The sequence below is a fragment of the Oncorhynchus keta genome, chromosome 4 (genome assembly GCF_023373465.1).
Source record: "Oncorhynchus keta strain PuntledgeMale-10-30-2019 chromosome 4, Oket_V2, whole genome shotgun sequence".
Taxonomy (NCBI): Eukaryota; Metazoa; Chordata; class Actinopteri; order Salmoniformes; family Salmonidae; genus Oncorhynchus; species Oncorhynchus keta.
In genome coordinates this window covers 34,816,918-35,352,840 of record NC_068424.1, presented here as the reverse complement: position 1 = coordinate 35,352,840, position 535,923 = coordinate 34,816,918, and the positions used below count along the sequence as shown (strand labels likewise).

The 535,923-nt window shown below is 42.6% G+C and overlaps 3 protein-coding genes across 11 annotated transcripts in view; 2 read left to right on the top strand and 1 right to left on the bottom strand.

Annotated features, from left to right (window-relative positions):
* Nucleotides 1-29,841, top strand: part of LOC118374496 (cadherin-20-like) — a 125,212-nt gene extending 95,371 nt beyond the window's left edge. For both annotated transcript variants that reach the window (XM_035760941.2, XM_035760932.2), the window contains exons 2-12: nucleotides 7,162-7,506; nucleotides 12,226-12,520; nucleotides 13,311-13,430; nucleotides 15,384-15,551; nucleotides 16,809-16,996; nucleotides 17,362-17,615; nucleotides 24,227-24,363; nucleotides 25,215-25,336; nucleotides 25,635-25,752; nucleotides 27,040-27,291; nucleotides 27,561-29,841. In XM_035760941.2, the coding sequence (XP_035616834.1) occupies nucleotides 7,270-7,506; nucleotides 12,226-12,520; nucleotides 13,311-13,430; nucleotides 15,384-15,551; nucleotides 16,809-16,996; nucleotides 17,362-17,615; nucleotides 24,227-24,363; nucleotides 25,215-25,336; nucleotides 25,635-25,752; nucleotides 27,040-27,291; nucleotides 27,561-28,090 (2,421 nt within the window). In that variant the 5' untranslated portion in view covers nucleotides 7,162-7,269 and the 3' untranslated portion in view covers nucleotides 28,091-29,841. The remainder of the gene's footprint in view (nucleotides 1-7,161; nucleotides 7,507-12,225; nucleotides 12,521-13,310; nucleotides 13,431-15,383; nucleotides 15,552-16,808; nucleotides 16,997-17,361; nucleotides 17,616-24,226; nucleotides 24,364-25,214; nucleotides 25,337-25,634; nucleotides 25,753-27,039; nucleotides 27,292-27,560) is intronic.
* A 68,495-nt stretch (nucleotides 29,842-98,336) lies between these two features.
* On the bottom strand, nucleotides 98,337-278,185 carry LOC118374486 (E3 ubiquitin-protein ligase RNF152-like). 2 transcript variants are annotated; one of them, XM_035760919.2, is made up of 2 exons: nucleotides 278,040-278,185; nucleotides 98,337-104,720 (listed from the first exon to the last, which is right to left on the bottom strand). In XM_035760919.2, the coding sequence occupies exon 2, from the start codon at nucleotides 104,242-104,244 to the stop codon at nucleotides 103,603-103,605; it is 642 nt and encodes a 213-aa protein (XP_035616812.1). In that variant the 5' UTR covers nucleotides 104,245-104,720; nucleotides 278,040-278,185; the 3' UTR covers nucleotides 98,337-103,602. The 2 variants fall into 2 exon arrangements, with proteins under 2 accessions (XP_035616812.1, XP_035616803.1); XM_035760910.2 differs by lacking the exon at nucleotides 278,040-278,185 and adding an exon at nucleotides 210,381-210,628.
* sugct (succinyl-CoA:glutarate-CoA transferase) lies at nucleotides 276,791-434,167 on the top strand. Of its 7 annotated transcripts, none has more exons than XM_035760848.2 (14): nucleotides 276,791-276,962; nucleotides 280,827-280,875; nucleotides 281,066-281,139; nucleotides 282,989-283,074; nucleotides 286,446-286,496; nucleotides 290,261-290,381; nucleotides 294,022-294,113; nucleotides 294,826-294,969; nucleotides 309,192-309,287; nucleotides 326,346-326,417; nucleotides 326,622-326,719; nucleotides 330,106-330,208; nucleotides 406,409-406,472; nucleotides 433,230-434,167. In XM_035760848.2, the coding sequence occupies exons 1-14, from the start codon at nucleotides 276,827-276,829 to the stop codon at nucleotides 433,391-433,393; spliced, it is 1,350 nt and encodes a 449-aa protein (XP_035616741.1). In that variant the 5' UTR covers nucleotides 276,791-276,826; the 3' UTR covers nucleotides 433,394-434,167. The 7 variants fall into 7 exon arrangements, with proteins under 7 accessions (XP_035616741.1, XP_035616751.1, XP_035616763.1 ...); XM_035760858.2 differs by lacking the exon at nucleotides 330,106-330,208 and adding an exon at nucleotides 326,799-326,835; XM_035760864.2 differs by lacking the exon at nucleotides 276,791-276,962 and adding an exon at nucleotides 278,068-278,194.
* The last annotated feature ends 101,756 nt before the right edge of the window (nucleotides 434,168-535,923 follow it).

Below are 535,923 nucleotides of genomic sequence, written 5' to 3'. Positions count from 1 at the left end.
AGAGATGTTTTGGAGTGATTATGAAGGGATATTCGAGTACTGAAGAGGCCCTCTGCTGTCTGCAGGGTCGCATCCCAAAAGGCACCCTATTCCCTACATAGGGCAGTACTTTTGAACAGGGCCCTGGTCAGAAGTAGTGCACTATGCAGGGAATAGGATGCCTTTGGGACACAATCCCAGGACTCTGATGGTTAATTTGTGGTGGAGTGACATGGATTGCAAACTTTCCTGGTGACACTCATGCCCCGTGACATAATTTCCATGCACCAGTGGTCGGGATGAATGCCAATTTGTGTGATTTAATTTCTCCATAAATCACAAAGATGTATTTTTATATGTGCATGGGGAGAGAAAGAAAGAGAAAGAGAGAGAGAGAGAGAGAGAGCAGCACCAGCGATGGAAAGAGAAAGAAAGTGCAAGATGGTTGGAATAAGACAATGAGCTTGAGAGAAAAGAAGGACGAAATGATATTGTTATGAAAAAGAATAGGACAAAGGAGCAGGTAGGAAAAAATGTGGTGATAACTTTTGCCCTTCCCATGGCACTAAGGGTGCTAGCCCATTGCTCCAGACAGAGACAGCAACACTACGTGGTTCACAGCACATAATGTACTGTACATCCTATAATTTTCAGAGGCTCACACGTGGCCTCCAAGAACACATAGAGGCAGGATGGAGAGGAAGGGAAGAAGGATAGAGGGAGAGAGAGTGGGATATATAGAGAGGGTTGGGCATAATTAGGAGCACCACATTAAACAACCCATGGGGAGGGAAATAGAGCACCCTCACTTTGCAGCAGCAGCACAGACAGTGGCTGGGGTTACAGCTACACGGAGAGAGGCTGGGGGTTGGGAGTGCCAGCTACAATTAGGGAGTGTGGCAGAGGCAGGTTCAGAGCATGCCCCATGCCAGCTCTTCTTCCAGTCCTGGGGGGTGGAGGTGGGGTGTGAGGGACGAGAGGTTAGGATTGGGGGCAAGAGGGGTGCAGGCACACACACGCTTGCTTGCATACATACGCCGCGCACGCACATACACAAACATCTTCGCGATCTGAGAGTGATGGCATAGAGAAGACACACCTCCTATTGCTCCAAACAGCATTTGAAGATCACTGCCTCCCTCTGTGATATCACCGTACCATAGACCCTTTGCCGCTAAAATAAAATCACAAAACCTGGTAAATTTCTTCTGTCATATAAAAAAATATACCGATTACAAGAAATCATTGGAATGGGCTTTACGACAAGGCACATGCAGGCTAAAGGTACCGCAAAGTAGTGGGGTTCAATCCAAAATTAACCTACTTTGAATAGTTTATGGAAAATCTATAATTCTATGACTTTTCTTTGAATATGAAAATGGCTTATGTTTTCTCAGTCGAGCATAGGTGGGAATCTGGCCACCCACACCAGGATGTTACCCATCAATGCTGCCCTAAATAACCCAGATACTGTGCATCCATCTTTCTCTGGGGTCAAAAATATGAAGTGTCTCAGTGATGGCTACTTTCTCCACCATGCAAAATCAATTGTGGTTAACAAATTAGCCATGACGTAATCTCCCTGTGGTTTTATGATGCTGGAGCCCCAACTCCGCCCCTCTTTCACGGTGACTCCGTCATTAATGGTCCATTTAGGAACGGGGGTCCTCTTAGATAGGGGTGAATGGAGGATACGGACATGCCCACTGTGAAATTAAGCCTTATGAATGACCTTAAAGGCAGACCTGGGTCCACATAGGAAATAGGACCACACTGTCACACCACACACAATGTTGGGAGAAAGTCTGAACGTTATCTCTTCATTAGGTAGGCCTACATTGTGACATATCTGTTCAACGACACACTGCCGCACCACATTAAGTTATATATCTGAAAGTTATCTATTCAACAGATGTGTTGTTTACCACACTGTTGTTAGCACACACAAAGTGGAGAGAAAGTCAGAGTTATCTGTTCAGTGTTCAATGGCTACATTGTTGGAGTGTAATTGTTGATGGTTTGGTAAGCAGAGTGTATAACTCTGTTTCAGACAAGCACACCGCTGCTCCTGAGAAGAAAGTGCTCTCTCGACAGGAAGTAGGCAACCATCATATGAGATTGACTTTGTGAAAAAAATAATAATAATCACATGATCTGCAGCAGAGCACAAAAGTCAGGCTGAGTTCGCAGAGGGTTTTTGTACAATTCTGTTAGTTGTGATAGCCTTGTTTCATGTGTGTTGTTTTCCTCTTTAATAGGCCTAAGGGAATGGGAGAAGGAAAGTAGTGGTTTTGATGGTATTTTTTTCGCCAAATATTAGTGCATGGTCTTTAATGGCACCCTATGGTAGGTCAAAAGTAGTGCACTATATAGGGAAAAGGATGCCATGCTGACAGACTGACTGAGAGTTTGATGACTCAACAATATGGTCCTTTAATTCCTCGAACACCAGCTGTTACTGCTGTTGATTGTTACATCCCCTCCTTGATTGACACACACATTAGATACACAAGCACGCACTCAAACATGCATGCACAAACACACACATAGACAGCGCAACAGGACGCTTTGAGAACGACACACATATTTATAAGGCACGCTGTTCTCTTTGAAAGTTAAACTGTCTTTCGCCGTTTCCCTCCGAAGTCCTCAAGTCAGTAGAAAATGTCATTGTGGTGGGAAAATACCTCTCCTTAAGCTTTCTCATATGATGTCTCCTCCACCAATCATCCCTCCACCCTCCTCCTTCCATCCATTCATCCATCCATCCATTCCTCTGTTCTGGACAGGGAAATCTTGTGTGGTAGGTTGTAAAGGCAGGAGCAGCAAGAGCAGCTGCTAATCTGAAGAGCCATCAGATTAGTCTGAGGGAGATATGTGGAATGTTTAGCCAGCACAACTATGTAGCATGTCACCTCATTAGACACAACAAAAAAAAGAGGTAGAATGCAATGGGTGCATGCCCTGACCTCTGCCGGGAGCAGCACACACACACACAAACACAGTCATGAACCCTGAGAGGGAAGGGCTGGGGGGGGTGAAGGGGTGTGTGGAGGGTTTAGCAAGGAGATAATTTGACTTCATAATGAACAACATGGAGAATTGAATTGAAAGAATGGAGAGAGAATGGAAACAGACAGAATAGGGTAGGACAAGGAGGGGCCCATGGGGGTCAGGGCTCACCCAGCCTGCAAGTGGCCCTCGTGGGGCTCTAAGTTCAAGAATGCATCCCAAATGGCACCCTATCCCCTATATAGTGCACTACTTTTTAACTGGGCCTATAGGGAATAGGGTGCCATTTGGGACACATCCCCTGAGTTCGAGGGCCAGGGTGGCTAGTAGCCATATACCCCCTCCTATCAGGGGCTCTGTAACAATACCACCACACTCAGCACCCTCCCCTAGCCTCCAGTTTCTTTGTGACTCTTCAATAATGATTAACTGTGTTTGGAGACTGGGAGTGTCCACGGCGGCACAATGAGCTCTCTCTCACACGATATAATAGAGCTCAACATAGTCTCTCTTTCTCTGCTCTCTTTCTTTCTTTTGTTCTCCCCCCCCACTTCCCATCTCTTTCTCCACGCCCACTGCTAGCAGTCTTTTCTTTCCATTTTTCTCTTTTCCCTTTCCCCTCTCTGCATTATCACGACACAGCTGTCCGTTTTCTGCCCTTTGCAGCTTGTTAATAGAGAGGAAATATATGGTGGTGGAGGCAAACAGATGTTACCACCTCACTGACAAATGGAAAGAAAAACAAGTAAGAGTCATAAAGGCACCGTTTGAGTAGAGCATATGAAAGACATTGATTAAATGTTAAACATTACTTGAAATCAATACAAAACATCAAAAGATCCACAGCACCATGAAATAATGATCGACCTTGCTTGCTCTGATTATTGTGGGCAGTTTGAGTGCAGGGAAAATAACTTTAGCAAATAAACTTGACATTTGGAAATCAGTTATCAAGTCAGTGCCTACACCCGATAAATGGTGGAAATACTCTTCCTCCGTCTCTCCATTTCTCTACCGCTCTCAACTCTTTCCACTCTCTCCACTTCCTCTTTGCCAAACTCTACTTTGTGGAACGGTGCGCCACTTGTTGCATGTTGCCCTATCAGGCATGTAGCATGTACAGTAAGTAGTTCACGGTGTGAGTAGCGTTTAGTACACAAAGGTAATTCTATTCGGACACAAACACTCCAATCTCATGACATCACACCCTGAGGCCATTAGCAGAGGGCAGACAGCGCACCCCTCACCTCCTCTACTAAGGCAGCAGAAAGATAGAGGGGGAAATGGAGAAAGATGAGAGAAGGAGAGTGTGAGAGGAGGAGAGGGAGATAGATGGGGGATAGAGAGGGAGTGAGAGAGGGGGAGAGAGAGCGGCAGGGAGAAACAGCAGAGCTTCTCTCACTTCCTCTATGACAGGCAGCAGAAAGAGAGAGGGAGAAAAGGGGAGAGGGGGAGAGAGGGGAGAGGGAGAGAAGCAACTACACGCTTAGGGAAGACAGCCAGAGAGAAATGAAAGAAGTTACTGTTGTTCTTAGAAACTGCAAATAGAGGGGGAAGCAGAAATCACCAACAATGCAGAGAGAGAGAGAGAGAGAGAGAGAGAGAGAGAGAGAGAGAGAGAGAGAGAGAGAGAGAGAGAGAGAGAGAGAGAGAGAGAGAGAGAGAGAGAGAGAGAGAGAGAGAGAGAGAGAGAGAGAGAGAGAGAGAGAGAGAGAGTTTGAGGGTGGTTGCTACAGTCCAAGCCAGGGGTCTACAATATTGTTTTTGTATAAGAGGTACTTAAAAAAATGTCTCCATCTACAAATGTATTTAGCGTTGAAATAGGCATGCTCTTTTCTCCCCTGCAACTCTTCACCAGGTCTTTGCTGTAAAAGAGATTTTATAATGGTAAAAATGACAATTATTTATAGAGAAACAACACAGTTGCATGTTCAGAGTGCATGTAAATGTATACATCACCGTACCATTGTCTGGGGGAAAAATAATATTATGATTTACCTTTAATTGAGGACTGTGTCTGGCTAGCAATACTGCACACATCATAGTATAGTTCGCAAAACTAATGTGACCTTGCTTAATACAAATAATCATGATAACATTCTATCAGGTAAGCCTATTTTGTAGTTAACATTTTATTGTGAAGATTCTGGGGAAAGCCTTTCTGTCTACCCAGAAGATGGTTGTCATTAGCATCGCTAACTGGCTAAACTAAGGGATACACAAATGCACTCACACACCACACAAGCAGATGGGTAATATTGCTGTAAATGAAATGGCAGATATTGTGTTACCTTTGGCTTTTTGAGCCAATAGTGTCTAACCAGCGGTGGGATAATGTCAATTTGGCTTTGATGGGATAGTAAAAAATCTAATCAAATGCTATTGGTCTCGTATACATATTTTGCACATGTTACCGCAGGTGCAATGAAGTGCTTATGTTTCTATCTCCAACAATGCAGTAATTGTAACAGTTTTCATCTGGTGAAGGAGAAGAGGTCCAAGGTGCAGCATGGTACATGTCCATGTTGATATTTATTAACACTGTACACAACAACAAAATAACAAGGAGAACGACCGAAACAGTTCTGTGTGGAAAACACAGACACAGAAAATAATCACCCACAAAACCGGCTACCTAAGTATGATTCTCAATCAGAGACAACGATCGACAGCTGCCTCTGATTGAGAACCATACCAGGCCAAACACAGAAATACAACATAGAAAAAAGAACATAGACTACCCACCCCAACTCACGCCCTGACCAAACTAACATAAAGACATAATAAAGGAACTAAGGTCAGAACGTGACAGTAATACCTAACAATACACACAAATGCAAAACATAGAAAGGAATTAAGAAATATCAGAACGTGCAATATCCATAATACATTTATATACACTATACATCTCTACACACTACCGGGCAAAAGCTTTAGAACACCGACTCATTCAAGGGTTTTTCTTTATTTTTACTATTTTCAACATTGTAGAATAAAAGTGAAGACATCAAAAATATGAAATAACACATATGGAATCAAGTAGTAACCAAAAAAGTGTTAAATAAATCAAAATATATTTTATATTTGAGATTCTTCAAATAGCCACCCTTTGCCTTGATGACAGCTTTGCACACTCTTGGCATTCAAGGCATTCACACTCTTGGCATTCACTCTTGCACACTCTTAGCTTAAAGTGGTCCTATGGACAGATACTCCAATCTCCGCTGTGGAGCTTTGCAGCTCCTTCAGGGTTGTCTATGGTCTCTTTGTTGACTCTCTGATAAGGCCCTCCTTGCCTGGTCTGTGAGTTTTGGTGGGCATCCCTCTCTTGGCAGGTTTGTTGTGGTGCCATATTCATTCAATGTTTTAATAATGGATTTAATGGTGCTCCGTGGGATGTTTAAAGTTTAGGATATTTTTTATAACCCAACCCTGATCTGTACTTCTCCACACCTTTGTCCCTGACCTGTTTGGAGAGCTCCTTGGTCTTCATGGTGCCTCTTGCTTAGTGGTACTTTTGCAAGGCACTGTATGTGCTTTCAGAATTGTTTGGGGAGCTACTCATGGGTTGAGAGCTACTGGTAGCTCGCGATCTACCTGTTGGAGCCCCTTGGTCTAAGCACAACACAATAAATGGGGAAGGGAGAAGCTAAATGCAGAAGGGTTTCGTGCTCAAGCTGGTATCAGAGTTTAGCATCATGCCTGGTCCCTCTCAGGTTAACCTACAGCCCCTAGAGGACATATCTCTCCCCAATCTCTCCCTCTCCGCTCCTACTCTAAACGCACCTCATCTGCAGTGTGAGAGACCCCACTAATTAAGTTTTAATACAGCTCTCTATCTTTCTACCACACACAAGCACATGCACGCACTTCCACATCAAACACGCACACACACACAGACGTAAGAGCGCATACACACACACACACATTAAATATCACTCACCAAATAGCAGAAAAGAAGAGGAATCGGTGGTTATACACAATAGGCTGGGATCATTGTCATCCCTCCATCTTTCCATCTTTTCAATCATCCATACTTTCCTCCTTAGTTTCAGAGAAGAACGAAACAGCAAAGGAGCTTATGGGCCAAGGACGATAGTGTCATGACACAACAATGACAGCTACATTTGAAGGGTTTTGAAATTCATCTCTGCTGTCTCTTTTCTCTAGCCATTTGAGGACCTTCCCAGGACGCCAGAGATAAAGGCACGACATCGGTGGGTCATTGGATCCCTAAAGAAAACACAAAACAATTTGCTTTGTGGTTGAGTATCCATCATGGGAGATCGACTTCACCACTATCTTGGGGGTGGTAGGCCTGTCTACACCCTACTACTCCCACTAGCTCTAGCCCTGCTGACCCTGTTGTGTGAGGCCCAGGGCCATATGGATAAAGCCAGGTCACCGGAGGAAAGTAGAGCAGGGCTGTTGAGGAGGGTGAAGAGAGGCTGGGTATGGAACCAGTTCTTTGTGCTGGAGGAGTACACTGGACTGGAGCCGCTATACATTGGAAAGGTGAGTCGACACACACGCATGAACACATACACACACACACACACACGCGCACACACACACGCACATACCCCCTCTCCAGGTGTCTCCTATTTTTCCCCATTATTCACCGTGTATGTCACGACTTCCGCCGAAGTCGGCTCCTCTCCTTGTTCGGGCGGCATTCGGTGATCGACGTCATACTTTCTAGCCATCGCCGCTCCATTTTTCATATATCCATTTGTCTTGTCTTGATTCCATACACACCTGGTTTTCATTTCCCCAATCAATCTACTTGTATTTAACCCTCTGTTTCCCATCATGTTTTGTGTGTAATTGTTTACATGTCAAGTGATGTTCGTTAAGCGCTTTACTTTATTGTTCCGTTTTTTGAGCGCGTTTGTTTTGTTGTGCTCCCAGTTTGGAACTATAATAAAGTGTGCTTTATTTAATCATACTCTGCTCTCCTGCACCGGACTTCGCCTTCATACACACCCTGTGCATTTATACCTGCGTTTTCCGTTTGTCTATTGCCAGTTCGTCTTGTTTTGTCAGGTTTTACCAGCATGTTTCCCGTTTCACCAGTTATCAAGTTCTTGTTTTCCAGTCTTCCTGGATCTGACCTTTCTGCTTGCTCTGTCCCTGATCCTGCCGGCACTTTTTGACTCTGCCTTGGATTATGAACCTCTGCCTGCTCTTGTTCTGCCCCTTTTCCTGCCCCTTTGTTTTTTTTTTATATTCTGAGAACTGAACCATCCGCCTCCTGTGTCTGCATCTGGGTCATATCCTGAGTTGGGATAATACGAACTGGCCATGACTGACCCAGCAGACTCAGACCAGCTCCATAATACTGTTTCCCCCCAAGGAGCCACAATTGGAGGACACAAGGACTTACTGCTTAACCTTATGGAGGGTCACCATACCTTGATGGAACGCCATGACCATGCCTTCAATGCATTGTTGGAACGTAGTAACCCCGCTACCAGAGTTGCTTCTCCCCAGCCTACCCGGCTTCCCGAGAACCCTGCTTACCTCCTCCAGAGCACTACGCTGGGGATCCTGGGACCTGCTGGGCATTTCTCTTCCAATGTTCCCTCATATTTGAGATACAGCCCTCCTTTTTTCCTTCAGGTCGTTCGAAGATAGAGTATCTTATAACGCTAATGTCCGGGAGGGAGCTCACCTGGGCTACAGCTGTGTGGGAGCAACAATCCAGCGTTTGCCTTAGTCTGGAGGATTTCATGGCGGAGGTAAGGATGGTGTTCGATTCTCCTGTGTCTGGGAGAAAGGTAGCTCGGAAGCTACTTCCGCTGCGTCAAGACTCCTGGAATGTGGCAGACTTCTTGGCCACCAAAAGTGCCTGGAACACGGAGTTCCTGTTTGACACCTTCTTTCAAGGATTATTGGAGGGAATTAAAGTTGAGCTGCCCATGGACCTCAACTCTCTCATAGCCTTGACAATAAGAATTGATGGGCAGTTACGGGAACGGAGCAGGGAGAGGAGGTCTGTTCCCAGCCACACGCGTTCGTCCACGTGTTCCCCATTGCCTCCAAAGAATCTCGGAAGTCCCTGACGCATGCATTCCCGAGAGAATCCGATGTCACCCGAGTTCTCCCGGGATTCATCGAGGACTGTTGCCACCTCCTGAGCCCATGCAACTGGGCAGGGCTAGATTGTCTACTGGGGAACGTTTATGCAGACTGAGCGCCAAAAGTAGTATGTATTGTTGTATTTCAAGACATTACATATCCCCCTATCGAGTAAAAGACCAGGCTCATCAGTAGGTAGGAGGACGCTGGTGGTCCATACAGGGAGTCTCCCATCTCCCGTTACTCACACTCCATGCTATCCTACTGTGGGGAGACCGGTCTTATTCTCTCCGGGTGCTCATGGACTCTGCAACCGACGGGAGCTTTATAGATGCCTCCCTGGTGTGGGAACTGAGCATCTCTACACAACCCCTCTCCATTCCCATGGACTCCAGAGCATTGGACGAAAGCTGTATTGGCAGGGTCACTCACAGTATGGTTCCCATCAACCTGCGAGTGTAAGGTAACTACAGTGAGTCCATGCAGTTTCTGCTCATTGAGTCTCCTCATGTGCCTGAGGTTTTGGGATTGTCATGGCTCCAGACGCACAACCCCTTGATCGACTGGGCTACGGATTCTATTTTGGGTTGGAGCACTTTCTGTCATGCACATTGCCTCAAGGCGGCACAGCCTGTCCTTGGGCGTCCTGTGGGCTTGGGGAAAGCCTTAGACCTCTCAGCCATTCCCACTGAGTACAATGACCAGGAGATTTTCAACAATTTTCACCATAGCAGCACCCACTCGTAGCACGCGCTCCAGCAGGTGTATCTCACTGGTCACCCCCAAAGTCCCCTCATTTGCTCGTCTTTCCTTCCAGTTCTCTGCTGCCAATGATTGGAAAAAACTGCAAAAATCTCTGAAGCTGGAGACTCATATCTCCCTCACTAGCTTCAAGCACCAGCTGTCAGAGCAGCTCACAGATCACTGCACCTGTACATAGCCCATTTGTAAACAGCCCATCTATCTACCTACCTCATCCCCATACAGTATTTATTTATCTTGCTCCTTTGCACCCCAATATCTCTACTTGCACGTTCATCTTCTGCACATCTACCATTCCATTGTTTCATTTCTATATTGTAATTACTTCGCCACCATGGCCTATTTATTGCCTTAACTCCCTTATCTTACCTCATTTGCACTCACTATATATAGACTTATTTTCTTTTGTTCTACTGTATTATTGACTATGTTTTGTTTATTCCATGTGTAACTGTGTTGTTGTATGTGTCGAATTGCTATGCTTCATCTTGGCCAGGTCGCAGTTGCAAATGAGAACTTGTTCTCAACTAGTTTACTAAAGGTGAAAAAAAAACATGCACCACAACTCTTCCTCTTCATCAACCCTACTGAGCTATTGACCTCCTCCCTGGCACTACACCTCATCAGGTGGCGGCATTTCTCCCTGTCTGGTCCGGAGACCAAGACCACAGAAGTGTACATTGAGGATTGCAAGGTTCATCCTTAATTCATCCTCCTAGCTGCAGAGTTAATTCATCCTTCTTCCTCCCCGGCCACCCTGCGCCCGTGTATCGACTATGCGTACCTGGTTATGCCATTTGGACTGACCAACGCTCCCACGGTGTTCCAAGCCCAGGTCAACGACGTGCTCCGTGACATGTTGAACAGTGTTCGTGTTTGTCTTGTGCTTGTCTCCACTCCCACCAAGTGTCTCCTATTTTTCCCCATTATCCTGTGTATTTATACCTGTGTTTTCTGTTTGTCTGTTGCCAGTTCGTCTTGTTTTGTCAGGTCTTACCAGCATGTTTCCCATTTCTCAAGTTCTTGTTTCTTTCTGGTTCCGACCCGGTTTCTGACTCTGCCTTGGATTACGAACCGCCGCCTGCCCGCGACCTGCCCTTTTTCTGCCGCTTTGTTATAATTAATATTCGGAGAACCGAACTACCCGTCTCCTGTCTCTGCATCTGGGTCATTTCCTGTGTCATGATATACATGTGCTAACTGCATGTCGCTTTGGATAAAAGCATCTGCTAAATGCCCACCATCATTACTATTGAACTGTTTGATGACAGTTCTCAACTTTTCAATCAATGTCGTCGCGGTCGGCTGGATGTGGTCTCTGATAGCTGCAGGGTTTATCATCATTGATCAAATGTTCAATCCACTTCAACGCTTGAGTGATCAAGGTATCTTCTTGTGCCAATGAATCTCTGTGTCCGCCTCCCAAATTGTACCCTATTCCCTAGTGCACTACGTTTGGCCACGGCCCATGGGGTTCCCATACGGCCATGGTCAGGAGTAACGCACTATGTAGGGGATAGGGTGCCATTTGGGACACAAGCTCTTATCATGGCACAAGGCGAGACCCAGATGCAGAGGAGGCAGATGGTTGGAGTCTTGCACTGTTTATTAATCCAAAAAGGGGGTAGGCAAGAGAATGGTCATGAACAGGCAAAACCTGTTCAGAGTCCAATAGGTACCCGAAGGGCAGGCAGATTCAAGGTCAGGGCAGGCAGGAAAGTAGTCCAGAGTTAGACAGTGATCAAAACCCGGGAAGACTAGCAAAAGAGAATAGAAATGGTATGAATAGTATGGGGAAAAACACACTGGTTGACTTGACTAAACATACAAGACGAACTGGCACAGAGAGACAGGAAACACAGGGATAAATACACTGGGGAAAATAAGACAATCACAGGGACAGGTGAAACAGATCAGGGCGTGACACCTCTGCACATACAGTACATTCCACATTAATTTATATGGAGCACTAGTGTGGATGAGTGTCTAGAACATCTTTCGTTCCATTTACTTAACACTTTCCTTTTTGTCTGAGCCTATATAACAAAGCAGAGGAGACCCTCTCAATATGAAAGGTGTCTAGCCAGGAATTGAACTTTAGATCTATAGATAGTGGAACTCTCCCAAAGAAAGGACTCTATTCCATGTTCCATTATTTTCTTTTACAGAAATCTTCTGAACCACCATCTTGTGATGTGAAACAGTGAAGTAGTGAAATGTCACAGATTCAGTGAAGTCAAATAATAGCACCACATATTCATATTCAGTCTGCGTCTCAAATGGCACCCTAGTGCACTACTTTTGACCAGGGCCCTGCAACAAAGGTGTACTTTCTAACCTCTCTTGACCTCTAACCTCTGACCCCTAACCTCTGACCTGTGACCCCCACAGCTCCACTCAGACATGGACCTAGGGGATGGCTCAATCAAGTACATACTATCAGGAGACGGTGCCGGCACCACCTTCACCATTGATGACAGTACAGGAGACATCCATGCCATCAAGAGGCTGGACCGCGAGGTCAAGGCCCAGTACATGCTGAAAGCCCAGGCCTGGAACAGACAGACAGACCGACCCCTAGAGCCCGAATCTGAGTTTATCGTTAAGATCCAGGACATCAATGACAATGAACCTAAGTTCCAGGATGGGCCCTACCAAGCCACCATACCTGAGATGTCAACCATTGGTGAGTCAGTAGAGATTGTGGTGGTCAAAATCCTTGAATGGATTTTACAATAGTGGAAACTCCCTCAAGCCAGTGGTTACACCAATGTTTTTAAATCCTTGACAGAAAGTGTGTAAGTGCACATTTTGGGAGAACTGTGGAGAATCGGCATATAAAGCTACAGTGTGCATCCAAAATTGCATCCTATTCTCTATATAGTGCACTACTTTTGAGCAGGACCCTTTCAGAAACACAGCTAGAGAGTGTAGCTGGACACCATGCTGCTGCCTCTACACGTTCCATTCATCCATTCATGAACAGTCTTTGCTTATTTTTGAATTCTAGTAGTTCAGTGAGCAAACTTTGTTTCTCTATTATACAGTATGTCTCTGTTGTGCTGGTTATTCACAGCAGTGTGTTTCTGTGAGTAGTGTACGCTGGGAAGGAGATGAGGATGTTCGGTTATGTGCGCACAATAGCCAAAATAATTATGTCTCAGTATCGTCATAATGCCATCAAAATTATGTCTCTGCTTACACACTGCACCAGTGGGATACAATATTTATAAATCCACCAGTGAGTGCAGATACCTTGAGGCGGAAAATAACTGCACAGTTACGAATAGCCTACACCTATTGTCAACATTGAAGCAGTTTTATGCAGATGGGCCAATCCATTTTGTAAACAGGCCTTGTTGAAATAGCCATATAGAAACGGAATGAGTCATTCCAGTTGTGTGGAAATATTTTTGCTCGCCAAGTCATTCTCTCCCTCCCTCCCTCCCTCCCTCCCTCCCCGCCTCATTCCCCAGGCACTGAGGTGATTCGGCTGACCGCTACAGATGCTGATGACCCTACATATGGTAACAGTGCCAGAGTGGTCTACAGCATCCTGCAAGGACAGCCATACTTCTCTGTGGAGCCCAAGACTGGTATGTAAAGCACAGGGGAAACCAAAACCAAAAGTGTCAAAACATCATCAGACCTGCATCAATTAACAATAGTAGTTACAATGGATGTGCTTTAGTTATGTTAGTAGACTTCCATGTTTTGGCACATGACTGAGGCACTCCCATCTGCTACTCCAGGTAACACACACACACACACATATACAGGCTGAATATAATACAGTTTGAATGTAAACACATATGGCACATATCAACAGGGTTAAGAATGCCCTCTTGTGGCTGCCAATGGTAACAACTGGCAAATCCAAAATCAATAAGCAAATACCTTCACTACAGCGGAGTTCCCCAACTGGTGGCCTGCAAGTCGAATTCGGGCCGGAAGTTGATTTTCTTTGGTCCCCCAAGTTTACTGAGCAAAAAATAAGTATATTAGACAGTACCAGTCAAAAGTTTGGACACACCTAGTCATTCAAGGGTTTTTCCTTATTTTTTTCTATTTCCAGTGTTGTAAAATGAACCCAATTTTAAATAAAATTACTCAACTAAAAGTGAAAGTCACCCAGTAAAATACTACTTCAGTAAAAGTCCAAACGTATTTGGTTTTAAATGTGCTTAAATTTCAAAAGTAAAAGTATAAATAATTAATAATGTATTATATTAATCAAACCAGACAACACGAGTTAGGTGAATGGATGATCTCCGCGTGTGTGGTTCCCACCGTGAAGCATGGAGGAGGTGTGATGGTGTAGGGGTGCTTTGCTGGTCTATGATTTATTTACAATTCAAGGCACACTTAACCAGCATGACTACCACAGCATTCTGCAGCAATACGCTATCCCATCTGGTTCGTGCTTAGTGGGACTATCATTTGTTTTTCAACAGGACAATGACCCAACACACCCCCAGGCTGTGTAAGGGCTTTTTGACCAAGGCGTGATGAACTGTTGCATCAGATGACCTGGCTTCCACAATCACTCAACCCAATTGAGATGGTTTGGGATGAGTTGGACAGCAGAGTGGAGGAAAAGGAGCCAACACGTGCTCAGCATATGTGGGAACTCCTTCAAGACCGTTGGAAAAGCGTTCCAGGTGAAGCTGGTTGAGAGAATGCCAAGAGTGTGCAAAGCCGTCATCAAGGCAAAGAGTGGCTACGTTGAAGAATCTCAAATATAAAATATATTTTGATTTGTTTTACTTTTTTGGTTAACACGTGATTATATATGTGTTTTTTTCATAGTTTTGATGTCTTACTATTATTCTACAATGTATAAAATAGTAAAAATAAAGTAAAAGCCTGAATGAGTAGCTGTGTCCAAGCTTTTGACTGGCACATTTGCAAAGAAAAATCACAAAACCTGTTTTTGCTTTGTAATTATAGGGTAAGGTGTGTAGATTGATATGGTAAAAAAATATTTGAATTAATTTAAGAATAAGGGTGTAACATAACAAAATATGGAAAAAGTGAAGGTGTCTGAATACTGCGCTGTATATGTGATCGTATACAAATGTAAGCAAGGTTTGAAATTATGTTTTAGTCTAATGTTATATTTGTTTGGGCTTCTTGCAATAAATTTGCAGTCTCCAAATTATTGGTAATTATGTTCTGGCTACCTGACCATCCGCTCAAGAAAAAATTCCCATATAGCTGAATCAAGTTCAAGATCCCTGAACTAAAGTATAACATTCTGACTTCATTCGTTAAAAGAAGACACTGGCTGCTACCGAAATGGCACTCCCCTATTCCCTTTTGCACTATGGGGCTCCACTAAAAGAAAAATGCACTACATTTTTAATGCTGTGTTATTTGGTGCACAGTCTGAGACGTGTCCCTAATCTGCCTGACGACCCGTCATCTACTACACTGCTAACCCTCCCATCACACCATTTCAAACTGTGACCTCTCTCTCCTCTCCACCGTCCCCCTCTTTCTCTCTCATTGTCCTCCCACTCTCTCTCTCTCTCCCCCTGTCCCCTCAGGCGAGGTGCGTGTGTCTCTGGCGGGCATGGACCGAGAGGTCAGAGAGATCTACTCCATCATCATCCAGGCCAAGGACATGGGAGGCCAGCTAGGGGGTCTGGCTGGAACCACTGTCGTCAACATCACCCTCAGCGACGTCAACGATAACCCACCCATGTTTGATCAGAGTAAGAAGCAGAGCCTCCTCTCTTCTCCCTGTGCCTTTTTGTTGATTTGGATTAATTTCTTCATTTTATCTTCACAACTGTTGAATCCCTTGTCATCATTCTCATTAACTATCTCCCTCCCTCTCCACACCTCTTGTTCTTCCTCTTCTGTCTTCAAAAATGGTGGATAAATGAAGATGTCCCACTCAGGCCATTTTACCACTCTGGCCTTTTTCTTTTTACATTTCAGGTCTACTTAAGGGGTGGCTCTCTCATAGACACCAATGTGACAGCAGCTGGGTCTGGTCTACTGAGTTCATTGACTGTATATCAGTCAGAAAAAATGGGAGTGGGATGTCTCGCTTCCTGTTCCGTCTCTGCTGTCCTCTCCTCTTGCTCTTTCTCTCCAGCCCTCTCCACCACTTAATCAACAGTGTATCCCCTCGCTTGTCCCTCTCTTTCAGACCATGCTCTCTCTCTCTCCTTCCTCTTCATCATCTACTTTGGCCACCAGTCTGCCACCAGCCCATTAACCCTCCCCACTCTCACACTATTCTTTCTGTCCTAGTCATCCCTCCATCAACTCCCATCCCCCACCCTCTCACTACTCTCCCTCTTTCCATCCCTCCTCGGTCACCAGTCGCCCCATGCCCCCACCTCTCTTTCTTTCTTTCTCTTCACCCAGCCACCAGTCCCATTCTGGCCCCAATGCTGTCTCTTTGATTGGCCCCATTCATGATCTCCACATTACCGTCCAATGAGAGATCAGCAGTTCATCTCTCTCTATCATCTGTCTATCCTCAGCCATATCCCCTAGCTTTCTGCCTGACTGGTGGTCTCGTTTTTTCCTCTCCCTCATCTTATTTCCCCCATGTCCCCCTCTCTTCTCTCAAATTAGCCACATCGCTTAAGTGAGACTTTAATACGTTGTGAGGAGCTTCGGGTGCGCTGGTCTGACAACCATAATGTGTGACCGTTTCAGTTCAGACCGAGGGAGCACGGCAAATTGAGAACCGCTGTCACCCCTGTTTTTGAAATTAGGTTAAATTGGTGAAATGTATTCTCGTTGACCCATAAGACAATACAACCCATTTTACGAACCGTCTCTGAGACTGAACCAATTTGTGCTCAACGGTCTGTGGTTTATCCCTCTAATGTCCTGGTGTAATTACATAAATGTGGCACCCTCTAGAGGAACAATGAGCTAACACATGTTATTACATAATACCTCATCAACTAAAGAAATGCATTTTAACACTCTCTCCTTCCCCTTCTCAGAGCTGTATCAGATGAGCGTTCTGGAGTCGGCTCCCGTGGGGTCTGTTGTGGGTCGTATCCGGGCGAAAGATCGTGACATTGGCATCAACGCAGAGATGATGTACAGCATCATTGATGGAGACGGGAGGGACACCTTCGACATCAGCACAGACCCCACCAACCTGTTTGGCATCATCACCATCAAAAAGGTACAGAGGGTAGACTTCAACGAAAGGTTATACCAATGAAAACACACACACGGGGCAGACTTCAATGAAAGGTAATGACATGCTTTGAGTGTCCTCTGACAGAGGACAGAGGAGTCGACACAGCCGTAAATGACTAACATGCAAATGCAATAAGTCACATTGAACTCTATTTAATTTAGATTCATTATTTGATTGTTGGTTCACTCCTAGTGGATCCTTTCTCAACCCACCTGTGAACCTTTCTTTGTGGAGGTGCCGAAGTGCACAGAAACCTCCGAGGCCGCTTCATTTAACTATTCATATGAATTACACCTATGACACAACGTACCTACTAATGCGGTAAACATCGTCTCTCTCCCCTCTAGCCTCTGAACTTTGAGAGCAAAGCAAGCTACACTCTGAAGATAGAAGGAGCCAACACACACCTGGACCACCGTTTTCTGGACAAGGGCCCGTTCAGCCATGTTACCATTGTTCACGTCAGTGTGGAGGATATAGACGAGCCCCCAGAGTTTAGCTCTGCTGCATACTACATAGAGGTCTCTGAAGAAGCAGAGATTGGCACAGTGTTCACGACGGTCTCTGCCAGAGACCCTGATGCTTCCAATAACTCCATCAGGTGAGGACATGGTTAACAGCAAAATACCACCCAAAATGTTTTAACCAATGTCATGTAATGTCATCTTGTGGCCAGATGGTGTCAGTATGGTATTGGAGTGTACAATGCTGTGTTTAAAAGAAAACATTGAGCTGATGTGACAGAGTGATATAGACAATGGGCTATGCGATTTTAGTTCATTGGCAATGAAGATGGTGTTAATGAAGATGATCTGGCATTTTTAAGGACCCTAATCAGTCAAAGTGTACTGGAATGTGTGGTATTAGGAGACTTTCCCATCATTTTAAATTATGCAGTGTGTTTACCTCACCGACAGAGCAGATGTTGGGTTAGAGTGGAGCGTAGTTTCACTGTGCATCCCAAATGGCACCCTATTCATTACTTTCGGTCAAATGTTATATCTGTTTGGGCTTCTTGAGGTCAATTTGAAAATCTTTCAATGTGCTAATTTCAGCTGGAGCCACATACACGACATGACCTGGACACCTGCGTGTCGAACAGCTCATTCCAAAATCATGGAATGTTCCCCCCTTTGTTGCTATAACAGCCTCCACTCTTTTGGGAAGGCCTTCCACTATGTTGGAACATTGGTGCGGGGACTTGCTTCCATTCTGCTACAAAAGAGTTCGGGAGGTCGGCACTTATGTTGGGAGATTAGGCCTGACTCGCAGTCGGTGTTCCAATTCATCCCAAAGGTGTTCGATGGGGATGAGGTCAGAGCTCGATCTCGACAAACAGTTTCTGTACCGACCTTGCTTTGTGCATGTGGGCATTGTCATGCTGAAACAGGAAAGGGCCTTCCCCAAAATGTTGTCACAAAGTTGGAAGTGCAGAATCGTATAGAATGTCATTGTATGCTGTAGTGTTAAGATTTCATTTCACTGGAACTAAGGGGCCTAGTCTCAGACCATTATTCCTCCTTCACTAAATGAACAGTTGGCACTATGTATTTGCAACAGGTACCGTACTCCTGGCTTTCGCCAAACCCAGATTTGTCAGTCGGACTGCCAGATTGTGAAGCGTGATTCATCACTCCAGAAAACATGTTCCCACTGCACCAGAGTCCAATGGTGGGGAGCTTTACACCACTCCAGCCGACACTTGGCATTGTGCATAGTGAGCTTAGGCTTGTGTGTATGCTGCTGGGCCATGGAAACCCATTTCATGAAGCTTCCGACAAAGTTATTGATGTTGCTTCCAGAGGCAGTTTGGAACTCGGTAGTGAGGGTTACAACCGAGGACAGACCATTTTTACACGGTATTCGCTTTGGCACTCGGTGGTCCCATTCTGTATGCTTGTGTGGCCTACCACTTCATGGCTTAGCCGTTGTTGCTCCTAGACGTTTTCGAATTCACAATAAAAGCACTTACAGTTGACCGGGGCAGTTCTAGCAGGGTAGAAATTTGACGAACTGACTTGTTTGGAAAGATGGTATCCTATGAGGGTGCCACCTTGAAAGTCACTGAGCTCTTCAGTAAGGACATTCTAATGCCAATGTTTGACTATGGAGATTGCATGGTTGTGTGCTCGATTTTATACAGCTGTCAGCAACAGGTGTGGCTGAAAATAGCCGAATCCACTGATTTGAAGGGGTGTTTATATACTTTTGTATATATAGTGTATTTGTATGGGATCCAAGTACAAATCATTTCTCGCCACTAAAATGAACTGCTATTTCAGAATGCTGGTATGCCAATGTTATCCCTCTTTGTAAAGCTGTGTCTGTTAGATAATGTGGCTTTTGGGCCTCCCGGGTGGCGCAGTGGTTAAGGGCGCTGTACTGCAGCGCCAGCTGTGCCACCAGAGACTCTGGGTTTGCGCCCAGGCTCTGTCGTAACCGGCCGCAACCGGGAGGCCTGTGGGGCGACGCACAATTGGCCTAGCGTTGTCCGAGTTAGGGAGGGTTTGGCCGGTAGGGATGTCCTTGTCTCATCACGCACCAGCGACTCCTGTGGCGGGCCGGGCGCAGTGGGCGCTAACCATGGTTGCCAGGTGCACGGTGTCTCCTCCGACACATTGGTGCGGCTGGCTTCCGGGTTGGATGGCGCTGTGTTAAGAAGCAGTGCGGCTTGGTTGGGTTGTGTATCGGAGGACGCATGACTTTCAACCTTCGTCTCTCCCGAGCCCGTACAGGAGTTGCAGTGATGAGACAAGATAGTAGCTACTAAAACAATTGGATACCACGAAATTGGGGAGAAAAAGGGGTAAAATTAAAAATTTAAAAAGATAATGTGGCTTTAGTGAATATACTAAAACCCCTCAGTCTCAGCAAGTGTCCCAAATGGTACTCTATTCCCTGTTTAGTGCTATAGGGAATAGGGTGCCATTTGGGGGACACGCTTGAAGCAGATAGGGAAAGCTCTGGGAATTATGTGTGTGAGGATACAAATCAAACCAGCCCTGTAAGCATGGCTACAGTAAGAGCATCAACCTTGAATTGCAGTTGTTTCACCGTGGCCAAATGGTGTGGCTAACATTACTATATGACAGACAACATATGCGTCCCAAATTGCACCTTTTTCCCTATGTAGCGCATTACTTTTGACCAAAACCCATTGGGAATAAGGTTGACCTTAAATGGGGGAATCAATACAACAGGAGAGAGAAGGCCTTTCTCTCTCTCTCCCGCTTTCTCTCAACACTTGCTGTCTCTAACTGTCACTGGCAAACACACACACCGTAGAGTGATATTAATAGTGCTCCTTTAGGGGGATCTTCCCCTACCATCGCCTATGCTGGGCATGTTCCCTGCCCCCGGGATCATGGTTCCCAAAACACACACAAAAACAGCTGGCACGCACGCACGCACGCACGCACGCACGCACGCACGCACGCACGCACGCACGCACGCACGCACGCACGCACGCACACACACACACACACACACACACACACACACACACACACACACACACACACACACACACACACACACACACACACACACACACACACACACACACACACACACACACACACACACACACAGACTGTCAAATCAGTAAAGGAGGGTACATAGAGTGCTGCTGATGCTGGGTCTGCCTTAAACATTGACAGCTTGCCATTCCACATCTAGTGTGTGTGTGTGTGTGTGTGTGTGTGTGTGTGTAGGGTCTAAACCAGTCTGACAGACCAGGCGATTCTGCCAAGGACTCTCTCTGTGTATAGCTGAGGACTCTCTCCATTTTCTCTATGTGTACTGCTGCACAATGATGGGTCAGGAAGCCTGCCTTTGGGAGTTTAGTTCACACTGAGACAGAAAGAGGAGGGAGGGATCACTGTACACAGAGCCTAGGTTTGTTCTTTCAGGTCTTTCCCAGTAGGATTCTAAATCAAATTAATTTCCTTCTTTGAGACCCTTCTTTGAGACCCTATCCCCTAATATGGGATTAAGCTGTGTCCTGAAGTAGTGCCCCCCCCCCTATTCATCTGGCTTCATCTCTGAGTGTCTGTCTGTTTACTCATTGTTGTGTGATGTTCTCTGAGGAGCGCTTTGGAAAGTGGCCCGTGGTGGCAGGAGATGAGCCAGCCTGTGTAGCACAGCACAGTAAAGCCCATTGCAGGTATACACAGACACACCAGCTCTGTGCTGCAGCTCAATTTGGCAGAATGCAGATATATTGCTGATTCGATTACAACTGAGATGGTTTGAGGAGCTAGCTCGAATTGCATTTCCCTTACAAAAGAAGATTTCAGTTTTGAAACTGCAGTCAAAGTGTAGTAACTGCATTCGACTGTGGTATTTGGACACTGTAATTGCAGAATACCTGCAGTGTCCTGCAGTTTTACTGTTGTTCATAGCGTTTGCTGTCATTAAATGTGAAGACTGTTATATAATCAAATCAATTCTCTATGTGTAATTATTCCATAATTAAACGAATCATGGAATAGTAATTAACTATGAAGTCGAGGCACCACGGGAAATTGTTGTTTATAGAGTTACAATTTCCCGAAAATATCTCTTCAGATTCTTTATTATCTTATTGATTACAGTTTTCTATTAATGTATTATTACCTCATCAGTCTCATTCCTGAATGTCGCAAACCCTTGGATATCTGCACAAACCCTAACATTAATCATGAATCAGCGATATAGAAATTGGCTTTACTAACTAATTAATCACATAATTACATGGACACCCACACAGTAGGTCATACATTGGTTACTAACATGACACAAAGAAAAGTCACTAGTGGACGAAACCAATATGACAGCTTGGTAGACAAAGGAAAAGGGTGGGGACAGCTCAAGAGGGGGAAATTCCGAGTCGATAACTACATTCATGGAAATTCTAATACTTTGAACATGAACAACAGCTGATTTGAAAATACATTTCAAATGACATATTTACGAGTGTATGCCTTTGTTGTCCCTTTCTGCGATCGCCGGTCCGTCTGCTAGACAGATATTCGACAGAAAGTCTCTGGTTTGTCCACCAGAGATCAAACTATTTCGTAGTCGTAGCTTGTTATAATGGATATGTCAGAGTACCATTCGGTCGTTTGAACCAGTTGCTTTTACCAGACTAAAAGTACTTAAACAGCTGCAGCCTGATTAATTGTTTTTTAGTTTGTAGATATCTAGCCATTTCAACGTGGGAATGATCTCCACGTTCTCTGGTCTTGTCCTTTGGTAGAGTTGCCAACCATTTCAACAAGTAGCGACAGCTTCCATGTTTTCCGGTCGAATGTAAATTTTGTCGTAGGTGGGTTTTATACTTGTAGTAGAAAAGGGGGCATTCCATGACACCGTGTAATATCTGTGCTCATGGGTGCGTGGCAACTGACTGATCATAAGTCACTATGAAAAACAATTCTTATTTAGAAGACTAAGATCACATTGTTATCTTTCCAAAAGTACTCTGATGATTAATCATGTATTTTACACAACATTCAGATGCAATCCTCATAATTGAGAAGTGTATACAAACAAAGTGTCTCCTGTCCTTCATGAGGTCACCAAATGAAACAAACTCGACAAGACTTTTCCTTAAGTGTCCACGGACCACTAAAACTGCTTGGAATACAGCGTGAGAGAGAGAGAGCGAGAGGACGCTGTAGAGCTGACCCACCGTAACCTGATCCTTCAGATCTTCACAGGAGAGTCATGACACTGCACTCGAACTGCAGTTACACTGACAAATGTGTACTGCAGTTAAACTGCACTCTGACTGCAAACGTTGAGACATTTTGTCATGTTAGAAAGTGCATGAACACACACAACCTTTCCCCAAAAATATTTCAGTTGTGAAACTGTAGTAAAAGTGTAGTAACTGCGGTCGACTGTGGTATTTTGGATGGAGTAGTTACAGAATAACTGCAGTTATTCTGCATTCTAACTGCATGTACACTGCAGTAAAAACTGTGTTATTTTGGTATACTGCAGTTAGAGTGCAGTATAACTGCAGTTCAACTGCAGTAATTCTGTAATTACTGCATCCAGAATGCCAAGCTCATGTGGCACAATGTATCTGATGCCACGTGACCACGTGCAGCCCACACATGTCAGTTGGAGCGCGGGAGATTCCAGTTCAATGCACTCACTAGTCTCCGCTTAACTAGAATAAAGAAGAACTCATGTTAAAAATAGCCATTTTCTTTAGTATTTCTCGAACAAGAAAACGCAACAGCTCATGCAATAGATAAAGATATGTGCATGCTTTATATTCACACCCCTTGACTTTTTCCACATTTTGTTGTATAACAAATTACATGTATTTACTTGAGATGTTTTGGTCACTGGCCTACACAATACCCCATAATGTCAAAGTGGAATTATGTTGAAAATGTTTGTTTTTTAACAAATTAATGAACAATGACAAGCTGAAATGTCTTGATTCAATAATTATTCAACCCCTTTGTCATGGCAACCCTAAACAATTTTTGCAAGGACTATTCAAACACAGAGACAAAGGGATGATTTCCAATGCCTCACAAAGAAAGGCACCTATTGGTAGATCGCAGACACTGAATATCCCGTTGAGCATGGTGAAGTTATTCATTCCAGGTTGTAAGGCTACAACATAGGAAAAATGCCAAGAGGGGTGAATACTTTCGCAAGCCACTGCATATCCTCCTAACCAGTCAGGAGATTGGAGAGGTGGAACTTCAAGTTTATTTAGTTTATTTTAGTGCCTGGTTACGCAGACTCTCATTGACACGTGCTAGCAGAGTGGGTGCAATGATTGAGTGACATGTATGAGTACATTTATTTTGAAACGCTCGCACACGTGACACGAGCGGTGTGGTTGGCATGTTAGAGACTTACCCAGAAAGACTCACAGCTATAATCGCTGCCAAAGGTGATTCTAACAGGTATTGACTCGGTGTTGAATCTAATCAAGATATCGCCATGTTTTATTTTATGTTTTCATGTTTTATCATCAATTTTGTACAATTGTTCGAATTTCTCTTCCACTTTCACATTACAGAGTATTCTGTGTAGATCTTGGAGAAAGAAAATGACAATTAAGTCCACTGTAATAACACTTTGTAACAAAACAAATTGTGGAAGAAGTCAAGGGGTGTGAATACTTTATGAAGGCAATGTATATAAATACCAGATAAGTGTTACTCAACATTGGTTACCATTGTGTCCCTCTGTCACCAGGTATTCAATAGAGATGACCACTGACCTGGGGAAATATTTCTACATTGACATCACTTCCGGGGCGTTGATGACGGTGCAGGCGCTGGACAGAGAAGAGTTATCCTGGCATAACATCACCGTCCTGGCAATGGAGATGAGTACGTCACACACACACACACACGTACACACACACGCGCACACACACAAATGACACCCTATTGTCTACAATAGTACAAAAGAAGTGCACTATATAGGGAACATGGTGCCATTTGGGACGAAGCCACATACAGTATGTTACATACACACATATCTGGTTTCTTTTGAACGAGGCCACATTATTACATTATATTGTGTGATAATACAAAACAGACTTGTACACAGCGGGAGCATTCAGGACCCAGGAGAGTCACCTTCACTCCCCTTGTTTTGTTTCTGTTTGTTTGAAATGCACACGGACGAGTGGAGCTTTGTTTTAATTAACGGCTTTGTCAAATAAAACACACCTGAATCGGGTCAAATTGGCACATATGACTCAATTGGTTATCAGGAGAGGGGGGTGGAGAGGGACAGGGACAAGAAAAGACAGCAGAAGAATAGAAATGATCCCGTGTGGTGGGAGGGCTGTGTTGTAGCTGCAGGCCCCAGGGAGAGATGGAGGGGGAGAGAGAGAGTTGTTACTTGGAGTCTACACACACACACACACACACACACACACATGCAGCGCAGAGAGCCATTCACCCTCAACTGGAGAGTGCCAAAGTCAAGCTATTGATTGATCAATTGTTTGATGGAAGCTGAGAAAGTAGTTACTGCCTGCTAGCATTTCCATTGCCAATTACACAGCTGATTAAGCTATTCAAATGTACATTTTGGATAATAACTGAATTGTAATCTTATTCTAATAAACCATTCTGAGTATTTTATCCTAGGCTGCCTTTCGTCATTGGCTAGTGTGTGTGTGTCTTGTACACTAACTTGTGTGTGTGCATGTGTGTGTGTTTTCTTCCAGGTAATCCCAGTATGATCGGGAGTGTGTCTGTAGCTGTGAAGATTCTGGACGTGAATGATAACCCTCCATCGCTGACACACTATTTTGAAGCATTCGTCTGTGAGAGCGCCAAGGCTGGACAGGTACAGAAGCATACACACACACACACACACACACACACACACACACACACACACACACACAAGAAAGATACACACGCAAGACCTGAACAGAGGCAGACCAAATAACCACTATTTGCAGACCTGTGATTCTATCGTATGAAGAATTATTCAAATTGATGGAATACTGTAAAGAAATATCTGCATAATATGAATGTATGTAATATCTGACAGTTTCACTCACAACTTGTCTCAGGTCAGCGATCCTAACTGTCTCTCTCTCCCATCTCCTGGCTGTTGTCTTGTTGTCTGGTGACCTAAGCTGATTCAGACAGTGACAGCAATAGACCCAGATGATCCTCTGGGAGGTCAGCATTTCTACTACAGCCTGGCACCAGAGGCTGCTAACAACCCCAACTTCACCCTCAGAGACAACCAAGGTAAATAAAGGCTTTATTATACAGCAGTAAAACCCACATCACTACCTGGACATGTATTTTTTGTCACACTCCACCATTTTCTGTTGACATAATTTCCCTTTTGTGCTTAATTCTTTAGAGTCTAAGGTATGGGTTTGATTTTGATTTTGAATTTTAGGACCACTTTAGGTATCAAAAACTTTTTTTTTTTTAAATATATGCAGGTATATAAAATATAAAATATTGATTTTGGCCTTTACTACTAAAGCCCATAGAAACAAAATGAATTGCAAATTCATAAATGGCAAAAAGGGACAGACAAAAAATAAATAATAAGAAAAAAGGTACCTGTCCTAAAAAAAAAAAGTACCTGTCCTAAATCTAGGAGATATATAAAGGTGAAAAACTTACTTCATATTCCATGTGTTTTTTAAAAACCAGTACTGATTACCTTCAGACGAGTCATGTGACACTGTGGGGGTCATAGAACAAAACGGAGAACACCATTGTGTTCGTGAGAATCTCCATTTTCCATAGAGGCATGTTCGTGAGAATCTCTGTTTTCCACATTAGGTTGTAGCCCAAACGGTTCAGATGCTACCAAACAGAGGTTGGCACATCGACATCTGAAGGGGGCCGTAGAGGGTCGTGGAGCAAAACCATGGAGTTGTCATAATAGTTTGTAGGTCAAACCTTTCGGATGCTACAGACGTTTACGTGTAGCATCCGTTTACGTTTACTTGTAGCATGGGATGACTCATGGTCTGACAAACACCGCTCTTGGTAATGATATAACATACACTGAGTGTACATACATTAGGAACACCTTCCTAATGTTAAGCTGCACCCCACTTTTCCCTCAGAACAGCCTCAATTCATCAAGGCATGGACTCTACAAGGTGTTCGAAAACATTTCACAGGGATTCTGGCCCATAGTGACTCCAATGCTTCCCAAATTGTGTCAATTTGGCTGGATGTCCTTTGGGTGGTCGACCATTCTTCATACGGGAAACTGTTGAGCATGAAATACACAGCAGCATTGCAGTTCTTGACACACTCAAACAGGTGTGCCTGGCATCCATGTTTCAAATGTCTCAAGGTTTAAAAATCCTTCTTTAACCTGTCTCCCCTCCTTCATCTATACCGATTGATGTGAATTTAACAGGTGACATCAATAAGGGATCATAGCCTTCACCTGGAGTCACCTGGTCAGTTTATGACATGGAAAGAGCATGTTCCTAATGTTTTGTACACTCAGTGTATATATGTATCTAACCAGGCTCCTCTCTCTCTCTGTCCCCGATGTAGACAACACAGCATGGATCCTGACGCGGCGTGGGGGTTGGTCTCAGCAGGACCAGTCAGTCTACTACCTTCCTATCATTATCTCAGATGGAGAGCTGCCGGTCCAGACCAGCACCAGCACCCTGACTATCCGTGTGTGTAGCTGCGATGTGGAGGGCAACGTTATGTCCTGTAATGCTGAGGCCTACCACCTACCGGCTAGTCTGAGCAGAGGGGCACTCATCGCCATACTGGCATGTATCTTCGTGATGCTCGGTAGGTCATGGTCTTGTTCTTTGAAGTGATTTTCTCCACTGCTGATCTGCTTTACACGTACTTAATAAACTACTGTATATTTGTATTGTCTTTGTATACGACAACATCATATTCCACTCTATACAAACCCTCTTTTACCAAATCTGTGCATATATTGAATGTCTTAGTATAGTACACTCACTCACCAAACTCACTGAAGCAACCATTAATAATCTTCCCTATTTGGGGTCCATGTTGTATCTGACCATGTCTCTTTTTTTCTCCACTAGTGATGATCTTGCTCATGTTGTCCCTCCGGAGCCACCGTAAGAAGCCCTACCTGCACGATGAGGAAGACAACGTCCACGAGAACATCGTCCGCTACGATGACGAGGGGGGCGGAGAGGAGGACACCGAGGCCTTCGACATCGCTGCCATGTGGAACCCCCACGAGGCCCACCTAGTGGGGAAGCAACGTCAGGACATGCTGCCCGAAATCGAGAGCCTTTCACGCTACGTTCCCCTTGCATGTGTGGGCTGGCCAGGGAGCGTTTGTGTTGGTGGAGACAGCAACGTGCAGGGGTATGTGCTATCCAAGCTCCTGGAGGCGGATTTGGACCCCTGCGCCCCACCTTACGACTCCCTACAGACCTACGCCTATGAGGGGGAGGGATCGGTGGCTGAGTCCCTGAGCTCGCTGCAGTCTGGGTGCTCCAATACTGATCACGAGTATGATTATCTCAATGACTGGGGGCCCAGGTTTAAGAAACTGGCAGAGATGTACGGGGTTCTGGAGACAAACAACCCTCCCATGTGGTAGAGGGGAGGAAGGAACAAGAGACTCACCCCTATATACACACATCTTATAGGAAGAAGAGACTGAAATATAGAGAGACTATGGCTGAAACGGAGACATGTAGAGAGACAGGAACAGAGAGAGAGAAATAGAGAGAATTCATTTGAAAGGTGTGTTCGCCGTAGAACTGCAGAATTTGCAATAGCACCACTGAGCATTGCCTCTTCTCTATAGCCTTAGAGCTGGGTAGCCTCAACCCTGAGCTGAGTTTCCTCCTAGCTGTGTAGCTGCCATCACCACCCTTCCCCAACTCCAAGAGAGGCTTGAGAGTAGCCTGGACTGACTGACTGACTGACTGACAGACAGCTAGCAATCACAAGGCCCTCAAAGCAAAGGGCTTCAAAGCAACACGTGAGTTAACTCTATTGGCCGACCCAGGCCCTAGCCACAGGCGCCAGCAGCTCTCTGGTCCAAAGGGTCCCTATTCCCCTCAGATGAACACAAGAGAGGGGACGGAGGGGAAAACAAGGGACGAAACATACTTAGCCTTACCTTCCTGCACACACTTACGCAGGACACAAACAAACTCTGAAATGATGAAGTCTTTTTTTGTTGGTTTGTTTTGACAATATTTCGGTTAAGACTTTGCTTTTTGTATTCCGAGCCACTGACACAAGAAAAAAAAGGAAGAGTAAGATACATTTTTGATGACCTGTTTGTCGTTATTGTTGCAACCATTTTGATTTGAGAACTGCAACTTTTTCCCATTAAGGGTAACTTCAATATGTGGCCGTCTCTTATTAATTAATTTATTTTTTCACGTGCTGTATTTATATTTCTTATAACTTATTTTGGGGGAATCAAACAAACACTGGTTTGATGTTATCCGAAGGTTGTGGGTTCGGCATAAAATATGTTCAAATATGTTCAAGAGTTATGACGTGACATAAATGTTTCAATGGCGTCTAATTGCAATTCTGTGTTTCAAAGACAATGTTTCTCCTGGCATTTCTCAGTGTCTTGTTTCAGACATAGTAAGGGAGATGGAAACTCTGTAATCCTATTTGGATTTTAAGATTATTTGTTAAATGTATCGATTCATATTTTGTTAGTTTGAACCCTTTGTTGTTTTGCTGCTGGTTAGGAGAATAAAGCATGATCATGGATTCATCAGGAAATGTGTGTCCCCCAAATTGCACCCTATGCAAAGTAGTGCACTATATAGGAAATAGGGTGCCTTTTGGGACGCAAACACAATCTTTAAACTCTTGTTTTGAAATAAACTGTCCATGATACCACAGCAGGACTGAGGGACATTACAGTATCTATATCTGAAATGAAGGATGGCCAGTTACCGTAAATGTTTTACTCATCATTATAAACATAGCTGGATGAGTAAAACCAGGGGATGTACGATATGGTAAAAAGCATTTCATCAGGGTATCAGCCATGATTAGGGGTGGAGTCCAACTCTGCCATACATTGTTGCTTGATCTCAACCCTCGCATCCCGTCCCATAGGCTTTGATGACTTTGATAATCTGCTTCTTCAAGTGCCATATGTAAAGAAGAAGATAATGTACTTCAGCAAAACGACGCCAAATAAACAAAGGGACTTCTTTGTCAAAGATGATGTGAAATAGTAGGAGGACATTTTGATCATTTTTGATTTGGCGGACTCGACTTGAAACATGTGTGGTGTCAGTTATGCTACAGTATGTGGTATTTGAATGTAGATATTTGTTGTATACTTGGTAATAAAAAAAGAAAATTAAACATTTTGCTGTCGTCAAGTCAAGTTACCAAGTTGGCTGGGATTCAAAGAAATGGTTGCTGTTTTCAAGCACTGCACACAATGCACCTTTTTTCAGACATTCGCGGAGATGGGCAATAATGGTAAATGCTGCAGATGTTATTTCAAAGGGAAATTACTTTAAATGTCAAGTTCTGTGTACTTGTCTGCGACGTGGCTTTGATTATCCGCTTTTGAGAGCAAAAAAAATAAAGGTGTTTAGTTACTTTTCGTACTTCAGGTATTTTAGCAATAACTATGGAGAGAGAGCGTACTTCGGAAAAATAAATCACTTCTCTCCCCTGCAAGGAACATTAGGCGGCGTTTCCCTGAAGCATGACAGAAGTGTAAGCCTTTCAAAAGATAAAGCAGCTATTTAAATATGCAATCATATATGCTAAATTGTTCTCCAGTGTTATTGCATATGACTCACTTTTCATTGCATTTCCCTCTTAAAGTACTTAATTTGCTTGACTTATTTTGTTTGGAGGCAATTAGGTTTAAAACGTTGATTAAAATCTCATTCCCCGTGTTGTCCTCATATCAGTACCTGTGCCTAAAGCATAACAGGCAACTCGGGGAGGCGTCCATTCCATTATTTTCACAACAACAATTATACAGGCGAGCTTCCCAGGTGAAACTCTAACTAAGAACATCCGTTTCAGCCGTAATGGTGTAATGATAAAACAGATTCCAATTAAAAGCATTAATATGTCCCTGTTGGAGTTCAAAAAGTTAACCTTGGATGTAATGGCGTTTGAGTCTGTGTTTCTCTCTATAACATTGCAACCGACCAGAGGCTTTTGTTTTCCATGTGTTTGATATCATTCCATTTATTCCAACCATTACAACGATCCCATCCAGTCCACCAGCCAAACCCTGCAACAGACAGACTTAGCCTACAAACAGACAATGATACACTACTATGTTCTGTGATGCTAATGTAAGCTCAGCGAGCCTCAAATGACCTCAATGAAGTAATGATACCTTTTTTTTCAGAGAGGAAGGGAAGAGAGGACAGGAGGGAGAAATGGAACATTGTTCACAACATTTTCTACTGCTTTTTATTCCTAGCCATTGAGAAGCATACACAACACAGTGGAACACTCAAATTACAAGCCAACGGTTTTGTTTTGTCTGTACATTCCGCTCTATTCTGTGAGAACTGTTTGAGACGTGCATGTATTATAACCACGTCATTTTGTCCTGCATGTCATTTGTCCTGTCATTTAGTGCATGACATTTTCCATTTTGCAAAGAACATGTCCAGCCACTTGAAGTATATAACACATGTATACTAGAAAGAACAAGGAAAACATGGAAGTTGTCGCCAACCAGTATAATACAGTGCACCCAATATGATTCATCAGGTAATGGGAAGCATTATGCAAATTGTCAATCAGTTTAAACGAGAAGTTGTTAATTAGGATGAGTGAGAAAAACCTTGCAGACATTAAAACTCTGTAACTTCACATTTCCCCTGAATCCTCTCTATTCTAAATCACAAATATTAATGATGTGCTGTGATTAACCTCCTTATTAATCATTCTTGCTACAGGCCTAAATCCCTTCTACAGAGCATATAGAGCATGTGTCATTATATATAAAAAAAAGACATCTCTGTCTCTAACATCCTCCCAATACCGTTTACTGTAGTTCCCTGCTCCTTCATCATACCCCTCCATCACTACCGCCACATCCTTTCACGCACACAGGCATGCACACACATGCGCACACACACACACACACACACACACACACACATACACATACACACACACACTCTCTCTCTCTCTCTCTCTCTCTCTCTCTCTCTCTCTCTCTCTCTCTCTCTCTCTCTCTCTCTCTCTCTCTCTCTCTCTTTCACTCAGACACTCCTGTCCCAGTGTTATGCAGAGGCGTCGGGGGTCATTTGTCTTAAGCCTCGGTGCTCTGTCTCCCATAAGAGGGTTTCAAACTGCAGCAAAGTTAATAAGACACCGGCTGGCTCCCTTCACTAATCCTGCCCATGGTAAACTGACAGCAGAGCAGAGGCCACTGGATCATCCTCTAATAACATGCTGTACAAAATAGATTCACTCCCTCGATCAGCTGAAAGTGGAGGCGTGGCAAACTAACTTGCACCAGACAGAGAGCGAGAGATCTGTGCAGCGTGGTGGGTTATTCACACTTTATCCCTCCAAGCTACAGTGGAGCTTTTGTTTTCTTGCCGTTTGGGCAATCCGTTTAACTGTGTTGTGTGCTCTCTGTGTATCCAGTATAACACCAAACATTTTAAAGGCCTGGATGGATGGATGTGTCATGGATGGACTCATACTGTACCTCGCTGCTCGTTAAAGGACTGAGGCTACATACCCAAATGTCTGCCTAATCCCTATACTAGGGTGCCATTTAGGACGCAGGCTTACTGTATAAGTAGTACTGGCTGTGTAAGAGGAGAACACCTTTTCATCAGGCATTAATCCAATTAAACCTTTCCCTCTATGCATTCAGATAAATGACTGCATAACAAACACAACAAACAGTCCTTGTCCTGATAGCTACCAGTTCTGCACTGATATTATTAATGCTGCCGACAGACACCTTTATCTTTATACTGTAAGTGCATAGAAAGAAGGAGTCGAGGATTGGAGAAGGGGAAGGGAGTGGGAGAAAGAGAGATGTGTGGGGTGTTAACTGCATTTATCAGAGGCTATGGGTTATGTCAGAGAAGGGTAAGTAAAACTGATATCTAACTATCCCCTGACCCTCCTCTATATCTCCCTCCATCTCTCCATTCCTCCATCTCCTATTCATCCCATGCCCGCCAACTCTCCAAAATGACACATTTTTGTTGCAGGTATCAAACAAACCATAGATGAACCCAGAGTTGCTGTTAGAAAACTGTCCAAGCTGACAGAAGCCAGATCTGACAAATTGGACTTGGCACGGAGTGTATTATCCCAATACCCCCAATGACTAAATGCTACCTTCCTGCAAAGAGAAAACGAGTGGACGAAAACTGCAAAAAAATGAGAGATCTGGAGCAACGGGAGCATTTGTTATGAAGTCTGATCAGTGTCAGTGTGTTAGATTAGGATATGGTTCAGTGTTCAGTTTGGGGTATGTATGCAGCACACACCGATAACGTTTGTATAGAGCTGCCAATCTCACAAAACCCTCTGGCATTTTTTGGGGTTGGTGCTTCTTGATTTTGCCAGTCCGTCATTCATGGCAGCGGCAGTGGCTTGTGCAGGTGGGCCTCTATGCGTTCCTGTCTGATCATTATCTAGAAGAGTGAAATTAACATGTCCGTCTCCGTGAGGTTGATGTTACAAGCTCCTCTACTCATCTCCCTTCCAATTCTCTCCTCTGCTTTCATCTATTTTCCTTTCCTTTCTCCCTCTCCTCTCTTTCTCCCGTTTCCTGGCCTGCTTGTTTTCCAGAGAACTGAATTACTACCTTTCTTCCTGAGACAATATTCAATACCAGCCGGAGTTATGTATACATCTGGCTCCAGGAAAGTGGCAATATAATAATATATTGTTGTGAATGTTGTTCCTTCTGTCCTCAGGTTATTTGGCTATAAACCAAATCAAATCAAATGTAAATTATCAAACCTTACAGTGAAATGCTTACTTACAAGCCAAGAAAATACCTAAAGAAAAGCAAGATAAAAAATAACAAAAAATTAAAGAGCAGCAGCAAAATAACAATAGCGGGGCTATATACACGGGCGCCGGTACAGAATCAATGTGCATGGGCACCAGTGTTAACTTCTCCAGGGTAGGGGGCAGCATTCTGAATTTGAATGAAAAGCATGCCCAAATTAAACGGCCTGCTACTCGGGCCTAGAAGATATGATATGCATATAACTGCTAGATTTGGATAGAAAACACTCTAAAGTTTCCAAAACTCCTAAAATAGCGTCTGTGAGTATAACAGAACTGATTTGGCAGGCGAAAACCTGAGAAAAATCCATTCAGGATTTTTTTTTGATGTTTTTGTTTTTGTAGTTTTCTATTCAATGCCATTACATTATCCATTTATTTAGTACTCAAATTGCAGTTCCTATGCCTTCCACTAGATGTCAACAGTCTTTAGAAATTGTTTCAGGCTTGTATTCTGAAAAATTAGGGAGTAAGAGCAGTCTGAATGAGTGGACCCTGCCGTGTCACAGAGCTTTTTCATGCGAGCGACCGAGAGAGCTCCTTTCTTGTTTACCTTTTATATTGACAACGTTATTGTCCGGTTGAAATATTATAGATCATTTATGCTAAAAACAACCTGAGGGTTGACTATAAACATCGTTTCACATGTTTCTATGAACTTTACGGATGCAATTTAGATTTTTTTGTCTGCCTGTTTATACTGCGATTGAGCCTGTGGGTTACTGAAGAAAACGTGCAAACAAAACTGAGGTTTTTCGATGAAAAGAGACTTTATCGAACAAAAGGAACATTTATTGAGTAAAATTATGTCTTCTGAGTACAACCATATGAAGATCATCAAAGGTAAGGGATTAATTTTATCTCTATTTCTGACTTGTGTAATTCTTCTACCTGGCTGGTTACTGTTTGTAATAATTTGTCTGCTGGGCTATGTTCTCAAATAATCGTAAGGTATGCTTTTACCGTAAAGCATTTTTAAAATCTGACACCGTGGTTGGATTCACAAGAAGTTAATCTTTAAACCTAAGTAAAATATGTTTTGTTTTCTGAATTTCTATAATGAGTATTTCTGTATTTGAATTTGGTGCTCTGCAATCTAACTGGATGTTGGCCAGGTGGGACGCTAGCATCCCACATACCCTAGAGAGATAATATAGGTAGTATATACCTGTACATGTGTCACGTTCTGACCTTAGTTCTTTTGTTGTGACTTTGTTTTAGTATGGTCAGGGCGTGAGTTGGGTGGATTGTCTATGTTTGTTTTTGGTATTTCTGTGTTTGGCCTGGTATGTTTCTCAAGCAGAGGCAGCTGTCAATCGTTGTCCCTGATTGAGAACCATTCTTAGGCAGCCGTTTTTCACCCATTATTTTCTGTTTCGTATCTGTACCAGACAGAACTGTTTCGGTTTCATTTCGTTCTCTTGTTGGTTTTGTATTTTAGTGTTCTGAGTTCTATTAAAGAATAGGAACACTTACCACCCTGCGCATTGGTCCGCACCTTCTTCCACCACAGACAACCGTTACAACATGTAGGTTGAGTTATTAAAGTGACTATGCATAGATAATAACAGAGAGTAACAGCAGCATTGAAGATGGGTGGGGCAATACAAATAAATCGTCTGGATAGCCATTTTATTACATGTTCAAGAGTCTTATGGCTTGGAGGTAGACGCTGTTTAGAAGCCTCTTGGACCTAGATTTGGCGCTCCAGTACTGCTTGCCGTGCGGTAGCAAAGAGAACAGTCTGGAGTGGCTGGAGACTTGGACAATATTTGGCCTTCCTCTAACACCACCTGGTATAGAGGTCCTGGATGACAGGAAGCTTGACCCAGTGGTCGGAGGCTGAGCAGTTGCCTTACCAGGCAGTGATGCAACCTGTCAGGATGCTCTTGATGGTGCAGCTGTAAAACCTTTTGAGGATCTGGGGACCCATGCCAAGTCTCCTAAGGGGGAATAGGGTTTGTCGTGCCCTCTTCACGACTGTCTTGGTGTGCATGGACCATTTTAGTTTGTTGGTGATGTGGACGCCAAGGAACTTGAAGCTCTCAACCTGCTCCACTACAATCCCGTCGATGAGAATGGGGGCGTGCTCAGTCCTCCTTTTGTGTAGACCACAATCATCTCCTTTGTCTTGATCATGTTGAGGGAGAGGTTGTTGACCTTGCACCACACGGTCAGGTCTCTCACCTCCTCCCCCACATGTTCAGGTCTCATCGTTGTCGGTGATCAGGTCCTCTACTGTTGTGTCATCGGCAAACTTAATGATGGTGTTGGAGTCGTGCCTGGCCGTGCAGTCATGAGTGAACAGGGAGCACAAGAGGGGCCTGAGCACCAACCCCTGAGGGGCCCCCCGTGTTGAGAATCAGTGTGGCAGATGTGCTGTTACCTAACCTTACAACCTGGGGGTGGCCCGTCAAGGAAGTCCAGGATCCAGTTGCAGAGGGAGGTGTTTAGGCCCAAGGTCCTTAGCTTAGTGATGAGCTTTGAGGTCACTATGGTGTTGAACGCTGAGCTGTAGTCAATGAATACCATTCTCACATAGGTGTTCCTTATGTCCAGGTGTGAAAGGGCAGTGTGGAGAGCAATAGAGATTGCATCATCTGATGTGGTCTACTCCTCTATGCCATCGGAAGAATCCCAGAACATATTTCAGTCTGTGCTAGCAAAACAGTCCTGTAGTTTAGCATCTGCTTCATCTGACCACTTTTTTATAGACCGATTCACTGGTGCTTCCTGCTTTCATTTTTTCTTCTAAGCAGGAAGAATGGTGTATGGAAGTATGGTCAGATTTTCCAAATGGAGGGCGAGGGAGAGCTTTGTACATGTGTCTGCCTGTGATTGTGCAGGAAGAGGAATATTGCATGACAATGTATTTTCTGTGTTTGCTCTGCCAATGTTTGACATTCTACAGAATCAATATTTTTTGTCTCTGGAGGAAACCCCCACAGTTAGAACAGAACCAAACACTCATTACAACATTGAAGAAAAAATAACTCCTCCATTCGCTTCTCCTCTATACTATTCAAAGTACTTTAGTAGCTTTACTGTTCCGCTAATCTGTCTTATTCATAGAATCAACAGTAAGCGAAACAGCGCCGCTGTCCACACTATGGCCGTCATTGTTTTTGGTAAAGAAAAAATCAGCTTGTGATGTCAGAGGGAATAAACAGTGTTTGTTGTTTGCAGTAACGTCTTTGTTGTCGCAATATTGCAAACAAACGTGGCAGTTTCACCATTAAGGATTCCAGCTTTAAATGTGTCAGAATGAGTCAGAGTTTCATTTCTTACAGGCTAAGATGACATTCAGGACTTGAGAGTGAGTATTAATTTGACTCAAGTAGATCCGACACACATTAGCAATGGGGGAACCTGTGTGCGTCCCAAATTGCACCATATTCCCTATACAGTGCACTACTTTTAACTAGGGCCTATAGGGAATAGGGTGCCATTTGGGACCTAAGACTATAATTTCCCACTGCTTTGGAGCAGCAGAGGTTATTTCCTGACGAGATCCTCTTCATTCTTGGGGATTTAGCCAGCTGGGTGGTGGAGTGGTGAGGCGGTTGAGGAAAGGGTAAGGGTAAGGTCGGGACAGAGGGCTCAGAAGGCACTGGGGTGTGAGAGAGTCTTGTCATGATGACACCAGGATTGTTTCTGAGAAAGCATGGCCTGGAGTATTCACTCCAGACTGGAGGAGATGACCATGCCAGTACTATGAGTACACATCACAGGGTTCAGCTTATGAGACAGGATAAGAGACCAGAAATATCATCGCACTTCAGTTATCAAATGACACATTTTCATTTGTTCCTGAATTTACAATTATTAGATATTCTGTAATTCTGTAATGATAACAGTCCACTTTCAGTTTCTTCTCAAAATGTTGACCAGTGAATTCTACATTCTACCCTTTTCACCCACAGTTCCATAGTCATTCATGTGTTGAATACTTAGCATATGCTACGTCAATGTGTGCAGCCATTGTGTAAACACACAGCATATAATTGGCAATTATTTTTTACAGAGAAACCATATGTGGAATCGTGAAAACATGTATTTTTTGGAACACTTCACGTGATCCCATTTTCACATGTATGGTTTATTTTATCACGTGTTGGTTTACATGTTGTCACATTAACTTCACATAGGATCACGTGATCTCATGAAAACATGTGTTTTTGGAACACTTCGTGTCTTCACGTGAAATGAAGGTCGTTTTTCCATAAGGGTAGTTCATATAATAGCCACACTTTACCAAAGTGAATTACCTCGCCAGATTATTCCAATAAGTGTCTTTTATCTGGAGAGTCAGAGCTGAACATTGAAGTATGGACCTCGATAGAATAACTATTTTGCTGAATTGAACAGGTCAGAAGAGCTACACACAAATGCATGCACTCATGCGCACACGCACACATAATGTCAAAGACAAGGCATGCTGTCAGGACCGAGTTCCCAGAGCAGCACAATGTGTAATCCCAGTGTTATTTACATTTGTTATGAGCGTGACCTCCTTTAATCCACCGTGGCTTGCTTGCCAGCCTCTCCTGTGCATTAATTAACGCTCCGTTCTGAAGGCATAAACAGATCGATGGGCATCCATTGGCACAGGTAGAAATAGACACAGCAAACAAGGTGGCCAACAGGGTCAAAAGCATCTCATATTTACTTGCAAGAAGACACAACAACTTTGATAGAGAAACAACAATACTGATGTGGAAGGCTGACGTTTTCATGCACTCTCAAGCATTCTCTAGCCTTCTCATGTTGATTCGCTATCTCTGATTCTCTCTTTCCTCTCTCTCTCTTTCTCTCTCTCTAGCGCTCAGTCTCTTTCTCTTTCAATTCCTGTCGCTCATAGAAAACAACAGGCCGTCTCAGCCCATCACAGGAGGTCATGGCACCTGAAATGTGGAGGATGGGCTCGTGGAATGTTATAAAATACATCAAACACGTAGGTTTCCATTTGTTTGATGCCATTCCATTCGCTCCGCTCCAGCCATTATTACGAGCCGTCCTCCACTCAGCAGCCTCCACTGCAGCCCACAAATACCAAACATACAGTATAAAGTCATCCATGCATTGGTTAGGCCCAAGCCCACCTGAGTTCACATAGGACAGAAGGATGCAGATATTATAAGGACAGTGACTCATATGCTCACATGCAGGCGCACACGCACACACACGCACTGACAGACAGACACACACACAAACACACACTCTTGTACCACATACACTCAGAGACAGGAAATGCCCACACACAAACACACACACACACACTACTTCCTGCAATCCAGGAGCGAGGGCAGCGATGGACTCTGCCAGGATAGGACAGGGATACAGACAGAGACAGGAATGCATTGAAAGTCCCTCCTCAACCTTTGCTTATCCTATTAATAAATCAATGCTTTGCTCAGACCTCTGATGTTCTCTTTCACAAACTTCCACATAAGCATACACATAAGAAATCACACACTCAAACCTAAACAGATAACCTCTCTCACACACAGAAGCAGACAGGCTGTCAGCATGTGGTTTCCTAACGACTTATCTCATCCTCAGCCGGATCAGCTAGATCGGATTAGATGAGTCGTGACAGGGGCTGTTGACAGTGTGTGTGAAATGTTAAACCTGCGAGCTGAGGCAGACAGGGGGCAGGATATGTGTATCAAATGGCACCCTATTCCCTATAAGTCCTGGTCAAAAGTAGTGCACCAAATAGGTAATAGTGTGCCATTTGGGGTGCAGTTAGAGACAGTGGTGGGAACAGGCAGGCAGGTTGACGACTTTGATGGAGGGGGATTTAGTGAAAATGCCTCATCTAGCACTTTCTCCGCAGTGTGTGTGCTTGTGTCTGTGTGTGTGTGTGAGTGTGTGCGTGTGTGTGTATATGTGGTATGTGTGTATGTCTGCTTGCTTTCTCCACACTCAGATGGATTAGACATGCTGAAGGCAGCAAGAATGGCTGAGCTGAGAAATAATGGTCTCATAGACTAGACGTAACATAGTAAATGTAAATCCAGAACACTAAAATTAGTATGATATGTTACATTTGGTATGGTTACATAAGATATAAAGTTACTTAATGCACCTCTTAAGGATCCAACCCAATGTTCACCTAAAATGACACCCAATCTAACTGCCTGAAGCTCAGGACCTGAAGCAAGGATATGCAAAATCTTGATACCATTTGAAAGAAAATAAGTTTGTGGAAATGTGAAATGAATGTAGGAGACTATAACACTTTAGATCTGGTAAAAGATAATACAAAGAAAAAACAAGCATTTAAAATAAATAAATGTACCATCATCTTTGAAATTCAGACAGGAAGTGAGCCAGATTTTTGAGGCGCTGTGTTCCAATGTCTCCTTATATGGCTGTGAATGCGCCAGGAACGAGCCTACACTTTCTGTCGTTTCCCCAAGGTGTCTGCAGCATTGTGACGTATTTGTAGGCATATCATTGGAAGATTGACCATAAGAGACAACATTTACCAGGTGTCCGCCCGGTGTCCTCCGTCGAAATTATTGCATAATCTCCAGGTCCATGCGCGTTCCATTTTCTTCAGAAGAGAAACCAAACTGCCACGAATGATTTATCGGCGATAGATATGTGAAAAATTCTAAACAACGTTTGCCATGTTTCTGTCGATATTATGGAGTTCATTTGGAAAAAAGTTAGGCGTTTGATGACTGAATTTTCGGGGGGTTTTCTCAGACAAACGTGATGAACAAAACGGAGCGATTTCTCCTACACAAATACTCTTTTTGGAAAAACTGAACATTTGCTATCTAACTGAGAGTCTCCTCATTGAAAACATCCAAAGTTCTTCAAACGTAAATTATTTTATTTGAATGCTTTTCTTGTTTTTGTGAAAATGTTGCCTGCTGAATGCGAGGCTTAATGCTATGCTAGCTATCAATACTCTTACACAAATGCTTGTTTTGCTATGGTAGAAAAGCATATTTTGAAAATCTGAGATGACAGTGTTGTTAACAAAAGGCTAAGCTTGAGAGCCAATATATTTATTTCATTTCATTTGCGATTTTCATGAATAGTTAACGTTGCGTTATGGTAATGAGCTTGAGGCTATAATTACGATCCCGGATACGGGATTGCTCGTCGCAACAGGTTAACCATACCGTGGCGGGGGTACCGATCCTGTAGAGGTTTTAAGGCAAGAAGAGAGTGAGGGAGGGAGGCCAGGCATATAATACAGACGTCTAGTAACCCAAAGGTTGTGTGTTTGAATCTCATCACCGACAAATTTAGCATGGTAGCTAATTAGCAACATTGTGACTAGGCTATGTAAACTTTCTAGCTACTTAGCATGGTAGCTAAACCTTCCCCTACACCTAACCTTAACCCTTTAACCTAACTCCTAACCTTAACCCTAACCCTAAAGCTAGCAGATGTTAGCGTTTGCCACCTAGCTACCTAGCTAACGTTAGTCACAACACATTGGAATTCGTAACATAACATACGTTTTGCGTATTTGTAAAATATTGTACATTTGGCTAATTCATAACATATTGTACGAATTGCAACTTGTAACATATCATACGAATTATAATTCGTAACATATACCAAATGAGTGACGGACAGCCACAAATTAATACATACCATACAAAACGTAACATATCAAACTAAATGTTTCAGATTTACATACATAACAATACGAAATGATCTGAGACCATGTTGCATGACAAGGGACAGGTCTCACTCCACACTGCACTCTTCTACATGCCTCATTTTTAAATGTGTATAAGTGTTAAAAAAAAATGCATTGTGTGCAGAAAGGGGTTTACTGGCTTATGTGATGATGGCACAATAAATGTTTATAAAGTCAATACTCTGAAGTATAGGCCAATAATTTGCTGCAAGGCATGCATGGCAATAAATAACTGAATCAATAATAGGGTACATAAATGAAATGGGTGATGGGACATTCCCTCCCTCTTTCTCTCTCCCTTTCTCTCTCTCTCTCTCTCTCTCGCTGCCAACCTCCGTTATGGAAAAAAACACATGCTATGTAGGAAACTTGTTTTTTGGAACACCTCACTTCATATACAGTGTGTTCAACTGTATATGTTTATGTATGCAGCAGTCATTAATCAACATGTCCTCATCTGGAATTTGAACTCACAAGCTCTTAGTTAACAGCATCTCGATCTTTCTGCTATGCCACAACGCCTGTGTTAACAACTGATTTCACCTGTAATCTTTACACTTTGGACTTCAAAGTGAGTCTCAGCTTTGATAAGAAATAAACTCAAGAAAAACTATTGTTTATCATAGTGATTCATGAGTAACATTAAAACAGAATAATATTCCCCACCAACATTAGACAACTATACAGAAAAAAATCTAATTGCTGAAATAAGTCAATTAAATCAATGATGAGATAATAGTCCGATTAATTGATAACTAAAATACCTGTGCAGATGGCACTTTTTTGCTAAGTGTAGAGATGTATTTATTATATGTTATATCCTGACGACTGGTAAAATAAATGTCTCGAGAAACTCTTGTAAATATCCTAACACACCTTTACGGAAAAACATGTCAGATGTGAAGGGTTACAAAAACACATGTTTTCACCTGTGAAAAAACACGTTTTCATGTGTAGAATGTCACGCTCGTGAAGTGTTCCAAGAACACATGTTTTCACATGTGAAGAGCCCAATTCATTTTCACCACATTCTTGCTAGGATAAGCCTTTTATATCTCCCGTGCACATGCCAGCAAGTTGAGGAGTAGGCTTGGGCACAAAAAACACCATCACAATAAAATTGATTATTATTTAATTCTAATCAGGTCATAAGAAACACCATAAGACTAATAAAATGTATTTTCAAAAGAATAGAATTGTATATTTTGAGTTGAATTATGTGACTGGCCTAAATGCAACATGGCTGCGCTAGAGTCTGCAACACCACTAAGCAAGGGGCACCACCAAGCAAGCGACACCATGAAGACCAAGGAGCTTTCCAAACAGGTCAGGGACAAAGTTGTTGGTGGAGAAGTACAGATTAGGTTGGGTTATTCAAAAGTATCAGAAACTTTGAACATCCCACGGAGCACCATTAAATCCATTATTAAAAAATGGAAAGAATATGGCACCCCAACAAACCTGCCAAGAGAGGGCCGCCCAACATAACTCACAGACCAGGCAAGGAGAGCATTAATCAGAGAGGCAACAAAGAGACCAAAGATAACCCTGAAGGAGATGCAAAGCTCCACAGCGGAGATTGGAGTATCTGTCCTTGGGACCACTTTTAGCCGTACACTCCACAGAGCTGCGCTTTACAGAAGGGTGGCGAGAAAAAATGTTTTTTTTTGTGTTTACCAAAAGACATGTGGGAGACTCCCAAAACATACAGAAGAAGGTACTCTGCTCAGATGAGACTAAAATGTAGCTTTTTGGCCATCAAGGAAAATGCTATGTCTGGCGCAAACCCAACACCTCTCATCACCCCAAGAATACAATACCCACAGTGAAGCATGGTGGTGGCAGCATCATGCTGTGGGGGATGTTTTTCATTGGCAGGGACTGGGAAACTGGTCAGAATTGAAGGAATGATGGATGGCTCTAAATATAGGGAAATTCTTGAGGGAAACCTGTTTCAGTCTTCCAAAGATTTGAGACTGGGACAGAGGTTGACCTTCCAGCAGGACAATGACCCTAAGCATACTGCTAAAGCAACACTCAGGTGGTTTAAGGGGAAACATTTAAATGTTGGAATGCCTAGTCAAAGCCCAGACCTCAATCCAATTGAGAATCTGTCGTATGACTTAAATGTTGCAGTACACCAGCGGAAGACATCCTACTCAAAATGGCTGAAGCAGTTTTGCCTTGAAGAATGGGCATACATCCCAGTGGCTAGATGTACCAAACTTATAGAGACATACCCTAAGAGACTTGCAGCTGTAATTGCTGCAGAATGTGGCTCTACAAACTATTGACTTTGGCGGGGTGTGAATAGTTATGCACGCTCAAGGTTTCTGTTTTTTGTCTTTTTTCTTGTTTGTTTCACAATAAATAAATAAAAGTGGGAGGCATGTTGTGTAAATCAAATGATACAACCCCCCCAAAAAATACATTTTAATTGCAGGTTGTAAGGCAGCATAATCGGAAAAAAAACGCAAAGGGGTTGAATACTTTCACAAGCTACATGAAATCGATAGGGATTTTGATTATTAAACAGACAAGACAAACTTAGGCTACCCTCACCACAGTTAACATACATATTATATCCTGCTAACAATATAATGAAACATAACTTAATAAAATACAAATAATATTTTTTCCCACACAACTTGCTTCACAGCATCATCAATATCATATAATATCATATAATATCATATAATATCATATATCATATATCATATATCATCATATAATATAAATAAAGTGATATTTTGAAACAGAGCCCAAGGCAAGCCCATGCTTTTTTGATGCACGTTTCATCTCTTTTCTATAGTGGTTCTCCTTTAAAAGTTGTGTCATACTGCAGCACACCTTGCGGGCTGCTGCAGAATTCTATGGCACGTTATTTAATTGTCAGCCATTTTTACCATTAATGGTAGTTAGTGCAAGTTTGGCCACCAGAGGGCATTTTTTAGAAGCATTTGATAGTCTTCCATTTTGGAATTACCAGATAATTTAAAACATTGTTTTAATAATAACATAATATATGAGATTGATTTTAAGATATTTTGTTTAATTAATTTTGATTAATATTATGGTGTTCTATTTCAATAATTACAAAAAAGAAATCTGGTATCGAACCAGCATCTGTGGCAGTGCAGTGTCTTAGACCGCAACGCCACTCGGGAGGCCCCATCCACAAAATGTTTAATGCTGATCAATTGCCTTTCACAAAGTATCAAAATACAGAGATGTGTTAGTAAAGGTATATTATCCTGCTAGTAGCCCATAATGGGATATTATAATACTGTACATGGTGTCCAGGTCAGGATAACAACAACATTTCTTTATTATAGACTGTCATAAAGAATGTTGGTACTTATTTGTTTTGATCCAAAGCCGTGAATGCGTGAGTCACACAGCTTTATGTAGGTGCCAGGGCTATATGACTGTGCCATCAGCTTGATTGTAAACTGTATAACAATATTTTGGAGTTTATTCTGTTTTCAACAAAAGAAAGTGAGTGATTGCAATCTGAATAAAGGCCAAAATAATATTTGTAAAGGCCAAAACATTTATTTCTGGTTTTAGAGGGAGAGAAACGCTGGGCCAATTGTGCGCCGCCATATGGGAATCCCAATTACAGTCAGAGTTGATACATAGTAATAATAACAATAATAACAATACTTTTTCCCTCTTCCACATGTTAAAGGTTCCAGTTCATCATTTTTTTAAATCAATTAGGATATTTTAGTTTAATCACAAAATGTGTTGTATTATTTGTTCTGTCTTTTCTGGTTGATTAAACTGAAATTGCAACCAATCACGGCCGGTTGTAATACAGCCAACCTATCAAAGAAATACATTTGATGATAGAATTCTCGCCCTACCCTCCTTCTAGGCAAGTCTATTGTCCTGCTAATAGACCTGCTGATGGCCATAATCAAATAAAATCAAATGTATTTATAAAGCCTTTCTTACATCAGCTGATATCTCAAAGTGCTGTACAGTTACAGACTAAAACCCCAAACAGCAAGCAATGAAGGTGTAGATGCACGGTGGCTAGGAAGAACTCCCTAGAAAGGCCGGAATCTAGGATGAAACCTAGAGAGGAACCAGGCTATGAGGGGTGGCCAGTCCTCTTCTGGCTGTGCCGGGTGATTATAACAGAACATGGCCAAGATGTTCAAATGTTCATAGATGAACAACAGGGTCAAATAATAATAATCACAGTGGTTGTCGAGGGTGCAACAGGTCAGCCCCTCAGGAGTAAATGTCAGTTGGCATTTAATAGCCGATCATTGAGAGTATCTCTACCGCGCCTGCTGTTTCGAAAGAGTTGAAAACAGCAGGTCTGGCACAGGTAGCACGTCCGGTGAACAGGTCAGGGTTCCATAGCCGCAGGCAGAACAGTTGAAACTGGAGCAGCAGCACGGCCAGGTGGACTGGGGACAGCAAGGAATCATCAGGCCAGGTAATCCTGAGGCATGGTCCTAGGGCTCAGGTCCTCTGAGAGAGAGAAAGAAATAATTAAAAAGAGCATACTTAAATTCACACAGGACACCGGATAAGACAGGAGAAATACTCCAGATATAACAGACTGACCCTAGCCCCCTGACACATAAACTACTGCAGCATAAATACTGGAGGCTGAGACAGGAGGGGTCGGGAGACATTGTGGCCCTGTCTGACGATACCCCTGGACAGGGCCAAACAGGCAGGATATAACCCCACCCACTTTGCCAAAGCACATACAAAGCAATACATAGGCTTGCTCCTACCTATCTTTCCGATTTGGTCCTGCCCTACATACTTGAGTGGGTTGAGTCACTGACGTGATCTTCCTGTCTGGTTTGCCCCCCCCCCCTTGATTGTGCCGTGGTGGAGATCTTTGTGGGCTATACTCAAGCCTTGTCTCAGGATGGTAACTTGCTGGTTGAAGATATATCCCTAGTGGTGTGGGGGATGTGCTTTGGCAAAGTGGGTGGGGTTATATCCTGCCTGTTTGGCCATGTCCAGTGACTGGAATGAATTGCAAAAATCGTTGAAGTTGGAGACTTTTATCTCTGCGCAACAGCTTTTTCCATTTTTTTGGAGAGGAATGGTAGATTCGATATAGTCCGATAGTTTTTTATATTTTCTGGGTCAAGGTTTGGCTTTTTCAAGAGATGCTTTATTCCTGCCACTTTTAGTGAGTTTGGTACACATCCGGTGGATAGAGAGACGTTTATTATGTTCAACATAGGAGGGCCAAGCACAGGAACCAGCTCTTTCAGTAGATTAGTTGGAATATGGTCCAGTATGCAGCTTGAAGGTTTAGAGGCCATGATTATTTCCATCATTGTGTCAAGATATAGTACTAAAACACTTGAGCGTCTCCCTTGATCCTAGGTCCTAGCAGTGTTGTGCAGACTCAGGACAACTGGGCTTTGGAGAAATATGCAGATTTATAGAGGAGTCCATAATTTGCTTTCTAATGATCATGATCTTTTTCTCAAAGAAGTTCATGAATTTATCACTGCTGACGTGAAAGCCATCCTCTCTTGGGGAATGCTGCATTTTAGTCAGCTTTGCGACAGTATCAAAAATACATTTGGGATTGTTCTTATTTTCCTCAATTAAGTTGGAAAAATAGGATGATCGAGTAGCAGTGAGGACTCTTCGATACTGCACTGTACTGTCTTTCCAAGCTCGTCGGAAGACTTGCAGTTTGGTGTGGCGCCATTTCCGTTCCAATTTTCTGGAAGCTTGCTTCAGAGCTCGGGTATTTTCTGTATACCATGGAGCTAGTTTCTTATGACGAATATGTTTGGTTTTTAGGAGTGCGACTGCATCTAGGGTATTGCGCAAGGTTAAATTGAGTTCCTCAGTTAGGTGGTTAACTGATTTTTGTACTCTGACGTCCTTGGGTAGGCAGAGCATTGCAAGTAGGGGGATGATCACACTGTCATGGGTAACTTGGTGCGTGAGGGAAGAATCAGGCACAGAGAGCATATAGTTCCACAGGAAGACGTGCACATTTAATATTGCACAGAAAAATAATGCCCAACAAAACAGGGCGTGGAAAATGTGGACCAACCCAACACACAGGGTACCAGGTCCAGAGCACGAACACCAAAAAAACATACACACGTAACATATGAGTAATCCCGCACGAAACAAGGGCGGGTAAACGTACTTTAAATAAGGAAGCCAATCAAGCACAAAAATAGAGTGATAAGACAAAACAACTAATAAGACAAAACAAACAGACAACGAAAAAGGGAGTAGGCCGGCTAGTAGGCCGGTGATGACGACCGCCGAGCCCCGCCCAAGCAGGCAGGGGAGCTAACTTCGGTGGAAGTCGTGACACACACCTACAATAGCTGTACTATTAGGAGTCTATTGTCCTGCTAATACTGTAGGGCTACACCTGCAACAGTACACTTGTTGGGGGGGGAAAGTGTTTAAAACCTGTTTTCAAAATGCAACCAGTTTACATTTATACACACTTTATTGTAACCACAATGTCACAAATAACTAATGTCTACTTTTCCAAATACTTTTAGAGTTTGGGATTTACAAATGTGCGCTTTCATGACATTTTTCGTTAAATCCAGTTCGGATTTATGTATAACTTTTGACTGTCGCCTTTAGTGAGAGGTCTAATGCTTTAACATTTAATAATATCTGCCCTCCGAATTCAAATCTAAGGGGCATTTTTCATTACATTATTAGTTACATTGTTTAAGTTTGAACGTGCAGACAGGCACTAAGAGCATTGGGAATGTTTCCCTAGTCAGCGGTTCCCTAGTCAGTGGATAAAGCTGGAGAACGGCAAGGCAATCCCATTGTGCGCCACTCGGGAGCCATGACCAACATGACCAATATATATTGTCCTGCTAGAAATGTTGTTTGCGGAATTCGATTATGAAAAACAGGGTTAATAATATATCTGTGAAAATATCTAAGGGGCTTTTATATCATTCTAAATTAATTAATAATAATAATAGCTTTGTTTTAAAAAATAACAATATTTTGGACATAATTGTTTTTTCAAATAACGTAAAGTGAGTTAGAAAAAGGCCATTCTTGAACATGGGGTGAAACATTGTTACTGATATGTAAATAAAGCCAGTTTGTTACTTGAATTATTTATTTCTGTTTTTAGAGGGAGAGAAATCGAAAGCCTACATTGGTTCCTCCTTTAAAAGTTGCGAGCTTACAACGCGGGACTTAGAGGTACCCAGCATCACGGCTTCATTGTTCCAGACCAGCACAAAGGGGAGTTAGAGCACTCATTATGCATTTTGTTCCCAAGGTTTTCATTCGACCAATCATATTGAGTGGTTCCAATGACGAATTTGACAGAGCCATCCGTCACTGGTGACTTTCTTCAGAAAAGATGGCTGACAAAACATTACGGTGGAAGCAAATGCAAGCAATAATAACATCATAACCAAACAAGCTAAAAATGCACAATTAGAAGGAATATGTTAGTTAATGTAGAGACAAACGATTGTGCATATTTTTTGTCATAAAGTTAATTTATGAAAATCGCTATTTAGCAAGTTAGCTGACTAGCTAACATTAGCCAGCTAGCTAGCTAGTGTTATGACGTGAGTCAAAACTAGCTAACCAGTCTGCCGTCTTGTGAAACAATGGATGTAAATAATTAGCTAGCTAAAGAATTTACTGCAAATTGAATGTACAATTGTGTTAGCTTGTCTTGCTTATATTTGCCATGCATTGCAGCTGAAGTTACATAGCTAGCTAACTATTTATTTGCTTATTGTGTAGTGGAGGTTAAAAATAACTGTATTCCTATGCATGTGTAGCTAACTACAGTATGTAGCCGATCTGTGTATGGACCCTAAAACGTTTGTTGTGAATATTAGTTCAGAACCTATGAACCTCAGTTATCATTGTTGTTTCGACTTCAAGTCTGAATGGCCTTAATGAAGCCTTTGGATTGAGTAGAATATAGTAACTTTATTGTGCCAAGGATGCAAGTCCTATATACTGTACATGGACTGTAGTTATTACCACGCATGAGATATCCACATTGTAGCCTGTACATTGAATATATTCACTGCTCATGTACTCTTCCTTGGCAAATAAAGGTGTGGTTCAAGTATGAATCTCTGTGAGACATTCTTTTTCAGTCAAATCCAATACCAGGTGTATCAAACTCCATTATTTGAATGATGCTGTGTCTGCATGTATGTATTACAATTATAGACTTCAACAGGGTTTATACCACTCCTGCTCCTGGGACATCAATGATTACACATTGTTACTATGTAATAGACTAGTAACATGAATCAAATCCATGTTTATTTGTCACATGCGCCGAATATGCTTACTTACAGGCTCTAACCAACAGTGCCAAAAATGTATTAGGTGAACAATAGTTAAGTAAAGAAATAAAAACAACAGTAAAAATACAGTGACAAATAACAGTAGTGAAGCTATATAGAGTAGCGAGGCAACATACCAACATACCAGTTAGTCGGGCTGATTGAGGTAGTATGTACATGTATATATGGTTAAAGTGACTATGCATATATGATGAACAGAGAGTAGCAGTAGCTTAAAAGTCGGGTTGGCGTGAGGTGGGTGGTGGGACACAATGCAGATAGCCCGGTTAGCCAATGTGCGTGGGCACTGGTTGGTCGGGCCAATTGAGGTTGTATGTACATGAATGTATAGTTAAAGTGACTATGCATATAAGATAAACATAGAGTAGCAGCAGAGTAAAAAGATGGAATGAAAATAGTCCTGGTAGCCATTTCATTACCTGTTCAGGAGTCTTATGGCTTGGGGGTAAACACTGTTGAGAAGCCTTTTTGTCATAGACTTGGCACTCCGGTACCGCTTGCCATGCCGTAGCAGAAAGAACAGTCTATGACTGGGGTGGCTGGGGTCTTTGACAATTTGTAGGGCCTTCCTCTGACACCGCCTGGTGTAGTGGTCCTGGATGGCAGGCAGCTTAGCCCCAGTGATGTAATGGGCCGTATGCCCTACCCTCTGTAGTGCCGAGCAATTGCCGTCCCAGGGAGTGAGTCAACCATGCTCTCGATGTTGCAGCTGTAGAACCTTTCGAGGATTTGAAGACCCATGCCAAATCTTTTTAGTTTCCTGGGGGGGAATAGGCTTTGTCATGCCCTCTTCACGACTGTCTTGGTGTGCTTGGGCCATTCTAGTTTGTTGGTGATGTGGACACCAAGGAACTTGAAGCTCTCAACCTGTTCCACTACAGCCCCGTCAATGAGAATGGGGGCGTGCTCGTTCCTCCTTTTCCTGTAGTCCACAATCATCTCCTTAGTCTTGGTTACATTGAGGGATAGGTTGTTATTCTGGCACCACCTGGCCAGGTCTCTGACCTCCCTATAGGCTGTCTCATCATTGTCGGTGATCAGGCCTACCGCTGTTGTGTCATCTGCAAACTTAATGATGGTGTTGGAGTCGTGCCTGGCCGTTCAGTCATGGTTGAACAGGGAGTACAGGAGGGGACTGAGCACCAACCCCTATGGTGTTGAACGCTGAGCTGTAGACAATGAATAGCATTCTCACATTGGTGTTCCTTTTGTCCAAGTAGGAAAGGGCATTGTGAAGTGCAATGGGGATGGCATCATCTGTGGATCTGTTTGGGAGGTATGCAAATTGGAGTGGGTCTAGGGTTTCTGGGATAATGGTGTTGATGTGAGCCATTACCAGCCTTTCAAGTAAAGGCTGATTTGTAATTCATATATACAGAAAAAAAAAAACAGTACACGACACTTCCTATGCATATCTATCTCCTTTCATCTGCATTAATCTGAAGACTCAGGATAGGTGTAGTATTTCAATGAGATACTTAAACTCAACCAGTGGAGAATGTGAAACACTTTATTGAAATTTCATTATCCAGATATTATAAATACATAATAATAATTTAAAAAAATTAAAAAAAATAATATACTAAACATACATTTTACTGATACATGCAACAATTACAATTTGTTTTACTGAATTACAGGTCATATACAGAACACAATATGTCTGTCAGGGAATTAATGCTATTCTGCTATGTCAGATGAAGAGTTAGACCAGAAAGTCAGGGCCATTAAGGCAAGGATTCCCAATGCTGTCTTTAGAATGATCAAATGAAGTCTCCAAGCAATGGGCCATTGTGTACAATGGTGAAGAGTTAGGGAGTCTCTGCAGCGTGTAGATGGTGCAGGTATCATGCCAGAATGATCCCGCTTTGTTGCATTGCTCGGCCAAAATATACTCTGTTCCTGCTCCCGTCTCTCCTCCACATTGATACAAATGATAAATTGATAAGGTACTAAGATGTATAATGTCTCCATCAAATCTAAGAAGTTATTTTAACTTTTGTATTCTTACTTATTTGTAGACACATTTTCAATGATGTATGAAACTGGAGTTGTTCTTCATCAACTGATAATACATAAATAATGAAGCAGGTTAATAGGTTAAACATTTCACTTTTAATTCCAATGCTTTTTTTCAAGAAACGACATCGTCATCTTTGGCGGTGGAGATGGATTTTCAAGGAAGGTAAGTAATATTATGTTGTATGCATATTGCATATTTCTCATCACCTAATGAACAACCACAATACCAGTCTGGTGTTAAGCTTTCTGTGCTGTATTGACGTCTCCTGAAAATGACACCTGCTGCTTCAGATTGAACGGTCATATCTCAGTTATTGTTTTCATATAAACAAAAAATAATCTATTTTTCTTTACTTTCAGAGTGCGAGCTGATCAAGGGGTTGAAAATGTAGATATTGCCAGATGTATGTTCACTGTCCAAGGAACAGGCCGTGGAAGCTTTATTACTGGCAAAAGTGTCCATAACCAGAGGTAATTAAACTGTTCTTTGTTCTTTTTCTCTCCTCCTCTCTGCCTGTCTTGTTGTTCATGGGACCTGTCTCGCATGCATTAATTAAAAAACCCTTAAGATGTCAGATGCTAATTTTCAGATTTACACCACATAAACGATCAGCCAGGGACTATGAAAGCCCCTCTTGCTGCCAAGTCATGATTTCCCTGGGGGTTAGTCTTGCAATAACCAAGTGGTGAGACACATAGCCCTCTATTTTGAAATGTTTTAGGTACACTCAGATAGGTGTCTGCGTCACATACAGTCAGTAACCACTCAGAGAGGCACACACAACTAGCATTTCTATAACCTCGGACAAACCCCAGTGTTCACTATTCATGGAGAAAGACCATAGGACCAGGTGCACAACTTAGAGCGCGATGACACAGACTTTCAAGACTGTCTTCAGAAAAAAACTCCTATTTCTTATTCATTTTTGAAGTTTCAAGCCTGAATCTTTGAACATAGACTGCTGAGAGCACTTGGGTAGCTATTTTACAATATGAGCTTTCTCTTGCATTTGTAAAAGAATAGACTCTCTCTCAAAATAAAAAATTCTGTTTGGTTTTTCTTAGGATTTTCTCCTACCATACCTATTGTGTTATATTCTCCTAATTATTTTAACATTTCTACAAACTGCAAAGTGGTTTCTTTCCTATGGTACCCATAATATGCATATCCTGGCTTCAGGGCCTGAGCTACAGGCAGTTTGCTTTGGGCACATCAAATGGAGAAAAAGGGCCCTTATTAAGAAGTTAATCATCCTCTCTCTCTATCCATCTGTCTCTCGTCTGCAGGTATGTTTTGATGTGAGCAAGGAAGCCAGTCCCGTTATAGCCACCTGATTTAAGATCTTAAGAAACCCTTCGGGCCAACTGGGAGCCCAAGGCTGGTTAGGAGATACCGCTAGAGACACTATGTTATTGTGATGAACTGAGAGAATATTAGGGTAGCACTGTAATTCATTAATCATATGCTGTCTTCCCTGCTCCTCTGTTTGACCTCTTTCCTTTTCTGTCTTCTACACCTCTCTCCACACCTCCTCTTTGTTCCTCTTTTTTTATAATGCACACCATATGTGCATTGAAGTACAGATTGAACTTGTATTAATAATGTAATATTACAGTTACAGTGGGGCAAAAAAAAATATTTAGTCAGCCACCAATTGTGCAAGTTCTCCCACTTCAAAAGATGAGAAAGGCCTGTAATTTTCATCATATGTACATTTCAACTATGACAGACAAAATGAGGAAAAAAATCCAGAAAATCACATTGTAGGATTTTTAATGAATTTATTTGCAAATTTTGGTGGAAAATACAGTGGCCAACATCCAGTGAGATTTCAGAACGCCAAATTCAAATACAGAAATACTCATTATAAAAATTCAGAAAATATACAACTATTTTACATAGGTTTAAAGATTAACTTCTTGTGAATCCAACCACGGTGTCAGATTTAAAAAATGCTTTACGGAGAAAGCATACCTTACGATTATTTGAGAACATAGCCCAGCAGACAATTCATTACAAACCGTATCCAGCCAAGTAGAAGAGTTACACAAGTCAGAAATAGAGATAAAATTAATCCCTTACCTTTTATGATTTTCATATGGTGGCACTCAGAAGACATTCATTTATTCAACAAATGTTCCTTTTGTTCGATAAAGTCTCTCTTTATATCCGAAAACCTCTGTTTTGTTCGAATTTTATTCAGTAATCCACAGGCTCAAACGCAGTCACAACAGGCAGACAAAAAAAATCCTAATTGTATCCGTAAAGTTCATAGAAACATGTAAAATGATGTTTATATTCAATCCTTAGGTTGTTTTTAGCCTAAATAATCTATAATATTTCAACCGGACAATAACGTTATCAATATAAAAGGTAAACAAGAAAGGAGCTCTCTCGGTCGCTCGCATGAAAAAGCTCTGTGACACGGCAGGGTCCACTAATTCAGACTGCTCTTACTCCCTAATTTTTCAGAATTACAAGCCTGAAACAATTTCTAAAGACTGTTGACATCTAGTGGAAGGCATAGGAACTGCAATATGAGTCCTCAGTCAAGGATACTGTAATGGCATTGAATAGAAAACTACAACAACAAAAACTAATCCTACTTCCTGAATGGATTTGTCTCAGGTTTTTCGCCTGCCAAATCAGTTCTGTTATATCCTATCTTCTGGGCCTGAGTAGATGGTTAATTTGGGCATGCTTTTCATCCAAAATTCCAAATGCTGCCCTCTACCCTAGAGAAGTTAAAGAGATGGGTGGGGCTAAGGCTTAAGAGGGTGTGAATAATGCTTGAACGGGTTTAGACAACGAAGGGCTCTACAATAGTAGTACCAAAACATTGAAAGACAGTTTTCTCAAAAGCGAGTTTAAAAATTGATCAACATTCAAAGCAGAATTACTTTCCCATTGTTTCCTCAAATGCAATGTATGACATACCGTTTTGTAGTTCTGAGTCTTTAAAAAAACAGAAATTCAAATACATAAGACCGAATCCAGGTGGTGAGTCACATATACTAGGGTTACCATTACAGAGTCAATGTGTGGGGGTACCGCTGTCGGGGTAATTGAGGTAATATGTACATGTAGGTAGAGTTATTAAAGTGACCCTCAGGCTTGCAAACTAGTCACCTTTCAGCGAAATTCGCCGTTTTGAATTCAAAATAGGTGACATACGTGATTTGTGTAGATCTGATGAGAAAAGTTTGGGTGGGGAGGGGGATTGGAGCACTACTGGCTGCAAGCGAATGATTGATGCGCTTTTGGACCAATACTGTCTGTATCCAAGCCTCAGCCAATCGTTCACATAACAACAGAATGCAGTGCAGCACTCGACTGGAGAAAGAAGAGACAACCAACTTGCTAGTTACAGCATCAGTGCGCGCTCTGGAAAGGCAGCTTGCCATTAACAGCAGCGCATCCCCTGAGCGATAACGAAGAGGTAACGTTAGGTGAGAAGCCTGAACACAGAGACAGGGGGTGAGAAGATGATAAAGCAGTACTTCATGAACTGACAATATATCGTCTTGGAACGCCTTACAAAATAGTTTTAAACTGGAAGAACTTGTCCTGATTGGTATTTTTAAATCACTGATGAATGATCTTGAGACTGATTCCCTGACCTGTCAATGTTTTTAAATTAGGTGTTTTGGATTTTGTTATACTCTTGTGAATTCTATGGTTTTTACTAGATTAACGTAAACTCACGTAAACTCGTACATCGCCTTGGTCCGTACAATTGCCCTTATTTTAGCGCCCCAAAAACGTAATACTTCCAGATCAACTGTAATGTCAATACCATCGTAAGGCGCAATTTCTCCCCTTTCCAACAGAATCAATTACATGACCTAAACGCTACCTGTTTCTGCATAATTCAAGCAGGCACTGAGCCCCGTCGGGTCTTTAAAAAAAATGGTGGGTGGGGAAGCGAAACTCATGCGTGATAGTGAGAAGGAGAGATGTCGTGTGGGAAAGTTGCTTTTTTTCATTCAATCTGTCCAATTTATCACCTTATCGCCTCTAAAATGTAAATAAAACACTATAAAGAGTTTAATAATGTGTCATTACATACCTATTTGAATGTTTGTGTCGAATTTTAATAGGGTTTTTAGGGGCGGTGCTAAAGTGATCTTAGAAGTAAACAGCGGCTTTGAGAATGATGATCACATGCAATGATGACGCCAAAAATGATGAGGTATCCTCCCTTACACCTTTCCCTGTCCATTTCTTGTTTTTAAAGGATGATAGAAGTGCTACACCTGGTGGAAAGAGATTGTAAGACAGAAATAGTTGCTTTTTGCGTGCTGTACATTACGACACATCAAGAGGAGGGTCAGTTTTTTCAACTTTTCTCCAATACTAGAGAGCCATTACCATGTCGATCAACGCTTGAATAGAAACCCAGTTCACACCCCCGATTTTGACATCAACACAGTTGCTACAGTCCCATTTGTTTTCTTTGTAGCCTCATTTGAATGTTGCCGTTACGCACATTTGTATGGAATGGGGAAGTTTACGTTATTTGTAGATTTCCATGTAGTTTGTAATAATTTTTGTAATGACTTGGTACTGCCTATCTTGGCCAGGACGCTCTTGAAAAGGAGATTTTAAATCTCAATGAGCCGTTCCTGATTAAATAAAGGTTCAAAATAAATAAATAAATGCTATGCTATAAATCTATGCTTATGGTTAAGTAAACCAGTTTAAAACTACTGTTTTAATATTTTTGGTGATGGAAAATATATTTCACAGCAGTACAGATGGTACAATGATTCTCTCCAATATACTTGCTTGTTTTGTCGAATAAACTGAAATTAGGTGAACTATTATAATTTTAGCAACCAGGAAATAGGGGAGCGATTTCTGCATAGTGCAACTTTAAAAGTTAAATATTCTCAATGACATTTGACACCTGGGTGTTGTGCACAAATGTTGTCATGTGTTGTTTCATGGTATCACATGTTGAAATATTGCATCCCATGTTGTCACATTTATTTCACGAGATCATGTTTTCATGTGCTAACGTCACATTAATACATTAACTTAGCATAAAATCACGTGATCAAGTGATTTCCATTTGGTCTCTCTCTCCCCACTCTTTCTCTCTCTCTCTTTTTTTCTCTCTCTGTGTTTCTCTCACCTTCTGTGAAGGCAGGAATAATAATTCAGCATTTGTTCTGCTTTAGAAGTATTATATAGCAGCTACAGATGTGATTGCTGCATTGGAGGCCTGCTTCTGAACAGGATCTAGGCATTGTCATTTCTTGGACTATCATTAATATGAAGACTGTTATATTATCAAATAAATTCTCTATGTGTAATTATTACGTGACTAAACTAATCATGTAAACATTAATTAACTAGGAAGTCAGGGCACCATGGGAAAATGTTGTTTAAAGAGTTACTATTTCCTGAATTTAACTCTTCAAATATTTTCACATCTTATCGATTACAGTCACTTATTAATGTCTTATTACCTCATCAGGCATATTCTGAATGTCGAAAACTCTTGGATATCTGCACGAATCCTAGCATAAATGATGAATCAGCAAAATACCAATTGGCTTAATTATTTATTTACTAACTAACTAAATAATCACACAGAAGTACATAAACACACACAGGACAGGTTGTACATTGGTTACTAACATGATACAATGAAAAGTCCCTAGTGGACTAAACCGATATGATGGCTTGTTACATCAAATGAAAAGGGAGGGACAGGTAAGAAAGAGCGAGAGAAAAGACAAAGGACTCCGCTATCATACACACAGCTGATAACTCGGCTCATGGAAATGCTACTTTGCACATGAACAGCCGCTCATTCGAAAGGAATTCCAAATCACTTATTTACGAGTGTATGCCTTTGTAGCCTCTCTCTGTGATTGACGGTCCGTCTGCTGTCGAGTGAGTCAATATAAGTCTCTGGTTTGTCCACCAGAGATCAAAGTCTTTTGTAGTTGTGGCTTGTTATAATTGATACGTCAGACGTTTGATAGGGAAATGTTCTCCAGGATGGATCTTTCAGAGTACCACCTGGTGGTTCACGGTCGCGTTTACTAGACTAAAGTACTTAAACAGCTGCAGACTGAATGTTCCTGTGTTCGCAGCCTCCCTAAGAGGTTTTAACCTTAATGTACATTTAGGTTCCTTTAGGAACACATTTTGCTACATCAGATTTTCTATTTTTAGCATTTATCACAACCCCTTCTCGGACCGAAGGCGGATAACCTGATGCCATGAATCAAATGAACAATAATATCATTTAGAGTGAGATGCCTTGCTTACAGCTTGTTAAAAGAATGTATACACCCCACTAGGGACTGCATGGAGTACAATCAATATTGTCTTTGATTGTGCTTGCAAGTCACCGCCAAATTCAGAAGCGGGACAAAATTAGATGTGACACCACTTCTTTGTGAGATGAGGGCTAGGGAGAGCAGTCAAGGCTTTGAGAATAATGATTATCAAGCATTGCAGTTGTAAAAAAAAAGGGAGGATTTATCAAGCATGTCAGGATGAGCATTCAAGGCTTTGAGCAGAATGATTATCAATCATTGCAATTGTAAAACAGGGAGGATTTATCAAGCATGTCAGTCGAGATATTACATAGAGAATGCCATGTTGTGTATAGCCCATTGGTCTCTCTAATGGAAGATTACTACCATCTAATGATGAGAGAGAGAGAGAGAGAGAGAGAGAGAGAGAGAGAGAGAGAGAGAGAGAGAGAGAGAGAGAGAGAGAGAGATCTATACACAGAACATAGGTGTGGTTTTTCAGGTCTTTCCCAGTAGGAAAACCTGGATAGACGTTAGACCCATAAAGTGTCTCAGACTAGGATCAGTAGAATATAATTACTACATTCCTTCCAGAAGGAACTTCAGTTATGAAAATAAATCCTAGATCGTATTCACTCCTTTTATACGCAATGCATATGAGTTTAAACTTTGTCCTGAGGTAGTGCTCCCCTCCCTATTCATCTGGCTTTATCTCTGATTGTCTGTCTGTTTATTTGTTGTTGTGTGGCGTTCTCTAAGGAGCGTTTTGGAAAGTGGCCCATGGTGGCAGGAGATGAGCCTGCCTGTGCAGCACAGCACAGTGGAGCCCAGAGAGAGAGAGAGAGACAACTGTGAGACAACTGCGGCCATGGGTGTGTGTCTGGTGACATCCAGGCATGGATGGAAGGTAAAGAGGACAAGTCAGTGTGACTGAGGGCCATCAGGGGAGAGGATTTTGAAGGACTGAAGCTTGACAAGGACCTTAGTCTGAATCCCAAATGGGACCCTGTTTACTTTATAGTGCACTACTTTCACCAGAGCCTATAGGGCTCAGGTCAAATGTAGTGCACTATTCAAGGAATTGGGTGTCATTTGAGATGAAGCCTCTGTTTTGGTGTTGGCCATTCTCAAGAAAGAGTGGGGGATTGAAGCTTGACAAGGACCAGACTTATGGCGCAATTTCTCTAGAGGAATTGGAACCAGCACGGACTTGCCTGGTAGGTTCTTGCTTGTTTTCCAGGAAAACTGCTAGTGAAAATGTTAAGACAGAGACCGATGACGCAATTCGACAGCAACATTGTTGTGATCCTCGGTGACGGCCATTTTTAAATATTGAGGGAGACACGCTGGTGGAGTTTTATGCCATCCTTTTCATTTTTGTGCCTTCATTTTTGTTTGTGGGCAGCAATGGAGACTGAACGAGAGGGGACAGCTGAAAAATAGACAGAGAAATACATAACATAAGTTATCATCATTTGAGGAGGATCTCTTCAGCCAGTTTAAAGACAAGCGTATGTGTCAAAAGAAACACTCAAGAGAGGTATGCGTATCTGTTTAGCTAGATGTTGTGTGTCATGACTTTACTTTCATTAATATGATGACTGTTATTTATTTAATCCACTAACTAGGTTTAATTGTTACATTGTTAATTTAATCATGTAACAATTAACTCATTTAGGAATTTGGGGCACCATGTAAGAGGTTGTTTAAAGAGTTATCGTCTCCCGAATTAAACTCTATAATGTATATATCTAATACATCGATAAACAATCATCTTATTAATCATTACCTCTTATCATATCATCCTTCTGAAAAGTTGTAACCTCATGCATCTGTAAAAAACCCAGCCTTACTCATGATTCAGTACTACACAAATTGGTTTAATTATGTATTTACTAGTTAACTAAATGAGAAAACAGGATAACATACACACTTAATACATGAGACAAAGTTCCCTAGCGGACTGACACAATATGGTGGCTTTTTACACAACGAGAGGGAGAGAGAGAGAGAAAAAGACACATATCATCGATACATTTCAGAACTATTCTCACAGTAATCATACAGTTTGCACACAAACCGCCGCTCATTTGGAATAAGAAATCATATATGTATTTACGTGTGAATGCTGTTTATCTCTGTCGGAACGAGCCCTACTTGGGAAGGTTGTTGGACTTTCAGCGGCAAGCTTGTATGCCTCTGATTGTCCAAAAGGGGTCTCTCCTTTCCCCTCTTCTACTGTTGTTCACTCTGGAAGATAGCTAGCCAGCCGTGTCGATCACCCGTTGGCGATGGGTGTAGTTCGATAGTCTCACTTAGATTCGCTTTTCGAGATATTTTACTCAGCTGTACCAGTGATTGTTTTCCCCCTCATGTTGGTATTCAGGATTCGGACCACGGTTGACATGAGCTGCAGCTTGCTGTCTTTCTGGTCTAAAGGAAGGTGAGTTTATTTCTTGAGGTTCAAAGTTCCAACCATTTCAAACGTTTAGCTCCCACCTCACGTTTCCTGGTCTCATGTTAATGTCTGTTACCAAGCCTTGCATGCACTCTGGCTAAAAAGGACGGTTCCATCAGGCTGACACACTCTCTGACCTCACTTGGGGCATGGCTACTTGTATGATAGCAAGTTTTCTCTTATGACTCCTAAAATCACGTTAATATCTTAACAAAAATACTCTTATAATTGTTCATATGATATGCACAACGTATTGGATGGAAACTTGACAGATAAAGGGGATATACTTTTTAAGTTACAGTATTTCATCCATACCATCATTTAATAAAACTAATCTGACATTACTTTTCTATAGCTCCCCACTGACCATTCCCAACTTTCTTATGTTCGTAATATTGTTCCAGTATTCACATTTGAACGTGTTTGAGTTTCGGCGGGAAAAAGCATGCAAAGTACATTCCTTGGTGGATTTTACTGGAGGGGGAGAAATAGCCCCCTTCTCCTATAATTTATAAGAGGGTGTAAACAGTTAAACCGGCCCAGTTCCCTCCTCCCCTCTTCTGTGGGTGAGAAAAGGTCTTGCTATTGTCAACCATTGCCAAGCTGATTTGACCCATTGTGATCCTCACAGGACAGTCATGATATGTGTATCTGCCATTGTGAATTGTTCAAAAATTATTTGGAATGAGGACAGCTACTACAGTTGCTTGCAATAAGGTACATAAGGTGCAAGATAAAGTTTATGTTGTCCTATCATGAGTAATAATGTCTCAGACGCCAACTGATCTGACATCATATTCTCTAAGTACAAACGCATATTTTCAGCTGGTTGGATTACCAAAATATTGTTCCTTTCCCCCACCTTTTGATGTTCCCAGACTCTCTATGTTAACAAAGGGCTTTTCAACAGTCAACTCTATAGAGTAGAGAGAGAGAAACGGGGGGGGTATTTATGGGGGTCATGAACCTCCCCCAACAGGCCATCGTCATGACAATGGTATGATTAGGTCAATGGGGCACACATCAACTCACCATAGCATAGGTGGAGATAATATAGTTGATTGGTTTAAGTATTGTATGATTAGGTCAATGGAACACACATCAACTCACCATAGCATAGGTGGAGAAAATATAGTTGATTGAGTTAATTATCGTCTGATTAGGTCATCTGACCTAATGTACCTTATTTTAATTGTTTAACAGTAGGCTACATTCAATGAACAGTAATTGAAAGCCACATCCACAATGCTTTTGGTATAGTGCAAATTTAAGTAAAAAAATATGTATTTTACATCAGAACTTCATCCAGTTTAATCTAGTGACATCTCTGCTGGTGAGTGACGTCCTTTTATGGCTTAGACAAACTGTCAAATACAGCTATGAAGCTGTTGTTAAACGAGGAGGTCTGGACCATCTCAGCCGCCCTGGCTGTCCCGTCTGCTGCACTGGCTGCTACCTCATCTTCACACAGCTAATTAAAGTGCTGATCCAGCTGCTCACTCTGGGTCTCAAATGTCTCCATGTATGAGGCCTCGTCTCCTTCATGAAATTCATGTATTTGCTGTTTGTGCTCCCAGTGTGTTTTCTCTTCCCTGGGAATATATATATATATATATATAGGCAGAAGTAATGACATGTACAGTTCAGGTGTGATAAGGCACAAACTCCAAAGCAAACCTGAGGGCAGCCAATAATAAAGATCTTGGGTCAGAGTATGATTAATTGAATCAGTGTGATTCCTAGATCCTAGTCTCCTTGAATAATATTTATAAACAACCCTGGCATGACAAAAGCCCTCTGTGGACAAGATTGCCCACCCCTGTTGAAGACAGCTAAATTGTGTGATTTGGGCTAAACAACTGAACATGACCATCAATTGACATTGAACTGTTCACTAACTGAGAATGGAACCTTGGCACCTCAGGGTGCAGGGCTCAGGGGTTGCAGGAGCATTGATTGTGTTGATGGATCCTGGTTGTCTGGGGGTGCAGTGCTCTGAGGTTGTGGCTTTTCACTATTCGAGCATTCATCTTCCTCTGCTTCCACAGGTTCAGGATTGTCCTCTGAGAAGTATAAATATGTTTGTTCGTCTAAAAATGTGTTTATAATTTAAAGTAGGAAACTCTGGCTTAAGTCAAACACATAGCTAAGTCCACAGCGTTGGCCTTCTATGTGACGAGTTGTCGGCCCTGGTTCACGACTCGGCGCAGTGTTCGCTCTCACACGCTACAGCTAGCTATGCTGATCACATTGTTAACCAGCTAGATTGTAATTTGGCTAACAAATAATGTATTACCGTGCTGATCATCATCATGGCTTCAAATATTGCTGTCTGATACATTTTTGTTGTTGTGGTCTTTCATCTTTTTTATATTGTTGTTCAAATAAATGTATTCTTTCCCTGCACTGTTTTACTGACCGATGGATTCCCATCTCGCCAACATTTGATCAAAAGCTCTTGGACATCTCCAACTGACCAATTTGGTGCCTCCTTGATACGTTTTTAGCTTTAGAGTTATTCTTCAGTGTAGCTCTACCATGATATCTGTGGCTGTACCTTTCTTAGTCAGATTTACCTTCTCTTCTAAAAAATATTCTAGTGACTCCAGCATCAGTATTAACAACATATGTGACACTGTGACATCATTGAGGGAGACCATTCATTGAGTACAGCCATTTGTAAACCCACCAACCAGCCTACTTGGTTCGAGCTCAGTACCAGATATCAAACGAGGTTGATTATCCCGCTTGGTTCCAGGAATTAAAAGGGCCATGGGCAAATGGAAATGAAACCGGATCTGTGATATTCACGGCCCGGCACGACCCTGCAGTGGAAAAGCTCAATTAGTGTTACATAGCAATTCTCACTGGAGTGATGAGAATTAATACTGGCTCTAGGTAAATAGAGAGTGTGACGTGATGGATAGGCTGCATTTGACAGTTGACCGTTGTAGTGGGGAGAAAACATTGTCACTAAATAAAGGTGTCTGTCTCAGATGGTTTATACTGTGAAAGAGTTAACTGTCTCTTGGGCTGTGTCCCACATGACACCCTATTGCCTATATAGTAACCTAATTTTGACTAGAGCCCTACGGGAACTGGTTTAAAGTAGTACATTAATAGGGTGCCATTAGGGACAGAACCTGTCTGTCACGAATCCCGCCGAAGATGGTGCCTCTTCCTGTTCGGGCGGCGCTCGGCGGTCGTCGTCACCGGCCTGCTAGCTGCCATCGATTCCCTTTCCTTTTGTTTCTGTTAGTTGGTTCTAATTGGTTACACCTGTTTTGAGTTTAGTTTTGTTTGTAGGCTATGTAAGGGCCCGCTGGGTAGTGTGCGGGCTTGTTCTCCGTTTATTGGTGTTGGTTGATTAGTGTGATCTCTACTTTTCCGGACAGTTTTAGTCCTGTTTATTACGGAATTACCTGCTCTCTGCGCTTGACTCCTCCACCCACCTTTCATAGAAGTCATAACACTGTCTCTGGTAATGAAAGAGTAATTCAGGCAGCCCAGACCAGGGTAATGAAAATGACCATCCTCCCTGGTAATGCATATGGTCTAATTTAGTAGCCATGATTCTTGTTCTGTCCAAAGTGCTTGGTATTTACTATCTGTGTTATTATTGTCCCAAAGCCAGACTGCAGTAATGGAATTGTTACGTGTAAATGAGTGAAGAGGTGTGGAGTCAGGCGCAGAGAGCAAAGATGTGGGAAAAACAACACGCTTTAATGTCCCGGAATCATAACATGAACAAAAGTGGAAACACAAATGAACAGAAATATAAACGGACAGCGTGAAACCCAAATCCCAACAAAAAAATACACTCAAACAAGAAAACAGGCGAACAAGCCCGCACGAAACAGAAGCGGGCTGAACAGACTATATATAACCCTATCCTAACAACCAAACAAGAAACAGGTGCTACCAATTAGACAGAACTAAACGAACACAGAACAACGGATCGGCGATAGCTAGTAGACCGGCGACGACGACCGCCGAGCGCCACCCGAACAAGAAGGGGAGTCACCTTCGGTAATATTCGTGACAGGAATATTAAACCAATCAAACATGAGCACTCGGTCACAGAGAGAGAGCCCTCTCATCGGCAGATTTTGTTCAGTACATCACAAGGTCTGGCTGAAAACAGATACTCTGCTCTTCTCTCTGTTTGTTCCCCAGCAAAACATTTTTGAATAGAAATGTAAATGCCTTAAGGATTGACCCCCCCCCCCTTCCCCTCCTTCCATCCATCCTTCACTCCCAACCTCCTTCGCCCACCTTAACCCAACAGTCCTTCATCTCTCCATTAAAAAAATATGGGGAAAGCGAGAGCCACAGGAGAGATATAATAAAATAAAATGAAAATGAAATGAAAATACTATGGGTCGCCATTTGATTAGATGTTCAGGAGTCTTATGGCTTGGGGTAGAAGCTGTTTAGAAGCCTCTTGGACCTCGACTTGGCACTCCGGTGATGCTCCATGACTAGGGTGGCTGGAGTTTTTGACCATTTTTAGGGCCTTCCTCTGACACCGCCTGGTATAGAGGTCCTGGATGGCAGGATGCTTGTACTGGGCCATACACACTACCCTCTATAGTGTCTTGAGGTCAGAGGCCTAGCAGTTGCCATACCAGGCAGTGTTGCAACCAGTGCTCTCGATGGTGCAGCTGTAGAACCTTTTGAAGATCTGAGGATCCATGCCAAATTTATGATGTTAGTCTAAGTCCTTTAAATCAAGTAGGATGCATTTCCAGGGGAACATTACAATAAGTGTGTAAGCCCCAGAGTGACTATGTGGCTAACTGCATCACAAAACAGCAATACCGTTTACATAAACTGTGTCCCAAATGACTCCCTGTTCCATTTTAACCAGGGCCCATAGGGTAGTGGCTACTAGTAATGAGTAATTAGTGCTTTTTGAGGCCGTTTCGGTTCGATTCTTAAAAAATGATTACTGTTTCCGATTTGATTAGACATTAAATGACCTATGCATAATATGGGTTGAACGCTGTAACAGAATAAAACAATTAACAAAAGTTCCATGATGGTAGAGACTACCCATTACTGCTTATCACTTATTAATCATCTACTATACACGTTATTTTACTTTAATAAATATTAGGTTTTTTTCTACTTTAGTATTTCATGCCATGTCATAATCTCATCTCTATAGACCTGCTGCCTATGCTGTCTGACAAAATCACTATTTTAGTAGTAGTATTTAGTAATGTAAATAAGGCTATCACTGCTGATACAAACTATCAATAACTTAGATAATGAATGTTCAGGTAGCAATACCTCACAAAGCAACTGCTTTCGATCCCTCTTGATTGCATGTTCTCTCTTCTCTACGTCTGCTGTCTGCCCCAGACAGACTGGACAAGTAGGAGGGAGTGCAATGGATTATGGTCATTGTAGTTAATTACCATGTTTCTGTGGTAAACTATGTTGAATATTGGCCTGTTGGAAACGACCTATCCACATGAGAATAGGTCTACTGATTTTTTTTAAATCATGGATTCAATTGAGATCTGTCACTGGCCTACACACAATACCCCATAATACAATTTATATTGACAGATAATAAAAAATTTAAAGTTGAAACAATAACCTAAAATACAAGGCCAAATATACACTGGAGTTGCTTACCAAGACAACACTGACAGTTCCTGAGTGGCCTAGTTACAATTTTGACTTAAATCGGCTTGAACATCTATGGCAAGACTTGAAAATGTCTTGTCTAACAATGATCATCAACCAACTTGACAGAGCTAAATATTTTTTTTAAATAATAATGTGAAAATATTGTACAATCCAGGTGTGTAGAGCTCTTACAGATATGTATGGACTCAGAGGTGTGAATACTTGTGTAAATTCGATATTTCTCCATTTAATTTTCAATACATTTTCAAACATTTTTTAAACCATATTTTCACTTTTTCATTATGGGGTATTGTGTGTGGATGAGTGAGAGAAAAAAAGTAGAATAAGCAAGGGGTATGAATACTTTTTGAATGCACTGTATAAAATGGTCCCGGTGGTATGGAAAAGAGAGAGAGAGAAACCCCCCTGTCCATATCCTCTGTCCTACCCTCTCCTCTCGCTTTCCTCAGCGGTTAAGAGGGGTTTAGAGGGGAGTGCTGTGGGATTATTTAAGAAACTCTTTAAGAGTTGGGTTTCAGGTGTTTTTGTAAGATGGGCAGGGACTATGCTCTCCTAGCTTCAGGGGGAAACTGGTTCCACCAGTGGGGTGCCAGGACAGAGGAGAGCTTGGACTGGGCTGAGCCGGAGCTGCCCTTCTGTAGGGGTGGGAGGGCCAAGAGAACAGAGGTGGCAGAAAATGATGCTTGGGTTGGGGTGTAGGGTTTGAGCATAGCCTGGAGGTAGGGAGGGGCAGTTCCTCTTGCTGCTCCATAGGCAAGTACCATGGTCTTATAGTAGAATCGAGCTTCGACTGGAAGCCAGTGAAGTGTGCGGCGGAGTGGGGTGTCATTGAAGAACTGGGGAAGGGTGAAGACCAGGTGTGCTGCAGTGTTGTGGATGAGTTGCAAGGGTTAGATGACACAAGTGGGAAGCTCAGCCAACAGCGAGTTGCAGAAGCCCAGACGGGAGATGGCAAGTGCCTGGATTAGGACCTGCGCCGTTTCCGGTGTGAGGTAGAGTCACACTCTACAGATGTTGTAGAGCATGAACCTGCAGGAGTGATTCACTGCTTTGAATGACAGGGTGTTGTCCAGGGTCACGTCAAGGTCATTTGCACTCTGGGAGGGGGACACCGTGGAGCTGTCAACCGTGAAGGAGATGTCTTGGAGCAGACAGGCTTCCCGACAGGAAGAGCAGCTCAGTCTTGTCGAGGTTGAGCTTGAGGTGGTGGGCCTACGTTCAAGCTGACATATTTGCTAGGCATGCAGAGATGCATGTCACCACCTGGGTGTAAGAGGGAGGGAAGGAGAAATTTTGTTGAGGGTCATCTGCATAGCAATGATAGGAGAGACCATGATGGAGCCGAGTGACTTGGTGTATAGAGAGAAGAGGAAAAGAACCGAGCCCTGGGGCAACCCAGTAGTAAGAGTACATGATGCAGACACAGATCCTCTCCATGTCACCTGGTGGGAGCAGCCTGCCAGGTAGGATGCAAACCAAGAGTGTGCAGAGCCTGAGACGCCCAGCAATGAGAGGGTGGAGAGGAGAATATGATGGTTCACAGTGTCAAAGGCAGCGGATAGATGTAGGAGAGAGGACGGAGTGAAAAGATGATAGGTCCTCTGGAAGTTTAGTTTTCATTCATTTTCGTCCAGCTGCCCTCAGCCCTGTTCTGTAACCAATCAATGAGTCACTCAACCACAGAGCAGCAGGGGAGGACCAAGTCGGCTAGGAGGAAAGGGGACAGTGCGAGTCATAGGATGCAGAAAGTGACGTGAGTAGGGTCGAAGAGGCAGAATCAGGAGACAGGAGGGAAAATAATTTAGCAGAAGGGAGAGATGATAGCATTGAAGAGGAGAGAGTAGTGGGATCGAGAGAGTGAAGATTGTGACGGTGCATGACCATCTGGGTAGGGTTGAGTGGCTACTGTTGGAAGAAAGGGAGACAGAAAAGGAAACAAAGTAATGATCAAAGACCTGGAATGGGGTTGCAGTGAGATTAGTAGTAAAGATGAGGTAAAACGTATTGCCTGCCTGATGAGTTGCAGGCGATTGGGAAAGGGTGAGGTCAAAGGAGGCAAGGAGGGGAAAGAGAGTGTCGGAAAGAAATGTATCGAAGGCCGACGTCGTGAGGTTGATGTCACTAAGTACAAAGAGCAGAGAGTTATCATCAGGAAATTAGCTTTACAAGGTGTCAAGTTCATTGAGGAGCTCTCTAAGGGCACCTCGTGGATAATAGATGAAAACAATGGTAAGCTTGAGCTGCAGTGACAGCATGGAATTCAAAATGAAGAGATTGACAGGCGAGTGAGGGAGAAAGTAGAACATCTACATTTAGGAGAAATGAGTAGCGGTGTGCCACCACCGCGATGACCAGATGCTCTCGGGCTATGAGAGAAAATGTAGTCGGATGAAGAGAGAGCAGCTGGAGTAGCAGGGTTCTCTGGGGTGATCCATGTCTCTGTCAAGGCCAAAAGTCAATGTACTAAAGGGCAGCATAGGGTGAGACGAACGTTGCGATCTTGATACAGATCGGCAGTTCCAAACGCTGCCAGAGACCAGACCAGGAATTCCACATGGGTTGTGTGCGCCTTGTACACTAAATTAGAAGGGTTGCAGCCAAGGGGTGGGGAGCATCTGTAAAGCCTACAGGGAGAGGAGCGAACAGGAATTTAAAATACACACATAGTTGCCAAAGCTACAAAAGAGCATAATGAGAATCTGAAAATAACTAAGATACTCAAGTGAAAGCGTGGAGCCTTTCATCTCCTCGAATAACTCGGCAGAACCATCTTTGTTTCAGCGATGGTCTTATTTTTACTAGGAGACCACCGCTAAAACAACTGCCTCTTACATCTGCAGCTGAGAAAACAGGGAAGATTGGAGTACTGAGACTAATTGCTAATTGCCTTTGCAGAGGCGAAGAGCATACCTCCTGGTACTAATTGCTGGTACTAATTGCTGGTTGCCTAAAATACAACCGCTGATTACCAAAACAACAACAGTCACAAATTGCCCTGCCCCTTAATCCTGGTTGATGTGTCAACAATCATCTGCAAGTTATGAGCAGTCAGCAGTTCACACACTAAGTAGGCTACTGGGAAGACAGCCAGCACCTTAAAGTAGATGGCCCTGGCTATCACTCCTCGAGATATCAGGAGTCCTGTAGCTATAGAATGAAGCACAGAATAAAGACCAATCTGCTCTCCCTCTCCTCATACATCATCTTAACAGTCCTGTGAAGACTGACATAAAACTATACTGGGGGCGTCTTCAGACAGAGTTGTGAGTCTAAAGTAAAACCCTAATTAACCCTCCTCTAACAGGCATACGTTCCTCCACCCACCCACCCACACACAGTCCTCGGCACCCGTCCTCCAAGATAAGAGGACACTGCGGGGGAACGTGAGGGAAGACAGGGAGAAGTGGACTCTGTTTAATCAGTGATTAAGAAAGAAAGTGAGAAGAGAGAGACAGAGAGCGAGAGCGAGTGAGTGTGTGCTTGGGTCGAGACATTTCTTAACATTTAAAGGGTTTTCTGTAATTCATAAAATTCTACTTGAATCCACAATGGCGCTGTGCTGCAGCTAGCAACGGTTTGGAAATATCAGGTTGCATACCTTTCAGATGGTGTACCCCGATTCCACCTCGCAAAGTTTGCATTTCCTTTTCATTTAAGTTATTAAAGTATTGCCATGTATCATATTGCTGTCGCTTGCATTTATCTTCAATTTTTTTCAACTGTTAACGATGATGTCATAGTGGTGGAGAGTCGACTCCAAAGTAATTTATTCCTTCACTCCTTGCACGTAAACTCCCAATGTCGACTCTCATTTCTCGGTGTCAAAATTCGATTGCGCTAGGAATTGACTACTGAGATTCAGTATTTTTGGAATAGAGGAGACTACTTTTGAGAACACAAACACTTGCATCTTTCATAGTGAGCTAGCAAGGGATGGAGAGAAAGGGGAGGGGCACAGTGTCGGCAGGTCGGCCACCAGGCAGACAGTCAGAACCGCGCACTAGGCCTATCTATCAGCAATAAAAAGCTTTAACCCGAAATGTAATTCTTTATGTCGCAATTTCTTGGCATGCAATGTTTCACAACTTCAGTAAAGCAGGGCCTATCATTCATGAATTAGGCTAGGATATTGAGATGAGTGAGAATGCAACACTTCACTCTCACTCTGCCACATACAGTATCTGCTTATGTGCATGGGTTTGCGTCACGCTGTTCACAGAATGGTAGCCAGGGCACCAAAACAGTAGAGAAGTTGAGCCTCGAACTTCCAACACGTTTAGTTGTTGTGGAAATTTACCCACTCTGCGATTCTTTTTTTGCAGCTAAAAATATATCATAATTATGTTTTTCTTAACATTAAGATGACAATTTTACACTACTAGAGAGACAGAAAGAGAGCAAGTAACATGAATCTGTGGGTGAGAATGAGCTGAGTGTCAACCAGTATGATTAACTTCTTAAAGTGGAATCAGGGTATTGTCAGAAGGGAGATGAGCGGGATATAACAGAGAGGAGACGGATATGCAACAGAGGAGGGGAGGGGAATGGAAAACAATAGTGAATGGATATACGTGGAGGAAATGAGGGAAGATGGAAAAGAGCATTGGATGGACACAACAGGCTGGTTGGTATACATGGGGTTTATGGGAGGAAGGAAGCTGGTATGAGATGAGCCTCGCATGAACAATGCCCAAGTCAAGGCGCTGAGGACATGAGTGGATGAGAAATATCCTCCAACTTCTCCAACTTCTTTTCCTACCAAAAGAGGGGGTGGGGGGGCGCCAACATAACATGGTCCTCTCACACCAGCATAGTTCGAAGAAGGCACGTCAGTGCGTCTTCTCCCTCAGGAGGCTGCAATTATTTGACATGGCCCCTTATGGCATTTTTCCATTGCAGGGCCATGCCGTGCTGTGAATATCATGGTTCCTTTTTCATTTGCTCTTGCCCATGGCCCGCTTTATTCCTCGAACCAAGCTGGATATACAGCCTCGTTTGATATCTGGTACTGACCTCAAACCAAGTAGGCCAGTGGGTAGGGTTACAAATGGCTAAACTCAATTATTAGTCTCACACAATGATGTCACAGTGGAAGGAGAGAATTTGTTAGTTGGAGATGTCCAAGTGCTTTTGAGCATCTGGACAAACTCCAGCATCCAGAGGCAACTGGATTCTTCCACTAAGAATGAAAAGGTCTTCTAAAAAATATCAGATATGTTAGCTGAGATGGGAATCCATCGGTCAGTAAAACAGTGCAGAGAATACATTAAGAAACTCAAACAAGAATATAAAAAATATAAAAGACCACAACGTCAAAAGTGTCTCAGACTGCAAAACTTTCCTGGTGTTTCGAAACCAGTGGGACACTGGAATCAACATCACCGGCAGTGATATTTGAAGCCATGATGTCGCCAAGCAGTGATGATCAGCACGGTAATATAATAGTGGTCAAGTTCCTGAGGTTCAAAGACAAGGTACAGTGCCTTGCAAAAGTATTCATTCCCCTTGGCGTTTTATCCTATTTTGTTGCTTTACAATCTGTAATTTAAGTGGATTTGTATTTGTTTTTCATGTAATGGATACACACAAAATAGTCCAAACTGGTGTAGTGAAATGAAAAAAAGAACACACAAATAAATACAAAACGGAAAAGTGGTGCGTGCATATGTATTCACCCCCTTTGATTTGAAGCTCCTAAATAAGATCTGGTGCAAACCAATTACCTTCAGTCACATAATTTGTTAAATAAAGTCCACCTGTGTGCAATCTAAGTGTCACATGATCTGTCACATGCTCTCAGTGTATATATACACCTGTTCTGAAAGGCCCCAGAGTCTGGAACACCACTAATCAAGTGGCACCACCAAGAATGTGGCACCATGAAGACCAAGGAGCTCTCCAAACAGGTCAGGGACAAAGTTGTGGAGAAGTACAGATCAGGGTTGGGTTATAAAAAAATATCAGAATCTTCTTACTAAAGCAACACTCGATTGGTTTAAGGGGAAACATTTAAATGTCCTGGAAAAAAAGCCCAGACCTCAATCCAATTGAGAATCTGTGGTATGACTTAAAGATTGCTGTACACCAGCAGAACCCATCCAACTTGAAGGAGCTGGAGCAGTTTTGCCTTGAAGAATGGGCAAAAATCCCAGTGGCTAGATGTGCCAAGCTTAAAGAGACATACCACAAGAGACTTGCAGACCTGTAATTGCTGCAAAAGGTGGCTCTACAAAGTATTGAATAGTTATGCACGCTCAAGTTTTTTTGTCTCGTTGTTTGTTTCACAATAAAATATATTTTGCATCGTCAAAGTGGTAGGCATGTTGTGTGAGTCAAATAATGGAACCCCCTCCCAAAAAAATGTTTTTAAATTCCAGGTTGTAAGGCTACAAAATAGGAAAAATGCCATGGAGGGTGAATACTTTCGCAAACATCCTCCTCAATAAGGACTATTCTGAAGCTTATCGCTGTCATGGAAGCTGCCAGAGTGTGTGGGGACATTGCATACATCCACTATGACAGGCTTATTGCCCAACCCCCCCCTCCCAGAAGCCTGAACGGGATAAGAGAGTCAAGCCTATGGGTTCGTAGCTTCAACCCCACAGCACAAACACACTTACAAACACCAACTGATTAACAGACTCAATGTTATTAATCAAACTAACAGGGTGTTTGAAGCACTACAGTAAAAACATCATCCACATGTATTGATTACATGTTTAATGATACCGTAGAGATTGGGTTCTAAAGTTATATTTGTACCCATTGGATGCAGTGATCACAATGTATTGGCTATATGCAGGAAACCCAAAGTTCCAAAAGATGGCCTTAATATATATATATATATATATATATCATCAACAAAAATTAGCTTTGACTCTTATATGGATGCTATATATTTGTTGGTCTGTTGTGATTAATAAGGAGCATCCAGACACTGAACTTCTTCCAATTATTGATAAACATGCATGCACCTGTCAAGAAACTGACAGAGGTGCCTCCCAAGTGGCGCAGCGGTCTAAGGCACTGAATCGAAGTGCTGAAGTGCCACTACAGCTTCGGGTTCGATCCCAGGCCTGCGGTGTCTGGGAGCCATATAGGGCGGCACACAATTGTCCGGGTTAGGGAATGGTTTGGTCGGAGGGATTTCCTTGGCTCATCATGCTTCAGCGACTACGTGTGGCTGGGCCAGGTACTTGCAAACTGACCTCAGTCATCAGTTGAACAGTGTTTCCTCTGACACATTGGTGTGGCTGGCTTCAGGATTCAGCGAGCAGTGTGTTAAAAAGGATCATGTTTCAGAGGACATGACTCGACCTTCACCTCTCACAAACCGTTTGGGAGTTGCAACGATGAGACAAGATCAGTTGGGGAGAAATAGGGGTTACAAAAGAAACTGACAGCACGTTTGAGGCTCCATTGAATGAATTGAAACTGTATGGTTGAAAGAGATGGTGCAAAGGGAGTGGCTAATAAGTCTGGCTGACTTACTGCTAATTGATAAATGATGTGACTAAAGAAGGACAAACTGTATTTTAAAGAACTATGGAAAGAATTACTGTACTTTAAATGAAAATAGGGGCAGAAAAATTCAACTAAATTTTCATCGAATCAGATGACTTATTCATCACAAAACCATTTGATGTTTTTCCCAATTATTTTAATGAGTACTTCATTGTCAAAGTGGGCAAACTTAGGCTGGAAATGCCAACAACAAACAGTGGGCCGTCATATCCATGCATAAACAAACACATTTTGAAAGAAAAGCATTGTACGTTTGAATTTTGTAAAGTTATTGTGGGATGAGTAGGAAAATGATTGTTATCGATCAATAATGACAAACCTCCTGGCAATGACAATTTAGATGGAAAACTACTGAGGATGGTAGCTGAATCCAAAGCCACTCCTATCTGTCATATCTTTAATCTGAGCCTAGAGGAAAGTGTTTGTCCTCAGGCCTGGATGGAAGCCAAAGTTATTCTGCTACCCATGAGTGGTAAAGCGACCTTTACAGCTTCTAAAAGCAGACCTATCAGCTTGCTGCCAGCTATTAGCAAAGTGTTTGATCAAATACAGTGCTATTTTCCTGAAAACAAATTAACAAGACTTGCTTATAGAGAAGCACACAATATGTACTGCCATGATACAAATGACTGATGATTGGAGGAAATACATTTATAGTAAGAAGATTGTGGGAACATTTTAGTGCAGCCTTTGATATTATTAACCATAACCTGTTGTTTTGTTGATAACATTGTGTGTGTTGTGGCTTTTCAACCTCTGCCATATCATGGATTCAGAGCTATCTATCTAATAGAACTCAGAGGGTTTTCTTTAATGGAAGCTTCTCTAATGCCAAACATGTCAAGTGCGGTGTACCGCAGGGCAGCTCTCTAGGCACTCTATACTTTTCTATTTTTACCTAAGACCTGCCACTAGCATTAAATTAAGCATGTGTATCCATATATGCTGATGATTCAACCATATACACATCAGCAAACAAAGCTAATGAAGTCACTGAAACCCTTAGCAAAGAGTTGTAGTCAGATTTTGGAATCGTTGGCCAGTAATAAAGTGGTCCAGAACATCTCTAAAACTAAGAGCTTTGTATTCGGTACAAATAATTGCCTAAGTACTAGACATCTGCGGAATCTGGTCATGAATAGTGTGGCTGTTGAACAAGTTGTGGAACCAACATTACTTGGTGTACCTTAGATTGTAAACTGTTATGGTCAAAACATAAAGATTTAATCTCTATCTTGGCTAAGAGTTGAGGAACGAACGACTGTATCACTTCTTGTTTTTATAAGTAACATTAATGTGTTGGAAATTCCAAAATGGTTTGCACAGTCAACTTACATACAGCACACACACACACAGACACACACACACACACACACACACACACACACACACACACACACACACACACACACACACACACACACACACACACACACACACACACACACACACACACACACACACACACACACACACACACACACACACACCCCATAAATGTATGTAAAGTGTTTTGTCTATTATGTCTTTTTCGTTATGAGTTGGACCCCAGTAAGACCAGCTGTTGTCATTAGCATTGGCTAATGGGGATCCTAATAAATATAAAATTAAAATACATTGTTTTCAACTAGCTATCAATGTCTTTAGCATTGCTAGTTGTAGCATGTGAGAGTGAGCACTGCGATACAATGAGACCCAGGTTCGATAACAGGTCATTTAAACATCCATGGAAGGCCAACACCGTGGACTTAGATCATTTTTTGACGTTAGCCGGATATCCAACTTTACGTTATACAAACAAACACATCGTTTTTAGAGGAAATTCCTGAACCTACAGACTCAGAGGAAGCTGTGTGCTCGAATGTTGAACCCTCAACCTCAGAGCCCTGCACCCCCAGACACCCAGGGTCCATTGACAGAAACAATGCTCCTGCAACCACTAAGCCCTGCACCCCAAGGCACCAAAGGTCCATTCTCAGTTGGTAAACAGTTCAATGTCAATTGATTCAATTAATCATATTCTGACCCAGGACCTTTATTATTTGCCTCATTGGTGTACCTGATTGGTATATAAGGTTGGACCAACACATGCCTTTGCTGGATAATATTTAATAACATTGATCAGAGAATACATGGTTGGCGAACAAAACAGCACTCACACTGGCTGTCCTCAAGTTTGATATGGAGTCTGTACCTTATTTTTCCTGTACTGTACATGTCAGTACCTCTGCCAATATATTTTATCAGGAAAGAGAAAACGCTGCAATCACAACCAGCAAATACCTGAACTTCATGATGGAGACCGAGGCCTCATGCCCGGAGACACTTGAGGCCCAGCATCAGCAGCAGGATCAACATTTCAATCAGCTGTGTGAAGATGAGGCAGCAGCCGATGCAGCAGACAGGGAAGCCAGGGCGGCTGAGATGGTCCAGACGGCCTTGTTTAACAACAGCTTCATAGTTGTATTTGAACAGTTTATATAGGCCATAAAAGGTCATCAGACATCAGCAGCAGACATGTCACTAGACTAAACTGCACTAAACTCGCTGAAGTTTTTGTGTACATTTACACTACACAAAAAGCACTGTGAATGTGGCTTGTAAATCTGAAAATAGCACACCCAAATACCTCATTCCCATATTGTTACTTATTCGCTTGCTCTTTTGCACCCCAGTATATCTACTTGCACATCTTCATCTGCACATCTATCACTCCAGTGTTAATGGTAAATTGTAATTATTTCGCCTCCGTGACCTAGTTATTGCCTTACCTCACTACTCTTCTACATTTGCACACACTGTATATAGATTTTTCTAATGTGTTATTGGCTGTACATTTGTTTGTGTAACTCTGTGTTGTTGTTTTTGTCACACTGCTATTCTTTATCTTGGCCAGGTCACAGTATTAAATGAGAACTTGTTCTCAACTGGCCTACCCGATTAAATAAAGGTTAAAAATAAATAAATAAATGGCATCTCTTCGGTAGTCTCCCTAACATTTCTCTTGAATGTGGCTAGACTGAGTGCTTTGACGGCAGAGCAAATAGTGACTCTACGGCTGCACCTATCGAGAGTAGCGCCCCGACAAATTGTTTTTCTCGCCTGGGCTCTGCTAGTTCTGACTGGGTGACTTTTGGAGTTGGGTCAACATATGGACAGTGTCTAGCTGGACGTGCTTAACTGCATGGGTGGTCCAGTAAGCCCCGGTCCAACTCGAATGCAACGCAGGTGGAATGTGTTCGCGGTACAGATTCTCTGCTTCTAGGGGGACGTACACCCTCTGTGTGTGTACTCTGCAGTTGGTTATGAGGAGTCCTGGATCATTGCAGGAAATTATTCCCTTAGCGGCCCGCTCGTGAGCACATCTCCAGGGTTGTTTCTGACCAGGGCGCAGAGTGTCAGGATCAGCCAAAGGAACTCCCTCCTACAAAAATGTGTAATTTGAGATATTGTTTGATTATTTCAGTTATTAATTTTTGTAAACAAAAATGTTTTGACGCAAACAGTTTTCTGATTTTCCTATTTCGAACAGCATAGCACAGGACAATACCAACAGTGACAACAAACTTGTATCTGTGGCTTGGAAGAGAAAAAAAATGTTTGGTTCAACGTACTGAACTCCTGGAAGTGATCAGCTGAAGATACTTAAGAATTGTCTTAGTACCTCTGACTTGCTAGGTTTCTGTCTATTCGGGGCTGGCTTGCACCCCTTCTAGTAGGTCAGAAGTTTACATACACTAAGTTGACTGAGCCTTTAAACAGCTTGGAAAATTACAGAAAATGATATCATGGCTTTAGAAGCTTCTGATTTGGCTAATTGATATCATTTGAGTCAATTATTATTACTACTATTATTTTGACATTTCACATTCTGAAAATAAAGTGGTGATCCTAACTGACCTAAGACAGGGAATGGATTTTTACTCAGATTAAATGTCAGGAATTGTGAAAAACTGAGTTGAAATGTATTTGGCTAAGGTGCATGTAAACTTCCGACTTCAACTGTATGTAGCATACTACAAAAGTAAAAACCACCACTGACGTCTTGGTTCCAGACAAGCTAAACACCTTCTTTGCCCGCTTTGAGGATAACACAGTGCCACCGCCGCAGCCCGCTACCAAGGTCTGTGGGCTCTCCTTCTCCATGGCCGACGTGAACAAGACATTTAAGCGTGTTAACCCTCGCAAGTACTTCCTCTTTCAAAATATTGTTTGGTAAATCATGGGTGACCCCGTCATTTGTAACAAGTTTCAGTAAAAAAAAAACTTGGTAGCATTTCTATGTTGAAGATTAAAAAAGAAATTGGTGAATTTTTTCCCATATTCCATCCAGTTCGCTTTAATTTTATAATATATTGCACTTGATCTTTCTTGAATAAGTTACTCCATTTCCTTTTGTTTTTCCTCTAACTTACTCTGAGCCTTTATGGAACACTTTTTATTGCTATCTATCTGTACATGTATATATTACCATTAGTATATTACCATAAGTATTTATATATTCCCGCTACCAGTCACCTTTCAGCCCTGTTTACATGTATATCTGCCTATCACTCTCACACAGACATACACACACTTACACTAACATACACACACTCACCACACACACACACACACACACACACCCACCCATCACTTATGCTGCTGCTGTACTGTTTATTATTATTATTATTATTAGTGACCGACCCGCTCGATTCGGTCTTATGTAGTAAAATTGTAAATGATGCTTTTTACATTGGGTAAAAGTGAAAAAGTGAAAATGGTATGTCATACACTAGAGTTGAGGAACAATGGGAGAGTAATTGTGCTTTGAAAGTTGATAAACTTGTAACCTCACTTTTGAGAAAATGGCCCCTGAATTTTTGTTACCTACTGGAGAGCTCTTCTTTGTCTACACTCATTCAGCATCGTTTACACCATCTTAAGCTTTAGCACAACCCATCTCTTTATGGATTTACATGTGAGGCTATGTACGAAATAACTAAAGATTTCAAACTAAAGGCTGGTTTACACTACTGGTGTGTTCGTCAATTTATTGCTCTGGGAGTTCGTAAACTCAGAGCGTTGTCAGATTGCTTAACAACACTGCCTCTTGTGAAAAGAGAGCTTATATTGCTAGCTAGCTACCCTTACAAAACATTATAGTTTTGTAACTGCAATAAAGTTCGGTAACTGCGGTCGACTATGGTATTTTGGATGCAGTAATTGCAGAATAACTGCAGTGTTATGCAGTTGAACTGCAGTTATACGGCACTCTAAATGCAGTTACACTGCAATATTACTGCAATAAAAAAAAACAGTGTTATTTTGGACGCAGCATTTGCAGCATATTGCAGTTATACTGCACTCTGTCTTCAGTTATAATGGGGAGTACTGCAGTTATAATGCACTCTGACTGTAATAATATTTTTTAGTAAGGCAAAACAACTTACCTATTTGTCATTTTCCTCCTGGTTCAGCTGGTCTAGGCTGCTGCTGTCTGCTGATCAAGAGGTTCTGAAGAACGTCTCCAGTGCACCTCTGTGTGTGTGTGTGTGTGTGTGTGTGTGTGTGTGTGTGTGTGTGTGTGTGTGTGTGTGTGTGTGTGTGTGTGTGTGTGTGTGTGTGTGTGTGTGTGTGTGTGTGTGTGTGTGTGTGTGTGTGTGTGTGTGTGTGTGTGTGTGTGTGTGTGTGTGTGTGTGTGTGTGTGTGTGTGTGTGTGTGTGTGTGTGTGTGTGTGTGTGTGTGTGTGTGTGTGTGTGTGTGTGTGTGTGTGTGTGTGTGTGTGTGTGTGTGTGTGTGTGTGTGTGTGTGTGTGTGTGTGTGTGTGTGTGTGTGTGTGTGTGTGTGTGTGTGTGTGTGTGTGTGTGTGTGTGTGTGTGTGTGTGTGTGTGTGTGTGTGTGTGTGTGTGTGTGTGTGTGTGTGTGTGTGTGTGTGTGTGTGTGTGTGTGTGTGTGTGTGTGTGTGTGTGTGTGTGTGTGTGTGTGTGTGTGTGTGTGTGTGTGTGTGTGTGTGTGTGTGTGTGTGTGTGTGTGTGTGTGTGTGTGTGTGTGTGTGTGTGTGTGTGTGTGTGTGTGTGTGTGTGTGTGTGTGTGTGTGTGTGTGTGTGTGTGTGTGTGTGTGTGTGTGTGTGTGTGTGTGTGTGTGTGTGTGTGTGTGTGTGTGTGTGTGTGTGTGTGTGTGTGTGTGTGTGTGTGTGTGTGTGTGTGTGTGTGTGTGTGTGTGTGTGTGTGTGTGTGTGTGTGTGTGTGTGTGTGTGTGTGTGTGTGTGTGTGTGTGTGTGTGTGTGTGTGTGTTAATAAGTTGCCCAGAGTAAACTGCCTGCTCCTCAGTCCCAGTTGCTAATATATGCATATTATTATATTTGGATAGAAAACACTCCGAAGTTTCTAAAACTGTTTGAATGATGTCTGTGAGTATAACAGAACTTACACTAAATGTCAACCATCTTTAGAAACTTGTTTGAGGATTCTACTGTGAAGGGGGGCTGAATGAGAGGGGAATGAGTCAGAGGTCTGCCAGCAGGTATGAGCTGGTCATGCGCATTCACGTGAGAGGCAGCTCTCGTTCCTTTGCTTTTCTGAAGACAAAGGAATTCTCCGGTTGGAACATTATTGATGTTTTATGTTAAAAACATCCTAAAGATTGATTCTATACATCGTCTGACATGTTTCTACGGACTGTAACGGAACTTTTTGACATTTCGTCTGCAACTAGTGAACGCGCTTCTTGAGTTTTGATTTGTTTACCAAATGCGCTAACAAAAGTAGCTATTTGGACATAAATGATGGACATTATCGAGCAAACATTTATTGTGGAACTGGGATTCCTTTCATTCTGATGAAGATCATCAAAGGTAAGTGAATATTTATAATGTTACTTCTGACTTCTGTTGACTGCACAATATGGCGGATATCTTTTGGGCTTGTTGGGTCTCTGAGCGCCGTACTCAGATTATTGCATTGTTTGCTTTTTCCGTAAAGCTTTTTTGAAATCTGACACAGTGGTTGCATAAGGAGAAGAGTATCTAAAGTTCCATGCATAACAGTTGTACCTTTTATCAATATTTATTATGAGTATTTATGTAAATTGATGTGGCTCTCTGCAAAATCACAGGATGTTTTTGGAACTACTGAACATAACATGCCAATGTATACTGAGATTTTTTAAATATAAATATGAACTTTATTGAACAAAACATACATGTATTCTGTAACATGAAGTTATATGAGTGTCATCTGATGAAGATCATCAAAGGTTAGTGATTAATTCTATCTGTGTTTCTGATTTTTGTGACTCCTCTCTTTAGCTCGAAAAATGGCTGTGTTTTTCTGTGATATTGCTCTGACCTAACATAATCGTTTGTGGTGCTTTCGCTGTAAAGCCTATTTGAAATCAGACACTGTGGTGGCATTAACAACAATATTACCTTTAAAATGGTTTGAGATACTTGTATGTTTGAGGAATTTTAATTATGATATTTCTTTTGTTTTGAATTTGGCACCCTGTACTTTTACTGGCTGTTGTCATATAGATCCCGATAACGGGATCTCAGCCAAAGGAAGTTTAAGAACGTGAAATGTCAGAATAATAGTATAGTATAATTTATTTCAGCTTTTATTTATTCACATTCACATCACATTCCCAGTGGGTCAGAAGTTTACATACACTCAATTATTATTTGGTAGCATTGCCTTTAAATTGTTTAACTTGGGTCAAACGTTTCAGGTAGCCTTCCATAAGCTTCCCACAAAAAGTTGGGAGAATTTTGGCCCATTCATCCTGACAGAGCTGGTGTATCCGAGTCAGGTTTGTAGGCCTCCTTGCTCGCAAATGCTTTTTCAGTTCTGCCACCAATTTTCTATAGGATTGAGGTCAGGGCTTTGTGATGGCCACTCCAATACCTGGATGTTGTTGTCCTTAACCTCTTGCTCCTTCCTGACACGCAGGCGTCCCATCTAGACATCTGGAAATGCAAATGCGCTACGCTAAATGCTAATAGTACTAGTTAAAACTCAAACGTTCATTGAAATACACATGCAGGGTATTGAATTAAAGCTACACTCGTTGTGAATCCAGGCAACGAGTCAGATTTTTTAAATGCTTTTCGGCGAAAGCATGAGAAGCTATTATCTGATAGCATGTAACACCCCAAAAGACCCGCAGGGGACGTAAACAAAATAATTAGCATAGTCTGCGCTACACAAACCTCACAAATAAAATATAAAACATTCATTACCTTTGACCATCTTCTTTGTTGGCACTCCTAGATGTCCCATAATCACTATTGGGTCTTTTTTCGATTAAATCGGTCCATATATAGCCTAGATATCGATCTATGAAGACTGTGTGATAAACGAAAAAAATAGCGTCTTATAACGTAACGTCATTTTTTTTATTAAAAAAGTCGACGATAAACTTTCACAAAACACTTCGAAATACTTTTGTAATGCAACTTTAGGTATTAGTAAACGTTAATACGCAATCAAATTGATCACGAGGCGATGTATATTCTATAGGGGTACGTCTGGAAATAATGTCCGGGTAAATCTCAACCAAAATATCCGGTCCGAGACCTGAAGAAATGGGCTGTCTCTTCTTCGTTTGACCAAGAAACAAAGCCTAGGCAAATGACAAGACTGTTGACATCGTGTGGAAGCTGTAGGAATTGCAATCTCGGCTACAGGTAATTTGCTTTCTCATAGACAATTCATGCAAGTGGCGCATTGATATATTTTCCAATTTTCAGTGATCAGATTTTCCTGCGCTTTTCGATGAAACGCACGTTCTGTTATCGTCACAGCCGTGATTTAACCAGTTTTATAAACGTCTGAGTGTTTTCTATCCACACATACTAATAATATGCATATACTATATTCCTGGCATGAGCAGCAGGGCGCTGAAATGTTGCGTGATTTTTAACAGAATGTTCGAAAAAGTAGGGGGTAGGAGTAACAGGTTAAGCCATTTTGCCACATCTTTGGAAGTATGCTTGTCCATTTGGAAGAACCATTTGCGATCAAGCTTTAACTGACTGATGTCTTGAGATGCTGCTTCAATATATCCACATAATTTTCCATCCTCATGATGCCATGTATTTTGTGAAGTGCACCAGTCCCTCCTGCAGCAAAGCACCATCACAACATGATGCTGCCCCCCCTGGCTTCACTGTTGTGATGGTGTTCTTCAGCTTGCAAACCTTCCCCTTTTTCCTCCAAACATAACAATGGTCATTAAGGCCAAACAATTTCTCCAAAAAGTATGATCTTTGTCCCCAGGTGCAGTTGCAAACCGTAGTCTGGGTTTTTTATGGTGGTTTTGCTGAGCGGCCTTTCAGGTTATGTCGATATTGGACTCGTTTACTGTGGATATGGATACTTTTGTACATGTTTCCTCCAGCATCTTCACAGGGTCCTTTGCTGTTGATCTGGGATTTATTTGAACTTTTTGTACCAAAGTACGTTCATCTCTAGGAGACAGAACGCGTCTCCTTCCTGAGTGGTATGACGGCTGCGTGGTCCCATGGTGTTTATACTTGCGTACTATTGTTTGTACAGATCAACGTGGTGCAATCAGACGTTTGGAAATTGTTCCCAAGGATGAACCAGACTTGTGGAGGTCTACAATGTTTTTTCTGAGGTCTTGAATGAATTCTGTTGATTTTCCCATGATGTCAAGCAAAGAGGCACTGAGTTTGAAGGTAGGCCTTGAAATACATCCACAGGTATACCTCCAATTGACTCAAATTATGTCAGTTCGCCTGTCAGAAGCTTCTAAAGCCATGACATAATTTTCTGGAATTTTCCAAGCTGTTTAAATGCACAGTCAACTTAGTGTATGCAAACTCTTGACCCCCTGGAATTGTGATGCAGTGAATTATAAGTGAAATAATCTGTCTGTAAACAATTGTTGAAAAATTACTTTTGTCATGCACAAGGTATATGTCGTAAATGACTTGCCAAAACTATAGTTTTTTAACAAGAAAATTGTGGAGTGGTTGAAAAACTAGCTTTAATGAGTTTTAATTACTCCAACCTAGGAGTATGTAAACTTTCGACTTCAACTGTACAGTATATTGTAATTTCAACAAAGAGGACATTTGTTTCATTTCAACGATAGGAATGTGGTGTGTTGATTAGATGCTGGGTACAATTGCACGTATACTTTTAGTCAGCTACATCAATAAGAATAAGTCCAATACATCAATGCTTGTGTCCCAAATGCACCCTATTCCCTTTACTGTGCACTTATTTTGACAATAGTCTACAATAGATGTTAAACTTATTCAGTTCCACCTCATTCTTATTCCTTAAATATCTCGGGAGTCCCATGTCAGGAACATGTAAGTATCCTTTACAAAAGTAATCCTAAGAGGATATAGAAAAAAATAGTGAAAAATGTTTTCCCTGGTGTGGCATACAAAATGTTATTTGAAATATTGATATTGCTTTTAAATTCACCTCCATGCACATCACCCAACACTGCTTTCAACAAATGGATATCAAAAGTAATGTTTTTCAAGCGATCAGCAATCTCTCCTCTACTTCCATTATTCCAAAAATAAGCTGTACCAATCTACATGTATATAGTCTTAATACCATGAACAATGATACAATGATTCAACAATGATTCAACAACTCCTGCATATTTGACAAGACTAATATGTTAGCCAATGTGACATCACTACAATGGTTTAATGTCACTAGTCTGACAAATTGTAATGAGACCATGTTGAATATGGTCAAATACAAACCTCAGAACAACACTCAGATAAGAGAATGATTCCATACGAAGCCAGTACAAAAGAAAATGTTGTGTGTGTGTGTGGGGGGTGGGGGGTTCATGCAATTTTGTCCATAGAATTGCCCTTGTTAAAATTATTGTTGACATATATTTGTCATTTGTATTTAAAAGCATAATTGAGCATAAAGCAAAATCAAAGTTGGAGTCGTTATGAAATTATGGCTTTAGATACAAATGTCAAATATATTACATTTACATTACATTTAAGTCATTTAGCAGACGCTCTTATCCAGAGCGACTTACAAATTGGTGCATTCACCTTATGACATCCAGTGGAACAGCCACTTTACAATAGTGCATCTAAATCTTTTAAGGGGGGTGAGAAGGATTACTTTATCCTATCCTAGGTATTCCTTAAAGAGGTGGGGTTTCAGGTGTCTCCGGAAGGTGGTGATTGGCTCCGCTGTCCTGGCGTCGTGAGGGAGTTTGTTCCACCATTGGGGGCCAGAGCAGCGAACAGTTTTGACTGGGCTGAGCGGGAACTGTACTTCCTCAGTGGTAGGGAGGCGAGCAGGCCAGAGGTGGATGAACGCAGTGCCCTTGTTTGGGTGTAGGGCCTGATCAGAGCCTGGAGGTACTGAGGTGTCGTTCCCCTCACAGCTCCGTAGGCAAGCACCATGGTCTTGTAGCGGATGCGAGCTTCAACTGGAAGCCAGTGGAGAGAGTGGAGGAGCGGGGTGACGTGAGAGAACTTGGGAAGGTTGAACACCAGACGGGCTGCGGCGTTCTGGATGAGTTGTAGGGGTTTAATGGCACAGGCAGGGAGCCCAGCCAACAGCGAGTTGCAGTAATCCAGACGGGAGATGACAAGTGCCTGGATTAGGACCTGCGCCGCTTCCTGTGTGAGGCAGGGTCGTACTCTGCGGATGTTGTAGAGCATGAACCTACAGGAACGGGCCACCGCCTTGATGTTAGTTGAGAACGACAGGGTGTTGTCCAGGATCACGCCAAGGTTCTTAGCGCTCAGGGAGGAGGACACAATGGAGTTGTCAACCGTGATGGCGAGATCATGGAACGGGCAGTCCTTCCCCGGGAGGAAGAGCAGCTCCGTCTTGCCGAGGTTCAGCTTGAGGTGGTGATCCGTCATCCACACTGATATGTCTGCCAGACATGCAGAGATGCGATTCGCCACCTGGTCATCAGAAGGGGGAAAGGAGAAGATTAATTGTGTGTCGTCTGCATAGCAATGATAGGAGAGACCATGTGAGGTTATGACAGAGCCAAGTGACTTGGTGTATAGCGAGAATAGGAGAGGGCCTAGAACAGAGCCCTGGGGGACACCAGTGGTGAGAGCGCGTGGTGAGGAGACAGTTTCTCGCCACGCCACCTGGTAGGAGCGACCTGTCAGGTAGGACGCAATCCAAGCGTGGGCCGCGCCGGAGATGCCCAACTCGGAGAGGGTGGAGAGGAGGATCTGATGGTTCACAGTATCGAAGGCAGCCGATAGGTCTAGAAGGATGAGAGCAGAGGAGAGAGAGTTAGCTTTAGCAGTGCGGAGCGCCTCCGTGATACAGAGAAGAGCAGTCTCAGTTGAATGACTAGTCTTGAAACCTGACTGATTTGGATCAAGAAGGTCATTCTGAGAGAGATAGCGGGAGAGCTGGCCAAGGACGGCACGTTCAAGAGTTTTGGAGAGAAAAGAAAGAAGGGATACTGGTCTGTAGTTGTTGACATCGGAGAGATCGAGTGTAGGTTTTTTCAGAAGGGGTGCAACTCTCGCTCTCTTGAAGACGGAAGGGACGTAGCCAGCGGTCAGGGATGAGTTGATGAGCGAGGTGAGGTAAGGGAGAAGGTCTCCGGAAATGGTCTGGAGAAGAGAGGAGGGGATAGGGTCAAGCGGGCAGGTTGTTGGGCGGCCGGCCGTCACAAGACGCGAGATTTCATCTGGAGAGAGGGGAGAAAGAGGTCAGAGCACAGGGTAGGGCAGTGTGAGCAGAACCAGCGGTGTCATTTGACTTAGCAAACGAGGATCGGATGTCGTCGACCTTCTTTTCAAAATGGTTGTCGAAGTCATCTGCAGAGAGGGAGGAGGGGGGGGGGGGATTCAGGAGGGAGGAGAAGGTGGCAAAGAGCTTCCTAGGGTTAGAGGCAGATGCTTGGAATTTAGAGTGGTAGAAAGTGGCTTTAGCAGCAGAGACAGAGGAGGAAAATGTAGAGAGGAGGGAGTGAAAGGATGCCAGGTCCTCAGGGAGGCGAGTTTTCCTCCATTTCCGCTCGGCTGCCCGGAGCCCTGTTCTATATATCAGCAATACTTCATCCAAAGGATCATTCTATAGATTAAATTCCGTGAACCTCCCCCAAATCATGGTCTTATTTTGTCCTGGTTTCATATGGCATCACTCAAGACCTTCAATGGTTCAATGTACAGTGCATCCGGAAAGTGTTCAGACCTCTTGACTTCTTCCACATTTCGTTACATTACAGCCTTATTCTGAAATAGTTTTTTCCCCCTCATCAATCTACACACAATACCATATAATAACGAAGCAAAAACATTTTCATATATATTTTTTGCTAATTTATTAAAAATGTTAAACTGAAATATACTTTGTTGAAGCTCCTTTGGCATAGATTACAGCTTTGATTCGTCTTGGGTATGACAAGGTCCTGAGCGCTCTGGAGCAGTTTTTTTTAATCAAGGATCTCTCTATTCTTTGCTCCGTTCATCTTTCCCTCGATCCTGACTAGTCTCCCAGTCCATGCCACTGAAAAACATCCCCACAGCATGATACTGCCACCACCATGCTTCAACATAGGGATGGTGCCAGGTTTCCTCCAGACATGATGCTTGGTATTCATGCCAAAGTGTTCATCTTGGTTTCATCAGACCTGAAAATCTTGTTTCTCATCATCTGGGAGTCCTTTAGGTGCCTTTAGGCAAACTCCAAGTGGGCTCTCTTGACTTTTACTGAGGAGTGTCTTCCGTCTGGCTACTCTACCATAATGGCCTGGTTGATGGAGCGCTGCAGAGATGGTTGTCCTTCTGGAAGGTTCTCCCATCTCCACAGAGGAACTCTGGAGCTCTGTAAGAGTGACCATCAGGTTCTGGGTCACCTCCCTGACCTAGGCCCTTCTCCCTGATTGCTCAGTTTGGCCGGGCGGCCAGCTCTAGGTTGGTTGTTCAAAACTTCTTCCATTTAAGAATGATGGAGGCCACTGTGTTCTTGGTGACCTTCAAGGCCGCAGACATTTTTCGGTATCCTTCCCCAGATCTGTGCCTCAACACAATCCTGTCTCGGAGCTCTTCGGACAATTCCTTCAACCTCATGGCTTGGTTTTTGCTCTGACATGCATTGTCAACTGTGGGAGATTATATAGACATGTGCTTTTCCAAATCATGTCCAATCAATTGAATTTACCACAAGTGGACTCCAAACAATTTGCAGAAACATCTCAAGGATGATCAATGGAAACAGGATGCACCTGAGCTTAATTTTGAGTCTCATAGCAAATGCTCTGAACATTCAAGGCAAAGGAGATGATGTGGACTACAGGAAAAGGAGGGCCGCGCACGACCCCATTCTCATCGACGGGGATGCAGTGGAGCAGGTTGAGTGCTTCAAGTCCACATCAACAACAAACCTAGTCCAAGCACACCAAGACAGTCATGAAGAGGGCACGACAAAACCTATTCCCCGTCAGGAGACGGAAAAGATTTGGCATGGGTCCTCAGATCCTCAAAAGGTTCTACAGCTGCACCATCGAGAGCATCATGACTGTTTGCATCACTGCCTGGTATGGCAACTGCTCGGCCTCCAACCGCAAGGCACTACAGAGGGTAGTGTGAACATCACTGGGGCCAAGCTTCCTGCCATCCAGGACCTCCATATCAGGCGGTGTCAGAGGAAGGCCCTAAAAATTGTCAAAGACTCCAGCCACCCTAGTCATAGACGGTTCTCTCTACTACTGCACGGCAAGTGGTACCGGAGCTCCAGGTCTAGGTCCAAGAGGCTTCTAAACAGCTTCTACCCCCAAGCCGTAAGACTCCTGAACATCTAATCAAATGGCTACCCAGACTATTTGCATTGCCTCCCCCCTCTCTTTCACACCACTGCTACTCTCTGTTGTTATCATCTATGCATAGTCACTTTAATAACTCTACCTACATGTACATATTACCTCAACTAACTGGTGCCCCCGCACATTGACTGTTGTATTCGGGACGCATGTGACTAATCTGATTTGATTTTTATCATGTATATCTGTTTTTATTTGTAAAAAATGTGCAAACATTTCGGAAAACTTGTTTTTGCTCTGTTATTTTGGGGTATTGTGTGTATTTTGATGTTGAAAAAAAATGTTGAATCCATTTTAGAATAATGCTGTAACGTAACAAAATGTGGAAAAAGGGATGGGGTGTGAACTTTTCCGAATGCACTGTATAGGTGATCAACCACACACATACACACACACACGCACATGCCACAGACCATTTTTTGGAGAAAAAGACAAAGATCACAATGTTCTTCATTGTTATGACCGCTTTATGTTTCCTTCTCGCCGGTGAGTTCTGCTGCCTGCCTGCTGACAAAAGATGCATCCTAAATAGAAAAGTAGTGCACTTTATAAGGAATAGTGCCATTTGGGATGCACATATTCTCCACTAGCTCTCCCTGCTGTGGTTCCCATTGAGACAGAACAGGGCTGTGGCGAGTGTTTTACAAAATACCTCCATATACAGTATACACCCTCCTTGTGCCCCACCGCCCCCCATCGTCCCTCGATAACACCATCAATTATCTCCTGCCATGAACAAGGACTGGCTCCACTAAACAACACACATCCACTTATCCACCCAACATTTATTTCCCCCCTTCTCTTCGTCTCTTTCTTTTCTCTCTCATTCTATCCATTCTCTCACCTCTTACAATCTTACAGATTACTGGCACTACCTTTATTGTTTCACTCCACCACTCCATCCCTTCACCCAAAATGTGGAAGAAATCAATGGGTCTGAATACTTTACGAATGCACTTCATCTGTTTAGAGGTGAGTAAAGATCTCCCTCTAGTGCAGGGCTGCCCAACCCTCTTCCTGGAGATCTACCATCCTGTGTGTTTTCAGTCCAACACTAATTTAACACACTTGATTCTACTAATTAGCTGCTCAACAAGACGTTAACTAGCTGAATCAGAACTGCTAAATTAGGGTTGGACTGAAAACCTGCAGGACAGTAGATCTCCAGGAAGAGGGCTGGGCAGCCCTGCTCTAGTGGAACTTGTATTTTCATAAAACATTCTTTCAAATAGGTGGCCAGCGTAGGCTGTTCAGAGCAAGACATCTATTTTTCAAATGTCTGAAGGACTGCCAGAGGTAGAATAAGTCAATCTAGCCTTAAGTTTATTTTATGAAATCTTCAAGACAATTCATAGGTTACCTTTATATTTTATATGGGGCATGCTTATCTGCAACAGAGTAAGTTAGAGAGGTCAAATATTTAAGGGCCTGATCTGAATAGAGGACACACTCTCCCAAACATACACCCCAAGGTCATACAGGAAATGTTGCTCATTGAAAGTTCAAAAATGTATCTTTGTAATAATGTACCGATGCGATTTAGATAGCTTAGTATCTCTAATGCAGGCAAATGGATAATGGTCACTGAGCTCATTAGCAAAGATTCCATTGGCTGTTTACTTATGAGGAGTGTTTGTCAGAATGATATCCAAAAGAGTAGATTTTTCATGGTGTTTTGTGTTGGTGGGTTGGTATAGTTATCAGTTGAGTAAAATTTAGCTTAGTACAAATATCTTTCAGTTTCTCTGATACTGGCACCAACCAATCCAGGTTAAAATCACCCAATATTAATCATTCAAATTTAGCATTGTTAGACATCAAGTCAGAAATTTGCTGAGAGCAATTGGGAGGGCCGAGGGAGGGCGACAAACAAGGCCCACATTTAGGACAAGGGATTTAAATTGCTTGGGGACAGATGTGGTAATACACACAGCAACATTCAAGTTGTTCTTTATGAATATGGTGACAACCCCACCTCTGCAAGCTATGTCCGATCTATAAACATTATGTCCATTCAGAGACACATCAGAGTCTGACACAGGCATTTTGTTTTTACTATCAAAATGCCCATGATGGTTTGAGAAGACAGAATGACAAATAACATCATTTTTTAAATTCAAACTTTATACATTTACATAAATCAGTCCAAGGCCGCAGCTGCAGGATTTCAGATCCGATGGAGTCTCTAACACAAACATGCTATGACCAGTAGTTAAGCCTCTATGAAATAGCCATGGGCTTGGCTTGAAATGGCATGGATATAAAATTGCTTAGAACTGTGCCATTTGATCAATGAGGGTTACCTGTTGTGGGCAAGGACTGATATCCCATCACTTTTTTTGTATATATGGGAGCACTTATCATCCAAGCTCCTCTCCTGTTCGGGTTCTGGCCGTCCCTTTTTTAGGACCTGCGTCGCTCCGAAAACAGTGTAATTGTCAATAAAAATCCAATGCTTTTTCAGAGCACCATGTGTTTGATGTATTTGATACCATTCACTCATTCTGCTCCATGAACCAGTTCTCTCCAATTAAGATGCAACCATCCTTCTGTGGTCTCTCCCTCTCTTTCTCGCTCCCCCTCCCCAGCTGTCTTTCCCCCCCTTCTTTTTGCATCTCTCGCTCTCTCTCTGAGGTAAAGAGCTGTTTTAATTGGAACAGAGGTAGGTAGTTAATTACCTTCCTGACAGAATATCAATAAATATTTGATGTGAAAAGAACAGAAAGGGAAGGGATGTGAGGGGAAACATGCTACACGGATAGGCCTACGTTTACATGTATTGATTATATTCAAAAGGAAAGGCGGTTGGTTGAAGTATAAACCAACCAAATAATAGTTTCATTGGAGAAGCTTAAGCTGCCTATCAATCGTTGTTTTGTGACCAGTTAGTGAAACGTATGCTTGAGTGATTCTTATGTTGGGTGTCTTATGTTAGGTGTTCATACAATTGTTCATGGAGAAACAACTAAATTGGATGTTCTGAGTCCATGTCAATACTTAAATTCTTAAATGGAAGAACGGAAGAAAACTAACACATTTAGACTTTTGGGTGTAATTTCCTTTTAGTTGCCCATATAATGAGGAATGTGCCTTCTGATGAGCTGGTCTCATTTCATGGCAAGGTTTTCAATAAACAAATAAAAGATAGAAATTGTATTCTTACTAATGATATACTTCTGCCAGGTAAGCCTACTTTGCAGTTAACATTTATTTGAGAAGGTTTTGGGGAAAGTACCTGCTACACACAAAGTGATAATCAAACGTGCGCACCACACAGACAGAGAGAGGCAATAGTGTTGGGAATAATTGGCAGATATTGTGGTAGGTTTGGCTTTTTAAGCCAATAGTTGTTAACCAGGTGCGAAATAATGTCAATGTTGCCTTGATTGAATAGTAGCTAGGAGCTTGCGGCGTCTGATACTTGTGAGATTTGTTTCTGACAGTTTGCAGAGGAAAACGTGAAAATATCCATGTACTTTTAGAATTGTTTGGCAAGCTACTCGTAGGTGGGCTGCGAACAACTAGTAGCTCGCGATCAACCTTTTGGATAACCATACTACTTTCTGTTCAGTTTGAGAAGGAGAGAGCGACGATGAGGAGGACCGGAGGTCAACTTTGATAGCTTGCTACTAATATAATTGATTTTTATTAAAAACAATACTTTTCTTGCCCATGATGTATTTTTCAGAGTTATTGACCTCACAATAACCCAGATTATAGTCATTTACATTGTTGTGCTGAAATTTGAAGCAGCAGCTGCGGCACAATCAATCTGAAATGGACAGCTCATGGGTGGTATAAGTAATTTAAATCATTTTCATTTTAATTAGACTTCACTAATAACAAGAGGGCTTTGTGTTGGAGCCTGTTTCTTCCTATTTAAGAAATAAGAGGTTGGCCTGCCTACCTGTTTGACAGACGAAATAAGGCTATAGGCTGCTATATTCTTAGATGTGTCGGTCAATTTCTTCACCCACCACTCTCTCTTGAAATACTATGCTACCTCTGTGTCAGCGAAGGGCTGTTAAGTTAAAACCAAGACTTCATTTAAAAAATAAAAGGTTTTATTTATTTAACTAGCCAAGTCAGTTATGAATAAATTCTTATTTACAATGACAGTTTACTCCGGGAAAGTCCATACAACTCTGGGCAAATTGTGCACCGCACTATAGGCGCATCACAGCCGGATGTGATACAGCCTGGATTCGAACCAGGCACTATAGTGACACCTCTTGCACTGAGATGCCTTGGAGGTGCCTTGGACCGCTGCGCCACTCGGGAACCAAATTGAGGGAGTATGGGAGGGTATGCCATGGGTCTCCCTTTTACTTAAGAAAATGGCAAAAAGCACCAGCCTACCCCTTGCTATTTTAAGATTTTGCAGAAAATAAAACGCATCCGATTATATAAAGTGATCTATAAAAACGCTTTGGTCTTTGTTGCTTTATGTAAGAAACAAGCTACAAAATCATTTGTTTCTTTGGCATTCAGAGGCTGACTTTGCTTGGGAAGGAATCTAATTCTGTCACTACCAATTAATTAAGCTATTCACTTTCTGTACAATAGATGTTTAAACCCAGACAGCTTTTAGGGAAACACTCTCATTGGGTTAATCCGTTGAAAAAGAGTAGCCAGCTGTTGAAGCTTACGTTTTTCTGTGTCGGTAGACCTACTCTGTCTGGGCTGATACGATGCGACAATAGATTCATGCAGTCATTTTATTATAATGGAGATCTTTCCACCCGTACTCTTGTCCACGGTGAACTTGCAACTTTCTGGCCCTTAGCCCTGTGTGTTATCAATATTTCTACGTTGCAATGTAATGCTTCCAGGACGATGAACAGTTTCTAAAATTGCATATCTAAAGCTCTGGTCTGTCGAAGAAGTGAGGGTAAACGGTAGACATGTTCTCTGCCATCCACTTTGTTTTCGGGCGGTGTTCGGCAGTCAATGTCACCGACCTTCTAGCCATCACTGATTAATTTTTAATTTTCCATTGGTTTTGTCTTGTCTTCCTTCACACCTGGTTCTAATCCCATCAATTACATATTGTGTATTTAACCCTCTGTTTCCCCTCATGTCCTTGTCGGAGATTGTTTGATTGTATGTTTTGTGCTAGTATGTGTCAGTGTGCGACGGGTTTTGTACCCACTTTTATTATTTTTTGTATATTTTGCTTTTTTGTTTAGTTTTATGAACACTTATTAAACGACTCCCTTTATACCAAGTTCGTTCTCCTTCACCTGACTTCCCTTCCACCAATACGCACCTATTACAGGCCATCCATTTTCTTTTCAAAGAGGGATGATTTTCTCAATGTAACCCTTATTCTAAATAACGTTCACTCCCATATTACATTTACTATAATGACTATACTATTTCCAATCACCATTATGTTTGTTTATTTTTTTATATCTCGTTTTGAGGTCTATTTACGTGGATGCTCAGGAGATTCTCAATTGTGCAACAGCCTGTCCTGTCTTCAACTCCTCCATCCTCCTCTACTCTGTGACCATTTAACAGGTAAGTGTTTGTTGAGAGGTCGAGGAGAGTGTCAATTCGTTAATAGATGAACAGAGAAGTGTACTCCACTCCTGTGTAGCCTCCTCTCACCGAAGATACTCATGAGTATCCTTTCACCGGCTCTTTTTCAAAGTCTGCCACCCCCATTAGAATCAGCTGTTTTCTCTAAGGAGAAAAGAATATACATATTTAAAAACAATGTCTTACTTTTGCTTTCATCTATAAAACAACTAGCTAAATTAGTTATCACTAATATACTGTATTTTGTGATTCCTCTTCTGTAAACGTCAACCCAATTTAGATTCTCCCCTCCTGTAGGCTAGTTGGGCCATTTTCAGTTTCATGCTATGTTCGGTTTCAAGCTATGTATTCAGGACAGTATAGACAATGTTCTGCTGTTGCTGTATCTCTGTTTATGTAGTATTTTGGCATTCTGTCTTTGTAGCCATTAAATAAAAAAATAAACATTAAAAAAAAATATATATATATATATATGTCACATGCTCCGAATACAACTGGTGTACACTTTACTGTGAAATGTTTGCTTACGAGCCCTGCCTAACGATGCAGAGTTTAAAAATAATAATACTATTTAAATTGTAACACAAGAGAAACAAAATTAAATACACAAGAATGGGGCTATGTACAGGAAGTGTCCGTACCAGTTCAATATGCAAATACGAGGTATTTGAGGTAGATACATGAAGGCAGGGTACAGTGACTAGGCATCAGGATAGATAATATAAGTAAAATAAAGAACAGAGTAGCAAGACCAAATTATGTGTAAACGTGTGTGTGTGTGTGTGTGTGTGTGTGTGTGTGTGTGTGTGTGTGTGTGTGTGTGTGTGTGTGTGTGTGTGTGTGTGTGTGTGTGTGTGTGTGTGTGTGCGTGTGTGCATACAGTGCTTTCGGAAGTATTTAAAAAACAGTTTTTGCTTTATCGTAATGGGGTATGGTGTGTTGTGTGTTGTTTGATGAGGAAAAACATTCATTTAAACAATTTTAGAATAAAGCTGTAATGTAACAAAATGTGGAAAATGTCAAGGGGTATGCTTGGGAGGCTGGTGTCTTTGTTGGGCCTTCCTCTTGACACCACCTGATATAGAGGTCCTGTATGGCACGGAGTTCAGCCCCAGCGATTTACTGGGCTGTCCACTCCACCTTTTGTAGTGCTTTTCCATACCAAGCAGTCCAGATGCTCTCGATAGTGCAGCTGTTGGGGCGGTATGTGAATTGGAGTGGGTCTAGGGTGTCTGGGATGATGGTGTTGATGTGTGTCATGACCAGCCATTCAAAGCATTTCATAATTACAGATGTGAGTGCTATAGGGTGATAGTTAATTAGGCAGGCTACCTTGTAGCTATTGGGAACAGGGACAATGGTGGTGCGTAGAAACATGTTAGGATTACAGACTGGGACAGGAGAGATTGTCAGTTAAGACACTTGCCAACTGGTCTGTGCATGCTTTGAGAATGTACCCTGGTATTCCGTCTGATTGTTAACCTTTTTAAACTTTTGCTCACATTTGTCACGGAGAGTGAGATCACACAGTCATCAGGAAAAACAGGGGCTTTCACGCAAGGCACAGTGTTATATTCCTTGAAGTGAGTAAAACAGGCATTTTGCTCATTTGAGGGTTACCCTTTGTAATCTGTTATCGTCTGCAAGCCCTGCAACATACGACGAGCGTCGGAGCCAGTGTAATAGGATTGCAGCTTCTCCTACATTGTCCTTTTACAAGTTTGATGTCTCGTTGGAGGTAGTAGTGGGCTTTCTTGTATGCACCCATGTCCTTGTCCTGTTCCTTGTAAGCAGCAGCTCTAGCCTTTAGCCCAGTGAGGATGTTGCCTGTTATCCATGGTTTTTGGTTTGGATATGTTCTTATAGTCACTGTGGGGATGACATTGTCTATATACTTCTTGATGAAGCCCATGACTGTTGTGGTAAGTTCCTCAATGCTATCGGATGAATCCCGGAACATATCCCAGTGTGTACTAGCAAAACAGTCTTGTAGCCTTACGTCTGCTTCATCTGACCGCTTCCGTATTGAGCGAATGACTGGTGCTTACTATTTAAGCTTTTGTTTGTAAACAGGAAGCAGGAGAATGGTGTCATTGGTCAGATTTGCCGAAAGGAGGACAACGGAGGTCCTTTTATGCGTTTCTGTGGGTACGATAAAAGTTGTCTAGAGTTTAAGCGCCCTTAGTGGCGCAGGAGACCTATGATGGTAGAAATGAGGTAGGACGGTTTTAAGTCTCCCAGCGTTAAAGTCTCCGTCCACCAGAAACGCTGTCACTGGGTGAGTTTATTGTTTGTTTATGGCCCCATACAGTTTGTTGAGGGACAGAGTGGTGTTGGCTTGTGGAGGGATGTAGACAACCATGATAATTATGGATTAGAACTGTCTTTGAAGATAAAAGGATCTGCAGCTTACCATGAGGTTTTCTATATCAGATGAGCAAAAGTTTGAGATTTCCTTCCCTCTTGAAGCTGCACACCAGTTGTTAGTAAAAACACACTCATCCTTTCCACAACCCCGAATCCAGCGTCTGATTCTGCCGCTGCATGGAGAATCCACGGTGTACTACGTGCATAGCGTCATCTTCCAGCCACATTTCAGTAAGACATACAATATTTCAGATTTTCAAGTCTCACTGATAGCAGACTCTCAAACGAAGCTCATCCATTTTATTCTCGAGTGACTGAACATTTGCCAAAAGAACAGAGGGGAGCCCCATTTCTCTTTGCCTCAATTTCACCAGGATTCCATCTCGTCTCCTGCATCCATGCCTGCAGCGTTTCGGTAGCCCATTGGACAAATGAATAAGGCCCGGTATGAACAGCGGAACAGCCGAGTCGGAGTTGAAGTCGTATTTGAAGTCGAAATTGAGGTTAGTAGCTGTCGATCTGATTTCCAGAGTGCTTGGCGATCATATGTGAAAATAATATGAACTTTCTGTACAAAAAAAAGTAAAGATAAATATCTCTAAATAGCTAAGTTGAGTTGTAACTTGTAACATGTCGCCCATCATCTTTTTGTATGCTAGTCTTTCGCATTTGCTAGTCATTTTTGTTAGGTTGCTATAGTAAGTAGCCTAGTCTTTGTAGCCTATTGCCCTGTCTGTTTGTCAATGTCTATTTGTCAAGCCATACTCCCAAGTATGCGGTGATGAGGCGGTGGCCCGTTCCTGTAGGTTCATGCTCTACAACATCCGCAGAGTACGACCCTGCCTCACACAGGAAGCGGCGCAGGTCCTAATCCAGGCACTTGTCATCTCCCGTCTGGATTACTGCAACTCGCTGTTGGCTGGGCTCCCTGCCTGTGCCATTAAACCCCTACAACTCATCCAGAACTCCGCAGCCCGTCTGGTGTTCAACCTTCCCAAGTTCTCTCACGTCACCCCGCTCCTCCGCTCTCTCCACTGGCTTCCAGTTGAAGCTCGCATCCGCTACAAGACCATGGTGCTTGCCTACGGAGCTGTGAGGGGAACAGCACCTCAGTACCTCCAGGCTCTGATCAGGCCCTACACCCAAACAAGGGCACTGCGTTCATCCACCTCTGGCCTGCTCGCCTCCCTACCACTGAGGAAGTACAGTTCCCGCTCAGCCCAGTCAAAACTGTTCGCTGCTCTGGCTCCCCAATGGTGGAACACACTCCCTCACGACGCCAGGACAGCGGAGTCAATCACCACCTTCCGGAGACACCTGAAACCCCACCTCTTTAAGGAATACCTAGGATAGGATAAAGTAATCCTTCTCACCCCCCTTAAAAGATTTAGATGCACTATTGTAAAGTGGCTGTTCCACTGGATGTCATAAGGTGAATGCACCAATTTGTAAGTCGCTCTGGATAAGAGCGTCTGCTAAATGACTTAAATGTAATGTAAATGTAAGTACTTGTATATGGTGACTACCTCAAGTTCTAAATCCTCAGAGGTAGTAATCACACCTGTGGGGAGAGGGGCATTTGTCTTACCAAACCACATGACCTTTGTTTTGGAGGTTTCAGAACAAGGTTAAGGGCAGAGAAAGCTTGTTAAACACTAAGAAAGCTTTGTCGTAGAGTATTTAACACAACATCTGAGGGAGGGGCCAGCTGAGTATAAGACTGTTTAATTTGCATATAAATTGATGAGAGAGCTTCCTACTGCCTGAGCTATGTTGTTGATGTAAGTTGAGAAGAGTGTGGGTCCTAGGATCGAGCCTTCTGGTACACCCTTGGTGACAGGCAGTGGCTGAGACAGCAGATGTTCTGACATTATATACTGCACTCTTTGAGAGAGGTAGTTAGCAAACTTGACCTTCAACTATTTATTTTGCCTTGAATACCTAGACTGAAAATGCCTTCACCATCAAATTTGCACTGTGGGCTTTTACAAGCACTGTAAGTAAAACCATAATATTTCTTCACGCTTCTCTGTCTGCTGTTCAACTCTGTGCCCCAAAACCCAACTAACTAGGCTGCTGGGCCTGTTATTCTTAAGAGTATTAATTGATTTAAAATAACAAATAGTTGTTGAAAAAATAAATAAGACAAAAGAGTGCTGGTTAATTTCACAGGTTTATTTAATAGATCACTGAAACAGCTGTTTTTTTCTGTCAACCCGGACACAAACATAAACTACTATAGGAAATGTACATCACTGATTGACAAACACACAAGCAGACTGACAACCCTAAGTCTCCTTCCCTCTCTCATAATCATACAGTACAGGTGTTCTAGGGATAGAAAGGTGAGAAAATGTATCCATCGTTGAGTCCTAATTGGCACCCTCTTCCCTATATAGTGCACTACTTTTGACCAGGGTTCATAGTGCTCTGGTCAAAGGTAGTGCACTATATAAGAAATAGGGTGCCATTTGGGACACACATCCTACTCAGGGACGCAGTCCAAAAATCCCCACTCTAATGCATCATCAAACATTGTGTACAGACACCTTTTATAACTACACTGCTCAAAAAAATAAAGGGAACACAATGTAACTCCAAGTCAATCACACTTCTGAGAAATCAAACTGTACACTTAGGAAGCAAAACTGATTGACAATAAATTTCACATGCTGTTGTGCAAATGGAATAGACAACAGGTGGACATTATAGGCAATTAGCAAGACACCCCCAATAAAGGAGTGGTTCTGCAGGTGGTGACCACAGACCACTTCTCAGTTCCTATGCTTCCTGGCTGATGTTTTGGTCACTGTTGAATGCGGGCGGTGCTTTCACTCTAGTGGTAGCGTAGTGTCCAGAGCATGGAGGCGCTACCAGGAGACAGGCCAGTACATCAGGAGATGTGGAGGAGGCCGTAGGAGGGCAACAACCCAGCAGCAGGACCGCTACCTCCGCCTTTGTGCAAGGAGGAGCACTGCCAGAGCCCTGCAAAATGACCTCCAGCAGGCCACAAATGTGCATGTGTCTGCTCAAACGGTCAGAAACAGACTCCATGAGGGTGGTATGAGGGCCCAACGTCCACAGGTGGGGGTTGTGCTTACAGCCCAACACCGTGCAGGACGTTTGGCATTTGCCAGAGAACACCAAGATTGGCAAATTCGCCACTGGCGCCCTGTGCTCTTCACAGATGAAAGCAGGTACACACTGAGCACATGTGACAGACGTGACGGTCTGGAGACGCCGTGGAGAACGTTCTGCTGCCTGCAACATCCTCCAGCATGACCATTTTGGTGGTGGGTAAGTCATGGTGTGGGGTGGCATTTCTTTGGGGGGCCGCACAGCCCTCCATGTGCTCGCAAGAGGTAGCCTGACTGCCATTAGGTACCGAGATGAGATCCTCAGACCCCTTGTGAGACCATATGCTGGTGTGGTTGGCCCTGGGTTCCTCCTAATGCAAGACAATGCTTGACCTCATGTGGCTGGAGTGTGTCAGCAGTTCCTGCAAGAGGAAGGCATTGATGCTATGGACTGACCCCAGACATGAATCCAATTGAGCACATCTGGGACATCATGTCTCGCTCCATCCACCAACGTTGCACCACAGATTGTCCAGGAGTTGGCGGATGCTTTAGTCCAGGTCTGGGAGGAGATCCCTCAGGAAACCATCCGCCAACTCATCAGGAGCATGCCCAGGCGTTGTAGGGAGGTCATACAGGCATTTGGAGGCCACACACACTACTGAGCCTCATTTTGACTTGATTGAGGACATTACATCAGTTGGATCAGTCTGTAGTGTGGTTTTCCACTTTAATTTTGAGTCTGACTCCAAATCCAGACCTCCATGGGTTGATAAATTTGATTTCCATTGATCATTTTTTGTGTGATTTTGTTGTCAGCACATTCAACTATGTAAAGAAAAAAGTATTTAAAAAGAATATTTCATTCATTCAGATCTAGGATGTGTTATTTTAGTGTTCCCTTTATTTTTTGGAGCAGTGTATATTGTTTGACATTCCTCTTTACCTTCATTTGCATATGAGACCCCAACCTCTACTAACTCCATCCAAGCATCATGCATTGCATCTTTTAACAATGGATCTATTGGCAGTACAACATGGATTTCCAACACATTGAGTCCATTGGTTCAAGTCATTTTACTGGCTGTATGTATTATTACATCAAACAACACTGATCTAAAGCAGTGGTGGCTGGTGCCACTTTAAACCCGACGACAGGCCCATTGTAATGGCTGGAATGGAATACATGGAAAGGTAACTTTCCATTCCAATTTATGAGCCATCCTCCCCTCAACAGCCACCACTGACCTAAAGAAATTCTTTGGCCATTAGACCTTCAGATAAGAGGCTAGCTATGATGGAGACAGACACCCATAGGACTCTGGTCAAAACTACAGCACTATATAGGGAATAGGTAGCAATTTGGGAACCAAACCAAAGCCTGGCTGGGTGTGAGGCCTTGAGTTGTGTCCATATTAGTTCAACATCTAGTTTTGATTTACATTTGGTCAATTCAATGTGAAATCAACAAAACATGTCACCAGGTCATTGGATTTAGGTTAAAAGTTGGATGATTATTTTTTTTTTTATGTATTTTTTTCAAATCAAATCAGTTTTCCACGTTGATTCAAACAACATCGATTCAACTAGTATATGCCCAGTGGGTACTGTTTATGATGTTTACTGCGGTATCTATCTACAGACAATGTAACTAGTGTAACTAATGTAACTAGTCTGGTTTACTGGCACCATACATTTACAGTATATTCAATACATCTTCAGTGTTTGTCTAATATAACAATACTCAGGGCGGCTTATGTATCATTAGATAAGTTACTCAATAGCTGACAGTCAATTGGCCCTTTGCTGACTCATATGCACCACCTCAAAATGTCTGTTACGATGAGTGAAAAAAAAGTTGTCAGCTATTGAGCCACCACTTACTATGTATCGCAGGGAGATGCCAGGGCCACCAACGGCCATGATGGAACCTCTGCATGACCTCTATGCCTGCATCCCAAACGGCACCATATCCCCTATATTGTGCACGTTGGGGCCCTGGAAAAAAAGTAGTGCACTTTGAAGGGAATAGGGTGCCATTTGGCACATACCCTTTCTCTATCCTTCCCCTCTAAACATCAACACCATATTGGACTCCTTAAAAAGCCAGTCATTAAGTGAGATGGCACAATCTCAGTTTAATAGCTAGCCTAGAAACCCAGTGCAATTATCCCTAGGTAAGAGCTAAACAGCCAATCCCACAACAACTGAAATCTCTCATTTCTACAACCTCCTCCTCTTTCTCTGGCTGTGATTGGTTCCAACCAGGAGTTCTGGAAAAATTGGGAAAGTTACTGGAATTTTGGAAACCTAACAAGGTGTCTAAATAACCCACTGTCTTTAGCACTGATTTTAGACCAGTCCAACCACATCTTTACCAAACACTGTCCACCAAGGGTTCTAACCTGCTGCAACAAGAGTTGATTCTAGACCAGGCTACTATTACAGACAGACAGAAGTAAACATGTAGAACACAAATAGAAAGTAGGACAACAAGGATAAATACAATCATTCTGTACATGGCTGCTATACAAAATAGTTCACCCTGTTTGTTTGTTGGTGTTTACACTCAATTGCTTTAATACAGTAGAAACTGGATCACAATCATTTTGGCAACAACAACAAAGACATGGGATGTGTCCCACATTGCACCCTATTCCCTACATAGTGCACTACTTTGACCAGGGCACTACCGGCCCCGGTTGAAAGTAGTGCACTATACAGGGAATGGTATGCCATTTGAAACACAGAGGAAGAGAAACACCGGCATAGAAGAGAAAGTATTTAAAACGGTTCAGAAATCAATGCTATTAGCATTAAGATGGGGACTCCCCACCCGCCCACTCCTAACCCCTCCCAGCACCCACACTCCACCTCACTGTGAACCAACACCCCCCATACAAACATCAAATATAGTATTAACCTAAAGGGAGATTGATAGTAGAGATAGAGTGTATGGGCACTCGTGATAACCAGGTCAAAGTCATAGGATGCATCCTAAATGGCACCCCGTTCCCTATATAGTGCACTACCTTTGACTGGTCAAAAGTAGTGCACTATATAGGGAAGAGGGTGCCATTTGCGACTTAGCGAGAGAGTTCAATATTAAAAGCAATGACCATCTGTTTTCAGTGAAGGGTATCGGGGTTAGGCAATTAATTGTAATACTCAACAGTAACTTAATCATTATTACTTTAGGCTGGCTGGCTACTGAATACATGTAGTGTGTGCTTTCTGTCAAATATAGGCTGGTTTATATGTATATAGCACAACACACAATCACATATTTCCCTGTTTTTGTGTTTAACACATTATTGATCAAAATACAAACACATACATACATACATACAGTACTGCATTACATATTGGAGCAACAGTAAGTAAACACTGTTTTCAGAACGTTAGAGTGATTCTGAGAAAATAAGAAACACAGGCTTGCTTCCCAAATGGCACCCTATTCCCAATATCAAATAATAAAACACAGATTTGCAGATGTTATCTAAGATGCAGCGAAATACTTGTTTTTCAAGTGCACTATGTTTGACCAGGGCCTATAGGGCTATAGGGCAAAATAGAGAACTATATGAGGAATAGGGTGCCATATGGGACACAACCACAGTGAACCACCACCACCAGTATTGATTGTTCAGTCCCTTTATGAGCAACGGTGGTTTGGTGGACTGTACATAGCTAATTTATACACTGCTAAATCGCAGCAAAGACAAAAGCAGACTAGAAGCAGATCTGGGTTTCAATTACTTGAAAAATCCATTTAAAAAACATCTGTGCCCGTTTAAACTTTCCCGGCTTAATAAACCAATAGAAAAGTCCCAAAAACGCCAAGCCCTGCCCACCTGTCACTCCAGACAGACTCAAGCAATCCCTTAAAGGTTTTGAAAAGATTGTTAAAGTATTTGATCCCAGGTCTGCCAAAAGGTCCTAACACTGTATATTGCAGCTCCAGCTGGAGATATGTACTCAGTACGGACACTTAGCTAAACAACATGATCACTGACTGAAGTAACTCTACTGACCACAGAAAGAAACAGACCAGGACAGATCGGTCATGGTGAATTACCATTGGCCCCAGGTCCATAGGGTACCCCAAATCAGAGGGAGAGAGTATTTGTATCCAGAATAACTCCAAGTCAACAATTGGAGGCAAGATTCTTTCCCTAGTTTGTTCGAGGTTGTCCTGGTTGTCTCACTCTCTGTGTGTCTGTCGGCAGTTTCCTTGGCCACCCCTGATATGTGTAAAATCCCTTATTCTCGTCATAGTCCTGGCTGAGGAGAGGTGGAGCCACATTAGGGGGTGGGAGAGGCATGTTAATTGACATGCCTTCTGGCCCCTCCCTTCAGCCGCAGGAGATGACAGTAAAGCGTTTCGAGATACAGGACATGTTGTGGAGCACGATTCCCAGGAGAAAGAGCAGGACGCAGGCTACCAGGATCACTGTACACACCCCGGACCACGTGGAGCCCTTCCCCCCTCCACCACCACCTCCCCCAACTCCCCTTCTCTCTGTCTCCTCCAGGCCTTCGAGACTCATCCCCAGACCCAGGGGCTGCAACTCAGGCATAGCCACCACCGCCACATCCACCTTCTGCTGCCCACTGCCACCTGGCAAGAACCGGCAGCCCAGTTCGCCGGGTAACAGTGCCCTGTCCTTGGCGACAGGCAGGGGCAGCATGTAGCAGCCGTTGCTAGGCAGGCGGATAAAGACCGGCGTGTGCTCGGAGGCGTGCGGAATGGCGATAACGGTGATGATGTCGGGGTCGTCAGGGAGCTGGGATACGGAAAAGCCGGCGGGGAGTTTGGTGACGCCGCGGCACCAGGGGCATCGGATCTCTTTCTGACTGGACCTCATCTGGGTCAGGCACACGGAGCAGCACGTGTGTCTGCAGTCCAGCAGCTTGGGCCTCCGCCGCGGGCTGTAGTAGTTAAAACAGATCTGACACTCCAAGATGGAGTCCTGCGAGAGAGACAGAGTCTCCATTTTGTTATGGACTGTTATTATGGGTCCTCGATAGCCTGGCCGAGCAGACTGACCGTTGCGCTCACGTTTCGTTTCACTTACTATAAACAGAATAGGCTGGCTTCACAAGGCTAGTTTCAGAAGAAGGCGAGAACGTGCTCAACTCTTATCCTCTTGCGTAAACAAATGAAAAGGTGCTTGGGACCCTTTGTTGTAAAATGGTGGTGTTTTTGACTACTGCAACACAAACCAAGGTGACAAAGAAGAGCGTCTCTTATTAATTGACTGTATTAGCAGAAAGCCAAACGGTATCAAGATCCTCTACAAGGGGCTTGAATCCTCCTCACAGCAAAGCTGCACTGTTTAAGTATGTAGCCTCTCCTGTGCTCTCCTCTCGGTGCTCTGCTCTGCGTCCCTCCGTGTGTGTCCTTCCACCCACCCGCCGTCTCAGTGTCGGTGTGATGTCACAGGAAGATCAAGGTCACATGGTGGTTAATCTGTGAAACAAGAGAGAAGACAGCAGCATTAATGGCTGAAGAGGACCACGAGTCAGAGAGGGTTCAGCTGTTAATCATCAGCTGTTAGAGCAGCTTACCGATCAATGTACCTGTACACAGCCAATCTGTAAATAGCACACCCAACTACCTCATCCCCATATTGGTATTTATCTTCTTGCTCTTTTGCACCCCTGTATCTCTACTTGAACATCATCATCTGCACGTCTATCACTCCAGTGTTAATGCTAGATTGTAATTATTTTGCCTCTATGGCCTATTTATTGCCTTACCTCCCTAATCTTTTACATTTGCACAACTGTACATAGATTTTTCTATTGTGTTATTGACTGTACGTTTGTTTATGTGTGTTGTTTTTGTCGCACTGCTTTGCTTTATCTTGGCCAGGTCGCAGTTGTAAATGAGAACTTGTTCTCAACTGGCTTACCCTGTCAAATAAAGGTGAAATAAAAAAATCAAATAAAAGTGTGCGTGTTTAGAAGTGGGCATCACTTCTAAGAGCAGGAGCATGTTGGCTTTGTGTGTCCCCCAAATAGCACCCTATTCCAAATATAGTGCACTACTTTTGACCAGAGTCTTATGGGGGAATAGGGTGCCATTTAACAGGCAGCCTTTGTCTCCCTCATTTCCCCCTGGGTAGCGCCACACACACACACCACACACACACACACACACACACACACAACACTGGGTGAATTGTTATTAGGACTCCCAATCACGGCTGGTTGTGATACCGACTTGATTCAAACCAGGGTGATGTAGCGATGCATCAAGCACTGAGATGCAGTGCCTTAGACCACTGTGCGACCCGGAGCCCCAAGCGATTAATTCCATGTCATTTCAGCAAGCCATGACACCCACCATCTCAGATTGTTCTGAAATTGTTCCTGTACTTAGAAACAGGTAAGATTGACATTTCTGAAACATTATTTTGTTTACATTGGAATTGATTTCAGGGAAATATAGCTAATTGATTGCACCCAAATTGGCCATTTTAGTTTACAGGATTCAGATAATATTAAATAAATATAGTACCCAACATCGGATATGGAACAGACTTCATCCTACCAACGAGTAAGGCATGAGGAATACAAAACATTTGTCAAAAGTAACCCACAGATCCCCCAAGCCCCACGGCAATCCCACCTCAACAACCAGTATACAGTGTCAGTTCTCTATGCTTGACAAGTATTATAAAGATGCAGCTTGGAGAATTGCTACTTTATACTATGTAATGTATTCCCTGTGAATCTGATGTTTTTTTCCCCCACTGTTCAGAGAAATGAGTCATTGAAGTCGTCTGCATTATTTACCAAAAATAAGTCTCGGTTTTTGATCACTAGATGCCGCTGTTGCTGCTATACCACCACTTTTTCATCCATTTTGCTTGGGCTCTTAAGTGTCTATTAAACAGATCACAACATTTCTTTGCAACTTTGGATTGAAAACCAATAGATTTTGCTCATGGTGAAAATAATTTGTGTGGTCATCCTCAGAATTCAAGCCAGTCCTCCATGAAAGCAAATGAGTTTGTCCTTCTCTTTAGCAGCCTGCTTTCATGGAGGACTTGAAATGTGAGGGTGAACGCCCAAAGTTGCAAAGGAAATGTTGTGATCTGTTAAATACCCCATTAGTTTGCACAGGCTCTGTGAAAGTTTATTTTGGTGTTTCTTACTCCCATACTTCATCTTGCATAATCATATCAGCCATGTTAGTTAATCCATGTACATTGCAGATAGATGATTAGGTTCTGTCAAAATATTGCTGTTAAAATGCTAATGAGGATCTCTTCCTACGCTTTATTTTCCTGTGAGTTGGGAGTGTGAAATGAGGTTTGGACTCAAAGTAAATTGAGATTTGTCTTTCCTCTTCCATCTCTAAGCCTTATAGGGACACTGCAGCTTGTACGGTATTAGCCACATGTCTTAGTAGCTTAGATAGTGTCTACACTTGAGTCTTACATGTAACTTCTGCTATCAGAAAACAAATATTGCATTGAAAAGAAGGGTCTAGATGCACAAACATCGCTTTGTGGTCCGATTGTGTTCAGATCTGGCTGACCACTTCATGAGATGGTCAGGGATGTATTGTGCTCGGACTTCTCCTCAGTCTGGACACAATCAGGCCACCGAAAGCACATACAGCGGGAGACTTCATCAGCACTCCTCCCACAAGTCTCCAGAAAACTTGTGGTTTGGGACCGAGAGGCACCTTTTCATTATAACGTTGGAGGAAATACGTTCCTATCGTGTTAGGAATGAAAACCTACAGGATGGTAGCTGTCCAGGAATGAGGTTGGAGAGCTCTACAGTCATGTCAACAGTATTGGCAAATTAGATCTTGTCAAGTTAAACCCCTCAGCTTGTCAAGTTAAACCCCTCAGCTCTTACACCTGTTTGTTCCCACGTTGTAATGGACTTGCAGCCATTGTGAAGACGTCCATGTGGAAAAGACTGTTGTGTCCCAAATGGCATCCCATTCCCTATGGGCCCTGGTCAAAAGTAGTGCACTAGTTAGGGAATAGGGTGCCATTTGGGATACAAAGGTGTCTGACTTGTTAGGTTGCTAAATCCATTGTTAACAAAACCCATTTGGAGTGGTTAGCATCCCCCCTCTCTTTTCCTCTCTCCCTTCCCAGGCAAAATGCATCTTTCTGAGTTGGTCCTGACGCGATACCCGCTTCTCTCCTCACTATCCGCGTGACCTAGTTTCTCTAAATCATTCTGCGTTCTCTACCACCATGTCAAAGTCAAGTCAAATGCAGAAAAATCTGTCATTTTAAAGTTGAAGGGGATGAGAGAGCGGGCGGAGAGACTGATGGAGAAGAAGAGAGAAAGATAAAGAAAGCCCTGCCTTTGAGGGGTAAGACAGCCAGGGGTATTAGTAAAAACCCTTCTTAAAATAAGGATTAGCTTTGATCTGGCAGAAATTCTTTGTGATTCAATATTCCTATACACCCACTCTTCCACTCTTCTCTCTTTACCTCCTTCATCCACTTCCATCTCTCCTCTATTCTCTGTTATTTACCCTCGCTCTCGCTCCCTTTCTCTGACATTATAGTTCTGTGACTCATTTTCGCATTACACCTAGTGTGGGAGAGAACACACTTCACTGTCAAACATCCTCTAGAAAACCCTCAAAAGCAACTGTGAGTGAATTTTAAAAAGTCTTAGTATCAGTCAAGGTTTGGTCCATCATATCATATGACTGTGCAAGGAAGGGAATATGATTTAGTAATGATGGTGAGTGCCCTACTCGTGCACCCTGTCCCTTCTTCACAGCCCTTCTGGGCCCCTGGGACCATCTGAAAGGACAGACACACTCCCTCAGCTGAGAGGGGCTGTAACACACAAACACACTCTCTGTCCCTCCAGTCTCCCCTGTCTCGCTCCACAGCAAGGACAATCAGCAGAGGGAGAACATTCACTCCTCCTCACTGACAGCTGCTGAAAATAACCAGGGACACACACACACACACACACATTCTCAAAAATGATAAACTTGTTGGAGCAAGTCAGAGAGTGAGGTGAGGAATGTAGCAGGGGAGGAAGACAAAAGAAGAGAGGAGAGGATGGAAAAAGAAACCCAGGTTAACGCCTATTACCTTCAGAAAGAGAGGACCAAGTTTGAATCCAAAATGGCACACTATTTCCCTATTTCCCTTATTCGTCAAATGCTTCGTAAACAACAGGTGTAGACTAACAGTGAAACGCTTACTTACGGGCCCTCCTAACAATGCAGAGAGAAGGAAAATTGCGAAATAGAAAGGTAGAACACGTAACAATGAATACAAAATGAATAACAATAACTTAGCTATATACGCAGGGTACCCGTACTGAGTTGATGTGCAGGGTTACGAGGTAATTGAGGTACATTTATACAGTACATAGAACTAGGAATAAAGTGACAGATAATAACCAGTAGCAGCAGCGTATGAGACAAAAAAAAACGGTGCAAAAAAAGGACTATCAATGCAGATGGTTAAATAGTCTGGGTAGCTATTTGGTTAACAAAAATATAAACGCAACATGCGACAATTTCAAGATTTCACTGAGTTACAGTTGATATAAGGAAATCAGTCAGTTTAAATAAATGCCTTTGGCACTAATCTATGGATTTCACATGACAGAGCAGGGGCACAGCCAAGGGTGGGCCTGGGAGGGAATAGGACCACCCACTTGGGAGCCAGGCCCGGCCAATCAGAATGAGTTTTTACCCACAAAAGGGCTTTATTACAGACATAAATGCTCCTCAGTTTCATCAGTTGTCTGGTCTCATACGATACTGCAGGTGAATAAGCCAGTTGTGAAGGTGCTGGGCTGGCGTGGTTACACGTGGTCTGCGGTTTTTAGTCCGGTTGGATGTAATGCTAAATTCTCTAAAATGACGCTGGAGGCAGCTTATGGTAAAGAATTGAACTTTCAGTCATCTGGCAACAGCTCAGGTGAACATTCCTGCAGTCAGCATTACAATTGCACACTCCCACAAACTTGAGACATCGGTGGCATTGTGTTGTGTCACAAAACTGCACATTATAGAGTGGCCTTTTATTTTCCTCAGCACAAGGTGCACCTCTGTAATGTTCATGCTGTTTAATTAGCTTCTTGATATGCCACACCTGTCTGGTGGATGGATTATCTTGGCAAAGTAAAAAATAAAATAAAAATTCACCTTTATTTAACCAGGTAGGCTAGTTGAGAACAAGTTCTCATTTGCAACTGCGACCTGGCCAAGATAAAGCATAGCAGTGTGAACAGACAACACAGAGTTACACATGTTGTAAACAACAAAAATCCTCACTAACAAGGATGTAAACACATTTGTGCAGAACATGTGAGAGAAATATGTTTTTTGTGTGTATGGAACATTTCTGGGATTTCCTTCTGTGGCTCAGTTGGTAGAGCATGGCGCTTGTAACGCCAGGGTAGTGGGTTCGATTCCCGGGACCACCCATACGTAGAATGTATGCACACATGACTGTAAGTCGCTTTGGATAAAAGCGTCAGCTAAATGGCATATATTATATTATATATATTTTATTTCAGCTCATAAAACATGGGACCAACACTTTATATTTTGTTCAGTATATTTAGCAGTCTTATGGCTTGGGTTTAAAAGCTGTTCAGGGTCCTGTTGGTTCCAGACGTGCATCGGTACTGCTTTCTGTCAGGTAGCAGAGAGAACAGTCTATGACTTGGGTGGCTGGAGTCTGTCAATTTTTAGGGCCGCCTTCTGACACCGCCTGGTATAGAGGTCCTGGATGGCAGGGAGCTTGGCCCCATATGTGTAAAGTGCCTTGAGGTGTGAACGACTTAACACACGAGTGGCCACTTACTTACAGGTACAAAGATGAAAAACTCTGGCTGAGATTCACAAGCTCTTACTCTCTGTACATTGAAACTAGGAGGTTAGTTGACATTACATGGCATGAGGCTAGGTCTAGGACAAACCTTTGTCTGAGCTATCAAGCACTTTTACGCTCCACACTCACTCCTATGTTAATCCTCCACTCAACAATGAATCTCAATTCCACTCCATTTTTCTTAGACATCACACGCAGGCGAAACAGAGAAGAGGCATTGAAGGAGGCATCTCGATTATGAAAAGTTGTGTGTGTTTGTCCAGGACAGATGGAATCCCTGATAGAGGCCTGTGAAGCAGACCGCTGTAGGACACATTATGCCAATTTACAGCTTGAGGAGCCAGTCTCCATCAGCACACACACACACACACACACACACACACACACACGCACACACACGCACACACGCACACACACGCACACACACACACAGTCTCACACACACACACACAGAGTCTCCATCAGCAGTACGAGAGCCTGCCAGGCATCAATACTATATGGGCTCTGGCCCACACACCCACATGAGTGTGACCAACCCATACACACTCCACTACCTCTGGGATACATCAGTGAAACAGCTGAAGAGGCAGAGGAGTATGTGTGTGTGTCCTGGAGAGGGAGGTGATCATAAATCTCTTGAGGAGCTTGCATCTCCTCCAACGCCAATATTTGACAAGTTTCTTGGCTACCTTTCCTTTCTTATGACCACACCCCGGTGGAAAACTGGACAGACTAGACATAACAATAGAGCCATACTTATTAATTGAATGTCTCAGCTGGCTAAATGTCCATAGAAAAATAAGAAATAATGTGGCGTTAATCATTTGAGAAAGTGGTCTTTCTGAGGATAAACAATTTTATCATAACAGTGCTGTCCACACAAAGGAAATGCTTACCTTGTAAATGTATAAATATTGTAGTGTTTTTGCGGAATTTACTGTAGTATTCACTGTAGTGTTTTTGTGGACTAAAGACAGCAATTCATGTATTGTTTAGTGTTGTGTTGTGTTGTGTAGTGGCTTTGATGGCATACATAAAACTTAATTTATTTCGCTCCAACAAGATTTACAGGCTAAAATCACCGCTGTTCTATTGTCAGTACTACACATGATCGAGGGATAATATAGTGTGTATTATAATATTCTACAGTATACTACAGTTGAATTCTATAGTAAGTACTGTAGTATTGTATAGTAAACTGTAGTATATATTCATGTAGGAATTTCCAATTGAGCGGATATAAGCTGAGCTATTAGTGCTTTCTGAGGTCGATTCGATTTGAAAAAAAAAGAAAGAAGAATGACATTACAATGATTTTAGAGCTTTTTGATGGACATTCTACAGCTGAAAATTGCGAACATTCAATTGCCAAAACATTGAAAATATTCCATTGTCAGATCAACATTGAGTGGACATCCACAGAAAAATAGGAATAATAAAATATTTTAGTTGTGTATATTCGTTTTTATTTGATTTCTTTATTATTTTTAATTCCTTAACCTTTAACTGCAGTGGGCTAAATCAGGGTCACACAGAGTGTTCCTTGGTAGTCTTAATTAAACAAATCTACTTTGAAATAAAAGTATACACCTCACAAACATGGTTACGGGTTTAAAGAAAATACACCTGTGCCATGTATTACATGTTGCGTTTGCCTCCCAATGTTACACTTTAAATAGATCACATAAGACAGAAATATAACAAAACCATTTGACATAGAAACACCAGAATTTCATTGGTTAAAAATAAATCATGTTTATTAATTATGAAATTATGAAAAAGATGAATAATATTCCACCCATGAGGACACTAGAGGGCACTTTAGTCATTCTGCAGGAAAGGGCTTCAGTCATCATCTCATCTCTGCTCAGGCAGTAGCAGCCAGCCAGACCATCTAAAGTTATCTCTGTGCTCCCTATAATCTACTGTCTTTAGTCATCCTATTTAGCTAGGCTAGCCTGCCTAAGTATGCCTCAGGGCTGTCTGACAAACGTATTTTACTAGTTCTTCAAAGGAGATAAGGCATACTTCCATGAACTGTCTCTATCTTTCTCGTCGTTGTGTTGTATACATGTCTCTCTAATGCGTTCTATACAGTCTGTGTGTACTTAACCTAACGTAGCAGGCGTAAAAGTGTAACCGGAGCCGGGACAAAAACAAAACCAAGTTGTTGTTTAGTAACCCCCCAGAAAAATGAAATTGTAGTTAATCGCTCAGCACTAGCGGATGTATGCATGCGGTCTCCATAACCATGGGAACATTGTCTTTTAACAGGTGTATAGCTGTTCGATTGAATCCGGCCTTAATGTTGTTAACTCAATGTGAAATAAGAAGCTTATATCCACCTATCCAGGTTTAGTATCCTTTGCTTGATGTCAGTCATGGCTTGCAAGCAATCAATATTATAGTAATATCTAACCAGATCCAACAGGTAATGTCTCTATCTTCTATATTCAATGGCATCAACCCATTCTATAATTAAATACAATTTAGTAAAAGATCAGCCTGGCTACCCAGACTCATTGCTCTGGCCAAACTCCACGCTCACAAATGTTTGTTTCTTCTATGCTATGAGTCTGGATTTGACTCCCTTCCTTGCCCTTCTAGAATGCGCCACCAGGGCCTCCCGGGTGGCGCAGTGGTTAAGGGCGCTGTCCTGCAGAGCCAGTTGTGCCAGCAGAGACTCTGGGTTCGCGCCCAGTCCGTAACCGGCCACGACCGGGAGGTCCGTGGGGCGACGCACAATTGGCCTAGCGTCGTCCGGGTTAGGGAGGGGTTAGCCGGTAGGGATATCCTTGTCTCATCGCGCACCAGCGACTCCTGTGGCGGGCCGGGTGCAGTGCGTGCTAACCAAGGTTGCCAGGTGCACGGTGTTTCCTCTGACACATTGGTGCGGCTGGATTCTGGGTTGGATGCGCGCTGTGTTAAGAAGCAGTGCGGCTTGGTTGGGTATCGGAGGACGCATGACTTTCAACCTTTGTCTCTCCTGAGCCCGTACGGGAGTTGTAGCGATGAGACAAGATAGTAGCTACCACCAGGGTCTCTTGTGGTCTCCTGGGTGGCGCGGTAGTCTAGTGCCCTAGACCACTGCGCCACCCGGGAGGCCTGACATCATTTATTTTAGGCAGGTCTAAAGAAACATTATGATATGAAGACAATGTATTTCAGAAGAACAGAATATGCGTATGTTATTGGGCTATGCGCCATGCCACAGGCTGGCTTGTTCATTTAGCAGAAAAGATGTGTATAAGCCCAGTGCCATTATTTTATATTAAATTATTTTATAGTAAGAAGAATATAATTGAATTTAGCTGAAAAAAATAGAAAGGATATTTTTCCTATTCAAGAGGGTGTGCATGCACATATGAAGTAGCTATGTTATGCATAAAGGTGATCATTTGAAACAGGTCCTATACGCTAGATTTCGAGTTATTTGGAAACTTTAGTTGTGAATAATACAAACCTCATGTCTCAGAAATCAAAACATATATGAGCTGAATTATGATTTGAGAAAGTTGCAAAAAAAGTTTGCGCTCTGTTCCTTTCCTCAGGCTGCACACGCTGTTTCTCATCAAGTGATCATAAACTCAGCAAAAAAAGAAATGTCCTCTCACTGTCAACTGCAATTATTTTCAGCAAACTTAACATGTGTAAATATTTGTATGAACATAACAAAATTCAACAACTGAGACATAAACTGAACAAGTTCCACAGACATGCGACTACCAGATATGGAATAATGTGTCCCTGAACAATGGGGGATCAAAATCAAAAGTAACAGTCAGTATCTGGTGTGACCACCAGCTGCATTAAGTGCTGCAGTGCATCTCCTCCTTATGGACTTCACCAGAATTGCCAGTTCTTGCTGTGAGATGTTACCCCACTCTTCCACCAAGGCACCTGCAAGTTCCCGGACATTTCTGGGTAGAATGGCCCTCACCCTCCGATCCAACAGTTCCCAGACATGCTCAATGGGATTGAGTTGCGGGTTATTCGCTGGCCATGGCAGAACACTGACATTTCTGTCTTGCAGTAAATCACACACAGAACGAGCTGTATGGCTGGTGGCATTGTCATGCTGGAGTGTCGTGTCAGGACGAGCCTGCAGGAAGGGTACCACATGAGGGAGGAGGATGTATTCCCTGTAACACACAGCGTTGAGATTGCCTGCAATGACAACAAGCTCAGTCAGATGATTCTGTGACACACCACCCCAGACCATGATGGATCCTCCAGCTCCAAATCGATCCTGCTCCAGAGTACAGGCCTTGGTGTAACGCTCATTCCTTCGATGATAAACGCGAATCCGACCATCACTCCTGGTGAGACGAGCACTTTTTGCCAGTCCTGTCTGGTCCAGTGGGTTTGCCTATGGGCAACATTGTTGCCGTTGATGTCTGGTGAGGACCTTCCTTACAACAGGCCTACAAGCCCTCAGTCCAGCCTCTCTCAGCCTATTGAGGACAGTTTGAGCAATGATTGAGGGATTGTGCGTTCCTGGTGTAGCTCGGGCAGTTGTTGTTGCCATCCTGTACCTGTACCGCAGGTGCGATGTTCGGATGTACCGATCCTGTGCAGGTGTTGTTATACGTGGTCTGCCACTGCAAGGATGATTAGCTGTCCGTCCTGTCTCCCTGTAGCGCTGTCTTAGGTGTCTCACAGTACGGACATTGCAATTTATTGCCCTGGCCACATCTGCAGTCCTCATGCCTCCTTGCAGCATGCCTAAGGCATATTCATGCAGATGAGCAGGGACCCTGGGCATAGAAAGGCCTCTTTAGTGTCCTAAATTTTCACAACTGTGACCTTAATTGCCTACCGTCTGTAAGCTGTTAGTGTCTTAACGACTGTTCCACAGGTGCATGTTCATTAATTATTTATGATTCATTGAACAAGCATGGGAAACAGTGTTTAAATCCTTCACATTGAAGATCTGTGAAGTTATTTGGATTTTTACAAATGATCCTTGAAAGACAGGGTCCTGAAAAAGGCAAATGTATTTTTTTGCTGAGTTTATTTACACCCATCAGACTATTCTCAATTTAATCTTGTCTTTACTAATATGTCAAATTAGTTTTGATTCAGAATGGCCCATTTTCAAATGGGCAGGAACAGAAAAAATGCAACATCGAAAGCCACTTTCCCTCCAGTTCTCATGCCATGTAGCTACTCCGGTTATCTCACTCCACACATCAACCACTGTTTTAGGAGCATGCATCCTCTTGTTGCACAACTGGTGATATTACAGCCAAACTCTGCATGCCATGGTCTGTCCAACCCTGTTCCTGCAGCTTACCCAGTGATTACTTTTGGAAACCAAGTGAAATCTGGTCAGGGAACATCGATAGTAAGATGTTTTCACAACAAAACATATCGGACAGCCCCTCTCTCTGCGCTCTTGAGAAAGTAATGAAGGAGAGAGGGGAGGAGGTGGAAACACATGGTGGAGAGATATTCTGTAGCTAAAAGGTAATGTGTCAGCCTATTCATGGTGACAATATAAAAAAATGCCCTCTTACTAGGCTATTTGAAATGAAAAACAAATTCACTATAATTGTAGGCTAACTCTGTATGCCGCCCTGCGCAATCAATTGCATTGCCTAGGCCCTAGGCGCATACCTTATACCAGACTCATGGATAAAATGTTTGGAGCTTAGTATAAGGTAACCAGTCTATTCAGTATGCATAATAATACAGTCCACATTCAATGGTAATTAATATAACTTGTTCAACTTTGGAGTTTAAGCTCGACCAATTAACAATGTTAAATCAGATTTGTAATGTTCTTCTGCCATGCATAATATGCGGTAGGCTACGTTTTGTATAATAGCACAATCATTATTTTAATTCCGTTATTTTTGTTGGGGGGGGTGGCTTGGGCTCAAAATGGACAACGCTTTCTAAGGCGATGATTCATTCAAAACACCCATATGCTTAGGCCGATATAGTCTGAAATGGGGCATTGAATTTGAATGGTTCACTCGAGCAGCACAGCACTACAGCGTGAGAGGACTTGTAACACTTGATGTTCTACTAACGCTTATACACACACACACTTTATATTCTACTAAAACTTGATCTATCCATTTATTTTTGATGGCCGCCGCCATTAGACGGTCTTCAAACACACACGCCTTTAAAACTTATTTACTTAACACACTAGATTCTACACTACCTGTAACGTCGTTCTTCGTTTGTAGAAAGAGAGTCGGACCGAAATGTAGCGTGGTGGTTACTCATGACTTTAATGAAAAAAGTGACCCACTTTAATGAAAAAAATAACTATTACAAAAATACAAAACACCAAACGGAAAGTGAAACCTAATTACAGCCTATCTGGTGAAACTACACAGAGACAGGAACAATCACCCACGAAATACACAGTGAAACCCCGGCTACCTAAATACGGTTCCCAATCAGAGACAACGAGAATCACCTGACTCTGATTGAGAACCGCCTCAGGCGAGCCTATACAACACCCCTACTCAGCCGCAATCCCAAATACTACAAACCCCAATACGAAAATACAATAAACCCATGTCACACCCTGGCCTGAACAAATAATTAAAGAAAACACAAAATACTAAGACCAAGGCGTGACACTACCGAAAGGCAAAGCTTTCCTCACTCCATCAGTCAAACTGATGATATCTAGAAACAGAGGGAGGCAAGCGGGGATCTAACATTGGAAGATACTTGAGTGTCGTCACAAATGTTGCTTGGTGTTCTTGTAAAGGAATAGAGATATATGCGAGAGAGAGAGAGAACATATCAGAGAATATTGTTCATTTGACTTGCCAGCCCTGAAACTGTTTCTTTTCACCTTCTCAAGATCAACACCAGCTACTTTGTCATTACAACCACAGTAACAGTAACACATCTGTAACACAACTCTTAAGCCTTCGAGTACCTCTCCAGTGTAAAGCTCTCAGTGGGTCAAACTGGTTTGCTGTTGAAAATAATCTTTGAAATAACATTACCAGAGGTATCAAGCTTATTCAACACGTATGATGAAAGTAGAGGATGTTCGCTACAACAATCAGGTCAAATGCATTGCCTTCAGAAAGTATTCACACACACTTTTTCAAGGATCTACACAAAATACTCTGTCATGTAAAACATTTATGAAAAATAAAACACTAACATATCTTGATTACATTAGTATTCAACCCCCTGAGTCAATACATGTTAATCACTAGCGATTACAACTGTGAGTCTTTCTGGAGAAGTCTGTAAGAGCTTTTCACTCCTGGATTGTACAATATTTTCACAGTACGTAAATACATTAATGTTTTCTTACTTCAAATGGGGGGTGGTTTGTGTGCAAAGTATATTATTACTGTGAGAATAGTTTCTAAAATGTATCAATGATAAGTATCTCTTTCTGTTTTTCTCTCTCTCTCTCTCCATATCATTGTGTAAAAAGCCACCATATTTTGTCAGTACGCTAGGAACCTTTTCCTCATGTATTAAGTGTGTGTTTATTCTGTGTTATATTTTAGTTAGCTAGTAAATAAATAATTACACCAATTTGTGTAGTACTGAAACAAGTAAGGCTGGGATTTTTGCAGTTCCAAGAAGGTTGTGACTGTTCAGAATGATGATATTATAAGAGGTTATGATTTAACCTTGACTGTTTTATGAGTGTGATAGGTAAAAACCTTTAGAGTTTAATTCGGGAGATGGTAAAAGTGCTCTCGTGGTGCCCCAAAATCCTAATGAGTTAATTGTTACATGATTCATTTAAATCAGGTAACAAATAAAACATAGTTAGTTGATTCAATAAATTACTTTCATTAATCTGATGACTGTTAAGTCAAGACAACTCTCAGACCATGAGAAACAAGATTCTGTGGTCTAATGAAATCAAAATTGAACTCATTGGCCTGATTGCCAAGTGTCACGTCTGGAGGAAACCTGGCACCATCCCTACGGTGAAGCATGGTGGTGGCAGCATCATGCTGTGGGGATGTTTTTAAGAGGCAGGGACTGGGAGACTAGTCAGGATCGAGGGAAAGATGAATGGAGAAAAGTATAGAGAGAGATCCTTGATGAAATCCTGCTGTAGAGTGCTCAGAACCTCAGACAGGGGCAAAGGTTCACCTTCCAACAGAACATCGACCCTAAGCCAAGACAATGTGGTTTTGGGACAATTTTCTGAATGTCCTTGAGTGGCCCAGCAAGAGCCCGGACTTGAACCCCATTGAACCTGACAGAGATTGAGAGGATCTGCAGAGAAAAATGGGACAAACTCCCCAAATACAGGTGTGCCAAGCTTAAAGCATCATACCTAAGAAGACTCGGGGCTGTAATCTCTGCCAAACGTGCTTCAACAAAGTACTGAGTAAAGGCTCTGAATACTTATGTAAATGTGATATTTCAGTAGTTTGTTTATTACCTTTGCAAAAAAAAACTGTTTTTAATGGGGTACTGTGTGTAGATTGGGGGGGGAAAAACAACTGAATCAATTTTTAGAATAAGGCTGTAATGTAACAAAATGTGGAAAAAGTCAAGAGGTCTGAATACTTTCCGAATGCACTGTATGTAGCAGAATTTGAGATGGAGATTTTTTTTTCATTGGATAAAAGTAGAGACTTACAAAATGCTATATCATACACTCTAGTTGAGGAACAATGGGAAAGAAATTCTGCTTTGAAAGTTGCTAAACTTGAAACCCGACTTTTGAGAAAATTGCCTTTGAATGTTTTGGTACACCTACCGGAGAGCTCTTTTTTGTCTTCACCTTTTCAGCACCGTTCACACCTTAGCCCCACCCATCTCTGTCACGTTCGTCGTGTTGATGAGACCAAGGCACAGCGTGATATGAATACATTATTCTTTATTAAACAAAGAATACTAAACAAAATAACAAAACGAACAAGAATCTATATAACATGACTGCTGACATACAACTACACACAGACAATAACCCACAAAACCAAAATGGAAAATTGGCAACCTAAATAGGATTCCCAATGAGAGACAACGATAAACAGCTTTCTCTGATTGGGAACCAATTCACGCCACCATAGACCTACATATACCTAGACATACCAAAACCCCAAAGAATTACAAAAAACCCTAGACAAGACAAAAACACACATACCACCCTCGTCACAACCTGACATGACCAAAATAATAAAGAAAACAAAGCTAAGGTCAGGGCGTGACACTCTCTAGGAATTCACATGTGAAGCCATTTGATAAACAGAGTGAGTAAGGTAGTGTAGTAAAAAAAAAAACGATTAAGAGTAACAGCGGTTTAAGTAGTAGCCCACAATAAGGGAAAAAACAGACTTTATATTGTCCTTGGCCTATATTTATTTATTTATATATTTGTATTTTATTTCACCTTTATTTAACCAGGTAGGCAAGTTGAGAACAAGTTCTCATTTACAATTGTGACCTGGCCAAGATAAAGCAAAGCAGTTCGACACATACAACAACACAGAGTTACACATGGAGTAAAACAAACATACAGTCAGTAATACAGTAGAAAAATAAGTTTATATACAATGTGAACAAATGAGGTGAGATAAGGAGGTAAAGGCAAAAAAAGGCCATGGTGGCAAAGTAAATACAATATAGCAAATAAAACACCGGAATGGTAGATTTGCAATGGAAGAATGTTCAAAGTAGAAATATAAATAATGGGGTGCAAAGGAGCAAAATAAATAAATAAATAAATAAATAAATACAGTAGGGAAAGGGGTTGTATGGGCTAAATTATAGATGGGCTATGTACAGGTGCAGTAATCTGTGAGCTGCTCTGATAGCTGGTGCTTAAAGCTAGTCAGGGAGATAAGTGTTTCCAGTTTCAGAGATTTTTGTAGTTCGTTCCAGTCATTGGCAGCAGAGAACTGGAAGGAGAGGCGGCCAAAGGAGGAATTGGTTTTGGGGGTGACCAGAGAGATATACCTGCTGGAGCGCGTGCTACAGGTGGGTGCTGCTATGGTGACCAGTGAACTGAGATAAGGCGGAGCTTTACCTAGCATGGACTTGTAGATGCCCTGGAGCCAGTGGGTCTGGCGACGAATATGTAGCGAGGGCCAGCCGACGAGAGCATACAGGTCGCAGTGGTGGGTGGAATAAGGTGCTTTAGTGACAAAATGGATGACACTGTGATAAACTGCATCCAGTTTGCTGAGTAGAGTGTTGGAAGCAATTTTGTAGATGACATCGCCGAAGTCGAGGATCGGTAGGATAGTCAGTTTTACTAGGGTAAGTTTGGCGGCGTGAGTGAAGGAGGCTTTGTTGTGGAATAGAAAGCCGACTCTTGATTTTCGATTGGAGATGTTTGATATGAGTCTGGAAGGAGAGTTTCCAGTCTAGCCAGACACCTAGGTACTTATAGATGTCCACATATTCAAGGTCGGAACCATCCAGGGTGGTGATGCTGGTCAGACGTGCGGGTGCAGGCAGCGAACGTTTGAAAAGCATGCATTTGGTTTTACTAGCATTTAAGAGCAGTTGGAGGCCACGGAAGGAGTGTTGTATGGCATTGAAGCTCGTTTGGAGGTTAGATAGCACAGTGTCCAAGGACGGGCCGGAAGTATATAGAATGGTGTCGTCTGCGTAGAGGTGGATCAGGGAATCGCCCGCAGCAAGAGCAACATCATTGATATATACAGAGAAAAGAGTCGGCCCGAGAATTGAACCCTGTGGCACCCCCATAGAGACTGCCAGAGGACCGGACAGCATGCCCTCCGATTTGACACACTGAACTCTGTCTGCAAAGTAATTGGTGAACCAGGCAAGGCAGTAATCCGAAAAACCGAGGCTACTGAGTCTGCCGATAAGAATATGGTGATTGACAGAGTCGAAAGCCTTGGCAAGGTCGATGAAGACGGCTGCACAGTACTGTCTTTTATCAATGGCGGTTATGATATCGTTTAGTACCTTGAGCGTGGCTGAGGTGCACCCGTGACTGGCTCGGAAACCAGATTGCACAGCGGAGAAGGTACGGTGGGTTTCGAGATGGTCAGTGACCTGTTTGTTGACTTGGCTTTCGAAGACCTTAGATAGGCAGGGCAGGATGGATATAGGTCTGTAACAGTTTGGGTCCAGGGTGTCTCCCCCTTTGAAGAGGGGGGTGACTGCGGCAGCTTTCCAATCCTTGGGGATCTCAGACGATATGAAAGAGAGGTTGAACAGGCTGGTAATAAGGTTTGCGACAATGGCGGTGGATAGTTTCAGAAATAAAGGGTCCAGATTGTCAAGCCTAGCTGATTTGTAGGGGTCCAGGTTTTGCAGCTCTTTCAGAACATCTGCTATCTGGATTTGGGTAAAGGAGAACCTTGAGAGGCTTGGCGAGTAGCTGCGGGGGGGGGGCGGAGCTGTTGGCCGAGGTTGGAGTAGCCAGGCGGAAGGCATGGCCAGCCGTTGAGAAATGCTTGTTGAAGTTTTCGATAATCATCGGTTTATCGGTGGTGACCGTGTTACCTAGCCTCAGTGCAGTGGGCAGCTGGGAGGAGGTGCTCTTGTTCTCCATGGACTTCACAGTGTCCCAGAACTTTTTGGAGTTGGAGCTACAGGATGCAAACTTCTGCCTGAAGAAGCTGGCCTTAGCTTTCCTGACTGACTGCGTGTATTGGTTCCTGACTTCCCTGAACAGTTGCATATCGCGGGGACTATTCGATGCTATTGCAGTCCGCCACAGGATGTTTTTGTGCTGGTCGAGGGCAATCAGGTCTGGAGTGAACCAAGGGCTATATCTGTTCTTAGTTCTGCATTTTTGAACGGAGCATGCTTATCTAAAATGGTGAGGAAGTTAGTTTTAAAGAATGACCTTTCTCGCTATACACCAAGTCACTTGGCTCTGTCATAACCTCACATGGTCTCTCCTATCATTGCTATGCAGACGACACACAATTAATCTTCTCCTTTCCCCCTTCTGATGACCAGGTGGCGAATCGCATCTCTGCATGTCTGGCAGACATATCAGTGTGGATGACGGATCACCACCTCAAGCTGAACCTCAGCAAGACGGAGCTCCTCTTCCTCCCGGGGAAGGACTGCCCGTTCCATGATCTCGCCATCACGGTTGACAACTCCATTGTGTCCTCCTCCCAGAGCGCTAAGAACCTTGGCGTGATCCTGGACAACACCCTGACGTTCTCAACTAACATCAAGGCGGTGTCCCGTTCCTGTAGGTTCATGCTCTACAACATCCGCAGAGTACGACCCTGCCTCACACAGGAAGCGGCGCAGGTCCTAATCCAGGCACTTGTCATCTCCCGTCTTGATTACTGCAACTCGCTGTTGGCTGGGCTCCCTACCTGTGCCATTAAACCCCTACAACTCATCCAGAACGCCGCAGCCCGTCTGGTGTTCAACCTTCCCAAGTTCTCTCACGTCACCCCGCTCCTCCGCTCTCTCCACTGGCTTCCAGTTGAAGCTCGCATCCTCTACAAGACCATGGTGCTTGCCTACGGAGCTGTGAGGGGAACGGCACCTCAGTACCTCCAGGCTCTGATCAGGCCCTACACCCAAACAAGGGCATTGCGTTCATCCACCTCTGGCCTGCTCGCCTCCCTACCACTGAGGAAGTACAGTTCCCGCTCAGCCCAGTCAAAACTGTTCGCTGCTCTGGCCCCCAATGGTGGAACAAACTCCCTCACGACGCCAGGACAGCGGAGTCAATCACCACCTTCCAGGAGACACCTGAAACCCCACCTCTTCAAGGAATACCTAGGATAGGGTAAGTAAGGGTAAGTAATCCTTCTCACCCCCCTCCCCCAAAAAAAAAAGATTTAGATGCAAGTGGCTGTTCCACTGGATGTTGTAAGGTGTATGCACCAATTTGTAAGTCGCTCTGGATAAGAGCGTCTGCTAAATGACTTAAATGTAAATGTAAATGACCAGGCATCCTCAACTGAAGGGATGAGGTCAATGTCCTTCCAGGATACCCGGGCCAGGTCGATTAGAAAGGCCTGCTCACAGAACGTTTGACAGTGATGAGGGGTGGTCGTTTGACTGCGGCTCCGTAGCGGATACAGGCAATGAGGCAGTGATCGCTGAGATCCTGGTTGAAGACAGCGGAGGTGTATTTGGAGGGCCAGTTGGTCAGGATGACATCGATGAGGGGTGCCCTTGTTTACAGATTTAGGGTTGTACCTGGTGGGTTCCTTGATGATTTGTGTAAGATTGAGGGCATCTAGCTTAGATTGTAGGACTGCCGGGGTGTTAAGCATATCCCAGTTTAGGTCACCTAACAAAACAAACTCTGATAGACGGGGGGCGATCAATTCACAAATGGTGTCCAGGGCACAGCTGGGAGCTGAGGGGGGTCGGTAGCAGGCGGCAACAGTGAGAGACTTATTTCTGGAGAGAGTCATTTTTTAAATTAGTATTTCGAACTGTTTGGCTATGGACCTGGAAAGTATGACATTACTTTGCAGGCTATCTCTGCAGTAGACTGCAACTCCTCCCCCTTTGGCGGTTCTATCTTGACGGAAATTGTTATAGTTGGGTATGGAAATCTGCACATTTTTGGTGGCCTTCATGAGCCAGGATTCAGAAACGGCAAGGACATTAGGGTTAGCAGAGTGTGCTAAAGCATTGAGTAAAACAAACTTAGGGAGGAGGCTTCTGATGTTGACATGCCTGAAACCAAGGCTTTTTCGATCACAGAAGTCAACAAATGAGGGTGCCTGGGGACATGCAGGGCCTGGGTTTACCTCCACATCACCCGCGGAACAGAGGAGGAGTAGTATGAGGGTGCGGCTAAAGGCTATCAAAACTGGTCGCCTAGAGCGTTGGGGACAGAGAGTAAAAGGAGCAGATTTCTGGGCATGGTAGAATAGATTCAGGGCATAATGCGCAGACAGGGGTATGGTGGGGTGCGGGTACAGCGGAGGTAAGCCCAGGCAATGGGTGATGATGAGAGAGCTCTGGACATGCAGGTTGTAATGGGTGAGGTCACCGCATGTGTGGGAGGTGGGACAAAGGAGGTAACAGGGGTATGAAGAGTGGAACTAGGGGCTCCATTGTAAACTAAAACAATGATAACTAACCTGAACAACAGTATACAAGGCATATTGACATTTGAGAGAGACATACAGCGAGGCATACAGTAATCACAGGTGTTGAATTGGGAGAGCTAGCTAAACAGTAGGTGAGACAAAAACAGCTAATCAGCTAGCACAACAACAGCAGGTAAAATGGCGTTGACTAGGCAGGGAGGGTCGGATTAACTTCACACAGAGCCTGAGTGCGGCTGGGGCCGACAGATAAAACATAAACAAGCAGAATGGAGTACCGTGATTAATGGACAGTCCAGCATGCATCAGCTATGTAGCCAAGTAATCAGTGTCCGGGGGGCAGCGGTGGATGGGACTGGCGAGTATTATCCAGGTAAAAAAACTGTCTGGCTGTGCAGAAGGTAAAGCCGCTAGCAGTGGCTAACAATGACTAAATAGCTTGTAGCTAGTTAGCTGGTTAGCTTCTGGAGGTTCTTGAATGTGTTCTTAAAATTGAAAATAATAGCGATTCCGTATCACATTGGGTGAGGCAGGTTACCGGAAGGTATAATCGAATTAAAAATCGAAAAGAGATTGAAAGTAAATATGGGTCCAGTGAGTGGTTGGGCTGGCTGGGGACGCGGTGATTCAGACAGTTAGCAGGCCTGTGCTGACAAGCTAACAGTTAGTAGGCCGGGGCTGAGCAAGGTAGCAGTTAGCGGACCGGGGCTAAACAAGCTAGCAGTTAGCAGGCCGAATTAGCAAGCAAGCAGATAGCAAGGGCTAGAAAGTTAGTCTTTGGGGGACATCGCCATGGGGTGAGTCTGTTTATGCCTCTTCATGCGGTGACAACGATAGACCAGTCGTGGGTCCGGATATTGTAGCCCAGGAGTATGCCTCGGTGGTAGCACAGGAGCTCTGGCCGTGCTAGCTTCAAGCTAAGTGGATGGAAATGCTAGCCAGGAGTAATCATCCGGGGTTGCGGTTAGCTAGTTAGCTAGTTGTGAAGATCCAGCTGAAAATGTTCCGTTTGCGGTGGGAATCCGGGATAAAAAAAAAAATAATAATAGGTCCGTTATGCTCTGGTTAGAGTCGCGTTGTTCGAACTGGCGAGAGCTTTCCGAGCTAAAGGTTAGCTGATGACCAGTTAGCTGATGACCGCTAGCAATGGTTTGCTGGTAGTTAGCTGGCTAGCTTCAGTTGAGGGGTTCCGGATCCGAAGTAAATATAAGTACTTTAGAAAAAAAAGCAGATCCGCGCTACATTGGGTGAGGCGGGTTGCAGGAGAGTATTTTGAAGTTGAGGTTTAGCAAAATGTTTTAAAAGATATGCGAAGAAAAATATGTAAAAGAAACGATATATACAAGGGACACGACACGACAAGACGTCCGACTGCTACGCCATCTTGGTTAATGTTGTTGAGAGCAGCAGCAATGCTTTAAAAAAAGCAGCCCATAGATACTATTGACTTAAAATTTGACAATTTACAAACCAATCAACAGTCACCCACTCAAATAATAGAGTTAAGGTCTACGTACCAAATGGCACCCTATATAGAGTCGGAAGTTTACATACACTTAGGTTGGAGTCAATTAAACTCAATTTTCAACCACTCCATACATTTCTTCTTAACACACTATAGTTTTGCAAGTCGGTTAGGACTTTTACAAATTTTTCCAAAAATAGTTTACAGACAGATTATTTCACTTATAATTCACTGTATCACAATTTCAGTGGGACAGAAGTGTACATACACTAAGTTGACTGTGCCTTTAAACAGCTTGAAAAATGCCAGAAAATGGGTCAATTTCAAGGCCTACCTTCAAACTCAGTGCCTCTTTGCTTGACATTATGGGAAAATCAAAAGAAATCAAACAAGACCTCAGAAAAAAAATTGTAGACCTCCGCAAGTCTGGTTCATCCTTGGGAGCAATTTCCAAATGACTGAAGGTACCACGTTCATCTGGTACCTTCTAACAATAGTACCCAAGTTTAAACAACATGGGACCAAACAGCCGTCATACACCTCAGGAAGGAGACGCGTTCTGTCTCCTAGAGATGAACATACTTTGGTGCGAAAAGTGAAAATCAATCCCAGAACAACAGCAAAGGACCTTGTGAAATTGCTGGAGGAAACAGGTACAAAAGTATCTATATCCACAATAAAAATGAGTCCTGTATCGACATAACATGAAAGGCCGCTCAGCAAGGAAGAAGCTACTGCTCCAAATCCGCCGTTAAAAAGCCAGACTACGGATTGCATATGAACATGGGGACAAAGACCGTACTTTTTGGAGAAATGTCCCCTGGTCTGATGAAACAAAAATAGAACTGTTTGGCCATAATGACTATCGTTATGTTTGGAGGAAAAAGGGGGATGCTTGCAAGGCGAAGAACACCACCCAACCATGAAGCACGGGGTGGCAGCATCATGTTGTGGTGGTGCTTTGGTGCAAGAGGGACTGGTGCACTTCACAAAATGGCATCATGAGGTAAGAAAATTATGTGGATATATTGAAGCAACATCTCAAGACATCATCAGTCAGGAAGTTATAAAGCTTGGTCGCAAATAGATCTTCCAAATGGACAATGACCTCAAGCATACTTCCAAAGTTGTATCAAAATGGCTTAAGGACAACAAAGTCAAGGTTTTGGTGTGGCCATCACAAAGCCCTGACCTCAATCCTATAGAATATTTTTTGGGAAGAACTGAAAAAGTGCATGCGAGCAAGGAGGCCTATAAACCTGACTCAGTTACACCAGCTCTGTCAAGAGGAATGGGACAAAATGCAACTTATTGTGGGAAGCTTGTGGAAGGCTACCCGAAACGTTTGATCCAAGTTAAACAATTTAAAGGCAATGCTACCTAATACTAATTGAGTGAATGTAAACTTCTGACCCACTGGAAATGTGATGAAAGAAATAAAAGCTGAAATATATCAGTCTCTACTATTATTCTGACATTCCACATTCTTAAAATAAAGTGGTTATCTTAACTGACCTAAAACAGGGAATTTTTGCTAGGATTAAATGTCAGGAATTGTGAAAAACTGAGTTTAACTGAGTCTTAGGTGTATGTAAACTTTCGACTTCAACTGGATATCCTACAGAGTGCACTACTTTTGACAAGGGCCCATAGGGCTTCCGGTCAAAAGTGGTGCAGTATAGGTCAGGGTTTATTATGATTTATTCATGGGAATTTTCATTGTTGAATATAAAATACTGTAAAAATATCAGGAAATGAGATCCAAGTGATTCACAAGTATTCTTAAGCAATGAGACTGGATCATGATCGTATACAAATTTAAGAAAGGTTTGAAATGATTATGTGTTTGTCAAATATTAATTCTGTTTGGGTTTCTTGAGATAATTATGCAGTCTACAAATTATTTGTAATTATGTTCCAGCCCCTGACCATCCGCTCAAAAATAAAATTGGCCCATGGCTGAATGGAGTTGATGATCCTTGACAGAGAATATGGTTGCAGACAATTTGGGACGCAGACAAAGTATTGTTTGAGCCCATATAGCAAAACACAATGGGAGGCTACAGCTATAGCTTAAGGTTACTTGCGTAATCCCAGTTTTCTAATATTATGTGTGAGATATCTCACGAGAGATTCACCAGAATCTCAGAAGCTTGAAGAAAACCAATCAAACACGTCTGTCAAAGAGAACGGTCGAGTGGCAAATAAGGTAAGTCCCTCCATTCATCATTCTCGCACATGCCGAACATCCTCACACTCTTGCCAGTAGGGGAATGCAGTGAGATATCTCACTTATCTCACTTACTCACTTATCTCACTTACATCAGTGGCTTGCGAAAGTATTCACCCGCCTGGCATTTTTCCTATTTTGATGTCTTTACAACCTGGAATTAAAATAGATTTTTGTGGTGTTTGTATCATTTGATTTACACAACACGCCTACCACTTTGAAGTTGCAAAATATGTTTTATTGTGAAAAACACAAGAAATAATACAAGAAAACGGAAAACTTGAGTGTGCATAACTATTCACCCCCCCAAAGTCAATACTTTATTGAGCCACCTTTTGAAGCAATTACAGCTGAAAGTCTCTTGGGGTGTCTCTATAAGCTTGGCACATCTAGACACTGGGTGGAGGCTACACATCTGCAATTATTCAAGGCAAAACCATCCCAGCCTGAAATCTCAGAAAGATTGAAACAGGTTTCCCTCAAGAATCTCCCTGTATTTAGCGCCATCCATCATTCCGTCAATTCTGTCCAGTTTCCCAGTCCCTGCCGAAGAAAAACATGGTGTTCTCGGGGTGATGAGATGTGTTGGGTTTGCGCCAGACATAGCGGTTTCCTTGATGGCCAAAAAGCTACATTTTAGTCTCATCTGACCAGAGTACCTTCTTCCATATATTTGGGGAGTCTCCCACATGCCTTTTGGCTAACACCAAACATGTTTCTGTATTTCTTTCTTTCAGCAAAGTATTTTTTCTGGCCACTCTTCTGTAAAGCCCAGTTCTGTGGAGTATACGGATGAAAGTGGGCCTATGGACAGATACTCTTTGCCTGGTCTGTGAGTTTTGGTGGGTGGCCATCTCTTGACAGGTTTGTTGTGGTGCCATGTTCTTTCCATTTTTTAATAATGGATTTCATGGTGCACCGTGGGATGTTCAAAGTTTCTGATATTTTTTTATAACCCAAACCTGATCTGTACTTACATTTACATTACATTTAAGTCATTTAGCAGACGCTCTTATCCAGAGCGACTTACAAATTGGTGCATTCACCTTATGACATCCAGTGGAACAGCCACTTTACAATAGTGCATCTAAATCTTTTAGGGGGGATTACTTTATCCTATCCTAGGTATTCCTTAAAGAGGTGGGGTTTCAGGTGTCTCCGGAAGGTGGTGATTGACTCTGCTGTCCTGGCGTCGTGAGGGAATGTGTTCCACCATTGGGGAGCCAGAGCAGCGAACAGTTTTGACTGGGCTGAGCGGGAACTGTACTTCCTCAGTGGTAGGGAGGCGAGCAGGCCAGAGGTGGATGAACGCAATGCCCTTGTTTGGGTGTAGGGACTGATCAGAGCCTGGAGGTACTGAGGTGCCGTTCCCCTCACAGCTCCGTAGGCAAGCACCATGGTCTTGTAGCGGATGCGAGCTTCAACTGGAAGCCAGTGGTACTTCTCCACAACTTTGTCCCTGACCTGTTTGGAGAGCTCCTTGGTCTTCATGGTGCCGCTTGCTTGGTGGTGCCCCTTGCTTAGTGATGTTGCAGACTCTGGGGCCTTTCAGAACAGGTGTATTTATACTGAGATCACGTGACAGCTCATGTAACACTTAGATTGCACACAGGTGGACTTTCTTTTAACAAATTATGTGACTTCTGAATGTAATTGGTTGCACCAGATCTTATTTACGGGCTTCATAGCAAAGGGGGTGAATACGTATGCACACACCACTTTTCTGTTTTTTATTTTGTAGAATGTTTGAAACATGTTATTTTTTCATTTCACTTCACCAATTTGGATTATTTTGTGTATGTCCATTGCACAAAATCCAAATAAAAATCCATTTAAATTACAGGTTGTAATGCCAAAAAATAGGAAAAAAATGCCAAGGGGGATGAATTATTTTGTAAGGGACTGTATCAGAGAACCGTGGTTACGGAAGTAACCTTAAGTTCTTTTTCAATTATACCTTTCAATATCTCACATGCGGGATATGGCCAACTCCCATATGGCAGCATGCTCTCCTAAGCCAGGTAGTCTAACTGTATCAGAGGCCCCAACACTCCAGGCTGTAATCACTCCCAACACACAAAGTAGGCACAGTGATGTCTAGCTGGTAGAATCTCATAAGAGGGGATGCCCAAAAAGCTGCATCACAAATCTCTGCAAGGAGATGCCATTAAATAGTGCCCAAGAAGTAGCTGAACCTCTGGAGTGAGCTCTCAGGCCTTCCGAAGGCTGTAACCTCTTGCTATAGTAGGCCAATATAATACAGCCCCATTGATGAGAATGGGAACGTGCTTGCTCCTCCTTTTCCTGTAGACCACAATCATCTCCTTTGTCTTGATCACGTTGAGGAAGAGGTTGTTATCCTGGCACCACACAGCCAGGTCCCCTCCCTATAGGCTGTCTCATCATTGTCGGTGACACTGTTGTGTCATCTGCAAACGTAATGATGGCGTTGGAGTCGTGAATGGCCATGCAGTCATGAGTGAACAGGGAGTACAGGAGGGGACTGAGCACGCCCCCGTGTTGAGGATCAGTTTGACGGATGTGTTGTTACCTACCCTTACCACCTGGGGGTGGCCCGTCAGGAAGTCCAGGATCCAGTTACAGAGGGAGGGTTTTAATCCCAGGATCCTTAGCTTAGTGATGAGCTTTGAGAGCACTATGGTGTTGAACGCTGACCTGTAGTTAATGAATAGCATTCTCACATAGGTGTTCCTTCTTCCTTTTGGGAAAGGGCAGTGTGGAGCGCAATAGAGATTGCATCATCTGTGGATCTGTTTGGGCAGTATGCAAATTGGAGTGGGTATAGGGTTTCTGGTATGGTGTTGATGTGAGCCATGACCAGCCTTTCAAAGCACTTCATGGCTACAGACATGTTCGTGCTCTTGGGCACAGGGACTATGGTGGTCTGCTTGAAGCATGTTGGTATTACAGACTCAGTCAGGGACAGGTTGCAAATGTCAGTGAAGACACTTGGTCAGTTGGTCAGTACACGTCTTGGTAATCCGTTTGGCCCTGCAGTCTTGTGAGCATAGAAGTAATTTAGGTTGTCTGGGAGGCTCGTGTCACTGGGCAGCTCGTGGCTTTGCTTGCCTTTGTAGTCTGTAATAGTTTGCAAGCCCTGCCACATCCGACATGCGTCAGAGCCAGTGTAGTACGATTCAATCTTAGTCCTGTATTGACACTTTGTTTGATGGTTCGTCGGAGGGCATAGCAGGATTTCTTATAACCTTTCGGGTTAGAGTCCCGCTCCTTGAAAGCGGCAGATCTACTCTTTAGCTCAGTGCGGATGTTGCCTGTAATCCATGGCTTCTGGTTGGGGTATGTACTAGTAATGCACTGATATGACCGATACAGATATCTGATACTTTCCTTGCTAAAAAACGATACCGCTACTCAATTTTTAAAATGTTTGGCATTTTAAGCATTCTAGTAGGTAAATAGTTAACACACACACATGGACACAGCGGTCTAAGGAACTGCATCTCAGTACAAGAGGCGTCACTACAGTCCCCAGTTTGAATCCAGACTGTATCACTTCCGGCCTGATTGGGAGTCCCATAGGACGGTGCACAATTGGCCCAGTGTCGTTCGGGCCGTCATTGTAAATAACAATTTGTTCTTAACTGACTTGCCTCGTTAAATAAAGGTTACGTGCACGCACGCACGCACGCACGCACGCACGCACACACACACACACACACACCACACTGACCAAAAACAAATTTTGTAGGCATTTATTAATATCCCGATTACCAGCAAAACATAATCAAAACATATTTCCTTCACTTGCTGTGCTGTTTTCCTGTTCATTTGTTCAGTCGTTTCATTCTCAACCAGGATTCCTATGGAATGCCATTTGGGTCTTTGCGAGTCAAAAAAGATACACGTCAAATAACACTATTTGACGTGTCAAATAACACAACATAATCTGTTTCAGTAGATATATAGCTAGCTAACTATATAGCGAGGTGTCATCATCTAAAGTAACCCCAATTTATAAGACAGTTCTTATTTGATTAATGGTGGTCGGACCCATCTATGTGAAGATAGCCACAATAAGGAGTAGCCACGATAGTGGACTTTTCGCTTAACCTTCAAAATAAAAGTATGACATAATTCTACTATTTGTATTCATTTGCATCACTGTCAATTACGTACTTTTATTTTGAAGGCAAACCGCAAATTCCACTATTGTGCCTAATTCTTTATTGTGGTGAGCTTCACAACACATAATCCGGTCCAGTCGAGCCTCACTAGTCAGATGAAGCTAGCTGGCTGCTTATAACGTTAGCTTTGGGCAACAGGGTTAAGTAGCTGGCTAGATATTTATTTTAATGAACTGAAGTTCAATTTCAATAGGCAAACAACAAGTGGCAACCTAGCTAATACTTACTCACAAGGATTCATAAAACATTCCTAAGAATAATGAAAATGACTGCAGTTTCTTCTGGTAATTGTTTTCAGGTGCTAGCTAGGTACTAGGTACCAAGCTAAAGCTAGCTACCCCAGAAGTTACGAACGAACTAATGATGCGTTATTACCAACGCGGTATTGTAAACAAGTTGTTTGTGGCGGTGTTTGCAGACTTTTTAGTACAGCTTTGACAGTGCTACTGTATCTTTTTTGACACGCAAATACCCAAATGGCATTTCATGGTATATATGTCATGAAGCTAATAGCGGTGACGCTATTACTGTGTAACTCCAGTAGGGCAACATCTGAAAAATAGCACACTTGGTAGTGTGTGCCGAGGCTCGACCAGTCGGCGAAAAGCATCATAGACCACGACAGAAAACGGTTGATTGTCAAGGGCAATGAATTCCATCATATTGGCTTCAATGGATTTAGCCTTTGAGTTGTCTCGCTGAAATTTTCTTACTCTTTCAAATGACTGCTCAACTTGTTGACTGCTCGATCCACACAGCAGACATTGTGTGGGCTAGGTTAGGAATATTGTGTTGCACATGTAAATGGCATATATTTGCGCAACATTTTACGTGGCATTATCACATCATGTTATATAGGTATGCACGGTAGCTTTGACATCAGTTTTTAAAATCGCCATTAAACTAGATATCGGGCCGATACCGATGTTGGTATTTTTAGCTACGTATGTTCACCGATATATTGTGCATCCCTAGTATGTACGTACAGTCACTGTGGGGACAACATCATTGATGCACTTATTGATGAAGCTAGTGACTTCGGAAGAATCCCGGAACATATTCCAGTCTGTGCTAGCAAAATAGTCCTGTAGCTTAGCATCTGCTTCATCTGATCAGTTTTTTAATGACTGAGTCACTGGTACTTCCTGCCTTAGTTTTTGCTTGTAAGCAGGAATCAGGAGGATATAATTATGGTCAGATTTGCCAAATGGAGGGCAAGGTAGAGCTTTACGTACTGTGTGTGGAGTAAAGGTGGTCTTTTCTGTTCTATCCTGCCGATGCAGCGTAAAACCAGCTGTATGTTGTCGGGTGTCTGAAGTAAATCCTGAAGTAAGTCCGACTCGTTAAAGAAAAAATCTTACTCCAGTACTAGGTGAGTAATCCCTGTCCTGATATCTGGAAGCTCTTTTCGATGTTAAGAGACGGTGGTAGAAACATTATGTACAAAATACATTGAGAATGAGAAAAAAACACACAATAGCACAATCTTCTTGACTCTAACCAGTCGTGTCACGGAGGCTCTCCGGACTGCCAAAACTGACTCGCTCTCTCCTCTGTTCTCATCCTCCTACAGCTATCGCTGCCTTCGACACCGTGAACCATCATATCCTCCTCTCCACCCTCTCAGGGCCTAGCTTCTCAATCTCTTCACATTCTTGGATTGTAAACCTACCTTGCAGGCCACTCCAACCAGTTGACGTGGAGAGGATCTGTTTCTGCAGAAAGTACTCTCAATACTGGTGTCCCCCAGTTCATGGTTCTTTTCCTTTTCTCTCTATACAAATAGTTACTCAGCTCTGTCATATTCTCACATGGTCTCTCCGCTCATTGCTATGCAAATGACACTGAACTGCTTTTCTCCTTACCCCCTTCCGACACCCAGGTGGCGACACGCATCTCAACGTGCCTGCCAGATATCTCAACTTGGATGTTAGACCACCACCTCAAGCTCAACCTCGACAAGCCGGAACTGCTCTTCCTCACGGGGAAGGCTTGCCCGCTCAAAGACCTCTCCATCAAGGTTGACAACTACACAGTGTCGCCCTCCCTTAGTGCAAAGAACATTGGCGTGACCCTCAACAACACCCTGTCATTCTCTGCAAACATCAAACAGTGGCACACTGCTGCAAGTTCATGCTCTACAACAGTGGTTTCCAAACATTTTATAGTCCCGTACTCCTTCAAACATTCAAATTCCAGCTGCGGACACCCTCTAGCACCAGGGTCATTGTAAACCTGTGACACACACACACTATAAGATACATTTATTAAACATAAGAATGAGTGTAAGTTTTTGGCACAACCCGGCTCGTGGGAAGTGATAAAGAGCTCTTATAGGACCATGGCACAAATAAAATAAATCAATACTTTTGCTCTTTATTTAACCATCTTACATATAAAACCATTATTTGTTCATCAAAATGGTGAATAACTCACTGCAGGTTAATAAGAAGGGTGTGCTTGAAAGGATGCATATAACTTTGCAACGTTGGGTTGTATTAGAGAGTCTCAGTCTTAAATCATTTTCCACACACAGCCTGTGCCTATATTTAGTTTTCATGCTAGTGAGGGCAGAGAATCCACTCTCACATAGGTACGTGGTTAAAGGCTATCAGTGTCTAACAGTGCCATTTGCCAAGTCAGGATACTCTTGAGCGCAGCCAAATCCAGAAATCTGGCAGTGGCTTCTGATTAAATTAAATTTTCACAGAGCCGCTTGTTGCAATTTCGATGAGGCTCTCTTGTTCAGATATCGGTGGACTGGAGGCAGGGCATGAAAGGGATAACGAATCCAGTTCTTGGTGTTATCTGTTTCGGGAAAGTACCTGCGTAATTGTGCACCCAACTCACTCAGGTGCTTCACTATACCACATTTGACATTGTCCGTAAACTTCAGTTCATTTGCACACAAAGAATTATACAATGAGGGAAAGACCTGGGTGTTGTCCTTGTCAATGCAGACAGAGAAGAGCTTCAACTTCTTAATCATAGCCTCAATTTTGTACCACATATTAAATATATTTGTGGAGAGTCCCTGTAATCCTGGACTCAGATTATTCAGGCGAGAAAAAACATCACACAGATAGGCCAGTCAGACAAGTGAAAATGATGGTCAGTAATGAAACCTTTAAGCTCGTCTCTCAATTAAAAAAAAAAACGGGTCAATACTTTGCCCCTTGATAATCAGCGCACTTCTGTATGTTGTAAAAGCGTTACATGGTCGCTAACTATTTGACTAGGCTACCTGTATTTGATATTGTGTTGTTATTTCGCTGAACACTAGATGGTTTAATAACATTTTAGGCAGTGAAACAAGGCTACTTAGGCGAGAAAGAAATCTCACCCAAATCTATATCCCCGTTGGAAAATGTAAATCGACTGTTTGAAAATGTGATTATTTATTTAAATGAATTACATATTTATTTGGCGTACCCCCAACGGCATTGTGCATACCCCAGTTTGGGAATACCTTCTCTACAACTTCCGTATGGTACAACTGTACCTCGCACATGAAGCGGCGCAGGTCATAATCCAGGTAATTGTCCTCTGCCGTCTGGACTACTGCAACTCACTGTTCGCTGGGCTTCCTGCTTGTGCCATTAAACCCCTGCAACTTATCCAGAACGCTGCAGCCCGCCTGGTTTTCTCCCTTCCTAAGTTCTCATGTCTCCCAGATCCTCTGCACACTCCACTGGCTTCCAGTAGAAGCTCGCATCCACTACAAGACCATGGTGCTTACCTACGGAACAACAAGAGGAACTGACCCTCTCTTCCTTCAGGCTATACTCAAACCCTACAACCCAACCCGAGCACTCCATTCTGCCACCTCAGGTCTCTTGGCCTTCCATTCCTACGTGTGGGCTGCTCCTGCTCAGCCCAGTCCAAGCTCTTCTCAGTCCTGGCACCCCAATGGTGGAACCAGCTTCCCCCTGAAGCTAAGACAGCAGAATTCCTGCCCATCTTCCAAAAACATCTGAAACCTTTTCAAACATTATCTTAAATAATCCTCCTCCTCACCTCGCCACCCCCCATTAACATTTTTACTAAATAAAATACAGCACTTACACTTGACCCCCCCCACAGCTCTGACTCTACGTTATTGAGGGGAAATGCACTTTCTATTCCTGTGATGTGGTTGTTCCATCTAGTTATCTTAAGAAGAATGCACTAACTCTAAGTTGCTCTGGATAAGAGTGTCTGCTAAATGACTCAAATGTTACAATTTAAAATCTAGGATACTGTAGTTAACTGTAATATACATACTGTAGTAAAACTGTAGTATATACTATAGTGATTAATGTAGTGTTTTTGCAGATGGTAGTACAGTGTAGTATTGATTGTAGTATTTCTGAGGACAGTAGTATAATGTAGTATTTACTGTAGTGTTTTCGCAGACATTAATGTAGTATTTACTATAGTGTTTTTGGTTTATTATCTTTGACATAGAAGTGGAGGCGTTCTCCTGAAAGAAACATACTGGAGAAATACTAAAAGAGCACATTTTCTATAACCTGTGAACATTATATGGTCTATACATGGCCTGAAGGTTTCTTTCTTATGGGTGGCACAAATTTCGATATGGGGAATGGGAAGGGTATATGCAAATTAAATACGGTAGTTTGACAGGGCTCGTCGTACCCGAGGAGAATGATCTACGTTATCCAGAGCTTGTCTGGCCATTGAGGGTCTACCAAGATGAGGGAGGAGCCTTCTTCACTCTTCTTCACCCTCGGCCAAGGGTGTGCCAGTGAGTCCACCCCCAGTGGTCCATGTCCTGCTAGCGTAAAGAATAACAGGCAGTGTTCGTTTTCTTGCGATGAGAATAGATCTACGGATGCTTGACAGTATCTCTCCCAGATCTGTTTCACCACTTCCCTTTGGATTCTCCCTGGACAATAAGTCCGCTCCTACGTTCACTATGCCTGGAACATGAGTCACGTGTAGTGACATTAGGTGTTGTCTGCTACACTGAATAATCCCGATGGAAAGTCTGGGTAAGCGCATGGATCGAGTGATACCCTGGCAGTTGATGTAAGCCACAACAAATGTATTGTCCATTCTGATCAAAACGTTACAATTACAAAGGGAAGGATGAAAGTGTCTTAGAGAGAGAGAAACTCACCATTTAGAGGTCATTTGTGTGAGCAATACACAGTTGTGAGGTCCATTTATTGCATTCAACCTCATGAACTGCGCCTCAGCCTGTGAGTGATGCATCTGTCATCACCATTTTCCTTGTTGCCACTACACCCTAGAGGAGTGCCAAGAATGAAGAATGAGGGGCTCTTCCTGTGATGGAGAGCCGAGAGCCAGGTGGAGGTCACCTTTATTTGAAGATTGAGGTTATGCTGTGTACACAGATGTTGGCCAAACACCCAACGTTGGGCAAACACCAAGTGCTAGAAGTTTCTCATCCTCAGTAGGCCAAGAGGAACTACTGAGATGGTGGACGCCAACAACCCCCAGCACTTGGCGGCACGTCCTAAACGTGATCAAGCGCCCACTGTGGAACAGGGAGAGGCACTGTCGGAAAGACACAATGCGGTCATCCAATCGTGTTGCCTGATGAGAGAATCCAGCACTACGCCTAGATAGTCTGTGTGGTCACCAAACAACTTTTTTTCCTGATTTATCTTGAACCCTAGCTCAGCGAAGTGGGATACAAGGGAAGTCGTCTCTTGTACCACTTGGAGAGCAAAGCAGGTAATCGTCGATGTACAGTTGAAGTCGGAAGTTTACATACACCTTAGCCAAATACATTAACTCTGTTTTTCACAATTCCTGACATTTAATCAGAGTAAAAATTCCCTGTCTTAGGTCAGTTAAGATCACCACTTAATTTTAAGAATGTGAAATGTCAGAATAATAGAAGAGAGAATGATTTATTTCAGCTTTTATTTATTTCATCACAATCCCAGTGGGTCAGAAGTTTACATTCACTCAATTAGTATTTGGTAGCATTGCCTTTAAATTGTTTAACTTGGGTCAAACGTTTTGAGTCGCCTTCCACAAGCTTCCCACAATAAGTTGGGTGAAATTTGGCCCATTCCCCACGACAGAGCTGGTATGACTGACTCAGGATTATAGGCCTCCTTGCTCGCACACGCTTTTTCAGTTCTTCCCACAAATGTTCTACAGGATTGAGGTCAGAGCTTTGTGATGGTCTATCCAATACCTTGACTTTGTTGTCCTTAAGCCATTTTGCCACAACTTTGGAAGTATGCTTGTGGTCATGGTCCATTTGGAAGACCCATTTGTCACCAAACTTTCACTTCCTGACTGATGCCTTGAGATGTAACTTCCAATATATTCACATAATTGTCATTCCTCATGATGCCATGTATTTTGTGAAGTGCACCCCCACAACATGATGCTGCCACCCCGGGCTTCATGGTTGGGATGGTGTTCTTTGGCTTGCAAGCCTCCCCCTTTTTCCTCCAAACATAACGATGGTCATTATGGCCAAACATTTCAATTTTGTTTCATCGACCAGAGGACATTTCTCCAAAAAGTATGATCTTTTGGAGCAGTGGCTCCTTCCTTGCTGAGCGGCCTTTCAGGTTATGTCCATAGGACTCGTTTTACTGTGGATATTGATACTTTTGTACCTGTTTCCTCCAGCTTCTTCACAAGGTCCTTTGCTGTTGTTCTGGGATTGATTTGCACTTTTCGCATCAAAGTACGTACATTTCTAGGAGACGGCTGCGTGGTCCCATGGTGTTTATACTTGCGTACTATTGATTGTACAGATGAATGTGATACCTTCAGGTATTTGGAAATTGCTCCCAAGGATGAACCAGACTTGTTTTTGACTGATTTCTTTTGATTTTCCCATGATGTCAAGCAAAGAGGCACTGAGTTTGAAGGTAGGCCTTGAAATACATCCACAGGTACACCTCCAATTGACTCAAATGATGTCAATTAGCCTATCAGAAGCTTCTAAAGCCATGACATAATTTTCTGGAATTTTCCAAGCTGTTTAAAGGCACAGTCAACTTAGTGTATGTAAACTTCTGACCCACTGGAATTTTGATACAGTGAATTATAAGTGAAATAATCTGTCTGTAAACAATTGTTGGAAAAATTACTTTTGTCATGCACAAAGTAGATGTCCTAACTGACTTACCAAAACCATAGTTTGTGTCAACAAGACATTTTTGGAGTGGTTTAAAAACTAGTTTTAATGACTCCAACCTAAGTGTATGTAAACTTCTGACTTCAACTGTAGGCGGAGACTATCAGGGGTGTTTCTCGGGGTTGTGAGAGCTGCCTCTACACATTTGTTGAATGGTCGGGGAGCAAGCACTAGGCCGAATGGAACAGCGAGGTAATCGTAGGCTGTGCCTGTGAAAAGCAAACCTTAGAAATATCCTGTAGACTGACACGGTGCTTATGTGAATATAAGTGTCCTGCAGGTAGACTGAGGTGAACCAGTCAACTCGTCTAATAGAGCGAGACAGCACATTGAACGTAAGCATATGGAATGTGAACTTCTTCAGATAGTTGTTAAGGATCCATAGGTCCAGAATGGGCCATAATCCTCCCCCCTTTTTTGAGAACCAGGGCGTACTGAAAGTAGAAGCCGAGGTGGCTCTCTGCCACTGGTATTTCCCTGATAGCCCCTTTGTTTAACAGTGTTGTGACTTTACTTTCATTAATCAGATGACTGTTATTTATTTAATCCACTAACTATGTTTAATTGTTACCCGATTCAATTAATCATGTAACAATTAACTCATTAGGAATTGGGGCACCACTGAAGAGGTTGTTTAAAGATGTTTTTTTTGTACGTTTATTTTTAAACCATTTAAAAAATATATATATGTATTTTTGTTAGTTTTGTTAAATACAGTGCCTTGCAAAGTATTCATCCCCCATGGTGCTTTTCCTATTTTGTTGCATTACAACCTATCATTTAAATGGATTTTTATTTGTTTTTCATGTAATGGACATACACAAAATTGGTGAAGTGAAATTCAAAAATAACATGTTTCAAAAAATTCAAAAGGGAAAAGTGGTGCGTGCATATGTATTCACCCGCTTTCCTATGAAGCACCTAAATAAGATCTGGTGCAACCAATTACCTTCAGAAGTCACATAGTTTTTAAAAAGTAAACCTGTTTGCAATCAAGGTGTCACATGATCTGTCACATGATCCCAGTTAGGATCAGAATCTTGAGGGTACGGTGTTGTCTCTGACTGCATTTTGGCTGCATACAGGCCGCTTTCAGCAGGCCCATAAAACAGATAGGGACTTCTCATTAGTATCTGGGTCATTCAGGTAGGTGTCTAGGGTATAGGGTTGTGGACCGTTCCATCAATATAGGACCATAAATAAATACATTTCATGCATAATTTATTTTTAAAATGTAGGTCCCCATGATAAATAATAAATAAATAAAATACATGTATAATTTATATTAAAAAGCAGTTCCACCATGATAGGACAATACATAAATAAATAAATAAGATTTATAATTAATTCTAAAATGTATATCCTTCATCTGCACAAATCGAAAGCTCTCACATCCCCTGCTCACAGACATGCTTTGGATCTGGGATATGCAACCATTTCCTTCTCACTCACTCACACACACCACACCATCCATCTCAATACAGCCACACATACCCACATCCTGTGCCTTTGTCTGCTGTGTTTTTATCTCCACCATGTTGAATTACTGCTTTTGTGTTCCAAGTAGTTATATTTGAAGATAGATAGAGAAGCAATTTTATGTATTATTACAATCTATACCATGGCTAGTATTGTGTGTTTCATTATTTGCCACCTCTATGAGAACTTCGTAATTTTTAGAGTAGTCTTTGTGTCTCTAAACAATTGGTTATCAATATACAATTTATCGACTACGAGACCTATGCGTTTCCCTTTCAATCTATTTTCCTTGAAAATTAGAAGGAAATTACAGAACGGCTCTTTCGGGAACAGATCATTCATGCCTATTTTCGTGCGAGCAAGACTTTTACCCATGCTTTTTACCACTATTTTATCTTTAAAGAAAGCAAATTTGGCAACGATTGGTTCATACCTCTGCCCTCTCTGTCCGAAGCGGTTTACACATTCGAGTTGAATTTAGTCGATAGCTTCATGTGGGATCTGAAGCACTGTAAGGAGGAACTCTCTAACTAGAGATTCAGGAACTTCTCCTTCTTTCTCTGGGATACCTGTAAGTACCAGATTCTCTCTCACGGATCTAGTCTGTATGTCAAGTAAGGTTTCTCTCAGAACGATGTTCTCCTTTTTAAGTTCATTAACTTTGGTTTCAATCTTATTGACTGTCCCTTTTAGCTTGTTTGTGTCTTTCTCCAATGTCGCAGCATTTTCGTCATTCATCTCGAGGCTTGCCTTTAACTCTTTTTTTTTATCCTTACTGACTAGTTCAAGTATGCCCCGTTTGTCATTTATTGATTTTAACAGATCGGTTCCGACCTTTACCATTCCCGGTTGTGAAAATATTAAATTGTCTGTGAAGAGAAGAGTCACGTTTTCATTTTGAGATAGGTTCCCCTGTCATACTCGCCATCATTTTTGGGTGTTGCTTGTTTTTGTAATATTTGTCAATACATTTCTCTAGTCTTATGATTTGTTTTGTGTTGTTATCTAGATTGAAGGTTATTACCCGCCAGATTATGAAGTGCTAATATTTAGTCTAATTTACCGATATTGAATAAAATGTTTTTATCTTGAGGTGATCTACATTGCTGTTTTCAGTCCGCCATCTTGGTTTGGGGGGGGGGGGTCTTGTTTAGAAGTACCATCTCCTGAATTAAACTCTAAAGGTCTATACCTATCACATCCATAAAACAGTTAACATATTAATCATTACCTCTTATCATATCATAATTCTGAACAGTCGTAACCTTATGCATCTGAAAAAACCCCAGCCGTACTCATGATTCAGTACAACACCAATTGGTTTATTTATTTATTAGCTAATTAAATAATAACAGAATAAACATACACACTTACTACATGAGACAAAGGTCCCTAGCAGACTGGCACAATATGGCTTTTTAGACAACGACGTGGAGAGGGAGAAAGAGGGACACTTATCGTCAATACATTTTAGAACTATTCTCACATTAATCATATACTTTGCACACGAACCACTGTCCGTTTGGAATAAGAAACCATAAATATATTTACGTGCGGGTGCCTTTGTTTGCCGTTTCTCTCTGTCGGAACCAGGCCTTCTTAGGAAGGATGTGGATCGGCCTTTCAGTGGCACGCCTGTAAGGCTCTGATTGTCCGAAAGTGTCAGGACCTGTCTCTTCTACTTTTGTTCACTCTGAAAGATAGCTAGCCAGCCGTGTCGATGGTTCCAATTGGTGATGAGCATAGTAGGACAGTCTCACTTAGATTCTCTTTTGACTCAACACAGCTGTCTCAGTGATTCTCTGAGAGGGGAGTTTGTTCTCCGCCTTGTGTTGGAATTCAGGATTCGGACCACGATGTACATGAGCTGCAGCTCGCCGTCTCTCTAGTCTATAGGAAGGTGAGTTTATTTCTTCAACTTGTGTTGAGGTTCAAAGTTCCAACCATTTAAAATGTGTAGCTCCCGCCTCCCGTTTCCTGGTCTCGGAGATTCAGCGCTTAACCTGTTGGTACTAGGGGGCAGAATTTTCATTTTTGGAGAAAAAAAAACGTTCCTGTTTTAAAGGGGATATTTTGTTAGGACAAGATGCTAGAATATGCATATAATTGACAGTTTCTATAGAAAACACTAACGTTTCCAAAACTGTAAAGATATTGTCTGTGTGTATAACAGAACTGATGTTGCAGGCGAAAGCTTGAGAAAAATCCAATCCGTAAGTGCCCCAGGTTTTGAAAGGGCTGCGTTCCAATGAGTCCCTATTGAGCTGTGAATGTGCCATCAACGAGCTTACGCTTTCTACGTATTCCCCAAGGTGTCTACAGCATTGTGACGTAGTTTTACGCATTTATGTTGAAGAATATCCGTAGGCGGCTACATTGCGTAAGTGGTCACATGGTGGCTCCGAGAGAGATTCTCACATAAAATACAGAGGTAGCCATTACTCCAATCGGTCCTACTGAAAAACAAATTGTTTTGGAAATCACAGAGGTCAGATGTTTATTGTAGTTGGCCACCAGATTTGTAGTAACCAAAAAACTGTTAAATCAAAATATATATTTTTTTATATTTTAGATTCGTCGAAGTAGCTACCCATTGCCTTGAAGACAGCTTCGCAGACTCTTGGCATTTCTCAACATGCTTCAACTGGAATTAATTTCCAACACTCTTGAAGGAGTTCCCACACATGCTGAGCACTTGTTGGCTGCTTTTCCTTCCATCTGCATTTCAACTCATCCCAAACCATCTCAATTGGGTTCAGGTCAGGTGATTGTGGAGGCCAGGTCATCTGATGCAGCACTCCATCACTCTCCTTCTTGGTCAAATAGCCCTTATACAGCCTGGAGGTGTGCCTTGAATTATGTACCTTGAAGTGTGGAGGTGTGCCTTGAATTCTAAATAAATCACAGACAATGTCCCCAGCAAAGCACCCCCACACTATCACACCTCCTCTTCCATGCTTCATGCTGGGAAGCACACATGTAGAGATCATCCATTCACCTACTCTGAGTCTCATAAAGACACAGCGGTTGGAACAAAAAAAATCTAAAAGATTTGGCTCATCAGACCAAAGGACAGATTTCTACCGGTTTCTTGGCCCAAGCAAGTCTCTTCTTATTGGTGTCCTTTAGGAGTGTTTTTTGTTGTTGCAGGAATTCAACCATGAAGGCCTGATTCACGTCTCCTCTGAACAGTTGATGTTGAGATGTGTCTGTTACGTTCATTTGGGTTGCGGTATCTGAGGTGCAGTTAACTCTAATGAACTTATTCTCTGCAGCAGAAGTAACTCTGGCTCTTCCTTTCCTGTGGCGGTCCTCATGAGAGCCAGTGCTTGATAGTTTTTGCGACGACACTTGAAGAAACTTTCAAAGTCCTTGAAACGTTCTGGATTGACTGACCTTCATGTCTTAAAGTAATGACGGACTGTCATTTTTATTTGCTTATTTGAGCTGTTCTTGACAAAATATGGAATTGGTCTTTTCCTAAATAGGTATATCTTCTGTATACCACCCCTACCTTGTCACAACACAACTGATTGGCTCAAATGCATTAAGGAAAGAAATTCCACAAATTAACTTAACAAGGTACACCTGTTAATTGAAATGCATTCCAGGTGACTACCTCATGAAGGTGGCTGAGAGAATGCCAAGTGTGCAAAGCTGCCATCAAAGAAAAGGGTGGTTACTTTGAAGAATCTCAAATATAAAATATATTTAGATTTGTTTAACACTTTTTTGGTTACTACACGATTCCATATGTGTAATTTCATAGTTTTGATGTCTTCACTATTATGCTACAATGTAGGAAAAACTAGAATGAAAAACTAGAATGAGTCGGTGTATCCAAGCTTTTGACTTGTACTGTATATATTCTGTCTTAGTTCTTATGAATTACAATAGTTGATAATCCTTTGACTATAAACCAATTATAATAATACCTAATTCCACCTCTTTAAAGAGATTTAAAATTCAAGAGGGTAATTGTCTCAGTAAGCCTCTACACAAACATGTATCAAATCACTAGCTAACAACATTTACAGGGACAGCTTTCACACATGTTTTAGGCCTGTACTTTGTGTCCCTCTAAAATGTGTTTCAAGAGCATTGCCACTGTGTAAGAAATAGCTTGGATTACAGTAACTCTGCTCATAAAATATATGAATGTACAGTATGTACTGTACATTGACTAGATCATAGTTGTAACTTTCTGACTCGAAAGCTGTGCGATGGTTGTCCTCAATTGGAACAAAAGAAAGGCATGTACAATCAGTGCGTGACAAAATAAGCCTGATCTGAGCTATACAAAAACAAAGGAATGGGCCAAGTTCTCAACCCATACTGTCAGAGCCAGTAGTCATGGCAACTGCTACCCTGGGGTTCACTGACACTGGAGGGATGACTGTCCTGTCATCTGTTGGCTATTTTCATATCCCCTCTCTCTTTTTTTCTCCCTTTCGCTTTCTTGCTCTCCCGCTCCTCGTGTCTTTAAGCGCAAAAGAAAAGGTTGGTGTGAAGAAGGGGGTGATATTTCAGGAGATATTTCATCTGACTGGTTGGCGTTAGTGCGGTGGTGGACACCTCTGGCTGGTGAAAACACAAAAGGATCGATGAAATGATTGGCACTACACCACACTCCGGCCCTGGGCCAGCCAAGACACTGCCTGCATCTTAAATGGCATCCCTCTGTAGAAGCTTACTTTTGACCAAAGCCCTATTCCCATTTGGGACGCATTGAATCCCTTGAAATTAAACCATCAATATTAGACACACTCATGTCTCATTCTCACCCTCACATCTCATCTCAATCACCCTCAGACACATCTGTAAGTTGGCATACTCACACACCCTCCTAGGTCCTTCCCCTTACACATGAAAATACAGCGATTAAAGCTAATAAAACCACTTCTTTCTTTCTTTCTTTCTTTCCAGGGGACATATTTTGGAAAAGGGGTAACTGATATAAAGTGACAAGTGGTTTAAATTCTCCACCCTCTAGAACCCTGCAGCTATTATTTCCTTTTTAATGACAGTTGCCTTTCAAATGTTTTTATTCCCACTGCAAACACCACCAGATGTTGGCAAATCAACAGCCTTTGATATTCCTCCTTTCCCTCATCCGCCCTCATACCCCCTCGTTCCTGGCAAATGCTGGAAAATGAGCGCCGTCTCTTCTGACAGATGAGGGGGCATCTGTGATACTTATGTGAGGCCTCCAAACGACAACGAAAAACACGCGACAACAAGCAGAGAGCAGCAACATGAAAGCAATGCGTTTTCTGATAGATATCCGAACAAAACCCTGAAGGATTAACAACCGAAACGGATAAGTGAAGTTAGAGTTCTATTCCTCTCTGTTATATGCAAAAATAAGGTCACGGATTATGTAAAGAAAATGCTATTCACGAATGATGACTTGTTGCTCAAGTGTGAATGCAAGAGGAAGGTAGGCTTATTTAGTTTGTTTCCCGAAATATGCAATCTGCAAAAAGCAAGACAGTTGGCACAGATAAATCATTCAGGCCATTTGCTTGCAGTCATGATGAGATATGTAGCTAACTAGCTAAATTATTACATGTGACTAAAACTAGCCAGAAACTGTGGATAGATGGCAGCATTCGCGCAAAACTGAAAGTGCGAACCATCGCATTAAACCATGGCAAGATGACTGGGAATCGAACAGGCATGACGTCAGTATAGAGAATCAAAGTGGAGTAGGAATTCAACGGCTCAAACGTGAGACGTATGTGGCAGGGTCTACAGACAACCATAGTTCAGCATTCAAAACCATAGTACCCTCCAAGCTCATCATTAAACTTGAGGCCATGGGTGTGAACCCCACCCTGTGCAACTGGGTCCTGGACTTCCTGACGGGCCACCCCAGGTGGTGCAGGTAGGAAACAACACCTCCACTTCGTTGAACCGCAACACTGGGGCCCTACAAGGGTGCGTGCTCAGCCCCCTCCTGTACTCCCTGTTCACCCATGACTGCGTGGCCATGCATGCCTCCAACTCAATCATCAAGTTTGCAGATGACAACAGTTGTAGGCTTGATTACCAACAATGACGAGACAGCCTACAGGGAGGAGGTGAGGGCTCTGAGTGTGGTGCCAGGAAAATAACCTCTCACTCAACGGCAACAAAACAAAAGGAGATGATCGTGAATTTCAGGAAACAGCAGCGGGAGCACCCCCTAGCCACATCGATGGGACCGCAATGGAGATGGTGGAAAGCTTAAAGTTCCTCGGCGTACACATCACTGACAAACTGAAATGATACACCCACACAGACAGTGTGGTGAAGGAACAACAGCGCCTTCTGGAGGCTGAAGAAATTTGGCTTGGCACCTAAAACCCTCACACTTTTAGAATGCTCTCAATTGTGCATCTGTGTAAGGCTGTATCACCACCTGGTATGGCAACTATACCGCCCGCAACTGCAGAGCTCTCCAGAGGGTGGTGCAGTCTGCCCAACGCATAACCGGGGGCATACTACCTGCCCTCAAGGACATCTACAGCACCCGATGTCACAGGAAGGCCAAAAAGATCATCATGGACAACAACCACCTGAGCCACTGCCTGTTCATCCCGCTATCATCTAGAAGGGAAGGTCAATACAGTTGCATCAAAGCTGGGACCGAGAGGCTGAAAAACAGTTTCTATCAAGGCCATCAGACTGTTAAATAGCCATCACTAGCAGATTAGATGCTGCTGCCTATATACATAGGACTTGAAATCACTGGCCACTTTAATAAATGGAACACGAATCACTTTAATACTGTTTACATATTTTGCATTACTCATCTCATATGTATATACTGTATTCTAATCTACTGTATCTTAGTCATGCTGCTCTGACATTACTCATCCATATTTATATATTCTTAATTCCATTCCTTAACTTAGATTTGTGTGTATTGGGTATATGTTGTGAAACTGCTAGATATTACTTGTTAGATTTTACTGCACTGTCAGAGCTAGAAACACAAGCATTTCGCTTCACCCGCAATAACATCTGCTAAACATTCTTTAATCTCCCAACCTCAGTACCATATGGGTCTGTCTGTCTGACAGATAGCTAGACAGATACACCGACAGGTACAGGAGTAGGGACAAGGGACAGGGGAAGAGGCAGGGGAGATGGGACATGGACTGGGGGGGGGGGCAGGGGTAAAGGCAACAGGGGAAGAGGAATGACAGGGGGAGAAGGGGAGGCAGAGACAGGGAAAGTGGGCAGAGGGAGGATGATCTGATGTATCCTGTATGGCCAGGGGGGGGTTGATCCCATACTTACATTAAGTATGGGATCGACCCCCCTGACCATGACATATAAACACACTCTCCTTGACGAGGTGTTATTATTGCTCTCTTTCCGTCTGTCTCTTCCACCACTTTGTTTATATTTCTCTTTCTGTCCATCTCTCCATTCCACTTTGAACCTCTCTCTTTTCATGTCTCCACACAAATAATACCCAACAGCCCAGGGGAGGGAGAAGGGAAGTGGTGGGGGAGTGGGGTAATCAAAAGGTCAGACACAAAACAAATAAACACACAAAAAAATACAGACATGCAAACATACTGTAAACACATACACACGCTCTTTGTCTCTTCCACAAAAAAAAGTCAACATGAGCCAGGTATGTTGAGATTGCATATTTTCATGTAATATTTTCCTTTTTGTATGCATCTATTTAGCACTTCCTCCTACAAAGTTTGACACACAAAGTCTGAGGGTTTTGTTTAAACCTCCTTCACAATCTCTACCGACACAATCAGATGAAAGCTCTTGGAACAGCAGCACATCACAGTGCAACAGATATACTAACACCGTATTCTTGAAAGGAGAACAGCTTGACATTTGGCAAAAGGAGACACTCATTAATCATAAGATTGTTTGGTTTAGGACTACATTTGAATTAGAGTAGAGCGATGGCCACATGTTTGCAGATGAGAAAAGGGTAAGTGTCAGATTATTAGAAGTACAGTCGTGGTCAAAATTTTTGAGAATGACACAAATATTAATTTCCACAAAGTTTGCTGCTTCAGTGTCTTTAGATATTTTTGCATGATGTTACTTTGGAATACTGAAGTATAATTACAAGCATTTCATAAGTGTCAAAGGCTTTTATTGACAATTACATGACGTTGATGCAAAGAGTCAATATTTGCCGTGTTGACCCTTCTTTTTCAAGACCTCTACAATCCGCCCTGGCATGCTGTCAATAAACTTGGGCCACATCCTGACTGATGGCAGCCCACTCTTGCATAATCAATGCTTGGAGTTTGTCAGATTTTGTGGGGTTTTGTTTGTCCACCTGCCTCTTGAGGATTGACCACAAATTCTCAATGGGATTAAGGTCTGGCGAGTTTCCTGGCCATGAACCCAAAATATCATTGTTTTGTTCCCCAAGCTACTTAGTCACTTTTGCCTTATGGCAAGGTGCTCCATCATCCTGGAAAAGGCATTGTTCGTCACCAAACTGTTCCTGGATGGTTGGGAGAAGTTGCTCTCGGAGGATGTGTTGGTACCATTCTTTATTCATGGATGTGTTCTTAGGCAAATTTGTGACTGAGCCCACTCCCTTGGCTGAGAAGCAACCCCACACATGAATGGTCTCAGGATGCTTTACTGTTGGCATGACACAGGACTGATGGTAGCGCTCACCAATTAACCTGATCACTCTTCATAACATTCTGGAGTATATGCAAATTGCCATCATACAAACTGAGGCAGCAGACTTTGTGAAAATTAATATTTGTGTCATTCTCAAAACTTTTGGCCACGGCTGTAGACTAGAGCATTAAGGAAACATTTAAATTGCTCAACATCATATTCCATATGTAGAACAGTTTGTGGTTTGAAGCTATAAGAACTTGTGATTCATCCTTTCACACATTGTCTCCTCAAGTACCGTGAAGTTGAATGCAGTGGTCAAAACCTCTTGATGCACTCATCCCGTTAGCGGGATCATTTTTGTCAACCACTGCTGAATTGCAGAGCGTGCGTCCAAAGTGCAATATAGCAAAACACAGCTTAGCTTGTTGTTAATCCACCTGGCGTGTCAGATTTCAATAAAGCTTTTCGGCGAAAGCATACCAAGCGTTTATGTAAGGACATCTCTCTCAGTAGACAAAATATGAAACATCTAGCAGCCAAGTAGATTGGCCACGAAAGTCGGAAAAGCAATAAATTAAATTGCTTACATTTGATGATCTTCAGATGTTTGCACTCACAAGACTCACAGTTACACAATAAATGTTCCTTTTTGTTCCATAATTAAAGATTATTTTTATGTCCAAAATACCTCCATTTGGTTGGCGCGTTATGTTCAGAAATCCACAGGTTCGAGCAGTCACGACGGGGCAGACGAAAATTCCAAATAGTAACCGTAAAGTTTGCATAAGCATGTCAAACGTATTTTATAATCAATCCTCAGGTTGTTTTTACAATATATAATTGATAATATATCAACAGGGACTGTAGCTTCTTCAATAGGAGAGAGAGAGAAATGGCTGCTCCAAGCTGTTGCTCATACAAAACGCTGCTGGCACCCAGCCATACAATGACGCGATGTGATCTTTCTCGCTCATTTTTCAAAATAAAAGCATGAAACTATGTCTAAAGATGGTTCACACCATGGGGAAGCCATTTAAATGGAGCGAAGGCAGGCTATGGAACATGGAGCTTTCAAAATAGAAGCCACTTCCGGGTTGGATTTTCCTCCGGCTTTCGCCTGCAATATCAGTTCTGTTATACTAACAGACAATATTTTGACAGTTTTGGAAACTTTAGAGAGTTTTCTATCCGAATCTGACAATGATATGCATATTCTAGATTCTGGGCCTGAGAAATAGGCAGTTTAATTTGGGTACGTTTTTCATCCAAACATCAAAATACTGCCCCCTGCACTCAACAGGTTAAAGGTCACTTAGACTAACACACACTGTGCAACCTCTTAACATATCTCTCCAAAGTCCTTAGTCCATAACAATGACTGCATATACTGTATGAATGGACAAAGCCATCAATCTATTGATACTATTCATACCTACAGTGGGGCAAAAAAGTATTTAGTCAGCCACCAATTGTGCAAGTTCTCCCACTTAAAAAAGATGAGAGAGGCCTTTAATTTTCATCATAGGTACACTTCAACTATGAAAGACAAAATGAGAAACAAAAATCCAGAAAATCACATTTTAATGAATTTATTTGCAAATTATGGCGGAAAACAAGTATTTGGTCAATAACAAGAGTTTATCTCAATACTTTGTTATATACCCTTTGTGAGCAATGACAGAGGTCAAACGTTTTCTGTAAGTCTACACAAGGTTTTCACACACTGTTGCTGGTATTTTGGCCCATTCCTCCATGCAGATCTCATCTAGAGCAGTGATGTTTTGGAGCTGTTGCTGGGCAACACAGACTTTCAACTCCCTCCAAAGATGTTCTATGGGGTTGAGATCTGGAGACTGGCTAGGCCACTCCAGGACCTTGAAATGCTTCTTATGAAGCCAGTCCTTTGTTGCCCGGGCGGTGTGTTTGGGATCATTGTCATGCTGAAAGACCCAGCCACGTTTCATCTTCAATGCCGTTGCTGATGGAAGGAGGTTTTCACTGAAAATCTCATGATACATGGCCCCATTCATTCTTTCCTTTACACGGATCAGTCGTCCTGGTCCCTTTGCAGAAGAACAGCCCCAAAGCATGATGTTTCCACCCCCATGCTTCACAGTAGGTATGGTGTTCTTTGGATGCAACTCAGCATTCTTTGTCCTCCAAACACGACGAGTTGAGTTTTTACCAAAAAGTTATATTTTGGTTTCATTTGACCATATGACATTCTCCCAATCTTCTTCTGGATCATCCAAATGCTCTCTAGCAAACTTCAGATGGGCCTGGACATGTACTGGCTTAAGCAGGGGGACACGTCTGGCACTGCAGGATTTGAGTCCCTGGTGGCGTAGTGTGGTAGGCTTTGTTACTTTGGTCCCAGCTCTCTGCAGGTCATTCACTAGGTCCCCCCATGTGGTTCTGGGATTTTTGCTCACCGTTCTTGTGATCATTTTGACCCCACGGGGTGAGATCTTGCGTGGAGCCTCAGATCGAGGGAGATTATCAGTGGTCTTGTATGTCTTCCATTACCTAATAATAGCTCCCACAGTTGATTTCTTCAAACCAAGCTGCTTACCTATTGCAGATTCAGTCTTCCCAGCCTGGTGCAGGTCTACAATTTTGTTTCTGGTGTCCTTTGACAGCTCTTTGGTCTTAGCCATAGTGGAGTTGGAGTGTGACTGTTTGAGGTTGTGGACAGGTGTCTTTTATACTGATAACAAGTTCAAACAGGTGCCATTAATACAGGTAATGAGTGGAGGACAGAGGAGCCTCTTAAAGAAGAAGTTACAGGTCTGTGAGAGCCAGAAACCTTGTTTGTTTGTAGGTGACCAAATACTTATTTTCCACCATAATTTACAAATAAATTCATTAAAAATCCTACAATGTGATTTTCTGGATTCTTCTCATTTTGTCTGTCATAGTTGAAGTGTACCTATGATGAAAATTACAGGCCTCTCTCATCTTTTTAAGTGGGAGAACTTGCACAATTGGTGGCTGACTAAATACTTTTTTGCCCCACTGTATGTTGGTTAAGATGGCGTCTCGAATGTGAGATTTATGTAGACGTACAGTTGAAGTCGGAAGTTTGCATACACTTAGTTTGGAGTCATTTAACCCTGTTTTTCAACCACTCCACAAATGTCTTGTTAACAAACTATAGTTTTGGTAAGGACAATTACTTTGTGCATGACACAAGTAGTTTTTCCAACAATTTTTTCCAGACAGATGATTTCACTTGTAATGCACTGTATCACAATTCCAGTGGGTCAGAAGGTTACAAACGCTAAGTTGACTGTGCCCTTAAACAGCTTGGAAGATTCCAGAAAATGATGTCATGGCTTTATAACTTTCTGATAGGCTATTTGATATTATTTGAGTCAATTGGAGGTGTACCTGTGGATGTATTTAAGGGCCTACCTTCAAACTCAGTGCCTTCTTGCTTGACATAATCGGAAAATCAAAAGAATTCAGCCAAGACCGCATAAAATAATTGTAGACCTCCACAAGTCTGGTTCATCCTTGGGAGCAATTTCCAAACGCCTGAAGGTACCACGTTCATCTGTACAAACAATAGTATGCAAGTATAAACACCATGGGACCACGCAGCCGTCATACCGCTCAGGAAGGAGACGAGTTCAGTCTCTTAGAGATGAATGTACTTTGGTGCGAAAAGTACAAATCAATCCCAGAACAACAGCAAAGGACCTTGTGAAGATGGAGGAAACGGGTACAAAAGTATCTATATCCACAGTAAAACGAGTACTATATCGACATAACCTGAAAGGCCGCTCAGCAAGGAAGAAGCCACTGCTCCAAAACCACCATAAAAAAAGCCAGACTACGGTTTACAACTGGACATGGGGGACAAAGATCGTACTTTTTTGAGAAATGTCCTCTAGTCTGATGAAACAAAAATCGAACTGTTTGGCCATAATGACCATAATTATGTTTGGAGGAAAAAGGGGGAGGCTTGCAAGCCGAATAACACCATCCCAACAATGACGCACGAGGGTGGCAGCATCATGTTGTGGGGGTGCTTTGCTGCAGGAAGAACTGGTGCACTTCACAAAATAGATGGCCAATAATGTGGATATATTGAAGCAACATCTCAAGACATCAGTCAAGAAGTTAAAGATTGGTTGCTATGAGTCTTCCAAATGGACAATGACCTCAAGCATACTTCCAAAGTTGTGTCAAAATTGCTTAAGGACAACAAAGTCAAGGTATTAGAGTGGCCATCACAAAGCCCTGACCTCAATCCTATAGAAAATGTGTGAGCAGAACTGAAAAAGTGTGTGTGAGCAAGGAGGCCTACAAACCTGACTCAGTTACACCAGCTCTGTCAGGAGGAATGGGCCAAAATTCACCCAACTTGTTGTGGGAAGCTTGTGGAAGGCTACAAAAAAATGTTTGACCCAAGTTAAACAATTTTAAAGGCAATGGTACCAAATACTAATTGAGTTTATGTAAACTTCTGACCCACTGGGAATGTGATAACAGCTGAAATATATAATTATCTCTACTATTATTCTGACATTTCACATTCTTGAAATAAAGTGTTGATCCAAACTGGCCTAAGACAGCGAATTTTTACTCTGATTAAATGTCAGGAATTGTGAAACTGAGTTTTAATGTGTTTGGCTAAGGTCTATGTAAACTTCTGACTTCAACTTTAACATGCGCAGTTTGAGCTACTCAAGGAAGTGAGGTTGCAAGCTAGATCAGTGCTGCCACCTCTTGAGTATCTCAGGTTGCAGGCCGACCGGGGTATTGCAGGCTGCCATTAGCTACTAAATGATCCTTAACGTCTGTGTGAGATTTAACATAATCAGTTCAAGGACATCTGGCGTAATACAAGTAATTATTGGTACCATGATTGTCTTCTAAATTGTTATTTATTTACAGGATGATTGCCATTTTCCACTTCACTATAATTGGGTATCCTGTTTTTTTGCAAATAATTCCTGAAGTGCTGTGATCAACCTTGAACTTCGTGGCTTCAATGAGTGAGGGTTCTACCCTGGTTAATACCAGAGCCATTTAGTGATGATCTTCACACAAAAGCCCTATTGTTTGAAAGTAAGTCCCAAATTGCACCCTATTTCCTCCATAGTGCACTACTTTTAACCACATGGGGCCTGGTCAAAAGTAGGGCACTATGATGGGAATATGGTGCCATTTGGGACTCACTCACACAACAGCATCAGTCTGAATGGAACCTAATGACTGTAAAGTGCTAACACCTGGTGTTCTTTTTCCACTGTACACAACCCTTCACACACACACACACACTTCAGCAGTGTGAGACTGAAATCAGCACAGTAACAAAAGCCTTAAGAGGATCACCACCAGAGAACCAATCGATGGGAATGACACACTATGAGCTGGTCGTTAAGAACCAGGCAAACACATACATTAAGAGAGGAGTCAATGAAACACACACACACACATATAAAGTCAATGAATAACACACCACAGCCTAAACACAGTCAATGAAAGGCACATAAAGAGGACCTATACAATGCACAGTCAGCAAAGCCAGTCAATGTGGAGCAGCAGGACACATCCAGAAAGCGGGAAGTCATACTGTGTCGATGAGACACATACTGTACACTCACACTCACACGTCACACATCCTAAGCCAGCTGCTAGTCATCATAGTAGAAACATCATAGTAGAAACATGGGTAACACTTTATTTGGATAGTCCCAAGTAGATAGTTTGTAGATGTTCAACTAAGTGTCAACAACAGTTCAACAAACTATGCACTAACCCTAACCTTAATCCTTACCGTATCTCCAACCCTAACATTTACCCTTATTCTAAACCTAACCCTATTTGTAACCTTAGGAAGCAGTTGCTTATCAACAGATGGTGTGTTAATAGTATGACCATCTGTAGATCATGTATATGGGCAGCCTGGTCTCATAGACCAGACGTAACATAGTAAAAGTAAATCCGGCTCAATCAAATTAGTATGATCCTGTATGTTACGTTTAGTATGGTGACATGAGGCAGAAGGTTACTTAAGTCAAAAACAAACAAAAAAAGGAGGGTGGTTGGTCCAGGTGGATGGATGGGCGGCGAGAGTATAACAAACATCCAACAACCCAAAGGTTGTGTGTTTGAATCTTGTCAAGGACAACTTTAGCATTTTAGCAACTTTGCAACTTCTTACTTCTTAGCTTACCCATTCACTAACCCTAACCTTTTAACCTAACTCCTAACCTTAACTCTAACCCTAGCTAATGTTACTCACCTAGCTAATGTTAGCCACCTAGCTAACTTTAGCATTAGCCACCTAGGTAACGTTAGCCACAACAAATTGGAATTCGTAACATATTATACAAATTGTATTTTGTAAAATAACATACAAAATTGATGATGGACCTGAGTCCAGGTTGATATGGGACTTTATAAATAAAGTGTGACCGAAACATAACCTATCCTACTATAAAGATGTTTCTCTTGTTAAACGCAGGAGAAATACTGGATATTTATATATTATTAATCAGTGGTTAACCAAAATGTATCCCATCCTTTGGAGCAGCCATTGTCATGGTAACAAGACACCAAAATAGAAAGAATTATAAATTCTACTTCTTCTTAACTGAAATAAAATAAGTTTAGGTGTTAGGGTCTGTGGGACCCATTTTCAATGTTTACTAAAAGAAAATGATACAATTAATTATTTTTTCAACCTGAGACTTTACATGAAGAACACATTTTCATTGAGTGCACACTCCTACATATTTATATGACATATGTGGTGTTTGGGTCTACTGGACCCGATGGTAATAAGTGTGTGTAGGTGAAAACAAGTAAAAATGAAACAAAAAGGTTTGCTATGTGCCTTCACTCTGTCTTCTTCCTCCCTGGGCCTGCTGTTTCAACAAGGCACCAAGAACCTGTTTGTCTCCCTGCCTGTCTGCCTCTCCCGCTTTTCTCGCACTGTTTACCCTTTGTAGTGTGTATAACAAACAACACAATGTCATTACTATATATGATTTTGATACATTATTTCAATACAAATTCAGTATTTTCCCACACTCTACCCCAGCCAGGTGAAAATGGGGGAGGGATACAACAAATAATAGCTTTGCATTTGTGGCTCCTTACCACAATCAATCAATATGGAAAAAAGAATCTCTGCTCAGAGGGCCTTAGAATTTTTTTGCAGAGAGAGAAACTAGTGTGGAAGGAACATCTTACACTTTGGAAGATTAAGAATTTTCTGAGTATGAAAATTCAGAGTCTGACAGTGAGTTGGAAAGAAGATGAGATTGACCCTCAACCAGCCCCAGGACCAGCCCGTCAGCAACCAGTTCATCAACAGCCTGCAGGAGAAGAAATATGTATGTCAAAAAATAGTTCTTGCCCAAAGAATGAGCCACCCCTGCATGACTGCCAATGTGATAAGGATGCAACCAGGGCCGAATCGGATGGTGGTTACTCATGTGCAGGACATAGTCTTCTTTTGAGCTGTTCATCCCAGACACCATCCAGAAAATGTGTTTTTGGAGAAAGATGGACCAAACTCATTTACATGCATAATTCAGCGTTCTTATCCTTGGTGTTAAAATCAAAATTTATTTGTCACAGGTGTACGGTGAAATGCTTACTTACAAGCCCTGAATAACCAACAATGCAGTTAAGAAAAATAAGTGTTAAGTAAAAAATAGATAAGCAAAAAATGTATTAAAGAGCAGCAATAAAATAACTGTAGCGAGGCTATATATGGGGGGTACCGGTACAGAGGATAGTCAAGGTAATATGTACATGTAGGTAGCGTTAAAGTGACTATGCATAGATAATAACCAGAGAGTAGCAGCAGCGTAAAAGACATCCAATGGGGAATCCACAGAATCCCTGTGGGATGCAGAAACTGGCTGAGAACTTTTCCTTTCAAAAAATGTGTCTGGAAAAATTCCACATTAATTCAAAGATTATCCGCTTTGATAATTGAGACACCAGACCAGCTCAGCAGTGGAGAGACAAGCTAGCTGCAATCAGGTCAGTGTGGGACAAGTGGGTGGACCGCCTTCCCTGGTTTTACCACCCGACGCCCAACTTTGCTGTTGATGTGCAGCGTATGCCATTTATGTGCTGCTGCCCCTTCATATAGTACATGCAGTCTAAGCCCACAAAATATGGAGTCAAGATCTGGGCTGCCTGTGATGCTGCCTGTGATGCTCATATGTGTGGAACTTGCAAGTGTATATGGGGAAGCCAGATGGAGGAGCCCCTGAGAAGAACCAAGGGGTGTGGGTTGTCCTAGATATGACACAGGGACTCTGTGGGCACAACATCACAAGCGATAACTATTTTTATTTCGCAAAAGCTGGGACAGGAGCTCCTCAAGAGGCATCTGACGATGGTAGGAACAGTAAGAAAAAACAAGCCAGAGAACCCACATCAGGAGTTGAATAAACGGAACAGGCCAATCAATTCCTCGAAGTTTGTGTTCACGGCTGACACGTCCCTAGTGACCTACGTGCCAAAGAAAGACAAAATGTGGTACTCATGAGTACGCTGCATAGGGATCGAAGACTCTGTGGCCAGGAATATCAAAAAACTGAAATCATAATGGATTACAATGCCACAAAAGGAGGGGTGGATAACAAACAAGCTGGTGACTGGCTACAGCTGCAGAAGAAGAACCCTACGCTGGCCACTTGTGATATTCTTCAACATCTCGTCATGCAACGCAGTTGTCATCTGGATAGCGTTGAACCCAGATTGGAACAGAGGGAAGCTCCAGAAGAGACTGCTCTTTCTCAAGGACCTGGACAAGTCGTTGGTAAGACCTCAAATCCAGAGGAGGCAACATATCCCAAGGACCCTAGTTTCTGCAGCCATCGTGAGGAGGATGCTGATACACCATCTGCCCGAACCACAGAACGATCAAATCCACTACCCGAAGTAAGTGTAAGTGATGTTGTTGCATGTATGTGTGTGTGTGTCTGACTCTCCTACCATGGCCTGATGTACAGTTGAAGTCGGAAGTTTATATACACTTTAGCCAAATACATTTAAACTCAGTTTCACAATTCCTGACATTTAATCCTCGTAAAAAATCCCTGGTTTAGTTGGTCAGAAGTTTACATACACTCAATTAGTATTTGCTAGTATTGCCTTTAAAATGGTTTAACTTCCCAAAACAACAACAAATGTTGGCCCATTCCTCCTGACAGAGCTCGTGTAACTGAGTCAGGTTTGTAGGCCTTGCTCGCACACGCTTTCTCAGTTTTGCCCATATATTTTCTAGAGGATTGAGGTCAGGGCTTTGTGATGGCCACTCCAATGCCTTGACTTTGTTGTCCTTAAGCCATTTTGCCACAACTTTGGAAGTATGCTTGGGGTCATTGTCTGTTTGGAAGACCCATTTGCGATCAATCTTTAACTTCCTGACTGATGTCTTGAGATGTTGCTTCAATATATCCACATAAATGTCCTGCCTCATGATGCCATCTATTTTGTGAAGTGCACCAGTGCATCCTGCAGCAAAGCACCCCCACAACATGATTCTGCCACCCCCGTGCTTCACGGATGGGATGGTGTTCTTCAGCTTGCAAGCCTCCCCATTTTTCCTACAAACATAATGATGGTCATTATGGCCAAGCAGTTTCTTTTTGGCGACATTTCTCCAAAAAGTACGATCTCTGTCCCCATGTGCAGTTGCAAACCATAGTCTGGCTTTTTTATGGCGGATTTGGAGCAGTGACTTCTTCCTGACTGAGCGGCCGTTCAGGTTATGTCGATATAGAACTTGTTTTACTGGATATAGATACTCAGATGTGTAGATCCAAGAAGGACGGGAAGACACAGTACACATGCGTCAAGTGCACGAAATACATTTGCAACACACACACTGTAAAACTCTGTCCCTCATGTGGTGCGTAGACCAGCCTTAAGGTGTGCTCAATGGGACTCATTTATAATTTTCCTAAAATACTGTTTGTAAAATGTGTCCTTCCAATTTGTTCAGTTCAAAGCAATAAACATCAAAAATGATAACCTTGTATCTGCAAAATGTCTCTCTCGACAGAAAGCAGATGGTTATCTGTAGATTTTGTCAGTGGTCAGCTACAACTGCAGATAGAGAAGCCTCTTTAAACCAGTCTTATTGGACTAAAACACAATAGTAACGGAAATATACTGCATCGGGAAAATTATATGTGTGTTATGCTTTGTGACACAAAAAGTGTGTCTGAAAGTGGAATAGAGAAATGTTTCTCCTCTGTGTTATGCTGACTGGTGAGGTGGAGGGACATGCGTGTGTTTAGGCTGTCATTATTACTAGCCTATGTTGCGAAACCTTGAGTTACACTGTACCTCGGGGGCAGGGAACAAATCTCCTTCACAGTTTTCCATTCTTTTTTAAAACACATACTCTCACGCCAGCTTTCTCTACCCCCACTCCTCCCTCTCCCTTTTCTTCTTCTGCCCCATATGCTCCACCCACCTATCTCTCTAGTCCCTTTTACATAAATCCTACATTTGTATTTATTAAGGATCCCCATGCTGCCTTGGCAGCAGCTACTCTTCCTAGGGTCCAGCAACATTAATACAATTTTAAACATTACATGACATTACATTTCATAACACATTTTACAACACATTGTGGTCCCTCAGGCCACTACTCAACTATTACATATCTACAAAATCCATGTGTATGTGTTTGAACTGCAAAACCAAATCAACTGCATGATGTCCAATAAGAAAGCAAGAATTACAGGACAATCCGGCGATGGAGCCAATCCTGTTTGTCCTAAATGATACAGGTGTGCTCTTCTTGCATGATCATTTTTATTTTATTTGTGTCGAGGGCGTGTGTTATCATATCTATGTGTGTGTGTGTGTGTGTGTGTCTCCACAGTCCCAATTGTTCCATAAAAATACACCTTATCTGTTTTTTAAATCTTATTCTACTGATTCTAATGCTCGTACTGTGCGCCTCCCCTAGTTTTCTTGATTTGGGGATTGTGGAGGCATGTGTTTGGTGGCATGTCTTGTGGGGTATGCATGGGTGTCCACGCTATGTGCTAGTAGTTTAAAACAGACACCTAAGGGCATTAAGCATGTCAACACTTCCTACAAAAACAAGTTGTGATTTGGTCACTCTCCTCCACTTGAGAGATTGACATGCATATTATTAATGCTAGCTCTCTGTTTACATTTAAGGGCCAGCCATGCTGCCCTGTCCTGAGCCAATTGTACTTCCCGAGGTCCCTCTTTGTGGCACCTGACCACACGACTGCACAGTAGTCCAGGTGTGACAAAAATAGACCCCGTAGGACCTGCCGTGTAGATAATGTTGTTAAAAAGGCAGAGTACCACTTTGTTATGGACAGACTTCTCCCCATCTTAGCTACAGTTGTATCAACATGTTTTGACCATGACAGTTTACAATCTGGGGTTACTACAAGCAGTTTAGTCCCCTCAACTTGCACAATTTCCAAAATTTTCAATACAAGATTTAGTTGAGGTTTAGGGTTTAATGAATGATTTGTCCCAAATACAATGCTTTTAGTTTTTAAATATTTAAGACTAACTTATTCCCTGCCACCCATTCTGAAAATAATTGCAGCTCTGTGTTAAGGGTTGCAGTGATTTCACTCGCTTTAGTAGCTGACGTGTATAGTGTTGACACATCCGCATACATGGACACACTGGCGTGTAAAGATTGAAAAAGGTAAGGGGCCTAGACAGCTGCCCTGGGAAATGTATTATTATACCTGGATTATGTTGGAGAGGCTTCCATTAAAGAACACCCTCTGTGTTCTGTTAGACAGGTAACTCTTTATCCACAATATAGCAGGTGGTGTAAAGCCATAACACATAATGTCAAAAGCCACACTGAAGTCTAACAAAAGAGCTCCCACAATATTTTTATAATCAATATCTCTCAGATCAGTCATTTGTCTAAGTGCCGTGCTTGTTAAATGTCCTTCCCTGTAAGCGTGCTGAAAGTCTGTTGTCAATTTGTTTACAGTAAAATGGCATTGTAGGTGGGTAAACAAAAACAATTATCCAAAAGTTTACTAAGGGTTTGTACTGATATTAAGCCAGTAAAGGGGTCTTTACTATTCTTGGGTAGCGGAATTACTTTTGCTTCCCTCCAGCCCTGAGGGCACACACTTTCTAGTTGGCTTACATTGAAGTTATGGCAAATCGCAGTGGCAAAATTGTCTGCTATTATCCTCAGTAATTTCTTATACACGGTGGCTTGTCATTGTTGATAGACAATGAATGATGGAGACGAGTTTTCCTTTTTGCCCAACATTTCATTGGTGTTTCAAAGCTTTTTGATATTCTTTATATCATTTATCTTTGTTTCATAGTAGTTTTTTCTTCTTTTTATCTTTTTATTCAGTTTAGTTACATGGTTTCTACATTTGCCAATTGTTTGTACAACCGGACTTATTTGCCATTCCTTTTGCCTAATCTTTCTCAAGCATACAATTTTTCAATTCCTCATCAATCCACGGGGATTTAACAGTATTGCAGTAATTTTCTTAGTGGGTGCATGCTTATTATTAACTGGGATAAGCAATTTCATAAATGTGTCAAGTGAAGCGTCTGGTTGCTCCTCATTACACAACACAGACCAACAAATATTTTTTTTACATCAACAGGAGATGATATAGAGTACAGTATATACATATGAGATGAGTAATGTAGGGTATATAAACAGTGGCATAGTTTAAAGTGGCTAGTGATACATGTATTACATAAAGATGCAGTAGATGATATAGAGTACAGTATATACATACAGTATATACATATGAGATGAGTAATGTAGGGTATATAAACAGTGGCATAGTTTAAAGTGGCTAGTGATACATGTATTACATAAAGATGTAGTAGATGATATAGAGTACAGTATATACATATGAGATGGGTAATGTAGGGAATGTAAACATTATATTAAGAGGCATTGTTTAATGTGGTGATTGATACATTTTTTACATCAATTTCCATTATTAAAGTGGAGTTGAGTCAGTATGTTGGCAGCAGCCATTCAATGTTAGTGGTGGCTGTTTAACAGTCTGATGGCCTTGAGATAGAAGCTGTTTTTCAGTCTCTCGGTCCCTGCTTTGATGCACCTGTACTGACCTCGCCTTCTGGATGATAGCCGAATGAACAGGCAGTGGCTCGGGTGGTTGTTGTCCTTGTTGATCTTTATGGCCTTCCTGTGACATCGGGTGGTGTAGGTGTCCTGGAGGGCAGGTAGTTTGCCCCCGGTGATGCGTTGTGCAGACCTCACTACCCTCTGGAGAGCCTTACGGTTGTGGGTGGAGCAGTTGCCGTACCAGGCGGCGATACAGCCCGACAGGATGCTCTCGATTGTGCATCTGTAGAAGTTTGGGAGTGCTTTTGGTGACAAGCCCAATTTCTTCAGCCCCCTGAGGTTGAAGAGACGCTGCTGCACCTTCTTCACGACGCTGTCTGTGTGGGTGGACAAATTCAGTTTGTCCATGATGTGTACGCCGAGGAACTTAAAACTTACTACCCTCTCCACTACTGTCCCGTCGATGTGGATAGGGGGGTCCTCCCTCTGCTGTTGCCTGAAGTCCACAATCATCTCCTTTGTTTTGTTGACGTTGAGTGTGAGGTTATTTTCCTGGCTACTATATTGTGATCACTACATCCAATGGATGTAGAAAGCAAATTTCTGCAGCATTAGTAAAAAATGTGATCAATACATTTTGATTATTTAATTCCTGTGCTGTTTGTAACTACCCTGGTAGGTTGACTGATAACCTGAATCAGGATGCAGGCAGTGTTTACAGTTTGAAGCTTTTTCTTGAGTGGGCTGCTTGATGAAAGCCAGTCAATATTTAAAATCAGCCTGAAAATATACCTCTGTTGATATCACATACGTTATCAAGCACTTCACACATGTTATCCAGATACTGACTGTTCGCACTTGGTGGTCTGAAGCAGCTTCCCGCAAGAATGAGCTTTATGTGAGGCATATGAGCAATCTTTACCATTGCGTCGTCTTTATACCATATTTTCGTTATATCTGAAAGGTGTAGGTGGTAACAAATGTTGCACAGTAAAACCCACCAACAGAGGTAGTCATGATTTCGGTACATCCTTTAAAGATTCTGCCTACCACTCTGAAAACCGAGCCATAAAACATCTCCTGAATTTGGGACTACTTCATCACCTGAGGAAGTGAAACTCAAAACACAGTAGCTAGATTGCTATTAGTAGCCATGTATTAACAGTAAAGGTAATGTACCCCCCAAAAAATGCAGTTGTACTCGATGCGTATTTCATGCACTCCATCTCAAAGCCATATCAAAACAAAACAAAAAGTTGTGATTGAGAGTTGATAAATACAAATGATACATACAGAAAGCTGGGACCATCTTCTCTTCCATAGCCGTGTTTCCCTGTAAATTCAGAACACATTTTTCTCTCCCAGAAGGCAGATGGGACTGAGAGTGGCTAGCTCATCTCAGTAGCAGGCTCCAGCGAAACCGGCACAGGGGCTGGGCAATCACTTTCATCTTTTTAGCCAAATGACAGGACATTTTGATTGAGGTGACCTGTTTAGAATGTGCAGCTTGCACCGATGCGACCAATACATGTTTTTACTCGCACAGCCAAGTCAAACAGTCACAAAATGTGACTAAATGGTCTCAGTCTGGAGCCCTCTATCAGACTATCAACAGTCAATTATGGATATGATTACGAATAGAAGTAGGCTATGGCCACATTGGCACACCCCCTACTGTCATCCCTCCACGATGCAGGCTACACTGGGGTGTATATAAATTATACCTGCAAGAAAGTGGCAAATAAAAGGACTGTGTGAAAGGGGTCATATAAACATTGCCTTTTTTTTACAGAAAACTGTAAATTCTGTCTGAAATAGGTATCTCTGACTGTCTTTCTCTGTCGCTCTCACTCCTCACTTCCCCCTCTCAGTCTATAAACCCTGATCTCTGGAGCACCATATCTCACAGAAGCTGGTTGTGTTTTAATTCTGTCTGTACTGTCAGCTCATATGATGTCCAGCCGTCTGGCTGCTGATTGAAACGTGGCTCGGCTGTCTCTGTCTCCCATTGTGAGGGCATGCTGGGTGGTACACACTACCAGCCAAACCACCCATTTATCACCATTCATTACAGCCCACTGATGACACACAGTACCTCCCCTTACAGCTCTATTCAGTGGCTATTAGCATTGTGTGTGTGTGTATGCTCACATGTGTGTGAGTTAAACTGCGGTAAAACGAAACTGTGACAAACCACACAATGTAACACTGTAGACACCTGTAGGCCATTGTTACGTTTGAGTCAGTGTTGTGTTTGAGCTAGCTGTCACCACCGGCACTCCTGCAAGGCACCTGGGGGAAATTAGCATTTTCTAAACAAATTAGCTGGGGGAAAACTGCTGAGGCCTTAATCTCCTAATTACATCAAGTTAAAACCAAATTATAGGCCAACTCTACTCTACTGTGTGTAATAACTAATACATCAACCTGCCCATGGGTGGATTGGCCATCTGGCAAATGACAGAAGGGCTGGACCATGTATTATATATATATATATACACACACTACCGTTCAAAAGTTTGGGGTCACATAGAAATGTCCTTGTTTTTAAAAAGCACATTTTTGGGGGGCAATCAAAAGAACATCAAATTGATCAGAAATACAGTGTAGACATTGTTAATGTTGTAAATTACTATTGTAGCTGGAAACGGAATATCTACATAAGCGTACAGAGGCCTATTATCAGCAACTCTCACTCCTGTGTTCCATTGGCACGTTGTGTTAGCTAATCCAAGTTTATCATTTTAAAAGGCTAATTTATCATTAGAAAACCCTTTTGCAATTACAGTATGTTGGCACAGCTGAAAACTGTTGTTCCGATTAAAGAAGCAATACAACTGGCCTTCTTTAGAGTAGTTGAGTGTCTGGAGCATCAGCATTTGTGGGTTCGATTCCAGGCTCAAAATGGCCAGAAACAAAAACCTTTCTTCCGAAACTCCTCAGTCTATTCTTGTTCTGAGAAATGAAGGCTATTCCATGCAAGAAATTGCCAAGAAACTGAAAATCTTGTACAACGCTGTGTACTACTCCCTTCACAGAACAGTGCACTGGCTCTAACCAGAATAGAAAGAGGAGTGGTAGGCCCCGGTGCACAACTGAGCAAGAGGACAAGTACGTCAGAGTGTCTAGTTTGAGAAACAGACGCCTCACAAGTCCTAAACTGGTAGCTTCATTAAATAGTACCAGCAAAACACCAGTCTCAACATCAACAGTGAAGAGGTGACTCTAGGATGCTGGCCTTCTAGGCAGAGTTCCTCTGCTCAGTGTCTGTGTTCTTTAACACATTTTAATATTTTATTTATATTGGCCAGTCTGAGATATCGCTTTTTCTCTGCCTAGAAGGCCAGCATCCCAGAGTCGTCCCTTCACTGTTGACGTTGAGACTGGTGTTATGCGGGTACTGTTTAACGAACCTGCCAAAATAATATGTTCAAATGCGACATACTCCTAGTTTCCTGAAACGAGTCCCATATTTTATCTGACTACCATATTTGAACATGATATCCTAATAAATACATGCAGTTTTAATTTTGCCTTGGTTAACTGCCTACAATACCCGTTGTAGTGTGCATAGGTCGTAAGTCTATCATAGTAAGTCAATAGCGCCAACTGGCTAGCTACTACTCTTTGCTAACAAAATAGTCACAGAGAAATGGGTAACATTGGTATTTGGTCATTTCTGCCTGTTAAACTATCTGGTTAGCTACATTATTATGATTCACATATGCAGTTGAAGTCTGAAGTTTACATACACCTTAGCCAAAATACATTTAAACTCAGTTTTTCACAATTCCTGACATTTAATCCTTGTAAAAATCCCCCAGGATCACCACTTTATGTGAATGTCAGTGTCAGAATGTGAAATGTCAGAATAATAGCAGAGAGAATGATTTACTTCAGCTTTTATTTCATCACATTCCCACTGGGTCAGAAGATTACATGCACTCAATTAGTATTTGGTAGCATTGCCTTTAAATTGTTTAACTTGGTTCAAACATTTTGGGTAGCATTCCACAAGCTTCCCACAACAAGTTGGGTGAATTATGGCCCATTCCTCCTGACAGAGCTGGTGTAACAGAGTCAAGTTTGTAGGCTTCCTTGCTCGCACACGCTTTTTCAGTTCTGCCCACACATTTTCTATAGCATTGAGGTCAGGGCTTTGTGATGGCCACTCCAAAACCTTGACTTTGTTGTCCTTAAGCCATTTTTCCACAACTTTGGAAGTATGCTTGGGGTCGTGGTCCATTTGGAAGACCCATTTGCGACCAAGCTTTAACTTCCTGACTGATATATCCACAGATCTTTCCATCATCACGATGCCATGTATTTTGTGAAGTGCACCAGTCCTTCCTGCAACAAAGCACACCCACAACATGATGCTGCCACCCCCGTGCTTCTTGGTTGGGATGGTGTTCTTCGGCTTGCAAGCCTTTTTCCTCCAAACATAACGAGGGTCATTATGGCAAAATGGCAAAATAGTTCAATTTTTGTTTCATCAGACCAGAGGACATTTTCCAAAAAGTACAAATAGTTTGGCTTTTTAATGGTGGTTTTGGAGCAGTGGCTTCTTCCTTGCTGAGCAGCCTTTCAGGTTATGTTGATATAGGACTCGTTTTACTGTGGATATAGATACGTTTGTACCTGTTTCCTCCAGAACAAGGTCCTTTACTGTTGTTCTGGGATTGATGTGCACTTTTTGCACCAAAGTACGTTCATCTCTAGGAGACCGAACGCATCTCCTTCTTGAGCGGTATGATGGCTGCGTGGTCCCATTGTGTTCATACTTGCTTACTATTGTTTGTACAGATGAACATGTTACCTTCAGGCACTTTAAATTGCCACCAAAGATGAAGCAGACCTGTGGAGGTCTACAATTTTTTTTCTGAGGTCTTGGCTGATTTCTTTTGATTTTCCCATGATGTCAAGCAAAGAGGCACTGAGTTTGAAGGTAGGCCTTGAAATACATCCACAGGTACACTTCCAATTGATACAAATGATGACAATTAGCTTATCAAAAGCTTCTAAAGCCATGACATAATTTTCTGGAATTTGCCAAGCTGTTTAAAAGGCACAGTCAACTTAGTGTATGTATACTTCTGACCCACTGGAATTGTGACACAGTGAATTATAAATTAAATAATCTGTCTTTAAACAATTGTTGGAAAGATTACTTGTTTTATGCAAAAAGTAGATCTACTAACCGACTTAAGAAAACTATAGTTTGTTAACAAGAAATATGTGGAGTGGTTGAAAAACAAGTTTTAATGACTTACACTTCGGTTTATGTAAAGTTTATGTAAACTTCTGACTTGAACTGTATCTTGTTTTGTCTCTATTGTTGCCATCGTCCTGGCTGGAAGACGTTTCAGAGAATGGGGAGATGCAGCGCGAGGTAATACAGTAGGGGGAGAGCAGATGTTTCTTAAATGTTTTATTCATTCTCCACACTCTCGTCCTCACAAAAACATAGCCAAGAGAATGTCCACAGAGATTCTACTTGGAGCATGAGAGTGTGGAGCACGGTAGTATGCATATTGAGAAACACCCAGAGTGACAGCGAGAGAGCGAAATGTACAGTACTGCCAGTTTATTGATATTTTGGTTCTATATTATATTTGTAATAGTAATTAACCCTTAGGATACGGGGGGGCATGTATGACAGCCAGGCACTTATATTTGCAATATAATGTAAGTAGTTAGGCTTTCATAACGTATTATGAGCCAATGGTAATCTCTTAGGCATTTATTCCATAAACTTTCTTCTTTATCTAATACATGTGTTTATTCATTCACAACTGGGATGTTGATGGGCCCAGCACAGGCAGTCTGATTCCCTGGTCTTCTAATACAAGTGCTGTGGGAAAGGATGCTAGGCTTAGCAGAGACCGCTCAGAGGTGAGTGCAGTGGAGGTCGGAAGAAAACAGAGGGATAGATGTACTGCCAGTTCCTTAATACATTGGCTTGCGAAAGTATCCACCCCCCTTGGCATTTTTCCTATTTTGTTACCTTACAACCTGGAAAAAATAATAATTTGGGGGGTTTGTATCATTTGATTTACACAACATGCCTACCACTTTGAAGATGCGAAGAAACATGGTGGTGCTTGCACAGCAAGTTGCTAGCACCACCATGCTTCACTGTTGGGATGGTATTCTCGGGGTGATGAGAGGTGTTGTGTTTGCGCCAGACACAGCGTTTTCCTTGATGGCCAAAAAGCTAATTTTTAGTCTCAACTGACCAGCGTACCTTCATCCATATGTTTTGGGAGTCTCTCACATGCCTTTTGGCGAACACCAAACGTGTTTGCTTACTTTTTTCTTTAAGCAACAGCTTATTTTCTGGCTACTCGTCCGTAAAGCCCAGCTCTGTGGAGTTTACGGCTTAAAGTGGTCCTATGCTTTGCAGCTCCTTCAGGGTTATCTTTGGTCTCTTTCTTGCCTCTGAATAATGCCCTCCTTGCCTGGTCTGTGAGTTTTGGTGGGCGGCCCTCTCTTAACAGGTTTGTTGGAGTGCCATATTCTTTCAATTTTTTAATAATGGGTGTTCAAAGTTTCTGATATATTTTTTTAACCCAACCCTGATCTTTACTTCTCCACAACTTTGTCCCTGACCTGTTTGGAGAGCTCCTTGGTCTTCATGGTGCCGCTTGCTTGGTGGTGCCCCTTGCTTAGTGGTGTTGCAGTCTCTGGGGCCTTTCAGAACAGGTGTATATATACACTGAGATCATGTGACAGATCATGTGACACTTAGATTGCACACAGGTGGAATTTATTTTAACAAATTATGTGACTTCTGAATGTAATTGGTTGCACCAGATCTTATTTAGGGGCTTCATAGCAAAGGGGGTGAATACATATGCACACACCACTTTTCGTTTTTTTATTTTTTTGAATTGTTTGAAACATGTTATTTTTTTCATTTCACTTCACCAATTTGGACTATTTTGTGTATGTCAATTTCATGAAATCGAAATAAAAATCCATTTAAAATTACAGGTTGTAATGCAACAAAATAGGAAAAATGCCAAGGGGGATACATACTTTTGCTCTATATGTAACAGCAATTAACACTTAGGAGTGACAACAGAAGAGCACAAGGAGAAGCAAAGACAGACAGATGGACTGAGTGACAGACGGACAGACAAGAGACAGACAGAGAGAGAGAGTGACAGCAGATAAGATGCAGAAACAGACTGCATTAACAGGGAGGCAACGATATACTGGTGAGTTGTATCTCCAGTGGTGCTTTTAGATGTTGTATTTGTCTTAAATTTGAGCTGGTTAAAAAAGAGCTGGCCAAAAAAGGAGGAGGACTATTGCACAGTCACTGGTACAGAGAAACACTGTACTATAAAGTTGCATATGTTATGTGCTATTAGCATTACCTGCTGTGTGTGTAAGTAGTTTCTCTCTCCCTATCCCCTCCTCTCATGTCACTCTTTCCTCCTTTCTTCCTCTCCCCCCCTCTCCCCTTTGCTCTCCCTCTCTCCTTCTCCACACCTTTCCTCCATCAGTAGTCTAGATCGTTTAAAACCCAGGGATGTATCCCCGGGGAGACAGAGAGAAATGTCAAGACAAGCCAGACAACTTATTCTCTGTCCCTGGCTTTTTTCTTTCCACCACTCACTCTCCCTTTCTCTCAGCTCTTCCTTTCTGCTGCTTTATTTCTCCTTCATTCATTCATTCTTTCTATCTTGTCATCTGCATCATCTTACGTAGCTTTGGTTCTACAGCCCAGCTTTCTGTAGTAATTAGGGGGAATGGGAAAGGAGGGAGAATAAGCGCGCAGGCAGGCAGGCAGGCAGGCAGGCAGGCAGACAGACAGGACTGTTGTCTGTAGCATAATGATTGTTGGATTTGGGATCTGTGGGAAGGAACTAAGGTAGATTTGATTTCCCTAGCCTGCTCGATCTATTTGTGCCTCAGCCAACTCATTAATCGTAAATTGTCATTACATGGCTACATGTTTGGCATAACAACCAACATCAAAATTTTTGGCTAAACCAGACAGATCTGGCTAGATTGGCTATAACATTTCCCTGCTCTTCCTAATTACAGCTCTATTATTTCACAAAAGCCAGCTGCAATTTCAGAATTTCGTAATCTCCTACTGCTCATCTCTTTGGAGGTAGAGAAAGAGAGGTAGAGAGAGAGCCAGAGCAAGCAAGAAAATGAGAAAGAGACAGAAAGAAGGACAAGGCACACACCTTGTAAAAGTCTAATTGTTAATCTCCAGAACCATTACAGTGCTGTCCAGGCATTAAAGCAATTAATTACTGATTACCTCGCTAGTTTCTGCCTGCTGCACAATAAATGCTTTCCCCATTACCAGGTACACACTATCATAGGCTGCGTTTCAAATGGGACCCTATTCCCTATGCAGTGCACTTATTTTGACCGGGGCCCATAGGGCTCCGATTAAAGTTAACTACAGTTGAAGTCAGAAGTTTACATACACCTTAGCAAAATAAATTTAAACTCAGTTTTTCACCATTCCTGACATTTAATCCTCGTAAAAATGACCTGCCTTAGGTCAGTTGGGATCACCACTTTATTTTAAGAATGTGAAATGTCAGAATAATAGTAGAGTGATTTATTTCAGCATTTATTTCTTGCATCACATTCCCAGTGGGTCAGAAGTTTACATACACTCAATTAGTATTTGGTAGCATTGCCTTCAAATTGTTTAACTTTATTTGTTTTTTTTGTCCCATTCCTCCTGACAGAGCTGGTGTAACTGAGTCAGGTTTGTAGTCTTTCTTGCTCGCACACACTTTCTCAGTTCTGCCCACACATTTTCTATAGGATTGAGGTCAGGGCTTTGTGATGGCCACTCCAATACCTTGACTTTGTTGTCCTTAAGCCTATTTGGACCTATTAAGACCTTTTTGCCTATTAAGACCTATTTGCCATCAAGCTTTAACTTCTTGACTGATGTCTTGAGATGTTGCTTCAATATATCCACGTCATTGTCCATCCTCATGATGCCATGTATTTTGTGAAGTGCACTAGTCCCTCCTGCAGCAAATCACCCCCACAACATGATGATGCCACCCCCGTGCTTCACGGTTGGGATGGTGTTCTTCGGCTTGCAAGCATCCCTCTTTTTCCTCCAAACATAACAATGATCATTACTGCCAAACAGTTCTATATTTGTTTCATCAGACCAGAGGACATTTCTCCAAAAAGTACGATCTTTGTCTCCATGTGCAGTTGCAAACCGTAGTCTGGCTTTTTTATGGCGGTTTTGGAGCAGTGGCTTCTTCCTTGCTGAGCGGCCTTTCAGGTTATGTCGATATAGGACTCATTTTACTGTGGATATAGATACTTTTGTACCCATTTCCTCCAACATCTTCACAGGGTCCTTTGATGTTGTTCTGGGATTCATTTAAACTTTTCACACCAAAGTACGTTCATCTGTAGGAGACAGAATGCGTCTCCTTCCTGAGCGGTATGACGGCTGCATGGTCCCACGGTGTTCATACTTGCATGCTATTCTTTGTACAGACGAACGTAGTACCTTCAAGTGTTTGGAAATTACTCCCAAGGATGAACCAGACCTGTGGAGGTCTACATTTTTTTTCTGTGGTCTTGGCTGATTTCTTTTGATTTTCCCATGATGTCAAGCAAAGAGGCACTGAGTTTGAAGGTAGGCCTTAAAATACATCCACAGGGACAATTCCAAATGACTTAAATGATGTAAATTAGCATATCAGAAGCTTCTAAAGTCAGGACATCATTTTCTGGAATTTTCCAAGCTGTTTAAATATCTGTAAACAATTGTTGGAAAAATGACTTGTGTCATGCACAAAGTAGATGTCCTAACCGACTTGCCAAAACCGTAGTTTGTTAAACAAGACATTTTTGGAGTGGTTGAAAAACAAGTTTTTTCCAACCTAAGTGTATTTAAACTTCCAACTTCAACTGTGTGTAAGATAAGATATCATGTCCATAATAGATAGGAATTTGCCTTCTGCTTTTTTCCCTAACCTATCGTAAAGACTGTACACACGCATACACACACATTAGGTTGGAGAGGCTGGAGCAGAGGGAAGCTGCAGTGCAGGACCCAGTGAGCAGTTTATAGAGAGAGGGAATATGGTGTCATTTGGGGAGCAGACACTGTTCTTCACCAGGTAGGGAAGGATTTTAATAACAATTAGTATTCCGAATAAACTGTTGTATATATGCACCCATATCCAGAATGCCAGTGTTTACATCTCAAATGGCACCCTATTTCATATGTAGCGTATTACTTTTGAACAGAGCCCTGGTCAAACGTAGTGCACTTCATAGGGAATAGTGTGCTATTTGGGATGCAGAAGTTTGAAAAACTCTGTGGTAGGTATTAGATTACAGTCCAATTAATTCAAATTGTACAACACGTATAGATGCTCACAAGCCTCACATAAGAAAATAAACAGCATCTCATCTTGGAAAAGTTCAACATCAACATGATATAGTGAAGGTCCATTAAAAGGTTTCAGCCCCAGGCTCTCTGCTCAACTATGCCTTCAAATCTCATTGCAAATCCACACACTTCCTTCCAGGGACAGACTGGGACCAGAAATCAGCATTCCTAATACACCCAACCATTTTTTTTTCTTGGTCCCACACCAGCCCATTTTTTCTTTGAGGCCCCCATTATTAGCCTAATAATTATCATTCTGTACAAAACCCCAAATTTAGACCGGCCCGCTAGGCTAAAGATGGACAAGCCCATCTGACATTGCCAGAACTGCTCTATTGCTCCCTTCGCCCATTAGAACCCCAACCCCTGATTCCATCCTTCACCAGGGGCTAAGTGAACCAAGATCTTCTTTGCAAATTCACGAGCTAACGCTAGCTTTTCAACACTTCTAGAACATGGTAATATATTGTTAATTATTAGCTAGGTAGATCATTTTTTTTCTTGCTGTATTTAAATGTCCGGTAGCCCACTGTGTCTGTGGCGCAAGAAAACGTTCATGGTGACAAAAGTATACATTCCTCACAAGACAAGAGTTTAGCTGTCCTAAAGTTAAGTACATTTCCAAGAAGAAATCATAGAACATTATTTTCAAGAATCCCATTTCTTCTTTCTAAGGAAGAAACATAGGAAAATAATTTCCACTTTATTGAGGAATAGCAAATTTGCTTAACTTTCTTCATAAGTGTATATTTAAGGAAATAATGGCAGTTAAGAAGACATTTCTTCTCAAGAAGGTTTCGTGAATCCGGCCCCTGGAGTATATCACCAGCAGCTAGAATAACATCTGTCGACAGGCAGTACAGCCAGAGGGAGGTCACAGGGTTCAGACTAGGAGACACACACGTGACCGTGGCCATCCACCATTTACTGTCAACCTCCCCTCTGGCAAGGTGCTGGCAGAGCACCACAGCCTAATGTAAGGGCTGCCATGGAGACACTCTGGAGTGAAGTGAACATATAATGTGCAGGATGATATAGTTTACAACTTTATGAGCAAATAGAGGGAAATCATTGATGTCATAGTTCCAGTAAAGTTGAAAAAGCCAACATCCAATCGGAGAGCCCCTTGGATGAGTGAGGAAACTAATCAATTAAAAGTGGAATTGCAGAAAGGCAGAGCGGAAGTGGATAAAGTCACAGTTGCAGGTCCATTATGATATTCTGAGAGAGCAACTTGGAATATATAACAAGGCAATTAGAAATACCAGACAGGCTCATTTTTCTAACATGATCACTCTTAAATCAGAATACTTAGAGTGCTCTTCTCAAACATTGATGGCCTGATAGTAGGATTTATGTGAACATCCCTCCACATCTAAATGTGATGAGTTTGCGGCATATTTCAAAGATAACCAACATTAGGCTCGGTATCAAGCAAGACAGTGACAGTGCATACATACCCCAACCAGAAGCCATGGATTACAGGCAATATCCGCACTGAGCTACAGGCTAGAGCTGCCGCTTTCAAGGACTGTCATCCGGAAGCTTATGAGCAGACATGCTATGCCCTCCGACTAACCATCAAACAGGCAAAGCTTCAATACAGGACTAAGATCAAATCATTATACACCGGCGCCAACGCTTGTCGAATGTGGCAGGGCTTGCAAACCATTACAAACTACAAAAGGAAGCACAGCCGAGAGCTGCCCAGTGACACGAGCCTACCAGAGTAACTAAACTACTTCTATGCTCGCTTAGAGGCAAATAACGCTGAAACATGCATGAGAGCACTAGCTGTTCCGGACGTCTGTGTGACCACGCTCTCTGCAGCCAATGTGAGAAAGACCTTTAAACAGTTGAACATTCACAAAGCCTCAGGGCCAGACGAATTACCAGGATGTGTACTGCAGCATGCGCTGACCAACTGGTAAGTGTCTTCACTGACATTTTCAACCTCTCCCTGTCCGAGTCTGTAATAACAGCATGTTTTAAGCAGACCCCCATAGTCCCTGTGCACGAGAACACTAAGTTAATAGCACTCACGTCTGTAGCCATAAAGTGCTTTGAAAGGCTGGTCATGGCTCACATCAACACCATTATCCCAGAAACACTAGACCTAACCCAACTTGCATACTGCCCTAACAGATTCACAGATGATGCAGTCCACACTTCCCTTTCCCACCTAGAAAAAAAGGAACACCTATGTGAGAATGCTATTCATTGACTACAGCTCAGCGTTCAACACCATAGTGCCCTCAAAGCTCATCACTAAGCTAAGGACCCTGGGACTAAACACCTCCCTCTGCAACTGGATCCTGGACTTCCTGACGGGTCACCCCCAGGTGGTAAAGGTAGGTAACAACATACCCGTCACGCTGATCCTCAACATGGGGGCCCCTCAGTGGTGCATGCTTAGTCCCCTTATGTACTCCCTCTTTGCTCATGACTGCACAGCCAGGCATGACTCCAACACCATCATTTAGTTTCCAGATGACACAAAAGGTGGTAGGCCTGATCACCGACAACGACGAGACAGCCTATAGGGAGAGGTCAGACGGAGTGTGGTGCCAGGACAATAACCTCTCCCTCAATGTGATCAAGACAAAGGAGATGATTGTGGACTATAGGAAAAGGAGGGCCGAGCAAGCCCCCATTCTCATCGACGGGACTGTAGTGGACCAGGTTGAGTGCTTCAAGTTCCTTGGCGTCCGTCCACATCCCCAACAAACTAACATGGTCCAAGCACACCAAGACAGTCGTGAAGATGGCACGACAAAACCTATTCCCCCTCAGGAGACTGACAAGATTTGGCATGGGTCCTCAGATACTCAAAAGGTTCTACAGCTGCACCATCGAGAGCATCTTGACTGGTTGCATCACTGCCTGGTATGGCAACTGCTCGGCCTCCAACCGCAAGGCACTACAGAGTATAGTGCGTACAGCCCAGTACATCACTTGGGCCAAGCTTCCTGCCATTCAGGACCTCTATCAGGTGGTGTCAGAGGAAGGCCCTAAAAATTGTCAAAGACTCCAGCCACCCTAGTCATAGACTGTTCTCTCTGCTACCGCACGGCAAGCGGTACCGGGGAGCCAAGTTTAGACCCAAGAGGCTTCTAAACAGCTTCTACCCCAAGCCATAAGACTCCTGAACATCTAATCAAATGACTACCCAGACTATTTGCATTGCCGCCCCCCCCCCCCTCTTTTACGCCACTGCTACCCTGTTATTATCTATGCATAGTCACTTTAATAACTCTGCCTACATGTACATGTTACCTCAATTACCCGGTTTCCCCTGCACATTGACTCTGTACCACCTGGATATAGTATCGCTATTGTTATTTTACTGGAGCTCTTTAATTACTTGTTCCATTTATTTCCTTTCTTATTTTAAAAAATGTAACTGCATTGTTGGTTAGGGGCTTATAAGTAAGCCTTTTACTGTAGGGTCTACACCTAATATAATTTCATTTGAGTTTGATTTGATGAGAAGTTTGATGAAACAGTTTGTTTTTACACTGCTGTTTATAATGTATGCATAGTGTCTTTACAAATGACCTCGACTAACCTGTACCCCAGCACACTGACTAGCCTTGTTATTGTTATGTCCTCTTATTGTTACTGTTTGATATATAAAACTCAATGTCCTCTCACTGTCAACTGCGTTTATTTTCAGCAAACTTAATAGTAAATAGTAAATATTTATATGAACATAACAAGATTCAACAACTGAGACATAAACTGAACAAGTTCCACAGGCATGTGACTTAGAGAAATTGAATAATGTGTCCCTGAACAAAGAGGGGGGGGTCAAAATCAAAAGTAACAGTTAGTATCTAGTGTGGCCACCAGCTGCATTATGTACCACAGTGCAACTCCTCCTCATGGACTGCACCGGATTTGCCAGTTCTTGCTGTGAGATGTTACCCCACTCTTCCACCAAGGCACCTGCAAGTTCCCGGACATTTCTGGGGGGGAATGCCCCTATCCCTCACCCTCCGATTCAACAGGTCCCAGGCGTACTCAATGGGATTGAGATCCGGGCTCTTCGCTCGCAATGACAGAACACTGACATCCCTGTCTTGCAGGAAATCACACACAGAACGAGCAGTATGGCTGGTTGCATTGTCATGATGGAGGGTCATGTCAGGATGAGCCTGCAGGAAGGGTACCACCTGAGAGAGGAGGATGTCTTCCCTGTAATGCACAGCGTTGAGATTGCCTGCAATAACAACAGCTCAGTCCGATGATGCTGTGACACACTGCCCCAGACCATGACGGACCCTCCACCTCCAAATCGATCCCGCTCCAGAGTACAGGCCTCGTTATAACGCTCATTCCTTTGACGATAAACGCGAATCCGACCATCACCCCTGGTGAGACAAAACCGCGACTCGTCAACGAAGAGCACTTTTTGACAGTCCTGTCTGGTCCAGCAGCGGTGGGTTTGTGACCATAGGCGACATTGTTGCCGGTGATGTCTGGTGAGGACCTGCCTTAAAACAAGCCTACAAGCCCTCAGTCCAGCCTCCCTTAGCCTATTGCGGACAGTCTGTGAACTGATGTAGGATTGTGTATTCCTGGTGTAACTCGGGCAGTTGTTGTTACCATCCTGGTCCTGTCCCGCAGTTGTGATGTTAGGATGTTCAGATCCTGTGCAGGTGTTGTTCCACATGGTCTGCCACTGCGAAGACAATCAGCTGTCCTTCCTGTCTCCCTGTAGCACTGTCTTAGGCGTCTCACAGTACGGACATCGCAATTTATTTCCCTGGCTACATCTGCAGTCCTCATGTCTCCTTGCAGCATGCCTAAGGCATGTTCACACAGATGAGCAGGGACCACTAGAAAGGCCTCTTTTAGTGTCCTAATTTTTCATAACTTTTTTAGCTGAGTTTATTTATTTTTTTCGTTTATTTAGTATATATTTTCTTAACTTTTTCTTGAACGGCATTGTTGGTTAAGGGCCTGTAAGTAAGCATTTCACTGTAAGGTCTACAAGCTGTTGTATTCGAAGCATGTGACAAATAAAATTAGATTTGATATCACAACTTAAGCCTTCTACCTGCCTTCTCGATCCTATCCCCACCCCCTTCAAAAAAATGTAATTTCATATCTGAAAAAGTGCAAGCTATTGTTAATCTCTCCCTGTTCACAGGCACTTTCCCCATTGCACTAAAAACTGCTATGGTGAAACCCCTTCTGAATTAAAGTAATCTAGATTCTTCAGCTCTTAGCAATTTTCAGACAATCTTCAATCTTCAATTATAAGCACAATTCTGGAGAAATTGGTGTTTAAATAGCTAAATGATTTTCGAAGTGTCAAATGTATTTTTGAAAAATTCCAATCTGGTTTTCGTACCCACCACAGCACAAAGACACCCTTAAATAAAGTGGTAAAAGATGCCAAACAGCTCTCTGTTGTTCTCTTAGATTTAAGTGCTGCATTCAACACTATTGACCATGATGTCCTTCTGGACAGACAGGAAAAGTGGGTCTGCCTCTCCAGTCCTTATCTGAATTGGTTTAATACCTGTTTAACCTGGCAAGGGTTTGTCATCCTTGGTGAACATGAATCAGAGAAAATACATATCACGTGTGGCATTCCACAAGGTTAGACTTTGGGACCGGTACTTTTCAGTTTATATATGTTACCCTCGGCAGCATTATCAGAAAGCACAGCATTGATTTTCACTTCTACGCAGATGATACACAACTTTACATTTGTGTCACCAGAGGATTTTACCTCCACAGATAAATTATTACTGTATTAGTGATTTAAATACTTGGATGGCTCACAACCCTCCAGCTAAATCAAGACCGAGGTACATATTGTTGGAGCCAAAGCACAGACAGAGAATCTAGCCGCACATTTTAATTCATGGGCAATAAAGATAAAACACTAGGTAAAAAAAACGAAGTGTTATTTTAGATTCTGAACTACATAAGGAATGTGATAAAAATTGTTTTTTTTTACCACCGGAGGAACATTGCCAAGGTGCGGCCATTTCTCTCTCAGGCTGATGGGGAGACTCATCCATGCGTTTATTACATGCAGGCTTGACTATTGTAATGCTCTCCTGTCTGGTCTACCCAAGAAAGCCAAGAAAGTCAATTGCGACACATACAGAATGCTGCAGCACGGGTACTGAACAAAACCAAAGAGAGCACACATTACACCGGTTTTAAGATCTCTGCATTGGCTGCCTGTGAGTTTAAGCTTCTTCTATTGGTTTTTAAATCAATCCAAAATTGTGCTCCCCAATACATGTCAGACATGCTTTTAAGTTATGTACCCAGTAGGTCATCAGGTCCTCTGGCACTGGTCTTTAAACTATCCCAAAGCCTATGACCAATAGGCACGGAGAGGCAGCCTTTAGTTATTATGCCCCCAGCCTCTGGAATAGCCTGCCAGAGAACCTGAGGGTTGCCAAAACTGTGGAAATATTTAAAAAGAGATCTTAAAAACACATTTTTAGCTTTTCCTTAGTTGTTCAGTTTAGTGTCATTCTTTTGTATTTATCTTAACTTTGTGTGTTAAATATTTCAGCTTTTATTCTCATTGTTTTGTCATAGTTTTTTCCTGTAAAGCACATTGGGTTGCATTTCCATGTCTGAAATGTGCTATATAAATAATTTGATTTGATGATAAATTATCACGGTAGCCAGATTGGCCTGTTTGTCATACTGTTAGCAGTTTAAGCAAATAAAGTAAGATAGGTAAAGTCAATGAGGCATTCTGTCTGTGTGTATATGAATTAATGAATCAAGAGCATACCACACACACGCACACACACACCTACTACTGTACAACATACAGCAACAGTCAAGTACGGCATTATCCATGTTAGACAGATCCCATACAAAAGCTAACATCTATCGCCTATATCTACCGACATTAGTGTGTAAAACAGAGTGAAATACAGTGTAAAAGAAATGGAAGACTCCTTCCTTATTACCTTCCCATTCCCCTCACTTTTAGACTTTTTTTTTTTTTTTTTACACACAGCCAAGATCTGGCTGCAACTGCCAAGCACATAAGTAAGAGTGTGAGCCTAAATGGGAAAGACTGCACAGTGTAACAAACACACACACACACACACAGCATCATCATTGTGGTAGTAAGAGAAATTAAAAGGGGGATAAAGAGAGCGAAAGCGTGGCAGTACACCAAAGTGTGTCTAAACTGACTGAGATGGTTTGAAAATGTGAAAGTATAACAGACTTGAAACAGCATCCTCTGTGTAAAGCTACTGTATATCCTTGATTTGACTCTGCCTCTTGCTCTCTCCCTCATTCTCCTTTTTTAGATCATTGGCAAGGTTTCACTGAGAAGCAGCCCTATGGGAGATGTTTGTTTCTACATTCCAAATAGCAACCTATTCCCTACATAGTGCACTACTTTGTCTAGATCCCTATGGGCCCTGATCGAAAGTAGTGCCCTTATGTAGGGAATATGGTGCAACTTGAGACACATGCTCTGTGTCCTTACGGAACCAGGAAATAAATCCACAATCTGGAGCTCCACAGGCGTATACGTTTCAATGACTCCACCCCAGCAGAATCAACAAAGTTGGGCGGCCGTTTCAACAAACACTCACACACTTCCCCTCCAGGGATAATAACCTATTAAAGATTCCCCTAAAGCCCCTTCCCTCCTTTCCAGCAGCCCAGTCTCTCCCAGTAAGTCCTACCCAGCAAAAAAAAACGACCCTGTTGACTGCAGCTGAACCTAAATATCACTACAGCAAGGCAATTCTTCAGTAGGGGAATTAACATTCTGATTCAATCCCGAGTCAAATCTGAAAGTAAAATGATATGCCTATGGCTAGGCAGGCAGAGAGGGAGCAAAAATAGAGGGAGAATAAAATATCCAGCTACCTGGCCAGTGAACAGAAGGGAGAAATGAAACAAAACCCCACTTACATACCAAGCACAAGATCGGTTACTTCCTAAATGACACCCGATTTCCAGAATAGTGCCCTATTTTTGACAAGGGCTCTAGTAAAATTGTAGTGCACTGTTCAGGGAATAGGGTGGCATCTGGGATAGGCCCCTAACCTCCAGGACTGAGTCAGGAAGCAAGTACAGGGAGCGAGTGTTTTTATAAATGAACAGAACAATAAACACAAACAACGCACCGACATAAAACAGAGTCAGTGACAGATACAGTTGAAGTCGACAGTTTACATACACCTGAGCCAAATACATTTTAACTCAGTTTTTCACAATTCCTGACATTTAATCCGAAAAAAGTAAAAAAGTCCCTGTTTTAGGTCAGTTAGGATCACAGCTTTATTTTAAGAATGTGAAATGTCAGAATAATAGTAGAGAGTGATTTATTTAAGCTATTACTCTTTCATCACATCCCCAGTGGGTCAGACATTACCATACACTCAATTAGTATTTGGTAGCATTGCCTTTAAATTGTTTAACTTGGGACAAACGTTTCAGGAAGCCTCCCACAACAAGTTGGGTGAATTCCTCCTGGGTGAATTCCGTTGGGTGAATTCCGCCCATTCCTCCTGACAGAGCTGGTGTAACTGAGTCAGGTTTGCAGGCCTCCTTGTTCGCACACGCGTTTTCAGTTCTGCCCACAAATTTTCTATAGGATTGAGGTCAGGGCTTTGTGATGGCCACTTCAATGCCTTGCCTTTGTTGTCCTTAAGCCATTTTGCCACAACTTTGGAAGTATGCTTGGGGTCATTGTCCATTTGGAAGACCCATTTGCAACCAAGCTGTCACGAGTTCGACCGAGGGTGCTTCCCCTTCCCGGGCGGGTGGAGCTCGGCGGTCGTCGTCACCGGCCTATTAGCTGCCACTGATTGTTTTTCCTCCCCCTCCTTGTATGTTTAGTGGTAGCACCTGTTTATGTTAATTAGTTTGTCTTTATTAGACAGCCGGCCCGCCTGGTTGTTGTGCGGGATTATTTCATTGTAACCTTCGGCTCTGTTGTAAAGGTACGTGTTAGTGCCTGGTCGTGTATTTTTCCATTGTATTTTTTGAATCCCTGTGTTTTGGGAACGTAACTTTTGTGAGCACCCTGTGGTGCGTTGGTGATATTAAAAGACGCACAGCATTGAACTCTGTCTCCTGCATTTGACTTCACACCCACGACACCAGGAGCATTACACAAGCTTTAACTTCCTGACTGATGTCTTGAGATGTTGCTGCAATATATCCACATAATTTTTATTCCTCATGATGCCATTTATTTTGTGAAGTGCACCAGTCCCTCCTGCAGCGAAGTACCCCCATGCTTCACGGTTGGGATGGTGTTCTTCGGCTTGCAAGCATCCCCCTTTTCGCACCAAAGTACTTCATTTCTAGGAGACAGAACGTGTCTCCTTCCTGAGCGGTATGACGGCTGCTGTGGTCCCATGGTGTTTATACTTGCGTACTATTGTTTGTACAGATGAACGTGGTACCTTCAGGCGTTTGGAAATTGCTCCCAAGCATGAACCAGACTTGTGGAGGTCTACAATTATTTTTCTGAGGGCTTGGCTGAGTTCTTTTGATTTTCCCATGAAGTCAAGCAAAGAGGCACTGAATTCGAAGGTAGGCCTTGAAATACATCCACAGGTACACCTCCAATGTCAATTAGCCTATCAGAAGCTTCTAAAGCCATGACATCATTTTCTGGAATTTTCCAAGCTGTTTAAAGGCACAGTCAACTTAGTGTATGTAAATGTCTGACCCACTGGAATTTTGATACAGTGAATAAGTGAAATCATCTGTCTGTAAACAGTTGTTGGAAAAATGACTTGTGTCATGCACAAAGTAGTTGTTAACAAACTATAGTTCTGTCAAGTCGGTTAGGACAAGACATTTGTGGAGTGGTTGAAAAACAAGTTTTAATGACTCCAACCTAAGTGTATGTAAACCTCCGACTTCAACTGTTTAGGGAAGAAAATCAAGGAGGTGATGGAGTCCAGGTGAGTGTCACGAGGCCCTGGTGCGCTTGACGATGGTGACGTGTGTGGGATAATCAGCAGCCTGATGACCTAGAGGCCAGAGAGGGAGTATACGTTACTGTACACACTCCCCGACGCGCGGCTCCAGCCGCAGGACGCCGACAAAGGGGACGAACGCGGGGATCAGGAGCAGACCGGTCACCCCTGCCGAAGTGCTTGAACCTGGCACGCCGGCTGAGGCGCGGGTACCTGTCGAGCTGGCTGGGACCTGACGGACCGGACCGTCTGGGGCAGGGGTGCCTGGAGAGCCGGTGTAAGCAGAGGAGCCTGGCGATGCGGCGGAGGCATGAGAGACTGTAGCGGCTTCCGGGCCCGATGTCATTTACACTGACATAAAAAAAACTAAAAACACTCCCTGATGCTTCCCTTAGGTGAGGTGTTATTCTGTAACGAGTGCACTGAGAGTCATGAAGTAAGTTCAGGGACTGAGTGTTTTTATAAATAAATGAAACACGCACCAACATGAAAACAGAGTCAGTAACACCTCACCTAAGGGAGGCATCAGGGAGTGTTTTTTTTGTGTTGCATTTTTCCAATCATTTATTTAAAATAAAAAAAGAACAGATCGATCAAAAGCAAATGTTCTTGTGTATCGGCGTATTGCCTTATGTTCGTGTCGTGTTCTTGGTTTTGTTTTATTAAAAACGTTTCACCTGCACCTGCTTCTGACTCACCGCCCCATCAATGCTTAAGTTACCGTACACTACAATCATAACATTACCACTGTGTTGGTCGTCATACTGATGTTCTCATAACGTTATTATGAGGAGAAATTACCACTGTTTGTGTCAATTTCCACATTAAATAATGAAGCTGTGAATGTGAGAGCCAGACAGTTGGCATATCAAATGGCACCCTATTCCCATTCTGAAAGTATTCAGACCCCTTGACTATTTCCACATTTTGTTACGTTACAGCCTTCAATTGTTTTCCTCCTCAATCTACACACAATACCCCATAATGACAAAGCAAAAACAGTTTTTTTTTTTTTAACATTGTTGCAAATGGATAAAAAAATATATATCAAATTTACATAAGTATTCAGACCCATTACTCAGTACTATGTTGAAGCACCTTTGACAGAGATTACAGCCTGGGCACACCTGTTTTTGTGGAATTTCTCCCATTCTTCTCTGCAGATCCTCTCAAGATCTGTTAGGTTGGATGGGGAGCGTTGCCGCAAAGCTATTTTCAGGTCTCTCCAGAGAAGTCAGACTTGTACCAAAGCCGCTCCTGCATTGTCTTGGCTGTGTGCTTAGGGTCGTTGTCCCGTTGGAAGGTGAACCTTCACCCAAGTCGGAGGTACTGAGTACTCTGGAGCAGGTTTTCATCAAGGATCTCTCATCTTTCCCTAAATCTTGACTAGTCTCCCAGTCCCTGCCGCTAAAAAACATCACCACCGCACAAAGCTGCCATCACCATGCTTCACCGTAGGGATGGTGCCAGGTTTCCTCCAGAAGTGATGTTTGGCATTCAAAACAAAGAGTTTAATCTTGGTTGCATCAGAACAGAGAATCTTGTTTCTCATGGTGTGAGTTCTTTTTAGGTGCCTTTTGGCAAACTCCAAGTGGGCTGTCATGTGCCTTTTACTGGGAAATGGCTTCCGTCTGGCCACTCTACCATAAAGGCCTGATTGGTGGAGTGCTGCAGAGATAGTTGTCCTTCTGTTAAGTTCTCCCATCTCTACAGAGGAACTCAGGATTTTTGTTAGAGTCATCTCCCTGACCAAGGCCCTCAGTTTGGCCAGGCGGCAAGCTATAGGAAGAGTCTTGGTGGTTCCAAACTTCTTCCATACAAGAACGATGGAGGCCACGGTGTTCTTGGGGACCTTTAATTCTGCAGAAATGCTTTGGTACCCTTCCCCAGATCTGTGCCTCGACACAATCCTGTCTCAGAGCTCTACAAACAATTCCTTCGACCTCATGGCTTGGTTTTTGCTCTAACATGCACTGTCAACTGTGGGACCTTAAATACACAGGTGTGTGCCCTTTCAAATCATGTCCAATCAATTGAATTTACTACAGGTGGATTCCAATCCAATTCCAAGTTATAGAAACATCTCAAGGATGATCAATGGAAACAGGATGCTCAATTTTGGGACGATGGTGCTCTCCTTGAAGCAGCTGGGGACTACAGCCTAGAACAGGGACAGGTTGTTGAAGATGTCAGAGAAGATGTCCCCTGCATTTAAATTTCTCAGATCAGCTCCAGTCAGCGAAAGCAACCTGGTCGTCCTGAACAGCGAGAGCCTTCATGGATGGCTTGGTATTGTCAGCCTCGAAGCGAGCATATAATGTGTTAAGCTTGTCTGGGAGGGAGGCTTCGGGGGTCACCTCACAGCTAGATTTGCCTTTGTAGTACATGATAGTCTGTGGTCCTTGCCACATGCGTCACGAGTATGAGTTGTTGAACATCGATTCAAGTTATTTTTGTGTCCGGAATGGATTTCGGAGCTTGCCTTGTACAGGTCGTGTGCCACCAAGTCATCTGGGTTCGTTCTGCTGACATTGAATGCTGCAGTATGGGCTCTCAGCATGGTACATATTTCTCTGTATGGAAAATGGAAGAGCCATCTGGTTTTATAGCAAGCCATGTCTCTGTAAAAACAAAGACATAGCATTCCCTGATGTCCTCTGCGAATGAAGCCCTCGGAGTTCAAAGTTTATTTTCCAGTGATTGGACAGTAGCCATCAGGATACTAGGAAGAGGAGGCCGTACAGCCCGTCTTTTCAGACTAGCTGAAAAGACGTATAGCCCCCTTTCCTTCCTCTTCTCCATCACCGGTCATGCCTTTGGTCATCTTGGTCAGCAGCAACAGGGAATCCTGCTGTGCGGGGAACAAAGGAGTGGATGTAGTATTCCAGGTCTGGGAGGCTGAAATATGTGTAGCTTCCGATTCATGATCCAGAAGTGCTTGAGGGTCGTAAGAAATTATTGCACCGGCAAGATACGCGCCCTCCTCAGGCCAGCCATTTCAAACTAGAATAGTTTCTGTTCATCCTCTGTTTAATGCAGAAATGCTGAAATGGCTGAATCGCGAGAGAGAGAGAGAGAGAGAGAGAGAGAGAGGCCGTTGTTACACTATGATAGATTCGAGGTATAAAACAAATACCTGCAGCTCGACGTATTACTGTAATCTAAGACATGTACGAGATGCGGATTATCATGTCTCGTACACCACCTCCGTGGATGGCACACAACAATGTCCCTAGACTTGCCCCCCTCCAGGCACGACAGAGTAAACAACAATTTTGTTGTTGAGCCAAAGTCTCCCACAGTAAAAATCATAATAGCAGAGCAATGTTTGTTGAAACAGCTGAAATGTGTAGACATATGAGACTTGTTTTGAGTTTTTAGTTTTGCTGGGTTTTTTATTATATTATGTTGTTACCACCCACCAGCATGGCATTTTTTATTAATCAGAAATACCTACAAAGTTATTCCTCTTCATGACTGAGATGAGCAAAAAAGCCTATTGTCCACATGGCCGAATGAGCCACCAGAAAATGTGTCAATTTTCACATTTTCTTTTAGCTAGTCTGTATAAAAAAAATATTTATATCTGACAATTTTATACAGTGGGGCAAAAAAGTATATAGTCAGCCACCAATTGTGCAAGTTCTCCCACTTAAAAAGATGAGGCATGTCATTTTCATCATAGGTACACTTCAACTATGACAGACAAAATGAGGGGGGAAAAAATCCAGAAAATCACATTGTAGGATTGTTTTAGGAATTTATTGCTACAACAGTACGGTTTTTGTTGTGTGTGCAATTTATTAGGTCCTCGCTTTTAATGTGATATGATTATGATGTGATATCAACTGTACATGTATTGTTGTACATTGTTACAGTTGAAGTGCAACTAAGGTTAGAGTCATTAAAAGTAGTTTTTCTACCACTCCACAAATTTCTTGTTAACAAACTATAGTTTTGGTAAGTCGGTTAGGACATCAACTTTGTGCATGACACAAGTCATTTTTCCAACAATTGTTTACAGACAGATGATTTCACTTATAATTCACTGTATCACAACCCCAGTGTGTCAGATGTATACATACACTAAGTTGACTGTGCCTTTAAACAGCTTGGAAAATTCCAGAAAAGCTTCCGATAGGCTTATTGACATCCTTTGAGTCAATTGGAGGTGTACCTGTGGATGAATTTCAAGGCCAACCTTCAAACTCAGTGCCTCTTTGCTTGACTTCATGAGACAAATCAAAAGAAATCAGCCAAAAAAAAATCAGAAAAAAATTGTAGACCTCCACAAGCCTGGTTCATCCTTGGGAGCAATTTTCAAATGCTTGAAGGTACCACGCTAATCTGTACAAACAATAGAACACAAGTATAATCACCATGGGACCACGCGGCCGTCATACCGCTCAAGAAGGAGACGCATTCTCCTAGAGATTTAACGTACTTTGGTGTGAAAAGTTTAAATGAATCCCAGAACAACAGCAAAGGACCTTGTGAAGATGCTGGAGGAAACGGGTACAAAAGTATATATATCCACACTAAAACAAGTCCTATATCGACAGAACCTGAAAGGCCGCTCAGCAAGGAAAGAAGCAACTGCTCCAAAACCGCCATAAAAAGCCAGACTACGGTTTGCAAATGCACATTGGGACAAAGATCGTACTTTTTGGAGAAATGTGGCCAAACAGAAACTGCTTGCTACGAAATACTAATTGAGTGTATGTAAACGTCTGACCCACTGGGAATGTGATGAAAGAAATCAGATCTGAAAGAAATCATTCTCTCTGCTATTATTCATATTCTTAAAATAAAGTGGTGATCCTAACTGACCTGAGACAGGGAATTTTTACAAGGATTAAACGTCAGGAATTGTGAAAAACTAAGTTTAAATATATTTGGCTATGGTGTTTGTAAACGTATGACTTCAACTGTAGGTTTAGATAGTACATTTCAGTTTTCAATATATCACAAACTGTTTATGCATATTGTTTATGGATTTGGAAATGTTAAAACTGTGTTTTGACATTGCACTATTATCAAAATGTCTTGTCAACAGGAAGCAGCAACACCATCATTATTACATTTTGGGAACATAAATTCAACTTTCAAAATTATTTTCCATGGAGAACAAACGTGAAGGCTAGGATGTAATAAAAAAAATACTTTGAAAAGAAAACATTTCTTCGCCAGTCTGCTCTGCAGACGCTCATCCAACCTTCCTCAATCTGAATAAGCAGAAAGAGAGAAAGAGAGAGAGAATAAGCCACACATCTGAGTGGTAGGAAGTGAACTATGCTAGATTAGTCCATTGGCTGTATTTCATCGACTGGATAATAAAAAGATCATGGGTCATGAGCAGTGTCAAGTCAATGACTGTACCAAGTAAATTACAACATGTGTGTCCCAAATGGCACCCTATTCCCTTTAAAGAGCACTACTTTTAAAGAGCCTTATGGGTCCGAGTCAAAAGAGTGAACTATGAAGGGATAAGGGTGCCATTTGGGACGCACTAATGACACACTTAGGGGTCATATCGCTGTTCTCTGTCTCTACATCATTATATAGTTTGTATAGGGTTAGACATTCACAGCTCAGGGATATTACACTGCAACTATCAATGTTACTGTGACAGCCTTTCATCGCAATCTCTATGTTTCTCTCTCAAATTCAAATGGCTTTATTTGCCTGAAAAAGATTGAGTTAATATTGCCAAAGCATCAATGTTACAACTGAATTGACCCAACACATGATACAATAGAGGCTGGTGAGGGTAAGATGGCTAATAGTAGTGGCTGGAATGTAATTAATTGAACAGTATCAAACCGTGCCATTCATTTACCACTTTCACTGCAGTGTCCCCAACCTCCCACACACACTGGCTAGTACACTACCTACTAACGTACAGTACGTACGTACGCAAATCAACAAGGTCTGTTCAGAACAAAACAAAATGTAACAGAAGACCACCTGTGCTGTGAAGCCATGGTGTGCACTGAAACTGTTCTCTGACAACAACTGTTAGTGTGGTAATGCTTTCTTTCACCTTTCAATGTTGTGAAGGGTTAGCTACAGCACACAGTACAACAAAATAACCACTACCACCGCTGCAGATGCTAAAATAATCACTGCCACCACGGCAGATGCTACCTCTCTACCTTACCCCTGTCTTAGTAGCACGCTGGAAGCAGAGTAAATTAATTTGATCTGACAACAATGGACGCATTTGCTGTTGCCCACTGTGCCCCAAATTGCACCCTATTCCCCATGTAGTGATCTACTTTTTATCAGCTCCAATTGGGTTCCCATAGCGCTCTGGTCAAAAGTAGAGCACTATGTAGGGCATATGGTGCCATTTGGGACGCAGGCCAAGTTTACAATACATCCAGGAAGCTAGAAATAACAGTAATAATTAACAAGAAGATGTCTAAAACAAGAACACCGTAGAGATGGTGATTGATTACATTTGGAGACATTGCAGCAAAACTAGTAGGTGAGAAAGAAAGAAAAACAGCATTTATTAAATACCGGAGCTCAAGAAAGGCCTCGGAAATGCATTTAATATTGTCATTAAGGATAAGTCAGTGGGTGAGTAAATCCAAAATGGCAACCTATTTCCCTATACAGTACACTACGTTTTTTTGTCCAAACATCCGCTTCGAGGGCATTGTGTTCTATACAACGGGTTGCCAACATATTCAAAGAATGATTGACATTGTAATTAAAAACGTTATTGATTAATTTATTCATACAATTTCATCCTTCCACAAGATATAGTCCCGACACAAATACAGGATCACTTGAGACAAGACCCAGTCTTTTTGTTCTGTATCTATGGACGCGTTCTAAATGTTGCATTGCCATACTGACTGGCAATGTTCTTATTCCTTGCTTGCTACTGTAGTTAGCCAACTACAGCTAATTAACAGTCACGTCAAAAAGTAACGCCAGAATAACAGCAAAGTAGCTTAATTCACATTTTTTTTAAAGCTGTTTTCAAGTGACATTTATTTGGGTACATCCATAAAAATGAGCTAATGAGGCACAATTTTGCCTGTCATAGAAAATGTGCTCACTCTTAAGGACATTGTTGTTCAGAGGAGCCATCAAATAACGCAACTGCAGTAACACAGTCACTTCAAAATAAGCTGGAAAGACTGCTAACTAAGCTGGAAATCGAACACACCGCCATGCAATCTCCATAGACAAACATTGGCAGTAGAATGGCCTTACTGAGGAGCTCAGTGACTTTAAACCTGGCACTGTCATAGGATACCCCCTTTCTGTATAGGGACCACGACTCCATCTGGCTCCTACCATCCTATAGGAAGAAACTCAATCAGGATGTACCCGTGACTAGAATCATTCAATGCTGGTCTGACCAATCGGAATCCACACTTCAAGATTGTTTTGATCACACGGACTGGGAAATGTTCAGGGCAGCCTCAGAGAATAACATCGATCTATACGCTGACTCGGTGAGTGAGTTTATAAGGAAGTGCTTTGGAGATGTTTTACCCACTATGACTATTAATACCTACCCTAACCAGAAACCATGTATGTATGGCGGCATTCGCGCAAAACTGAAATAGCGAACCACCGAATTTAACCATGGAAAGAGGACTGGGAAAATGGCCAAATATAAACAGTGTAGTTATTCCCCCCACAAGGCAAACAAACAAGTGAAATGTCAGTATAGAGACAAAGTGACAAAGTGGAGTCGCAAGTCAACGGCTCAGACACGAGGCAATTACAGGCAATTACAGAATGAAAACCAGCCACGTCACGGACACCGACGGATTGTTTCCATACAAACTAAACACCTTCTTTGCCCGCTTTGAGGTTAATATAGTGCCACCGACGCGGCCCGCTAACATGGAATGCGGCCCCCCTGTCTCCTTCTCCGTGGCCGACATGAGTAAGACATTTAAATGTGTGAACCCTCGCAAGGCTGCTGGCCCAGACAGCATCCCTAGTCATGTCCTTAGAGCATGCGCAGACCAGCTGGCTGGTGTGTTCACAGACATATTAAATTGCTCCCTATCCCAGTCTGCTGTCCCCACATGCTTCAAGATGGCCACCAAGAACGCAATGATAACTGAACTAAATGACTATCGCCTCGTAGCACTCACTTCTGTCACCATGAAGTGCTTCAAGAGACTAGTCAAGGATCATATCACCTCCACCTTACCGGCCACACTAGACTCACTTCAGTTGGCATACCTCCCCAACAGCTACACAGACAATGCAATCGCTTTCACACTGCACACTGCCCTATCCCATCTGGACAAGAGGAATACCTATGTAAGAATGCTGTTCATTGACTAGAGCTCAGCATTACACATCATAGTACCATCCAAGCTCATCATTAAGCTGGAGGCCCTGTGTCTCAAACCCACCCTGTGCAATTGGGTCATGGACTTTGACAGGGTCCCCCCAGGTGGTGAAGGTAGGAAACAACATCTCCACTTCGCTGACCCTCAACACTTGGGCCCCACAAGGGTGCGTGCTCAGCCCCTCCTGTACTCCATTTTCACCCATGACCGCGTGGCCATGCATGCCCCAAACTCAATCATCAAGTTTGCAGACAACAACAGCAGTGGGGTTGATTACCAACAACGAGACAGCCTACAGGGAGGAGGTGAGGGCACTTAAAGTGTGGTGTCAGGAAAACAACCTCTCACTCAACGTCAATAAAGCAAAGGAGATGATCATGGACTTCAGGAAACAGCAGAGGGAGCATCCCCCTATCCACATCGAAGGGACAGTAGTGGAGAAGGTGTAAAGTTTTAAGTTCCTTGGCATACACAGACAAACTGAAATGGTCCACCCACACAGACAGTGTGGTGAAGAAGGCGCAACTGTATCACACTGCCTGGTATGGCAACTGCAAGGCTCTCCAGAGGGTTGTGCGGTCTGCACAGCGCATCACCGGGGACAAACTACCTGCCCTCCAGGACACCTACAGCACCAGATGTCACAGGAAGGTCAAAAAGATCATCCAAGGACAACAACCACCCGAGCCACTACCTGTTCACCCCTACCATCCAGAAGGCGAGGTCAGTACAGGTGCATCAAAGCTGGAACCGAGAAACTGAAAAACAGGTTCTATCTCAAGATATTGACGCTACCCATCACGGTACCGTCATCAGCAACGGCTGAATAGCATAGCGCCACAGTCAAAATAATATTACTAAAAAATATTCATATTCATGAAATCACAAGTGCAATATTGCAAAACACAGCTTAGCCTTTTGTTAATCCACCCGTCGTCTCAGATTTTGAAATTATGCTTTACAGCAAAAGCAATCCAAACGTTTGTGTAAGTTTATCGATAGCATAACATAATGTACACTAAGCATTAAGTAGCTATATCACGAAAATCAGGAAAGCAATCAAACAAATGGTTTACCTTTGATGATATTCGGATGTTTTCACTCACGAGACTCCCAGTTACACAACAAATGTTCCTTTTGTTCCTTAAGGATTATTTTTATACCCAAAATAGCGACGTTTGTTTGTCGTGTTATGTTCAGAAATCCACAGGAAAGAGCGGTCACGACAACGCAGACGTATATTCCAAATAATATCCACAATGTCCATAGAAACATGTCAAACGTTTCTTATAATCAATCCTCAAGTTGTTTTTAAAATATATATTCGATAATATATCAACCGAGTGTGTAGCTTTTTCAATAACAGTGGGAGAAACAATGGCCGCTTTACTCAGTTGCGCAAAACTCATTCTGAGAGACCCCACCCATCCACTTACGCAATGTGATCCTTCATGCTAATTTTTCTAAATAAAAGCCTGAAACTACGTCTAAAGACTGGTGACACCTCAGGGAAGCCATGAAAAAAAGGAATCTGGTTGATCTCCCTTTAAATGGAGGATAGGCATGCATAGAAACACTGAGGTTTCAAAATAAGAGGCACTTCCTGATTGGATTTTCCTCAGGCTTTCGCCTGCAATATCAGTTCTGTTATACTCACAGACAATATTTTTACAGTTTTGGAAACTTTAGAGTGTTTTCTATCCTAACCTGACAACTATAAGCATATTCTAGTTTCTGGGGCTGAGAAATAGGCGGTTTCAAACTGGTATGTTTTTTTAGCCAAATTCGAAAATACTGCTCCCTAAACGCAAAAGGTTAAACAGCAATTAGCCACTTTTATAATGTTTACATATCTTACAGTACATACATATAAGATGAGTAATGTATCTCATACCATCTATTGCCTCTTTCCTTATGCCGGTCGGCCATCGCTCAGCCATATATTTACAAGTACATATTCTTATTCCATCCCTTTAGATGTGTGTATTGGGTAGTTGTTGAGGAATTGTTAGATATTACTGTACTGTCGGAACTAGAAGCACAAGCATTTCGCTACACTCGCATTAATATCTGCTAAACATGTATATGTTACCAGTAAAATTTGATTTGATTCTAATAAGTCCGTTTCTCAAAATTCAAGCTACTATAGCTTCCAAAGTTAACCTCACTAGGGTAGGGGCACTATTTTCACCTCCGGGTGAAAGGCGTGCCCAAAGTAAACTGCTCGTTTCTCGGGCCCAGAAGCTAGGATACGCATATAATTGGTAGATTTGGATAGAAAACTCTAAAGTTTCCAGAACTGTTAAAATAATGTCTGTGATTTTAACAGAACTGATATGGTAGATTGAAAACCTGAGAAAAATCCATCTAGAAAGTGTGATTTTTTTATGTTTGTAGTTTGCCATTGACTGCCAATACAGATTCCAATGACTTAGGACTCAAATTGCACTTCCTATGGCTTCCACTAGATGTAAACCGTCTTTAGAAATTGTTTAAAGGCTTGTATTTTGAAAAATGAGGGAGTTAGACCACTCTGAATGAGTGGTCTGGGAAAGTCCCCAGAGTTGTTTCCTGCGCCCGACCGAGAGTGCGCCTTTATTGTTTTCCTTTTATATTTACGAAGCTATTGCCCGGTTGAAATATTATTAATTATTATGACTAAAAACAACCGGAGGATTGATTAGAAACATTGTTTGACATGTTTCTACGAACTTTACTGATACTTTTCTGATTTTTCATCTGCCTGTTGTGACTGCCTTTGAGCCTGTGGATTACTGAACAAAACGCGACACACAAAACTGAGGTTATTGGGTATAAACAGGGACTTTATCGAACAAAACAAACATTTATTAAGTAAATGGGAGTCTTGTGAGTGCAACCATATGAAGATCATCAAAGGTAAGTGATTAATTTTATCGTGATTAATTTTACTTTTGTAACTCCTCTACTTGGCTGGTAACTGTTTGTAATGATTTGTCATCTGGGCGCTGTTCTCAGAATGTTATGATTTCACCGTAAAACCTTTTACCTTTTAAATCTGACACAGCGGTTGGATTAACAAGAAGTTAATCTTTAAACTGATGTATAACACTTGTATGTTTTATGAATTTTTATAATAAGTATTTCTCTTTTGGAAATTGGTGCTCTGCAATTTCACTGGATACTGGCCAGGTGGGACGCTAGCGTCCCACAGACCCTAGAGAAATGAACTGTAAGTGCTGTTATTGTGAAGTGCAAACATCTAGGAGCAACAACGGCTCCGCAGCGAAGTGCTGGGCCACACAAGCTCACAGAACAGGACCACCGAGTGCTGAAGCGCATAGCGCTTAAAAATCGTCTGTCCTCGGATGCAATACTCACTACCGAGTTCCAAACTGCCTATGGATGCAACGTCAGCACAAGAACTGTTCATCGGGAGTTACATGAAATGGGTTTCCATGACCAAGCAGCTGCGCACAAGCCTAAGAACACCATGCGCAATGCTAAGCGTCGGCTGGAGGGGTGTAACTGGCCTGCACATCAACCCCATTAATTGTCTGTAGAGCTCTGAGACAGGCACAGATCTGTGGAAAGATACCTAAAAAATGTATGCAGCATTGAAGGTCTCCAAGAAAACAGTGGCCTCCATCAATCTTAAATGGAAGAAGTTGCCAGCTGTGCCATCAGAGACCCTGGGTTTGCGCCCAGGCTCTGTCGTAACCGGCCGCGACCGGGAGGTCCGTTGGGCGACGCACAATTGGCCTAGCGTCGTCCGGGTTAGGGAGGGCTTAGTCGGTAGGGATGTCCTTGTCTCATCGCACACCAGCGACTCCTGTGGCGGGCCGGGCGCAGTGCACGCTAACCAAGGTTGCCAGGTGCACAGTGTTTCCTCTGACACATTGGGGCAGCTGGCTTACGGGTTGGATGCGCGCTGTGTTAAGAAGCAGTGCGGCTAGGTTGGGTTGTGTATCGGAGGACGCATGACTTTCAACCTTCGTCTCTCCCGAGCCCGTACGGGAGTTGTAGCGATGAGACAAGATAGTAGCTACTACAACAATTGGACACTACGAAATTGGGGAGAAAAAAGGGGGTAAAATTATTTTTAAAAAATAAAAATAAAAAGGCCTAATCACCCAACACCAGTGCCCGACTTCACGAATGCTCATAGCTGAATAGAAGCAAATCCCCGCAGCAATGTTCCAACATCTATTGGAAAGCCTTCCCAAAAGAGTGGAGTCTGTATAGCAGCATAGGGGGGACCAACTCCATATTGATGACCATGATTTTGGAATGAGATGTTCGACGAGTAGGTATCCACATCATTTGTCATATAGCGTATCAACAAATTGGCGAGGGCACTAGATCGTCTCCACAGATTCTGTCAGACCTGTGCCCTGACAGTAAATCTCAGTGAGACAAAAATAATGGTGTTCCAAAAAAATATCTTGTTGCCAGGACCACAAATAAAAATTCCATATAGACACCATTGCCTTAGAATACACAAAAACTATACATACCTTGGCCTAAATATCAGCGCCACAGGTAACTTCCACAGAGCTGTTTACGATCTTAGAGACAAGGCAAGAAGGGCCTTCTACGCCATCAAAAGGAACATCATTCGACATACCAATTTGAATCTGGCAAAAAATAATTGAATTAGTTATAGAACCCATTACCAATTATGGTTGTGAAGTCTGGGGTCCACTCACCAACCAAGAATTCACAAAATGGGACAAACACCAAATTGAGACATCAGCAGAAATATCCTCCAAGTAAAACACCAAATAATGCATGCATGGCAGAAATAGGTCAATAACCGCTAATTATCCAAATCCAGAAAAGAGACGTTAAAATTCTATAACCACCTAAAAGGAAGCGAATCCCAAACCTTCTATAGCAAAGCCATCACCTACACAGAGATGAACCTGGAAAAGAGTCCCCTAAGCAAGCTGGTCCTGGGGCTCTGTACACAAACAGACCAGAGGCCCAGGACAGCAACCAAATTAGAACCAATCAAATCATGAGAAAATAAAAAGATAATTACACATTGGAAAGAATATATATATACTGTATATATATAATAATATATATATGCCATTTAGCTGACGCTTTTATCCAAAGCGACTTACAGTCATGTGTGCATACATTCTACATATGGGTGGTCCCGGGAATCGAACCCACTACCCTGGCGTTACAAGAGCCATGCTCTACCAACTGAGCCACAGAAGGACCATATACTGTATATATATATATATACTTTTTTTAATAGCAAGCTATTTGGCCATAAACAGATAGTACACAGTGGCATAATACCTGACCACTGTGACTGACCCAAAATGAAGGAAATCTTTGACTATGTATAGACTCAGGGAGTATAGCCTTGCTATTGAGAGACCACCCTAGGCAGACCTGGCTCTTAAGAGAAGACAGGCTATGTGCACACTGTCCCACAAAATGAGGTGGAAACTGAGCTGCATTTCCTAACCTGCCAAATATATGACCATATTAGACACATATTTCCCTCAGATTACATAGACCCACAACGAATTTGAAAACAAATCCAATTTTGATAAACTCCCATATCTATTGGGTGAAATACCAGTGTGCCATCACAGCATCCATATTTGTGACCAGTTGCCACAAGACAACCAGTGAAGAACAAATACCATTGTAAATACAACCCATATTTACAGTGTTCCACATTTTGTTACATTGCAGCTTTATTGGAAATGGATTAAATAAAATAATTTCCTCTTCAATCTACACACAATACCCCATAATGACAAAGGGAACACAGGTTTCCAGAAATAAAACAAAACAGAAATACCTTATTCACGTAAGTATTCAGACCCTTTGCTATGAGATTCAAAATTGAGCTCAGGTGATTCCTGTTTTCATTCATCATCCTTGAGATGTTTCTTCAACTTGGAGTCCTTCTGCGGTAAATTTAATTTATTGATTGAACATGATTCAATTGATTGGGCATGATTTGGAAAAGGCACACACTTGTCTATTTAATGTCCCATTGTTGACAGTGAACGTCAGAGCATAAAGGTCTAAATTAATTGTCTGTAGAGCTCTGAGACAGGCACAGATCTGTGGAGAGGTACAAAAAAATGTATGCAGCATTGAAGGTCTCCAAGAACACTGTGGCCTCCATCAATCTTAAATGGAAAAAATGTGGAACCACAAAGACCCTAACTAGAGCTGGCCGACCACGCCAAACTGAGCAATCGGGGGAGAAGGGCCTTGATCGGGGAGGTGACCAAGAACCCGATGGCCACTCTGACAGCGCTCCAGAGTTCCTCTGTGGAGATAGGAATATCTTCCAGAAGGACAACCATCTGCAACACTCCACAAATCAGGCCTGGTAGAGTGGCCAGCCGGAAGCCACTCCTCAGTAAAAGACACATGACAGCCCACTTGGAGTTTGCAAAAAGGCACCTAAAAACTCTCAGACCTACCCTGAAGCAGGTTGATGGCAGCATCATGCTGTGGGGATGTTTTTCAGCGGCAGGGACCAGGAGACTTGTGATGATCGAGAGCAGGATGAAGGGAGAAAAGTACAGAGAGATCCTTGATGAAAACCTGCTCCAGAGTGCTCAGGACCAAAGACTGGGGCAAAAGTTCACCTCCCAACGGGACAAGGACCCTAAGCACACAACCAAGACAATAAAGGAGTGGCATCGGGACAAGATTCCGAATGTCCTTGAGTGGCCCAGCCAGAGCCCAGCCTTGAAACCGATCGAACATCCCTGGAGAGACTTTGAAATGGCTGTGCAGCGACGCTCCCCATCCAACCTGAGAGAGCTTGAGAGGATCTGCAAAGAAGAATGGGACATACTTCCCAAATACAGGTGCGCCCAAGAAAACTTGAGGCTGTAATTGCTGCCAAAGGTGCTTCAAAGTAGGGTCTGAATACTTATGGAAATGTGTCATGTTTTTTTTCTCATTTGCAAAAATGCTGTCATTATGAGGTATTGTGTGTAGATTGATTAATCTATTTTTTTTGTATACATTTTAGAATAAGGCTGTAACGTAACAAAAAAAATTAAAGGGTTCTGAATACTTTTCGAATGCACTGTATGTTTATTTATTTTATTTTGTACTTTAACTCTTTACACATTGTTACAACACTGTATAATATGACATTTGAAATGTCTATTCCTTTGTACATTTTGTGAGTGTAATGTTTACTGTTGTCACGTGTGCTCCCTCTCCTGCAGGTCACCAGGCTGCTCATTATGGCGCACACCTGTCCCCATCGTTACACAAACCTGTGCGGCAGTCTCACCTGGACTCCATCACTTCCCTGATTACCTTCCCTATATATGTCACTCCCTTTGGGTCCTTCCCCAGGAGTTATTATTTCTGTGTCATGTCTGTGTGTTTTTTTTGTTTCTAATTATGTTGTTTATTTTTTTAAACACACACTCGCTGAACTTGCTTCCCGACTCTCATCGCACTAGTTACAACTGTACATTTTTATTGTTTATCATCTATTTTACTTGCATTGGCAATATAAGCATGTGTTTTCCATGCCAATAAAGCAGAGAGAGACAGGAGGGATATATAAAGATTGAGAGAGAGAGAGAGAGAGAGAGAGAGAGAGAGAGAGAGAGAGAGAGAAGAGAGAGTGTGTGAGAGTGAGAGTGAGAGAGGAGGGATATAGGAAGAGTTAGAGATTGTGAGTGCGAGAGAAAGAATGTATATAGGAAGAGAGAGCATGCAAGAGTGAGAGAGAGCGCTTGCGCAAGGCAATGGTGTGCTTTAGGACCATGCGAATGCCTCCGAGCAGTCGGGTAGGCTGTTTCAAGTGTTTATCCAACCTGATAAAAAGTGAATATAATAATAATAATTATGTCCCCCCCACTTCTAAAACAAAAGTTTAGGCCCTGCCCCAACTAATTCATCTAGTGCAGGATTAGGTCGCTTTCTAGTGATAATGAAAGTACAAAAAAAGATCATTACAATTTTGTCTACAACTAAATTCAAGTCCAAATTCAAGTCTCCGATTTAAAGCACTTCAAACCCAAGAGCTGAGACCAGAAACGAGCCCTCTCAGTCAGCTGGTGTTGGACCTAACCAACCAAGCTGACACCAGAACTGCTTCAAAAGAAATAATTAAAATAAACAAAATCATTAACCAATTAAAGGACTCATATTTACAACAATATTTACAACGAAAAACAAAACAAAATCCCAAAGCCGACTAAATTACTATCTGGCCCCAACAGAGAATATGAATTGGCCGATTATCTCTACACTGTCAGAGATACGAAGCAGAGACAGATCCTTACCAAGTACAGGCTGAGTGACCACCAACTGGCAATAGAAACTGGCAGACTGAAAAAAAACATGGCTACCCAAAGAGGAGGGTGTATGTGGTCACTACATGAGAGAGGAGGTAGAAACAGAGATGCACTTTCTCCTTTACTGTGAGAAATATTTGTCACCAAGACATAAATTATTCACAGAAACTACTACATTTATTCCACTTTTTTTTTATTAAACCCAGAGAAAAAACTAAAAATACTCATGGGTCGAAGGAGCCAAATATGTATTTGCCTTGCCATAGGCTGAGGGACACTGAAATATAACATCGGCATAGTAAGCAGTAACATAATAATTATTAGTATTATTGTTATTACTATTATTATTATTATGATTGTTGTGATCATTATTCCAAATAGTAGTGGTATGGGTAGTAGGGGTGATGGTAAAAATAGCAGTTGAATAATGATGATGATGATGGTAGTGGTAGTAGTAATAGTGATGATGATGACTGTAGTTGTAGTACTGATGTAATGTTGAGGATAACAGTTAAGTTAGTTGTAGTTTCATTTTTCATGTTTAGTCTTTTCATATTTATTATATTTCTTCTATTGACTGTTACTGTTATTTGTATTATTTTTGTATTATAATTCTTCATTATTTTCTACAATGTATATTGTATACAGTTTTCCTTTGGCAATATTGACGCAATGTTTTTCATGCCAATAAAGCAGCTTGAATTTGAGAAGACGTGAGCGAGAGAAAGAGTGAAGACTTGATCTGTCTGCACTTCAGCCCAATCCTTATGTAATGGGGCTCTGTTGCTTGATTAACAGTATACTGTATCTCCCTCACTCACTGGGATTCATCTTGTGTCCTCTGTCTCACAAACACGCATTTCTGCCCTCAACAACGCTAACAAGAACGTGATGGTGCAGGTGGAGGCATTTCAAGCTGAGGAGTGAGGTTACCAATACAACTCATTGATACATGTACAAAATATTACAGAATGGGAGAGGGAGGGAGCATTATTTAGCACATTTCTGTCAAGTCAGTCAATGCCACAGGAATGTCTCAATCACATCCCAAGCCTAACAGCACAAGTAAGAGTCCATGAACAACTAGAAAAAAACTAAGATGTGTTTCTGTGAATCTGAGCCCACTGAAAGTGGTTAACATGGTGCCATTGCCCCCAGCAGAACTGAGTCAATATGGTAAAAATCCTGACACAAATGAGAGGGTCTTCACACTTGTATTTTTGCTAAAAGTCTCTTCGGGAAAACATAATGCAATCTAGATTTATGAACTTGTCACGTCTTGACCGCTACCTACAGAGGTAGCACACTACACTCGTCCGACAATTGCTCCCCTCCAAGCAGGGCAGTGTAAACAGAAATATCTTGTTGAGCCAGCACTCTTACAGCAAATGTTTTTAAAGCAATTTGCTTTTACTTCATATGATGCAGGACTCGACATTAAAACTTGTCCGCTTGCCCAGGGCAAGTAAAAATAATTGCCGGACAAGCAGATTATAGATTAAGGGATTAAGTTGTTTAAAAGGACATGTAAAAAAACATTATGCAAAAATCCCAATATCAGACAATTAGGCTACTCCGATCAGAATTGTATCAAAGGTCATCTACACTTGACATTACATGCGACTTCTGCTATCAGAATACGAAGAGCTCATTGACAAGACGGGTCAAGAAGCACAAAAGCCGCTTTGTGGTCCGATTGTTTTCAGATCTGTCATTTTTTGAAGATTCCTCCTCAGTCTGGACGCAATCCGGCTACCAAAATTGCATAGTGGGCAACGTCATCAGCATTCCTCCCACAAGTCTCCAGAAAACATGTATTTTGTGCCCTTGAGGCACCTTTTCATTATAACGTTGGAGGAAATACATTTCTAGAGTGTGGGGAACCTGTTTGCCCGGCCTCATAAATGCTAGCCAGCTAGCTAATATTTTTAAATAAAATTACGAGAGACTTATTTGCAATCCCTTTAGTGTTGCTTGCTAACTCGATGGCTAGCTACAGCGGTTAGCTGGCTACTTAGCTACAGTAGTTAGCTACTGCCATCAGTTGTTATGTTATTATCATATTATCATCCACAGTTTGTAGAATGCATACTGGCACTTGAATATAGATCGGGAATGGACACAACATGGACATGGTGGACACATTTAAATATAAATGTAGATTCATGATGTGATCGGAAGTCCATGATCTGAACTCCATCATCACAATACAGAAATATATGAACTGTCAAGTCTAGACACGGCCAAAGTGTCCTTCGGATACGAAGTGTTATGCACTTACCTCCTAATCTCTGCAGGGTGCACTGGAGTATAATTGTAGGCCTGCATTGACAGATCTCACAGCACATAGGATTATAATTATTGATGGCTTTCATTGACAGGCACGAGCGGTCTTTCAATCATGCAAGACGCAAGATGCGTTTTTGAGATCAAAGTGAACCTAGCTGCCTGTGCACATTTGTTGATATTCATTGCTAGTTCATGAGTTATTTGCCCAGTTGCAGTATAGCTCACCTGCATGTGTGCCAATGGGCCATTGCCAGAGGAGAGAGAGAGCGAGCAGGTACAATAATGATAAAGCCTAAAACAGACTAACGAATTAGCCAATTCAAAACATAGTGTAGTTTGGATGGTTAACTATTTAGCTATTAGCATGTATTAATGTCCTTGTCATGTCTGATGTCCTAAAATAACTTTCCACCGGCACTCGTGTAGACTATAACCACAAATGGCCGACAAACAGTTGATACAGGTGTGCAGTTGATGAAACCAATGGTGCATACTCCAGTTGTAAAACAGTCTCCCAAGTGCTCAAAATTGGTTAGGATTCTCCTCTCTTCAATAGTGGCTATGTAATTCTGACAAAGTAATACAAAAATATATATTAGAATAGCCTAATTAACAAGTAGCCTATTGTCTATACTGTCAATATCTCCCTGGCCGGAGATCTGAATATTCAAGACTTAAATATAGATAAACATCGTCGTTAGCTACCTCGCCCACGTTAGCCACTTGATCCCTGGTTCATTGAGTGAGGGAATTATTTAATAACAGACTTAAAAAGTATTTGGTGGGAATTGTAATGTCGCAGGGTGGCCAACCATTATCCAGGAGAGTCCAGGAGAGCTACTGGGTGTGCAGGCTTCTTTCCCAGCCCTGCTCAAACACCCCAGAAATCAACTGCTCAACAGGACCATGATACGATGACTCTGGTGTGTTTGATTAAGGTTGAGTCAAGAGCCAGCACACACAGTAGCTCTCCAGATGGATGGTTGGCAGACCACATGTGTTTTATACAGTATCCTTCAGTGTAGTATTTTACTTTGTGGGGGGATATCAAAATCCCATACACGTGTTAAGTATATGTTATTGCGGGTGTTGTGAAATGCTTGTGTTTCCAGCTCCAACAGTGCAGCAATATCTAACAATTTCACAGCAATACACTCAACACACACAAATCTAAGTAAAGGAATGAAATTAAGAATATATAAATATTTGGACACGCAATGTCAGCGCGGCATAGACTAAGATGCAGTACAATAGAATACAGTATATACACATATGAGATGGGTAATGCAAAATATGTAAACATTATTAAAGTGACTAGTGTTGCATTATTAAATTGGCCAGTGATTTCAAGTCTATGTATATAGGGCCGCAGCCTCTAATGTGCTAGTGAATGCAATTTAACAGTCTGATGGCCTTGACATAGAAGCTGTATTTCAGTCTCTCGGTGCCAGCTTTGATGCACCTGTACTGACCTCGCCTTCTGGATGATAGCAGGGTGAAAAGGCAGTGGCTCGGGTGGTTGTTGTCCCTGATCCTTTTGGCCTACCGGTCACATCGGGCACTGTAGGTGTCCTGGAGGGCAGGTAGTTTGCACCCGATGATGCGTTGTGCAGACCGCACCACCCTTTGGAGAGCCCTGCGGTTGCGGGCGTGTAGTTGCTGTACCGGGAGGTGATACAGCTCGACAGGATGCTCTCAATTATGCATCTGTAGAAGTTTATGAGGGTTTTAGGTGCCAAGCCAAATTTCTTCAGCCTCCTGGGGTTGAAGAGGTGCTGTTGCACCTTCTTCATCACACTATCTATGTGGGTGGACCATTTCAGTTTGTCAGTGATGTGTACGCTGAAGTACTTGAAGCTTTCCACCATCTCCACTGCGGTCCAGTCGATGTGGATGAGGGGGTGCTCCCTCTACTGTTTCCTTAAGTCCACAATCAGCTCCTTTGTTTTGTTGACGTAGAGTGAAGTCATTTTCCTGGCACCACACACCCAGGGCCCTCACCTCCTCCCTGTAGGCTGTCTTGTCATTGTTGGTAATCAGGCCTACTACTGTTGTGTCGTCTGCAAACTTGATGATTGAGTGTAGAGGCGTGCATGGCCATGCGGTCATAAGTGAACAGAGAGTATAGGAGGGGCTGAGCACACACCCTTGTGGGGCACCACTGTTGAGGATCAGCGAAGTGGAGGTGTTGTTTCCTACCTTCACCACCTGGGGGCGGCCCGTCAGGACGTCCAGGATCCAGTTGCACAGGGCGGGGTTCAGACCCAGGGCCTCAAGCTTAATGATGAGCTACTATGGTGCTACTATGGAATACTATGTTGTTGAATACAGAGCTATAGTCAATGAACACCATTCTTACATAGGTATTCATCTTGTAAAGATGGGATATGGCAGTGCTATTGTGATTGCATCGTCTGTGGATCTATTGAGGTGGTAAGCAAATTTAAGTGGGTCTAGGGTGTCAGGTAAGGTGGAGGTGATATGAGCCTTGACTAGCCACTCAAAGTACTTCATGATGACAGAAGTGAGTGCTATGGGTGATAGTCATTTAGTTCAGTTACCTTTGCTTTCTTGGGTACAGGAACAATGGTGGCCATCTTGAACCATGTGGGGACAGCAGACTGGGAATATGTCCGTAAACACTCCAGCCAGCTCGTCTGTGCATGCTCTGAGGATGCGGCTAGGGATGCCGTCTGGGTCGGCAGCAGTGAGAGTGTTATTAACACGCTTAAATGTCTTACTCGAGTCGGCACCGAGAAGGAGAGCTCACAGTCCATGGTAGCGGGCCGCTACCATGTATTTTGTGCAGTGGTTCCTTGCATCCAAAAGACCATTTTCAGTCACCTTTTTGGCCCACGGTGTACAGACCATTCATTTTAGGGGGATAATTGTCTTTAGCTTTCAGACCAAAAAAAATAATAATCATTCTTACTTGTCCAAAGGACAAAGTTAATGTCCAGCCCTGTAATGACTTCCATGATATTGATAAAATTAAGCCTGGTTTGTTCTAAGGTAACTTTAATACTGTAGCCAGTGTAAGCCTAAGAGCTCTCCTTTCCAGCTATGGTTCAGCTGAACATTAGCATTAAGCTACAGCCACAACGTTTATATTTTTTAGCTAGCTAACGTTACCTAGTTGTGTAGCCTATATTATAGTATGAATGACACTGTATGCAAACAGTGTCATTCATATGGGGGAGTAGACGTTACTAGATCATTAAGCATAGAGTTAGTTCGCTAGCTAGCAGGATTTAGCTGTGTATTGTTTGCTAATTTAATGTGTAAAGATTAGAAAATATACCCTTTAATTGTCTGCACATGCTTGTGAATTGTTGCATTATTAACCACTGTAACATGTTTTAGAAGAAAAGTTGATAGGATTGTTAAATAGTTTGTTCTTACTGTGGCTTAGTGGCTACTGTGATATTTACAGTCAATTTGAGCTGTGGACCAAGAATGTGATGTTGCCAGCCACAACGAAAGGTAAGGCAAGGAGGTAATATGAATTGAAAAGTAGAAATCTGTTTCGCCACTCCGCTCCTCAGAGACTCCTTCATCTCAGAATAGGGCCTTAGCATGGATTTAGCACAGACCTCTCCCAACAGATGGGACACAATTAGCCATCTGACTCCAGCCAGACGCGTGGAGCGTAGCGCCAGGATGCAAATGGAGGGAAGAGAGGAGAAAAGGAGGAGGAGGAGGAGAGGTACTGAGAAAGCCATCTTGGGAAAGGATAAATTAATGAAGGGAACCGTGGAGGTGGTGGAGCAGTTTTGGAAAATGGGACAGGGAGAGAGAGAGAGAGGTAGAGATAGAGAGAGGGAGGGGGAGAGACCGAGAGACACAGAGGGGGGAGAGATCGAGAAAGGGGGGGGAGATAGAGAGAGGGGGGAGAGACCGAGAGACACAGAGAGAGAGGGAGATATGAAGAGAGGGAGAGGGTGGTGAGAAAGAGAGAGTTTGGTAGAAAGTCTGTATTAAGAACAGGAGGAGGAGAGAAAGGGAGGAAGGTTCCCAGGAGATGTTAGACAAACACCTGAAGGGTGTGAATATAGAAGGATGTATGAAAGAGATGATGAAAGCCCTGGCATTGAAGATTATCCAACTGTAAAATCAACAGAGGCATATTCATTCTGAAACCTAAATTTAATTGGTATTCTTTGTCATATGTCCTCCCACCAACGCATTGATTAAATAAGACAGGGTGTCAATCACTGCTCTATTTATACTGGAGAAATTTTTATTTTTTTATTTATTTTTAATACTCCCACTGACATCACACCTCAGCTACTGTGTATGCAAAAATATCGACCAAAGTGCCATGCCCACCTTTGTGAACCTAAAATGATACCGACCTCCAGCATTCTTACCTTCCAGCCTTTTAATTTGTATTGGAAAATACTTGTCAACACAGTTAAGAAACCTAACTATCCAATGGATAGTATCCATATATTTATCTAAAGAAAGTAGGGGTTTGGGAACAACGGGCAAAGTGGATACCTCCAACTCTTGTTTTGGTAAACTGCTGAGGGATGGGGCTAAAGAAATGTTGAAACTGAAAATCTCCCCCCAAATGTTGTATCTCTGCTATGTGTGGTTCTCTAAAACATCCGGTTTTGAAAACAATATCTTGTTTTGCTATCCTTGTCATTTCTGATTATGCTTACAAGTCAATGCCATCAATGGTTGTTATTTACAGATTGTATTAGTATCCTTTACTGTTAAAACAGGCTTTCAAATATTCAGTATTATCTTATCAAAGCTCTTTGCCACCGACCCCATTCATATACGCTAACTGCCTTAAGCCGAGGGGACTTTTGTTAAGAGCCCCGACGCTCATTCTGCAAGTGAACACGCTTTGCTTGCCATACGGTATTTGAAGCATAAGGTCCTTATCTTTCATATCAGCAAGAAATCATTTTCAAAAAAATAAAAGGTTAAATTACTACACACCTTTATATGGTTAGTGTTCCCACACGGCCATATCTCCATGTTACAGCGCCTGTTTACGGGAAGACAGAGGCGACCACCTGTGCTAATTAGTTATCTAGCATAATCCGAACACCTGTGTGTAACAGAAGAAGGTCGCCAGAAATGTGTGCTGACTGAAAAATACTGTTGCCTGCAACTGTGATAAAGCCGGATAAAAGTGTACAGTAAGTCTATATTTTGCATTTGTGAAATTATCAATTCAAATGTTATTTGTCACATGCTTAATAAAAAACAGGTGTAGACTTAACAGTGAAATGCAAAGAAAAAAAATAGAAGAAAACGAAACATTTAAAAAAGAATAATTAAACAAAAAGTAAAAATAACTTGGCTATATACACGAGGTACCAGTACCAAGTCGATATGAAGGGGTACTAGGTAATTGAGGTAAATATGCACATATACAGTCGGAGGTTTACATACGCTTAGGTTGGAGTAATTAAAGCTTGTTTCTCAACCACTCCACAAATTTCTTGTTAATTAACAAACTATAGTTTTGGCAAGTCGGTTAGGACATCAACTTTGTGCATGACACAAGTCATTTTTCCAACAATTGTTAACAGACAGATGATTTCACTTATAATTCACTGTATTACAATTCCAGTGGGTCAAAAGTGTACATACAAGATGTTGACTGTGCCTTTAAACAGCTTGGAAAATACCAGAAAATTATGTCATGACTTTGGAAGCTTCTGATAGGCTAATTGACATCATGAGTCAATTGGAGGTGTACCTGTGGATGTATTTCAAGGCCTACCTTTCAAACTTAGTGCCTCTTTGCTTGACATCATGGGAAAATCAAAAGAAATCAGCCAAGCCCTCATAAAAAGAATTGTGGACCTTCACAAGTCTGGTTCATCCTTGGGAGCAATTTCCAAATGCCTGAAGGTACCACATTCATCTGTACAAAGAATAGTATGCAAGTATAAACACCATGGGACCACGCAGCCGTCATACCACTCAGGAAGGAGATGCATTCTGTCTCTTAGAGAGTCATGTGCTTTTGTGTGAACAACAGCAAAGGACCTTGTGCTGGAGGAAACAGGTACAACTGTATCTGTATCCACATTCAAACGAGGCCTGTATCGACATAACCTGAAACGCTCCTCAGCAAGGAAGAAGCCACTGCTCCAAAACCGCAATAAAAAAGCCTGACAACAGTTTGGAACTGCACATGGAGACAAAGATCATACTTTTTGGAGAAATGTCCTCTGGTCTGGTGAAGCAAAATAGAACTGTTTGGCCATAATGACCATCATTATGTTTGGAGGATAAAGGGGAACGCTTGCAAGCCAAAGAACACCATTCCAACCGTGAAGCACAGGGGTGGCAGCATCATGTTGTGAGGGTGCTTTGCTGCAGGAGGGACTGATGCACTTCACAAAAAGATGGCATCATGAGGTCGGGAAATTTTGTGGATATGTTGAAGCAACATCTCAAGACATCAGTCAGGAAGTTAAAGCTTGGTCGCAAATGGGTCTTCCAAATGGACAATGACCCCAAGCATACTTCCAAAGTTGTGGCAAAATGGCTTAAGGACAACAAAGTCAAGGAATTGGAGTGGGCCTCACAAAGCCCTGACCTCAATCCTACCGACATGTTGTGGGCAGAACTGAAAAAGTGTGTGCGAGCAAGGAGGCCAACAAATCTGACTCAGTTACACCAGCTCTGTCAAAAGGAATGGGCCAAAACGTTTGACCCAAGTTAAACCATTTAAAGGCAGTGCTACCAAATACTAATTGAGTGTATGTAAACTTCTGACCCGCTGGGAATGTGATGAAAGAAATAAAAGCTGAAATAAATCATTCTCTCTACTATGAGTTTTCGTAAACTTAATGACTTTTGGTAAACTTGCCAACATTCCTGAAGTGACATTTTTGGGCTATTTTGCCCCCCAAAAAACTAGATAGAATTATGAAACATGTACATGTTGAAAGGGCCAATATCATACATCCACCATCAAAGCCTGAATTGCTGTCTACAGAATAAGCTCTTTATCTAGCCTGATTAATCAGGCTGTAATACACTATTAAGGCTTTAAGTCCCTCTGTGTCCAAATCACTAAGGACTTAAATTGGTCCACACACAAATGCACAGTTGTGAAGGTGCAACAGCACCTCTTCGCCCTCAGGAGTTGGATAGGTTTGGCATGGGCCTTCAAATCCTCAAAAAGTTATACAGCTGCACCACTGAGAGCATCTTAACTGGATGCATCATTGCTTGGTATGGCAACAGCACTGCCCTCGATCGCATGGTACTACAGAGGGTGGTGCAGACAGCCCAGTATATCACTGGGACGGAGCTCTCTGCCATCCAGCACCTGTATATCAGATGGTGTGAAAGGATGGCCTGGAAAATTGTTAATGACTCCAGCCACCCAAGCCATAGCCTGTTCTTTCTGCTTCAACTCAGCAAGCAGTAACCGGTGCATCAAGTCTGACACCAACAGGCTCCGTAACAGCTTCTATCTCCAAGCCATAAGTCTGCAAAATAGCAACCAAATGGCTACATGCACTGAGTTGTTCTTTGTATTTGTTTTTTACACTGTCTCTATACACTCAAGCACACTGACACTCCAACACACACACACACACACAATTTTCTCACACATTTATACTGACTCTGCACACATACGCTGCTGTTACTCTATTTATCATACATCCTGATGCCTAGTGATCTTACCCCTATACATATCTACCTCTTTCACTCCAGTATCCTGCACATTGTAAATATGGTATTGAAACTGACCCTGTACTGTATATAGCTTCTTACTTTCTCATGTTGTTATTTATTATTTTGATATATTGTGTGTTCTTGTTCTATCTTATGTTATATTTAGTACTATAATGATATGAAGTACTGTATTGTTGGGTTTAGATCTTCCAAGGAAGGCATTTCACTGTACATGTGCACATGACATTAAAACTTGAATAAATTGGTATATACAGCAATATTCGGATTTCACTGTCATGGCATGCTTGGTTCAATAGCTTTTGACGAGAGAAAACTAAATATCTAATATAAAACACATTTAACCTAGGTGCCAAAACGAACTACATACCTACAGGCTCTCTAGAATGTTGGGTAAACAAATATATTTTCCTGTAGATATTTTGTCTCAAATTTCGAGCAGCTGAAGGACATACCGCACAGACAACCAGTAGAGTAAGTTTACATTTAATTGTATTCAACATTCTGGCTTGTAAGGAACATTTACACAAATTTGCAGGCATTCGTTTCAGGCTGTAGATATTTACCAATTAATTGTGTATTACAGCCTGATTAAATCAGACTAGGCCCTACTCTATATCCTAGGCCTACAAGCAATAGGCAAATCATGCGATGGACTGGAGACAATGCAAAACCTTTCTATTATGTCATGGTCTGTCTATCTTTCTCTGTTCTCTCTCCATATCAGGGAGCAGAGTGGGCTCTGAAGTCAAATAGAAGCAACTACAAAAAGACTAACACAGTTTTTACATAACACTATTAACAGGGTAGACATTTTGAAATACCAATTAGCTTTCTAAAAAAAACGTGATATATTGGAATTTTGACCTCCCCATCAATGCATTGCATGGTACACTTATTTGTCAACCAAACTGAGGCTTGATGTGTAGGCTAAATTATTTTAAAATATAAAGGGGCAATCAATGTGTTATTGCAGCAATCGGTGTCATAACACATGTTTAACGTTTCCTGTAACATTATTATCAGAGAAAGGATAAAGCACCAAGCTAACGAGGGTAGCAAGCTGCAGACAGTGTATGTTACTGAACATTTGTAGCCTTATCCAATAAATAAGTTTATATTGTTTAGACAACTCAAACAATAAAGCCTACCATACAATATGCACGTCAACAATATCATCTCAATCTCACCTTATATATCCGCTGTGTGTCATCTATACTGAAAGTACAGCAGCAATCCACATTCGGCTTCAGTGTCTGTTTGATATGTTATGTCTGTACCTGGGCTGTCTGCCGCACGAGTATAGACTACACTGGATAGACAGCGATTTAAAAAATGCTGGCTTCGCCTTGATGTAGTTTGAGTGGGCTACTTCACCGAGTGGTTGTTTACAGTGTGCATGTTCCTACCAACCAAACGAAGACCCTCCCTCCGCGCTCTCTTACCCTTGATATATCAGCCTCCGCACAGATGGATACGCCCTCTAATATTAATTCTCCTCTATTATGAAGACGGTTCTGTTTAACTGCTAGGTATTGTGAAACAATTCGATTTGAGTTTCGCACTTCCGATGTGTAGAGAGAGCCACCTTGTGTGACACAATGTAGGTGATCCGTTGCGTAGTCAAGTAGGGGAAAGTTGGCTTTTTATTAATGGTCTTCACCTTTGTCAGTTTCATGTTTACACTGAATTTCTTTATTCACTGAATTTCTATGACCTGTCCATTACATCAGTGATCCTTACAAAAAAAAACAGATGAATTTCAGTGATCAGATGTGATTTAATGTGATAACATGTGAATAAAAGTGAAGCAACATGTGACATGTAAGCACATGAGTACATGATCTCACATTAAATGAATGTGAAATAAAGGTGACAACGTTGGGATGCAAAATGTCAACATGTGAGAACATGAAACTACACATGACATGTGAAAACACGATCTCATGTGAAATAAATGTGACAACATGAGGAATGTGATACTGTACCATAACACTATACATGTGACAACATTTGAGCACATGTGAAAGCTGAGATGTTAAATGTAATTTAGAATACTTTACTTAAAAAGGTATGACAGACATTAATTAAAATGTAAAGTTATGGTCCCCTCCAGGTTTTGTCTAGTTACATTATTGTTCCAGGGATGTCCCAGGGACTTTTTTAGGACATTCTCAGAACACTGTATGATGGCAAATCTACAAGTAGTTTCCATATTTTTACAGCTAAATGAAGGTGTTAATGTTAGTATGCTGATTACTTGGGAGTCAACCTCACTATTAGTTGTTAGCTACCTGAAGTTCATTCTGCGCCTCCAGGTCTATGGACATAATGGAGATTGTCTAGACATTTATTACCAAGAATACATTTCTGCGCTTTGCCTAAAGTTGCAGTAAAAATAAAGTAAATACACTACATATACAAAATGATGTGAACACCTCTTCAAATTAGAGGATTTGTCTATTTCAGCTACACCTGTTGCTGACAGGTGTATAAAATCAAGCACACTGCCATAGAATCTCCATAGACAAACATTGGCAGTAGAATGGCCTTACTGAAGAGCCTTTCCAACAAGTCAGTTCGGCAAATTTCTGCCCTGTTAGAGCTGTCCCGTTCAACTGTAACTGCTGTTATTGTGAAGTGGAAATGTCTAGGAACAACAATGGGTCGAACACGAACCGGTAGGCCACAGAAGCTCACACAATGGGACTGCCAAGTGCTGAAGCGCATAGCGCGGAAAAACGTCTGTCCTCAGTTGCCGAGTTCCAAACTGCCTCTGGAAGTAACTCCGAACTGAGTCTGGAAGCAACATCAGCACAAAAACGGTGTCACGCATTGGTCTTAGTATTTTGTGTTTTCTTTAATTATTTGTTCAGGCCAGGGTGTGACATGGGTTTATTGTGTTGTCGTATTGTTTTTTTTTTGTAGGCATTTGGGATTGTGGCTGATTAGGGGTGTGTCGAGCATAGGCTTGGCTGCCTGAGGCGGTTCTCAATCAGAGTCAGGTGATTCTCGTTGTCTCTGATTGGGAACCATATTTAGGTAGCCTGGGTTTCACTGTGTATTTTGTGGGTGATTGTTCCTGTCTCTGTGTTAGTTATTCACCAGACAGGTTTTCACGTTCCGTTTGTTGTTTTGTAATATTTATAGGTTATTTCATGTATCGCTATTCTTCATTAAAGAACATGAGTAACCACCACGCTGCATTTTGGTCCGACTCTCTTTCGACAGACGAACGCCGATACAAACGGTTTGTCAGCAGCTTCATGAAATGGGTTTCCATGGCCGAGCAGCCGCACACACCATGCGCAATGCCAAGCGTCGGCTGGAATGGTGTAAAGCTCACCGCCATTGGACTCTGGATCAGTGGAAACGTGTTCTCTGGAGTGATGAATCATGCTTCACCATCTGACAGTTTGACGGATGAATCTGAGTTTGGCAGATGCCAGGAGAACACTACCTGCCCCAATGCATAGTGCCAACGGTACAGTTTGGTGGAGGAGGAATAATTGTCTCTGGCAAATTTTCAGGGTTCTGGCTCGGCCCTTTAGTTCCAGTGAAGGGAAATCTTAACGCTACAGCATACAATGACATTCTAGACGATTCTCTGCTTCCAAATTTTGCAACACTTTGGGGAAGGCCTTTTCCTGTTTCAGCATGACAATGCCCCTGTGCACAAAGCGAGGTCCATATAGAAGTGGCTTGTCGAGATCGGTGTGGAAGAACTTGACTGCACAGAGCCCTGTGCAGCCAGGCCTAATCGCCCATTGGATACTGTCTGTAAGCTGTTAGTGTCTTAACGACCGTTCCACAGGTGCATGTTCATTAATTGTTTATGGTTCATTGAACAAACATGGGAAACAGTGTTTAAACCCTTTACAATGAAGATCTGTGAAGTTATTTGGCTTTTTACAAATTATCTTTGAAAAACAGGGTCCTGAAAAATGGAAGTTTCTATTTTTTGGTGAGTTGAGTTACTAGTGGAAAATGCCTGAGTGGAAAATCATCCCTGAGCTCCAACTTCTCCCACTTGCAGACCTCGGACATCCCCTACTAATGAAATAACCGTAATAAATGCATTTGCCGTTATCTGCAGTTAAATGTAACAACAAAACATTTTTTCTTAACAGCAATCTATTAATATGGTTTTTAAACTCTGTTTACAAGCATGATAGCTGTACTTTTAGTTTATGGTGGACGCAGCTTGTTGGCAATTAGCCAAATAATGTTTCAAAGATTGATGTTTCAAAGCACAAATGCATCTAACTGACAGTTATGACTTCACAAATGGTATATTCCCACCTCCCACCTTATGAACGTAGCATTATATTCAATATATTTGTTAGAAAATTGTACAATAATACTAGATTATACACATGTACCTTAAAAGGTTCCAACTAGTACCATGTGAGTTGCTATCTGTACCTCTGAAGGTACCGTATGTGTACCTTTTACCTTTTTGTACACCTGGGAACAACACTGTATCATAACCGTACTGATGTAATTACTAAAGTTTAATCAATAAGGCTGGTCTGAATGGATCATCACTTTTCATGAATCTAGTAAACTCAATTCACATCGCTTCCTATCTCACATCAGCAAATCAGGGATTTATATGGTAGTGGTTACAATGATACCTTGTGAGCATATCAGGTACAGTATGTACATGATAGTGTCTATGTTACCTCATCAGCATGGCAGGTATTTATCGGGTGTCATAATCTCCTCCTCCTTTCCTATTAGCAAGCATGTGGAATGTCATTCACCTATTAATTAACCTATTGGCTCACCCGTGCAAAAATCTCTTTCCTTTCAACCAATGGGCATGAAACTAGGGGAGTATTCATAAGTAAACTCAAACCTTGTTTCACCCACTTGTTGATTTGCAGCAACAGTCTTCCAACGACCTTCCACCTCCCCATCACCACCAGCATAATAACCTTAACGCCCATCATTGGAACTCCTTTCCCCAGCATAGGGCAACCTGTCATCAGCATCTGGCTATGAGGAGCATTTGTCAGAGACGAGGCCTACCCCAAACTATTCAATAGTTCGAAAGATTCCTTGTTATATTCTATCTCGTTTGTGTTTCAGATAAGCCTGTACTAGATTGAATTATATTTGAGAGTGTGTGGATCTATGTTCTTGGTAGCAAATAACCATCTTGTGGAACTGCTGAGACAATAATGCAATTCAGACCAAGAGGTTGCCGGTTCAAATCGCAAGTGTTAATGCACACTTACGGATATGCACCAGCTATGCTGATGTTGGCAATAGCATGTTCATGCTTTATCTGATTGAATCTAGACCTTAATGTCAAGTGTCCCCGAACACAGCTACTTTTTTGTTGGTGTTGTCAGATAATGGCACAATTATTGACTCGATTCCAGGAAACTTTTTGCAAAGTGCAGAAATGTGTTCTTGCAAATAAACCTGTTGGTGAAGCAGTAAATTCAGTTTGCTGGCATCAAAGAGGTTGTGAGTTCAAATTCTAGGTGTGGTTGCGGCCCAAGGGTTTTGACCAATATGAGATAAATTTAATTTAATTCCATTTAATTTCCAGTCAATTCAGAAAGTGAACCCATTTCCATAATTATTGAAAAAAAATTGAATTTGAATTTTTTGTATTTCCTGAATACAGTTAGTTGTTTTACAGTAAGTTTACTGTAAAAATACAGTTCAGCTGTTAAGGTACATTATAACTTGTTTCCACTATTTTCACAACCAATTCAGTAGCTGGTAACTTATTAAAAAACATTTAGGATATTTCAAAAAAACAGTTTGTGACATTTCACATGTGAAAATGTATTTTTGAAACACTTAACATGTGAAACGTTTTTTAAACTTCACATGATGACATGCATTTGCATGTGTTATCATTTTTCAGCTAAGGGATGAACCAACCTGGGATTTGAATTCACAATCTCTGGATTTGAATTACACTGACCTTTCTGCTGCACCACAAAGGCTGTAACGGTCCAACACACATTATACTATACTCTTTTGCACCTACTAAAAGAGTGGAATCTGCACTGCTATTTCAGTTGTCATTTATTCTGACTATTCTCTCATCACTAATTTAATTGACTTATTTCAGCAATTTGAGGGTTTTCTGTATTGTTGTTGAATGCTGATTTGGCATATTATTCCGTTTTAATGTTACTCCTGAATCTCTATGATAAATATAATCGTGTATTTTTAACAAAGCTGAGATTGACTTTGAAGTCCAAAGTGTAGGAATACAGGAACACAGGTGAAATCTGTTATTGACACAGACATGGTAGCGTAGCAGGAAGATTAGAATGCAGTGTACCAAAAGGTTGTGAGTTCAAATTCCAGGTAAGGACATGTTGAATAATAATTATTGTATAAATAAACACGCAATGTAGTCAAATACGTAAGATTAAAGCACTGTGTGTATCATAAAGACCATTTTTGTTTGCAGGGCATCTGTGAAATCCCATATGAAACTTTGAATCGACATGTGAAAGGTTTTGCGATCACGTGAAAATCCACATCAATGTTCCAAAACACATGTTTTTACATGATTTCATCTTGTGATTTTCCATAAGGGTGAGACATACAACCATGGTTCAGTCAGAGCCATGACGTTGGTGTCAGTGATACAGTATGTTCTGCATAGGCAACTTTACATTCCTTGTAATGAAACTCTAACTCTAGGTTGAATGGGGAAAATTTGTTTTAATTGAGATTAATTGTTAATAAAAAAAACATTATAGGTGTGGGAATGAATACCTGATGTGTCTGGGAAATTAACCAACATCTCTCTGGGGTCCACTGCTGAACCCACATCCCTCTGGGGTCCACTGCTGAACCCACATCCCTCTGGGGTCCACTGCTGAACCCACATCCCTCTGGGGTCCACTGCTGAACCCACATCCCTCTGGGGTCCACTGCTGAACCCACATCCCTCTGGGGTCCACTGCTGAACCCACATCCCTCTGGGGTCCACTGCTGAACCCACATCCCTCTCGGGTCCCGCTGCTGAACCCACATCCCTCTCGGGTCCCGCTGCTGAACCCACATCCCTCTGGGGTTCACTGCTGAACCCACATCCCTCTGGGGTCCACTGCTGAACCCACATCCCTCTGGGGTCCACTGCTGAACCCACATCCCTCTGGGGTCCACTGCTGAACCCACATCCCTCTGGGGTCCACTGCTGAACCCATATCCCTCTGGACTTCCCTGCTCCTATCAGTGCAGTGGAAAGCTGTTCTTTGCTTTAATTATGGACGATAATGTAATTTAAATGTGCGATGATTCACTCAAGCCTTTGTTATAGCCATCTACCCTGGAGCCTGTAAATGAGTGATGTTGCTGCAGGGGCTGAGGGAGTTTGGGACATCTTATGGATGATTGGGTGTGTCCCAAATGGTATCCTATGCCTTATTTAGTACATTAAAGTACGATTCCCTCTTTTGAATGTTATATCGTATTTGTGCATCTCTGAGCGATGTTCTATCGACTCCTGGGGTAATTTTAAGTTTCATGTGTGTATGAGCTATTTGCCATTCAAGCAGACAGAAATACAGTAGGTATGACGCGCTAAAGCAATTCCTTGTTCCAGTCTCTCACCCTTGTCTCACACATCTGTCCCATAAAATAACACAATGACAATGAGATGCAAGCCACCACAAATGTGTTCAGTTCACATCTCAACAGCCCCATACTTATCTGCATCCCAAATGGCACCCTATTCCCTGTATAGTGCACTACTTTTGACCCCTCCTCATTCTCTTTCATAGCACACAGCAAATTGGCCAGTGTTGATTTTTCAGTGTAACATTTCTAGTGTTGATTCAAGGCTTTCATTAACACTGTAAAGAGTTAAATGAACACTCAGTGGTGTAAAATAACCTCAGTGTTGGTGTCCGTAACCCAAGTTTAACCAAAACCACACCTATGCTCTAGGTAGGTTTTTTAATTGTTTGTTTCAATCTATGTTTTTGCATGTAAATTGTGTGATTCGTCCCATGCGACTCACATGCCATTAACACATATTTTTCTATACTATTCCAATCTGTTTCTTGGATTTATTGCATCCGTTACTGAAATGGTTGTTCCAGTTTCGATGTTTAAACAATCTGGCTGGATTCCAATAGGAATTACACATCACTTTGCAAGCCAGCATAATGTTATTTGCAGTCCTGATGTGGCCTGTGAACTAGGAGTTTCAGACTGTATTAGGGTGAAACTAGGCCCTCAAAAGAAGGGCTTTTGAATTATGTACTGTATTGCCTTGCTTTAATTTATACCATTTAAATGACAACATATTCACTTATGACAGCGGTTCCCAAACTCATTCCTCAGGACCTCAAGGGGTGGAGGTTTTGTGTTTTTCCCTAACACCATACAGCTGAATCAAATTATCAAAGCTAAATTATTAGTTGATTACTTGAATCAGCTGTGTAATGCTAAGGTAAAAGATTTTAGGAAACCCTCTCTTAAGATCTCATTTGTTAAAAGCTACCAGACAATGCAATAATAATGTCTACCAATAGCAAACACAGTCATGGGTGTTATGGTAACTCTCAAATTCACTCGAAAGGCACTCTGGGAAATATGCAAATAAGGCTTAAAACTATTCAATTCTGATTCTGGAGGCCAAAACCTTTCTGGTTTGGTAAAAAAACAAGATTATTGGTTCTTCAGAGAGGTAAAATGGTTTTCCTATGGCATCTAGGATAATCGACCTAGAGTGCATTCCAAATGGCACCATATCCCCTATATAGTGCATGCCTTCTGACAAGAGCCGGTGCCTGGTCAAAAGTAGTACACTATAGGGAATAGGGTGCCATTTGGGATTCCAAAAATGCAATGAGAAGGTTAGCCATCCAGCCTCCATATTGCTGCGCCTACTTGTGTGACAGATTTGCTCAGTACAGACAAAAATACAATAACACACAACACCACCATCATACCATCCCTCATCCCAATCCCATCATGCATCCCTCACGGGGGGCTTTGTGCGCAGATGAGATCAAGTAAACCATACAGATCCTGTATAGTTTAGTGACTGGCATCAGAGTGCTTGCCACTTTTAAAGCAACATTTGTGGGACAACGCATCCTCTTGACATGCAGCATTGGCATATTAATCAGTCCTTCAGCAGAAAGCCCTCTCAACTCATCACTGAAACACACAATCCATCAGTGGACGCTCGTCAGATGTGGCAAGGCATGAAAAATATTATGGACTACAAAAGGGAAACCCAGCCATGAGATTCCCAGTGACGCGAGCCTACCAGATGAGCTAAAGGCCTTTTATGCTCACTTCAAGGCAAGCAACACTGAAGTATGCAGGAGAGCACGAGTTGTTCCAGACAACTGTGTGATCACGCTTAGGGTTGCACATTTTGGGGACAATTCAGAGGTGGAAAACTTTCTGTGGGAATTAATGGGAATATTTGGGAATTAACAAAAATATATACAAATTAATATTAATACCATTTAAATGTAGATGTTTTTTGCATTGGATATATTTACCATATTATATGGAGACAGAATCATACACATTTTACCTTATAATAAGTAGACCTAATTGCAAATGATTAAATCCTTCCAATTGAAAAAAAAAAAAAAACGATTTAGTTACGAATTGAACATGGGATGATTTCACTGAACAACAAAAGAAAGGGAATATTGATAGATCCCCAAAGATCCATCGCATCTCCCAAAAACCTTTTCAACATACATCTGTAAAATGATAGTGTAGAAACAAAACCTTTGGTTGTCTTCCTCTCAGGCTTCCATGTGTTCTCCCTGGACCTCCTCAATGTCCACCTCTTGAACATCAGACTCTGAGGCCTCATCTTCACTGTCACTTTCCAACCTTGCTGAGGATGGCTCGTTGTCAGGCTCAAAAAGCCTCAAGTTTGACAGGATGGCTACCAATTCTTCAACCCTTGTATTGGTCAGCCTGTTCCGTGCTTTGGTGTGTGTTCCCAAACAAGGACCATTTGCTCTCTGAGGCGGCTGATTGTTGGTGGGATTTGGAGGCAACAGGGGAAAGGGCCTCAGATTCACAAAGTCCCTTCCACGGGTGGCTGACGGGATATGATGGAACGACTGCCATATTGCATCTCCATCAAAAAGCCATTGCTTGCAAGTGTACTTCGCCAGACTGCCAAGAATCTTACCCTCATCCAGACAAAGGTGGCGAGACACTTTAGTGATGACACCATAGGCCTTGTTGATCTCTGCACCAGGCAGGATTCTCTTGCCAGCATACTTGAGGTCCAACATGTACGCTGCAGCGTGTATGGGCTTCATGCAGAGATCTTCACGCTTTTTGATGTATTTCAGAACTGAATTTCCTCTGCTTGGAACAACAGTGAAGTGGACAGGGCAGTACGTATTTCTTCTCTTACATCTGCAAGCAGAGTCTGAACATCAGACAGGATGGCATTGTCTCCCTCAATCCGTGAAATGCCTACTGCTATAGGTTTCAGGAGTTTCAGGCTGCTTACCACTCTCTCCCAAAATACATCATCCAGGAGGATCCTCTTGATGGGGCTGTCCATATCGGCAGACTGTGATATGGCCATTTCTAGGAGAGACTCTTTCCCCTCCTCTCATGTCAAACATAATGACAACACCACCCCAACGGGTTTTGCTGGGCAGCTTCAATGTGGTGCTCTTATTCTTCTCACTTTGCTTGGTGAGGTAGATTGCTGCTATAACTTGATGACCCTTCACATACCTAACCATTTCCTTTGCTCTCTTGTAGAATGTATCCATTGTTTTCAGTGCCATGATGTCCTTGAGGAGCAGATTCAATACATGAGCAGCACAGCCAATGGGTGTGATGTGAGGGTAGGACTCCTCCACTTTAGACCAAGCAGCCTTCATGTTCACAGCATTGTCTTTCACCAGTGCAAATACCTCCTGTGGTCCAAGGTCATTGATGACTGTCTTCAGCTCATCTGCAATGTAGAGACCAGTGTGTCTGTTGTCCCTTGTGTCTGTGCTCTTGTAGAATACTGGTTGAGGGGTGGAGATGATGTAGGTAATTAATCCTTTCCCACGAACATTCGACCACCCATCAGAGATGATTGCAATACAGTCTGCTTTCTCTATAATTTGCTTGACCTTCACTTGAATTCTGTTGAACTCTGCATCCAGAAAATGAGAGGATAAAACATGTCTGGCTGGATGGGTGTAAGCTGGGCGAAGAACATTCAGAAATTTCTTCCAATGCACATTGCCTGTGAGCATCAGATTTGAACCAGTTGCATACACAGCTCAAGCAAGACGTTCATCAGCCTTTCTCTGACTACGTTCCTCCATTGAGTCAAAATAACTTCTGATTCCAGGAGGACCATGAGCTGTTGCTATCAATAAGGTGTCTGATTCATCATGTTCACCTCGAATAGAAGTAGAGGGACTTTTGTCAGAGGTTGCTTGTTGTGAGCGCTGAGGGAACTTCATGCACATGGCCAGATTATTCTGCATCTTTTTGCATTTTTCACATATGATTTGGCACAGTATTTGTAAATGTACACAACATTTCCTTCCACATTAGTTGCAGTGAAATGTCTCCACACAACCGATAGTGCCCGTGACATTTTCCTGTAAAGTTTAGAAACAAAATAGTAAAATAACACCAAATACAATTCCAAATACAGATAAACAGTTAAGCAGTTAGATTAAACAACTCCTTTGTAAGATAAATGTTTTAAAATAAAACAGGTGAATTAACACTCGTCAGTTAGCAGGCTCACGCAAGCTAAAACCCACATGGAAGCAAACATTAACGAGCAGAAATTGGTAACAAGTTAGAAATTATTTAAACACACTTTGCTGTAGGCTACTATTTACTAGTTAGCAAAAGAATAATGTGTGTCGTATAAAATATATTCACCCCACCCAATATTGCAATCAAAACTTACCAGAAAGCATGTAGTCCATGGCTCAGACAGTGTCATAGTGTGGGCTCAATAGCATCTCATTAGTGTGCAAGATCTTGAGAATCAGCTGTAAGTGTGATGGAAGAGTGCACTGCACATGTGATGGAAGATTGCACTGTGCATGCAGAGGGTTGCAATTCCATTGAATTGGGGATAGTTTAACCAAAATATGCCACAAGACCTAGAATTGCCTTATGTGTATTACACAAAAAAGGTTCACTGTTATAAGCTAAATTATGATGAATTTAAGCAAAATTCCCCAAATTCCAGGGCTTAACTTCCCATGGAAAATTTCCGGAAGAATTCCGGAAATTTACCAGAAAGTTTCCTACCCTTTGCAACCCTAATCACGCTCTCTGTAGCCGATGTCAGCAAGACTTTTAAACAGGTCAACATTCACAAAGTCGCGGGGCCAGACAGATTACCAGGACGTGTACTCAAAGCATGCAAAGACCAACTGGCAAGTGTCTTCACTAACATTTTCAACCTCTCCCTGACCTACATGTTTCAAACAGACCACCATAGTCCATGTGCCCAAGAAAGCGAAGGTAACCTGCCTAAATGATTACCGCCCCGTAGCATTCATGTCATTAGCTATTAAATGCTTTGAAAGGCTGGTCATGGCTCACAAAACCATCATGTTGGAAACCCTAGACCTACTCCAATTAACATACCGCACCAACAGATCCACAGATGACACAATCTCAATCAACATTCCAAACTGCCCTTTCCCACCTGGACAAAAGGAACACCTATGTGAGAATGCTGTTGGTTGACTACAGCTCAGCGTTCACCACCATAATATCCACAAAGCTCATCACTAAGCAAAGGACACTGGGACAAAACACCTCCCTCTACAACTGGATCATTGGCCCCTCAGGGGTGCGTTCTTAGTCCCCTCCTGTACTCCCTGAAGGCTGAAGTAGAGCCGGACGAGAGTTTCAAGTTCCATGGTGTCCACATCACCAACGAACTATCATGGCCCAAACATACAAAGACAGTTGTGAAGAGGGTACGACAAGACCTTTTCCCGCTCAGGATCCTGAAAAGATTTGCATGAGTCCCCAGATCCTCTAAAAGTTCTACACCGCCATGTGCTACTAACGTGTTTTCCATTTGCTCCTGCAGTATTCTTAAAGCTTATGTGAATTTTGAAGCAGGACCATATTTATTTTCAAATATTAGTTTGGTGATCCCTTTCCGTAAAAACCAAGACTACTTTGCTTTCGAATGTCAGCATGTCGACGAAACATAAGGCCAAAAACATGACTTTGAGAAAACCTGGCTTACAAGACCCACTCTTATCACCACCCTCTCCTGAGTCTGAGGGCCTGGGGACTCACACTTTACCCGGGGGTACGGCTTTGCATGGCGCCGCTAAAATGAACATTCTCGAGGCCATCAAACTACTACGCTCTGAGATAGTTGAAATGAAAACGGAGGTAGTTGCTACAATTGAGGCCCGAATACAGGAGGTTTCTGATACTTTAAAAGCAGATCTAATCATCCTGTGGAACGAGATGGTGCCAGCAATCACATCACTCCAAACAACAACAGTTGCACACTACAACGATTCTGCTACCAATGTCTCTGACTTAACTACCTCCCTGGAGGCTGATGTGAAATGCCTGGCTGTGGATCTGAAAAAGGTGCAGGAGAGTTGTGTGAGTTTAGAGGGATTCTCTCGCTGCAATAATCTGAGACTGGTATCGGTCCCAGAGTCAGCAGAAATGCCTCGCGCCACGGATTTAGTTTCTGGGCTGCTGAAGGATGTTCTTGCCATGGATGAGAAGCCCCTGATTGATCATGCACACCGGTCGCTGCGCCCAAAGCCCTGGGATGGTGAGAGGCCCCGTGACATCATTCTTTGAGTTTACTTTTTCCATGAGAAGATGGAGATTCTTCGACGAGCCCGCAATACCACTCTGAGCTTTCAAGGACAGAGCTTCTCTATCTACCAGGACTACTCCCCCACTGTTTCCAGGCAGCGCGCAGCATTCGGGCAGGCCAAACGACTACTACGGACTACTAAGTCCGGACTGCAATTCCTGCCTGTTTATGGCTGTGTCATGATGGTAAAGACTACACATTTGATTCTCCGGATGAGGCTATGGCTCACATTCAACGTCACATCAAGAAGTCTTGAACTTGCCCATAGATCGAACTGTGGATAGTAAGTAAATAGCCCACCCGTGGTATTATTGTATAGTTGGGGAGTTGGTGAACCCATTCAGGCTTATTTGATGTGACCTAATGTTTTGATCATCTAGTGTGCTGGCCTTACAAGCATTCAGTCATTTTAATTTCATTGTATTAAGGTTTTACTTAACTCCTTTGTTTTACCAGGTTATGTCATTCACCTATTCAGTTTGTTTACATAGTGTCTCAGTGACTCAAAATATTCTTTGTTATTTGTTTACTGCATCCATTTGTACTGAGGCAACATGTTTTGGGCGGTTTTGAACGTCATTTATGCCCAGCAAACTTTCAACGTTGCACACACACAGTTCTTTGGTCTTGGCTGTAAGTTGCTTTTTTGTCAAACTAGACAATTATTATTATATATTTTTTGATCGTTTTACTACCATTTGCTTACTTCTTATTAGGTTTTTGGTTGAGAGCCTTGATACATTTTATTTGTTTTCTTTCTCAATGCCTGTTATAAGACTGGGAATATAATTATATATATCTACAAGTGGTGCTCTTGTAATTTCGATTGCACAAGGGATTCACTTATTTTATTTTTATTACATTTTTTCTCTCTTTTTGCTGCTTGATTCACTAATATAAATGTGACTTTAAAGAGTGGGACTGTGGGTTTGGGTTTAACACCGCACTCTCACATACATATTTAGGCTTGTACCTCGTTTGGGGAGGTACTGTCTGGGATGGGGGGAGGTGGTTGGGGGGAGGAAGGAGGTTGAATTGTTCAGTTCTAATGTTGTCATTCTGTCTTTTTAGTTTTTTTTTCTGTACTTTTTCCAAGTATCTTACACCGTACATTATTATTCTGAGAAGTTATTCTGGGCTTTTTGGGTATTCGTTGCTTTTCCACTATATGCTCTAATGACAGGGTTGTATAACGGGAGTGCTCAGGGTGGCGAAAATAATACGATCAAGTACATTTCGTGGAACATCAAGAGAGTTAACCACCCTGTGAAGCATAAGAGGGTGCTGACACACTTAAAGGGTTTGAATGCAAATGTTGCATTTCTACAAGAGACTCACTTGAGGACTGGTGAGCATTTTAGGATGCATAGGGACTGGGTTGGTCAAGTGTTCCACTCTAACTTTCATAGTAAATCAATAGGTGCTGCCATTTTGGTTGATAATCTACTCCCTTTGTAGCTTCTGAGGTTATTGCTGATCCTAAGGGACGATACGTCATAGTAACGATTTTCTACCTCTCTCTTGTTTTGGCTAGTGTTTATGCTCCCAATTGGGATGGCACGAGTTTCATTTATTCCTTTTTATCTGCTATACACAATTTAGATTCCATTTTGTTGATGTTAGGGGGGATTTCAACTGTACAATGTCCCCAGTTCTTGACAAGTCCTCACAAAGAACTACAGGCCTATCTAAATGTACCCAACTTATTCAATCTTTTCTTCAGAAATATGCTATGTGTGAGGCCTGGCGTTTCCTACACCCTACAGATAGACAGTATTCCTTTTATTCTCATGTTCATTAAACATACTCCCGCATTGATTACTTATTTTTGGACAAAAAACTTATCGTCGGCGGTGTACTTACGAGAGTATTGTTATTTCTGACCATTCACCATTAGTGCTTGAACTAGAGTTTCCCCCGTGACCTCCTAGGTGGTATCAATGGCGTCTTAACCCCATTTTACTCTCAGATAAAGAGTTTGTCAATTTCATTTCTTCTGAAATCACCTTATTCCTAGAAATTAATTAAACGCCAGGTATGTCCTGCTCTACCATATGGGAGTCTCTCAAAGCATACCTACGTGGCCAAATGATTTCTTATACAGCCAACCAAAACAAAGATCGCTCCTAGTGACTTCGGGAACTGAGCAAAGCCATAGCCACATTGGATGAGAAGTAAGCTACAGATCCTCCTCTGATCTACATAAAGAGCGCCAACTACACCATTCTGAATTTGATGTGCTTTCTACCAGGCAAGCTGAACAGTTACTCTTGCGAGCTCGATACAGAGTGTATGAACAAGGTGACAAGGCCAGTAAACTCCTTACACATCAGATCTGTAAATCTGAGGCCTCACGTTTAATCCCACAAATTAGGACCCTATCTGGAGCCACCACAGTTATACATAAAGAGATCAGTGATCAATTCAAACTATTTTACTCTGCGCTATACACCTCTGAATCTCCTCAAGACCCATTGCTGATTGATTCATTCTTTAATGGTTTAAATATGCCTTCAATTGAATCAGACATCCACCTGAGGAGATTGCAACAGCAGTGTCAGCAATGAAAAATGGTAAATCACCAGGTCCGGACGGTTTTCCAACCGAATTTTACAGGACGTTTTCTGGTCTGCTTGGCCCATTCTTTGTCTCGGTTATTTGCAGAGTACCTTAATAATACCTCAAAGCTACAGCCTAGTCTTTTTCAGGCTTCAATTTCATTACTATTAAAGAAAAACAAAGACCTCCTGGAATGTGGATCCTATTGCCCAATCTTACTTTTAAACTGTGATTACAAAATCTTACCCAAGCTCTTCGCCATTCGTATGGAAGGCACACTGCACCAGACTGTCTTTGTGAGAAATAGGAATTTGTTTTTCAATTTAAGACGCCTTATGAATATACTGTACTCCCCAGCGTCGGGGGACCCGGAGGTGGTGGTCTCACTTGATGGGGGAAAAGCTTTTGACTTCGTTGAGTGGGACTACCTTAACAGCTGCCCTTAATAGATTTGGCTTTGGCCTCAAATTCATTGCGTGGATAAAGACTCTTTATTTTTCTCCCATGGCTTCGGTACAGACTAACAACCTGTCCTCTGACTCTTTTTGCACCGCGGATCCAGACAGGTTTGTCCACTCTCCTCTTGTTGTTTGCTTTAGCAATCGAGCCCCTTGCCATCGCACTAGGTATAATCAGGACGGGATTAGAGCAGTCTCGCTATTTGCTGACAACCTTTTGTTTATCTCCAACCCTGATCTCTCATTGCCAAGTGCCTATCTGTTCTTAAAAAGTGTAGATCAATCTCAGGGTACAAGCTGAATCTAGGAAAGAGTGAGCTTTTTCCTGTAAATAAGGCTGGTTTAAAGTGCTCTTTTACAAGTTTTCAGTTTAGGATTGTCCGGGATCAATTTATTTTACCTTTATTTAACTAGGCAAGTTAGTTAAGAACAAATTCTTATTTTCAATGATGGCCTAGGAACAGTGGGTTAACTGCCTGTTCAGGGGCAGAACGACAGATTTGTACCTTGTCAGCTTGGGGATTTGAACTTGCAACCTTCCGGTTGTGCTCTAACCACTAGGTTAGTGGTTAGGATCAATTCACCTACTTGGGATTGACAAGGAAATATTCAAATTTGTTTCAGGAAGACATTATTGCTCTAGCAGACATTTTGAAACAATATTTTACTATTTGGAATTCACTACCTCTTTCTTATATTGGAAGGATTAATGTTATTAAAAAAAAATTTTAATTCACTGGATCAAACATTCATGTATTTTATTTGGGATGGCAAGGTACCATGGATTGGTAGAAAACATTTACAGTAGCCTAAGGCATTGGGTGGTTTAGCTCTTCCAAATTTTCAGACATACTATTGGGCTGCAAATTTCAGAGCCCATCTGTACTGGCTGCAGACTGATCTTACTGGCCCTAGACTACTCTGGGTCCTGATGGACTTTAAATCGTGTAAACCTACTGCACTTTCTTCTGTGTTGTGCTCGTCTCTCCCAGTGTCCCTTGGCAAAAGGTGTGTCAACCCAATTGTAAAGCAGTCTCTTAAAAATTGGAATCAGTTCTGTTTTGCCTTTAGCCTCTGAGGCTTTACTCTATCAGGCCCAATCAATCAGAACATTTTATTTCCTCCATCTTTAAATGATGGGGCTTTTGGCATCTGGCACTCACTAGGACTCTCCTCTTTCGCCCAATTATTCTTTGATGATACATTTGCCTCTTTTGCTCAGCTACAGGAAAAGTTCAACCTCCCCCAATTCCCACTTTTTCTGCTATCTCCAGACTAGGAACTTTGTCAGAGCTAACACACCTGAATTTCCCCATAGTCCTGCAAATACAGCTATAGAGAGCATCTTTGAGCTGAACAAGCTTCCTAGGGGCGCATTTTCAGATGTATATGCAATCAGTAATGACTTACAAAACCCTTCTTTGGTGCCTTTAAAGACTCGATGGGAAAAGGATTTAGGGGAGGAACTTGAGGAAGACGCCTGGGAATCTGTGCTGCACAGGGTGCATTCGTCCTCTTTTAGCGCTAGACACAGCCTCATTCAATTCAAGGTGGTTCACCGTGTCATCTGGTCCGGGGCCAAACTAGGAAGAATATTCTCTGATTTTGATCCTACCTGTGTCCGGTGTAAAACGGAACGAGCCACATCATATGTTTTGGGGCTGTCACAAACTGTCAGGTTTCTGGGAATTCATATGTAAATGTTTCTCTGATATATACGACACTGTTATAGATCCATCTCCCCTTACAGCCCTTTTTGGAGTACTGCCCATAAGTACCCCCCTGTCAAGAATTCAGTTGGACACTTGCTTATACAACTCTTTTAGCTAGACGGCTAATACTACAGAACTGGAAAATGGCAGTTCCCCCATAGAAAAAAATGTAATTCAATACACGTGGGAACCCCAGACTGTTTTATGAGGCTTGGGCTCCATTCCGGTCATACTTTAAAACAGTCCATCATCTGATGTCATTCATATTAAAACAAAAATAAGTCTGTATTTGACTCCTCTGACTTAAGGGCTGGATGAGCGTTTCTTCACGTTTTTTTTTTTTGGGGGGGGACAGTAAGGTTGATGAAGTGCTTATTGATTGTGACCTGCGGATGCCTTGTTCATCATGCCCGGTCTGAAACTAAAACGTGAGCCTGTTATGCCCTGTTTTTAAACATTTTGTTCACACTTACATAAAATTATTATTATTATTTTTTAAAGCATTGTAAACTTTGCTTTTGGTGGATGGTCGGTCCGTGGCCATGACTGTCTGTGAGTGGCTGCATATTTCACCACCCATATCCCTTGTCTGTTTACAGGAACAATGGTGAGGTGTCTGCTCTGTCCCTGTACTACAGATTTCCCTTTAACCTTTGTAGCCTTCTACCCAGTGTGTTTATCTTGTCTAAAGTACGGTATCTTTAAAGCTATTGTTTTTTATTTGCATTTTTACTAGTTGAGTATATTATTTATATTGTTTTGTGTTGTCTTGTGTGTAAAACTGAATAAACAGAGTTAAAAAAGAAAACATTTAAAGAAAACAGTTCTACAGCTGCACCATCGAGAGCATCATGACCAGTTGCATCACCACCTGGTATGGCAACTGCTAGGCATCTGACCATAAGTCATAGACTGTGCTCTCTGCTACCGCATGGCAAGCGATACCGGATCGCCAAGTCTAGGACCAAAAGGCTCCTTAACAGCTTCTACCAATTAAACAATTAATCAAATGGCCACCCAGACTATTTACATTGACCCCCCCCCCATTTGATTTTACACTGCTGCTACTCACTGTTTATTATCTATGCATAGTCACTTAAAAAATGTGCTTGACTAACCCGTATCTCCGCACATTGACTTGGTACCCCCTGTATATAGCATTTTATTGTTATTTTATTGTGTTACTTTTAGATTATTTTTTCTTTCACTTTAGTTTATTCAATACATATTTTTCTTAACTCTATTTCTTGAACTGCATTGTTGGTTAAGGGCTTGTAAGTAAGCATTTCATGGTAAGGTTGTTGGCACGTGACAAATACAATTTCATTTGATTTGTTTCAGAGTTTAAAAAAAAACGGTGTGCCCTGGTTTTTGGACAGTCAGGCTGACTGAGCTATGAGGAGGGCTGTGTTGTGAGAGTGGCATGGAGCAGATAGGGATATGACAGATCTTTTAGAAGTAGCACTGAGAGGTTCACTGAAAAGTCTAATTTAATGGATGAGCTTCACTTCACTTTGTTCTGTTACTCTTCATTCTCAGAACCAGGGAAATTGAATGGGGATTGTATTACTACTCCTCTCTCTCTGGGACTGTGTCCCAAATGGCCATTGGGCTCTAGTCAAGAACTACTGCACTACACACTGAGTATACAAAACATGCTCTTTCCATGACCTAGACTGAACAGGTGAATCCACTTCAAGTATAGATTAAGGGGAGGAGACATGTGAAAGAAGGATTTTTTAAAGCCTTGAGACAATTTAGACATGGTTTGTGCATGTGTGCCATTCAGAGGGTGAATAGGCATGACAAAATATAAGTGCCTTTGAACGGGGGTGCCAGGCGCAGCGGTGTGTCAAAAACAGCAATGCACCTAGGTTTTTCACACTCAACAGTTTCCCATGTGTATCAATAATTGTCCTCCACCCAAAGGACATCTAGCCAACTTGACAACTGTGGGAAGCAGTGGAGTCAACATTGGCCACATCCCTGTGGAACATTTTCGATACCTTGTAGAGTCCATGCCCCGATAAATCGAGGTTGTTCTGGAGGGAGGAGGGAAAAGGGAGGGGGAGGGGGGTGCAACTCAATATTAGGAAGGTGTTCCTAATGTTTGGTATAATCAGTGTATAGCAATATATGTGGGGAATTGGGATGCATCCTCAGTAGAGTTGCAAAGGGAGGGTATATTTCCGGAAACTTACCAGTAAACTACTAGTTATTAATTACACTTTGGATGGCGTTTCAATAACAGCCAGTCACTACAAAGATACTGGCGTCCTTTCTAATTCCCAGAGGAAGGAAACCACTCAGGGATTTCACTATGAGGCCAATGGTGACTTTAAAACAGTTAGAGACTTAATGGCTGTGGTAGGAGAAAACTGAGGCTGGATCAACAACATTTTAGTCAGTCAACAATACTAACACAAATTGACAGAGTGAAAAGAAGGAGGCTTGTATAGAATAAAAATATTCCAAAACATGCATCCTGTTTGCAACAAGGCACTAAAGTAATATTGCAAAAGATGTGGCAAAGCAATAACTTTTTGTCATGAATACAAAGTGTTAAGTTGAGGGAAAATCCAATACAACACATTACTGAGTACAACAGCGGTGGCTGCATTATGTTATGGGTATGCTTCTAAATCGTTAAGAACTAGGCAGTTTCCCAGGATAAAAAAAAAACTGAATGGAGCTAAGCACAAGCAAACTCCTAAAGGAAAACCTGGCTCAGTGTCCTTGCCACCAGACACTGAATTCCCCTTTCAGCAGGACAATAACCTAAATCACAAGGCCCAATCTACCAAGAAGGCAGTGAATGCTCCAATCTGTCAAAGCTTGAACCATTTAGAAAATAATAAATGGGCTAATATTGTACAATCCAGGTGTGCAAAGCTCTTAGAGACTTACCCAGAAAGACTCACAGCTGTAATCGCTGCCAAATGTGATTAGAACATGTATTGACTCGGGTTGTGAATATCTCATATAAATGAGATATTTCAGTATGTAATTTTCAATACATTTGCAAAAATGTTTAAATACAGGTTCACTTTGTCATTATGGGGTATTGTGTGTAGATGGGTGAGAAAAAAATCTATTTAATCCATTTTGAATTCAGGTTGTAAGAACAAAACATGGAATATGTCAAGGGGTATGAATACTTTCCGAAGGCAGTTCAAGTATTCAGCTCCCTAAGTCCACCTCTATGGGATCGGTGTCCCCCCACGGGACGGTTGAGCTAACGTAGGCTAATGTGATTAGCATAAGGTTGCAAGTAACAAACAAAAATAATCCCAGGACATATACATATCTGATATGGGCAGAAACCTTAAATTATTGTTAATCTAATTTCACTGTCCAATTTACAGTAGCTATTACAGTGAAATAATACCATGCTATTGTTTGACAAGGGTGCACTATTATGAACTTGAAAATGTATTCATAAACCAATTAGGCACATTTGGGCAGTCTTGATACAACATTTTCAGTCCAAAACTTTGCACATACACTGCTTTGCACAAAATTTAAATTGCGCCTAGGATGGAATAATAAATGATGGCCTTTCTCTTGCATTTCAAAGATGGTACAAAAATTAAATAAAGAAACACATGTTTTTTCTTTGTATGTAGAAAGAAAGCTGTAAAACATGACCCATGTAATGAGATTTGTCTTCCTCTGACGAGGAGTATGAAGGATCGGACCAAAACATAGCGTGGTAAGTGTTCATGATATTTAATAGAACAGAACACTTAATGACAAAAACAACAAGAGAACGAAATGAAACCGAAACAGTTGTGTCTGGTGCAGACACACAAAACAGAAAACAATCACCCACAACTAAAATGGAAAAACAGGCTACCTAAGTATGATTCTCAATCAGAGACAACGAACAACACCTGCCTCTAATTGAGAACCATACTAGGCCAAACACATAGAAAAAATAACATAGACTACCCACCCCAACTCACGCTCTGACCAACCTAAAACAAAGACATAACAAAGGAACTAAGGTCAGAACGTGACAATCCTAAATATATACAAACCATTAATTTAGTGAATACCATTGCTAATAGGAGCATTTCACGATTTTTTATTCTATTTTTTACACACTCATTTAACTATGTCAGTATGTCTTTGTGGTAAAAAAAAGAATAATAATTGCGCCAAACTGGCTTAGTCTGTCTGTAGATGCTTTTTTCATTAATTAGGCATTTCTTTCTTGAAACATATGATCTATCCACTAGAAACTCATGAACAATATAGACACAGATATTTAATACTAGCTATATACACTACCGTTCAAAAGTTTGAGGTCATTTAGAAATGTCCTTGTTTTTGAAAGAAAAACACGTTTTTTGTCCATTAAAATAACAAATTGATCAGAAATACAGTGTAGACATTGTTAATGTTATAAATGATTATTGTAGATGGAAACGGCTGATTTTTAATGGAATATCTACATAGGCATACAGAGGCCCATTATCAGCAACCATCACTCCTGTGTTCCAATGGCACACTGTTCCAAGTTTATCATTTTAAACGGCTAATTGATCATTAGAAAACCTGTTTGCAAATATGTTAGCACAGCTGAAAACTGTTGTACTGATTAAAGAAGCAATAAAACTGGCCTTTTTTAGTTGAGTATCTGGAGCATCAGCAATTGTGGGTTTGATTAGAGGCTCAAAAGTCCAAAAACAAAGACCTTTCTTCTGAAACACGTCAGTCTATTCTTGTTCTGAGAAATGAAGGCTATTCCATGTGAGAAATTGCCAAGAAACTGAAGATCTTGTACAACGCAGTGTACAACTCCCTTCACAGAACAGCAATCTAACCAGAATGGCTCTAACCAGAATAGAAAGAGGAGTGGGAGGCCCCGGTGCACAACTGAGCAAGAGGACAAGTACATTAGAGTGTCTAGTTTGAGAAACCGACGCCTCACAAGTCCTCAACTGGCAGCTACATTAAATAGTAGCCGCAAAACACCAATATGAATGTCAACAGTGAAGAGGCGGCTCCGGAATACTGGCCTTCTAGGCAGAGTTCCTCTGTCCAGTGTCTGTGTTCTTTTGCCCATCTTAATCTTTTCGTTTTATTGGCCAGTCTGAGATATGGCTTGACAGCTTTGCACACTCTTGGCATTCTCGCAACCAGCTTCATGAGGAATGCTTTGCCAACAGTCTTGAAGGAGTTCTCACATATGCTGAGCACTTGTTGGCTGCTTTTCCTTCATTCTGAAGTCCACCTCATCCCAAACCATCTCAATTGTGTTTGAGGTCGGGTGATTGTGGAGGCCAGGTCATCTGATGCCGCACTCATCACTCTCCTTCTTGGTCAAACAGCCCTTATACAACCTGGAGGTGTGTTGGGTCATTGTCCGGTTGATAAACAAATGATAGTCCCACTAAGCGCAAACCAGATGGGATAGCATATCGCTACATTATGCTGTGGTAGCCATGCTGGTTAAGTGTGCTTTGAATTCTAAATAAAACACAGTGTCACCAGCAAAGCACCCCCACACCAACACACCATGATTCACGGTGGGAACCACACATGCTGAGATCATCCATTCACCTACTCTGCGTCACAAAGACACGAATGTTGGAAGCAGAAATCTCAAATGTGAACTCATACTAAAGGACAGATTTCCACCAGTTTAATGTCCATTGCTTGTGTTTCTTCTCTTCTTATTATTGGTGTCCTTCAGTGGATGTTTCTTTGCAGAAATTTGACCATGAAGGCCTGATTCACGCAGTCTCATCTGAACAGTTGGTGAGATTTGTCTGTTACTTAGTATTTATTTGAGCTGCAATTTCTAAGGCTGGTAAATCTAATGAACTTATCCTCTGCAGCAGAGGTAACTCTGGGTCTTCCTTTCCTGTCCTCATGAGAGCCAGTTTCATCATAGAGCTTGATGGTTTTTGCGACTGCACTTTACATTTTCCACATTGACTGACTTTCATGTCTCAAACCAACAGACTGTCGTTTCTCTTTGCTTATTTGAGCTGCTCTTGCCATAATATTGACTTAGTCTTTTATCATCCCCTACCTAGTCACAACACAACTGTTTGACCCAAACACATTAAGGAAATAAATTCCATAAATTCACTTTTAACAAGGAACACCTGTTAATTGCAATGAATTCCAGGTGACTACCATTTGTTCAACACTTTTTTGTTTACTACATGATTTTATATGTGATATTTCATTGTTTTGATGTCTTCACTATTATTCTAGAATGTAGAAAATAGTGAAAATAAAGAAAACCCCTGGAATGAGTAGGTGTCCAAACCTTTGACTGGTACTGTATATATATTATAAGTTATTCAAGTATAATTTACCAAAGTTACCATTACTGTATATTGCCATAAATTACTGAAAATTCCAGTAACTTTAGTAAATTATCTGTTGCTTTGCAACTCTAAACCTCATGCTGCTAGCTAGATGCCTGAGCAAAATAGGTTTGATCCTGTCCCCCTGTTAAATTATCTGGGGGTTGACATGTTGGGACAGACTGGTATTAAGTCTGTTGTCATACTTTTGTCTTTATGTTGGTCATTGTTCGTGATGACTTTGAACCTATCTGAACATAATATCTGACCATTCAGTCAGGCTTATGATTTTATGTAAGCAACTCATGTGGATGAGAGGAGAGATGAATTTGTGAGGATGCTGGTTGGTTGCTTGTCAGTGCATGATCCAGACTGTACAGCTACAGAACAATAGGCAATTAGAAAGCTGTGGAATCAGAAAGAGAGAGAGATGAGAATTAAGTTGGCGGATTAACGTCTTTTTGATAGACTCAGAGGTCTGGCTGACTATTAATAGGGTGGAGAAGTCGTAGAGTTTTAAGATTCAAACTGTATCTGATTCAGTTAAAAATAATGCTTCAAATTGGTCTCCCTCATCCGTTTTCAATCATTGGAACAGTGTTGTTGTAATGGTGGCTGCTATTGTACATTATGCGATAAAATAAAAAAGAAATTTAAAAAATCCACAAAGAAAAAGGAATCGACTCCAGTATCGCTACGAGTTTCCAGAAAATGTAATGTTAATCTTTTAGTCGCATTTCCTCCAATTACGTCTTAGAATATGTCCCACTGGCAGCCTAAGAGTCTGTGGTCTTCATTCATCCATGCCTAGATGTTGAGAAGAGTCCCTTCTAACTCAGTTGGTAGAGCATGGGGAACACCCATATATAAAATGTATGCACGCAAGACTTTGGATAAAAGAGTCTGCTAAATGGCATATATTAATTATATAAGGGAAAAAGCCATTGACTGTCTGTCACTTCCTAGTATCCCCTAGGAAGTGACAGATATGGTCTGTAGACGACCTTGGCCCTGGCCTGAGTGACAATGCAAACTGACAGACGTCTGCTCCGTGTGGAGACGCAAGCTGCCGCTCACTGATCTTTGTCAGTTCACAGAGAGAATTGACAACACATCAACTGACTTATCACCATCATCACCACAACTGACCAGCCTTTTCACCTGCGTCCCAAATGGCACCATCTTGCCTATATTGCGCTTCATTTGGCCAGGGCCAATAGGGCTCTTTTCAAAAGCAGTGAACTGTAGGAGTAGGGAGCCATTTGGGACACATTTTTCTTCTCACCTGAATCAACCCTCCCCTCTCTCCCCAGTTTGTCCCTTCCAGCATTCCTTTAATAAAAGAGAGTTAATGAAAAGAAAAAGTCAGCCCTCCACTCCTTTCACGCCCCAACCAAACTCACAATAGAACCAGTCCAATCTCCCCTAGATGAGGCAGAGATAAGGTCCAAGGTGACCCTGTTCTGAATCATCCTGCTGGCACAGCTGTATAATTGGTAACACATTGTGACATGGGCCCCATCCAAAATGGCACGTATTCCGTAGATAGGGTATTACTTTTGACCAAAGCCCTCTGGGCCCTGGTCAAAGGTAGTGCACTATGTTGGGAATAGTGTTGGGACTGAACCATGAAGATTGGGTTCTTTCCAGGTAAAAATCCCCAGCTCACCTCTGAGTGGTGGTCCGGCAGAGTTCTGCTCTCAAATGGATGTTTGTGACTGAGAGGTAATTGTGTTAAGGAGGGAGCCTTCCCTCAGTTACCGAGCTGAACAGAGAGCCTCAAATCAGGTTACAGGCTACACTAGCCTCTGTGGATGGAAGTTGATGTACTTATCTAGCTATATGGAGGTGCTTCCCAAATGACACCACATCCCCTATATACACTGAAAAAAAATAAAGTTTCTTAAATGATTCTTCCTCAGCTCTTGCAGGTTGATTTTTTATGTTTGTTTCCATATCTATGTTTTTGCATGGAAATTGATTGATTGATTGATTAATTAATTCATCTTATGCTACTCAGGCCACTGCATTAGAATAAAACTAGGCCCTTAAAATAAGGCCTTATGGAAAATCTATTGTATTGAAGAATTACTTTTGAATGACAACATATTCCCTTAGATCTCACATGGTGAAGGCCACAGGACTGAAAATAAATTTTTGCAACAACCTTGTCTCTGTCACTAACAAACACAGTCATGGGTGGTACTGGGAACTGTGCGGCAGGTAGCCTAGCGGTTTAAGAGCGCATAGTTGCTGGTTTGAATCCTAGAGCTGACAAGGTGGAAAAATGTTCCTTTCTGCCCCTGAGCAAGGCAGTTAACTTCACTAGGGTAGGGGGCGACATTTGGTATTTTGGATGAAAAGCGTGCCCAAATTAAACTGCCTGTTACTCAGGCCCAGAAGATAGGATATGCATATAACTAGTAGATTTGGATAGAAACACTCTAAAGTTACCAAAACTGTTAGAGTAATGTCTGTGAGTATAACAGGACTGATATGGCAGGTGAAAATCAGAGGAAAATTCATCCAGGAAGTACTATTATTTTGAAAGGCTGTTTTTCCATTGAAAGCCTATCCACCATACAAAGACTTAGGATCCAGTTCACAATCTCTATGGCTTCTTCTACATGTGGCCAGTCTTTAGGCATTGTTTCAGGCTTTTACTCTGACAAATGAGGGAGATACAGTACTTTCAATGAGTGGACAGTGGAAACTTCCAGACATGAGTCCAGTACATGATCGGGATTGCGCATTTCTTGTTTCTCCTTTTCTATTGACGAAGCTTTTGTCCGGTTTAAATATTATTGATTATTTATGACAAAAACAACCTGAGGATTGATTTTAAACATCGTTTGACATGTATCTACAAACTTTTATTGTACATTTTGGACATTTTGTCTGGATGTTGAGAGCGCGCTTTGTGCCTTTGGATTACTGAACTAAACGTACCAACAAAACAGAGATTTTTGGACATAAAGAGGGACATTATTGAACAAAACAAACATTTATTGTCTAACATGGAGACCTGGGAGTGCCACCAGATGAAGATCATCAAAGATAAGTGATTCATTTTAATGCTATTTCTGACTTTTGTGACACCTCTCCTTGGTTGGAAAATGGCTGTATGGTTTTCTGTGGCTAGGCGCTGACCAAACATAATCGCATGGTGTGCTTTCGCAGTAAAGCCTTTTTGAAATCTGACACACTGGCTGGATTAACAGGACGTTTATCTTTAATTCAATGTATAAAACTTGTATTTTTCATCAATGTTTATGATGAGTATATTTCTGTAATTTGACGTGGCTCTCTGAAATTGCACCGGATGTTTGTTTGAGACAATGATTACTGTACATATGCGCCAATTTCAACTGAGGTTTTTGGACATAAAGATGAACTTTATCGAACAAAACAACAAGTATTGTGTAACATGAAGTCCTGTGCGTGCCATCTGATGAAGATCATCTAAGGTTAGTGATTCATTTAATCACAATTTCTGACTTTTGTGAGCCCTCTCCTTGGCTGGAAAATGGCTGTATGGTTTTCTGTGACTAGGCGCTGACCAAACATAATCACATGGTGTGCTTTCGCTGTGAAGTGGTTGGATTTACAATACGTTTATCTTTAAAATGGTGTCTAATACTTGTATGTTTGAGGAATTTTAATTATGGGATTTCTGTTGTTTTGAATTTGGCGCCCTGCAACTTCACTGGCCGTTGTCGAAGTGGGACGCTACTGTCCCACTGGTACCAGAGAGGTTTTAAACCCCAACAACAACTGCTCTGTGGATATTTCACTTCAAAGGCAGCCTGGGAAGTGTGCAAATAAATCTTTAAACCCTACAGCAAGGCCACAATTCTGGTCCTATATGGCCAAAACATTTCTGGTTTTGGAAAAAATAAATCCCATTTATGGTTCATCAGAGACCCTAAAAGGGTTCCCCTGTGGCATCGCTCTCAAGAACCTTACGGTATTTGGTTCCAACTTGCACCTTTATCTTTAAGAGTGTATGGAATAGACTGACCAGGTGAATCCAGGTAAAATCTATGACCCCTTATTGATGTCGCTTATTAAATCTGCTTCAATCAGTGTAGATGAAGGGTTGGAGACAGGTTAAATAAGGATGTTTAAGCCTTTAGACAATTGAGACATGGATTGTGTGTGTGTGCCATTGAACAGGGTATGGTAGTAGCTGCCAGCTCAGCACTTTGTGTCAAGAACTACAACACTGCTGGGCTTTTCACACTCAACAGTTTCCCATGTGTATCAAGAATGGTCCACCACCCTAAGGACATCCAGCCAACTTGACACAACTGTGGGAAGCAGCGGAGCATCTCTGTGGAACACTTGACACCCTGTAGAGTCCATGACCCAATGAATTGAGGCTGTTCTGAGAGCAAAATGGAGAGGGGTGCAACTCAATATGAGGAAGGTTTGTTTTAATGTTTTGTACAATCAGTGTAGATATACTGTATTTAAAGAAGTAACTTGAACTCACAGGTCCTTTGTTTTGCTCTAGCTACCCCATCCATTGGTCTTTCAATGTTATAACTGTGATTACATCATTACTCCAGCAGCATAACACACACACACACCACCAGCTCCCTACATTAGCCTATCTAATAACATTTTAGGCAATCCACAAAAACGATGTTATGCTTCTGCACAAATGCACTCCGGTACAATACATCTGGTTCAAGTTTCTAGCGATTTACAGGGGAACAAGGCAGTTTTTATACCTTTTGAAGCCTCTCCAATTCATGGGAGTTTGTAATCTCTCCCTTCCTGAATTTGGTAATAATTGACATTCCTCCCTGCTGTGTTTCTTTGGGTACAAAGCCCTGTGCGCTGCATCCCAAATGACACCCTACATAACAGAGCCCTATGGGTCCTGGTCAAAAGTAGTGCACTATATAGGGTATAAGGTGCCATTTGGGACGCAGTCTTAACCATCGGCGTAGGTCAAGCTGGAAAACCTCAGCTAGGCTGATTACCTCTGGGTGGTGTGTGTGTGTGTGTGTGTGTGTGTGTGTGTGTGTGTGTGTGTGTGTGTGTGTGTGTATTTAGTCTCAGTTTTAGATGTAACTTATTAACTAAAATCCGAGACACTCCAATTAGTAGGGTATTTTACTTTTGGTATGGTATGTATTATTTTGTGGATGTCCATGATATGTTATGAAGTACAATTGTTATGAAGTACAATTCTTATGATATGTTACGAATTGCAATTCGTACAGTATGTTACAAATTGTAATTCGTATTATATGTTACAGAGGGGTTAAGGCTAAGGTTTATGTTAGGAGTCAGGGAAAGGGTTAGCTAACATGCTGAAATGTCGGCTTTTTACTATTCATTTTTCCCCACATTAAATTTTCAATTTTCATAAACAGATAAAAATCCGGTATGCTATAGCCTATAGGTAATATTCTGCCCATATTAACACATTTATTTTAGGCCATATAAAGAACAGTTATGCATTAATTAATTAAAAGCTACATACAGACATTGAGCCTTTTATTAAAGAAATGTGAAACAGAAATCGGCAATAGGCTATAGAGCTGGCTTCACAGTTTCCCCGCCAAATAGGCCTACAAGGAAACTCAACATATCTCGACGAATGGGCGAGGGGGGTCTGTGTGCCATCTACAGTGTTTAATCCCAGGGTCCTTAGTTTAGTGATGAGCTTTGAGGGCACTATGGTATTGAATGCTTAGCTGTAGTCAATTAACAGCATTATCAAGGAGGTGTTCCTTTTGTCCAGGTGGTAAAGGGCATTGTGGAGTGCAATAGAGATTGCATCATCTGTGGATCTGTTGAGGCGGTATACGAAGTGGAGAGGTTCCAGGGTGTCTGGGATGATGATGATGTTGATGTGAGCCATTCAAAGTATTTCATGGCTACAGATGTGAGTGCTACGGGCGATAGTAATTTAGATAGGGACTATGGGACTTGGGCACAGGGACTATGGAGGTTTGCTTGAAACATGTAGGTATTACAGACTTTCAGGGAGAGGTTGAAAATGTCATTCTATGAGATCAGGCTGGTGTGTGAAACTACTTCTGGGTGGGGGTAAGATGATCCAAGAGCAGCACTGAGCACATGCTGATGTTCCTGTGAACAGAGAAACCTAGTATGCTCCTGTGTCGGTGTACATCTTGCGGTAGTATACAGATGTGTACAGTATCATATGTGACCCAATTCAGGAAACTAGGCATATGTTGCAAGTCACGACTTCACAGGAGAGCCGTTTGAACAAAAAATATTTTCTTAATCAAAATGCGTTTTTTGGCAGAAATGCCTTCTCGAACATGTGAACTTTCTTGTGCCTTAACAACAAACTTGTATGCCATCTGTAAATTCAAATAAAATGGTTAAATTACCAGCCTTCTTGGATAAGCCATAGAAAAAACGAGCAACTGGATTGGATAATCCGGCGCCGACAGAGATGGCCGCCTCGTTTCGCGTTCCTAGGAAACTATGCAGTATTTCGTTTTTTTACGTGTTATTTCTTACATTGGTACTCCAGGTAATCTTAGGTTTTATTACATTCAGTAGGGTGGAACTATTGGATATAAGAGCAATATCAACTCACCATCATTACGAAAAGGATCCTCTGTTTTGCCCACCACCCAGGACAATGGATCGGATCCCAGCCGGCGAACCAAAACAACGATGCGGTCTTCTGGTCAGGCTCCGGAGATGGGCACATCGCGCACCGCTCCCAAGCATACTACTTGCTAATGTCCAGTCTCTCGACAACAAGGTAGATGAAATCCGAGCAAGGGTAGCATTCCAGAGAGACATAAGAGACTGTAATCGGAGACGGTACAGCCAGCTGGTTTCTTAACGCATTGCTCCGACAGAGACAAGTATCTTTCTGGTAAGAAGAAGGGCGGGGGAGGGGGGGGGGTATGCCTTATGATTAACGAGTTGTAGTGTGATACTAACAACATCGAGGAACTCAAGTCCTTCTGTTCACCTGACTTAGAATTCCTCACAATCAAATGTCGACTGCATTATCTACTAAGAGAATTCTCTTCGATTATAATCACAGCCGCATATATTCCCCCCCAAGCAGACACATCGATGGCCCTGAACATTTGACTCTATGTAAACTGGAAACCACATATCCTGAGGCTGCATTCATTGTAGCTGGGGATTTTAACAAGGCCAATCTGAAAACAAGACTCCCTAAATTCTATCAGCATATCGATTGTGCAACCAGGGCTGGTAAAACCCTGGATCATTGTTATTCTAAATTCCACGACGCATATAAAGCCCTCCCCAGCCCTCCCTTCGGAAAAGCTGACCACGACTCTATTTTGTTGCTTCCAGCCTATAGACAGAGACTAAAACAGGAAGCTCCCGCGTTCAGGTCTGTTCAATGCTGGTCCAACCAATCTGATTCCACGCTTCAAGATTGCTTCGATCACGTAGACTGGGATATGTTCCGCATTGCGTCAAACAACAACATTGACGAATACGCTGATTCGGTGAGCGAGTTTAGTAGCAAGTGCATTGACGATGTCGTACCTACAGCAACTATTAAAACATTCCCAAACCAGAAACCGTGGATTGATGGCAGAATTCGCGCGAACCACTGCTTTTAATCAGGGCAAGGTGACCGGAAACATGACCGAACTCAAACAGTGTAGCTATTCCCTCCGCAAGGCAATCAAACAAGCTAAGCCTCAGTATAGAGACAAAGTAGAGTCGCATTTCAACAGCTCAGACACAAGAGGTATGTTGCATGGTCTATAGTCAATCGGGGCGGCAGGGTAGCCTAGTGGTTAGAGCATTGGACTAGTAACCGAAAGGTTGCAAGTTCAAATCCCCGAGCTGACAAGGTACAAAATCTGTCGTTCTGCCCCTGAACAGGCAGTTAACCCACTGTTCCTAGGCCGTCATTGAAAATAAGAATTTGTTCTTAACTGACTTGCCTGGTTAAATAAAGGTAAAAAAAAAAAAAATCACGGACTACAAAAAGAAAACCAGCCCCATCGCGGACCAGGATGTCTTGCTCCCAGACAGACTAAACAACTTCTTTGCCCGCTTTGAGGACAATACAGTGCCACTGACACAGCCCGCTACCAAAACCTGCAGGCTCTCCTTCACTGCAGCTGACGTGAGTAAAACATTTAAACGTGTTAACCCTGGCAAGACTGCAGGCCCAGATGTCATCCCCAGCCGCGTCCTCAGAGCATGCGCAGACCAGCTGGCTGGAGTGTTTACGGTCATATTCAATCAATCCTTATCCCAGTCTGCTGTCACCACATGCTTCAAGAGGGCCACCATTGTTCCTGTTCCCAAGAAAGCTAAGGTAACTGAACTAAACAACTACCCCGCCCCGTAGCACTCAGTTCCGTCATCATGAAGTGCTTCGAGAGACTAGTCAAGGACCATATCAACTCCACCCTACCTGACACACTAGAACCACTCCAATTTGCTTAACGCCCCAATAGGTCCACAGGCGGCGCAATCGCAACCACACTGCACACCGCCCTAACCCATCTGGACAAGAGGAATACCTATGTGAGAATGCTGTTCATCGACTACAGCTCAGCATTTAACACCATAGTACCCTCCAAACTCGTCATCAAGCTCAAGACCCTGGGTCTCGACACCGCACTGTGCAACTGGGTACTGGACTTCCTGACGGGCCGCCCCTAGGTGGTGAGGGTAGGTAACAACATCTCCACTCCGCTGATCCTCAACACTGGGGCCCCACAAGGGTGCGTTCTGTACTCCCTGTTCACCCACGACTGCGTGGCCATGCACGCCTCCAACTCAATCATCAAGTTTGCGGCCTACAGGGAGGAAGTGAGGGCCCTCTGGGTGTGTTGTGGGGAAAATAACCTCACACTCCACGTCAACAAAACAAAGGAGATGATGGTGGACTTTAGGAAACAGCAGAGTGAGCACCCCCCTATCCATATCAACGGGATAGTAGTGGAGAGGGTAGTAAGTTAAGTTCCTAAGCATACACATCACGGACAAACTAAATTGGTCCACCCACACAGACAGCATGGTGAAGAAGGCGAAGCAACGCCACTAACCACAGGAGGCTGAAGAAATTCGGCTTTTCAACAAAATCACTCAAACTCAAAAGCACTCAAACCTTTACAGACGCACAATCGATTGCATCCTATCTGGCTGTATCACCGCCTGGTACGGCAACTGCTCCGCCCACAACCGTAAGGCTCTCCAGAGGGTAGTGAGGTCTGCACAATGCATCACCGGTGGCAAACAACCAGCCTTCCAGCACACCTACACCACCCGATGTCACAGGAAGGCCATAAAGATCATCAAGGACAACAACCACCCGAGCCACTGCCTGTTTACCCCACTATCATCCAGAAGGCGATGTCAGTGCAGGTGCATCAAAGCAGGGACCGAGAGACTGAAAAACAGCTTCTATCTCAAAATTGAATGGCTGCTGCCAACATACTGACTCCACTCAAGCCACTTTAACAATGGAAAAATGTATCACTAGCCACTTTAAACAATACCACTTCATATATTGTTTACATACCCTACATTACTCATCTCATATGTATATACTGTACTCGATACCATCTATTGCATCTTGCCTATGCGGTTCTGTACCATCACTCATTTATATATTTTTATGTACATATTCTTCATTCCTTTCCACTTGTGTGTATAAGGTAGTTCTTGTGAAATTCATAGGTTAGATTACTCGTTGGTTATTACTGCATTGTCGGAACTAGAAGCACAAGCATTTCGCTACACTCACATTAACTTCTGCTATATGTGCTGTATGTGACAAATAAAATTAGATTTGATTATTTGACCTTCCCTCTAGCCATGATTGCCTGAGATAATGAGTGGGCTGGACATGTCGAGTTCAGAGTTCGGATTGGTCTTCCGTATAGAAGTCTTCTGTCCATTTGAGCTTGTCAGTCTGTGTTGGTAATCCTGTTGAACACAGCTTTTTAATGTTTTGTGTAGTGGAGCTGCATAAGTGTTGCTCTCCACTTTCTGGGGGATCAAGTTTTGAACCCAATGGAATTAGAGTATGTTATAGATAGTCCGTAGATAGTATAGTAAATAGTATAGTAAAAACATTGACTACGGCTCTCCTTGTGGCCTGGGACTTTAATGCAGGCAAAATTAAATCAAATATTTACCAGCATACCACATGTGCAACCAGGGGAAACAAATCATAGACCACATTTACTCCACACACACAGATGCATAAAAAGCTCTCCCATGCCCTCCATTTGGCAAATCTGACCATAATTATATCCTCCTGATTCCTGCTTACGAGCAAAAACTAAAACAGGAGGTACCAGTGACTAGCTCAATACAGAAGTGGTCAGATAACATGGATGCTGCACTACAGGACTGTTTTGCTAGCATGGACTGGAATATGTTCCGGGATTCATCCAATGGCATTGAGGAATACACCACCTCAGTCATTGGCTTCATATATAAGTGTGTCGATGACGTCCCCCCACTGTGACTGTACATACCGATTCCAATCAGATGGCATGGATTACAGGCAACATCCGCTCAATTGCACTCCACACAGCCCTTTCTCACCTGGACAAAAGGAACACCTATGTGAGAATGCTGTTCATTAACTACAGCTCAGCGTTCAACACTATAGAGCCCACGAAGCTCATCACTAAGCTAAGGACTCTGGGACTAACCACCTCCCTCTGCAACTGGATCCTGGACTTGCTGACGGGCCGCCCAGGTGGTAAGAGCAGGCAACAACACGTCTGCCACGTTGATCCTTAACACTGAAGCCCCTCAGGGGTGTGTACTTAGTCCCCTCCTGTATTCCCTGTACACCCACCAAACACGACTCGAACACCATCATTAAGTTTGCTGATGATATAACAGTGGTAGGTCTGATCACCGACAACGATGAGACGGTCTATAGGAAGGAGGTCAGAGAACTGGCAGTGTGGTGCCAGGACAACAACCTCTCTCTCAACGTGATCAAGACAAAAGGAGCTGATTGTGTACTACAGGAAAAGCCAGGCCGAACAGGCCCCCGTTAACATTGACGGGACTGTAGTGGAGCGGGTCGTGATTTTCAAGTTCTTTGGTGTCCACATCCCCAACGAACTATCATGGTCCAAACATACCAAGACAGTCATGAAGAGGGCATGACAAAACATTTCTCCTCTGGAGGAAAATGGGTCCCCAGATCCTCAAAGGTTCTACAGTTGCACCATCGAGAGTATCCTGACCGTTTGTATCACCGCCTGGTATTGCAAATGCTCGGCATCTGACCATAAGGTGCTACAGAGGGTAGTGAAAATGGCCCAAGTCACTGGGGCCAAGCTTCTCGCCATCCAGGACCTATATAATAGGACGTTTCAGAGGAAAGACCATAAAATTGTCAGAGACTCCAGTCACCCAAGTTATAGACTGTTCTCTCTGCTACCGCACTGCAAGTGGTACCGGAGCGCCAAGTCTAGGACCAAAAGGCTCCTCAACAGCTTCTACCCCCAAGCCACAAGATTGCTGAACAATTAATAAAATTGTTACCAGACAATTGTCATTGACCGCTACCCCCCCCCTCTCCCCTTTTGTACATTTGCTGTTTGTTTGTTTTTAAATTGATTAAATATTCAAAACATACAATATGCTTGCAGTGAAGCCGCTCAACAACTCAATCATACCTTTCATCCGACAGATTCCAAATCAGAGCGAATAAAAAATAAAACAAAATAAAAAATGTTATTCCATTCCCCACCCCCAAGAACCCCCCAATGCACCAACAACCAAGAGAATTAACTAAAGAGAAAAAAGGAAAAGATTGGGATAGGGGTAAAGAAACAGCAAACAACAATGCAAAAAAAGAAAATAAAAGAATAATTTTAAACCAAACGACATCAAGGACAACTGATATAATAACAGCAATGCCAACTGTATATGTTTGTGTGCATGTCTGGCACTATTACATGTACAGTATATGTGTGTTCTTGTATGTGTTTATTTGAATGAGAGTGTGTGTATACGCATGTGTACAAACACCAGCATGGCATCAGCCTCAGGCAAACCGGCATTAGTTGTAAAAACACTGCCAATTAGTGTCATTCATATTATGTTTATTTTGACTTTTTTTTAAAACATGTTTTTACTTTTATCTCCCACGCAGCAACTCCACTCCCACATATCAACCTTCAGCTTCACTCGCTGTTTAAAAATAACCAATATGCATAGTCACATAACAACAATAACAACCTATCCCTCAACGTAACAAAGACTAAGGAGATGATTGTGGACTACAGGAAAAGGAGGACCGAGCACACCCCCATTCTCATCGACAGGGCTGTAGTGGAGCAGGTTGAGAGCTTCAAGTTCCATGGTGTCCACATCAACAACAAACTAGAATGGTCCAATCACACTAAGACAGCCGTGAAGAGGGCATGACAAAAGCCTAATTGTCAAAGACCCCAGCCACCCCAGTCATAGACTGTTCTCTCTCCTGCCGCGTGGCGAGCGGTACCGGAGTGCTAAGTCTAAGACAAAAAGGCTGCTCAACAGTTTTTACCCCCAAGTCATATGACTCCTGAACAGGTAATCAAATGGTTACCCGGACTATTTGCATTGTGTGCCTCCCCCAACCCATCTTTTTACATTGCTGCTACTATCTGTTTATCATATATGCATAGTCACTTTAAATATACATTCATGTACATACTACCTCAATTGGGCCGACCATCCAGTACTCCCGCAGCACAGTGGCTAAACGGGCTCTCTCTCTCATTGTGTCCCACCCACCACCCGCCAACCCCTCTTTTACGCTACTGCTACTCTCTGTTCATTAGATATGCATAGTCACTTTAACCATATCTACATGTACATACTACCTCAATCAGCCTGACTAACCGGTGTCTGTATGTAGCCTCGCTACTTTTACAGCCTCGCTACTGTATAAAGCCTGTCTTTTTACTGTTGTCTTATTTCTTTACCTACCTATTGTTCACCTAATACCTTTTTTACACTATTGGTTAGAGCCTGTAAGTAAGCATTTCACTGTTGTATTCAGCGCACGTGACAAATAAACTCAGATTTGATTTGATTTGCCCTCATCTGCAGACTCGGTACCGGTGCCCCCTGTATATAGCCTCGTTATTCTTATTGTGATACTTTTATTATTACTTTTTATTTTAGTCTACTTGGTAAATATTTTCTTCTTCTTGAACTGCACTGTTGGTTAAGGGCTTGTAAGTAAGCATTTCACGGTAAAGTCTGCACTTGTTGTATTCGGTGCATGTGACAAATAAAATTTGATTTAATTTTGATTTGAATTAAGCATGCGAGCTTTAGCATCCATACTTTAGCATGATATTGCCCCAACAAAAGGGGTCTAACTGCTCTGAGGCAACGAACCAAAAAACACAGTTTTAGTATATAAATGAAACCAAAATAAGTCTTTAAAAAATCAAACATACTTCTTTGCATACTCATGCATATAATTTTTTAAATATAAAGTCATTTCAATTTAAACATGTTAAAAAGTGATTTTATCTTACCAATTGGTGGCACTGTGTCCCATGCGGCTTTGCTTCCTGAAAGGACTGCTCCACCACCAGACAAAAGGCCACACCCACTTAAACCCCTCATTTCATTGGACACAGACATGTCAGGGGATATTATATATATATATATATATATATTATTTTTTTAAATTATTAAAGGGGCGGTGTGAGGTCCAAAAAGGTAGTTTGTTGCCTGAGGGCAACACCATGCCATAGAGGATTAAGCTGAAGTGTATGGTTACGTTAGCTGGGTGGCTCCCTCGCTGACGTTATTATTCGTATCTCAGAGCCGTTTGCTTTTCTAGTTAGAGCCTAATGTTAGCTAGCTAACATTGAACATGGTTAGTTAATTACCAGAACTGTGGCATTATTGGCACTGTGTTCGTTGTTGTTTAACTAGCTAACGTTAGCTGGCTTGCGCATTAGCTAACGTTACGTGATGTGTGTACAACACCAGTTGAATATGGCCGGTGTCAGTAAACGTCTGCAAAAAGGCCTAATGAAATTGTTGCCACCAGAGGCTGTTAGGCTATTTTCATGTTAACAGGAGGTAAACAAATCATTGGCCAGAGTGTCATGTGTGCGCTCCGAGAGCGAAACGAGATTGTTGGGGCTAATGCTTAAGAGGCTATGAACGGTGCTGAATGGGTGTAGGCCAAGAAGAGCTCTTCACTAGATACCAACACATTCAAAGGCCATTTCCTCAAAAGTGAGTTTACAAGTTGATCAACTTTCAAAGCAGAATTACTTTTCCATTGTTCCTCAAATGCAGTGTATGATATACCATTTTGTAGCTCTGAGTCTCTACTTTTATTCAGTGTAAAAAACACCATTTCAAATTTTGATACATAAGACCGAATCCAGGTGGTACAGTATAAGTACGTACTGAAACATGAATCTCTGTATCCTGTACTGAAGACAGGTTATACAGTATAATATGATCGGTAGGTCCTCCAAACTAAATACTGTGCAGTTCTCCAAGTGGCTTTTTTCTCTTTTAAATCCCTCTAAAAAAACCAAGCAGTCTCTCTCGATCCCCCCCTCTATTTCTTTCTCTTTGTCTGTCTGTCTCTCCCCCTTCTCTCCATTACTAACCAATCCTGACTGCCCTATAAGTTATATGTCTACAGGTCTGAGAAGAACAGAGGGACACTTCATACAAACAAGGATCATTTGTCAAACGAAAGACAGTAAAGACTAAAAGCCCCAGGTATTAAAGACAGAACAACTGCCAAGCGAGGGAATGAAGGACTGAATTATCTGCTATGCGATCAGCACAACTCTAGAGAAATGCTCAGCCTGCAGCTATACAGAGACTGCATCCAAAATGGCACCCTATTCCCTATATTGTGCACTACTTTGGGCAGGGCTCTGGTCAAAAGTAGTACACTAGGTAGGGAATAGGGTGCTATTTGGGACGCATGCTCTGTATAGCTGCAGGCTGAGCATTTCTCTAGTGTTTTCTCCACCCCCATTGAGGATTGCACAGCCCTGGCCTGGCTACCCTGAGGGATCGTCTGAGACCAGACACCAGGACAGCTGATGAAACTGTGGGTTTGCACAACTAAAGAATTTCTGCACAAACTGTCAGAAACCATGTCAGGGAAGCTCATTTGCTTGGTCGAAAATTACTGAGGATAATAGAGAACGATATTGCTACTCCTATTTGCTATATCTTCAATTTAAGCCTACTAGAAAGTGTGTGCCGCCAGGCCTGGAGGGTAGCTAAAGTAATTTCGCTACCTAAGAATAGTAAAGCCCCCTTTATTGGCTCAAATAGCCGACCAATCAGCCTGTTACCAACCCTTAGTAAAGTTTTGGGAAAAATGGTTTGACCAGGTAATGCTGTTTTACAGTAAACAAATTGGCCACTGACTTTCAGCATGCTTATATGGAAGGACCTTAAACAAGTACGTCACTTACACAAATGACTGATGATTGGCTGAGTGAGATTTGTCATAAAAATATTGTGGGGGCTGTTTTCAGTGCGGCTTTTGACATTATTGATCATAGTCTGCTGATAGGTGTTAAAACTTAGGCGTTATGGCTTTACACCCACTGCTATATTGTGGATAAAGAGTTACCTGTCCAACAGAACAGAGGGTGTTCTTTAATGGAAGCCTCTCCAACACAAACCAGGTAGAATTAGGAATTCCTTAGGGCAGCTGCCAAGGCCCCTTACTTTTCTTATCTTTACTAATGAAATGCCACTGGCCTTGAGTAAAGCCAGTTTGTCTATGTATACAGATGACTCAACACTACACACGTCAGCTACTACAGCCAGTGAAATCACTGCAACACCTAAAAGAGATGCAGTTAGTTTCAGAATGGGTGGCAAGGAATAAGTTAGTCCTAAATATTTCAAAATCTAAAAGCATTGTATTTGGAATAAATCATTCACTAAACCCTAACTAAATATTGTAATGAATCATGTGTAAATTGAACAAGTTGAGGTGACTAAACTGCGTGGAGAAACCCTGGATTGTAAAACTGTCATGGTCAAAACATGTTGATACAACAGTAGCTTAGATGGGGAGAGGACTGTCCATAATAAAGCGCTACTCTGCCTTCTTGACAGCGCTATCAACAAAGTAGGTCCTACAGGCTCAAGTTTTATCGCACCAGGACTACTGTTCAGTCATGTGGTCAGGTGCCACAAAGAAGGACTTAGGAAAATTGCAATTGGCTCAGAACAGGGCAGCACGGCTGGCCCTTGGATATACACAGAGAGCTAACAATAATATGCATGTCAATCTCTCTTGGCTCAAAGTGGAGTAGAGATTGGCTTAATCACAACTTGTATTTGAAAGGTATCGACAGGTTGAATGCACCGAGCTGTCTGTTTGAACTACTGGCACAGAGCTCGGACACCCATGCATACCCCACAAGACATGGCACCAGAGGTTTCCTTACAATCACCAAGTCGAGAACAGACTATGGGGGGCGCACAGTACGACATAGACCCATGACTACATGGAGCTCTATTCCACATCAAGTAACTCATGCAAGCAGTAAAATTAGATTTTAAAAAACAGATAAAAATACACTTTATGGAACAGCGGGGACTGGGAAGAGACACACACATGTACGTGCATATACACACACACGATAACATATGCACTATACACACACATGTACACATAGATTTTGTGTTGTAGATATGTGGTAGTAGACTAGTGGCACACACTTAATATTTTGTGACTGTATTTTAATGTTAAAAAACATTTATAATTGTGTTAATTTTGCTGGACCCCAGGAAGTGTAGCTGCTACCTTAGCAATACAAATATAAACCTGTATGCTCGTCGTCCTCACCCGGGCCTTGACCTGACTGCAGTTCGGCGTCTTTACAATTTTTGACAATTGCTTACACATGATTTCTGAAACAATGTCTTTTTCTCTAGGCTCTACACACAAAACCCCAAAACATCACACATCTCTTGCAAAACCAAACACTTCATTCAAAACTATTTTAACTCTTGTCAAAATTGTGTTTTTGCATCAAAACTCTACACAAAAACCATCAAATGATTAGCTCTTATACACGCCAACAACACACGGATGTGACAAACGTAAAACACTACTATCTTGTGTCTTTTGCATGTTCAGTGGACTCCATGGCAGTTTGTCATAGCACTCACACGTACATGTATGTGCACAAATATACACAGTACGTATGCATATTCAGTATATATTTATACTATAAACAGAAATGTAAGGGAGGGAAATAAAATGTATTTCTTTCTGAAAACATATTTTCATCCAGTTTTCAGGATGAACAGAAACAGACAAAACAAATACAGTAGAAGATTAACAAATAGGCTTGTCCTTGTCCTCCTCCTTGCCCTCGTCCCCCTCTTACTCTCACTCCTCTTCCTCTAACTCATTCTCCAAAATTGGCCTCCGTTGTTGTCCAAACCAAGAAAGTCAACCTGAAGCATATTTATAGTGCTCAAGCTCTGATTTATAAGCGAAGACATTAGCTATGTGTTTTCACACGTCAGCACTGGGTGCAGGTAATCAGTAAATGAGTGAGGCATTTGGAATGGCAGTGTTTTCCAAATGAAACACGAGACCTGTTAGTTTTGAATGATGTGTCTAATGTAGAGAACTGTGTTTAGTGTTTTGCAAAAAAAAGTGTGTTTTACAATTGCAAACTGAGGGTGAAGCAGATAATGTTTCTTGAAGTTTTGCAGATTTGGTCTGAAGATTAGTTACATGAGTTAATGGTTTCAAGTGCCACTTTATGTGTAAGCGATTGTAAAAAAAAATGTAAATTATTTCAGTGGGCAAATGCTCATCTTCGATGGCCACTTGCACGCTGGCGAAGTGTGCTCTTCATGGATGATTCTTGCTTTCAACTGTACCAGGTAGATGGCATTGTGTGGGCGAGTGGTTTGCTGATATAAACGTTGGGGCCATACATTATGATGCTGAAACACGACGATGATAAAATGCAATTGTGTTCATTGTCCATAGTTTATGCCTGCCCATACGATGACCCCACCGCCACCATGGGGCACTCTGACGAGATCCTGAGGCCCATTGTCATGCCATTCATCTACCGCCATCCCTTCACATTTCAGCATGATAATGCACAGCCCCATGTTCCAAGGATCTGTACAAAATTCCTGGAAGCTGAAAATGTTCCAGTTCTTCCATGGCCTGCACACCTCACCAGACATGTCACCCATTGAGCATGTTTGGGACCACAACCCTACCTTTTTTAAAGGTATCTGTGACCAACAGATGCTTATCTGTAATACCTGTCATGTGAAAGATTAGAGCCTGATTTCCTGGTGTGAATGTTTTAAAAATAAAAACCTATTGAAAATTGGGATGATTGTCTCTTTTTCCTTCTTTCTATCTGTTAAACGTGTGAAGACCTTGATGTTTTCCTGAGGGTGGTAAATCATTGAAAGTGTACAGCCTGGAGCTACAGAATATAAAGTATTTTTTGAATATAAAGCCAAAGTAAGATTCATGTCCTCCTGGCTGAGTTACAAGCTTAGCATTTCCTGAAGCCTTTCTGGCAGAGGAAGGCCCTTTTGAGTGACTTAATACATGTAGTCATTTATCGCATGGAATGTATGCCTCAAGTTGTCAAGCAGACACACACATGCATGCGCGCACACACATAGTAATTTATCAACATCATACTCCAAGTTGTCACATTGCATGTAGTACAATCCTAGTTTCTGAAAGTCACCCTGACCCATCAACCAAGTCCTAACTTACACACACACACACACACACACACACACACACACACACACACACACACACACACACACACACACACACACACACACACACACACACACACACACACACACACACACACACACACACACACACACACACACACACACACACACACACACACACACACACACACACACACACACATCCCAATTTTAGCTTTCTAGTGACGTTCGGTATATGCACTCTAAAAAATGCTGGGTTGTTTGGATGACCCAATTCCTGGATTGCAGGCATTGGGTCACTTAGTTGGTTTGTTTTCTTAAAACAAAACAAGGTTGGCTTGTTGAGGCTGGGTTATGGATGCTGGGTTACTGAGATATGACCCATCAGGTCAGATCAGAAGATTGGAGTTGTGGCTTAGTAGGGGTGTGTTTTTCTGATAATTCTTATTGGCTCAAGTTGAGAGTAAATATCATTCCAGTTAACTTGTTAAGGTTTAACACTGACATTTGTAGCTTTCCTGAGGCTTACACAAGTGTATGAGTTGAAGATCCAATGCAAATGCAAATGTTGGGCTAGTTATCACTGATACAATATGCAAATAATATTTTTAATATTATATTAGAGTTTTGTAATGTTCTAAAATATTGAAGGAAAATTTCAATTTGCAGTGTACAAAGTTAAAGGTCCTGAACAGTCAATCTGAAAAGGAGTTTTACTCGTGGCTAACTACCAGGAAGTTTATAAAGACAAACTGAGTGGGCGGGGAGCTTTTATTCATGAGCTCACATTGACTGACAGCACTTTGAAACACCTATGTCAATTAACGTGGATGCAGTGTTGCAGTAACAAAGCAACTCAAACATTGAAATTGCATCAGTTATATAGTTTTTTATGTCTCCCATTTGGATTGTGGTTCACAGCAGCACTGACGAATGTGTTGACTTAAAAACTGCATCGTTTTCCTGTTCGAGTTCCTGTTCCATGCTGGCTGAAGACCTAGCTAGCCAGTAACCAGCTAACAACAGGCACAGATGAAAGGGGAAATGTATTATATTTGCAGACATGAGTAGAGTACCTATGTATCGAACCACGCCTCTCTGCAAACACGCCTTCTCCGATGTTAGTTACAAGGTGGTACTTATTTAAATTAGGTAAGAGAATATCATGTTACCATGGGTGTATTAAAATGAAAGTTAAGTTGATGTCACCTTGTCCCCTGAATAATGAATCTAATTGTTTGACATGGGGGAGGGGACCAGTAACTTTATGATCAAACTTTACCAGCGTAAAAGCAACAGTAATTTTTCATACTTTGATTTATCATCTAATTTCATGAAAAACATGATTAACTGAACAGGAATTACGTTTACTCTCACGGGTGGCCAAAAATAACTAGCCCATAATAAGCCAAGCCTCGTGAAAATAACCTAAGGATTCCATTTAAAAAAAATACCCAGCTGCTGGGTCAACACGGTATGAAATCGAGCTAATGGTTAAATGAACCCATGTTTGGGTAATCCAAACCAACATTTTGGGTTATTCAAGCAACCCAACTGCCTGGGTCAAAATAACCCCGTGTGTGTTCTGTCCAATACGTTAATATTTTTCATAATGACTAAAAACACAGAAAATGTGGTGTTTCTATGTCAAATAGTTTTGCTTTATTTCAGTCTTCTGTGATTTTTATCAAGTGTAATATCGCAACGCAAACTCAAAATTGAATACATTTCAACTATATCTGACATGGTACAGATGTCCTTTTTTTCCAGGCCATAACCATGTGTGTGAGATATATATTATTTTGTTTCAAAGTAGATTTAAGACTACAAAGAAACACTGTGACCCTGATTTAGCCCACTACAGTAGAAGGTTAAGGAGAGAGTTCACTCAAATTACAAAATGACACTGTTTCCTTACCCTGTAGCCAGTCTATGGACAAGGTATCCACCAATGTGTTATTGTGTAATTTTGGTGAACTATCCCTTTAACACAAGCAATCTTCTATTCAGATCCCACTTTATCATCTTAGAGTGAGGGTGCACACACACACACACACACACACACACACACACACACACACACACACACACACACACACACACACACACACACACACACACACACACACACACACACACACACACACACACACACACACACACACACACCCTTCGTCATCTCCGAGCAGCAGGAGTTGATGAGCGTCTAGAAACACTTGAACCGTGTGACACTCCACTCTGCCACTCTTGTGAGAAACGTCCCCGACCGACAGCTTGACAGAATCACTCTAAAAATGTATGGATCAAGGATAGATGTTCTTAAACCTCCTATGGGTTTTACACACCCCACTGCCCACAACACATGCCTGCATAAAAACAGAATGGGCCAAATGGCATCCTATTCCCTATTTAGTGCACTAAATTTGACTACGGTGCATAAGGCTCTATGCTGGGGAATGGGGTGACATTTGGGATGAAAGCACTGCACACAGTGAAGGAAAATTATTTAAAGCAAGACACTTACCCAAAGGTTCCCAATCAGGGTTGGCACTAGCTGTTTTTGGTACCCTGCTATGTGGAATCATGTGTGGCATGCACACATTAGTGTGACCCAAATGGCACCATATTCCCCATTTAGCGGAAAACTTTTGACCTGAACCCTCCACTATATAGGGGACAGGGATCCATTTGGGACACAACCAGTACCTCTGTTATACCACCAGGAGCATCAGACAGAAATACCAATTATTTCTAGCCACCCTTGAGAGCTAAACCCCCTTGAGAGCCAATCATATTCAAATTCACCCATCATGTACACTTCATAAAAATAGAAAAGGTAGCCCGAGTGAGAATGCAGTCTGTCCGTTTGTGAGATATGAGATTTGAGACCATCGAGGATCTCGATCACTCTCTCCGCCTCTCTTCCCAAAATCCCAACTCTGAGGGGAAATCATACCGTTCCACTGAAGAAGCCCAAACTTCCTCCCTGCCTGCACTGGGTTATGTTCTCAGATTTGTCAAAATAAACTTTCCACTCACCAGTCCCCAGACATAATTTGAAACTTGTTAAAAATATAATTTTTTTACGTAAACTATTTTGTCTATGATTCCATTTCAAACGATGAACAAAAGTTGCTCTTTCTTCTGTCTGAAGATGGGACATTGTGGTGCTGTTCTGGGAGGAAGACTCCATAAGGGAGCGATGAAGAGAAGAAAAGCATCTAAGGCTTGAGAAAAGAAATGAGAAGTTGGTCTTTCGCAAATTTGATTCCCTCATTTTAAGAACAGGTGACTCCAGGTGAAAGCTATAATCCCTTATTGATCCAATTCTTTCAATCCAATTCAATCAGTGTAGATGAAGGGGAGGAGACAGAAGGATTTTTAAACCTTGAGACAATTGAGACATGGATTGTGTGTGTGCCATTCAGTGGATGAATGGGCAAGACAAAGAACTGAAGTGCACTCTTTGGGGAAAAAAAGGTGCCATCTAGAACCTAAAATCATTAAGCATGCACCAACCAATAATTAATTCAAATAACTGCAACTCTTCCAACTATGGACTTCTTTCACAACTGCCTCCAAAACATTCACAACAAAGATGAATAAATAAATGTGTAAAAAAAATATAAAGGATATCTAATGCTGAAATCCTCATTAAACAATGGTATTCATCAAGTTGATGGTATATATTTAGAATCATATTTTACAGCTTTGTCATTCTGTTTATTTTGCTTGAAACTCCTTTAATATATTTGACATGTGATTAGGTCACAGAGGGCCAAAGATAATCTGATGTACTGCAAAATGCCACTAGAAGTAATTGTATAATTATTATTTCTTACTTGAAAGTTACCAAAATTCAGGTAGTTTACTGGTAAACTTAGGAATTTTCCAGTAATACGGTCTCCCTTTGCGACCCTAATTTGGGCCCTTGACTGTCCCAATCAACAAGCAAACAAAAACAAGCTCTGCACCAAGCATTGTAGTCAAGGGTTTATTGGACACAAGAATATTTAATACATAGTACATATATTGTGAGCTTTAAACGTTAATTTATAAAATGTGTAGAAGCTAATACATAAAAAGTGCATTCACGTCACTCTTGTGAAAACCACCATCTTGTCTTTCCTGTGAAGGAGGAAAACATAAATGTTTCAATTTAACAAAAGTGTGGAACAGGTTGATGCCCACTGTTTGGTTAACATAGGAGTGAGGCTGTTGACAGTATTCTACTGTTGTGACTTGGCTTTCATTAATCTGATGACTGTTATTTATTTAATCCACTAACCATGTTTAATTATTACCCGATTAAATTAATCATGTAACAATTAACTCATTATGAATTTGGGGCACCATGGAATAAGTTTTTTTAATGATTACCATCTCCCAAATTAAACTCTAGAAGATATACATTTTAGTTTTTTGTGTGAATTTTACCCCTTTTTCTCCCCAATTGTGTGGTATCCAATTGTTTTAGTAGCTATTATCTTGTCTCATCGCTACAACTCCCGTACGGGCTCGGGAGAGACGAAGGTTGAAAGTCATGCGTCCTCCGATACACAACCCAACCAAGCCGCACTGCTTCTTAACACAGCACCATCCAACCCGGAAGCCAGCCGCACCAATGTGTCGGAGGAAACACCGTGCACCTGGCAACCTTGGTTAGCGCGCACTGCGCCCGGCCTGCCACAGGAGTCGCTGGTGCGTGATGAGACAAGGATTTCCCTACTGGCCAAACCCTCCCTACAGTCCTCTCTAACAAGAGAGGAATTTGTTAAATAGCCCTAGCATTATGAGTTCCCTGAGAGGTCAAGAGCATTTGCCTCCAACACAAATTTCCCTGGAGTCATTGGAGCCATACATGGCACAAACATCCCCATACCAGTACCAACAATTAAGATACATACATAGATACATACATGATGAAAACAATGTGCTTCTTGGACATCTATACTAGCTGGCCAGGCTCAGTGCATGATGTAAGAGTTAACAGAAACTGCCTTCTTTACATCCACCTCAAACACACCCAGTTTCACATCCTGGGCGATTCTGCATACTCTCTGAAAACATATCTCCTCACGCCATACCACAATAATGGGGCGGCAGGTAGCCTAGTGGTTAGAGCGCTGGACTAGTAACCGAATGGATGCAAGATCGATTCCCTGAGCTGACAAGGTAAAAATCTGTCGTGCTGCCCCTGAACAAGGCAGTTAACCCACTATTCCTAGGCCGCCATCGAATATAAGAATTTGTTCTTAACTGACTTGCATAGTTATATAAAGGTATAATAATGGCCATCTAACTGCACAACAGGAAAAATACAACACAGTTCCACCCAGGTTATTATTGAGAAGGCCTTCCCTTGAGAAAACTATTGTTTTTAGAGCTGCATGCATTCTGCACAATTTCATCCTGAAGGAGGAAGCAGAGACATGGATAAGGATGAATGGGGGTCAGAGCAAGCTCTCCCTGTTGCCCCAGAGAGAAGCGCACAGGCAAATAGTTTTTACCTGGGATTTGCCCCTTTCATATTTATTTTGGTCCTGACTAAACTCCCCAGTCCCTGCCAGTGACAAGCATACCTATAATATGATGGTGTCCTATCCATATATTCTATACTTATATATTCTCATCCCATTCCTTTACTAGATTAGGTTTTGTTGTGGAATTGTTAGATGTTATCTGTTAGATACTGATGCACTGTCGGATCCAGAAGCATAAGCATTTCGCTACACTTGCAATCACATCTGCTAACCATGTGTATGTGGCCAATAACACTTGATTTGATTTTGATTTGATTTGAACCAAAAGTTGTTCAATTTGTCCAGAAAGTTACATTCTTTGCGATATTATTATTACTAGCAGAATTACTTATTAAGGGCGTTGTTGCCAATAGGATGGATGATCAGGATTTTTTTTTGCACAGACTTTCACTATGTCCCACAGGCCACTAATGTGGAGTGAATGTGATGTTGCTGATCTATGCACAGTTTTCTCACAGCCCAGCGAATTAACTCTGTGGCCGTTTTAAAATTATATTTGGCATCATAGTGATATTCTGAGCAGATTCCATTCTCTCCTGCAGCTCAGTTAGGAAGCATGGCCAAATCCTCGCAGTGCCAGGGTGATATGATACACCATGAACAGATTAATTACCATACTTAACCATACACAGGGATATTCAGTGTCTTGGAATTATTTTGTAACCTCTGATCTGTGCCCATCTAAAAATGTATCTCTGACATGTTTTTAGTTAAATCTAATTTGTGGCTAAGAGGTCCAATTATTGTTTGAAATTCACAATCCAACTTAGGGACCTTACAGAGACAGGGGAGGTTATTATTAAATCCTGAGAAGCACTACTTTTACAAACAGATGGACGCCATTCAATAAATTGTGATTATAGGCTCAAAATTATAAGGTTCCACTGTTGAAGGTACATCCATCCTAATATTCAGGGTCCTCCCACTGTAATGTTGATACCAATTGTCTCAGAACTTTGCGCCTTTACAATATCCAACCTTTCCCTCTGCACGTCTAGCATTGTCATTTGGCCTCTAAATTCTTCCAAATACTTATTAAACCACTTCAGAGGATGCTGGGATGGTCTTTTTCAGAGGGTGGATTGCCTAGAAAGTTGTATTTGTATTTAGTAAGGATCCACATTAGCTGCTCCCACTCTTCGTGGGGTCCAGCAACATTAAGGCAATTATGTACCATTTAAAATATTATGTGACATTTCATAACACTTTACGCAATACATGTATTGTGTTCCCTCAGGCCTCTGCTCCACTATCACATATTTACAATACAATATCCACATGTACGTGTGTGTAGAGTGTGTGTAGATTGCATGTCTAATCATGTGTGTTTGTGCATGTGTGCGTCTCTTCACAGTCCCCGCTGTTCCATAAGGTGTATTTTTATCTGTTTTTAAAATCTGATTCTACTGCTTGCATCAGTTACCTGATGTGGAATAGAGCTCCATGTGTAATACTGTGCGCCTGCTATAGTCTGTTCTTGACTTGGGGATTGTGAAGAGACCATTGGTGGCATGTCTTGTGGGGTATGCATGGGTGTTCAAGCTGTGCCCCATTAGTTTAAACAGACAACATGGTGCATTCAGCATGTCAACACTTCTTACAAAAACAAAAAGTTAGGACGATTCTATGGGCCTATGACTGACAGAGGCCCTAAAAAATCGTTAGAACATTAGGTTTTTTAAATTATTAACCTATCATCATTAATATTATAAAACGAACGGTTTATTTTTCTTTTCTTGTATTTTGGCAAACCCCCCACCCAAACCATTTTGCCATTTTGCAAGCTATTCATACTAAATCAGTTTTCCCTGCCCGGTGCCAGGCCCCAACAGATGCAGCTTTAGGCTCAGCAGCCCTGTCTCCCTATCCCCATACCCCTGAACCAGCCCCACTCCCAACTGAAGAAGGAGGTGAGCAGTGTAACAGTATAATTTTAAACCGTCCCCTCGCTCATACCCGGGCGCGAACCAGGGACCTTCTGCACACATCAACAACAGTCACCCACGAAGCATCGTTACCCATCGCACCACAAAAGCCGCGGCCCTTGCAGAGCAAGGAGAACTACTACTTCAAGGTCTCAGAGCAAGTGACGTAACCGATTGAAACGCTATTTAGCGCGCACCGCTAACTAAGCTAGCCGTTTCACATCCGTTACAGCAGCATTATGTTAAATTACATGTTAGTTGGCATAATTGTAGGGGGTCAGTGGGATTTATTTTTTTATTATTATGAAAAGAATTACATCATTAAATCCTTTTCAATTACATTTTATTTTTCTCCGCATAATGATCATTATATGAAACAAAAATAGCCTATAGTCTGTATTGGATGCTGGACAGTTTGAAGCATTAACTGACTCAGTCTTCAGAAGTGACAGCCAATGTTAAAATAATACCTTCAAGTCATATGGCCAAGGTATGTCTCCATGGCTTTGATGCAGACTGAAATATGGTCATTTCCTGACATCTAGTGGTGGTGATACACAACTGCAGATAATTTGGGTCAATATTCTGCAGGATTCAGTGCCGTTTCATTTTTTCTGTGGTGCATGCAGTTATTTTAAATCAACAAAATGGTAGTAAGTGAAATACTGGTTATGATGTTATTACAAATGGTATTATATCACAGGACATATCACATGCATCATATGCACTGCACTCTACAGAGCTAGGACCCTCAAGTGATACGGTTTTGTCAGGGAGTGTGTAAGTTTTTCATTTTATTTCACCTTTATTTAACCAGGTCGGCTAGTTGAGAACAGGTTCTCATTTACAGCTGTGACCTGGCCAAGATAAAGCAAAGCAGTGTGACATAGACAACAACACAGAGTTACTACACATGGAATAAACAAGGCAATAATACAATAAACAAGTCAATGACACAGTAGAAAAAGAAATAGTCTATATACAGTCTGTGCAAAATGCATGAGGAGGTAGGCTATAAATAGGCCACAGGAGCGAATAATTACAATTTAGCAGATTAACACTGGAGTGATAATGAGCAGATGATGATGTTCAAGTAGAGATACTGGTAGAAAAGAGCAGAAAAGTAAAAACTGTATGGGGATGAGGTAGGTAGATTGGTTGGGATATTTACAGATGGACTATGGGGAACTGCAGCGATCGGTTAGCTGCTCAGACAGCTGATGTTTAAAGGTGGTGAGGGAAATAAAAGTCTCCAACTTCAGCTATTTTTGCAATTCGTTCCAGTCACTGGGAGCAGAGAACCGGAAGGAAAGGCGGCCAAATGAGATGTTGGCTTTGTGGATGATCAGTGAGATATACCTGCTGGAACATGTGCTATTGGTGGGTGTTGTTATCGTTACCAGTTAACTGAGATAAGGCAGAGCTTTAAGTAGCATAGACTTTAAAGATAACCTGGAGCCAGTGGGTCTGGCGATGAATATGTAGCGAGGGCCAGCCGACTAGAGGTCGCAGTGGTGGGTGGTATAAGGTGATTTAGTAACAAAATGGATGACACTGTGATAGACTGCATCCAGTTTGCTGAGTAGAGTATTGGAAGTTATTTTGTAGATGACATCGCCGAAGTCGAGGATCGGTAGGATAGTCAGTTTTGGCGGCGTGAGTGAAGGATGCTTTGTAGCGAAATAGATTGCCGATTCTAGATTTAATTTTGGATTGGAGATGTTTAATATGAGTCTGGAAGGAGTGTTTACAGTCTAACCAGACACCTAGGTATTTATAGTTCACATGTTCTAGGTCGGAACCATCCAGGGTGGTGATGCTAGTCGGGCAGACGGGTGCGGGCAGCGAACGGTTGAAAAGCATGCATTTGGTTATACTAGCGTTTAATCAAATCAAATTTATTTATATAGCCCTTCCTACATCAGCTGATATCTCAAAGTGCTGTACAGAAACCCAGCCTAAAACCCCAAACAGCAAGCAATGCAGGTGTAGAAGCACGGTGGCGAGGAAAAACTCCCTAGAAAGGCCAAAATCTAGGAAGAAACCAAGAGAGGAACCAGCCTATGTGGGGTGGCCAGTCCTCTTCTGGCTGTTCCGGGTGGAGATTATAACAGAACATGGCCAAGATGTTCAAATGTTCATAAATGACCAGCATGGTCGAATAATAATAAGGCAGAACAGTTGAAACTGGAGCAGCAGCAGCATGGCCAGGTGGACTGGGGACTCTAGATATAACAAACTGACCCTAGCCCCCCGACACATAAACTACTGCAGCATAAATACTGGAGGCTGAGACAGGAGGGGTCAGGAGACACTGTGGCCCCATCCGAGGACACCCCTGGACAGGGCCAAACAGGAAGGATATAACCCCACCCACTTTGCCAAAGCACAGCCTCCACACCACTAGAGGGATATCTTCAACCACCAACTTACCATCCTGAGACAAGGCTGAGTATAGCCCACAAAAGATCTCCGCCATGGCACAACCCAAGGGGGGCGCCAACCCAGACAGGATGACCACATCAGTGAATCAACCCACTCAGGTGACGCACCCCTTCCAGGGACGGCATGAGAGAGCCCCAGTAAGCCAGTGACTCAGCCCCTGTAATAGGGTTAGAGGCAGAGAATCCCAGTGGAAAGAGGGGAACCGGCCAGGCAGAGACAGCAAGGGCGGTTCGTTGCTCCAGAGCCTTTCCGTTCACCTTCCCACTCCTGGGCCAGACTACACTCAATCATATGACCCACTGAAGAGATGAGTCTTCAGTAAAGACTTAAAGGTTGAGGCCGAGTTTGCGTCTCTGACATGGTTAGGCAGACCGTTCCATAAAAATGGAGCTCTATAGAAGAAAGCCCTGCCTCCAGCTGTTTGCTTAGAAATTCTAGGGACAATTAGGAGGCCTGCGTCTTGTGACCGTAGCGTACGTGTAGGTATGTACGGCAGGACCAAATCAGAGAGATAGGTAGGAGCAATCCCATGTAATGCTTTGTAGGTTAGCAGTAAAACCTTGAAATCAGCCCTTGACTTGACAGGTAGCCAGTGTAGAGAGGCTAGCACTGGAGTAATATGAGCAAATTGTTTGGTTCTAGTCAGGATTCTAGCAGCCGTATTTAGCACTAACTGAAGTTTAGTCTAACCTAGAAGTGACAAAAGCATGAATTCATTTTTCTGCATCATTTTTGGACAGAAAGTTTCTTATTTTTGCAATGTTACGTAGATGGAAAAAAGCTGTCCTTGAAATGGTCTTGATATGTTCTTCAAAAGAGAGATCAGGGTCCAGAGTAACGCTGAGGTCCTGCACAGTTTTATTTGAGACGACTGTACAACCATTAAGATTAATTGTCAGATTCAACAGAAGATCTATTTTTTTCTTGGGACCTAGAACAAGCATCTCTGTTTTGTCCAAGTTTAAAAGTAGAAAGTTTGCAGCCATCCACTTCCTTATGTCTGAAACACATGCTTCTAGCAAGGGCAATTTTGGGGCTTCACCATGTTTCATTGAAATGTACAGCTGTGTGTCATCCGCATAGCAGTGAAAGTTAACATTATGTTTTCGAATAACATCCCCAAGAGGTAAAATATATAGTGAAAACAATAGTGGTCCTAAAACAGAGCCTTGAGGAACACCGAAATTTACAGTTGATTTGTCAGAGGACAAACCATTCACAGAGACAAACTGATATCTTTCCGACAGATAAGATCTAAACCAGGCCAGAACTTGTCCGTGTAGACCAATTTGGGTTTCCAATCTCTCCAAAAGAATGTGGTGATCGATGGTATCAAAAGCAGCACTAAGGTCTAGGAGCACGAGGACAGATGCAGAGTCTCGGTCCGATGCCATTAAAATGTCATTTACCACCTTCACAAGTGCCGTCTCAGTGCTATGATGGGGTCTAAAACCAGACTGAAGCATTTCGTATACATTGTTTGTCTTCAGGAAGGCAGTAGGTTGCTGCGCAACAGCCTTCACTAAAATTTTTGAGAGGAATGGAAGATTCGATATAGGCCGATAGTTTTTTATATTTTCTGGGTCAAGGTTTGGCTTTTTCAAGAGAGGTTTTATTACTGCCACTTTTAGTGAGTTTGGTACACATCCAGTGGATAGAGAGACATTTATTATGTTCAACATAGGAGGGCCAAGCACAGGAAGCAGCTCTTTCAGTAGTTTAGTTGGAATAGGGTCCAGTATGCAGCTTGAAGGTTTAGAGGCCATGATTATTTTCATCATTGTGTCAAGAGATATAGTACTAAAACACTTGAGCGTCTCTCTTGATCCTAGGTCCTGGCAGAGTTGTGCAGACTCAGGACAACTGAGGTTTGGAGGAATACGCAGGTTTAAAGAGGAGTCCGTGATTTGCTTTCTAATAATCATAATCTTTTCCTCAAATAAGTTCATGAATTTATCACTGCAAAAGTGAAAGTAATCCTCTCTTGGGGAATGCTGCTTTTTAGTTAGCTTTGCGACAGTATCAAAAAGGAATTTCGGATTGTTCTTTTTTTCCTCAATTAAGTTAGAAAAATAGGATGATCGAGCAGCAGTAAGGGCTCTTCGGTACTGCACGGTACTGTCTGTCCAAGCTAGTCGGAAGACTTCCAGTTTGGTGTGGCGCCATTTCCGTTTCAATTTTCTGGAAGCTTGCTTCAGAGCTCGGGTATTTTCTGTATACCAGGGAGCTAGTTTCTTATGAGAAATGTTTTTAGTTTTTAGGGGTGCAACTGCATCTAGGGTATTGCGCAAGGTTAAATTGAGTTCCTCAGTTAGGTGGTTAACTGATTTTTGTCCTCTGGTGTCCTTTGGTAGACAGAGGGAATCTGGAAGGACATCAAGGAATCTTTGTGTTGTCTGTGAATTTATAGCATGACTTTTGATGTTCCTTGGTTGGGGTCTGAGCAGATTATTTGTTGCAATTGCAAACGTAATAAAATGGTGGTCCGATAGTCCAGGATTATGAGGAAAAACATTAAGATCCACAACATTTATTCCATGGGACAAAACTAGGTCCAGCGTATGACTGTGACAGTGAGTGGGTCCTTAGACATGTTGGACAAAACCCACTGAGTCGATGATGGCTCCGAAAGCCTTTTGGAGTGGGTCTGTGGACTTTTCCATGTGAATATTAAAGTCACCAAAGATTAGAATATTATCTGCTATGACTACAAGGTCCGATAGGAATTCAGGGAACTCAGTGAGAAACGCAGTATATGGCCCAGGAGGCCTGTAAACAGTAGCTGTAAAAAGTGATTGAGTAGGCTGCATAGATTTCATGACTAGAAGCTCAAAAGACAAAAACTGCATTTTTTTTTTGTAAATTGAAATTTGCTATCGTAAATGTTAGCAACACCTCCGCCTTTGCGAGATGCACGGGGGATATGGTCACTAGTGTAGCCAGGAGGTGAGGCCTCATTTAACACAGTAAATTCATCAGGCTTAAGCCATGTTTGTGTCAGGCCAATCACATCAAGATTATGATCAGTGATTAGTTCATTGACTATAATTGCCTTTGAAGTAAGGGATCTGACATTAAGTAGCCCTATTTTGAGATGTGAGGTATCATGATCTCTTTCAATAATAACAGGAATGGAGGTGGTCTTTATCCTAGTGAGATTGCTAAGGTGAACACCGCCATGTTTAGTTTGGCCCAACCTAGGTCGAGGCACAGACACGGTCTCAATGGTGATAGCTGAGCTGACTACTGTGCTAGTGACAGACTCCAATATGCTGGCAGGCTGGCTAACAGCCTGCTGCCTGGCCTGCACCCTATTTCATTGTGGAGCTAGAGGAGTTAGAGCCCTGTCTATGTTGGTAGATAAGATGAGAACACCCCTCCAGCTAGGATGGAGTCCGTCACTCCTCAGCAGGTCAGGCTTGGTCCTGTTTGTGGGTGAGTCCCAGAAAGAGGGCCAACTATCTACAAATTCTATCTTTTGGGAGGGGCAGAAAACAGTTTTCAACCAGCGATTGAGTTGTGAGACTCTGCTGTAGAGCTCATCACTCCCCCTAACTGGGAGGGGGCCAGAGACAATTACTTGAGGCCGACACATCTTTCTAGCTGATTTACACGCAGAAGCTATGTTGCGCTTGGTGATCTCTGACTGTTTCATCCTAACATCATTGGTGCTGACGTGGATAACAATATCTCTATACTCTCTACACTCGCCAGTTTTAGCCAGCACCATCTTCAGATTAGCCTTAACGTCGGTAGCCCTGCCCCCTGGTAAACAGTGTATGATCGCTGGCTGATTCGTTTTAAGTCTAATACTGTGGGTAATGGAGTGACCAATGACTAGAGTTTTCAATTTGTCAGAGCTAATGGTGGGAAGCTTCGGCGTCTCAGACCCCGTAACGGGAGGAGTAGAGACCAGAGAAGACTCGGCCTCTGACTCCGACCCGCTGCTTAATGGGGAAAACCGGTTGAAAGTTTCTGTCGGCTGAATGAGCGACACCGGTTGAGCGTTCCTACAGCATTTCCTTCCAGAAACCGTGAGAAAGTTGTCCGGCTGCGGGGACTGTGCCAGGGGATTTATACTACTATCTGTACTTACTGGTGGCACAGACGCTGTTTCATCCTTTCCTACACTGAAATTACCCTTGCCTAACAATTGCGTCTGAAGCTGGGCTTGTAGCACAGCTATCCTCGCCGTAAGGTGAGTACAGCGACTGCAATTAGAAGGCATCATGTTAATGTTACTACTTAGCTTCGGCTGTTGGAGGTCCTGACGAATCGTGTCCAGATAAAGCGTCCGGAGTGAAAAAGTTGAGAAAAAAAACATACATACATAAACGGTAATTAAAAAGTAAAAACCGTAAAGTTGTCAGGTAGCAAAATAGGTTGGCAACAAAACGCACAGCAACTCGAAAACAAGTCTGCAAGTTGTGACCGGAAATGATGTCAGGCCATAGTCATTACAGATGAGAGCAGTTGGAGGCCACGGAAGGAGTGTTGTATGGCATTGAAGCTCGTTTGGAAGTTAGTTAACACAGTGTCCAAGGAAGGGCCAGAAGTATACAGAATGGTGTAGTCTGCATAGAGGTGGATCAGGGAATCGCCTGCAGCAAGAGCTACATCATTGAGATATACAGAGAAAAGAGTCGGCCCGAGAATTGAACCATGTGGTACCCCCATAGAGACTACCAGAGGTCCGGACAACAAAGGCGGTGGATAGTTTTAGAAAGAGAGGGTCCAGATTGTCTAGCCCAGCTGATTGGTACGGGTCCAAGTTTTGCAGCTCTTTCAGAACATCTGCTATCTGGATTTGGGTGAAGGAGAAGCTGGGGAGGCTTGGGCGAGTAGCTGCGGGGGGGATTGGAGTAGCCAGGAGAATGGCATGGCCGGCCGTTGAGAAATGCTTATTGAAATGTTCGATTATCATGGATTTATAGGTGGTGACCGTGTTACCTAGCCTCAGTGCAATGGGCAGCTGGGAGGAGGTGCTCTTGTTCTCCATGAACTTTACAGTGTCCCAAAACCTTTTTGATTTAGAGCTACAGGATGCAAATTTCTGCTTGGAAAAGCTAGCCTTTGCTTTCCTGACTGAAAGCGTGTATTGGTTCCTGACTTCCCTGAACAGTTGCATATGGCGGGGACTATTCGATGCTATTGCAGTCTGCCACAGGATGTTTTTGTGCTGGTCAAAGGCAGTCGGATCTGGAGTGAACCGGGGCATGCTTTTCTAAGATCAAATCCAATTTTATTTGTCACATACACATGGTTAGCAGATGTTAATGCGAGTGTAGCGAAATGCTTGTGCTTCTAGTTCCGACAATGCAGTAATAACCAACAAGTAATCTAGCTAACAATTCCAAAACTACTACCTTATAGACACAAGTGTAAGGGGATAAAGAATATGTACATAAAGATATATGAATGAGTGATGGTACAGAGCGGCATAGGCAAGATACAGTAGATGGTATTGAGTACAGTATATACATATGAGATGAGTATGTAAACAAAGTTGCATAGTTAAAGTAGCTAGTGATACATGTATTACATAAGGATGCAGGAGATGATATAGAGTACAATATATACCTATACATATGAGATTAATAATGTAGGGTATGTAAACATTATATTAGGCAGCATTGTTTAAAGTGGCTAGTGATATATTTTACATCATTTCCCATCAATTCCCATTATTAAAGTGGCTGGAGTTGAGTCAGTGTGTTAGCAGCAGCCACTCAATGTTAGTGGTGGCTGTTTAACAGTCTGATGGCCTTGAGATAGAAGCTGTTTTTCAGTCCCTCGGTCCCAGCTTTGATGCACCTGTACTGACCTCACCTTCTGGATGATAGCGGGGTGAACAGGCAGTGGCTCAGGTGGTTGTTGTCCTTGATGATCTTTATGGCCTTCCTATGACATCAGGTGGTGTAGATGTCCTGGAGGGCAGGTAGTTTGCCCCCGGTGATGCGTTGTGCAGACCTCACTACCCTCTGGAGAGCCTTACGGTTGTTGGCGGAGCAGTTGCCGTACTAGGCGGTGATACAGCCTGACACGATGCTCTCGATTGTGCATCTGTAGAAGTTTGTGAGTGCTTTTGGTGACAAGCCGAATTTCTTCAGCCTCCTGAGGTTGGAGAGTCGCTTCTGCGCCTTCTTCACGATGCTGTCTGTGTGGGTGGACCAATTGAGTTTGTCTGTGATGTGTACGCCGCGGAGCTTAAAACTTACTACCCTCTCCACTACTGTTCCATCGATGTGGATAGGGGGGTGTTCCCTCTGCTGTTTCCTGAAGTCCACAATCATCTCCTTAGTTTTGTTGACGTTGAGTGTGAGGTTATTTTCCTGACACCACACTCAGAGGGTCCTCACCTCCTCCCTGTAGGCCGTCTCGTCGTTGTTGGTAATCAAGCCTACCACTGTTGTGTCGTCCGCAAACTTGATGATTGAGTTGGAGGCGTGCGTGGCCACACAGTCGTGGGTGAACAGGGAGTACAGGAGAGGGCTCCAGAACGCACCCTTGTGGGGGCAGTGTTGAGGATCAGCGGGGTGGAGATGTTGCCTACTCTCACCACCTGGGGGCGGCCCGTCAGGAAGTCCAGGACCCAGTTGCACAGGGCGGGGTCGAGACCCAGGGTCTCGAGCTTGATGACGAGCTTGGAGGGCACTATGGTGTTAAATGCCGAGCTGTAGTCGATGAACAGCATTCTCACATAGGTATTCCTCTTGTCCAGATGGGTTAGGGCAGTGTGCAGTGTGGTTGAGATTGCATCGTCTATGGACCTATTTGGGCGGTAAGCAAATTGGAGTGGGTCTAGGGTGTCAGGTAGGGTGGAGGTGATATGGTCCTTGACTAGTCTCTCAAAGCACTGTCTTTAGGCAGGGATCAACAAAATGGAGTCGTGGTCAGCTTTTCCGAAAGGAGAGCGGTGCAGGGCCTTATATGCGTCGCGGAAGTAGGAATAGCAATGATCCAAGGTTTTTCCAGCCCTGGTTGGGCAATCGATATGCTGATAAAATTTAGGGAGTCTTGTTTTGAGATTAGCCTTCTTAAAATCCCCAGCTACAATGAATGCAGCCTCCGGATATATGAATTCCAGTTTGCAAAGAGTCAAATAAAGTTCGTTCAGAGCCATCGATGTGTCTGCTTGGGGGGGGGGGGAATATATACGGCTGTGATTATAATCGAAGAGAATTCCCTTGGTAGATAATGCGGTCGACATTTGATTGTGAGGAATTCTAAAATCAGGTGAACAGAAGGACTTGAGTTCCTGTATGTTGTTGTGGTCACACGTTAACCATGAAGCATAGGCCCCCGCCCCTCTTCTTACCAGAAATAGGTTTGTTTCTGTCGGCGTGATGCGTGGAGAAACCAGCTGGCTGCACCGACTCCGATAGAGTCTCTCCAGTGAGCCATGTTTCCATGAAGCAAAGAACGTTACAGTCTCTGATGTCCCTCTGGAATGCTACCCGTGCTCAGATTTCATCAACCTTCTTGTCAAGAGACTGGACATTGGCAAGGAGAATGCTAGGGAGGGGTGCACGATGTGCCCGTCTCCGGAGTCTGACCAGAAGACCGCTTCGTTTTCCCCTTTTACAAAGTAGTTTTTTGGGGTCGCCGGCTCGGATCCATTCCGTTGTCCTGGGTGAAAGGCAGAACACAGGATCCGCTTCGCGAAAATCATATTCTTGGTCGTACTGATGGCGAGTTGACGCTGCTCTTATGTTCAGTAGTTCTTCTCGACTGTATGTAATGAAACCTAAGATGACCTGGGGTACCAATGTAAGAAATAACACAACTCCTAGGAACGCGAAGCGAGGTGGCCATCTCTGTCGGCGCCGGAGGATGGTGAGGAAATTACTTTTAAAGAATGACCAGGTATCCTCGACTGATGGGACGAGGTCAATACCCTTCCAGGATACCCGGGCCAGGTCGATTAGAAAGTCCTGCTCACAGAAGTGTCTTAGGGAGCATTTGACAGTGATGAGGGGTGGTCGTTTGACCGCGGACCCATAGCGGATACAGGCAATGAGGCAGTGATCACTGAGATCCTGATTGAAAACAGCGGAGGTGTGTTTGGAGGGCAAGTTGGTCAGGATAATGTCAATGAGGGTGGCCATGTTTACAGATTTATGGTTGTATCTGGTGGGTTCCATGATGATTTGTGTGAGATTGAGGGCATCCAGCTTAGATTGTAGGACTGCCGAGGTGATAAGCATATCCCTGTTTAGGTCACCTAACCGAACAAACTCTGAAGTTAGATGGGGGGCGATCACTTCACAAATGGTGTCCAGGTCACAGCTGGGAGCGTAGGGGGGGTCGATAGCAGGCGGAAACAAGTGAGAGATTTATTTCTGGAGAGATTCATTTTTAAAATTAGGAGTTCGAACTTTTTGGGTATAGACCTGGAAAGTATGACAGAACTTGCAGGCTTCCTCCCCCTTTGGCAGTTCTACCTTGACGGAAAATGTTGTAGTTGGGTTTGGAAATCTCAGTATTTTTGGTGGTCTTCCTAAGCCAGGATTCAGACAAGGCAAGGACGTCAGGGTTGGCGGAGTGTGCTAAAGCAGTGAGTAAAACATACTTAGGGAGAAGGCTTCTGATGTGAACATGCATGAAACCAAGGCTTTTTCGATCACAGAAGTCAACAAATGAGGGTGCCTGGGGATACGCAGGACCTGGGTTTACCTCCACATCACGCGAGGAACAGAGGAGGAGTATGATGAGGGTACGGCTAAAGGCTATCAAAACTGGTCGCCTAGAGCGTTGAGGACAAAGAATAAAAGGAGCAGATTTCTGGGCGTGGTGGAATATATTCAGGGCATAATGTGCAGACAGTGGTATGGTGGGGTGCGGGTACAGCGGAGGTAAGCCCAGGCACTGGGTGATGATGAGAGAGGTTGTATCTCTGGACATGCTGGTTGAAATGGGTGAGGTCACCGCATGTGTGGGTGGTGGGACAAAGGAGGTATCAGAGGTATGATGAGAGGAACTAGGGGCTCCATTGTAAACTAAAACAATGATAGCTAACCTAAACAACAGTATACAAGGCATATTGACATTTGAGACATACAGCGAGGCATAAAGTAATCACAGGTGTTGATTGGGAGAGCTAACTAAGATAACAACGGGTAAGACAGCAACAACTAATCAGCTAAAACAACAACAGGTAAAATGGCGATGAATGGGCAGAGAGGGTCGGTTAACTACACACAGAGACTGAGTTTGCGGCTGAGGCCGACAGATAATCAAAAAAGTAAACAGAATGGAGTACTGTGATTAATGGACAGTCCAGCAGGCATCAGCTATGTATGTAGCCAAGTGATCATAGGGTCCAGGGGGCAGCAATAGATGGAACAGGAAAGCCGCGGAGTAGTCGCTAATATGCTAGCATGCGGGCGACACAGCATTTAAAGTTAGTTGCCCGGGGATTGTAGAAGCGTCTGTCCGACAAAGGCCAGTTGAAGGCAGACCAGTCATGGTGGTGCGGCGGGGCGCCGTGTCGACAAAGGATCCAAGCCAGATGGCGAAAGAGGTATTGTAGTTGTAGTCATTTAGTTTGCTAGCTGGGAGATGCATCTGGCTCACGGCTAACTGGTGCTAGCTTCGGGGCAGGAGCATTAGCCACTATAGCCACTCGGTAGCAGCGGTGATCCGGTGCCAAGGTCCAGAGCTTACGGCAAGGATCCGGTGCAGTAGTGGGTTCTAGCCGTGTTTGGGTGGAGTCCGGTTGAACAACTGAGTAGGCCGGGAGGTGGGCCTCAGGGATTGCTTCGGTACTGGGTAACTCGGTGGGTGCTAGCTAGCTGTGAAGGTCAGGAGTTATGGTCCAGGGATTACGGCAGGAATCCACATTTTTCTGCCTGATGATAAAATCTATTTTGTGAAGTGCACCAATCCCTCCTGCAGCAAAGCACCCCCACAACATGCTGCCACCCCTGTGCTTCACATTTGGGATGGTGTTCTTTGGCCTACAAGCTTCCCTTTTTCCTCCAAACATAACGATGGTCATTATGGCCAAACAGTTCTGTTTTTGTTTCATCAGACCAGAGGACATTTCCCCAAAAAGTACAATCTTTGTCCCCATGTGCAGTTGCAAACCATAGTCTGGGTTTTTTATGCCGGTTTTGGAGCAGTGGCTTCTTCCTTGCTGAGAGGCCTTTCAGGTTATGTCGATATAGGATTAGTTTTACTGTGGATATAGATACTCTGTACCCGTTTCCTCCAGCATCTTCACAAGGTCCTTTGCTGTTGTTCTGTGATTGATTTGCACTTTTTGCACCAAAGTACGTTAAAACTCTAGGAGACAGAACGGGTCTCCTTCCTGAGCGGTATGATGGCTGCATGGTCCCATGTTGTTTATATTCACGTACTGTTCTTTGTACAGATGAACGTGGTGCAATCAGGTGTTTGGAAATTGCTCCCAAGGATGAACCAGATGTCAAGCAAAGAGGCACTCAGTTTGAAGGTAGGCCTTGAAATACATCCACAGGTACAACACAGGTACATGTCAATTAGCCTATAAGAAGCTTCTAAAGCCTTGACATCATTTATGGAATTTTCCAAGCTGTTTAAAGGCACAGTCAACTTAGTGTATGTAAACTTCTGACCCACTGGAATTGTTAAAGAGTGAATTATAAGTGAAATAATAGTCTGTAAACAATTGTTGGAAAAATGACTTGTGTTATGCACAAAGTCGATGTCCTCACCGACTTGCCAAAACTATAGTTATTTACAAGAAATTTGTGGAGTGGTTGAAAAACGAGTTAATGACTCCAACCCGAGTGTATGTAAACTTCCGACTTCAACTGTATATACACTTGTTCTGAAAGGCCCCAGAGTCTGCAACACCACTAATCAAGGGGCACCACCAAGCAAGCGACACCATGAAGACCAAGGAGCTCTCCAAACAGGTCAGGGACAAAGTTGTGGAACAGGGATGGGTTATAAAAAAGTATCAGAAATGTTGAACATCCTATGGAGCACCATTTCTTAAAGTTTTATTTATTTCACCTTTATTTAACCAGGTAGGCTAGTTGAGAACAAGTTCTCATTTGCAACTGTGACCTGGCCAAGATAAAGCATAGCAATTCGACACATACAACAACAGAGGTACACATGGAATAAACAAACATAGTCAATAATACAGTAGAACAAAATAAAACAAAAAGTCTATATACAGTGAGTGCAAATGAGGTAAGTTAAGGAAATAAATAGGCCATGGTGGCGAAGTAATTACAATATAGGAATTAAACACTGGAATTGTAGATCGATGAATGTGCAGGTAGAGATACTGCGGTGCAAAGGAGCCAAATAAATAAATAAATACCAGTATGGGGATGAGGTAGGTAGATAGATGGACTGTTTACAGATGGGCTATGTACGGTGCAGTGATCTGTAAGCCGCTCTGACAGCTGGTGCTTAATGCTAGTGAGGGAGATGTGAGTCTCCATTAAACCCATTATAAAAAATTGAAAGAACGTGGCACCACAACAAACCTGACAGACAAGGCAAGGAGGGCATTAATCAGAGAGGCAACAAAGTGACAAAAGATAAACCTGAAGGAGCTGCAAAGCTCCGCAGACGAGAATGGAGTATCTGTTCATAGGACCCCTTTAAGTCGTACACTCCACAGAGCTGGGCTTTACGGAAGAGTGGCCAGAAAAAAAAACATTGCTTTACTTCTTCGGGATAGGGGGCAGCATTTTCACTTTTGGATAAATAGTGTGCCCAATTTCAACTTCCTGCTACTCATCCCCAGATTATAAAATAGAAAAAAACATTGCTTAACGAAAAGAAAAAAAAAGCACACACATTTGGTCTTCGCCAAAGCCATGTAGACTCCCAAAACATATGGAAAAAGGTACTCTGGTCAGATGAGACTGAAATGTAGCATTTGGCCAACAAGGAAAACGCTATGTCTGGCGCAATCCCAACACCTCCTATCACCCAACAACACCATCCCCACAGTGAAGCATGGTGGTGACAGCATCATGCTGTGGGGATGTTTTCAGTGGCAGGGACTGGGGAACTGGTCAGAATTGAAGGAATGGTGGATGGCGCTAAATACAGGGAAATTCTTGAGGGAAACCTGTTTCAGTCTTTCAGTGATTTGAGACTGGGACGGAGGTTCACCTTCAAGCAGGACAATGACCATACTGATAAAGCAACACTGGAGTGGTTTAAGGGGAAACATTTAAATTTCTTGGAATGGCCTAGTCAAAGCCCAGACCTCAATCCAATTGAGAATCTGTGGTGTGACTTAAAGATAGCTGTACACCAGCGGAACCAATCCAACTTGAAGGAGCTGGAGCAGTTTTGCCTTGAAGAATGGGCAAAAATCCCTGCAAAAGGTGGCTCTACAAAGTATTGACTTTGGAGTGGTGAATAGTTATTCACGCTCAAGTTCTGTTTATTTGTCTTATTTCTTGTTTTAAAATATTTTGCATCTTCAAAGTCGTAGGCATGTTGTGTAAATCAAATGATTCAAACCCACAAAAAATATATATTTTAATTCCAGGTTTTAAGGCAACAACACAGGAAAAATGCCAAGTGGGATGGATACTTTTGCAAGCCACTGTTGGATGTTGGATGAGTGTGTTGGGGCAACTCGCCCCCGCCCCCCTACAAGGGGGGCTAGTTACCTCTTTATGGTTATGAATGTCTGTCTACCTGGCATTTAGACCATTTCTAACCCAGTTAGCGCTAGTTTATGCTAGCTTGTTAGCATAAGCTGCTTGGAGTGCTAGCGAGCAACCTTACTCCCAGATCGTCTGAGGTAAAATATATAAAAAATATAATGTAACTCAATTGCATTAGTAAATGTTTCCACTAGTGACTGATATCTTTAATGTTACTTTCAAGCCTTTTAGCTATTTTACACAGCATTTTATGTCATATAGCTAGATAGCTAGCTATGTTTTTAAGAGAGCTTTTCAATCGGCATCTCTCCCCGTTTTCAGTCACAGGTGGGGACTGGATTAGGTGTGAGCAGTGTAGAAGGTAGGCTCATGAGTTGTGCTCTAATTTGACTGGGGATAGCTTAATTTATTGGTGACCTATGTACAAATTACAATCGTGCACGAGCATAAGAGAGTGGCCACATCAATGTTACACTGAATTAGTTACTTAAGTTATTGTTATTAAGGGTTATATTCCAATTGTATTTAATGTTATTAGTTATATTCCATTCCAATGTTATATTCCAATTCACTTTTTTTATGAATTAAAAACAACTATTGAAAACCTTTTGCTCCTGAATGTCATTTTAAAGACTGCTGAGATTTAAAATCTTGCATTATTGAAATAATATTTAGTGCAATTGTACATAATGGATGGTATTGAAAGGGAACAACAAAGAAAGAACAAAGAGCATGTGAGTTAAAAAGAGGGACTTTTACATCACATCTCCTCATAGTGCAGATATTAATGGTGACATCTGCAACACCATTTCAACCGGATATTTTATTTAAATAAGTAAAATAAGACAACTATACTTAGCTTTTAAGTATTTCTTACTAAACAATTTCTAAATAGAACAGATATAATTGATTTTAATACACTTGTGTGAAACCCTATGCCATAATCTTCTACCGGGTACCTGGCACCTCCGGTACTTAAAATGGTCTTCCCCTTTTCTAAAAACAACAGTTCATGAAAAAACAAAAAAGTGTAAACTGTAGCCATTTATTTCCCTTTATAGTTTATTCGCCTATGCATGACCTTCATCCACCTACCATTTTTTTTCTCCAAACGTTGCTTTTTGTGTCAGCAATTAGACATTGTTCTTTGCTGGTTCTGTTACCCCGTATTACCCTATCCATGTGGGGGAAGCAGAACCAAGGTGTGGACCCCGAACTTTTCTTGCTGTCTGTGATTGTCTAATTTCTTAATTAAGTCATTTTTGGTGATGTCTAGTGCTGTAGGTAGAAGACAATCATTTTTTTTTTTTAAACTGTCTGTTAAAAATCACCACTTCAATATGCAATGGTATTGTGCCGGTAAGAGTAGAATGTGTATAGTGTGTCTTGAACGCACCCAAGAGGAGGCAGGGCTATTCAATGCCTTCTGATAGGCTAGTGTAGGCCTGACACTCCAACACGGACATCGCTCTGAATAAAGACTCAAAAAACATGTCGAAGATACCAACACGCGTCAAGTGCGGTGCATTTGTTCGACTCTTGGCTTGCGGGATTCAACCCTGTATGTTTCGACAACATCAAAGTATTCGCACTAATCTCAGGCGGCTGCTTTCCAACACACAGCCAGGTATTTGAGCTGAAGTGTCGTTTTCTTGTCCTATACTTGCCCACAAGTACGATAGCGAATTAATGTGTCATTAAACTTGTCGCCGATAGTATGCTGCTATTCAGCAATTATCAAATAGTTGGATATCCTTATCTAAGTAGGGTCTAAACACCATGAACAAATATTTGATATTGTGTAGTGGACAAATACTGGTAGACTTTTCACTCATCAACATGTTGATGACCTAGGCATATGCATATGGTTTTAATCAACACGCGACGTTTCAACAACCTAGCGTTTCTATTGGACAGGTTTAGTAAATAGGGCGGGACCTACCTGAATCTGTCCAATGGAAAATTGCTTGGAGTAACCATTCCACCCCATGCCAAGAAGGTTAGTTACCCATAAAACCGACTATGCGCAGCTATGGGGCAAAACCAATGTTTTTAAACCCTGGATTGCTGATGCTATGTATTGTCCATTGAGAGGCTTTGAAGCCACTGGTCGGACATATTTGCCCACCCTAGTAGGCTCAGTCCTCCATAGGAATGAATGTAATTCTACAGTATTACTATTACATGTTTTAAGGACAAAATTATGTATTCAAGTATTTTGCAGTATTGGGGACAGTAACATTAGTACTAAAAAAAAAGAAAAACGAAGGAAAATCTTATATATATATATATATATATTTGTATGTTTAGCTTACATATTGTAATTTAAAAGTATACACTAAGATGTCTGTAATATAATACGTGTCAAATGAATGTAGACATTAATAAATGCATTTCTATAGCTTCCCAAATCTTTTTTTTTTTTTTTTTTTTACAATTGAGGAGAACCAAGATGGATGTGTGGTGGCTTCAATACAGAGCTCCCTGTCATTCATTGAGTTTATAGACCCTACTCCTATGTCTATCTGCAGACCACGTTTACTTCATGCCATTCCCACCACCATCGCCCCAGCCCTCCGAGCACTGCTTTCTCACAGTTATTTTAATGGTGCTACACAGGGTTTTTGGTTGTAATTTCAGGAAATGTACCTAAAATATATATGGTGCAAACAGTGGAATGATAGTGTTTCACAGTATTACTTACTTGCCAGTGTTGTGGTTGGCTGTGATATTTGCCTAATGATTTCTCCCGCCGGCGCAGCATCTGTTGTCAAAACTGGGAAAGCTGTTTGGCCTTTCTCTGTGTTATCTAGTGTCTGGGCTGATGAGACAGTGGATTGCGCAGTCAGATGGAACAGAGTAAATATTAATTTTAACGTCTTATATTTAGCTGGTGATAATTTGTGGAATAGACACCGGCTGGAACCAATTAGGATTGGACCCACCTGTTGTATAAATTTAAAACAAAAAAAATTGGTGCAGTCAGTTTCTCCTTAGCTGTGTTTGAATACTCATACTAACAGTACTATTTGTGATGTAAATTGAGTATGTAGTATGCTTATTGGTCATAGTATGGATATAGTTATTATTCCAAAAGTTCACGGATGTTGTACTACATTTGCCAAAATACGAAGCATACAAGCAGTGGACACTACTTACGGGCTTTTAGGGCCCATAATGCAAACATTTTTAAATTTGAGGAAAATATGCAGCTGAATTCCAACGAGAGCGGATACCAAGTCATTGCTTTAACTAATTATGACAAATGTTAAGAAAATGTTGAGCAATGTAATAAAGTAATGACATTTCAAATAGGTTACGTTACACATTATGTTGGCTGACAATTTGTTAGTTATGCTATCTTTATGAACCGCAGAGCATATAATTACACCAGTATGTACCGGTATGTTAGCTAGCTACCTAATGTTAGTGGGCTACTATTTTGTATAGTTGTTGTGTGTTCTCAATGGGCATTGTGCATTCGGGTGCGTTTGTAAAAATCTGCTCTGGCTATCTACTCTGATTTCAGAGCATTCTCGTCTGTGTGCCAAAGCGCAGAATAGCTGTTGAATTTACAAACACACGTTGGCAAAAAAGCGTAATTAAATGGTTGCCAGCAGCACAGTCACCAACCCTCTCTGCTAGGGCGAGTAAAATGGTCAGAGTGTGGTGTTCTGTTATGTGTCTGGAAGTAGCTAGCCAACTTTAGCCAATTAGCTTGACTGCCGTTGTGAGGGAGGTCAGAAGGCTCGGATCAACCCTACTCCTCGGCCAGAGCGGGCAGTGTGCGCTTTGAACAGGCTGAATTTATGAACACCCATTCACACTCTGGCACTCCAGATTGAAATTACGAACACACCTAAAGTCGTAAAATGTCTAGCTACTAATTTCTTATGCTAACAAGCTAGCAAGAGGTTGCGTAGCAACAGCATCAACTTCTGGTAGACAGGCGAAGCTCTAGTACGCTCAACTGAAAGGACGTCATTTCTTTACAGTATACTAAAATGAACTCAGTATTTAGTATTTAGACTATTGAGACTGGCATGCATAGTATTGAATTTGATATGAACCCTGTGATAGTGAAGAGGAAGACAACTGCTCAAACGTCCTGTTTTGAATGGTAAATGCCGAAATAACTTAAATCAATTTGTATTTGTCGCATGCGCCAAATACAACCGGTGTAGACTTTACCGTACCGTGAAATGCATGCTTACGAGTAATTTCCAACCATTGTTTAACATGAGGAATAAAATACACAAGAAAGGAGCTATGGACTACCATACAGACTCGTCCCTATTTATCCAAACATTTGGATCAGTTATGGGTCTATTAAGGTCCATAAAGGTACTTTAGCAGGCTACTCATAGGGTATATTTTGATCTGTCTCTCTCTCAAAATTCAAGGGCATTATTGGAATGGGAAACATATGTTAACATTGCCAAAGCAAGTGAAGTAGATAATAAACAAAAGTGAAATAAACATTAACAGTGAGCATTACACTAACAGAAGTTCCAAAATAATAAAGACATTTCAAATGTCATATTATGTCTATATACAGTGTTGTAATGATGTGCAAATAGTTCAAGTACAAAAGGGAAAATAAACATGGGTTGTGTTTACAATGGTGTTTGTTCATCACTGGTTGTCTTATGGCAACAGGTCACACATATTGCTGCTGTGATGGCACACTGGTATTTCACCCAATAGATATGGGAGTTTATCAAAATTGGGTTTGTTTTCAAATTCTTTGTGGATCTGTGTAATTGAGGGAAATGTGTATCTCTATGGTCATACATTTGGCAGGAGGTTAGGAAGTACAGCTCAGTTTCCACCTCATTTTGTAGGCTATGTGCACACTGCCCATCTTCTCTTGAGAGCCAGGTCTGCCTATGGTGGCCTTTCTCAATAGCAAGGCTAGGCTCACTGAGTCTACGTAGTCAAATCTTTGGGTCAGTCACAGTGGTCAGGTGTTCTGCCACTGTGTACTCTCTGTTTAGGGCCAAATAGCATTCCAGTTTGCTGTTTTTTTTTGTTAATTCTTTCCAATGTGTGAAGTAATTATCTTTTTGTCATGATTTGGTTGGGACTAATTGTGTTGTTGTCCTGGGGCTCTGTGGGGTCTGTTTGTGATTGTGAACACCACCCCAGGACCAGCTTTCTTAGGGGACTCTTCTCCAGGTTCATCTCTCTGTAGGTGATGGCTTTGTTATGGAAGGTTTGGGAATTGCTTCCTTTTAGGAGGTTGTAGAACTTAACGTCTCTCACACTCCTCCAACGTCCGATTTTTAATCCATACATTTTTTACAGCATTGAGGAACCATCTCCTTTAGACTCCAAAATGCGGACATTTTGAATCCCGGCATACGTCTCAGGCCTACCTTGATGTGCTTTATGCTAATCAAGGCATATAGCCCACCAACAGGCTCTATTGTTGCAAGTAATTATGCACCCGGTGCTGTACTAGTCTAACCACTCTATTTGTCTGACGCAGGAGAGAATGTTCGACCACTGGAGGGTGTTAAAGTCCTAGACCTCACAAGGTATATTCACATAGCCTATTCTTTTTTAAATTTTTTAATTAAAAAAATAAATAAAAAATGTTCTCATTCAATTATCCAATATAATCTATTGTTCTTCGCTTGTTATCCGTCAGCCTTGAGGTTAGGGAGGTGGGCCAGAAATAGGTTGTCGTTGTGTGTGTGTGCATGATCTATTTTTCTTTTTTTTCAGGGTCCTGGCTGGCCCATTTGCCACAATGATACTGGGAGACCTGGGTGCTGAGATTATCAAAGTCGAGAGACCAGGCAAGTGATGAGACACATTCTGTAAAGTTTTGGAAAAATATTGATTGTTGTCAGTGGAAAATGTAAACGTGCAGTTACGAAAGGTGCTCACTTTGACACTATCCTAGACTAGAGTATTTGTTGACGTTGTTCTGTTTTCAGTGACTCTGACAATCAGCAGCCACATGGTGTCACTGCTGTGTAAGACTAATGTGAACATATTTCATGAAGTTTTGTGAATATTTTTAAGGCTCTGTTGGATTGCATCCTTCCTCAAAGTAATCACTGCTGTAACATAATTTGATAGGCGTAAGCAAGGCTTCCACGGCGTTGTTTTCACCAATCATGAGTAGCCCTTTAAACTAGCTCCACATAATAAAGCATTTATAACGGATTACTATATAGTTTTTAAGAATTTCTTAATAATTTCTCCCACATATGTAAATGTTGGTAACCTAGTTATTTACACATATATAACAACTTTTAAAGTATTTAATAATGATTCATAACATGTTTAATAACAGTACACAGTTAGTCGCTCACCCATCTAGAGAACTTGAAACAGACTAACCAGATCTTGTGTTTTGAAGTCGCCTAGGCTAGCTAGTGCTAGCCAACTTCTTTCACCAAGTAGCTTCAACCAGCTGTTGTGGAACCATGGCAAAGTCGGTTTGACATTAGATAGCCTATCTCTGGGGCTAGTACCAATAAATTGCACTGTAAATGGGACAATATTTAAATTCTTATTTTTTTTGTGGTCTCATTAAATGCTTTCAATATTTGTATATGCATTTCTACAATTTATAGTTGTTTTGAGGTTTTTAAGGCATTAGATTTGTAGCTATTGAATTTAAAAACATTTTTTTCCCCATGTAGATTGTGTAATTTGCCCCTTAGGGATATCGAATGTCCAACCAAATTGACTGTGGGCGTTACGATGGTGTCACATGCAGCTGCACTCCGAATGTATGATTACTTGGGTGCTGCCAGATGTGGGAAGGATTAAAATGAACCCAACACGAGGAAAACTGTTACATTACCCTTCATTCCGTAACATACTATTTGTTTCCTATCTCACAAATCTCAGTTTTGGACGAGACTGACTTTATTGCCAAAATTCTATTTCCACTTTGCAGTACATTTTGACAATAGAATAAATGTTTCTGACTCATATCGATGCCACATACAGTAGGCCATTTTCAAAATGAGAAGTTGCTTTTTATGGGCAGTCGTTCTAACATCCTGTGTTGTGTGCATATTATTTTGCCATTGAGGCTGTTTTGAGACATTAAAGAGCGTCAGGTACTGCTGGAATGTCTATCAATGGAATGTCCATCTTTTTGTGAGAAATGACACTCAAAACATTTATAAAGTATAAAAGTCCCACACTTTAGATGAGGCCAGGTAGAAAGACTTAACAAATGATTAGTACATTTTTTATAAGGACCTAATATTAAACATATTATGAATGGAGTAATGATGAATAAATGATGAATAAACTATTTACTATTAAATCCATAAAATGCTTTTATTACTTGGAGTTATTCTAAAGTGCTTCCCAATCATGTCAGATCAGCAACAACCTAAAAGAAGGGTGGAAGGAATGATGATTTAATTTAATTAAGAAGGTTTTAATAATGATTCTGAACTTTCCTTAGCATAGGCAATGGTGATCATTGGCCAATGTTTCACTGACATCTTAATAATGTAATGACATGTAATTATAGTGAAATCCATCAGACCTGGGTTCAATTCAGTTTTGAAGCTATTTTTATATTGGTTCCATTGCACCAGGAAACCTCAATCAAGCTAAAGTATTTAAAATGATTAGAAATAGTATTTTTTTCTGATTAGTGATCATTTCTGACAGGTGCTGGGGACGACACCAGATCATGGGGACCTCCGTTTGTTGGTGATGAGAGTGCTTATTTTCTCAGTGTGAACAGAAACAAAAAGGTACAACCCTTGAATTTGATCCCATTTTGTTGCGTGACAAAGTTGAATTTTGTATAGATTTAGTTGTCATTCTATGTAATTGATCTAAACACAATACTCCATCATGTCATAGTGAAAAGACAATTCCACAAATGTTAATAAATTAAATAACAAATGTTGTTTCAAACGTATTCACCACTTTTTATTTTATTTTAGGCGAGCCTAAATCAGTTCAGGAGTGAAATGGATGTCCCCCATGATTTGGCTTAACAAATCATATTTTATTTGACTAGGCAAGTCAGTTAAGAGCAAATTAGTATTTACAATGACGGCCTACCAAAAGCCCTCCTGCGGGGACGGGATAAAAAAAGATATAGGACAAAACACACATCAGGACAAGAGAGACAACACTACATAAATAGAGACCCACGACAACAAAATAGCAAGGCAGCAACACATGACAACACAACATGGTACAAGCATTATTGGGCACAGACAACAGCACAAAGGGCAAGACGGTTGAGACAACAATACGTCACGCAAAGCAGACACAACTGTCAGTAAGAGTGTCCATGATTGAGTCTTTGAATGAAGAGATTGAGATAGGTGTCCAGTTTGAGTGTTTGTTGCAGCTCGCTCCAGTCGCTAGCTGCAGTGAACTGAAAAGACGAGCAATCCAGGGATGTGTGTGCTTTTGGGGACCTTTAACAGAATGTGTCTGGCAGAATGGGTGTTGTATGTGGAGGATGAGGGCTGCAGTATATACCTTAGATAGGGGGGAGTGAGGCCTAAGAGGGTTTTATAAATAAGTATCAACCAGTGGGTCTTACGACAGGTATACCGAGATGACCAGTTTACAGAGGAGTATAGAGTGCAGTGATGTGTCCTATAAGGAGCATTGGTGGCAAATCTGATGGCCGAATGGTAAAGAACATCTAGCCGCTCAAGAGCACCCTTACCTGCCGATATATAAATGACTTCTCTGTAATCTAGCATAGGTAGGATGGTCATCTGAATCAGGGTTAGTTTGGCAGCTGGGGTGAAAGAGGAGCGATTACGAATGAGGAAACCAAGTCTAGATTTAACTTTAGCCTGCAGCTTCGATGTGTTGAGAGAAGGACAGTGTACCGTCTAGCCATACTCCCAAGTATTGTATGAGGTGACTACCTCAAGCTCTAAACCCTCAAAGGTAGTAATCACATCGGTGGGGAGAGGGGCATTCTTCTTACCAAACCACATGGCCTTTGTTTTGGAGGTGTTCAGAACAAGGTTAAGGGCAGAGAAAGCTAATTGGACACTGAGAAAGATTTGATGTAGAGTGTTTAACACAAAATCCGGGGAGGGGCCAGCTGAGTATAAGACTGTATCATCTGCATATAAATGGTTGAGAGAGCTTCCTACTGCCTGAGCTATGTTGTTGATGTAAATTGAGAAGAGCATGGGGCCTAGGACCGAGCCACAATAATGGAATGGTCTACCGTTTTGAAAAGCTTTGGCCAAGTCAATACAAATGGCACCACCCCATTGCTTAGAACAAAGGGCAGTGGTGACACCATTTAGGACCTTTTACGTCACTTTGTAACTGTGTCCTTATTTTCAAGCATGGTGGTAGCTGCATCGTGGTATGGGTATGCTTGACATCAGCAAACACTGGGGAGTTTTTCACCTATGGCGCTAAGCACAGGCAAAATCCTAGAGGAAAACCTGCTTCATTATGCTTTTACACCAGACACTGGTAAAGGAATTCACCATTTAGCAGGACAATAACCTATAACACAAGGCCAGATCCACACTGGAGTTGCTTACCAAGAAGGGTGAATGTTCCTGAGTGGCCAAGTTACAGTTTTGACTGAAACCTGCTTCAAAATCTATGGCAAGACTTGAAAATTGCTGTCTTGCCATGATCCCCAACACATTGACAGAGCTTGAATACTTTAGAAAAGAATAATGGAAAAATATTGCACAATCCAGGTGTGCAAAGCTCTTACGGACTTACGCAAGAAGACTCACCGCTAATCACTGCCAAAGGTGTTTCTAACATGTACAGTGAGCTCCAAAAGTGTTGGGACAGTGACAGTTTTGTTGTTTTGGCTCTGTACTCCAGCACTTTGGATTCTAAATTATACAATGACTGTGGTTAAAGTGCAGACTGTCAGCTTTAATTTGAGGGTATTTCCATCCATATTGGGTGAACCGTATAGAAATTACATCACTTTTTGTACATAGTCAAAGAGTGAAATTAACACTCAGTGGTTCAAATCACCACATTATTAGTATTAATAACCAGAGTTATTGTTTTACTCTGTGGAGAGTAGAACATTCCCATCAAAATCACACCCATCATTATCCTATTTCCCATGGTCTACTACAGGAAGATTTTTTTTAGGGGGGGGGGGGTTGTTTTTAATATCTGTTTTTGCATGTACATTGATTATTTGGTTAATCTTAAAAGCCCAGTGCACAGGAGTTGTAGTAATACTGTGAAAATTATGATAATGCCCTTTTAGTGTAATAGGTGTTTGAAAAGACCTGTTTTAGCAAAATTCTTGCCAGTCCTAGCATAATTCTTGCATGACAAATGTATCTTTGCTAAGAAGCTATTTTTGTTTCTTTTTCACCATTTGCAATTGCAAATAATTACAGTAAGGTACTTAATTCTTACCCCAAAATGATTTGTTATTGAGATAAAAACAGCTGTGTTGGACCTTTTTTTAAGCTACACAAAGATAAATAACATACCTTTTTCTAAACTAACCCAATCAGTTAGATTTATTGCACCTGTTACTGAAATGGTTGTTCCAGTTTAAATGGTTTAGGTCGTCTCCTTTTTCAATGGTCCTAACCTTGACAGTCATTCTTAATGCAGGTTGTTGCAGGTGAATACAATTCCAACTGTTGGATTCTATTGGAACTCTGGATTCCAATAGAATCACCAATCACTTTGCAAGACAGCTTAATGTGACTTGCAGGCCTAATGTAGCCTGTAAACCAGGAAATTCCTAACACCCCTGTGTTAGGGTAAAACTAGGCCATCAAAGTAAGGCCTTATGATGTCCTGTATTGTCAAAGTTAGGTTTTTATGATAGCTTTCGCCTAGGAACTAGCTCGGTGAAGGCCACAGGACTTAAAATGGATCAAATTCAACAACCGTGTCTCTGTCACTAACAAATACGGTCGTGGGCGGTAACTCTACTAACTATACTACTACTAGTGTACACAGCTCACTAGATCACATCAGTTACATGTACAAGAAGAAGTGTCTATCCTGTATTGTCACATTGAAAGTTGCTATTGTTTGCTTTACTTCACCATTTGCTTTATCTGATGTAATTTGAATTTTGCCTGAAAAATCTTTTATGTTTGTTTTAACAATGTATTGATTCTGTTTGTAGAGTGTTGCTGTAAATCTCAAAGACCCAAGAGGAGCCAAGATAATCTTAGAGGTAGGAAGATGATTGGGAATGTGCTATTTCTCAGAATGGTACATTTCATTTGAATTCCACACACATTGAATGGGCCGAAACAGGCTGCTGTTCTCAAGATCGTTATCAATAAAATGTTGCTAAGGTGCAGAGCATTCCATTTGCCTCTTGGGGTGTAAAGGAGACCCGCGGTAGCTCCACCACTGTGTGCCGTTTTGAAAGGGATTGTTGAATAAATGATTGTAACATTGTTGTGTTCGAGACCAACTAAAGTGAGACCGATTCAAGACCATTATTGCAATTTTGTTAAGTCACCACAATAATAAAAGTTCAAAATGTCCAGTATTTCTGTGTTCATATTTCAAAACAACCTATGGCTTCTTTGGACATTCAAAATGGTGAAGAAATACATGCCGAGGGAAAATAAAGTTAGTTTGATTGTAATTGCCATTCTCAGCCTTAGTTATATCCGTCGTTTTTTTTGTCCAGAATATTGTGTCATTTAAACTGAAATAGTGTATCCCGAATGGAGCCAGCAAACAATGTACCAGGCCAGCTGTGATTTATAACCCGATGGCAATATTTTTTGGACTACCAAGTAATGTATTGGTGAATTAAATGAATCATGCATTGAAATGCATCTGTCTATTCTGCCGAAAATGGCTTAGTGTACGTCACGGAACATTGAGTCAAATACAAACTTATTTTTAACACTTCTTTATAAAGTTGGTTTTGTAGCACAAAGTGGGAATTTTAATTTTTTACTAATATTATGATTGTCTGTTTGTTTCATATCTGCAAATGAGTTCAAACGCAGTCAGTTCCACATTAAACTTTAGGTCACCGGTTACTTTGTGTGCTAAACGTGAAATGTTTTTTTGGTTTGGGAAGTAATAGTTATACATTTCAATTGGGAAATGCTTAATGGTTGTGTTTTTGTATTCTTATGATTGGGACCTACTGGCGTATTATGTCCGAGTTTATGTACTGCTTTAGCTTTAACATCATGCTGTGTGTGACTGCTGTCTTTCCATTGGCCCTATGCAGTGGTGTAGGGGTTCCTGGAGAAATGCGTGTACAAACATTTTCCCAAAAAGTTCCCAAACGGCACGCCCATGGAAGGAAAGGCACCCTGCGAAGGAAAGGAACCCTTACGTTTGAAAAAATAAATCACGTTTTCCTATAGATTTTTCAGATTTTCACTCTCAAAATCACACCCATTTAATTTTTTTTTCTACACTACTTTTTATTTTATTTTTACATAGTATTTTTTTTCTATGATTTGATGGTTTAAGTCCACAACACTACTTAAACCACACAACTGATTTGATCGGCCTCGGGACCTGGCTCCCCAGTGGGTGGTCCTCTGACCACCCTGGCCCATGTCTATCCATGTCAATGCCCCTGATGTGAACAGTGCATGATGACATTTGCGCATCCCACGTAGCCTACGAACCAACACTTCAGACTAAACTTTTTCAGTACCTGGTTTGCATACCCATTGTTGCCAGAGTTAGCATTAGATTTTACTGGTGGAAACTGCTTTCCTACCCTACCGGCTACTGATGTCATTCTTCTGTGAGATACTCCATGCCAAAACCAGTTGAGAGCTGCACACTTTTGCTGCCTGCAGATGATATTCAGATGAAACTAGGCGATGTGTGCTGCACTCGTGAATATATTTAACGTGCTTTGCAATTGTAAATCAAATTTTATTGGTCACAAGCACATGGTTAGCAGATGTTAATGCGAGTGTAGCGAAATGCTTGTGCTTCTAGTTCCGACCGTGCAGTGACATCTAACAAGTAATACAACAATTACATAACAACTACCTCATACTCACAAGTGTAAAGGAATGAATAAGAATATGTACATATAAATATATGGATGAGTGATGGCCGTGCGGCATAGGCAAGATGCAGTAGATGGTATAGAGTACAGTATATACCAATGAGATATATGAGTAATGTAGGATATGTAAACATTATATAAAGTGGCATTGTTTAAAGTGACTAGTGATACATTTATTACATCCACTTTTTTATTGCTGTGGCTAGAGATTTGAGTCAGTATGTTGCCAGCAGCCACTCAATGGTAGTGATTGCTGTTTAACAGTCTGATGGCCTTGAGATAGTGGCTGTTTTTCAGTCTCTCGGTTCCAGCTTTGATGCACCTGTACTGACCTCGCCTTCTGGATGATAGCAGGGTGAACAGGCAGTGGCTCGGGTGGTTGTTGTCCTTGATGATCTTTATGGCCTTCTTGTGACATTGGGTGGTTTAGGTGTCCTAGAGGGCAGGTAGTTTGCCCCCGGTAATTCCATTGTGCAGACCTCACTACCCTCTGGAGAGCCTTACGGTTGTGGGCGGAGCAGTTGCCGTACCAGGCGGTGATACAGCCCAACAGGTTGCTCTCGATTGTGCATCTGTAGAAGTTTGAGTGTTTTTGGTGATGAGCCAAATTTCTTCAGATTGTCTGTGTGGGTGGATCATTTCAGTTTGTCAGTGATGTATACGCCGAGGACCTTAAAACTTTCCACCTTCTCCATTACTGTCTTGTCGATGTGGATAGGGGATTTGTTCCCTCAAGTCCACGATCATCTCCTTTGTTTTGTTGACATGGAGTGTGAGGTTATTTTCCTGACACCAGGTTACTTTGTGCATTATTTCTCTATTGTACTACATACTTGATAAGTCGTATAACTACACTACTTTGGGAAGTAGACCTAATGTACTTTTTTTCTTCAACCAATGTAGCCCTACCTAGCGCACATCCCCTTTTAAAACATGTTTGTTAATAAGTGTTTCACGGTTGCTGCTGACAGACATGATAGGCTACATTGATTGATGGACCATGTCAGTATTGCTAGTTATTAACAAGCTAACAGCCATCTAGTTTATCCCTGGAAATCTAAATATTGTTTGATTTGCTTTCCTATAGTGGTGATGGCGGTAGTCCGACTGACTATGTCTACCAGGATGAGGATTTGCCGACGTCAAGCTCTTTCGATGCCAATGTAGCTCTCTTTCAATTGGCATTGAACATGTTAAGACTCCCAGGAAGGTGGGGCGATACTGATAATCGATAATTGAGAAGAGAATTGTATTGGATTCAGCGTTTGTGTACCATGTCTCCTAGAGGTTTGATATCAGACTATTTCTTACATGAATGTGTCACTTTGATTTGTCTTGCCTTCCAGGTTACCCACTTGGTCATTTGGTAAATACATGTGCTATTTTCTGGAACTACTACATGTACCTATCTCATTGTCGTAAAATGATTAGAGATACACAAATTGTTTTTGCACCCACCATGCGTCGTGTCCGCAATGGTCAGGTGTGATGAAACGTGTATATTTTCGAATGTGCATTGGGAGCTTTAACCGTGTGCGGGCATTCTTGTTCTATACCAATACACGTTTACTATCATGAAAATGCAGTTACTTGCTGTATAACTCATACAGTTCAGACTATGATCGTCTTCCAGAGGTGACTATATTAAAACCAAAGAGTTATAGCTAACATTCATTTAACAATCCCTTGAAAACGAAATGCAGTTGTCAATGGTTTTAGCGCAGCTGGGGTGTCCTTGCCCCCCCCAGCAGCCAAATCAAACGCTCTGCACCGCATTGTGACGTTTTATTGATAATCATGCTAGAATGACCTTCGCATTCCATTCCAATCTTTCTCCCCGATGATGATATGTGTGTGCATTGACATTTCGAATGACGATTTGGGTGACAATATACAGCACAGGAGAAACCGACGTAATGGGCTGTATTCCTCAGCTTGCAGGGATGTGTGATGTCCTTGTGGAAAACTATCTACCTGGAAAGCTTGATCAGATGGGCCTTGGCTACGACGATGTACACAAAGCAGCCCCGAGACTGGTGTATTGCTCTATTTCAGGTACCTACCCCTGGCTCTGTGCTCATTCCTCTCCACCCAGCTTTCAAATTATTCCAGCATTATATTGAACCCACACCTTTCTGCAACTCCATTTCTGTGATCAACATGTATGAAATATTTAGCATCAGAAAACCGAATAAAGTCTCTGAATCGTTTTGATTGGAATTCTGTTTCCACACCCTGAATGTAATGTATGGAAAGGGAATTGACCCCAACTCTGGGTTTTAGCTAGTCAACGTGCGTGTGTATGGTGTGGGAGAGCTCTAGTTTATGGCTTGCAAATCCTTAATTAAGGAAATGTAATGACTGGGTGACAATTTCTACTCCATTATGTTGATGCCTCTAAAGAGTGTTTTTTTGTTTGTTTTGTTTTGTATGCTGTCAATCTTTACTATCCATGTTTTCAATTAATTTTGGGACCTTGTGAAAAGGCCCATTTCAGTTTACTGTCTGCATTATTCACTCGTAAAGCAAGTGAGGCTTCATGCGAAAATTGCTCCGTTCCCACACTATTCTGTAACTGATGGCGTATGTCCCCACGCTAGAGATTGATTTCGCGTGAGGTCAAGCTTTAAATCCTGGCATCTTGTCACACTCTGTTCAAAAGCCGACGTCACCGTCTCCTGTGCAGTGATGTCGTGTCACCTTGGCATACCCTTCTGTGTTGAAGTGGTATTGCTATATGTTATCATGGGCCTTTTGTGTCAAATCAGATCAAAGTAAATTCCTAAAGTTCTCATTGATGGTCACTAGAGGGAGCCTAACACCCTAGTAACCATGCATTCCCCTGGATTTCTAGTTTCTTCAAACACCACAGTGTCAAGATAAAGTGTCGAAATAAAGTGTCAACCGTTAGTTCATACCTCCTGTCTTAGTACCCAGATATGTCAGATGTGGTGAGTTGGTTTAAGATTTGCCATTTTATTCCCTGTGGTAAGGAAAGCAATGAATTGCAGATCGTTTTAATTTCCCCAAGTTTTGTTGGAAGGTGACTTATGTTGCCAAATTTCCAAGCCCACTTTCTTGTTAAATGCTGGAGACATTACCCACGAGGCCTTGGTAAATTGTGGATGGTAAACACTACAGTGAAATTGGAAAGATTTACAATGCTCATGTTGAAATGTTTAATTTAGCTGGATTTAGACAACTTCCTTTTGTGAATCTGTAACTAATGTGTTTTGATTAGGTTCATGTGGCCTTTGCCTCATAAACCATTTGAGTTTTTTGATGTCTCCAGATATTTATAGAATAGCTTTTTCAACCTTATTTATATCCATACACAGTTTTCAATTTCAATGTTGTTTTAAGTGTTCTGATCTTTAATTTGAGCAGACCTCCTAGCTCTTTTTTTCAGTATTAAGCCATTAAAGTTCCAGGATAAGACACTTTTAGGAAAATATACATTTTATCCACCTCTATTTTTGATTTCCCTTCTTAGCTTTATGCTGCAATCAAGTGAAAAGGAAACCATTTATGCCTGTGAAAAGGAAACCATTTATGCCTGTGACAGTGTAAAATACATTTTAGTTCACTTAATGAACGTGCTTGCTTTATGTGCAGTGAGCCTCTTGCAATGATGTCATCATTTGATTTATTTTTGCTTATTGGTTGATTGCCGTGGAGACATTTAGTGACCTCGTGGCAATTTTGAGTAGCCATATTTTATGATTAAAAAAAAAAAACTAAGCAATAACACATGGAGTATGATTGCTTATGTAATCTTTCAGATCCCAGTGATGGCGCATATCGGCAGCTCATGGAAACGACTTAAGACAGAGTGCCCACTTTGCAAAAGACTCGGCAGTTTTAGTGTCGGAAGTGGTTGAAATCTTCCAATATATTTAGCCTGCTGTTTCTAAAAAACGACAAACTGTAGCCTTGCATGTTAAGTCCTTGCCAGTAACTTCAATGGCATTGTCACCCAAAAAATATACACTGCTTAATAGAATATTGTGTATTTCTTTTTCTTAAAAGGGTTATGCAGACACACATAGTCAAGCTATGTTGTGACCTCTGTACAGGATGCTTTGCTCCTTACAAAACATGGCTTAAACACTTTGTGGCCACACGTCTGCCCAGTTTTTTTCCAATAATCTAATTCGAAGACAGTGAAATATGGTTTGATTTTTTAAATTATTATTTTTCTCCCCCTGGAGTGCTTATTTTGATTGGGCTGCAGTGGCTATAGCGTAGTACACGTAAACACTCTTGATTTTCTTCTGCAATGTCTGTTTTTTGGCCTCAATCAAACAAGACCAATATTCCTTTTCCCCGTTTTAGTTAGTTCGTGTTATGCAACATACTGTATGTTTTCAATATATTCTTTAAAAAACATCTATGTCTGCATAAGGTGGGACCTTGGAAGCTAAAAGTTACTTGCTATTATTGAATTAATTACGTCTTGAGCTGACACATCTTAGTCCCTGAAATCGGATAGTAGGCTGTTTATAGAAAAAAAATGATTTTGTTTTTATTGTACTATATAAAACTGTCAGAAATATAAGTATGACATATGGCTGGTTTCAGCTTACCGCTGTGCTTCAAATTATGTGCATTATACTGTAGTACAGTGGATGTCAGCGATACTACATGACCTAGTTTCATAAGAATCCCTGCTAAATGTCTGAAGCTCATGTGATTTCCATATTTCTGTGTCAGGCGGAGAGAAATGCTAGATAAAGTTTTACTCGTCTGTTCTGGGGGAATAGAAAAACATGCATTTCGTCTCTGTAGGAATTTATATTTATTTACCCCCCAGACTTCTTGAAGGTAGATTCCGCTATATGACGTCTCTACTGTATCTATCTTTTTAAAAATAATTTCATAATACATTTTAAAGGTATAAGACAAATAATCCGTCATGTCATGAACCCTCTGTTTGAAATAATATTTGTAAAGGATTCAAAGGGTGAAAATACTTTTTAATTCACATGAATAATTCATATCATTTTTTTTAATTTGATACTCAAGATTTTTATATAAAAAAATAATCATTTGTATCATGTATTTGAGCCTGTGCTGTGCCAATCCAGTAAGTCTTATACAAATATGGACTACAGCTCCCAAGCTTTCTGTAGATATAAGGGTTTACTAGTATATTCTTTATAGCTGTTCTATATGCACTATTTTTATGCTTCCCATTCTTAAGTTTTGTTTTCACTTCCTTTTATTTTCGGTTTTGTACACCAGCTTCAAACAGCTGAAAAAACTAAATTTCTGGTTATGGAAAATATATATTTCACAGCGGTTTTGATGGTACAATGATTATCTACACTTTACTTGCTTATTTTGTCACATAAACTGAAATTAGGTGAACTATTAGAAATTTTGGCAACCAGGAAATGGCAGAGTGATTTCTGCATAGTATACTTTATTAACCCATTACTTGTTAGTGTGCTTCTGGCTTAATCTATGAGCATGATCAGTTGGCTCTAGGATTCGAACTAGCGACCTTTTGGTTACTGGCCCAACGCTCTTAACCGTTAGGCTACCTGCCACGCTAATATTCATAGAATTAAGCAATAAGGCGTGAGGTGCATGATTTATTGTAAATATTTCATGGCCTAGGGGTGTTCTTAGGCATGAAGCCAAAGTCCTGCTATGGGAAGGTCATAAAGTGTGTGTGTGTGTTGGTTCCAAGGCTATGGACAAACTGGGCCGCTGTCCCAGCGACCAGGGTATGACTCAATCGCCTCTGCTGTCTCTGGCATGATGCACATCACCGGCCCTGAGGTGAGTATGTTTCTCTCCCCGATATATACACAGTGTACAAAACATTAGGAACACCTTCCTAATATTGAGTTGCACCCCTTTTTCCCCCTAGACACAGCCTCAATTTGTTTGGTCACTGACTCTACAAGGTGTCGAAAGCGTTCCACAGGAATGCTGGCCCATGCTGACTCCAATGCTTCCCACAGTTCTGTCATGTTGGCTGGATGTCCTTTGGGTGGTGGAGCCAATCTTGATACACGCGGTAAACTGTTGAGCATTAAAAACCCAGTAGCGTTGCCGCTCTTGTTGTTTTGCACATTCACCATCTGAATGGCACACATACACAATCCATGTATGAGTTGTTTCAAGGCTTCAAAATGATTCTTTAGTCTCCTCTTCATCTACACTGATTTAAAGTGGATTTAACAAGTGACATCAGTAATGCTGACCTGGTCAGTTTATGTCATGGAAAGAACAGATGTTCGTAATGTTTTGTATGCTCGCTGTACATTGTTTTCAACATACATATTTTACTTTTTACTTTGACATACGTGACTACATTGTTTATTTATAAAGTAATTATAACTTGCCGTGTCCTCACCTGGGATTTTAACTCACAACTCATCCATACGAAGATTTGTACATTCACTACTGTAAGTTGCTTTGGATGGAAGTCTGCTTAATGGTTTCTCAATATATACGTATATATTTTTTTACTTGTTCTGTTGCGCAGGATGGGGACCCAGTTAGGCCGGGCGTCGCAATGACTGACCTGGCCACAGGACTCTATGCCCACGGAGCCATCATGGCCGCCCTGCTGCAGTGTCACAGGACAGGAAGGGGCGTTCACATTGACTGCAACCTGCTTTCCACCCAGGTAACTCACGTTTACCACCAGTCTGGTTGAATCCAGTCTCTTAATAATATAATGCTCTTGAATGATATGGCAAAATATACCCAAAAGTAATAACTTGTAATGCTGCATAGTTTTAGAAAGGTCTGGAACTCACCTTTCTGGTAAAAATAGCTATAAGTTGCTGAGGTGCACTCACTTTTGAAGACTAGCTCAAGGACATAGTACAAATATGATAAAAATATGAAAAATCACATGATTTTTTCCCACTATTCAGTCAGTGGGGCAATAGAGCTTGAAATGATTGAAATGTTTTCTAAATATAGTAACAATCAAATTATAAATGACTTACTGTAATATTTCACATTTTGTATAACTGTAAAATAAATATGATCATATTTAGTGACAGTACAATATTGGCACTTTCATTTAACTTGACGACAGAGACTGTAATGCCAAACGTCTCCTGAGTGGCATTGAGACACCATTCAAATGTGTGCAGACTCGTTACAACTTAAGCTTTAAGCACAAAGAGATTTCAGCCATCTGTGACCAAGAGACGGATGATGTGCAAGTATTTCTACCTGCACATCATCATCTGCACATCTATCACTCCAGTGTTAATGCTAAATTGTAATTATTTCGCCACTATGGCCTATTTATTGCCTTACCTCCCTTATCCTACTACATTTGCACACACTGTATATATATTTTTCTCTTGTGTTATTGACTGTACATTTGTTTATTCTATGTGTAACTCTGTGTTGTTTTTTTTGTCACACTGCTTCGCTTTATCTTGGCCAGGCCACAGTTGTAAATTAGAACTTGTTCTCAACTAGCCGACCTGGTTATATAAAGGTGAAATAAAAATAAGAGAAAGTTATTTTGTCTAATTTGTTATACAGGTGTTTTTTTTATATATTTTTTTATCTGTTTGAATTATGCTCTGCTCCACTTTCCCACTGTCACGTCTAGTCAAGGTGGGTGGAATCGGGCGCAGAGAGCAACTAGTGAATAGTAGTTTATTCTCCGGTGAACAAAAATAAACATGGACAACCCAAAATACAAACAGGGTGAAAATATCCAAAACAGGATAACAGACAAACCAGAGAATAAATAAACACAAAAACACCAACAGACGAAACGAAATGACAAAAACAAACAATCCCGCACAAAACAAGGGCGGGACAACCTACATTATATACAGATACTAATTAACTAACACACATGTGAAAACAATCAGACAAAACCAACAGATAACCGAAAAGGGATCGGTAGTGGCTAATAGGACGGTGACGACGACCGCCGAGTACCGCCTGAACGGGCAGGAGAGCCAACCTCGGCGGAAGTCGTGACACCCACTTACAAACTCTGCCATTCAAAGCAGCCCTGCTTTAGGCTATCAAAGAACTGTCAATGAATAATCATATCAGTGTATGGAATACGTTAATTAATGGCTGCAGCAATCATTACATGGTTTGACAAGCTGCATTACAAAATTATTATTGGACAGAACAACAATTAAGTCGTTCAAATGAGATGACTTAGTATCTTTTATATATTATATATTCTATTTTTAACTAAGTTGTTCGAACAAGATACTAAGTTATTCAAATGAGAATTCCAAGAGTATATTTGTATTTATTTTTTGGCTTTTGATTTCAGGGCTTCTGTGAAAGGGATATTTGTTTCAATTCTACAAAATTATTTTTGTGTGTTTTCTTTTTGAGAGCTATAAATCTGCCTGAGAACATCCCAGCAAAATGAAATTACTTTTGTTACGTCTGCTACACTGTCCCATTTCATATGCACTATTGCAAGCACAGCTGTGAGTTTCGCAGGCATGATCCCTTGAAATAGCACATTTGAATCGTGACAACCAGCGCTTTTAAGGAACAACACAACAGTAGAGGTAGTATGCATGGAAATAATTAACTGTATTTAAAGTGCCTTCAGAAAATATTCACACCCCTTGACATTTTCCACATTTTGTGTTACAGCCTGAATTTAAAATGGTTTAAATTTAGATTTTTTTTGCATGGACTTACTCTGTGTGCAATAAGTGTTTTTAACATGATTTTTTAAATACTACCTCATCTCTGTACCTCTGTACACATATACAATAATCTTTAAGATTCTCAGTCGAGCAGTGAATTTCAAACACCGATTGAACCACAAAGACCAGGGAGGTTTTCCAATTCCTTGCAAATAAGGGAAGCTATTGGTACTACAAATATTGAGGCGTATTTCCTAACTCAGTTGCCGGAGAGGAAGGAAACCACTCAGGGATTTCACCATCAGGCCAATGGTGACTTTAAAACAGTTGCAGAGTGTAATGGCTGTGATAGGAGAAAACTGAGTATGGATCAACAACACTGTAGTTTCTCCACAATACTAACCTGATTGACAGAGTGTAAACAAGGAAGCCTGTACAGAATACAATCAATTCTAAACATCCAACAAGGCACTAAAGCAATACTGCAATCAATTTGGCAAAGTAATTTAACTTAAATCTCTTTGAAAATCTATGTCAAGACCGGAAAAATTGTTGTTTAGCAATGATCAATAACCAATTGGACGGCGTTTGAAGAATTTAAAACATAATATTGGGAAAATGTTGCACAATCCAGGTGTGGAAAGCTCTTAGACATACCCAAAGGTGATTCTAACATGTATTGACTCTGTGTTGAATACTTATCTCATTTTTATTTTTTATTTGACAGATAATACAGATAGTCTCTAAGGTGCAGCTAGGATTAGCTGTTCAGCAGTCTGATGGCCTGGTGGTAGAAGTTGTCTTGGAGCCTTTTGGTCCGAGACCCAATGCACCGATACAGTCCGTGGTTCGGAATACTGGAGTCCTTGTCGATCTTTTGGGCCTTCCTCGCCTGGTGTAGATATACTGGAAGCCAGACAGCTGCACCGCCCTCAACTGGAAGGCTCTACAGAGGGTGGTGCAGTTGCCGTACCAGGAAGTGATGCAGTCGGTCGAGATGATCTCGATTGTGCATCTGTAGAACTTGAATTTCTTCAGCTTCTGTTGCACCTTCTTCACCACAGAGAAGCATTTATCTTGGCACCACTCTGCCAGGGCCCTTCCTGTTGGCTGTCCCGACATTGTCGGCGATCAGGCCGACTACCTTCATGTCTGCAAACTTAATGATGGTGTTTGAGTCGTGCATGGCCACGCAGTCGTGGGTGTGCAGGGAGTAGGGTTGAATATTTTCCCTGTATGTTCCATCCGTAGAAGAAATCACTTTTCTCCCAGGTAACCCGGTATTTCTCCCCAAAACCAGAAGTGTCATTCAAAAGCATTATAAAGCATATAAATAGGCCTATGTCTGAATTAGTTTTGATCGAAAGTTCAAGCCTGATGCTACCTGAGCATGGTGAGCCATGCATTAAATAAAACATTTTAACACTACATTAAAGATATTTATTAATGAGCTCATGCCCCAAAAAAGCCCAAATGATTGTGTCGTTATCCAATACATACAGTGCCTTCGGAAAGTATTCAGACCTCTTGACTTTTTCCACATTTTGTTATGTTACATACAGTCTTATTATAAAATGGATTAAATAGTTATTTTTCCTCTTCAATCTACACACAATACCCCATAATGACAAAGCCAAAACAGGTTTTTAGACATTTTTGTGAATGTATTGAAAACGGAATAATCACAGTTTACATAAGTATTCAAGCCCTTTACTCAGTACTTTGTTAAAGCACCTTTGACAGTAATTACAGCCTCTAGTCTTCTTGGGTATGACGCTACAAGCTTGGCACACCTGTATTTGGGGAGTTTCTCCCATTCTTCTCTACAGACACTCTCAAGCTCTGTCAGGTTGGATGGGGAGCGTCACTGCACAGCTAATTTTCAGGTCTCTCCAGAGATGTTCGATTGGGTTCACGTCCGTGCTCTGGCTGTGCCACTCAAGGACATTCAGAGACTTGTCCCGAAGCCACTCTGTGTTATCTTCGCTGAGTGATTAGGGTCGTTGTCCTGTTGGAAGGTGAACCTTCACCCCAGTCTGTGGTCCTGAGTGCCATGGAGCAGATTTTCATCAAGGATCTCGCTGTACTTTGCTCCGTTCATCTTCCCTCAATCCTGACTAGTCTCCCAGTTCATACCGCTGTAAAACATCCCCACAGCATGATGCTGCCACCACCATACTTAACTGTAGGTATGGTGCCGAGTTTCCTCCAGGCGTGACGCTTGGCAGTCAGGCCAAAGAGTTCAATATTGGTTTCATCAGACAAGAGAATCTTGTTTCTCGTGGTCCGTGTCCTTTTAGGTGTCTTTTGGCAATCTCCAAGCGGCTGTTATGTGACTTTTTACAGAGGAGTTGCTTCTCTGGCTACTCTGCCATAAAGGCCTGATTTGGTGGAGTGCTGCAGACGGTTGTCCTTCTGGAAGGTTCTCCCATCTCCTCAGAGGAACTCTGGAGTTCTGTCAGAGTGACCTGGTTCTTGGTCACCTCCTTGACCAAGGCCCTTCTCCCCTGATTGCTCAGTTTGGCCGGGGGATGGAGACCACTGTGTTCTTGGGCACCTTCAATGTTGCAGAAAGTTTTGGTACCCTTCCCCAAATCTGTGCATTTACACAATCCTGTCTAGTTGATCTGCCGACAATTCCTTCGCCCTCATGGCTCTTTTGCTCTGACATGCACTGTCAACTGTGGGACCTTATACAGACAGGTGTGTGCCCTTCCAAATCATGTCCAATCAATTTCAATTTACCATAGGTGGAATCCAATCAAGTTGTAGAAACATCTCAAGGATGATCAATGGAAACAAAATGCGACTGAGCTCAATTTCAAGTCTCATATAAAAGGGTCTCAGTACTCAAGTATTTGTTTTTTATTTGTAATAAATTTGCAAACATTTCTTGACCTGTTTTCGCTTTTTACATTATGGGGTATCATTTGTAGAATGATGAATAAAAAAAAAAATCTATTTTAGAATAAGGCTGTAATGTTACAATGTGGGAAAAGTGTGTAGACAGCCGTGATACAAACTGATGTGAATTCTCTCGTGAGATAATGTGGTCAGCATTTGATCGTGATGTGTTCCAGGTCAGGAGAACAGAATGTCTTAAGGGTTTTTACAATACTACAATCACACCATGAGTTGTTGATTATGAAACATACCCCTCCTTTGCTCTTGGTGGAATGAATCCATTCCCGCTAAGCATATCATTTGAGCCACAAGACCAAAGAAGAAAGCGATACTTGGGAACATACATAAATCATCTCTGAATGACTGTGTAAGCAAATCTTTTTTTTGCTGTCTGACCATATGCTGTTTTATTTCATTGGATGTTTAAGAGATCAAATCAATTTGTCACATGCGCCGAATACAATAGGTGTAGACCTTACAGTGAAATGCTTACTTACAAGCCCTTAACCAACAATTCAGTTTTAAGAAAAATACCCCCAAAAATATTTTAAATAAAAGTAACATAATTAAAGAGCAGCAGTAAAATATCAATAGCGAGGCTAGATACAAGGGGTACTAGTACAGAGTCAATGTGCGTGGGCATAGAAGCCTCTTGGACTTGGCACTCTGGTACGGCTCTGGTACGGCTTGCCGTGCGGTAGCAGAGAGAACAGTCTATGACTAGGGTGACTGGAATCTTTGTCAATGTTTACGGCCTTCCTCTGACACCGCCTGGTATAGAGCCCCTGGATGTCAGGAAATTTTTATTTTTATTTGAATGAATGCTTACGAGCCTGCTGCTGCCTATCACCGCTCAGTCAGACTGCTCTATCAAATATCAAACTATAGACTTAATTATAACATAATAACACACAGAAATACGAGCCTTAGGTATTTAATATGTTAAAATCCAGAAACTATAAAATAAAACGTTTATTCTTTCAGTGAAATACGGAACCGTTCCGTATTTTATCTAACGGGTGGCATCCATAAGTCTAAATATTCCTGTTACATTGCACAACCTTCAATGTTATGTCATAATTACGTAAAATTCTGGCAAATTAGTTAGCAACGAGCCAGGTGGCCCAAAATGTTGCATATACCCTGACTCTGTTGCACAGAATGCAAGAGAAGTGACACAATTTTCCTTGTTAAATGAAATTCAAATCAAATCAAAGTTTATTTGTCACGTGCGCCGAATACAACAGGTATAAACCTTACAGTGAAATGCTTACTTACAGGCTCTAACCAATGGTGCAAAAATAAGTATGTGTGTGTGTGTGTGTGTGTGTGTGTGTGTGTGTGTGTGTGTGTGTGTGTGTGTGTGTGTGTGTGTGTGTGTGTGTGTGTGTGTGTGTGTGTGTGTGTGTGTGTGTGTAGGTAAGTAAAGAAATAAAACAACAGTAAAAAAATCATTTGAAAAAAGAGTATCAAGGCTATATACAGACACCTGTTAGTCAGGCTTATTGAGGTAGTATGTACATGTAGGTATCGTTAAAGTGACCATGCATATATTATGAACAGAGAGTAGCAGAAGCGTAAAAAGAGGGGTTGGCGGGTGGTGGGACACAATGCAGATAGCCCGGTTAGCCAATTTATGTAGTATGTACATGAATGTATAGTTAAAGTGACAATGCATATAAGATAAACAGAGAGTAGCAGCAGCGTAAAAGAGGGGTTGGGGGGGGGGGTCACACAATGCAAATAGTCCGGGTAACCATTTGGTTACCTCTTCAGGAGTCTTATGACTTGATGGTAAAAACTGTTGAGAAGCCTTTTTGTCCTAGACTTGGCACTCCGGTACCGCTTGCCATGCGGTAGTAGAGAGAACAGTCTATGACTGGGGTGGCTGGGGTCTTGAACAATTTTTAGGGCCTTCCTCTGACACCGCCTGGTGTAGAGGTCCTGGATGGCAGGCAACTTTGCCCCAGTGATGTACTGGGCCATTCGCACTTCCCTCTGAAGTGCCTTGCGGTCGGAGGCCGAGCAATTGCCGTACCAAGCAGTGATGCAACTGGTCAGGATGCTCTCGATGTTGCAGCTGTAGAACCTTTAAAGGATCTCAGGACCCATGCCAAATCATTTTAGTTTCCTGAGGGGGAAAGGCTTTGTCGTGCCCTCTTCACGACTGTCTTGGTGTGTTTGGACCAATCTAGTTTGTTGTTGATGTGGACACCAAGGAATTTGAAGCTCTCAACCTGCTCCAATACAGCCCCGTCGATGAGAATGGGGACGTGCTCGGCGCTCCTTTTCCTGTTGACCACAATCATCTCCTTGGTCTTGGTTACGTTGAGGGATTGGTTGTTATTCTGGCACGACCCGGCCAGGTCTCTGACCTCCTCCCTATAGGCTGTCTCATCGTTGTCGGTGATCAGGCCTACCACTGTTGTGTCGTCAGCAAACTTAATGATGGTGCCTGGCCATGCAGTCGTGGGTGAACAGGGAGTACAGGAGGGGACTGAGCAAGCACCCCTGGGGAGCTCCAGTGTTGAGGATCAGCGTGGCAGATGTGTTGCTGCCTACCCTCACCACCTGGGGGCGGCCCGTCAGGAAGTCCAGGATCCAGTTGCAGAGGGAGGTGTTTAGTCCCAGGATCCTTAGCTTGGTGATGAGCTTTGAGGGTACTATGGTGTTGAATACTGAGCTGTAGTCAATGAACAGCATTCTCACATAGGCGTTCCTTTTGTCCAGGCGGGAAAGGGCAGTGTGGAGTGCAATAGAGATTGCATCATCTGTGGATCTGTTTGGGCGGTATGCAAATTGGAGTGGGTCTAGGGTTTCTGGGATAATGGTGTTGATGTGAGCCATTACCACCCTTTCAAAGCACTTTATGGCTAAGGACGTGAGTGCTACAGGTCTGTAGTCATTTAGGCAGGTTGCCTTTGTGTTCTTGGGCACAGGGGCTATGGTGGTCTGCTTGAAGCATGTTTTGTAGTAAATAAATTCATAATATTTTGTGAATATTTTTATACAAAATACATGGCATGTTTCTCCCCACAGGGAGAAGCAACATTAAGCAACATTAAGCTGCTCTTAAGCAGCTACACGGTAAGATTTGGCCATGCACAACCTTTGTTCCACCGAATTGTTAGTGCCCACAATCTTTTTGGTCCTATAGTTTCTGAGCAAAACTTTGGTTTTGCTGTTAGGATGACTGTCCATTAGACCCAGTCGCCACAATGCCTGAGATCTGAAAACACTCAGCATACACTAGACCTGATTCAGTGACTATCAATAAGAGATTCTTTCTCCTGTTGAGAGCGGAGACCAGACCATTCCGGCGCCAAGAACGTAATTCCATTTAAATCAATGGAGTGTGAAGAACGTCCGCGTTTACATGTCGGCCCGGCACTTGTCTCTCCTGACAGCATGTTGCCGTGATCTCTCAGACGGGACGAGTTCAAAGCTGGATCATGTTAGGCTCCTTGGCTGCGTATTCATCTGAGGGATGACACTGTTGCTTTAGGAGAATGGTTTATGTCGTGCTCACGTTTCTCTCACATCGTAACATGGGACCCATGTGACAATTAAGCTCCACTCGGGTACATTGATAAGGCATGCAGAGTAATCGGTCTAAGAAGCAGGCCTTGTTTAAATAGAACTTGGTGCTTTTTAAAATTTCACAAGATGGATCGATTTAATGTAGGCTTAACTGACAGGCAATCAGTGAACTAATTATTCAACTGTCTTGACATTGCTGCAGCGTATCGGTAGATATTCGTTTTGTAGCAGTCTTTACACATTTTGATGGCTATGGTTGCTGTACCCTGGAGGCCCCACTGAAGTTAAGGATCCCAATCCTTCGAATGCGAGCGGTTTCACTTGCACTACTAGGCAAAGAGGACATTTGAGATTTACTGAAGCTTTTACAAATAAATGTCCTCCTGGAACAGTATGAGAGCACATCGTATCATCTTTGTGAAAAATATCTCTATTTTCTTCCCACCAACGCCTGAAACACTCCAGTGTAACCTTTTCTATTGTTTTATCGTGGCAGGTCGAGGGAAAAGTAAAGCTCAACAAATATTTGCGAGGCTGTTTTCTGCAGATTGCAGTTGGATTGAACCAAAATACACAAATTTAAGGGGTTCTTAGGGAACTAACCCCAATTCACCTCTTTCTCACAGCAGATCTAATGTCCTTGTTCTGTGCCATACATCACTTGGCCAGGGACTGTTAAGTCATACAATGCATTCAAAGTATTCACACCCTTTAACCTTTTCTACATTTTGTTGTGTTACAGACTGGAATGGATAAAAAACAGATTAAATTGATATTTTGTCATTGGCCTACATACAATACCCCATAATGTCAAATTATTACAAATGAATTAAAAATGAAATTCTGAAATGTCTTGAGTCAAGTATTCAACCCCTTTGTTATGGCAAGCCTAAATAAGTTCAGCTGTAAACATTTGCTTTTTAACAAGTCGCATAATGAGTTGCATGGACTCAATCTCTGTTCAATAATAATGTTTAACATTATTTTAGATTGACTACTTCATCTCTGTACCGCACACATACGATTAACCTAAAGGTCCCTCAGTCAAGCAGTGAATTTCAAACACAGATTCAACCATAAAGACCAGGGAGGTTTTCCAATGGGTAAAAATAAAAAGACATTAAATATCCCTTCGAGCATGGTGAAGTTATTAATTACACTTTGGATGCTGTATCAATACACCCAGTCACTACAAAGGTACAGGCCACCTTCCTAACTCAGTTGCCAGAGAGGAAGGAAACCGCTCATGGATTTTGCCATGAGACAGGTTAGAGTTAAATGGCTGTGATAAAACTGAGGATGGATCAACATTGTAGTTACTCCACAATACTAACCTAAATGACAGATTGAAAAGGAAGCCTGTACATAATAAAAATATTCCAAAACATGCATCCTGTTTTGAAACAAGGCACTAAAGTAAAACTGCAAACAACGTGGCAAAGAAATTGACTTTGAGGCCTGAATACAAAGCGTTATGTTTGGCGAAAACACAACACTCTGAGTACCACTCTTAATATTTTCTAGCATGGTGGTGGCTGCATCATGTTATGGGTATTTTTTTAACCTTTATTTATGCTTGTCATTGGCAAGCACGAGGGAGGTTTTTTTTGGCGTGAAAAGAAACGGAATAGAGCTAAGCACAGGCAAAATCGTAGAGGAAAACCTTGTCTGCTTTCCAATAGACACTGGGAGACATTCACCTTTCAGCAGGACAGTAACCTAAAAAAAAATGCCAAATCTAGACTGGATTTGCTTAGCAAGACGACATTGAATGTTCCTGAGTGGCTTAGTTACAGTTTTGACATAAATTGGCTTGAAAATCTATGGCAATACTTTAAAATGGCTGTCTACAACAACTTGACAGAGCTTGAAGAATTATTTAAAATAATAATTTGCAAATATTGTACAATCCAGATGTGTACAGCTCTTAGAGACTTACCCAGAAAGACTCACAGCTGTAATCACTGCCACATTTGATTCTAACATGTATTGACTCAGGGGTGTGATTTACTTATGTAAATGAGATATTTCTGTATTTCATTTTCAATAGATTTGCAAAAAATATATAAAAACATTCTTTCACTTTGTCATTATGGGGTATTGTGTGTCGATGGGGGAGAAAAAGTATACATTTAATCCATTTGAATTCAGGCTGTAACAACAATATGGAAGAGGTGAAGGGGTGTGAATACTTTCTGAAGGCCCTGTACATCTCTACATTAACGGTAGGTTTTCCACGTAATACACTTCTGAGGTACAAGATAAGGAGGTACATATACATCAAATGCAGGTTTCAGATTAAGTTCATATATGTGCGCTAGGGAGTGCAGCTTTCACGCAATCAGATGTCATAGAATCATAAATTGGCTATCTACCCACAGTATAAAAACTGCAGTATGCCTCATCTGCATAACAGGTGATTAAAATGGATGGTAATTGTTTTATAAATAGTTTTTAGCTTTTACAAATAAATAAAAAGGGGCTATTATTTAAAAAATATTTAGTTTTGAACTATTACATTTCAACAGTGTACATTTCAATTTTCAAAACTTCATTTAGATTTAAACAATTTGTTCCTGCTGAATTTTTGGGGGATTTTGACTCTGATTGTTGATTCCCGCAATTTGGATTTAGTTCAATAGGGGCTTTGATTATTTCCAGGAATCTATGTTAGAAAGTTGACTTGTATTGCCCATTCTCGCTTGTGAGCCTTCATATTGTATCAGACCATGTTGCAGAAATAACCATTCAGACTCTGTGTCCTTGGATAATACAAATTCCCACAAAGGATGTGGTTTTGGGAGGTAGCTCCAATAATACAATTGTTTGTAATCCCTATGTTTTGGGTCAGGGAATTCTTCCTTGGAAGTTTTTATCCACCCTTCATACATTTCTAAATGTATGGTGTTGTGTGTGGATTGTGGTCGATGCATAAAGTCACATCTGAGGCTTTTAGGTCAGGGTTGCTGTGGTCGACCCCTGGGTTGCCAGAGATAAATATATGACCCATCCCCTCCATGTCCAATTGTGCATTCCTACTGATGTCTTGTGGCCACAGTAATCTAACCTCTGAGCAATTTGATGGTGGCTGGACACAAACGAGCATAAAGGGATGGCCAATCCAGATGACCTTTTATTCCCAATCCATTGGCTAAAAGGGTTGCGAGATGCATAATTATCAAACATATTTTTAAAACCTTTATTTTAAAATCATTTTTTGCAACATTTCCACCTGCATGTAGCGCCAACTGTCAATTACATACCAGTAGTAGCAAAGGATTGGAAATCCACGAGGGAACGTTTTAGAACGCAGCGTGATACTGCAAATTACCTTTTTTCCCCCCCCGTGACTAATCGGTCCAACTGTTGTTTTGTGTACAACTTTGTATATTATGATAGGTTCCCATACAGCAATTGTATTTGCTAACCTTTTTGGATTATTATATGAAGGTTAGAAGCAGTACTAAGACATTTCAGGTTGTTCTAAGCAGTGTTTAAAAAAATAAAATGACATTTAAGTTATGGCTAAAATATTACTTATTGCTCCTTTTAATATATATGCATTATATAACTTTTGCATTTATATATAGTGTATTTCCAAATTTAAATGAGACACTTCTGCAATTGGCTATCAGAGTTCGGTGTATATTAAACCAGCGGGTTAAATTTGCCATATAACATATTATAATTATGTGATTTTCTGGTTGTTAACTGATTTTGTGGTTGAGAAGAAGACGTTTTCCTAAAAATACAAACAAATATTATGCAACCATTGTTCAACCTGAGCATGACGTCATTGCAACCAGTTTACCACTGTTTGTCACAATATCAAGTGGTTCTTTAAAAATCAGAAACAAATCCTTTTGAAATAACATCTGTTAATACTCTGAGGTTAATGTAAGGATGAGCCTTTTACAATCGTGGTTTGGAATAAAGACACGCACATTAAATGTGTAACCATGATTGCAGGATTGGCTTTTTGAGTGCAAACAGTTCTCATGATATGGAGATGTCAGTGCCAAGGCAATGCAGCCTTGAATCTGCTCACAATAGGGATATTTAATTCTAAGAAACATTTGAACACACATCTGAGTATATTCTTAAGGTTACAGAATCGAGACTTTATTTGATATTGTTCTCCAACCATGTTTTGATTTCTATGGATGGATGCATCAAATAATCCAACTCTATGATTTAAGTCGGAACATGTCATGCAGGATGCTGAACTATGTGGATGCAATGTGAGCAGAGGGACAGTTGGCTCTGGAAGAGCTCTTGTGCGATATCCCTGACAGGCCTAAGTGGCTGGGAGAGTGACTGCTGTTCTGGGACCACATTTCTGTTTCAGCCAGTAAGGGTGAACTCTTTATGGCTTACACTTTGTGGGACAATTACAGGACTTGAACCACACCAGCGGATAGTGGAATCGGACCACAATTGGGACCAGTGGAGGACTAAGACTGACCTATCAGAATGGAGTGCAGGCACAGGGAGGGACACAAGCTCAGCTTTTTAAAGGCTTGTTTCTATTTGTCCTCATTGCCTCGACTTCAGTAATTGACTCCCTTGTAGACCATTTTTAAAATTTGGTATCGTCATCATGGCCGCCTTGTGGTTTCTGTCAGGGAAATTCATACCCTTCCAATCTAAATTAGGATAGCTCCTGGCAGGCAAGTAGCTCAAATAAATACGAGTTAGAATGAATAGCTTAGAGAAGTCGAAAATTAACAGAGCTGAAGTCATGGCTGTCTGAAAAGCGTACAGTAATTTATTCTTCTGCCAAAAAGCAACAGTGTGGAGCAAATGATAGGCATTGGAATTGCTACTTGGTTCTTGTCCTGTGGAGTAGTCTTGCGGTTCTTGGCATGAATGACCACCCCCCATCCGAATGAAGTCCCGACACAAGACACAGTATAAAGAATGACTTGAGACATTTGGATTGAATTGTATGTAATCCAATGCTAATCCAATGCTATTCATATGGCATCCACTATTGTCATAATCAATCTTGCTATTATTACCAATTTACACAGATGTTTACACACTTTCAGGTGTGATTGCTTAACTTTGTTGAGAGTCCGTTAAAGAACAAACTATAGAAGTCAAGAAGTTGACCAGTGTTATTTAAACACGAAGAGAGACTGTATGTTCCAAAATTGTGCAAACAGTGGACAATTACCTGAATGTAGAAGCTGTTGGAGATGGATAGGCCCGACTCATGGCTGTGTGCCAGGCCAGGCTTGCTGTGGAAGTTGGAATGGGGCTTAGAGGAAGAATGCAGATGCTGTGTGGAGACCCTCCATCCCATTTCTGATATTAAATCATCACTACAGGGCTTTGATCTTGGCAAACTCGCCGAATGTTCCTTTAAACATTTGCGTCAACAGCTTCTAAAAGCATCAGTGTTTACATAGCTAAATATTGTCTCAGCTGCAGAGCCTCTCAAATGAGGTTTCATCTGGGCATTGTCAACTCACCCCGGGAGTCTGCCATTGACACAACAGGAGATACTGAAATGCTACTCTTAGTGCTTAAAACCTTCAAAATGTCTAATATATATCAGCTGACAATAGACAGTTGCTATTTAGTGAATGATAAATCGAAAAGGAAAAGTAGAGGAAGCATGTTGCAAGACGTGGTAGAGCTGTTGCTTGTTTTCACAACAAAGTGCTGTGAAGGTTTGAGTTAACTGGACTCACTAAGCAGCGGGATATAATGAGCTTGCTGACAGGTCATAGATTTCAAGCTCGGCTCTCACTGTGCCCTTCTCTTGCTCTCTCTCTCTCTCTCTTGCTCTCTCTCTCAGGTGGCTTGTCTCACACACATTGCTGCAAATTACCTCAATGCTGGGAAGGAAGCCAGGAGATGGGGAACAGCCCATGAGAGCATCGTTCCATATCAGGTGCAGTGCAACTAGCGTGCTTTCCACTTTACCAGGTTTCCTTAATTTATACCCTTCAGTCTGATACAGTAGCATTACCTGTGTCTTTGAGACCGGTGGCTTGATCGGTTGCAAAGGTTTCCAATATGCATAGAAAATGGATATGCATGGCCTCGTGACACAATGGTAAAATGTCAACACAACTGGATACACCCGTCATTTTTGACAGGTTATAATTGATACGGCAGCGCTACAGTACCAAGCAAAAGAGTGTTGAAACGATTGCTAACTGACTGTAAACAATTTTAGCTAGCTAGCTAAGCATCTTAGCTAATTGTGAGGCTAAACAATTCACTTATTTAGCATTAATTTGCCACTGCAAATGTCAGTGCTATCTAGCGCGACGGTGTCTCCTAAACGTACATTTTTTAACGTTCTATGAGGTCTCCACTTTCCAAGCACATTAGATACTGGAGGACCGGTCTTGGTCTCAGGCCAAAATGTTAACATCTAATGTTCAGAGGTAAAATCAGGTGTGCAGAATACTTTTTTCACATTTCTACAATTTTAAATTATTTGATACCTACCGTAGAAGAACGTTTTAATTGCATAATTGTTGAATTTGATAACCCCTCAGTAAAAATTGCTCAGTAGTTTGGCTGGGAGAAAGTGCTTATGAGGAGATTTGAAGAAAGAGCTCACCAGCCTTCCAAACGGGACACAACAAACTATTTAGTGTGATTTACAGTAGATTCTGTTATTGAAGTAGATCATGTGGTTAGGAACTCAACTGAAGTTTATGATGTGTCATGCCACTAAACCAGACTGCCCCCAAGCTGGTTTCAACTGTCACTCTCAGTTGGATTCTAATCACCATTACTTTTCAGTAAAGCAGAGGGCCCTTCTCAATCCACGTTTTCGTTATTGTGCACTGCAATTAATATCCGTTTTGGATTTGTTTGAAAGCAATGTTAACTATGGCAATGTGGCTCAAGTAGTTCAACAACCTCACACTTTGAACATTGTACTAACTTATGTTTCTCCTTCCACTTAAGCTGATTCATTCTTCACCACTTAGTGCATTCATTAATCTGTTCCTGTTTGGACCCTGTTCATGCGACCATCATTCATACCAAATTAAATGTATTGGTCACATACACGTGTTTAGCAGATGTTATTGCCTGTGTAGTGAAATGCTTGTGTTTCTACCTCCAACAATGCAGTAATATCTAACAATTTAACAACAATACACACAAGTCTAAAGTAAAGGAATGGAATTAAGAATATATACAGTTGAAGTCAGAAGTTTACATACACTAAATTGACTGTGCCTTGGAAAATTCCAGAAAATTATGCCATGGCTTTAGAAGCTTCTGATGGGTTAATTGGCATTATGTAAGTCAATTGGAGGTGTACCTGTGTATGTATTTCATGGCCTACCTTCAAACTCAGTGCCTCTTTGCTTGACATCATGGGAAAATCAAAAGAAATCAGCCAAGACCTCAGAAATGTTATTTTAGAACTCCACAAGTCTGGTTCATCCTTGGGAATAATGTCCAAACTCCTGAAGGTACCACGTTCATCTGTACAAAGAATAGTACGCAAGCATAAACACCACGGGACCACGCAGCTGTCATACCGCTCAGGAAGGAGACGCCTTCTGTCTCCTAGAGATGAACGTCCTTTGGTGCAAAAATTGCAAATCAATCCCAGAACAACAGCAAAGGACCTTGTGAAGATGCTGGAGGAAAACGGGTACAAAAGTATCTATATCCACAGTAAAATGAGTCTTATATCAACATAACCTGAAAGGTCGCTCAGCAAGGAAGAAGCACCTGCTCCAAAACTGCCATACAAAGCCAGACTACGGTTTGCAACTGCACATTGCGACAAAGATCGTAATTTTTTGAGAAATGTCCTCTGGTCTGACGAAACAAAAATAGAACTGTTTTGCCATAATGACCATCGTTATGTTTGGAGGAAAAAGGGGGATGCTTGCAAGCCGAAGAACACCATCACAACCGTGAAGCACGGGGGTGGCAGCATCATGTTGTCGGGGTGCTTTGCTGCAGGAAGGACTGGTGCACTTCACAAAATAGATGGCATCATGAGGCTGGAAAATTATGTGGATATATTGAAGCAACGTCTCAAAACATCAGTCAGGAAGTTAAATGGTTAAATTGGTCGCAAATGGTTATTCCAAATGGACAATAACCACAAGCATACTTCCAAAGTTGTGGCAAAATGGCTTAAGGACAACAAAGTCAAGGTATTGGAGTTGCCATCATAAAGCCCTGACCTCAATCCCATAGAAAATGTGTGGGCAGAACTGAAAAAGAGTGTGAGAGAAAGGAGGCCTACAAACCTGACTCAGTTACACCAGCTCTGTCAGGAGGAATGGGCCAGAACTTATTGTGGGAATTTACCCGAAACGTTTGACCCAAGTTAAACAATTTAAAGGCAATGCCAAATACTAATTGAGGTATGTAAACTTCTGACAACCTGGGAATGTGATGAAAGACATAAAAGCTGAAATAAATAATTCTCTCTGCTATTATTCTGACATTTCACATTCTTAAAATAAAGTGGTGATCCTAACTGACCTAAAACAAGGATTTTTTTTACTAGGATTAAATGTCAGGAATTGTGAAAAACTGAATTTAAATGTATGTAAACCTCTGACTTCAACTGTAAATATTTGTTTGAGCATTGTCATAGACTAAGATACAGTATATACATATGAGATGTGTAATGCAAAATATGTAAACATTATTAAAGTGGCTAGTGTTCCATTATTTAAGTGGCCAGTGATTTCAATCCATGTATATAGGGCAGCAGCCTCGAATGTGCTAGTGATGGCTATTTAACAGTTTGATGGCCTTGAGATAGAAGCTGTTTTTCAGTCTCTCGGTCCCAGCTTTGATGCACCTGTACTGACCTGGCCTTCTGGATGATAGCTGGGTGAACAGGCAGTGGCTCGGGTGGTTGTTGCCCTTGATTATCTTTTTGGCCTTCTTGTGACTTCAGGTGCTGTAGGTGACCTGGAGGGCAGGTAGTTTCCCCATGTGATGCGTTGGGAAGACCGCACCACCCTCTGGAGAGCCCTGCGGTTGCGGGCGGTGCAGTTGCCGTACCAGGCGGTGATACAGCCCGACAGGATGCTCTCAATTGTGCATCTGTAGAAGTTTGAGGGTTTTAGGTGACAAGCCAAAATTCTTCAGCCTCCTGAGGTTGAAGAGGCGCTGTTGCGCCTTCTTCACCACTCTGTCTGTGTGGGTGAACCATTTCAGTTTGGCAGTGATGTGTACGCCAAGGAACTTGAATCTTTCCACCTTCTCCACTGCGGTCCTGTCTATGTACACTACTACAAAAAATAAAGGGAACACTTAAACAACACAATGTAACTCCAAGTCAATCACACTTCTGTGAAATCAAACTGTCCACTTAGGCAGCAACACTGATTGACAATAAATTTCACATGCTGTTGTGCAAATGGAATAGACAACAGGTGGAAATTATAGTCAATTAGCAAGACACCCCCAATAATGGAGTGGTTCTACAGGTGGGGACCACAGACCACTTCTCAGTTCCTATGCTTCCTGGCTGATGTTTTGGTCACTTTTGAATGCTGGCGGTGCTTTCACTCTAGTGGTAGCATGAGACGGAGTCTACAACCCACACAATTGGCTCAGGTAGTGCAGCTCATCCAGGATGGCACATCAATGCGAGCTGTGGCAAGAAGGTTTGCTGTGTCTGTCAGCGTAGTGTCCAGAGCATGGAGGCGCTACCAGGAGACCGGCCAGTACATCAGTAGATGTGAAGGAGGCCGTAGGAGGGCAACAACCCAGCAGCCGGACCGCTACCCCCGCCTTTGTGCAAGGAGGAGCAGGAGGAGCACTGCCAGAGCCCTGCAAAATGACCTCCAGCAGGCCACAAATGTGCATGTGTCTGCTCAAACGGTCAGAAACAGACTCCATGAGGGTGGTATGAGGGCCCGACGTCCACAGGTGGGGGTTGTGCTTACAGCCCAACACCATGCAGGACGTTTTTAATTTGCCAGAGAACACCAAGATTGGCAAATTCGCCACTGGCATCCTGTGCTCTTCACAGATGAAAGCAGGTTCACACTGAGCACGTGACAGACGTGACAGTCTGGTGACGCCGTGGAGAACGTTCTGCTGCCTGCAACATCCTCCAGCATGACCGGTTTGGCGGTGGGTCAGTCATGGTGTGGGGTGGCATTTCTTTGGGTGGCCGCACAGCCCTCCATGTGCTCGCCTGACGTAACCTGACTGCCATTAGGTACCGAGATGAGATCCTCAGACCCCTTGTGAGATCATATGCTGGTGCGGTTGGCCCTGGGTTCCTCCTAATGCAAGACAATGCTAGACCAAGAGGAAGGCATTGATGCTATGGACTGGCCCGCCCGTTCCCCAGACCTGAATCCAATTGAGCACATCTGGGACATCATGTCTCGCTCCATCCACCAATGCCACATTGCACCACAGACTATCCAGGAGTTGACTGATGCTTTAGTCCAGGTCTGGGAGGAGATCCCTCAGGAGACCATCCGCCACCTCATCAGGAGCATTCCCAGGCGTTGTAGGGAGGTCATACAGGCATGCTGAGGCCACACACACTACTGAGCCTAATTTTGACTTGTTTTAAGGACATTACATCAAAGTTGGATCAGCCTGTAGTGTGGTTTTCCACTTAAATTTTGAGTATGACCTCCAGCTGGTCTGCGCATGCTCTGAGGACATTGCTAGGGATGTCGTATGGGCTGGCAGCCTTACGAGGGTTTACATGCTTAAATGACTGGCTCACGTCGGCCACGGAGAAGAAGGCCGCGTTGGTGGCAATGTGTGTTAAGCTTGTCCGGAAGCAAGACGTCAGTGTCCACGACGTGGCTGGTTTTCCCTTTATAGTCCGTGATTGACCCTACCATATTTTGGGGTTTGTTTTCTTTCAAATACTGACATAGCAACCTCATATGGGAGTAATTGTATTTACCTCCCCAGGTTGTTCTTAACAGTGCATTTTGTCATATTTATACATTCCAATATTTGTCACATCTATTGTGCTAAACATTCCATGCACTTACTTAAACGTTAATATGAAGTTGCAAACGCTTGGCCTTGTAGGCTCAGCAGTAGTTTTAAAGTCTGTTGGCAGCATGTGCTGGTTTGCTAACCCACTGAATGCAAAGTTACGTGCCAAGCAGTGATGAATTGGGTCCCATTTTACAGTCTTTGGTATGACTTGGCCAGGGATCAAACTCCCAACCTTCTGATCTCATGACAGACACTAACCACAATGCCACTGAGTTGGTACTGATAAAGGCCCACTCATTAATTTGAGAAACAACAAAATGGCAGACTCGGCACTTGATTAGTATTAGTACACTATTAGGTCTACCTCCTACTATCACTTGTTTTGATGTTGGATTCTCATACAAAACTACACCTGAAAGAAGAAACTTCACCACCCTATTTTGATATTGGCCTTATTTATTTTCTATTCATATTTCACCTTTATTTTAGCAGGGGAATGCCCATTGAGACAAAAGTCGCGCCTGGTCTTTTTGTCTCACTAAATCAAGATGCGTTATTTGTTTTGTTGCACTAGAAAACAGCCCCTCCACCTCTTGAGTCCATTGGAAATGCATTTGAATGGGTTCAAGAGGGAGCTTGGCCTTGGTTCAGGTTGCTTGCAGTGGAAGCTTGAGTGAGCTCTCATACTGCTCTAGTAAACCAATCAGAGACTACCGTCGGATAGATAAAGGAGGTAGATGCGTCATGTAAAAAACAATTGAAGATTGAGGATAGATTTCAATCACAAAATATTAGTGTGAATTACTTTTGTCCTTGCGTTATTTTTGTGGGAAAAAAATGCCATTTTGCTTGAGGTGTAGTTTTTCCCCTGATTTCCTGTACTTAGCCGTTATTGTACTTAAAATGTCGATTACATTTAGAATGGGGGCAATAAAGAGGTGTTTTGTTCCTCATCCAAATCAATGTTGTCATTTTTATTATACATTGAGCTGAGCGGCGTATTTATATTATTCTGTCCCATCTGCTTTTTGAGCTATCTGGGTTACACTGTGTGTTGGTAAGTGGTAGAGTGTCCCTGTCAAAAGTTTGGACACACCTACTCATTCAAGGGTTTTTCTTTATTTTTGATCTTTTCTACATTGTAGAATAGTAGTGAAGACATAAAAAATGTGAAATAAGACATTTGGAATCATGTAGTAACCAAACAATTATATTTTATATTTGAGATTCTTCAAAGTAGCCACCCTTTGCCTTGATGACAGCTTTGCACACTCTTAGCATTCTCTCAACCAGCGTCACCTGGAATCCAACAGTCTTGAAGGAGTTCCCACATATGCTGAGCACTTGTTGGCTGCGTTTCCTTCACTCTGCGGTCCAACTTATCCCAAACCATCTCAATTGGGTTGAGGTCAGGTGATTGTGGAGGTCAGGTGATTGTGGAGGCCAGGTCACCTGATGCAACACTCTCATCACTCTCCTTCAAATAGCCAATACACAGCCCGGAGGTGTGTTGGGTCATTGTCCTGTTGAAAAACAAATGATAGTCCCACTAAGAGCAAACCAGATGGGATGGCGTATTGCTGTGGTAGCTGTGCTGGTTATGTATGCCTTGAATTCTAAAGAAATCACAGACATTGTCACCAGCAAAGCACCCCCACACCATCACATCTCCTCCATGCTTCACAGTGGGAACCACACATGTAGGGATCATCTGTTCACCTTACTCTGTGTCTCACGAAGACACGGCGGTTTGAATAAAAAATCTCAAATTTGGAATCATCAGACAAAAGGACAGATTTCACCTGGTCTAATGTCAACTGCTCGTGTTTCCTTACCCAAGCAAGTCTCTTTTTCTTATTGGTGTCCGTTAGTAGTGGGTTCTTTGCAGCAATTCAACCATGAAGGCCTGATTTCATGCAGCCTCATCTGAACAGTTGATGTTGAGATGTGTCTGTTACTTAAACTCTGAAGCATTTTTTTTAGCTTCAATGTCCGAGGCTGGTAACTCAAATGAACGTATCCTTTGCAACAGAGGTAACTCTGGATCTTACTTTCCTGTGGCGGTCCTCATGAGAGCCAGTTTCATCATAGCGCTTGATGGTTTTTGCGACTGCACTTGAAGAAACGTTCAAAGTTCTTGAAATGTTTCCGGATTGACTGACCTTCATGTCTTAAAGGAATGATGGACTGTCATTTCTCTTTGCTTATTTGAGCTGTTCTTGCTAAAATATGGACTTGGTATTTTACCAAATAGGTCTATCTTCTGTATACCACCCCAACCTGTCACAATACAACTGATTGTCTCAAACGCATTAAGAAGGAATGAAATTCAACAAATGAACTTTTAACAAGGCACACCTGTTAATTGACATGCATTCCAGGTGACTACCTCATGAAGCTGGTTGAGAGAATGCCGAGAGAATGCCAAAAGTGTGCAAAGCTGTCATCAAGGCAAAGGGTGGCTACTTTGAAGAATCTCAAATATATTTTGATTTGTTTAATAGCTTTTTGGTTACTCCATGATTACATATGTGTTATTTCATAGTTTTGATGTCTTCACTATTATTTTACAATGTAGAAAATAGTAAAAATAAAATAAAAACCAAACGTTTGACTGGTATTGCATAATGTTTTTATAATGACTCATATGTTGGAGATGCGTCAATGGATTCATATAAATGTCATCCAGCCAGGCCAGTTCAGCTTTGATTTCTGTTTCTTTTGGTTTCCTTTTTGCTGTTGTGATTACTCTTGGGGAGATTGACTTCAGATAGATGGATGGAGAATTGGTCCAAACCTTGCCACTTGTCTGGTAAATTTTTCTGGATTTTGAGCCTTTAGTGGTAATACATATATTCCGGCACTATAGGTCAAGTCTTGCCCAAACACAGCAAATAACCGATGTCTCTTTTTGAAACATATCTCATGTGTTTGACTGTGTCCATTTATGAGAGCAAAGCAATATTGTCAAGTACTGTAGGAAGAATGATATTTTATCCATGTATTTTCAGACTAAACTGATTCATAAACCCACGTAGGCATGCAAAATGTGCTAAAATGACATAATTGCGGTGCGTTTTATGTAGTTGTGGTCAGGTGGGGTCTTTCCCCTGATGTCTTAATCTTGTCATGAAAAATACATCTTTATCTGCTTGTAACAGACCTGTTGGTTGTAATATGCTTATATGAGGTCTTCTCAACTAGAACACCCATTTACAAACCGAAAAGGACGTTGTGCCAAATTAAGTCAGCCGTGTATTTTATTATGGCACAAGAGGGATCATGCGGTTTGTTTTAATTCTGGTATTGGAGTTTGTTTAAGTGCCTGGGCCTACAAAATAAGGCATATCTGTGGACGGAAAGATTTTTGGTTTATCAGAAAATTAATCATGTGGGTTTTCCCATCTGACATTTACATGTAATTCGATAGCTGTGTTTTACTCGCCGCAAGTAGGCCTACTGTGGGAATGGCCATAATTTATATTTTTCCTATAACTGTTTGGTCTCTGTATTGGGATAGAATAATAAAATAGGGAAATATATATATCAATGTGGTGTGTTAGTGTGTGGGAATATGCATGACTGTTGTGATTCTGTATGTTTAAATGAGTAAATGTTATGGATTTGTTTCCGTGTACATATTTTCAAATGCTTCTGTGCATGTCTTACATGCATATATTGCCAGTTTGAGAATTGATTTGAACTATATTATTTTCTCTGAATGTCAGTGTTGATATACAGTACATGTTTAGTTTATGTCCCCGCACATCTGTTTTTAGTAGGAGGAAGAATGTACATTCATTGGGTTGGGTCTTATTGTGTGAACATGATATTAAGGCCAGTATCTTTGGTCCAATGAGTGGCCCTTGTAGCGGCTCTCCCTAAGTGTACACTCTACCCACAATGCCATTCTCCCTTGAGCCTGGGATGAAACTGTGGCTTTGGTTTGGATTATGGTTGGGCTGTGTTATGTGCAGTGCGGCCAGTTCCGGTCCACACATGAGAGGGGATGCGGCCTGCTTAACAGGGTATCCGGTTTTAGGATCAAGGAGACGGGTTCTCCTCTTGTTTTTAACTCTTTGCCGCGTAGCTGTGTGTATCATTGACTAGTGACTTTTATGGAGGGGGAGGAGAGACATTAAACTGGTTCCACAGAAGTGGGAGACTTTAGAAGGACCTTCATAGGAAACAGTTTCTGCAGACTTCTCTTTCATCTGGTGCTCTTTGTCTGCAGTTTGTCTTTGTCTACAGTTCACAATCTGATGTAAAGTGATGACCTCTTCTGCTTTACTTCCGTATTCAGTCCCATACTGTTATGAATTGGCTTCAAGATTATATCATCATTATAGTTTTGATTTGCGTCTTAACCCAGATAATTCATGCAGTGGATGATTTGACAGTCCGTTGTTGTACTAGTGAAAACAGAACATTGTCAAATTTGATTACATTGTAAGTGGCAGGCTGTTGCAGATATCGTCTTGGAAAAACCTTGTATCTAAATTGCAGTTATTTTCAATTCATTACAATAAAATGTGTCATGACTCTAATGCCAATCAAAGTAATTTAGGTCTTACATAGAGGTTTCACATATCGTCAGCATCCTGGAAAAACCTATTTTCCAAAACTTTTTCAGGTGTAGAGAAAACTGTAAAACAAATTTGGCCCCAGCCTTTGCCAGAGACTGAGCTTGCCTCAGACTGCTCATGAGTCATTTGAGAAGATGACCTGGAAGTAAAGCAAGCAGGGTGATGTTCCCAAGCCTTGTGGCCTTCTTGTTCCAGCTCAGCTCCAAACCTTAATGGTTAGATACTGTTACCTCTATATTTAGTCACAGCTGCCATTGTCTCTCAGTTTCAAATAACCAGACTACTAGACTCACTGATGCCTCAGGGATTAAACAAATAATAAGCGTAGACTCTTGAATTACCTCATTTGTTTTTTACCTTAACGTACCTCAACGTAAGTTGTTGGAACAACTTTGTATCTCAGTCGACCGACTTTGTATCGCAGACGAACAACTTTATCTCGTTTGAATAACTTCTTACTTAGTCCTTCAAATGAGATACTAAGTTGTTCAAACAAGATACTAAGTCGTTTGAACAACTTATTTTCTCATTTGAACGACTTAATTTGTATTTTGTCTAATAGGCCTCATTTGCAGCTTGTCAGACCGTGTAATGGTTGCTAGAGCCTTTTCATTTGTAGAGCACATTTCCCACACTCAATGCACAGGTGAAGCTTGTTGGTGCTTGCTTCTTTGCACAAATCATTTGGCCGCTGCAGTTTGAGTTTATTTATTCCTTTTTATTTATGAAAATAAATTAATACTGGCCTTTTATTATTTACAATTTACTTAAGATGTTTTAGCTTAATTGATTTATATTATGGTGTTAGTATTCCAATATTTTTTTTAAATATACATTACAGTAGCCTATGTATTGCATACCTAAAACCTCTGTTAATACATTTGAAGTCCTTCAAAATATAAACTACATATCCTAATGTTAGAAAGTAGAATATAAATTAGATTTAGATACTGTGGGTGGGGTAGGCTAAATAATTACAAACTAATAGGCTTAATTAAAATAATGTTGATAAAGGAAATGAAAAATCCTAGACAAAGCATTCCCAGAGCTTGTTGCTGAGCGTTACCAGAGCACAATTGGAATGGGAGAGAAGGCCAACACCATTTTTTTTTAATCTGCTCAAATTATTCTCAATTATATGCTCCTGGCATACAAAATAAGCCCTGCTTTAGGCTATCAAAGAACTGACCCTGAATATTCATATCAATGGATGGAATCAGTAAATGCATGGCTGAAACTATCATTACATGGTTTGACAAGCTGCAAAACAAATGAGACCAAATTTGACAAAATAACAAGTAAGTCGTTCAAACGAGATACTAAGTCATTCGAATGAGAACACCAAGAGTCTAGTTCATAGTTTTTTTTGGGGGGTGCTTGGGCTTCAGGTTACTTAGCAAAATGCACAACATCAAACACTCAGGTAATTGAATGTTTCACCTATATATGATGTAGCATGGGGATTATGGGACTGGAGGATTATTTTGTGTTATGGCCCATTCAGAGTGATAATACATTTTGTCAGGGAAACTAGTTGTTGGAATGTGAAAAGTTGTCCAGGTTTAAATATTTCACAATTCATTATTATCATGAAAACCAAACTATTGGGCTGTTCTGTGAGTGAAGTGAGTTTAGCCTATTGTCCAATGAGCCAGCCACGGAAACTGACGACTCCATTTGAACACTGTTGTTCCTCGCTTCATGCCAGCATGTGAGGTGCCCTGGTGGGAGAACAATCGAGGGAACTTGCATTAGGTCAGAGAGGCATCAAACTGGGCCTGTCTGTCTACAAAGCTGTCTGAGTCTAAAGTGTTCCAGAGCAGTTTAAAGGGCGATTGTCTGGGCCCAGTGGGAAACTGGTTTGTCTCCCCTCTCTTTTCTGCCACAGTCCTCCACCATCGCTCCCCTTCCTTAATTTGAAATAATTTGATCTGATGGCTAAAAGTTTGTCAAAACAAAATCTCATTAACCACTGTCTGTGCACTTTGTTCCCTAGTACCCTTTGTGCCACTGGCTGGCAAGGAAGATGAGCTGCAAAAATGTGGGGGCTAAAAGGGGATAGCAACATGAATCGAAGCTTTGTTTTAAGGTGTATCACCCCAGACAAACAATGAAGCATGTCTTGATTTACTCCAGAGTGAGGGAGGGTTGAAAAAACTTGAGGGGTTGCCGGGTGGTTGCAAGGTTATGCCTTTTAAATCACTCCCGTCAAGACAGCACTGTCAACAAATGCAAGACAGAAAGCGCGAAGTTGATGACTGTTTTGTCTCTTGAAGTAGTGTATGGGAATTGGGAAAGAAACTACTGGATCTCCACCGAACTCTCAAGGACGTTTCGGTTCAAGGGTCAGAGGTTCCTTGTTGTCATCTGTTGTTTTGTCCTCCATACCTGTTACCATATCATTGTCTCTGTGATTTAGCGAACCAAGTAATGTCCAGATCAGTAGCCTGATTGGTTCCCCCGAGAACATCTGGATGGTGAACTCATGTACGGAACTTTTAGAGGGGTTACTAAACCTTAAAGGGGTGTTCCACTCAGAATACAACATAACTATAACTAAATGGGAAAAAAATGAATTCAACATGTAAAGTGTTGGCTCCATGTTTCAGTAGTTGAAATAAAAGATACCAAAAATGTTCCATATGCACAAAAGGCATATTTCCCTAAAATGTTGTGCACAAATTAGTTTACATCCCTGTTAGTGAGTATTTCTTCTTTGCTAAAATAATCCATCCACCTGGCAGGTGTGGCATATCAAGAAGCTGATTAAACAGCATGCTCATTACACAGGTGCACCTTGTGCTGGGGACAATACAATTCCACTAGAATGTGCATTTTTGTCACCTAACACAATGCCACAGATGTCTCAAGTTTTGAGGGAGCCTGCAATTGGCTGCTGACTGCAGGAATGTCCACCAGAGCTGTTGCCAGATAATTTAATGTTCAGTTCTCTGCCATAAGCCGCCTCCAACGTAATTTTAGAGAATTTTTCTGGATATTCCAACCAGCCTCTCAACCGCTGACCATGTGTATGGTGTCGTTTGGGCGAGCTGTTTGCTGATTTCAACATTGTGAACAGAGTGCCTCATGGTGGGTTATGGTATGGGCAGGCATGAGCTACGGACAATGACACCAATTGCATTTTATCAATGGCAATTTGAATGCAAAGAGATACTGTGACGAGATCCCGAGGTCCATTGTTGTGCCATTCATCCGCCGCCATCACCTCATGTTTCAGCATGACAATGCTCTAGTTAAATAATCATCTCCTTACAACGAACATTGTTGCATAAAATAAATGTTGCCCCTGGTCGATGACTGAACAAACCGGGATTTAACCAAAGCAATCATTTTAAAACAAAATAACCACTCTCTCTGCTTCTCTGCCATAGTTTATTTGTCTATTACAGATCAGTCTCTCCAAATTATTGTTCCTTAAACGACACTACATGACCAAAAGTATGAGGACACCTGCTTGTCGAACATCTTATTCCAAAATCATTGGCATTAATATAGGTTTGGTTCCCCTTTTGCTGCTATAACACCGTCCATTCTTCTGGGAAGGCTTTCCACTAGATGTTGGAACATTGCAGCAGGGACTTGCTTCTATTCAGCCAACAGCATTACTGAGGTCGGGGACTGATGTTGGGCGATTAGTCCGAGCTCGCAGTCGGCGTTCCAATTCATCCCAAGAGTGTGCGATGGGGTTGAGGTCAGGGCTCTGTGCAGGCCAGTCAAGTTCTTGCACACCGATCCCGACAAACCATTTCTGTATGGACCTCGCTTTGTGCATGGGGTCATTGTCATGCGGAAACGGGAAAGGGCCTGCCTTTCTGCAAACTGTTGCCACAAAGTTGGAAGCACAGAATCGTCTAGAACATCATTGTGTTCGGCAGCATTAAAATGTCCCTTTACTGAAACTGAGGGACCTAGCCCGAACCATGAAAAACAATCCCAGACCATTATTTCTCCTCCACCTAACTTTACAGTTGCGCTGTACATAGGGGTAGGTAGTGTTCTCCTGGCACCCGCCAAACCAAGATTTGTCCGTTGGACTGCCAGATGGTGAAGTGTGATTCATCACTCAAGAGAAGGTTTTGCCACTGCTCCTGACGAACAGTTCTTGTGCTGACTTTGCTTCTAGAGGCACTTTGGAACTCGGTGAGTGCTGCAACCGAGGACAAACGATTTTTGCGCACTTCAACGGTCCCATTCTGTGAGCTTGTGTGGCCTACCACTTCGCGGCTGAGCCGTTGTTCCTCCTAGACGTTTCCACTTCACAATAACTGCACTTTTAAAAAATTAAATAATTATATTTTTTTATTTAAGCTTTATTTAGCAAGGCAAGTCAGTTAAGAACACATTCTTATTTACAATGGCAGCCTACTGGGGAACAGTGAGTTAATTGCCTTGTTCAGGGGAAGAACGACAGATTTTTAGCTTGACAGCTCGGGGATTCGATCCAGCAACCTTTTGGTTACTGGCCTAATGCTCTAACCACTAGGCTACTTGCCGCCCCTCTTACTGGGGTAGCTCTAGCAGGACAGAAATTTGATAAGGCCATTCTAATGCCAATGTTTGCATGGCTGTATGCTCGATTGTTATACAGCTGTCAGCAACGGGTGTGGCTGAAATAACGAAATCCACTAATTTGAAGGGGTGTTCACATACTTGTTGTATATACCGTGATTTCGAAAGGTATTCAGACTTTTTCCACATTTTGTTACATTACAGCCTTATTCTAAAATTGATTAAATCAATTAACATCCTCAGCAATCTACACACAATTCCCCAGAAAGAAAAAGCATCAACAGGGTTTTTAGATTTTTTTTGCATATGTATAAAAATGAAAAACAGGTACCTTATTTACATAAGTATTCAGACCCTTTGCTATGAGACTTGAAATTGACCTCAGGTGCATCCTGTTTCCATTGATCATCCTTGATGTTTCTACAACTTGGAAGAGTGGTCAGACGGAAGCCACTCCTCAGTAAAAGGCACATGTTGGCCCGATTGGAGTTTGCTAAACGGCGCCTTAAACTCTCAGACCATGAGAGACAAGTTTCTCTGGTCGATTGAAACCAAGATTGAACTCTTTGGCCTAAATGCCAAGCGTCACTTCTGGAGGAAACCTGGCACCATCCCCAAGGTGAAGCATGGTGGTGGCAACATCATGCTGTGGGGATGGTTTTCATTGACTGGGATTGAACATCTCTGGAGAGACCTGAAAATAGCTGTGCAGCAATGCTCCCCATCCAAACTGACAGAGATTGATAGGTTCTGCAGAGAAGAATGGGAGAAACTCCCCAGGTACAGCTGTGCCAAGCTTGTAGCATCATAACCAAGAACACTTGATACCAAAGGTGCTTCAAGAAAGTACTTAGTAAAGGGTCTGAATACTTATGGAAATGTGATATTTCAGTTTTTATTTATTTATAAATTATCAAAAATGTCTTTTTTTTTGCTTTGTCATTATGGGTTATTACAGTTGGGCAAAAAGTATTTAGTCAGCCACCAATTGTGCAAGTTCTCCCAATTAAAAAGATGAGAGAGGCCTGTAATTTTCATCATAGGTATACTTCAACTATGTCAGACAAAATTAGAAGAAAAAACTCCAGAAAATCACATTGTAGGATTTTTTATGAATTAATTTGCAAATTATGGTGGAAAATAAGTATTTGGTCAATAACAAAAGTTTATCTCAATACTTTGTTATATACCCTTTGCTGGCAATGACAGAGGTCAAACGTTTTCTGTAAATCTTCACAAGGTTTTCACACACGGTTGCTGGTATTTTGGCCCATTCCTCCATGCAGATCTCCTCTAGAGCAGTGATGTTTTGGGGCTGTTGCTGGGCAACACAGACTTTCAACTCCCTCCAAAGATTTTCTATGGGGTTGAGATCTGGAGACTGGCTAGGCCACTCCAGGACCTTGAAATGCTCCTTACGAAGCCACTCCTTCGTTGCCCAGGCGGTGTGTTTGGGATCATTGTCATGCTGAAAGACCCAGCCACGTTTCATCTTCAATGCCCTTGCTGATGGTAGGCTTTGTTACTTTGGTCCCAGCTCTCTGCAGGTCATTCACTAGGGCCCCCGTGTGGTTCTGGGATTTTTGCTCACCGTTCTTGTGATCATTTTGACCCCACGGAGTGAGATCTTGCGTGGAGCCCCAGATAGAGGGAGATTATCATTGGTCTTGTATGTCTTCCATTTCCTAATAATTGCTCCCACAGTTGATTTCTTCAAACCAAGCTGCATACCTATTGCAGATTCAGTCTTCCCAACCTGGTGCAGGTCTACCATTTTGTTTCTGGTGTCCTTTGAAAGCTCTTTGGTCTTGGCCATAGTGGAGTTCGGAGTGTGACTGTTTGAGGTTGTGGACAGGTGTCTTTTATACTGATAACAAGTTCAAACAGGTGCCATTAATACAGGTAACGAGTGGAGGACAGAGGAGCCTCTTAAAGAAGAAGTTACAGGTCTGTGAGAGCCAGAAATCAGAAACTTATTTTCCACCATTATTTGCAAATAAATAAATAAAAAATCCTACAATGTGATTTTCTGGAATTTGTTTTCTCATTTTGTCTGTCATAGATGAAGTGTACCTATGATGCAAATTACAGGCCTCTCTCATCTTTTTAAGTGGGAGAACTTGCACAAGTGGTGGCTGACTAAATACTTTTTTGCCCCACTGTATGTGTAGATTGATGAGGGGAAGGAAACAATTTAATATGTTTCAGAATAAGGCTTTAACCAAAGAAAATGTGGATGAAGTCAATGGGTCTGAATACTTTTCGAAGGCACTGTGTGTGTGATATATATATACGCTACCATTCAAAAGTTTGGGATCACTTAGAAATGTCCTTGTTTTTGTCCATTAATAACATAAGATCAAAGTGATCAGAAATACAGTGTAGACTTTAATGTTGTAAATGGCTATTCGGGGGGTAAATGGCTACTCGGGGGGTAGTTTGAGAGACCGACACCTCACAAGTCCTCAACTGTCAGCTACATTAAATAGTACCCTCAAAACACTAGTCTCAACGTCAACAGTGAAGTTACGACTCCGGGATGCTGGCCTTCTAGGCATGAGGGTCTGTCATTTCTCTTTGCTTATTTGAGCTGTTCTTGCCATGATATGGACTCGGTCTTTTAACAAATAGGGCTATCTTCTGTATAACCCCCCATCTTGTCACAAAACGACCTATTGGCTAAAAGACGTTAAGAAGAAAAGACAATTCCACATATTAACTTTTAAAAAGGCACACCTGTTTAATTGAATTTTGACGAATCTCAAATATAAAATACATTTTGGTTTGTTTATCACTTTTTTTTAGTTACTACATGATTACATATATGTGTTATTTCATAGTTTGTCTTCACTATTCTACAATGTAGAAAATTGTAAAAAATAATGAAATGCCTTGAATCTTGTTTTCAGGGTTTCAGAACCAAAGATGGATACCTGGTTGTGGCTGCGGGCAACGACAAGCAGTTTATCAAAGTGTGCAAAGTAAGTAGCATGACCCTTCATGCATTATCAAACAGCATAAAATAAATCATCTTGCAATTTCATATTGGGCTTAAATGTTACTTTTAGTTAATCTTTTCTGTCGAAGTTTGCTATTCGGGTTAGTATTTCACAGTGCTACTAGTATCACTGAACTGTCACCCAGAGTCCCTTCCAAGTGACTTAGTATAGACTTTGTGTTTCCAGATGCTAGGCCTGAATCATCTGTCTGACGAGCCCAAGTACAAAAGCAACACACTCAGAGTGCAGCATCGCCAAGAGCTGCTTCACATCCTCTCCCAGAGGTAAAGCCTCCCTCTTCACAGTAAACAAAGTTTTTTATTTTTAAATCGGACTTATGGCAATTATTACTTTTTTTTTTAGCTCGAGGCCTTCCTCATCTATATTCATGTGTTGTTTGGTAAGTCTGCAAGTTCTCAGTTTGGCCAGAGAGCCTGTAACGGATGTGGCGTAGAGAAAAGGCAACAGGACACAGAGACCACTCACACAGATGTTTTCATCTGCCCTCCCTTCTAGTCGCTTTGTCATGAAAAGCACTCGTTGGGCCCCAGGCCCGGTCGGCTGTTTCCTCTCTAAGGGGTCAAGGGGCGTGATGGGATCGGAGGCATTTAACAATGGGACGTTATCTAACACCACCGGAGGAGGGTGACTCGTCACATGACACTGAGCGTGTCCGAAATCTGGCTTGTCTACTACTTGTTTAAACTGCATACTGTGTACTCATTTGACTGCATACTATGTAGAATGTACTGTTAAGTAAAAGCTAATGAAGTAAGCAACAAATAACATTCTAGTCTCATGCTGCTTAGAATGTGTCAGCTAAGGCACAATTGTGTTGATTCCCGCCAATCGTTAATTTTGGTACAAGTGCATCCCCAGAGCTGATTGTCAGCTGTGGTCAGACACACATGGGTCTCAAAATACAATTCTCTTCCTCAATATGTCCAGTTAATTGTACTGGATCAAAAGTATGACATCCTGGCATTTAAAGCATACACATTTTTTTTCAATTTCACTTACTATAATTTTTTTTTTTAAATGTGAAAATGGCTACTATTTAGAACGCTGGTATGGGTATTCGGACATGACCTTATCGGACAGCAGTGTAAAATCAAATCAAATTCTATTTGTCACATACACATGGTTAGCAGATGTTAATGCGAGTGCTTCTAGTTCCGACAATGCAGTAATAACCAACGAGTAATCTAACCTAACAATTCCACAACAACTACCTTATACACACAAGTGTAAAGGGATGAAGAATATGTACCTAAAAATATATGGAGGAGTGATGGTACAGAACGGTATAGGCAAGATGCAGTAGATAGTATAGAGTATGGTATATACATATGAGATGAGTAATGTAGGGTATGTAAACATTATATTAAGTGGCATTGTTTAAAGTGGCTAGTGATACTTTTTTACATATGTTTTTCCATTATTAAAGTGGCTGGAATTGAGTCAGTATGATGGCAGCAGCCATTCAAATGTTAGTGGTGGCTGTTTAACAGTCTGATGGCCTTGAGATAGAAGCTGTTTTTCAGTCTCTCGGTCCTTGCTTTGATGCACCTGTACTGACCTCACCTTCTGGATGATAGCGGGGTGAACAGGCAGTGGCTTGGGTGGTTGTTGTCCTTGATGATCTTTATGGTCTTCCTGTGACATCGGGTGGTGTAGGTGTCCTGGAGGTGAAGGTAGTTTGCCCCCGGTGATGCGTTGTGCAGACCTCACTACCCTCTGGAGAGTCTTACGGTTGTGGGCGGAGCAGTTGCCATACCAGGCGGTGATACAGCCCGACAGGATGCTCTCGATTGTGCATCTGTAAAGGTTCGTGAGTGCTTTTGCTGACAAGCCAAATTTCTTCAGCCTCCTGAGGTTGAAGAGGCGCGTGCCGTGCCTTCTTCACCACCCTGTCTGTGTGGGTGGACCAATTCAGTTTGTCCGTGATGTGTACGCCAAGGAACTTAACTTACTACCTTCTCCACTACTGTCCCGTCGATGTGGATGGGGGGGTCCACGATCATCTCCTTTGTTTTGTTGACGATGAGTGTGAGGTTACATTCCTGACACCACACTCCGAGGGCCCTCACCTCCTCCCTGCAGGCCATCTTGTCGTTGTTGGTAATCAAGCCTACCACTATTGTCGTCTGCAAACTTGATGATTAAGTTGGAGGCGTGCATGGCCACGCAGTCGTGGGTGAACAGGGAGTACAGGAGAGGGCTCAGAACACACCCTTGTGGGGCCCCAGTGTTGAGGATCAGCGGGGTGGAGATGTTGTTACCTACCCTCACCACCTGGGGGTGGCCCGTCAAGACTTCAAGTACCCAGTTGCACGGGGTGGGGTCGAAACCCAGGGTATCGAGCTTGATGATGAGTTTGGAGGGTGCTATGGTGTTAAATGCTGAGCTGTAGTCGATGAACAGCATTGTCACATAGGTATTCCTCTTGTCCAGATGGGTTTGTGCAGTGTGGTTGCGATTGCGTCGTCTGTGGACCTATTTGCGTGGTAAGCAAATTGGAGTGGGTCTAGGGTGTCAGGTAGGGTGGAGGTGATATGGCCCTTGACTAGTCTCTCAAAGCACTTCATGATGACGGAAGTGAGTGCTACGGGGCGGTAGTCATTTAGCTCAGTTATCTTAGCTTTCTTGGGAACAGGAGCAATGGTGGCCCTCTTGAAGCATGTGGGGACAGCAGACTGGGATATGGATTGATTGAATATTTCCGTAAGCACACCAGCCAGCTGGTCTGCGCATAGCTGGGGATGCCATCTGGGCCTGCATCCTTGCGAGGGTTAACACGTTTAAATGTTTTAGTCACATCGGCTGCAGTGAAGGAGAGTTCACAGGTTTTGGTAGCGGGCCGTGTCAGTGGCACTGTATTGTCCTCAAAGCGAGCAAAGAAGTTGTTTTAGTCTGTCTGGGAGCAAGACATCCTGGTCCGCGACAGGGGGCCGGTTTTCTTTTTGTAGTCCGTGAGCCGTTGAATTGTGACTCTACCTTGTCTTTATACTGACGCATAACTTGTTTGATTGCCTTGTGGAGGGAATAGCTACACTGTTTGTATTCGGTCATGTTTCCGGACACTGGTTAAAAGCCCTGGTTAAAAGCAGTGGTTCTCACTTTCAGTTTTGCGTGAATGCTGCCATCAATCCACGGTTTCTGGTTTGTGAATGTTTTTAATAGTTGCTGTGGGTAGGACATCGCTGATGCACTTGCTAATAGACTCGCTCACCGAATCAGCGTATTCCATCAATGTTGTTGTTTGACGCAGTGCGTATTTGTTTTGGGTTGCGTATTTTTCTTTCTGGCTTCATAAAAGGCAAATCAGGCAAGTGTTTCTTTATCCCGAAGTCCATGTGTGTAGGCGAGTATGCACGCCTGTGTGTGTGGTGAGTGTACAACTGCTGGGGATTGTGGGTGAAGAGAGAGCAAGTGCGAGAGAGAGTGCCTCACTCTTGCCATCTTAGGATATTCTGCGATCGAGGGCAAGGCAGTAAGCTGAGTGCAGGGTCTGCATATGACCACATACACTTGCTGGAGTTGTTGTGTCTCTGGAACAGCTCAGGCTGTGGCCTCCGACTCCTCGTCCCCTGCTGTAATTTTGAAAGCTTCACTTTGCGGTCTCTTCAAACCACAACCCCCCCCCTTCTTCTTCCTCCCTGGCTCCCAGGTTCTTGGAAGAGTTGACAGGCGAGTGGCTGAGGAGGTTTGAGGGGACAGGCGTGCCCTGCGGCCCCATCAACAACATCCAGCAGGTGTTCTCCGAACCACAGGTCAGTCCCCACAGTGCTTTGGCTCACATGGCCTCCGAGTCAGTTTCATCTGAGACTCACCCCTTCCTCTTTGTTATTTTAATTTTATTAAACGTTAATCAATACAGGTAAGTGAATTAAGAACAAATATATTTTTTTGCAATGATGACCTGTCAGGAGGCGAGCACAGCCGGGAGGGCAGGGTCTTACAGTTGATTTCTGTAATGACCATGGGTCGCGGGTTCCAAATTCTTCTATTGATGTACACAAATAGCTATTGATTGGAAAAGCGAGGACATTATTCTCATATTTAGATTAGTTTAGGTGCCAGAGGGAGTTGTGAAAATGAACAACCACTTGCTTGCTGCTTGATATCTCGTTATCACCACAGCTCCTCAACCTGGTTTTTGTTATGAGCGATCTTCAAAATAGTTACCCCCGACATCTTTAAATGGATCTCTATGCTAAATGAGGGTGGGTAAAAAACAAGTGATTGAAAGAGATTACTGCAGACAGTGTTTCTATGATGACAGAAAAACATATATTTGATCTGTCACAGACATTAATTAAAAGCTTAAATGCTTAAAAGAGTGTAGGAAACTAATGACAATTATGTTAGCACAGTTGAAAACTGTTGTGCTGGTTTAAATAAGCAATAAAACTGTCCGCCTTTAGACTAGTTGAGTATCTGGAGCATCATCATTTGCGGGTTCGATTACAGGCTCAAAATGGCCAGAAACAAATACCTTTCTTCTGAAACTCATCAGTCTATTCTTGTTTTGAGAAATTAAGCCTATTCCATGCGAGAAATTGTCATCAAACTGAAGCTCTCGTACACCGCTGTGTACTACTCCCTTCACAGAACAGCGCAAACGGACTCTAACCAGAATAGAAAGAGTGGGAGGCCCCGGTGCACAACTGAGCAAGATGACAATACATGTTGATGTCATTCCTGGACCTGTGACCAAAAACAAGCTATATATGGACAGTACTTAAAAATAAATGGTCTAATTATTTTGTCTCTTTGCAGCTAAATCTGCAGTGCTGAGGAGGTTGTACCCCCCCCCACACACACACACATACATACATACATACAACATTCTATTGGTTGCAAGAATTTTGTATAATCATTTCAATAGAGAAATGATTAGTTTTGAATCCGGCGTATCAGTTGGTTGTAATATTTGGTAGAGCAGACATTTCCATATATTTTTGTTAGCTGCATGTGTGACATACAGTGGGGCAAACAAGTATTTATATATATATATATATATATATATATATATAGATAGATAGATAGATAGATAGATAGATAGATAGATAGATAGATAGATAGATAGATAGATAGATTTGTAAAACATATAGATAGATTTACAAAAAATATATGGGGATTGGAATTACGTTGATAGAAGCTACAATCTATCTGCAATATTAAGGCTGATCTACCACCCTACACTTTTTTAAATAATAATAATAATACAAAAAATATAAACAGTATTAATCATTTTGTAATGGCATAAGCAAAGCCTGTTCAATTACATTGTCTCTTCTTTCGAGGACTACATTCCCAATTATGACAAAGCACCAAGACGGAGAGCATTTGTGAGAGCCGGATTGAGTAAAACACACATGAAAACTTTCACACTGGAACATTGCAATATATCTCTGTCCTCCTACTTTTTCTTTTTCCCAAACAAAAGCAAACACGTCTGATTAACATGGTAACAAGCCAGCCTGGCGGAGATGGCAAACCTGCTCCTCATCCAGTCCAGTCAGCTGACATGATAGATTGATCTCCTCACTTTTGCCAGCCTATTACACTGAAGTGGTATGTTTTGCCCCTGCCCTCCAAGTGTAGCGGTTAAGATGCTCCGCGATTCATCTGTTTTCATTGGCTTTCTGTGCCAACTGTTAGATTGATCCAGTTTGGATTGGATCAAAGAGTTACTTAGGGTTTGGGAGCAGCAGCTTTGTCACCACCTGGCCCGCAATGAAATGTCATATTCAGAAGACGTCCATTATATGACTCGTTGACATGTTTCTCCGAGGGCTGTGCGTGCTGTGAACCGTCTGAGAAAGTCATATTGCCTTGTGCTTTGAGTCACAATGTTACCTAAGCTGCTCGTTGACCGGCCTGCGTCTCCATCTTGTTGTTCTTTGAAACGTCCATAGAGAGCAGATCGGGCTGTGGCTTTCCCAGGCTGCCGCAACGCCTCTTTGTCGCGGCGCGTAGACCACATCCCCCAGACAATGCCCCAGAACATTCACCACCACAACAAAGACGACTTTGGAATGCTGCTTTGCCGAATTGACACTGGAACCGAGCCTCCGGGGAAAGGCTGCATCGGTTTCACAGACTGTCGTGTAATACCACGCCTTGTCGGAGAGCACACGTGTGCCGGAAACCCAGGCTATAGGCCAAGAGAGAACAATACAGCGAGTCTCTCTGTGAATAATGTATAGACATGGAACCACAGCACCATAACAAAGTGGCACACCGCCGTGCCTACATCTGCTGATTGACCGTTGACACCAAATAGTGCATCTGGACCATATAACTGCCAGAGAGAGGTACAGTGTATCTCTCTATTACTATATTCCCCTGCAGAGAAAACTCCAACATCCTAATTCACTTTTGAAATCGGTGGTAGCCGTCTGCTCAGACTAAGAAAAGACCCGGTCAGAGGGCGAAGAAGAGTGATTAGCTGACAGGAGAGGGGATTGTTTAGGCGAGAGTGCAATTGAATAAAAGAGACTGCAAAAAAATAAGAAAAAAGATGGAATAGAAGAGAGGGAATGCAAAGAGAAGACACAGAGAGAGTGGATTGAATGAGAGGTTAGTATGAGGAAAGCAGATTTGGGGTGGGGGCGACCTGATGAAAGTTGTGCGAAGCCCTTCAGGTTGATGAAGGGACAATCTTGGGCAGAGACAAAACAAGTCCTGATCTGTCCACAGAAATGTAGGCCAACATAGTGCCTACATAATCAAACAATCAATCAATCCCTCATGGAGAAACCTCGTGAATGTCACGTGATAACATGTGACAACATGTGAAGCAACATATGATGACATAGAACTCCACACGTGACAACATGTGAGAACATGAACTCATGAAATGAATGTGAAATAAATGTGTAAACACAGGGATACAACATGTGATACTGTGAAATTACATGTGACAACAGTTGAGCACATGTGAAAGCCCAGGTGTCAAATGTAATTTTGAATATTTCACTTTAAAAGGCATAATTTAAACAGCCATGTTTCCATGCAGGTATTGTCTAGTTCCCGGTTTATTCCAGGGATGTCCCCAAAGGTGTTTTTAGGATGTTCTCAGAATGTTGTGTCATCGTCCCATGGAGGTTTTTGTCTAGTTGCGTTGAAAATATGGTAAATTTAGAACAAGTTACTCTAATTTTACAGCTAAATGAAGGTGTTAATGTGAATGGACAGTATACTACCATATGCTGATTACTTGGGACTCAACCTCACTTGGAGTTTGAGCTCACAACCTCTTGGTTGCTAGCTACCTAAAGTTCCTGCTGGACCACCAGGTCTGTGGACATAATAGAGATTGGATATATATTTATTGACAAAAATACATTTCTGCACTTTTTCTAAAGTTGCAGTAAAAATAAAGTAAACATATACAACTTGGTGTTATTTCTATAAAATGACAGTATGCTGCCTTATTCTGATTTCAATTACTTTAAAATATTGTAGAATTTTGTACTGTGGTCTGAGAGCATATATGAGAGATGGCTACAGACTTATTGGCAATAACACATTTCTGCACTTTACAAAAAGCTGCCCACGATAAAGTAAATAATTGTAAAAATTATCACCACCAACATTACATCAATGTAAAACTATCAGTGCTCAAGGACACTTGACGTAGAGTATACGTTACTGACTCTCTTGCACTGTCTCTGCACACTCAATATACTCGACCCACACACTCACACATGCTACACTGACTCTCCAACACACGCTCTACATATGCTCACACACACATACATATTGACACCACACACACACACACACACACACACACACACACACACACACACACACACACACACACACACACACACACACACACACACACACACACACACACACACACACACACACACAGAGACATACACATAGTCACACTTCACATATACTGCTACTACTTTTACCCCTTCCTACATGTACAGTGTATTCAGAACCCTTGACTTTTTCCGTATTTCGTTACATTACAGCTTTATTCTAAAATGGATTCAATTGTTGTTTTACTCATCAATCGACACACAATACCCATAATGACAAAGCAAAAACTATTTTAGATGTATAAAAAAAACAACCGATGTGACATTTACATAAGTATTCAGACCCTTTACTCAGTACTTTGTTTAAGCACCGTAGGCAGCGATTACAGCCTTGACTCTTCTTGGGTATGACGCTATAAGATTGGCACACCTGTATTTGAGGAGTTTCTCCCATTATTCTCTGCAGATCCTCTTAAGCTCTGTCACGTTGGATGGGAACAACTATTTTCAGGTCTCCAGAGATGTTCGATTGGGTTCAAGTCCGGGCTCTGGCTGGGCCACTCAAGGACATTGTCCACTCCTGCTGTGTCTTGGCTGTGTGCTTAGGGTCATTGTCCTGTTGGAAGGAGAACCTTTGCCCCTGCCTGAGGTCTTGAGCACTCTGGAGTAGGTCTTCACCAATGATCTCTCTGTACTTTGTGCTGTTCATCTTTCCCTTGATCCTGACTAGTCTCCCTATCCCTGCCACTGAAAATGCTGCCACCACCATGCTTCACTGTAGGGATGGAGCTTGGCATTCAGGCCAAAGAGTTCATTCTTGGTTTCATCAGACCAGAGAATATTTTTTTCTCATGGTCTGAGTCATTTAGGTTCTGACTACTTATGTAAATAAGGTATTTCTGTTTTATATTTTCAATACGTTTGAAAAATAAATCTAAACTTGTTTTTGCTTTGTCATTATAGGGTATTGTGTGTTGATTGATGAGGAAAAAAAACATCTGTTTATCCATTTGAGAAAAAGTGTGGAATGTAACAAAATGTGGATAAAGTGAAGGGGTCTGAATGAATACTTTCCGAATGCACTGTAGTCCCATGATGCTTGTGGGGGTCATCAATCAAAGCGGATTACACCATCTTGTTCGTGAGAGCCATCTTTCCATAGTTTGTTTGCAACACCATTCGGAATCTACAGACGCTTTTGTGAGAAGACCGATTTTCGGGACGTCTCATGGTTTGACAAACACCGCTCTTCCACCTTTCACCGCAGGTGGGGGGCGTCGACATTGGTGGATGCAGTGGATTGAGACGCAGCCCATGCAAATAATATCTCTGGCTTAAACTGACAGATTTAAATAATTTAAATTATTACGCTAATTAGATTTCTAGAGGCTAAGATAAGTGCATGTGATATTTAATTTATACCTAGTCACCATGTTATTGTAATACTAATTTTCTTCCTAGACCATCAGTTCAGTGAGTATGACGGATTGGCAACAGTAAGTTACTGTGACTTGTACAATAACCCACCTGCAACTACTTCACAGTAAGCTATTGAAAATTAAACATTTTACTTTACCTGTGGCCCAGCTACCATTAAGCTACTGGAAAATACACAGTAACATCTTAACATTGCAGTTCTTACAAAGCGATTGCAGAGCTGACAGTGTCAAGAGGTGCTCAACCTTCATCAACATAATGATAAAACAACTTAAACTGGTACAACATTTCCACTGACAGTTGGCACAAATACAACACATTTTAAACCATACAGAAAATACAACATATTCCAGGACATTGCCCCTGACAGCTGTAGAAATACATTCAAAGTTGTTCCACTATTTTCATCACTACTCAGTAGCTTGTAGTTTCCTGTAAAATTCTATGATTCTTTTTTTTTTATCCAAATAATTTTTATGCAATATCAAGTGAGGCATGCCAAGCTAATTGGCAGACATTAAACATACAGTACCAGTCAAAGGTTTGGACACACCTACTCATTCAAGGGTTTTTCTTTATTTGCACTATTTTCTACATTGTAGAATAATAGTGAAAACATCAAAACTGTGAAATAACATGGAATCATGTCGTAACCAAAAACATGTTAAAGTAGCCACCCTTGCCTTTGACAGCTTTGCACAGACTTTGCATTCCCTCAACCAGCTTCATCTGGAATGCTTTTCCAACAGTCTTGAAGGAGTTCCGACATATGTGACCGACCACCTTGGTTTGGTCTTATGTAGCAACATTTTAATATATCTTTTTTTTTTTTTACAATTGTTAAACGCAAAGATACAGAGCTACACAATGGTATATTTTACACTGTATTTGAGGATCAATGGGAAAGTTAATTTTGCTTTGAAAGTTAATAAACTTGTCAACTCACTTTTGAGAAAATGGCCTTTTGAATGTTTTGGTACCTACTGGAAAGCTATTCATTGTCTACACCCATTCAGCATCGTTCACACCCTCTTAAGCTTTAGCCCCACCCATCTCTTTAAGGGTTGATCTGCACATTCTGTCCCAACAACAACAGTGAAGCACCCAAGCTAACGTTGGCTAGCTTGCAAGCTACTTCCAGACACAAATGAGAGAACAGCTAACTGACCATTTTACTCGCATTGGCTGAGCTGGTTAGGCTGTTTTTATGGTATCCAGAGCATTGGTGACTGCAAGAGTGCTGCTGGCAATAATTTATATTTTTTTGCCAAGGTTTACTGACACCGGCCATATTCAATGGGTGTTGATTATTTGTAAATTTGTCAGTTATCCTGCGCTCTGGCACTCTGAGACAAGAGTGCTCTGATATCTGAGTAGATAGCCAGAGCAAATTTACCAGCTACGTCTATCAACAGCTGTCTTGGTGACATTCTATTGAAATGCTTACTTGCATAGTGGAGTCTTTTTCTAAGACATGTAGCTAGCTAGCTAGCTAGGTAAACAATGAACCATAATCACAACTCATGACGTTACCTCCCTGCATGAATCTGCATAGTAGAGTATTTTAAGTATTACTTTCCGATACATTTTTGTTTTTAAAGCAGCGTTAGACAGGATAACCTACACATACTAACCAGCTCAAATAGACAGAATCATGCTATATGGCAGATCAATCCAAACTCATCTCTTGGCATGTCCAGCCCACTCATTATCTCAGCCAATCATGGTTAGCGGCAAGGTTGCAGACTTTTTCTGTGGCTTAACCAACTAGGCTCGTAAATTAACAATTGAATTAGTATTTACAGATGGCATACAAGTTTGTTATTAAGGAACATGAAAGTTCACATGTTCTAGGAGGCATTACGTTCTAACGGCTCTCCTGTGATGCAGTGTCCTTCGACTTACGCCTAGTTTCCTGAAACAGGTCACATATGCTGAGCACTTATTGGCTGCTTTTCCTTCACCCTGCGGTCCAACTCATCCCATCTCATTGGGTTGAGGTCGGGTGACTGTGGAGGCCAGGTCATCTGATGCAGCACTCCATCACTCTCCTTCTTGGTCAAATAGCCCTTACACAGCCTGGAGGTGTATTGGGTCATTATCCTGTTCAAAATCAAATGGCAGTCCCACTAAGCTCAAACCAGATGTGATGGCATATCACTGCAGAACGCTGTGGTAGCCATGCTGGTTAAGTGGGCCTTGAATCCTAAATAAATGCATTCCAGGTGACTACCTCATGGTAGTTGGTAGGGAGAATGCCAAGAGTACAAAGCTGTCATCAAGGCAAAGGGTGGCAGCTTTGAAGAATCTGAAATATAAAATATTTGTTGATTTGTTGAACAATTTTTTTGGTTACTACATGATTCCAATTGTGCTATTTCATAGTTTCGATGTCTTCACTATTATTGTACAGTATAGAAATTAGTCACAAAAAAAAATAAAAAATACATGTAAAATGTTTTAACACATGTTGCTTTACATGTCACGTTATCACATTAACTTCACAAAATCAAACCATTATAATTGAAGTAATAAAATGGTATGGGGATTTTAAATGAAATGGTACACTGTTCAGCTAAAATATGACCCCGTCTGGGATTTCAACGCTCAACCTCTGGATTGTGATACATTGCTCTTTCTGCTGTGGTACAAAGTCTAACATTTCCCTGCACATTCATGACTTATACTTTGCCACTCTTTTGCTATGTGCAAATTGCTAATTTAGTTATCAGTTGTTCTGACTATTCTCTCATCATTTAATTAATCTACTTATTTCAGCAAGCTCGATTATGGTGATATGTAAACTATGAACAAGTGTCTTACGTTCTATGAGAACCAAAGCGGTTTTCACAGTTTTCATGTTTGGTCACCTTCGCCTTTGGACCGAGAACATCATATCAAAAGAACTAGCTGGAGACATACCCAAAGTACAAAATGTGAGTTTGGAGTGCTCAGTTTACTCGTTCCAACCATCAGTTTTAAAACGACAGCCAAACGTTTCACACTTACGTTTTCCTCCCGATGTAGCATGTGTGCGATATCACATTACTCATGTTCCATCTCGATAAGTCATACATATGACACTATGTTTAGGTATGGAAAAATGCCTGGCTATTGCGAGCTCAGTGGAACGTGGGCTGCTCTTACCTCTTCCACCAAAAGTCAGTGTTTCAAAGTGAAGCTGGTTGTCGACCGACTCCCTGCCAGGACCAACACCAGGCTCCAGTCCTGGACAATATTTGATATTTCCTATGCACTGGCTCCATCGCATCAGGCTGTAGGCCTAGATGTTGGACATTCACAAAATGGCTACCAGATGTGTGAATGGATGGAAAATGGGGTATTCTCATGCACGCAAGCGGACAAAAAGGGAAGGCTGACTTTTTTTTAATGCTTTTGTTTCACTAGGACTTTTTTTTTTATGAGGCTCAACTCATTTGGGCTGTAAGCCCTGTCTGATTTATCCTCTCAGCAGCTCTTTCTGGACTGTGTTACGAGAAGAACAATCCATCAATCCATATTGACGTGTGTAGGCTGACGTGTGTAGGCTTGCAGTAAAAGTCCAGACAACGCCGCATTGTACTGTAGTCATTACATGTCTTCTATCCAACTGTCTAGAGAGCAGGTTTTTCATATATTTGATTCTACACACACCAGCCATTTGCTAGTTCCCCCCACCCCAAGCTGGAAAACATGTTTTCCACCACTTGCCACCTATCCCGTAAGCCCCACCCTCCCAAAACTTTCTAAGTTGCTCCCGCCATCTAAGGGCCAACATCTTTTCTTTGTGGCCGTGCTGCTTGCCAACAGTAATCGTCTGATCGATTGACAGATTCAAAGAGCTATCATCTTGAAGTAACATAGTAGATTCAACGCAATTAATATTTACAGTGCATTCGGAAAGTATTCAGACCCCTTCATTTTTTCCACATTTTGGTACATTAGCCTTATTTTAAAATGTATTCAATAATTTATCCTCAACCTACGCATAATACCCCATAATTAAAAAGCACATTTATTAAAAATAAGCAAAAATACCTTATTTACTGAAGTATTCAAACCATTTGCTATGAGACTCGAAATTGAGCACAGGTGCTGTCACGTTCTGACCTTAGTTGCTTTGTTATGTCTTTGTTTTAGGTTGGTCAGAGCGTGAGTTGGGGTGGGTAGTCTATGTTCTTTTTTCTATGTTTTTGGCCTAGTCTCTCAATCAGAGGCAGGTGTCGTTCGTTGTCTCTGATTGAGAATCATACTCAGGTAGCCTGTTTTCCCCATTTTGGTTGTGGGTGTTTAATTTTCTGTTTAGTGATTTTCTGCACCTTACAGGACTTTCGTTTTTTTTTCGTTTATTCACGTTGTTGTTTTGTATTTCAGTGTTCCATTATTAAGATCATGAACATGTACCACGCTGCGCTTTGGTTCACACCTTCTTCCACCTACAACAGCCGTTACAGAAACACCCACCAACCAAGAACCAAGCAGCGTGGTATCGACCAGGAGCAGAGGGTTCTGGACTCCTGGACATGGGAGGAGATTTTGGACGGAAAGGGACCCAGGGCACAGGCTGGGGAATATCGCCGCCACAAGGCAGAGCTGGAGGCAACGAAAGCTGAGGAAGTAGCACGGCAGCGCGAGAGGCAGCCCCAAGACTCTTTTGGGTGGGCCACACGGGGAGTGTGGCAGAGTCAGGATGGAGAACTGAGCCCACTCCTCGTGCTTACCAGAAGAAGCGCAGTACTGGTCAGGCACCGTGTTATGCGGTCAAGCGCACGGTGTCGCCAGTACGCGCTCATAGCCCGGTGGGCTATAGGCCAGCCCCCCACAAGTGCCATGCGAGAGTGGGCATCCAGCAAGGGCATGTTGTGCCGGCCCAGCGTGTTTGGTCTCCAGTACGCTGTTTCGGCCCAGGGTATCCTGCGCCGGCTCTGCATGCTGTGTCTCCGATGCGCTGGGAGGGTGCAGTGCGTCTTATTGAGCCTAAGGGAGAGGTGCTGGTATGCACCAGATCTCCAGTGCTCACCCACAGCCCGGTTCAACCTGTGCCTGCACTCTGGAGGGTCCGGGCTAAAATGGCGATCCAGCCGGGAAGAGTGGTGCCAAGGCTGAGCACCAGGGCTCCAGTGCTCCCCCACAGCCCGGTCCATCCGGTGGCAGCCCCACGCACCAGGCTGTCTCTCCGTCTCCTCCCTTCAGAGCCGCCCGTCTGTCCTGAGCTGCCAAAGCCGCCCGTCTGTCCTTAGCTGCCAGAGCACTGAAATACAAAACGTGAATAAACGAAAAAAACGAAACAGTCCTGTAAGGTGCAGAAAAACACTAAACAGTCAGGAGCTGCCGGAGCCACCCGTCTGTCCTGAGCTGCCGGAGCCCCCCGTCTGTCCTGAGCTGCCGGAGCCCCCCGTCTGTCCTGAGCTGCCGGAGCCCCCCGTCTGACCTGAGCTGCCGGGGCTGCCCGTCTGTCCTGAGCTGCCGGAACCGCCCGTCTGTCCTGAGCTGCCGGAGCCGCCCGTCTGTCCTGAGCTGCCGGAGCCGCCCGTTTGTCAGGAGCTGCCGGAGCCGCCCGTCAGTCAGGAGCTGCCGGAGCCGCCCGTCAGTCAGGAGCTGCCGGAGCCTCCCGTCAGTCGGAAGCTGCCGGAATCGCCCTTCACTCCGGCGATGCCGGAATCTCCCGTCCAATCTCCCGCGGCAAGTGTCCCCAGTCCGAAGTCGGCCGCTCCCAAGGCGCCACTTAAATGGGCCGAGACTATGGTGGAGTGGGGTCCAAGTCCCACGCCAGAGCCGCCACCGCAGACAGAGGCCCACCCAGACCGTCCCCTATAGGTTCAGGTTTTGTGGCCGGAGTCCGCACCTTTGGGGGGTACTGTCACATTCTGACCTTAGTTCCTTTGTTATGTCTTTGTTTGAGGTTGGTCATGGCGTGAGTTGGGGTGGGTAGTCTGTTATTTTTTTCTATGTGTTAGGCCTAGTATGGTTCTCAATCAGAGGCGGGTGTCGTATGTTGTCTCTGATTGAGTATTATACTAGGTAGCCTGTTTTCCTCATTTTGGTTGTGGGTGTTACATTTTCTGTTTAGTGTTTTTCTGCACCTTACAGGACTGTTTCGTTTTTTTCGTTTATTCACGTTTTGTATTTCAGTGTTCCATTATTAAGATCATGAACGTGTACAACGCTGCGCTTTGGTCCACACCTTCTTCCACCTACAACAGCCGTTACAGGTGCATCCTGTTTCCATTGATCCTCCTTGATGTTTCTACAACTTGATTGGAGTACACCTGTGGTAAATTCAATTGACTGGACATGATTTGGAAAGACACCCACAGTTGACAGTGCATGTCAGAGCAAAAACCAAGCCATGAGGTCGCAAGGACTGGTCCGTACAGCTCTGAGACAGGATTATATCGAGTCACAGATCTGGGGAAGGGTACCAAAAATGTCTGCAGCATTGAAGATCCCCAAGAACACAGTGACCTCCATCATTCTTAAATGGAAGAAGTTTGGAACCATCAAGACTCTTCCTAGAGCTGGCCGCCTAGCCCAAACTGAGCAATCACGGGAGAAGGGCCTTTGTCAGGGAACCCAATGGTCACTGACAAAGCTGCAGAGTTCCTCTGTGGGGATTGGAGAACCTTCCAGGAGGACAACCATCTCTGTAGCAGTCAGGCTTTTATGGTAGAGTGGCCAGACGGAAGACACTCCTCAGTAAAAGGCACATTACAGCCCACTTGGAGTTTTCCAAAAAGCACCCAAAAGACTCTCAAACCATGAGGAACAAGATTCTCTGGTCTAATGAAACCAAGTTTGAACTCTTTGGCCTGAATGCCAAGCGTCACATCTGGAGGACATCAGGCACTATTCATCACTTGTCCAATACCATCCCAACGGTGAATGTCCTTGAGTGGCCCAGCCAGAGACCAGACTTGAACCTGATAACTGTGCAGTGACAATCCCCATCCAAAGTGACAGATCTTGAGAGGATCTGCAGAGAAGAACGGGAGAAACCTCCCAAATGCTGCTGTGCCAAGCTTGTAGCATCATACTCAAGGCTATACTTGCTGCCAAAGGTGCTTCCACAAAGTACAGAGTAAAGGGTCTGAATACTTATTTACAGGTATTTGATTTAATACATTTTCCATTTGTCATTATGGGGTATTGTGTGTAGATTAAGGAACATTTTGTCAATTTTTGAATAAGGCTGTAACGTCACAAAAGGTGAAAGGGTCCAAGAAGCATTTAACTGCAGGTCACTCCCACATCATATGAAGTAATGTGCCTACCTAATTTAGGGGACATAGTGAACAGTTGGAAGTTGGAGCCAATTTCATCGTTAAACCTTTCCTTTTCCGGTATGAGCACACTTAATGTATACGTTGATTGTTTGGATTACATGATGCAGAGGCCATATTGTTCCAATTCACTTAAATCTGTGGACCAAACTTTTTTTTTAATGACTAGCTCAGAACGCATAATGTATACGCTGGGAATCGGAATGCAACCGCAGGTGGTGAGTTTAATAAACGGAATATTGAACACGAGTAGCATATAGACATGAAACACAAACTATACTGACGGGGGAAAGGACCTAAGGGAGTGCCAGACATGGGGAAGTAGTGGAGTCCAGCGAACCCAACACGGCTCCTCTGGGTGGTACCCCTCCAGAGACTGGAGACTGGAGCCAACCCCGACGACATTGGAAGTCTGGTTGAGATATGACGACATAGTTCCGGACCACCCTCTGAGGGGTGTTGTGGGAGACAGCATCAGCTAGGTGACCAGGAACCACCGGCCTGAGAAGGGACACATGGAAAAAGTGAGATACCGTAGTCACTGGGAATCTGTAACCTATATGTCACCTCGTTGACCCTCCGGAGAACCTTGAACGGCCCCACAAACCGGGGGCTCAGCTTCAAAAAGGGCAGGCGGAGTGGGAGGTTCCTAGTAGAAAGCCAGACACGATCTCCAGGGTCGTACACTAGTGTCTCACTGTGGTGGTGATCTGCCTGCACCTTTTGATAATGGATAGCACGCTGGAGTCTTATGTGAGCGTTGTGCCACACTCTGTGTGCCTGAACCACTCATCAACCGCAGAAGCTAGGGCCAGATGAAAACCCAAAACACATTGGAAGGTGGTCAACCCAGTGGAGGAGTGACATAGCGAGTTCTGGGAGTACTCTGCCCATGGAAGGAATCAAGCCCACTTTCCCCCCACTTTCCATCAGGAACCTCCCCAGCTCCTGGTTCATCCTCTCCACCTGCCTGTTGGACTGAGGCCTATACCTGCAAGTGAGGCTGACAGTGACACCGAGCTTCTCCATAAAGGCTCTCCATACCCGTGATATGAGTTGAGGACCACGGTCGAACAAGATATCCTCCGGAAGGGTATAATATCTGCTGGATCAATGTCTTAGCGGCCTGGAGAGCACTAGAGAGACCAGAAAGCGGGATTAAATGACAGGATTTAGAAAATCTGGTGGTGAAACCGTCAGAAGGGAGATCAGTAACAAAGTCAATGGATAGATGGTACCAGGGATGCCGAGGCATAGGAAGGAGTTTCCCATGGGAAGGAGATGGGATTTGACCATTGGGGTGGAAGTGAAACATCCCTTGAGTAGACAGAAGGCCCTGTCGATCACTGGGCTCCACACCAAACTACACGGACCGCCCTTTCTCCACCCTTGAAGAGAGGGGTGAGAAGGGTGTCGACTGAGCTGAAGTTCCTCATAGAATGGTGGCAGACGTTCGCCAACCCCAAAAACTGTTGTAACCCCTTTGTGGTGGTTGGGATTGGCCATGACCTGACCGCATCTAGCTTCTTGTCGTCCATCCTCACTGGCTGATTTGGAAGCCTAAAAAGGAAACAGTCTTCTATTAAATGTGTCACCTCTCAGCCTTGACAAACAGGTGGTTAGCCAGGAGACGTTGCAGGACTGCTCGAAGGTGAGTAATGTGATCCTCCAGGGTAGCCGAGTAAACCAGGATGTCAAAGATATACACAACTACCTGGCGTCTGAGCATATCCCCGAACACCTCGTTAACGAATGCCTGGAACACTGACAGAGCATTGGCTAAACCAAATGGCATCGCCAAGTACTCGTAGTGATAAGACATTGTGCTAAACGCAGTCTTCCCTTCATCCCCATCCCGGATGCGGATGAGAGTATCCACTTCGCAGGTCCAGTTTGGTAAAGAACCGGGCTCTGTGGAGCTGTTTTATGGCTGCCGGCACCAATGGAGAGGGTAACGGTACTTAATGGTGATTTCATTGAATCCTCTAATGTATACATGGACAGAACCCTCTATCCTTCTTGGCCACGAATAAGAAACCAGCCAACGCAGGAGAAGTGAACGTGCGTATGAAACCTTTTTGGAGTGTCTCTTGGGATGTAATCCTCCATGGTCTGGGTTTCGGCCACAGACAGATGGTATATGTGTTTGCGCTGAGGTGCAGACCCTGCCAGCAGGTTGATGGCACAGTCCCAGGGGCGATAAGGAAAAAGACAGATGGTGCGTGTCTTGGAGAATACCTCCCGCAGGTCCTGGTATACCTCCGGGATGTTGGGCTGAAGGGAAACCACAGGACTCTTAACCGACGTGGAACCACAGGTGCTGGGGATGTGAGTCCTCTGACATTCGGGTGACCAGTTTGATTTTCATCCTCGACCATGAGATGGTGGGGTTATGGCGTTGAAGCCAAGGGAGGCTGATCGTGCGAACTGGTGATGAAGGGGATGTTCTCCTGATGAATGTACTCACGTGAGGGTGAGTGATTGGGTGATGTGTGTGATGGTTCCGGATCCTAATGGCCGATAATCGAGGGCTTGAACCGGGAACGAGAGGAGAACGGTTATGAGATGATGTTAAGCGATGAGGTAAGGGTCTGGTCAATAAAGTTTCCCAAGCCACCGGAATCCACTAATGCTGTAGACACAGTACATGAGGGACAGTCAACTAGTGTGATGGACACCAAAAAGAGCTTAGCAGAAAGTGATGAAGATGGAATACTCCTGCCCCAGGTGGTGGAAGATCAAGTGACTGTTCTTCTGCTCTTGTGGATCCCGGATTGAGAAGTGCCGGACACCGCCGGATATGGTGCCCTCCTTCACCACAAAGACCTAGCTGTCTCTGTCTGCGTCGCTCTGCCGTGGGGAGGCGTGTGACCCCTACCTCCATTGGTTCAGGTTCTGATCTAGAGTGTTCACTGAGGGAGGGAGAGAAGCGATGAGTGTATCGATTCTCCCAAAGTAGGTTATTCAGACAGATGGCAATCGCAATGAGTGCATCCAAGGAGAGGTTGTCGTCTCGACAAGCCAGTGCCATCTGGAACTCCTCTCGCGGACCTCTTCTGAATAGCTCATGCTGCTACTGTCCGGAAGGTAAGCGCTTACTTGTCAGCCATCTGGGCCTTCGGCCGTAATTGTGGTAAGTGCTCACCCCCCTCTCTGCCCTCCGGGGGATGATCGATGATGCACTTGAACAGAGCCATGAATCCCTCAAGAAACTAGCTCCTCCTCTCTCCCAGACAGCCGTGGCCCATTCAACACCCGCCCAGTCAGCAGAGAAATAACCGTGGCAACCTTGGACCTCTCTGTGGTGGGGGCTCCCATCTGGCGTGTAAAGTAGCGGGAGCACTGAAGTAGAAAGTCACTGCATTTAGCTGGGGTACCGTCATATTTATCCGGGAGGGACAAACGGCATCGCTGACCTGAGCATGTTGCTGAATGGGCTTTTGTGCTTGCTAGACTGGTTGTAGAGTATCCTCCACTAGTTGACGACAATGCCTCCCGGGCATATTCGAGACGTTGCACACCGCGAGGAGCCTCCTCCATAGCTGTCCACAGTTGTACCAGCTGGTCCCGGTGTTGACGTAGAAGGTATCCCTGCTGTCGACCATCTGGGAGATATTCTGTTTTGTCCTGCTGCAACTATTGTTTGAGTCAGTATTCTGTAACAAAATCAAGTGGTGAGTTTAATAATAAACATAACATGGTCAAGATGTTCATAAATTACCAGCATGGTCCAATAATAATAAGGCAGAACAGTTGAAACTGCAGCAGCAGCACGGCAAGGTGGACTGGGGACAGCAAGGAGTCATCATGTCAGGTAGTCTTGAGGCATGGTCCTAGGGCTCAGGTCCTCCGAGAGAGAGAAAGAAAGAGAGAATTAGAGAGAGCACACTTAAATTCACACAGGACACAGAATAGAACAGGAGAAGTACTCCAGATATAACAAACTGACCCTAGCCCCCTGACACGTAAACTACTGCAGCATAAATACCGGAGGCTGAGACAGGTGGGGTCAGGAGACACTGTGACCCCATCCGAGGACACCCCCGAACTACAATGTTGTTGATCCATCCTCAGTTTTCTCCTATCACAGCCATTCAACTCCAACTGTTTTAAAGTCACCATTGGCCTCATGGTGAAATCCCTGATTGCTTTCCTTCGTCCCTGGCAACTGTGTTAGGAAGGACTCCTGTATCTTTGTAGTGACTAAGTGTATTGATACACCATCCAAAGTGTAATTAATAACTTAACCATGCTTAAAAGGATATTCATTGTCTGTTTATAAAAATAAATTGTGCCTATCTTCCAATAGGTGCCCTTCTTTGCGAGGCATTGGAAAATGTCCCTGGTCTTTGGTTGAATCTGTGCTTAAAATTCACTGCTCAACTGAGGGACTTAACATATATTATGTATGTTAAACCCTATTATTGCATGCAGTGAATCGATGCAACTTATTATGTAACTTGTTCGGCAAATGTTTACTCATTAATTTATTTAGGCTAGCTATAACAAAGGGGTTAAATAGTGGAATTGACTCGAGACGTTTCAGTTTTTCATTCATAATTCATTTGTAAACATTTCTAAAAACATAATTCCACTTTGTTATTGCTTGTAGGCCAGTGACACAAAATCTCAGTGTAATCAAGTTTAAATTCAAACTGTAAAACAATCAAATGTGGAAAAAGTCAAGAGGTGTGAATACTTAATGAAAAGTAATCATGATTAGACAGATGGTTAACCCGCAATGTTAAATATATTATGTTCCAATTATGCAGGGAGAGCGAGTTTCTGAAAAGGATGATTTGGTGAAAAAAAGCACAAGATACTTCGACAAACGGTTCGTGACATACAGAATGGTTACCAAAGTTTTTCTCCCTACCCTCATTTCTTCTCTAGCAAAAGCAGGGCTAAATTATCCAGGCAGATGCACACAGTAACAGATAATTACCGACCTTGGTGATGTCTCAAAGCAGACTTTTACACCAACCATTTTACAAGCAAGGGGATAACCTGGGCCCGGCGGAGCTTCGAGTCCACCCCAACAAGCAGACGTCCATGCGGTGGAGCTTAAACCGATGTTGCCAGAAGCAGTAACTTCTGCAGGTTGCAGCAGACCAAGGTAAGGTCTTCTCTGACACATGCCTAGTCATTTTACGCCGAAGATTGAATCTTACTACACCGGCTCTGACGCTTGTTGGATGGGGCAAACTATTGCCGACTACAAAGGGAAGCACAGCCACGGGCTGCCCAGTGGCACAAGCCTACCATGACTTTTATGCTCGCTTCGAGGCAAGCAACACTGAGTTATGCATGCGAGCATCAGCTGTTCCGGACAACTGTGTGATCACGCTCTCCATAGCCAATGTGAGTAAGACATTTAAACGGGTCAACATTCACAAGGCCGCAGGGCCAGATGGATTACCAGGATGTGTACTCCGAGCATACGCTGACCAACTGGCAAGTGTCTTCAATTACATTTTCAAGTCTGTAATACCAACATTTTTCAAGCACACCAACATAGTCCCTGTGCCCAAGAACACCAATGTAACCTGCCTAAATGACGACTGACCTGAAGCACTCACGTCTGTAGCCATGAAGTGTTTTGAAAGACTGGTCATGGCTCACATCAATACCATTAACCCAGAAACCCTAGACCCACTCCAATTTTAATACCGCCCCCAACAGATCCATGGATGACTATGTAATCTCTATTGCACTTCACACTGCCCTTTCACATCTGGACAAAAGGAACACCTACGTGGGAATGCGATTCAAAGGACCCTTGGACTCAACACCTCCCTCTGCAACTGGATCCTGACGGGCTGCCCCCAGGTGGTAAGGGTAGGTAACAAAACATCTTCCACGCTGATCCTCAACACGGGGACCCCTCAGGGGTGCGTGCTCAGTCCCCCTCCTGTACTCCCTGTTCACCCATGACGGCATGGCCAAGCACAACTCCAAAACTGTCATTTAAGTTTGCCAACGACACAACAGTGGTAGGCCTGATCACCGACAATAATGGGACGGCATATAGGGAGGAGGTCAGAGACCTGGCCGTGTGGTGCCAGGATAACAAACTCTCTCTCAAGGTGATCAAGACAAAGGAAATTATTATGGACTACAGGAAAAGGAGGGTCTAAGCACGCCCCCATTCTCATCGACGGGGCTGTAGTGGAGCAGGTTGAGAGCTTCAAGTTCCTTGGTGTCCACATCACCACTGGACTATCAGCGTCCAAACACACCAAGAAAGTAATAAAGAGGTCACGACAACACCTATTCCCTCTCAGGAGACTGACAAGATTTGGCATGGGTCCTCAGATCCTCAAAAAGTTCTACAGCTGCACCATCGAGAGCATCCTACTGGTTGCATCACCACCTGGTATGGCAAACTGCTACAGAGGGTTGTGCGTATGGCCCAGTACATCACGGGGGCCAAGCCTCCTGCCATCCAGGACCTCTATACCAGGTGATGTCAGAGGAAGGTCCTAAAAATGGCCAAAGACTCCAGTCACCCTAGCCATTGACTGTTCTCTCTTCTTTCACACGGCAAGCGGTTCCGGAGTGCCAAGTCTAGGTCCAAAAGGCTTCTTAAACTCTTGAAGCTAGGGGACACCATTTTTTTGTTTGGAAAAATAATGTTCCCAAAGTAAACAGCCTATTTCTCAGGACCAGATGCTAGAATATTCATATAATTGACAGCTTAGGATAGAAAACACTCTAACGTTTCCAAAACTGTAAAAATGTTGTCTGTGAGTATTTTATTTTTTACCTTTATTTAACTAGGCAAGTGAGTTAAGAACAAATTCTTATTTTCAATGACGGCCTAGGAACAGTAGGTTAACTGCCTGTTCAGGTGCAGAATGACAGATTTGTACCTTGTCAGCTCGGGGGTTTGAACTTGCAACCTTCCGGTTACTAGTCCAACACTCTAACCACTAGGCTACCCAGCCGCTCCGTATAAGAGAACTGATATTGCAGGTGAAAGCCTGAGTAAAATCCAATCAGGAAGTGACTCTTCTTTTGATTTCCCCTGTCTTTCTATGCATCCCTATTGCCACAATTGAAAGGGTTATCAACCAGATTCCTTTTTCTATGGCTTCCCTAAGGTGTCAACAGCCTTTAGACATAGTTTCAGGCTTTTATTTTGAAGAATGAGCGTGAACGACCACATTGCGTAAGTGGACAAGTGGAGGCTCTCAGAGTGATTTGTGTGCAAAAGAGAGAGGTGGCCATTGTTACACCTGGTCCTAGTGAAAAGCCAACTGTCCCGGTTGATATATTATCGAATAAATATTTGAAAAACATCTTGAGGATTGATTCTAAAAAACGTTTGACATGTTTCTGTGTACATTCTGGATATAATTTGGAATTTTTGTCTGCGTTGTCGTGACCGCTCTTTCCGGTGGATTCCTGGCCATAACGCACCAAACTAACGGAGGTATTTGGATATAAAAAATATCTTTATGGAACAAAAGGAACATTTGTTTTCTAACTGGGAGTCTCGTGAGTGAAAACATCCAAAGATCATCAAAGGTAAACGATTAATTTGATTGCTTTTCTGATTTTCGTGAGCAAGTTACCTGATGCTAGGTGTACTTATTGTTTTATTGTGCTATCGATAAACTTACACAAACACTTGTATTGCTTTCGCTGTAAAGCATAATTTCAAAATCTGAGACGACAGCGTGATTAACAAAAGGCTACGCTGTGTTTCGCTATATTTCACTTGTGATTTCATGAATATTAATATTTTCTAGTAATATTATTTGACTGTTGCGCTATGCTATTCTGCGTTGCTAATGACAAATATACCGGATCCGGGATGGGTGGTTCTAGTTAACAGCTTCTACCCCCCAAGCCATAGAACTCCTGATAAGCTAATCAAATGTCTTCCCGGACTATTTGCATTGTCCCCCCCACCCCCATACGCTGCTGCTACTCTGTTATTATCTATGCAAAGTCACTCTACCTACATCTACACATTACCTCAAATACCTCCTCGAACTTGTGCCCTTGCACATTGACTCTGTACCAGTACTTCTTGTACAGTTGAAGTCGGCAGTTTACATACACCTTTAGCCAAAAACATCTAAACTCAGTTTTTCACAATTCCTGACATTTCATCCCAGTAAAAATTCCCTGTCCTAGGTCAGTTAGGATCAAAATGTGATTTGATATGATTTTAGATGGCTCATGTTCAAAGCCTTACCATAGAGTAGCATGGTTGTATGTTGCATGTAGGCGACAAGGCTAACATTAAGAGATATCGTCGTGCTGCTAGGACTCTATTACCGATTAATAGAGCTTGTGTAGTGCCTACACAATTTCACCATGAACATTATTTCAAAGTCTCTTTCCTCCTACAGAGAAAGCTGTTCGTGAGTGCAAGTGTCCTTGGCAATAGTACCTTTTCGTCCACAATTAGTTTTTTATTTCTACAGTTTCAGTATGAGTAGCCATTGGGCTGGGAACGTTTGTGTCACCTGTCAACCCTAGTTAGCTATCTCTGAGAGATAATTTTTCTTTTATAAAATACATTTATTTAAGGGACATGGTTAATCTTTCTGTGATGTTGTGTTAGAATACAATAATTCTATTCCTCCAGTACATCCAAATGTACATATTTTCCCCTTGGGTAGGAGGTGGCATCAACTGTATAACTAGTGTATACCATGAGTGTCAAGGAATTTACCGTCTTAAAGCAGATCTTGGGAAACAACATTGGTCCTTCATTGAATGGGTTAAAAGCTCCCGTATATCACCTTTCAACTGCAACGTCAGTATTTTACTGCCATTTGTGGTGCTTTGTGGGCCATAGTTACAGGAGGAAACAAGTTCACAGTGATCCGTTTGAAGAATGTCTCATATGAGTAGCACACATGAGTAATGACTTCAGAACCTTTGGGCTTCTGCTCGTATTTGTTTTGAAAGGAGCTGTGAAAATAAAGTGTAACTTTGACCATGCAAGTGTGTCTTTTAGCTGTATACACGAGGCTTTGTGTCATTGTTATGGTTCTCATTCTCTGCTATGAAAGGATAACCTGCGTGCTTGGTAACGCAATATGACTGCTCGTTCACCGTTATGATATAAGCCCTATGGATTGTCTTGACCTCTTGCTCACATAGCTCCGCATTTTGTATGACCTAATGCCTACAGTGCCTTCAGAAAGTATTCATACCCCTTGACTTATTACACATTTTGTTGTGTTACAGCCCGAATTCAAAATGGATTTTTAAAAAATGTTCTCGACACAATACCCCATAATGACAAAGGGGAAAAGAAATATTGAAATGTTAGCAAATTTATTGAAAATTAAAAACATTTCTAATTTAAATAAGTATTCACAAATTCACCATGCTCAATTTTTCATTTTTTTTTATTGTATTTTTTTTTACCCATCTACACTAGGTACCCTTCTTTGTGAGACATTGGAAGACCTCCTTGGTCTTTGTGGTTGAATCTGTGTTTGAAATTAACATTTTGACTGAGGGAACTGTGGGAATGTGTGGGGTACAGAGATTAGGTAGTCTTTCAAAAATAATGTTAAACTAGAGTGAGTCCATGGAACTTATGTGAGTTGTTAAGCACATTAGGGGTTGAGTACTTATTGACTCAAGTCATTTCAGCTTTTCATTTTAAATTAATATATATATATATATATATATATATATATATATATATAAAACATGTAAACATAATTCCACTTTGCCATTATGGGGTATTGTGTGTAGGCCAGTAATGAAAACATTATACAATTCATCTATTTTAAATTCAGGCTGTAACACAACAAATTGTGGAGAAAGTCAAGGGGTGTGAATACGTTCCGAAGGCACTGTATGTTTCGGTTCACAAGCATAAAGAACAACACAGGGAGTCATTTGTGTCTTATCCAAACAGCTGAAACTGACCCGATTAATGACACTAATGATGGACATCAATGCGTTGAGTAACAAGCCGCAACCAGTCATTCTTGCTGCCAAGATCGGTGTTGGACCTCACAGGATTTTGTCTTCAAGTTTTGAAAATCAGCCATTCTGTTTGTACAAATGGATAACCAAGCTTTGTTTTTTCTCTCTAGCCCTGCAGCAAATGTGGCCAAAATAATGAAACCCAAACGCTAATAATAAAAAGAAAAACACTCCAATTGCTTTGAATGTGTTACAGTCAATACATCTCAGGCAAATAACCTGAATGGCACGGCTCCCAGGGTGTTAGCTTTCCACATGATGTGTTGTTTTAGGACATGGCCACTTGAAGGATTTGAAGCACAGACAGGGAGTGATGGGAGTTTTTTGGGGAAAGCAGCGATGCATCAGGGAAGGGTCTGGTGTGAATTAAACAGGAATTCCCGAGAACTGGATTTTCCAAAAACCAAATCCAAAGTCCTGACACTGATATTGTTGTATCGGGTTGCTTTTGATGAACTTAAAAATATAGATAAGGGCCACAATCAGCAAAGGCTTATAGTGATAAGAATAAGGGAATCTGTTGGAAGTAATTTGCAATGGAAATGTTATCTCGTCATGTTTTGTTGAACGTAAAAAGTAAGAAAGTAAGGCCAGGAACTGACACTATGAATTGGATTTTGAAGGTATAGTTTTTCTTATTGTGTTTGACAAGATGGAGTGCTTGAACCCCTCGTTCATTGTTTCACACTCTGTTAATCCTTGAGTCTCTGAGAGTATGTGAATGAGTGCCTCGTCGGTTCCAAACATTTGCTGTGATGGCTTTGAGCTTTAATACTGCTGGCTCCAGTGGCTGAAAGCTGGAGTGAATTAGATTGCAGTCAAGGGACCGTCCACTCGGCCAGCCTTCCATTCTCTTCCTCTCTCTGTGAGTCACCGTGCGAAAGACTCTTACCGGCCCTGAGAAGATAATTTGCCTGACGCCTCGCCGGAATATATATCCTCAGGATTTCCAGGAGAGGAAGAGACGAGGATGAGCAAATGAATGAAAGCATTAGAAAGGGAAAGGGGAAGATTTGACTTGTGTGCAACACAATGGAATCCACCCTGTGGTCATCCTTAATTAGCCCAAGCAGCTGCCTCCAGTAAAAAGAGTAAAACAGTTGTCTAATGGTTTTGTACTGGATTAAAAAAAAAAAGGTAACTTCAATGTTCACTGCCACATTCTAGTAGTTTACAGGAACTGCAATGCGAAAGACCCTTCGCTTTTCATTCAAAGCACAGAGCAGGCCATTGTTTACAATTTTGGCTGGCTAGACATGGGTGCTTCTAACTCGACTGAGACAGGATTACAAAAGAAAAAGCATCTGCAAACAATAGAAATGCCTTATTAAGGATACTTGGAATTTACACAGTGACCACCTCCCCGATACGGAAATAATTTATAACCACTTTCTTGTGGTGGGACATTTTATATGTCCAAGTAGTCCTGAAATCTCCCTGAACCCCGCTGGGGGAAAGGAGGGAAACGGTAAACTGTGCCCTGGAAGTAGACTTTGTGTGTCATACCGGTGCTGTAAGTGTCAAACCTCGGGGTGGAAGTCACACACAACATGCAAGCCCCGTGAGTGCTTTTACGCCTGCATTGAAAGACACAGGGATGCCCCTCTCTAATGGTTTTGCCCGCCCGTGCCTCCCCCCACAAACACACGTTTGTCTTTCCCCTGTAGTGGAGGAAGGCTTTGCTTTAATGATCAAGGGTCGCTGGCTGTGGCAGGGGCTTGTACAGCTGTGTGGGGTGGCCTTGCCATGAGCTACAGGTGAAGGCCATTCACCTGGGTCTCTCCCCTATCTTAGCAGCTTCCCTCCCATTCCTTCCTGTTCTCTCCCTACCTAAACATGGGTTCTCCTCCAGGTCAGCCACAGAGACACTTCCTGATCAATGCTCTGTGTGTGTGGGAAGCATCTTCATGAGAGATTACGACAGGGAGAGGTCCAAAGGAGGGAGGCTGTTGCCTTTCGGAGGACATGAGCAAGATCAAAGTATTGTGTGTGTCCCTGTCCCGTCCCTCTCACAGCTGGGTCACAGCACAGGACAGACGGAAGCCGAGACCCCTAAGGGAAGGGATTGAGAACAAACACTCATACACGCACGCGAGATAGGATGGTCATGGTCACAGCGGCGGGGGCTTAATGATGCCCTGTGTGAATGCTAAGGGTTAGTTGGCTAACCTCTCTGGCATGGTCAGTGGTGGGAGGGAAACCATTGACGAGGTCTTTAAGGTCTCAAGATCATTAACATTTTAGTGCTCATCAGAACTGATTTCAGACTGAAAGGCATGGTCATGAAGCTGTAGTCATTCCAAAATGGGAAATGAATGGGACGTCTCTCTGTCTGTTGGTCTGTCCGTTTGCCTAGCTCGCTCGCTCACTCACTCACTCACTCACTCACTCACTCACTCACTCACTCACTCACTCACTCAAAAGGTTATTCTGCTGTCCCCATAGGATACCCCTTTTTGGTTCCAGATAGAGCCCTTTTGGGTCCCATGTACCCTCTGTGGAAAGGGTTCTACACTATATATACAAAGGTCTGTGGATACTTCTTCAAATTAGTTGATTTGGCTAGTTCAGCCACACCCGTAGCTGACAGGTGTAAAAAAAAATCAAGCACACAGCCATGAAATCTCCATAGACAAATATTGGCAGTAGAATGGCCTTACTGAAGTACTCAGTGACTTTCAGCGTGCCACCGACATAGGATGCCACCTTTCCAACAAGTTAGTTAGTCAAATTTCTGCCCTGCTAGAGCTGCACCTGTCAGCTGTAAGTGCTGTTATTGTGAAGTGGATATGTATAGGAGCAACAACGGCTCAGCCGCGAACTGGTAGGCCACACAAGCTCAAAGAATGGGACAGCCGAGTGCTGAAGCACGTAGCGTGTAAAAATGGTCTGTCCTCGTGCAACACTCAGTACCGAGTTCCAAACTGCCTCTGGAAGCAACGTCAGCCCAATAACTGTTCTTTGGGAGCTTCATGAAATGGGTTTCCAAGGTCAAGCAGCCACTCACAAGCCTAAGATCACCATGTGCAATGCCAAACGTTGTCTGGATTATTGTACAGCACTCCGCCATTGGACTCTGGAACAGTGGAGATGCATTCTCTGGAGTGATGAATCCCGTTTCACCATCTGACAGTCAGACGGGCAAATCTGGGTTTGACAGGCAAATCTGGGTTTGGCGGATGCCAGGAGAACGCTACCTGCCCGAATGCATAGTGCCAAATGTAAAGGTTGGTGGAGGAGGAATAATGGTCTGGGGCTGTTTTTTCCTGGTTCATGCTCCTTAGTTTCAGTGAAGGGGAATCTTAACACTACAGCATACAATTACATTCTAGACAATTCTGTGCTTCCAACATTGTGGCAACAGTTTGGGGAAGGACCTTTCCTGTTTCAGCATGACAATGCCCCCGTGCACCATACAGAAATGGTTTGTCGAGATCGGTGTGGAAGAAATTGACTGGCCTGCACAGGCCCCTGACCTCAACTCCATCAAATAATTTTGGGATTAATTGAAACGCCGACTGTGAGCCAGGCCTAATCGTCCAACATAAGTGCTCGACCTCACTAATGCTCTTGTGGCTGAACGGAAGAGGCGAGATGAGACGTCTCCGCTCTGGTGTTCATGAGAGCTGTCCTTGAACGACCTTCAGATGTCATTTCCTTGCCATCGCTTGTTATTTCATGACTGTTGTTTTTTTGTTTTTTTTAACCTTTATTTAACCAGGCAAGTCAGTTAAGAACAAATTCTTATTTTCAATGACGGCCTAGGAACAGTGGGTTAACTGCCTGTTCAGGGGCAGAACGACAGATGTGTACCTTGTCAGCTCGGGGGTTTAAACTTTCAACCTTCCGGTTACTAGTCCAACGCTCTAACCACTAGGCTACCCTGCCGCCCCAGGCAAGATGAGATGTGCCAACATCTAATGGAAAACTTTCCCAGAAGAGTGGAGGCTGTTATAGCAGCAAAGGGAGGACCAACTCCATATTTTTTACTATAATTTTGGAATTTGATGTTCAACGAGCAGGTGTACACATACTTTTGGTCATCAACTGTACATGGAACCAAAAAGGGCAATCAAAAGGTTTTTTTTCTAGGAGTGCAGGCAAGTTCAAACCATATCAAATCAAACTTTATTTGTCACACGAATACAACTAGTGTAGACCTTACCGTGAAATGCTTATTTTCAAGCCTTTTACTGACAGTGCAGTTCAAGAAGAAGTTGAATGTGCAAGTTGTTTTTTAAGCACTCAAAGATGTTTAGACCATGCATGTGTAAGCAATGGTTAAGTGCCAGTGTATTCTGGACTGTTGCAGAGGGCATTTGTTTATAAATGGGCTTCTCCGCTCTGGTGTTCATGAGAGCTGTCCTTGAACGACCTTCAGACGTCATTTCCTTGCCATCGCTTGTTATTTTTCATGACTGTTGTTCAGGGCACCTGGGAAACATTTGGCAGCTCCAACAAACATCTGTTTGAATTTTTTGGGGAAAAAACATCCCTCTTTTGGAAGTACTCCTCGGCTTCAGACATCAAAACAGTTAGGGAGTGACGTGGAATTTTATTGACTCGTATCACAGTTTTCTCCTTCCACTGTGAGACTCTGATGCTCGGCTGTTTTTTCCCCCCACCTGGCTGGCTTTGATATGGTTTTCAGCAAAGTGTGGTGGCTACATTTTAGGGAAAAATTTTTGAGGATTCCAAAAGTGTAGCTCTCATTAAATATGCTCAATAGTTCACATGACATTCACTGCATTTTGAGACAAGTTTGGAATGCAACAGTGTAGTGGGTTGCTTCAAGAGCATTACATTTCCACAGTACAGCTGCATTCAGCCCACATGAGTTATTGCTGTCTTTGCATGGACGTTTAAATATACAATGCCTTCAGAAAGTATTCACAGCCTTGGAATGTTTTAACATTTTGTTGTTACAGCTTGAATTTAAAATGGATTAAATTGAGATTTTGTGTCACTGTGGAATTATGGAATTATGTTTTTATTTATTTATTTTTATTATAAAAAATGTCTCGTGTCAATATTAAATATTCAATCCCTTTGTTATGGCAAGCCCCCCAAAAATAGAGAGTAAGAATGTGCTTAACAATTCACATAATAAGTTGTATTTAATGTGATTTTTGAATGACTAATTTATCTGTAAGTTCTCTGTCGAGCAGTGAATTTCAAACACAGATTCAACCACAAAGACCAGGGAGGTTTTCCAATGCCTCTCAAAGAAGGGCATCTATTGGTAGATGGGTAGACATTTTGAAAGCAGACATTGAATACAGTGCATCCGTTTTTCCACATTTTGTTACATTACAGCCATATTCTAAAATGGATTAAATAAATAAAACATTTCTCATCAATCTACACACAATACCCTATAACGACAAAGCAAAACAGGTTTTTAGACATGTTTTCAAATGTATTAAAAGTTTTTAAAAAACAGATACCTTATTTACATAAGTATTCAGACCCTTTGCTTCGAAATTGAGCTCAGGTGCATCCTGTTTGCATTGATCGTCCTTGATGTATCTACAACTTCATTGGTGTCCACCTGTGGTAAATTCAGTTGATTGGACATGATTTGGAAAGGCAAACACCTGTCTATATAAGGTCCCACAGTGGACAGTGCATGTCAGAGCAAAGACCAAGCTTTGAGGTCGAAGGAATTGTCTGTAGATCTCCGAGGCAGGATTGTGTCGAGGCACAGATCTGGGGAAGGGTACCAAAACATTTATGCAGCATTGAAGATCCACAAGGACACAGTGGCCTCCATCATTCTTAAATGGAATATGTTCGGAACCACAAAGACTCTTCCTAGCTGGCTTCCCAGCCAAACTGAGCAATCTGGGGAGAAGAGCCTTGGTCAGGGAAATCACCAAGAACCCAATGGTCACTCCTGGTTCTCCTATCTCCACAGATCTCCAGAGTTCCTCTGTGGAGATAGGATAACTTTCCATAAGGCCAACCATCTCTGCAGCAATCCAGTAATCAGGCCTTTATGGTAGAGTGGACAGACAGAAGCAACTCCTCATTAAAAGGCACATTACAGCCCGCTTGAAGTTTGTCAAAATGCACCTAAAATCTCTGACCGCGAGAAAATAGATTCTCTGGTCTGATGAAACCAAGATTGAAAGTTTTGGCCTGAATGCCAAGCATCACGTCTGGAGGAAACCTGGTACCATCCCTACGGTGAAGAATGTTTTTTCAGCGGCAGAGACTAGGGGACTAGTCAGGATCGAGGGAAAGATGAACAAAGCAAAGTACAGAGAAATTCCTCCAGAGCAATAAGAAACCTCAGACTGGGGCGAAGTTCACCTTCAGGCAGGACAATGACCCTAAGCACACAGCCAAGACAACAGCAGGAGTGGCTTCGGGACAAGTCTCAATGTCCTTGAGTTGCCCAGCCAGAGCCCGGTCTTGAACCCAGTCGTTGTCTTGTTGGAAGGTGAATCCACACACATGACGTCATCTGAGCATCAAATCAAATTTTATTTGTCACATACACATGGTTAGCAGATGTTAATGCGAGTGTAGCGAAATGCTTGTGCTTCTAGTTCTGACAATGCAGTAATAACCAACGAGTAATCTAACCTAAAAATTTCACAACAACTACCTTATAAACACAAGTGTAAAGGGATGAAGAATATGTACATAGAAATATATGAATGTGTGATGGTATAGAACGGCATAGACAAGATGCAGTAGATGGTATAGAGTACAGTATATACATATGAGATGAGTAATGTAGGGTATGTAAACATATTAAGTGGCATTGTTTAAAGTGGCTAGTGATACATTTTTACATCAATTTTTCTGTTATTAAAGTGGCTGGACTTGAGTCAGTATGTTGGCAGCAGCCACTCAATGTTAGTGGTGGCTGTTTAACAGTCTGATGGCCTTGAGATAGAAGCTGTTTTTCAGTCTCTCGGTCCCTGCTTTGATGCACCTGTACTGACCTCGCCTTCTGGATGATAGCGGGGTGAACAGGCAGTGGCTCAGGTGGTTGTTGTCCTTGATGATCTTTATGGCCTTCCTGTGACATCAGGTGGTGTAGGTGTCCTGGAGGGCAGGTAGTTTGCCCTCGGTGATGCGTTGTGCAGACCTCACTACCCTCTGTAGAGCCTTACGGTTGTGAGCGGAGCAGTTGCCGTACCCGGCGGTGATACAGCCCGACAGGATGCTCTCGATTGTGGCTCTGTAAACGTTTGTGAGTGCTTTTGGTGACAAGCCGAATTTCTTCAGCCTCCTGAGGTTGAAGAGGCACTGCTGCGCCTTCTTCACCACACTGTCTGTGTGGGTAGACCAATTCAGTTTTGTCTGTGATGTGTACACCGAGGAACTTAAAACTGACTACCCTCTCCACTACTGTCCCGTCGATGTGGATAGGGGGGTGCTCCCTCTGCTGTTTCCTGAAGTCCACGGTCATCTCTTTTTGTTTTGTTGATGTTTAGTGTGAGGTTACTTTCCTGACACCACACTCCGAGGGCCCTCACCTCCTCCCTGTAGGCCGTCTCGTCGTTGTTGGTAATCAAGCCTACCACGGTTGTGTCATCTGCAAACTTGATCGCCCTCATCTGAGCGTGACGTATGTTGTTGAACGCTGAAAGAGAGACCTCAGTTTATTGTTTTTGTGAAGTTGTGACAGTGTTTCCTTTTAAAGTTTTTGATTTGATATACTTTTTGATTTTGGATCCTGCGGCTCAGTTGCTGTGAACGCTACTATCTGTCCCAGGATCCCATGTAAAAAGAGAGCCACAGAAACCCAGCTAGCCTATCTATCTCGGCAGTCTCAAATGGAGGTCGTATTTAAATTTTTTCAATGCTGCAGGAGCTGTGTTTATTTGTATTTATTCTGAGACATAGTGAACCGCCCAAACTTTCAAGTGTTTGCTTGCATAGGACTACAGGGGCGAAGTGGCTACTCTTTGCAAACAAGTAGCCAACCTACACAAGCTACCTGGAAATCCATGCCCACCTACTTTTTATTTTTCTTCTACCCCAATAGCCAGATGCCGCTCTGGTCTGGTGGAAGTGTCGCCGCCACGTCGGTCCGGCCGACTGGCCGGTACTCTGCAGGGATCCCTCCCCAAACGGGTCTCCCCCTTGCCTGGAGTACAGAGCTAGTAGGATGCTCCTGAATTATTTGGGGGATGTTCATGTTCTCGACCCAACCAAACAGCCATGGAGATATGTCACTCACCGGGGATCCAGAGGTTCCGGCGCCTTCTCCCCTTGGTGCTTCGGATTCGAGATTGGATCCAGAAGTTCCTGCTCCTTAATCCTCTGTTCTGTCTCCTCCTCCCGTGGCTTCTAACTCGGATTCAGATCCTAATAGTTCCAACCCTCATCAGACCATGAGGCTGCCTTGAGAGACTTGCCCATTCATCATCCAGTGGATACTGCAGCTTGCTTTGGTCCACCGGGCGCCATCATCCTCCAGTCCTTAAGGTGTTTGCGAAACTTGAGGGGTTTGCGAGGCAAAATAACTGCTGGACCTCCTCAGGCATTGCACCAGCTGTCGTCATCGGCAGCTCTTTTGTAAGGAACAACTTGGTTCCTGGGGCAAAAAACCTGTGCTACCCAGGAGCACGAGTACAGGACATTACAAGGCTGCTTCCGACCGTTCCACAACAGGGAGCTAATGCTGTCATAGTTCATGTGGGGTCAAACAACCTCAGGACTGCTAGCTCATAACTGAAATTAGATTTTAAAGAACTGATTCTAGAACTGAAAGAATCCAAAAAATGGCCAACCATTTCAAGTCCTGTTCCATCGTTGGGTTTGTGATCATGGAATATTGTGTATAAATGGTGAAAAAAGTCATATATGTAATCCATTTTTAATTCAAATGTGGGATATTTCAAGGGGTATTATTACTTTCTGAAGGCACTGCAAATGTCAATATTAAACAGTTGTGCTCTGGAATGATAGTATTCAATATTTATATACAATTGAAGTTGGAAGTTTACACACACTTAGGTTGGAGTCATTAAAACTTGTTTTTCATCCACTCCACAAATTTCTTGTTAACAAACTTTAGTTTTGGCAAGTCAGTCAGGACATCTACTTTGTGCATGACACAAGTAATTTTTCCAACAATTGTTGACAGACTGATTCATTCACTGTATCACAATTCCAGTAGGTCAGAAGTTTACATTCACTAAGTTGACTGTGCCTTTAAACAGCTTGGACAATTCCAGAAATTAATGTCATGGATTTATGTTTGAGTCAATTGGAGGTGTACCTGTGGATGTATTTCAAGGCCTACCTTCAAACTTAGTGCCTCTTTGCTTGACATAATGGGAAAATCAAAAGAAATCAGCCAAGACCTCAGAAAAGAATCTGTAGACCTCGATAAGTCTGGTTCATCCTTGGGAGCAATTTCCAAATGCCTGAAGGTACCACGTTAATCTGTACAAACAATATAATGCAAGTACAATCACCATGGGACCACACAGCCGTCATAGCGCTCAGGAAGGAGACGCATTCTGTCTCCTACAGATGAACGTACTTTGGTGCGAAAAGTGCAAATCAATACTAGAACAACAGCAAAGGACATTGTGAAGATGCTGGAGGAAACAGGTACAAAAGTATCTATATCCACAGTAAAACGGGTCCTATATCGACATAACCTGAAAGGCCACTCAGCAAGGAAGATGCCACTGCTCCAAAACCGCCTTAAAAAAAGCCAGACTAGAGTTGGCAACTGCACATGGGGACAAAGATTGTACTTTTTGGAGAAATGTGCTCTGGTCTGATGAAACAAAAATAGAACTGTTTGGCCATAATGACCTACCTTATGTTTGGAGGAAAAAGGGGGATGCTTGCAAGCCGAAGAACACTATCCCAACCGTGAAGCACAGGGGTGGGGACTGGTGCACTTGACAAAATAGATGGCATCATGATGCAGGAAAAATATGTGGAGCTATGAAAGCAACATCTCAAGACATCAGTCAGGAAGGTTAAAGCCAAATGGACATTGACCCAAAGCATACTTCCAAAGTTGTGGCAAAATGGCTTAAGGACAATAAAGTCAAGGTTTTGGAGTTTCCATTTTAAACCCTGACCTCAATCCTGTGGGCAGAACTGAAAAAGTGTGCCCGAGCAGGGAGGCCTATAAACCTGACTCAGTTACCCCAGCTCTGTCAAGAGGAATGAGACAAAATTATTGTGGAAGCTTGTGGAAGGCTACCTGAAACGTTTGACCCAAGTTAAACAATTTAAAGGCAATGCTACCAAGTACTAATTGAGTGTATGTAAACTTCTGACTCACTGGAAATGTGATGAAAGAAATAAATCATTCTCTCTACTATTATTCTGACATTTCACATTCTTAAATTAAAGTGGTGATCCTAACTGACCTAAGACAGGGAATTTTTACTAGGATTAAATGTCAGGGATTTGAAAAAACTGAGTTTAAATATATTTGGCAAAGGTGTATGTAAACTTCCAACTTCAACTGTCTACATTTTTTTACACAATGTATTTGGTGAATGTAGAATCTCCTCTGGGTCAGTTTAAAGCATTATTCATTAACAAGTGCTTGTAGTTCATGGAATTATGCCAAATGTTTTTTTTGCTTTGGAAATTCCTCCCCAAGAGCAATATCGAACACACACTGATTCAATAGTCCAAGTGTGAATAAACTCAACACTTTTAGAAAAAAAGGTGCCATCTAGGACCTAAAAGGGTTCTTTGGCTGTCCACCCTTTGAAGAACCCCTTTTGGTTCCAGGTATAAGCCTTTCCACAGAGGGTTTTACCTGGAACCATGAAGGGTTATTTTATGTGGACATCAAAATAACCCTTTTGGAACCCTTTTTTCTAAGAGTGTAGGCTACAATATGACTGAATAAATGACTACTCCTCTTGGTAGTCAATACATTATTCAAGTTGTTTATCATCCCTCAGGATCAAATACATTCTAAATCAAAGTATCGCTATCCCATTGTTTTTCTTAGACAATGTAATTATGCAATTTTAACCACTGCTGGTCCGTGTCCCATATTCTGATCCACTCTGCTGGTAAATGGGAAGTGACTGAACTGGTTGTTTTCTTTGAAACATAGTCGATATTTAGATGCAATCTGTCTTCCTGTCCATAGAGGTCCCCTGTGCTCTTGCGAATGCAGCTTTTTCCCAATGGAGCTGCAATCAGAATGGGTGCAACTGCTCAGTGACGTGTAAAAGGAAAAGGTTGCAATGCAGAATATTGGCTATAACAAGGACATTTATGCTTTTGATTATTTTATTATTTTATGGCCATGCAGATGCATTGACAGTTATAGATTTTGTGTGACACTTTTGCAGTGGTGAAGCAGATTTACGTTCTTTCCGCTACAAGGCTTCTACGTTTTGTACATTTTTCAGTGGGTCTAATCATGGAATTACATAGAATCCCTGTTAATTTAGAATGATCTCCGTGGTCTATTAGGCCTAGTAAAGATCTGTCGTATAACTGTTATTATGTGATATATTTTTAATGTGACACAAACACAACGACACTGTGGTGGCAGCGTAGCCTAGTGGTTAGAGTGTTTGACTAGTAACCAAAAGGTTGCAAGATCAAATCCCGAGCTGACAAGGTAAAAATCTGTCATTCCGCCCCTGAACAAGGCAGATAACCCACTGTTCCTAGGCCTTAACTGACTTGCCTAGTTAAATAAAGGTTTTATTTTTTTAAATCAGTCATGATGTTTTCATCTGACTGACAAATAATCACTTCAAAAGGCTCTCCTGTTGGCTGACTGCGCACATTTGGCCACTAACAAATTCCAGCATCCAAACAGCACAACTTGATGAATGGAAATGGACATCTATAAAAGAGTAATGGCATTTGGTGATTGTCATTTGGCCCACTACACTTGTAGCCAGAATTGATGCACATCTCCGCCTTGGCAAAAGTTTGTCTAGTTTTGATTTAGATTTGGTTGAGTTATCAACTAACGTGAAATCAACCAACAATTTCACCCTGTCATTGGATTTAAGTTAAAAATATTAAATTTCCTTACGTTCATGACTTTTTACTAAATCAATCCGTTTTCCACGTTGATTCAACATCATCACATTGTTTTTTTTGGTTGAAATTACATGAAAACAATGTTGATTCAACCAGTTTTTACCCAATGGAATGTTAGTGTTCTCGTTGAACCACAATGCAATTTGGAGGGTAATACCACCCATTTTCAAGTCAATTTGCACATTTTCATGCAGCTGACATATGGAAATTTTAAATAATGGAAAAATTTGTTTTCTTGCCATTTGTTTTAATTATTGTGATGGGCACACATTTTACAAGTACGCCGTACCGCCACTATTTATTTTGCCAGGTGCCGGACCGGACCATTCCGGTTTACTTTCACCCTTGCACTTATGCAAACTTTCCCAGGGTCATAATTTGGCATGAGCAGCAGGAAAGAATGCAGAGTCCAATTAAGGCTGACACTGGTGGTGGTGCCAGAGACGGTCAAAACTTCCAGAGAGCTCTGGACAACATATCTATGGCCTGTCTCGGCCCTCTTTGATCGGCCGCCCATCCATGCCCTCGCTTAATCGAATGGTAACCGTAACCTCCGCCAATCACGTTCGGTACATCTGTCCCCATGAACCTCAGAACAGCCCCTAAAAGGGCTACCTCTCTACTGTGGCTTACGATGACTAGGGACCACCAAGTCCCTTTGCTTTAAGACTACTCCTCAATTACGGATGTTGTTTCTGGACACCAAATCGTACAATTGTCAATGATGAGGATCTCAACAGTCATGCACCGATAAAGGAGTCTGAGGAGAAGGGTTGTCTCTTTTTGTTATGACTAATAGAACGCACCGAACAACACAAGTCTACTCATGACAAAAACAAAGTGTGCAGGAAAGGGAACTTCCCAGGAGGTTGGTTGAGGGTTGTCAATGAATAATGGTGTTGTGTCATGTTGTTTATGCATAACAATGCACCAGAGAGAAATGAGAGAAGACTTGAGATGAGGTAAATGTAGTAACCTCACAACACTAATAGATTCAGCAATAACGTAAAGGTTCCTTCAAATAGCAAAAAAGTGACGGACGTATTGTGTTGGTACAAACCTACATTTTAGATTTTTCTGTGACCCAGCAAAAGAGGGTTGTTAAAACTTAAGAATTGACCCAAGATGAATTGCAGACACACCAATGGGTCCAGAGGCACCATTTGGAAAACTGAAACAAATGACAGGAATGAATATGAGGAATCGGAGCCATAAAATTGTCCTATGAAGTGTGTCCATCCAGTGGAAGTGAGAAGACTGGGAGGTGTGGTGGCACGTTCCCACTCCGAATGACCTGGCTGGCATTCCTCCCTTCATCTGATTGGTTGGTTAATCTGATTGGTTGGAGAAGAGCTGGATGCACGTCTGAGGGAATCCCTCTTCGAGCTGCCTGTGGCGCCCTGTGGACCATCCTCAACACTGGGATTGTATTTTTAATATCCTTATTTATTAATATAATATCATCCAGACTACAGGAATCACAATACAATAAAATCCCACATTTGAACCAAAATTAAACATTTTCGGTGGCCACTGGAAATGGTATTGTTTTGTCAAATTATGTTGATCGTGTACAGTTGTTAGTTTGATTGTTGCAAAACATTGCATCCAGCTTTTTGCAGGGCTGTGTTTTACAGGTGTAAATCACAAGAGGTATAATCTGAACATTTTAATTTGAAAATTAGGGGGGTTTGACTGAAGGAAAACATCTTCAGATATCATTTAGGCTAGTGTGTTTTGTGAAGCTTGGTGGCACTTCAATGCTCTCCTCTAAGTATTGATGTGTAAAGGCATGTTGTGGCTTCATATTGATGTTGTGGCTTTAAAGGGTTGATGGAAAAATCAAACCATGTAGAGAGTGGGTTGAAATCAGTTATCAATAAATAGACTTGTGAAGTGTTGCTGCATTAGAACAGCAATGTAACTATTTAGTATCTGTAAGACATGAAACAACAATAATGCGGTGTTTATTTTTGCCTCATGACCCTTTCATAATGATTTTTTAACATTTTTGCCTCCGATCCACTGAGCTATATTTCAACAACAAGAACGATAATGCCACAGTGCACCACAGTACATTGTCATAATGAAATTTTAACCATGTGTAATGGAAGAAAGAGCACAGTTATGTTTAGATTAATAAATTATATTCAATCAATTATGGAACGACGACAGTGAAGTATTCATAACTAAGTTACAGATCCTAAAAATGAAGTGTTAAATGTGTATGTGTTTCTTGGCACATTCCAAACCTATATACTGCAGTTTCCCATCTGTCCTTGTAGTCATCTTCAGACTAAGCCACACTCTCACTGTCCTTAATGTTTGCGATCTGGGGGATGAATCTTACACGAGCCACGAGCACTTAGAAGCCTGGCACGTGTGCCTTCCGCATCCCATGGGATCTGATCAGTCTGCTCTGAGAGACTGAGGCCAACTCGCCTACTCACAGGTCCCGTCAGGTCAATGTCCTTTCACTCAGTGGCACCACACAGACAACGTTCTGTGACCAGACGATGCAGCACTTCTCCTCGGGTACCTCCCGAGTTCAAGCAGACACACCTGCATATTTTGACTGTACAGGTGTAGGATTCATTTTAGCTAGCTTGCTGCAGCAGGAACATAATCATGCAGCAACAGCAAATGTGAATTATTATGTGGATTATAATTAATGGTCATTTTTATAGGGGTAGATTCATTTTCTGTAAGGGAAAATCAAGTCTACAATTTCAATGTGGAATTACAAACTTCCGAAGCCTTTTTAAGCCTCAAATACACTACAAGTTTTAAATGTCCTGCATTGCAGGAAAGTTCTCCTGCAACAGGGTGATCAAATTAAGATCCTACATCTGCACATTATGTTATTGTGGTGGCTGGTGGCATTGGAGGATGTAAATGGAGGGAATGACTTTGAAGAGGTCATTTAAGTATACACTTGAGGGCAATGCTTTAGAATAAGTGACTCGATATTTTGTAACTTAATTGGTAGGAGTGGAGTAGCTTAGCTAGCTACCTACTACGGAGTCCAGTGGCAACGGAGCTCAAACTTCATCTCTTGAGTCCTACTACAGAGAAGCCATAGACGACGGGAACGGTGAATGCACAAGACACTATGCTACCTACCTGCCCCAAGACCTTAACTGCATTTTATCATAATCATCTCTCTCTGCGTTGGTTGGTGGAGAGCTTTGCCATGGTGTGGGCACTGAGGCGGACACCCATTGAGAGAGGAACAATCGGAGGCCCCCAGAACGACGGGACAGGACAAGAAAAGAAGTGGAGGGTCTGGATCTATTTTCAGAGCAAGAACAGAGGCTCCCCTGTCACAAGCTCCTCCATGCGAACAGCAACATTGAAACGGGGCCCTGAGCAAACAGCGACAGAAGTGTGGTCAGTCTCCACGCCAGAGCCATGTGTATCTCTCTCTCTCTCTCTCTCTCTCTCTCTCTCTCTCTCGTCGGCCATGGTACTGCTCATTCTGGGAGGCATGAAGAGCTTTTATAAATACCAGAAAGAGAAGTTGGACAAATGAGCCTTGTAACAACAGTTAATGTAATAACTTTTAAAAATGTACAGTACCAGTCAAAAGTTTGGACACACCTACTCATTCAAGAGTTTTTCTTTATTTCTACATGGTAGAATACTAGTGAATACATCAAAACTTTGAAATAACACATATAGAATCATGTAGTAACCAAAAAACTGTTAAACAAATCAAAATACATTTTATATTCTTCACCCTGTGCCTTTGCACACTCTTGGCATTCTCTCAACCAGCTTGACCTGGAATTCTTTTCGAACAATATTGAAGGAGTTCCCACATATGCTGAGCACTTGTTGGCTGCTTTGAAGTTAGGAGAGTGAAGCACTGCATCACTCTCCTTCTTGGTCAATTAGCCCTTACACAGTCTGGCGGTGTTTTTGGTCATTGTCCTGTTGAAAAACAAATGATAGTCCCACGAAGCACAAACTAGATGGGATGGTGTATCGCTGCAGAATGCTGTGATGAACATGCTGGTTAAGTGTGACTTGAATTCTAAAAAAATCACTGACAGTGTCACCAGCAAAGCACCCACACACCATCACACCTCCTCCTCCATGCTTCACGGTGGGAACCTCACATTCGGAGATCATCCATTCACCTACTCTGCGTCTCACAAGGACACGGCGGTTGTCAAAGGACAGATTTCCACCGTTCTAATGACCATTGTTTCTTGGCCCAAGCAAGTCTCTTCTTCGTATTGGTGTCCTTTAGTAGTGGTTTCTTTGCAGCATTTCGACCATGAAAGCCTGATTCATGCAGTCTCCTCTGATCAGTTGATGTTGAGATGTGTCTGTTTACTTGAACTCTGTGAAGCATTTATTTGGGCTGCAATCTGAGGTGCAGATAACTGTAATGAACTTATCCTCTGCAGCAGAGGTAACTCTGGCGGTCCTCATGAGAGCCAATTTCATCATAGCGCTTGATGGTTTTCGCGACTGCAGTTGAAGAAACTTTCATTGTTACTGAAATGTTCTGGATTGACTGACTTTCATGCCTTAAAGTAATGATGGACTGACGTTTCTCTTTGCTTATTTGAGCTGTTCTTGCCAAAATATGGACTTGGTCTTCTGTATACCACCCCTACCTTGTCACAACACAACTGATTGGCTCAAACACATTAAGATGGAAACAAATTCCACAAATGAACTTTTAACAAGGCACACCTGTTAATTGAAATGCATTCCAGGTGACTAGCTCATGAAGCTGGTTGAGATAATGCTAAGAGTGTGCAAAGCTGTCATCAAGGCAATGGGTGTCTACTTTGAAGAATCTGAAATATAAAATATATTTTATTTAACACTTTTTTGGTTAAAACATGATTACATATATGTCTTCACTATTATTCTACAATGTAGAAAATAGTAAAAAATAAATAAAAATCCTTGAATGAGTAGGTGTGTCCAAACTTTTGACTGGTACTGTAATAACTTTTAGATTTTTTGATGTAATTAAACCTGTTAATGTATTAACTTGCCGGTTAACGTAATAAAATGTTGAACGGTTAATGCAATACTTTATTACAATAAGCACACATGACCACACATGCACATAATATGTTATTACATTAACCGGTGGTTATTACATTATCAGGTGAGTAATAACTTGTTTTTAATTAATACATTAACCGGTGTTATCATATCTACTGTAGTTACATTCTCTGCCTCGGCCTGAGAGGCCGGCTGTTTACTTCAAATGGAGTCTGAGGACTTGGGCAAGGCAAGTTCATGCTCTAATTATCAAATTGCGTTGTCTGGCTTCGTGCTTTGCTGGCCACATGACATTTGTTTCCTGGGCCCTAGGTAGCCTGGGTAGCTTGATTGAATGGCATTGTTGTGGCAGCCCTTTGTTCGATATCGGTCACTCCAAAGAATGTCACCTTCTCCTACTTCTGAGTATACCCCCTATCCTCTTTTTTTGGGTAGAGAAACAGAGATTAATAGCCACAATTGCATAGACCACACAGTGAGTCACCAGATATCCTGCGACTGAGGCACAATTTTCACCAGACAACCAGTTTGATATCAGTGGGTGTTCTCGTGTTGCCGTTCTGTTATTCCAAGATAATTCCTCACTCCAAATGGAAGTGGCAGCAGAGCAGTCTTGCCAATATACCAGTAAGTTCGTAAAAATTCTAAATGTATTCATGACGTTGAACACTTCTCACATTGTAACTTTTTGAGTTCAAGTGAATATCAAACCATAACATAATGCTGTTGGGACAGCCTTTTCCTTTAATCCTTAACCACAAGCACACACTCAATTTCAAAGAGCGAGCCCGGGGAAGCACGTTGTGCAACGCTACAGCTCCCCACACTGGGTTTTCTTGGGGCATTGCCGAAACCGAGGGAGGGCTATGCGATAAAAGTACAAGTTTGGGGAATTTATCCACGGCCTTGAATATTAGGCACTCCTGATATAGCATTTAGCCTTTGCGCTATAGGTGCAGTTCTTTTTCATCAAACTGTGTGCTGTGCAACAGATGTGGGTCTCGACTCGACTGCCAACAACCGATCTTCCCTCCAGGCCCTCTGGTTGCACTCCAACTGATCCTGGAGATTTCTGAAGTCGTTATTCAATCATCGTTAATGACACTTCAAAAGATATAACAGAAAAGTATCTCCACTATATCTGAATCAAAATCAGATCTTACATCTGGTACAATATCCAGCAATTAGTTATGTTTGATTGATCTGTGCACCGGACTTGTAGTATTTTGTAACACATCGTGAACAGGAGGATCAGCTAATGCAAATGTGAAACAAAGCGTGAGTGTGTCACCCAGAGCCAAGTGAGTGAAGCAGGTCTCGACGTGAGGGGACAGCTCCTGCCCGAGGGGCCCTTCATTCACAGGGAGTCGGTGACTGACAGTGTGTCCACCTGTGACACAATACTCTCAAAGTCGAGCGTCATACCAGACCCAGGCTGTCCGCGAACACCCTTTTGTCCAAAAAGGCATGGTTTATATGAGGATAAACGTCTCAGCATACATTCATTCAAAAAGGTCATCCATTCATAGTGCATCAAAGCTCTCTCCTGGTGATAGACTTTACTTAACTTTCAACTCTGGGAGCTTCTCTATACAGGGAATGGCAGCGGTGTCCACTTTGTTTTTACAGGCAGGTGAAATATGCAAGAATTTCAAAACATGGTTATCCTCCGGTGAGGTCAGACAAGGAGGAGGAAACTCCAGGGGAGCGACATTGAGCTATAGTTTCAAACAGCTCTGAACCGTATCTGGGTCATTTTCATCTCCTGTCCTCACCTCACCTCCACAAACCGCCTCACCATCCCTTGCTCAATCAATCCATTAAATGGGCTATTGACTTGAGCCAGGATGCGGCACAAATAATAAGGTCTGTGCGTGTGTTTCTGTGTGTGCTTATGGGGCTGGTCGATACTGGTTGTGTGTGCGTGCGTGCGTGCAATTGTGTGAGAGAATGAGTGAGTGTGAAACCGTTTCCTCTGAAAGATTGATGTTTTGCTGTGAGTTTGCCAGATATGAAGGGCAGGCTTTCCGGAGGCCTTCTATGTTTATGTGCAGAGACAAACGAAGACATACCGCTCGGACAGCATTCTGTTCTCACTTAGACTTAATCTGAGTTGACCACAGAGTTTTGCTCTGTCCACAGTCAAGCCACAGGAATTTGAGAAATTATTGTGGATTACGAGCATAACATGATCCATGAGAATTATTTTGGTGGCAGAAGTCAAAAGGCTTCTCATGGATATACACTCCCCTCCATATGTATTTGGACAGTGAAGCTAACATTTTTTTTATTTGGCTCATATATTTCCAGTTGTGTGTATTCATGGTTGCCAATGGAAGCCAGGCTTCGCCAAAAGATTGACCCAGAAAAAAAGAAAAAAACATTGAATAATTTAGTTTCATAAATGTCCTTAAATTCGCAAGACGTTAGAATGTATATCAGCGGAGAAAGCATCTTAGCAAACTAAACAGCACCCTTCTGTCTCTGTATGTGTAGTGTATCTATCTGGTGCTGGCTGGTCAGAAAGAGTATGAGATTATTGCCGCCCGTAGCATTGATTTCAAGGGAAGCCAGTGAGCATTTGGCATCCCTTGATAAAATGTTTTTAAAATGTTTAAAAAATAATAGCCAATCAGCATTGAGCTAAACTGAGTGAGGTCAGCTGTGAATGGTCCTGGCACAACAACAAAAAAGTGTCAAGGGAAGCCCGTTTGGATTTGGCTTCAGACCAATCACATCATAAGACAAACATCATTATTGACTGAAAAAAACTTGAGATGTTGCATTTCGTTGTGTTGTCCTCCGGTGGCTAGCTTGCTAGCTAAAATGGTCCCTTTGCTAAATTCGCCATGGAAGGAGATAGGGATTTCGACTTGGTTTTACTTAATTCTCCTTACTGGCCAATGGTTATAATGGTGATTCTGATCCAACCATAAATTCATAAACGGTGCCCCTGGTCTGAAAGGATGGAAGTTCAACATGTAGCTAGATGTAGTATGCTTAGCTAGCTGGCCTGGCATATCGTTGCCTATGAAAGGAAGTTAGGCTAGCGAGCAAGTATTTTAGCCAGGTAACCTAGGACAACAAAACTCAAAAGTGACAGAGTCATACATGGTTTAGGCAACATGAAAGAGTGGAGGATGGCATGTTTTTTCTACTTGCAGGCACACACACACAAAGAAATCAGTACAATGGACTGCCACATTATATTTAGTTTACATTGATTGGACTAAATATATTTTGGGGTATCTTTTAGTTGTCACTGTATTAGATTCAGCATAGCTGATTAGATGTGCTTCTAAATCAAAAGTTGTTTTGTAGTCCAAAAATGTTGGCATCAATACCTTGCTTAACGATGCTGTTGGTCGTGTAGCTGTTTTCGGGCTGACCCCAATTAGTTGACTGGTCGATTGTTTAGTCGTTAGGCTGTTGGTCGACCAAGATGGTTTTAGTCAAGCAGTAACAAATATATATAGAGTACCAGTCAAAAGTTTGGACACACCTACTCATTCAAGGGTTTTTCTTAATTGTTTACTTTTTTCTACATTGTGGAATCATAGTGAAGACATCAAAACTTTGAAATAACATGTAGTAACTAAAAAAGTGTTAAACAAATCCTAATATATTTTATATTTCAGATTCTTTAAAGTAGCCATCCTTTGCCTTGATGACAGCTTTGCACACTCTTGGCATTCTCTCAACCAGCTTCATGAGGTAGTTACCTGGAATGCATTTCAATTAACAGGTGTGCCTTGTTAAAAGTTCATTTGTGGAATTGTGTTCCTTAATGAGTTTGAGCCAATCAGTTGTGTTGTGACAAGGTAGGGGTGGTATACAGAAGATAGCCCTATTTGGTAAAAGACCAAGTCCATATTATGTCAAGAACAGCTCAAATAAGCAGAGAAACAATAGTCCATCATCACTTTAAGACATGAAGGTCAGTCAATATGGAACGTTTCAAGTACTTTGAACGTTTCTTCAAGTGCAGTCGCAAAAACCATCAAGCGCTATGATGAAACTGGCTCTCATGAGGACCACCGGAGGAAACGAAGACCCAGAGTTACATCTGCTGCAGAGGATAAGTTCAGTAGAGTTACCAGCCTCAGAAATTGCAGCCCAAATAAATGATTCACAGAGTTCAAGTAACAGACACATCTCAACATCAAGACTGCGTGAATCAGGCCTTCATGGTCGAATTACTGCAAAGAAGCCACAACTAAAGGACACCAATAAGAAGAAGAGACTTGCTTGGGCCAAGAAACACAAGCAATGGACATTAGACTGGTGGAAATCTGTCCTTCGGTCTGATGAGTCCAAATTTGAGATTTTTTGTTCCAATCATTGTGTCTTTGTGATACGCAGAGTAGGTGAATGGATGATTTCCTCATGTGTGGTTCCCAACGTGAAAAATGGAAAAATGGAGGAGGTGTGATGGTGTGGGGTGCTTTGCTGTTGACACTGTCAGTGATTTATTTAGAGTTCAAGTCATACTTAACCAGCATGGTCACCACAGCATTCTGCAGCGATACACCATCCCATCTGGTTTGCCCTTAGTCCCACTATCATTTGTTTTTCAACAGGACAATGACCCAAAACACAACTCCAAGCTGTGTAAGGACTATTAGACCCAGAAGGAGAGTGATGGAGTGCTGCATCAGATGACTTGGCCTGTACAATCACCCAACCTCAACCCAATTGAGATGCTTTGGGATGAGTTGGACTGCAGAGTGAAAGGAAAAGCAGCCAACAAGTGCCCAGCATATGTGGGAACTCCTTCAAGACTGTTAGAAAAGCATTCCAGCATTCCAAAAGCATTCCAGGTGAAGCCCACAAGGATGCGTTCTGAGCCCTCTCCTGTACTCCCTGTTCACCCACGACTGCGTGGCCACGCACGCCTCCAACTCAGGCGTGCGCCTCCAACTCAATCATCAAGTTTGCGGACGACACAACATTGGTAGGCTTGATTACCAACAATGACAAGACGGCCTACAGGGAGGAGGTGAGGGACCTCGGAGTGTGGTGTCAGGAAAATAACCTCACACTCAACGTCAACAAAACTAAGGAGATGATTGTGGACTTCAGGAAACAGCAGAGGGAACACCCCCCTATCCACATCGATGGAACAGTAGTGGAGAGGGTAGCAAGTTTTAAGTTCCTCGGCATACACATCACAGACAAACTTAATTGGTCCACCCACACAGACAGCATCGTGAAGAAGGCGCAGCAGCGCCTCTTCAACCTCAGGAGGCTGAAGAAATTTGTCTTGTCACCAAAAGCACTCACAAACTTCTACAGATGCACAATCGAGAGCATCCTGGCGGGCTGTATCACCGCCTGGTATGGCAACTGCTCCGCCCACAACCGTAAGGCTCTCCAGAGGGTAGTGAGGTCTGCACAACGCATCACCGGGGGCAAACTACCTGCCCTCCAGGACACCTACACCACCCGATGTTACAGGAAGGCCATAAAGATCATCAAGGACAACAACCACCCGAGCCACTGCCTGTTCACCCCGCTATCATCCAGAAGGCGAAGTCAGTACAGGTGCATAAAAGCTGGGACCGAGAGACTGAAAAACAGCTTCTATCTCAAGGCCATCAGACTGTTAAACAGCCACCACTAACATTGATTGGCTGCTGCCAACACACTGACTCAACTCCAACCACTTTAATAATGGGAATTGATGGGAAATTATGTAAAATATATCACTAGCCACTTTAAACAATGCTACCTAATATAATGTTTACATACCCTACATTATTAATCTCATATGTATACGTATATACTGTACTCTATATCATCTACTGCATCTTTATGTAATACATGTATCACTAGCCACTTTAACTATACCACTTTGTTTAAATGCTCATCTCGTATGTATATACTGTACTCAATACCATCTACTGTATCTTGCCTATGCTGCTCTGTACCATCACTCATTCATATATCTTTATGTACATATTCTTTATCCCCCTACACTTGTGTGTATAAGACAGTAGTTTTGGAATTGTTAGTTAGATTACTTGTTGGTTATTACTGCATTGTCGGAACTAGAAGCACAAGCATTTCGCTACACTCGCATTAACATCTGCTATCCATGTGTATGTGAGAAATAACATTTGATTTGATTTGAGTGTGCAAGGCTGTCATCAAGGCAAAGCGTGGCTACTTTGAAGAATCTCAAATATAAATATATTTTGATTTGTTTAGCCCTTTTTTGGTTACTACGTGATTCCATATGTGTTTTTTCATAGTTTTGATGTCTTCACTATTATTCTACAATGTAAAAAATAGGTATATATTTTTATCAGAATATTTCCCTGCCTGCAGGCTACAATGTTTTTATTTATTGGCTTCATGTAGGCTATTTTTATGTAGTTGGCAATGGCAGTAGAATATAGTTTTTAGGTTTGTATCATTTTCTTTTAGATTTGGGTAGAATTTTGATTCATCACATGAAAATGATTGTGAGATATGAAGACGTTTCATGTAAATTTACATATGAAAACCATAACTTGTACACAGATCGGTAGAAATAAGAAGATAAATTGGTATTCCGCATGAGATTCCTCCTGTAACCTATTACCGGAAACTTTAGGAGAGTAATGGCAGAATCTGCGAAAGCAAGCAAGAGCAGGAGGAGAATAGTTGGGTCAGGTTAATGTTTTTTTCTTCTGGTTATCTCGATCTCTGGCCCCCTCTTGAGGCAATTGTCTTATTTCATCAAACCGTAAGAGTAAAGCATCAGACAAGCTCAATGTATGTAGTTGATTTTATTAAAACACATAGGGTTTGTCTATATATGGAAAAATATTTCAGAAAATATTCAGACCACATTTTGTTACCTTCCAGCCTTAAATTGATGAAATAGTCCCCCCCCCCCCACATCTATACACACAATACCAAAAATGACAAAAGCAAAAAACAGGTTTTTTTTTTTTTTAACCCTGAAATGTCACATTTACGTAAGCATTCAGACCTTTTACTAAGTACTTTGTTGAAGCACCTTTGGCAGTGATTATAGCCTCGAGTCTTCTTGGGTATGATGCTACAAGCTTGGCACACCTGCATTTGGGGAGTTTCTCCCATTGTTCTCTGCAGATCCTCTCAAGCTCTGCCAGCTTGGTTTCGGAGCATCGGTGCACAGGTATTTTCAGGTCTCTCCAGAGATGTTCGTTCGGGTTCAAGTCCGGGCTCTGGATGCGCCACTCAAGGACATTCAGAGACTCTCCTGCGTTATCTTGGCTATGTGCTTAGGGTCGTTGTCCTGTTGGAAGGTGAACCTTCACCCCAGTCTGAGGTGCTGAGTGCTCTGGAGCAGGTTTTCATCAAGGATCTCTCTCTACTTTGCTCCATTCATCTTTCCCTCAAATCTGACTTGTCTCCCAGTCCCTGCCTCTGATAAACATCCCCACAGCATGATGCTGCCACCACTATGCTTCACCGTAGGGATGGTGCCAGGTTTCCTCCAGACATGATGCTTGGCATTCAGGCCAAAGAGTTCATTCTTGGTTTCATCAGACCAGAGAAGCTTGTTTATCATGGTCTGAAAGTCTTTCAGTTACCTTTTGGCCTGTCATGTGCCTTGTACTGAGGAGTGACGTCCTTCTGGCCACTCGACCATAAAGGCCTGATTGGTGGATGCTGCAGAGATGGTTGTCCTTCTGGAAGGTTCTCCCAACTCCACAGAGGAACTCTGTATCTCTGTCAAAGTGAGCATTGGGTTCTTGGTCACCTCCCTGACCAGCTTCTGACCAGCTCTAGGAAGAGACTTGGTGGTTCCAAACTCTTCCATTTAAGAATGATGAGGGCCGTTGTGTTCTTGGGGACCTTCAATACTGCAGAAATGTTTTGGTACCCTTCCCCAGATCTGTGCCTCGACTCAATCCTGTCTCTGAGCTCTATGGACAATTATTTCAACCTCATGGCTCGGTTTTTGCTCGGACAATGCCTTTCCAAATCATGTCCAACCAATTGAATTTACCCCAGCTGGGCTCCAAATAAGTTGTAGAAACATGTCAAGGATAATCATTGGAAACAGGATGCCCCGAAGCTCAATTTCGAGTCTAATAGCAAAGGGTAAGGCCCAAAATGTGGAAAAAGTTAAGGGCTCTGAATACTTTCCAAAAGGACTGAATATGTATTTTGCCACACTATGTGGTTGGAATAATACTGTGACATTATGCAAATAATGATGATGCCCTTTTAGTGTATTAGCTGTTTGAAAAGTCCCTGAATTTTCAGCCTGTTTTGGTCGGATGGAGTTTTTGCCTGCCTAATGACATCACCAGGTGGTAAGTTAGTTAATACACCAATAAGAAAGAGAGTTCCAAACCTCTCTGCCAATAATAGCTAGTTTTCCCCTCCTCACTCAGACTACCCCGAGACAGTCAGAGTAAAATTATTGCATGAAAAGTTGCCATTAGATGAAGTGGCCATTAGATGACTTTTTAAATGTGATTTTGCTACAGACTTTGCCCCATGACATAAAAAGTACCATTCCAGACTCAATCACAAGCCCAGAGGATCGTTTGATTGTACTGCCACAAAACCAACACTAAAATCAAAGCACATCAGCCATGTAAGTGTTATGTATGTTTCAATGACAAGCTTAGGATCAGACATAAGGATATAAATATTACAGACTCCTCTGAGCAACATGGCTACCCACCTGCTAATCAGAAACAGTGTTAACCCAAACGCCCTCTCTCTTCGGTGTGGATTCATTTATTTTATTTTATTTTACCTTTGTTTATCTAGGCATGTCAGTTAAGAACAAATTCTTATTTTCAATGACGGCCTAGGAACAGTGGGTATAGCTGTCTGTTCAGGGGCAGAACGACAGATTTGTACCTTGTCAGCTCGGGGTTTTGAACTTGCAACCTTCCGGTTACTAGTCCAACGCTCTAACCACTAGTACTTCCAAATGCAGGAAGACGCTGACATTAGAAATCAAATAAATGTCTTTCATGTGATGTTTGGAGGTCCGTTAAAAGAGGTTTCTGATTGGGTCCTTAATCTCCAAATGATGTTCATGTGCTCACCTGCATTGAGTGTCTCGGGAAAATGTAGTTTGCTTTGACTACAGTAATGACTGATTTTATTATGCCCTGTAAATCTAAATAATTTTGGGTGAACCTTTCCACGGACTTAACTATACAACAACCTGCCTCCTTACATGGTAAAGTACAGTAAATGTAAAACCCAGGTGAATGGAATATACTGTTCTCGTAATTCATTTGTTCTTATTGTCTTATAGTATGTCAAAGCTCTGTTGAAGGATGACAGTGGAAGGAAAGTGACCGAGAGGAGAATCGGGTATTTGTCCGTGTGAACGGATCTGTACTTCATATAATTGGAGACCACAATAGCAGCTTGACAGGCTCAATTACAGGAGGGTCCTCTCCTCCGCGGTTCCTTTTCTTGTAGTCTCTCTCTTTCACACACTCCAATACACGCCGGGGTCTTAGTGTGACATGGTCTTTTGCTCTTAGCCAATGCACATACGCTCACACACAACGATGTGACTGAGGTTATGACAACCAAAAATGACAACCAAAATAGCCAGTGTGTTTAGCCTGTCAGAATTTGGTATCCACCACTAATGTAGATTTATATTGTCACAAATATTTTTTTTAAATGTATTCCACACAAGCTTAGGTTCAGGCAGTCTAAAAAACATGTCTTTCATCAAATCCAATGTTATTTGTCACATGCGCCAAATACAACCTTACAGTGAAATGCTTACTTGCAAGCCCTTAACCAACAATGCAGTTTTAAGAAAAATACCACTCAAAATAAGTAATAATAGTAACAAACAATTAAAGAGCAGCAGTAAAATATCAATAGGGAGGCTATATATAGGGTGTACCGGTACAGAGTAAAGGTGCGGGGGCACCGGTTGTCGAGGTAATTGAGGTAATATGTACATGTAGGTAGAGTTATTAAAGTGGCTATGCATTGATAATAACAGAGTAGCAGCAGCGTAAAGGGGGGTGCAATGCAAAAAGTCTGGGTAGCCATTTGATTAGACGTTCAGGAGTATTATGGCTTAGGGGTCGAAGCTGTATAAAAGCCTCTTGGACCTAGACTTGGCGCTCCGGTACCCTTGCCATGGGTTAGCAGAGAGAACAGTCTATGACTAGGGTGGCAATTTTTAAGGCCTTCCACTGACACCGCCTGGTATAGAGGTCTTGGATGGCAGGAAGCTTGTCCCCAGTGATGTACTGGGCCATACTCACTACCCTCTGTAGTGCCTTGCATTCGGAGGGCGAGCAGTTGCCATACCAGGCGGTGATGCAACACGTCAAGATGCTCTCGATGGTGCAGCTGGAGAACCTATTGAGGATCTGAGGACCCATGCCAAATCTTGTCAGTCTCCTGAGGGGGAATAGGTTTTGTCGTGCCCTCTTCACGACTGTCTTGATTGAGGGAGAGGGTTCTTGTCCCTGCACCTCCTCCCTATAGGTTGTTTCATTGTTGTTGGTGATCAAGCCTACCACTGTTGTGTCATCAACAAACTTAATGATGGTTTTGGAGTCGTGCCTGGCTGTGCAGTCATGAGTGAGATCAGGAGGGGACTGAGCACGCACCCCTGAGGGGCCCTGACGCTTTGCCTGGTTGATGGTTCGTCAGAGGGCATAGCGGGATTTCTTTTAAGCTTCCGGGTTAGAGTCCCGCTCCTTGAAAGCAGCAGCTCTACCCTTTAGCTCAATGTGGATGTTGCCTGTAATTGATGGCTTCTGGTTTCGGTATGTACGTACAGTCACTGTGGGAACAATATCATCAATGCACGTATTAATGAAGCCAGTGACTGATGTGGTGTACTCCTCAATACCATGGGAAGAATCTCGGAACATATTCCAGTCTGTGCTAGCAAAACTGTCCTTTAGCTTAGCATCTGTTTCATCTGACCACTTTTTTATTGACTGAGTCACTGGTTTTATCAATAAGTACATTGATGTCATCGTCCCCACAGTGACTGTACGTACATACCCCAACCAGAAGCCATGGATTAACAGAAATTGAATTATGTGTCCCTGAACAAAGGGGGGTCAAAATCAAAAGTAACAGTTAGTATCTAGTGTAATGCTTATAGTTCCAACAGTACAGCAATATCTAACATGTAATCTAACAATTCCACAACAACTACCTTATACATACAAATCAAAGTAAATGAATGGAATAAGAATATATACATATACATATATGGATGAGCAATGACAGAGCAGCTTAGGCAAGATGCAATAGATGGTATAAAATACAGCAAATCCATATGAGATGTGTATTGCAAGATATGTAAACATTATTCAAGTAGCATTATTTAAGTGACTAGTGATCAATTTATTTCAAGGGGCCAATGATTTCAAGTATGTATGTAGGAAACAGCCTCTTTGTGTTAGTGATGGCTGTTTAACAGTCTAATGTCCTTGAGATAAAAACTGTTTTTCAGTCTCTCGGTCCCAGCTTTGATGCACCTGTACTGACCTTGCCTTCTGGATGGTAGCGGGGTGAACAGGCAGTCGCTCGGGAGCTTGTTGTCCTTGATAATCGTTTTGGCCTTCCCATGACATCGGTTGGTGGTGTAGGTGTCCTAGGGGCAGGTAGTTTTTCCCTGGTGATGCGTTGTACAGGCTGCACCACCCTCTGGAGAGCCTTGCGGTTGTGGACGGTGCAGTTGCCATACCAGGCAGTGATGCAGCCCGACAGGATGCTCTCAATTATGCTTCTGTAAAAGTTTGTGAGGGTTTTAGGTGACAAGCCACATTTCTTCAGCCTCCTTAGGTTGACGAGGCGTTGTTGCGCCTTCTACACCACACGGTCTGTGTCAGTGGACCACTTCAGTTTGTCTGTGATGTGTACGCCGAGGAACTTAAATCTTTCCACCTTCTCCACTGCTGTCCCGTCGATGTGGATAGGGGGGTGCCCCCTCTGCTGTGTCCAGAAGTCCACTATCATCTCCTTTGTTTTGTTGACATGTTTTTAGTTTGTCCAATTTCTTATCCAGCATTTGTTCATTGGCCAGTAGTACCGATGGCAAAGACAGGTTAGCCATTCGTTGCCGGATCCTCACAAGGCACCCCAATCTCCTTCCGCAAAACCGCTGTCTCTTTCTCCTGCGAATGACAGGGATGAGGGTCTGTTCAGGTATCTATAGTAAATCCCTCTCGTCCGACTCATTAAAGAAAAATTATTAGTCCAATTTAAGGTAGATAATCACTGTTCTGATGTCCAGAAGCTCTTTTTGGTCAGAAGAGACGGTAGCAGCAACATTATGTACAAAATAAGTTACAAAAAAACAAAATAGCACGGTTGGTTAAGAGCCCATAAAACAGCAGCCATCCGCTCCGACGCCATTATCCTCAAATGAGGACACGTGTTACAGTTACATGCGATTACTCCGTTGTCAGAAAACTTTTGTTGAGGATAGGGAAGGATTTAAAAAGAACAATCACTAGAGACTGAGGAGGCAGGGTTTTTGTGAATGATAAAAGTGAGGGAAATATCTTGTCTGGCTTAAACAAGTTATGCAATTTCATGCACCTGTTTGCCCTGAGCTCTGCTGTCAAGTGAATCATCTGACCAGAGTGCCTTTCCCTCTCGGGGATGGTCAAAAAATATTACCAAATGGCAAAGACATTCTGATTCTATCATAGACAGGTCAGGAAGGACATTTGAGCTTATCAACCTCCAACCCTGATCCATCAGTGTTTTCACAATTTACCCCGAACCTCCAAGAGCCAGCAGCTTCTCCCATTGTTTTTTAGCCTGTGCCTGTCCCATCAGAACAGGGAGGACTGGGGATCCTGTTCACTGCCTTTATCACCTCTCCTCCTTCCCTTTCTCTCATTCCCTCCTCCTTTTACTCTCGTATCATTCTCTTTCCAGACTGAGCTTCCCTCTGCCAGTTGTATCGCTGTATTGTGTACAAGCCCACCTGTATACACAGAAGGTAGACGCTGTCTGTCTGTGCTCGGCGTCTTGGCCATACGGAGCCGTTTTGTTTTCTTGGGCAAGTTGAATCCAGAGGTGCCTCTTGATGGAAGAGTTTAACCCCCCTTCCCTTGAGCCACCTTTTGTTTTGTTCCTCTTACCCAAGGGCCAACAAAGTCAGGGAATCTCCCATATTTTCAACACTGCTGGCTACAGAAAATACAGTAAATTGTTATGTTTGAACCCAACTGAACCATTGAATGACTCGCTTAACCTCTTTATTTCCCAAGCCTTTCTCTGTCTGTGAGAATCTGGGCGGCTTTCCTCTTATATTACTGCCAGATAGATCTAGGCTGATTTTGAGGATGTGGCGCCCTTCTAAGAGAACCCTAACAATGAATAATTTGCCCCTGACAATCAGATGGCAGGCTTACGCTCTAATCAGTGAAATGTGCTGCTGTGAGTTCAAATATTTACACAAATTACATTCTACATCCACGTGGGTTTCTGGGGATAGAGATTTTGGGATCCACGAATATGGATTTTTATCCCTAAAATATACTGGTAAAGCATTTCTAGACACATATGGTGTCAAAGCAGTCACTCCCATTTTGAATTTTACTCTCACGTTAGATGTCATGTTTTAATCAGCTGTGATCCACAGCATAACTTCTTTTATCACCAGGGAGGTGAATGTGTTTGGGTGGTCTTGTAGCTTGTTGTTTTTTTGGGGGACTGCGATTGTCACTACTCGGCACACTGTGTGAGGAATCAGGGTTTATCAAAGTTAGATACACTGTATGTGTTGTAGTTGCACTGAATGCTTCGAGAGTCTCTTTTCTCCAAATGACTTAGGGGTCCATAATAGGGGAGGGTTGTCTAACTTTGTTTTTGCTTTGGGGAGGGTTGTGTGTTTTTTTTTATTTCGGCACAGGGGAGGGAAGTATGTGTTTTCCATGGTTTACATTCACCACTCTGCAGGTTTTACTATACACTTTCTTTAATTTTAGACATTCCCTAATCTGCTTTCTTACGCCCCCTATCAAGGTGTTTTGGTACTTCCCTTATGCACTACACTTTTCCCTTCACTTATTATACCACAGGTCAATATAATCTACCAGTCTACCTGTCTATCCTTCCCTCTATCCGCCATGCATAGTGACAATAGTAGTAGATGGATTGTTTTTCCAGATCTGCAATAGAATAACTAGTAATCATACCACACATAAAATCATTCAAACTGCACTTTTTTATATACAGTGCCTTGCAAAAGTATTCATCTCCCTTGGCGTTTTTCCTATTCTGTTGCATTACAACCTGTCATTTAAATGGATTTTTAATTGGATTTCATGTAATGGACATACACAAAATAGTCCAAATTGGTGAAGTGAAATAAAAAAAATAACTTGTATTCACCCCCTTTGCAATGAAGCCCCTGAATAAGATCTGGTGCAACCAATTACCTTCAGAAGTCACATAATTCGTTAAATAAAGTTCACCTGTGTGCAATCTAAGTGTCACATGATCTCAGTATATATACACCTGTTCTGAAAGGCCCCAGAGGCTGCAACACCACTAAGCAAGGCACACCACCAAGCAAGCGGCACCATGAAGACCAAGGAGCTCTCCAAACAGGTCATGGACAAAGTTGTGGAGAAGTACAGATCAGGGTTGGGTTATAAAAAAATATCCAAAACTTTGAACATCCAACGGAGCACCATTTTAAATTCATTATTAAATAATGGAAAGAATATGGCACCAAACAAACCTGCCAAGAGAGGGCCACCCACTAAAACTCACAGACCAGGCAAGGAGGGAATTAATCAGAGAGCCAACAAAGAGACCAAAGATAACCCTGAAGGAGCTACAAACTTTGTAGACCACTTTAAGCCGTACACTCCGCAGAGCTGGGCTTTACGGAAGAGTGGCCAGAAAAAACATTGCTTAAAGAAAAAAAACAAGCGAACACCTTTGGGGTTCGCCAAAAGGCATGTGGGAGACTCACCAAACATATGGAAGAAGTTTCTCTGGTCAGATGAGACTAAAATTGAGCTTTTTGGCCATCAAGGAAAACCCTTTGTCTGGCACAAACCCAACACTTCTCATCACCCGAGAACACCATCCCCACAGTGAAGCATGGTGGTGGCAGCAGCATGCTGTGGGGACATTTTTAATCGTCAGGGACTGGGAAACTGGTCAGAATTGAAGGAATGTTGGATGGCACTAAATACGGGGGAATTCCTAGGAGAAACCTGTTTCAGTCTTCCAGAGATTTGAGACTGGGACAGAGGTTCACCTTCCAACAGTACAATGACCCTAAGCATACTGCTAAAGCAACACTTGAGTGGTTTAAGGGGAAACATTTAAATGTCTTGGAATGGCCTAGTCAAAGCCCAGACCTCAATCCAATTGAGAATCTGTGGTATGACTTAAAGATGGCTGTACAAGGGGGGTGAATACTTTCGCAAGCCACTGTAAATCCACAAGAACATAGAGGAATAGCTGATAGGCAGCGGAGAGCCCAGGTGCGTCATTGCGTGTGAAAGAACAGAAAATACATGAGACATGCAGCTCAAAAGCTCACCTATTGATCTTGTTCAGGGACAAAACAATTATCCGGTAACGATTTACTTTGACTGCATATCCATAGCATTAATGAATGTGTTATAACAGGTTATTACATAGCACATTCATGTCATGCTCATATTTAGGTGTCTTAATAGATGCATCATTACAATGACAGCCTGGTGTCATCAATATGGCTGTTCTCAAAAGTGTACTTTTGTCATACCAACGTTAGTGAATATGCCAAAAAGCCAAACCATGTTTGGAAAATTATGCTGATATATAACCTGTACTGGCCCCATTTCCCCTCCTGGTCTTTATAGACCTGTGACTTACCTTCTTCTCACTGAGGTCAATGGTGCATGAATGTCTCCACAGGATTGAATCCTCAGGGTAAATTTGACGTATCAGATCGTCTCGTTGAGTGTCATATCATAACTCTTTTGTAACTCATTAACAGCCCTCCTTCCACATCGCAATTAGGCCTAATTTGATCATACTGGTCTATAACACACACATAAAGAGTCTATGTATGAAAAGTCAAATCTATTTTCCCATTCATAAAGCATTTATAGCTAAGGTCTTCATGGTAATTAACTGTGCATGTTGCCACCTGATCTATAACACCAGCATTAAAGGTATATGTATGAATTATATGCAGTCATTGTGCTGTCATTTCTATTTTGCATTCATAAAGCATTTACTGTGCATTCGGAATATATTCAGACCCCTTCACTTTTCCCACATTTTGTTACGTTACAGCCTTATTCTAAAATTGAATTAACAATTTAATCTATCGACAGACAATACCCCATAATGGCAATGCAAAAACAGGTTTAAATATAGCATCAACATTTTGAAAATCTGATATCCCCCTAGCTGATCATTGTCTGCAGCTGGCTCTGATCGTAAAGTAATGAGATAAGCAGGTATTCTCCTCCGTGGTGATTTGCGAACCCTCAACATTCTGGCCCGTAGCCCTGCGTGGCATTGATTATGCCACAAAAGTCGATATCCACGTTTATAAACACAGGGTCGCTACTGTTATTGTTTTTTGTGGTCGTAATCATACTTTTTTTGTTAATTCAATGTGGGGGAGCGTGAATTTTTTTACATTTTATTTTTACAGTATAACGGGAAGGTTATGTGAAAATATGTTTAAGGTTGGGGAGGATGTGCATTTAATTTTTTTTTATACATAAATACATTTCAAACTGTCCCTTAAACCACTTCATCACTGTCCACTCTTTTCCAGCTGGATCCGCAACAGTGGTTAGGCCTTTAACCCACTTTGTCTCCCAGCTGTCCATATGGTCAGAGTATCGCTACAAAACACACATTCAGTAGCCAGCTCCTAGTGTCAAGGGAGGAAAGCTGTGAGGCACTCGATCCTGTCCTTCGTGGACCGGGAAAGTCGTGAGTCAACAGAAAGGGTCACGACTGAGGTCTCGGAGCCGTTAGCACTGTTGTCATTCTGAAATTAAAAACTCCATAATATGTCTAGTGTTTAGGATATTGAACCACAGGGGTGATATTTGAGCATGGCTTGGGCAGCCCTATCTAGATCTGTACTGTGCTGTACCTGTATCGACTCGCCGTCCGAGACCTAATTGAAGTATTGGTTACGGTGTGAGTGTACTGAAGAAACCAGGCACGACAATGCATATCCTCTTGCAACGAGGAAACTGGTTTGGCTTCTTTAGCCAGCTCTTATGAAAGAGTAAACCATTTTTCATCATCATTTTGCAAACCATTGAATTTGGCCGTCAATACCCAGTTGGCAAAATGTTAAAATACGTCATTCTGACTGACCATGTTGCGGTGAAAAAATGCATTTACATATTTACGAGAACATTGAACAAATCTTTCCCACCCTCTTTGATGTTGTCATGAAAAGGGCAACTTTACTTGGTTGTAATTTGCTTGTTATATACCAGAGACATCCATACATCAAACAGAGCTGAAGTCAGGCCCCCACACAACCCTGCTTTACCTAGTGTAGTCATGTGCAGGGCCACTTGATGTGCAGTGAAGTTGCGTTATGGGTTGGAAGTGATTGGGCTTGTGCATTGCGCTGCTAGTGGCGGGAAGGGCAGTGCCTCTCCTGTGAGCTGGTTGATAAGGCTAATTAATACCAGTCCTCAGACTTCTTCGCAAAGAGATAGGAAGAGAGACAGGGTATTAAATGGCCACACAGCAGGATGCTGGTGTGACCCCAGCGAAGTCTGCGAGGCCGCTGCAAAACGTTCATCTCCCTTTCAGTTTTCATCTACGGCACGGAGGACTTTTCTGTGACCCCGGCGTAGCCGCAGGTGTCACCAGCTCCTTCCGGAAAGACGAGTGCGAGATCGTCTGCAATGGGCATCAAAGCCAACTAGCTGAGAGGTTTAGGAGACTTGCTTAAATTAAAGCACTGAATTGAAATTCAGCCTGTCAGATTGAAATAACAAGGGGGGAGATTGTTGTGAGCCTTTCTTTCGTTGATCAAATACAAATGTTATTGCACACTCTCCCTCCAGAACCTGTTTCGGCGGAGTGTTTTATGTTCTCCTACCACTTGTCAGAGTCCATGCTTAATTTGAACATATATAGAATGGGAACCAGCGTTTATGTATTTTGGATTCATCTTAAATGCTCTCAGGACCAAAAATGCATTGTTTTATATAAGCTGACTCAAAATAAAGAAAAATTAATACCATCTTGGCACTTACAGTGCATTCGGAAGAATTTAGACCTTCACTTTTTCCACATTTTGTTGTGCCTTGTTCTAAAATGAATTGAATCGTTTTTTTCCCTCATCAATCTACACATAATACCCCATAATGACAAAGCAAAACAGGGTTTCTAGAAATATTTGCAAATGAAAAAAGTATAATAATAATGAAATATCACATTTACGTAAGTATTCAGAGCCTTTACTCAGTACTTCGTTGAAGCACCTTTGGCAGCAATTACAGCCTCAAGTCTTATTGGGTATGATGCTACAAGCTTGGCACACCTGTATTTATGGAGTTTCTCCCATTCTTCTCTGCAGATCCTCTCAAGCTCTGTCAGGTTGGATGGGGAATGTCTCTGCACAGCTATTTTCAGGTCTCTCCAGAGATGTTAGATCAGGTTCAAGTCCGGGCTCTGGCTGGGCCACTCACAGACATTCAGTGACTTGTCCCATGCTGTCTTGGGTGTGTGCTTAAGTCTTGAGTGCTCTGGTGCAGTTTTTCATCAAGAATCTCTCTGTACTTTGCTCCGTTCATCTTTCCCTCGATCCTAACTAGTCTCCCCAGTCCCTGCCGCTGAAAAACATCCCCACAGCAAGATGCTGCCACCACCATGTTTCACCTAAGGGATGTTGCCAGGTTTTCTCCAGATGCGACAGTTGGCATTCAGGCCAAAGAGTTCAATCTTGGTTTCATCAGACCAGAGATTCTTGTTCATCATCGTCAGAGAGTCTTTTAGATGCCCTTTGGCAAACTCCAAGCTGGCTTTCATGTGCCTTTTTTACTGAGGAGTGGTTTCCGTATGGCCACTCTACCGTAAAGGCCTGATTAGCGGAATGCTGCAGAGATGGTTGTCCTTCTAGAAGGTTCTTCCATCTCCACAGAGGATCTCTGGAGCTCTGTCAGATTGACAATTTGGTTCTTGGTCACCTCCCCGGCCAGCACTAGGAAGGGTATTGGTGGTTCCAAACTTCTTCCAGTTATGAATGATGGAGGCCACTGTGTTCTTGGCGACGTTCAATGCCACAGACAATTCCTTCAACCTCATGGCTTTGGTTTTGCTCTGACATGCACTGTCAGCTGTGGGACCTTGTGCCTTTCCATATCCAATCAATTGAATTAACCACAGGTGGACTCCAATCAAGTTGTAGATACATCTCAAAGGTGATCAATGGAAACAGGATGCATCTGAGGTCAATTTCGAGTCTCATAGCCAAGGTTCTGAATACTTATGTAAATAAGGTATTTCTGTTTTTTATTTTTAATACATTTGCAAACATTTCTAAAAACCTGTTTTTGCTACCGCTTAGTCATTATGGGGTATTGTGTGTAGACAGATGAGGATTTTAGAATAAAGCTGTAACGTAACAAAGTCACGGGGTCTGAACACTTTCCGAATGCACTGTATGCAGAGATGAAAAATGAAAGCAAGGAAGGGGAAAGAGAGATTGTAAACAGTCAAAGAGACTGAGGAGGAGAGTAAGCCACAGGAACATATTGTTCTCATCACCGGGTTATCTTTTGATCAAGCCCTGTGTCGGAACGAATACTGAGGTGGCTTCAAACATTAAAGCACATGTGATTCAGGGCTGGATTAAAGCATGCTTGTTTTTTTATATGTATTTTTTTTACTTTCCCCAATGTTCAAATGGTAAGTCAGTATTATTCTTTAAGTTTTTCCCCATACACAATACTACATATGCCAGACAGGTAAGGATCTTGAGTCTTTTTGCCACATATGCATAACATTTTGATTGGCCAGGATACGGTGAAATGATATGGCCCAAAAGCAATCAATGTAAAATATTATGACCAAAGTAATGGCATATGAGGATGGTTGAATACATATCAGGAGGCAATCACAATTGCAAACATTATTGCTTATACTCATTAGAGTGATTAACATTTTGAAGATATACAAAAACAAATCACTAATCAAATCCAAGCATTGTGGTGAGCATTTCATGGAAACATTATCCTAGAGGGGGTTTGTACAGTAGGTCTTGTCAATCTTCAGGTGAGTGATGCTGTTGTAAGGTTAGTTGGTTGTAAGGCAACGGGCAGCCAACTCCTAATCCTGATTTGTAAAGAAAATGATATACAAACACTTTGTTCCATCCCATCCCTCTGTAGTTGTATCGGTTCACTGGCAGAGATAATTTGTCGACATTGCCCTAGTTAGCTGAGCATTTACAACTCCTGCTGTTCTGTGATTGCCTTGGGCGAAATGAGAAACCAGCAATGTGGCTGTTTAGGTTAATGCTGACTATGCGCTTCCACGTTGGATTTTTATTGCATTTCAAGTCTTCCATGTCATCAGTAAAACTGGATTCTGGGTATTCAAAACAATGTTTTCGCTAAATTCTGACATTCAGAATGGGGCTTAGAAGGATGTTTAGGTGAATCAATTTGATAGGTAAACGGAATGAGATGCAGTAATAGCAAAGTAGGCTCCCTGAATGCAACGTTGGCACATCTGGGTTATATAAGATTTTTATTTATAAGAAGTATTTATTTTCCACCATCATTTGCAAATAAATTCATTAAAAACCTACAATGTGATTTTCTGGATTTCTTTTTCTCATTTTGTCTGTCATAGTGGAAGTGTACCTATGATGAAAATTACAGGCCTCTCTCATCTTTTTAAGTGGGAGAACTTGCACAATTGGTGGCTGACTAAATACTTTTTTTGCCCCACTGTAAGTAAATTAGTGAATTTAAATAAATTCCTTCGGCCCTAGTCTATGGATTTCACATGACTGGGCAGTGGCTTAGCCATGGGTTGGCCTTGGAGGGCATAGGCCCACCCACTGGTGAGCCAGGCCCAGTCAATCAACACTTATTTTTCCCCACAAAAGGGCTTTATTACAGACAGAAATACTCCTCAGTTTCATCAGCTGTCTGGGTGACTGGTCTCAGATGATGTGGGCTGGCGTGGTTACATGTGGTCGGAAGGTTGTTTGGCCGGTTGGACATACTGCCAAATTCTCTAAAATGACGTTGACGGCGACTTGTGGTAGAGAAATGAACAATCAATTCTCTGGCAACAGCTCTAGATGAAATTCCTGCAGTCAGCATGCCAATTTCACGCTCCCTCAAAACTTGAGACATCTGTGACATTGTGTTGTGTGACAAAACTGCACAATTTAGAGAGCCTGTTATTGTCCCCAGCACAAGGTGCACCTATTTAATGATCATGTTGTATAATCAGCTTACTGTTATGCCACACCTGTCAGGTGGATGGATTATCTTGGCAATGGAGAAATGCTCACAAACAGGGATTTAAAGACATTTGTCCACAAAATTTGAGAGAAATAAGCTTTTTGTGCGTATAGGAACATTTCTGTGATATTTTATTTCAGCTCATGAAACATGGGACCAACACTTTATATGTTGTGTTTATATTTTTATTCAGTATAGATAAAACTCTAGTAACACAAAGCACGACAGCAGAATTTCCCCCCCAATGTCAGGCTTTTACGGGCTTCTAACATTAAGATTACCAAGCGTACTGCTTGCTAGCCTACCAACTGAGGGATGTGGGCCATTGTAAGTTCATACTTTTGATCTCCCATTGTAAGGCCAATATCATAAGCAGTTGTTGCAATGTGATAGGAATGCGCTTAGCAGTGTGGTTTTGTGCCACCCCATATTCATTCCCTTCTTTACCTTTGATCTTTAGAGCAGCATGTTTGCTTTGACATAAATCCTCTCTTATTGCACCCAAAAAGTCCAGTCCCACTCTGACTTGATACTCCACACATCTCACAAAGGGATGCCCATACTAGCCAGATTCCAACCCGTTTGCTCCTTTCAATTGTTATCAATAGATGGACTCCCTTAAGGTAAAACCACATGATTTCACGTGGAAAATCTCATGATTTCTGATGTGAAATTTAACATCTGAAATCATGTGAAAATTTGTTTTTGGAACAGTTCGCAGTGACATTTCACACGTGAAAACGTGTTTTTTAACACTCGCATGTGACATTTCAATGTGAAAATGTGTTTTTTGGAACACATCACGTGTGACATTTCACATGTGAATTAATGTGCAAGTTAAATTTCACATGTAAAATAATATTCAAAAACTTGTTTTTGGAACACTTCACGTGGTAACTTTTTGCTTACATGTTTTAACATGGGCAGTTTCACCAGTGGAGGCTCCTCAGAGGAGGAAGGGGAGGACCATTCTCCTCACTGAATTTCATAAGAATTCTAATTTGTAAAACATTTAAAAGTTTTCCTTTTTAGAAAAAACTATACTAAATATAATCACGCCACCAAATAATTGATTAAAACATACTATTTTGCAAAGGTCTATAGTAGCCTCAACAGCACTCTGTAGGGTAGCACCATGGTGTAGCCAGAGGACAGCTAGCTTCCATCTTTCTGGGTACATTGACTTCTGGTCACCCCCTTCCATAGACTTACACAGTAATTTTGACAACTTCCAGAGGACGTCCTCCAGCCTATCAGAGCTCCTGCAGCATGAACTGACATGTTGTCCACCCAATCAAAGGATCAGAAAATTAATCTAGTACTGAAAGCATAAGCTACAGCTAGCTAGCAAGCACTGCAGTGTATAAAATGTGACCGACCGGCTCAAATCGGTCTTATGTAGCATGTAGCATGTATGTAGTTCTGAACTAACAGCAGCAGTCAAGCACCCAAGCTAACTTGCTAGCCACTTCTCGACACAAATGAGAGAACAGCTCACTGAACATTACTTGCCCGAGCAGAGCTGGTTAGGCTGTTATGCTATCCAGTTGGTGACTGCATCTGTGCTGTCAGATTGTCTGTTTGTAAATTCAGAGCGTTTTACTCTCGGGGCGTTCAGAGCGCACACCGGACACTCTGGCCGATGAATAGGGTTGATCTGAAACTTCGGACCTCACAACTGCAGTCAAACACCCAAGCTAACTGGCTAACATTGTTAGCTTGCAAGCTACTTCCAGACACAAATGAAAGAACATCCAACTCTGACCATTTTACTCGCACTAGCAGAGCTGGTTTGGCTGTTTTCATGTTATCCAGAGTGTTGGTGACTGTAACTGTGCTGCTGGCAACAATTTAATTACTCCTTTTTGCCGATGTTCACTGACACTGGCCATATTCAATGAATGTTGAGCATTCGTGAATTCATCAGTCATTCTGCGCTCTGGCACACTCAGACAAGAGTCTTTTGTTAAGACATGCAGCTAGCTAACTACCAACCAGGTTCAATGTCAGCTAGCTAACATTAAGCTATAATTAGTCAAGCAAATGGCTCTGAGAAACAAATAATAAGATCATACACATGACGTTAGCTAGCGAGCCAGCCAGCTAACTTTAGCTAGCTAACAGTATGCTTTAACTTGAAATGAAACAACTTTCTGTCAAAATTAGAAATGTGTAGTATCTGAAAATGTAGCTAGCTAGACTATCTTACTCATATACATCATGGATGCACGCATCTCCTGTCGGATGCCATGGTTGCCCTTAGTTTGAAGATGTAATTTATAGACAGGTGTTTTCTCCATCTCCTTATCTATCATACAAAGTTAACTGTGTTTGAGCGTGATCAGCGGTGTATTCATTCCACCGATTCTGTTGAAAAATATTTCTTTAGCCTTTTTGGGATAGGGGACAGCATTTTCACTTTTGGATGAATAGCGTGCCCAGAGTGAACTGCTACTCTGTCCCAGATGCTAATATATGCATATTATTATTAGAATTGGATAGAAAACACTCTGAAGTTTCTAAAACTGTTTGAATGATGTCTAACAGAATGAGTATAACAGAACTCACATGGCAGGCGAAAACCTGAGGAAATCCAACCAGGAAGTGGGACATCTGAGGTTTGTAGTTTTTCAAAGCTTGGCCTACCGAATACACATTGAGATATGGATAAAGTTGCACTTCCTTCGGCTTCCACTAGATGTCAACCGTCTTTAGAAACTTGAATGAGGATTCTACTATAAAAGAGGGGCTCATGAGACCTCTTTGAGTAAGTGGTCTGGTAGAGTGCCTTGGTCTCATGACGCGCGCTCCCAACAAAGTTACCTCTCGTTCCAGGGCTTTTCTGAAGACAAAGGAATTGTCCGGTTTTATGTTAAAAACATCCTAAAGATTGATTCCATGCATCCTTTGACATGTTTCTAAAGGACTGTAACGGAACCTTTCGAGTTTTCGTCTGGACGAAGTGCCTGTGCCTCATGAAGATGGATTACTGGGCTGAACACGCTAACAACAAGTGGCTATTTGGACATAAATGATGGACTTCATGGAACTTTATGGAACAAATCAGTCATTTATTGTTGAACTGGGATTCCTGGGAGAGCCTTCTGATGAAGATCATCAAAAGTAAGTGAATATTTATGGTGTTGTTTCTAACTTTGTTGACTCCAAAATGGCGGATATTTCTCTGGCTGTTTTGGGTTCTGAGCGCCGTTCTCAGATTATGCTTTTTCCGTAAAGTCTTTTTGAAATCTGACACAGCGGTTGCGTTAAGGAGAAGTCTATCTTTAATTATGTGAATAACACTTGTATCTTTTATCAATGTTTATTATGAGTATTTCTGAAAAATCACCAGATGTTTTGGAATCAAAACATGACTGCACATAAGGTGCCAATGTAAACTGAGATTTTTGGATATAAATATGCACATTATCGAACAAAACATAAATGTATTGTGTAACATGATGTCCTATGAATGTCATCTGATGAAGATCATCAAAGGTTAGTGACAAATTTAGTGATTAAGTTTATTTAATCTTTTTTTTTACCCTCTTCTCCCCAATTTCGTGGTGTCCAATTGTTAGTAGTTACTATCTTGTCTCATCGCTACAACTCCCGTACAGGCTCGGGAGAGACGAAGGTCGAAAGCCATGCGTCCTCCGAAACACAACCCAACTAAGCCACACTGCTTCTTAACACAGCGCGCATTCAACCCGGAAGTCAGCGTCACCAATGTGTCGGAGGAAACACCGTGCACCTGGTGACCTGGTTAGTGGGCACTGCGGCCGGTCCGCCACAGGAGTTGCTAGTGCGCGATGAGACAAGGATATCTCTACCGGCCAAACCCTCACTAACCCGGACGACGCTAGGCCAATTGTGCGTCGCCCCACGGACCTCCCGGTCGCGGCCGGCTGTGTGACTTCTATCTTTGGCTGGGAAAATGGCTGTGTGTTTTTTCGACTGGGCTATGACCTAACATAATCATATGTTGTGCTTTCACTGTAAAGCATTTATGAAATCGGACACGATGGGTAGATTAACAAGATGTTTATCTTTCATTTGCTGTATTGGTCTTATTTCTAAAAAATATTTTTGAATTTCACACCCTGCCTTTTCAGCGCAATGTCGAGAACCCCTGCCCTAGAAAGGTTAACAGAAGCAAACAGAACAAAATGAGGATAACATACCTGAATTTGTCCAATTGAATCTTTGCAACTGTTGGACTAATGATACCAGCCTTTATCAGCTGGATGCAGGCCATTTTTTATTTTTTTATTTCACCTTTATTTAACCAGGTATGCTAGTTGAGAACAAGTTCTCATTTACAACTGTGACCTGGCCAAGATAAAGCAAAGCATTGCGACACAAACAACAACACAGAGTTACACATGGAATAAACAAACATACAGTCAATAACACAATAGAAAAAAAAGTGTAGATACAGTGTGTGCAAATGAGGTAAAATACAGGAGGTAAGGAAATAAATAGGCCATAGTAGCGAAATAATTACAATTTAGCAATTCAATACTTGAGTGATAGATGTACAGAAGATAAATGTGCAAGTAGAGATACTGGGGCGCAAAGGAGCACATTTTTTTAAAATAACAGTATGGGGATGAGGTAGTTGGATGGGCTATTTACAGATGGGCTATATACAGGTGCAGTGATCTGTGAGCTGCTCTGACAGCTGGTGCTTAAAGGTAGTGAGTCTCCAGCTTCAGTGATTTTTGCAATTTATTCCAGTCATTGACAGCAGAGAACTGGAAGGAAAGGCGGCCAAAGGAGGAATTGGCTTTGGGGGTTGGTAACCAGTGAAATATACCTGCTAGAGCGCGTGCTACGTGTGGTTGCTGCTATGGTGACCAGTGAGCTGAGATAAGGCAGGGCTTTACCTAGCATAGACTTATAGATGACCTGGAGCCAGTGGGTTTGGCGACGAATATGAAGCGAAGGCCTGCCAACGAGAGCATACAGGTCGCAATGGTGGGTAGTATATGGGTCTTTGGTGACAAAACGGATGGCACTGTGATAGACTGCATCCAATTTGTTGAGTGGAGTGTTGGAGGCTATTTTGTAAATGACATCGCCAAAGTCAAGGATCAGTAGGATAGTCAGTTTTAGGGTATGTTTGGCGGCATGTGTGAGGGATGCTTTGTTGCGAAATAGGAAGCCAATTCTAGATTTAATTTTGGATTGGAGATGTGAGATGCTTAATATGAATCTTTAAGGAGAGTTTACAGTCTAACCAGACACTGAGGAATTTGTAGATGTCCACATATTCTAAGTCAGAACCGTCCAGAGTAGTGATGCTGGAAGGGCGGGAGGGTGCTGGTAGCAATCAGATGAAGAGCATGCATTTAGTTTTACTTGCATTTAAGAGCAGTTGGAGAGGTTGAACAGACTAGTTATAGGGGTTGCAACATTTTTGGCTGATAATTTTAGAAAGAGAGGGTCCAGATTGTCTAGCCCTGCTGATTTCTAGGGGTCCAGATTTTGCAGCTCTTTTAGAACACCAGCTATCTGGATTTGGGCGAAGGAGCAATGGGGAGGATTGGGCAAGTTGCTGTGAGGGGTGCAGGGCTGTTGAACGTGGTAGGGGTGGCCAGGTGCAAAGCCTGGCCAGGCGTAGAAAAATGCTTCTTGAAATTCTCAATTATCGTGGATTTATCGGTGGTGACAGTCTTTCCTAGCCTCAGTGCAGTGGGCAGCTGGGAGGAGGTGCTCTTATTCTCTAGTGTCCCAGAACTTTTGGGAGTTTGTTCTGCAGGATGCAAATTTCTGTTTGAAAAAGCTAGCCTTTGCTTTCTTTGCTTGCAAGAGTGTGCAAGGCGGGATTGAATGTAACTGTCTATCCATGTGTCACTCTTACTTGTCTCTTGACCTGTGTGCACCTACAGTTGAAGTCGGAAGTTTACATACACTTTGTCACGATCGTCGTAAGAAGCGGACCAAAGCGCAGCGTGAATGCATTATTTTAATGGATAACGAAAACACAAAAGAACACAAAAGAACTATGGTGACAGTACCCCCCAGGGGGTGTCTGGGTGGGCATCTGTCCGTGGCTCTGGCTCTGGCTCTGGCTCTGGCTCTGGCGCTGGACGTGGACCCCACTCCATCATTGTCTTTGTCCACCTCCTTAGCGTCCTTTGAGTGGCGACCCTCTCCGCCGACCTTGGCCTAGGAACCCTAACAAAGGGCCCCATTGGACTGAGGGGCAGCTCCGGACTGAGGGGCAGCTCGGGACTGAGGGGTAGCTCAGGACTGAGGGGTAGCTCAGGGGTAGCTCAGGGGTAGCTCAGGACTGAGGGGTAGCTCAGGACTGAGGGGAAGCTCAGGACTGAGAGATAGCTCAGGCTGGTTGATGGCTCTGGCAGACTCTGTCTGACTGATGGCTCTGGCAGCTCCTAGCTGACTGGTGGCTCTGGCAGATCCTTGCTGAATGGGGGCTCTGGCAGAACCTGGCTGACTGGCGGCTCTGGAAGATCCTGGCTGACTGGTGGCTCTGGAAGATCCTGGCTGACTGGCGGCTCTGGAAGATCCTGGCTAACTGGCGGCTCTGGCGGCTCCTTGCAGACTGGCGGCTCTGGCAGCTCATGACAGGCGGGAGATTCTAGCAGCTCTGGACAGGCGGGAGACTCTAGCAGCTCTGGACAGACGGGAGACTCTAGCAGCTCTGGACAGGCGGGAGACTCTAGCAGCTCTGGACAGACGGGAAACTCTAGCAGCTCTGAACAGACGGGAGACTCTAGCAGCTCTGGACAGACGGGAGACTCTAGCAGCGCTGGACAGGCGGGAGCACCTGTAGGGCTGAAACGGAAAGACAGCCTGGTGCGGGGGGCTGCCACCGGAGGGCTGGTGCGTGGAGGTGGTACTGGATAAACCGGACCGTGCAGGCGCACTGGAGCTCTTGAGCAACGAGCCTGCCCAACCTTACCTGGTTGAATGCTCCCGGTCGCCCTGCCAGTGCGGCGAGGTGGAATAGCCCGCACTGGGCTGTGCTGGCGAACCGGGGAACCGGGGTCTCCTACCTGGCTTCGCCACACTTCCTGTGTACCACTTCCTGGTTGTTTTTGGGGCTGACTCTCGGGCTTCCATCCGCGCCGCCGTGCTGACTCCTCATACCAGCGCCTCTCCACCTTCGCTGCCTCCAGCTCCTCCTTGGGGTGGCGATATTCTCCTGGCTGTTCCCAGGGACGTTTACCGTCCAATTCGTCCTCCCATGTCCATTCCTCCTTGCCCTGCTCCTGCTGCCGCTGCATGTCACCACGCCACTTGGTCCTGTTGTGGTGGGTGATTCTGTCACGATCGCCGTAAGAAGCAGACCAAAGTGCAGCGTGGTGTGAATGCATCATTTTAATGGATGACGAAAACACAAAATAACTATGGTCAGAACGTGACACACTTAGGTTGGAGTCATTAAAACTAGTTTTTCAATCACTTCTTGTTAACAAACTATAGTGTTGGCAAGTGGGTTAGGACATCTACTTTGTGCATGACACAAGTCATTTTTCCAACAATTGTTTACAGAATGATTATTTAACTTATAATACACTGTATCAAAATTCCAGTGGGTCAGAAGTTTACATACACTAAGTTGACTGTGCCTTTAAACAGCTTGGAAAATTCCAGAAAATTATCTCATGGCTTTAGAATCTTCTGATGAGCTAATTGACATCATTTGAGTCAATTGGAGGTGTACCTGTGGATGTATTTCAAGGCCTAACTTTAAACTCAGTGCCTCTTTGCTTGACATCATGGGAAAATCAAAATAACTCACCAGGACCTCAGAAAAACATTGTAGACCTCCACAAGTCTGGTTCATCCTTGGGAGCAATTTCCAAACGCCTGAAGATGCCACGTTCCTCTGTACAAACAACAGTACGCAAGTATAAACACCATGGGACCAAGCAGCTGTCACACCGCTCAGGAAGGAGACGCGTTTTGTTTAGAGATTAACGTACTTTGGTGCGAAAAGTGCAAATCAATCCCAGAACAACAGCAAAGGACCTTGTGAAGATGCTGGAGGAAACAGGTACAAAAGTATCTATATCAACATTAAAACGAGTCCTATATTGACATAACCTGAAAGGCTGCTCAGCACGGAAGAAGCCACTGCTCAAAACCCGCCATAAAAAGCCAGACTTTGGTTTGCAACTGCACATGGGGACAGAGATCATACTTTTTGGAGAAATGTCCTCTGGTCTAATGAAACATAAATAGAACTGTTTGGCCATAATGACCATACTTATGTTTGGAGGAAAAAGGGGGAGGCTTGCAAGCCGAAGAACACCATCCCAACTGTGAAGCACGGGGGTGGCAGCATCATGGTGTGGGGGTGCTTTTCTGCAGGAGGGACTGTTTCGCTTCACAAAATAGATGGCATCATGAGGGACGAAAATTATGCCTTGATGACAGCTTTGTATCGCTGCAAAATGCTGTGGTAGCCATGCTGGTTAATTGTGCCTTGAATTCTAAATGAATCAGACAGTTCCACCAGCAAAGCACCCCCAAACCATTACACCTCCTCCTCCATACTTCACGGTGGGAACCACACATGCTGAGATCATTCGTTCACCTACTCTGCGTTTCATAAAGTCTGTTGGAACAAAAAATAAAAAATGTGGACTCATCAAACCAAAGGACAGATTTCCACCGGTCTAATGTCCATTGCTCGTGTTTCTTTGCCCAAGCAAGTATCTTCTTATTATTTGTGTTTGGTGGTGGGTTCTTGAATGCCTGATTCACGCAGTCTCTTCTGAACAGTTGATGTTGACATATGTCTGTTACTTAAACTCTTTGAAGCATTTATTTGTGCTGCAATTTCTGAGGCTGGTACCTCTAATGAACTTATCCTCCACAGCAGAGGTAACTCTGGGTCTTCCTTTTCTGTGGCGGTCCTCATGAGAGCCAATTTTATTAGAGCGCTTGATGGTTTTTGGTTCTTGACATTTTCCGGATTGACTGACCTTCGTGTCTTAAAGTAATGATGGACCGTCATTTCTCTTTGCTTGTTTGAGCAGCTGTTCTTGCCAGAATATGGACTTTGGTCTTTTAACAAGTAGAAGAAGAAGGAAAGAAATTCCACAAATGAACTTTTAACAAGGCGCACCTGTTAATTGAAATGCCTTCCAGGTGAGTAGCTCATGAAGCTGGTTGAGAGAATTCCAAGAGTGTGCAAAGCTGTCATCAAGGAAAATGGTGGCTACTTTGAATAATTTCAAATATTAAATATATTTAGATTTTTTTAACACTTTGTTGTTTACTACATGATTCCATATGTTTAATTTCATAGGTTTGATGTATTCACTATTATTCTACAATGTAGAAAATAGTACAAATAAAGAAAAACCCTTGCATAAGTAGGTGTGTCTAAACTTTTGACTGGTACTGTTTATGTTGGGAAAATAACATATTTGAATGCACAAAACAATCATATGTATATATATATATATATGTAATTATTATGTTTAAACTAAAGCATTCGATCAATGTTGATCCATATAAATGTTTTCCCCTCTCATGTAACCACAGAGCTTCCCAAGCAGATACTTGTGAAGAGTGTGACAGTAGAGGAGACAGTGAGGCCTGTTTCGATGAAAGGAGGCACATAAATAAAATGAAAAATGAGAGACATAAATAAACAGGGCTTTTACTGCCTGCTGACACAGGCATAAAGTGAACCCTGTTTGAAGTGTGCATCGGGGGAAATGGGAGATGCATGTGGCGGTCATGTACCACCTTTTCATTTCCACAATTGTGTTTTTGATTATCTGTCAAATCCTTGTAAGGAGGGGGCAGCTGTCAAGTTCAATATCAGCAGATGGATAAGCTGGGAATTGAAATGTTTATTTTCCTATCGCTCCCTCACTTAATCATGTATTTAGGAGATTGACTGTCTTGGATTACTGTTTGGAGGATGATAAGGTTTTTTAAGTTACCGTTTTATCTTTCGTTCTCTAAACAGTTTTCCCATCCATTATTACAACACGCCATGATGGCGCTGTGTCAAGTGTTTACCCTTTACCATATTGTAGAACATTTCTCAAGAAGTTCAGATCTCTTGGCATAAAGACGAAAATGTAGGATTGACACAGTTGCTGGACCTGGCTTTTGGTCTCAGGCCAGGCTACCCCATATTTACTGCAATATTATGATTCATGACGTGATTCATACAAACCAATAAAAAGTACCAAACATTTTCATTGAGGTCTTTGGAAGAGCAGTACAAAAGTTATGTTGAGCATGTGGCCACCTGGCCATTCATATGCAGTTTTCATTTCAGACTGCAAATCTTATTTCCACATTTTTATGAAGTTGCTGGATAAGTTTATAAGGTAGAAAGAAGTCCAACTCTGGGCTCAATTCAATCAAACAATCAATGTTTCACACGCCTTATATCCTGGGGCCAAATGGGAAGGTTCTGGGCACTCAAAATAACAGATGGTTTCCTCTCAAAGTTGGATGCTTAATTTCTTTTAGTTTCCATGTGAGACAGAATTTGTTAACAAAGATGGCAGGTTTTATTGAATCAGTCCCATAGTCAACTCCAGCCTTCTCCAGGTAGCTGTCAACCACAAGGTCAACCATGTTTCTTACTAAATGAAACAAACAAGAGTGAGATATGAGGCAGGCCAATATTCCTGGAGAATCTGAACTCTATCAGGTCATCTTGCTCTTGTTCAAGGTCAGGGTGGATTAGAGACTGGGAAGGAAAAGCCATCGTCTTTCATGGCTGTCTCATAGACCTGCCATTTGCAGGAAAAAAATGTGAGATGGACAGAGCTACGGTCATGGCTCCCCCTGTTAAAGGAAGTACACACCATTCCACCATTCATCTTAAGGGAGAGACTCATCATTCTGTCCTTTGAGTAAGGAATTCTCGTCTTTAATCTTTGTCCTACATATTGGGAAAATTAGATATACACTTCCGTTCAAAAGTTTGGGGTCACTTAGAAATGTCCTTGTTTTTTAAAGAAAAGCCCATTTTTGATCCATTAAAGTAACATAAAATTGATCAAAAATTCAGTGTAGACATTGTGAATGTTGTGAATGACTATTGCAGCTGGAAACGGCAGATTTCTTATGGTATATCTACATAGGCGTACAAAGGCCCATTATCAAGAACCACCAACTGGCAGCTTCATTAAATAGTACCCGCAAAACACCAGTCTCAACGTCAACAGTGAAGAAGCAACTCCAGGATGCTGGCCTTCTAGGCAGAGTTCCTCTGTCCAGTGTCTGTGTTCTCTTGCCCATCTTAATATTTTCTTTTTATTGACCAGTCTGAGATATGGCTTTTTATTTGCAACTCTGCCTAGAAGGTCAGCATCCCGGAGTCGCCTCTTCACTGTTGACTTTGAGACTGGTGTTTGCGGGTACTATTTAATGAAGCTGCCAGTTGAGGACTTGTGAGGCGTCTGTTTCTCAAACTAGACACTCTAATGTACTTGTCCTCTTGCACAGTTGTGCACCGGGGCCTCCTACTCCTCTTTCTATTCTGGTTAGAGTCGGTTTGTGCTGTTCTGTGAAGGGAGTAGGACACAGCATAGTACGAGATCTTCAGTTTCTTGGCATTATTTTGCATGGAATAGCCATTTCTCAGAACAAGAATAAACTGACGAGTTTCAGAAGAAAGCTCTTTGTTTCTGGCCATTTTGAGCCTTTAATTGAACCCACATATGCTGATGCTTCAGATACTCAACTAGTCTAAAGAATGCCAATTTTATTGCTTTTTTAATCAGGACAGTTTTCAGCTGTGCTAACATAATTGCAAAAGTGTTTTCTAATGATCAATTAGCCTTTTTAAAATGATAGACTTGGATTAGCTAACACAACGTCACATTGGAACACAGGAGAGATGGTTGCAGATAATGGGCCTCTGTACGCCTATGTAGATAATTCATAGAAAATCTGCCGTTTCAGGCTGCAATAGTCATTCACAACATTCGGCTGCAATAGTCATTCACAACATTAACAATGTCAACACTGTATTTCTGATCAATTTGACGTTGTTTTAATGGACACAAAACGTGCTTTTCTTTCCAAAACAATGACATTTCTAAGTGACCCCAAACTTTTCAACGATAGTGTACATTTCTAGATACCCACTGATTCTGCTGTCTAAAGAGCCAGCAGCAATCCGTTTCATATTCATAAGACATACACACAAGAAGTTGGAACCAAATGTGGGAAAGTGATCTCCTTTGCAGCACCTCCGAAAGTGCAACAACGCATGGAAAGTATGGTGTGGTGACTCTGCTGTACATTATCCTAAAGTTGTCACGACCTCTGTGAGTGGGGACCAGGCTGCTGTTTTCAAGCCTGCTTCACACATCGGCCTCACTTGCTTATAAGGGACTTATTCTTACCTGAAAAGTGAGACCGGGAGATCCATTGTTATACATAAAAATAGTACCAGAGGCCAGAGATATCTACCAGTTAGTACTCCATAAAAATCTCCTTCAATCTCTCTCTCTCGGTCTCACTCATGTATTAATGTGCTGTAGACTATGGCGGTCTGGAAGCATTTGCATTTCAAGAACCAACAAGCGAGTGTATTTTTTCTTTATCTGTTCAAAACATTAATAGAGAGAGAGTCATCAATGATGCATAAACTGTGCCTGAAGACAAATACATAACATCCTTGTGTGCGAGAACAGTGCGATAATTGGAACCCTGTTCAATCAAACTTGGCAAACAGGTCTTCAGAATAAACTATTGCCCCCTTGAGCTTCAAGTAAGCATTTGGAGTTGTACTAATCAAACCCATGGTTTCAATGTGCAACAAGAAGTGACTGCATATTAAAAAAGATGCAATTGGCAATATTTACTGTCATTTCAATGAATTATATAACTTGATCATGTTGATCTTGTGGACTGTCAAACCTTGTATCCATAGCTCCTGCTATGCATTTGAGAATGGTTACATTTCTCCAGCCCCATCCTTTCAGTGTCATATAGCAAACCAAGTGGTAAAGCTGCTGCTGACTGAAAAACAAATTAAGAATTGCGTCAAATTTATGTTCATTCTCTGTGCAAGGGCTATGAGTATTTTTTACTTTAAGTGCAATAAGCTGGGGTTCTGTTAACTCCACAACCCTGGCATTCAAAGCATCAGCAAACTTACGCTGAACTATGGCTGGTAAAAGTTTAAAATATTATAACTTTGACGGGAAGCCCCGTCTACCGTGGCGGCTGACATCATTCACAGCGAGCCACAACGGCATTTGTGGCTCGGTGTGAAATGACATCCATTTTGCCGTCTACCTCGTACCATGTAAACGCGCCGTAAGTGGGCTCTTGTGTGCATGACCTCCCTCGACATGAAGAACGCAGATACCAATGGGAAAGGAGTAGACAGAGACAGAGACTCACGTCTGGGCAGACTGACGCAAACCCAACTTTTTTATTTCACCTTTATTTAACCAGGTAGGCCAGTTGAGAACAAGTTCTCATTTACAACTGCGACCTGGCCAAGGTGAAGTGCACATATTGGCTGTCCCGTAGAGAGAGGAGAGAGAGGTGCCACGTGAATCACCACCATGCAGCCTCTAAATATAACATGACAGAGAGGCACACTCTCTCGACGCTGTCGCTGTGGTAATATGCTCCGAGGGTCAGCGAGTCCATGTCGATGAGAGACCGAGAGTGTCACACATGTCTGGTGGTCTGACTCTTCGTCCTTATGTAACTGTCTGACTTCAGCTTGCCCACACTCTGATGTATAGCGCTAATTATCCTAAGTTAGTTAAACAGGCCCTATAGGGAGCCTTTTGATTCAACTGTGGGCGATGTGGACGTTTCGAGTGCAGGTGGTTTATGATATTAAAATGCATAGTGTATAGAACAGACTACAGATCCCCCCGGTGAATGGGGTTCTAGGCTTAGAGCACTATCTAGCCCTTGAGCACTTTTCTGTCGGACTGCCAGATGGTGAAGCGTGATTCTTCACTCCAGAGAATGCGTTTCCACTGCTACGGAGTCCAATGGCGGCGATCTTTACACGACTCCATCTGGCACTTGGCTTTGCTCATGGTGATCTTAGGCATGTGTGCGGCTGCTCGGGCATAGAAACGCATTTCATGAAGTGCCCAACAAACATTTCTTGTGCTGACGTTGCTTCCAAGTGCAGTTTGGAACTTGGTAATGGGTGTTGCAACTGAGGACAGACCATTTTTACATGCGCCTCAGCACTTGGCGGTCCCATTTTGTGAGCTTGTGTGGCCTACCACTTCACAGCTGACCCGTTGTTGCTCCAATTGACTGGGGCAGCTCTAACAGGGCAGACATTTGATGAAGTGACTTGTTGGAAAGGTGGCATGATGGTGCCACGTTGAAAGTCACTGAGCTCTTCAGTAAGGCCATTCCACTGTGAATGTTTGTCTATGGAGATTGCATGGCTGCGTGCTCGATATACTCCTGTCATCAACGAGTGTGACTGAAATAGCCGAATCCACTCATTTGAAGCGGTTTCCACATACACTATACAGTATATACAAAAGTATGTGTCACGTTCTGACCTTTTATTTCCTTTGTTTTGTCATTATTTAGTATGGTCAGGGCGTGAGTTGGGGTGGGCAGTCTATGTTTGTTTATCTATGATTTGGGGATTTCTATGTTTCGGCCTAGCATATGGTTCTCAATCAGAGGCAGGTGTTATTAGTTGTCTCTGATTGAGAATCATACTTAGGTAGCCTGGGTTGCACTGTTTGTTTGTGGGTGATTGTCTATGTTGATTGCTTGTTTCAGCGCAGTTCGCATTAGCTTTACGGTTGTTATTTCGTTTATTGTTTTTTGTATCGGGTTTCAGTGTTTTCTTTATTAAAATTAACGATGAACACATACCACGCCGCATTTTGGTCCTCCGATCCATCTCGCCTCTCCTCTTCAGATGAAGAGGAGGACGACTGTGACAGTATGTCTGTTTTATGACAGTGTTCTTTAGCCCTTATGGCCAAGTGTTAATGAAATAAGTTGATAAAGAAGAGTGAATGGTTCTTCATCTTTTGTATATTTTTGTTCAGGTTGCAAACAATGGCCTTATACTGGAGATGAACCACCCAACAGCTGGAAAGATTGCAGTACCAGGTAAGAGCCTGAGCCCTACAGGGATACTTGTGACAATAGATTGTTTCTTCCTATTTAAACAAATTACAACGTATAAAGTCATACCAAAGACTGTAAAAGTGGGACCCGATGCATATCTGCTTGACACATTAAGCATTAAGGAGATCGATTGGGGGTAAGGCCCTGCAATAGACTAGCCTCCTGTCCAGAGGGTGTACATCAAGCTGTGTCACGCTACAGAAACAGGATATAGGCTCCTGCTCCTATGAGCCCTTGTGGCTCGCACAGAAAAACAAATCATATTTAGATGAATAAAAGTTTTTTGAAAACAAAATAATTATTTTATGACTGAATATTTGGCAATCAAGGACCAAAAATTACAACAGTTTAATTTGTGTAAATATATTACCATTAGCACATGGTTTGGAGGGCTGTCCAATATGAATGTTTATATACAGCCTATAATTATATAGGCTATATAATTATAATACTTAATGTTTAGCATGTTTAAATGTATTCTAAAATCATTAACATTTATCGATCAAAATCATGGAAAGTGTACATGTAAAATGTACAGTTATACAACTTTTTTTATACCCCTAACCAAACAGATGTTGCTTTATTTTTTTTAAACATTTATTTGCATTGAGGTAAATATAGCTAATATAACTAATGGCCTGGGACATAGACATTGTTTGGCCTGAAAACATCTGATGAATGTCCCTTTCAGTCATTTAGCTAGATCTAAGCAACAGTGAGAGACATGGGCTAATCTTAACATTTGAATAAAACACTTTTGCAGTTTCAAAATGACTGAGAAAGAAGTAATTGACAAAATAAAGGACTGCGTGTGGGAAGCCTTTGTCATAGGGTAAAAGTTGCATACCCCTGGGCTGTAGGCTGCACACTTTGGGTCAAATATCAGGTTCTGTAGCTGTGTATTTTATCAGAAGAAATCTATCAATTTGTAAGTCGCTCTGGATAAGAGCGTCTGCTAAATGACTTAAATGTAAATGTAAATATCAACATAAAGTGTCTTAATATGAGTTGGGCCACCATTTACCAGAACAGCATCAGTGTACATTTACATTACATTACATTTAAGTCATTTAGCAGACGCTCTTATCCAGAGCGACTTACAAATTGGTGCATTCACCTTATGACATCCAGTGGAACAGCCACTTTACAATAGTGCATCTAAATCTTTTAAGGAGGGGGGTGAGAATGATTACTTTATCCTATCCTAGGTATTCCTTAAAGAGGTGGGGTTTCAGGTGTCTCCGGAAGGTGGTGATTGACTCCGCTGTCCTGGCGTCGTGAGGGAGTGTGTTCCACCATTGGGGAGCCAGAGCAGCGAACAGTTTTGACTGGGCTGAGCGGGAACTGTACTTCCTCAGTGGTAGGGAGGCGAGCAGGCCAGAGGTGGATGAACGCAGTGCCCTTGTTTGGGTGTAGGGCCTGATCAGAGCCTGGAGGTACTGAGGTGCCGTTCCCCTCACAGCTCCGTAGGCAAGCACCATGGTCTTGTAGCGGATGCGAGCTTCAACTGGAAGCCAGTGGAGAGAGCGGAGGAGCGGGGTGACGTGAGAGAACTTGGGAAGGTTGAACACCAGACGGGCTGCGGCATTCTGGATGAGTTGTAGGGGTTTAATGGCACAGGCAGGGAGCCCAGCCAACAGCGAGTTGCAGTAATCCAGACGGGAGATGACAAGTGCCTGGATTAGGACCTGCGCCGCTTCCTGTGTGAGGCAGGGTCGTACTCTGCGGATGTTGTAGAGCATGAACCTACAGGAACGGGACACCGCCTTGATGTTAGTTGAGAACGACAGGGTGTTGTCCAGGATCACGCCAAGGTTCTTAGCGCTCTGGTACCATGGCGATCGGGAATGAAGCTAAGACCCAAGTGCAGACTGTGTGAAGTAACAATGTTTATTGTAATCACAGGGGCGGGCAAATGACAGGTCAAGGCAGGCGGGGTCTTTAATTCAGAACAGAGGCCAAGGTACAGGGCGGCAGGCAGGCTCAGGGTCAGGTCAGGCAGAGGCTGGTAATCCAGAGGTGGAGCAAAGGTAGAGGATGGCAGGCAGGCAGGCTCAGAGACAGGCAGTGGTCAGGCCGGCGGGTACAGGGTCAGAACAGGCAAAGGTCAAACACCAGGAGGCCGAGAAAAAGAGAAACTAGGGAAACCTAGGCGCTGAGACAAAATGCTGGTAGGCTTGAACAAACAAGACAAACTGGCAACAGACAGACAGAAAACACAGTTGTAAATACACAGGGGATAATGGGGAAGATGGGTGACACCTGGAGGGGGGTAGAGACAAGCGCAAGGACAGGTGAAACAGATCACAGCGTGACAATGGCATAGATTTTACAAGTGTCTGGAACTCTACTGAACGGATGTGATACCATTATTCCACTAGAAATTCTGTAATTTGGTGTTTTGTTGATGGTGGTGGAAAGCGATGTCTCAGGCGTTAAGTGGTCAATTTGGCTGAAATCTGGTGACTGAGACGGCTATGGCATATGGTTTACATCGTGTTCATGCTCACCAAACCATTCAGTGACCACTCAAGCCCTGTGGATGGGGGCATTCACATTCTATGTGGACATCGCTGTGGTAGTCAAAATATTGGCCTGCCCAGCATTTTTATATATGAGCCCAAGCATGATGGGATGTTAATTGATTAGTTAACTCAGGAACCACCTGCTTTTAATGAACTTTGTATCCCTCATTTACTCCCAAGTGATTCCATTATTTTGTCAGTTACCTGTACATTTTCATAATCTGTGAGACATAAGGTAATACAGTATCACTTGACATCAAGTTCTTATACATCTTTAGTAACTGATTACTACAATAGCAAAATTGTTACATAGGACTTTAGAAATTGCTTCATGTTAAGTGTTACTGAGAATGATAACAGTAACAACATATGGCTAAGTGTGTAATATAACTAAATATCGTAGGGTTAGCTGTTCAGCATTCTGATGGCCTGATGGTAGTAGCTGTAACTTGATTATCTACACATGGGGCCTGTTCAGGAAAATGGAAATGTCAAATCAAATTTTATTGGTCACATACACATGGTTAGCAGATGTTATTGTGAGTGTAGGGAAATGTACAGTATGTTCAGATGTAAATGCATTGTGCAGATCAAGTATGATCTACTGTCAGATTGGAATAGTATAGGAAATTGTGTGCTCTATTCATTATATTTCTATCTGCAACATGAAGTTCGAAATGCAGACTTTTGCCATTAGTTGATGGCAGCCAATCCAATAGTTTCTGAAAAGTAGTCACTTCCTGAGATATGTATTTAAATAGTTGTAAAGAAAGTAGTTGTTTCTCAGATCTGCATTCATATAGTTTACAATGTAGTTGCTTTCTGAGATCTGTTTTTAAAAAGTAGACACTTCTGATCTGTATTATATTGTTTTAAAAAGTAGTTATTTTGAGGGATCTGTCATCAAACAGTTGTAGTCACCTCCAAAGTAACTACATATTTAAAACTATACTTATCCCAGGTCTGCTACAGTATGTACTGCACCAAGGAAGTCTGATCTGTAGTGCACATTTTTTGCACAAATCTTGTATTTTTTTTATGAACTTGAAATGTGTTGTTCTATTCTGAGCTCACTGCTGGAACAGGTATGTTTAGAAGCTGATTTCTCAATTAATTCTAAATGGGTGATATATCCTCCCCTCCCCCCGACAATCAGTGGTGGGCTTTGATGTTTTCAATGTGGTGTTTACCATTGTGTATCCTGAACATTGATGTGCCAATCCAAGCCAAATCAAGGATAATTGTGAAGAATGATCCACAAAGACAGGAAAACCACAACAGACACCTAGTACCATGTCACGGGCCCCTGACCAAGCATCTTTCCAACATATACATTACATCTCTGAGTACTTCTATTCTCTCTAATCTTCCCCCTGTGATTTGCATAAAACCAAACATCGACCAAAGAAGGGGTTATTTTGGGGGAGTTGAGCAGAGAAGGGTCCTAGTACATCGGAAGTTCAGACCCATTTAACTTGCGGAAGACGGCCTGCTTTTCTGTCTGTGCACTTGCAAATTCGCCACAGTAAATTGTCATTTTTTTTTGCCGTTTCATGAGTGAAAATGTCAGAATAGGGCACAATAATTGTGCCTATATGGCCTCAACCTGTCTTGGGTGAATGGCGATGAAAATATGCATGGCTAAAGAACACAATGAAGAGCAATTAATGGAATGACAGCAAAATAAAGCGCAAAATTGGCAATTAGCTGAGTTCGAAGGGGGTGGGGCTTTTGGGTCTGAGAGTAGTCCCTTAAAATGGATGTCCAGAACAGTCAAACAAAAGGGGATGATTAACCTCTGATGGGAAGTAAGTCAGTTCAAGAAACCACTCTGATGAGTCCTGATTCCACATTCCACCATTCTTCAATGATGGTCTTTGTCTGTCTTGCACATATCAGTGATGGAGAATAGGCTTCGAATAGGTTTTTGTGCCTTTGATTGTGAGAAGCTGCCTCATTAGAGATTGTGCAGAACTGTTTATTGTGTGCCATTCCCCATGGGGATCCTTATTAGCTGGACCAGCGGCATGCCTTTGAAGTTCACAGCTAAAATGGACACAGCTGATCCTGGACTGACGGGATGTTCCTTATACAGTGGGGTAAAAAAGTTCTCCCACTTAAAAAGATGAGAGTGGCATGTCATTTTCATCATAGGTACACTTCAACTATGACAGACAAAATGAGAAAAAAATCCAGAAAATCAAATTGTAGGATTTTTTTAATGAATTTATTTGCAAATTCAGATTTTGTTGCATTAAAAAGTGGGATTGAAATAGATTTAATTGTTTTTTTTTGTCATTGATTTAGAAAATGTTTTAAGGAATACATTTCTTGAGGCTCTTGGACACATCATCAGTGATGAAACCTGGGGTCATAGGGTGTTTTGGGTCTTACAAGATCAGACACCCTCGCCCAGGCGACCCAGACAAGGTTGATCAGACCCTGACTTGTATCCAGGTGACATTACTCTGCTCTCCATGCGTCTCCTCTTTTGATCTAGATCCATCTTGAGGCTTTTTCATCTGCCTTGATGGTGTTGCTGATGTCTCTCCTCCTCTTCGCTCCATTGATACAGTGTGCTTTAGACTCTGTAGAGGGATTGCCCAGAAAAACTCCTGCAGCCTTCCAGCAGGCTATGACTAGTCCCTCATACTTGGCCCTCTTCCTCTTGTACTCTTCCTCAATGCAATCTTCCCAAGGGACTACGAACTTCAGAATAATTATGGTCTTTGTGGACTCTGGGACCAGGGTTATGCCTTTTCACAAGGTTGTCTTGACAACGTGCTGCGGGAACTTGAGCTGCTTCTCCAGGTCTGCTGTCACCTGCATGTCCTGACCAGTAGCTAGGATCCCTGCTGGTGGTTTGGATTTTGAGCCTAGCTGCTCTCCAGCTCAAGTGAAAGTGATCTTCTAACTGGTGGGCCAAGCTTTCTTGCTCTTGCCGACAACCTGTGCAGGTTGTTTCTGCGATGGTCTTGAGAACCTGGTCATGGTGCCAGTGATAACAGCCCCCTCCTAGAGCTTTAGGACAGCAGCTTAGGAGCGTAGCGGGCATGCAAGAGACTCCACTTTGCCGAAGCAGAACCGGTTCGTGTGGCTGGGTTGGACATCATACACCGCCTGGATCAGGATCTTGATGCAGTGTGGTCCGCCTTTTTCTCCCCAATTTTGTGATATCTAATTGCGATCCAATTACGATATTGTCTCATCGCTGCAACTCCCCAACGAGCTCGGGAGAGCGAAGGTCGAGTCGTGCACCCTCCGAAACATGAAAACCCACCCGCTTAACCCAGAAGCCAGCTGCACTAATGTGATCGGAGGAACCACAGTTCAACTGACGACCGAAGTCAGCCTGCAGGCGGCCGGCCTGCCACAAAAGAGTTGCTACAGCACGATGAGCCAAGTAAAGCCCTCCCCCCGGCCAAACCCTCCCCCCAACCTGGACGACGCTGGGCCAATTGTGTGCCACCCTATGGAACTCCCGGTCACGGCTGGTTGTGACACAGCCTAAGATCGAACCCGGGTCTTTTAATACCACAAGACTTTTCTGTCCACCGCTTGCTCCCACCTCATCCAGGCTCATTGCTGTCTCATTCTCATTGCTCTGCTGGACCTCTCCTCTTCACAGCTGCTCTCACTTCCCCCTGAACCAGCCTGTGTTTCTCCTTCCCCTTGGCAGTGTCTTATCGGGTAGTTGAGAACATTCCCAGACCAGCTCTTCCCCGAGACTCAGCCTGCAGCCCGGCTTCATCCGCTCTCCATTTCCACCCGGTCCTGACCGCTGTCCCCCCTTGGGCCACTTTTGGGTTGCTTGACTCCCTGTATTGCATCACTTCCCGTGCCCAAGTCACCTTGAACCCCCTCTTTTAGGAACTTCAGGGGCATCCTCAACTTTTGCTGTTCCCATAGAGGGCAAGGCTGTTCAGGCTCCCGGGCAATCCCAGCCACCTTCGAAGATAGCTACTGACCTTCCTAATCCAAGTTCTCGACAGTGGAGTCGTGACATTGTGTTTTGTCATTATAGTTTGCACCAGCTTGTGAGGGATCGAACCATAGGCGTTAGAAGGTCAAACCAAAGCACTGCCAGGTCACCATTGATCTGTCGTGCTTTTCTGCTGAGCTGGGTCACCACTGCTGTGTGCCCCAGACACCAGGTATTTTTGGGATGCCTCCCTTTTGGACCAATGTGTTGATGTATCCGTTCTTAGAGAGGAAGTATGCCAGCCGCCTAACTACAATGCTGAAAAATATCTTCCCTTCGACACTTAGCAAGGAGATGATACTGAACTGGAATTCCTTCGAAATCTAAACACCTTCGGCGAATCTCCACTGCTGTGCAACCTTTCCTCTCCAGATGACCTTCGGGATGTTCCAGAGCCAATTGAGTAACAGAGAGCCGCTCTTGTAGACCTTGTACGAGACTTCGCTTGGTCTAGGCGCTGAGATAGACCTTGCCAACTTCGCCATATCCTGTACTTCTTTCAGGAATGGCTCCCTGTAGTTGATCTCTGTGACTGGTGCTGGTAGGTCTATCAAGATGTTGCACTGACCCAACTCCTACTAATTGTCGGGGTCAATGAACGTGCTCTGGTTGTGCTGGTCAATCTCCTCTTTGGAACAAGCCAAATTCCCACTGCGCTTCTACCCCAGTAGCTGCTTTGTGAAGCCAAAGTGATTGGCTATAAAGGCAGTTCGCTTCCTGGCTCTTTCTTTCCTCTGTCTTCTGTGCCATTCAGCCCTACACAGAGTCAAGAGCTCCTTTCTCAGGATGCTCCGTAGCTCTGCCAAGGGTGGTTGTTGCCCCTGATCTGTGGATTTTCGCAGCAGTGGTGTACAGCGTTCTGGCAGGCCTCTGCTCCACTGCCCCAAACCTTTCCGCTGCTTGGCTAACTAACATTGTCACCATAGTTTGTAGCCTCCTGTCAGTGTCTCCCTTTGCTGTTGCTTCCAGCACCTTTTCTGCATTCTCGTCAAACTGTTGCCACACTGTCAACTTGCAGGCTTACGGCCATTTGATTCAACATTTGCGACACGTGGAGGCTCTAAGATCTGTGAGGTGACTCCGGACCTGGCAGGAGTATAGGGTTCTGGACTTGGGAGGAGACACTGGAAGGCAAGGGACCCTGGGCACAAGCTGGGGAATATTGCAGCCCCAAGGAAGAAGGCAGCGAAAGCTGAGCGGTGGCGATATTAGGTAAGGCAGCGCAGCAGGCATGAGAGGCAGTTTCTCCCCCCCCAAAAAAAAGAAGCGCAGTACTGGTCAGTACCGTGTTATGCGGTCAAGCGCACTGTGTCACCAGTACGCACTCATAGCCCAGTGCGCCATAGGCCAGCCCCCCGCAAGTGCCATGCGAGAGTGGGCATCCAGCCAGGGCGTATTGTGCCGGCCCAGCGTGTTTGGTCTTCGGTACGCAGTTTCGACCCCGGGTATCCTGCGCCGAATCTGCGTGCTGTGTCTCCGGGGCGCTGGGAGGGTGCAGTGTGTCCTATGCCTGCACTCCGCCCGCGCCAGGCGAATGTGGGCATTGAGCCTAAGAAGAGGTGCGAGTGGTATGCACCAGATCTCCAGTGCTTCCCCACGGCTCGGTTCAACTTGTGCCTGCACTCTGGATGGTCCGGGCTAGGGTGGTCATCCAGCCTGGAGGAGTGGTGCCAAGGCTGCGCACCAAGCTCCAGTGCTCCCCCACAGCCCGTTCCATCCGGTGCCTACTCCACGCACCAGGCCTTCTGTAGGTCTCCCCAGCCTGGTGGGTCCTGTGGCTGCCCCACGCACCAGGCTGTCTCCTCCCTCCAGGTTCTCCCTCCTGTCCGGAGCTGCCAGAGTCTCCCTCCTGTCCGGAGCTGCCAGAGCCGCCCTCCTGTCCGGAGCTGCCAGAGCCGCCCTCCAGTCAGTAGCTGCCAGAGCCGCCCGTCAGTCAGTAGCTGCCAGAGCCGCCCGTCAGTCAGTAGCTGCCAGAGCCGCCCGTCAGTCAGGACCTGCCAGAGCCGCCCGTCAGTCAGGAGCTGCCAGAGCCGCCCGTCAGTCAGGAGCTGCCAGAGCCGCCCGTCAGTCAGTAGCTGCCAGAGCCGCCCGTCAGTCAGTAGCTGCCAGAGCCGCCCGTCAGTCAGGACCTGCCAGAGCCGCCCGTCAGTCAGGAGCTGCCAGAGCCGCCCGTCAGTCAGGAGCTGCCAGAGCCGCCCTTCACTCCAGGCGCTGCTAGAGTCGCCCTTCTTTCCGGCGCTGTCGGAGGGGGTACTGTCACGTCCTGACCGTAGTTCCTTTTTTTATGTCTCTATTTAAGTTTGGTCTGGGCGTGAGTTGGGGTGGGCATTCTATGTGTTGTTCTATGTTTTTGTATTTGTGTTTGGCCTGGTATGGTTCCCAATCAGACGCTGCTGTTTATCGTTGTCTCTGATTGAGAACCATAGTTAGGCAGCCTGTTGTCCCACTATGATTTGTGGGTCGTTGTTTTCTGGTTTGTATTAGTTACCAGACTTTGTATTGTACTGTTCAGTTTAATAAAATGACGAACACTTACCAAGCTGCATATTGGTCCGATCCTTCCTACTCCTCTTCAGAAGAGGAGGAGAACTGTTACAGCCTTGATGAAAGCGTTGTACACTCTTGGCATTCTCTCAACCAGCTTCACCAGGAATGCTTTTCCAACAGTCTTGAAGAAGTTCCCACGTATGCTGAGCACTTAGCTGCTTTTCCTTCACTCTGTGGTCCAACTCATCCCAGACCATCTCATTTGGGTTGAGGTTGGGTGATTGTGGAGGCCAGGTCATCTGATGCAGCAGTCCATCGCTCTCCTTGGTCAAATAGCCCTAACACAGCCTGGAGATGTGTTGGGTCATTGTCCTGTTGAAAAACAAATGATAGTCACACTAAGCACAATCCAGATGGGATAGCGTATCACTGCAGAATGCTGTGGTACCTATGCTGGTTAAGTGTGCCTTGAATTCTAAATAAATCACTGACAGTGTCACCAGCAAAGCACCATCATACCGCCTCCTCCATGATACGCAGTGGGAACCACACATGTGGAGGTCCTCCGTTCAGCTACTCTGCACATCACAAAGACAAAAATCTCAAATTTGGACTCATCACACCAAAGGATAAATTTTCCACTGGTCTAATGTCCATTGCTCGTGTTTCCTGACCCAAACAAGTATCCTCTTCTTATTAATGTCCTTTACGAGTGGTTTCTTTGCAGCATGAAGGTCTGATTCACACAGTCTCCTCTGAACAGTGTGAAGCATTTATTTGGGATTCAATTTCTGAGGCTGGTAACTCAAATGAACTTATCCTCTGCAGCAGAGGTATCTCTGGGTCTTCCTTTCCTGTGATGGGAAAGGCAGTTTCATCATAGCGCTTGATGGTTTTTGCGACTGCACTTGAAGAAACGTTCGAAGTTCTTGAAATGTTCCATATTGACTGACCTTCATGTCTTAAAGTGATAGAATGTTGTTTCTCTTTGCTTATTTGAGCTGTTATTGCCATAATATGGACTTGGTCTTTTACCAAATAGGACTATCTTCTGTATACCACCCCTACCTTGTCACAACACAACCGATTGGCTCAAAGGCATTAAGAAGGAAATAAATCTCACAAACGAACATTTAACAAGGCCCACCTGTTAATTGAAATGCATTTCAGGTGACTACCTCATAGCTTAGAACCCCCCTGTTCCTTTATCACAATAAAAAAAAGTAATGTTACTTGTTATTCAAATCCAGCAGATGATTCAGAATTCATCATGTTTTCTTAGTATTAGTCTATATCTAATGTAAGTTGTATCAGATGGAATGTCCCATGTATTTAAGGAAAATAACATAGGCCTCATAAATAATGTCAGACATATTCCATTTACTGCAACCGTGACCAGGCCAGGCAGTTTTATGGTAAAGATTGAGAGCCCAAATACTTTTCTCAGCGAAACTGTTGTGGATATAACATTTCTAGTCTTACAATGTTTATTGTGTCCCTTTGGGGAAATGTGTTTTCCATCTCATATCAAACAAATACATGTGTAGGTAGGTTCACCTCGATAAAATGGAGATAGACCTTTGGAAATGGGAGGAATAGGATATAGCCTAGAGAATTTTGTGGTTATGCATATAATATACTGAACAAAATATAAATGCAACTTGAAACCATTTCAACGATTTTACTGAGTTACAGTTCATATAAGTAAATCAGTCAATTGAAATACATTCTTTATGGCCTAATCTATGGATGTCACATGACTGGACAGAGGGTCCTGGGCCTGGGAGGGCATAGGACCACCGACTTGGGAGCCAGGCCCAGCCAATCACAATTTGTTTTTCGCCACAAAAGGGCTTTATTACAGACAAATACTCAGTTTTATCAGCTGTCTGGGTTTCTGGTCTCAAACGATCCCGCAGGTGAAGAAGCCGGATGTGGAGGTCCTTGGCTGTTATGGTTCCACGTGGTCTGCGGGTTGTGAATCCTGTTGGACGTACTACCAAATTCGCCAAAACGATGTTGGAGGTGGCTTATGGTAGAGAAATTAACATTAAATGATCTGGCAACAGCTCTGGTGGGAATTATTGCAGTCACCATGCCAATTGTACGTTCCCTCAACTTGAGACGTGGCAATGTGTTGTGTGACAAAACTACACATTTTAGAGTGGCCTTTTATTGTCCCCAGCACAAGGTGCACCTGTGTAATGAGCATGTTGTTTAATCAGCTTCTTGACATGCCACTAAAAGGGATGTAAACACATTTGTGCACAAAATGTGAAAGTAATAAGCTTTTTGTGTGTATGGAAAAATCCTGGGATCTTTGATTTCAGCTCATGAAACATGAGACTAACACTTTACATGTATATTTTTGTTCAGTATATATTAATATTATATAAGTCTCTAGTGCAATGTTTCCCATGGAATTGTATCTCCAAGTCAATGTCTCCTAGTACAGATGCCAACGTTATTTTATCTTATTTTAAATGCAGGCTTACCTCATCCTAGAAGCACCCTCAACATCTGACAGTTATGTTAATAAAGCTTTTCAAAGCATTTATGGTGACATTGAAGAATACGAGTTATCACGGGTTGTGAATAGATTTGATAACTCACAAATTTAATGAACCACGCTTTAACCTCATCTAAGCAAAATTAGAAGGGCTTAATTAAAATGAGTCATTTGAAACAGTAATTAATCAGATCATCCATGCAACTGAAGGAGATTGATGGAGATGATGATATACAGTGCATTCGGAAAGTATTTAGACCCCTTGACCTGTTCAACATTTGGTACGTTACAGCCTCATTCTAAACATTTGTTTATATATAATTGTCCCTCATCAATCTACACACAATACACTATAATGACAAAGCAAAAACAGTTTTCTAGAATGTCTTTATGCACATTTATTACAAATATAAAACGGAAGTATCACATTTACATAAGTATTCAGACCCTTTACTGAGTACATTGTTGAAGCACCGTTTGCAGCGGTTACAGCCTCGAGTCTTCTTGGCTATGATATTTGGGGAGATTCTCCCATTCTTCTCTGCAGATCTTCTCAATCTCTGACAGGTTGGATGGGGAGCGTTGCTGCACAGCTATTTTCAGGTTTCTCCAGAGATGTTAGACTGGGTTCAAATCCGGGCTCTGGCTGAGCCACTCAAGGACATTCAAACACTTGTCCGAAGCCACTCCTGTGTTGTCTCGGCTGTGTGTTTAGGATTATTGTCCTGATGGAAGGTGAACGTTCGCCCCAGTGTGTGATCCTGAGCTCTCTGGAGCAGGTTTTCATCAATGATCTCTCTGTACTTTGTTCCGTTCATCTTCCCCTCGATCCTGACTATTCTCTCAGTCTCTGCCGCTCAAAAACATCCCGACAGCATGATGTTGCCACCACCATCCTTCACCGTAGGGATGGTGCCAGGTTTCCTCCAGATATGATGCTTGGCATTCAGGCCAAAGTGTTTGAATCTTGGTTTCATCAGACCAGAGAATCTTGTTTGTCATGGTCTGAAAGTCCTTTAGGGGCTGTCATGTGCCTTTTACTGAGGAGTGGCTTCCGTCTGGCCACTCGACCATAAAGGCCTGATTGGTGGAGTGCTGCAGAGATGGTTGTCCTTCTGAAAAGTTCTGAAACTCCCATTTCCACTGACGAACTCTGGAGCTCTGTCAGAGTGACCATCGGGTTCTTGGTCACCTCCCTGTCCAAGGAGGGGGTTCTTGGTCACCTCCCCTGATTGCTCAGTTTGTCTGGGCGGCCAGCTCTAAGAAGAGTCTTTGGTGGTTCCAAACTTCTTCCATTTAAGAACGATAGAGCCCACTGTGTTATTAGGGACTTTCAATGCTGCAGACATTTTTTGAGTCCCTTTCCCAGATCTTTGCCTCGAGACAATCCTGTCTTGGCTTGGCTTTTGCTCTGACATGCACTGTCAACTGTGAGACCTTATAAAACAGGTGTGTGCCTTTCCAAAGCATGTCCAAGGAGGCACCTGAGTCTCATACAAAAGGGTCTGAATACTTTGGTAAATCAGGTATTTACATTTTTTTATATACATTTCCAAAATGTAAAAAAAAAAAAAAAAACTTTTCACTTTTTCATTATGGGGTATTGTGTGTGTATATTGATGAGGACCCTTTTTTATTTAATCAATTTTCGGATAAGGCTGTAACGCAACAACAAGTGGAAAAATTCAAGGGGTCTGAATACTTTCCGAATCGGTATATTACAGATTTATTTTATAACTGTTTTTGTTTGAACCGTGAATGCTGATTGGCTGTCAGCTGTGGTATATCAGACCGTATGCCATGGGTATGACAAAACATTTATTTTTATAATTATGTTAACCATTTTATAATAGCAATAAGGCACCTCAGGGGTTTGTGGTATATGACCAGTGTACACTACATGGCCAAAAGTATGTGGACACTGCATGTTGAACATCTCATTCCAAAATCATGGGCATTAATATGGAGTTGGTCCCTCCTTTGCTGCTATAACAGCCTCCACTCTTCTGGGAAGGCTTTCCACTATACTTTGGAACATTGCTTCCATTCAGCAACAAGAGCATTATTGAGATCAGGCACTGATGTTAGGCGATTCGGCCTGGCCTGCAGTCGGGGTTCCAATTAATCCCAAAGGAGTTCAATGGGGTTGAGGTTAGGGCTCTGTGGAGTCGTGTCAAGTTCTTCCGCACCAATCAGGACAAACCATTTCTGTATGGACCTCGCTTTGTGCACGGGGTATCGTCATGCTTGAACAGGAAAGGGCCTTCCCCAAACTTGTGCCAGAAAGTTGGAAGCACAGAATTGTTGAGAATGTCATTGTATGCTGTAGCGTTAACATTTCCCTTCACTGGAACTAACGGGCCTAGCCCGAACCATGAAAAACAGCCCTAGACTAGAATGCTTTACAGTTGGCACTATGCATTGGGGCAGTTAGCGTTCTCCTGGCCAAACCCAGATTTGTCTGTCGGACTGCCAGATGTTGAAGCGTGATTCAGAACCTGTTTCCACTGCTCCAAATATCAATGGCGCCACTCCATTTCAGATGATGATCTTAGGCTTGCATGCGCGGCTGCTCGGCCGTAGAAACCCGTTTCATGAAGATCCTGACGACCAGTTTTACTGCTGACGTCGCCTCCAGAGGCTGTTTGGAACTCGGTAGTGATTGTTGCAACCGAGGATAGACGCTATGCGCTTAAGCACTTGTATGTCCATTCTGTGAGCTTTTTTGGCCTTCCACTTTGTGGCTGAGCCGTTGTTGTTTCCACTTCACAGTAAAAGCACTTACAGTTGACCGGGGCAGCTCTAGCAGGGGGAAAAAAATGGACAAACTGACTTGTTAGGAAGGTGGCACCCTACGACAGTGCCACGTTGAAAGTCAAGGAGCTCTTCAGTACCGGCCATTCTACTGCCAATGTTTGTCTATGGAGATTGCACAGCTGGGTACTCGCTTTTATACACCTGTCAGCAACGGGTGTGGCTGAAATAGCCGAAAACACTCATTTGAAGGGGTGTCCACATACATACCAACAGGCTAAGTGCTGTATCTAGGCAATCAGCGTTGCGTTGTGCATAAGAATATACCACACCCCCTCGGGGCTTATTGCTTAATTATAATATGTCACAATGGGAAAACTCCCTTACTCGCTTATTACACCAGCTCTGTACACAAACCCCTGCATTTTTGTTGTTGTTTTCTACCATGTTTTTACTCCTGAACAGAAATGGCATCTCCTTTTCATTCCCGGAGGCAAGAATTAAGCACAGACAGGAAGAGCAGGGTTGCGGTATGGGTTCAACTGATTCAACAATATAGATCAAAACTCCAATGTGTCAAACTCAAGCATGTTTTCAGATTAAATAGGCACCTCACTGGCCCCAGGGGTACAGGAATGACAGTACAAGGTTCTTGTTATCTTCAAACAGTCTGCCACTCGGTACACTAGGGCAGCTATTGACGTTCATGGGAGGGTCCCAGCGTGAGTTGCCCAGGCTGAAACATCTCTATCGCCTCCCCACTGCAAACCCACCGAAGCACTCGCTCTCAAAGAGCTGCTTGGGTTGCTGAGGGAACCACCAGGCCTCTTAAACTCTGACATCAAGGTTCTTTAAGTAGCATTTCCTCCTGAGGCTATTTTATCTTACATAGCATTTAGGTCACTGTCTGCTGGATGTAGATCCCTCAAAGAAGAATTTGTTGTAAAATACACATTTTTGTTTTCTTAAACTCTATGGTAGAATCGTGATGCAACAAAGTCACGGCGTGGGTGCGTGCGTGCGCACATGGCTACATAAAGTACATGCATATATACAGTCGGGGTGTGTTTTAAAAATTGTATGGCAATAATCAGGGAGGAGAAAAAGTTTTCTGTGAGATCAAAAATGTGACTTTTTCATCCAGACCACTCTGTATCCATTTCTCAGAAGAGAAATGCCCATGAAACATGTATTCCACCATTCAAGGGAAGCCAGGGAGGCTGATTAAAGAGACTGAAAAGGGTTGACTTGTTGCGTGGGTTCAAAGTGCAGAGGATGAAGATGTACTTCAACCGACAGCTCTGCTGTGGAGCTTCATGCTGTGAATGAGTGTGTGTCGTCCCTCCCCCCATCTCTCCTCTCTCCATTTTCTTTGAAACTGGAATAAGAGCCAAACAGAGTAACAATTGCAAGAGAGAGGGACACAGTGTCCTGTTCTTTTTAATATAATGAGCAATACTTTGTCACGATACATCGGAAAGTATTCTCTTCTCATAGCCCTACTTCATCTGACTGCTTTAGTTATCGCTTTAAAGAAGATCTACATTCTGATTCTCCCTGGCACATATTTTATTTTCCTTGATCAAACAGATGCGAAAGAAGTGTTTGATACATGGTAGCGAAGGGCAAAAACAGAAGAGTGGCTGAGACGTGTCTCAAACCCCTGTCGTCAGGGGTTATGTGTGGTCCGGAGCTGGCAGCACTATCACTAGACCAGATTCTGACGGACTGTTTCAGAGTTTGAACCCCTCTCACTTCATCTTTGTCCCGGATGTGCCCCCACCCACCCCGCGCAACCAGCAGGGACCAAGAACCTCAAGGGCATAGGACTGCACATGAGCACCGCTCTTTTGTCCCATTCTTGGCCCTTTAGTGCCAACCCACTGGGCAGACAGTCTTTTTAAATTCTTTATCTCAATCGTCCGTCGTTTCACAGGGTAACGTCAGGAATGGGCCATACAGAGAGCTCCAGTATGTGTTGACTCACCGCTTATTTTGGTATTTATCAAATTCTCTGGACTTTTCCACAAATCTCCTGTGGGCCTGTGGGTCTGTTGGCTGACTCATGGACCACTGAGCACTGAAACCTCAGGCTCGGCGGCATGCTATTTCCTCAGGAGGCCAGGAAGCCCCGATGCCCTCTGTCTCACTGGCTTAGTCTCCCTGTCTCTCTCCATCCGTGTCCCCCAAAAGGGTGCTTCCTAAATGGGACTGTCTGCATCGGACCGATCCATCCCATTTACAATACTCTGGCGCTGAGCCATGGCCAGTAATGAGTTGGCACCGACTATGGAACTGCTTGGCACATAATGTGGGTGTGTGTGTATGTTCATGCATATTTCAATAGAGGGATAAATCCCTTTGCTTTACGATGAGGCCTTGAGTTTTTCACCTGATGAATTGATCTCCAATAGAAATGAAAGCCGGTTGGGATAGACTCTAGAAAGAGGGAGAGAGAATCAGTCTGTAAGACCCAGCGAAGGACTAGAAAAGGAAAGATGGAAAGACACGAACAGAACAGAGAGCTTTTTGTGGTGAGACTATGAGGAGCATCTTCCTCCGATAACGGAACAGTGTGGGAAAGCAGATGTGGCCTTGCGGCCGCCCATCGTATCGAAGGAGAGGGGAAGAAAATAGAGGATGTGGTGAGGGCATCGTTCATAACTGCTGAGCCATCGAAAGACAGAGGGAAACCGCACGTGTCCTCACACACGCACACAGCCATGTTCAGGGTCCTGTTCTCCCTTTCTTTCTTTCCCTCCCATCTTTGCTTTTCATTCTGATCTCACATTTTACGGCCTGGCCTCATCTTTCATTGAAAACAGCCTCAGTCCTTTGGTGCGTTCTCTCAGTTTTGCAGTTAACCTTCCGTCTGAAAAGTTGGTACAGAGATTTGGGTGTCATATGGGGCATTGGTTTCAGTCCAGCCCTTGTGGTTTATTTGGAAAAGCATTGTATGGCTCTATTTTTCAATATTCTCTACATCTAAACTGTCTCTCATAGCGCAGTATGTCATGGTTCCAGCAAACAGTCATTAGATCAATGGATTTATTTACACGCAGTGGCAGAGAGAAATTACAAACTGGAATTTTATGGCAGCGCCCACCAATTGAAAAATCCCTATTTCCAGTCTGTCGAAAACGTATGTCCTCTACAGAAATGCAATCATAGAAAGCGTCAGGAAATGGTTATAGAATGTTCAGACCTTGATCGGATCCCTCTGAGGATGTGGAGATGTGGCCCTTTATCCTCAAATGGCTTGTGTTTGTCTGACATCCCCCGCGAGTCTCCAAAGCTATTGAAAAGCGCAGCGATTGATATGTGGTGTAAATACCAGATGACAGACTTTACTGCATACCAAAACTCTGCTTTCGGGTTGCTTTACCGCAATGTCGGTGTCCTTGTGTTGCATTACCCACAATTGTTTAACTTCTGGGGTTGGATATCGTTCGTCAAACAGTAAGGGACCTTTATTTGAAATTCACTGTTTGATAGTCAATGAAAAGCTTTTGTATACATGGCATAGATTTTGACCAAGAGGGGGATTGTACAGGATACTCATCAGTTTATGTTAAGTTGAGCAGCACAGAGGAACCCAAGAGCAGACTCAGACCAGGAAACGGAGATGAATGAACCAAGATTTTTATTGTAACACAGGGAGAGATGAAGTGCAGATCCAGGGAAGCTTGGATGAGTTGTAGGAAACCAGATGTGGAGGCTGAGGTTGTATTGAGCTGAGTTGGGACAGGGTAAACAGGTCTAGAGGGGAATCCAAGGGAGTGATGAGTTTAATCCAGAACAGGGTAGCAGGGTGGTGAGATGTGGAACAGGAGACAGGAACCAGAGTCAGAGCGGCAAAACTGCAGTGAGGAGGAGAAACTGTGTCATGCAAAGAAATAGGCACAGCAGGATACAGGATCTTATATAACAAATGGCTAGAAGCATGACTGAATGAACAGTGATTACGATCCGGCAGAGTGAAAGTGGCAGGACTGAGTATTTGTAGAGGTCTTGATTATGGAACGGATTGCAGCTGGTGAGGATCCGCTCTGGCTCCAGCACACCCATCTCCACTCCCTTTCTCTTTGTGTGTGGTTGGAGAGAGAGAGTCTACTGGAGGAGTGGCTGCAGGTTAAGGAGACACCGGATGTCCACTAGGGGGTGTGGCAGGAGCAGATGTGCAAGTACACCCCCCTACGGGCGCACTACCTGGCTTGTCAGGGTGTGAGGAATGGAAATCCTGTAGGAGGGATGGGTCCAGAATGTGACAGGGCACCCAGCAGCGCTCCTCAGGCCCGTATCCCTCCCAGTCCACCAAAATACTAGCAACCGTGACCCCGATGGAGTATTTCCAAAAGCCGCTGGACAGTATAGGCAGGATGGTCATCGATGAGCAGCTGCAGGGGGAGACAGGTGACTGGAGCAGACTGGTTTAATTAAAGACACATGGAAGATGGGGTGGATTTAGAGAGAGTTTGGGAGTCTTAGATGCACAGTGGAGGGCTTAATGACATGATCAATCTCAAATGGACCAATGAATCGGGGCGCTAGTTTTCTGGGCAAGTTTTCAGACGAGAGTTATCCCCTTTGGACTGGAGCTGAAGCACGTCGACAGTTAGCTTGAGATTGGGTCCTGGTGGAGGCACGAAAAGCAGCCCGGGCCCTCCTCCAGGTGTGATGACAACGGCGCATGTGGTCCTGGGCTGAGGGCACCTCGACCTCTTGGGCAGGGAACAAGTTGCGTTGGAAACCCAGGGAACACTCAAAGGGTGACATATCTGACGAGGTGTTGATGAGGGTATTGTGGGCATATTCCACCCAGGGTAACTGGGCACTCCAGGAGGAAGGGTTAGCCGAAGTCACAGCATAGGGCAGTCTCCAACTACTGATTGGCCCGCTTGGTCTGGCCATTGGTCTGGGGGTGATATCCAGATGAAAGGCTAACCTTAATACCAAGTGCTGTGCAGAAGGCTCTCCATACCTGGGAAGTAAACTGGGGTCCCCTGTCAGAAACGATATCAATAGGGATGCCATGCAGCCACAACACATGGGATACCAGTAGGTCCGTAGTCTCCCTGGAGGAAGGAAGCTTGGAGGGGAATGAAGTGAGCCGCTTTGGAAAATGGGTCAATAATAGTGAGGATGACTGAGTTACCGTTAGATGGAGGAAAGCCAGTAACAAAGTTCAGAGTTGTGTGTGACCAGGGGCGACTGCGTATGGGAAGAGGGCGAAGCAGGCCGGACGTAGGTTTGGATGTTTTATTCCGGGCACAGACCAAGCCAGCTGAGATGATTTTCCGAGCGTCTTTTTAAAAGTTTTAACCATGGATGACCCAGAAGCAGGGGAGAGTTGGGACTGTTAATTATGTGGAACGGTTTTCTCACAGACACAGAAGGGAAGCTTGGCATCGAGGGGCGTTAAGTGAAATGGTGTCCAGGCCCAACTCTTATTGGACGCAGGGAACAAGTGGAGACCAGGTGGCCAACCTGGCCACATTATAGACACGCCGCTGCTTCTCCTCTGGAGATAGACTGGTCCGGCTGAGCTGCATTGGTTCAGGCTTAGAACATGCCTGGGGTAAGGATGCAGTCGGAGGAGAAGGGAAAGGCACTGAAGCAGATGTTAAGGAACTTGCAACCCTACCTACCCTCCGACGCGCCCCGGAGGCAGTTGTCAATGCGGATAGTGAGAGAAAAGAGTTCAGCAAGTTCAGTATCCTTCCATGGATGCCAACTCACCTTGAGGCTCAGTGAGTGAGTTCCGGATAGCTCCCTGAAGAGCCTCTTCATTTCAGCCACTCTCTGGGGCGAGGGTGCAGAACTCACATGCCATTTCAGCAACACTCTGGGCGCCTTGACGGAGGGACAGGAGTCGTTTAGCAGCATCCTTTCCGCAGATTGGGTGGTCAAAGACCTTCCTCCTCAGTGAATCTGCTATAGGAGAAGCCAATGGGTGACAGTCTCTCCCACACAGCAGTGGCCCAGGAAAGTGCTGCACCACAGAGGCAACCAATCAAAAACAAAATATTGGCTCTTTCACTAGCATAAGAGCTGGGCTGTTGCTCAAATACTAGTGAACATTGTACTAGAAAAGCTCTGCAAGCTCTGAGATTTCCATCGTAGCACTCGGGAGTAGGAACATGTTGTGAGCTTTAGGCGAAGGTTTGACTCTGTAGAACAGACAGGTTCAGTGAAAACTCATGTGGGGATGAATGAACCAAGATATTTATTGTAACACAGGGAGGGATGAAGTGCAGATCCAGGGAAGCTTGGATGAGTTGTAGGAAACCAGATGTGGAGGCGGAGGTTGGAGTGAGCTGGGTTGGGACAGGGTAAACAGGTCTAGAGGGGAATCCAAGGGAGTGATGAGTTGAATCCAGAAAAAGGTAGTAAGATGTGGAACAGGAGACCGGAACCATAGTCAGAGCGGCAAAACTGCAGTGAGAGGAGAAACAGCGTCAGGCAAAGAAATAGGCACAGCAGGAGACAGGATCTTAAATAACAACAAATAGCTAGAAGCATGACTGAACAGAGATTACGATCCAGCAGAGTGGAAGTGGCAGGACTGAGTATTTGTAGAGGTCTTGATTATGGAACGGGTTGCAGCTAGTGAGGATCAGCTCTGGCTCCAGCACACCTGTGACCAACCACACAAACAGACAACCTATCAGGGGCCTCGCAAAGAAGTGCCCCTATCTGTATATAAAAATAAACAGACATTGAATATCCCTTTGAGCATGGTGAAGTTATTATTACACTTTGAATGGTGTACCAATACACCCTGTCACTACAAAGATACAGGTGTCCTTCCTAACTCAGTTGCTGGAGAGGAAGGAAACTGCTCTTTGATTTTATCATGAAGCCAATGGTGACTTTAAAACAGTTGCAGAGTTTAATGAAAACAAAGTGTTATGTTTGGGGCAAATACATTACTGAGTACCACTCTCCATATTTTTAAGCATAGTGGTGGCTACATGAGGTTATAGGTATGCTTGTAATCAGTGGCGATTTTAGCATGTAAATCTTGGTGGGGCAAAAAAATGTAATTGTGTAATGCATGCCAGCAAAGCCACTACACAACACAACACTAAACAATACATGAATTGCACTATATGCCCACTAACTGTTAGGGCCTACATACATCTGTCCCAACAGCAGTCCCACCATCTTACCACTGCTAAACCTGGCTATCAGCAGAGCCTTGTCTGGCAGCGAAACAGTTAATTCAACAATTCATTTTCTGCCTTTAAAAAAAACAGCTGATATGGCTGACTTGCTTAAACACATGTGGTTTCTAATGACAGTTGATATGTACAAACTATGGCATAAGGGGACGACAAGCAGATAAGAGCCAATCCGTCATTCCGATTTAAGACAATGAGCGAGCTGGGATGAACGTAACATTAGTTCTAAACTATTTGTTTAGCACTTTTGAAATGTACAGCGATAGTGCTCTCCCTGTACACCAAGTTAAACCGTAGGATAGATAAAGGGGGCATATAAGCAGACAATGAAAGCTCTTACAATATTCGGTGATTACATTTCTCTAAAACAGGTTATAGGCTACTGTAGAACAGTCAGAACAGTAAGCGAAATTAAGAGGGGTAAATAGATCACGTTATTAGGGTGAGGCACATGGGCTACTAACATCTTACTGCACAACATACACATAGTATTACTTTCTTAGCTCCAGTATACATATCTCCCTGGCATATTACATAATTTATGAAGCAGCATACAATACATTTTTGGACTCTCATTGTTGTGCTCGGCTCACTTGAACAGGAAGGTGGAGCGGCGGTCCTACGACTTAACATTTTGTTTTGAGCGCGGCACAAATCTTGCTTCATTAACAGCATGGCCAATGTTGAATGTATCATTTTAAACTTGGAAAAAAGCCCCATAAGCCCAGATTTGGGAACACACAGCCACTGGCACTGGTTCCTTTCAAACCACTCATTGAATTTGGGATTTCCATTTTTTTTTTTTTTTTTTATGTCCAATGAGCACCGATACGTTTTATAGATCATTTCTCTTAATTATTTATCTTCTTATGACAACGATTAAAAAGGATTTGCTAGTAGATTTTGTCGACTTGATTCATGATGATGACTGCTAGCTAAAATTGTGAAAGTATCAGTCCAATCAAAGTTACTTTGCATATAATGTGATTTGATGTCATTTTTTTCTGTGGCCAATGACCTTGAGCCTTCTTGGATGGGCACTTCTATGGCAGCAGCCGAAGGGCTAGAATTCTCAGTGTCTCCTCTTACGCTTAGCAGTGACGTAAAGTCCCCATAAATGACAGAACACTGAGACAATCACAGGTGAAAACTCCATATTTTTTGCTGGCTTGCCCCACCACCACAGAAAGCAATGAGCGAGGCTGAAACACCTGCATTTTGTAGTTGCCTTACTCTAGAAAACAAAAAAGAGACCATGTTTGTATGCGGCTTTATTAACTCAATGATATATTCGTTTTACATTGTTTGCTAACTGATATGTGACACAGGCAAGCACCCCAAGAAAATGACAGGTCGCCACTGCTTGTAATCATTACGGACTGGGGAGGACCGATGGCGTCTCACCTGGCCAACATCCAGTGAAATTGCAGAGCTCCAAATTCAAATACAGAAATGCTCATTATAAAAATTCAGAAAATATACAAGTATTTTACATGGGTTTAAAGATTAACTTCTTGTGAATCCAACCACGGTGTCAGATTTAAAAAAAATCGAAAGCATACCTTACGATTATTTGAGAACATCGCCCAGCAGAGAAATCATTACAAAAAGTAACCAGCCAATTAGAAGAGTTATACAAGTCAGAAATAGAGAGAAAATTAATCACTTACCTTTGATGATCTTCATATGGTTGCACTCAGAAGACATTGATTTACTCAATAAATGTTTGTTTTGTTCGATAAAGTCTCTCTTTATATCCAAAAACCTCAGTTTTGTTTGCGTGTTTTCTTCAGTAATCCACAGGCTCAAACGCAGTCAAAACAGGCAGATAAAAATCCAAATGATATCAGTAAAGTTCATAGAAACATGTCAAACGATGTTTATATTAAATTCGCAGGTTGTAATTGATAATATTTCCATTGGACAATAACGTTGTAATAAAAGGTAAACAAAAATAGCACTCTCTCGGTCGCGCGCATGAAAAAAACTCATTCAGACTGCTCTTACTCCCTAGAATACAAGCCTGAAACAATTTCTAAAGACTGTTGACATCTAGTGGAAGGCATAGCAACTGCAATTTGAGTCCTAAGTCAATGGACACTGTAATGGCATTGAATAGAAAACTACAAAACAAAACAAAATCCTACTTCCTGAATGGATTTTTCTCAGGTTTTCGCCTGCCAAATCAGTTCTCAGACAATTTTTTTTATTTTTTTTTGGCCCCTTTTTCTCCACAATATCGTGGTATCCAATTGTTTTAGTAGCTACTATCTTGTCTCATCGCTCCAACTCCCGTACGGGCTCGGGAGAGACGAAGGTTGAAAGTTATGCATCCTCCGATACACAAACCAACCAAGCCACACTGCTTCTTAACACAGCGTGCATCCAACCCGGAAGCCAGCCGCACCAATGTGTTGGAGGAAACACCGTGCACCTGGCAACCTTGGTTAGCGCGCACTGCGCCCGGGCCGCCACAGGAGTCACTGGTGCGCGATGAGACAAGGACATCCCTACCGGCCAAGACCTCCCTAACTCGGATGACACTAGGCCAATTGTGCATCGCCCCACGGACCTCCCGGTCGCGGCCGGTTACGACAGAGCCTGGGCGCGAACCCATTTTCTAAAGAATAATGGGCAAATGTTGCACAATCCAGGTGTGGAAAGCTCTTAGAGACTTACTCAGAAAGACTCACAGCTGTGATCACTGCCATAAGGTGCTTCTACAAATTGACTCGGGTGTAAATACTTATTTAAATAGGAAATTTCTATTGGTTCTCAATCAGGGACAGCTGTCTATCGTTGTCTCTGAGAACCATATGTAGGTACCCTTTTCCCCCACCTGTTTTGTGGGAAGTTAACTTTGTAGTTGTTCAGGGCACATAGCCCAAAGCTTCACGGTTGTATTTTTGTTCTTCGTTTGTCGGCGTCATTTTTAAATAAAGTTAAAATGTACGCTTACAACGCTGCACCTTGGTCCAGTCCTTCAGCCAGCTGTGACAGCCATTCTGCACATAAAGGCTTAATGATGTAAACACAAATGTATTAACACTTAGGGAATTATCACGAACAGCTGAAACAAATAAAGACATGTTTAAACCATTCATTTCCTTATATTTGTACATTTTTAAAACAATTCAAATACATTAACTTTCACAAAGTCCAGCAATGCAATTGCATTGAACATTGCAAAGGGCTGTGAATAGTTTAGCTATACCCTGAGCTGGCAGACAAATGGTCATCTGCCTGCTGGATGTACTGCATGTTGGTTCCAACCTTAAGTAACAACAAAGAAAGGTAGCATGTCTGTTAAGAAATGCTTATGTCACACCATCTGGATAAGGCATTTCTGTGCTGTGCCAGGAACTCTAAATGGGGAGATGTAGAAACTCCATTTGATTCGTATTATTATATTCCTCTTTAATTTACACATCTCATGATGTGACCATGAGACGCGGCTGTATTTAGAGGGATTTTTATATAGCTGAGCCTGCTAGCTAGCTACATTTAGGCTAGTTAGCAATTGCTGTGAAGTCAACAAAAGTATTTGAAATAACAATTGAGGTAGCTACAATGTAATATAACTCAACTACTACAAACTACATTGAACAAAAATATAAATGCAAAGTATGTAAAGTATTGGTCCCATGTTACATGAGCTGAAATGAAAAAATCCCAGAAATGTGCCATATGCACAACAAGCTTATTTGTCTCTAATGTTGTGTACAAATTTGTTTTCATCCCCATTCGTATGAATTTCACCTTTGCCAATATAATCCCTTGTGTAACCACGTCAGCCCATGAACTTCACATCCGGCTTCTTCACCTACAGGATCATCTGAGGTGTTTTGTGGGGAAAACTAATTGGCTGAGCCTGTCTCCCGAGTGGGTGAGCCTGGCTGCCGAGTGGATGGGCCTATGCCCTCCCAGGCCCACCCATGGCTGCACCACTGCCCAGTCATGTGAAATCCATAGATTAGGGCCTAATTATTATTTTTTTCAGTTGAGTGATTTCTTTATATAAACAGTAATTCAGTTAAATCTTTGAAATTGTTCCATGTTGTATTTATTTTTGTGTTCAGCAGTATTTAAATAAGGGTAAGTCAACTGTTGTTCATTTTCCAGTGGCACCACAAGTGTGCATTTGATTTTGCGAACTCGCCATATGATCAGCGTCAAGTCAGCAACACTAAAAAAGTTAGATTTCTCAAATTATCTAAATAAAAGTCCCCCACGTAATAGTAAAAACGTGTCAATAACCTGTATTTATTCATGATATATATGAAACAATTTATCTAAACATTAACAATGATTCATATTTGTTCATATTTATGTGACATTTGCATTAAATGTTGGTTTTAAGATATTCCAAGGTCAAATAAATGCCCCCATTGCGAATCACTGTATATAGAATAAATAATCATCATATGGAATTACTGCTCTACATAAAACCTGCTAACCAAACAACATTCATGCTCACTGAATTAAAGGGAAACAACACAAAAATATCAAAATGTAATAGATTTTTCCCAAACCTCAAAAGTCTACCCCTGATGTGGTGATGCATTGTTGTGAAGACAGAAAATGACATTTGGTTGTTTTTATTTTTTTATTTTTAAGTGTGAACAAAATGGGAAAACCTGAAAGAATGGGGGAAATCCAAAACTTGGAAAAACCGAACCGAGAGAATCTAATTTCGGGGATACATTTTTTATTTTTTATTAAAAGGCTGTAGAGCATTTCGGAGAAGGTTACGGTCAGGTCCAATATTGGCAATGCACCCAAGAGGGAAAGAGGTTGGGCCATCCTATAAATGTTTTAGAGTAATATAATAAATTATCTATCTATCTATCTATCTATCTATCTATCGCTTTTATCCAAAGTGACTTACAGTCATGTGTGAATAAATTATTATGCGTGGATGGTCCCGGGAATCAAACCCACTATCCTGGCATTGCAATGCTCTACCAAGATGCATGGCATGGTTATAAATGCTTTGTGAATCCCCAATAATATGATTTATAAGGCCTTTATTAAAAGGTGCTAATGCCACCTTTGATAAAGCACAGGTTTATGTCATATTTGACATAGTGGGTTATGTCACATTTGACATGGGTGGTTATGTCACACAGTTATGCCACATTTATGAACCCTTTATAAAGCATTACATACGGTTATAGATTATGTGTAACGCATGTAGTGTTTATGAAGGCTTTATGAAGCATTTATAAGCTGCACCAAAAGTCGGAAGTTGTAGTTTGTTTTTAGTGTAACCAATTTGTATCTACTCTTTTTCCACAGGGCCAGCGGTCCGATTCAGCACCTTTGAGAGCAGGGAGCCGATGCCCCCTCCCGTGATTGGTCAACACACTGTGCAAGTTCTCAGAGACAGCCTGTCCTATAATGATGATGTCATCAATCAGCTGCTGGCATCAGGGACAGTTGCCCAGAACGAAGTGCATTGAGAACTGTGCTCTATCTCAATAACTACATAAGCACCACATAAAGGAGGTGAAGAGAGCGGACGCAAAAAATCTATAAAATAATCATTGAGTATATGAGCAATTTGCACACCCTGGATGGAGCACAACTGTTAACCAATGAAAACCTTCATGTTCCACCTAGGGTTGCAAAATGCTGGTAACTTTCCCAAAATTCCTAGGTTTTCCAGAGATCTCAGGGATTTCCACCTAAGCCCTGTTTGGACCACTCTGCATGATTTTTTTGTGTTACTTCCTTGATACCAAGGTTTTGCTTTTGTAAACCATGAATAACCATCAGCGAGCAAAATTAAACCACCAACGTAGCAATAATGACATAATGATGTATGTACACACCCTTTCATAAGCCAACTAGCATTTTATTTGCATCTCTCCTAGGTCTCAATGGCATCACTTTGTGATTCACACATGATCGATCAATATGACACACTCTACCGTAGGTCTGACATTTCACTCAGGCCAGTGAAATAAGGAAAACATTTCAGCCTTTGGAAGGATAACTCATTACTGCACTTAAATCCTTTATATCATATCCAGAGTTGATCCATGTTCAGCCATGTGCACGTTTGTGCTGGAGATGCATACAACATTTCTTTTAAGGAACTTATAAATTATCCTTGTAATGAAATGTGCTTTACACATGTAAGAAATTATTATCAACCAGTGAGATCCAACTAGGTGAATTGTAATTGTTAACCTGACATTCATTAGCAACAAATAAAATGGTTCTGAACATTGTTCTGGTTATTTCACTGGACTATTTGTCTTGTGACCATTAGCGATGTTTTGCCTCTTAGCTATTGCAAGTAAACATTGCTGATGGTTCAAACCACTCAAATGAAAAGATTAATCAGCACTTTTTTTTTTTATCCGTAAGATATTTAAAATGGACGTGTGCTTCTAACTAATGTTGCAAAAAAGAAATCTGAATCTTAAAAAGGATGGGAAATGTAACTATCTTGTCTGCAATGTCTTTGGTGGGATGGATATATAGTGAATGTTACAGATCACAATGTCCCATGTAATGGGGCAATTCCACAGTAATGGAATTACTCTTTGAATCAGACTTTTCACTTAAATGTTTGCCAAACAATAACAATACCCATTGATATCAAAGTTTAACGAACCATATGCACAAGGACTATTTTAAACAATTTACACAGAAAATGTCACAAAAACACATTTACTGGAAGAACTTTACAGATACAAAGTTTGGTAACAGAATTACAGTCAAATTCACCCTCAGCTTTTTTTTTATGTGACCACTATTTCCAAAAAGCTCTGTTAAATATTTGTTCTGAATTAAGATTCCAAGAGTGGGGTGTCAGCTATGACATGACACCTTGAGTTTGAACAAATATATTTGTGGTAGTAAACTACACTAGGTGAAGGAATTACGGTAACGGAATTACAGCATGGGTCCCTGATCTGTACTATACCGAAATGCATATGAATATCATTCTCTTCATGGTGATGTATCCTGAATAGGTATACAACTGTAGAACTGTCTAATATCCTTCTTTGGCATATTTGGGTATTATTCTTGTAACGGGAATTCTTCGTCCTCCTCTGACGAGGAGTAAAAAATGTCGGACCAATGCGCAGCGTGGTATGTGTTCATGGTGTTTTATTGACTGAACACTGAAAATACAAAAATAACAATGAAATTAACGAAAACTGAAACAGTCCTGAAAAGTGCAGAAAACACTAGACAGAAAATAAACACCAACGAAACACAAGTGGGAAAAGGATACCTAAGTATGATTCTCAGTCAGAGACAACTAACGACACCTGTCTCTGATTGAGAACCATACCAGGCCAAAAGCAAAACACAACATAGAAAACGGAACATAGACAACCCACCCAACTCTGACCATACTAAAACAAGGACATAACAAAGGAACTAAGGTCAGAACGTGACAATTCTACACACGGGCTATAATGGTAATGAGCTCTGACCCCAAACAAGATCACATTTGGTTGGTAAAGGACCATACCAAATCTGAAACAATCATAGACATCTTTGTTTCATAAGTTTGGACATCACAGTACAGTAAAGTAGATATCTTTAGTACGGTACATTATGCTGTACCCTACTTTGCTGTACATTACTGTACTTTAATATACTGTACTGTGCTGTCCAGACTTGTGAAACATAGACTTCTGAGATTGTTTCCGGCCAGGGGCAGAGAGAGGAAGAGTGAGAGGAAGGCGTTGCCCAAACTGTTTTCACAGTCTTGCTTTGACCACCAAATGACAGAAAGAGGGGAAAAAAACAGTTATTTAGCTGAACATAACAGTGTGGTAGTGTCAGAGTCATGTGTATAGGTGGTAGGGAAGTCAGGCGCAGGAGAATCAAACGGAGTGTAATGGAGTTATTTAATAACAATGAACGAAACATACTCCAAACAGTAAATGTAACAAATAACAAAAATGGGTACGAGGACCCGACGTGCACCAATACAAAAATATATACAACACTAACATAACAAACAATCTCTGACAAAGACATGAGGGGAACAGAGGGTTAAATACACAACAGGTAATGTGAATGGGATTGAAACCAGGTGTGTAGGAAGACAAGACAAAACCAATGGAAAATGAAAAATGGATAAATGATGACGAGAAGACCGGTGACGTCGACCGCCGAGCACCTCCCGAACAAGGAGAGGCTTCGACTTCGGCAGAAGTGGTGACAGGTAGTATAAGGGAGGACAGTAACAAGTGATCCAACTGTGGTTTGTGACTACTATGATTTCCCATTGTAGACAATTCAATTGCAATAATTCCATTATGGGTTTTTCAGTAATTTCATTACCGATTTCGTCACTATATAATTCATAAAGTTCATAGAGTTTTATCACTATATAATTTATAAACAAACTTGATATCTGTAAATACACTATAACTATTAATATTTAAGCCTTTACTTGTTACTTCTGTGAACTTTCATTATCCTTCCGCCTCATGAGGGGGAAATTAGAAAATATCTTAAAGATTTGTTGGTTTTCGGTAACGGAACGACAAGGCACAAGGAAATGTTTCTTAAACTGACACAAGGCAATTAATTTCCCCAAAACGAAATATAAGTGTTGATATTAGTTGGTAGGGATTTTTACATCAACATTAATGTTTTTTAATGTATTTCTAATACCCTTTAAGACTTTTTCTGGTATATGTCATCTGAGACCCCTTTTCCATCTGCTTGACCAGAAATCAAAGCATTTGCTTATTCCTAATTTTAGGATGGAAGATTGTTGAAAAATGTATATATGTCTTAATAAAATAAAAATAAATATATAGACTCATCTTTCATTTGAAACCCAATTTGACATGCTCCCAATATGACATGCACATGGGTCCTTTTGGATGGATAAACCAATGGCTATAGAGTACCACAGTATCAGTCATAATACCCATGAAACCTAGCGGTCATGCAGGGAAATGTTTGCAATTGTTTTTCCACCATTCATTTTTCCCATAGGGGATTTTAGAAACACTTAAAATAATGGCTGTTTCGAATAGGCTTACCCTGGCGTGACATTTTGATAACCGTGTAAATCTCTCTAGGACAAGGTGCCTTTTATCAATATATTCACTTGTACAATCCTTTCGGAAAGTATTCAGACCCTTTGAATTTTTACACATTACGTTACAGCCTTATTCTAAAACTGATTAAATCTTTTTTTTCCCGCACCAATCTACACACAATACCCAATAATGACAAAGCAAAAACAGGCATTTAGATATTTTTGCAAATGTATTATAAAAAAATAAAAAAATGTCTGATTTACATAAGTATTCAGACCCTTTACTCAGTGCTTTGTTGAAGCATCTTTGGCAGCGATTACAGCCGTAAGTCAAATCAAATCAAATTGTATTTGTCACATGCACCGAAAACAGTGAAATGCTTACTTACAAGCCCTTACCCCCCAAAAAGAAAGAAAGAAAAGTAACAAATACTTAAAAAGCAGCAGTAAAATAACAATAGCGAGGCTATATACAGGGGGTACCGGTACGGAGTCAATATGGGGTGCACCGGTTAGTCAAAGTAATTGAGGTAGTATGTACGTGCAGGTAGTTTTATTAAAGTGACTATGCAGAGATAATAAACAGAATAGCTGCAGTGTAAAAGAGGGGAGGGGGGGGGCAATGAAAATAGTCTGGGTAGCCATTTGATTAGATGTTCAGGAGTCTCATGGCTTGGGGGTAGCTGTTTAGAAGCCTCTTGGACCTATGCCTCTTGGACCAGGAGCTGCTGCTCCAGTTTCAACTGCTCTGCCTGCGGCTATGGAACACTGACCTGTTCACCGGACATGCTACCTGTCCCAGACCTGCTGTTTTCAACTCGCTAGAGACTGCAGGAGCAGTAGAGATACTCTTAATGATCGGCTATGAAAAGCCAACTGGCATTTACTCCGGAGGTGCTGACTTGCTGCACCCTCGACAACTACTGTGATTATTATTATTTGACCATGCTGGTCATTTATGAACATTTGAACATCTTGGCCATGTTCTGTTATAATCTCCACCCGGCACAGCCAGCAGAGGACTGGTTGCACATTTAAAATGCTTTGGTAAAACGGCTTTAAGTTTCCCTTGCATCAAAGTCCCCAGCCACTAGGCGGGGCACCTCTGGATGAGCGTTTTTCTGTTTGTTTTATGGTGGTATACAGCTCATTGAGTGCGGTCTTATTGCCAGCATCGGTCTGTGGTAGTATGTAGACAGCTAAGAAAATACAGATGAAAACTCTCTTGGTAGATAGTGTGGTCTGCAGCTTATCATGAGATACTTACTTACTTACTTACTTACTGACTTTATTGTCCCCATGGGAAAATGTTGTTGCAGTACTCTACCTCAGGCGAGTGTAACCTCCAGACTTCCTTAGATATCATGCACCAGCTGATGTTTACAAATATACAAGGACTGCCACCCCTTGTCTTACCAGAGGTTGCTGTTATATCCTGCCGATACAGTTTAAAACCCACCAGCTGTGTCACGCCCTGGTCGAAGTATTTTGTGTTTATCTTCATGTATTGGGTCAGGCCAGGGTGTAGCATGGGGTTTTTGTATTGTGGTGTGTTTTGTCTTGGGGTTTTGGTGTGTATGTATTGGGATTGTAGCTAGTGGGGTGATCTAGCAAAGTCTATGGCTGTCCGGAGTGGTTCTCAATCAGAGGCAGGTGTTTATCGTTGTCTCTGATTGGGAACCATATTTAGGCAGCCATATTCTTTGAGTTTGTCGTGGGTGATTGTCCTTAGTGTCCTTGTTCCTGTCTATGTTAGTTTTCACTAGTATAGGCTGTTTCGGTTTTCTTTACGTTCTTTGTTTTTGTAGTGTTTGTGTTTTAGATTCGTGTTACGTTTTTTGTTCATTAAACATGGATCGCAATCTACACGCTGCAGTTTGGTCCGACTCTCCTTCACCACACCTAGAAAACCGTTACAGAATCACCCACCGTAAACGGACCAAGCAGCGTGTCAACAGGCAGGAGCAGCCCAAAGAGGAGATGCGAAATAAGGATTTCTGGACATGGGAGGAAATCCTTGACGGGAGAGGACCCTGGGCTAAACCAGGGGAGTGTAGCCGCCAAAAGGTGGAACAGGTGGAGTCAGCGAGGAGAGCAGAGTCAGCCGGAGAGAGGAGCCGGCGATATGAGGGAACACGGTTGGCAAGGAAGCCTGAGAGTCAGCCCCAAAAATGTCTTGGGGGGCTCAGGGTGAGTATGGCAGAGTCAGGAGTCAGACCAGAGCCAACTCTCCCTGTTTATCGTGAGGAGCCAAGGAGGAGACCAGAACCAGAGCCGGTGTTGGAGGTGAGCGAAGCAGAGACCGTGAAGGAGTTAATGGGGAAATTGGAGGAGAGAGAAATGAGAGAGTTGCTGTGTTGGTGCTTTTTGCATGGAATTCGCCCGACGGAACGTGTCAGGGATTTGATGGCACCTGGGTCAGCGCTCCGTACTCGTCCTGAGGTGCGTGTTAGTCGGCTGGTGAAGTTGGTGCCAGCCTCACGCATCAGGCCTCCTGTGCACATCCCTAGCCTTGCACGTCCTGTGCCAACACTGCTCTCAAGATCTCCAGTACGCCTTCACGGTCTAGCCCATCCTGTGCCACCTCCACACACCAGCCCTCCGGTAGCAGCTCCCCGCACCAGGCTTCCTGTGCGTGTCCTTGGCCCATTACCACCAGTGCCAGCACCACGCATCAGGCCTACAGTGCGCCTCGCCTCTCCTGCGCTGCCGGAGCCTCCCGCCTGTTCAGCGCTATCAGAACCTTTCTCCTCTCCTGCGCTACCGGAGTCTCCCGCCTGTTCAGCGCAGCTAGAGCCTTCTTCCTCTACAGCGCTGCTGGAGTTTCCTGTCTGTTCAGCGCAGCCAGAGCTGTCAGTCTGCATGAAGCAGCCAGAGCTGTCAGTCTGCATGAAGCAGCCAGAGCTGTCAGTCTGCAAGGAGCTGCCAGTCTGCAAGGAGCTGCCAGTCTGCAAGGAGCTTTCAGTCTGCAAGGAGCTGTCAGTCTGCAAGGAGCTGCCAGTCTGCAAGGAGCTGTCAGTCTGCAAGGAGCTGTCAGTCTGCAAGGAGCTGTCAGTCTGTAAGGAGCTGTCGGTCTGCAAGGAGCTGTCAGTCTGTAAGGAGCTGTCAGTCTGCAAGGAGCTGCCTGTCTGTAAAAGCTGCCAGAGCTGTCAGCCCACATGGAGCAGCCAGAGATGTCAGTCTGCATGGATCAGCCAGAGATGTCAGTCTGCATGGAGCAGCCAGAGCTGTCAGTCTGCATGAAGCAGCCAGAGCTGTCAGTCTGCATGAAGCAGCCAGAGCTGTCAGTCTGCAAGGAGCTGTCAGTCTGCAAGGAGCTGTCAGTCTGCAAGGAGCTGCCAGTCTGCAAGGAGCTGTCAGTCTGCAAGGAGCTGCCAGTCTGCAAGGAGCTGTCAGACTGCAAGGAGCTGTCAGTCTGCAAGGAGCTGTCAGTCTGTAAGGAGCTGTCAGTCTGCAAGGAGCTGCCAGTCTGCAAGGAGCTATCAGTCTGCAAGGAGCTGCCAGTCTGCAAGGAGCTGCCAGTCTGCAAGGAGCTGCCAGTCTGCAAGGTGCTGTCAGTCTGTAAGGAGCTGTCAGTCTGCAAGGAGCTGCCAGTCTGTAAGAAGCCGCCAGAGCTGTCAGCCCACATGGAGCAGCCAGAGATGTCAGTCTGCATGGATCAGCCAGAGATGTCAGTCTGCATGAAGCAGCCAGAGCTGTCAGTCTGCATGAAGCAGCCAGATGTCAGTCTGCATGAAGCAGCCAGAGATGTCAGTCTGCATGAAGCAGCCAGAGCTGTCAGTCTGCATGAAGCAGCCAGAGATGTCAGTCTGCATGGAGCAGCCAGAGCTGTCAGTCTGCATGAAGCAGCCAGAGCTGTCAGTCTGCATGAAGCAGCCAGAGCTGTCAGTCTGCATGAAGCAGCCAGAGATGTCAGTCTGCAAGGAGCTGTCAGTCTGCAAGGAGCTGTCAGTCTGTAAGGAGCTGTCAGTCTGCAAGGAGCTGCCAGTCTGTAAGCAGCCGCCAGAGCTGTCAGCCCACATGGAGCAGCCAGAGCCGCCAGTCAGCGTGGAGCAGCCAGAGCCGACAGTCAGCATGGAGCAGCCAGATTTTTCAGTCTGCCCAGCGCCACTAGTGCCGACAGTCTGCCCAGCGCCGGCAGTCTGCCCAGCGCCGCCAGTATGCCCAGCGCCGCCAGTCTGCCCAGCGCCACCAGCGCCACCAGTCTGCCCTGCGCCGCCAGTCTGCCCAGCGCCGCCAGAGCCCCCAGTCTGCCCAGCGCCGCCAGTGCCCCCAGTCTGCCCAGCGCCGCCAGTCTGCCCAGCGCCGCCAGTGCCCCAGTCTACCCAGCGCCGCCAGTCTGCCCAGCGCCGCCAGTCTGCCCAGTGCCGCCAGTCTGCCCAGCGCCACCAGTGCCGCCAGTCTGCCCAGCGCCGCCAGTCTGCCCAGCGCCGCCGCGCGCCAGCGCCACCAGTCTGCCCTGCGCCGCCAGTCTGCCCAACGCCGCCAGTGCCCCCAGTCTGCCCAGCGCCGGCAGTCTGCCCAGCGCCGCCAGTATGCCCAGCGCCGCCAGTCTGCCCAGCGCCACCAGTGCCGCCAGTCTGCCCAGCGCCGCCAGTCTGCCCAGCGCCGCCGCGCGCCAGCGCCACCAGTCTGCCCTGCGCCGCCAGTCTGCCCATCGCCGCCAGAGCCCCCAGTCTGCCCAGCGCCGCCAGTGCCCCCAGTCTGCCCAGCGCCGCCAGTCTGCCCAGCGCCGCCAGTGCCCCAGTCTGCCCAGCGCCGCCAGTCTGCCCAGCGCCGCCAGTCTGCCCAGCGCCGCCAGTATGCCCAGCGCCGCCAGTCTGCCCAGCGCCACCAGTGCCGCCAGTCTGCCCAGCGCCGCCAGTCTGCCCAGCGCCGCCGCGCCGCCAGCGCCACCAGTCTGCCCTGCGCCGCCAGTCTGCCCAACGCCGCCAGTGCCCCCAGTCTGCCCAGCGCCGCCAGAGCCCCCAGTCTGCCCAGCGCCGCCAGTGCCCCCAGTCTGCCCAGCGCCGCCAGTCTGCCCAGCGCCGCCAGTGCCCCAGTCTGCCCAGCGCCGCCAGTCTGCCCAGCGCCGCCAGTGCCCCCAGTCTGCCCAGCGCCGCCAGAGCCCCCAGTCTGCCCAGCGCCTCCAGTGCCCCCAGTCTGCCCAGCGCCGCCAGTCTGCCCAGCGCCGCCAGTGCCCCAGTCTGCCCAGCGCCGCCAGTGCCGCCAGTCTACCCAGCGCCGCCAGTCTGCCCAGCGCCGCCAGGACTGCCAGTCGGCCAGGATCTTCCAGTCGGCCAGGATCCACCAGTCAGCCAGGATCCGCCAGTCAGCCAGGATCTGCCAGTCAGCCAGGATCCGCCAGTCAGCCAGGATCCGCCAGTCAGCCAGAATCTTCCAGATCTGCCAGTCAGCCAGAATCTTCCAGATCCGCCAGTCAACCAGACTCTTCCAGATCTGCCAGAACTGCCAGCCGGCCAGGATCTGCCAGTCGGACAGGATCTGCTGAGACCACCAGCCAGCCAGGATCTGGTAGATCTATCTACCTGCCTGAGCTTCCTCTCATTCCTGAGCTTCCTCTCACTCCTGAGCTTCCTCTCACTCCTGAGCTTCCTCTCACTCCCAAGCTTTCTCTCAGTCCCGAGCTGCCTCAGTCCCGAGCTGTCCTTCAGTCCCGATCTGCTCCTCAGTCCAGTGGGGTTCTGGGTGAGGACTACTAGGCCATGGTCGGCGGTGAGGGTGGACTATCCAGGGATGCAAGGAGAGGGGACTAAAGACATTAACTGAGTGGGGTCCACGTCCCGTGCCGGAGCCGCCACCATGGACAGACGCCCACCCGGACCCCCTATTGTTTTGAGGTGCTTTCGGGAGTCCGCACCTTAGGGAGGGGGTTCTGTCACGCCCTGGTCAAAGTATTTTGTGTTTATCTTCATGTATTGGGTCAGGCCAGGGTGTAGCATGGGGTTTTTGTATTGTGGTGTGTTTTGTCTTGGGGTTTTGGTGTGTATGTATTGGGATTGTAGCTAGTGGGGTGATCTAGCAAAGTCTATGGCTGTCCGGAGTGGTTCTCAATCAGAGGCAGGTGTTTATCGTTGTCTCTGATTGGGAACCATATTTAGGCAGCCATATTCTTTGAGTTTGTCGTGGGTGATTGTCCTTAGTGTCCTTGTTCCTGTCTGTGTTAGCTTTCACTAGTATAGGCTGTTTCGGTTTTCGTTATGTTCTTTGTTTTGTAGTGTTTGTGTTTTAGATTTGTGTTAAGTTTTTTGTTCATTAAACATGGATCGCAATCTACACGCTGCAGTTTGGTCCGACTCTCCTTCACCACACCTAGAAAACCGTTACAAGCTGTATGTTACTAATGTCGTCATTCAGCCACGAGAAGGTGAAAAATAAGATATCACAGTTTTTAATGTCCCATGGGTAGTTTTCTTGTTCATAGGTCAACGATTTACAGTATTTTCCAATGATTGCACTTTGGCCAATAGAACGGATGGCAGTGGGGATTTATTTGCTTGCCTACGAATTCTCAGAAGCCAGGCCGACCTCTGCCCCCTTTTTCTCTGTCTTCTCTTCACTCAAATGACAGGGATTTGGGCCTATTCCTGGGAAAGCAGTATATCCTTCACGTCGGACTCATTAATTAATGCAACCGCTGTGTCAGATTTCAAAAAAACTTTACGGAAAAAAAATAATCTGAGAACGGTGCTCAGAGCCCAAAACAGCCAGAGAAATATCTGCCATTTTGTAGTCAACAGAAGTTAGAAATAACACCATAAATATTCACTTACATTTGATGATCTTCATCAGAAGGCACTCCCAGGAATCCCAGTTCTACAACAAATGACTGATTTGTTCCATAAAGTCCATAATTTATGTCCAAATAGCCAATTGTTGTTAGCGTGTTCAGCCCACTAATTCATCTTCATGAGGCGCAAGCACTTCGTCCACACAAAAACTCGAAAAGTTCCATTACAGTCCTTTAGAAACATGTCAAACGATGTATAGAATCAATCGTTAGGATGTTTTTAACATAAAACATCAATAATGTTCCAACCGGAGAATTCCAATGTATGAAGAAAAGGACTGAAACGAGAGGTAACTCTGTTGGGAGCGCGCGTCATGAGACCCAGGCACTCTGCCAGACCACTGACTCAAAGAGGTCTCATGAGCTCCTCCTTTATAGTAGAATCCTCATTCAAGTTTCTAAAGATGGCTGACATCTAGTGGAAGCCGTAGGAAGTGCAACTTGACTCCATAGACACTGTGTATTCGGTAGGCCAAGCTTTGAAAAACTACCAACCTCAGATGTCCCACTTCCTGGTTGGATATTTCTCAGGATTTCGCCTGCCATATGAGTTCTGTTATGATCACAGACATCATTCTAACAGTTGTAGAAACTTTGTAGAAACTGTTTTCTATGCAATAGTACTAATAATATATGCATGCATATATTAGCATCTGGGACAGAGTAGGAGGCAGTTCACTCTGGGCACGCTATTCATCCAAAAGTGAAAATGCTGTCCCCTATCCTAAAAAGGTTAACATTTGTTACTTTGAAACTGTCTGCATCTGGGTCTTCTCCTAAGCCTTGACAGTACAAACTGGCCATGACAGACCCAGCAGACTCGGACCAGCTTCGCAACGCCGTCTCCTCCCAAACTGACGCCGTTTCTCACACAGTGTTCTATCATCATCGAGAAGCAGCCCTCTTCCTTCCCCTCGGACTGCTCGAAGATAGCTTACTGGGAGGGCTCTCACCTGGGATTCGGCCATGTGGGAACAACAGTTGCACATATGCTTCAGTCTGGAGGAGTGCATAGTTTTTGATTCTCCATTGTCCAGGAGAGAGACTGCCCAGAAGTTACTCCAGCTTCGGTAAGACTCCCGCAATGTGGCTGTGGATTTTCGGACATTGGCAGCTGAGAATGCCTGGAACCCGGAATCACTGTTCGACACGTTCCTGCACAAAGTATCGTAGGAGGTTATGGACAAACTGACCATCCTGATCAATGGGTGGCTACGGGAACGTGGGAAGAAGAGGGGATCCGATTTCACTAGCCCGCCAAACAATTCCACCTCGTATCCGAGGTATCCCGGAAGTCCCCGACATCTCCATTGCCGAGAGGACTTGAGGCTACCAGAATTCCCCCGAGAGTCTCCGAAGTCTGCAGAATCATCTCTTCCTCAGCCGATGCAACTAGGCAGAGCTAGACTGTCCCCATCTGAACATCTACACCGGCTTCACTTGTAGAGGTGCCTGTATTGCGGGACTACTGGTCATTTCGTGTCCTCCTGTCCACTAGAAGACCAGGCTCACCAGTAGGGGTGAGTACTTTGGGAATGAGACAAAATCTCTCTGGGTACTCATTGACTCTGGGGCAGATGAGAATTTAATGGACGCTACCCTGGCGTCCGAGCAAGCCATCCCCACTCAGCCCTTCTCCATTCCCATGGAAGTTGGAGCGCTGGATGGGCACACTCTAGTCCGGGTCTCCCACAATACCACTCCCAACGAGTGTCAGGGTACCACAGTGAGGCTATCCAATTCATGCTATTTAAGTCTCTTCAGGTTCCTGTGGTATTGGGATTCTCTTGGCTCCAGTGACACCATTCCCTTTTTGACTGGACTGCTGGTGCCATCATGGGCTGGAGCCCATTCTGCCATGCCCATTGTCTGAAGTCAGTGCAACCACCCTGCCATTCCCGCGGAGTACCAGGACCACAGGGAGGATTTCAGGCCCGGACCACTTCACTTCTTCCACACCGACCCTATGACTGCGGGATCAACCTTCTCCCAGGCATCACACAGCCCCAGGTCCGTAGACCAAGGCTATGGAGACCTACATCGAGGACTCACTAGCTGCAGGGTGTATCTGTCCTTCTGCCTCCCACGCCAGCGCAGGCATCTTCTTTGTGGAGAAGAAGAACAAAACCCTGCGTTTGTGCATTGACTACCGGGGCCTCAATGACATCACGGTTAAGAACCGCTACCCACTACCACTCATCGTCTCGGCCTTCGAGCCACTCCAGGGGGCCACCTTTTTCTCCAATTTGGACCTGCGGAATGCCTAAAATCTGGTGCGGATACGGGAGGGGGACGAGAGGAAGACTGCCTTCACCATGGCGAGCGGTCACTACGAATATCTGGTCATGCCATTTGTCCTTACCAACGCCCCAGCAGTGTTCCAGGCCCTGGTCAATGACGTTCTCTATGACATGTTGAATCGGTTCATCTTCGTCTACCATGACAACATCCTCGTTTTCTCCCACTCAGCCCAAGAACACGTGCTCCACATCCAACAGGTCCTCCACCGCATCCTGGAGAACCAGCTTCACATGAATGTGGAGAAATGCGAATGCCATCGCTCCATCTTCCCCTTTCTCGGTTACATCATTGCTGCAGGGAATGTACAGATGGATCCTGGGAAGGAGAGAGCAGTGGTGGATTGGCCCCAGCCTACGTCTAGAGTGCAGCGTTGCCTGGGATTTTCCAACTTTTATCCCCGCTTTATCTGGGGCTACAGCACCCTGGCTTCCCCCCTGTCTGCACTCACCTCTCCCAAGGTTCCATTCATGAGGTCCCCAGTTGCTGACCGGGCATTCCGGGAACTCAAACACCGCTTCACCACAGCTCCCATATTGGTTAATCTTGAGCCGTCCTGTTAGTTCGTAGGGAGGCTGATGCTTCGGATGTCGGAATGGGGTCTGTCCTGTCCCAGCATTCTGACCTCAAGTTACATACCTGCGCCTTTTTCTCCCATCGCCACAGAGAGGAATTACGATGTGGGAAATTGTGAGCTTCTCGTGGTGAAGATGGTGTTGGAGGAGCGGAGACACTGGTTGGAGGAGGCGGAACATCCGTTCATTGTGTGGACAGATCACAAGAACCTGGAATATCTCCACACCGCCAAGCTTCTCAATTCCAGGCAAGCTAGGTGGGCACTGCTTTTCACCCTGTTTAACTTCTTTGGGATAGGGGGTGGTATTTTGACGTCCAGATGAAAAGCGTGCCCAAAGTAAACTGCCTGCTACTCAGGCCCAGAAGCTAGGATATGCATATAATTGGTAGATTTGGATAGAAAACACTAAAGTTTCTAAAACTGTTAAAATTATGTCTGGTGAGGCACCTGGTTGCAGTTCCTATGGCTTCCACTAGATGACAACAGTCTTTAGAAATTGGTTGATGTTTTACCTTTGAAAAATGAAGAAGTATGGCTATTCGGAAAGAGTGTCAAGCCAAGTGGACTCTTTTGTTTGGGGCGCGCGACCTGTAGCTCTCTCCGCTCTGATTTTATCCGCTATTGAACACAGTATATTCCGTCTTAAATTGTATTTATTATTTACATTTTAGGATACCTAAGGATGGATTAGGAAAGTTGTTTGAAATGTTTGGACAAAGTTTACAGGTAACTTATTAGATAATTTGTAGTCATGTTGGGCGATTTGGAACCAGTGTTTTTCTGAATCAAACGCGCCAAATAAATGGACATTTTGGGGATATAAAAAATGAGTTTATCGAACAAAAGGACCATTTGTGATGTTTCTGGGACATATTGGAGTGCCAACAGAAGAAGATCCTCAAAGATAAGGCATGAATTATATCATTTTTTCTTATATATCACTTTTGTGTCGCCACCTGCCTGGTTGAAAATGATTGTTATGCACATGTATTGTGGGGTGCTGTCCTCAGATAATCGCATGGTTTGCTTCCGCCTTAAAGTCTTTTTTAAATCTGAGACCGCGGCTGGATTAACAAGAAGGTAAGCTTTATTTTGACATATTGCATGTGTATTTTCAAGAAGGTTAAATGTTTACAATTCTGTGGTTTGAATTTGGCGCCCTGCACTTTCACTGGATGTTGGTCAGGTGGGACGCTACCGTCCCACTTAGCCTATAGAATTGAACTTCTCCCTCTCCTATCGACCGTGTTGCAAGAATATCAAGCCAGAAGCGCTGTCATGCCACTATAGCCCCGCTACACTCTCGCACCCCAAGACCATCCTTCCCACCTCGTGCCTGATGACGGCACTCAGCTGGGAAATAGGGAAGCAGGTCCATGAGGCGCTGTGTTCCCAGCCGAACCCCAGGGGGGCCCAGATAACCGGATGTTTGTTCCTAACGCTGTCCGCTCCTCGGTCCTGGAGTGGGCCGAGGAGCAGCTGTATACTGCTGTTTTAAACATAATCCCTCTGATCATAACCCGAAATGTGGTGGTCTTGAGCAACCTCAGTCACTCCTGTGCTATTACGTGCTCTAATTCTCATGAGTTACAGTGATGTTTCTGCAACTGAAACAAACATTTCTTATTGGATAAGCCCAGGTTAGTCCCTCCCAGTTTCGGCCTGTTTGATTCCATTTGGTTCATGGTGAATACACCTCAGGAATACACAGCCATTGTTAATTTTGATCCACATAAGACTATGAACAATCCTGAACTACGCCCTGTTCAAATACTCTTCAAGTGCATCCTTCCTTCATCGCCTCTTTAAAAGTCACTAATCTGACAAGACATAAATGGTCTATTTTACCCCAATCTAGTCATGACAAAACATTGATTATTCAAGGAAGGGAGGAAGTAAGGGGCTGATTAAATCTGTGTCGTGGAAAATCCATGGTGTAGCGTGATTTAAATGTAAAGGTAATTTCCGAATGAGCCGACATATGCAGTGTTTACCGTGAATGCAGTCTGCGAATGCAGACTATAACATGCATCTTCCACGATTGAAGATTGAGTCGAGCCCTAATGATGATTAAACATGGAGTAACCAAACAGGGAACTTGAATTGCTATGGGTGTCATGCAAATTGACATGGCATAAGGGCCCATGGATATTATTATGTTTCTACAGCCACCACAGCGGACGGATAGTGTGATGCACTTTATAATGTTTTTCTGCTTCTATTTTCAGACTGTCTCCCTCGCGAGCGATTATACAGTAGGGATGCTGGTGTTTTGGGAAATATATCTGATAAACATTCATTGTTCAGAATTCGGTTGCAAATAGGTGAATAAAAGAGGAGCAATGCACGAAATACCAAAGATAAACGAGAAATGGTCCAAAGTTCAAGCAATGTTGTTTTTATGTAATATTTTATATAAGACATCATCTCATTTTTGAGCACATTGATATGAAGTCTGAGGAGAGCTGTGGAAAAGACTTCCTGTTTTCCGTATGCGGTCTGCTGACGCTTTAAGGGGATGGACCGATTATCCAGCTGGGGCAGCTGTTCATGACATTACCTTTCCCCCCACGGCCCACGCTGCACTGCCCTGGCCTCAGCCAATGGGAACTGAACCACATCACCATCACTTCCAGTTTCATGTGTGTACCCCATTTCCATAGCAGCAATTGATTCCCACCCCTACCCCATATTTTCTAAAGAAATAACATGCAATGAGATTAAATAACCAGACCAAAGACGAATCTATGGTTTTAACTGAAGTGTTGGGGAAGGACAGGAGAGGTTGAATGCATAACACATCTGTGTGGCTGCCTGAGGAATATGGAAGTATTTTATATTTGAGCTTTCTTTATTTCATATGGCGAGCAAATCAATTCACTGGTACTACGGAAAGAAAATACTTATTATCAAGTAATATCAATAACCCTCCTTTATTATCAATGACTGAGCAAGCTAAGTGTAAATTAAAATAAAATCAAGTGTTTCTTATTGGACAGATGGTACCTCCCAGTTTTACTGATTTCCAGAGTGTTTTCTTCTGTTAACTTCCTACCAAATATGACTACAGAAATGTGTGTTGTTTAGCAACAAAACTGATGTGTGTGCAAGTGTGGAGCACAACAGGCGAGGTTGGCTAAGATTCAAAGGATTGTTGACAACAACTTTCATGATATTCAGTTGGTAGTTATAGTCTTGTCTCATTGCTGCAACTCCCGTATGGACTCGGAAGAGGCGAAGGCCGAGAGCTGTGCGTCCTCTGAAACACAACCCAACCAAGCCACACTGCTTCTTGACACAATGCCCACTTAACCCAGAAGCCAGCCGCACCAATGTGTCAGAGGAAACAACATACACCTGGCAACCATGTCAGCGTACACTGAGCCTGGCCCGCCACAGGAGTTGTTCGTGTGTGCTGGGACAAGGACATCCCAGCTGGCAAACCCTCCCCTAACCCAGACGACGCTGGACCAGTTGTGCACCGCCCCATGGGTCTCCCTGTTGAAGCCGGCTGCGAAAGAGCCTGGACTCAAACCCAGAAACTCTAGTGGCACAGCTAGCACTGCAATGCAATGCCAAGACCACTGCACCAATTGGGAGGCATACATCGTTACAGTTGTTGATTAGCTAGCTTTTGAATTTTAGCCATATTAGCATACACGTGACGAATCAAAACACCTCAAAACATGGTACCAATAACAAGATACAACAAGCTGAAACGAGCCACAAATGATTCCCCACATTGCAGCTTCTTGTCATTGTTGCTAGCTATCTTGAACATCCATTTTCGTGAAGTTGTCTATACCATTTGGGACATTATCGTGACAGGCAGGAAAGAGTCGATCGATCAGCAAGAACGCAAAGCAAGTCGACTAATTTAAGTTTTCAAATACCTGGTCTTCAATCCACATTAAAGGTTGACATAGGAGTGAATATTCAAGCCAACTCTGGGTAATTGCAAGGGCTGCCTTCACTTCCAAAATCAACTCTGTCCAGGCAACTGAGTGCTGAGCAGCAGCAAGCTGAGAAGCAACTGGGAGGAAGTTGTTTTTGATTTTTGTGTGTAAAAATGAGCACTGGAAGGGACGGGAGTGATGTTTATCAGAATGGGACAGGAAAGTTCTAGGTTATGGAACTGTTCCAGGCTAAGGAACTGTTGCGGGATCAGGCAAGTATGGGAAACTATTTGACAAGACGGGACAGGAATGAATATTCACTCCCTTGTCAACTTCTACTGTCCTGTCTTGTCTCGAACTTGACTCGAGAACTTGACTCCCATTCTTGCTCGAATCCCGCGGGACCCACAAGACCTGCAGGAGTCCTGTCCCATGTCAACCTCTATTCCACATACCACAGCCTTAAGCAATTTCTCTCATTTGTTGGTGTCTTCCATTATCCATCTTTTCGTCCATTTAATGTCTGTTTTATTGTGATAACATGCATTGTGTCCTTGTTGTGGCTTCCCCTTCATAGGGTAATGATTTAAGTATGTATTCTTTGAGGAGGACACTGTGCCCTGCCTGCCTGTTGCGGCTTGTCCTGTCTTTCCCCTTCCTCTCCTGTGCTCGTCAAATGGAAATCAAATAAATACCACAATTTCCACCCGAATATAAATAGTTTCAGCTGCATGCTGAATCCTTACCCATCCTGGGTGTATTGAACTCTGTTCCCCCAAGGGGTCACAAAGGGTTCATGGTTTGAGGTAGCAGGAAGCGGACCTTAAACTCTGACAATGGCACGCTCTCCATACATACTTACTGGGTTCCCATGCCTGCCCAGCCTATGGTTGACTTCTTCTTTGGTGTAAACATAACAAAGAGATATGGCAAAGGGCCCCTGAGAATTCAATTCAGATGGTTTTGGGCTGGTGGGTTCATTTTCAGGGGTGGGAATAACACAAGCCAACAGTAAAATAATGGTAGATTTTGCCATTGGCTGGAAGAATGTCTTCTCACTCACTCAACCATCAAATACTAAATGGGGAGTGTCAGGGCACACTATACATACCAAAATGATTATATGTCAATTAAGCTCTGGAACATCATGGAAATAAAAATTACTGAGCAAACCCCCTGAAATAGAGAAGGAGCTTTTTTGCATTAGATTGACAAACTATTGTGGCAAACCTCTTCAAGGTTAGGAGCGTTTGTCACAAACTAAGTGGTAAACTGTCACCAAATCACCCAAGAATGAGAGTTCTTTCGAACAGGACAGTACCTGTGTGTTTGTTTCTCCGTCCTGGTCCACCCAGGCCGTAGGCGAGGTCAAGGATAGCAGGGTTCGGTACACGAATCGGGTTCTCGGTAGGTCCAGGTCCAAACGCCAACAGGTAAGTCCAAACAATCCAGCTCATACACGGTAAATCCAGCCAATCTCTATAGTCTCTTTCTCTATTGTTCATAGCTCCTTCCAGTCCTCTCTCTTCCTCTTCCTGGTTTTCTTGACCCTTTATCTGTGAGTCGGCTCCACCTTCTGAGGGTTCCCCTTGCTTCTGGGACTTGTAGTTTTGGCGGTCGGCCATTTTGTGATCTGTAGTTCTGACAGGGGTGGCCATTTTAGTGATCGGGCAGAGCCCGTTTATTAGCTCTGCTCTCACATATCTGCCACTTATCACTCGACCCCCTTCTTTGCCACATATCTCTCCCCCTAGATCCGACCCCTAGGTCGGGCTACCGCAGCAAAATATGCATGCATGCGGGATAACCCATCCGCGTTTCCCATTTCCTTCCCTGCTCTGTGTTTCAAGTCAAAATGGAACGGTTGGAGACTCAAAAACCACCGCATCACCCGAGCGTTCTTCTCTTTAGCCCTATGCATCCAGGTGAGTGGGGCATGGTCACTGATGAGGGTGAAGTGGCGCCCCAGCAGGTAGTACTTCAGGCTTTCTAGAGCCCACTTTACTGCCAGCGCCTCTTTCTCAACGACTGAGTAGTTGGTTTCCCGTGGTTCCAGCTTCCTGCTTAAAAACAGGATGGGGTGTTCCACCCCTTCTACCTCTTGGGATAGCACTGCTCCCAAGCCGACCTCTGAGGCATCCGTCTGAACCACAAACTCTTTCTCAAAGTCTGGTACCACCAGCACTGGGTTACAACAGAGAGCCTCCTGTAATGTCCTAAATGCTTTGGTGGCCCTTTCATCCCATTTGACCATGTTTGGCCCTCTGGCTCTAGTCATGTCGGTAAGTGGGGCGGCCACTGTGGCATAACTTGGGATGAACTTCCGGTAGTAACCGGTCAGCCCTAGGAAGGCTCGGACCTGCTTCTTATTTACTGGTTTCGGCCATTCTCTAATTGCCTTCACCTTCTTATGTTGGGGTTTGATTAACCCTCTTCCCACAGTGTATCCCAGATACTCTGTTTCCTCTAACCCCACGTAACACTTGGCAGGGTTTGCCGTGAGCCCTGCCTTTCTAAGGGCATCTAACACTGCCTGTACCCGGGGTAAGTGGGATTCCCAATCTGGGCTGTAGATCCCCACGTCATCTAAATAAGCTGCGGCGTATGCCTTGTGCGGTTTTAGGACTTTGTCCATGAGCCGTTGAAAGGTTGCTGGGGCCCCGTGTAAGCCGAATGGCATGACGGTGTATTGAAACAAACCGTCAGGTGTTGCAAAGGCTGTCTTTTCTTTGGCCCTGGGGGTCAGAGGAATTTGCCAGTACCCTTTTGTCAGATCAAGGGTCGTAATGTACCGAGCATGACCAATTTTCTCCAGTAGTTCATCTACTCGGGGCATGGGGTAGGCATCAAACTTTGAGATTTCATTTACCTTCCGAAAGTCGTTACAGAACCGCAACGACCCATCGGGCTTGGAGACCATCACAATTGGGCTAGACCACTCACTATGTGACTCTTCAACCACTCCAGCTGTCAACATTTTCTCAGTCTCTGCTCTAATCGCGGCCCGTCGAGCCTCGGGTACCCGATATGGCCTCATACTCACTTTTCTCCCTGGTAGGGAAACGATATCATGAGCCGTAACCTCAGTTCGGCCAGGTACCTCTGAAAACACATCTCTGTTTTTCTGGATCAGGGCCTTTACTTCCTGTACTTGCGCTGGGGACAGAGTGGGTGAAATATTTACTTCGGCTGTCTCCTGAATGTGTGTGGGGTATGTGACCATTAGTGTTTCTCTCTCTCTCCATGCTTTTAACAGGTTTATGTGATAAATCTGTTCCTGGGGCCGTCGACCTGGCTGTCGGATCCGATAATTGACTTCTCCTATTCTCTCCAGTACTTCATATGGCCCTTTCCATGTGGCTAGTAGTTTACATTCTACTGTGGGGATCAGCACTAACACCTTATCTCCCGGTTGAAATTCCCTCAGGGTAGCCTGCCGGTTATAAGTGTGCCGCTGGTGTTCTTGTGTTTGTCTCATGTGCTCTCTGACGATGGGCATGACTGTGGCTATCCTGTCTTGCATTGCCGTGACGTGCTCTATGACACTAGTATACAGGGTGGATTGGTGCTCCCAGGTTTCCCGGGCGATGTCTAAGATTCCCGGGGATGCCTCCCATATACCAGCTCAAAGGGAGAAAACCCCAGCGAGGCTTGAGGAACCTCTCTAATGGCAAACATCAGATACGGCAACATGCAATCCCAGTTTTTCCCATCCTTATCAATTACTTTCCTGAGCATTGACTTCAGGGTTCGGTTGAATCTCTCAACCAGCCCGTCCGTCTGAGATGGTAAACCGATGTCCTCAACTGTTTCACCTGCCACAGTTTACAAAGGTCCGCCATAAGGCGGGACATAAAGGGGTCCCCTGGTCGGTAAGGATCTCCTTTGGAACCCCTACCCTGGTGAACAAGAGCACTAATTCCTTTGCGATATTTTTGGAAGTCATCGTCCAAAGGGGAATGGCTTCTGGGTAGCGAGTGGCATAATCTAGAATGACCAGAATGTATTGGTGCCCTCTGGCGGATTTGGGTAGTGGGCCCACTAAATCCATCGCTATCCTCTCAAATGGCGTTTCGATTATGGGGAGTGGCACTAATGGGCTTCTAAAAGCTGGTCGGGGAGCTGTTAACTGGCACTCCGGGCACTCTCCACAATGCCGAGCTACTTCAGCTTGAATTCCTGGCCAGTAAAACCTCCTTACAATCCGGTCTCTGGTTTTATCGATACCAAGGTGTCCACCCAGAATGTGCCCATGAGCTAGATCCAGTACTGTCCTCCGGTACCAGTGGGAACCAACAACTGTTCCACCACATCAACCCCTATTTTCGAGACTCTGTACACCAAACCCTTTTTCAGGATGAAGTGTGGAAAATTATTAGGCATCATCCCACCATTTATGGGAGTACCATCTACGACCTGCACATCTGCTCTGGCTTGTTGCAGGGTTGGATCCTGGTTTTGGGCCGTCCCAAAATTAGTCAAGGACTCTGCCAGGTCTGCTGGTTCTATATCGTCGTCCTCTGGATTCAGATCGACCCCAGCCCCACTAGTACCGGGCTGTTCGTCATCAGCGAGGTTTGCCACTTCATCCTCCTCCTCCCCTACTAGCACCTGTGATGTTGTCCCCTGGGAGACCTCTTTTCTTGGCTTTGGTTGAAGGCCCCATGCTTCTTCCTGCTTGGTCAGGGTTGTTGGATTCTCAAATATGCCATTCTTGTGGCCTAACTTCGCAAAGTTAGGAAAGTCTCTACCCAATATTACATCATATGGCATCTTTGGGACCACGCCGACCTCATAATCCAGCAGACCGTCCTCTGTTTGTATGCTCACTAAGGCCGTGGGGTACAGACGGGTATCCCCATGAATGCATGTAACACTGATATCCTGTCTTGTATCCAGTTTATGATTCGGCACTAGGCCTGCAACGACCAGGGTTAGCATACTGCCGGAATCCAGCAGTGCTTCAACCTCTTTCCCTTCAATCTTCACCCTGCACATATGGTTGTTTCTTGATCTTTCAAGTACAGTGGTTACAACAGGACATGCATACCGTATATCATCTTCATTTTCACCGAGGTTACATTGCATTGGCTCTTCTTTAATAGGGCAATAGGCTGCAATATGTCCTGGTTGATTACAATTGTAACAGATAATAGGGGTTCGGGGGGGAGACCCCCCTCGACACCCAGTCCCGGTTTCCGTTTTTTTCCCTTAGTGTCTTGGCCTGATTCTGATTCTTTCCTCATGGCCCCACGCTGCTCTCTTCCCCCTCTATATGTTGGGACAGCCTTACCCTGTCCGCTGGTTCGCCCATGCCTGGGGAACGGGAATCTTTCCTCCTGTGCCTGCTCAGCTGTTCTTGCCGTACAATACCGTTCAACCAGGCCCACGAGATGGTCGGCGGAAAATACCTCGTTCTGGCCAACCCATCGTCTCACTTCTTGGGGTAGACCTCGCTGAAACTGGTTGAGTACGATGGTCTCGACAATCTCGGCGGATGACCGGGTCTCTGGTCGCAACCATTTCCGTGCCAGGTGAATCAAGTCGAACATCTGTGTTCGTGGGGGTTGTCCCGGTCGGTAGGACCACTGGTGGAAGCGGTGTGCCCTCACGGTATCGGTCACTCCCAGTCTAGTCAGGATCTCCCCCTTTAGTTTATCGTAATCCTGTGCTTCTTTCAACTCCAGGTCGAAATACGCTTTTTGAGCGTCCCCTGCCAGGTATGGTGCCAGAAGCCCTGCCCATTCTTCTTTCGGCCACTTTTCCCTCTCTGCCGTCCTTTCGAAGGTGGTAAGATATGCTTCCACATCATCCTGCGCTGTCATTTTTGAAGAAAATGATTGGCCCTCCTCTGGGAATTTGCAGCTGGTAATTGAGCCCCAATTTGGTCCGCTAGCCCCTTTAGGCCTTCTCTTAACTCCTGGGTGTTTCTCTCTTGCTCTTCTCTGAGCAGCTGGTTGGTGCGGTGCTGGATCTGTAACGTGTCCTGATACATTCGCATTGCATCCTGATGAACTATTTGTTGAGCTCTAGTTGCCTCTTGTTGGGCGGCCGCCGCTTGTAACAGGGCCTGTATGGCTCCCTCCATACTCATTTTCGTGAAAAACTGTCCTAACCAAACAAAGCCAAAACAAAAAAAAACCTGACTCCCCTTTGGAGTGCTAACTGAACATTTATTTAATTTTTCCTTCTACCTAACCAGTGGTATGTTAGTCCATGCCTGCATCCTCCACCACGTGTGGCAAACCTCTTCAAGGTTAGGAGCGTTTGTCACAAACTAAGTGGTAAACTGTCACCAAATCACCCAAGAATGAAAGTTCTTTCGAACAGGACAGTACCTGTGTGTTTGTTTCTCCGTCCTGGTCCACCCAGGCCGTAGGCGAGGTCAAGGATAGCAGGGTTCGGTACACGAATCGGGTTCTCGGTAGGTCCAGGTCCAAACGCCAACAGGTAAGTCCAAACAATCCAGCTCATACACGGTAAATCCAGCCAATCTCTATAGTCTCTTTCTCTATTGTTCATAGCTCCTTCCAGTCCTCTCTCTTCCTCTTCCTGGTTTTTCTTGACCCTTTATCTGTGAGTCGGCTCCACCTTCTGAGGGTTCCCCTTGCTTCTGGGACTTGTAGTTTTGGCGGTCGGCCATTTTGTGATCTGTAGTTCTGACAGGGGTGGCCATTTTAGTGATCGGGCAGAGCCCGTTTATTAGCTCTGCTCTCACATATCTGCCACTTATCACTCGACCCCCTTCTTTGCCACACTATATATAGGCTACATGTACAGAGTACATTAGGTTATGTAGTGTTCCCTGAGCAAAAACAGAGGAGTTCTGTTCTTAACGCCTCTTCTCTGAATCTGCTGCTCAGTTTCAGCAGGCGCTGATTTTCAAATGAATCGAGTCTATCCTGGCTCACTTTGCAGTGAAGAACAGTCCAACACAGCTAAAAAGACACTCATAGGTGTCAGAGGCAGGCAGGCCTGTGTTCAGTTTGTGGGACAGCATTTTGTCTGACACACAGGAAAGGTATCATCCATCTCCCCTGTTTTCTTGTGACCTTTTGGGCGGATTGTCATGGCTAGCCGCCATGCATGAAATGCCGTAGGATGAATCTGCAGGTAGCTAAATCTAGCCAACTAGGTTCAATGTTAGCTAGCTAGCTAACGTTAGGCTATAACTAGCTATGCAAATCGCTTTCTGAGATACAAATATTAATACTACACAGATCATACACGCAATGTTAGCAAGCGAGCCAGCATGCTAAAGTTTGCTAGCTAGCTAACAGTACTCTTTAACTTGCAAGGAAAACCTCTTTCTGCCAAAATTAGAAATTTGTAATAACAGAAAATATACTGTAGCTAGACTCTTACCCGTATACAGTGCCTTCGGAAAGTATTCAGTCTCCTTGATATTTTCCACATTTTGTTACGTTACAGCCTTATTCTAAAATTGATTAAACAGTTTTTTTCCCTCATAATGACAAAGCAAAAACAGGTTTGTTGAAATGTTTGCAAAAATATCACATTTACATATGTATTCAGACCCTTCACTCGGCAGCGATAACAGCCTAGCCTTCTTGGGTATGACGCTACAAGCTTGGTGCACCTGTAATTGGGGAGTTTCTCCCATTCTCCTCTGCAGATTCTCTCAAACTCTGTCAGGTTGGATGGGGAGTGTCGCTGCAGAGACTGGATTATGGATTAAAAATGGATTTTAAAAAACAATTCTCACCCATCTACACACAGTAGCTCATAATGACAAAATGAAAACATATTTTTAGAAAATGTATTGAAAGTTAAATAAAGAAATATCTAATTTACTTACAGTACCAGTCAAAAGTTTGGTTGCTCCACTAAAGGTTTTGCGGTTATGCTGCTGGATTTAGATGTAATTTGTGGTTTAGTATGGTACTCTCTGTCACTCTTCATTGCTCCAGACCAGCGCAAGGGGGAGTTAGAGCAGTGTCCCAAGATGCTACTGTTTCTCTAACTGACAATGAATGGGCGACGTAAACCTAAATAGAAACTGATAATTGTGCACAACGTCAGTATTACTTACTAAAACTGTTGTTACACTAAGGGTGTGGAAATGTTAGGATTAATTTGCTCTTCCTTTAGTAGTGTAGCCTACTCCCGACTGGTCACTTTGTACAGCACCTGAGTGGCGAAATAATTTCCAAAATATTTTTTATTTTTTTAACAAAGCGATTATTATTATTAGTATTCATTCAGAATGATATAAAAGCCCCTTGGATATTCTCACAGATATATTATTAACCGTGTTATTAGCAGGACAATATATATTGGTCATGGCTCCCTAGTGGCACACAATGGGATTGCCTTACAGTTCTCCAGCTGTAGCCACTGAAATAGCAGTGGGTGCGCGAGGTTCAAGGCATGAGGGCAGGAGCCGCACACAGAAGACGGACCTAGCCCATGGGGAAGGGAGGAAGTGGAAGGAGGAGTGGACCCCCGCCCCACTGGGTAGCACAGAGCAACACTTTAAGGGGTACTGCACTAATAATGGCGCTGACTAGGGAAATGTACACGCCTTTCTTAGTGCCAGTCTGCACTTTCAAACTAAAACAATGTAAATAATAATGATATGACAAATGCCCCTTAGATATGAATTCAGAGGGCAGATGTTATTAAATATAACATTTGATTTACAGTAGTGATGGACAGCTGGTGGCATTTTGAAAACAGTTTTTCAAACACTTGTGGCACCGATTAGCAGCATAATCAAAAGTGAGGACAATCGGCGATCTGCTGTATACCTATGGCCTGTTGTAAACTGAAAGTCACACCTTTCCAGAACTCCTCACCCCACCCCAATATCCACCCTTACTTAACACAGTTACCATTAAAGAACGAGTTGTTTATCTAAAAAGAAATGACATTGCAACCAAAGAGAACGGACGAAATGGACATTGTTTTCATCAAGCCAGCTGCTTTCTATGGTGCTACCCAATCCAGGGTTAGGATTTTAACCACTTGAAAATGAGCCGGAACTGAGAGGATCACCAAAACTAAAGGTATTTTGGTTTCTTAAAAAAATCTGTATATAGCCTATCAATGTGTAGGCATACTGTGTAAAAAAAAATCAGCAATTAAATAAAGGTTAAATAAAAATGATGGGGTCCAAAAAACGTGAATGTGTTTTTGCAGAGCATACAACCATGCCGACAACCATCCGTGGAGATCAGTGGACAAAGGGCTGGTGTCACGGCCTTCAAAAGGAGGAGACCAAGGCGCAGTGTGGTATGCGTGTATTCTTCTTTATTACAAGAATGAACACTGAACAAAACTAACAAAACGAACCGTGACGCTATACAAATGAGTGCTGAACAGGCAACTACACATAGACAGGAACACACAAATACCCAAGGGAAAATGGCTACCTAAATATGGTCTCCAATCAGAGACAACGATAAACAGCTGCCTCTAATTGGGAACCATATCAGGCCACCAGAGACAAAAATATACCTAGAACTACAATACCCCTAGATATAAAAAAAAACTAGACAAGGAAAAACTAGCATACCCACCCTAGTCACACCATGACCTACCCAAAATAATAAAGAAAACATAGATAACTAAGGTCAGGGCGTGAGTTGATGAATGAAGTGAGGAATGGGAGAAGGTCTCCAGAGATGGTCTGGAGAAGGGAGGAGGGAATGGGGTCGAGCGGGCAGGTTGACGGGTGGCCAGACCTCACTAGTCGCAGGATGTCATCTGGAGAGAGAGGGAAGAAAGAGGTCAAGGTGTAGGGTAGTTATGTGTGAGTGTGAGACCAGTGGACTTAGTAAGCTGAATGAGTAGCGGATGTTCTCAACCTTCTTTTCAAAGTGGTTGACAAAGTTGTCAGCAGAGAAGGAGGGAGGGTGGAGGATTAAGGAGGGAGGAGAAGGTGGAAAAGAGTTTCCTGTGGTAGAAAGTGGCTTTAGCAGTGGATACAGAGGAAGAGAAGGTAGAGAGAAGGAAGTGAAAGGATGATAGATCCTCCGGAAGTTTAGTTTTCCTCCATTTTTGCTCATATGTCTGCAGCACTGTTCGGTAAGCTTGCAATGAGTCCCTTGGCCACGGAGCAGGAGGGGAGTGCCAAGCCGGCCGGGAGGAAAGGGGACAGTGCTAGTCATAGGATGCGTAATGGGAGGAGATTACGGTGGAAGGGGCAGAATCAGGAGACAGGAAGGAAAAAGGATTTAGCAGAAGGGAGAGATGATAGCATAGAAGAGGAGAGAGTAGTGGGATAGAGAGAATGAAGATTTTGACAGCACATCACCATCTGGGTAGGGGCTGAGTGTTTAGGGTTGGAGAAAAGGGAACAAGAAAAGGAAACAAAGTAGAGATCAGAGACCTGGGGGGGAGGGGAGGGGGGGTCGCAATGAGATTAGTAGGCCAGCATCCTCTAGTAAAGAGTATTGCTTGACCTCTACTGTCCACAACTACTGACCACAAGTACTGACCACGTCCATACCGTAGGGCCCAAAGAACCTGCAACACAACGACACAACTACCAACCACAACTACTGACCAGAAATACTGCTCTTGTCTGCACTAGCTCTGGTCCAGCAGTGGTCTTCACTATACATTATAACTAATTAAATAAATAGGCATAAATTAGCATATAATACCCACCAACAGTAATTGTAACTCTTGAACCGTTCAAGCCAAACCAACTTTCATTTCATCTACCTACATGTACGACTATAACGAGTTACCACCATTACTAATGCAGACACTACCACCAACTTTCACATACATGTTCAGGCTATCCTAACTTCAAATTCGGTAAAATGTTTATCAGCTATAGGTATATCAATTTGTATACATTTCAATAAAATAACCCATCAACAGTAACTCTTGAACCATTCAAGCTAGTTACACCAAACCAACTTTCGTATGTTCAACTTTTCATATACCTACTTTTTCAACTATAACTAGTCACCATCATTACCACTGCAGATACTACTACTACTATAACGTATTTCTAAACCATACATACTTTTAAACAAGCTAGCAAACACAACACATTTTCTTCAAGAAATGTACTTTTAGCCTAGAGTTGATTTATTAGATAGAACTACAGCTAGCTATCAGTAGGCCTACATACAAACCTATTCTACATAGTTCTTCAACTACTGTAGTTTAGACATTTTTGTGATCTAACTGCCCCACAAGCCAAATTAATATGGTTGATATAGTAGTCTATAAACGTAAACAGACCAGATATTTTACTACATTTAACTTTGACTGTTTTGCTTTACATGGTAAAGGTAAAAATATTTTTTTTACCTTCTTCCACAAAAAAATGCTTTTAAAGAGTAAATTACCATCTAGTTTATAAATCCCTATTCATTACATAGATAATCTCAAAGACACTGTAAAAACAAACAAAAACAAACTTGCGCAATGGTCTTCCACAGCTTGACATGATAAGGTGTTGTTCAGATAGGCAGTTCAGAAAGGCTAGGCGGTATCTTAAGAGTAGAGTCCTTCGATGGCATGGAGCTTTTCCATCAGGCACCTCGTTCATTGTCTTCTTCTCCTCTGTAGGTAGGTTGGATAGTCTTATGTAATCAAATAAAGCGTGCATGTTCAAGATAGCATGTATAGGTTGTCGCAGGTCTATAGAGAACTTCACAATAGCTGTAAGAATCGGTGCACAATCGTGAACTGCATTGATCACTTTTAATGTAATCTCAACTGAAATCCAGTTTGATTCTGCGATTAGATGAAGCACTGTGATAACACATTAATCTGTTGTATAAATAAACAAAATATCTCTACTATGCTTTTAAATGGTGGAAAGCACAGTGATAACACATAGGAAATTAAACTAACCTTTGGTTGTCTTTTTGAGTGGGTGAATTTAGGTTGCAATCTCATTGATAAATATCTGCCTAGAAGAAATTAAATTTATCAGACCCAAAACCCATGCGTGGTGTTCTCGGGTGCCCCGGCCGCTTTGGTGACTCTAGATAACCTCGAGCCGATCGCGCGCCCCTTGTGGCGATGATGACTCATTCGAATGTCTGCCCTATCAACTTTCTATGGTACTTTTTGTACCTACCATGGTGACCACGGGTAATGGGGAATCAGTCTTCAATTTCAGAGAGGGAGCCTGAGAAATGGCTACCACATCTAAGGAAGGCAGTAGGCGTGCAAATTATCCACTCCCGACTCGGGGAGGGAGTGACGAAAAATAACAATACAGGACTCTTTCGAGGCCCTGTAATTGGAATGAGTACATTTTAAATCCTTTAACGAGGATCGATTGGAGGGCAAGTTCGGCTACTATCGTCATTTACAACATTAAACATTTCCACACTGTATTTCTGATCAATTTGATGTTATTTTAATGGGACAAAATGCATTTTCTTTCAAAAACAAGGACATTTCTAAGTACTGCCTGCCACGCCCTGACCATAGATTGCCTTTGTTTTTATATGGTATAGTAGGTCAGGGCGTGACTGGGGGGTTTTCTAGTTATTATTTTCTATGTGGGGTTCTAGTTTAGTTTTTCTAAGTTGGTGTTTGGTTTGATTCCCAATTAGAGGCAGCTGGCTATCGTTGTCTCTAACTGGGGATCATATTTAAGTAGAATTTTTTCCCACCTGTGATTTATGGGATATTGTTTTGAGTTGGTGTTACACCTCTTTGTTACGATTCGTAGTTTGTTTCGTTCTTTCTTTATTGTTTTGTGCGTTTCTAAAAAATAATATGTGGAAACCATATCGAGCTGCAGCTTGGTCCGATAATTATTACAGCGAACGTGACAGAGTTCATGTTAAATCACATAAGAATACATTTAATTACATTTTTCTCCCAGATCTAACAAATGTCGATTTTTGAGTGTAATTCCATTTGAATTGCGCATCTGGCCCTTTTACTTGACCATCTAGCAAGTGAGGAATGTGCCATCTAATGTGTTGGTCGAGCGATGATTCTGTAGGCCTAGTGCTGCTGCTCATTTCATGACAAATTTAGCTAATAACAAATAATAGATACAAATGCACTTACTCATGATATACTTCTGCCAGGTAAGCCTACTTTGCAGTTAACATTTAACTGAGAAGGTTTTGGTGAAACAATTTCTGTCAAACCACAAGACGGTTATCACATCAACTGGTTACATGGAGTGATAAACAAATGCACACACACCACAAAGACAGACAGGGGCAATATTGCTGGAAAATTATTTGCAGTCATTGTGTTACACTTGTTGATTTTGTCCCCCCACACCAGATGCGATCAGGACACGCAGGTTAAAATATCAAAACAAACTCTGAACCAATTATATTAATTTGGAGCCAGGTCAAAAAGCATTAAACATTTGTCAATTTAGCTAGCTAACTTACGGTTGCTAGATAATTTGTCCTGTGATATAAACATTGGGTTGTTATTTTGCCTGAAATGCCACAACCGGCCAGAGTGTGGACCTCAGTTCATCTTTCAATGCTCCTAAAAACCAAGGAGGAGATGAGAGAGGCAGGACTTGCAGCACATTGAGCGTCACAAATAGAACCAACTTCTATTTTAGTGCCTGGCCACAATGATTTTTATTTAATTATTTATTTTATTTTATTTCACCTTTATTTAACCAGGCAGGCTAGTTGAGAACAAGTTATCATTTACAACTGCGACCTGGCCAAGATAAATCAAAGTAGTGCGACACAAACAACAACACAGAGTTACACATGGAATAAACAAGCGTACAGTCAATAACACAATAGAAAAAAATATAGTCTATATACAGTGTGTGCAAAAGGCAATAAATAGGCCATAGTACCAAAGTAATTACAATTTAGCAAATTAACACTGGAGTGACAGATGTGTAGATGATGATGTGCTGGTAGAAATATTGGTGTGCAAAAGAGCAGAAAGGTAAATAAAAACAATATGTGGATAAGGTAGGTAGATTGGATGGGCTATTTACAGATGGGCTATGTACAGCTGCAACGATCAGTTAGCTGGTCAGATAGCTGATGTTTAAAGTTTGTGACGGAAATATAAGTCTACAGCTTCAGAGATTTTTTCAATTCGTTCCAGTCATTGGCAGCAGAGAACTGGAATGAAAGGCGGCCAAAGCAGGTGTTGGCTTTGGGGATGACCAGTGAGATAAACCTGCTGGAGCGCGTGCTTTGGGTGGGTGTTGTTATCGTGACCAGTGAGCTGAGATAAGGCGGAGCTTTACCCAGCAAGGACTTGGAGCCAGCAGATGACCTGAAACCAGTGGGTCTGGCAATGAATATGTAGCGAGGGCCAGCCGACGAGAGCCTATAGGTCACAGTGGTGTGTGGTGTATGGGGCTTTGGTGACAAAATGGATGGCACTGTGATAGACTGCATCCAGTTTGCAGAGTAGAGTGTTGGAGGCTATTTTGTAAATGACATCGCCGAAGTCAAGGATCGGTAGGATAGTCAGTTTTACGGGGGTTATGTTTGGCGGCATGAGTAAAGGAGGCTTTGTTGCAAAATAGGAAGCCGATTCTAGATTTAATTTGGGATGGAGATATTTAATGAGTCTGGAAGGAGAGTTTACAGTCTATCCAGACACCTAAGTATGTATAGTTGTCCACATATTCAAAGTCGGAACCGTCCAGAGTAGTGATGCTAGTCGGGGGGGGCAGCGAACAGTTCAAAAGCATGCATTTACTTTTACTAGCGTTGAAGAGCATTTGGATGCCACGGAAGGCATGTTGTATGGCAATGAATCTCGTTTGGAGATTTGTAAACACAGTATCCAAAGAAGGGCCAGATGTATACAGAATGGTATCATCTGCGTAGAGGTGGATCAGGGAATCACCCGCAGCAAGAGCGACATTGTTGATAATATATACAGAGAAAAGAGTTGGCCCTAGAATTGAACCCTGTGGCACCCCCATAGAAACTGCCAGAGGTCCGGACAACAGGCCCTCCGATTTTACACACTGAACTCTATCTGAGAAGGTTGGTTAACCAGACGAGGCAGTCATTTCAGAAACCAAGGCTGTTGAGTCTGCCTGATAAGAATACGGTGATTGACAGAGTCGAAAGCCTTGGACAGGTCGATGAAGACGGCTGCACAGTACTGTCTTTTATCGATGACAGTTATGATATCGTTTAGTACCATGAGCGTGGCTGAGGTGCACCCGTGACCAGCTCGGAAACTGGATTGCACAGCGGAGTAGGTATGGTGGGATTCGAAATGGTCGGTGATCTGTTTATTGACTTGGCTTTCGAAGACTTTAGAAAGGCAGGACAGGATGGATATAGGTATGTAACAGTTTGGGTCTAGAGTGCCACCCCCTTTGAAGAGGGGGATGACCGCAGCAGCTTTCCAATCTTTAGGGATCTTCGATGATACGAAAGAGAGGTTGAACAGACTGGTAATAGGGGTTGCAACAATGGCGGCAGATAATTTTAGAAAGAGAGGGTCCAGATTGTCGAGCCCAGCTGATTTGTATGGGTCCAGGTTTTGCAGCTCTTTCAGAAGATCTGCTATCTGGTTTTGGGTGAAGGAGAAGCTGGGGAGGCTTGGGCATGTAGCTCCGAGTGTCGCGGAGCTGTTGGCCAGGGTTGGGGTAGCCAGGATGAAAGCATGGCCAGCCATAGAGAAATGCTTCTTGAAATTCTCGATTATCGTGGATTTATCGGTGGTGACAGTGTTACCTAGCCTCAGTGCAGTTGTCAGCTGGAAGGAGATGCTCTTACCTTTATTTAACCAGATAGGCAAGTTGAGAACAAGTTCTCATTTACAATTGTGAGCTGGCCAAGATAAAGCAAAGCAGTTCGACACATACAACGACACAGAGGTACACATGGAGTAAAACAAACATACAGTTAATAATACAGTATAAACATGTCTATATACGATGTGAGCAAATGAGGTGAGATAAGGGAGGTAAAGGCAAAAAAAGGCCATGGTGGCAAAGTAAATACAATATAGCAAGTAAAACACTGGAATGGTAGATTTGCAATGGAAGAATGTGCAAAGTAGAAATAAAAATAATGGGGTGCAAAGGAGCAAAATAAATTAATTAATTAAATACAGTAGGGAAAGAGGTAGTTGTTTGGACTAATTTATAGGTGGGTTATGTACATGTGCAGTAATCTGTGAGCTGCTCTGACAGTTGGTGCTTAAAGCTAGTGAGGGAGACAAGTGTTTCCAGTTTCAGAGATTTTTGTAGTTCGTTCCAGTCATTGGCAGCAGAGAACTGGAAGGAGAGGCGGCCAAAGAAATAATTGGTTTTGGGGGTGACTAGAGAGATATACCTGCTGGAGCGTGTGCTACAGGTGGGAGATGCTATGGTGACCAGCGAGCTGAGATAAGGGGGACTTTACCTAGCAGCGTCTTGTAGATGACATGGAGCCAGTGGGTTTGGCGACGAGTATGAAGCGAGGGCCAGCCAACGAGAGCGTACAGGTCGCAATGGTGGGTAGTATATGGGGCTTTGGTGACAAAACGGATTGCACTGTGATAGACTGCATCCAATTTGTTGAGTAGGGTATTGGAGGCTATTTTGTAAATGACATCGCCAAAGTCGAGGATTGGTAGGATGGTCAGTTTTACAAGGGTATGTTTGGCAGCATGAGTGAAGGATGCTTTGTTGCGAAATAGGAAGCCAATTCTAGATTTAACTTTGGATTGGAGATGTTTGATATGGGTCTGGAAGGAGAGTTTACAGTCTAACCAGACACCTAAGTATTTGTAGTTGTCCCAAAACCTTTTGGAGTTAGAGCTACAGGATGCAAATTTCTGTTTGAAAAAGCTAGCCTGACTGCGTGTATTGGTAACTGTCTTCCCTGAAAAGTTGCTTATCGCGGGGACTATTCGATGCTAGTGCAGTCCGTTTTTGTGCTGGTATAGGGCAGTCAGGTCTGGAGTGAACCAAGGGCTATATCTGTTCTTAGTTCTGCATTTTTTGAATAGGGGCATGCTTATTTAAGATGGAAATATGAGGACTTTTAAAGAACGACCACTCATCCTCGACAGACGGGATGAGGTCAATATCCTTCCAGGATACCAGGTCGATTAGAAAGGCCTGCGCGCAGAAGTGTTTTAGGAAGCGTTTGACAGTAATGAGGGGTGGTCGTTTGACCGCGGACCCATAGCGGATGCAGGCAATGAGGCAGTGACCACTGAGATCCTGATTGAAAACAGCAGAGGTGTATTTGGAGGGCAAGTTGGTCAGGATAATATCTATGAGGGTGCCCATGTTTACGGATTTAGGGTTGTACCTGGTGGGTTCCTTGAAAATTTGTGTGAGATTAAGGGCATCTATCTTAGATTGTAGGACTGCCGGGGTGTTAAAACCAGTTATGCATTAGGGCGCTATAGGGCGCTATTAAAATTTTGGGATGAAAAACGTTCCCGTTTTAAACATAGATATTTTGTCACGAAAAGATGCTCGACTATGCATATAATTGACAGCTTTGGAAGAAAACACTCTGACGTTTCCAAAACTGCAAAGATATTGCCTGTGAGTGCCACAGAACTGATGTTACAGGCAAAACCCAGACAAAAGTCCAACCAGGAAGTGCAGCATTTTTTAAAACCGCCTCATACCAATGACTCCTTATATGGCTGTGAATGAGCTACGAATGAGCTTATGTGTTCCACGTATTCCCCAAGGTGTCTACAGCATTGTGACGTCTTTTTAGGCATTTCCATTGAAGAATGGCCGTAAGGGACCATATATAGCATGTGGTCACATGGTGTCTCCCGCAGAAAATCTTGCGTAAAATACTGAGGTAGCCATTTTTCCAATCGCTTCTTATGAGAAACCAATTGCCTCGACGGATATATTATCGAATATATATCTTAAAAACACCTTGGGGATGGATCCTAAGCAATGTTTGCCGTGTTTCTGTCGATATTATGGAGCAAATTTTGAAAAAAGTTTGGCGTTATAGTTGCAGTCGATTTCTCAGCCAAGCATGATGAAGAAACGGGAGCTATTTCGCCTACAAAAATAATATTTTTGGAAAAAAGGAACATTTGCTATCTAACTGGGAGTCTCCTGAGTGAAAGCATCTGAAGTTCTTCAAAGGTAAATTATTTAATTTGGTTGCTTTTCTTATTCTCGTGAAAATGTTGCCTGCTGCCAGCAGAGCTAGCATAGCATTATGCCATGATAAACTTACACAAATGCTTGTCTAGCGTTGGCTGTAACGCATATTTTGAAAATCTGAGATGACAGTGTTGTTAACAAAAGGCTAAGCTTGTGTTTGAATATATTTAATTAATTTCATTTGCGATTTTCATGAATAGGAAAAGTATTTATGTCCGCTGCGTCATGCAAATTCGTTTGAGGCTATGATTACGCTCCCGGATCCGGGATTGCTCGCCGCAAGAGGTTTTTAAGCATATCCCAGTTTAGGTCAGCTAACAGTACAAACTCTGAAAATAGATGGGGGGCAATCAATTCACATATGGTGTCCAGGGCACAGCTGGGAGCTGAGGGGGGTCTATAACAGGTGGCAACAGTGAGAGGCTTATTTCTGGAAAGATTCATATTTTTAATTAGAAGCTGGAACTGTTTGGGCATAGACCTGGAAAGTATGACAGAACTTTGCAGGCTATCTCTGCAGTAGATTGCAACTCCTTGTCATGGCCGTTGAATGAAGAGGATCAAGGTGCAGAGTGGTGAGCTTACATATTCTCTTTATTTGGAAAATTATGCCAAACAAAACAATAAACACTACAGAAACAAACCGTGAAGGTAAAGGTTGTGTGCCATAAACAAAGTCAACTCCCCACAAACACAGGTGGGAAAAAGCGTACCCAAAGTATGGTTCTCAATCGGAGACAACAATAGACAGCTGTCCCTGAATGAGAACCCTACCCGGCCAAAACATAGAACTACACAACATAGAACATAGAATACCCACCCCAACTCACTCCTCCCTGTTTGGCAGTTCTATCTTGACGTAAAATGTTGTAGTTGGGGATGGAAACCTCTGAATTTTTGGTGGCCTTCCTAAGCCAGGATTCAGACACGGCAAGGACATCAGGGTTGGCGGAGTGTGCTAAAGCAGTGAGTAAAACAAACTTAGGGAGGAGGCTTCTGATGTTAACATGCATGAAACCAAGGCTTTTTCGGTTACAGAAGTCAACAAATGAGAGCGCCTGGGAACAGAGGAGGACTAGGATGAGGGTACGGCTGAAGACTATCAAAACTGGTCATCTAGTGCGTTGCGGACAGAGAATAAAAGGAGCAGATTTCTGGGCGTGGTAGAATGGATTCAGGGCATAATGTACAGACAGGGGTATGGTAGGGTGCGGGTACAGTGGAGTTAAACCCAGGCAGTGAGTGGCGATAAGAGAGGTTGCATCTCTGGACGGAGTTATGCTGGGTGAGGCCACCCCATGTGTGCCAAAAGAGGTATCTGTGGCATGAGTGGGACTAGGGGTTCCGCAGTAAACTAAAACAATGATAAGTATCCTAAACAACAGTATACAAGGCATATTGACATTTGAGAGCGACATAAAGCGAGGCATAAAACGATCACAGGTGTTGATTGGGAGAGTTAGCTAAGACAACAACAGGTAAGGCAACAACAGCTAATCAGCTTAGACAACAACAGCAGGTAAAATGGTGATGAATGGGCAGAGAGGGTAAGTTAACTACACACAGGGCCTGAGTTCGAGGCTGGGGCCGACAAATAAACAAAAAAATAAACAAAATGGAGAACCGTGATTAACGAACAGTCCAGCAGGCATCAGCTATGTAGCCAAGTGATCATAGGGCCAATGTGTACATTTATTTTGCGACGCAAGCAGTGTGGTCAGCAGGTTAGGTTTGACTTTTTAATTAAGCCAATAGTGGTTAACCAGGTGTGGAATAATGTCAATGTTGCGTTGATTAGATAGTAGCTGGGAGCTTGTGTAACAGCTGTCCAGCGAAGACAAGAAGACTGGTCTCGGCACTAGAGTAACAGGTGTGATCGTACTTCTCTTGCATTGTGTTTAAAAAAAAGTACTGTCCAGCCACCGATCCCAGTTGATTGGTGTTTATTCTGACGATAGACACAAGGAAGACAGTAGGCCCTCCATGGAATGAGTTTGACACCCCTGACCTAACCACTGTCCCAATAAGGTATATATTGTGTAGATCAAAAACAACTTGATAGATGTAAGCAATAGGGTTATGCACTTTGAAGTAAATATCAGCTCTCTTAAAAGTACACTCAAGAAAAACCTTTATCTATCATAGTGATTCAAGAGTATCATTAAAACAGGTTAATATGCCCCAGCAACATGAGACAACTATACAAAAAGCCCTTAAATTGTTGATGAGAGAATCAATGATGAGAGAATAGTCAAGTTATCTGATAACTGACACAGACAAGGTGGCACAGCAGGAATCTCTGAATGCTGTGAACCAACAGGTTGTGATGTTCAAATCCCAGGTGAGGACATGTTGAATACTAATTACTTTATAACTCAACATGTACATTGTAATCAATTGTGTCAAATATGTAAGTTGAAAGAATTGTGTGTCACCCTAACCTTGCCAACAGACAAAACGAGTTGTAAATGGATCAGTGGTTCATCAATCAGGGCTTTGATGGGCTTGGCAACAGTGACAATGTGTAACAGGTGACGTCCTGACAACTGATACACAGAAATAATCTATTTATTTCACATGACTGGGAATACAGATATGCATCTGTTGGTCATAGATACTACCTTTAAATAAAGGTAGGGGCGTGGATAAGAAAACCAGTCAGTATGTGGTGTGACCACCATTTGCCTCATAGAGCGCGACACATCTCCTTCGCATAGAGTTTATCAGGCTGCTGATAGTGGCTTATGGAATATTTTCCCACTCCTCTTCAATGGCTGTACGAAGTTGTGGATATTGGCGGGAACTAGAACACGATCCACGGCATCCCAAACATGCTCAATTGTGTACAAATGGGGCCAACATTATCATGCTGAAACACGAGGTAATGGCAGCAGATGAATGGCACAACAATGGGCCTCAGGATTATAACCCCACTGCCACCATGGGGCACTCTGTTCACAACGTTGACATCAGAAAATCGCTTGCCCGCTGGGCACCATGCCATCTGCCTGGTACACTAGAAACCGGGACCCATCCGCGAAGAGCACACTTCTCCAGCGTGCCACTGGCCATCGAAGGAGAGCATTTGCCCACTGAAGTTGGTCACGACGCAGAAATGCAGTCAGGTCAAGACCCTAGTGAGGATGCAGATGAGCGTCCCTGAGATGGTTTCTGACAGTTTGTGCAGAAATGTTTCGGTTGTGCACACCCACAGTTTCATCAGCTGTCTGGGTAGCTGGTCTCAGACGATCCCGCAGGTGAAGAAGTCGGATGTGCAGGTCCTGGGCTGGCATGGTTACACGTAGTCTGCAGTTGTGAGGCCGGTTGGATCTACTGATAAATTCTCTAAAACGACATTGGAGGTGGCTTATGGTAGTGAAATGAACATTCCATTATCTGGCAACTTGAGACATTGGCATTGTGTTGTGTGACAAAACTGTACATTTTAGAGTGTGCTTTTAAAGTCCCCAGCACAAGGTGCATCTGTCTAATGATCATGCTGTTTAATCTGCTTCTTGATATGCCACACCTGCCAGAAGGATGGATTATTATCAAACATTATCACTGACAGAGATGTAAACGAATTTGTGCACAAAAGTTGAGAGAAATAAGCTTTTTGTGCTTATGAAACATTTCTGGGATATTTCATTTCAGCTCATGAAACACAGGACCAACACTTTCCATGTTGAATTTATATTTTTGTTCAGTGTAGATAAGTTCTGCTTGACATTAAGGGAATGTTCTCCTAACTTTAACACAAAAACATGCTATAAAGGACCTCAGAAGGTTTTTGCTAACATAGATAGAACGTTCCCTAACTAACGGAAAACTGGACACTCAGAAATTAAGGGAACATTATGGGTAACATTACAAAAATATTCTATCTCCATATAATATTTACCTGGGTCATCCTCTCTCTCTGCTTTAATGTAATTATTTCTCCCCCTCTCCTCCCCTTCTCTCTCTCTCTCTCTCTCTCTCTCTGAGTGCTTGGTTGCCCTGTTACTGTAGGGACAGGACAGTGAGCGATATCTGAGGCTTCTGCTGAGAGAGTGATCACTCATGGTTGCACAGACGTGTCCCAGATGTTCTTCCCAGGCAGCCTGCCCCAGTTATGGCCCCATCACATGGGGGTGGGATGACACCGAGGTGGGGCTGAGAGGGAAACGGAGATGACAGATCGCAGTGGAGAAGAAATATCCAAAAAACACATTCCCATTCGCACACCCAGTTCTCCCCCGACGCAGTAGCATATCTAACAGAGGGCCTTGCCTGTCTTCCAAGAGTCACACAATATTCAATTACGTCAACCTCTTTTCATTCATGCTGTATTTTCTTTGCTAAGAAAACACTCATAACGGTTCAACATTGGTGGCAAAGCACCATGGCTGAAACCTCTTGCAGACAGTATTAATTGAAGGCAACGGATGACATGGTAGAATTCTATTGAAAGGTGTTGAGGAGAAAACTGACCGCTGTTTACACCCCAAGCTACACCTCTGCCCCTCTGTTAAAGTAAACCCAATTGGCATGTACTGTAAACATATTTTAGGACGGCGGCTGCAAATGTACCATGACCAAGATGTCAGTCTTGTATGTTAATACAACAGGCTGCAGCTTTTCCAAATTCTGTGTAGCTTTCTGAACTTGTTTTGTTCTTAAAAAAAAAAAAGTCCACCACCTCAGACAATAAACAGAAAAAAACTATTGCATCAATCTGGTGTCTGAGCAGCGATAGAGGACCTCACACGGCATCATGGCCCATATAAGCCTCCATTTCCCACATGCCTATGCAGTGCAGTGCTGAAAGTGCAACTGTCTGCCGTCCCTTCTGAAGTCTTGCCATGGGCGTGCTCTGTTTACTGGGAGCTCTGGGAAATGAGGGGTGGGGAGGCAGGTCCAGTCTAAACAGCCAGTCCAGCTGTTACTCAGAGGTGCGTGGGCCTATAAAAAAAGCCTGATGCTCCTCCCTTTCATCACATTCAGAGGGCCCTGGTTCAAGCTTCGCTACCTATGGAGTTCGCTCTGTTCGATGCTCCGACAAGTTTGCGGCCTAATCCGTAGGCGCCTGTTGTTCACTCTACTTTCTCGCTACTGTAGTGTGTCATCACGTTGAGTGGAAAATGGCAAACGTTTTCCGCAAATACAAGACGCAACTGTTGACCCCCTCTTGAACTCTGAGAGAGAGAGAGAGAGAGAGAGAGAGAGAGAGAGAGAGAGAGAGAGAGAGAGAGAGAGAGAGAGAGAGAGAGAGAGAGAGAGAGAGTCTACAGTCTCCTTCAGGGATTTTCTTTTCCGGAGAGTTCACTTTGGGAGAAAGTTCAGTCCAATGAAATGGCGGGGGGGATGGGCTTCCACTCTTGACCCATGCAACACAAAGGAAGTGTACGTTTTTCCAATCACATGAACAGGCTCTGTCCTGCCCTGACCAAACACCCCCTGAATGCTTTAGCAGAAAGAAGGGCTGTGAAAGGGCGAGGACCTAACTGTTTCTGTCAGCCAAAGACACATCCTATGATCACTTGTATTACTTCTTCCTGGACCTTGATAATTTCCTTTGGATTCCTGATCTCTCTTGTTACAACACAAAGCGTCCCAAGACAGCTGAAGCGCTGCCTTACTTTTCAAGTTTTCACATACTGGGTCAGACCTCAGATAATACGTTATTTTACAGGTCAATTTGGTGTTGAAGATCCATGTGTTATTTGTTTTGTACTCTAGAGTCAAATAATCTAATGAGGCACTTATACAGTGGTAAAAATGTAATAATGACGCCTGCCCATGAGTGTTGGTGCAATACATAGCATAGAAGGGACAATGCAAGTGCATCTGTCACCTTGGCATCTTTGCGGAGGAAGTTTCTATCAAAGTTCAAAGGTGAGTTCTCTTACTCTATCAATTTGTCCTAGTTGAGGTCACAATCCCAATTGGTGAGAGAGCAGCAGCAGATTTTCTCCCAGCGTTTACGCACGTGTCAAAGATCTCCCTGTTTAAACCAGTGAACTGGGTCAGGTGTTCTGTTGTTTTCCAGTTGTTTTCTCCTGTTGTTTTCCATGCTCTTTGCTTCCTTGGTGTAGTCTTTCTCTCTGTGCTTCCTCCAATCCCCGCTCCTCCTCATCCCCCACTGTGACTGTCCCCCCATGAGGTTGCCGCAAGCAAACCCTACACAAGCCACACAGCAGGGCTTTGAATGACAGTTCTGCCTACACCCCCACTGTCTCATAGAGTACACATCTCTAGATTAACCTGCGTCAGTAATGGCTCATGATTGGAGCCCGGAGAGCTCTCCATCTCACCCAGTTCTTAGACTGTATTCTCGGCTTTGCTTTTTTAGTTCAGTTCTTTACTTGATTATTTCAGCCATTTAAAAAAAACAAGCACACATAAAACTTGAAAAAGCCATAGATGCACATGAGTAAAGTCATTGAGGATAACACACAGTAAAGTCTGGGACTTATTTCCATTGTGTTCCTCTTGAGACAAGATGGCTAGGCAAGATCGAACACAGTTAAACACAGTATGGCATGGAGATAATAATAATAATCAAAACAAAGAAGAAGAACATCTATCTCATCATTGCAGTTACATCATAGGGGTTATTTATTTGGGCACAGAAGACAGCAAACATATTTTTTTCTATATTTTTAAAGCTGCCCAGAGAGGACGTTGTTTTTATGGGCAGAGGCAACTCATTCCATTCTGAGGCTCCAGCATACAAGAAAGTACCTTTCACAGCATTACTCCTGAACCTGTATAGTCACACATCAGCAACACCTGATCTGGTGCTGTGATTGTGTGCATACCTAACACAGGGAAAGTAATCAGTTAGATATCTGGGGGCAGAACCATAAATACTCTTGTAAACCAAACCATGTGTAATCTGGGACACCCTAGCCTCAACAGGTTTAGTTCCCGAAAGCAGCTCCTGTCTATGTGAGTACGTGGACTCACCTTCAATAGTACCCTGATCAGCTTATTCTGCGCTAACTGGAGCTTCTCCTTCATAAGCTTAGATAAGCCCCCAAACCAGAATGTACTAGCGTAGTCAAAATGGCATTGAATGAGGGCAGTGGCTAGCACTTTCATGGAGTTCTTATCAAGCAGCTTGGACTTTCTAGCCAAAAACGTAGTCCTGGCGTTACCCTTCCCTCGCACTTTATTGGCCATGCTCACACCTCCCAAGCACCTCATCCCCTAACTCCACTCTGATTTCAGAGGACCTACTCAATTTAGGTCTGGATCCAAAAATAATTGCCTCGGTTTTCCCTAAGTGCAGAGATAGCTTATTATCTTACCTCCAAGCCATTTGCTAATGTTAGTAAGCTCTGTGCTAAGTATGCTCTCCAACATAGTTTTACTATTGTGAGACACCAGAAATCAAGTAAAGTAGACGTGAATTAGTGGAGTGTGTTTTTCTAAAAACCCGACTAAAAATCATACATTAGACTTTGTTTGTTGACATATTCATGCATTTGCTCATGTACAACTCTCTCCAGGATCTTTGCTTGTACCATGTCCCTGGGAAAGATGCCTTGTTCAAGAGAGAGATTAACAATATGCGTAATACAAGGGCCAATTTGCTCAGCAGAATCTATAAGAAACATTGCAGGAGTATTATCCAGGCCTGTGGTTTTGGAGCATTTAAGCTCTGCTAGCAAACTGACTATTTTTGCTGTTGCTACTTTTGCAAAATAAAAAGGGTTTGGCTGGACCCCTAACTCTGCATAATACTTATTGGTTGTTTCCATACAAATTAGAACTGGTGGGCAGCTTGCTTTCAACAGAAGTAAAACAATTGTCGAATTAATTGGCAACCTCTGTTTTTTCATATAGCATCTCCCTTGATGTTCAGTCCAAAACTGTTTAGTTTACATTTAACATTTACATTTAAGTCATTTAGCAGACACTCTTATCCAGAGCGACTTACAAATTGGTGCATTCACCTTATGACATCCAGTGGAACAGCCACTTTACAATAGTGCATCTAGTTTGTTTTTGGTAGTAATACTGCAGCCTAGCTCCTTAAAAGATCTCCAAAGCTTTTTAGGGTCATTTTTGTTCTCAATTATATTCTCAGCAAAGTAACCCCGCTTAGCTTCATCCATCCTGCTCTGTGCTTAGTTTCTGTGATGTTAAACTCTCTAGGATATTCAGGACGCAAGCGTCCCACCTCAACAACAGCCAGTGAACTTGCTTTACGACGAAAGCACAACAAACGATTATGTTAGGTCAGTACCTAGTCACAGAAAAACACAGCCATTATTCCAGCCAAAGAGAGGAGTCACAAAAGGCAAAATAGAGATAAAATTAATCACTAACCTTTGATGATCTTCATCAGATGACACTCATAGGACTTCATGTTACACAATCCATGTATGTTTTGTTTGTTAAAGTCTCAGTTTACATTGGAGCGTTATGTTCAGTAGTTCCAAAATATCTGGTGATTTTGCAGAGAGCCATATCAATTTACAGAAATACACATAATAAACATTGCTAAAAGATACAAGTGTTATGCATGGAATTTAGAGATACACTTTTCCTTAATGCAACCGCTGTGTCAGATTTTAAAAAAGCTTTACCGAAAAAGCACACAATGCAATAATCTGAGTACAGCGCTAAGACACTAAAACAAGCCTTTCAGATATCCGCCATGTTGTGGAGTAAATACTCACTTTTACCTTTGATGATCTACATCAGAATGCACTCCCAGGAATCCAGGTTCCACAATAAATGTTTGATTTGTTCGATAAAGACCATAATTTATGTCCAAATACCTCCTTTTTGTGCACACGTTTAGTACACAATCCAAACTCAGGAGGCGCGGGCAAGTCCAGGCGAAAGTTCAGACGAAAAGTCATATTACAGTTCGTAGAAACATGTCAAACTAAGTATAGAATCAATCTTCAGGATGTTTTAAAAATAAATATTCAATAATGTTTCAACCGGAGTATTACTTTGTCTGTAGAAATGCGATGGAACGCAGTTAACACTCACGTGAGGGCATGTGATCAGCTCATGGCATTCTGCCAGACCCATGACTCATTCAGCTCTCATTCCTCCCTCCTTCACAGTAGAAGCATGAAACAAGGTTCTAAAGACTTGACATCTAGTGGAAGTCTTAGGAAGTGCAATATGACCCCATAGACACTGTATATTCGATAGGCAATGAAAAACTACAAACCTCAGATTTCCCACTTCCTGGTTGTATTTCTTCTCAGGTTTTTGCCTGCCATATGAGTTCTGTTATACTCACAGACATCATTCAAACAGTTTTAGAAACGTCAGAGTGTGTTCTATCCAAATCTACTATATGCATATTTTAGCTTTTAGGACTGAGTAGCAGGCAGTTTACTTTGGGCACCATTTTATCCAAGCTTCTCAATACTGCCCCCCAGTCCCAAAGAAGTTAACATAGGACAAAATCAGACTGCTCATGAGAGTTCTAATATTTCTGAACACTTGTGTTGTCTTAAGGCTAAAACATGACCCACCACTATGTTTAACAGCAGAGAAATCCCCCTAAATTGTATTTTTCAACTTAAAATGTGATTACTTTTCCTAGAGAGACCCCAACATTAGAAAAAGTGAAACATCGCCTTTGTTAGTATTTCCATGAAAGCTGTACACCACAAGGTTATAAAGATTGTCTTAAGGTCATTTTTGACCCAGCAGTTATAAAATAATTATCTCTCACACACACACACACACACACACACACACACACACACACACACACACACACACACACACACACACACACACACACACACACACACACACACACACACACACACACACACACACACACACACACACACACACACACACACACACACACACACACACACACACAGAAATTGAGATTATGTGTGCTACTGATTGAACTCGGCCAGCAGCTCCTGAAAAGGAAGATCACCGTGGTTGGCACAGTTAGAAATTACAAGCCTGAGCTCCCCCCTGCACTCCTTGCAACAAGGGGGAGAGAGGCCTTCTTATCAAAGTTTGCCTTCACCCCCACCACCACTCTAGTTTCTTACCTCCCAAAGAGGAACACGAATGTGGTCCTCCTGAGCACACTGCACGAAACGGCTGAGATCAGTGATTGTGAGGACAGAAAGCCAGCCATCATTCTGGACTACAACCACAAGAAAGGAGGCGTGGACAACCTGGACTAGGTGATTGGAACTTACAGCTGCAGGAGGATGGCTGCCCGCTGGCCCCTGGTCATCTTCCATAACATTGTTGATGTGTCCTCATAGAATGCCTTTGTGATATGGAACAAGATCAACCCTACCTGGATATCTGATAAGCGGAACAAGAGGAGGGTGTTCCTGGAACAGCTGGGAAAGGCACTTGTAACCCCACACATTCAAAGAAGGGAGCACCTCCCCCGCACAGCAGCCTCTGCAGCGCTTGTGAAAGCTGTTCTGGGGGCTAAATCTTGTCCTGATCCACCTGGGGCTGCAGCTGGGGCAGGTAAGAGGAGGAGATGCCAATTCTAACCCCCAAAGAAGGACTGTAAAACAAATACTATGTGCTGCACATGTGAGAAATACACCTGCAAAGTCTATGCATGCACACTTGCAGACTGTCCTACTTTTGCTAATTAGAGTTGATTGATTTATGTTCTTCACCTTTTTGTTTTGTATGTATTATTTTATTTTATTATGATTTATTGTTGTTGTTTATACACCTTGTGGGCAAGGGTTAAAAAATGTGAGAAGACTAGTATTTTGTAGTTGAATTCCTCATTGTACAGTATATATGAACATATCACGATTTTGCCAAAACTGTTCAAGACTGTTATTGTTTCCCTTAAATAAAATGCATTCAAACTGCTTTCTGCACATTTCTGATACTTTCTAAGGCTATACAAGTGCTATCTCTTGCTAAAAAAAAACATGTTTACACCTATGCAGTACCTTTAGCAATAATAATAATAATAATAATAAGCCTCTACTTTAGTAAAGAAAACAATTATGACAGGTGTATTGTAATAAAAACGAGTGGTGTCCACTGATTAAATGCAGTGTTTCTGCATTGTAAAGAGGGTAAACCCAGATATCACAAAGTTTGTGATGAATGACAGGTTGTGTCTTCGTGCAAAATAGATTTGGGGTTTAAATTTAAATTAAGATGCTTTATTTTAGGGGTTTAGTGAAGGTGGGTCATTTTTTATCCTTAGGACAAGGGGAGTACACAGAATGTTAAGACAACACAAGGGTTAAATGCCTTATTCCTTGCTTTGGATAGATTCTAGAATCTCATTATTAAACCAAGGGCTAGATCTCTGCTTTACCCTGACCAGTCTAATGGGAGCCATCACATTCACCACATCAAGGAATCTACATTTAAAGACTTGCCAGGTGACCAGTCAATTTTACCCACGTCCTCCCTAAACATTTCAACACAGTATTTTTTGAGTCCTATGATTCTAACGTTTTTGTGACACTTACAGTTGACGTCGGAACTTTACATACACCTTAGCCAAATACATTTCAACTCAATTTTTCGCAATTCCTGACATTTAATCCAAGTTAAAATTCCCAGTCTTAGGTCAGTACGGATCACATCTTTATTTTAAGAATGTGAAATGTCAAAATAATAGTAGAGAGAATGATTTATTTAAGCTTTTATTTCTTTCATCACGTTCCCAGTGGGTCAGAAGTTTACATACACTCAATTAGTATTTGGTAGCAATGCCTTTACATTATTTAACTTGGGTTAAACATTTTGAGTAGCCTTCCACAAGATTCCCACAATAAGTTGGGTGAATTCTGGCCCATTCCTCCTGACAGAGCTGGTGTAACGGTGTCAGGTTTGTAGGCCTCCTTGCTCGCACACGCTTTTTCAGTTCTGCCCACAACTTTCCAATAGGATTGAGGTCAGGGCTTTGTGATGGCCACTCCAATACCTTGAATGTTGTCCTTAAGACATTTGCCATAACTTTGGAAGTATGCTTGGGGTCATCAAGACCCATTTGCGACCAAGCTTCCTTGCTGATGTATTGAGATGTTGCTTCAATATATCCACATCATTTTCCTACCTCATGATGCCATCTATTTTCTGAAGTGCACCAGTCCCTCCTGCAGCAAAGCACCCCCACAACATGATGCTGCCCACCGATGCTTCACAGCTGGGATGTCCCTCTTCGGCTTGCAAGCCTCACCCTTTTTCCTCCAAGTATAACGATGGTCATTAAGGCCAAACGGTTCCATTTTTGTTTAACAGACTTGCCAAAACTATAGGTTCACAAGAATTTTCTGGAGTGGTTGAAAAACGAGTTTTAATGACTCCAACCTAAGTGTATGTAAACTTCCGACTTCAACTGTAAAGATATCTTTAAAAATCCTTGTTGTGCAAAATGTAATAAAATTACCACTGATTCCATATACTATTACTCCATTCTGCGATATTTTGGATTTATCAGACACCAATATTAAGTCAATCGTACTTTGCACTGTTTCATATATCCTGGTGGGATCTTTTATCATTTGAGTCAGAGCAAGTGATCTACAGAAGTGAATAAATACATTCTGGGTTGGGCGATACTTTTTGCAGACATCAGTATTGAAATCCCCTAACATAATTATTTCCTTCACCAAGGAATTAATACAGCTTGACAACACAATTTTGAGACCTTCATAGAATGCATTCTGCTTGGCCGGCCTGTAACACACCCCCAACAAAATCAACTTGGTTTTGGGAAGGCAGATATCCAGCCAGACAATCTCCAGATCAACGCTTAAACACGATCTGACGTTAAAAGCTATGTCTGATCTTACAAATGCACATATCGCCCCATCATTCCAATTCCGATCCTTCCTGACAACAGAGTAATTACCTATCTCAATTTCTGAGTAACAAACAGTAAAACATAAGACACCCACCTCTGATTTGCAAACCAACAGGCGTATCTCATCAGTCTTCGGTAGTAGGCTTCGGATGTTTAAGTGCACAAAATGTATACCCTTCTTTCCAAAGGCCTCACTGAATTTCCCATCCACTTGTAACTCGCCTCCCACTGCACTACCATCTTCCCGCTGCACTGCCTCAGGTGGCTTCTCTGACGCCATGGAGCACCCCTCCCCAGGTGCTGCTCCATTGTCCTCCCCACCTAGTCCCCTCTGACATTCGCCTCTGGTGGCCTCTCTGACGCCATGGAGCACCCCTCCCCAGGTGCTGCTCCATCGTCCTCCCCACCGAGTCCCCTGTCACTCGCCTCTGGTGGCCTTCGGCCGCTGTGGACCAACCTCCTCCGGTGCACTCTCCACCATCAGTATGTCCTCTGGTCCCACTCCACCTTCAATGCTCACACAGCCCACAGGTACAGCACACAGACAGCAAAGGTAAGCTTCATTGACCCCATGCCCAAAGCTAGCATCGCTGCATTTAAGATGAATCCACTGCACGCATTCCAAACATACCAAAGCTTTGCTGTTACTCTTTATCCAATGAGGAGCATGGGTGCGTGCATAGGCCGTTTGATGGTGTTCGTGATAAACTGAGGTCCAGATATTCAGATATCACCCGATAAGAGAAGGCATAGAGTTATTATAAGATCTCCACCATTAATTTGACATTTCAGACTGATGATCGTTTTGGTTTGTGCCAAGTTGCTAAGAAAGTTTGATATATAACATGCCTTCCAAATCTGAAGTGCTGGATGTCATCAAAAGTGTTTACATGACTTGAGAAGTTGCTGACAATTATTTACTATTCTTTAATCTAGATTGCAGATGCACTTTTTTTCCAGTGACATTTAAAACAAACACGTAAAATGTGTGAACTTGCCGGTCACCATTTTTCAACCCAATTCCGTGCTACACCTGATGACCTGGAAACACAATTAAATGAGCTGCATGAGCATTTTCACTTCCCTTGGGCAACACATATATTATGTTTTGTAACTGCCATGGCAGAGATTATTGTGACAATACTTAAAACATTAAGTGTTAGCTTTGGACTGTCACCAATAGTGACCCCCCTCATATTTCAAACAAACACACTGGACAAACTGAATGAAACAACATTGTTTTCAATTTGACCTTTTATTTAACTAAGCAAGTCAGTTAAGAACAAGTTCTTATTTACAATGACAGAGAAACGTCCATGCATCCATCTGAGACAAATCTCGTGTGACGATGTAACAGATAAAAGATTAATGAAGCCTACACCAGCTAGATCACATGCATATTTTTTACCTTTATTTAAATAAGCAAGGCAGTTAAGAACAAATTCTTATTTACAATTACAGCCTACTCCGGCCAAACCCAGATAATGCTGAGCCAATTGTGTACCGCCCTATGGGACTCCCAAACACGGCCAGTTGTGATACAATCTGGATTTGAACCAGGGTGTCTGTAGTGATGCCTCTAGCACTGAGATGCAGTGCCTTATATGACTGCTCCACTCAGGAGCCCTGCAAAAATGAAAAAGAAATATGCTAGCTAATTTGTCCTGGGATATAAACATTGAGTTGTTATTTTACCTGAAATGCACAAGGTCCTCTACTCCGACAATTATTCCACACATAAAACAATCAACCAAATCGTTTCTAGTCATCTCTCCTCCTTCCAGGCTTTTTCCATCTCTGAACTTATATGGTGATTGGCATCTAAACTTTCATAGTATTACCATGACAACCAGCAACACAGTTTGTCTTTCAATCGCCCATGTGGGTATAACCAATGAGGAGATGACACGTGGGTACCTGCTTCTATAAACCAATGAGGAGATGGGAGAGGCAGGACTTGCAGCTCGATCTGCATCAGAAATAGAAAGGACTTCTATTTTAGCCCTTGACGCGTGTGAGCAGTGTGGGTGCAATAATTGAATAACATAAATTCCTAAATTTATTTTGCGACGTGAGCGGTGTAGTCAGGGTATAAAGAAGGCCAGTTTTATTGCCTCTTTAATCAGCACAACAGTTTTCAGCTGTGCTAACATAATTGCAAAATGATTTTCTAATGATCAATTAGCCTTTTAAAATGATAAACTTGGATTAGCTAACACAACGTGCCATTGGAACACAGGAGTGATGGTTGCTGATAATGGGCTTCTGTACGCCTATGTACGCCTCACTGCCTTCCTGAAGACAAACAATGTATACGAAATGCTTCAGTCTGGTTTTAGACCCCATCATAGCACTGAGACGGCACTTGTGAAGGTGGTAAATGACATTTTAATGGCATCGGACCGAGGCTCTGCATCTGTCCTCGTGCTCCTAGACCTTAGTGCTGCTTTTGATACCATCGATCACCACATTCTTTTGGAGAGATTGGAAACCCAAATTGGTCTACACGGACAAGTTCTGGCCTGGTTTAGATCTTATCTGTCGGAAAGATATCAGTTTGTCTCTGTGAATGGTTTGTCCTCTGACAAATCACTGTACATTTCGGTGTTCCTCAAGGTTCTGTTTTAGGACCACTATTGTTTTCACTATATATTTTACCTCTTGGGGATGTTATTCGAAAACATAATGTAAACTTTCACTGCTATGCGGATGACACACAGCTGTACATTTCAATGAAACATGGTGAAGCCCCAAAATTGCCCTCGCTAGAAGCATGTGTTTCAGACATAAGGAAGTGGATGGCTGCAAACTTTCTACTATTAAACTCGGACAAAACAGAGATGCTTGTTCTAGGTCCCAAGAAACAAAGAGATCTTCTGTTGAATCTGACAATTAATCTTAATGGTTGTACAGTCGTCTCAAATAAAACTGTGAAGGACCTCGGCGTTACTCTGGACCCTGATCTCTCTTTTGAAGAACATATCAAGACCATTTCGAGGACAGCTTTTTTCCATCTACGTAACATTGCAAAAATCAGAAACTTTCTGTCCAAAAATGATGCAGAAAAATTAATCCATGCTTTTGTCACTTCTAGGTTAGACTACTGCAATGCTCTATTTTCCGGCTACCCGGATAAAGCACTAAATAAACTTCAGTTAGTGCTAAATACGGCTGCTAGAATCCTGACTAGAACCAAAAAATTTGATCATATTACTCCAGTGCTAGCCTCTCTACACTGGCTTCCTGTCAAAGCAAGGGCTGATTTCAAGGTTTTACTGCTAACCTACAAAGCATTACATGGGCTTGCTCCTACCTACCTCTCTGATCTGGTCCTGCCGTACATACCTACACGTACGCTACGGTCACAAGACGCAGGCCTCCTAATTGTCCCTAGAATTTCTAAGCAAACAGCTGGAGGCAGGGCTTTCTCCTATAGAGCTCCATTTTTATGGAACGGTCTGCCTACCCATGTCAGAGACGCAAACTCGGTCTCAACCTTTAAGTCTTTACTGAAGACTCATCTCTTCAGTGGGTCATATGATTGAGTGTAGTCTGGCCCAGGAGTGGGAAGGTGAACGGAAAGGCTCTGGAGCAACGAACCGCCCTTGCTGTCTCTGCCTGGCCGGTTCCCCTCTTTCCACTGGGATTCTCTGCCTCTAACCCTGTTACGGGGGCTGAGTCACTGGCTTGCTGGGGCTCTCTCGTGCCGTCCCTGGGGGGGTGCGTCACCTGGGTGGGTTGATTCACTGTTGTGGTCGGCCTGTCTGGGTTGCCCCCCTTGGGTTGTACCGTGGCGGAGATCTTTGTGGGCTATACTCGGCCTTGTCTCAGGATGGTAAGTTGGTGGTTGAAGATATCCCTCTAGTGGTGTGGGGGATGTGCTTTGGCAAAGTGGGTGGGGTTATATCCTTCCTGTTTGGCCCTGTCCGGGGTGTCCTCGGATGGGGCCACAGTGTCTCCTGACCCCTCCTGTCTCAGCCTCCAGTATTTATGCTGCAGTAGTTTATGTGTCGGGGGGCTAGGGTCAGTTTGCTATATCTGGAGTACTTCTCCTGTCCTATTCGGTGTCCTGTGTGAATCTAAGTGTGCGTTCTCTAATTCTCTCCTTCTCTCTTTCTTTCTCTCTCGGAGGACCTGAGCCCTAGGACCATGTCCCAGGACTACCTGACATGAGGACTCCTTGCTGTCCCCAGTCCACCTGGCCATGCTCCTGCTCCAGTTTCAACTGACCTGAGCCCTAGGACCGTGCCCCAGGACTACCTGACATGAAGGCTCCTTGCTGTCCCCAGTCCACCTGACTGTGCTGCTGCTCCAGTTTCAACTGTTCTGCCTTATTATTATTCGACCATGCTGGTCATTTATGAACATTTGAACATCTTGGTCATGTTCTGTTATAATCTCTACCCGGCACAGCCAGAAGATGCCACCCCACATAGCCCGGTTCCTCTCTAGGTTTCTTCCTAGGTTTTGGCCTTTCTAGGGAGTTTTCCTAGCCACCGTGCTTTTACACCTGCATTGTTTGCTGTTTGGGGTTTTAGGCTGGGTTTCTGTACAGCACTTTGAGATATCAGCTGATGTACGAAGGGCTATATAAATAAATTTGATTTGATTTGATTTGATGTACAGTAGATATTCCATAGAATCTGCCGTTGTCAGCTACAATAGTCATTTACAACATTAACAATGTCTACACTGTATTTTTGATCAATTTGATGTTATTTTAATGGACAAAGAATGTGTTTTTCTTTTAAAACAAGTACATTTCTAAGTGACCCCAAACGTTTAAACGGTAGTGTACATTTTCATTGTGTTTGAGAGATCATTTGGGTATAAGTATGTTTCATTTCTTTGTTTCATCTAATGTTTGGACGTGTGACTCAAAGCTTGCAGGCAAGTCTAGCAGAGACACTAATTGCCTAATTAGGTGGAGTGTGGTAGTGGAGTGGCTGCTTTAGTGTCGTTGTCACAGAGCCACAGAGGGGGTGACAGTCATTGTGCGCCTGTCTTTGGGTAGCTCTTCATCAGTGTGCAGATGCAGCCCCCATCTCACTGCCAATCAAGGTGAACAGGTTAATCATTATATTATATTTTAGATTTGCAGCTGGTGTTTGATTGTAATGGATGCATCATATACGGCTAAGAGAGAATAACAGAAAGGGGGGTGAGGCGGTGAGGGGTTGGCAAGCTGAAAAAGTTTGATGGTGAAAAAGTGGGGCAGATATATTTTAAGTTCAACTTGAGAAACGCTCATATTTTACCGAATTGCAAAATTCCCAAATTTACATGCAATCGCGACAGGTTTAGATTTAGTCATGGTATTGGTTGGGTAAGGTTGGGTAAGTGGTAGGGTAAGGTTAAGTTGAGACATGCAAGCGAGTGGTTACCAATTAATTGTATTTTATACCTCATTGTGATAACAGTCTGTACTCAGACAGACTGACACGAGCTGCCTATTTTGAGTGTAACAAAGGAATTGAGTAAAAGTTCTCCATTGATTGGCGAGTTGTGCCTCCCACACCTCTGATGGATTGTGGGTTTGTGACTCACAGCAGTGAGTGGAGGCACCTGGCCCTGTCCAGCCCAGGGGAACGAGGAGTGTAGATAAAGGTCATTGCAGATAGTTCATCCAGAAGCAGCACACTTCACAAGCCGCAGCTCTCTCTGCCCATGCCACCCTTGTCTATCCAACACATCATTAGGAACCAAATGAGGACAGGTTACATTAAAGAAAATAGATCTTACGGGGCATTTTACGGAGCTCCTCTTGAACTTTACCTCCCTATTATATTTCTACATGCTCACCCATACAAACACAAAAACACAGTGCCTCAGACAAAGCATTTGTCTCGGAGATACCTCTGAGAATACTCAAGCGCACTGAACAACAAGTCCCCGTGTGTTTTAATGAGAGCTCTGTTTTAGTGTTGAGTGGAGATGCCTCAGTGCACTCGGCCCCCATGATAAACCCGGAACAGCGGATACTGGGGTGCAGTCAAACCTTCACCGCCTGCCCCTCACTGCTCTAGTATATGAGACTGGAGAAACACTGTCTTTCCTGTGTTTTGCCTTGGTGTATATTAATCATCACATGCATGGAACATTTACCAGGAGCCTTTCTCTGTCCGCTCGGAGAGAGCATTTATTGGCCATGTAAGAGGGCAGGGCTATAGCTTCTGTCACATAAATAAAAACCCTGAAAATATTGTTATATAAAATGATCGGAATTGTGTGCTGACTAGGAACTCAACACTAGAGCATGCATTGTTTGGCCTCGCTACATAAACCAAGTGGGTAGCGTATTTCCACTTCTCGACTAACTGTCATGTAATGGCCACCCCTTTGCTTTTACTGGCTCGTCCAACGGAACAGTGTTTGTTAGTCTTGTGTGACATAGATTTTACTGTATTTGCTCCTACCTTTCTGTCCAATGGAAATGTCCCTGTCGGTTCCGTTTCTCTACATGCCCGGTGCAAAGGAGGAATTGCGAAACAGATTATCGAAGCCTTGGGTTAAATGATGACCTTTCTTTCTGTAGCCTGTCCCTTTAGAGGGGAACCTACGTTTAAAATGAACCTGCGAAAGTGGACGTGGGATATGAATAAAGCCATTGTAAAGTGAATACATTTGTCTTGCTGCTGAACTCTCCTTCATTTCCCTACTGCAGAGGGAGACTAAAAGGGGGCGCCTCACTGTTTTGAGGTTAGTGGCGCCAAGCTGGAGAGGCACGACAAGCTTGCCTGGGGGGGCGGAGTGTAACCAGTGAGGGCAGGGGTCATGATGATGTGGAACACTCAAGTAACGATTAAATCGGCATAACATAAATAGTTCTTCCAAGTACATGGAGTGACTCATCAAGGTGAGTTTGAAGTGTTTGAGAGAGCGTTACGTAAAAGGCACTTGCAGGTCCTTGTGTTTTTGTAAGAAGCAGTTCACATGAATATCAATCAGTCCAACCTAACAAGGATAATAAAATGTATTTGCCCCCTTTTTAGTCATGATCATACAGTACATTTTCATGCATGTTCACATTAGCCCTTCTAATACCAGTAGTTTATCTTCACTGTAAACCCCAAACTTTTGAGGAAACCCATTGCTCTTATTATATATGAGGACAGATTTTGTAGTCATTACTCAAACTAATAGTCACCGTGACCCTATAGGGGGTCCTGATTTAAGTTGTATCACTATGCCACGACTCCAATATAAAGTCCCAGTGTGCCTTGCCTTTTTGAGTGAATTGTAGAGTTTCCACCAAAGACTGTATTTGTTAATGACAGAGGCATGGTTGTTGAATTAGTTGATTTTCAGTCCTGCGACCTTCACCAAGTGAGTTTATGAACTGTGAATATTATCATTAAACGCATATCTCATAAGGCCAAATGTTGAGGCCTAGCTTTACCCTAATACAGCTGTCTGAAACTCATGGTTTACAGGCCACATTAGGCCTGCAAGTAGGGTTGCAAAATTCCAGTAACTTTTCCCAGATTTTTGTCATTGTAACGATTTTCGTTGGTGGAAGAAGGAGTAGACCAAAGCGCAGCGTGGTACGTGTTCATGATGCCTTTAATAAACTGAATACAAACAAACAAAATAATAAAGGGTAACCGAAACAGTTCCGTATGGTGAAAACACTGAAATGGAAAATAATCACCTACAACTCAAAATGGGAAAACAGGCTACCTAAGTATGGCTCTCAATCAGAGACAACGATAGACAGCTGCCTCTGATTGAGAACCATACCAGGCCAAACACATACGTAGAAAAAGGAAACCTAGACCTACAACATAGAATACCCACCCACATCACACCCTGACCAAATTAAAAATAGAAACATACAAAGCAATCTACAGTCAGGGCGTGACAGTCATCCAACCGGGATTTGTGGAAAACCTGGTAAATGTACCAGATTTTGCAAACATAGCTGCAAGTCACATTATGCTGGCATAAGTGATGTGTATTTCCTATTGGAATCCAGCCAGAGTTAGACCATCAAACAGTTGGATTTTTTATTCATCCACAACCTGCCTTCAAAATGACTGTCAGGATTAGAAACAGTGTGAGGAGACTACCTAGGCCATTTAAAGGAACAACCATGTCAGTAACGGGTGCAAAAAAAAGTGTGTTAGAAAAATGTATGTTATTTATTTTCGTGTAGCATAAGATTAATCAATCAATCACTCAATGTACCTGCAAATACACAGATCAACCTGCAGTAGACCATGTTTGGTAAAAAGTTCATTTGTTATGACTTTTTAAACATGTGTTGATGTGACTTGAGTCAGTACCACATACATTTTTTTTGTGCATTTTACCCCGTTTCTACCCAATTTCGATCTTGTCTCTTGTTGCAACTCCCCAACGGGCTCAGGAGGCAAAGGTCGAGTCATGCGTCGTTTCCCCCCTATTTCGATCTTGTCTCTTGTTGCAACTCCCCAACGGGCTCAGGAGGCAAAGGTCGAGTCATGCGTCGTTTCCCCCCAATTTCGATCTTGTCTCTTGTTGCAACTCCCCAACGGGCTCGGGAGGCAAAGTTCGAGTCATGCCGCGCTAAACACCCGCCTGCTTAACCCGGAAGCCAGTCACACTAATGTGTCAGAGGTAACACTGTTCACCTGACCACCGAGGTCAGCCTGCAGGCGCCCAGCCAAGTGAAGCCCCCCGGCCAAACCCTCGCCTAACCCAGACGACGCTAGGCCAATTGTGCATCATCCTATTGGACGCCCGATCACGGCCGGTTGTGATACACCCCAGATCGAACCCGGGTCTGTAGTGATGCCGCGAGCACTGAAGTGCAGTGCCTTAGACCGCTGCACCACTCGGGAGGCCCCACATAAACATTTTAAGTAATTATGGCTTTTCATTGACTTTGAGTTTTACTTACAAGAGGAATTTGAGTAAAAAATACACTGCATTGTTGTATGGAAAAAGTGATACACCAATATTAGTTTTCAATGTATTCCATAAAACAATGTCATTCAGTCCCATAGGGCGGCGCACAATTCGTCCAGCGTTGTCCGGGTTTGGCCGGTGTAGGCCGTCATTGTAAATAAGAATTTGTTCTTAACTGACTTACCTAGTTAAATAAACGTAAAAAATAAATGTAAAATATGCACGTTATCTCGCTGGTGTAGGCTTTATTAATCTTTTGTATCTTTTATCTGTTACATCGTCACAGGAGATTTGTCTCAGATGGACGCATATTTTTCTCGCAGACTCTGGATTTCAAATGACAGGCCCTCTGGCTCCCTGTGTGTAGGTTGCAATCTGGGATTAATCTGTGGAATCCGGAGATGACGTTCACCTGTCACTTCCAATTCCTTGCCCAGGCCCACCGCTCCAGGCACCTGAAGCCATAACTCAGGCAGAGTTCTCTGGCTCCTATATTCATATATGACATTTAGACAAGCTAGGCTTCGACTCAGAGCAACTCGAGGGCGAGGACATTGAAGCCGTAAGTAAAAGTTGAAAGGATAGAATCTTTACTTGCGGGTCAAACTGGTTGCTGTGACATCAGGATGTTGTCTTTTGTGACGCCACTGTCAGGTTGTATACTGGTTGTAAAAGGACCTTGACATCAGAAAGTGTAATCATTATGACATTCAGAGTAGAGAGAGGGCTCTTATTTTGAAACACCAGTACCACAAAATCAAATCAAAGTTTATTTGTCACGTGCGCTGAATACAACAGGTGTAGTAGACCTTACAGTGAAATGCTTACTTACGGGCTCTAACCAATGGTGCGGGGAAAAAAGGTAGGTGTGTGTGTGTGTGTGTGTGTGTGTGTGTGTGTGTGTGTGTGTGTGTGTGTGTGTGTGTGTGTGTGTGTGTGTGTGTGTGTGTGTGTGTGTGTGTGTGTGTGTGTGTGTGTGTAGTAAAGAAGTAAAGTAAAGAAATAAAACAACAGTAAAAAGACATTTGAAAAAAGAGTAGCAAGGCTATATACAGACACCTTGTTAGTCAGGCAAATAAATTCATTAAAAATCCTACAATGTGATTTTATGGATTTTTTTTTCTCATTTTGTCTGTCATAGTTGAAGTGTACCTATGATGAAAATTACAGGCCTCTCTCATATTTTTAAGTGGGAGAACTTGCACAATAGGCAATGTGCGGGAGCACTGGTTGGTCGGGCCAATTTAAGTAGTATGTACATGAATAAGATAAACAGAGGGGGGGGGGCACACAATGCAAGTCCGTGATCAGTAAGTTGCACCTAATTATACAAATCAGGGCCGTCATGCCTACTGAGATAAATCATGCCCCCTCAAATCCATCCAATGGTGACTTCAAGATACAGCACGTTATTGATATTAATAGCGTTATACTGAAATTTAAACCTAGACAGCAAAGTTTGTCATCAGTGCTTCTGTATTCGGTTGCATGACGCCTTCAATGTGTGTCACCCAAGTTCCTGATCTGCATCCTTCCACGAGGAGCCTCTCTGATCTTTGCCTATACTCACAGTTGTGAAAGCCGACTGACTGAATCCGCTGATGACATGAGGACACAAAGCCGTGATCCGGTGTGTGCGTTTGTGTTTGCTGTGTCTATTATTGGAACTAGAACAACAGTCGTTCGAACGATAACAGAAACAACAGAGAGCATCTCATCCGTTGTTTTGATGACATTAATCACAGTCACCCTGACACAAAGTATAACCTAGGCAAGCTATGTTTGCGATCATTGGCTGACCTAAACAACAGTTTCTCTCATGAAATGTGTAAAGTCTGTTGTCATTGGCTGACACCAGCTGTCATGACTGTTTGGTTATGACACCTGTTGCATCATGATTATGACAGCTTTATGGGGCCCTTATGGCAGTATTATGGAGACTTTATCACGGAGGGTTCAAGTATAGTGCTACAGTTTTTTGCCAGTTGAGGATGTGGGCATTCTTCTTCCGTCTCCGATATTCACATGGCAGCACTCATCAACAAACATCCACTCCCCGCTCACAACCCATGATCCTCAAGCAGCAGCTTCAGGGGGCGAGCATAATCCAATGCATCTGGTTCAGGATACCCATGTGCCCCCTGTGCCACCGCAAGTTGGGATTGGCTGTGTAATCGTGTTCCCTCTCATCAATGGCGCTGTCATTCAACAACTGCTCCGTCATCGAACCTAGCTAATGTCCTAGATATGGGGCAGCCACATTTGCGTCACTGGCTGCTGTGCCTTATGCCAAGCAGTGACTCATCCCATCTGAAGCCCTGGATAGTTGGAGATGGCCCGAATGTATCATCGAATGCATCTATGATTATAGATAATCAAGCCTGGTCCCAGATCTGTTGTCGCTGTCGAGCAGTTGACAAGACAGCACAAACCTATCTGTGACCAGGCTATTGTTAATCCCCTGCTCTCTTACAAAATGTTAGGTATCTGTTTTGGCTTCCTGGTTACGTTTTTTTTTGTGTCTTTTATCTTTAGGGGGTGAATTCATGGCAGGACAATACAAGTGGGAGATTGACTGACAATTGGAACATCTCAGTTTCAGATCCTAGGTGCCATCCAGTGCCGTTGTGCCCTTGAGCAAGACAATTAACCTCTAAGCCTTGCTCCAGGGTTGCTGCAATGCGGCTGACCTTGTGCTAATCGCAACTGGGTGCTGTGCATTTGTGTTGTCTGGGGAGCATATTCTATCATTTTATATTTTGTTAATTGGGAATGTCTAAATGGTTCTTACATACAGTGGATAGGCTTCGTGTAAACATTGGAGGCCACTGCAAATAAAAAGAAAACAAGAGAAAGTACTTGTTCGGGGGAACAATAGCCTCTTTACATTCATCTCTAACAGCTGTAAGTCTGTCTGGAAAGTGACACAAGCTGTAGCTATAAGAGTAGACTTGTAACCCAACATCCCTTATCAGCAAGGAGAATCATAATTCAAAACCCCTTGACTTTTTTTCCTTCCACAAACACATCGGTGTCTCCTCAATAACTAATGAATTTACTAAATGCACTGTTTGCTCGCCCAAGGCTCACATTATGTAAATAACGCACTCGGGTTTACAGATCAGTTTCGGTGGCCCTCTGCTTCTTCCAGTTACAGTGATCTATAAACCATATGCTTCCATTCATTCAGATGTGATGGGGAGGCTGGACACAAACAAGGCAGAGCAGTGAAAGCGAAGTTGGCAACACGCTGTATTTATGATAGTGTCTTACATGACTGTGCAGAGTGACCTCAAGTGAACCCTCTTTCCCTTCAATCGAGTGGAATCAAAAATGACATTTATTTATTTTTTGCTCTGAAAATCCCTAAACAGAGTTCCCAGAAAATGTTTAAGGGGGGAAAACAACACAGTCAAATAATGGACATTGGAGGCCAGGAATGTGTTGCGTGTCTATTTGTGAACATGCACTGGGCTCTCGTGTTGTTTTTTTGTCCATTTATCATGCTGCATTAAATCAACATATGGATTAGCTTAAAATAACAAAAAAAGTGTTAAATCAACACTGAACGTGTTGTGTCTGTGGACCCATATAGATGCCCATATAGATGCCAGAACAGTGTTTAAATTCCAGGTAGCAGATAATGGACCTTATCAGATATTTATGTAGTTGGTGCTGTATATTAACTAACATTAACTAATATACATGGGTTCTAACTTAAAACATTCTTTGTAAGTTTACAATTAATTGCACAACTTATTCTCCCCACAAATAAAAACAATGAAAACTGCCTGAAAGCCACAAAGGCTTTCTATAGGACTATAATTCTATAATTCTATGACTCACACGGTGGAGGAACATTTTGCCTTCTACAATATTCACAACATATTGGCACAATTACAATCTTTAATCAGTTACATGTGGACAAATGTAATTGAGTGAACATTAGGAAGCCAGCAGCAGATGAAACAGAAAGTGAATTCTCCTCCCTCTTCATCCGGTTTTAACTTGTGGCTCTGACTTTCTAACTAGCTAGGTTTAAGATATATAATTTGGAAGAGAATAGCTATAGCAAGCTTACATTATCTGCTGCCCCTTAAATAAATTAAATTATAAATTAATATATATAATATATATATATATATATATATTTAAGAAACCAAATTAAAGCTACACTTGTGAATCCAGCCAACATGTCAGATTTCAAAAAGGCTTTTTGGCGAAAGCAAACAATGTTATTATCTGAGGATAGCACCTACGCAAACAAATAGAGAAAGCATATTTCAACCCTGCAGGCGTGACACTGAATGCAAAAATAAACATTTAAATCATGCCTTAGCTTTGACAAGCTTCTTTTGTTGGCACTCCAATATGTCCCATAAACACCACAAATGGTCCTTTTGTTTGATTAATTACGTCGATATATATACAAAATGTCAATTTATTTGGTGCGTTTGATCCATAAAAACACCGGTTCCAAATTGCGCAACGTGACTACAAAATATCTCAAATGTTACCTGTAAACTTTGCCAAAACATTTCAAACTACTTTTGTAATACAACGTTATGTATTTTTTAAGTAAATAATCGATAAAAATGAATACGGGATGATCTGTGTTCAACACAGGAAGAAAACAAACTGACGCTACCTTTCTGTTCACGCACCTCTATCTGATAGTACACTTGAAGAGACACTCGTTTTGAAGAGGGCTACTTCTTCATGACACAAAGGAAAAACCTCAACCAATTTCTAAAGACTGGTGACATCCAGTGGAAGCGGTAGGAACTGCAAGAAGGTCCCTTAGAGATCTGGATTCCCAATGAAAACCCATTGAAAGAGAGTGACCTCAAAACAAAAAATATCTGAATGCTTTGTCCTCGGGGTTTCGCCTCCTACATAAGCTATGTTATACTCACAGACATGATTCAAACAGTTTTAGAAACCTCAGTGTGTTTTCTATCCAGATCTACTAATAATATGCATATCTTATCTTCTGGGGATGAGTAGCAGGCAGTTGAATTTGTCATGCATTTCATCCGGACGTGAAAATATTGTCACCCTGTCACCAAGAAGTTAAAACTGCACAATTTTCTTTGCACCCTTGATACAATCTGTAGAATTGGAGGAAATAATCTTTAAACCTGCAAAATTCTCTCCACCAACAAGAGGGGTATGAACAGTTTGTCATGAACAATGCTTGTACCCATAGAAATAGATGTGGCGTGTGCGCACACGCAGGGGGGTGCAGGATGTTCCCAAATACTGGAAGGGGGGCCCCGAGTAAAAAGTTTGGGAGCCCCTGCCCTAGCCCATAGAAGATGTCAGAATATATTCTGCTGGAGGAGTCCATCAACCCGCACAGATCCATTCGACAAATCATCCACACACACACACACAGGCACACACATATCCGAGTGCAGTCAGTCAGCAGCTCCCAAAACACAACTCATGGCGAGCTCCAGAAATAAATGTTCCCATTGACCAAAATCCACACTCCACCCTTCCAAAGAAAGCCTGGCTTTCCCAGAGCCACAGAATTACCAAATTACCGCAACGCACAGCCCCCACAAACACCTTGAAAACTACTCTTTCCCATAGGCTTGTACTATCTATGATAGCATCAGAAGTGAGCTACCCACAGCTGGCAGACATGTTTAAATTTGGTTCGTTTTATCAGTGTTATTTAGATGGAAGACGTGAGCTAAATGCTGTAGCTCTATAGCGAGCTAATGTTAGCATAGAGGTAGCAGCTAGCTCTTTCACTTACCCAGTTCCCTGCCAGTGATAATGCTTGGCCTCTGCTGGTGCTGCTGGCTGTTTGAGATACTTTAGAAGCCAGTTAATGATATGAACATAATCCACTTTGAGAAGCAACTTCTTGCTGAAGCCCTCCTTCCGTTGTTGATAGCCGTGGAAGTTGTCAGGGACGAAATGTGCCCCGCAGATTGACGTGTAGAGATGATTTGGAGAAAACCTCAAACCCAACTTTCAGAACAACATTATAATATTCTAACAATTGATTTAAGATTTGAGAATGATTTATTGGGATGCTCTAAGTTACTATTATATGTTTTTCTGCCATTGAGAAGTAGGAGCTAAACTCCCTTTTAAATTAACACACTGCTTAGTGTAAATTCAAATATTTCCCAGAGTGTCTTGCATTTCAAGTAAATTGCATTACCACCCATTATTGTATTTGTTAATGACAGAGACAAGGTTGTTGCATTCATCCATTTTTTGGTCTGATGGACTTTAGCAAGTGAGATCCTAAACTAATATGTTATCATTTTAAAAAAAGTAACAATTTAACACAATACCATATGTATTTCATAAGGCCTTATTTTGAGGGCCTAGTTTTACCCTAAAACACGGCCTGAAACTCATACCAGAGATCTGAATATAATGACGAGATGCTCAGTCATGTCTCCGCCCTAACAATGGGAGTTGTTGTCCCATATGCGGGAATGCAAGTGACATGCTTAGGTCCAAAATAAGCCCATAGAAACACATTGAGCTTATTTTGGAAAGATGTTGGCGAGAGTGAAATCTTCGCTGCGTCCTCTTCTTCTTCTTTGGGATTTGGTTGGCGGATCGCATTCAACTTTTAGGTGCATACACCGCCACCCATTGTACTGAAGTGTGAGGCCAGTCACGGCCTAACTACATTCAATTCCATTAATTAGTCATGCTCTTCTAAGAAAGTGAAATGTAGTCCTAGACACCACCACATACTCACATACCCACTTACCCATTGCACTTGCTGAAGCATAAATTACTCGTTGGCCTATCCCTCTGTGCTGGCACAAATCTACTACTCAGGATCCCTCAACCTTGACCCATCCTCTACTTTTTTCACTGCCTCAGCATACGACACCCACTGCACTACTCTGACTCTGGCCACTTCAACGTGCCTCTCTCGCCTCGGATATTTCCGATCCCCAGCAACATGGACACCCCTGCAGTTAACACACACAACTTTATCCAACAGAACTACACAATCCTCTGTCCCATGCCCTGCTGCACACTTCCCACATCTTGGAATCTCCTTCCTCCACACTGCAGCAACATGTCCATAATTGTTACACCAGAAATAACACAGTGGATTTGACACAAAAGCTCAAACAGGATAACTGATATATCCTAACATGACTTCCTCGGGTACAGACTCTGACTCAAAACTCAAAAGGACTGACAGTGACTCGTCTGTTTCACCACGCTCCCCACCAAACGACGGGTGTCACAAACGCGAGGAATCTTCAACACTTAACGCTACCCCAGAAATCACTCCTTTCAACGGTGCCCTGTTCCTAAGAGCAAAGCAAGAAACAGATCTTGACCCAAGTTGCGTGACATGGAGCACCTGCTCCCCTTGGTGAGAAGAAACACAAAGAACTATCATTTCAGGTTACCTTCACTGATTCAACTGCACCCAACTCCTTTCTCACCCACCCTGAAATCACAAATGGATCCGCCAAAAAGGCAAGTGTCCACTTTCTCCCCAAAATTCACGACTACTGGACCACATTCTTCTGTAGCATGTACAAATTCAGCAATCCTCACCACAGGTACTTCATCCTCACTCTCGTCAGGTTCCATCTCTGATCTGCTGGAGCACGTATCCCTCTTTTTGCACTTGAAGCTGTCACTTTGAAGCCACGGCGTGTTTGCAGAGGGGAGTGGTTTTTATAGCAAGTTCGCTACTCTACCGGTGCCAGTAGGGTGTCAGCAAACTGTTTACCCTATTAATCTATGGCAAAGATACTTATATGTATCCCCTTTCATCTGTGTCTGGTGTTAGCTAGTTACTGGAGCTCTGAAGCATGTGTCGAAATCACTAAGCAGTTTATTTCAAGCACTGTGCTGACTCAAGGATAAGATTGGATGGAGACAAAGGGTGTTGCTCCACAGCAAGCGAATCGAGGAATCCAGTAGACAGTAGAGTGTGCTTGTTTGAATTGGAAACGTGTTGCGGTAGCTATTGATAAAGAAGAACATCAAGACGAAGCAGCTGCTTTACAAGTGGGATGCGTTGTTAAGCGTCACGTCTTGAGGGTTTCGTTATAATTGTATGGAAATTGTGACAGCCGGTTAAATGGCGTCCCTTGACAAGGCAAGAACAAGATGTATGTCAGAAGTGCAGTATTATCATAAAGAAACTATACACCAAGTCACTTGGCTCTGTCATAACCTCACATGGTCTCTCCTATCATTGCTATGCAGACGACACACAATTAATCTTCTCCTTTCCCCCTTCTGATGACCAGGTGGCGAATCGCATCTCTGCATGTCTGGCAGACATATCAGTGTGGATGACGGATCACCACCTCAAGCTGAACCTCGGCAAGACGGAGCTGCTCTTCCATGATCTCGCCATCACGGTTGACAACTCCATTGTGTCCTCCTCCCAGAGCGCTAAGAACCTTGGCGTGATCCTGGACAACACCCTGTCGTTCTCAACTAACATCAAGGCGGTGGCCCGTTCCTGTAGGTTCATGCTCTACAACATCCGCAGAGTACGACCCTGCCTCACACAGGAAGCGGTGCAGGTCCTAATCCAGGCACTTGTCATCTCCCGTCTGGATTACTGCAACTCGCTGTTGGCTGGGCTCCCTGCCTGTGCCATTAAACCCCTACAACTCATCCAGAACGCCGCAGCCCGTCTGGTGTTCAACCTTCCCAAGTTCTCTCACGTCACCCCGCTCCTCCGCTCTCTCCACTGGCTTCCAGTTGAAGCTCGCATCCGCTACAAGACCATGGTGCTTGCCTACGGAGCTGTGAGGGGAACGGCACCTCAGTACCTCCAGGCTCTGATCAGGCCCTACACCCAAACAAGGGCACTGCGTTCATCCACCTCTGGCCTGCTCGCCTCCCTACCACTGAGGAAGTACAGTTCCCGCTCAGCCCAGTCAAAACTGTTCGCTGCTCTGGCCCCCAATGGTGGAACACACTCCCTCACGACGCCAGGACAGCGGAGTCAATCTCCACCTTCCGGAGACACCTGAAACCCCACCTCTTTAAGGAATACCTAGTATAGGATAAAGTAATCCTTCTCACCCCCCCTTAAAAGATTTAGATGCACTATTGTAAAGTGGCTGTTCCACTGGATGTCATAAGGTGAATGCACCAATTTGTAAGTCGCTCTGGATAAGAGCGTCTGCTAAATGACTTAAATGTAAATGTAATGTAAAAAGTAAAAAATAAACTTCTACTTGGAATACAGAGGAGGAATGGAGGGAAAAAGAGAGGTCTAAGAGAGAGGAAGGAAAAGTGTGTGCTTGAGTCGGTTAAAAATTGAGGGAAAACGGAGATGGTTTGTTCAAGAAGAATTGTAGAAAGTGTAAGCAGAGTGAGTTGAAGACAGGAGGAGAAATGGAAGTGAATGAAGGCAAAGTATCGGAGGTGGCAGGTGTGGTGAAGTTCTCGAAACCCGAGGCTTGCACCGAGGGTCAGGATAAAGATGAGTCTGTGACAGTAGGAGTGAAGATTTTGGAAAAATTGGACCCTTTCCTTTTGGCTGATCCATTTCTGGTTTCAGGGTGGGTGAAAACAGAGTTGGGTGCTGTGGAATCGGTGAGGGTAACCCGAAGTTGCCTTGTGATAATTGTTTCTGTTTCTGCTGGTAAGACGGAGCGGGCGTTCCATGTTAAAAGAATGGGGGCAAGAAAAGAGAGCCATTGAAAGAAGTGATTACTGGGGTAGCTGTAAATGTAAAAGCTGGCCAACTGAAGGGGAAGATTCCCGGTGTTTGTGATGCTCATCGTTTGGTGCGAAGCAGACAGGGTGGCGTGAGTGGAGAAACAGAAGAGTCAGTGTCTGTTCTATTGAGTTTTGATGTTGAGACTGTCTGACAAAGTGATGTTACGATATATAAGAGAATCGAGAAGTGTGCAGGGCATGAGACAAAGAAATGTGTCGCACTGGGGAAAGTAGTGGTATGTGTTAATGGTAGGGGTGTCCATGGGGCCAGGGTTCAGAAATGTCCCTTGCAAGAGAGGCAGGTTGAGGTTTCCAGGGTTAGAGTCGTGCAGAAGATGTCATATGCAGTGAAGAACGGAGAGGAAGATGGGTCAAGCGGTAGGGATCCTGAGAGGAGTGGTGTGAGTAGTAGATCTGTACCAGTATGGAGGGATCAACCAACAAGTGATATATGTTTCAGTAACATTGGATATTTTACATTTATAACAATGGTTACCAACGTTACTGCAGGGATGGAACGTGAATCGCAGAAAATGTAGGTTGTAGTGGCAGCTGCAGAGAGGTATTTGGGTGTGTATTTGAGAGTTGACGTCAAAAGAGTTACAGGGTGTGTGGTATTTATTTATGGTATTTGGTATGGTATTTAGTATGGTATTTATTTACTATTATTATTTTCTTTTTTAGTGAGTGTAGTGTTAGATGGTAGGGTATTTGTTTTTTGTTTTTTCAAGCAAAGTGTAAGGGAGTTATACTCCAGTCTACAATAGTAGGTGGCAGTTCTGTAACATTTATTGGGATACCAACCTTCGTTAAACCTCACCGAAGAAGAAGAAGAAGAAGAAGAAGAAGAAGAAGAAGAAGAAAAAGAAGAAGTGTGCTGAAGCTTTATCAGAAGCACGTGATCAGTGACACCTGAAGCTTCATTTAGTTGAATAGCCACCTGATTCGTTTGGTATGGGTTTAGGTAGAAAACAAAAAGGCTACACTGCACATGCGCTACGGCGTCATATATAAAAATGTGGCTGTTCTAAATTATTTTGACCAGCAGGTGCCACTAGTGTACACTGTGTTCCCCAAAGCCTCAAGTAATGAACCTATTTTCAACACAATTGCCTGGAAATTCTCAATGCTTCAGGAAGCTTTGTTTCCCCATCACTAATTACTGGCTACCTAGGTCTGTAGTCAGCACGTAACAAAAGGGGGGAATGGTGGTTCAAAACTCCAACGTGTAATCAGAATGAGTGCCAGGGTTGGGAAAACGAAGCGCTGAGACTACCTAAAGCATCTACATTGGATCATTTTCTGTGTGGGAATGTCACCATGTGAAGTGTTCCAAAAAGAAATTCACATGAAATTGTGATTTTCCATGAGAAGTCATGTCCATAACGGGGGTGCCAGCAATTTCGATTTCCTGCTACGCTCCCAGGTTGGTGGCCATGACAGAGAATCAGCAACAGATTTATTGGCTATGCACTGCTAAAATCTGCCCAGAATCAAGTCAATAACTGTTTAATTAGCTGACAACACGTAGCAGTGCTCAGGGACACTTGACATTAATACTCTCAGGATTTAAACTTGCGACCTTTTAGTCCGGAGTGCCAAAACCGTACCATATTGACAATGTGCAGGGATACTGGAGGAGTAGGGATAGATATGTATAGTAATAAGCTGACTAGGCATCATGATATATGATAGAATAGCTGCAGCATATATGATTGTGTGTGTTGGTGCGTCTGTGTAGAGTCAGTATGAATGTGTGTGCATGTTATGTGTGTGTGAGCAAATAAAGTGTGTTTGTGTGTTTAGCAGTCTTATGGCTTGGGGATAGAACCTGTTCAGGAGCTAGGACAGCAGAGTCCCTGTCCAGATTCTGAAAACATCTGAAACCCTAGCTTTATGATCAAACTTTTTGGTCCTCATACTTTCAAATATCATTCAATTTCACGAAAAACATCATTTGAAGTCTCTCTGGACAGGAGCATCTGATAAAGGACGAACATGTAAATGCATGGCTATTTGGTTTCACTTGCACTTATATCAGCCTTTAACAAGACTGGAGAACTGACAGTGTACAAGATTTGTATTTATGAACAGAATACAACAGATCACATTCCTTCTCAAGGGAGACCAACAAAAAAAAGCTAGCTGACAGCCACTCCTGCATTATTCTGATAGGCTACCACTGCTACAGTACGCTGCCAATTAGCAAGAAATATTGCATGTTGTCAACGTAAGAGTCCGTGAAGGCACATTAGGTTATTGGCAATTATTGCTGGTGGTAGCCATCTGTCTGGCTAAACAGTGGGGGAAATAGCGTCTGAAGTGCCGTATCCAGCCCTAGCATGCCCCCTCGTCCCCCTCTAACTCTCACTCCTCTTCCTCTAACTCTCTCTCCAAAATTGGCATCCATTGTTGTCCAAACCAAGCAAGCCTAAGCAAAGAAATGAGCTATAAGTGCTTTCACACGTCAGTACTGGGTGTAGGTAATCGGTAAATGAGTGTGGCATTTGGAATGGCAGTGTTTTCCAAACGAAACACAAGACCTGCTAGTTTTGAATGATGTGTCTAATGTTGAGAACTGTGTTTAGTGTTTTGCCAAAAGTGTGTTTTACAATTGCAGACTGAGTGTAAAGCAGATAATATGCTTGCAGTTTTGCAGACAAAGTCTTAAGATTGGGTACACGAGTTAATGGTTTCACTGAGTGTGCGTCAAGTACCACTTTTAGTGTGTAAGCGATTGTAAAAAAAAAAAAATGTTTTTTTTAAAGCCGTAATACATGTTTCAAGAAATCAGTATGAGCCTGGTGGAACTGCAAAACATTGATGCACTCAACCAAGAGGTTCAAACCCCAAAACGTGAATGTGTACTCTATGTCAGGTGTCCTTGAGCACTGCTAGTGTAACGTTGGTGGTGTTAATTGGACAATTATTTACTTGATTATGGGCTTCTTTTAGCAAAGTGCAGGAATGTATTCTTGCCAACAACTCAGTAGCCATATCTATTTTATGCTCACTGATCTGGTGGTGTTGCAGGACATTTCAGGTTGCTAGCGACCAAGAGATTAAACGTTCAAATACCAGTTAAGGCCCAGGTGTGGTCACAGTACAATATAATACTTGTACACTTGTATACTTTGTACACTAATTGAAATCAGAATGCAGCAGCATACTCTAATTCCATAGAAATAACACCTTCCAGTTGTATATACTTAAAGCAAAGTGCAAAATGTGTTCTTGGCAATATACAGTATGTATAGCCAATCTCCATTATGTCCACAGACCTGGTGGCAAAAGCAATAACTTGAGGTACCGAGCAACCAAGAAATTGTCAGTTAAAATCCTATGTAAGGTTGAGTCCTTACAAAACACTGTTAGCCACTTTTGTAATTTCATCAGTAACTTACAGTGTTGATCAACAGTATGACTCTAATACAATAGATTACCGTAGAATTCTCAGTAAAATACCGTAATATTTGTTTTACAGTATTAGTTATGGTGCATTGTGTGAAAATATTGTCCTGAAACTCTACAGTAACTTACTAGCCAATTGCTGCCAGTAATTTGTTGTAATTCAGAATACAGTCCCATTCGGCATTTTAGGAGCACCAAAAACATTTTGAAAACTAGTGTGTGCATGGTATTGTTGTTCCTAAAGTGTGAGTGATAGAAAAAATAATAATCTCAGTTGGAATGCTGTAAACTAAATTAAATATTCAATGTTGGAAATTGCTTCTATTTTTTTCTCTCGATAAAATCCCACAATACCATAATGCTGTATTGCTGTTTTGATATATATTTACTGCAGCATACTGTAAATTATAGTGCATTGTGGAGAAATGCTGTGGGAGGAGAAAGAATCACTGGCTCATTAACATATTTGAAGACGTCCCTTGTAAGTTGCTATACGTTGCCTTCAGAAGGGTTCACACCGCTTGATTTTCTCCACATTTTGTTGTGTTACAAGGTGGGATTGAAATGGTTTTCACATTTTTTGTCAACGAGCTACACAAAATGCTCTGTAATGTCAAAGTGAAGAAAAAAAATCGAGCATTTGTAAAACAAAATATATATATATGAAAGATTAAAAACGAATATGTCTTGATTACATAAGTATTCAATCCCCTGAGTAAATACATGTTAGAATCCCCTTTGGCAGCGATTACAGCTGTGAGTATTTCTTGGTAGGTCTCTAAGAGCTTTGCACACCTGGATTGTACAATATTTGCATATATTGTTGATCATTGCTCGACAGCCATTTTCAAGTTTTCCATAGATCTTTAAGATGATTTAAGTCAAAGTCACTCAGGAACGTTCAATGTCGTCAATGTCGAACTCCAGTGTATATTTGTCCTTGTGTTTTAGGTTATTGTCCTTCTGAGAGGTGAATTTGTCTCCCAGTGTCTGTTGGAAAGCCGACTGAACCAGCTTTTCCTCTAGGATTTTGCCTGTGCTTAGCTCCGTTCAGTTTCTTTTTATCCAAATAAAACTCCCTAGTCCTTGCCAATGACAAGCATAACCATAACATGATGCAGCCATCACCATGCTTGAAAATACATAGAGTCGTACTCTGTCATGTGTTGTGTTGGATTTGCCCCAAACATACACTTTGTATTGAGGACATACATTTCTTTTTTTGTTGTTGCAATTTTACCTTGCAAACAGGATGCATGTTGTTAGAATATTTTAATTCTGCACAGGCTCTGACATTTAGCTGAGTATTGTGGCGTAACAACAATGTTGTTGATCTATCCTCAGTCCACTGTTTTAAAATCCCCATTGGCTTCATTGTCAATCCCTGAGAAGTTTCCTTCCTCTCAGTCAACTGAGTTCGGAAGGACGCCTGTATCTTTGTAGTGACTGGGTGTATTACAGTAATACAACATCCAAGGCCTAATTAACAACGTTACCATGCTCAAAGGGATATTCAGCATCTGCTTTTTTTACACATCTACCAATCGCTGCCCTTCATTGCGTGGCATTGAAAAACCTCCTCGGTCTTTGTGGTTGAATCTGTGGTTGAAATTCACTACTCAATTGGAGAAAATCAAGGGGTGAGAATACTTTCTGAAGGCACCGTATGCTGAAAAGCCCTGTTAGTGCATAGCTCAAATTAGCTTTTGGAATTGTTTCTCTTTTTCAGCTTCAGACAAAAGCTAAATGCTTCACTTAAAACTTAGCTTTTGTATTAATAGAACAATTGTATCAAGGGTATTCTGGGTGTTCATTCAGGCACGTTATGTAGTCCCTCCCATTTTCAGTCAATTTTATTCTCTTTGCTTCCAAATAAACATGGCCCAGGTTCAGCAGTCAAACAGGTACTCTTATTCCTCGTTCACATGCTAGTTGGAACTAGGAAACTCAAGCATTTCCTACTGATTGTAGTTATACACTTGCCGGGTTCAACCAGTAAGAAAGTTGGACATTTCAGCGTATCCTAGTTCTGACTAGCACTTGAACACAACATTAAGACAAACCCTATTGGCTGTATACAGGCGTTACATTAAGACTAACTGTGGCTACTATAAGGCAGGGTTTCTCAGTCCTGGAACCCCCCCTGGGTGCACGTCATAGGTGATTCAAATAACCAACTCATCATCAAGCCTGCGTTATTTGAATCATCTGTGTAGTGCTACGGCAAAAAACTAAACGTGCACCCAGGACGAGGCCCCAGGACGGAGTCTGGGAAACGTTGCTATAAGATACGGGTGGACTGACTCTGTGGTCACTAAAGATTACATTTACATTTACATTTAAGTCATTTAGCAGACGCTCTTATCCAGAGCGACTTACAAATTGGTGCATTCACCTTATGACATCCAGTGGAACAGTCACTTTACAATAGTGCATCTAAATCTTAAAGGGGGTGAGAAGGATTACTTATCCTATCCTAGGTATTCCTTAAAGAGGTGGGGTTTCAGGTGTCTCCGGAAGGTGGTGATTGACTCCGCTGTCATGGCGTCGTGAGGGAGTTTGTTCCACCATTGGGGGGCCAGAGCAGCGAACAGTTTTGACTGGGCTGAGCGGGAACTGTACTTCCTCAGTGGTAGGGAGGCGAGCAGGCCAGAGGTGGATGAACGCAGTGCCCTTGTTTGGGTGTAGGGCCTGATCAGAGCCTGGAGGTACTGAGGTGCCGTTCCCCTCACAGCTCCGTAGGCAAGCACCATGGTCTTAAAGATCCCATGGCACTCATCGTAAAAGTAGGCGTGTTAATCCCAGTGTCGAGGCTAAATTCTCAATCTGGCCCTCATACTATCATGGCCACCTAATCATCTCCAGCTTCCAATTGGCTCATTCTTCCTCCTCTTCTCCCCTGTAACTATTCCCCAGGTCATTTCTGTAAATGAGAATGTGTTCTCAGTTGTTTGTCCTGGTAAAATAAGGGTTAAATAAAATAAACTATGCTATTCCACTCAAATTTGTCTGAAATGAAGGTCCCTTCAAAGTAAAGTGTGACGGGCTGCAGCATGAAATGCAATGAATAATCATGTCGATTCAGGAGAGCACATTTATGTTGGGGAGGAAACAGATCCCTTTAAACAAAACCCCATTGAAATGTAATTCTCTGGGAAATAGCTATAGTGCAAATAATATCTCCCTATTTCTAAGGAACATTGGAAAACCATCCTTGTTTACTTTGGTCAATTGATTGGGGACTGCTTAGTTTCGGGAAGCTATTTAGTGTGACCGGACTAGCAGTGATCTCATGTTCATGGTCCTCTGTGAGGCAGAGCGCTCATCATGACCCCAGTGTGGGCCAATAGTAGGGGTGCTCTCCAGAAAGTCTAGACATAATAAAGATCAGGGATTAAGAGCACAGGAGATGCAAACAAGTGAAACCGCATATCATGTGAGTTACGCCACAAAAAGGCCCTTTTTGATGTTTCCTAACACTCGTTTTTTTTGTCGTTGTTGTTTTTTAGTTGAAATCCTCACAAGTTTCACATATGCATTTTTCACAGGTCCCCCCCCCCCCCAAAAAAAAATACCACATGATCACTTTTTCCACACATTTCTTCCTCCCCACATTTACCACTTCCAGCTACATCTGGTTTCCCATCCAGAGACCAACCAGGACTGACCCTGCTTAGCTTCACAGACAAACCAGCAGTGGGATGCAGCGTACTGTTGCTAGAATGAATATGCAAAACCTTGCAACTGGAAAAAAGGGCAATGAAAGCAAAGACCAGGATAACATAACCAGAGATAGGTAAAAATTGCAGGAAAGAAGGAGGTGTTTTATTTAATTGCGTTATCATAAAAAATATATATATTAGCTACGTTTCCATCAAATTGGTGACAGATTTTCATGACCATTTTCTAAAATCTGCATTAAAACAATATGCGCTTTTTCCCACCAGAGATGTGGTTCCATCGAATTGACTTGTGAATAAAAGGCTGTGCGTGATGACATAGTGTACATACAAATAACTTTTGCGGTCAAATTCCCTTGTACCAAATAAAACGTTTCCATTGCATTTTCAACTCTTCGGATGGTTTTGCCAGAATTTGTTTTGCGTTATATCGCAAATGTGCCCAATTTGGTCTTGGGACATGTGCTCTAGCCAAAAGCTTGCAGATAAAGTGTATGTAGGCAACCTACATGATGAGACTATTATGGACAAAAGAGCAAGATCATTTTTATTTGTCAAACAGCAGTCAAGCGTCGATCATTATGTCACCAGAATAAGACCCTCAATATTTATTGGAAAGGAGCATCAAGTTGATCACTATGCACTTTCACCCGCCTATGAAGTTCATCATAACTAATTGTGTCTGTAGCAGAATAAATTGCATGCTTTCCTGAGTCTTAGACGGAGGACCACACATCAGATCATCAAATCAAATGTATTTATATAGCCCTTCTTACATCAGCTGATATATCAAAGTGCTGTACAGAAACCCAGCCTAAAACCCCAAACAGCAAGCAATGCAGGTGTAGAAGCACGGTGGCTAGGAAAAACTCCCTAGAAAGGCCAAAACCTAGGAAGAAACCTAGAGAGGAACCAGGCTATGAGGGGTGGCCAGTCCTCTACTGGCTGTGCCAGATGGAGATTATAACAGAACATGGTCAAGATGTTCAAATGTTCATAAATGACCAGCATGGTCAAATAATAATAATCACAGTAGTTGTCGAGGGTGCAGCAAGTCAGCACCTCAGGAGTAAATGTCAGTTGGCTTTTCATAGCCGATTATTAAGAGTATCTCTACCGCTCCTCCTGTCTCTAGAGAGTTGAAAACAGTAGGTCTGGGACAGGTAGCACGTCCGGTGAACAAGTCAGGGATCCATAACCGCAGGCAGAACAGTTGAAACGAGCGATGTGACTCCAAGTTTACTTCAATATAATGGTTATTATTATTATTGAGCATAAAGACGTTTCCACCGCCATTTCCCACCTTGTCCAGCGTATTTTGTTTTGTCCACATTTGGAAAATTGACTGAGAAATTTGTTCTATACATCAGTTCTGTCGTTAAAATCATTTGACATATAGTACCAGTCAAAACAGACACACCTACTAAACATTCAAGGGTTTTTCTTATTTTACTATTTGCTACATTGTCAGTATAATAGTGATGACGACATCGGGAAGGGGAAAACTCGGACTCGTGACAAAAATAACCCTATCATTGGAATCATGTAGTGAAGACATCAAAACTATGAAAAAAATGGTGTTAAACAAATAAACAAATCAAAATACATTTTATTCTTCAAAGAAGCCACCCTTTGCCTTGATGACAGCTTTGTACACTCAGGGTATTCAATCAACCAGCTTCACCTGGAATGCTTTTCCAACACTCTTGAAGGAGTTCCCACATATGCTGAACACATGTTGGCTGCTTTTCCTTCACTCTGCAGACTAACTCATCCCAAACCATCTCAATTGGGGCGGCAGGGTAGCCTAGTGGTTAGAGCGTTGAACTAGTAACCGGAAGGTTGCAACTCCTTCAAGACTGTTGGAAAAGCATTCCAGCATTCTCACAAAGACACGTCGGTTGGAATCAAAATTCTCAAATTTGAACTCATCAGACCAAATGACGGATTTTCACTGGTCTCATGTCCATTGCTCATGTTTATTGGCCCAAACAAGTCTCTTAATATTGGTGTCCTTTAGTAATGGTTCCTTTGTAGAAATTTGACCATGAAGGCCTGATTCACACAGTCTCCTCTGAACAGTTGATGTTGAGGTGTCTCTTACTTTAACTCGGAAGCATTTATTTGGATGTGATTTCTGAGGCTGGTAACTCTAATTAACTTATCCTCTGCATAATATTTATAGTTTGACAATTGCTTACACATGATTTCTGAAACTATGGCTCCTTTTCTCTAGACAAAACCCCAACACACACAACGTCACACATCTCTTGCAAAACCAAACACTTCATTCAATGATTTGAACTCTTCTCAAAATGGTGTTTTTGCATCAAAACTCTACACATGGATGTAACAAATGTAAAACACTACTAACTTGTGTATTTTGCATGTTCAGTGGAGTCATCGGCAGTTTGTCATAGCACTCACATGTACATATATACAGTATATATTTACACTATATACAGATATTTAAGCGGGGGGAAATAAATGTTTTTCTTTCTCAAAACAATGCATTTTCATCCAGATTTCAGGGTGAACAGTAAGACAAAAATACAAATAGGCTTGTTACTATGAAGAAAAAAAACAATTAGGGTGCATCCTGTGTCCTATTTGAGTCTGGCCACAGCAACCTCATCAACATCACAAGCGATGTTCCCGCTGGCTAAACCTGGGGGGGGAAGTAGCGTCTGGAGTGACATATCCAGGCCTGGCATGCCCTCTCGTCTATGTCACCACAGGACTCCTCCGTCACCTGGAGAAGGGGTATGCGTTGGCGGAGTTGGCAATCGTGTACCTTCCAATGTCACGCCAAAAAACAACTATTCTATTGGGTTTATAAACGGAGAATATGGTGGCAGGTTGAGCATTAAAACTTGAAGATGGTCAACCAATTACGGACCAGAGCAGCCCGGGGGAAACTTACGTCGTCCCAGATGACAACAAACCCTGGACTGCTCTGGCCCATTCCTCTGGTCATTGGGAATGAGGATATTGTGCAGGGTGTCGAGGAAGGTGGTAATGTGGGCAGTATTGTAAGGACCAATAGTGTCATGAAGGAAACCTTTCTGACTAATGGCTGCACACATTGTGATGTTGCCACCACTCTGTCCAGGGACATTGACAATGGCGCAGTGTCCTATGAGGTTTCTTCCCGAGTCTTGTTTTGGCTAGGTTAAAGCCGACCTCAACGTAGAGGAAATCATGATGCTCTGCAGCAGCATCTAGATCCATAACTCTGAAAGAGACTAGACAAAACATTGTTTGACAGTATGAATAGACAGAGCAGTCAATATGTAGCACAATTAAATGGAATACAGTCAACCAAAGTGGCCGGGATCGCATTTGTGATTGTTCTCTTTCCTCCTCTTCCTTGTCCCACTCAAAGTCCTCGTTCTCCCTCCTTCATCCTTGTCCTCCCCCTCACACTCTCACTCTCACTCCGCTTCCTCATACACTCACTCCTCTTCCTCTAACGCGTTCTCCAAAATTGGCTTCCATTGTTGTCCAAACCAAGAAAGCCAACCTGAAGCCTATTTAGAGTGCTCAAGCTCTGATTTATAAGCGAAGACATTAGCTATGTGTTTTCACACGTCAGCACTGGGTGCAGGTAATCAGTAAATGAGTGAGGCATTTGGAATGGCAGTGTTTTCCAAATGAAACACGAGACCTGTTAGTTTTGAATGATGTGTCTAATGTAGAGAACTGCATTTAGTGTTTTGCAAAAAGTGTGTTTTATAATTGCAAACTGAGTGTAAAGCAGATAATGTGCTTGCAGTTTTGCAGACCTGGTCTGAAGATTAGTTACATGAGAGTAGTGGTTTCACTGAGTGTGCCTCAAGTGCCACTTTTATTGTGTAAGCGATTGTAAAAAAAAAACTGTAAAAAAGAAAATCTCCCTTTCCTGTGGTGGTCCTCATTAGAGCCAGTTTCATCATAGCGCTTGATGGTTTTTGCGACTGCACTTGGAGAAACTTTCAAAGTTCTTGACATTTTTTAGATTGACTGATCTTCTTGTCTTATTAAATACTGTCGTTTCACTTGGCTTATTTGAGTTGTTATTGCCATAATATGGACTATTTTACCAAATCGGGCCATCTTCTGTATACCACCCCTACTTTGTCACAACACAACTGATTGGCTCAAACACATTAAGAAGTGAAATTCCACAAATTAACTTTTGACAAGGCACACCTGTTCATTGAAATGCATTGCAGGTGACTACCTCATGAATCAAATCAAATCAACAAATTGTATTTGTCACACATTTTTTTTTAAATGCCTTCCTAACCATCTTAAATAAACATGCCCCATTCAAGAAATTTAGAACCGGGAACAGATATAGCCCTTGGTTCTCCCCAGACCTGACTGCCCTTAACCAACACAAAAACATCCTATGGCGTTCTGCATTAGCATCGAACAGCCCCCGTGATATGCAGCTGTTCAGGGAAGCTAGAAACCATTATACACAGGCAGTTAGAAAAGCTAAGGCTAGCTTTTTCAAGCAGAAATTTGCTTCCTGCAACACTAACTCAAAAAAGTTCTGGGACACTGTAAAGTCCATGGAGAATAAGAACACCTCCTCCCAGCTGCCCACTGCACTGAAGATAGGAAACACTGTCACCACTGATAAATCCACCATAATTGAGAATTTCAATAAGCATTTTTCTATGGCTGGCCATGCTTTCCACCTGGCTACTCCTACCCCGGTCAACAGCACTGCACCCCCACAGCAACTCGCCCAAGCCTTCCCCATTTCTCCTTCATCCAAATCCGTTCAGCTGATGTTCTGAAAGAGCTGCAAAATCTGGACCCCTACAAATCAGCCGGGCTAGACAATCTGGACCCTTTCTAAAAAATGATCTGCCGAAATTGTTGCCACCCCTATTACTAGCCTGTTCAACCTCTCTTTCGTGTCGTCTAAGATTCCCAAAGATTGGAAAGCAGCTGCGATCATCCCCCTCTTCAAAGGGGGGGACACTCTTGACCCAAACTGCTACAGACCTATATCTATCCTACCATGCCTATATCTATCCTACCATGCCATGTCTTCGAAAGCCAAGTCAACAAACAGATTACCGACCATTTCGAATCTCACCATACTTTCTCTGCTATGCAATCTGGTTTCAGAGCTGGTCATGGGTGCACCTCAGCCACGCTCAAGGTCCTAAATGATATCTTTAACCGCCATCGATAAGAAACATTACTGTGCAGCCGTATTCATTGATCTGGCCAAGGCTTTCGACTCTGTCAATCACCACATCCTCATCGGCAGACTCGACAGCCTTGGTTTCTCAAATAATTGCCTCGCCTGGTTCACCAACTACTTCTTTGATAGAGTTCAGTGTGTCAAATCGGAGGGTCTGCTGTCCGGACCTCTGGCAGTCTCTATGGGGGTGCCACAGGGTTCAATTCTTGGACCGACTCTCTTGTCTGTATACATCAATGAGGTCGCTCTTGCTGCTGGTGAGTCTCTGATCCACCTCTACGCAGACGACACCATTCTGTATACTTCTGGCCCTTCTTTGGACACAGTGTTAACAACCATCCAGGCAAGCTTCAATGCCATACAACTCTCCTTCCGTGGCCTCCAATTGCTCTTAAAAACAAGTAAAACTAAATGCATGCTCTTCAACCGATCGCTACCTGCACCTGCCCGCCTGTCCAACATCACTACTCTGGACGGCTCTGACTTAGAATACGTGGACAACTACAAATACTTAGGTGTCTGGTTAGACTGTAAACTCTCCTTCCAGACCCATATCAAACATCTCCAATCCAAAGTTAAGTGTAGAATTGGCTTCCTATTTCGCAACAAAGCATCCTTCACTCATGCTGCCAAACATACCCTCGTAAAACTGACCATCCTACCAATCCTCGACTTTGGCGATGTCATTTACAAAATAGCCTCCAATACCCTACTCAACAAATTGGATGCAGTCTATCACAGTGCAATCCGTTTTGTCACCAAAGCCCCATATACTACCCACCATTGCGACCCGTACGCTCTCGTTGGCTGGCCCTCGCTTCATACTCGTCGCCAAACCCACTGGCTCCATGTCATCTACAAGACCCTGCTAGGTAAAGTCCCCCCTTATCTCAGCTCGCTGGTCACCATAGCATCTCCCACCTGTAGCACACGCTCTAGCAGGTATATCTCTCTAGTCACCCCCAAAACCAATTCTTTCTTTGGCCGCCTCTCCTTCCAGTTCTCTGCTGCCAATGTCTGGAACGAACTACAAAAATCTCTGAAACTGGAAACACTTGTCTCCCTCACTAGCTTTAAGCACCAACTGTCAGAGCAGCTCACAGATTACTACACCTGTACATAGCCCACCTATAATTTAGCCCAAACAACTACCCCTTTCCCTACTGTATTTAATTTATTTATTTATTTTGCTCCTTTGCACCCCATTATTTTTATTTCTACTTTGCACATTCTTCCATTGCAAATCTACCATTCCAGTGTTTTACTTGCTATATTGTATTTACTTTGCCACCATGGCCTTTTTTTGCCTTTACCTCCCTTATCTCACCTCATTTGCTCACATCGTATATAGAGTTGTTTATACTGTATTATTGACTGTATGTTTGTTTTACTCCATGTGTAACTCTGTGTCGTTGTATGTGTCGAACTGCTGTGCTTTATCTTGGCCAGGTCGCAATTGTATATGAGAACTTGTTCTCAACTTGCCTACCTGGTTAAATAAAGGTGAAATAAAAAAATACAAATTAAATAAATAAAAAAACATACACATGGTAGCAGATGTTAATGTGAGTGTAGCGAAATGCTTGTGCTTCTAGTTAAGATAATGCAGTAATAACCAACGAGTAATCTAACCTAACAATTTCACAACAACTACCTTATACACACAAGTGTAAAGGGATGAGGAATATGTACATACAAATATATGAATGAGTGATGGTACAGAACTGCATAGGCAAGATACAGTAGATGGTATCGAGTACAGTATATACATATGAGATGAGTAATGTAGGGTATGTAAACATTATATTAAGTGGCATTGTTTAAATGATACATTTTTAAATCAATTTTTCCATTATTAAAGTGGCTGGTCAGTATGAGTCAGTATGTTGGCAGCAGCCACTCAATGTTAGTGGTGGCTGTTTAACAGTCTGATGGCCTTGAGATAGAAGCTGTTTTTCAGTCTCTCGGTCCCTGCTTTGATGTACCTGACCTCGCCTTCTGGATGATAGCGGGATGAACAGGCAGTGGCTCGGGTGGTTGTTGTCCTTGATGATCTTTATGGCCTTGCTGTGACATCGGGGGGTGTAGGTGTCCTGGAGGACAGGTAGTTTGCCCCCGGTGATGCGTTGTGCAGACCTCACTACCCTCTGGAGAGCCCTACGGTTGTGGGCGGAGCAGTTGCAGTACCAGGCGGTGATACAGCCCGACAGGATGCTCTCGATTGTGCATCTGTAAAAGTTTGTGAGTGCTTTTGGTGGCAAGACGAATATCTTCAGCCTCCTGAGGTTGAAGAGGTGCTGCTGCGCCTTCTTCACCACGCTGTCTGTGTGGGTGGACCAATTCAGTTTGTCCGTGATGTGTACGCCGAGGAACTTAAAACTGTCTACCATCTCCACTACTGCCCCGTCGGTGTGGATAGGTGCTCCCTCTGCTGTTTCCTGAAGTCCACGATCATCTCCTTTGTTTTGTTGACGTTGAGTGTGAGGTTATTATCCTGACACCACACTCCGAGGGCCCTCACCTCCTCCCTGTAGGCCGTCTCGTCGTTGTCGCTGCATGTCCACGCAGTCGTGGGTGAACAGGGAGTACAGTAGAGGGCTCAGAACGCACCCTTGTGGGGCCCCAGTGTTGAGGATCAGAGGTGTGGAGATGTTGTTACCTACCCTCACCACCTGGGGGCGGCCCGTCAGGAAGTCCTGTACCCAGTTGCACAGGGCGGAGTCGAGACCCAGGGTCTCGAACTTAATGACGAGTTTGGTGGGAACTATGGTGTTAAATGCTGAGCTGCAGTCGATGAACAGCATTCTCACATAGGTATTCCTCTTGTCCAGATGGGTTAGGACAGTGTGCAGTGTGGTTGCGATTGTGTCGTCTGTGGACCTATTGGGGCGGTCAGCAAATTGGAGTGGGTCTATGTTGTCAAGTAGGGTGGAGGTGATATGGTCCTTGACTAGTCTCTCAAAGCACTTCATGATGACGGAAGTGAGTGCTACAGGGCGGTAGTCGTTTAGCTCAGTTACCTTAGCTTTCTTGGGAACAGGAACAATGGTGGCCCCCTTGAAGCATGTGGGAACAGCAGACTGAGATAAGGATGGATTTAATATGTCTGTAAACACACCAGCCAAGCTGGTTGAGAGAATGTCAAGAGTGTGCAAAGCTGTCATCAAGGCAAAGGGTGGCTAGAATCTCAAATATAAAATATATTTTGATTTGTTTGAAACTTGTTTGGTTACTTACTATATGATTCCATATGTGTTATTTCATTGTTTTGATGTTTTCGCTACTTTCTACAATGTTGCAAATAGGAAAAACATAGGAAAAACCTTTGAATGAGTAGGTGTGGCCAAACTTTTGACTGGTACTGTATACTTTACTCGCATTAAAAGGTTTGATGGAAACCTGGTTACTGAAAACTTTTTTCATCCATGTGCTATTAATTTGTTCTTGCATTTCGAAAGTAATACCTTGCAATTGTTTGTTTTGCTATCAATAGTTTTTCTTTCAATACCATTAATTTTGTTTGCAATACTAAGAATGTTGTTCTTGACTACAAAAGTAACTCACCCACTAGAGGATTGCACCATAATAACACTATTACTCAGTTAAAGGTGCTTAAAGCGGTAAACCTTAATTGAAACATTAATAAAGTGTCTTCCCTACTGCAGTTTCAGTAAATAACTGAGGGATGAGACTGGAGCAATGCAACCACTCTCAAATTAAACATATATTTTGACTTATGTTGGGATACAACAGTTAAACTAAGCTCATGAGGCATTTATACGTTATATTCTTCAAGAATAAATGGGTACATATCATTAGTTTATCCCCAAAAAAAGAGTCCAAAAATGTATGTAGCACTAAGGATTGTGCCTTTAACAAGTAGTGCCTTCATGCAGCAGCAGATCATTTGAATGTGATCCATTAACATGTCCCCCCTCCCAAAAAAAGTAAATTATCTATTCACAATGCAAATTAGTGACATCTGCTGGTCAGCAATACATTTCAGCATGTGATACGTTTTTAATCAAATCTCTGTGGCACATCATTAAGTTGTTGGCTTTAGTAGCCTATAATCATTTAGAATACCAGGTATGCATTTTACATCATGTTTCCCTTCGTTTGCCTTCAAATAAAAAGAACATGATCTATGACATTATTTAGGATGCTTAAGACAGAAGCTCATACTATGTTAAAAAGTTTCCTACTCTACCTGCTAAACTACCAGTCAGGTGAAACTTTTTGTACAAAATCCTAACTATATTTCTAAGTACGGTGTCCACTAGAGGTCGGTGCTTGAAAGCAGCTTGGAATCGGAAAAAGCACGGGAACCATGGCGAAATCAGTAGGATCTGGCAGAAGACTGCAGGTGTAGTTAATTGGAGGAGATGTTGTTATTTATTTTTTCGTCTCCCATTAGAGGGAATCTCATCCCAGTCAATCTCGTCTGTTGTATTCTGTTCATAAACACAGAGCTGTCAGTTCTGCAGCCTAGATAAGTACATGTACTACAAGAGATCCTTTTGTTATCTGAGTTTCTCAATAATACACTTGCACAAGTTGAACTTAAATGATTGAAAAAAAAGATTAACTTCCTGTGAACCAGCTGCCATCAACCTACCAGAAATTGCACAGTACATTCTTTACAGCAAAGCTCTTGATTATCACAAGCTTTTACAAAGATTGCAGAACTGACCGTGCCAAAGTTGCTCAAGAATGATCAACACAACGATAACACCACTTAAATACAACATATTTTAGACCATGCCCCCCAAATATGTTAATAATATATGCCATTTAGCAGACGCTTTTATCCAAAGCGACTTACAGTCATGTGTGCATACATTCTACGTATGGGTGGTCCCGGGAATCGAACCCTCTACCCTGGCGTTACAAGCGCCATGCTCTACCAACTGAGCTCCAGAAGGACCACTGAGCTACAGAATGAACCCCCACCAAGACATTGCCCCCACCCGCATTTCAAAGTGCAGTACAGCTGCATTCACATGCTAGTTGGAACTCTGCAATTTCCGACGTGCTAATTTGTTGAACTCGGCACGTGAAATAACTACAACCAGTTAGCAATTCGGACGTTTCTGAGTTTCCTAGTTCCGACTAGCATGTAACCAAGTGGGAAGTGGGACTTTACAACATATGACTGGGAAAATTCACTCGAACGGCCATCCAACTGGTGATTATTAGTGGCAAATTTGGCTATTATCCTGAGCTCCCACTTCTCCCACATGCTGACCTCTGACGTCACCTACTAAGGAAAGTACTTTTATAACAGCATTTCGGCAGTTAAATGCATCAACAAAACATTATTAATAAAAAGCAATCTATTAATATGGTTTTTGAATACTATAATTGGTTTACAAGCATGCTAGCTGTACTTTTAGGTCATGGTTTACACCAGCTTGTTGGCCATTAGACAATCAGCGTTTCTTAAGTAGTTCAAATCACCTGAAGGCATCCAACTGGTATTTACAACTTCACAAATTCCCACCCCCCACATGGTTATGAATGCAGCATTAAATTGAATATATTGGGTCGAAAAATGTACCGCACATGTACCCTAAAAGGTATTGCCCAGTACCATGTGAGTTCCTATGTGTACCTTTGACCTTTTTGTACACCAGGGAACAACACTATACCATAACACTGTTACACTTCTGACGTTGCCAAAACACCAACTATGCGGGGGACAGCTATTGTGTGTTTATGCTTGATCTGAATTTAGGCCTTAAGTGTCTCTGAGCACTGCTACTTCTTCGTTGGTGTTGTCAGATAATAGCACTATTATTGACTTGATTCCGGGATTTTTTTTGCAATGTACAGAAATGTACTGGCATCCAAGATGTCACGAGTTCAAATCCCAGGTGTGGTTGCTCCCCAAGGGCAGTGTTTTTGGATGGTATTAAGTCGGCGCTATTGTCAAACGCACATTCGTTTGCAGTTTTGTCATGTAAAAACCGGCGCACTGGCATTTTCCAGCCCTAACACCAGGTTCAGCAATTTACATGTGTTATATCAACTCGCTTGTGCTCAGATGGTGGAGCTCAGATGAAAACATGATCCAAAGTGCTAATTTTAGGAAGCGCTGATAGGGATATTTAAGACCAACCAAAAGCTGGTTTTAACGGTAACGCAGTTGGTTACACATTTACTACCTATAATACTGTAACGACTGTCTTCGGGTGAAAGAGAGGAAGACCAAAATGCAGCGTGATGATTATCCATATTTTATTTGATGAGATATTTAAACAACGAACAAAACAAATAACCGACAAAAATCAGCGAAGACGAAACAGTCCCGTAACGTGAACACTAACACTGGAACACTGGAAACAGGAACAATCACCCACAAAATACCCAAAGAATATGGCTGCCTAAATATGCTTCCCAATCAGAGACAACGATAGACAGCTGCCTCTAATTGAGAACCAATCTAGGCAACCATAGACACCTAGAATACAAAACACCCCCATAAACATACAAAACCCCTAGACAAGACAAAATACATACAGCACATCACCCATGTCACACCCTGACCTAACCGAAATAACAAAGAAAACAAAGAATACTAAGGTCAGGGTGTGACAAATACGTTTCTGCACTTATCAGAAGAGTGCCATCTGCACTGCTAACATAGTTATCAGTTACTCTGACTATTCTCTCATTCGCTCATCATTCATTATATTTACATATTTCAGCAATTTGAGGGTTTTCTGTATAATTATCTAATGCTGGTGGGGCATGTAATTTTGTATTAATGTTACACCTGAATCACTATGATAAATATAATTGTTTTTCTTGTGTATTTTCAACAAAGCTGAGATGTACTTTGAACTGCAGTGCAGAAATACAGGCGAAATATGTTATTGACACAGGCATGGCGGTGTAGCCAGATGATCAGAATGCAGTGCAACAAGAGGTTGTGAGTTCAAATCTCAGTTAAGGACATGTTGAATAGTAATTTCTGTATAAACATACACAATATAGTCTGGTGCGTCAAATATGTTGAAAACACTTTGTGTATCATAACTACTTTTCGTTTGCAGGGAATCACCTGTGAATTATCATGTGAAAATGTGAATCCACATATGAAAGGTTATGCGATTACATGTGAAATATCATCACATGTGAAGTGTTCCAAAAACACATGATTTCACATGTGCAAAACGTGGATATGTCACATATGAAATCGTGGTTTTTCCGTAATGGGTCACCCTAATTCCATCGGTGGAAACATTGCTACTGGAAGATGTTACAAGATGTTTTCACATGTAAAAGTGAGATTTTCACAGTTTGAGCTTTCTTATATGTGAAACTGCATATCAGATTTTCACATGTAACACCAAAAATGTCACATGTCTGACTGCAATTCACATCTGAACTGAAAACATGTTATTCTCCTCACATGTGAAAAGGTTGTTGTGAACTTTTTCACATTATTTGAATATATACAGTGCATTCGGAAAGTGTTCTGGGGAAGGGTACCAAAAAAATGTCTGCAAAATTGAAGGTCCCCAAGAACACAGTGGCCTCCATCATTCTTAAATGGAAAAAGTTTGGGAGCTGACCAAGAACCCAATTGGCAATCTGACAGAGCTCCTGAGTCCCTCTGTTGAGATGGTAGAACCTTCCGGAAGGACAACCATCTTTGCAGCACTCCACCAATCAGGTCTTTATGCTAGAGTGGCCAGGCGGAAGCCACTCCTCAGTAAAAGGCACATGACAGCCCAATTGGAGTTTGCAAAAAGGCACCAAAAGGACTCAAGATTCTCTGGTTTGATGAAACCAATATTGAACTCTTTGGCGTGAATGCTAAGCATCACGTCTGAAGGAAACCTGGCACCATCCCTACGGTGAAGCATGGTGGTGGCAGCATCATGCTGTTGGGATGTTTTTCAGCAGAAGGGACTGGGAGACTAGTCAGGATCGAGGGAAAGTTGAAAGGAGCAAAGTAGAGAGAGCTCTTTGATGAAAATCTGCTACAGAGCGCTCAGGACCTCAGACTGGGGCGAAGGTTCATCTTCCAACAGTACAACAACCTTAAGCACACAGCCAAGACAACACAGGAGTGGCTTTGGGACAGGTCTTTGAATGTTTTTGAGTTGCCCAGCCAGAGCCCGGACTTGAACACGATCCAACATCTCTGGAGAGACCTGAAAATAGCTGTGCAGGGACGCTCCCCATCCAATCTGACAGCGCTTGAGATGATTTGCAGAGATGAATGGGAGAAACTCCCCAGATACAGGTATGCCAGGCTTGTAGCATGATAGCTAAGAAGACTCAAGGCTGTAATTGCTGCCAAGGGTTGTTCAGCAAGTACTGAGTAAAGGGTCAGAATACCTATTTAAATGTGATGTTTTTTTAATACATTTGAAAAAAAATCTAAAAACCTGTTTTTACTTTGTCATAATCGAGCATTGTGTGTAGATGAGGGGAAAAATGATTTAATCCATTTTAGAATAAGGCTGTAACTTAACAAAATGTGTAAAAAGTCAAAGAGGTCTGAATATGTTCTGAATGCACTGTATATGGTTTCACATGTGCAAATGTATTTTTCTTTTGTATGGGTAAGGATGAGCCTTTTCTTACAGCCCTTTGCACCCATTATGATGGTCAAAGTGGTCTCTCTTAAAAATACATTATCTCAACGGCACAAACCGGGATAGAGTTTTAAGACTTTTTAAAAATATTAAAAACAGATTCTAGCCCAGGTGATCAGATGGAACCTCTTGTTTCTATCAAATGGTATTACTATAAAAGGTTGAATAAATAATTGAAAACTGAATCACTCGTTCTATGAGTCTGTTCTATGGTTGCATCTAAATTTGATTCCTCACAGACGATGCGACTGATTTAAGTAAATTGATTACTGCTCTTATCCCTACAGTTATATTTTGGCATGTATTCAGTGTTTCAATCTGTCCCTCGTTAAATGAATCACTATAAACAAGCAGAGTATTGTTCTGAGTGGGTGTGGCCCTATGAAGTAAACAACCGACTCGCACAAACACTCTTGCCAAGTTAATTGTGGTCGGTTTAGGATGTCATAGGCAAATGGCAAACGTCTCAAAATGGTGCCAGGCTGCTATATACATTCCCTCAAGCAAAACAGAGCAGATGTGAAGCATGATACAGAGAGGAGCTATTAATTAAAGTAGATTGACATATGAATTGCATAGCCTTGCTGCCCATTTTCTTGGAAATCCAGACACCGCTCTTAAAGGACATAATCATAACTGAAGAACGTCCCCGGGGATGTTTAATAGAATACAATTTGTATACAATGTCACTCCGACACACCCATTCACGTGTCGGAGGTGGTGTCAATAGCTTGCTACCCACTGCTATGGGGCAGGTAACAAACAACATGCCAGGCTTTTGTTTGCCACAACTCCCTTTTTTAGATACAACCTATTGGTATTCGCTCATGATGACTCCAAGTATGAGTAGCCCGTGCCCAGACAGTCCCAAGTCTTTCCAGCTGGTGTTACGTCATTGGGCTTCCCCCCTGGGATTATTAATATGGTGCTTATCTCACCAGGGCGTGTTACCTTTACTAGGCTTCCCCCTCAATGAATCACTCCATCTTTTATTGTACTAAGCGGTGTTGTGTAATGTTTCAAAGTTCCTCCGATGTGATTCAGGTACCTATGAATCCTCACCTGGTGTTACATTTCCCAGACCTTCTCTGTCTGGACTGACCCTTTGGCCGGGATTCAATCAGCGGCAGATCCACGTTATAGCATGCTTGATACACGAAGGTCATTTCTGATGGAGCCACATGTTAACTGTGACTGCAGATTACTTCGACACGATGGTTTTTCTATCAACTATTGCACAAAATAATATTCCACTGCCATTTGTCATATGATCAATTTCAAAAGATAATCTAGCGTATTTTTCTTTTGTCTACATACATTTGTCTACATTCGTGAGATTTTCTTTGTTCCTGACGTACTTTACTCGCATAAATATGGCTGGATGGAGACATGGTTAGTGCTTATAATTGTGTGTGTCTGTGTTATATTTTTCCGTGTGTTTCTGAATTTATTTTGGGAGAGGCAAAGGCTTGTTTACTAATCTTTTGGGGTGTACCGGCACTGATCAAAGCTGGGAATTGGCCAGACAATGGGAAAGAGAATAGGAGCTTCCTTGATGGATGCGGGTTAGGGTTGTGCCCAGGCTCAGATAAAACGGCCAACTACTCCTGCTTTTCAGGCATACTGTATGTCCCTAGGACCCATTGAGGACTTGTTATAGAATTATTTTGATGAATGCATCAAAATGTTACAAATCTGTATACATTTCTGCGATTTAAAATGGTATAATGTTTGTGAGTTGACGGTGATCTATTAGGTTAAGTGTGCTCCTCAAGTAACATCGAAATTCCAGTGGCGGAAATGGAATAGACTTTTTAATTGATTACCAAACATTAGTGACAGAATTCTGGGTCTGAAAACACTGAGAGAGTGGGTGATGAGTCACATACAAGTGTGAGGCGTACTCCTATTGACGGGCGAGGCTGGTTTACATTTACGCGCACCCTGTCTTTAATGAAGGCCTCGGGGCGCTGCTGTGAAAGAGAGAGAAGGGTTAAAAAAAGAGTGCGGCGGGCCGCCCACGCCACATGCTGACACACGCACACACACACCACTCGATCATACAGACACACTCTACCAGCCCAAATATAGCTTAGACCTGCTAATCCTGGCCTATTTCCCCACGAGTGACTGATCCCCACTAACAGACGAGGCGAGCGAAGTGATATCACACAACACATTGTCTGATGGCATGGAAACCCACCAGACGATACACACACACAAACAGACCTGACCAACAGACAGACAGAGTGACGAACAGACAGAAGGCTCATACCGCATGGCTTAATGTGTCTTAATCACACCGACATTCCTCATACATGCAGTCCACCTGCAAGGTGATCCACAATGTGTCTTTTTGCCATGTTGACTCAGGATGGGTAGTGTTTCACAAATGGTGTTTGGTGTAAGTGTAGTATAGACTTGGGTCGTGTTCATAATGGCATGCATCGCATAACCTCTGTGTGTGTGTGTGTGTGTGTGTGTGTGTGTGTGTGTGTGTGTGTGTGTGTGTGTGTGTGTGTGTGTGTGTGTGTGTGTGTGTGTGTGTGTGTGTGTGTGTGTGTGTGTGTGTGTGTGTGTGTGTGTGTGTGTGTGTGTGTGTTTTTTGTGTGTGTGTGTTTTTTGTGTGGCATTTTTGTCCCCCCAGTTCTATCATTGGAATGTGATATAAAACCAGACAATGGTCTGTTTTAGGACCATGGGGATACCTCCGAGCGGTAGAGTAGGCTGTTTGTAGTGTTTATATGACTGGATTAAAAAAATACAAATGTAAATAACAAACCAAAGTTGCGTCCTTGGTCATTACGGTATGACTTATAGTTCAAATGAAGTGTTACCCTGTACTATGTGCTTTGATATCTTATATTTGATGTTTTGTATTTGCCACTCTGTCAGTTGGCTCACAAGATTCCAACTTTTTCCATAGAGCTCCCGGATGTTAAAATGAATATGGTACAGTGATGAAGGGGAGAGGACAGGCGAGGTCATGCAAGGAGGAGAGAACAGGAAAGTAAATGAAGAGGAAAGGAGAAGTGAAGACATGAGAGAAGTGAAGAAGTGAGGACAGGAGGAGAGGAGAAGAATTTGCCTGGCTACCCGAACTCCTTGCTCCGGCCAAACGCAACGCCATGCCCAAGGTTATTAGTGTCTTCTTCGCAATAAGTCTGGATCTGAGTACCTTCCCGACCCTTCACCAAATGCGAACACATTCGGGGCCGCCTGATTGGTTCAGAAACCAATGGGTTGGGCTAGAGACAGAACACACATGGGTAAAGTGGCGGTTGGAAAATGTGTCACTGGCTTTGATACTCTGATTGGTTAGAGACAATCCAATCGCTGATGTCTTTGATTAGTTAAACATCCCTCGTCACCACAAATGATGGAAGTCTCAGACTGAAGCATGTAGCGAATGACAGAGCAGCGGAATCATTTTGTGTGAGTCTTCAGGCTAGAGAAGAAGAGAGGAGAAGAGGGTAGGAGAGAAATTAAAGGAAATAATATGTACGGAAAAGGGAAAGGAGAGGTGAAATTATGAGAGGAGGAGGAGTGGAGAGGAGTAGAAGATAAAGGAGAATGATGACGTTTCCAGCAGCAGGTGGAGAGAAACTCATTGTTTATTTGTTGTTTTCATGTGAAAATAGCACCCCCCCAAAACCTTTTCCCTAGATGCAAGGTGACTTTTCACATTTATCTTACACAACGCACTTGAATGAGTCAGTTAAACATGCTGATTGCTGATTGACTGTGGTCAGTGTCACAATTATTGCCTCTATTTTGATATCGGGTAAGAGATCTCTCCTCTTGTTCCCCACATTCTTGAAGTGTGTGTGTGTGTGTGTGTGTGTGTGTGTGTGTGTGTGTGTGTGTGTGTGTGTGTGTGTGTGTGTGTGTGTGTGTGTGTGTGTGTGTGTGTGTGTGTGTGTGTGTGTGTGTGTGTGTGTGTGTGTGTGTGTGTGTGTGTGTGTGTGTGCTGCATATGTGTGTGCGTGCTGATGTGTGTGCGTGCTGATGTGTGTGCGTGCCTGTGTACCTGTGTGTGTGTGTGTGTATGTGTATGTCTGGAATTATTATGTGTGAAGGAATGGTCTCATAAAGCATTTTTTTAAAGGCTCAGTGTCATTATTCTCGCAAACGTTTTACTTGTTAAATAAAATCTCTTTCTCTGAGGAATTGTATTAGTATAAAATAATAGAATTTCCCAATTTTTTGGAGCATACAATATACAGGTAACTGCCAAAATAATGGAAGTATTTGAGTAAATGAGGGATACAAAGTATATTGATAGCAGGTACGCACACAGGTGCTGTTCCTGAGTTAATGCTTAGGGTCATGTATAAAGATGCTGGGCAGGCCATTATTTTGGTAACCATGGCTATGCCGCCAGAGGATGACAATGCCTCCATCCACAGGGAACAAGTGGTCACTAAATGTTTTGATGAGCATGAAAACAATGTAAACCATATGCCATGGCTGTCTCAGTCACCAGATTCTGGAGCGATGCCCGAGGCAGCGGTTTCCACGTTTTCCATCAACAAAACACCAAATTACGTAATTTCTCGTGGAAGAATGGTGTCACAGAGTTCCCGACACTTGTAGAATCTATGCCAAGGTGCATTGAAGCCCAACACCCTATTAAAAACACGTTATGTTGTTTTTTCCTTTAGTTTGGCAGTTACCTGTATTTATTTTGTATTACGTGTTTTATACAGTCTTTTTTCTCTCATCTTTATCAAGGGTGCCAATAACGTTGGACTTGACTGTAAGTAGTGTGCGTATATCTATTAGGGAGACGTAAACAAGGAGTCTGAGATAAAATCCTCAGTTTTAACTGACAGTCAAAGTATTTCCAGTTGCTCTCATTGTGAGTAATTAGCCTAAATCTCTTCCGCTAAAACTCATCATTTCCATCCACAAGAACTTGGCATCTTCCTCCTTATTTTCCCTTAGACACTTTAAGGATACATTTAGCAATGTGTTTATGCCCGAGGCGCATAAAACCAGGCATTTTTAGCATTCCAAAGGTTTGAACATTGTATTCTTTACGAACATGCTTTACCAAGTCTACACTTGAGTGAGAACAAGGGCCACAGTTTTTTGTACAAGTACAGTATACCATTTACAGTACACTAGACCTGTGCAAATACCTTATGATTACAATGTTCAAATTTGTGTTGGAAAGCGGTGTGCAGCATGTGTGTGTTGCGTCCATTCAGGTGCAGCAGTCGCCTTGAAATCCTCAGTTGATGTTTTCACTTCACCATTTGGTTTAATCTGTTAGACTACCCTCAATATGCATTAGATCAATTCAGATAAGACAGTATTCCAGCTTTGGTATATAGGTTACCAAGTATGAAGTACTGTTAAGTATTGTTACGGTCAGTACTTAACAGTGACTTAGGACTCTTCAATCAGCCTCTTCATCTTTCTGTCAGTTATCATGGGACCCCTGTCACAGGCCACCTTACATACATAATTACCGGGGCGACGAGAGCTCGTGGCCTCGTCACAGGTCAATGAGGGGTCAAGTAGTTGCAAAACAAGCAAGTTGCTGAGTCAAGCAAACACATCACTCATCGTGTCATCAAAGCGGAGTATTATTGTGCCTATCGACGTTCTTCTCTGTCTTTCGCTCTCTCTGTTTTTTTCTCTCTCTATAGCTCTCTCTCTCTGACCACATCCTCCTCAGGCCTGGTAACGCTGCTGGGCAAAATGCCCCATGGGAATGAAACGGGCCCACTCCTGACCAATCAGCCTGATAGGATCTGACATCTCCGGGCTGCCTCGTTGGGAATGTTGGGTCCTGTTCCTGTTGTCATACACTGTGTGTGTGTGTGTGTGTGTGTGTGTGTGTGTGTGTGTGTGTGTGTGTGTGTGTGTGTGTGTGTGTGTGTGTGTGTGTGTGTGTGTGTGTGTGTGTGTGTGTGTGTGTGTGTGTGTGTGTGTGTGTGTGTGTGTGTGTGTGTGTGTGTGTGTGTGTGTGTGTTCCTGGTGTCTTATCTTAGTGGTGTTTGCAGACTGCTACTTGTTTGAAGCCACGTGAGAGCCTATGTCTAAAGAGTGCCCGTACTCTGCCTTGCACTGTGCCCTCCCTGGCAAATGATGTGTCCGCAAGTCACAGAGGTCTAGCCATGTGCAACACATGATGAGAACCCCTGTTTGATTACATACCACTAGTTTAGAGGAGCCTGTTAATCGTCTTGTCCTAAAAGTAGAGACTTACTGACTCTGTGGTGAGATTGGGCAACATCAGGCAACATGTGACATTTTTCTAAACTAAAAGGTTTTACACATACCCAAATGTATCACAGAAGTTGATCTGGGGAAAGGGTGATGCTCTGAAGTGAGTTTCACCAGAAATACTGACGTAAAACATTTTTGTTTAATAAATGGCAAAGTTTTTACATGTTTCAAGCAGAACACCATTGTTCCTGTACCAATAAGCGGCAAGGTAACCTGTCTAAATTTGCAACGCAACGTAGCACTCACATCTGTAGCCATGAAATTCTTTGAAAGGCTGGTCATGGCTCACATCAACACCATCCTCCCAGACACCCTGGACCCACTCCAATTCGCATACCACCCCAGCAGATCCACATATGACGCAATAGCTATTGCACTCCACACTGTCCTCTCCCACCAAGACAAGAGGGACACCTATGTGAGAATGCTGTTCATTGACTGCAGCTCAGTATTCAACACCATAGTACCCTCAAAGCTCATCACCAAGCTAAGGATCCTGGGACTAAACACCTCCCTCTGCAACTGGATCCTGGACTTCCTGACGAGCCACCCCCAAGTGGTGGGGGTAGGCAACAACACATCTGCCACGCTGACCCTCAAGGCTTGATCACCGACAACGATGAGACCGCCTATAGGGAAACGGTCAGAGACCTGGCAGTGTGGTGCCAGGACAACAACCTTTCCCTCAACAAGAATACAGGAAACAGAGGGCCGAGCATGCCCCCATTCACACCAACGGGGCTCTAGTGGTGTGGGTCGAGAGCTTCAAGTTCCTCGGTGTTCACATCACTAAGGATCTATCATGTTCCTCACACACCAACACAGTTGTGAAGAGGGTATGACAACGCCTCTTCCCCTCAGGATTCTGAAAAGATTTGGCACGGGCTCTCAGATGCGTACGGCCCAGTACATGACTGAGGACAAACTCCCTGCCACCCAGGGACCTCTATACCAGAATGTGTCAGAGGAAGGCCCTAAAAAGACTTCAGCCACCCAAGTCATAGACTCTTTTAACCCTAAACCATAAGACTGAAAAAAAGAGTCTGGGTAGCTATTTGGTTAACTATTTAACTATCTGCATTGATCCTTTTTGCACAAACTTATTTGACTTATCACATATGCTGCCGCTGATGTTTATTACACGTCCTGTTGATTCGTCACTTTATCCATAGCTACATTATTTGCACATGCACTATATATAAAAAGTATGGAGACACCCCTTCAAATAAGTGGATTTGGCTATTTCAGCCACACCCGTTGCTGACAGCCGTGAGCACACAGCCGTGCAATTTCCATAGAGAAACATTGGCAGTACAATGAAGAGCTCAGTGACCTTCAACGTGGCACAATCCTAGAATGCCACCTTTCCAAGTAATACAATTTCTGCTCTGCTACAGCTGCCCCAGTCAACTGTAAGTGTTGTTACTGTGAAGTGGAAACATCTAGGAGCAACAACGGCTCAGCGGCGAAGTGGTAGGCCACACAAGCTCACAAAACGGGACCGTTGAGTACTGAAGTACGTAGCGTGTATAAATTGCCTCTACATTGGTTGCAACAATAACTCCCGAGTGACACCCATGGACACCCATGGACACCCATGGCAGAGCAGCTGCACACAAGCCTAAGATTACCATGCGCAATGCCAAGCGTTGGCTGGAGTGCTGTAAAGCTCACCGCCATTGGACTCTGGAGTAGTGGAAAGGCGTTTTCTGGAGACATGAATCACGTTTCACCATCTAAACGTCTGACAGATGAATCTGGGGTTGGCTGATGACAGGAGAACACGACTTGCCTCAATGCATAGTGCCAAGTGTATCGTTTGGTGGGGGAGGAATAATGGTCTGCTGCTGTTGTTCATAGTTTGGGCTAGGCCCATTAATTCCAGTGATGGGAAATCTTAACGCTACAGCATACAATGACATTCTAGACAATTCTGTGCTTCCAACTTTGCCCATGATTTTGGAATGAGATGTTTGACAAGCAGATGTCCAGTTTGTCCAGCAGATAAAGTGTGTTATTACTTTTATTATTACGTGTTATTAATTTTCTATTATGTCTCTATTTTCTTTCTCTCAACATTGCTGGGAAGGGAACGTAAGAGCCACCCTTTGCAGAAATTACAGCTGCAAGTCTCTTGGGGTATGTATCTATAAGCTTGTTACATCTAGCCACTGGGATTTATGCCCATTCTTCAAGGCAAAACTGCTCCAGCTCTTTCACTTTGGATGGGTTCCGCTCGCGTACAGCAATACTTAATTAAGTCATACCACAGATTCTCAATTGGATTCAGGTCTGGGCTTTGACTAGGCCATTCCAAGACATTTAAATGTTTCCCCTTGAACCAGACGAGTGTTGCTTTAGCAGTATGCTTAGGGTCACTGTCCTGCTGGAAGATGAACCTCTGTCCCAGTCTCAAATCTCTGGAAGACTGAAATATGTTTCCCTCAAGAATTTCCTTATATTTAGCGCCATCCATCACTCCTTCAATTCTGACCAGTTTAACTGTCCCTGCCGATGAAAAACATCCCACAGCATGATGCTGCCACCACCATGCTTCACTGTGTGGATGGTGTTCTCGGGGTGATGAGAAGTGTTGGGTTTGCGCCAGACATTCTCAATTTTAGTCTCATCTGACCAGAATACCTTCTTCCATATGTTTGGGGAATCTCCCACATGTCTTTTGGCAAAAATACTTATTTTCCTTACGCAATGGCTTTTTTTCTGGCAACTCTTCCATAAAGCCCAGCTCTGTGGAGTGTATGGCTTAAAATAGTCCTATGGACAGTTACTTCAATCTCCGCTGTGGAGATTTGCAGCTCCTTCAGGGTTATCTTTGGTCTCTTTGTTGCCCCTCTGATTAACGTCCTCGATGCCTGGTCCGTGAATTTTGGTGGGCGGCCCTCTCTTGGCAGATTTGTTGTGGTGCCATATTCTTTCAATTTTTTTATAATGGATTTAAGGGTGCTCCGTTGGATGTTCAAAGTTTCTGATAGTTTTTTATAACCCGATCTGTCCTTCTCCACAACTTTGTCCCTGGCCTGTTTGGAGAGCTCCTTGGTCTTCATGGTGCCGCTTGCTTGGTGGTAACCCTTGTGTTGCAGACTATGGGGCCTTTCAGAACAGGTTTTTACAATTGAAGTCGGAAGTTTACATTCACCTTAGCCAAATACATTTAAACTCAGTTTTTCACAATTCCTGACACTTAATTCTAGTAAAAATCCCCTGTCTTAGGTCAGTTAGGATCACCACTTTATTTTAATAAGAATGTGAAATGTCAGAATAATAGTAGAGAGAATGATTTACAGCTTTTATTTCTTTCATCACATTTCCAGTGGGTCAGAAGTTTACATACACTCAATTAGTATTGGCAGCATTGCCTTTACATTGTTTAACTTGGGTCAAACGTTTCAGGTAGCCTTCCACAAGCTTCCCACAATAAGTTGGGTGAATTTTGGCCCATTCTTCCAGACAGAGCTGGTGTAACTGAGTCAGGTTTGTAGGCCTCCTTGCTCGCACACGCTTTTTCAGTTCGGCCCACACATTTTTCGATAGGATTGAGGTCAGGGCTTTGTGATGGCCACTTCAATACCTTGACTTTGTTGTTTGCAACAACTTTGGAAGTATGCTTGGTGTCATTGTCCGTTTGGAAGACCGATTTGCGACCAAGCTTTAACTTCCTGACTGATGTCTTGAGATGTTTCTTCAATATATCCACATTATTTTCCTGCCTCATGATGCCATCTATTTCGTGAAGTGCACCAGTCCATCCTGCAGCAAAGCACCCACACAACATGATACTGCCACCCCCGTGATTCCCGGTTGGGATCTTCGGCTTGCAATCCTCCCCCTTTTTCCTCCAAACATAATGATGGTCATTATGGCCAAACAGTTCTATATCGTTTCATCAGACCAGAGCACATTTCCCCAAAAAGTACGATATTTGTCCCCATGTGCAGTTGCAAACGGTAGTCTGGTTTTGAAGCAGTGGCTTCTTCCTTGCTGAGTGGCGTTTCAGGTTCTGTTGATATAGGACTCGTTTTACTGTGGATATAGATACTTTTGTACCTGTTTCCTCCAGCATCTTCACAAGTTCCCTTTGCCTTTGTTCTGGGATTGATTTGCACTTTTCGCACCAAAGTACTTTCAGTACGTCTCTAGGAGACAGAACGTGTGGTCCCATGGTGTTTATACAGATGAACGTGGTACCTTCAGGCATTTGGAAATTGCTCCCAAGAATGAACCAGACTTATGGATGTCTACAAAAAAAATTCTGAGGTCTTGGCTGATTTCTTTTGATTTTCCCATGATGTTAAGCAAAGAGGCACTGAGTTTGAAGGTAGTCCTTGAAATATATCCACAAGTGTACCTCCTAATACCTTTTTTTGCACAATACCTTCATTGATTAGAGTCTGTAAGTAAGCATTTCACTGTATGGTTATATTCGGTGCACGTGACAAATAAACTTTGATTTGATTTGCAATTCACTCAAATGATGTAATTTAGCCTATCAGAAGCTTCTAAAGCCATGACATCATTTTCTGGAATTTCCCAAGCTGTTTAAGGGCACAGTCAACTTAGTGTATGTACACTTCCGACCCACTAGAATTGTGATATAGTGAACTATAAGTTATACAATCTGTCTGTAAACAATTGTTGGAAAAATTACTTGTGTCATGCACAAAGTAGATGTCCCAACCGACTTTCCAAAACTATATTTTGTTAACTAGAAATTGTGGAGTGGTTAAAAACAAGTTTTAATGTCTCCAACCAAAGTGTATGTAAACTTCAGACTTAAACTGTATATACTAAGATCATTTGACACTTAGATTGCACACAGGTGGACTTTAATTAACTAATTAGGTTACTTCTGAGGGTAATTGGTTGCACCAGATCTTATTTAGGGGCTTTATAGCAAAGGGGTGAATACACATGCACACACCAATTTTCTGTTTTTAATTATTTATTTATTTTTGGAAACAAGTAATTTTTTTCATTTCACTTCGCCAATTTAGACTATTTTGTGTATGTCCATTACATGAAATCCAATTACAAATCAAGTTATATTACAGGTTGTAATGCAACATAATAGGACAAATGCCAAGGGGCATGAATACTTTTGCAATGCACTGTACCATGCAAATATGGCCATGCATTTTCATTGGTTGACATGAAACCAGTTAGCACTAGGAACTCACAGTCAAAACACGTCTAAACACTGAACCCTCACCAGCAGAGTAATAACAGAGAGAGAGCGGAGACTGATTGATGTTTATCCATGCGTCAATAATATTTGATGTAATGTGTGGATTTATGCTTCACGTCTAGTAACACATAACTTTTTGGAAAAGCATACCAGACTGACGATTATTCGTGATATTGTCTAAAGGGCCATGGACAAGGCAGCCTTATCTACAGTATGTGAGTGTCTATTTGGGGTTGAAGCATTTCAAGAGCAGTCTACAGTCTTAAATACACTCCACTCAGCTCATGTGGTTGATAACCATTTAATCTCTAATGCGTCTCATTACTAGTTTGAAGGTTAGGTACAGTCCCTCCAGAAAGCATTCATACCCCTTGATTTACAGTATTTCACATTTTCTTGTGTTTCAGCATGAATGTAATATAGATTAAATCTGTTTTTCTTCTTACCCATCTATACACAATACTCCATAATGACAAAGTGAAAACATGTTTCTAGGAATATTTTCTAATTTATTGACAATGAAATACACTAAGTTAATACTTTGTAGAAGCGCTTTTAGCGGCGATTACAGCTGTTTCTAAGAGCTTGGATTGTAAAATTCTTCAAGCTCTGTCAAGTTGATTGTTGTTCATTGCTAGGAAGACCATTTTCAAGTCTTGCCATAGATTTTCAAGCCGATTTAAGTCAAAACTGCAACTCAGCCACTCAGGAACATTCAATGTCATCTTGGTAAGCAACTCCAGTGTATATTTGGCCTTGTGGGTCAGGTTATTGTCCTGCTGAAAGGTGAATTTGTCTCCCAGTGTCTGTTAGAAAGCAGAATGAACCAGGTTTTCCTCTAGATTTTGCTCTCTAGTCCTTGCTGTTGACAAGCATACCCATAACATGATGCAGCCCCCACCGTACTTAAATTTGAATGGTACTCAGTGATTTGTTGCGTTCGATTTTCCCAAAATATAACGGTTTGTATTCAAAGAAAAATGTAATTTCTTTGTGTAAAGGACGTTACGCTACTTGGTTAGCGAGTACAACTTCCTCTGCTGCCCAAACACACGGGACTGCCCTCCTCAAGCGTCTTAGCCCATCGCGCCACCTCAAAAGCTAGCAAATGAGGTGATGCTAGCAGGACACTTCAGGCTGAGGAGTACATTTTAAACATCCCCATGTGCTATATATATATATATACTTTTTTGCAGTTTTACTTAAGGGCCTTGTTGCAAACAGGATGCATGTTTTGTAATATTTTATGAACAGGCTTCCTTTTTTCACTTGTCAATTAGGTTAGTATTGTGGAGTAACTACAATGTTGTTGATCCATCCTCAGAACTCACATCTCAACCAGTAATCTGTAAAATCACCATTGGCCTCATGGTGAAATCCCTGAGCAGTTACCTTCCTCTTCGGAAACTTAGTCAGGAAGGACGTCTGTATATTTGTAGTGACTGTATGTATTGATAAACCATCAAAGCCGAATTAATGACTTCACCATGCTCAAATGGATAATCAGCTACAACTTTTTTCATTTTTTACACATCTACCGATCAATGCCCTTCTTTGCGAGGCATTGAAAAACCTCCCTGGTCTTTGTGGTGTAATCTGTGCTTGAAATTCACTACTCGATTGAGGGGCCTTACAGATAATTGTATGTGTGGAGTACAGAGATGGGGTAGTTATTTAAAAATCATGTTGAGCACCGTTATGGAACACAGAATGTGTCCAAGCAATTTATTGTGTGATTTGTTAAACACATTTGTACTCCTGAACTAATTTAGGCTTGCCATAACAAAGGGGTCGAATGCTTATTGACTTAAGACATTTCAGCTTTTCATTTTTTATTCGTTTCTAAAATGTTTAACAAACAAAATTCCACCGTTGACATTATGAGGTATTGTGTGTAAATCAGTGACACAAAAATTTTATCCATTTTAAATTCAGGCTGTAACACAACAAAATGTGAATAATTTCTGAAGGCACTGTAGCTGATATGCACAGTAGCTGATATGCACAGTCATCTCCTGAAACAAATGTACACATATTTTCCTCTGCCAGGGTAATAAGTACCCCTAGAAACTCATGCTTGACTTTCCTGTAGTGTATTTTAACTACCTGAACCACATAATGTCTTCAGCAGCACTTCCTTTGCAGAGGATATTTTCGAAGGTCAACCCCTGGGTTTCCAAAGCAACCAGTAAACAGTGGCATGAAGGTCAGAATGCCTCATGTGAGTCTGGGTTTGCATGGAAGAACATTGCCTGGTCAGAATGCCTCATGTGAGTCTGGGTTTGCATGGAAGAACATTGCCTGTTATTTCTGGTTAAAATAGTTTACTTCTATTTTGAAAATGCCCTACCAGTCTGACTGTACTACTGAGGACACGAGGGTGGTGAAGAAACCAGTAGGAAATATTGAGCACCAAGTAATATTTTTGCACGTGAGTTACGCGCTCATCCCTCGCACTTGCGAAGCAACCTGTAATGCTTAGTTATTTTGATAACTGGTAGTGTAAATTACATACATGGATCAATGAATGCATTAGACATTTAAAGCATCAGAAATGAGAAGTTAGATCTATAAGCCCTCTGTAGTTAGTTTCATTTCTCTCTTTCAATGCATTTCTCTGGAAACCAAGCAGAACATGTTGTGCTAAAAATGCTAAACATGGCATTGTAGCTGCAAAAAAACTGTACATTAGTAGACTATTGTCAACCAATAATCATTGTTGTTTTTTTATGTCAAAGGTCAAGGGTCGCTTGTCAGGGCACATTGTTGTAACGTGTGAGCTCAGCTGGGCCGCAGCAGGTGGTGTGGAAACCAAAACGTTTCAATTTAAGAGGAAACAGGTTGGTGCCATGGGAAATTAAGTCGACAAACCGAAAAAGCACAAGGGAGCACACCTCTCCCATCAATGGACTGATAGCATTCCCAGAGTCCCCAGAAAACGTTTAGAAGAAGAAGAAGAAAAAAAAAACATTAATATAGGTTTCCATTTGAGTGGTTTCCTCCATGTTCCCATTTCCATGCAGGTGTGCCTACAATTTTCCAATGATATTAAACAGAGTATTCCAAAGAGGTTTTGGGTGTTCTTTTTTTTTCGTTCACCAAATTAAATATGATGGAGAAACCATCCGCTCCACCGAATTCTCCTAACAGGAATCACCATTTCCATTATCTGAAGGTTTAGGGGGTCAGGCTGTTCTGTACCTTGTTCAAGCAGTGTTGTCTTGTACACACCCAAACATGCACATGCACACACACAATCTGTTGCAATGTGTCCTCCTCCACCAATCGGTGCAGGTTAATCCATATGTCCTCTCTCCCCCTCCCCACGGGATGAGGTATTTCCCTTCCAACCTACATCAGGAACTCACCCTGCAGTTATATGGCCATTCCCAGGGATATTACACATAATTATGAAATGTAAACATTTGGGACTGGCAGGTTCTGTCATAGACTGTAATTAATACAGCAGACCACAGGAAGTGATGATCTGTAGGAGTCAATGGGCCAGGAGTAGTCTAGACCCTTTGTTTCAACATCGGAAGCAGATTTAGTGCAACCGCTATTATTAATCATGTATTTAATGATTAACTTTAACTTTAAATTTAAATGATTCATGCT

What these genes read in the sequence shown, in the direction of transcription:
- LOC118374486 (XM_035760919.2), bottom strand. Translation starts at nt 104,244, where the DNA reads ATGGAGACTCTGTCTCTCTCGCAGGACTCCATCTTGGAGTGTCAGATC.
- sugct (XM_035760848.2), top strand. Translation starts at nt 276,827, where the DNA reads ATGTCGAAGATACCAACACGCGTCAAGTGCGGTGCATTTGTTCGACTC. An exon ending in GCTTTCCAACACACAGCCAG is followed by an intron (nt 276,963 to 280,826) that starts GTATTTGAGCTG and finishes TGTCTGACGCAG; the next exon opens with GAGAGAATGTTCGACCACTG. An exon ending in TGCACATCACCGGCCCTGAG is followed by an intron (nt 294,114 to 294,825) that starts GTGAGTATGTTT and finishes TCTGTTGCGCAG; the next exon opens with GATGGGGACCCAGTTAGGCC.